The sequence below is a fragment of the Plecotus auritus genome (assembly GCF_963455305.1).
Source record: "Plecotus auritus genome assembly, chromosome: 3".
Taxonomy (NCBI): Eukaryota; Metazoa; Chordata; class Mammalia; order Chiroptera; family Vespertilionidae; genus Plecotus; species Plecotus auritus.
Window position 1 is genome coordinate 18775892 of NC_137772.1, and position 527123 is coordinate 19303014.

General features: G+C 41.3%; 7 protein-coding genes across 17 annotated transcripts; 3 read left to right on the top strand and 4 right to left on the bottom strand.

The window, feature by feature from the left end:
- The first annotated feature begins 4475 nt into the window (after positions 1–4475).
- Positions 4476–180232, top strand: RBPMS (RNA binding protein, mRNA processing factor). Of its 5 annotated transcripts, none has more exons than XM_080658959.1 (10): positions 4476–5150; positions 79291–79368; positions 83099–83137; positions 84283–84345; positions 113179–113329; positions 149939–150069; positions 162330–162399; positions 170681–170783; positions 176432–176474; positions 178796–180231. In XM_080658959.1, the coding sequence occupies exons 1-7, from the start codon at positions 5085–5087 to the stop codon at positions 162390–162392; spliced, it is 591 nt and encodes a 196-aa protein (XP_080515085.1). In that variant the 5' UTR covers positions 4476–5084; the 3' UTR covers positions 162393–162399; positions 170681–170783; positions 176432–176474; positions 178796–180231. The 5 variants fall into 5 exon arrangements, with proteins under 5 accessions (XP_080515085.1, XP_080515084.1, XP_080515086.1 ...); XM_080658961.1 differs by lacking the exon at positions 176432–176474 and adding an exon at positions 160352–160422 and having other exon boundaries at positions 4533–5150; positions 178796–180232; XM_080658958.1 differs by lacking the exon at positions 176432–176474 and having other exon boundaries at positions 4513–5150; positions 178796–180232.
- Positions 180233–191809: 11577 nt separating this feature from the next.
- On the bottom strand, positions 191810–245882 carry GTF2E2 (general transcription factor IIE subunit 2). 3 transcript variants are annotated; one of them, XM_080661023.1, is made up of 9 exons: positions 245673–245882; positions 243429–243598; positions 225999–226090; positions 216136–216243; positions 213541–213723; positions 207716–207809; positions 195142–195257; positions 192418–192549; positions 191810–191969 (listed from the first exon to the last, which is right to left on the bottom strand). In XM_080661023.1, exons 2-8 carry the CDS (start codon positions 243592–243594, stop codon positions 192433–192435), a joined length of 876 nt encoding a protein of 291 aa, XP_080517149.1. In that variant the 5' UTR covers positions 243595–243598; positions 245673–245882; the 3' UTR covers positions 191810–191969; positions 192418–192432. The 3 variants fall into 3 exon arrangements, with proteins under 3 accessions (XP_080517149.1, XP_080517148.1, XP_080517147.1); XM_080661022.1 differs by lacking the exon at positions 191810–191969 and adding an exon at positions 192035–192332; XM_080661021.1 differs by lacking the exon at positions 191810–191969 and having other exon boundaries at positions 192035–192549.
- Positions 229823–238589, top strand: SMIM18 (small integral membrane protein 18). Of its 4 annotated transcripts, XM_080660291.1 has the most exons (4): positions 229863–229912; positions 235637–235700; positions 236894–236974; positions 237587–238086. In XM_080660291.1, exon 4 carries the CDS (start codon positions 237620–237622, stop codon positions 237914–237916), a length of 297 nt encoding a protein of 98 aa, XP_080516417.1. In that variant the 5' UTR covers positions 229863–229912; positions 235637–235700; positions 236894–236974; positions 237587–237619; the 3' UTR covers positions 237917–238086. The 4 variants fall into 4 exon arrangements, with proteins under 4 accessions (XP_080516416.1, XP_080516419.1, XP_080516417.1 ...); XM_080660290.1 differs by lacking the exon at positions 235637–235700 and having other exon boundaries at positions 229823–229912; positions 237587–238589; XM_080660292.1 differs by lacking the exon at positions 235637–235700 and having other exon boundaries at positions 229867–229912; positions 236913–236974; positions 237587–238085.
- Positions 245883–256648: 10766 nt separating the features above from the next.
- On the bottom strand, positions 256649–294457 carry GSR (glutathione-disulfide reductase). The gene is made up of 13 exons (XM_080661734.1): positions 294064–294457; positions 284010–284036; positions 278607–278695; positions 275860–275929; positions 272911–273058; positions 272517–272571; positions 271044–271143; positions 266722–266808; positions 266446–266604; positions 263071–263182; positions 261089–261220; positions 260231–260364; positions 256649–256969 (listed from the first exon to the last, which is right to left on the bottom strand). Exons 1-13 carry the CDS (start codon positions 294346–294348, stop codon positions 256820–256822), a joined length of 1548 nt encoding a protein of 515 aa, XP_080517860.1. The 5' UTR covers positions 294349–294457; the 3' UTR covers positions 256649–256819.
- Positions 294458–303741: 9284 nt separating this feature from the next.
- UBXN8 (UBX domain protein 8) lies at positions 303742–323983 on the top strand. 2 transcript variants are annotated; one of them, XM_080661735.1, is made up of 8 exons: positions 303742–304040; positions 307724–307846; positions 310949–311019; positions 313579–313701; positions 315582–315719; positions 317250–317291; positions 321537–321611; positions 322682–323983. In XM_080661735.1, the coding sequence occupies exons 1-8, from the start codon at positions 303953–303955 to the stop codon at positions 322847–322849; spliced, it is 828 nt and encodes a 275-aa protein (XP_080517861.1). In that variant the 5' UTR covers positions 303742–303952; the 3' UTR covers positions 322850–323983. The 2 variants fall into 2 exon arrangements, with proteins under 2 accessions (XP_080517861.1, XP_080517862.1); XM_080661736.1 differs by lacking the exon at positions 307724–307846 and having other exon boundaries at positions 303826–304040.
- Positions 323984–331925: 7942 nt separating this feature from the next.
- On the bottom strand, positions 331926–360724 carry PPP2CB (protein phosphatase 2 catalytic subunit beta). The gene is made up of 7 exons (XM_080660812.1): positions 360249–360724; positions 343855–344064; positions 342131–342304; positions 340890–340979; positions 340629–340790; positions 338699–338817; positions 331926–332071 (listed from the first exon to the last, which is right to left on the bottom strand). Exons 1-7 carry the CDS (start codon positions 360348–360350, stop codon positions 331999–332001), a joined length of 930 nt encoding a protein of 309 aa, XP_080516938.1. The 5' UTR covers positions 360351–360724; the 3' UTR covers positions 331926–331998.
- Positions 360725–374339: 13615 nt separating this feature from the next.
- TEX15 (testis expressed 15, meiosis and synapsis associated) lies at positions 374340–468629 on the bottom strand (the record flags this gene model as incomplete). The annotated part of the gene is made up of 11 exons (XM_080659014.1): positions 468553–468629; positions 453453–453528; positions 434755–434905; positions 430227–430392; positions 410355–410592; positions 409264–409410; positions 405736–405898; positions 385373–392661; positions 383320–383378; positions 379069–380321; positions 374340–374380 (listed from the first exon to the last, which is right to left on the bottom strand). Exons 3-11 carry the CDS (start codon positions 434891–434893, stop codon positions 374340–374342), a joined length of 9495 nt encoding a protein of 3164 aa, XP_080515140.1. The 5' UTR covers positions 434894–434905; positions 453453–453528; positions 468553–468629.
- Positions 468630–527123: the final 58494 nt, after the last annotated feature.

Genomic DNA, 527123 nt, shown 5'->3' on the forward strand with positions numbered 1-527123 from the left:
TAATGCCATCACATTGCGGGTTAGGGCTTCATAATATGACTTTTGGTGGGATTCAAACATTAAGTCAATAACAGGTCTCATCTAAGGCTGCATTTAGCGAAGATCCACTTCCAAGCTTGCTCACATGGTTGTTCACAGGATTAAGTTCCTATGGGTTGTTGGACTGAAAACCCTAGTTCCTTTCTGCTCTTGGAAGGAAGCCTTCAGTATTCCTTGCCACATGGGCCTTTCCAGAGGGTAGCTCCTAGCAGCTGTCTTCCATAATAGGCAGCAAATGAGAGAGCAAGAGAGGGTGTGTAGGATAGGGACCATGTTCTCTTTGTGATCTAACCTGGACATGATATCCATCACTTTTGCCATTCTCTATTTATTAAAAGCAAATCATTAGGTCCAGCTCATACTCAGGGGAGGGGACTACACAACGGCTTGAATACCAGCAGGTAAGGATCATTGGGGGCCATTATAAAGGCTGCCTACCATAAGGTCTTGTAGCTATACCCTTGCTTTGAACTTCCTTAAGGCCATATTTCCTTGATATCACCTTGGATTTGACCTTTGCTGTTAGGTTTCTGTGACAGCAGGACCTCACTTTTAGGTATGCAATTATGTTTCAGTCATCTCTTGCTGTATAACAAAAACACCCTAAAGCTTCGTGTTTTTACAAAACAACACTCACTTTTTTGCTAACTATTTTACAACTTGGGCCAGACTCAGTGAAGACAGCTCATCCGCCTTCATGTGGCGTCAGCTGGGCAGCTAAACTAGGGCTGGATTACCCACTTCCAAGATAACTCACTGACAAGCTGGCAATTGGTACCGGCTGTCCGCCGAGAGCTCAGCTGGGGCTGTAATTCTCTTCCACGTGGGCCTCTCCACATGGCTGCGGGGGCTTCCACAAATAATTGGAGGGAAGTGATTGAATCTCAGAACTATTTAGGAGGTAAAAAGATCAGGAGGATGTTGCACAACAATGTGAATATACTTCATCCTACTGTACACTTAAAAATGGTTAAGATTGTAATGCTATGTTGTGTGTTTTTGCCACAATTAAAAAGTAATAAATAAATCAGGGGATGATGGTGACAGCCTGGAGGTGGGTGAGAGTGTGGTGAGGGAGAAAGAAACAATGTCAAGGGTGACAAAACCCAATAAAACACAGACTCTGGCCTCAAAAACTTTTTTTTTTTTTTTTGGTCCAGCAGAGGATGCAGAAGAGTTCATCACAACACATGTGGTAGATACTGTAGCTTTCTGCTGTAGCACTAACAAAGATACAAAGCCCATGCCTCAAAATAGACCTTAAAGCCTGCCATTCCCAGAGAGAATCATTTAAGACATAATTACAGGTTTAGATTTCTTAAAGCATGCCTCAAAATGAACACTGCCAGAGAAGCAGAGATGAGTAATAAAAACTACAGGTGCATACAATCTTTCCCTACCAATCCAGCATGGAACCTGGTAGGCCAGAAGCAATACGGTAGGGTGGTGGGCAGGACAGAAAGCAGATGTTTCTTGGTCATTAGCCCTATGTTTCCTAGGATATAAAGTCCCTTTGTTGTCTTATGACTTCGTGCGTCTGGAAACTATTGCTACTGCGGAGATCTCACTTTTGGAATTCTCTTTCTTTGAAGTAGTAAACAGGTAATAAAGATCATTTATATCCTGAAGGAATGTACATGCCCCTTCTCCCCCAACCCTACCACCTCCCACACAGTCAAACTCTTTCCCCACACTCATGGGGTTTTATAAATAGCCAAATTTACAGATTTTTATTGAGTTTTGTTGGCAACACGATTCTATTGTTCTTTCGATAAGCCTAAACCATTCTTAATGGAAAGGACAATATAGGAGCCCTCCTTTTACTGGCATAGTACCCCCACCCCATACACTTTTCTGAAAACACTCTCACCGTTGATTAAATAACCTAGGTCTCCCTGCTTTGTTGTGAACTGCCTGAAGCATCAGCTGACTGGCTGAGTGGTGCGATTTTATTTTTCCCTTTCTTGAAATCTCACCGGTTGTCTTATTCTGCACAAGCTCTCTATCTGGGGTCTCCCCTCTGCAAAACAACGAATAAAGATCACTACCATGAGTTTTCCTAGTGCCCTCACAGTATCTCTCCATGCTCAGATGCTTCCACGAATTCAGACCCTCCTGCCCTGTCATGGAAGAATCTAATGTCATTCAAGCCTGAAAATCAAAACTGATAAGACAATGTGTTCATTCATTAAAAAATATTGAGAGCCTACTATGTGTCAGGCACTGTATAGGTCTTGGGAACACAACAATGAGCAAGCCAAACAAGGATCCTCTCATGAAACTCATTCTTGTTTTTTGTGGTTTTTTTTATCCCAGAGATTTTTGACTTTTAACAATGGACAAAGTGCTGGCTTGGCTTAAAGACAAAAGAATCAGGTTCTCTGTTTGGAATGAAGCCACGTTTCCCTGAGTAGGGGTCGGGGAGGTTCTCCCAGCATCCTGGAATCACACACCTTCCACATACTTATAGTGAGTCTGACTGGAACCATCAATGACTAGATCAACTGTCATTTTTCTTGGGCCTTTGCCAGGCTGCAGCAACACAATGCCTTTCTGTGAAGGGTATTCAGTAAAAGGCAAGAGAGGGCAAGGCGGGGAAAGTGCTAGCATTACTGGTCAGCACAAGAGCCCAAGACCACCACTCAGCCATTGCTCGGGAACACAGTGCCCCCTCGTGGCTCCTCATATACCAGAGTGAGGAACTGGAAGTGGGAACGGCTGTCCAAGTTTCCAGATTAATTACCTCCTCTCAACTTCTATTGCTATTTGAAGACCCTGGGTTCATTTTTATCCAGGACACACCTTTCTTTTGCCAGAGAGAGAAATAACATCCTGACAGCCATTAAATCTCCGTATCAAAATCTTCAGACTCCCCTCTCCACTAAGAAAAATCCAAGTATCACTACTGGTTTTCTCTTCATTATGCTCTTAAAGCAGATATTTTCTTTGCTTTCCGCAATTTAAACCAGGATGTACGATTATGTTGCCGTGGAGTTGTTTGGGGTATCTTGTCGCCACAACACCGCTTTCAACTCCCCAACACGGAAGCCTTATCTTCAGTTCCCACCGCTGCCCTCTCCCCTCCCCAGCAGCACTCAAACCAGTTCCTAAAGACTGTCCAGTGGGGTGGGGTGGGGAGATAAACAGTGAAGTAAGCAAATAATTAGCAATGGTGATTGTTGCTGTGCTAAAGGAACAGCATGCTGGGAGAGAGAATTCCTGGGGGTGGAAAGTGAAACAGAACCTACTGCTGTATGGAGTTTTAAATGTGTGTTTGTAGCAGTCACGTTTGAAAAGCTTAAATGATACAGTATTGGTAAAGCTCTCTATGGCCCAGGAATAAATGGAACAATGTTAATAACAATGCTAACTTCCATGTATTGTAAACTTAAACTGGGTAAGAATGCGTGCTAGGTGCTATCGCTCTATCAATCAACCTATAATCTACTCTAACAGCAAACTGCCGGGAGATAAACAGAACTACACCCATCTCGCAGGTGAGGAAGGAAACTAAGCGGTCCTCCCGAGGTTGGTGCGTAAACAAGCCTCGTGCTCCGACCTCCTAGAAGGCCAGCCCTTTCTTTAAGCTGCGTTGACCTCCAGTTCGGCTTGTAGGGAGGAATGTTCCCATAGTCAACAAATATTTGCCCAGTGTCTACTATATACCTGGTAGCGTATTTTAAAGGCTGTGAGACTAAAAGATAAACAGGTTATGGTCTCGTTGTCCAGCGAGGAACTCTCAAAAAGAAAAAGACAGACAGGTTAAGCAGATAATTCCAGAACAGTCTGGTACGGGCTGCGAGGGGGATCTGCACAGGGGCCCGGGGAGCCCGGGGGAGAGCCACGGCGGCGGTGCAGGGAGGCGGCAGCGGTTTCGCGGGACCCGGCGTGGGAGGCGGCTTGAAGCTGCGCCTCAAGACGCCCATGGGCCGCCCCCGGATGTCACTCGCGTTCTCGCATCCTGTCATTTCCAGCTGCCGACTAGGAAGGGAATAAATGGGTCTAATCCGGTCCTGAAAAGGAGGGGTAGGTTAGGGGCAGGGGTAGGCTTTGGGAAAGGGGTACAGTTCCCTCGTGAGAAGCCAGCAAACAGAAGTAGCACATCACACTTCGAGGGGGGTTGCAAGGACAGGACCTGGCTCTCCGAAGCCCCACACCAAATTCACGGGCGCTGCCCCACCAGTTCACCAACTCGGGGCCCCTCACGGCCGTCGGGACGCCCAGAAACAGGCTAACCCTGAGGTTACCCTGAGGACCTGACCATCCCTCCCCTTCAGCGGCCCTAACCCTCCGACCTACCGCGGAGCCGGGGACTGGGGATCGGCCGCGTCCCCCACAGCCCGTAGCCCCTCCCCAGCTCAATTCTTTGGGCCGCGGGGCAGCCCCTCCTCTTGCGGGGGGCTTTGCCGTCCGCGTCCCGTCCCGTCCTTCTCGGCGACAGCCAACTGCCCAGCCAGGGAGGGCGGAGGCAGTAGGAGGAGAGGGAGGGGAGAAGAGAGGGGAGGGAGGAAGGCGAGAGAAAGGGAGCTGCTTGGATCCCGGACTTCCCAGAGCCTGCCTGGAGCGCGCACTCAGCGGCTCTCGGGTCCCAGCGTCCTAGCGTCCCAGCCGCGGCCCGCTCCCCGCACCTCCACCTCCTCCTCCTCTCCGGGCGCCCCTCGCCCCCGCCTTTCAGTAGCTGCTAGGCTAGGGCTGCTGCCGCCCCCAGCCCCTACTCGGCCGACCTCCCCAACTCTCTGGGGTCACTCCTGGAACGCGCGTCCTCGCCCCATCCTTTCTTCCTTCCTTCCCTCGCGCCCGCCCTCGCTCTCCGGGTCTCCCGCCCGGGTCCTGATTGTCTCGGTCCCTCCTCGGTCAGCCGGCGCCTCGCCCTGCTCGGAGTCTCCCTCGCACTTCCTGAGTCGCCGCCGCCGCCGCGCCGCTCCCGGGAGCCCGAGCCGCCGCTGCCCCGGCACAGCCCGCCGCGCCCGGGGAAGGGAAGAGTGGGCGAGCTCGCCCTCGCCCAGCCCCGCGCCCAGCCCTGCCCGGCGAGGAGGACCGGGAAGATGAACAACGGCGTCAAAGCCGAGAAGGAGAACACCCCGAACGAGGCCAACCTTCAGGAGGAAGAGGTACGGAGGGGCTCGGTGCGCTGGCGGGACGACCTGGGACACCGGCCGCGCGCGGGCTTTCTCCGAAGTGCGGGAGAGGCTGGCGGGGCGCGAGCGCCGGCCGCCTCGGTCCGGGGGCTGGGAATGGCCCCAGACTGTGGCCCCGGGAGGGTGTATCCTCGAAGAGTGTGTTTTTGTGGGTGCGTGCCTAAAATTGCGTAACTTTGAGGACTTTTCGGAGACTTTTTGTAAGCATAATGCTCAGCTTTGTTTCCCCGAGATTTTAAAAGCGGAATCGAAAACTGACTCCAGAGTGACCTCAGATCACTGGGACCCGGAGGGTCAGGACCAAGTCGTGCGCCTGGCGCGGGAAGTTGTGGGGTGTGTAGTTGTGGGGTGTGTTTGTGTATGCGGTTTAAGGAAGAACTCGGGGAAAGTTCGTCTTAAAAGATACCTTCTGTGCCCTGCCCCCTCCCTTTCAGCGTTGAAAGTTCTTGGTGAAATATCTTTCCAGCGGAGGCATTTTGGATTAATAGATAACTCCTGAGCCACATTCTTCTCTGATGAGTCAAAGACCCCGAACCTGGGTGTTTAGGTTTTGTAAATTTAGGGCGACGCGGTGCTGAGGGGTAGGGAGGAAAAAGCTTAAAACTTTACTATTCACCAAGTGATCATCGAAGCTATTTTAATAGGACTTTGACTTCTGAGCCTGAATTTCTTGTGGTGGGTCCCTAATAACAACTAAAAGGTTGCGGCTGCGCAGCGCTCCTTTGATAGAAACAAAATTCAGTAAGGGTAGGAGGGAACTCCTCAACACAGGTTTCAGAACTGTGTCCATATATTGGTGGTATCCTATTCGGTGCTTCTGTTCCTGCAGGTACGGTATCTGGGGTCCAAGAAGCAATCTGTTTCGCCTACTTTTTAAGAGCCCACCTACTTGAGTTCTTAAACATTCTAAAAAGAACTTCAGAGTGCGTGTAGATGCAAGCAAGTATGCATCTAGATATGACCTGTAAAGCATACTTACAGGTATTCATCCGAATAGATAAGGTTAACAGAAACAGATTCTAAACTTCTAAAGTTTTTAGGGTGTTAAGATTATTACTGAGATACTGTGTTGTGTGTAATCTAAAATTCTGATAGTGAAGTCAAACTTTGTGGAGGATTTAATAAATACATATAAGCCATCAGCACATTGTCCACTTGTAAAATGGGACATATTTAAATGGGGAAGATAGAGGAGAGACCTAAGAGTATGCAAACTTATATGGTAGTGTGACCTAAGTGAATTGCTGCAAGCCAAAACTTGACTTCTCAATGGAGGAAATTGCCTATTTGATTATAAACTGTTAATTTGAAAAGTGTTTCCATTTTTGTTTTTAACTACAAGTGAAGCAATAGTATAGACATTTTCTTTTTCAAAGAGATGAAGATTCACATTTTAAAGTTCCACTTTTTATTGAACCTTACTGGGTTGCTTTGCTATTTATTTTCCCTACCTTTGAAGTAAAATTTAAGAAACAATGACAAGTTTGCCTTTTTTTAGAATTGCTACATTTAACTAATTCACCTAACACATCATGGTAATACTTGCTTCAGAAACCTTTCTATTTCAATTAGGTTGGCAGTCTTTTTACTTCTAAGGGTGGAGCTATATTGTATGAAACCATCTTTCTGTGTGTTCATACAATTGAGAAAACTTGTAAATGGGAAATAGTTAAATCAGGCAAACCTGATTTATTTATTGCTTTTGGTGTAGGTAGCAAAAGAGGTTTGCATATTCCCAATCATAACCTACTTAACTTGATAAAATTAGAGAAAAGTCACATTTTTCTGCTTGACCTTTCTCAGTCTAACTCTAACCGCTGACAGTACTTGAGGTGTTATACCTGTGAGGTTGTGTCCAATTAGAATCACAGGCGATCACAGTACAGTCACTGCCTTTTATCTGTCCTGTTGCCCTGACTGTTCCTTTTCAGGTGGGAATGGCATGTGGCTCAAGGAAGTGTCCGTAGTCTTAGCAAGGTATTTGTTATTTTTAAAATAAGAGGACGGTTAGGACGATTTTAGAACCCAAGTTGTACAAGAGAGAGTGTTTATAACGTTAAAATTTCAGGAAAAGTAAGTTGGCCTGAATGATCCAGGTAATTTTGCCCTAATTCCCTGGTTTGGGTTTATGTTTTGATTTGGAAAAACTCCTAACCTCTTTTGTCTAACCCTGAAAGCCACAAGTAAAATAAATATGGTTTTTAGTGAGTCCCATTAATGTGCTCAGCATTATACAAAACCACCACACTGGATCCTTTTCCCGCCCACCCAGCAATCAGCAATTTGTCCTCAAACCCATTTAAAGTCTTAGCTGAGGACTCCAGTAAACAGCACACACAAACAAAATGTATATACACATAATGGCAAGAAAGGAAAAAATGTGTCTTGTTGTAGTTTCTGGTGGTGATTGAATTGAGGGGGAAAAGAGTCCAATCAAGAGAAAATAGTTTATTTCATAGATCATCAGGGTAATTTACCCTCTCTGAGCCACATTATAGAATCCAAGTAATTTTTTCCTTATTTTAAAAATAAGTTCCTTTTATCTTCCTGGACATTTTATCCCAGCTTCTAGAGCTTACACTGAAATAACTGATGCAAAAACACTTACTGGGTTACAACAGTATAGATTGAGCAGTCTAGGATTTAGGAGAATTTTTTGCAGCTTTTTAAGTTTGGAAGTTTTTTTAGAACTTGGGCAGGACATAGACTTCTGCTTTGGATAATATTTAAAAAAGTAATTTTAAGATTTGGCTAGCCAACTGTGTAAGAGATAACACATCTGGCTATACATGTGTATTGCTATGCAAGTTGTTCTTGTCAAGGAAAACCGGTTGTCAAAATCTTTCTGGGATCTGAGAGTTATAAGGCTTATGTATAGGGTATTAGATTATTTCTTACATCATTATTCAATTAACAAAATAATTCTTAGAATTTGCCTCTAATTTTGGACTAGGCAGTATTCTCTGAAACACTTTTGGTAGTTTACACTTAATCAGACTTTATTAATAGATAAGTAATGACTTAAACTTATTTATAAGTTGTTTTAAATTTGAGCTCTTTTAAAATCTAGTAGGTAGAAATAATGTCTTTTTGGTCACTGAATTTTCAAAATAGGAATTTCTTTTTGGGAAATAAGCTTAATATATAATTTGGTTTTATTTTTACTTTTATCTGTGTCACTGGGTACTTTTTAGGCTGATTACAGATTATTTTTTAAAGTGTTTTATTATGTTGAGGTGCTGGTGTTAGAGTAATTTCTCCCTAAATTCCATTGACTGAATTTTCTTGTACTTAAATCTAAAAAAGCAAAGAACGTGGCAGTGTTGGAATGCTGATCAAAAAGATGTTTGGCAGATGTTGGGCAGAAATCACGTAGTAAAGTCAGTTTTTCAGAAGTTAATACAGATCTTTACCTCACATTCCTTCTTTTAAAGTGGTTAGTAATTTTGCCAAAATATCAGGGTCACGAAGAAAATTGTTTCTTGTAATTGGCACAGAGAAAGGGTACCATGTCAATTGGGTGTGGCAACCTCAGGTTTTCATTGAGTGTTAAGATTCATCTATATTATGACTTGGGAAAAGTACAGAATGGTTTTATACAATTTAAACAATCTGGAGTTTCTGTTACTCCAAATCAAATCTAATACAATAAACGTATACTTCAGTCATAGGATAGATTTGGTGACAAGTGTGTTGGATGGAAATGTGGTGACTTCATAGTAAAATGGTGTTGCAAGACAAGACCACTGGCAACATGGCATGCGCTTTTGTTATTTTCCCAGTGGTGGTTTTTCCCTGATAAACCCTCGTGTTCATGTGCAGGCTTCTTTGTTTCCAATGGCATTTGTTTATGGGATAGATAGTTTGGCTAGGACAAAAGTGATCAGTGTTGGGATGGGGAAGAAAAAAATATTTTGGGGACTAAACCAACAGAAATGTATTTCCTCCCAGTTCTGGAGGTCAGAAATTTTAGAAGCAATGTGTCCACATTGTCACACTCCCTTCTGAAGGCTACCTGGGAGACTCTGATTTTGTCTCTTCCTGCTTCTGACTACATTTTAAATGAGGGGATAATCCTCAATGTTATAACATTAAATGAAGAGAAAAGATTTTTAATGTCTATACCATATGATGCCAGTTCTTTAAAAAAATACATATGTCAAATACTAGTAAAAATTATCAGATTGGTGGATTATAGATCATTTTTATTTATTTACTTTCTGATGTTTTTCTGTGCTTTCTGGATTTTCTAAAATGAACACATGAACAAAAACAACATCTTTTGCTTTGTAGATGTCATTACATTTCTTTGCACTTTCTGTAGGTGTCACGAAACCATTGGGCTGGTTACGTTCTTTTTGTTCACAAGCGTGGCTGTAGGAATCGGACCTCTTCTATTCTCCTAGCCCAGTGGTCGGCAAACAGCTGCTCGCGAGCCACATGCGGCTCTTTGGCCCCTTGAGTGTGGCTCTTCCACAAAATACCACAACCTGGGCGAGTCTATTTTGAAGAAGTGGCATTAGAAGAAGTTTAAGTTTAAAAAATTTGGCTCTCAAAAGAAATTTCAATCGTTGTACTGTTGATATTTGGCTCTGTTGATTAATGAGTTTGCCGACCACTGTCCTAGCCCAGGTTCATTCCCCTCATTCCTTCCTAAGTCTTAGCCCAGTGGTCGGCAAACTCATTAGTCAACAGAGCCAAATATCAACAGTACAACGATTGAAATTTCTTTTGAGAGCCAAATTTTTTAAACTTCTTCTAACGCCACTTCTTCAAAATAGACTCACCCAGGCCGTGGTATTTTGTGGAAGAGCCACACTCAAGGGGCCAAAGAGCCGCCTGTGGCTCGCGAGCAGCAGTTTGCTGACCACTGTCCTAGCCTTTCTTCACAATGTTTCTCACTTACTCCTTTATCCAGGCTCATTTCCTGGCCTTAGCAGCTCTGTTCTCATATGTTTTCTCAATCCATTCCTACACCCTATTGTAGTGTCCCTCTGACTCCCTCAGCCTCAACGCCTTCAGCGCTGCTCTGTTCTCCACACAATAAGATCCAAACTTGACAAAATTGCCTGAACATACTCTGCAAACCACTGGTTTCACCCACTGTTTCCCCTCTTGATTTTGCCTGAACTGCTTTCAAGTTTCAGCCTTCATTTTTGCATAGTCCCATCACTCAATCCCAAAGAGATGATTTTCCTCAGAATTCCAGTTACCTCTGTTTAGCTTTCTGTTATCTTCATTTAACTCCTGAGTCATTACCTTCTTTCCTGTAGTTTTTTTTTTAAAAAAGATCAATGACATCTTATCACAGGATTCCCAACACTCAACACCTACCCATGGATAGTACCCCAGCACCAGCGAAGTACCACACACAGTTGCAAGCTAAACACACACACACACACACACACACACACACACACTTCTTTATACATGCATAACTTATAAAATAGCCCTATTGGTAGGATTGGTGATGATGACCTTGTATAGGTAAGCTGTTAAAAAGCAGCCACTGTTTATGTTTGAGATCCCTTGCCCACAGTCACGGATGGATCAGCTGGGAAATTAACTTCCTCCACCTGCCATGAATATCTTCCATTTCAGTTCACAGGTGAGCATGCCTGGTCCATCCAACAGCCACCGCCAGTGTGGGCCCGCTCATTCCGAGGTGCATTTGGGTTTCACCATTAGAATTTGGTTTCTGCTGCGGAACTCTCTTTGATCTTTGGACATGGGCTTCTCGAAGCCTTGCTGGAAGAGCACAGAGCTCCCCGAGTTCCCAAACAAGCCTGCCCTGTGTGACAGCCACTTCGGAATGTTTGTGTTCAGTTTCACTTGGCACCTTAGTGTCTGCCTGGGGATGGGAAAGGGAATGCAAATGTTCCTCTTGAACAGTGCTTGCTTTGGTCAAAGAAAAAACTTAGGAAGGAATGAGGGGAATGAACCTTAATAATAGCTGTAGCAAAAGTGTCTGCATGACTCTGGGCTTGAGGCCATGCAGGACGGACCTGACCGGATATTTAAATTGATGCTGTGTGTCAGTATCAGAATACCATCCCTGATGGGGATGAGTCTGTTTGATGTCGGGATAACTTGGGTATGACTCTTTAATGTGTATTGGAAGACTATTTTAAACAACTTCAGTGTATTGTGTGTGTTTGGGGTGGGGAGTGCTTGACTGCATATAAAACCAATACACATCTTTGAGTTTATCAGAATACAGTTGCCCAGTTTGTCATGTTTATGATAGCAGAAACAAGAAAATACTGGAATATTTGATCCTATGAAATTTTCAGAACTCTTTTAATCCATTCACCCACAAAATGGTTAACTTTCGAATATTTACTATGTGTCAAGTAATGGCCAAGCAATTGATGTGTATTAACATTGTTTCATCCTCACAACAAGTTGATGTGGGTACTGCCATTATGATGAACCTCATTTTATAGGGAGCCACTGAGAGGCTGAGTAACGGGGGTGATGTGCAGATTCTGGGGGTGCCCAGGCCTCTGAGAGGTAATCCTCCCAGGGGTGACTGCCCTGTGTAAACAGACAGGTATAATAAAGCACATGTTAAAGCAGAACACAGTGCACACTGCACGGAGGAGAAGGTGGTGGAGCTGTGTCAAGGAGAGGGTGGTGGAGCTGTGTCAAGGAGAGGGTGGTGGAGCGGTGTCAAGGAGAGGGTGGTGGAGCTGTGTCAAGGAGAGGGTGGTGGAGCGGTGTCAAGGAGAGGGTGATGGAGCTGTGTCAAGGAGAGGGTGGTGGAGCTGTGTCAAGGAGAGGGTGGTGGAGCTGTGTCAAGGAGAGCTTTGACAAGAGGTGACAGTTGAGCTATGTCTCAAAGATTTAGTCAGATGAGGAAAGGGTTGAGACAGTGGGAGAAAGATTGGCCTATATAAAAATACAGGGGCTTTTTAGAAAGGACCCCTTTTGGAGACAGCAAGCAAGGCCCGCAGGAGAGGAAGGGAGAGTCTGGGGAGGCTTCAGAGGGGAGAGGATGGAGGAGCTGGCCTTTCATTCCCGGGAGTCAGACTTTATCTTGTGATGGGATCTGGGCTGCTGTGTAGTAGAGACCTGGCATTCTGGAACGTTCCAGCGGGAAAGGGGATGCAGCAAGTTTTGGAGTGGCCACTGAACCAGAGACACAGAGGTGTTCAGGGGCTTCAACAACTGTCAGATTCACGGAAGAGACGAGCTGCATCTGGGAAGCCTCTTGGGTTTCCCCAGTGGACAACTAGCTAAAATAGTGGCTGTATTTGTAGAAATAGAAAATAGGGAGGCTGAAAGGGGCAGAAAAGGAGGCAAGTAGGTGATGAAGATGTTGGTTTGGAGATGCAGAGATTTGATTTTGAAAAGCGATTTTCAGAACAGTTCAAGAACCGGTGGGCAATGTGAGTGCGAGTGCCCAGAAAATTGAAGAGAGATGCCAGGACTCTGTTTTCTAGGAAGCCCGTGTAAGTAGGCAACAAAAGAGAAATAAATTTTACTTAAGTTTTTATCTATGCAAAAAAGTGTTTGGGGAGCCAAAACCGGTTTGGCTCAGTGGAGAGAGCGTCAGCCTGTGGACTGAAGGGTCCCGGGTTCGGTTCCGGTCAAGGGCATGTGCCTTGGTTGCGGGCACATCCCCGGTGGGAGGTGTGCAGGAGGCAGCTGATCGATGTTTCTCTCTCATCGATGTTTCTAACTCTCTATCCCTCTCCCTTCCTCTCTGTGAAAAATCAATAAAATATATTTTAAAAAAAAAAAGTGTTTGGGGAGAGGGGGAGAACTTGGGGAAAATTAAAGCAAAAATGTTAAAGCACTCTGTAATGTAGAAATATAAAAATGTATTACGTATAGTCTGCCTAATTATCACCTAGTAGTGTTTGGTATACTGAATCCATTTGAAAGCCTGAATAGGGAGGAGCTTAGAAAAATCTAGGTATCTATAGTATTTCTCATACACTTTTTTTTTTTTGCTTTCATCCACAGTCAATGGAAATTGTTCTCTAAAATTTGCAGTGAACTCCCAAGCTTTCACACTTCCTCCCTACCACCCCCCACCCCCACCCGCCAACACACACACCCTGTGCCTAGAAGGGAAGGTCAAGCTACCAAAACATTTGTAGGTGGGCTTGGAAAGTACAGGTAGATGGACAGCTTGGAGAGTCTTGAGTGTTTTTCTAAGAAAAAAATTTCCCCGAGTTGCTTTGTTCTTTTTTGACTTCATTTGGGGGAGGAGAAGGTGAAATAGCAAAATGAGCCTTTGGCCAGAGGCCTAAGTCGTCTATTCTGTGGGCCACATTTTCCATGTGCTGCCTTTTCTGCTTTCGGCTAAGGGTCTGCGGGTGGAGAAAGAAAAGAGAGCCTGGGAATTGAAGACAACAACCTGCCTGCATTTGTGTTTCTCATAGGTTTTAACTCCACTGTAACCATTATGATGCATATTATGTAGAATAGTGGAGAAAAAGGAAATAGCAGTAGTAAATGCCAATCACACCAGGAAGATGAGCTCAAAATTCCGGGCTGTAATACAGCATTGTTATACAAATGTAAATGCTAAGGGCAATAACCGTAGCCGCCTTGCTCCATCCTCCCAGCCCCTTGGATTTGACAAAGGTGCGAGAAATCTGGGTGTCTCAAAATTGGGGTGCATCTCAGCAACCTTTGAAAACAAGTGGGAGGCCAGTTTCTACTTTGAATTAACCTTTATTTCTCATGAGTTGATTTTTAAATGACATTCCTTTTGCTCTTCCTGAATTATGTCACCAGGTAGGTATGCTGGCAGGTGGCCAACATTATTCTAAGAGAAATCTCAAAGATTAAAAAACAATGTTTTTCCTGGAACCCCCAGGATCCAGTTTTGTGAAAATCTCTCCTATGTTCACCTAGAGGATGGATAGTTGGGGCCTCAAGAGAGAAGGTACTGCATAGAAAGTGCTATCTTATTACAGAAGTACCGGAATATCCTTTGTGCTAGCAGGGGAAGTGCTGCAACAGTGTAATTACTTTCCCCAGCATGTGTGATTTACAGGACTTAAAATGTGTGAGTTTCCAAAGAGGCATCTGTTTTTCAATACAGTATCCCTCTAAGCCAGCAGGAAGTGTTTTGGGGTTGAGGGGAGGGACGGTCGGACCCGGACACACACACACACACAGACACACACACGCTCTCATACTCTCTTCCGTCCTGTGCCTGCCCAGGGATGCAGGGTGACAGAGGACTGAAAACATGGTTAATTGCCTCTGCCCAGGGCCTTGCTAATCAGTAGAAAGAACCAGGAGCGGCCTGAGTCCGGCCAGCCACTGCTAGGCCAAATCGTTGTGTTCCTATTCTGCCTTCTCCCCTCTCTACTTTCAAAACCCAGTTCCTCCTTTTCCAGGGTCTTGAAACATTTTCCCATTAATGAGCAAAAGACTTGTTAGAGCTAACTAATGCCAAGACCATTTTTGTTGCTCAGATTTTCTTTTCAGTCCCACTTAATGTGTAAGAAAATTAATTGAAGGGAGAGTTGAAGATCAGGTACATATCCAAATACAATCAGATTTGTAAAAGCGTTCGTGGATTTTTATGTTTTGCACATTCATTCATTAAGCATTTACTGAGGAGTGTCTACTCTGTTTTAAACATTGTACTTTAACCACATGAAGTGCTATCATCTCATGGTTAGGGGTAAGAAAACTGAGGCTCTGAGATAAGTCATTTGTCTAAGGTTTTACAGCTGGTGGATAGAAGCTTAAAATTTCTCCAGTGGTGCATGTGACCGGGCACTGCTGGTCTCTGACCTCATCTTCCAGGAATCACAGACGCCTTCATTATGCTTCGGCTGCTTGGGCCTTATTTAGGTCCCTCCAACTTGCCAAACTTGTTTCTGCCTCAGGGCCTTTGTGCTCGCTATTCTACCCTACACCCAGATGTTTACAGGGCAGCCTCTTCCTTGTCATTCATTCGGATCTCACTTCAGATGTTACCCAGAGAGACCTTTGACCTCCAAATTTAAAGTAGCCCCACTTTCCAAACCACTATTACATCCCTCCTCTTTCTTTTTCCGGATAGTACTTCTTAGTCACTGACATTACCTGTGTACTCATTTGTCTTACACTCCTGGAATGTGACTCTGTGGCCGAAGGGACCTCTGTCTTAAGGCCCTTTAACCTCCAATACCTGAAACTGCTAGATAATTAAAAAAAAAACAAAAAAAAAACTAGAATACAAACCAACCTGTCAAACTCAAGCCTGTACAATACACCACAGCATCATAAACCTTTTTCCAGCAGTTTTTAGATTAAATTTTAATTAATACTGCCTTCAAGGTGAGCATTTCTGGATCCCCATCTCCACTTAATGACATCAGAAAGTATAATTATCACAGCTTTTAGACCAGAAATTTGGGAGGGTAAGTAATAGATCCCTTGTGGAGGAAGGGGGTCGCTTAGGGGTTATGCACAGTTTTTTACACATCAAGGAATCTTCCTTCCCTTTGCCCAGTTAGAATGGAGACCTGGTACATAATTTCACGGAGCCAGGAGTGAAATGTGGGCCTGGAACGGGGTGAGGAGTAAAAGTAGGCAAGGTGACTTTGATTCCTGTTTTGCAGATGTGACTGCTGGGTTGCGAAGGGTTAATGTTAGTAACCCAGGTGGAATTGATTTGGAGATAGACTTTAACACACTCTGTCCTATGATTTAGTCTAGCCTCAAGCTCAACAGTGTTTTCTCTCCCTCCGTTTGCCTACAAAGTAGAAAGGCATGTAGCTCAGGATAATGTAGGCTTTAGCTGGACAAATCCAGCCCTCAAGCACCTGTATGGGTAGCCTGGAGGGAGCGTCTAACCTGGGTTTTGTGAGCTTTATGGAGGCACCTCACAGGCACAGTTCTCACTCACTGGGCAGGCCCACAGACTCAGGAGCCGTTGGTATTCGTTGTAAAGCAGAACCGATAACATTTCAGGATGAAAGAAATGTAAGTCTCTATGCCTTTGGTCATTGGACTGCCTGTTAGTTGAGCACACTAATGCACTCATGGAAACGCAGGCCATTGGATAAGCCTCATTTGTGACATTCATGTCACAATACATGACCTTGAGCAAACTTTTTAAACCTCACGGTCATCCATTGTCTGAGAGTGTTAGAACCAATGGCACATAAATCCTTACATTAGTTAGTTCTTGACCAAATCATCAATACTCTTCATTCGTTTTTTTAAATTGTTTTCTTACTGTTCTCTCTCCCTTTCTCAGGGACTCAGGACAAGTCATTTCAGCTGTTTTGTCTTTGACAAGTCAGTGAAGCCTCTGTTTCCTAAACTAAAATGTAGGGATTGGACAGACAAGGCCTGCTGTGCGTGAAAACTAACTTCCTTCCATTGCCCACTTATTCCACTTCCCATTCCCCGAGGTGATTCTGAGCACACCGGCCAGCATCCACCTGGGCGGAGGGATAGGCTGTTTGGAGGGGAATGGTGTGAAGCCTGAACTTTGTTTTGTTTTTTACTAAGTCAGTGCCTCTCCTTGAGAATTGGGTAGGAGTTTCTGGGTGTGCACTAAGGGCAGGAAATGACCGTCGCTAAACAAAGGGATTCTTTAAATCCCATCCTGCATCTTTGTGTTTTGAGGAGGATTATGCAGAGAACCAGAGCTAGGAGATTAATCTCTGCTTTAGCCATTCTGATGGGGGAGGAGACAGAGGAGAAGATTCCTTCCCTGCCTTTTCTCCCAAGGGCCCAAAGGCCAGGCAGGGCCAACCGTGAGCACCAGGGAAGTTCTTCAGGAGGGTGTTAACCCCAAAAAGGCAAGAAGGGGCCAGGTTGGGCAGAATTATACCCACTGTGACATTTAGCTTTAACCTTGGCTTTCAGACTTTGCTTGAAAAACCCATCACCAGCAAAATGCAGAAATATGGAATGGAGGGAGGAGGAGATTTTGTATGATCTGTTTCTCCATAAGTAAAAAAATGGGGCGTTGTGATTTGCTAATAAATACCCTATAAATAAATCAAAGATTAAAAAAACTGTGTTAACTACTGTCTTTATTTTTCTAAATCTCAACAGACAACCTGGATAGTAGGAGTGACTTCTGCCTCCTCCTTCTCTCCTAAGTGGTGCATGTGACCTGGTGCTGGGGTGGGGTGGGGGGTGGGGGGGTTGGGGGGGAGGAGGTGTTCATAATCATGTGGGATAGCTGGCCCAGATGAAGTGCCAGGCCTCGCCCCAACTTAGGGGATAACTTCCTGTCTTCACTTGGAAGTGACTGGTCTCTGTATCCGTCTTTGTACAGCAGGATCCTGAATTTACGTATATTGCTAGGGAAGTAGTTGTCCTATCAAATTTACTTTGCCTTTACAAATTCTTGCTGACTTGCACCAAAGAACAGCTCTTCTGGGCACACCATTCCTACCTGCACTCCAGGAATATAAATCTTCCCACTAATAATTAGAAATACACATTTTGTTGAAAACGGTTTTGTGATTTACCTACGTTTTCAGAACTCTTGAAAAGACAAACATCTTCTCAAAGAAAACACATGATTACACCACTATTTTTAGGCTTTACATTGTAACTACAATTTCACAAAGGCCTGCTGATGTATCTGTTGGATACTAAGAAGTCAGTTTATTTACTTCACAGCACCAACTACTGAACAGAGGAAGATTAAAGCTGATGCTCAGATCCCAGCATGTGCATTAAATGTCGTGGAAGACTGTACTTTAAATATGCCTTATTGTTTAAAAGAGATGTGATCATTGATAATTCCAAGGTGTCCAGGGAAAAATTATTCTCATTGAAAATTCCAGTGTCCGACGTGTTGGTAGATTTTCTCATTTTCATGCCACATAAACTTTTGAGAAAGGTTACTGTTGTCGTGTTATTAATTTACAGATGTTGAAATAGACATTGATTAAGATTTGTTTGGAGGCTTACTAGTATATACAGTATACATTTGGCCTACGTTTTCCATTTAGGGTATCAGTTGTTTCCCAGTTATTATCTATGTAACACCACTTGAATTTTTATAGAGAAAATAAAACACGAGTGATAAGCTCAACATTAAGCTGCTTAGAACTGTGCAATATATGGCACTAAAATGGTTTGCATTGATAATCGTTTCTGCCTCAGCCTTCCAAGCATTCCCAATTGTCATGTTGTCTGTAGGTTCGTTTGTGGTTTTGATGGGTTTAGGAATGGAGTGTGTCTGGTTTTATTGGGTGGAAGAGCAGCTTTTGCCTATAGCTCTTCACATTCGTGCAACTACTGGTAAACCTTGAATCCCAGTGAAAATGTCCTGGTCAGAAATGTTTGTCCATTCTCTTCGTGTTCTTAGATCAAAGGGAAGCATCTTGCCCTTTGCAAGACCCGCATCTGTTGCCATTTGGTCATAGTGCACCCAACCTACTGACTCCTCTATCTTCAAAACAAAAAACAAGTCAGTGGGGAGGGAGCAAAGCTTCAAAAGTGCTTGTGGGGCTTGGAATATTATGAGTTTCTGGTTTGGCAAATATACTGGGAGAAGTTTTAACCATTAACTGTCTCTTCCTTTCCCTTTCAAAACACCCCAAAGGCCTTTCATCAACCAAAAAATTGCTCTTATTTCTCTTGTTGTAAATCATGGGTCATGATTATACAGAGAAATCCTACTGGTGTGAGTTCATCCTAAAGTTAACTACAAAGGGTTGTTTTTCCTTATTCACTGAGGAGGTCAGTCCAGGTGTAACTTGGGTGCCGCTCGGCGCAGGAGACCCAGGCATAGAAATCCAGCTGTTTGATCTGGGTCCCCCCTCTCACTCCAGTGCTCTCCGAAATCTCTCCACAAACCTAATAAGCATTATATTTTTCAAATTGAATTTGCAATCATGTTGCTTGGGAAGCCTGCCATAAATACCTCACCTTCCTTCCTACCCCTAATGGATGAATTTGCAGTCATATGAATTAGGAAATTTCTCATATAGAGATGGGATAGAGGAATATTGTAAGGTCCTGAGGTGGTTTCCCTTTATTTGAAGCTCTGGGATAGTAACACAGTTTTTGGTAGTTGCTGTCACTGGGCATTGCTCACTCCTGTAGCAGGGGCTGCAGCACAGACTCCTTGTGCAGCAGAGATGATCTCTTGGGAGATTTTTGCATATTTTACATCCTGTTTTGCACTCAAGTCTGTGGGTCATTTCTCCCAGAGTTTCTCAAAGGAAGGGTAGTAACGTATTCTATTTTAGAGATTAAAAGAAAATAATAAATCCATTGGATTTTTAATTTATTTGTTTTTTAGGATTGAGACTACCAAAATTCACAGGCCATTTGTTTACCTAATTGGATCACATTGTGCCCAAGTTTCTTTTCACTTTCGTGTGTGTGTGTGTGTGTGTGTGTGTGTGTTTTGTGTGTTTTTTTCAAAACAAAATCTTTTTTTTCCTTTTTGGCAAATAAGTCCACTTACATTAATTCTCCTCCCTCTCTTTCCCTCTCCCCCCAGAAAAAAGAGGTAAACAAAACTTAAATATACAGTTCTACAATTCCTTTCTTCACAACCAATGTTAACACTGGTATGTATCTTTTTAAAGTCCTTTTCTCTGTGTACATACGCACACAAACACCCACCCCTCTATTTTAACAAAGATGAGCTTGTGCTATGATAATGTTTACATTTGACTTTTTTTCGGTTGACAATGTTATGAACATCTTTGCGTGACAGTGGATATTATTGATTGTGTAGCTTGTTTCCAGCTTTGTGATATATAAACAGTGCCTGTACATCCTTCTAGCTAAATCCGTGTGTGCACCATAGTGATTTCCTCTGCTTAAACTTTTAGAAGTGGAATTTCTGGGTCAAAGGGCATACATTCTTTCTTAAGGCAGAAGCTGTTTATTGCCAAATCTTCTGTAGAAGCACTGTACTAACTTAACTCCCACCAACAGCTTCAGCAGGCCCGTTTCCCTCCATCCCCTGACACTGCAGTTTAAACAATATTTCAGGGGTTGCTCTTCACTGTGGAGTTGTTCCATTTGTATGCTGTCTGTGATTCAGAATTAATATCCCCGTCTGATCTGTACAACATCTGGATCTGACGTGTTGACTTTTTTAAAATCCTATTTGAAGACATTGTCCAATTGTTTCAGGTACTGCTGTAGGTGCCAGTTGTTTGGCGGGTAATTTCTGGAGTTGTCATTCCTGAGTTCACTGAACATGAAAGTGTTGATTTTGTGATCTTGTACATTAAGTCCTTGATAGATATTGCTGGCTATACACGTCACGACTGGCGATGACCAGTACCTTGGGTGTTGTGTGTGCATGTACAGCATTTCATCGAGGCAGTTCCAGCATTTGTCAGGGGAGCTACCAACACTAACTATTGTCAGATTCAGTCCCATTTCAGAGATGTTACATTTTGGGAACGTGTCAGAACTGCTGGATATGTCCTTACCTCTCCACTTTTCTGGTCACTGCTTGGCTTGTTCTTGAGATGAGGGTAGAGACTCTTAGACACGTGGGTCAGTTGGACATAAGTTTTGGTGGACAGCTAGCCATTTACATCCCTGGAAGGAACTTGTATGGGTACAGTTAAAACAAAGGTGTGGACCCTGCAGTGCAATACCAGTGAAAATGTTTCTTCTCCTCCCCAGTAAATGGAGGAGGAGGGCTGCAGCTCCAGTGTAGGAGCTGCCAAAAGTGTTCTTGTGTCTGAACAGCGGACTGTTGGGGCATTCTCATCCTCCCCCAAGGGGCTTTTCACTGTGAATGCCCACAACATACCAAGAGCCAAAGACTGTCTGAGGAGTGGAGCTAAGGTCTCCCCATGTGGGCAGGGCAATCACCATTAACCCCAGCCCTCAAGGCCTCCTTAATTGTTAACAGAACATTCCTGCAGAGCACACACCCTCCACAAAGCCTACACACATGTTCTGAGAGTGTGACTCTAGGAAGTGAGCAGATGTAATAGAAAACCTCAGTCTTGACTCATCCTGACTGTTGCATATGATTGGAATTTGCATCTCATTTAGTGTTTAACAAGGTAAATTTCCATTGAGGTCATGAAATAATATCGAATTTATATGCACACTAGTGGCCCGGTGCACAAATCTGTGCACATTGAAAGGAAATTGATTAGAAGAAATATTTTAATATTGCTATTCGCCCTTTCTCTATAATAGAAGTGTCAACCAAATTCACAGTCGTCAATAACAGATCAAAACACACGTGTGTGATTGGCACCGGCGAGAGCTTTATATGTATCGCACATGCCCGAATCAACTTAGCCTTTTATAGATATAGAACAAACTTGCTTAATTAGACCTGCTTTCTGATTTAGCTAAACTTTTTCCAGCCCAGTGAAGCACCCCAACTTCTCTTTCAGGTAATTGTCAGCAACACAGCAGTAAATACCAACACAAAGCACATTATTATTGTAGATCACGCAGGGAGAACAAAGGTGAAATATTTAACTGTAGCAGTGTTTGACTATATTCTGCGCAGTGAGAAAACCTGAAGTCATTTTCAAGGTCGACTATTTCTTTCTTCTTTTCAGTCGGGTCAAGTTTCTAAGCTTTCTAAATCTCCATTTCTGGCTAATGAAAAGAAAATAGGATTCCATCGAGTCTCCTATCCAGAACTTCTGTGAGGATCAAATGAGATGAGGCGCGGGAAAACGCTTCACAGACATTTGGTTAAAGTGTGAAATGTTTCCATCTGGCTATGAAGCAAGTCCTTTTCCTGGGCTGAAGAAACTGTAAGGAGGCTAGTTGCTAGGGAGAGGAAGCTGGGCGTTGCTATGTGATGTCATTACCCAGCGCCCACAGCAACTGTTTCTGGGTTGGGCTGGGCTTTTGGGCCGCATTTTGTGCCATGGGGTCTCAGCAGCGTTGGCTGTGATTTGGTGGGGTGTTGCTCTGGGGTGGTGGTGGGGGCCTGTGTCCCACTTGGGGGAAGCCAAGTATGTTGCTTTGTGGGCTCCAGGTCTGTGGTGCCATTTCTCTGTAAATGGCCAGTGTACATCACGGCAGCTCCTGCGTTGAGCATCTGCCCCCTGGTGGTCAGTGCACATCTTAGCTACTGGTTGGATGGTGGGACACTTAACATATTAGCCTTTTACATATATAGATAGCTCCTTTCTCAAAGGAACTGGAAGCTCTTTTGCAAATAAAATAAAAACATGCCTTCTTTTCTTGAGTCTTAGATTCCAGTTGAGAGATGGCCAAGGAGTGGGTGAAGAGAACATTGATTAGTGGGGAAGAGGTAGTTGCCCCTGGGGTACAGTCATTGGTCCTTATTGAAGGTGAGCTGTGAGCCCGCTGTTGTCTTGGCCATTCATCGGGGATGTGGAAGTGTGTACAGAGAAGCGGTTTTCCTGCGTACTTGGAAGGACCCAGTCAACATAGAAAACAGTGGGGAATCGATCTGAGTTCCTATGTAAATGGACGTTGTTGTATAATATAGACAGGGCTTAGACATCCAAAGAGGGAGATCATTGTGGATGAGAGTAAAACAGGCTCTTTGGAAGAAAGAGATGGGCCTTAACTGGTAAGGTTTAAATAGGTTGAAAGAATGGGCATTGTGGTAGGAGAGTGTCACCGTCATAAAGGTTTAGAGGTAGGAATGGTTGTGGCATATTTATGTGGCAGGGAGAGCCTTATTTGGCTGTTGATTTTTAATGCATGACAATGGTAAAGGTTTGAGGATATTTTAAAGAATTTTATTTGTCATTTGTCATTGGTGACTGTTGTACAACCTGCAGAACCCAATGTCAACATGTTAAGCCTTTTGCCTGTGTGTGTTTTTTTTTTGTTGTTTTTTTAAAGCTAGGCTTGCAAGGCCATACAAGCTGATTGGATTAGCATGCTGGAGACAAGAAAGCATTTCCCTCTTTGACGATTTCCCCTTCCCTTCCTTGACGAAGCCATGACTGCATTTGTTTCTTTGTGTCTTCATTCTGCCTATTCAGAATAGCATGGCTGTTACCAGTCATGGTGACTCTTAGCCTTAGAAACGAAATATATAATTCCTAGGCGATAGAGTCATCCTACGGATATTAAGCTCCTACTGTATTTAGGCTCTGGCAATACAATGGGCAGCAAATAGACATTGTCCTTGACCTTCCTGGAACGTACAGTGCAGTAAGGAAGTGTATAATAAATAAAAGCACAAGTAAATATAGACATACAAGCTGATAATTGCTCTGAAGGAAGGGCATAGTCGTGTGAGACTATAATTGATTTGTTTAAAAGGGGACCTTGTTTACTTTGTTCCAGGCACTGATCACATCAGTGTGTGTTAACTCTTTCAGTCCTCATTACACTATCACACTAAGTGCTGACCGTCATTATTCCTAATGTACAGGTGAGGAACTCAGGCTCAGAGAGTTGAATAACTTGCTCTAGGTCACAGCTAATAAACGGCAAACCCTGGATTTGAACCTGAGCAGTTAATTCAAAATCTGTCATCTTACACTAAACCTTACTGCCAGTCTGGAGTGCTCTTTCTACAGAGAAGTTTATTCCAAGGAGATCAAGAGGTCTCTTGAGCTTAGTACTTCTTAGGATGCTGCCTTCATAGAGAGAGGAATTTGAGATATGGGACCTGCCTAAGCCCTTAGTGATCAGTAATGTGGCAATTTCTTTTCAAGGAGGTGAGTCACCCAGTTATATATAGTGTGTCTACTTTCAGAGAATCTGGGTGGCCTTTGACTTCTTGCCACAGTCTAGCCTTTCCCGTCTTTCCCATCTCACCTGTCTGGACTCTAAATTAGACCTTCAGAGCCTCAACTGACTTTCACTCACCCTTAGTTCATTCAATACTAATGGCAAATTCCTCTTCCAAAGGTGTTGCCTGGAGGCTCCTTGATCAAAGTATCTGATGTGTAAGAAAGTGCTCTGAAGATTCGAGAGCACTGTCCACATTTTTGTGGAGCAATTAGGGGTAAGATCCAGATTTCGTTTGCTGAATGTAAAGCTCCACATGATCCAGCCCTTCCCTGTATTTCCAAGCTTCGTGTCTACTGTCTGCCCCTGGCACTCTCTCTCTCCTTAACCCCAACCCAACAGCTAGTCTGTGAGCATACCACCTTCTTTTGTTAGTAACAATTTTATTTTATTGAGGTATAATTCACCCTTCTATAAGGTATCTTAACATCCACCCTTCTAAAGTCTTCACTTCATTACTCAAATATTAGAACATTTTTGTTAACCCCCCCCCAAAAAAAACACAGCAACACCTGTGCTCATTATATACATATACCACCTATATAATGTTACAATGTGCTAGGCATGTAGTAGACAGTTTAGGGCAAATCAGTGAACAAAGCTAAGCACCTTGCCTTTGTGGGGATTTCAGATTCTAGCAGAGCTTACATTCTGAGTGACTTAAAAAATTATGTGTGTGTGTGTGTGTATGTGTGTGTGTGTGTGTGTGTGTGTGTGTGTGTGTATCTGCTACTCTTATATTTCCAGCATCTGGCCATATGTCATGCAGTGTAGAGTCTCAGCAAACATTATTTGATAACTATTACATTGAAATTTTCTTAATTTTTAAGAAAATTTAATGGGGCTACTTAATCCTCTACAAACGGAATAGGTTGCTATCTTATTTCTTACTGACACTATAATCACAGTTGCTGAATTAATTCGTGAAGGTAAAAGGATGGATACTAAGAGCCTCCTTGGAAATGGAAACCAATTTGAGGAGAGCAAGTCTCACCTCCTGCTGAGTGCCAGTTCTTTACCCCAGCCCCTCACCTGCATCTTGCCCCTTTCCTAGGCGGTTCAAGTTGGAGTCCTAATAATTCTGAGGATTGGAATCTTGGGTGGAGTCTGTTCTTCCCTTACAGTCAAAGCTGAGAAAATTTCCTCCTCCTCCCTATTTGTTAGTAGGAAAGCGTTTACTCAGTTCCTGACAAAACTGAAGTGAGCCTGGCCCTGAACTAGGCCCCCCAGGGAAGCTGCCAGCACCTTGCCATAATTAACTAGTCAGGTATCTTTCTTCCTCCCTCTCTCTGAGGATTAATGAGTTAATATTTGTAGAGGCCTCTGGAAATGTTAAGTGCTTTGTGTTGCTCTTATCTTCCCTCTGAGCAGAGTTGCCTTATAAGGCTGTCCACTGGGGTCCAGGGCCTTCTGCTGGGGAGCTGGGCCAGCCGGGGAGGCTGATGGCTATGGCAGTCCATGACACTGTTCCCAGAATGGGCTCAGATTTCCTATTTTAATGCTGGTGATGCCACTTTTTTGCTAATTGTTAGTGTCATCTCACAAGTACTTTGCCCTCAGCTTTATTACATCTATATTTAGCACCCATTTCTGTGATTCTTTTTCTCTGAAAACCAAGTATGGTAAAAATCCATTTGCACGAAATATTCCAGCCAAAATTAAGTTCTTAACTTTTCTTTTCTTGGAAAGGTAAGCTACTTATCCCAAAATTATTTTGAAGTACATCCATTCTTTTTAAAATGCTGTGTTTAAAGAAGAAATAGCATTTCAGTGGTGCTTCATATTTTTATTTATTATTATTATTATTTGGTCAATTCTCACCCGAGATATTTTTCCATTGATTTTTCAGAGAGAGCGGAAGGGACGGAGGGAGGGGGAGAGAAGGAGAGAGAAACATTGATGTGTCTCTCTCACATCCATTGGTTGCCTCCTGCATGTGTTCCTACCGGGTCCTGGGATCAAACCTGCAAATAAGTATGTGCCCTTGACCGGGAATTGAACCTGAGACCCTTTGGTCTGTGGGCTGACACTCTAACCATTGTGCCACACCGACCAGGGCTCATGCTCCATATTTTTAAATCAATGAATGAAAATGCCCAACTGTTTAATATAGATTACTGCAAAAGTTTGCTCACTTTCCTTCCACAAAACAGACACTGCTGCCCTAGCTGGCTTGGCTCAGTGAACAAAGCATCGGCCTGTGGACTGAAGGGCCCCAGGTTCGATTCTGGTCAAGGGAACCATGCCTAGGTTGTGGGCTGGATCCCCAGTAAGGGGCGTACAAGAGGCAGCCAATCAATGATTCTCTCTCATCATTGATGTTTCTATCTCTCTCTCCCTCTCTCTTCCTCTCTGAAATCAATAAAAATACACTTAAAAAATAGACACTGCTTTTCAATAAATAGTATGTAAATATGGAAATGTACATATTTGAAGACCAGTTTTAAAGACTTTCTCTACTGCTCTGGTTGTCCGGGTAATGACATAAAGATTTATGCTGTCATAGGTTTCACTTGAGCTGGAAGTAGTCTACAAAGTGCTTTTGTACCCCCTCCCCCTCCCCGCCTTAGCAGTGAGGCAGCTAAAGGCCAGGGTGGGGTCTGCAGTTCCCTGGTTAGAGTAGGCTGCATTGTTCTAATTGACCCCATGTCTGTCTGGAAGAAGAGCCGTCATCTCTTTCTGGATCCCTTAATGTCAAATAAAATCATTCCTGCATTTTGAGTTTGTTAATTTAAAAAGTGGAGAGAATGGTAGCTCCTGAGCCTGCTCCGAGAAGGGTGCTGTGAGGGTGGATGGTGTACAATATGTCAAAATGGCTTTTTGGGTCGAGAGAGGGGTAGAAGGTTAGACTATTACGTCTTATATCCTTGTTGAACTCTTGAAGTATCTTGGTCATATTTCCCCCTTTTTAGTATCATCAGAACAAAGGGTATTGAGTCGTTAGTTACTATCCATGCTGGCTCAGTGGGCCACTGTCATTTTCATTAACGATACATTTCTGCTTGCCAGGGCAAGTACCTTGTAAGTAAACATAATCCTATTTAGAGGCAATGAACAAATACTTTTGATGAGCCTTGGACCTCCTGTGTCTGCTTGAATGTTTATAGGCAACCTCCTGTTTATAGGAAATGGTGCAGAGTTGGGGAACTTTGGCCTCAGTAGTGGTGGGAAGTGGGACAAAGTGGGCAGGTCTGTTACTGGTTAGCTCATTTGATTGGAACAGTTATGCAGATGAACCCAAGGTCACTGGACCATCTGCGTGCAGGCCAGCCAGCTCAGCTCTGCTGGGATTCCAGCCCTTGGCCGGGAGGCTGGGCAATGTGTGTCACTGGTCACCAAGCTGGAGCAGGAAGATCACCAGACCCAGAAAACCAACTCAAAACACATGCCCTATGGATAGTAGGCTGTTTGTGGCTCTTTAATTTATGGGGACATCATAACAAGAAATTCTGCATAGTTTTCTTTATTTGTTTTTCTTTGTTCACTTTTTTTCTTTCCATTGAGGATCCTAGGAAAATATAGAAAAGTAGTGAAACAAAAACCTTTTGCTACCCCACTCCTGACAGGTTTTGCATTTGGGATTTTTCCATTCCTGACATTTCCGTTCCCTGGATTCCATGATGCCATGGACTCTCCCCCCCCCCCCCTTGTCCCTGCATTCTCCTTTTCACGTGTTGTCCTTTGGTCCTTAATTGATAGTAATCCTTAGCCCTTCATCCTGCACCTTCATTTCTCATTATCCTGTAGTCCCGTGGATGATGTTTGTTGTCCCAGACTTCTGTTCTGAGCTCCAGATTCAAATGTCCAGGTGTCCACACCACCTCAGTTGGCTATCTCCCATACGCCTTAAATGTAACACACCCAGATGATTTTATTATCCTCAGGCCTGCGCGCCCCCCCCCCCTCCAGTATCCCCCATCTCTGAATCACCCTTCCTCCAGGTACCCAACTCTTCCCTCTACCTCCCTTACTCCACCGTGAAATCCAACAAGTTATCCTCCCCCATCTCTTTCAAATCTGTTGACTTTGGTCCATCTTCCCTGCTGCTGCCCTAGTTCAGGCCACCATCGAAGCTTTCTGCATTGCAGGAGCTTGGAAACACCTTTCTGTCTCAAGCCTTGCCTCCCCACAGGCCAGCCAGGGTAACCTTTCAAAGAATGGAAATATGCTGTCACTCTCCTGTTTATTAAAACCTTGGACTGTGTCCCTCTGCCAGATGGCCTCATCTGTGACACTTTCTCCTGCAAACTCTCTGTCATTCACTTCTCTAATAATGTGCTATCTCATTCATTAATTCAGTAAGCATTTTTATTGATTAACCATGCCAAACACAAGGTTTTGGGAGCACACTTCAAGGAGAAGAGAAGGGGTCAAGACAGAGCTGGAAGTGGGCTTGGCCTGAAGGCTGTAATGGCTCTGTCTTTGAGAAAACCTGGGCTGGGACCATGTAGTTAACTGCTTGGTGTGTTGGATAGCAGTGCGTGTTAGCACAGTGCTTGGCGTGTGGAAATTGTGCAGTATTTCAGCTTGTTTTTCTGCTGGACTTTGAAGGATGGCTCTTGGGAAGAATTTTGTGGGAAGCACATTGCCCAGAAGGGAGGACATCTGATTTCTTCATCTAAAGTAAGTGCTTCTGAGGTTTGTCAGTTTGGCTTTGTGTTAGTTTTATACTTATAATGTATGGGGCTAAATTTTAATGTAATAAAATGAATCCCTTTTGTAACATTCCAAGTCATGTTACATTGCAATGTGGGAATTTCAGAGTTGGGAAATCTCTCTGAGCCAGGATATAGAGTGTTGTTTCTGGACATGCCTAGTGACTTAGGAGTTGGAAGAGTTGCATATAAAGTAGCTTTGTTCCTCTTCATTCTGGGTTGGTTTTGCATTATCCTGGCCAGATATACCAAACAAAATGATAAAGCGTAGAAGAGGCCCTCCATTAGTGGAGTCAATGTTTGCATAAATGTTAATCCCTAGAAATAGACTGTTCTTTGCTCTTCAGCCTTACAGATCTACTCTTTTACCCTTATTCTGCTCTCCTGATGATCTTCGTTTATTGTTTTTCTTTTGGTGGGGGAAGCTTGTTCTTCAAAGGGGACAGATCTTTTTATCTAATCGAAGACGACAATAAAATCTTTTGGTTGTGTTTGTGATCACCAAAAAGTTTGTTAAAATGTTTAGGTATTTTACTTTCACATGGGAACAAAACACAATAGATGACATTGACTGGGTATTTAAGCTTTTACCAAAATGTTTGGAATTGTCGATGCCGTCTATTTTCTTTCTCACTGTCTGCACCTCACAATGAGTCTTCATGACTCAGAATCAAGTAACTGATATATCATTAGTGACTGAAACCAACATGGAGATACTCAGAAAAACTGTTTTTCTATAAACGTTTAGAAGGTTGCAGAAACCATAAATATCTTGGTCCCTCCTTTTTTCATTGTTAAAAATTACAAAGTAACAAGTATTTATGATTTTAAAAGATGTAAAAATATAGAAGTGTATGCTGCAATTTAATTTCCCCTTAAGCTCTTACCCCTATCCTATTCCAGAGGTATAATCACAGTTAGTGGTTTAATATACACCTTTCTATGTACTTGAGGCAAATAAAACGTTTTCTTACATGCAGTACATATGTTTTGCTCCTTATTTTTATTAATTTTTAGAGAGAGGAGAAGAGAGAGAGAAACATCAATCAGTTTTGCCTCCATATGCGCCCTGACTAGGGATCCAACTCGCAAGCCAGGTATGTGCCCTGCCTGGGAATCAAACCCACAACCTTTTGTTATATAGGATGATGCTCCAACCAACTGAGCCACCTGGCCAGGGTGCTCCCTGTTTTTATTTATTTTAACTTGGCAATAAAAATTAGGTCTCGGTGTCAGAATGTAGCTCACATTTTTTAATAGCTACATAGTATTCCATTGTATGGATGTATGAAATATAACTTACCATTTCCCACTAACTTGCATTTCAGTTAGTTTTAGTAGTTTTGCTGTTGCTAATTCTATTGCATGAAGCATCTTTGGATATTTATCTTTGGACACAGGTGTGCTGGTTTTTCTAATAGTGTATCAGAGTTGCATTTTTATGCATTTAACTTATACTTCCAACTATATATACACTTACCTAGTTAAATTTAAAGTTTTATTTTGTTTTCTGTGTTCTTTATGATATGTATAGGATAAATATAACCTATATTTATGTATATTACATACATATTAGAATAAATCAAATATATATGTATTTCTAGAAATGGAATTTGTGGATGAAAGAGTTATGTGCATGTAATTTTTTGATAGATAAGGCTGAATTGCCCTCTAAAGAGACTAATCAATTTATAATCTCATTTAGAGTTCATTTCATCATACCCTTTCTAACATTAGATATTATCTTGCTTACTTTGTATTCATTGGCTGAAAGAAAGCATTTCATTATTTTAATTTGTATTCTTAATGAAGTCTAACATTTTCATGTGTTCACTGGTTTTAGTTTTTAACAGCTTTTTTTTAATATCCTTTATTTTCTATTAGGTTGTTGGTCTTTATTGATATCTAGGCACCCTTTTTTACATCAGAGGTGGGGAACCTTTCTTCTGCCAAGGGCCTTTGGGATATTTATAACATTCTCAGCCATACAAAATTATCAACTTAATTAGGCTACTACATTTGGTCAAACATTTAATTAACTCACCCCTAATACCTTGGCTGGGCCAGACCAAATGATTTTTTGGGCCTTATATGGCCCAAGGGCCGGGCATTTTCCCATCCCTACTTTACATAGTAAACATTGTCTAATGGATATACTTTCTAACAGGTATTTGGGAAATATTTACCCTAGTCGTTGCTTATCTTTTAAGGGATAGGACCAAGTTGTCATTATTTCCTGTCAGTGTAACTATCTGCCTAGAAAATCCAGGATTATCCATTGGGAAAAAATTATCAATTGGAAAAAAATTAGAACTAATAACAATCTTCAGAAAGGTAGACAAGCAAGATAAACACAAAATCACAGGGCTTTTTAAAAAAACATACCAGCATAGGAAAGCAGTACTAATCGATTAGAAATGATGAGTAGACTACCAAAAATGAAAAAGATAACACCCTTGGCAGAGTAAAAACAAATTTGTGAGAACTACTTGAAAAATACTATATTTTATAGGACATAAAAGACCTGAATAAATAAATACTCTTTTCTTGGATTGGTATTATATAGTCATCAATTTCCTTCAGATTAGTTTATAAATTAAATGTAGTTTCAATAAAAATTTCCAAGTAATTTTAAAAGAACAAACTAGTACTAAACTTCAGCTGGATTTCTAAATATATATAATGCCAAGAAAATTTTTAAAAAGAGGAACTATAAAGGGGGACTTTCCTCACCAGATATCCAAACCCATTTCAAAATGTTTAAAAAGATGTTAAAATAGTATAATGTTATAGTTAAAAGAGACAAGTCACTAATCAAGGAGACTGAAGGCCAGAAAGGGGGAATGACAGCTTAAGGTCATAGAGCTAGCTAGGACAGTTTTCATAAAGTATAAAAGTATTTCTCCATTTCTGAACTGATGACGTGGGTATAATTCCAACTTTTAGTAGAGCTCCACGTGGGGATTTCTCATTTTGTCAACTAAAAATACAGTATTGGGATGTGTGTGTAAATTATGTATTTATTAAATATAATAAATTAATATTTAAATACTACATTTTTGTTTTTGAAGTCACGAAATAGCCAATTTTCATTTACTTCCTGCCTATGCTTTAAATTTGTGCTGTGTTATGAAGAAGATGAATAAAAAGTGCATGGATGGGAGGGGGATTCAGAATTTGTGATTACTTGTATGAAAATTTGGCAGTTTGTTTTTTGTTTTTTTTCTTAAGTTTTTTGAGTGTCTCAGGAGCTGGTCAGCTGCAGAACCTTCTGTTTAGCAAACTGATAGCATCTGGGGTGGGGCTAAAGGCGGAAACATGTTTAATCACACACTCACCAACTTCCTGGCACTAAGAAAATTATCAACTGACAGCAGCTACCAGGCTCATTTAACTTTAGTTCTGGACAGGCACATCTGCAGCAATAATTTTTAAAGTACATTTCTTAAAGAAAATGTAGGCATTATTGCGCTTCCTCTTTCTGGTGATGTTTTCAGGAGTCCTGTACAGTCTTTGTGCATATGTCTTTCCCATTAAAACATTCTTAAAGTACATATGTCATATCTAAATACTATATTTAGTGTTCTTAAATTTGAAAGCACAACATCACATAGATTAATTTTTAGAAATTTTCTGGATACCGACTATGTGCCAAGCATCGTAAAGCCCTCGGATGATTCGTGCAACAGGTAGAAAGTATTAAAACAGGAGGTCAGAAAAAACACCTAGCCATAACAGAAAAGAATAAAGCAATCTCCGAGGAGAGTGAGGAAAGGTTCTTAGAAGCAGTAGCATTTGGGCTGGGAAGTGTAGGATTAATTCCTGTTATTTTATACACACACCTGGGCTTTGTTTAGGCATGAGAATGTTCCGCAGCCCCTCTTTTGAAGGAAGTTAATGTACAAGAGAAACCCAAGTATATGCTTCTGAACAAATGTGGACATATCTGAGGGTAGATTTTGGAAATCCTTCCACGTTGGGTTCATTGTCCTCATTTTTTTTCTTTCGTAAACTCATACTCACCCAAGAAGTCATAGGGAAAGTACTTAACAAATACACCTTCTTTTAAAAATGGAAGTATCACAGTTTTTTTAATGAATGGTATTGAGAGGATGTGTTTCACTGAAACAAAGTTGCATTTTTAAGAAATACTTGTTTATGTCTACTATTTGTGCTGGAGGAAGTCGGTAAACAGGAAATCCTATTTACTGCTGTAAGCACCTCTGTCATTTCACGGTTAATTTTGTAGAGGTCATTTACCTGTTGATTTCAACGATCCAAAGTAGAGTTGGGAGGCAGGACCTGGCTCGGGGACCTGGGAGCCACTGAAGTACAAAAGTCTGTGCCTTAGCCCGCTGGGCTGGGTTAACAGGACAGCCCTTCTTCAAACGCTGGGAACTGAGTCGCCAGAGGCTTTGCTGTCTCGTTTCCCAGCCCAGCCTCTCGGTGTCCTCTGCCCACCGGTGCCTTTTTATTCTTTCTCAGACTGGGCATCCAGACTCTGCAATATTTGTCCCTATCTCTTTGTTCCTGTGTTCCGGTCACCTTGCTGATATTTATAGGTCATCAGTTCTGCTTTCGTTTGAAGACCTGTGTGGCAGGGCTTGGCACCTCTCTCCCCTTTGCGCATGTGCGATCTGGTTGCCTAGCTGCCTCTAAGGGGGGGGCAAGTGAAGACCGTCTGGAAGGGGGAGGTCTGGGACAAGTCTGAGTTAGGATTCTCCAGCGTGGGTGGGGCTCCCGGGGGCTGAGGGGAAATCTATCCTGGGAGAACCAGCCACTTCCCTTCCGTTTCTCCTTGCACTCTTTTCCCCTTTACCTTTCCTTTCTCTTAGTTCTTCATCTCTGCTTTTATCTCAGGCCCACCGGTGCCCATCAGGACCAAAGAATTTGCAGAGTTAATTTGTTAGTGGTAGGGGACTTCTGGAAAGAGAATATCTCAGATTAGGTTTTCAGAGACAAGTCACATGGGTGAGCTAAGAAAGGCATGATGGTGAATAGGAAGGGTTTTACACTAGATCTGCGTTTAGCAAACTTAGGTGAGCTTTTAATTTCTTCATGGTGCCTTCAGCTTTGGAGTCTGAAGGGTAGGTTTGGAATCCTGGTTTTCTGTCCTGGCTCTGTCACTTGTTAGCTGTGTTGTCTTGGGCAGGTTCCTTGATTTCTCTGAGGCTAGTTCTTCTGGTGTAAATTGGGAATAACAACATCTACAGCCCCAGCCACTTTGGCTCAGTGGATAGAGCATTAGCCCGTGGACTGAAGGGTCCCAGGTTTGATTCCCGTCGAGGGTACATACCTTGGTTGCAGTCAATAAGCCCAGCATTCGTGACATTGGAAATTTACTTATAAATCAGTTACCCAAGGTACATGGTTGGGTTGGATTCATAATTAGGTTCACAATCTGTCTCCTTGCTCGTGGGGTGAACTTTAACCTCCTAAACCTTAGTTTAGTTTCTTCATCTATTTTAAAGAAGAGAATGATGATGACTCCTACTTCATGGAATTATAAGGTGCTATTATACATAAAACATGGGACATCGTATCTGGCACAGAATTTGATTGAGAAAGGAAGCTCTTATTTTTACTTCATAGTAAATTTTAAGGCACAGTGAGAGCAGTTAATGCTACAGTAACATCATTGTGCTCTCTGTCCTTGGAAATATGGCTGTGTTTCCAAAACTTGACACTCCTTGCATTATTTTACTTTCCCAGAGAACACACACACACACACACACACACACACACACCCCAATAGCATTAGTAACTCTTTACTCCATTATTACTTACGTAGAAATTTCTATCTTCACTTACAAGTAAGTTAAGACTAGGTTTCTCAGTATAGAATTGCAGTGTATATAAGCATGAGTCCTACTTTGGCAGTGTTCTCTGTACCTGTGGTTTAAAGATGCATTGCATATGTAGAATAATTTTAATTTCTTTAGCCCTAACATCTAGCACAGTGATTAACATGTGGTAGTGGCTCAATCAATGTCTCTTTAACTTAATTTGATTCCCTGCTTTTTAAATATTTTTTTTGTTCCATTAACAGTTAAAATATTTGTATTGTAGCGGTTATTTTTAGTGTTTTATTTCACATTGAACATTGGACAGATTAACCCTGGATATTGGCATGTTACTGAATATGCCTTTTCTTCTTTTTGGTTTTGTTGAAATAGCTAATGTCCTTAAACAAGAACTTTTGGTAAGATTTAGTGAATTTGTCAAACACTAGGATCCAGACACTGTACTAAACATTTTATAAACATCAGCTTAATGAGTTCTTATCACAATCCTATGAGGAGGTACTGCTATGATCCTTATTTTATAGGTAAAGTAACCAGAGAGGGTAGCTGGTCTGAGCTCACCCAGCTCCAGGGCATCAGGCTGGCATTTGAGCCCCTGCAGCTGCCGACTCCAGCAAGCGTTCCTAACCACCACTCTGTTCTTGGGGCCTGAAGGCTTCTCTCTCTCTCTCTTCCATGAAAAGTTGCCTGTGTCCCTTGACCTGTGCACTGCTTTTAAGATGGCACCATGGGTTTGAACAATGGTAGAGTTTTGCTGATTTGACATCAGAGGGATTATGATATGTTGAAATGCTGGGGTGACGTCAGATGTGATCACAGACAGATGTTGGGTCGATATTCATGTTCCACCAGGGGGCCAAATTGTCAGTCAGTGAATAAGGTCTCTTGGTTCCAACTCCTCAGCGATTCTTCTTCTTCAGGGGGCAGTCATCCTTTTAATCTTGTGGTAGAAAATTAAAGTGAGTTTTACTGAAGTGTGGTTTATTTTTAAGTTTTCTTTTAAATATTAGTTCAGGAAAATTAAATTAAGTACCTGCTCTGTGGATCCAGCTTCTTGCATTTTCTCACTGTTTTCACCATTTGGAGGAAAGGTCTCTTAAGAGAATTAATTACAGCCGAAACCGGTTTGGCTCAGTGGATAGAGCGTCGGCCTGCGGACTGAAGGGTCCCAGGTTCGATTCCGGTCAAGGGCATGTACCTTGGTTGCGGGCACGTCCCCAGTAGGGGGTGTGCAGGAGGCGGCTGATCGGTGTTTCTCTCTCATCGATGTTTCTAGCTCTCTATCCCTCTCTCTTCCTCTCTGTAAAAAATCAATAAAATATATTAAAAAAAAGAGAGAATTAATTACAAATTGGAGGGCTTATAACTGACAAATACTTTAGCTTCAGTCTGTGCAAAGGGCCTTTAAGATCTGAGGATAATTATGCTTGCCTAACTTGACTCAGGTCATAATATGCAAGCCTGCCCCCTATTCATGACCCCAAATGGTCAACATTTCCCAATAAGTTATATGTTTGTACCCCAGGACTGTTTGCATTTTAAAGTATTCCAGACTGGGGAGGTTGGATCTCAGAAGGGAAGAGAACACATTCCCTCCAACTCCACCAGATATTATCACTATAGGAGACAACAGCGGTCCTGTGGGTTCTGCTTTCTAGCCACCATTAGCCAGCGAAGAGTGGAGGCAGAGAAGGATCCTGTTAGCTTGCCTGTAAAATCTCCCTGTTCTGCCCTGCCTTCCTCTCTCCCTGCTGACGGCCACACTGGATTCCCCGAGCTCACTCACCTCTGTGTACCTTGGCACATGCTGTTCTCTACCTGGAATGCCCTTCCATTCTTCCTGCACCCCAGGAATGCCTGCTCATCTTTCAGTACCCAGCTCGAGTATAGAAACCTTGCTTAACTGACTGACAGCCTCTCCCCTGTTGCTACAGCACTTTTTAAAGGCCCAAGTTACAGCACACATATCATGTTGTAATTATTTTTTATATGTTTGGCAGACTCCACTGCCTGTAAACCCAGTGCTTGTCTTAATCATCTTTGATCACTCTGTACAGTGTCGGGTGCTAGACATGTTTGCCATACAGAATTTAAACAAGCAAGCTGTGGTGAGTTCGAATGCCAAGATTCGTATTCTGACCTTGTGACCTTGTGATGAAATTACTACATCTCTGTGCCTCTGTTTCCTCATCTGTAGCCTTGTGGGGAACCAAGGGGATTGGTGCATGTTGTGCCTGGGACATGGTAAAATATTCAGCCAGTGGTAATCATCATGCCATCTACACTAATAAAAGAGAATCATGCAAATTGACCATCACTCCACTACGCCCACCAGCCAATCAGGAGTGAGTATGCAAATTAACCCAAAGATGGCAAGCAGGAGGCAACAGAGGAAGCCAAGCTTCCTGCCTGCTCCGGCCTCTGCTCAAGGAGGGGCTGGGAGCCTGGATCACCGGGGGGTGTGGCCAGCCTGAAAACAGCCCCTCACCCAGGCTGGCCACGCCCCCAATGGGGTGAGGGTCCCCACTGGGTGGCATGGCCAGCCTGCAAACAGCCATCAGCCCCTCACCCAGGCTGGCCAGGCACCCCAGCGGGAACCCCCACCCTGAAGGGGGTGTGGCCAGCTTGAAATCCCTCAGCCCCTCACCCAGGCCGGCCACGCCCCCCCCCATTGGGGGACCCTCACTCCGTGGGGGCGTGGCTGGCCTGCAAACCACCACAGGCCCCTCGCCCAGGCCGCCCCACGCCCCAAGGGAACCCCACCCTGATCCGGGACACCCTTCAGGGCAAACCAGTCGGCCCCCACCCATGCACCAGGCCTCTATCTATACTACTAAAAGGATAATATGCTAATTAGACTGGGAGACCTTCCAGGAGACCTTCCGGACGTTCTTCTGGACAAAGCCATGGTGGTGGGGCTGAGGTAGAGGCGGTTAGAGGCCAAGAGGGGAGGGCAGTTGTGGGTGATTAGGCCGGTGGGGGGGGCCATTGAGTGTGATCAGGCTGGCGGGGGGGCACATGGGGGTGAGCAGGCCAGCAGGGGGAGCAGTTGGGGGCAAGCACGCTGGCACAGGGGGTAGTTGGGGGTGAGCAGGCTGGCGGGGGGGCATTTGGGGGTGAGCAGGCCAGCAGGCAGAGTGGTTAGGGGCAATCAGGCAGGCAGGCAGGTGAGCGGTTAGAAGCCAGCAGTCCCAGATTGCGAGAGGGATGTCTGACTGCTGATTTAGGCCCGATCCCTGTAAACAGGCAGTAGGACATCCTTCAAGGGGTCCCAGATTGGAGAGGGTGTAGGCCAGGCTGAGGGACACACACACACACACACACACACACACCCCATGCATGAATTTTGTGTACCGGGCCAGTCGTCCTATATAATAGAGGTAATATGCAAATTGACCATCACTCCAACACACAAGATGGCTGCCCCCATGTGGACACAAGATGGCTGCTACAAGATGGCCAGCAGGGCAGGACAGTTTGGGGCAACCGGGCCTGCAGGGGAGGGCAGTCAGGGGCGACTGGGCCTGCAGGGAAGGGAAGTTGGAGGTGACCAGGCCTGCAGGGGAGGGCAGTTGGGGGTGACCAGGCCAGCAGGAGAGGGCAGTTGGGGGTGACCAGGCCAGCAGGGGAGGGTAGTTAGGGGCAACCAGGCCTGCAGGGGAAGACAGTTAAGGGCGACCAGGCCAGCAGGGGAGGGCAGTTAGGGGCAATCAGGCCAGCAGGGGAGCAGTTAAGTGTCGATCAGGCTGGCAGGGGAGTGATTAGGGGGTGATCAGCCTGGCAGGCAGAAGCGGTTAGGGGCAATCAGGCAGGCAGGTAGGCAAGCGGTTGGGAGCCAGCAGTCCTGATGGGGCCTAAACGGGCAGTCGGACATCCCTCAAGGGGTCCCATATTGGAGAGGGTGCAGGCTGGTCTGAGGGACACCCCCCCATGCACGAATTTCATGCGCTGGGCCTCTAGTCCTATTAAAAGCGTAGTATGCAAATTGTCCCCTCCACCAGGAGTTCATCTGGGAGTTTGGCCAGGGGTAAGGGAGGGAGTATGCGGCCAGCGGCTGGCAGCCACTAGGGACACTACCAGTGCACAAATTTCATGCACTGGGCCTCTAGTTTAATCATAATGTTGAAGCGGGGCTATTATTGAGTGAATGAAAAATTCTTAAAAATAATCCAGCCATAATTGGAGATAACATTACTTATAGTTACAGAAATTTAGTCATTTCTGTATTCTCCAAGCTTTACTCCCAGCATAGATCACATAAATCAATCTAACATTTGCAGAGCACCGAGAGGCTTGGTAGGACACACTCCCTATAGTCTACTATCCATCTCTTTGTATTAATGTTAACAGTCATCTACGTGAGGGCTTCAAGTCAGTTCGAAGTAGATGCTGTAGAATATGAGTTCTTAAAAAAGAAATACAGTGCACACTATTTTGATGTTACAGTTTAAATGTGTTTCAAAACCTTGTGTTTTTCAAATTGCTTTCAGAGGCAGCCTCCGCAAGCTTTGGAAAGGGTGAGGTCCCAGTCCTGGGTGGCCCCAGGAGTAATGCCAGCCTTGGGAGAATCCATAGTACACTTAATCACCAAAGCATTTGTGTCTGCTTCTAAGACAAGTCAAACGTGGTGAGAAGAAATTTCATGGAAGGAGTTCTTTCCTTAGTGTAGTTTATGTGTAGGCAGGCTAGAGACATCCTGCAAAAGTAAAAAAAATATAGTGCTGCTACTTTAGAGCTGGAAGGCTTATTAGTCTAGCTTTTTCTCCCTAGAACAGTGGTCGGCAAACTCGTTAGTCAACAGAGCCAAATATCAACAGTACAACGATTGAAATTTCTTTTGAGAGCCGAAAACTGACTTCTACGCATGGGCCACGAAGTTTCAATCGCACTGTACGTGCGCGCCCGCACGTGGTATTTTGTGGAAGAGCCACACTCAAGGGGCCAAAGAGCCGCATGTGGCTCGCAAGCCGCAGTTTGCCGACCACTGCCCTAGAGGAAACTGAGGTCAAAAAAGGTGGGGTGATTTGCCCTGTAACACTATGTCATGGATGTGGGAACAGGTCTGTGCCATTCGTCCTCACATGAACTTCGCATGGACGGCCCTGTGGCTGGTGGGGGCAGGGGTGGGGCCCGAGTGCCCATGCAGTCTGCTCTCTGCAGAAGCGCCTGTCTTCAGGCACACAGCTTGCTTCTAGAAAGCCTTCCCAGACTCCCCAAGCAGTATCTCTTTTGTTCTTTCATAACTAAATTTTGACTAAATTGAAAGTAGTGAAATCCAGGCCTCCCGGAAGGGTATTTAGTTTTCCCTTAAAAAAAAGGCAAAACAATTAAGCTAATGACAGTGTTGGAAGCCTTTACCACCGCATCCAGTGATTGCTATACATGTCCCCAAATTTTGGTAGTGAAATATAAAAACAGTCTATAATCTTATTTTGTAATCAAAGTTTACCCAATTATAGTAGCTCTCAAATGTGTTCTTAGCAATTGGGTCGGCAAGTCACCCAGCAAGATCCCTTTCATCAGCTTGGTGCAGCGATTTCCTTTCAGTGTTGGCTGCTTGGTGTCTACGTAGTTTCTAAGTTCAGCAGTCCAATAAATGGTACTATTATCTCCAGATTTCCATGTTTTAAAAAAACTGTATACAATTGCTGTTGCCTCCTTTTTCAAAATACAGGTCAGTTTGTGATTTTAAATTATTTTTAAAGTGAAAGAGGGGAGAGAGCTTTAGAAGAAATTAAATAATAGTAACGTAAGTTAAATGCCCAAGCCCTAACTTTGGATTTATAGAACAGCACTTTAGGTTATAACTGTGTGGTTATAGAATCTATGCAATTTAAAAAAATGTGAAATCACAAAAGCCCCTTGGCTTGCCACTGTTGGCAGCAGAGGAGAGAATTATACCTAGCACACTATATACCTGTAGCTATGATGTAATACAGAGAAGAAACAAGTTGAATGTTTTGATTCATTCTATATTGTCATGTGAAACAAGGTGTAGTTGAGAGCTGAAAGCAAAGAAGGTGGCTTTGTTGTGTGTACCCCTGAAACGTACTTTTTGGACACATTTTTTCAGAAAACCAATCTTCTATAGTGAGTTATTTAATAACTTCTGATTCATTCCCCCAAAATACATTGCAAAGTATATCCTGTCAAAGAACAGGAATGCAGTAATGACATTTTAGAAATTACTGGTATTTAAATGCTGAGTGAAGAAAGTAGTGTTTGAGTTCGTGGGAGCTGTCTCAGTTATTAATTGGATCATATGGAGTAAGCATGCAGCAATCCTTTTATACATGTTTGAGTGGATATCCTTTGGAGACACGTGCTAACACCATATTTAGTGGTTTTTCCTAAAGGCCAAAATGATAGCCTCTGCCTCATCTTCATTGACTTTACTTCGATACAGATGAAAGTTCTATGAATTTTAAAAATGCCTCTTACAGTCCATTCTTTTCCAAGATAAACTAAGTGCCTATTATGTGCAAGGCACTGTGAAAGCGCTGAAATGTAAAGACAAAACAAAGCCCTTCTCTTAAAAGGCTCTTTTCTTACCTGGCACAAGTAATGAAAAATGAAGCCGGTGATTACAGTGCAGAAGAGTAATTACCCTATTTGTAGGTATAATTTAGTTTTAATATTTAAATTAATGTGAAAATGAACCAAGGCCTGCTCTTACTCGTGCATATCAGTATACTTATTACTAATTATACAGCTCTGTTCTATCAAGTAAGAGTTTACATTTTTTAAATTATACTTTCCAAAGACCACTTTTCTTTGAACCAATCTCCTATTTGTTAACATAATTTTAAATAATCCTATAGTTTAAATAAAGTGATACTATACAGTCAAAAAGTAACTATTTTTCATCCCATTGTCTCATTAGATGCTCTCAGTCTTTGGTTAGATAGAAAACTGCAGGCAAGTTAGCCCAGCATCTCATTTGCATTGTTTTTTTTTTTTTTACTCTTAAACAGGAAGTCTTCACCAGGTCCTCTGGTGACCTGGCAGTGACACAGTATTGATCACAGAGGTGCTCATGGCTTCAGTGTCCCCTGAGGATGTTGGTGTCAAGACTACTTAAATCCTTCCTGGAGTGAAATGTTGTTAACCCTCGGGAATTATAGCCTTAACCTGTGTCGTTTACCTGTCTTGCCTTTCTATCAACCAAACCACTTTTTTGTTCCTGTAACTGTGCAGTGACTACCTCCAGGAAGGTAGTTAAGTATAGAAGTTGGTAATGTGAAAGTCAGGTGAGCTTCAGTAGAGTGTGAGAATGTGGTGTGTGGGTTTATACGACTAATAATTTAAGATCAGGGTAATAACTGTTGTAATAATAAAACCAAGTACAGCTTCTGGCTCATTTGTAACTTGGCAGTAATTTGAGTTTATTATTCACCACTTTATTCTTGTTAGAACAAGGCAAAGAATAAATAAACACACACATAAATATAATGGAAAAATATCATTACACAATTGTTTTCTATCTGGTTAAATTGCAACATAGAAAAACAACAAAAGAAAAAATGCGTTAGCGTAGACATTCCATTGACCCAAGAAGAATCACATAAGCTTTGAGAACAGCTTTTATTTGGAGAGCTAGACTTTTCTTGAGTCTTCCCATGTGGAACATTCCGTAGAAATCCAGCACAAGCTTCTGCTTCTCTAAAATGATTGTCTTTTGCCTAAGAATAGACCCTTCTTTTCTGTACAGAAACCAGATAAGCTGTCCTGCAGTGATTCAAAGAGCTAGTGGCCTCACCTCCCCCCCTCCCCCAAACTTGACTAACAACACAGCAATATAATTTTACCATTTAAAACTTGGCTGACCCAAACATGAACTTTCAAAGAAAACAAGAGTCATTACTAAAAGAGATTTCATTTCTTTCCGGGGACTAATTTAAGATGACTTTCCAGAACTTTGAAAAAACTTATTCTTCCAATGGCCACTTAATTTTGATACAAAATAAACACCCAGAAGGGAGGCAAAATATAGAGTTCTCTATGTTTGCATTTTAAAATACCTTTTTTTTTTTTTTTTTTTTTTTTTTGCTGGAGGTGAGTTTTCTCTTTCTAGGGTTGTCATACATGGTTTGGAATAATTTATCAGGTTCCATCCAAAGATCATACTCCGCTCTGATTTTTAAGGGCGATGATTTATGAATAACTCTTATTCAATAAGACTTAATTTCTTAAAATTTACCCTGTTAAGCTTCTCCTAATACTCTATTCTGTGTGCCTTGATGATTCCGAACCAGTGAGTTATAGTGCCAGGACTCTAACCCTGGTGGGCCTGGTTTTCTAAGCCCTTGCTTGTTGAATAAACTGTACCACCTCTGTTACTGTGAATGCCTTTCCCAACGCCCAGAAATGTGGTCCTAGAGAACTGGAACAGCTTTGAGGAACCATAGGACATACTTTAAGTGTCACAGCAGAGAGTGCACAGACTTTGAAGTCAGACAGGCCTGGGTTTAAATCCAGACTTGTACTTTGAGGCTTTGTGTTTGGGCAAAATGAGCCTCATTTGTGAACCAGGAATAGTTATACCTGCCATGGTAGGGTCATTGGGATGATTATATGAGACTAGTAGCCCTGCACACAAATCCATGCACCAGTAGCTCTCTGTGGGGTCTAGCCACTCCGCGCCTGCTGCCCAGAGGCTCTCCCTGGCCCAGAGGCCCATCTGCACCCCAGCCTGGCCAGAGACCCATCCGCGGCTGGGCGCAGAACGCTTGCCTCGCCACGGAGATGAAGAAAGCATTCTGCCAGGCTACTCACGCTGCCCGCTCTCAGCAGCCGCCCCCCCAGGACTGGGGGACTCTGGCAGGGCTGAGAGGACTGGGTACCGCTATCTTGTAGCTATGGGCGCCGCCATCTTTGTGATGGAGTGATGGTTAATTTGCATATTGCCCTTTTATTAGATAGGATAGTGTATGCATGGGGTTGGGTCAACTGTCTAGTACTGTGGTCGGCAAACTGCAGCTCGCGAGCCACATGCGGCTCTTTGGCCCCTTAAGTGTGGCTCTTCCACAAAATACCACAGCCTGGGCAAGTCTATTTTGAAGAATTGGCGTTAGAAGAAGTTTAAGTTTAAAAAAGTAGGCTCTCAAAAGAAATTTCAATCGTTGTACTGTTGATATTTGGCTCTATTGACTAATGAGTTTGCCGACCACTGGTCTAGTACATAGTAGGAGTTCATGAAATGATAGCTGTTCTTATCATTGTAACTCATTACTATAATTATTGACTTGATCTCCCATGTCCTGATTTTTGTTATTGTATACATGTTATCTAAATGATGACTTTCAAGTATGAGTTATTTCAAGACTAAAATGACCATGCAATCATTAATCTTAGGTGGTGCTAAACCAAGGCAGTGACTTCTGAGTGATTCAGCCTATATTTTGTTTGCAGTTTAAAAAGAAAAAGGGGAAAAACCATTTATAGTCTAGGACCAACAAGTCACTTTACCTTTCTAAAGCAGTAAAATGAGGGAGCTACATTAGATGATCTTAACAATTACTCCTCACCACACACATTGCCCACACACAATTTAGTTCTCCAGGTAAAATTGTTTTCTTTTGGGGACTAGCTTATAGAATACTGTTTAACCAGCTACTAAGGGATCTTATGTGGCATCTCCACCCTCAAGAAATTTATAGCCTAAGCACATCTAAATGCTATAAATGAACAAGGTCATGAAACATATTTCTAAGGGATAAACATCCAAAGAAGACACAAATCTATCTGGTCAAAATGGTTGCTAACTCCTTGTGCTAAGCTAGTACACATGCTCTCTGAAGACCTCTGAAGTGCATTGCTCTTAGAGTTGGTTAATTCTCTTTAGTAAATTCTTAGACCTTTGTAATCCAGTGGTACCCATATTTTATTATCTGACTTTATAAATTTGAAGTCTTTTGCTATAATGTAGAATTCCATTCATATCAATAATACTTGTGGGGCAATGAGTACTGTATTGGTGATGTGTACAGATAATTTGGGGTCCTAATGGAGAGAGCCAGCAACCAATGGGGATGTGTGTGTGTGGGGTGGTGGTGGTGGTGGTAATGAATTAGGGAAGACTCCGTATCAGGAATAATCTTAAAGAAGCTAGGCTTCAAAAATATGTCGGTGACTGGGAATATAAGAAACAACTTTTGGTTAGATCATTTAAGTCAGCAATACATTGATCCAAGATATAAAAAATAAATTTGAAATATATAGGTAAATACAGAGAGGGAACAACAATTTTTCTGACATTTCCTTCAGTCCTTATTTGCAATTTAATTATTTCCAATAACTATCCCCTTTTCCTTTTCCTTTTGAGGAAAATAATTGTCCTCTCTTACAGTAACTGCCTCCCTCAAGTCAGGCCTTCTTTTCCCTTTTCCAAACCTCTAAATACTTCCTGGTGTAGGAGCTTTCTGTTCTACAAGCTAGCCCATTTTACTGTGGACAGTTCCGGTGGTTGTACTCTTAGGACTTCCTGTGACTTTCATGCGTAGTACTCTTTCTGCCTAGTTGGATGACTACATAATTAACCTGAGCCTCGCTTTTTCTCCTTCAGTCTAAGCATCTCTACTTTCTTCAACTATTTTTATATGCTCTAGTTTCCAGTTCTTTCACTGATCCGATTGCTCTTGTCTGGGTCTCCAGCTTGTTCCTGCCAGTCTTCAGATGGGATTTTGTGCTCAGAGCACAGCCCTTCTATGCAGAACAGGTTGGTGCTATCACTTTCCTTTATCTAATGTCACTGTCACTTAGGACATTAGTTTTCTCAGCACATGTCACCCTGTTTTCCTGCTTCTCCATGGCTGGAGTACGAGGTTTGCCACAGCTTGCTGGTGCCCTCGTATTCTTTCATGCAATTGTAGTTTGCTTGTGTTTAGTTTAAGAACGATATTGTGTTCATTGTGCTTAAATCATAGGATGCTTGCTCACTTAATAGATGTTTCCTGAATATAACTGAATAAGTAATGAAATTTAAATATTTATACTCCTTGTCATGTATTGCAGTTTGACCTAGACTTGTCAGGATTATAGGACTAACATTAAAATTGATATTATCAAAGCCTGCCATTTGGATAAACAAGTTCACTTCAGAAGCATTTTGTATTTAACTCTTTGTTTGAATGCTTTAAAAAAAATCTTGTTTTTATTTAGGAAATTATTTATTATGCAAGTTTATATTGGAGCATAATTTTAAGATATTTATTATTATTTATTTCCATCTTCCCCTGCTGATCAAAGGCCTGTTGGCTTTTAGTAAAATAAATTGATCAACAGGGTTCTCTAAATAATAATCTGTAAAATTTCTGAGCCAACTGCTTGTCTTACCTTTTTTTCCCCTAGTATCCATTGTATATATATAAACTACATTTTGTTGTCCATTAATTTATTGATAGGCATTTTGGTTGCTTTGATGTCCTGCTATTGTAAATTATGCTGCTATGAACTTGGGTGTGAAAATCTCTCTCTGAGATCCTGCTTTCAATTCTTTTGAATATATACCCAGAAGTGGAATTGCTAGATTATATGGTAATTTTGTTTACTTTTTGAGGAACTTCGATACTGCTTTCCATAGTGCAGTGGTCGGCAAACTGCGGCTCGCGAGCCACATGCGGCTCGCGAGCCGCGGTTTGCCGCTCTGTTGACTAATGAGTTTGCCGACCACTGCCTTAGGGAAAAACACTTAAAAAACTTTTTAATAATGTACTAATGTCTTTAACCTGAAGTCAAAACTTCTGGGAAGTGGATGCACCATTTTGTATTCCCACTGAAAGTGCAGAAGGGTTCCAATTTCTCTACATCCTCAGCCTCTCCCTCTCCCTCCCTCTCTCTCCCTCTCTCCCTCATTTGGTAAGTAATTGTCAGTTTTTTTGTGCCTGGAAGGTGCACAAATATATGCAATCTAAAAAGCTGAGTTTTAAAATTGTTCTCTTTCACTTGTTTTGAATATGCCTGGTGCAGTGCAGAGTATCATTGTTTCTTCTTGATTTTCAGCAAAGCCTGTATGGGAATTTTTAACCTATGTAGAAAAAATAGTGGGACATTTTGGTAGCTAAAACGGCAGATTTCAACTTGGCACAACTATAATGCTGACAGAAAAAAAGAGTAAAGTTCAGCAAAACAGATCGTGGGGAAACCATTATTCATGTCATAGAGTTTACAAATAACAGGTGTACACAGTCAGTGCACTGGGATGTTTCTTGCCCATTAATGGAAATGCTTGAGAGACTGTGCAGTCAAGGAAGATGGATAAGGTGGTGGATCTCCTTCACATTTTCCTCATAAAGCCTCATTTCCGTCCTTCCGCTGTTACAGAGGCTAGTACCACAATGTTTCCTTGCTGTTAAGTCTGAAAAATGAACCCTCCAAAAATATTAAAGAGAAAAAGACAATGTTTTGGAAGTCTAATTTTTCAGTCATTGGTAGTATTTTTAATTTATTCTTGTATTCTCTTAATATTAGGAACAACTTTATAATCTGCCTTCTACATACTTACATATATTATTAGAGAGTCAAGTAAACTTTTATAAAAGAACATGGGAAGTTTCTGACCTAAGAGCAAGTAGTGACTGAGTATCAATTTTAAACAGTACTTTCGTGTGCAAAGTGTTCCCTCTGGTGGTGTAGACATAGTTAATGTAAAATAAAACATTTTAGATGCTTTTTACTCCATTTTCTCTTTCCCCGCCTCTCCGGGTATCGGTGCCTTTTTCGCCTTTGCTCTTGGTTTTGCAGCACTCCGGTCCCTCGAAGGCTTTCTCAGCTCCCGCTCCCCTCCCCCTCCCCAATGGGGCTTTGGTGGCGCTGTTATCCTGTTTCTGCAAACTTAGCAGCCAGTTACATCCTTCACTCTTTTGCTTACATTACCCCAGTGCTCCCTGCCCGGTTCACAGTGGAGCCTGTCCCTCCTAGGCCTTCATTTCGGTTGTCTGCTTTCCTCTTCCTCTGACTGGCGCCCACTGCTGCTTGGGCGGAAGTCAGCTTGGGCGGAAGTTGGGTCGGGTGCAGTGCTGTATTTCCGGTCACATGGCAGCGCTGGCCGCCATCGTGGCGGAGGGTTGGAGCATCGCGGAGGGTTGGAGCATCGCGGGAGGGCACCAGAGAGCCTCACCTCAGGTATGGGGTCTGTTGTACTTGTCTGATGGGAGGAGGGAAAGGTGGTCAGAGGGTGGCATTTTGGTGATATTAGTGACTGACCTGGGGCTTTCAGGTAAAGGCTATAATAGAAAGATTTGACCATTAGCTCCCCTATTGGTGCAGTGACTTTTAAAAAATATCAATATTTTTATGACAGTTTACCATCGATATTATTTTGTATTAGTTTCAGGTGGACAGTACAGTGGTCAGTCATACGTGTCACCAAGTGCTCCCCCCAATATTTCCAGGACCCACCGGACACCATACATAGTTATTGCAATATTATTGACTATACAGTATTCTCTATGTTGTACTTTACATTCCCCGTGACTCTTTTGTGACTGTTAATTTGTACTTCTTAATCCCGTCACCTTACACTCCCAGTTCCCCAACACCCCTCCTCTCTGGCAACCATCACTCTGTTCTCTGTGTCCATGAGTCTGTTTCAGTTTTGTTCATTTATTCTGTTATTTTGATCCCCTCATATAAGTGCCGTCATATGGTTTTTGTCTTTCTCTGACTGACTTATTTCAATTAGCATACTACTCTCTAGGTCCTGTCCATGCTGTCACAAACGGTAAGATTTCATTCTTTTTTATGACTAATATTCCATTGTATGTATGTACCACGGCTTTTTTTATCCACTCGTTTATTGGTGGGCACCTGGGTTGCTTCTATATCTTGGCTATTGTAAATAACACTGCAGTGAACATAGGGGTGTGTATATTCTTTCCAATTAGTGTTTTGGGTTTCTTCAGATAAATACCCAGAAGTGATTTACTGGGTCACATGGCAGCTTCATTTTTAATTTTTTTAGGAACCTCCATACTGTGTTCCATAGTGGTTGCACCAGTCTGCATTCCCACTTAACAGTGCACAAGAGTTTCCTTTTCTCCACATCCTCACCAACACTTGTTGTTTGCTGACTTATTGATAACTAGAGGCCCGGTGCATGAATTTATGCCTGGGTAGAGTCCCTAGGCCTGGCCAGCAATCAGGGCCGATCAGGTTCCCCGCCTCCTCCTCCTCTCGCTCCCTCAGTGCCCCGCCGCCACTGGTCACTTGCCATGTTCTGCCCCGCCCCCTGGTGGTCAGCACATGTCATAGAGAGTGATCGAACTCCTGGTCTCCCAGTCAAACTCCCAAGGGGACACTTTGCATATTAGCCTTTTATATATATATATAGATTATATATATAGATAGCCATTCGAAAGGTGTGAGGTGGTATCTCATTGTGGTTTTAATTTGATGCAGTGATTCTTAATCATTACTTCTTTTTTCACCACGATCACTCCTTTTTTTTTTTTTTAAACTGTGGTATAAAGATGTCCCTTGAAACATCTATTTCTGATAAGAGCAATGAAAAAGGCATGCGTCCACCCCACTGGCTATGGCTCCTCTATACCAAGAACAAATGTGACAGAGCTGCTTCAGTCTCTGCTGTTTATCTACAACCCTAATCTGGAGCAATGTGCTTCATGGAGGTTGCTTATTTATAAGAAAATATTGGAATGAGTTTGCCCAAAGCTTGTTTTTCCTTAAAATACAATACTTGTCATACTTTCTCTGAAGCCTAACTATGATTTTGAAAAGATATATATTTTTTAAATTTCTGCATTAATTCAGAAATTATGGGTAGAAAATAATAAACCTAATTCGTCTGTGTTACGTAAAAAGAAAAGGCTTCCTAGCATAAGGTTAAGAGTCCAGGCTCTGAACTGTTTGAGTTCAAATCCCAGTTTTAAGACTTACCAGTTTCACCGTGGGCAGGTTCCTTAACCCTGTTTCCTCCTTGCAAAATAGCTCTTATCTCGTAAGGTTGTGGTAAGGGTAATTGAATTGATACAGGTCCACACTTCTTAGCTGAAATCCTTGGGACCAGATGTGCTTCAAAACCTTTTAGATTTTATAAGGTAACATAGCACATAACCCATAAGTAATAATAACCTCATGAAGTCTAAGGTAGCACCTAATATTAAGCACATTAATACTTCTGCAACTAAACATAAATAGTAACACTAAGTGGAATACATTAAAACTGTAAATAGTTACACATCACTTCAGGTTATGTTTTGCCACCCAGTGAGTTGGCACATATAACCTCCCTTCTCCCATCACACAACTTTAGGCCGTTGGAGCGTTTAGATTTTGGGATTTGGATTATGGTTTGTGGATTGAATATATAAAGCATTTGTAAACACCATATAAATGTTAGTTTATATGAATTCTTTCAATATGTTATGACTTTTGCCTTGTTATTATTTACAAGAATTAGTTAAATCATTTGGTTTAAAGTGGATATGGTGAGGACCATACATAACTATCTGTATTTTTCACGTATAATTACTTACCTAGTTGTGTAACAGGAATAAAGATGGAGAACAAGGTGGAGTAGAAACATCCCTTCTTTCTCCTAATTCCCCATCTTGCCTCATCTACCAGTTGGCTCCTCATAGAACAGTTTTTTTTTTTTATTAGAAGCACATTTGTTCCAGAGATTTCGAATAATTTCTGCAATGTTTTCTTTTGTTGTGACTTCTGCCTTGACTTGCCTTTACTCTTAAGTGCACATTAAGAACAGAAAGGCCATCCTGTGAATTTAATCTTTTGATCTGCTTTGCTGCCAGTGGGTCATTTCTGGGACATGATAGTATAAAAAAAACTTAAGTTTTATGTAACTTAAGTGCTCCTAACACTTTAGCTCTCCTTTCCAAAGAGAGTTTAAACTCCTGAATTTAGGACTGTGGGATTAGATATTTTGTATGAATTCCTAGTATGAAAGTCTGGCAGTCCGGTATAGTTTATCCTAATAAAATTCATTAAAAATATATTGTAGCTCTTATAGTAGAAAATAATTAGAGCTCTAGATTTTCATCCTCTTTCCACCTAATACACCCAGTTGGAGCCTGACCAAAAGAAGGATGTGGGAATGTTTGGAAGAATATGTATGCTTTTGAAAAGATAAACCAGATACTGCAAAGCAGAAACTATATACTCCATGAGGGGGAAATTTAAAAATTTAAGAGAAATGTTACTATCCTTATGTGTGCAAGATATAGATGTATTGACAAAGGTAACTAAATACATAGTTATTCAGACCCTTCAGGAGAAAAACATATCTTTTAGATTACTTCGTTGGTTTATAGCTAATCTCTGAAGTACTATAAATTCCACTTCTACCCATAAAGCAGTAGTCCATTAGTTCTTAAAAATAATTGATTCTCTGTAGAGGAAAATTGATATTGGAGTTTTTATACTTTTTCTTCCTCCCTATCATTTCTTTATCCTTTATCTTTAGTCTGTCTATAAAGTTATATTTGTGTGGGAACTTTGTTAAAGAAAGAGGCGATGGATCGGTTAAGACATACCAATGTTGTGATACACTAAAAATAACTTGGAAAGTTAGATCAAAATTGCCAAAGATCACTTTCTTGAAGTTAGTCTTGTTTTTTTGTATAAATTTATCTCTATTACTGCTTCACGTTATAGTGATGTTGGCTAATAATTTAAAAGATGGTTTTATAGTTTATTGTGTATAGTGATTCCTTCTAATTACTTTTTCCTTTATTGTAGTTAACCTGTGATGTAGAGTAGGTCATTTAATAAATTATTTTTAGCTGTCTCACAGTATTTAAAATCTTATATTTTACTCCTTTAACGAGTAAGAATCAAAGCCAGCAATCAGTAAATGTGAGGCTGTTCTGTTTCAAACTACACAAAACCAAGGAGGTTAAGGAAGAAACTAAGGTATCTTAGGTTCTTCTGCTTCTCTGCTTTCTATACTGAGATTTACTACACAGAGATTAATTTTTCAGTCATCAGTTTAATAAACAGTTTTAAAATGAGTTGTTATTTAGTTATAGCATTAGAATGACTTCTAGGGTGTGTGTGTGTGTGTGCACGTGCAAATGCATGATATCAACTGCAGCAACATAAAATGTGGCTTAAACATAGATATTTATTCTCTTTGACATGAAAGCCTGAAAAGTGGTCCATGGTGGGTATGGTAGGTCCATATTCATCAGGGATTCTTCATTTTGCTGCTCTGTCATCTTATCAGTGGTCGGCAAACCGTGGCTCGTGAGCCATATCTGGCTCTTTGGCCCTTTGAGTGTGGGTCTTCCACAAAATACCATGGCCTGGGCGAGTCTATTTTGAAGAAGTGGCGTTAGAAGAAGTTTAAGTTTAAAAAAGTAGGCTCTCAGAAGAAATTTCAATCGTTGTACTGTTGATATTTGGCTCTATTGACTAATGAGTTTGCCGACCACTGGTCTGAGATAACTGCTTTGGTTTCCATGTCGACAGGAAAGAGGAAAGATATCCTCCCTTTAAGTTCAGTGTTTCAGTAACTAGATACTCATCATCAATATTGACCCCCTTCCAAAAAAAGACTTGCCTCTGTTATTTAACTATTGGGAATCTAAATCTCCAGTCTTGGATAGCCTTGAAAAATATTTTCTTCTAATGTTTCACTTGTAGAGAGAGAGCTCCTAATTCTTCTTCTTTTTTTAATTGATTTCAAAGAGGAAGGGAGAGTGAGAGAGAGAACTGTCAATGGTGAGAGAGAATCATTGATCGGCTGCTTCCTGCACGACCCACACTGGGGGTTGAGCCCACAACCTGGGCATATGCCCTGACTGGGAATCGAACCGTGACCTGGTTCATGGGTCTGATGCTCAGCCATTGAGCCACACCAGCTGGGCTCCTCATTCTTAATTTAGGAGAGCCTTTGTAAGGAGAAATTGTTATTGACAAAGTGAAACATAAGGTTAAAAATCTGTACTTCATGGAGTTAAATACTTGCAGAACTTTATTGTGTCAGTATATAAAATGTATTGTGTTACATTCTGTTTTACTTAGCAGTGTGTCTTAGACATCGTTCTAAATCAGCAATACAGATCTACCTAATCTTTTAAAATATTATATAGTATTTATTTGGGGAATTTTTAAACAGTGCTGTTAATATGTCACATGCTTTATTTGTGATTACATCTTTTGCTAGGTGATGAATTCTAAATAGCTCCACCATATAAACGGGAGATTTCTAAAGCCTCTTAATTCATTTTGTCCTCTTGCCTCCGAAAGCTATAGTCTGGTCTTTCAGAGTTCTAAATTGTCACTGTAAGAATACATATGCTATGAGAGAGACAGACAGACAGATAGACAGCAATCCATTGCCTCCTGCACATGCCCTGACTGGGGATCGAACCCGGCACCTTCTGGTGTATGTGACGACGTTCCAACCGAGCCACACAGGGCAGAGCAATGGTAGGTAACATTCATAAGAGAAAACAGTGATTAGAGCAATGCTAATTCCACATTCTTGGACTTTTGAACAGTTTCCCATTCTGGCATGTATTCCTTAAATCTTTAGTTGAGATTGAGAATAAAAAATGAATAAAGTAAGAGAAAGGAAAATGTGGAAGATAACAAACGTCATAGTATTTTAATTAAAATACTAAATCTCTAATGTGATCTTCCTTTTCTGACTTAGCCCCATATTCTCATACATTGAACCAACTTGATTACTGTCCCCCGGGCCTCAGTCTTTGTTCTTTGTAGGTCTTGAAGTCTGTCCTCCTCACATAGCACTTCCTCTCAGGAGAAGACAGAGATAAGGCCTGTCACCTCTGTCTCACATAGGGAGAAACTGGGCCCTACGGAGAGCCAAAGAAGGAACATCAACTCTCATCAAGACTGGAGGTCAGATTCCAGGGGGTTTCTGCTCCTCCAATAGTCTCTTAGGCGTTCTTGCGACTTTGAGAGTACTTTTTTACATTGTTTTGGAAAGAACTCCTTCAGAACCAAAGTCTATAGTTTTATGAGCAGAATTTGGTTTCAACAGAAAATCATGAAAAATTGCAATTTACATTTAGTTACACTCCAAGTCAACTAGGATATCCTGTTTAGAAGCAGGACTCCAGGCCTTTTTAAAGAACAGTTTATCTTTCTTTTAAACAAGTGGAGGTATTACTAGGGACACAGATGGAAGGTAGATTGCACATAAAATAAATTAATACATAGTTTTCTTCTCCTAAATAACTTTCCTCTTAAAATGAAGGATGGGAGAATGGGTTAAAATTCCACAATTTTAGATTGCTACAGCTCGTCACTTTACAATCAAGAAGCACCATAGCTAGTCAGCATTTTAAGATGTTTAAAAGTAGACTGCTTTAAAACTCCTGGGGGTAGAATATTTAATCACTTGTATGCTAGTCCCTAAGAATTAATAATTAAGCAGTTCAGCATGAAATGAATTGAGAATCTATAAAAATCGGCTAATTTGGGGTTGATATTCTCTACCAATTAGACTGAGTTTCAGTGTGGTAGGAACTCTGGATTGTTACAACCTGATGTTTGTTTTTATTCCTTACTAGAGGCCCAGTGCACGAAATCCATGCACATTAATAGGGGATTAATTAGAGGAAATAATTTAATATTGCTATTTGCCCTTTCTCTATAATAGAAGTGTCAGAGATGAAAGAAAATTAGTAAAATGTATATGAAAACCTTCCTCCTGTCAGAGTCTGGGCACACCATGGGACCAGAGTCAAGTCCCTGCCCACCCACATGCACCTCAAAATCCCGTGAGACCCAGACCCAGCTGGCCCCCCTCATTGGGCTAGATCCAGACCCGGCCAGTCCCACCCTTGTCAAGCCCTGCTGGGCAGGGGGCGTAGCCTCAGGTCCCCTGGCCTGGAGCCAGGATGGGGACGTGGCCTGAGGTTCCCCAGCCCAGACTGGGGTGGGGGACATTCCTTGAGGTCCTCCATCAAGCCCCGCCAGGTGGGGGACATGGCCTGAGATTCGCTGTCAAGCCCCGCTGGGTTGGGGGCATGGCCTGAGGTCCCCCATCAAGCCCCGCCAGGCGGGGTGGGCGCAGCCTCAGGTCCCCTGGCCCAGCACTGGGAAGGGGGAGCAGCCTCAGGTCCCCCGTCAAGCCCTGCTGCACGGGGGCACGGCCTGAGTTCCCCCAACCCAGCATGGGGGTGCACCTTGAGGTCCCCCGTCAAGCCCCACTGGGTGGGGGGCATGGCCTGAGGTCCCCTGTCAAGCCCTGCCGGGCAGGAGGTGCGGTCTGAGGTCCCCAAGCCTGGTGCTGGGGTGGGGGGCGTGGCCTGAAGTCCCCTGTCAAGCCCCACCTGGTGGAGGGTGTGGCCTGAGGTCCCATGGCCTGGCACTGGGGCAGGGGGAGCAGCCTGAGGTCCCCTAGCCCAGCACCAGGACGGGAAGCGCACCTTGAGGTCCCCTGTCAAGCCCCGCCAGGCGGGGGGCATGGCCTCAGGTCCCCTGGGCTGGCACTGGGGTGCAGCCTGAGGTCCCCCAGCCTGATGCGAGGGCGGGGGGGGCAGGGCCCAAGGTCCACTGTCAAGCCCCACAGGGGCAGGGGGAGGGCGTAGCCTCAGGTCCCTGCTGATTGCTCATTAAGGCTTATTATGGGAACTTGGCCTCAGTTGTGGGTGCAGCCATCTTTGTGATGGAGTGATGGTCAATTAGCATATTCACTCGGATACCCAGAACTTGACTTTGAGGAGGAGGGTAGGATAGATATCATGGGAGGTTTAGGTAGGGGCTGGATGATATGAGCATAACACCATGTCCCTATGTGATATTGGCTGGGAACTCCAAGTGGTGAGTGAATAGCTCAGGCTTTCAATTCCTGCCTTGGAGTTCATGACTCTTGAATGGGCAATAGACATCATAACTATGAAAAAAATAACTGGAGATCTAAAAGTAGACTGCTTTAAAAGTAGACTGCTTTAAAACTCCAAGTCAATTAGGATATCCTGTTTGGGTTTGATAAACTGTTCTTTGACCTAGTCTTCTCTAAGTCTTCTATAACAACATGGGCAAATGTAGCTATTAATTTATCTGCCACTTTTGGTCTTATTTGGTTACCCTCTGCCTGAAAGCAATAAAACTATGTTAAACTGAAGGAAAATCTTTTGTTTAAAAATAGGGAAACTTGGAAGTAAAATTACTTTCCTTTAGCCTTTTGTGACGATAAAAGGCAGGTGTATTTCTTTAGTAAAAATCCTACTACATATATAAAAAATAATTAGAAACATCAATACTCACAGTGACTAGTCAGCATTTTAGAATTTGTTTAAAAGTAGACTGCATAAAAGCCCTGGAGGTAGACTGTTTAATCACGTGCATGCCAAAAGACACGTTCCAGTTCTGGGGTCTTGAACAGGCCCTGGTGCTACAGGGTAGCAGGTTTTTCTTTTTTTCACAATGTGCTCAGAAGCAGAAGGAGACAGACCATAACACATTTCACTGGCTTGGTCTCATGAGGTCTTTGGATTCACACCTGCCATCCCAGGGCCCTAAGCCTCAGAAGATTTCTTTTCATACCTCCCTAATATTTAATACACTTCCGTAAAATGATGTCTGTCAGGTGTTACCTCAGTCATTGACGTAGGGTCTGTGCTCATTTGGCTTTGTTGATTAGGCAAGACCGAGATTTCTTTCATTATTTATTGGGTGTTTTGAATTGGGTCATGTGAAGGTTGCATGTCAAGCAAAGGAACAATGCTTTGCACAGGAATGAAGTCTAGATTTTGATAGATATGGATTATTATCTCCCCTTCCCCAAATAGTTTTCTCTTTGGAAATAGCTCGAATTATTTTAGGCTCTCTAGAAATGTGAATGGGGCTAGTGTCTCTTCTCAGGGAAAACTGCCATTTTACTAATGTTTCCCAGCAGGAAACAGTCTGTTGGTGATGAATATACTGATAAAAATGAAGAACAAGTGAGAAACTGGAAATTTTTGCACAGATTTCGAGGCCAAATTTTACTTAATTTAGCGCATATGTTTTTTAAAATCAAATTGTTAATTGTATAAATCTTTCCCATCTTCTAGGGCAGTGATTTTCAACCATTTTCATCTCATGGTACACATAAATTAATTACTAAAATTCTGCAACACACCAAAAATACATTTTTTGCTGATCTGACAAAAAATATGGTATATTTTTTATTCATTCACATTGGATGGCTATTGTTGTTAGCTGTTGTCGTCATTGTTTTTGTCATTTTAAAATTTGACAATCTAAGGGAAAAAGGGGTCAGTGCCTCTGATTATATAGTCAGGTATTGCATGTTTTAAAAATTCTTGCAGCACACTGGTTGGAAATCACCGTTCTAGGGAATGAAGAATAGTCAGCAGCAGTGTTGTTTTAGGAATTGTCATTAGCCTGGAACCACTATATGTAGTAGTTGATTCTCAGTTTCTTTCCCGTCATTATTCTAGTTACAGTATTATTTCAAGCACTCTCAGAAAGATGTCACATCCATGGACCTTTTTTAGGAATGAAGCAGTGATCAAAGGTCATTAGTACTGTAATGCAAAACTCATAATTCCCTGTCAACTGCTTTTTCCCTCCATATCACTGTCTGCTTCCTTTGTGAGCCCCCTCAGCAAGGCTGCATTCCTGTTTCTAATAGATTATCAAGAAAGTACTGCCCTAGCTGGTTTGGCTCAGTGGATAGAGCGTCGGCCTTTGGACTGAAGGGTCCTGGGTTCGATTCCAGTCAAGGGTACGTACCTTGGTTGCAGGCTCCTGGTCCTGGTTGGGAGCATACAGTAGGCAACCAATTGATGTGTCTCTCTCCCTCCACTCTCTAAAAATCAATGGAAAAAATATTCTCGGGTAAGGATTAAAATAATAAATAAATAAATGGAATCATACAGCATTTTCCTTTAAAAAAAAGAAAGTACTAAGTTCAACTTAACTAAGCACTGGTGACTGTAAAACATGCATTTTGATCATTGCCTTCCTCTTACTAATATTTATTCTGAAACATACGGGCATTTCATAGCATGTTATCTCTATTCAGAAGTGGCCAAGAAACTGAGGTTCTTTTAAGTCCGGCCTATTGGAAAGCAAAAAATAAAAAGAATGAGCAATTAATGTTTGATGTGCAGAGATGATTGTACCGGGTATTATTACCATTTACAGTGAAGGCATCCAGACCATAATAAACAACATGCTCGATGCCAGGGGAGTGAGAAGTGGAGAATCACGTGCTTGGAGTTAGGTATTCATCACTGGCATTTTGTCTAGACACTAGATACTAGATAAACATGGTTGTTGCAGCTAGGTTTATTAATTCTACTCACCTTCACTGCCCAGGAATTTTTGTTTTCTATTAGAGCATAAGAGTAATCCTCCTCTCATTTCCTTCAGTATAGCGCCTATCCTGTCACCTCTGACCTCTGTGATGATGCCTGTGTCGGGGGAGAGTGCCAAACGGTTCTTATGCCTCAAATTCCTGCCAGTCAAATGGGCTGTTTGTCGTATTTACTATGGGACATATAGCAGGACAGCTGGCTTTAGCAGCAGACTACTCATTGTAGCAGGGAGTGTGGGAAACTGATTCCTCGCATTTGTTGTCTAAGAACTGTCCTTTTCAAACTTAATAGTTAGTGTCTGCTAATCAAAACCTCAAAATCCTTTTCCTCCTAAAATGTCAGTATCTCCTAACTTCACAGCAAAGTGCAGTACTCTACAGTTGGTATATGTTCTATGGGTTGCCTAAACCAATATCATTTAGGGTCCTTGTTAAAAATGCAGATTCCAGGGACCCTGCCTTAATCATAATATTAGGAATGGAAGGAAGATAATAGTAATCTTCATTCTGAATAACCCTGTGAAATTCATGCCCATTAAAATTTGGGCTATCGCCCTATCAGAGGTCGGCAAACTGTGGCTTGCGAGCCACATGCAGCTCTTTGGCCCTTTGAGTGTGGCTCTTCCACAAAATACCACGGCCTGGGCGAGTCTATTTTGAAGAAGTGGCATTAGAAGAAGTTTAAGTTTAAAAAATTTGGCTCTCAGAAGAAATTTCAATTGTTGTACTGTTGATACTTGGCTCTGTTGACTAATGAGTTTGCCGACCACTGCCCTAACTGGTTTGGCTCAGTGGATAGAGCATCAGCCTGCAGACTGAAGGGTCCCACGTTCTATTCCGATCAAGGGCATGTACCTTGGTTTCGGGCACATCGCCAGTAGGGAGTGTGCAGGAGGCAGCTGATTGATGTTTCTCTCTCATCGATGTTTCTAACTCTATCCCTCTCCCTTTCTCTCTGTGAAAAATCAATAAAATATATTTTAAAAAAAGGAAAAAATTTGGGCTATCATTACTAGTTCTAGTATAGACTGTAGACCTAGCAGTTAGTTAGAAATGCAGAATCTCGGGACCCACACTCTCTACTGAATGAGAATGTACATTTAAATAAATTCCTATGTGATGATATGCACACTGAAGTTAAAGCACACTGCTTTGCAACTTCTTACAAGTAGTAAGCTCTTGTTAGTTAATCATAGCTATTGGTTCATTGATCTGCTTCTCAGATATTCTACTTTTCTAAAGTAACAAAACACCCACAAACTTTTAACTTCTCAGAAAATTAAGGAGTGTCTAAGGAGAATTGTTCTCTTATTACATTATTTTCAATAAAGAATCTTCGTGTAAGTTCATAGGGTCACTAGTTTAAGCACAGGTTTAAGTGATTTCTTCCTAAATAAACGCAGAAGCACCTCATAAAACAAAATTGCAAATCTGTTTCTCATAGGAAAGGATCTAATTCTTCTCTGCCTGTGTGAGATGCACTCTGGGCCTAGCTCAGAAGCCTCTACTCCAAGGTCAAGGAAATCTTCCCAATAGGCCCCATGGCACTTGGCAGTGAGGAGCTTGCAGGGGGGCCCATAACCTCATCTCTGTGGGAGTGAGTATAATTGAAGGTTGTTTGTAAGTTCTTGTAAAACTAGAATGCCTTGCTGTGTATTTGATAATGTGTTATTTCAGTGTTTCCCAAATATGACTGATCAGGAAAATCGTCTGTGTTGCTTATTAAAAATTCAGCCTCCTAAGCCTCATCCCCAGATCAACAGAATTAGGATTTCTGAGGAGAATCCCAGCAATCTAGTTTTTAACAGATACCCCAGACTTCCTTCAGGCATATTTGAGAAATCCTGAATTATTTAATCTTCCCTCAAGCAGATTATTTTTCCTGTTATATTTTTTGGAACTCGTATAATCATCCTTTTGTTTTCTTAAACATATAGTGCCCCAAGCACAGTAGAGAGGCAGCTCAGGATTTCCAGTTGAAAATTGGAAATGTGGATAACAAAGCACTGCGTAATATTGCTTGTCAGGGACTTGAAAATACTTGATTAATAACTTATTTCTTACTTTTTTATGTTTCCTTGAAAATGTCACAAAGGTGACAAGTGTGAAGGAAACAAAATCTAAGATGCTGAAATACTGATGCATCAAGAAACACTTGAGGGTGTGTGCGAGCATGTGTGTGTATATGCATGCATATGTATGTGGGGGTGGGGATAAGGCTTAAATATATGAACTCCTTTGTTCACATTTAACTTTTTAAAAAAATCTTCATGGTTGAAAATATTACATATGTCCTCCTTCTAGCCTTGCCCCCCACCCCACCCCCCGCCCCAGGTCTTCACCACACTATTGTCTGGGTTATACATACACGCATTCAAGTGAGGTGGTTGATCCCCCTACCCGCCCCCGCCCCCCCCCACACACACATCTTTCCCTCTGAGAATTGACAGTCTGTTCCATGCTTCTGTGTCTGTGGACCTATTTATTCACATTTAACTTTTGAATGTGCTTTACCCTTAGAGATAATCTTTTATTTTACTGTTATTATTTAGAGAAATGAATTATGCTTCCTTTTCCTTGTAATTAGTTTATGTGCCATCCTTTCTAAACTTTGCAGAAGAAAGCTAGTTTGGGGAAAGAAACATTCTGTTGATCTCTGGTTTATGATTAGAGTGATCCTTGTATCTTAAACATTTAGACAAAAAGAGAAGTTTTCAAAAACTAAGGATACTGTCTTAGAAAGTCCTAAATTTATTATTTGTTTCTGTAAATCTGTGGTTAAATTAGCGTAGTATTACCTAATATGAGATTTCAAGTTCTTGCACTTTATAAATCTTTTCATGGATTAATTTCTTGATTATTTTTGATGGATAGATAGAAAGGGAGCCTCTCCTCTTACAATTAAAACCTGACCATTTCTGTGAAATAACTTAAATACTATCCAGCCTTGGCTTTCTTCAAGCGAATGTGTCATTCTCAAGTGTCAGATGCAGAAGGAAACTTAGATCCCTAATCTAAGAAACTTTAGATCTCTAATTCAAGAATATAGTGATAGGTGAATAAGATATGGTGCCTGCTCTCAAGGAATTTATAATTTAATTGGAGAGGGCTTAACTAAAGCCTATGAAACAATTAGAGAACAAAGTAAGTAAGATGTATGACTGTGGTACAAACAGTGTAGTAGGAGTTTAGCAACGAAGGAAGGAAAGAATTGGAGCAGTCATGGGAAGCTGCTTCCTTGGAGGAGGAGACTTGGTTTGGACTTTTAAGTCAAGAAGTGAGCCTTTTACGCAAAAAGAATAACCACACAAAAAAGGCTTTTAGCCAGGAATAAGCAAGGTATGGGGTTAAGACTGTTTGTATGTAGATATGTGTATGTGTATCCTGTTTTTATTAACATCTTTGCGCCATAACATGACATTACAAATAAAATATTCAATTGTTGATGAATGTATACTCTTCAGTTTAGATTAAGGCACTTGGAGAGGAAAAAATGATGCTTGTGCTAGCCATAGAGGGTCATCTGAGGGTTATAAGCCAATTGCCCTAGCCCTGCTTACCCTTCAGTGGTGTTAAAGGGATGAGGTGCAAGGTTAAGAGTTCATTTTCATCTTCCCTGGATTCATAGCATCTGTGACACAATTTTAGTTAGCAAAAAAATGTATATTGCATAGGATATGTGCTGCTAACCATACTAAAAAGATTTTGTTAAAGTCTTGGGTTTAGTATAAGTTCAATATATACATATACTCTCTTTTCTATTTCTGATGAGGTTTTATATTCCATTGTACTTAGAGCATTTGGAAATTCTTCCACTAGACTCCAGGTAAAAGACACTTTAATAAACCAGCCGTGGGCAAACTATGGCCCGCGGGCCGGATCTGGCTGTTCTATCCGGTTCTCTTGCTCTCCCCTCTGTTCCTTTACTTTGAATTTATATTAGTTCACACAAACACTCCATCCATGCTTTTGTTCCGGCCCTCCGGTCCAGTTTAAGAACCCATTGTGGCCCTCGAGTCAAAAAGTTTGCCCACCCCTGGCTTAGCCCTAACCGGTTTGGCTCAGTGGATAGAGTGTCGGCCTGCGGACTGAAGGGTCCCTGGTTTGGTTCTGGTCAAGGGCATGTGCCTTGGTTGCAGGCACATCCCCAGTGGGAGGTGTGCAGGAGGCAGCTGATAGATGTTTCTCCCTCATCGATGTTTCTGACTCTCTGTCCCTCTCCCTTCCTCTCTGTAAAAAATCAATAAAATATATTTAAAATAATAAAAAAATAAACAGCTTAGATGTGGCTATTTGGAAGAGTGATTGAGAGGTTTTGGCACAGCAGAACGGCATATCTGGGATGTTGGCTGTATCTTTATTTGGTCATATTAGAACACAGACTTTGGCCCTGTGAGATTGTTTTTGGCTGTGCATGTCATAGCCTGTGTTCTGGCCAGAGCTAGGCTGGCACACCAGGCTCAGGGAGACCACTGACAGGCCAAGTCATGTCCACTATGAAAGATCCCTCACATGCCCTCAGGTTCTGACAATTTTGAGAATTCTTCCTCATCTGGAGAAGAACAGTTTTGGAAACTGCCTGAGCTGTTTGGAATTCACAAAATGGGAAACATTGAGCTGATTTCTTTAAATGTATTGTTTTGTTTGTGTTCTTTACAAATGTTACATTACTAATGCGTGTTCTCATTTATATGTTAAACCTTGAAAAGCAATTCCAAATTCCTAAAAGGGAGCAGAGATAGTGTGAATAATAGCGTTTTACTCTAGAAATTCAGCATTCATCTACCTGATAAAAGAGTAACATGCTAATTGACTGTACCTTCGCGACACCCACCAGCCAATCAGGAGTGAGTATGCAAATTAACCCAACAAAGATGGCAAACAAATTAACCCAACAAAGATGGCGGGTTAATTTGCATACACAGATGCTGAGCGGCTGGGGGCATGGTGAGGTGCTTGCGTCATTGCCATGGCAACGACACAGGTGTTCCACACCACCCCAGCCACTTGGAGCCTCTGGGCAGCATGGGAAGGCAGAAAGGTGACTCCGGGCCGGAGCTGAAAGGTGGCTCCGGCCAGAGCAAAGGCGCTGCCGGCAGCCAGGTGAAGGAAGGCCCATTCTTGCATGACTCTGTGTATCGGGCTTCTAGTAATGAAATATTTGTCTTTAGTCTTTCTTTAGTCTTACTATCCAGTGGTGGTTGGTTTTTTCTTAGTAGCTAATTTTGGAACATTGCTTTATTATGGGTAACTTTTTAAAGTATCTTTAACTGGGTAAATGAAGTTCTAAGTTTTAGGATTTGAATAATAATTTTATTGTTTAATGTTCATTCTGCCCCTGCCAGCAAAAAGTGTTACCAGATACAATTGAGGAGTTATATTTATTTAACTTATTTAACAAAACCTTATATAATGCTTGCTATGTGCTAGGCGCTTTTCTGAATGCTTTATTAATATTCACTTGTTTAATCCATTTAGCAACCCTGAGAGGTAGGTTCTATATCTTTCATTTCAGCTAAGGAAGTACGACTCTAATTAGTTAATAGGTTGTCCAAGATCACTCAGCTAGCACATGTTGGAGCTCGTTTTCAAATCCAGGTAGTCTGGTTCTAGAGCCTGTGTGCTTAAGCACTATGCTCTATGCTTTTCTTTCTCACAAGGAAAAAACCAAGCAAATAGACTGAATTACGATCATTAGGTCAGAGTGTCTGTGATGAACTGATTTTACATCGGTAACTGGAACACAATTACCTTGTTTTGCACTGACAAGTTTGCTGAATTCTTCAAATTTGTGGCTAAAGACATCATCTTTCTTTTTTTTTTTTTCTTTTAATGGTTGTGTGTGCTATTGCAGCATGGCAAAGGATCTCTAGATAAGTATCAGTGTACATTTATTTTAGGCAATATCCTTATTCATTGGGAGCTTTAATCCAATGGAGCTCTTAAGTCCCAAATCTCGTCTTCCAGACAAGACACAAAACATCTTTTGAACTCCAAGATTGTGAGTCTCAAGTTTTTATTGAATAGCTTCAGTTTTATCCTAAAAAACCATAGGTTATAAAATGAGAATCAATCCATTATCTAGTTCAGTTTTCAGTATGCCCTTGTATGTTAGCTGCAATGAAGTTTAACTGTATCAGGGTCCTGAGCGGGCTGTAAATGCTGCTCCCCAGAAATGTCCTTGCACTTCATAAGTTTAAACACAGTGCTATTAAAACAAGAAACTCTTTGAGGTCAAGAGGTTTCATGCTTATCAGAAATGTGGAGACCACAACTATAGTGATTTTGTAGAGAGCCTGGAAAATTTGGGGAGTCTAACCAAATAAAAATAGCAACACTCAGGTCCTGTGAACTTTGTTTGTTGGAGTAATTGAAACCATCAGGTTCAATTTAGTGGTCTTTTCCTTCCATTATAGTAACTGAAAAGTTACCGTGCTATGGGAACCCATATTAAATATTGAACAAACTTTAAAAAATTTTAGATCTAGCCCTGCCCAAGTTGGTTGGGCATCGTCCTTTGCACTAGAATGTCACCAGTTCAATTCCCAGTCAGGGCACATGGCCTGGGTTGCTGGCTCAATCCCTAGTGGGGGTTGTGCAGGAGACAGTTGATCTATGTTTCTCTCTTTCTCCCTCTCCCTTCCTCTCTCTCTGAAATAATATATATACTATCTAATAAAGAGGGAATATGCTAATTAACCATCACTCCGTCACAAAGATGGCTGCACCCACAGCTGAGGCCAAGTTCCCATAAGGAGCCTTAATGAGCAATCAGCAGGGACCTGAGTCTACACCCTCTCCCGCCTCCATGGGGCTTGACAGGGGACCTCAGGCCACATCCCCCACCCGGCAGGGCTTGACAGGGGACCTCACCCACGCCCCCTGCCCTGGCGTCAGGTCAGGAGACCTGAGGTCATGCCCCCCCCGCCTGGCAGGGCTTGACGGGGGACCTCAAGGTGCGCTTCCCGTCCTGGTGCTGGTCTAGGAGATCTCAGGCTGCTCCCCCCATCCCAGCGCCAGGCCAGGGGACCTCAGGCTGCACCCCCCCACCACCAGGTGAAGCTTGATGGGGGACCTCAGGCCACACACCCCGCCCCAGTACCGGGCCAGGGGACCTGAGGCTGCACCCCCCTGCCTGGCTGGGCTTGACAGGGAAGCTCAAGGTGCACCCCCAGTGCTGGGTCGGGAGACCTCAGGCCGCGCCCCCCCACCCGGCAGGGCTTGACAGGGGACCTCAGGCTGTGTCTCCCACCCATCGGGGCTTGACAGGGGACCTCAAGGCACACCCCTCACCCAGCAGGGCTTGACGGAGGACCTGAGGCTATGCCCCCTGCCCAGCAGGACTTGACAAGGGTGGGACTGGCCAGGTCTGGATCTAGCCCAATGAGGGGGGGTGGGGGCGGCCGGGTCTGGGTCTCAAGCAATTTTGAGGTGTGTGTGGGTGGGCAGGGACTTAACTCTGGGTCCCGTGGTGAGCCCCAGACTCTGACAGGAGGAAGGTTTTCATATACATTTTACTAATTTTCTTTCATCTCTGACACTTCTATTATAGAGAAAGGGCAAATAGCAATATTAAATTATTTCCTCTAATTAATCCCCTTTTAATGTGCACGAATTTCGTGCGCCGGGCCACTAGTGTGTGTGTGTGTGTGTGTATATATATATATAAAACACTTTAGATCTATTTGCAAAGCATATTTTACTTTTGTTAATCTAGGTTATTTCTCAACCTCAAACCTTACCATTTTTTTTTCCTGACATTTGTTATGTCTTTCATTGCTCTCAGCTGACACATACAGTCCTACTTGTAAGTCATGTCAAGTCTTCAGAGATCTGTATTTCTTTGCATAATTACACATACATATACATTTAAGTAATATGTGAACTTAATGTTGACTTCATTTATGACTGCATAAATGGTAAATAGACATAATTACAGGTGGGAATCAAATCAAATATGTCTCAGAGGAAAGTTGATTCCTGTAGTAGGCTGGGGATTAATTGTTTTAGCCTGAATGTATTGGATGTATTCTGGAATTGGAAACTCATATGACTGGAAAAGCTAGGGAGTGATCTAAAGTTAGAAATGGACATTTGCTTTTTTACTGGAATAACACATAATAAGCACTGGGCTTTGAAGTGTCTAAAATAAACTAGTTAGTTTATGAATTAAAAGGAAGTATCCAACCTAAAATAGGTTGTATTCCAAAAATTTGTATTTCAGTCATGTGGTATTTTAAATGCAAACAAATATTGGCTGAATGAATTTTCATGTAGAAACAGGTTTAGAAAAGTAGATGGTTCTTAGTAGCTTCATATGTGTGTCTGTGCTCTTTGGACTTCGTGGGCTTGATGCTCCTAAATCATTTCCCTGGTAGTAGATTAAAATATCTTAAGTTCATATATTTATTTGGGTGGTTTTGTTATATCATGTGAGACATATCTGGAATGAAGTATGGATGTTAATTAAAATAGACCATACCTAAGATACCATATATTATGTAATGACTGGACAAATCAGGAGAATTATAAATTGAATAAAATATGCTTGTTTTTTAAAAGTCACATTTATTTCATTTTAATGAAATAATACATTTACAATACTGAATCTTGAATCAATTAGTAAATTATAGAAATAGACTAACTTCTCATAGAGCTTTAAAATAGAGATGTATGTGAATTCATGGCCGTGCAGCTTCACTGTCCAGCTTTACCAACTGATAAAATGCTCTTGATTCATGTGTATGTAACTGTGTCAAACATTTTTCTAAAGGTACACTTAAGTTTACTTAACTAAACTTCTTTATTTTGAGGTAATTATAGATTCACATACCATCCTGAGTCGTAATATAGAGAGTATCTTTGTGCCCTTTGCCTTGATTTTTCTAAATCTTGTAAAATTACAGCACTGTCACAACTAAGAAATTGATATTGATAGAATTGACTTATTTTGGTTAGACTTCTCCAGTTTTACGTGTGTTTTGTTCTATGGATGCAGAACAGTCCCATCACTACAAGGATCCCTGCCATTGCCTTTGTGTCACATGCACCCTTCTCTCACCCCTCACTCCTCCTTTGGCCCTGACTCTACTCCGCATCTGCTTTCCATCTTTGTAATTTCATTATTTAATAAATGGAATCATGTGGTATGTGACCCTTAGGAATTCGGGTTTTTTACTCAGCAAAATTCCCTTGAGATTTATCCAAGTTGTTTGTAATCACAGGTTTGTTTTATTCGTTTTTTGCTGAGTGGTATTCCCTGGTGTGGGTGTGCCACAGTTTAACCATTCACCCATTGAAGGACATCAGGCTTATTCCCAGTTCTTGGCTATTATGAATAAAGCATCTACAAACATTTGTGTACTGGCTTTCATATAGTAATTGCATTTTTTGTTTGATAAGAAACTGCCAAACTGCTTTCTAAAGGGCTTGTACATTTTTACATTCTTACCAGCAATGTGTATGAGAGATTTAGTTTTTCTGCATCTTTGCCAGCATTGGTATTGTCATTATTTTTGTTTCATAAGAGAAGATACAATCTGGTATGGATATTAATCAAATGAATGCTTTAATTAGTTATGGGTCTTATTGAATGTATAATATAGTTAAAACATATAATTAAAAAGTAGTGATAAAAATACATGGAATATTATAAGTTTGCATAAGATACACTTTTAATGTACCATGAATGCTAATAGTTAATCTGGAAGGTAATTCGTACTTTTAATTTTCTCTTTAATGTAAGTAGGAAGAGGGCAGATGCTATTATTATGTCCAAGTTTAATTAAATGTTTTAGAGTGATTATTTTCCTGACCCCACTTTAAAATTTATTGCTTTCTTTTCCTGTTCTTTATTTTCCTTTTTCTTTATAGGAATGCTTAAACCTATCAGGTTGATAGATTTATTTTAAATCTCAGAACTAGGATGAAAAGAGAAACAGATTTCCCCGATGTGACAAAAGTTGAAAAAGAGAGAAAGGAGTTAAGAGAATGCATGGAGGTGCAAGAGGGTGGAGTGCTGGTCATAATGGGACTGGCTCATGGCCTTGTAAAGAGGTAGAAAGAGATGTTACTGAAGGGACTTTGAGTCACACTATTGTGTTCATAATTTGGAAAATACTTCTAGTTTAACTTATGCATGTTAGTTCTTTTTACTATGCAATCTTATTTTTATTTCCTCTCTTGCCCACTTTAAGCCTGTGTACAACAGTTACATGAATATTATCAGTTGCAGCCTCTCATTTCTGAGCTCTTACATGAACTCTAGGCACTTTATATCTATTAACTCATTTAATCCTGTGACAACTCTGTGTAAGAATTACACCCAAATTTAACAATTTAAACAATAAGCAGTTTATTATTTCACAGTTTCTAATGGTCAAGAATTTAGGAGTTGGCTTAGCTCAGAGGATCTAGTAGCTCAGGGTCTCTTATGAACATACAGTCAGGACGTTTTGAGCTGGGGCTGCAGTCATCTTGACTGGGACTGAAAGATCTGCCTCTAAAATGATTCACATGGCTTTTGGCCCCAGACTTCTCAGTCCCTTATCATGTGAAATTAATCAAAGAACTTATTTATATACATATATGCATGGACATGTTTTAAAACTGCCAAAAGTGGGTTCCATTATTGTCTCTATTTGCCAGGGTAGAACAAGCATTATTGTCTCTACTTTCCAGGAAGAACACTTGGAGAGGTTAAGTTATCTGTCCAAGGTGCATACCTAGTGAGTTGCAGAACCAGGATTTAAATCCCAGTAGCTTCACTCCACATGAATCTTTTAAAAATTAAAAATAAAAACCCTATATATGCTTTACTGCCTTGAGTACTTAACCTCTTAAATGCATATTAAAATGTTACAGTGACTATTCTTCTTCACACTTATCCGTATCTAGATATTTATGTATCATAGTAGAGGCCTGGTGCACGAAATTCGTGTGGGGAGGTCTCCCCCCTTAGCCCAGCCTGCATCCTCTCACAATCCAGGACCCCTCAGGGGATGTCAGACCTAAACCGGCAGTTGGACATCCCTCTCACAATCCAGGATGCTGCATGCTCCAGTGACCATACTTTTCATACAGGTGAAAGGCATCTTGCTGTTGTATGGGCAGCTACATTTTTTTGCCCTGATTATAAAAAGTAGTACATAACATGATCCTTCTGAGGCAGTAGTACCATTTTCCCCATCTTATGGGTGGAAAAACTGAAGCAGAGAGAAGTTAAGTAGTTGGCTTTGTCACACAGTTATAAGTGTCAGAATCAGGGCTGACTACAAAATGTGCAAGCCAGAGTCCATGCATGTCATCGCTGCATCATCCTGTTTTTTCAGTGTTAGAGTAGGCTTGCCAGGTTTTAATTTTTAAATCTAGGAGACTGTTCCCAATATATAGGCTAGGGTCCCTAGGCCTGGCCGGAGATCAGGGCCATCTGTGGAGCGACCGGTGGGCAGGGCGATTGGGGGAGCCCCCGCTGGCACACACCTTGGCTGGTGACCTGGGCGCTGCCTGTTGTCTGGCCCCACCCCCCTGATGGCCACCAATGGTCACCTCCTTGGGGGGGTTGAATGTTGAATGTCTGCCCCCTGGTGGTTAGTGCACATCATAGCGATTGGTTGTTCCGCCAGTCGTTCTGATGGTCGGTTGATTTGCATATTAGGGTTTGATTACATAGGATGGCTCTCTTTTATGCCTTATTCCTAGTACTGTGACTTAATTTTTACATTCACCCATGTAGTTTATTCAACAGATACTTAGTCATCATCTACTGCCAAGTACTGGGATGCTCACCACTGTCACATGGGGAAGAACTTTCATTTTGAAGGTGAACTGACCTGGCACCAAAAATTTTAAGGTGTATATTGGGTTGTTTCCCATGACTAAATATCAGGGAGCAAACCTTTTCTCCACATCTTTCTAGTTTTGCAATTCTCGCACCTTCTCTAGTTGTTAGAACCTATGGTGCATCGTGACGGTTTAGAATCCATTGTAAATTGAAGTTGAGAGTGGGATCAAGTTCCTTAGATGGAGTTTGTCCACTGCTACTATCAAAACCTTTCAATGCTTTAGATCAGCGATTTTCAACCTTTTTCATTTCATGGCACACATAAACTACTAAAATTCTGTAGCACACCAAAAAAATATATTTTTGCTGATCTGACAAAAAATAGGTACAATTTTGATTGATTTACAATAATAATAATAACCTACCCTTGTTGCTCCAAAGTGACTTTTTTAAAAATCAGGTGCCTATACTTGTATATAAGGATTTCTGGTACCAAGAATTAACCAATCAGACACAACCCTATTATGCAATGTGGCCAATAAGATGCAACTCTATTATATGACCTACATATTTATGGTTCAAGACAGGGTGTTCACACTAGATAGCTATTGTGTTGGCTGTTGTCTTTTTATTTTTATTCATTCTAAGGGTCTAAATAGGTATTGCATTTTGAACATCGCTGCTTTAGAGCCCTCAGGAGTGGTGGGTTCATTATCTGCCACTGTCTAATTTTTTTTTTCAGGTACTTTGATTATAAAGAACTCTGTGTGCTATCTGGCATAGTTTTCTCTACATAGTTTGAAATGACATTTTTGTTTGAACAGATTTGCTTTGTTAACTAACAAACATTCAATGTAGAAAGAGAAGGAAAGTGAGGTCTTGGAATTTTGATAAGATCTTTTTTGTATATTCTGCTTATATTTCATTTTGTTAGGCCATGGAAAAGTCTATATTGTGGGTAGCCCAGGTGAGTTTTTTAGACATTCAACTTCAGGCTACTCTACAGGATTAAAATTCTAAGGCCAAGTGTACTTTAGGGCATTAGAATACAAATACACTGGATTAATGTGTACATCTTTAAATCTTAATATTTTAGCAATGTAATTGAATGAAGAGGAGGATTCCATGGCTTAACTAGGGAAACGGAGTAAGCCATCAGAAAGTTGACTAAAGGAACTAAGGGAAGCCAGGGTGGAGTAAGAATGAGGCCATGGTTAAGGGGTAAAGCTTCCTGTCTTTATAAGGAACTTCTTTTTGAACTCTGAGAACCTGACAACAATATATTGTGTTTGACAACACTTAGTGAATTCACTAATAACAAGGTTAAGTTCTCACACGCACACACTTACATATCTAGTTTCTTATCCAGACAAATTCAAACCCTAAATCCTGGTTTGCTTCTGGTGCCCACCTCTCTTTGTGTCTGACAACACTAAAGACATTTCTTAATAATGAAGTTAAGTGCCTACATGTTACAGACACATCTCTTGGGCAATTTTCAAACTTTAGAAATTTTCTCTTTGTTTCTTTCCTTTTAAACTAATATATAACAGAGATAAGGGATGGCCTAGATTTGACTTTAGTCTTAAGAAGTCCCATCAAAATGAGAGATTGAGACCATCTGGTTATAAATCGACATTGGGTTAGGCTGCTCCTCAAAGAATGGACCTAGTTCATTAGGCACGATATACCTAGAACTCACTTGCTGTCTCAATTCTCTGTGCATGTTCTGAGCTCTGTGTATATGAGTTTATGGATGCCACACTCCTCCTCCTTCTACATGTGCTCCCACGAGTCTCCCTTCTTTTCCTGGTACTACTGGAAACTTCCTGATCACCTTGGCAAAGGGACCTGGTTTCCATGGGCCCTAAATCATGGTGTAAATTTGCTTATTCTAAGCATAGGGTCAACCAACTGAATAGCACCCAGGGCAAACCCTAATGAGCCCCCTAAAACTGGAGAGGTGTGCATTGCAGGTAATTATGTGGCTTTTTTTCCTTTAGAAAGAAAAGAGCAATTGTCACTTTAAAACTAAACCAAACCTGACAGACACCATCTAGTTAGTCCTTGGTGTCTCTAGCAACCTGGACTCTTGAACCAAAACTTACCTTCCTAGGGCTAGAAAAGGAGTGAATCTTCAAGACCAGTATGTGGCCATTGTCAGGAAGAAGAAACTTGACTGCCTGCTCCAACGTGAAGCCAGTGCCAACAAAAACTGGAGCTTGACCAAAGGCTGATCAGATTCTACTGAGTTGCAACCAGAATTAAATGCTTGACAATCCATTTTAATGATTGTGGTAATCTGTTTCCATGGTGGCAAGACATAAATGGGAAATCATAGCAGGGCAACAAAGCCACCTTTGGAAGCAAGATGACCTACAGACCTCGGTTTTGCAATATGGTGTTTCAACTGGAGCTTACAGATTAAGCAAAGAATTAAATCAATGTATACGTTATTTAAAAGAGTAAAATAATTTAACCAGTGTGTAAAACTTACAAACATGGCTCTGGAACACCCCTTTCCTTGCCTTTTGGGTTAAAACACCCCAATCTTCCCAACCTTATGGGATTTATGCTGCATAGATATGTGAAGCTTTTTTTGAACTTCTCCTTGAAACCAAGTTTCTGAAACCAAGTTCACATTACAGGGTCTCTCAGAAAAGAGGTGTTGGAGAGTGAGTGATCCCTCTGTTCTTGCCTTAGTGGAAAGTAGGATGGTCACAAAGCTGGAAATACCCTTTGACTGCAACTAGGACGATCCTTCTCTTATGGCCTTATCTTAGAGGCGTTGGTGCCCCTTTTAGGTTAGATTTTATTTTTAGATTAAGTGTGAAGAAACACTGATTTGTGGTCAGAATTGAAATGTGACTCAAGTACATGAATGTATATTTCTACTAGATCAAGCTTGTCCCTATGGAGCAAGGATAGGCAGGAAAATGAGAATTTCTAAGGACAAAAGTAGATAGGCAGGACCCAAGGTTTATATCTTCAAAGAAAGGAGATACATTTGGGCTTGGGCTTGTTCTCTCTTTTTAAAAAGTAAATAACATATGCTTATAAATATTTAAATGCCAAAGTGTGTAAATATATAAAATGTGAATTCTGTAAATCATACCTACCATCTCCACTATAAACCTAAAGAACTCCCTCCCCACTATTAACATATAAGGAATTAGGTATACATTCCTTCAGTCCTTTTTTTTTACTTGAGCATATATTAAGTTTTAAAAACATTGAAAAAATTAAACTGGGATTATGAAAAATTTCTGGGGTTTGCATTTTACTGTGCATGTTAGTGAATTTGGGAATCCTTTTTAAAACTTTTTGTGAATTACATACATTCACATATATTTGTTGAAATTGGATTTATTTATACATGTTTCAAACATCAGTTGAACTGTGAGCGATTTTACTAGTACCAGATATTGAACACCCTGTCCTTATTAATAGGTGTAGTCTTGAATTTTTTTGTGATCTTTTATGGTTTCAGTCAATTTTTCTTTTTCATTTTTCCCCTTGATTCTGGTTGTTTTTATCTCCTAAATGTCCCATCTCTTATAATGTTAATTTCTTTTGCCTTTTTGTCATATATGAGGGTTTATCACTTGATATTGTGGAAACTGCATTGATATGATTGTGATAGGAAATGTGATCACCTCATTTTGTTTGCCATGTAGTCAGTCACCAGAGGTGTCGATAAGTAAACACTTACTGTGTCCCATGAATACACAACGTTGTTCTGTAGATTTCTAAATAAATGCAAGAGATTATACAGCATATACTCTGTGTCTGGGACTTTGCTAACCACTGCAAAAAAGCCTTCAAGTTCTAAAATGTGCTTTGAAAGTTCTTATCTGTGAGTCCACTTGTGTGTTATAAAGAATGATTACTTGAAAAGACTGCTTTAAACACACAGCACTTTCGAAAGCTTCTTTTGGAGTCTGTAGTTATATGTTTAAAAAGGTGGGTAGATGGAGAGAAAGTTTGCAGAGGATAGAAGGTCATAGGAGCACACCCCATGCGTTTTACTCATTAGAATGTTTCAAATGAGTAGCTATACGCAGTTATTCACAAGTCATTAGAAAATGAGAAATTGCCTTTCCCCATCCTATGAATTTAAGAGGAACCTCAAGAGGTAAGTTCAGAGCAGATAGAGGATGATCCCTAAGACCTTTTTCTAAACAAGTAAAATATATACAGAAAATACCTGTTGTCTTTGCACACTGGTTTTTACCAGATGTGGCTGCTTACTGAAAAGTGCATGATTATTCTCTGCAATGTACTGAAATTAATAAGCATTGTCTGTTGGTTTTAACTTTAATGTTTAGATTACTTACAAGATAATGCCTGTTATTTATTAAAGGTAGGGCCTTTCCATTTCAAAGCCTGTTTTGGCCTTTCTATCCAGGAAAGCTTAAGACTGACAGAATGACTTTACTTACTGAATTAGAGTTTATTAAATTAGAAGTCAGTCACTGAAATGTGGCTTGTCTTTTCCACTGGGAGGTGGCAGTGCCATTTAAGAACACAAAATGTAACCGTGGCCTCTGTGGGAATGATACATAGTGCTGAGCCAAGAAGGCTCTTGCTCTTACTGTTCTGCATAGGACCACTTCTAGCATTTGTTCTTCAGTCCTGTTGGGGTAAAAATGAAGTTGGAGGTACATCCACTGAATTCATTAGAGTCCCTTTGGGATAGAGCTGTCAGCAGCTTCATGTCTTAAACTTCTCTGAGGCATGTTGTGTCCTTGACTAAGAAATGTGTTTCCCCATGTGTCTGATAAAGTAAACATCTGGGATGCTAAAGGCATAGTGCCAGGCACATCTCCGTCCTTAGACACTGCTGGTAAATTAAAGGCTGCCCTGGAAGATGATTGACTTGCCACAAAGTTCATTTGGCGTCTTTCATTTGCTATTTTGGGGAGGGGGGATTTTTTTCTGAGTATTTAATCATGGATATACATGTTTCTTAAGTTTTTACCTCACTGTTTGGGTTCTAATGGGTTACTTTGTGAATGAGTTAAGCCTTCTGTTATTACAGAGGTCATTTGCATATTCTACTTCCTTCCCTACAGTAAGCTCCCTGTGGTCAGGAACCATGTCTTACTTTTGTGATTCCATAGACAAAGAACAACAAAACCCCAAGTGCTTTGTTATTTAATGGCTCAGATAAAAAGTGTGGTGGTGAAAAGGAAACTGAAATGTTTTCAAATAAACCCATGATTCTAGGTCCCAATTACCTAGAACTTATAGAAAAGCATAAATTACATGCTCAAGAAGAGTTATTTTCCAATACATTATGCATGACTTTCTTAAAAAAACTTGCTTAATGAACTTTACAAATCTAAGGAAGTCCAGAAAGGAATCAAAGCACATGGATTCCAAGCACTTGGATTTAAGTGACCTTTAGTTGTACTCATATCTCATAATGTAAATGTTTAAGAATTATTTCTCCTAGTCAATATATCTGTTCTAACAAAGGAGAGAATATCCCTTCAGTGAGAAGTGACATACTCTGGCAGGTTCCTGAGAAAATGTTGGGCTTCACTAGATTCTAAGAAATTTAACTTGTTTCCATGTGTAAATAAAGTGTCAGACATCTTAGTTGCCTCTAATTTGATGAACAAAACAGAGTTGCTTTGAGCCTTTTGTCATCTATAGGTAAGTGGCAAACGTAGGCCTAACAGTCCCCCTACCCCTGCATAACAGTTTCTTGTTGAGACATTAAAATAAGAATCTCTTCTATTTCTGAAATATTTACATAAGAAAAGTTTTTTCATAACCTGACAACTTTTATTATAAATGTTGGCATCATTTACTAGTATAATTTTCTCAAGAAAGCAAAAATTATTAAAATTAGACAATTCTCGCCCTGGCTGGTTTAGCTCAGAAGATAGAGTATTGGCCCACAGACTGAAGGGTTCCAGGTTCCATTCTTGGCAAGGGCACGTACCTTAGTTGCAGGCTCGATCCCCAGCCCTGGTTGGGGCATGTGCGGGAGGCAACCAATTGATGTGTCTCTCTCACGTCTATGTTTCTCCCCCCGCCCCCCTCCCCCTTGAACTCTCTCTAAAAAAGATAAATGGAAAAATATCCTTGGGTGAGTATTAACAACAACAACAAAAAGTATCTAATATATGCTTACTATAGAAAGATAGAAAAAACAATAATAATAAAAACCATTAAGATCACTTTGTCAGTGCTAAACCTATAGCTATAAATATAAACATGTTGGTATATATATCCTACAAGGCATTTTCCCCCTCTCCAAATACATGTGTTGGCTGTTTATTTATAGAATAAAAGCAAACAATGTTTGCATATTGCATTTTATAGATGTAGATTAATCTTAATGTATTGCTCTCTCTCTCTCTCTCTCCCCCCCCCTTCCCCCACCCCTTTCTCTAAAAATGCATAAATAATGATTACAAAAAAATAATGTGCTTTGGAAATCACTGGCCAATTTGGGGGAGAAGAGGGGAAGCAAAAGATATCTTGAACAACAAACTTGACCTAATTGACATTTATAAAACACTCCACCCAATAGCAACAGAAAACACATTTGTTTGAGGTACACAGAACATTTATCATGTTCTGAGCAAGGAATTGAAGGCAATTTTCTAAGCAGTTAAGCATATATTTACCACATCATCCAGCTATTCCACTCGCAGGTATTTACCCAAGAAAAAAGAAAAATATATGTTCATACAAGATTTGTACAGATTGATGTGTGAATGTTCATAGTATTTTTTAAAAATATGTTTGTTTTTATTGATTTCAGAGAGGGAGAGAGATATAGAAACATGAATGATTAGAGAGAATCATCAAATCAGCTGCTTCCTGCATGCTCCCTACCGGGTGTCAAGCCTGCAACCTGGGCATGTGCTCTGATTGGGAATGGAACCATGACCTCCTGGTTCATGACACTCATGCACTGAGCCACACCGGCCGAGCTGAACGTTCATAGCATTTTATTTGTAAAAGCCCCAAACCAGTGTCTCATCTACAAGTGAATGGATAAACGAACTGTAATATATCCACACAACAGAATACTACTCAGTAATAAAAAGAAGTAAAGTATTGATACTGATGTAACAATGTGACTGAATCTCAAAGCAATGATGCTACAGGGAAAGAAGTCAGACAAAAAGTATACATACTTTATGCCTCAATTTGTGTAAAACTAGAGAACATACATACTGTTGTGAAGGCAGATGGTAAGACAGGTGGAAGGAAGATTAAAGGGCATGAGGAAACTTTTGGAGGTGATAAATATGTTCATTATCTTGGTCTGATGGTCTTACAGGTTATACATATATCAAATTTTATCAAATTATAAACAAGATGTACAGTTTATTATGTATCAATTGGATCTCAAAGCTGTCTAAAATATGAATGAATAAGGAAATCCTATATAATAAAAGGCTAATGTGCAAATTGTCCCCTTGACCGGGAGTTTGACCAGGGGACGGGGCCGGTCAACTGTCCATAGCCCCTCCCCCTGGCCAGCCCACCTGATTAGCCCTATCGGAGTAGTCCGACCAGACCCCACCTGTGCACAAATTTGTGCACCAGGCCACTAGTAGTAAAGTAAAGGATTCACGATAGTGGGGCTGTTTATATCACCACAGTAGTTCTTAAACCCTTACATGCAAGCAGCATGATACATTTTTTTAAATTCTTTGTTGTTGAAAGTATTACATATGTCTCCTTTTCCCCCCATTGACCTCTCCCCACCGCTCCTGTCCCTCAACACAGGCCCTCAACCCCTAATGTCTGTGTCCATTGGTTATGCTTATATGCATGCATATAAGTCCTTTGGTTGATCTCTAATTCCCCTTCCCACCCTCCCCTGCCTTCCCTCTGAGGTTTGATGGTCTGTTCAGTGCTTCTATGTCTCTGGATCTATTTTTGTTCATCAGTTTATGTTGTTCATTATCTTCCACAAATGAGTGAGATCATGTGATACTTATCTTTCTCCGACTGACTTATTTCGCTTAGCATAATGTTCTCCAGGTCCATCCATGCTCTTGGAAATGGTAGGCGTTCCTTTCTTTTTCAGCAGCGTAGTATTCCATTGTGTAGATGTGCCACAGTTTTTTAATCCACTCATCTGCTAATGGGCACTTAGACTGTTTCCAAATCTTAGCTATTGTAAATTGTGTTGCTGTGATCATAGGGGTGCGTATATTATTTCTGATTGGTGTTTCTGATTTCTTGGGATATATTCCTAGAAGTGGGATTACTGGGTCAAAAGGCATTTTTAGTTTTTTGAGGAAACTCCATACTGTTTTCCACAGTGGCTGCACCAGTCTGCATTCCCACCAGCAGTGTACGAGGGGTGGCATGCCATTTTACCATGTACTGTGTTGGATCAGTGAGACGATCTGTGATTTGCACTTTACAACCAGAGCTAATGGAGAGTGTTAGTATTCTAGAAAATATTCTCCCTATTTCTCACTGGGGGCGGGGGGGGGGGGGGATGAGGGGAGAGTGACTCACATTTATTTATATATGTTAACAATTGAGCATTGAATTTTTAAGTAGCAATATGATTTCTAATGAGGAGCTCAATCATATGGTATCAAACTAAGTAGAGAAGAGGAATAGAAAATATGGGGTGAAGCCAAACCCACAGATACAGAGATTAGAATGGTGGTTACCAGGGGCTGGGGGAGGGGGCTATGAGGGAAATGGAGAGATGTTCAGCAAAGGGCACAAACTTTCAGTTATTAAGTTGAGTAAGTTTTGGGAATCTAATGCATAGCATTGTGATTATAATTAACAGTGCTGTATTATATACTTAAAAGTTGCTGAGAGTAAGATATTAAATGTTTTTGCCACAAAAGAGAAATAGTAATTATATGATGTGAACGGAGGCTTTAGCTAATGCTGTGATAGTAATCATTTTGCAGTACGTAAGTATAGCAAATTAACATGTACATCTTAGGCTTATGCAATGTTATATGTCAGTTACCTTTCAATAGAGCTGGGATAGAGGAACTAAAGGCACACAAAACACACTAAAGTAAATAAGTAGAAACAAAATGTATGGTGGTGATAATTCAGTGGTTACGCCCTTGCCAACTGATTGAAGACCAAATTTCTGAGCCAGTGACTTTTAATGTCCTCTGTGGTTAGATCCTACCTGTTCAATTTTTCCCACCTATCTTCCAGAATGCACTGTGCTATCCCCTCTTTATTGCCTTGGTTAGTGCTTTTCTCTGCACCATTTCATCTCACCTTTTATATCTATGTGGTAAGATCCTACCTATCCTTTAAGTTCCTCAGATGTGAATGTGTTTTCTCTGTTCTTCCCAGCTGGAAGTGTGTCATCTGTGAGCTGTATTTTAGCTGACATTAAGTACAGAGTTTGTACCTTAGGCCTTATAGGTATAGATCAATGAGGTCTGCCCTTCTGTCTTGGAACTGGGAAGATGCAGAGTTAGGCATTCTGGCTACTGTTTGGATGTGTTTGATAAACTTTCCCACTTATTAAAATTACTGTAATTATCAATGCAGATGAGGGAAGCAAAAGTTGTGTTGATTTTATTTTTGAGCCACATTCTATTTTCGTTTGGTTAGAGCAGAAGAGTGGTAGATTTTCTGTCTTTATGACATTTTTTTTTTAAGCTAACACTTTAATTATATGGACCCTCTCTTCCCCTCACATTTTTAGGACGAGGCAATTGCTAGTTGGGGAGGAAGTCAATTTATGAATTTAAATCAGCTATCGGCGGTTCACTTTGAATAATCAACATAGAAGAGTTGACTTAATGGCATCTTAACATTAGAGTACTCTTGTGTCATTGAAAGAACAAGAATTAGGTAGGATTCGTGGAATATTTGAAAAAATGTGTTTTTGAAGTTTCAAGTGAGAGCTATTATCTGGATTCCACTCCATTGATCACTTCTCATATTTCTTTTCCAGGTCCGGACCCTATTTGTCAGTGGTCTGCCCCTGGACATCAAACCTCGGGAGCTCTATCTGCTTTTCAGACCATTTAAGGTACCTTTTCTATCTTTCAGAAATTGTAAAAAGGAAACAGAAAGCTTCATGGGGTCTCTTTGGAGGAAGAAATGAAATGCTTGAGAAAGTACCCTATAAAGGTGATATTTTTAAAAGGTTAATGAGCAGTGGGAATTTAACAGCTCAGCCCTACTTTACAGTGTCACTTACGAAAGATGGAAATGGCCTTTTGTCCTTCCAATAGCTAATCTAGACAAGTGTCTTCTTTTACTGATGTGGACATGTATCTGTCTCTTCCACGTAGAACAGCCTTAGTGTCCTCTGACAATTGGGGGTGTTTTTCTAGGTATAGATCACCAAAAATATTACCAATTGCTCATTATGTATTTATATTTCAAATGCAATAATAGAAATCAAGTCCTATCCCTAAGAGATTATTAGTTGAAATAGTTCTATTGGTACTAGTCTTTGGAGGTAGAACTAGGCTTTTATGAATTAGACTAGGAACCTAATACCATATTTGTTTCATGAGAAAAATATCGTAAGTTTCAAATAAAGTAAAAACAATATTGTAAAGTGTTGCTTGGCATAAGGGGAAGCTTTCCTGGTGCTTCACGAAATATTTAATGCAGTGTGACTATTGAGATATAATTACTTTGGAGATACTGAATGAATCTGGAATTGAAAACTTAACAGGAAGTCAGACTAAAGCTGAAATAACCATGCATGCTGCCTAGGCAAAACCTTGAAGGTTAGCCTGTGGAGGATCGGAAAAGGCTGGACTGGGCAAATTGTGGGCTGGAGGCCTTGGCCCTCAAGGAGTGGACCTGGAAGTCATGATAAACTCAGGGCCTGTGTCTGAGCTGGTTGTTGAGGACATGTCAGCCAGTGATGCCAGCTGGGGCCATACTTATGATTAGGCAATGGACCATCTTGATTTTTGGTTAAAGTCCATCCCACTTGAAGCAGGAGCCCAGCCAAGACAGTTTGAGGAAAAGTATCTAGCTTTTTAGGGAGAGGGAACAGGATGTAATAGCTGAAAACAGCTGTGTTAGGAAAGGAAGAGAGAGGATTGAGAAGGCAGCCAGTTATAACCAAGAAAGATAAAATAGAGTCTAGCTTATATGCCAAGAAGGCATCATACAATGACATAATTCCATTCTGACAGACATCCCCTTAATGCAGCGATTTTCCACCTTTTTCATCTCATGGCACACATAAACTAATTACTAAAATTCTGCGGCACATCAAAAAGTATATTTTTTGCTGATCTGACAAAAAAAATGTATAATTTTGATTTATTAACACCGGGAAGCTATTGTTGTTTTGGCTGTTGTCTTTTTTTTTTTACAATCTAAGGGAAAAGAGGTTAGTGCTCCTGACTAAACAGGCTGGTATTACATGTTTTAAAAATTCTTTTTTTTTTTTTTAAATATATTTTATTGATTTTTTACAGAGAGGAAGGGAGAGGGATAGAGAGCCAGAAACATCGATGAGAGAGAAACATCGATCAGCTGCCTCCTGCACACCCCCCACTGGGGATGTGCCCGCAACCAAGGTACATGCCCTTGACCGGAATCGAACTTGGGACCCTTGAGTCTGCAGACCGATGCTCTATCCACTGAGCCAAACCGGTTAGGGCTTAAAAATTCTTACAGTTAGTCTTCGCGGAGTGCAGCCGCGGTTTCCTGCTTCAACAGTGCTTGGACAGAACTCGGAAAAAAAAAATTCTTACAGTTAAAAATCACTGTTTTAATGCAGTAATAATGTTGAGAGGTCAGAAGAAACAGAAAGCTTAAACATGAGGTTAGCTGAGAGGAAGTGGGAAAGAAAGAGAAGATGTTATGGGAAGAGAGTGCCAACTTGATAGAATTTCCTGACTTTCTTCTTCAGGGTTGCAATTTTTACTATCCCTTTTGTAGGATGAGGACATTTTAAGCTAATTGATCTTCTTAATGGACAAAATACTATTGTGTTTATGTTTGTGGAGAGAGATATTCAGCTAGCAAACCCCTTATATGAATTATCTCATTTAATTCTCATCATAATCCTTTAAAGTAGGTTGGACTCATTTATTCAAATGAGGAAAATGAAACTTTGAACAGTTGAATAAATTTTGCTCAAGTTTACACACACAGTAAATGACAGGGCCAAGATTCGAACCCAAGCAGTCTGACTGCCATCCCTGCTCTGAACTACTGTGTGATACTAATTCTCTTCTTGTGACTTGAGAGCACAATATAGTCCTGCCAGTGGTTTGTACTTGAGTGAAATATTCATTTGTCCTTTGCCACTGAGGCCTTCAGGGTGTTTAAACCTGGGTTTTTCAGAGAAAGCACCTTGAAAAAGGAAGAGGCAGGGCTGTGAATCATGACCTCTTTGTCCAGAAGAGCTCAAGGCCTTTGAGGTAAAATGTTTACAGTAGCTAATTGGTCACATAGTTCTATGCTGGGAAGATATGAGGATGAATCAATCCCAACATTCTGCCCAGAAATGCTTCCCTAAAGTCAGGACCCTGCTACATTCCTAACAGCCCTCTTTTAATTAAAGTCCTGAAGGTTGACCCTGGCCTGCAAATCTGTCTCTATACTGATATGTGCGGTGGTCAATCATGTCAAGTGGTGTTTTTTCCCCCTCTGTGTCATCCATCAGTGCAAGCCACCCGCTATTGATTATTTTCAGAAATAAACACACTTTGTTGTCCTTATCCTGAGAAGCCAGGGAGGGGTGAAAGGAGGTTTTGAAAGGGAGTGTTTCTATCTTCCTTGAAGATGAGCTCAAGCAAAAACCCAGTAGGGCATTTTTGTATGTCCCAATCAGAATACCAATATGAAAATTGGCTGATTCAATAAATAAGCAAAAGAACTGAAAAAGAAATTTAAAAAACCTCAACAAAATTTAGCATCACTACCTGTTTCACCTTTCCTGGCAGTTTTGAAATTTTGATGAGTAGGTTCTACCTAGTGCATTCTTTTTTTAAAAAATAATTTTTTATTTTTTTTTTAAATATATTTTATTGATTTTTTACAGAGAGGAAGGAAGAAGGATAGATAGTCAGAAACATCGATGAGAGAGAAACATCGATCAGCTGCCTCTTGCACACCTCCTACTGGGGATGTGCCCGCAACCAAGTTACATGCCCTTGACCGGAATCGAACCCGGGACCTTTCAGTCCACAGGCTGACGCTCTATCCACTGAGCCAAACCGGTTTTGGCATTTTTTATTTTTTCAATTAGAGTTCATGTACAATATTATATTAGTTTCAAGTGTACAGCCATGTTGATTAGACATTTATATAACTTACAAAGTGATCACCAAAATATAGTTCATTCTTAATGTTTAATTATTGTTATTTTATAGCAAATACATGACCAAGTTATCACATACTCTTACCTTCCTATCTTATTAAATTTACCTCCTTCCCTCTTCTAGTTCTATAAAACAAAGAGATCTGCTGTACAGACACCAGTTTCCTGCCATTGCATAATTTCATGAAAAAAAAGGGAAAGAAACATAAAAATGCATGAATTTCAGGGTTTGGTTTCTTTTAGACCCCAAGTCTGCAAACAGACATATGTACACATGAGTGTGTGCATATGTGCCTGTGTGTACAGTTTCCTTTCCTGATTAATTTAAAAGGCATTTGTGAAAGAGGTAGTCAATAGTCATAAAGGATAAAGAACTTATTTTTACTTTAGAAGATGCTATTATAATTTCCCCTCCCCCCCCCCTTTTTTTTGTCTAAGTGTGGTTCTTTTTTATTTTCAGGGCTATGAGGGTTCTCTTATAAAGCTCACATCTAAGCAGGTAAGAATTTTAAACTTGGATATTCATGGTCACTTCTACAATAAGTTTGAATTGACTTTCTTCAGGAATGTTACTAGGGCTCAACATTCTTTATTCCCATTAGGATTTTATTTTGTTGTTGTAGCTTTAAAAGATAGGGTGAGATTGGTTAGGAATTAGCACAGGAAAATGGCTTGTAATTCCATAGTCTCCAGCTAGGATGTCTGGGACTAACCCCAAGGAAGACAAATGTAATGCATCCAGCATAGTTATATTGGGGTTTATTTGTATATTCAAAAGTAATTATTATCCAAATTCACTTTTATTCCCAATTCTTTCCTGTTTGTGTGTGTTTTTTTTAATAAGGTTAAACAGGCAGCCTTTCACAATCGGTATGAGTATCTGGTGATGAAGAATCATGTTCTCTCTCAAACCCCGAATGGAGGTGGTAATCAGTAACCCTGGTAGTTCCTGCAAACTTCTTAAAATTTTCAGCTGTATGCTTTTTCCCCTCTAATGCTGAACACTCAGCATGCTCACCTCCCAATCACTTTTTGACACTCAGTGGGGTTTTCTCTGGTTCATCAGGAATAAGCTATGTTGCAAGTATCCTTCTGGACTAAAAGATATTGAGTCCAAAGGGATTATGACCCCTTTCTCTTCAGTTGGAACATTATGGAATTTGCCATGGAAATGTTCATCTGTAATTTTGATCATGCAGTGAGAGTACGGGCTTTTATCATTGTGTCATTGTAGTCCTGGCACTGACTGTGTACCAGAAGGTGATTCGGTTCTCTTTCTACTTAAAAAGATGAAGAAACTGAGGGACATTGAATTAATTTAGAAAAGTAGAGTCTCTTGACCCAAGTTTTCCTCTATTCCCTTGTTCACTGCTGCTCACCTTCCAACCCCTTCTGGATTATTTTATGATTCTCTAACACCCCAGCTATATGCCCTGGAAGAACCACACTCACAATCCCTTTGATTCATGTTAGAAATTTAGCTAAACCACTGAGTCATGATTCTTCTGGACTGGCTTTCTTATTTCTACACAAATGCCTGTGGTCATTTCTTTATCTTAGCTCTTCACTTTGACATCACCTTTGACCCAGAAAAATAGATATCCCCTGATTTTTTCCCCTTCATATTTCTTTTTCTTTCCTCAGCCTGTAGGTTTTGTGAGTTTTGACAGTCGCTCAGAAGCAGAAGCTGCGAAGAATGCTTTGAATGTGAGTACTTGTGTAATCATTGGGGGGTTTCCTTATGAGGTGGTGGGAAATAGCAGAATCTCAAATGGAAGGAATATGACTTCACAATCCAACAGGAAAGGATTCATCAATTTAATGAGCCCTCTAAAGAGATTTTTTTTTTCCTAGAATTGTGGTCAGATGTGCAAACTATTCAGTAACTTTGCTCTACTCTAGCTTTTGCTGTAAGGCTCAAAATACCTGATAATGTCTTATTTTAGTTCAGCCCAGTCATATCCCATGGGGGTGTACAGCTTAGTTTGGCCATCACTGTGCTCTCAAAGGTAAGCCTAAGCCAAGAAAACATAAAAAAACTTGGCTTTTCTTATTTCATGAGGTTTTATTTTAGGTATGTGGCTTTTTGTTTTTAAACAGGTCATTGTCATTATCCTGACTGATTAAAAACTTGTATATATGGCTTTCCTGAAAGGCATGCTGCATTGGGATATAAGTGAAAATAAACTGTAATTGAATAGACATAGCTGTATTTGGTTTGTTAGGTATCTTGTCTGCCATATGTTATGAAGCATTTATCAGTTTTACCTTAGTAAATACTTTCCCCCTTTGGTATGTCGAAAAACAAAACAACTTAAGGGAACCAAGCTGAGAGAATGTGGAAAGAAGCCAATTTAATTTGGTCCAGATGCTGAGAGCAGACCCTCAGGTGAGGAGTCTCGGTGAAAAGCTTGGCTCCATCCTGCTCCAGGCAATTGGCCTAAGCAGCTGTGGATGAGGGTTGATTAATGTGGCCAAAAGTGTCTAGGGTGCTTCTTGAAAGGAAAGTGGTAACTTAACTAGTTGTACTCTGGGTGTCATGGTGAATGCTTCTGTGAGCTTATCACTGGCCTTTGTGTTGCTTTAGAGCCTACCAATACCCCTGCCAGTTGCTCTTCTGAGCTCCTGGATGCTAAGACAAACCATGCTGAGGAGGAGCTGTAGAAAAGACCCGATGTCCCATTGACTTGGTGGCCCAAGAGAAAGGGGGGTCAACATAACAGTGTCATTGTGACACAATCTTGAGAGGTTTGGGGCTTTGGGAAAAAATTAATACATTACCAGAAGAAATAATTTGCTTGTTATTATTAGATTTTCATGAAAACATACAGGAATGTCTTCAGAATCCAAGAGTTCCAAAGAGCTTAGAATTTTTCTGGATTTGGATAAATGACCTTCTGGTTAAAACAACGGCTCACTTACCCTGTCCTCTCCCGCAGAACAAAATGTAAACCAGTTATTTATTGAGTACCAGTGGTACACACTAAAGCAAAGTGTATAGCTGAATATTTTTACTTAAAAATTATTTCATGATTTTTGTATTACATAGATGCTACCAGAATTTTCTCATAAAAAGAAATTTTAAACTCAAAAATTAAACCACAGTTTCTATTTAAGCAGTGTTTTCTTTCATTCTAACCAGGTGACATCTTTCTAAATTCAGAAATACTTGAGGTTCTTCCAAGTTATGTTAGATGACATTTTTACCAGGTTCTTTTCATTGTTCTTATAAAGGAAGTAACAGCCGTTGAAACTTGCTCACAGAATGGAGTCTACATTGCCTTCCTTTATCTTTGCTAGGTATATGAAGGTGTCACTGACCCTCTGTCTGAAGAACAACAGGCTTTTATTGTTAGTTACCTCTCTCGTCTGACTTAAGGCAACATTCTCTTATGAGCTAGGCTATTAAATGGTCATAGTAATAAGCTGTGATTTCTTGCCTTCTAAGCAAAGTATAGCAATATAAATTCAATTTTTCTTGGTGCCTGAGGGTTATATAATTTAAAATATCAGGTATTGAGCTATGCTGTAACATAATGATAGAGATATTTAAGCCCATCCCTATGCCAAATGGCCCCAGCTCATTGGCTTTTTTGTCCTGAGGTCTGGTTTTAGGTTCTTCGTATGCTCAGCTCTTCTTTTTCACTGGCAATAAGCCTTCCTTTAGTACAGTGGTCAGCAAACTGCGGCTCGCAAGCCACATGCGGCTCTTTGGCCCCTTGAGTGTGGCTCTTCCACAAAATACCACGGCCTGGGTGAGTCTATTTTGAAGAAGTGGCGTTAGAAGAAGTTTAAGTTTAAAAAATTTGGCTCTCAAAAGAAATTTCAATTGTTGTACTGTTAATATTTGGCTCTGTTGACTAATGAGTTTGCCGACCACTGGTTTAGTATCATCCTCTCGCTAATCATTAATTTTGTTTGTTGCTCATATATTAATAACTTGGAAAGAACTCCAAGCAAAGCAGGTCTAATTCTGTCCTGTTCTGTGGACTTAAGGGTAACTGTTAATATTTACCTGAGGAGTATTGAACCTTAGCTTTTTCTGCTCAGAGGCTGTCTTGTGAGTATAGGGCATATATTGAGCTCCTAGTTGACCTCTTTCTCAGTGTTTTAAACTTTTAAGCATAGAGTATTAGAGGTCTTTGTACCTTAGAAATCACTTTATTGTTATAGTTGGGGGAACTGAGACCTAGAGAGAATGGCTGCTACCAATAGAAGTAGGCCTCTTGTATCTTAGTTCTGGTAGCATTGACAGACTGTTTAATTCATGCTATCTAGGACAAATGGCCATGGTCATGTTTGGTGTGTGACTATGGAGCAAGGTGACTTCTCTTTGGAGAGAGAATGGGCCTATCTATATATATAAAAGCCTAAGTGACTGTTCAATTGGTAGCTATGACATGCACTGACCACCAGGGGGCAGATGCTCAATGCACAGGCATGGAAACATGGAACAGACTGATGAATCTCAGAGGGAAGAGGGGAGGGGGAGGGGGAGGGGGGGAAAAGATTAACCAAAGATCTTATATTCATACTAGAGGCCTGGTGCATGAATGCTCCAGTGGGGACCCTCGGCCTGGCCTGCGGGGATCGGGCCGAAACCAGCCCGGTGCACATGCACCAGTGTAGTCCCTTAGCCTGGCCTGCAGGGATTGGGCCGAAACCGGCAGTCTGACATCCCCCGACGGGTCCTGGATTGCAAGAGGGCACAGACCAGGCCGAGGGACCCCACAGGTGCACAAATCCATGCACTGGGCCTCTAGTTTAGGATAATATACTGTATCATGAAGCTGACACATCTCTATGGCCCAATATATTATGCTTGTTTTCAGGGTCATCTTTCCTAATTAGTGAATTAAAAACATATGATGCTAATAGCTATTATATTTTCTCCTCGTGTCTTTTGTCCAGGCAGTTCTCTTAAATGCTTTTCCTCAAATTTCTTTGGGGAAAATTCATTTTGTAATGTTTTCTTTGATTGTCCTATTAAGAAACTTAAACCTCAATTCAGTAAATCCCTCTATATGGAATAGTTCATAGTATTATGAACCACTTATCCATGTTGGAGAGATTCTTTTCTTATGATTTCTGTCTTGGTTACTCTCTGATTCAATTATTAGTATTAGTAATTAGTCTTTTCCCATAGTGACTGATTTTTGAATCCATTTATTTTCTTCCATTTTTGTATTATGCTCCAGTCAATTTGATAATTTTTATGGAAAAGCTCCGATTGAATTGAGTGGCAACATTGAACTTGTATCAGGGGATAAATCCTATCTTCTAAGTTAAGTACAGTATATTTTGTTTTTATAGCAAAAATTCCCAAATTAAGCTAAAAATAACCCACACCCAGGCTTCCCTTCAGGTTATCTGTGTTCCCATTAATCCTCATGATTAGAAATCCTGTTCGTTTTTTAAACTGGCAGCAAAGTATCTGACCTATTCTTCATCCTCCACACACATTAGTAATTTCTGTACCAGCAGCTTTCCATTTTCCATACTAATGGAAGGGGGAGATGAAAACCTAAAGTATCTTAACTATTTTTATGATTTGTTTATAATTTGGGAAGGTAGATTAAATACAGAGTTAACGTGGTGAGTAAAAAATTGATTTTTGAAAATTTTAGGACGAAACACAGGAAGCAAGGTAGGTCTAATGATAAAGACCCTGAGCAGAGGTGAGATTAAGTCATCTCTGGCTATTCCTAACAATTGTAAAGACCCCATATTGCTGTTGTTGCCTAGCTGAAATCATGTCTGAATATAAATAAAAATGATTAGTAGTTAGCACTTCTGATCAGCAGGCTCATCGTACTCCTTGCTTGTGCACAGTTCCTTAATGAGCATCATCTTACACCGGTACTTGGGAATTGCTCATCTGAAGTACTTGAAAAGATTGTGTGTATATTCTTGTGTATATGTACCAATTGTTTTATATCTTTCCTCCCCTATTTTTAAATAGTTGTTATGAGGGGTAGGTAATAGGACTAGAGAAGTCTGATGTTCTCAAACTATGTACTGCAAATTGTCTTAACTAAACATTGCTTATGCTAGCAGTACTTTGCTTTACTCTCAAACTAGACTCATTAATCTAAGTCAGCAATTTTTCAACCTTTTTCAACTCATGGCACACCTAAACTAATTACTAAAATTCTGCAGCACACCAAAAAAATATATATTTTTGCTGATCTGGCAAAAAAATAGGTATAATTTTGATTCGTTCACATTGGCTGTTGTCATTTTTATATTTGACAATCGAAGGGAAAAGAGGTCAGTGCCCCTGACTTAATAGTCAGGTATTACATGTTTTAAAAATTCTTACAGGACACTAGTGGAAAATCGTTGATCTAAGTCATCTCTAGATATCATTGCACCCCAAATCCATTGAGTCCATTGACTCACATGCTATATAATTTGCCCTTTAAAAAAAATGTTTTTCTTTTTCACTTACAGTTGACATTCAATATTATATTAAAGTGTATAGCACAGTGGTTAGATATTTATATAATTTATGAAGTGATCCCCCAGTAAGTCTAATACTCACCTGACACCATGCGTAGTTATTACAATATATAGTTTGCCCATTTAAAGTGTACAATTAAAATTTTTTGGTATGTTACATTATTTTTAGTTGTGATAAAATATAACAAAATTTGCCATTTTAATGATTTTTAAGTGTACAATTCAGTGGCATTAATTACATTTGCCATGTTGTACAACCATTGCCACTATCTATTTCCAATACTTTTTCATCATCCCAAACAGAAACTCTAACCATTAAGCAATACATCCCCATTTTTCCTTTCATCTAGCCCCTGGTAACTTCTTATTGTTTTCTGTCTCTATTAATTTGCCTTTTCTAGATATTAAAATATTTGTCCTTCTGTATCTGGCTTCTTTCACTTAGCATAATGTTTTCAGGATTCATCTATGTTGTAGAATGTATGAAAACGACATTCCTTTTTTGGCTCAGTAATATTTCACTGTATGCATATACCACATTTGGTTTACCCATTCATCTGCTGATGAAATTAGGGGTTATTTCCACCTGTTATTGATCATTGTGAGTAGTGCGTTGGTGAACATTGGTGTACAAGTAGCTGTTTGACTAGGGACAATTTCTTTGGCTATATACTTAGGAGAACATGAGTCATATGGTAATTGTATTTTTAGCTTTTTAATAATCTTCAAACCTTTCCATATTGTCTGCACTATTTTATATTCTCACCAGCTAAGTTATGAATGTTTCAATTTTTCCATATCCTCACCAATACTTGTTATTTTCTGTTTTTGTTTTTATTATAATGAACCTAGTAGGTGTGAAGTGATCATTGGGTTCTTGGTAAGTACTCCTGACTGATTTCAGTAGTGGATTTGAGTTCTTCTGGTAACTCATGTGACTTAAAATGTTACTAACAAAAAGCATTTAGAACTGTGATGGCAGTTCTAATTAATGGAACTGTTGACCTTAAATATTTACCTGTTAATAAAAGAAGAGAGGGAAAAACCCAACCATTGGATGATCCTTTTAATAAGATAAGACTTGCATGCTGTATGTAAAAGAATGCAAAACTTAAGACATCAGGGAAAGGTATTTTCTCAAGGTCTATATAGACTTTGGAATAAAGAGATGAAAGCAACTGAAGAGGAAAAAGCAACACAGCCTTAATAGTAAGTGGAAAATGAAGAGGAATTGAGGATATATAATATTAAATTATTCCTTGACTAGAGGCCTGATGCACGAAGATTCATGCAAGAATGGGCCTTCCTTCCCCTGGCTGCTGGCACCACCTTTGCTCCAGCCGGAGCTGCCTTTCTGCCTTCCCACGCTGCCCAGTGGCCCTGAGCGGCTGAGGCAGTGTGGAACGCCTGTGTTGTCGCCATGGTGACAACACAAGCGTCCCGCCCCCGGCCTCTCGGTGCCTGCATATGCAAATGAACCCACCATCTTTGTTGGGTTCATTTGCCTACCCACTCCTGATTGGCTGGTGGGTGTCACGAAGGTATGGTCAATTTGCATCTTTCTCTTTTATTAGTGTAGATTATTGGAGAAATTTATTGATTCAACTGTGTGCATGATAAAAAGAAATTTTAGAAAAATATTTAATAATTTGTAAGAAAGCACATTGAAAAGGTACTTGATAGTGTCACATGTTGAAAAACAACTTACATAATCAGGAAAACTTCACTTTTTTCATTTCCATAAGTTCCTGGCATTGAGGTAAATACTATAGTTATTTACATCTCACTGATTCCAACCTTTCATATAATTTTAGTTTTGTTGAATAGTTTGAGTTCTCCAACTACTGAGTTTCTAAACAGTTGGGCATAATTAATTCATTATTCCTATACCAAGTTCCTCATCTGTGAAATAGGGGTATTGTTCACTTCCAAAGGTGTTAAAGGGAAACTACCAAGCAGAAACACTTGGAAGTGCTGTAAATATGAACCTATACCGTGAATACACTTTCTTAGTCCCAAGATACAGCCGTAAAGTGCTGATACAAACTCTTGAGTCCAGAGGGACAACAGGGCAATTGAGACAGGTACTGGCCACACAAAGACGTTTGGCTTTGGTTTGACAGAGGTCTGGACAACAGTTTCTGTTTCTTGTATCACAGGTTTTCCTGGCAGGTTGTGCAAGTTAGGACTTTTGATCTTAATATTTGTACAGCTTGTGAGTTAGGTGAAGTATTTCCACTAAACAAAACCTTTTCACAAACATAAGCTTCAGATGGCTTACCTCAACTTTCCCCTTACCAGGCATCATGTCAGTATGTTTCTTATCAGTTTTAAAATTTTCTCCCTAAATTTCTCTTAGCCTGTTGCTCAGAATGGTTGAAGAGGCCTAATTAGTGTGATCCCAGCTGGGACTTTTGGATGGGAAATATGCAGGGCTGCCAGATGAGATCATGAGTCTGATCTGGTGTTTATCTGTTAAATCTGTTTATAACTGCTTACTCTTGACTTGCAGAGTTTTAAGGCAGCCATTTGACGTCACTGGGCTGGGGGCTGTGCCTGTGCTAGCATAGTGGCGCCATGATGCAGGGTTGTTGGACTCCTCTTTTTCTCAGCAATTGCATGCCTTTTAGGGCTTGACAAACAGTTCAGTCCAGCTTGAAACAGACCCCCCCCCCCCCCGCTCCCACCCCCCGCCCGTGCTCTGCTCTCTTTGTGATGGTCTTGCATTTTTGGATTGTTATAAAGCCTCCCTAGAAACGGTACAATTCATAATTTTAAAGTTTTTCTGAAAAAACAAATGAAGGTGAATGTGAGGTATTTGCTAAATTCCTAATTAGTGTCTTTGCCTTAAGAAAAGTAGGTTATTTAAATCTGTTAAGCATCCACATAGGAAACTATAAGATACAATGCTAGTAAAAGAAATCCTAAGGAAGTTTGGAGAAAGAATGGTAGCCAGAAATGTTAGCATCATCCTTTCCCCCAGGAAATGGACAGAAAGAACCACAGGTTCTCACACATAAACCAGTGTGTATTCCAGTGGCAAGTATATGTGGAAATCTCAAGTTCGCCCAGCTCTTCTGTAAGTAAAGTAGTTCATCAAATATTACATGGCTATGTGAAACTGCCCTCAGACTTTGCATTTTGCCTTTTTTGAAGGATCTACTTGTTTAAACTTAACTAGATTCCCTTTTTGAAGGGAATCTCATATTGACCCTGCCCTTTTTCCATTTTTCTTCAGGTATTTTAGAAATGCTGAGAATCTCTTTGCCCCTATTGTAAGTGAAAGTTGAAAGTGTAGTTAGTGTTTGTGGAACATGATGAAGTGCAAAGAAGTGACTTATTTGCTAGAGTTCCTTTTGCTAAGAAGCCAAGCCAGTTCTTAAAACCAAAGATCTCCACTCTCTAGGTCATCCACATTACTGATTGCTCTTCAGTGCAGCACATTGTGGCTCCTTAAACTCACTGTCTTTGTTGTAAAATCAGTCTTTTACTTATTAATGAATGATCATAACCATCACTATGACTAGGGCCTAGAGAGCTCCCTCCCACATTGGCCTAATGTTTCTGATTATCTACTTAGATTAGAACTTGTGGCCCACAAAGCTGAAACTCTTTGTCTTACTCTGTAATTGGAATGAATTAGAACATTTTCAAGTCTTAGAACAAGTCTTGAGGAGTGGGAGTGGGACTTACTCCCCTTAAAGTGGAATAGGGTATATTGAGAGAACATACATTAATTATTGTACTCTTATTTTCTTACAAGTATATACAGTATGAAGTATTTTTTTTAATTTATACTTAAATGTAAACTTTTCTTGTTTTAATAGACATTTAATAAATATTACACGGAGCCTTAGCTGGTTTGGTTCAGTGGATAGAGCATAGGCCTTCGGACTGAAGCGTCTCTGGTTCAATTTGGGTCAAGGACACATGCCTGGGTTGCAGGCTCAAATCTCCAGTGTTGGGCGTGCAGGAGGCAGCCAATCAATGATTCTCTCTCATCATTGATGTTCTTATTTCTCTCTCCCTCTCCTTTCCTCCCTGAAATCAATAAAAATATATTTAAAATAAATAAATATTACATGGAAATATAAAAAAATTTAAAAAATGAATCCTAAATAGTTAAGGATTTTTTAATGTGTAAAAAAGGAAGACTAAATAGAATAAATGCTTCTATAATAGAAAAAATATATCTAATGCATTGTAAATATGGGGAAAGGAGGAATCCTATATAATAAAAGAGTAATATGCAAATTAACCATCACTCCAACACAAGATGGCTGCCCCCATGTGGACACAAGATGGCCACCATAAGATGGCCAGCAGGGGAGGGCAGTTGGGAGGGACCAGGCCTGCAAGGGAGGGCAGTTGGGGGGGACCCAGGCCTGCAGGGGAGGGCAGTTGCGGGGGGACCAGACCAGCAGGGGAGAGCAGTTAAGGACGATGAGGCTGGCAGGGGAGGGCAGTTAGGGTGACCAGGCCTGCTGGGGAAGGCAGTTAGGGGCATTCAGGCTGGCAGGGGAGCAGTTAGGCATTAGTCAGGCTGGCAGGGGAGTGGTTAGGGGTGATCAGGCTGGCAGACAGAAGCGGTTAGGGGCAATCGGGAAGGCAGGCAAGCGAGCAGTTGGGAGCCAGCAGATTGTGAGAGGGATAGGCAGTTGGACATCACTCTAGGGGTCCCAGATTGGAGAGGGTGCAGGCTGGGCTGAGGGACACACACCCCTGTGCACGAATTTTGTGCACTGGGTCTCTAGTTAAAAAAATAAAACAATTCTAGTGAACATAATTTGATTAATCTAGGATCTTAAAAATAATAAAATTTGCTATAAAAGGCCAATACTTATAGAATATAAATCAGGAAATATATTTTTAAGACAAAGTTCATCTTCTAAAAATTTTGTGATAAGTTTCAATAGAGAACATTTTGAAAAATTGAGTGGTACCTTGAGTAACCTGGACAGTGCATAAAAGAGTGTAAGTTTTATTTTCTAGCTGTTGTGGAGCAAGTTAATTTAATATTTTTTTGTTAGTCCTCACCCAAGGATATTTTTCCATTGATTTTTAGGGATAGTGGAAGGGAGGGGGAGAGGCAGAGAGAGAGAAAAATCGATTTGTTGCCTCCCACATGCACCCTGACCAGGACCAGGGATCAAGCCTGCAACCGAGGTACATGCCCATGACAGGAATCAAACTTGCAGGCCGATGCTCTATCTATTAATATTTTGGTTTGTTTTGTTTTAAAGATGAATGTTTTAAAATTAAAAGGTCAACATAATGTCCCCAGAAAATGTAGTTGGATCAAAAATTTCTGGTGAAAACTCATAACTAATGGTTCTCTTGTAATCATTTTAATTAATTTTGTCCTTTAGAGTAAATCTGGAAATGTATTATGGGAAATGAAAATAAGTTTAAAAAGAAAGGCATTTACATCACATTCTCAAGCAGAAATTTTATAACAAATGAGCAAAAACGAAGTATAAAGCCATTTCTGTACTTTCAAAAATCAGAATAAAATTTAGAATTTTCACAATATTACAGCATAATTTTTCATAGAATTTTGGTTTGCATTTAGGAGGCCAATGTAATGTACAAATAAAGGACCAATGAATAGAAGGCAGAAATGACTATTCAAGGTTACAGGTCATGGATACACCTCAATGAAAAAAACAACCAGGCTGTTTACACATCTTAGAATTCTAAATAAATGAGTGACAAAACTAATGGAGGGAAGGCTTTTAGGCTTAGGGACATTCTAGGTAACTATAGTAGAAAGACTTCCAACACTACTGTGTCTTGTTGGTTTTGTCTGTAGCAGTGTTCATCAAACTGAAAATATACCTTAATACAATCCTAAAAATCACTGATGCTAAAAATGCATTGTATATTTTATGTATTAGGGTAGTTTTATGTATTTGTGCACAACATTAAGTGTTAGTGTTTTTACCTGTGAAAAGGTATTAAATTTCTAAGTTGAGGCTAAGAGGAGAGCAAGGAAAATGTCTTCTTGGTAACAAATTATGTCTAGGGGGCTTTCTGGTCAAAGGCAAGGTAATAATGGTGTTAAGAGTCAAGCTGCTCAAGTTCACATCTAGGTTCTGCCACTTAACTGATCTTTTTCATTTACTTAATTTACACTTATTTTATTATGAACATTTTATGTTTATTAACTATTTGTATTTTCTTTCTTGTGAATGATCTTCTCACTGGGGGCCCAGTGCATGAATTCGTGCACCTTGAAAGGAACTGTGGGCCATGAGGCTGCGGTAGGCACAGGGGTAGGTCTTGGGCAATCCTCCGTGCCCCCGCCCAGCCCCTCCCGCAAAGGCCCCTGGTTCCCTGTCTGCCTGCAGCCTCGTTGAAGGCGCAGAGCAATTGGGGCTGGCAGCAGCAGCGGGTGCAAGCGGGGCCGGCGCCATCAGCGGGTGCGAGCAGCAGCGAGCACTGGGCAGAACTGTGGCGCGTGGGAGCGAAGAATTTTCAGTAACCACCAGAGGCTCACCCCGATGACAGCTACTGGCACCCTGCCTTCGTCTGGTGCCCCCACTCACCTCCACCATCCTAGTGCAGCTGATGCCCGCCATGGTCCGTGCATGCCCCCTGGTGGTCGGCACACATCATAGCCATCAGTTGTTTGATTGTTCCAGTTGTTCCGCTGTTCGGTCTATTTGCATATTAGCCTTTTATTAGATAGGATTAGCATGGTAAATATTAATGACTTTTCCAGATTTTCTTCTTTTTAATTTTTAAAAAACTTTTATTTTTGCTCCGGCTGTGTGGCTCAGTTGGTTGGAGCATCATCCCATACACCAGAAAGTTTTCGGGTTTGATTCCTGGTCAGGGCACATATCTAGGTTGCCGGTTTAGTCCCTCATTAGGGCTCTGAACCAGCAACCTTAGAAAGCAACTGGTTAGTGTTTCTTTCTCACATCTCTCCCCACCTCCCTCCTTCTCTCCCCCTCCCTACCCTCTCTTCCTCTCCTTTCCTCTCTTTCCAAAATCAATACACATATCCTTGTGTGAAGATTTTTTAAAAATTATTTCTCAATTACAGTTTACATTCAATATTATTTTATATTAGCTTCAAGTGTACAGAATAGTGGTTAGACAGTCATATATCTTACAGAGTATTCCCTCCAGTATTTCTAGTACTCACTTGGCATCATACATAGTTTTTACAATGTTAATGACTATATCCCCTATGCTATACTTTATATCTTGACAACTTTTTTATAACTACCAATTTGAACTAAAAAAAAAATAATTATTTAAATATTTTTCAATTATAGTTAACATACAATATTATATTAGTTTCAGGTGTACAACCCAGTAATTAGACATATAATTTACTAAGTGATCATCCCAATAAATCTTGTACCCATCTGACACCACATACATCATTATTCCAGTATTATTGACTGACTATATTAAGTCATGAGAACTTTATATTCTCATGACTATTTTGTGACTACCAATTCGTACTTCTTAATCTTTTCACTCTTTCCCCCTATCCCCAAACCCCTCTGACAACCATCAGTCTGTTCTCTGTGTTGATGAGTCTGTTTCAATTTTATTGTTCTTTTATTTTGTTCTTTAGATTCCACATATAAGTGAAATCATATGGTATTTGTCTTTCTCTAACTGACTTATTTCACTTAGCATTATACTCTCTAGGTCCATCCATGTTGCAGATGGTGTCACTTACTGATTTTAGGCTCTTATCTGAGCCTTAGTTTTCCTCCTATTGATAATATTTCAATGGTTAAGAGGATCAAATTAATTAGATAAGTATTTTTAAAGTGATTAGTACTCAGTAAATGGTAAAAATTCTGATAATTGATGGTGATGATAACTTTCACAAAAGACTGATTTTTATTCCTAAATCCCCTTTCCTACATACTGATTATATGTAAAAATATAGAGAATACCAAATTCTACTGGGTTCTGAGTACTTCTAAACATTGATTTGTATTATAATGTAATTAATGGTAAACTGACTAAGTAGTTCTTTCTTGGGAGCTTTTCAGGGAAACAAAGTTATAAATGTCCTTAATATTCCCAAGCCTTCTAAATATAGAAAGCCCAGCAAACACACCTGCATCTCTCATTTATTCTATCCAGTTAATCATGCACCTGTCTTTCTCTCTTTAGGGTTCCACTTGAATTGACTTAAAACCAAAGACTCCTACATCCATTCTGTATAAGTTATTTTATCAGCCAGTGAGTTTCCTTAGAATTTATCGTCTAAACAAGCTTTTTTTGTAGAGGGAGTAATTCAGCCTTAGTTTTGTAAATGGCTTAGAGGTGATGTATTGGAGTGGAGGAAGAGTGCTGATTGAAATTGCTCAGAGGTGAGATCCATTTTGACTCACTTTGTTTTGGCTCCTTGTAAAGCACAGGAAGTACTTTGTAGTGAACTTCCAAAGTTTAGACATCACTGTTTACATTCTTTTCAAATAACTTGTATCTGAGCCCCAAATTTTTGTTTGGAAAGAGCTTGCAAGCCATGTGATGGTCTGTCCTAGAGTTCTTTTAAAATAGGTTTAAGGAACAAATGCTACCCCTTTTCCTTATTTCTATATATTTAATGCATTCATCGGAGAACAGATTTCCTGCCTGTGTGTTGATTTATCTGTAGTGATGTTAATTATTGACTTTGAGGACCAAATAAATAATTTCTTGGTGTATTTGGCACTTGTTTTTATACTGAGTGAAGTTGAGGATATAAAGCAGTTGACATCTAAAATATTTTAAATTTTTTAAATTTAGCAATTTTTTTAAAGAATTGCCATTATCCTGTTATGCAGATTAAAAATCAATAATTAGAATACACATTCTTTTTATTTCCTCTTGGCATTTAACTTAAGACTAACTTTAATATTAAGATTTGACATTAAGATGACCTGAACTTGACTATGCATGCACAAATGTGGGAGATTCCACTAGATTCTGTTGGGAAGTGGGGCGTTAAACACTGAAGAGCTGGCAAGCAGAAACAGGGCTGTTAAAATATACTAAGAGGCTTATTGTGGCCTGTGTCTAATCTATAAATGGAAATCTTATAAAAATGGTTTTGGAAAATTTAGGCAACTGTCTTTTTTCAATTGCAGTGTCTGTTTATATCAGCACTGTTTTTCCTCTCCTCTCTACCTAACCCCCATATCTTTTTCCTCTTCTACACCAGTCACTAATAAAGACTCCAAGTAAACTTTGCAAAATGATCCTTAAAGCATATACAGAAAGTTAAGATGGGTCCTCATGATCTAACAAACTCTGAATGCTAAAAGAAGAGTGTGCTAAATGCACTTTATTAGCCCGTCTACATCACAAGTAGGACTTATTCTTTGTATGCTTTTCTACATAGACACAAGAAATACTTGGTTTTATAATTGAGATTTTATATTGCACAGTGTTAACATATCGCAGTTCATTTCGTATTTTCACGCATACATACATACATTGTCTTACTTTGCCTGGCATGCACCTAATATGTGTTGAATAAAGAAGTAGGTCAGCCAAAACTGGTTTGGCTCAGTGGATAGAGCGTCAGCCTGCGGGCTCAAGGGTCCCAGGTTCGATTCCAGTCAAGGGCATGTACCTTGGTTGCGGGCACATCCCCATTAGGGGGCGTGCAAGAGGCAGCTGATCGATGTTTCTCTCTCATCGATGTTTCTAACTCTTTATCCCTCTTCCTTCCTCTCTGTAAAAAATCAATTAAAATATATTTTTTAAAAAAAAGAAGTAGGTCAGCCACCTTATTTTTAATAATTGGAAGATGAGTGTGTAATTACTTATAACTAGAGGCCTGGTGCACGAAATTCAGGAGGGGTGTCCCTCAGCCCAGCTTGCACCCTCTCCGATCTGGGATCCCTCTCACAACCCAGGACTGCTGGCTCCCAACTGCTCGCCTGCTTGCCTTCCTGATTGCCCCTAACCGCTTCTGCCTGCCAGCCTCGTCACCCCCTAACCACTCCCCTGCCAGCCTGATTGATGCCTAACTGCTCCCCTGCCAGCCTGATTGTCCCTAACTGCCCTCCCCTACAGGCTTGATCACCCCTAACTGCCCTCCCTTAAAGACCTGGTCCCTCCCAACTACCCTCCCCTGCTGGCCTGATCGCCCAAAGCTGCCCTCCCCTACTGGCCATCTTGTGGCAGCCATCTTGTGTCCACATGGGGGCAGCCATCTTATGTGTCGGGGTGACGGTCTATTTGCATATTACTTTGATTAGCTAGGATAGAGGCCTGGTGCACGGATGGGGGCCAGCTGGTTTGCCCTGAAGGGTGTCCTGGATCAGGGTGGGGGTTCCCTTGGGGCATGGGGCGGCCTGGGCGAGGGGCCTGTGGTGGTTTGCAGGCCAGCCACACCCCCCGGCAACCCAAGCAGAGGCCCTGGTATCTGGGATTTATTTATCTTCTATAATTGAAACTTTGTAGCCTTGAGCGGAGGCCTGGGCCGGCCAGGGTGTGCAAGAAGCTTGGCTTCCTTCATTGCCGGGGAAACCCAAGCCTCCTGCTCGCTCAGTGGCTGCAGCCATCTTGGTTGGGTTAATTTGCATACTCGCTCCTGATTGGCTGGTGGGCGTGGCTTGTGGGTGTGGTGGGGTATGGTCAATTTGCATATTACTCTTATTAGATAGGATAAGTCTTATCCTCAAAGTGCCAACACCATCCTTGAAACTTTTAAGTTTCAACATCAGTAACCTTTTTACTTTTAAAGGACTTGTATTGTCATCTACAAATGAGCTATTGGATATGTGATTAGTAAGTATCTAAAAACTCATTTCTTCCCAGTTTAATCTTGAGTTTTGTACATTACACAAAGCTGTATGAGCACATGTGTGACCTTTATGAATGAAAGTGATGTTCTCAATGTTGCCATCCCTAGGAAAATAGATTTAAGTTATTTTTGTTGTTGTAATTGATAATAAACAACCTTGCCTTTTCATCAGATATGCTCTGTGATTAAAGATGTATATTTTCTACACTGGCTTGATTTAATAATATAGACTATAGCTAAGAATAGGATTGTGATTTCTTTTGTTGTTAGTTTTCTTTTTCCTCGGTGCCAATCTAGCTGATTTAAACCCATAATCTGGACTTTACAAAAGAGCTGAACCACATACCCTAGACATTATTCACATGTTCACATTGATAGAACATGTTTTATTTCATTTTATTTATTTATTTTGTTAATCCTCACTTGAGGATATTCTTCCATTGATCTTTTTAGAGAGAGGGAAAGACAGAGAAAATCATCAATGTAAGAGAAGCACATCGATTGGTTGCCTCCTGCATGTGCCCCAACCAGGGCCCGGTCCGGGGAGAGGCCTGCAACCAAGGTATGTGCCCTTGACCGGAATCGAAACCAGGAACGTTTAGTCTGCAGGCCGATGCTCTATCCACAGAGCCAAACTGACTAAGGGCCAGAACGTGTTTCATATTCGGCATTTCTTTCCTGGGGTCCTCAAACTTTTTAAACGGGGCCAGTTCACTGTTCCTCAGACCATTGGAGGGCCAGACTATAGTTTAAAAAAAAATTATGAACAAATTCCTATGCGCACTGCGGGCCTGGGACGAGTCGGCTGCTAAGCAGGACAGGCAGCGGCACCGGTGGTCTGGATAAATGTCCTCGGCGGGCCACATGTGGCCCGCGGGCCATAGTTTGAGGACGCCTGCTAGACTGTCAGTTTAATGTCCGAAAGTTCTGCTGTGAAGCCATAAGGCTTTGGACAAGTACAGGGAAGTACTTCGTTGTGGCAGACCTTCTTTCTTTGTTGATTTCCCAAGTAAGTGAAATTAGCTGCCAAATTCTGGTGTTTCTCTGGTGCCCATTGGAATGACATAGAGCATACTAGAATGTCATGAGTCAATATTAAGCAGATGAGGACCATCAAAAGTTGTTTTGTAGGTTCATCCCATATTACCCAAAGATCTTTTCAGGGTCAAAAACTATTGCTTAGGAACCACTTCCTTTTAAGCTTTCATAGTGAGAGCCATTTGTTTGAGTACCTTTATTTGGCAGGTAGCAGGAGTATAAGGCAGTCACGCAGCTGCTACCTTTTATCCCTGAGAAAGGGGGCTGCTTATGGGTACATTCATTGTCCAAAGATGAGACATAGGAGGAGGCGTGAGGACTATATAATGAAGGGACTGCTGGCTGCACCAGCCACATTTGGTATTTGTGTGTTAAGGATTCTAAGAGATTCCTTTGTCCCTCCCAGAACTGTCGAGTCCTGTTTACCTTCCAAGTCCTCGGAGAAAAAAGGTTAACATCAGGATTCCTGAATGAAAGAATACCATCTGCACTCTGACCTGTTTCTTTCCACATAATATCATCTATTTCAGAGCATCACTATGAAATATTGCTTTGATGGGTAACTGACCATGCTTCAAGTGGAGACATCCCATACCCTTCCTAACATTGTCAGGACCCAGGTCTTTCAGTCATTCTCTTAGGACAGTTTGAGAAAATGGTGGCAGAAGTTTAAATAACCATGCCCTCGCAACCTTTTGGAAAATAAACTCTGTTTGACTCCTATTCTGTTGACATGTTAAAGACTGAGTTTATAGCTGCTTCAAAGCCCCTGTCAGGAATTTATAGTCATCCTATACAAAGCAGATTCTCCTAGGGCAGCATGGCTGTGTACACAGGGGGTGGCTGGCTAGCAAAAAGTATACTTTAGTGAAAAAGAAAGAAATTTAGCTGGGTTGGTCAAGTCAAATGAAGACCCAGATACTTCTGAAGTACTTCTCCCTAATTCTCCTACAAAGTGGATCCAGTCTCTGCAGTTACCAGCCAGTCCCCTTAAGAGCTACTCAGGCTCTGCGAATCAACAGAAGTGGGAGGGAGAAGCAGGACATGCTTCAGGTCCCTGTGGGGGAGATGAAACCAGGTGGAATAAAAGGATTCCCTGAAACTACGTAGCACCAGCTCAGACAGCAGCTCCAGAGGCCTACTGCTTCAGCACTCCATCTGGGGGATTCTCAGAGCTGAGTATAAATCTCATCCTTCTCTTTCATAAGTGGTAGAAGCACCTTTCCAGAAAGTCCAAAGGAGAAAACCCCCATCTCAGTTCATGTTTAATAAGCAGCTCCTTAGCTGATGAGCACTGGGCCACAGGAGTATTTGTCACAGGTCGACCTTAATCTAACCATTGGCAAGAAGAGCTCATTTTTTTCTTACAATTAACCTTATGAGCTATAGACTGTTATCATTTCTAGTTTATAGCTGAGGCTACTGAGGCACAGAAAGGTTAAAAACATGTTCAAGATTTACCATGGAGGTAGGTTTGATTACAGGCAGACAGACTCCCAAGCCCACACTTGTAATTGCCACAACTTAAGCCTCTTATTTGGGGGGGAGCTTCCACTTAAAATTGTTGTGAACTTGAGTTGGGGTGTCTCCTTTGTAATAGACACTATATTAACTACAGTTGATGTACTTCTGGGGAACCCATTTCCTTGCTGCCTTCACCAGTAAGTAAAAGGGGATCTACCATCTCCTAGGTGTTTTCCTAAGCCTTCAAGATTAGGGGGCGGGGGGGGGGCGGGGAAACAGAAACAAGGTTTTCCTCATTTCATTGTTAGGGCAGATATTTTAACCACTTTGTAGGCTTTACCATAGGAGTCTGGCTTGGTGGTGAGAGGGTGTCAATTTGAGTGCTAACATTTGTTCACACAAAAGTGAAGCCAAGGCTAAACTATTTTAGGAAGTGGCCTAGTCACTAGAAAATATTATTAAAATCCTTTTATTCCAGACCCAAGATGGCTAGTGAGAGATGATAATGGGTTTTGCGATTATGGCCAAGCTGATTCTGTTGCAACACTCAGAGACGTGAGCTTGTTATAAAATATTATCAGAGGAGAAAATACATAGGCTTGAAGTCAAGGATAAACCTCAGGAGACATTCTAGGCTAGACGTGGTCATGCATTTCTGTCAGTAAAACTTTCAGAGCAGGATAAGATTTCATTGTGTTTTATAGAACATCTGGTTTAGAAACAAACATACTTTTTTAATTCCAGGGGCTAAAAACAAGGGGCTACAAGACATAAAGAAACCTAATGGTTCCTGGAAGACTGTTAAATTAGGCAATGGAGCAAGGAACTGTACCTGTACTTACAGCCCAGCTTCTGCCCATACGGCTACATAGACCCACAGAGAGCTCTTAGACAAGGGGTCTCTTTCTTAAAGTATAATCTAGATACATTACCAATGGAGAAGGACACATTCTTTTCAAAAGACTGCTTAGGCAAGGAGGACAGTGAGTAAGTAGATTATCCTAAGATAAATCCAGGGCAAGCACTTGGAGGTAGTTGAATTAAGAAAAAGAACAAGGCATAATTGGTCTGATAGTTTCTCAATGGGCAATGACCCAGCAGCACAGGCTGTTGTATTAACAGTCCTGATGTTTCTGCAAGCAATGCCCTTATTTAGGAAAAGTATGAAATACGGTTTACATCTGACGGATTCTTCTCCTCACTTGTTCATTCCTTATTGGAACCCATGTCTACCTAAATTTCAGCACAGTGGAAACTGAACAATGACCTCTATTATTATCTGAAAATAATATAGTCTTTGTAAAATAATGAACTTCACAGAACTGTCAAGTACACACACACACCCGCACAGTCATAGGAATCAGAAAATTAAATTCTGGATTTTCCCCAATTAACTGAATTTAGCTGGATTACTTGACTTTTCTGGATCTTAATGTATTCCTCAGTTTCGGGGAGTCTATTGGCATTTTGAATGAGATCATTCTTATGTTGTATAGGAATGTCTTGCTTGTTGTAGGACTTTAACATCCTAGCCTGTCCACTGAATGCTGGTATAGCCCTTAGTCTTACAACAGCCCCCAAACACCCTCACACATTTTCAGATGTCCCTAAGAAGTGTGGGAGTGGTGGGAGGCGAGAGTGGGACAGTAACCCATGGTTGAAAACTACCAGGTTAGGAGGTCCCGGAAATTCAGTAATGAATGCTGTGAATTTCATGCTTTATGTAGATAACCCTCTCCTATTTAGCAGCAAAGAATCTAGTACTCTGCCAGCCTCCTGCTTCTGTCATCTTCACTCACAGATAGTTTTGTGTGTGTTTCTTTAAAAATGTTTGGGCATCACAAGTTTTTACATGTGATTCAATGATATGTTTGTAAATGATAGAAGGTTTCTACTTGTTCATTTTTAGGAATAGTATTGAGTTGGGAGGAATTTTTGAAATTGCAGCATTGACCATCCCCCATTTCTTTTCCTCTGTCACCTTATCTGTTTATATGTGTAACATGCAGCTCTTTCTTTCACTTCCCTCCACACCCGTGTCTGAATAAGCCCCATCCACTTCACTGCAACAGATTACCCAGATTCAAGTTTCTATTTGGCATGCCACTGAGTCATTTTAAGGTTCCAACTGAATGTGACAATTGTTTTCAGACTCCTAGGGAAACTTCTGCATATTCCTTGCCTAGAGTCTGTTTCTAATTTGATTGGATGTTTTATGCTGCCTGCAGAAGAGAAAGCTCACAGTACTCAGAAAACTGTAAATATAATTTGGTCCCCTAAGACCTCAGACTATCTCTAAAGTATGTATTTACCTACATAGTTCCTGATAGGACATATCTATCAATTTTCAGAAAGCAGTTTATATTTCTAATTTATGTTTTTAACTTCTAAAAAGTAAAAGTTCTTTCAACTTCATTCCTTTATGTTGAAAAATTTGTGGTTCCCAGGTTATTTCCTTGTGATCAAATGCTATTTGAAAATAGAAGGCTTTTATTCTTAGCCCTCTTTAACAAAATGTTTTAAAATGAAACAGCATTGAGAAATGCAAATCAAAACCACTAGGAGATATACCACTTTACACCTAAGATAGCTAAAATAAAAAAGGCAATAATAAGTGTTGGCAAGATGTAAAAAAATAGGGATCCTCACACACTGGTGATGGGATTGAAATGGTATAGCCACTCGGAAAGCAGTTCCACAGTTCATTAAGAAAGTTAACATAGTCACCATGTGATCCAGCAATTCCACTCCTAGAGAATTGAAAACACAAGTCCATGTAAAAACTTGTACATAAGTGTTCTAAAGCTATATAGTGGTGATGGTTGCATAATTCTGTTACTATACTCAGCATAGCCACCTGCCTGGGTGGCAGGGTTTTCTGGATGTGCCGCATTCCTTAAAGCAGAAGTGGGTTTTCATTTGTAATTGGGCCTGGAGAAGGGAGCAGTAAGAAGCTTATAAGAATCTCTTTCAGCATATTAAGTTGAACCTTATGAAATTGCTACTACTTTATATCTTTATTCTACAAAAAAAAGTTTCATCTGGTTCAATAGGTACGCCTCAGAGCCCCTGGATTAGGGTATCAGGACAGAGTCTGTATGCAATGCCAGGAGATTTTGATAGGAAATTCCCTTCGTTCTAAAAGAGGTGGGAGACTTATGACTATCCATCAAAGGAGAGCAGAGTCCACTGACAGTGGAATGAATGGTAAGGGTAGTCTGATACTTTCCAGTAGTTTCATGTGGTTCATCCAAATGGAGTAGTATTCTTAAACATTTGCATTTGCCCATTTTGTCACTTTGTAACGGTTTTTGGTCCAGGACTCACCAGAAGCCGTGCACTGAGCACAGCTCAGCCTTGAGAATGCCCCGTTCCCCCCAGGTTCAGGCCACACACTGAGCTGTTGGTTTACAGCAGTGATTATCTATAAACGCCCCCCCCCCCTTTTTTTAAACATTTTAATATATTTTAGTCAGAAATTTAAAAATTAACTAGAATAAATGACATTAAAAACCTTTGGTTATTTAGAATCTTCTTTCAAAAGGTTCAATCTCAGTAAGTCGCAGCAAGTGAGGGGGGTTGCTGTTAGAATTCTGGGTCCTCGCTTTTTAGTCACATAAAGTTAGTTATAAGGGCAAACAAAGATAAAATGATGAATTAACTTTAACTTTTTAAATAGTAAAACAATTTTACCTGCTGTAAATACATAGGTAGAGAGAAAATAACGTGAAGACAATGATGGAGAGGGACCCTAAACTGAGTACAAACAGAAATGGATGAATCTATTTCAAGTGAATAATACAGCCACACTGAACGGGAGGAGGAGGGCCCAGGAGAACTAAACCAAATAATTCTTACATATACATATTGACTGCTAGTTTTAGGCTAAAGACAAAAGGAACTTTAAATGAATAATGAAAATTAGTTTATTAGTTTGGGTGTTTTTTTTGTTGATATTATTTAGCAATTCTGAAACTACTTTGTATACATTCCTGTACTGAGCAAATAAATAAATAAATGTATAGTTGATAATGTGAGCTAACATTCAGAGAAGGACTTACGAATACATAAAGAAAAGGTTAAATTAACCCAATTGTGTTGGATTTGAATTGGAGCTATCAGTACACACTTGTGTTTTTAATATATTGAAATAGATGTAGATGGGAAAGCATGTGTGTGTGTGTGTGTGTGTGTGTGTGTGTGTGTGTGTAAATATAAATCTTAGAAAATTTTAGCACCAAAACAAGTGATAATAATAAATTATGAATCCTAGAATAAAATAAGCTATGAATCACCACTGATGTGTGAGTGAATTAATGAACAAATTAATGAATAGATAGTAAACAAAGGAGAAAACTGATAAATACAGAAGGAATGATTAGCAAATCATTTGGCAACCACAGTAATAATGATTGCTTTAGGTAAGAATCATCAACAGATGATAAAATTTCTGGGTGAAAGTTTATTGAGAAATAGATATTTATATGGTCTCAAAATATCTCCCTATATGAGATACTTAATAATTAAAAAGGGAAATTAGTGACCTTACAGTGAGAAACTTGACAAGTGATCAAAGTTATTATCGCTAGTGAATGAGACAAAAATGATATCATGATGCATTGCAAATGATACAAATCTCTTATTTCTGCCAAAAATGCATAACCTGAATCTAATTAAGAAGTCACATAAACCCAAATTGAGGGTCATTGTACAAAATAAATAGCCAACTGTACTCTTCAAAAATGTCAAGGTCATAAAAGACAAGGACTGAGGAAAATACTTCAGGAGACTGAAGAGATGACAACTGAATGCTATATATAAATCTGGATTATATCTTGGCTCAGGAAAACAGATGTTTTTAGGAAATCAAACTATAAAGGGTAAAGGGACATCATACTTTCAACTTATTCTTAAACCTATTCAGGGAGGAGAAAATAAAAGTTGGTGTGGCAAATCTGAGCAAAGGGTATATAGGAACTCTACATCTGCGACTTTTTTAAAAGTCTGAAATTATTTCAAAACTAGAGGCCCGGTGCACAAAATTTGTGCATGGGGGTGTGTGTGTCCCTCAGCCCAGCCTGCACCCTCTCCAATCTGAGACTTCTAAACGGGCACTGCTGGCTCCCAACTGCTCGCCTGCCTGCCTACCTGATTGCCCCTAACCGCTTCTGCCTGCCAGCCTGATCACCCCTAACCACTCCCCTGCCAGCCTGTTTTTTCCTAACTGCCCTCCCCTGCAGGCCTGGTACCCCCCAACTGCCCTCCCCTGCAGGCCTGGGTCCCCCCAAACTGCCCTTCCCTGCAGGCCCGGTCATCCCCAACTGCCCTCCTCTGCTGGCCTGGTCACCCCTAACTGCCCTCCCTTGCAGACCTGGTCCCTCCCCTGCTGGCCATCTTGTGGTGGCCATCTTGTGTCCACATGGGGGGCAGCCATTTTGTGTGTTGGAGTGATGGTCAATTTGCATATTACTCTTTTATTAGATAGGAGAGAGGCCTGGTGCACGGGTGGGGGCCAGCTGGTTTGCCCTGAAGAGTGTCCCGGATCAGGGTGGGGGTTCCCCTTGGGGCATGGGGTGGCCTGGGCGAGCGGCCTGTGGTCATTTGCAGGCCAGCCACGTCCAACAACAACCCAGGCGGAGGCCCTGGTATTTGGGATTTATTTATCTTCTATAATTGAAACTTTGTAGCCTTGAGCAGAGGCCAAGGCAGCCCAGGAAGCTTGGCTTCCTCCATTGCCAGGGAAACCCAAGCCTCCTGCTCTCTCCAGCTCTGTGGCTGCCGCCATCTTTGTTGGGATTTATTTATCTTCTATAATTGAAACTTTGTAGCCTTGAGTGGAGTCCATGGCCAGCTAGGGTGTGCAGGAAGCTTGGCTTCCTCCATTGCTGGGGAAACCCAAGCCTCCTGCTCGCTCTGTGGCTGTAGCCATCTTGGTTGGGTTAATTTGCATACTCACTCCTGATTGGCTGATGGGCGTGGCTTGTGGGTGTAGCAGAGGTATGGTCAATTTGCATATTACTCTTTTATTAGATAGGATAAAGTATTTTAAGAACTTAACAAAACAAAAAAAATACCAGCCTTGCTGGTTGAATACTCTGTGCCTGGTTGTCTACATATCTATTACTTCTAGATCTGCTCTGGCTCTACTAGTACTCCATAGGAAATTACTTATTCTGGCTCTCTCACACTATTTAAAAAATCATAAATTTATAAATTATACACACTTGTAAGTTCAAGCAATATAAAATTAAACAATAGAAGTCATGGTCCCGTTCCCTCTTGCTCCTATTCCCACCACCACCACCACCAAAGTTTCCACTGTTAACAGGATGGTTGTCACATTATTATTATAAACATTCCTGGGCTTACACAGATAGACTAATGTGTTCACACATATACAGGGTCCCCCAAGACTACTAAACATTGTTAAGTACCTTTTTTTAAACATAATATTGCCATGGGCATATTTCTTAGTAAATACATATAGCCTTGTTTTATTCTTTACTGTTTTTGTTTTTTTCTCTCTCTCTAATGAATGCTTCCATTGTCCCTAAAATAATTGTCCAGTATAAATAAACCAACTTTAACAGTAGAACCATTCATAAGGACACTGGGATACCTGGTAGCTCACAAATCAACAAGATTCCATCAGACATCAGGACAGCTCTGAAGACCTCAGTGGCAGGATTTCATAGATGTTTCTCTAGTGGAAGACTATTAATGTGACTCAGCTCCAACCACCTTCATTTTCTATATCTCTGCATTCAAGGTTGAAATCTTCAGAACAGAAAAGCATTTTTGGTCACTTTGGGCAGCATCTGTCCCTTAAATAGTCAGCTATTGTCATGGGAGTAAGGGCACAGAACCTAGCTAGACATTGGCCTCTGGTGCCCTTCCCAGGACTAGCAGAATAACCATCCCAACCAACGTCTCTTTCCAGGGAGGCTCTGGTTGCTTTATGTCTGGTCTGTTCCAGTCTCCTAAGTCCAGAAAATTCTCTTTTTAACCTTTCTATTCACAAATAGTTCTTGAGCTTTATTTACATGTAAGTGAAAAGGGATTTTTAAAAAATTCCCTCAATAGTCTTGAATGCAATAACTGACTTTCTTTGAGTTTAGAGCATTGTAGTGTGTAAATGTGGAATTTCAGTTTTATTTCATGTCTCTTAATTGTTCTCTGTAGCTTTTGAGATTGAATCATGAGGCCTTCTAGTGATCACATGTACCAGGCATTATAAAAGTTGTTAAATAAAACTCTTCCTGTTGGTTGAGTCACCTGCAGTAAGGTGAAAGGTGGGGTTGGGTATGTGATTGGTAGAGAAGAGGGGAAGTTTGCTTATGTGGAAACACAGAAGTTTCAAGGAGAATACTATGAGGTATTTTAGGAACTATGGCCCAAGAAAGGAAACTGTTAACGTGATGTCTCTGTCAGTTCCAGCTGCTGTAACAAAATAGCATATGTTGGATGACTCAAACAACAGAGATTTAATTTTCTTAGTTCTGATGGCTAGAAAGTCCAAGATCAAGTTGTCAACAGATTCAGTATCTGGCAAGGGCCCCCTTCCTTACAGACCACCGGCTTCTCACTAAGTGTTCACATGGCCTTTCCTCGGTGTGTGTTCTTGGTAAAAATCCCTGGTATTTCTTCCTCTAAGGGTACTGATCCCATCAAAGGGGCCCCACACTCATGACCTCATCTGAACCTAATTACTTCCCAAAGGCCCCACCTTCAATTACTATCACATTGGGGTTAACATAAGAATTTTGGGAAGACACAACATTCAGTCCATAATACATAAGCATATGGATTTGAAACTGCTCTTGTGTACTCTTAAATATACTAGACTACTTAGGATACTGTATTTGTCAACAGTGTCTATACCTCCCAGAGTTGGCCCTGGGGAGGGAGTTCAGCCCTTGAGGCTCATAATGAACCTCTGTTGCTTTGGTCATAATGCTTTAGGCCCATCTTGAAGATTGTTGGCTGTCCCTGCAGCCTGTCAGGTTGGGTTGTTTCTAAGTAACTGTTCTCAAATTGATATCATAACTGCTGTCCAGAAACTGTCCTTTCTCCTCACCTTGTAAAGAAGACAGCATTTACACATGGAAAGGTTTCAGTTCATTATAAGATGGGTTTTGGTGAAGTAAAGGCAAGAGAGTAAAAAAGTTGATTTTGAGAGGCACAGATTTGACTTGGCAGTCATCTTATCCTGACAGCATTTAATGTGAAGTCCCTGTAGCCAGAAAATAATCTTGTTAGGCTTTAATTAAAAGCACAAGGTGTTTTTTCACGTCTCCTCCTTATCTATCTCCCTCTTTTAAATCTCTTCCTCTTTACTTCCATATTCTCCCTACCCCACCCCCTCTGCCTCCTCTTCATCATCTTTGAACATTTAAAATGTTTTGGGCTTGGCTAATCCCTATGGATAGAAACTGAGCTGAGCAGGATATTGATTACCAAATATGGTATTGCTGCTAAAGATATCAGAGGAATGTGGCTTGTATTCTAAGCCTCCAGCCTATGAAAAAGCTGCCAAACAAATTAGGTCATTTTAACGTCTTAGCTTTTTTAATAAGGAGCTGGAACTTTGATTTGGAACATGGTGGTGGTGCTATTTTCTCTCAGTGGAGGAGGGGCATAAAGACGGGGGGGGGGGGGAGGTGGGGGAGACTTCTTTTGGTGTGTTTTAGGACCTGAGCCACCAGCTTAGGTTATGTAGGAGGCAAGCACATGTGTGGAGCCTCAGTTGACTCTGAAGCACCAGTGAAAAAGTTGAGGCATCAAATTCAGATATGCAGCCTCATTACCTGACGTTGGAAGCTCCGGAGGACTGACAGGTCCCAGGATGTTCTCCTTGCATTACAGTGGCCCAGGCCACAGTGCTCAGGTTGATGTGGCTCAGGTTTAGGAAAGTTGCTTCTTCATAAAAAGGTTCATGGAGTTTAGTGCTGATGAGGACATACTGAAACTGATGGCAGATTGTCACATGTGTGCCTGAGGGTGTGTGATGTGAATATGCCAGTCCTGTCACAGCATACCTTTAAATGACACACAGGGACTGCGCTTGCCTCCCAGAAAGACCACAGCCTTCAGGTCCATGTTTAGAAATGTTTATTCTGTTGTGATATTAGTGCTCATAGAGTAAAATGCTCTTAAGTAGAGTGGATGGGAGCAAACACTGCTTCAGAATTTTGCTTTGTTCTTTTTCCTTATACTGTATACATTTTTAGCAATATAATACTAAGGTTTCCCAGATTAAAACAAAAACTGAGACCAGTTAAAAGAATTTCTGTTTCTGTCTCATCTAACGCACCCCTTTTCACTTTTTGTTGTTGGTTAGGGCTGCACAACTAGAGTCCCTTTCTTCTTTCCCTTTCTTTCCCCCCGTGTGCCTCCTCCCCCCCCCCCCCCCCCACACACACACACCTGTTTGCCACCTTCAGTTGGTTTCTTCTAAGAGAATCTCAAAGCAGGCCCATAGAGAAATTCCACCCACCAGGACATCTGGGTCAGGCTCTGTGGCCTTTGTTGTCCCTCCCAGAGGACCTGTCTTCCCTCTCTCCCCCACCTTACTTCTCTTACTACTGTTTCCATCCACTCACAAGCTCTTCCTCCCATTTTGGAACTAAGCATGTGAAGTTCAGTTGTTCATCCTGATCAGCAGAGTCAGAGATTCTTACTAATTTCCTGTGAAAATTGCTCTTGTTTTTCTTCAAGCTAATCAAGGAGAAGAGAGGGGGCTTTGGAGCCCACAGGCCTACCTGTGTTCTTTAGGATAGTTATTTTCAGAACTTCTTTTCCAAAACATATGCAGACAAACCTTGGTTGCACGTTTATACACTATACTGGTGTATCTTTTTGATGCTGTGGTTTGGGTTCAGAATCCCCATTATTGCACATAGGTGTCATGAAATGATTTGTCATGCTTAGCAATGGAGGCATTCTTGAATGGGTGTGGGGAGGTTCAAAATACACTTATCTTGCCCTAAATCTTGTATTTTATAGTGTTTGTGATTGATTTCATTGAATGTTTTTGTTATAGGTAAAAGGAAATAATGGGGTCAGGGTAATTGAAATGACTATCCTCTCTCTGGCCCATATAATCTGTTGTTTCTCTGTGTAGCTAATACGCCAGCTATAATCAAGATCAGGACTTAACCACATCAAGACATTTGGATTTTATGTAAATTTATAAGACAACTGGAATTAAATGATACTTGTTATATTGAAATCTTAAAAGTGTTTAATTCCTGTCTTAGTAACTATGAGTACATGTGTCACTGTTATAAAAGCTCTCCAGTTAGATAGGGATGGGAATTCCCCTCTATAAACTGAGGCCTTGAAGAATTGCATTAAGTCAGTGTCAGTGTCTGTCAGAACGCGGGTCAAGCCTGGGCCTTTTATTATATCAGGAGTTAGACTTTCTAGTATTGCACAGGGCTTTGCACTAATCTTTTTACTCTTACTGGTAACCATTAATTGAAGTGTTTATCTGTGCTCATAATTTACTGGTCTAAGTTTAAAACTTGAATTTGAATGTTTTTGTCCAAGAGGAAAAGCCATGAAGAAGAGTTGAAAACCCATGTAACTAAAAAAGAAGTAAATGAAATCTCCCTGGCTTTCTGGACTTGTTGGGTTATGAGTTATTATGCATTCTGTGCAAGTAGTGAGAATGAGAGCTCTTGCTGACTTTTTTTCTTTTTCAGATAGGCCAGGATTTACTGGTGTGTTTATTTTGTCACCATTCCGGTTTGACTCTAAGGAAATGAAAACATCTTCCATTTGTTCTTTTATTTCCAAAGGGCATCCGCTTCGATCCTGAAATTCCGCAAACACTACGACTAGAGTTTGCTAAGGCAAACACGAAGATGGCCAAGAACAAACTAGTAGGGACTCCAAACCCCAGTACTCCTCTGCCCAACACTGTACCTCAGTTCATTGCCAGAGAGCCATGTAAGTGGATCTACTTTTCATTTTTAAGGAGGGAAAAAAACAAAGAAACGGATCACTAAGACTAGCTTATGTGGTGCATGTGAGAGCACACCACGGGACAGAGCTGGCTGAGGGTCGTGTCCAGTTCCGTGGAGAGGCTGCCTGCTCTTGCTGTCTGAGCTCCAGATACGGCTGTCTTGTTTGTGATTGGCTGTCTCAAAAGATGGTTTGGCTCGATCAGAGCTATAACTACAAAATTTTGATGTTGTAGATTCTCTTAATGGTCTTGACTTTATCGTGAGTATGCCCTATTTGCCTTGGAGTGTAAACCCTTTTTTATTGCCCCATTCTTGGACATGAGAGTTAGTTCTCAGCAATCACTTCGTTGAAGAACATCAGTTCTGCGGTTTTGGGAAAATACAATGTTAAAAGTGAAAGAAGCGGATATTAAGTTTATTCTATTTTTGAGAACAGTTTAGCCATAAATCTTGGGGGAAAAGTAAACACATACAAAGCATTTATATATTGGAACAATCCGTTCCAGCAAACAAATACCAGTAAAGATTTAAGGAAATCTGGGGCTTTCTGTTTTAAATTAATTGGGTATGAACACTTGACTAATTGCTAAACAAGTAATTTACCCCACCTCATGAGCTTATTTCCTTAAATGTCCAGGCTGCAATTTCTGTGTTTGACTGAAAAGATTGTCTTAATTTTCTTTCTCAAGCTCAATCACTAGCAGAAGTGAGGCGTGAGATGGCCTTAACTTTTCCTTTTTTTGCGTAGCTGTATGTGATTGACTATGGCAGGGCATTCAGGAATCCCAAATGACTTGCTGTTATTTGGAATATTCCTATACTATCGTTCTTCATCTTCCCAAACCACACGATCTTCATCTCCTTCCTGCGCTCTCTGACAATATGTTTCAACTTTTCTTATTGAAATTGAAGGTCACATGGGTTCCTTTCTTCCCCTGTCATGTGCCTGTCAGATTTAATCAGGTTACTTTGGAAGTTGTAGTCATTCTGTAGCTCAGTCACTCTTGAGAAAGCTGCTGCGTGTTGGTGGAAACTAACAGATAAAAGAGTTTCTCCCCCAGTGTGTTCTAGAATTTTTCTGTGAAGCCACAAAGTAATAACAGAGAAAAAAAAATTGTTCTTCCATGTCCTAGCAGTAGTCGGCAAACTGCGGCTCGAGAGCCACATGCGGCTCTTTGGCCCCTTGAGGGTGGCTCTTCCACAAAATACCACGGCCTGGGTGAGTCTATTTTGAAGAAGTGGCGTTAGAAGAAGTTTAAGTCTAAAAAATTTGGCTCTCAAAAGAAATTTCAATCGTTGTACTGTTGATATTTGGCTCTGTTGACTAATGAGTTTGCCGACCACTGTCCTAGGGGAAACGAAATCTTTATTTGGGAAGGACATTTAAATGAAAGTTTCATTTTAAGGTGCAGGGGCCCTAAGGGAGTACGTATGGACATTTCTTATATAATTCTATATCCCTACAGCATCTAGTTCAGTACCTTGTATATTGCATAAATTTATAAATATTAAATAAAAAATTTTTAATTTAGCTATTTGCAGAATTATTCCATTTGTATGACTTCTTTTTCTGAAAATTTTTTTGTCTTAATTAAGGCATCAGAAAAGAGTATTTGTAGGATACTTTGATTTAGAAAAGATAACCTAGAGTAACTCTTTACTTTTTGGAGAAATTGCCTGCCTCAGACAGGAAGTGGAATGCTGGCCATACTTGACCCTTTCAGTTCTCTATGCAGTGCTTTCTTTGAGAGGTCAAAATGTTTTCTAAGTCTGCTACAGCAGCTCTATGAAATAGGTAGCCAGCAAGGTGATAGCCAGTTCACAGCAGGGTACACAGAAGCAATGGAGATGAACAAAGCGAACATCCACAAATCCCTGAAGTCACAGAAGAGCTTAGCTGAGTTTAGACACTGCTTTGGCCCGCTCTGCCTACCTCCCTTCCCTGTGTACAGGACAACTCAGAAGTACTCAGATAATTTCTATGGTGGGGTCAAAACTTTCCTGTCAGCCCAGTTGGGGTGGCTCAGTGGTTGAGCATTGACTCATGAAGCAGGAAGTCACTGGTTCAGTTCCTGGTTGGTGCACATGCCCAGTTTGTGGGCTTGATCCCCAGTAGGGAGCGTGCAGGAGGCAGCTGATTAATGTTTCTATCTCCTTATCCCTCTCCCTTCCCTTCTCTAAAATCAATAAAAACACTTCAAAACAAAACAAAACCAAAAAAAACCTTGCCTGTCTGCTCATGGCACAATGAACTTGACGCTAAAAAAAGAAATCCAAACAGACATATATTCTTGAGAAAATAAAAGTTAGCATGATTTTTCTTAATATAGCTCCTTTTTACGACATAGAGGCCTTGACAAACAGCAGTTCCACTGTGACTCAGATCGACCTTATCATCTATTACCATTCCCTCTGGAATTGGTAACTTCCCTGTCATATACTCAGAAGTGTCGCTTTTCCAGAAGCATACTGCAGACTAAGAACAATGTGGTGGTTCTGAACTGTGAGTCCAGTTATATTTGTACATAATTGGTGCTCTAGGTCAGTGGTCGGCAAACTGCGGCTCACGAGCCACATGCGGCCCTTTGGCCCCTTGAGTGTGGCTCTTCCACAAAACCCATGGCCTGGGCAAGTCTATTTTGAAGAAGTGGCATTAGAAGAAGTTTAAGTTTAAAAAATTTGGCTCTCAAAAGAAATTTCAATCGTTGTACTGTTGATATTTGGATCTGTTGTCTAATGAGTTTGCCGACCACAGCTCTAGGTGAACGGTTTAATTGCCTGTCAGGAATACACTTGCCATGGAATCATAGACTTTGGGAGTTGGAAAAACCCTATAGGTGTCTCTGTTATAAGCCATTAGGGAGAGGTTTTTTATAAATGCTTCTTTTTGTTGATGTTTTTATATGGTGGTGGCTGTAAAGTACCCATTGCCATCTCTAATGGAAGAATTTTCTATGATTTGATTATATAGTAAAATTTACTTGAACATTCATTTCTCAAGTATCTGTTGAACTTAAATGAGCACCCAGTATGCTAGACACTGGGGAAGGAGGGGGTCTGTGGTTGCTGCCTTAAAAGAGCTCTCAGGCCCAGCCATTGTGACCCAGTGATTGCATGTCAACCTATGAACCAGATTACAGTTTGATTCCCAGTCAGGGCCCATGCTCGGGTTTCAGCCTCAATCCCCAGTAGGGGGGTGTACAAGAGGCAGCCGATCAATGATTATCTCTCATCATTGATGTTTCTATCTCTCTCTCCCCCTCTCCCTTCTTCTCTGAAATCAATAAAAAATATATATTTTAACAGCTGTCAGCCCAAGGGGTTGGTGATAGTTGTCAGGAAACTCGGTCTTTACAAAGGCTGTAGAAGATTCCTTGCAGCTTAGTCTAGATTGCTCCAAATCAAACCATCATATTTGCTGAGCACCAGCTCTATTTGCGGTAAGTATGAAGATCGAGAAAACTAGGATTGCAGCTTGCCAAGGCAGAGATGGTGGCCTCAGTGGAGAACCTTGGCCTTAGACTTGAAGATGTCAGTGAGAGTTCCGGCTTTGCCAGTTAATAGTCAAGCTTTGTGACCTTAAAAAATTAACCTTGTTGTGTTCCTGTTCCTTCAGCTATAAAAAGGGAATAATACCTTCTCATGATTATAGAGCTAAATAAAACGCCATTTGGTGGTGTTGCAGATTAAATGGTTGTAATATATGTAGAGTACTAGGCAAATGTAAAGTACAATCCTTTTTTTAAAAAAATACTCGTTTTAGAGAGAAAGGAAAGGAGAGGGAGAGAGAAAAATATCAGTGTGAGAGAGAAACATCAATCCGTTTGATTCCCAAATGGGGATTAAACCTGCAATCTAGGTATGTGCACTGACCAGGAATCAAACCCACAACCTTTTGGTATATAGGACGATGCTTCAACCGACTGAACTGCTCAACCAGGGCACTCTTAATTTTTTTAAAAAAAGCACTGAGTTGTTTTTCTTTCCTAATAGTTAAAAGTAGGTATTGAGCCGAAACCAGTTTGGCTCAGTGGATAGCGTCAGCCTGCAGACTGAAAGGTCCCAGGTTTGATTCCGGTCAAGGGCACGTACCTTGGTTGTGGGCACATCCCCAGTAGGAGGTGTGCAGGAGGCAGCTGATCGATGTGTCTCTCTCATCGATGTTTCTAACTCACTATCCCTCTCCCTTCCTCTCTGTAAAATATCAATAAAATATATTTTAAAAAAATAAAAAAAAATAAAAGTAGTTATTGATCTTATGAGGTATCATCCTATATGACTGTAGCCAATTGTCTTTGCAAATTAGGAGAAAGGATTAATAAAATTCACATACAATCCCAGGAAAGTAGTACATTTCCCTAACTAAATTTTTATTAATTTGAGCTTCCCCTTCTTGTACTCTCTTGTATGTAATAAAGTAAGGAAAATACTAGAAGAAAGCAGAAAGTACGAGATGTAGAAACGTTATGTTATATAAAATTCTTCTAGATTATCCATTTGATTGTACAGAAAAGTCATGTTCTGTAGTGTAAGTGGAGACTCTAAAACCTTATAAGCACATAGCCGTTTATGACTCATCAGACCACTTCCTAGTTTTCCTGCGACATCATTGGAATTTCCCATTTATCCAATACTGACCCTGGATGGGTGGGGAGCCCAAAGTGTGAAAAGGAAGTTCTGGAGAAAGATGGTAATAGGGACTCTGGGCAGTCACAGACCTTGGGCAGTAGTAAAGGAAAGAGGTCAGGAGATGGACACAGTGGGGAGGCCAGAGGCAGCCAGCTGCTGAGAGTAAAGGAGAGAGAGAGTACATCAAAGTATGGAGGCTGAGCTTGCAGGATTGTACGCATTTGACTAATGCTCATTCCCTCTGAGGCACCTCCACAGTGGGGACTGTCTAGGGATTCTGTGCTTGTGGACTAATGTGAAGCTACCGGAAGTAATGTTCACAGAAACATGCCAATAATTTTCATTCTGCGTATCCAGACTTCGTGATGATTGAGTAACCCAGTGAGTGGTCTCTGACCTCCTCTCACCCAGCACAACTAAGCGTTTGTGGGCCCCATTGTCACATCACAAAGAAAAGCCCACAGTATCCGCATTTGCCATTCAGGATATGTATAAAGATATCTATCATGTGCTTTGGCCCCAGACATTCTGAGAAATACATAAAAACATGAAACAAAACTGCAGTCAATAAAGACAGCAAAATACTCTTAAAAAACCAGAGGCCTAAACTAATGTTTATTTCCATATATGTCCCACTCAGACAAAGCAAAAATACTGTTTTCCTTTTAAAAAGAAGGGTCAAGCATTTACTAAGCCAATCAATATTTACCAGGGGCCTATCTTCATTCACTCTGTCCTCAAACCTGCACACATTCCTAGTTTTTGCTTGATGTGTATAATTTTGATAATCTTTAATAATTAAATTTAATAATATTAAATTAATTTTAGACAATGGATTTGGTAAGAATAGGTTTTCTTTTAATATAGTTTATTGATTTTTTTTACAGAGAGGAAGGGAGAGGGATAGAGAGTTAGAAACATCGATGGGAGAGAAACATGGATCAGCTGCCTCCTGCACACCTCCTACTGGGGATGTGCCTGCAACCAAGGTACATGCCCTTGACCGGAATCGAACCAGGGACCCTTCAGTCCACAAGCCGACACTATCCACTAAGCCAAATCAGTTAGGGCGGTAAGAATAGTTTTTATATAGACATCTTGTTTGATGTGGGAAGTAAGTTATTGCAGCATCATGTAGATCTGCTAATCTGATCTACTTTATTTACATTGTGATTTCATGACTAGTCTATCTTTTTTTTTTAATAAATCTTTATTGTTCAGATTATTACAGGTGTTCCTCTTTTTTTCCCCCCCCATAGCTCCCCTCCACCTGATTCCCCACCCCACCCCATGCCCTTACCCCCCGCCACTGTCTTCATCCATAGGTGTAAGATTTTTGTCCAATCTCTTCCCACACCCCTCACACCCCCTTCCCCCTGAGAATTGTCAGTCCACTCCCTTTCTATGTCCCTGATTCTATTATATTCACCAGTCCATTCTGTTCTTCAGATTTTTTATTCACTTGATTTTTAGATTCAATTGTTGGTAGGTATGTATTTGATGTCATTTTGTTGTTCATAATTTTTATCTTTACCTTTTTCTTCTTCTTCCTCTTCTTAAAGAATACCCTTCAGCATTTCATATAATCCTGGTTTGGTGGTGATGAACTCCTTTAGCTTTTTCTTGTCTGTGAAGCTCTTTATCTGACCTTCAATTCTGAATGATAGCTTTGCTGGATAGAGTAATCTTGGTTGTAGGTTCTTGCTGTTCATCACTTTGAATATTTCTTGCCACTCCCTTCTGGCCTGCATAGTTTCTGCAGAGAAATCAGCTGACAGTCATATGGGTACTCCCTTGTAGGTAACTAACCGTTTTTCTCTTGCTGCTTTCAAGATTCTCTCTTTGTCTTTTGCCCTTGGCATTTTAATTATGATGTGTCTTGGTGTGGTCCTCTTTGGATTCCTCTTGTATGGGGTTCTGTGCACTTCCTGAACTTGTAAGTCTATTTCTTTCACCAGGTAGGGAAAGTTTTCTGTCATTATTTCTTCTAATAGGTTTTAAATATTTTGCTCTCTCTCTTCTTCTGGCACCCCAAAAATTCGGATGTTGGTACGCTTAAAGTTGTCCCAGAGGCTCCTTACACTATCTTCATGTTTTTGGATTCTTTTTTCTTTTTGTTTTTCTGGTTGGGTGTTTTTTGTTTCCTCATATTTCAGATTTTTGGTTTGATTCTTGGAGTACGTTGATCTACAGTTGAGTTTCTGTATATTCTTTATTTCAGACAGTGTATGCTTAATTTCTGACTGGTCCTTTTCCATTTTTTTGGCATTCTCATTAAGATCCTTAAAGGTCTCACTAAGTTCCTCAGCAGTTTTTAGAAGATTCTTGAGTAACCTTATAAATGTGGTTCTGAACTCTATGTTGTCCAGTAGTTTGCTTTCCTCCATTTCTTTCATTCGTGACATGTTTCTTTGTCTCTGCATTTTGCTGCTTCCCTGTGTTGATGGAGCGGCTTTGTGTGGTAGGTGACCTATAGGGGCCAGTAGCTCAGCCTCCCCAATCACCTGAGTTGGACACTCTTGGTACACCCCTTTGTGGGCTGAGTGCAAAGTCTTGGTGTAGTTAAGCCTTGATTGCTGTTGGTACACTGGGAGGAATTGACCTCCAGGTCAATTGGCTGTGAGGACCCGCTGTGTCTATAATGGAAGAACTGCTATGCTGGAGACAAGCTTATGGTGCAGGACTTGTTTCAGTGGAGCTTTGGTGCTCACTGAGTCTACCTCTTGAATGTGTCACTTATGGATGTGAGGAGTTGAAATCTGGTGTCTCACACTGACCACTAGGTACACTGGCTTCTGGATCTCCAGTGGGGTGCAGGTCAGCTACTGTCTGAGACCACCCAACAGGAGCTATAGCAAGAAGTACAGTTTTATCCTCTTTGCTTGGTGTTTGGAGGTTTTGGAGCTGTCTGACCCAGGCTGCAAGTTTGCTAGGTTAAGCTGCAATAGGACAGGCCATTCATATGCTAAAGCCACTGCTTGGAGCTTGGGTGGGTTTGTAGGTTGTGCGGGGCAGGGTCTCAGGGCGTCACTAGGCTAGGGCGTGGCAAACAGCGATGGCTGCCTGTTAGCCGGCTCTGCGTCTCCAACCGCGTCCCCATGTCCCGCGCCCCAGCGCAGTAAACAATTATTTCTGCGCACAGCCCTGCAAGCAAGCCACCCTCACTTTCCGACCCGATGGCAGACAGTCCAGCTTCTCCCCGTGGGAGTTTGGGTCCCCTGCGTCTCCCCAGAAACGAGTTCGGAGTAATCAGAAGCTTGTCTCCCTTCAGGTTGAAAAAAGCAGCGCTCCCAGTCGCCCGCTGCCAGCCCAATTCACGCGCCTCCGTACCTCAGCTTTTCAGCGCTTGTGCACGTCTCAATGCTCTTTTCTCTTTCCTTCTAGTTGTAGAACTTCCACTCAGCCAGCTTTCCCGTGGTTCTGGGTGACAAATGTTTTGTCTTTTAGTTGTAGTTTTGAAATTGTTGTGCAAGGCAGCAGTTTAGGTGTTTACCTACGCCGCCATCTTGGATCCTCCTCTTCTGACTAGTCTATCTTTCATTAGCAATGCCTATTAACATTTTGCTTTGATTTTATTTCTTGTTTATCTAATAATTGACCAGCTATAAATAAATCTCTTAAGAACTCTGGAAGTTAAAGCACAGAATTCTTTTGTAATGCAAATAACTGTCCCAACTGTAGTGTTTTGTAAACTCCAATTATTCATTACCTCTGCAGAGAAATGAAAGAATAAAGGGAGTTAATTTACTGGGACAGTAAATTTTAAATTCAGAAGAAACCATAGACCTAATTCTTTAAGGCCATGTTCTCTCCTCACCTGCTCATTAAAAGAAAGGCATTTCTTACTTCCTCAAATAAAGAGGTGCTTTTTCTTGTACAGCAGTTCTCAGAGTATTTGTCTGCCAACCCCTGGTTTGTCTCCAAGGCCCTTTCAGGGAGTCTACAAGGTCTAACCTATTTTCATGAGAACAGCTTGTTTTTCTCGGTGTGCAACAGTGGGCACAACTACTGGCACCATATACATGTCAGGACAGTGGCACCAAACCATGCAGTAATCACTGTATTCTCATACTCTGTTTTCACAAAATCCAGATTCACCTAAGACTTGTTGATGAAGAAGTGAAATTTGAAAAAAAAAAAAAATGAAAATTATTGCCCTGGCCATCATGGCTCAGTGATTAGAGCATCTGCCCGAAGACCAAAGTTGTCTCAGGTTCCATTCCTGGTCAAGAGCACACACCTGAGTTGTATGTTCCACCCCCCAACCCCTGTCCAGGTGGGTGCGGGAGGCAGCCAATTGATGTGTCTCTCTCACATTGATGTTTCTCTCTCCTCCCTCTCTCCCTCTCCCCTTTCCCGACTCCCTTTTCCTCTTTCTCCCTCCTTTCCACTGTCTTTAAAAATCAATGGAAAAAATATACTCAGTGAGAATTAACAAAACAAAAAAAAAAAAAAAAGAAGTAAAAATTACTAATTTTATTTCATCTCAATTCTTGAATACAAGTCATGTTGTTATTCTTTTTTGATAAAATAGGGAGTACACATAAAGCACTCTTCAGTTAAGTTGTGAGTTGAACTAGCTGCTTTCTTCATGAATGCCATTTTTAGTTAAAGAAAAACTGATAGGCAGACTGGTTATTCAAACTTGTATATTTGGCAGGCATTTTCTTGAAAATTGATTAAATGAGCATGGCATTTCAAGAAAAAAAGAATATTGCCCTAGCTGGTTTGGCTCAGTGGATATAGCGTCGACTTGTGGACTGAAGGGTCCTGGGTTCAATTCCAGTCAAGGGCACATGCCTGGGTTGTGGGTGTGCAGGAGGCAGCCGATCAGTGATTCTCTCTCATCATTGATGTTTCCGTCTCTATCTCCCTCTCCCTTCCTCTCTGAAATCAATAAAAATATATTTTTAAAAGAAAAACAAGAATACTATTGCAATAATAAAATTTGAGCTTTAAAGCAAAAATTAGATTTTTTAAAAAACCATGAATCTCACAACTTTCCAACACAAGGACTTTTCTGATAAGATTGCTATTGATATTAAAAAAATTTTATTGAATAAAAAAGTCAACATTTGTAAGATCAGCATAATTCAGTGGACCAATATTTTCCAAATGATCAGTGCATCATGTTGTAAAATCATGCCTGGGTAAAAGATTCATCTAAAGTATAAAATGGGCCAAAACCGGTTTGGCTCAGTGGATAGAGCGTCGGCCTGCGGACTGAAAGGTCCCAGGTTCGATTCCGGTCAAGGGCATGTACCTTGGTTGTGGGCACGTCCCCGGTAGGGGGTGTGCAGGAGGCAGCTGATCGATGTTTCTCTCTCATCGATGTTTCTAACTCTCTATCCCTCTCCCTTCCTCTCTGTAAAAAATCAATAAAATATATTAAAAAATAAAATAAAATAAAGTATAAAATGGAATTTAATGTGACCGTATGAAAAGTTCATCGTTAAGGTTTCAGATTCCACACTGCAACAAATCTTTTGATGTAACATAAAAAAAGAATAGCCACAATTACTTATAAAAGATATTAAAATACTCCTTCCTTCACGCGCTACATAACTCTGTGAGGCTTTTTTTCCCCATATACTGCAACCGATACAATACATTGCAATAGATTGAATTAGAAGTAAATATGAGAGTCCAATTGCCTTTTGTTAAACCAGATACAGTAGTGTCCCCCCTTACCCACTGGGGATATGTTTCAAGGCCTCCAGTGGATATTTGAAACCACAGATAGTACTGAACCCTATATGTACTATACATATACCTATGATTAAGTTTAATCTATAAATTAGTCACTGTAAGATTAACAACTAATAATAAAATAGAATAATTATAACAATATACTGTACTAAGAGATGATATAAGATAGATGATACAATGCCTACATGATGAGACAAAGTGAGGTACTCAGAATGGCATGCAATTTAAAACTTAAGAATTGTTTATTTCTGGAATTTTCCATTTAATATTTCTGGACCACAGTTGACCATGGGTAGCTGAAACTGCAGAAAGGGAAAATGCAGATAAGAGGGGACTACTGATGTTTGCCAAAATGTACAACTAAAATTTTTCCTTGTTTATTTTGGACTATGTAGTTGTTTTTCATAAAAACATATGCTATTTTAATATGTAGTGGGGTTTTTTTAATGAATTAAATATATTTTTAATTTTTGTTTTAATTTTTAATATGGTAAATTATTACCAACTGATGTAACCTACATCACCAAAATTTCTTTGGTGTGTTCAATAGATTTTACTAGTGTAAAGGGGTAATGAAACTGAAGTTTAAAATCCACTGGTCTTAAACATTCTTAAAGTTGTTTTGTTCCTGGTTGGATAGGGTAGGCATAGAGATTTGCAGTTATCAGGGGGTTACCATAGATTTGGGGCGGTGATTTAGTTTGGCTACTGCAGCTAAAGCCATTCAGAGCTAGACTGCAGGAAAACAGTGTCCGGGGCCCTGCAGGCTCGTGTGCTAGCCTCACCTTTGATGAGGGGCATCTACTTATGCCACTTGTACTTTCTAGAGACCAGCCCAAGAATGATTGCATATATGGTGGTTTGGGGGAATGTACCTGGATGAGTACCTTTCAAGAATGCCTAATCCTCCCCTACCACTCCACCACACCCCCGTTACCCCCCCATTACCAGATGTAACAAGCTCATTTTAAGAAACTTGGAAAAGATAGAAAAGGGGGAAATTAATGCTTATACCTTCCTAAACCTGAAGGCATGCATTACTAAATTTTATTGTATTTTCTTTGTATTTTTTAACATACAGTTTTACAAATAAAACACATTTAGATACGAAGGTTTAAGGTAGTTTTTAACATAGTTTAAAAAATATACATGTGTAGTTTTTATCTTTCATTGCTTTCCTAATATGACTACTATTTTTATTTAACATATTATCTATATATTTAGAAAATTCTCACCCACCCAGAAATAAGCATTTTAACATTTGTGATGAACAGCCATGCAAATATGCACACACACTGATGTTTGTTTGTATGAATGGGGTTGTCTATTGCATGCTGCTCTGATGGATACCTGCATTCGTTCTCAGCTCTAGGCCTCACTTTTGCAGATCAGTAAATGCATACCTGATGTACAATGATAGATTACCCTGTAATCAAGGCTCTTTTTCTTGGGGAAAAGACTAGAAGTGGAGGTTGATTGGAGAGTTAAAGTGAAAAACCTCAGACTTGAGGTGTAAGGTAGTCAGTGCAAATGCAGGTCCTCTGTCATCCTCCTTTTCATTCCCTAGTTTGTGCAGCCCCTAGAATTTTAGAGAAATGATGGAGCTGGAACCAAAAGAACAAAGGAATCTAATTAGTGGCTGAGGCTTGAAGAGTGTCGATCGTGTGTGTGTGTGTGTGTGTGTGTGTGTGTGTGTGTGTGTGTGTGTGTGTGTGTGGTGTGTCTTTTTGTCTTTTAATTAAATCTCTCTCAAGAGGTCAGGGAGATGAACCTCGTCGAACATTAACAGGTCAGGATATTATGGTGACTTCCTGTTCCATTCTCTCTTGAGTTTAGCAAACATTTGAGGGGAGGGGAGTGATAAAAAGCTGAATAAGGGTACAGTTCTGCTCTTGAGTATTTAGTAGGGGAAACTGGCCTGTAAACGATTACAAAAGAAGGCAGAGAAAGTGCTAAATTGAAGGTATAGATAATGATGAAGCTGGTAATTACGGAGAGAATGGAAAAAGACCTCCTGGAGGTCTGTTGACCTACTAGCTGGAGAAGGATTTCAGTAATCCCTAGGGGGCTGGCCAACATGAATTTCAAAACTGTGAAGGAGACCATGGTCTGGTGAGGCCAAAGAAGTACACAGAAGGAACAGAAGGCAACAACACTGACAGGGATAATGTGCCAAAGAGAGGAAACCCAAAGATACCAGGTGAAGGGTTTTGTTCTGTGAATAGGAGGAAACTGGTTCAGATTTTTCACTCCCATCACAGACTACCTCTCACCAGCATACTTAGTCATCTCAGATAAACACTTATGAAATGAGCAAACTGGTAAAGGAGCGTGGGTTTGGAGAGGGTGTATTAAGATGACATACATTAGTTATTTCACAGATTGTACAGGTCAGACAGAATTCCAGGCACAGGTTAACTAGATCCTCTGCGTGTGATCTCATAGGCTGAAATAAGTGTGTTGGCTGGACTGCAATTGCATCTCATCTCCCCGGCCCACGTGGTTGTGGTAGATTTCAGGATCTTGAGGTTGTTGGCAGTAGAGGAAGGAATATGATTTTTTAAAATTGTCTTAATTGAGCCACTGCCATGTGCCAAATACAGACACAAACTTACATACATTATCGGTTGACCCCTAATAACAACTGTGCAGAGCAATATTGTCCTCTTTTGACAGATGGAGAAAAGGGGCACAGAGAGTACATGGAATACTGTTTTGTTTTTTCTCTTCCTGATGAGATGAGCAGAGAAAGATTCTCTGGTGGTTTTGCTTGCTTACCGTCCCACCCCCAGAAGCCTAAATTTAGATGGAGAGGAAAGCCTTTATTTAAAAGTCTCATTATCATTCCTCCATGACAGGAGGGGGGCATGTTTACATAACAAAACACTGATGAAAACATTCCCTGGACAACTTAAATCACCTATAGCTTAGGACCCCATCTCCTCGTGAAGCTGGTTACAGAAGAAACATGTTTTGACCACAATACAGAAGATATTGGTGTTTCGAAGTTTTGCTTTTTTTTCTGCTTAGGGTTGAGTGTGTCTCCCTCTGTCTATTGTTTTCGAACATACCAAAATATAAAGAGAAGAGTGTAATCAACCCCAGAAACCATCATTCATATTTAAATTATCAAGATTTCAGCACAACTAGTTTGTTAAATCCCCTCTTTCTTTCTCTCCTCTTTAGTCTTTTTACGGTTGAATTGTTCCTATGAGGTCGATATATTTAGTTATATCTCTTAAGTGTCTTTTAATATAGAGTAGCTCCCTTTCACCAGTTCTCCCTTTTTTATACCATTGATTTGTTGGAAAAAGTGTCAGCCTTCCTGAGAACAGACCCTCCTGGGTTTTTCCGTTTGCTTCCTTTAGGACATGCTTTTGCTGTTTCCATGTCCCCTCTACTTACTGCAGAGTGAAAGGCATGATTTGATTTGAAAGGTTGGTTAAAGTCAGGTTCACCTTTTTTGTCAAGAATATATAGTAGGTGGTGCTGTGTGCTTCATGAAGTAACTAAAGGTTGGGTTATTTTAAGTTAGGTGATGCTAAGATGGACCAGTGGATTCAGGCAGTAATGGCACACGCCTCCACTTTAAGAGAGACCTTCATTTTCATGGTTTCATCTATTGATCTGTATCTCATTGCTTGAATAGGGGTTGAAAAATGGCCATTTTCCTAATTCTGTTTGTTTACCCTAAGATAGTATAGTTAGTTCACCCCCAAAAAATTAATGTGCAGTTCTTTCCTTTTCATTGCCAATTTTGAGCATAAATGATTGGCACTTGGTTATCTGCATTAGTTATCACTGTTTTGTGGGATTTTTTATTTATTACCTTTCCCCCATTAGCTTTCCCTATGATTTTTATATATATATATTTTTTCAAGGTATTTCAGTGTATTGCAGCCACAGCTCTTCCTGAATCCTAGAGACAGGGAAGGGGTGGATTTTTTTTTTTTTTTTAATGGAAGGAAATTCCTGAGCTTGCCTTAGTAGGCAAAGCTTTAGAATATCCCTCACTTGGGAGAATGATGGGGCTTTGTGGCCTGGAGGTGCAGGCTGGTGTAGTGTCCCTGAGTGCTCAGTGGGACCTGTCATCATTGGAGTATAATGCATTTCTTTGGCTGTTTATCTGGTCACAGCTTCTTTTTTATCCACAGAAATGACCACTTCTGCAACTTTGCTGAGGATAAGGATTTTAGAAAGAAAAAGTTGGTTTTTTAAAAAATTATTCAGATTCCTTAATTAGGAGCTGCAGTAGGATACTGTGATTATTAGTGGTTACATAAAATTGGTTATTTTCTTCTTAATTTTAAGAATATTTAAGCAGAAGAGTAATGAAAAATAGTTTGGGTCCAGTAATTTCCCTCAATGAAATTAAACTAAAAATGGAAAGGTGGGACATGTAACAGCCAGGATGGTCATCAAAAGGAAATTAAATTTATCTCATAAAGAGTGTCTTTGAATTATGCACGTAAAATAAACATAAAACAGACTGTGCAATGATATTGACTAGATGCTTTAAAATAAGCTCAGGGGGCAGAAAGTTAAATATTTAGATTAGTGTGGAATGTTAGCTTTGTAGCAGTGTGCCATTGATGGAGTATTCCTGGAACACGTCTCCTCTGCTTGTTTTAACATCTGACCTTGGTCTCTGGAATGGAATGTGTAGACGGGAAGACACTCAGCAATATGGGTACATTTGACATTTTCTCTTTGTTGTATAAGCCATTTAATTGTTTCTTTGCACTCTCTTTAATATTATTGAAAATTTGGTGGCTTTTTAGAATCAAGACAGTATGGATCTGTCATTTCATTATGAACTGTTTGGGCTCACTAACTTTTCCCCCCAGAAAGACTAGACACATGAGTCTGAGGCTGAACTTGTCTTTTTCATCTTGTGTTTATAGTGAAGAGATTGATTCCATCAACACTCTGGTGCCCGGCACAAAGATGGAAACTTAGTAGGCACTTTGGAATGAGAATGTCTATTTTTCTGTCTCTCCCCTCTACTAGATATATCATCCTATGTGAACTGATTCATTCCGTCTGGTAGGCAGAAATGGCATGGCATTAATGGTTTTCTAATAAAGTTAATTTCTTTTCATATTCTCATTGGCCACTTAATTTGACAGTGGAATTTTTCCTGTTGTCTATTTCTTATTTTCCTTCCTTATGGATATATCTATGTAAGAACAGTGCTTTCATGACTGGTGTGGTTAATTTTCTCTGAGGATATTATTCCATTGATTTTTAGAGAGTGGAAGAGAGAGGAAAAGACAGAAATATCCTTGTGAGAGAAACACATTAATTAGTTGCCTCCTGCACGAGCCCCTACCAGGGCCCAGACCGGGGAGGAAACTGCAACCAAAGTTCATGCCCTTGACCAGAATCGAACCCGGGACCCTTTGGTCCGCAGGTTGACACTCTGTCCACTGAGCTAGGTCTGGTGTGGTAATTTTCAGTGAATGATTTCTTCATCATTTGGTTACAGGAGAAGCCGGTAGCTTTCCTTTTTCCTCTCCTATAAAATGGATAATATGAGCATTCCTCACATTATCCATTTTATAGGATAATGCTGGTTTCTCTTTAATATGATAATGAACTCCCTGTTCTGATTGACCTCACTGAGCTGCAGTGGGAATGAGATGTGTTTTGAAGTATATTAAGCACTACATAATGGCACATTGCAAATGGTATTGCTATACCAGGAGGACTTGAAGCTCAAGGCTTAAACACAGCTTCATTTGGAGTGTCATTCAGAATGCAGTTCCTCAAGTACTATTTGCTTTTCTTGATTCCTAGGCTCTTACAAAGTCCATAAATTGCATTACACTTAATACAGACAGAAATTGTGATGTAACTGTCTTTTGGCACGTTGCTTTCTCGTAAATAGGAGAATGATCAGTAACCAAGAGGATGGACAAGAAAAGAGAGTTTATATTTACAAGTAGGTTGTTACCTTGTTTTTAGTGTTATCATTTTCAATGGTGATTTTATAATTTCTTATTTTTAACTTTTTATTATGGAAAATTTCAAACATATACAAAAGTAGAGAGGTTTTTAGCATAATGTTTTTAATTGTTTGAATCAAGATTCATATCTATTCCATCTCTACATTTGGTTGGTCTCATGAGTCTCTTATAATAATTAATCTGTGTTCCTTTTTGTTCTATGTTTTTTCCCTTGCATTGTATTTGTTGAGGGACCCAGATTGTTTGTCCTCTAACTTCCTGTAGTGTAGATGTTTTTTATTGCATCTCTGTGGTGTTGTTTAGCATGTTCCTGTTTAAAGGCTTGTTCAAATTTGCATTAGAATTGGGGGTGGGCAGCATGTACTGGAGGCACATAATGATTAGTTAGTTGTCTCTTCTTTGGTAATTTCAACAGCCACCAATTCTTTTTACCTAGATCTGCTAGTTAATTGCTTGCTCCTTTTTATGTTTAGTTGTTTACTTGTCTTAGCTATTTTAATGTAGTTAATGAAATTCAAAAGTCATTTTACGTATTTGCCAAATAGCCTTATATAAAGATTAAAAGCCCAATGCACGAAATTCATGCAAGGGGCTCAGCTCTCAGCTCTGGCAGCCCCACCTTTGTCCGGAAGGACGTCCAGAAGGTCGTTTGGCTGTCCGGTCTAATTAGCATATTACACTTTTATTATTATAGATTATACCAATTTACATAGCCAACAGCCATGCACCAGAGAACTCAAATTTTAATTTTTGTATTTCATAGATGAGGTATCTGAGGCTAAAGAAGAATCAAGAGTTATCCAAAATCATACACTACAATACCCAGAGTTTAATATGAGTGTTGCCTTAATTTTGTACATCACACTAGCTTCCTTCTCTTCTTTTACCACAGCCCCAGGTCATTGCTCATCTTCATTTAGGAGAAAGTAAGAAATAAAGAAGGCAAAGTGAGAGATTAAAAGAAAGGAACTGAACAGTGAGCAGGAAAGTTAGACACAAAATGTTTCCACAACATTCCCCAGTTTCTTCTGTCATTTTGATGCTCTCGTGCTTATGATACAGCCACTGATTATCATTACTTAAGTCTACTAATTCATTGCCTGATCCTCTATTTATATATATATATATATATATATATATATATATATATATATATTCATTCGACCAAACACCAGTGGCTTTAGAATCTTAATTTCAAACTTTGCCAGAAAGACTACTTTTTTTATAGCACCTTCTCCCACGCCCTTTAAGGACCATTTATTAATACTATAAAAAGTACCAGAGCTCAAATCCTGTGAGAACATTCCAAGTTTAGTCCATCATTTCACCTAAACATTAAGCCATTTTTCCTAGCACTTCTATCTTAATTTATTAGTGGGTATATTTATGAAGAAATTTAATCTAGACGTGTTTGATAAACCTTGTCATTAAAATGTATTTCAAAAGCCATTTTATTATATAATAAACATTTCTCTAATTTTTTTCATTTAAGTTATCTTCCTAAAATAGCAATTTAATTTTACTTCTGGCAAATAGTTACTCATCAAAGTTTGAGCTGAATTTTTAATGTAGTAATGTTACTTAGAAGTTAAATTTAGCAATTAGCAGTATCCCACTTCTAGTTTAAATCCAAGTGGACTTTTAAAAGTCTAAAATATATTGGCCTCTCCCAAGACCCACACTCTGATATTAACAAATGCCAAAAGAGATGTGCAAACAGGAAACTATGTGATCCTTTAAAAAATATTTTATATCATATAGTCATTTTTCCACTTGGCCCTCACCCACCAAAATCAAAAGGATCTACAATAATCCTGTGGAAATTTGAGAAGTCTTTATTTTTCTTCTCCCATCTCCCTATTTATATGTTTTAAGTGCTACCTGATACAGCAAACAAATGTAAATGATGTCCTTTCAAAGTTCACTGACTTCCTCTCTGAAGTAATCTAAAATTCTGGAGCCATAATACAAACCATCAGATAAAAGAGTGATACTTTATATTTGAGAAACATGAAGTGCCTTAAATGATTAAATGGAACCACAAAAGCATTTTTTTTTTCCAGTTTCTAGAAGGAATTGTGTCATTCCTTTAACTGAATCAGAATGAGATTTTAGTTCAGGAGAATGGAAACGCTTAGAGGGGACTGTAGGTAAGTAGATGCTGGTATAGAAAAAGGTGTTTAATGGGCTACAGACTCTTAAGGCCAGGGAGGTTGCTGGTCTCAGGACCAACCCACATAGAGCCCCCATCTTTGCCACTTGTGACATCCCCTCCAGCTGGCCTTCTGAACCCTGCCCAGTCACTCAGGCTTCCCAGCCTCAGGCCACTTCCCTATTGGAATTCTCCTCTGAATACCATAGGCAGCGTGTGAGACTTCCTTATCACCAGTAAAATGTACTGAATTATTGTGAAATATTGATGCATTTAAATCCCAGATTAACAGCAGTTTATAACAGACCTCCTTCTGATGAAAAAGTATCAATAATAATAAAAGCATATAATATGCTAATTAGACCAGACAGCCGGACGACCTTCCAGACAAAGCGGGACTGCGAGGGCTGAGGCAAGCTGCTGCAGCTGCAAGGGCCGAGCCCCTTGCACGAATTTCGTGCATTGGGCCTCTAGTTTTTAATAGATGCGATCCAAGAGCCCCATTGCCCTCAGGAGAGAATCTCACCTCCTTGCACGGATTCAGGCCCCTCATGATCTGCACCTCTCTCCTCATCCTCAGCCACCAGTTTCTTAGATACTGAGCTTCCGGGAGACTCTGCTGACGCATCATGTGCCTTCTTTGCCCCTAAGCTTTTTGCCATAAATTCAGTCCTTTTGCAAATTAGCTGCTTGTCCTTTAGAAGTCACCTTAACTGTATCCTCTGGAAAGCTTGTCTGCCTCTCCGGAGGTGGATGAATTGCCATACTGGGCTGATTGCTGCTATAGAACTGTGTTGATTCCTTTAGAGAGAATATGTCATGCTGTATTGAAATTGCTAGTAACTTCTCCATATCCCTCTGTAATCTCTAAATTTCTTGAGTAATAAGACTGGGCTATGTATAGTGTTAGATGCATAGTAGATATTTAATAAATACTTGCTAAATTAATTCTTGCTCCAGTTCTGCTATTAACTGACCAAAATCTGTATACCCTGAAACTTCCACTCACTGACCTATTGTTACTCCCCAGGCCTCAAGAATAAATCTAATCCCACGTTTACATGATAGCCCCAGAATCTGGATTTCTGTGGAATGGCTACCCAGAAAGTATGAGATATTCCAGAAGGAGTGATTCCTTCCTTCCTTCCTTCCTTCCTTCCTTCCTTCCTTCCTTCCTTCCTTCCTTCCTTCCTTCCTTCCTCTCCCAAGGATATTTTTCCATTGATTTTTTTAGAGAAAGTAGAAAAGGGAGGGACGACAAAGAAAAACATCAATGTGAGAGAAGCACATTGATTGGTTGCCTCCTGTTTGAACTCTGATCAGGGCCTGGACCGGGGAGAAGCCTGCAACTGCAGTACATGCCCTTGACCAGAATCGAATCTGGGACCCTTCGGTCCATAGGACAATGCTCTATCTACTAAGCCAAACCAGCTAGGGCCGGGAGGATTTCTTATACCCAAGCAGAGCGTCCTTACTTGCTAACAGAACAGTTGTCAGGGATAGAGGAATAAAGGCTAGCTCTCCTCCTAGAGAATGGTAGGCAAAGATCTTATGGTTTTTGTTCCCAGCCCCTGCATCCTGTGCTGGGCCCCAGCACTGTGTGAGAAAAGGCAGGGAGAAATAAAGCATAGATACTGACAACATTCAAGTAGGACAACAGTTATAAGAAGTTCTTAAAAGTGACACTACTGAGATCAAATTTTTAGCTTGATTTTATGTTAACAACTTCGAGGGCTGGGAAGCCCTGAAGTTAGCTCTGGAAACATACAGCCTTAGGAAAGCCTTTCTAAGCTAGATGGCTGCCCCTTGATTTAGATGAATTACTTTCCAGGCAAGAGGAAGAACAGGTTTTGAAGTTCATTGATAAGAAGAACTTTGTTTAAGAAATCATAACTAATTTTATGCAGCAAGAGGTGAGTTGATGGTGTGAGGTATGGACTCCAGATGGGGGGCCAGATATGGGAAGAAGGAATAAATGGAAATTCTTATTACAGTTAGGAGTTGTCTATGATTCAGAAGAAATTGAGAGCTATTGGAGATTGTAAGAAGGGAATTACATTTTCAGGAAGATCTGATAATGAGTTTTGAAGGAGATGTGACTTTGTTTTAGGCCTTTTGTCATACCCCCCCCCCCCAAAAAAAAAAAAAATTTAAACAAATTGTTGAGAATGCATCACCAAAACTGTCAGGGTGATGATTCAGATAGTCCTATGTGGCTCCATCCTAAAAAGGGCATGTTAGCCTGTTTTTCTGACACATACTCTTAAGAAACTTTCCCAGTGCTACTATCCCTACCTCCATTTATTTCCAGTACCATTTGCCTCTTGGACCTGATTCTCATCTAAAGATATTCGAGAATGGCAAAAATAACTTTTCCAACAAAACCTTGAGATAAATTACTGTAAACCCTCATTCTATATTTGCAGCAGGGACAGGAATTAACAGCTGGAACAGCCCTGGGAGCTAGTGTGGAGTCTCCACACCGTGGAGGCCTGGCCCTAGCCAGGATCTCACAGCTGCCCCGAGAGGCCTTTTCTGGGGCTCCCAGCCTTGCTCTGGATGATGCTTGTTCTCTTGCCCCCAGCCACCAATTCTCTAGGTCCCTGAACTACCCATTCTCACGTCTTTTCCTAAATTTTTGTGAAAGGTCTCAGGACAGCTCTCCAAAGAGTTTCTCTTCCTTTTGTGAGACATTTGTGAACTCCGATCACGTCACCCACTAGTTGGCCTGCAGCCATTGGTTACATACATATCTCAGCCTAATCTTTTCATAATTTACCATCCGAGCCCCACAGTATATGTGCAGGGGGCTTTCAGATCTGTTTAGCAGACTGTTCCCAGCCCCTGCATCTCGTGCTGGGCCCCAGCACTGTGAGAAAAGAAAAACTTGGAGGAAATCCAACATGAAGAAAATGATTGAAAGATCAGAAAGAGGAGCTGCTATAAGAAAAGGGTGAAGGACCTGGGTGGGTTTAGTTCTGAGAAGAGGTAAGACATGATATAGGTGGAGAGAACAATCAGAAGTCCCTTTGCTTGTTTCATTTTAATCATAGTTATAATATCCATAAAGATATTTAAAAATGTTCTCCCTTGTTTAATGATGGACTGTTTGTGTAGGAGGTTACAGTGCTAGGACGGATGGGCTGAGGTGCTCAGTCTCTTCTGGAGGATTTTGCTCCCTATTTTCTATCTCTCTGATTTGCTGTGCGATCTGATGGTGAGAGAGGTGAGCTGATGTTCATGGACATGTAGGATGTGGGAGAGTGGAGCTCCTGCAGGTATGTTTGCCTGATGGACTCCAGATGGGGGGCCAGAACATTTGCTGAATCTTTCCTCCTATCATGTGGGTCATTAGGTCTGAGAGCTGGTAAAACCTAGAGTCAGGAGGTAGAGTACGTTTGACCTGTGGGAATCTTCAGGTATGAGACATTTGAAAATAATGATAATAGCAGCAGCTGTTATCCATTAGGATAATCCATTGAGCTCTTTATATTCATTATCTCATTTATTCTTAACAACCACCTATTACAAAAGTACTATTATTATCCTCATTTTCCAATGAGATATCAGGCCCAGATTGTTTAAAAAGTGTGTCTAGGGTCATAATTGGTAAGCTGCCTATCTGGGTTTAAAGCCACTTCTGTCTGGCCACGGAGCTTAATGTGGTTTTATTTTTCTTAAACAACTTTATTGAGATATAATTCATATACCATACAATTCAATTTTTTATATAATACATTATTTTTTTAATTGTGATAAAATATATATGACGTAAAATTTGCCATTGTACCCATTTTAAGTGTACAATTCACTGACATTAATTATATTCACAGTGTTTTGCAACAATTACCACTATTTCCAAAACTTTTTCATTGCCTCAAACAGAAGCTAATCATTGTGCAGTAATTCCCTATTCCCTCCCCCCAAAAGCCTCCAATAGTCTCTAATCTACATTCTGTCTCTAGATATTTAACAAAAGTGGAATCATATGTGTTCTTTAATGTCTGGCTTCTTTCTCTTAGCATACTGTTTTCAGGGTTCATCAGTGTTGTAACATGTTAGAATTTCCTTTTATGGCTAAATAATATTCCATTGTTTTGATATGCCACATTTTGTTTAGCCATTCATCTGTTGATGGGTACTTGCATTATTTCCACCCTTTTGCTGTTGTGCAGAGCCCAGGTTTTAACCAAGAAGTACATTACAACATAGCTGAGGACCACCCTGGGATGGGATCTCCTGACCTCAGTCCTGGGCGTCTCACCATGTTGCAGGGGAGTCCACCTCATACTGGCACTTCGTAGTATTCGCAGGAATCAGACATACCTGGGTTTTGAAATGCATGTGTTTCTCATGTACTTGTGGGACACGTTACTCAGCCTCTCTCACTCTGGTTTTTCTCAGTATTTAAGGTGGAATAATATCTACCCTTCAGGGTTATTTTAAGACAAATAATACACAATAGTTATTTTTTTAATAACTATTCGCTGGGGTTTAGATATTTTCTTCTATATATTTTTACTGACATGGAATTTCACAAGTATGAAATGAAGGAAATTTTTAGTTCTATGTTTGTTTTTGTAACATTGGAAGAATAAATGTTTTCTTTTTTATCCCCCAAAGGGCCCTTATGTTCCTTTGTGTTTTTACCCCTTAAAAAAAAAAAAAAAAAAAACCGTAGGAGTAATACATGGCCATGGTAGAAATTCATAAAGCATAATGAGCATAAAAAGAGTATGTGAAATCCTCTATCCAGAGACAATCACGGTAATATTTTAAAATATATGTTATGTCACAGTGAGTTTTCTAAATCCTTGACATATCTCATTTAATTCTCATGACCCCCTATGAGAACAGGTGCTCTCTTCCTCCTCTTTCCCTTCTTCCTCTTCAATAATTTTCAGATTAGAAAACGTGGCCTTTTTAAAAAATATATATTTTTATTAATTTCAGAGAGGAAGGGAGAGGGAGATAGAGATAGAAACATCAGTGATGACAGAGAATCATTAATCATTGATCAGCTGCCTCCTGCACGCCCCGTACTGGGGATCAAGCCTGCAACCTGGGCATGTGCCCTTGCCCGGAATTGAACTCAGAACCCTTCAGTCCACAGGCCAACACTCTATCCACTTGATCCAAACCAGCTAGGGCAATTTGGTCTTTTTAATTGGGTAAAATTAAAATTGTGAAGTTACTAACTTATCCCAGGCACATAAGTCATGAGTGGCTCAAACTCACGGCTCCCTATCAAAGCATTGTGCCGATTCCTTGTGCAAAGCATGTACGTGTGTGTGTATTTGTGGGATTATACTATACATGTTGTTCTGCAAACTTTTCTTTTTCATTGAGTGTTAACATTTTTCCATATTTGTAAATATAGCTCTCACACATAGTCATTTTCAGTAACTACAATATGCCCTCTTATCGTTACCTAGCCTCTAGGTAAGAGCATTAAGATCCTCCTCAATTGTGTGTGTTTGTGTTTGTGTTTTGTTTTGTGTTGTTTTTTTTTTTTTTTTTTTTTAAAGCAACCTCATATAACCATCTTCATAATGCCAGTTCCAGATTTGTGAGGGATCTTATGGCATTGGGATGGCTTGGCCATGCCCTTTCTCCTCTAAAACATTCTGGTAACTGGCTCTGGGAGGTGAAGCAACCCCACAAACTCCTGGGTTCCTGTGTAGATCGCCCAGCAAGGCTCAGAAGTCATGCCAGAGCCAGCCAGCTTCCTGCTGACCCTCTCACCCAGATTTCCCTAGTGATGCATGTCAGACTACAACTGGAAAAAGACTTACACCAACAGGCAGCGTTTTAGAGTTTGCAGATAATCTATTCAGTACAGACCCCAGAGCCTCATGAGTTACAAGAATTGCTTATTATTTCCCCAAATGAAGAAGCAGCCTAACCCAGTCTGGTTTTCTTTTGGTATTTCAGTGCTTCTGACCAGGTTAGGATGCCCTGTTCTCTCAAGTGACCTCTTCCTGTCACTCACATCCCAAGAGTGAGTGTATCATCATCAGGAATGAGATGTGGTGGTGGTGTATACATTAGTACTTGCCAAGTTTTCACTGTTTATCTTACTGGAAAGTCAACAGCATGACTGTTAACCTCCTGCACAGTGAACATCTAGGCTCTTTGTTATGGTTGTTATCAAATTCTGTGGTTAAATCTTTCTGATTTTATGAGGCACAGAGATGGAAGAAAGGAAATAAAGTATGGCCAGTCTGGAGGCTTGGACACAGCGATACCTGGAGCTGCTGTTGTAACTTGGGAGTCTGTAGCTGGTGGAATGGTGGTCAGAGAAGTGGAGATTGGAGTCTCCAAAGGTCCTGGGCCAGTTTTTTTTGTTTTGTTTTTTAATGTATTTTATTGATTTTTTACAGAGAGGAAGGGAGAGGGATAGAGAGCTAGAAACATCGATGAGAGAGAACCATCGATCAGCTGCCTCCTGCACACCTCCTACTGGGGATGTGCCCACAACCAAGGCACATGCCCTTGACCGGAATCGAACCTGGGACCTTTCAGTCTGCAGGCCGACGCTCTATCCACTGAGCCAAACCAGTTAGGGCCCTGGGCCAGTTTTATTCATGAGGTTAAGTGGACCTCTGAGCAGATCAGATTCCCCTTGAGAAGCCGAAGGGTAGTGAGACTTCTTTTAAAGGAAGCCTTCTCTCAAAAGAGCATGTTGTTTTAAAAATAAAAAAGTGCACACCATGTAGTCACCAAAGCTTTATCTTAGAGCGATCATCAATTTGTTCCCAGTAAAAAGAGCTGAACAAGCAGAATGGGGCACAAAAGAATGAGGAAGAAACCGTTAAGCATGAGAAGCGGCACACATTCCAGAGCACCACTCCCTGCCGCTGCCTCCAAGCAGGTACAGCCCAGACAGTTTAATGAACCAAGGAATTTTCTTGTAATAAGAGAGATCTTCTATAGTACAGGCAACATCATTTACACCCCCAGATCGTGTCCTCAGCGTCTTTGCTATGTCAGTGTTCATTGCTGTTAGCTAACACCATGATACTATACACTTACTATGTGCATCTGAAATTCCCATTTACTTTTTATAATTAACATATGTGATGGTCTGTATTTGTATCTGAGGAAACTGAGGCTCATAGAAATTAGGTAAATTGTCCAAGTTTGCACAACTAGCACATTTACAACTAAAAGATTTAAAAAGGAGAAACACTGGCTTGACTTTCAGGTGACACTTACCGAGTCACTTTTCACCACATTTCTGGACTTACCTCATATGTAATACTCACACAAGGTCATTTGTTCTCCTCTTGTCCATTTCCTTTTCAGTGATCATTTGCTGACTCCCTTTCCAGATCACAAATCACATCTTCCTGATAGCCCACTTTCAGGACATGAATAAGGACTTTCATTTTCAAATTCTCCCCCCTACCCCACCCCGCATCATCAAGATACATTTAATTAAAGAGGATTTACCTTTCAAGTTTATAGATAGTGAGGCCCTTCTGTGGCTCAGCATCACTGCCCCCAGTTTGGGCTGGAGAAATAAAAGATGATGGTATTCATCCAGCATCTGCTCCATAGTAGGCACTTAGACATTAACAGGGTTGTGATAAATTTGAGAGAAAATAATCCTGACTAAATTGACATTTTTTGATACTGTGGGATCTATTCGTGCATGCTGGCCCTGAGCTGCATTTAACTTTAAGAACTAGCTTAGTCTCTTTTTGTTATTTTTGCCTGGAGACTGCCCAGTTACTTCACCCATCTTGTGGCCTCATGGTTCAGCACTCTCAGAAAACACTTTATTCAGTTCCATCATGGAGTGTGCAGGTGGGATTGTCCTTTAGTGGTGACTTGGGGGTGAAGGAAAGCAGCCCTAGACAGCAACAAATGTACCTGGAAGTGGAGTTTGCTTTGTACTCAAGATTTAATCAGAAGCCACCAGATTATAAAACTGACCCAATCAAGGAAGGAGAGTTTGGAGGAGATGGGAAAGAAGGGCATGTTTCTGAGTTTCTGTATGCTTGTGGACTGAAAGTTCCGGGTCTACTGATGGCTTTGTTCTTATAGGCTTTTCATAGCTCACAGTAATTGGGCAGCTTGAGGCTTTTTATATTTAAGGGTTTAGTTTCTAGCCTCCCTAAAAGAGATATTAAAACACCCTAGCACAGAGAAATGTCTGGCAGCCTTCGCTATATCCATCAGCATTATGGTACTAACACAGCTGATACTGAGTACGAATTTCTTTTCTACGGTAATGATGATTGTCATCAGACATTTGGGTCACTTTTAAAATACTATTTCAAGCGATGGCCACCACAGTGCCATGAGGGATAGATGTCCTCATTATTTTGTGTCTTCCTTTCTACTCCCTCCAGTATTCCGGTAAAGCACAAGTTGTTGATGTTTCTCACCTATCATCTCTTGTCCAACCCTGAAGTTTCTCATGCTTCTCTCTCCCTTACTCAGTGCTCATATGCAGATAGTATGTCTCCCAACTAGTTTCTGTAAAACTTGTGTCAAAATTTACCTTATGGATATGCTCTTCTTTTTTTATTACAAATTTTAAAAGTAAATTTAAGTAATAATTATATATCATCATGGCCTGGAAAAGCGGATCAGAATTGTCATGTTTTCAGAATAGCTTCTTGTGTTATTCATCCACCCTAAAACAGTATTTGTTTTGCTATTTGAAGGCAGTGTCCCATCTTTTCTAACTTGGTTTGGAAGTTAAGCTTTGGCTAGACAAAAGTACCATCTTAACACCGTGGTTTAAGAGCATGAACTCTAAGCCCTGGCTGGGTAGCTTAGTGGTTAGTCTTACCAATATGCCAAGTTTGTGGGTTAGATTCCCAGTCATGGCCCATACAAGAATCAACTAGTGAATGCATAAATAAGTGGAACAGCATGTCAGTGTTTCCCTCTCTGAGTCTTTCTCTGTGTGTCTCTCAAATCAAGAGAGAGAGAAAGCATGAACTCTGGGGCCACACTGCTTATATTCAAGTCATGGCTTCACTCCTTCTAGCTGCATGGCCTTGGACCTGCCACTTACTCTCTCCAAACCCTTAGCATCTTCCATTTGTGATGAGGAGGTAATAACAGTACCTGGCTCATAAGGGTGTTTTGGAGGATAAATGGTTACAGTTGTGAAGTAGTTTGCATAGAGTATGCACTGTATAAGTATCCTTATATTACCATTTGACAGGACAACAGTCCTATAGACCAGCCACACAGCCACTTTGATGTACAATACTGAAATCCCTTTATAGTTTCAGTTATCTACCACAGATGGAAAAGGCTGTTTAGGCACAAAACAGGCAGAAGAAACACTTTAATGGGCACTACAGTTCTGGACTAAAAAAAGGAGGTGAGGGTGTGTTATGTAAAAGGGACAGTATTTTTACTCAGGACGTATTTATTGAGTGCCTATTTTGTACCAGACACTGTGAAGGGCACATTAATGAATGCCACTGAACAGTGTCCTACCTTCATGACGCTTACCAGGGTCTCTAGTAGAGGGGAGCTGGGCGAATGTCTTTATGTTGTGTGTGTGATACAAAACCATTGCTTTCTGGAACTTCAGCTCGTGTTAAACATCCACCATTGTCTACAGTCATTAGGAACTCCAAGCTCTCAGAGAGGCTGGCAAATACCTCAGAGCTCAATTGCTCATATCAGGGAAGGAAATTGCTTGGGAAAGCTGTGGTGAACCCTCAACCCCGCAGTTGCTGGTCTCAGGAAGGAAGAGGAATGAAAATGTCCTGTTGTGACAAATAAGAGTAGATAACAGTAGTCACTTAAGGAACCGTTTTCTTCCTGCTTATGCTCTGGGTTCCCTTCAGCTCTCAGATCAAGTCCTTCTAAAATTATGGACATGAAACAGCTGTGGTGACTGCTCAGCGGCAAGGCAGAAAATCATTTACTGGAGGGGAGGGGACTCTGGCCAGTTGAATCAAGACCGAAGTGGTTTTGGAATTTCCTTGGCATACTTGTTTTGTGTGTCTGAGTTTGCCTTCCTGCAGTAAGCTTAAGGAGTTGCTCTAGGAATATGTGTTATGAGAGAAAAATTGGAGGGAAGAGAGTAGAAGTTATTAGGAAGCCAGTTTAAAAGTCAAGAGATTGTTAAAGCAGTCCAGGTGAGAACCTGCATTTGGGTGGTAGAAGTAGGGGTTGAAAGGAAAAGATAGTGAGAAAGGCACAGAGGAAACGTAATCAAGAGAAGCGAAGTGAAGTGTGCGGGTTCTGGACTAATCTGACTGACCTGGTTCCATCACTTGCTGTGAGTCATTGGGTTAATTACTGAATCTCTGTGCCTCTGCTTCATCATAATGTAAGGGGCTAATGTTGGCACCTCCCACAGGGAGCTCTAGCACAGTGTATGGTAAACACATAAAGTGTGCTCAGTAAACATTAGCTACCATATCACTGCTATGGTTCCTGCGTGCCCTCGTTGCTGCCCCGCAGGCCGGGGCAAGTATCTTTGCCATCTTTAATGTTATTAGGACTTGGCAGTTGTTTGGGTATGGGAAATTTGGGGAGGTAAGAAGAGGAATTAGTTTATGAGTAACAGTGAATTACTTTTAGGTGAGTTGAGTTTGATGAATTTAGGATGTCTACATTGAAGGAGAAATCAAAGCTGTAGATTTATAAGTTATCCTAAATAGAGTAATTGAAACATTAGAAGTGGCCAACAATGTGATAATGAGCAGGTAGAAGTAGAGGAGGGTTAAGCACAGACTTAATTTCTGCTGGTGTCTCCAGCACTCAGCACTGTTGGTTTTCTGTGCAGAACACAAAAATTCCAGTTGTAATTTGTGCTAGTTGGTGCTGAGCATGTTCTTTGAGCTTTTTGCCAAAGATTTTGCATCTTCCTCTATACTTATCTTCTTGGGGAACCAGCAGAGGTGTGTGACCTTCTATGGGAACTGTAGTTTTCCAACAAATTACCACCAACTCGTTGACTGAAAACAACATACATCTATTTTCTCGCAGTTTAGGAAGCCAGAAGTCTGAAATCAAGTTGTCAAATAGTATTTATTTTTGGAGGCTCTGAGGGAGAAACTATCCCATGCCTCTCTGTAGGCCTGTCCCAGTGGTCTGCAAACTGTGGCTCGCGAGCCACATGCGGCTCTTTGGCCCCTTGAGTGTGGCTCTTCCACAAAATACCACGGCCTGGGCAAATCTATTTTGAAGAAGTGGCGTTAGAAGAAGTTTAAGTTTAAAAAATTTGGCTCCCAAAAGAAATTTCAGTCGTTGTACTGTTGATATTTGGCTCTGTTGACTAATGAGTTTGCCGACCACTGGCCTATCCTAAATCTAGAATGATTTCATCTCGAGATACTTAAATAATTACACCAGCAAAATTCCTGTTTTCAAAAAAGATTACATTCTGAGGTCCTAGGTAAATGTGAATTTCGGGAGGACGCTGTTTAACCCACTGCAGAAGCCAGCGCACTGTGCTGGGCCACAAAGCTGGGCATGGCCCATGTACATTCTTAGTTGTAACACCATAAGAGCATGCCCTAACGACAATCCCCAAATAGGCCTCGAATGGCTCCTAACAGACATGGATCAACTACTTGCTAAGTAAGGTATGTAAGTGGGAGCTGATTGCTTAACAGAATCCTTGATTTATTTTTCTTATTTCAAAATTTATTTTTCCTCATAAAAAAATGAAATTTGTCATCCTATATGAGCTTTCCATGTTGATTGCTGTTTTTTCTGGCCATATTCTGCATCTGTCAGGCAAGCTGCCCTGTAGGACTCTGTCCCTGGGTTTATTCTAGTACATTGAGTAGACAAAAGCTAGAGACAGACCACCTATGCTCCTGGAGCTGGCCACCAACTCCAGTGATGGGGCATCCATCCCCACTGCAGGGAGGGCGGGATGGTGCGTAGGGGGGAACCTGAGGCTTGGGTTCTGATTCCAGTTCAGACACTGCAAGTTAGCTATGAGACCTTGGAGAGATTGTTTTCTCATTGTTAACATGAGAACCCATTGCTGCCAAGTCCCCGCTTTTAATGAGGTTCCCAAATGATAATGGATGTGCGAGTTCTTGGCTGTGTATAAAAATGTATGCAAATATAAGGCGTTATTAAACCAGGGTAGGAATGTAATCTTATTTAAGAATAGCATCTACATGTCTCATGTTCTTGCTCTTTCTGTGCATATTTCTCTCCCGCACAGAATTGAATTAACCTACAGTTTTATCATTTCCTCCTCTGAAGGGCAATATGGAAGCATATTTTTTTTTCCTCATTCATTTTTTCAAGAAGAGCAAATGGGTGATTTCTTGCTATTTTCTGTGCTATACACGGTGCTAGGCTCTGGGGTGAGCAAAGAATAAGAAGTTAAATCCTGGAGGTTGCTGCTGTGAGTGGGAGGTGCAAGGTACAGCAGAACAGAGAAGGTGCTTCCTCTCCACCACCCAAGTAGTTGGGAGGGGTCCTTTGAAGAATGAGTAAGAGTTAAGCCAGGTGAAAGGAGGAGAGAAGAACACCCCAGGCAGAGGGAACAAGTGTGTGTTCAAGGCCTAAAAGTGGGAGAGGACCAGGTGTAGTCAAGCAATGCAAATGATCTAGACCTTGAGAGAGAACTGGGTGAGAGTGGGGCTGGAAAGACAGGCAGGCCAGGTCCTGTGGGGTTTTCTAGGCTGTGATATGTTGAGTTCAGGCACTATCCAACCAGCAAAGAAATCCCAAAAAGGTTTTAAGTGGGCGAGTGACATTACTGACTTGTGTATTTTAAAAGTTGTAGTGTAGTGGCCAGTGTAGTATCAGGAGGCCTTTTCAGTAGTCCAGTCAGGGAGACGATCAAGTGGATGAGGAGCTAGATTACCTAGGACCTTGGTAAAGGATTGAATTTGAGGGAGAATCGGGTGACCACCAGGTCTCTTGCATGGGTAACTGAGTGGCATCTTTGGCTGAAATCGGGAACCAAGGAGGACAGGCCACTGGAGGGAGTGTGTTTAGTTTCAGACATGTTGACCATGAGATTGCTGTGCAGTATTTCCAATGAGCAGAAGAAATACAGGATTGATTTGAAGTTCTTGGACCTTATGTTCAACTACACTCAGATGAAGTCCACTAAGAGTGGACTTTTCCTGCTGTTTCTAAGAGTCCTTCATCTTTATCTGTTTCAGTGTGATCTTCAACTGGTGCTTCACCTTTTGCATTTTTGTTTCCTCGTCTAAAGTAACAGGCAGCCGAAACCGGTTTGGCTCAGTGGATAGAGCGTCGGCCTGCGGACTGAAAGGTCCCGGGTTCGATTCCGGTCAAGGGCATGTACCTTGGTTGTGGGCACATCCTCAGTGGGGGGTGTGCAGGAGGCAGCTGATCGATGTTTCTCTCTCATCGATGTTTCTAGCTCTCTATCCCTCTCCCTTCCTCTCTGTGAAATACCAATAAAATATATTTTAAAAAAAAATAAAAATAAAGTAACAGGCAGACTAGATGACCTTCATGAATTCCTGGGTTTAAACCTTCCTCAAGACTGCACCTCTTTCTTTCGAAGGGATGGGGGGTGGAGAAGTTTTAGTTCTTGTTTGTCCGAATCCAGTGTGAGCTCTCTTGGTTGCATATGTTTATGCTAAGAGAAAAGCCTATTCAGTTGTAATATTGTGAGCCCTTAGTAACATTATCCTTAGGTGCACAAGGAGAAAGGATATAGCTGGATCTGGTGCAAGGGGAAAGCCCTGGCCTGTTGATCTCTTTTGGCTCCCTGGGGCCTAGCTCACCTTGTAGTAGGGTAGTCAACATTCCTCTCAGGAGGAATCTTATCCCCTCCCTGAACCCCATTTCATCACAGTAGGGCCAGGGAAGCAAACCTTCTCTTCTTTTTTTTTTTCTTTTCTTTTTCTTTTTTTTTTTTTTTTAAAGAAGGAGGAAACAGAGGGGAGGGACAGGACATTGATGTGACAGAGAAACATCATTGCCTCTTGTATGCGCCCTGACCCAGGACCTAACCCACAACCTGAATATGTGCCTGGACCAGGAATCGAACCTGCAGTCTTTCGGTGTATGGGACAACACTGCAACCAAATTGAGCCACAGCAGCCAGAGCAGCTTCCCCATTTTGTTAAGTTTGAGCAGGATGGACAGTGAGTAAGGAAGGTTGAACCCCCTTGAGCCAGGTTGCTCCCTGCTGCTGCTACTCCTTCAGTTGGGTACCCATATGATGGGCTCCTGCTGTGGAAAACCTGTCTCCAAACATTAGAATTTTCTCAAGACCACATTAGCAACCAAAAGGAATATACAAGTGCAAAAAGCTCATTCAGCTTACTACCCTCTTTCATCAAAGGGGAGGAATGGGTTTTCAGAGTCCTCAGCCTCATACTGAAATGTAGCTGTCTGTCCATGAGGGCTGCTTTCCTGGAGGTGCAGTCCAGACCGTGTCGGGCTGCCCCAGTGTCCTCTGTTGCTCTGTCACAGTGGCTCTGAGCCAAGCAAGGGGTGTACTGCTGGGTCTGTTCTAGACCTCCAGCTAGCTTCTCTCACAAAACAAGTCCAGGATTATTGCTTTCCTTTGCATTTTCTCTCCTGCAGCATTCTATTCATTCATTCAACAGGTACTAAACTAAGCTTTTTGAAAGCAAATGTGTAACAGTTTGTGCTCAATCAGCTAATAATACAATAAGAAAAGTAAGATAATAACTTACAGTGCTGCTTCCCAAACTAAAGTCTTATTCAAAGTCCCTTGGAGAGCAGACTTTCTGATTCAGTGGGTCTGGGTGGAACCAGGGGCGTCCTTGCTACCAGGCTCCCGGGGCTGCTGCTGGTCCCCGACCACTGAAGAGCACTGTGGTGCCGGAGTGCAGACAGGAAGGTACGGTTAGGCCTTGGGAGTGTGGAGGGGGAAGGAAGTAACTCCAACTGGTTTATTTACCTTTTTATGTTATTTTACCTGTTATATTTATTTCCTGGGTCAGATCTTTCTGACCTTCGTGAGGCCATAAAAGCTCACTCGAGGTCTCCATGGGCTGCAAGGGACTTCGGGCTCTGAGTCCATGTCAGGCAGGAGACCTGTTTGTTCCAATCCCAGTTGTTTCATCCTCCTTTGTGTCTTTCCCCTGCACTGGCTGCTCATGGCCCTCCCTCCCAGGGGCGGCAGGAATGAGCGCAGACCTCAAAGGTTTTTGAAGAGGAGCTTACTTTAAAAACTTGTCCCTGGGTGAGAGCTGCTGTCAGAGCAGCTTTCAGATGGTGTTCTCTGGAACCTGGTACCTCAGGGACTGTCACAGGGGTTGAGGTCTTCAGTCTCCCTCCACCACCAAGTGAACCACAATAGCTGCACTTTTATTTAAAAGGGGTTCGGGAAAATTAGTTCGAGAAAAGGGGTCCATGGCTTTTATTTTTAACTTTGAAAATTACTGCTCTTAACATTTGCTCTGAGTTGAGCTTCCTTTTGCTCTTTTGTTTGAGAGAGAGAGCGAGAAATACTGCAAGGATTGAGAAGTTTTAGATATAGTGATCTGGTTTCTATGGATATTTTCGAAGTTCCTTTAACAAAGAAAGCAGTGGTATATCTTTAAACTTTTTATGATTTCCATTGGATACTATTCAATAAACAAGCAGCATTACACACTACATACCAGTCTCAGCTGACCCAGGGGTGCAGACTTGAGTAAGACCCAGATCCTTGAAAACTTGTTTGGAGTTATCCTCACTCCTCTCCTCTCCCAGTGGTCACCAGCTCAGCTCAGACATCTCCATTGACTCATTTTGAGCACATCCTCCTCCTGATCACCCCCCTGTGTGCTACTTGTCTCTGGACATTTACAGTAACTCCTTGTGCTTCCTTCACAAGAGAAGGGAGACATGACGGGATGTTTCAAGAGATTTACCATGTGTGAGTTCACCCTAATCTCTTAGGCCTCTGCTTCACTACCCAACTATCCCATTACTCAGCAGCTTTGGGTTGGCCTCCAAATCCCCATTCTGCCGGGCTAGGTTTTGTGCAAATGTTATTCAGTGAATCGTCTCTGAGCATCAGTAGAGACCCAATGGGTGGTGATGCTTTAGGATGAAAATGGCAGTGTCTGGCAATCATTAACTCCATCAGTCAGGCTGAGCCTAAAACGCTGACTCCCCTCATCTTCATTAGTTCTCTCTTTAGGATCAGATATGTTAAAAGACATTTGTTTTAAAACCCTCTAAAGGAAGCACCCATTGATCAGGTAAAAGCCCGCACTCGGCCGGTCCCGGCCCAGCACAGCCCCTGTGGTGGTGGTCACTCCGGCTGTCCCAGCGGGGCTGAGAGCATGGCTGAGAAACTGAGTGTGCCCGGCTTGAGACGCTCTTGACTTTTCAGAAAGACTCCAAATATCTTAAAATAGCATGGTAGCTAAAGTACCAACAATAATAGCACGTTGTTCCTGAGAATGGTCTTTTCAGTTTGGGCATTAGTTCTAGCAGCACTGAGCTTCCACGAGCGGGGCTCCCACAGGAGCAGCTCCAATGGGAATCATATGGTCTCCTCGAGACAGGAAACAAGGTCTGGTAGCATTCCCTCAAACTGCCCCCTTGGAGGAATTTCCTTACAGAAACTATACACACCTACGCCCTAGAACTGGTGTCCACCTGATCTTTTTAAAGTGGCTGTGACGCTACTCTTTGCCTCCCTCAGTAATAACAATCACTCCGCTCTCTGGGCCTAGGCTCTCCAGCCTAGACACAGGCAGTCATGTTCCCATCACCAAGCCTGAGGAAGGGCGTCAGGTAGAGGAAGTGGGGAAGCCAGCTGGCCAGCCCCCCTATACAGCACAGAGTGTTGGGATCCCCATGCTGCTCTCTGAATGGACAGTCATCAGTCAGCTCTGGGCTCCATCATCCTGGCAGAAGCCCTTGCCATGTGGCTGGCTGTGGAAAGCCTTGCCCACCCCCCACCCACCAGGTGCACATGCACCCACAGGCTCAGCTGCTTTCTGGTAGCTCCATAGAGCAGTCACCAGCTCAAACTCAGCAAGCAGTTTTGTTTCTAGCCCCTTCCCATACTGAAAACCCACTCAGAGCCAGAGTTTGGGGGTGGCGAGGATGAGGGAGACCTGGGATGAGCAGGCTGGGTGGCCTCTGAGATGGGGGGAGGGAGGGCAGTGACTCTTCTCCTTGGATCACACGCACTGTAGACCTGGAAAGTGCTGAATGGTGGGGTCACTGATGGCTTTATCAGCCACCTTTCCCTGAGCAGGTCTGGGCAGCATCCTTGACCTACTTTAGTTCAGATTTGACAGGTGGTAAAAGCACACGTTGAGGTTGCTGCTTCACAGGGTCCAGATTCATAACTATTGACTGATGTTCCTTCTGCCTTTGCCCGGGTGCTCCCTCAGGTGTTTGCTGTTACTTTAATGGGTTGCTGCCTGGTGCATTCTGAGGCCCAGGCACTTACCCTTGAGTCTGGAAAACTGCAGCTTGACCCGAGTGGAAACGGAGCTGCATGAGGATGGTTTAGACCAGTCAGTTGCAGCTTGATTCACTTTTTTCCCTAGAAAATAAATATAGTCGGTGTAAATGGCATTTGTGAATGTTCATATTTGCATCTTTGTGGAGCTTAACTTTAATCAGGATACTCAAGGCTTTCCACTTCCATTCTCTGAATTTTTAACAACTTAAACGCTGTGTAGGTACAACATCTGGTCCTACCCTTCTAAGCGCCAAATGTGAAATGCTTGATGAGCATAATTTATTTGTCTATTAATTATACTGATAAGCAGACAAGTTCTTCAGTTCTTCCAGTCTTTTGGGGTCGTGCCAGGAAGGCATTGTTCTCCCAAAGGCTCTCAGCGGTTTTCAAGAGATATCTCCTACTGGTTCTTTTTCTTCCTCCTTCCCTGAGAGGACCACATTCACTGTTTATACAGGAAATCCCCACTGCTCTGGGTCCCCCAGCTCCGGTTGGAAAGACATCAGAGTGCCCCAGGCAGAGCCTGCCCGGCCTCTCAGCAGGCGCCCGCAGCCGAAGCGTGTTGCTTTCTCTTGTTGTGTGTTTCCCATTCCCTGGCTTAGAGTTTGCAGGCCAAAGCCAGCAGGTTATTAAAAGAATGAGAGTAATTTGACTTCTGACATGGATTGGGGCTCTGGGTTATTGGGTGTTTTGTTCTGATTTAAAACCAGCTGTTTGGTAACCACTAACTCTCCCCTTATTCTTTTCTTGCAGATGAGCTCACAGTGCCTGCACTTTACCCCAGTAGCCCTGAAGTGTGGGCCCCGTACCCTCTGTACCCAGCGGAGTTAGCGCCTGCTCTACCTCCTCCTGCTTTCACCTATCCCGCTTCACTGCATGCCCAGGTAATTTATACCCATCGGCCACGACTTCACTCACTCCTCCACCAGTCCTTTCAAACCTGGTTCCCAGAGCACACCATACAACTAACACCTACCAGCTAACAGATCCACCTTTGAGAGACTACTGATCCCCTCTAAATCAAGCTGACACTCCTCCAGGACTTACGAGGACCATCTGACAGCAATGATATCACCCACTGCCTGATGTTTGCCCAAACAACACCTCTCTCTTCCTTAATGATCTCACCCTCATGTCACCCACAAGGGACTGGGCCCAGGTGACCTCCCCAGCTCCCAGCCAGCTAGAGGTGTCACCAGAGCATAGATGTGTGTGTGCCTTGTCGTGTGGAAGAGCTGCAGGGGAGGTGTGCGCTTGTCGTAGGAGTTATGTGTCTGCGTGTGTTTCTGCGTGATGGGAGATTTTTCTCTCGTGTTCTCTGAGAGCTAGTGACCAAAGGGGAAGTTGGGAGCTTCCAGGAATATGTTACAGAAGAAATTAAGGGTTTCTTTTTCCCATTTTCAGGAAATCCTGAAGAAAAGAAAGAACAAAATAGTGTCTAGAATGTAATTGCAGGTCAAAGTAGAGGCCTTTGTTCTGACCATTTTTTTTTTTTTTTTAAGTTAAGAATAGCCTGAGATTTATAAACTGCCTTGTTTCTTTACAAAGATTACTGTCTACCTACCAACCCTTTCTCTCCCCTTGGAAAGAAAAGCTTTTAGTGCAAGTAGTAATAATCAGTATTACGATTCATGGTGATGATCAGTAGCAAGAAAGATAGGAGAGTCAAGGTTTCACTTGTCTACTACTGCATGTGTAACTCCTCTAAAAGCAGGAAGGCCTGGCTTTTTAAGACATGTTGGCTTGGACAGGGGTTTTTGTTTGTCTGTTTTGCTTAGTGTGTATTTCCAAGGCTGGATGAAATAAACAGCTTCCCAGAATACTCTTCCTTCCGACTGAAACCTTCTGTGTTGTACAGAACTCACCGTATTGTGTAAGACCCTACAAGCAGTCCCAGCGAAGGTTCCCACAGGCCGTGGGGCCAGGCGTGCTGTCAGCTGACCATCCTTCCATTCTTTCAGCTAAGCTCTTAAGTGCTTCCTGCGTGCGCTGACAACCCGGCTTCCCGGGCCTCGTGCAGGCGAGCTGAGAGACAGCCTGGGAGTCTAGGCAGTGGTTACCCTCTGTGCTGGCAGGAGAAGGCAGAAAGTAGTGAAGAAAAACGCAGATGGCACTTGGTCCAGAAAATAAAGTAACAGGATTATTCTGAGACTAATTCCCCTTTTCTAGATTAGCTGTGCTTTCTGCTGCTTTTTCCACCTTTTGTCCATGTCTGTGCTTGGTCACCTGGAGAAGGCAGGTAGAGGAAGGAGGGGTAGAACATAAACCTGTGGGTATCTTCTGCTGAGTCATCATCCTGCTCGGAGTGGGCTTGGAGATCACTTGTAGATGACGGGAAAAGTGCCCCCTCTGTTTGTCCCCATGCACCCCACCCCTACCATCTGCGGATGTGTCTCCTCTTTCTCTTGCTAGATTGCCTAGAATATGGATCAGTTGACAATTGAGGCAAGTGTTAATAAATACCATGAAATAGTGCCAAGTTCGCATGGTCGTCTGAATATCCATGGCTTTGGTTAATCAGCACCAAAGCTTTTCACCATTGCTCTGGACAAGCAGGGATTGACAGTGGCCAGAAAGGACTGGGAATAGTGGCTTTTGGCCATGGCATCCGGGTAATTTTCCCTTCCTTCATTCATGTAACAGATGAAATGAAAAATAGTACCTGGAGATATGGTGAGAAAAGGCACTCAAGAGCCATAAGAGATTAGAAAGCCCAGGCCATTGTGAGAAAGGATGGGAGAGGAAGTGCCAAAATTAGATGGACTCAACCCTTTGACTTCATAGGATATATTGCCCAGGCAGCACCTTCCCTGTGAGTTCTTCCTTGATCTGGAGACCTGCCCAACCTGGAATCCCCTTGGCTCTGCCACATCGGCCCTAGGGGTGGTGGAACTCTGATCCGGTACCAGAGAGGTCCTGCGCTCAGTCCCATTTCTTGTTCCAAGTCATTCCCAGTGCGAGCGTGGGCTCTGTATCCTAAAGACTCCTGAACAGACATGGTCATTTAAATGTCTTTGTCCAATACGAGCATCATAGAACAAACTGGCAGAGGTTTTACAGCTCACCTGGTCTGACCATTTTACAGATGAGGAAACAGACCGGAGAAGATGGAGAGTTACCCAAAATCACGAGTGGCTCTGCCATGACGAGAGCCAGGTCACCTGACTCCCGGCCTGGCTCTTTCCATGCCACAGTGCTGGCTCACCAGACTTACTCTCTGATGGAATTTTTAAAAAGCCTCACTCCGGTGACTCCTTGGATCTTTCTCCTCTAAGTAGATAAGAAGCCTATAAGAAGAGACTCGAAGGCAAAGACAAGGGAATCAGAACTTAAGCTTCACCAAAGGGCCTAAGAGAGTTGTTATTACCTGGAGGTAGAGCAGTGGGAAAGCAACACGGAGCATCCTCTTAGTTGATAATTCTGTTTTGTTTTGGAGATTTATTATATGTCTTTGGAGAAGCCTTTAAATTATTTTGCTTTTCTCAGCAATGTTGTGCTCTGTTTTGAGACATGGATTTTTTTTTTCTTCTAGTGTTTCTGTCCTGAGGCAAAGCCCAGCACACCTGTCTTTTGTCCACTTCTCCAGCAAATTAGATTTGTCTCTGGGAATGTGTTTGTAACGTGTCAGCCTACTGCAGACCAGCAGAGGGAGCTCCCAGGCTGAATTCGCTTGTTAGCAATCCTCCCCCCCCCCCCCCCCAAACTACTTCCTGGTAACGTTTGAGAAAATTCAATAAAAATTGTAATCAGAGCAAAAACAATCTCAAGTAGACTGCAGCGTTTTGTTTTCATGATGATGGGATTTTGGAACTAAGATGTTACTTCCGGCTGAGATTGTGGGAGAAGTGGGCCCAGTGACTCTAAGTGTACATTCTGCGGGAGGAGGACTCGGAGCCTCTGGAGGTGAGGCAGCCCAGAGCTGGGGCCTCACTGCCGCCTCTTCCATCTTCTCGGGCTCCGAACCCTCAAGAGCTGTGTATTGGAAGATTCCCATTCGAGCATCAGGGGTCACATCTGTCGGGAGACCTGGCTTCAGCAGGATGGTATGTGTAGCTGGTGGAAGCCTATTTGAAGCAAGCAATGTGTTTTCCAGTTATCCACCCTGGTCCAGGAGGAGGACCCAGGAGACGGGAGTTGTCAAGGAAAAGGAGTCGCATCACACATCTAGTTCTGTGCACCTTCAGTTCATGGTCTGGTGTCTCCATCTCTTAAATTGACATCAAATCCTGTTCCTAAAGAATCACTGGATATGGTGGTAGGATTGTAGGCCTCAGTATTGCTTTATTTTTATTGAGATGAAAAGTTACTTGGTGCAGCAAACATTTGACTTCTGAGAAGATCATTAATATTTTTAGACGTGATCATCCTGTTTACTTTCAAGGTCATTGGTATTTGAAATTTATTTGCTACATTTTGTGAGTCATTGAACAGGCGAGGGAGGCTTCATCCATGGCTTCCAGGAACACGATACTCTGCAGAGGACGTCCGGCTTCTCCTGTCACCTCGTGATCACACATCGCAGTGTGTCGTCTGGGTTCAATTTCACTCTTAGTCTTGTTGCTGATGGGGCAGCAAGAAAGTCAATAAAACACAGTCCTCACCACATTCCAGAAACAATGCCACGTACCCTAGCCAGGGGCATGCTCTTGGGCCAGACCTTTGGCGGGTAAGGGGCTGAGAAAGCAGTGCTGGTGCCTGTTTGTGCTCCCGTGGCCCCTCTGCCTGAGCAGCAGCAGATTTCACAGGCTGTTCCATGGCTCTGGACTCGGACACGTCACCTGCACATAAAGGTTTTAAAATCACAACACAGACTTCCCAGGGGCAAGACATGCCCCTTGGGAAATCCCTTGTGACACACTGGAAAAAATTGAAAGGTTAAATCCAAAATAAATACAAAAATGGACCATGGGAAAAGAGACACAGCGAATAGGGAGGTGAGATCGTGGGGGAGAGAGGGCCCAGGCATGGCATGCGGTGGCCTGACGCGGGGTGCCCCACCACCACCACTGTGTCCCGGCGTTTACTCAGCAGCACTGCAGACTTCTGAGCACTGCCCTTTAAAACTGTTTTTGAAAAACACAAATGTTATTAAGCATCTTCTCTGTCACTAACTGTGCCCTGTAGAGAATACAGAGGTAAAGAAGACACAAGAATGTCTGGTTTGGGATGGGATGTAAGTTAAGCACAGAGACCACGAGCAAGGAGTGTCTTGAGAGAGGCAGGGAGCAGGGCAGGTGTGAGTGGCCTTGGGTGAGCACACAGCCCGGCGGCCTGGCAGCTACTGGTATGCACCGTAGCCCCACACCTGTTGGCACTCACAGAAGGACTCTCGTTTTCCAGCTCCCCCTCCTGTTCAGAGGCAGTATCCAATGCTGTGACGGTGGCTGGTCCTGCAGGGGGACCCGTCAATAAAGCTGTCCCTGGGAGCCAGGAGAGTTCAGCACTTCCAGCCAACAGCCTCCCAAAGGTGAGGGAGGAGTCCTGAGGTCTGGGCCTTACTTATGAGCATCATAGGTGGCATCAGCCCTGAATCCCTGTGTCCTCGTCCTTAAGGCCTGGCTTTCCCAAAGGGGTGTGGTCCTCTTGCCACCCGGGGCTTGGCACTGACTGGTGACCACAGCTCTGAAGGAGCCTGGGGGCTGTTCTACTCGAGGCTTTCCGTGGTTCAGACATACATGAAACTAGGAATCCTCTGACATTACTTTCTATCTAAACCTGCAGCTCTGAAGGTCAGACTGCGAGGAGAAAGCACCTTTTGGTGTTCCTGAAGGTGCCAGCTTTGTCTAGTGTCCGATATTGTCCAGTGTCTGGTCATCCAGGAGCATCTGCCTTAACTCCCCTAGGAGGCGGGGCAGGTCGGCCAGGCAGTGTGAGCTCAGGGCGGGGCGCCTCCCAGTCAGTAGGAGCCCAGAGCCCCTGGCCTTTCCTGGCGCCCTGCTGCGGGCTGCGGAGCTGCCTGTCAGCCCCAAGCCCTGCAGTTGGTCAGCTCTGTGACCTGACTGAGCAGGTGCCTTAGCCTCAGAGTTCCCATCAGTGGGAATGAGGAGCCCTCATGCGAGACTCTTGAAAGAGTGCCTGGCTCATAAGGGCTTAGTAACATTAGCCTTTAGGGAGCGTGCGAATTTTCAACGAAGAGAAGGGAACCTAGGACCAGCACCACGAGGCTGTGCTAGTTCAACACTGAGGACACTCCGCACACCTCGACAGCACCAGCCCGGCTCCAGAGGCCTTGCCCAGAGGAAGACGAGAGGTGGGAAGAATGACAGGGACGAAGCAAGACGAGGAGGTGTCTGCCCCCAGCCAGCAGTGTGCTTGCTGCTGAGTGTGGCACCTACAGGAGGACTTGTCCCACGGGGGAGTGTCCCCACAGCCAGGCCCCACGTGCCTGCCCGAAGAAAATGCTCCGGCAGGAAATGGATCAAGAACAGGAAACAGCTGACATCCCAGAGACCAAGCAGTTGGTGTATTTTGCTTTACTCACACCCGCTGGCCCTGAACTTTCCAGCTGCTGCCTTATCTTGCTTTTCTATCAGAGGCCGGATTAGAGAAAGCCGGCAGGTCGCCACCTTCCTCCCTGGGCTTTCTGGCTTGTTCTTCCTGCAGTTACTCCTCCTCCCACGCCCCGCGCCCCCCTCCCCCCTTGCTAGGACTCCACCAGCCTCATTTCCAGGTGGGTGGAGTTACATCTTGTGCCTTGTAATTCTCCTCACGGTCCTGTGGCTGAACCCCAGAGGATCTCACTCCTAGTCCAGCAAATACCTTCTCAGCCTGTCCATCCCCTCTGCTTGGTATTTGGAGAACTAAGAAAGTGAGAGACATCGGCATCAGCCCTGCCTCGCTGGCCTCGCATCCTTCCAGTGTTGGAGTCGTGCCTTTGGCAGAGCTGCGGCTACTGAGGCCAGACTTGCCCATACTGGGCAGCCTTTGGCAGTTCCTGTTCTAAAACGAGTCAGTCCCCTGGGGCATGCCCTGTCCAGAGTCGCTGATCCCAAGGTGCGAGAATAGCTCAAAGTGGACCTCCCCTGATGGCATCAGGGTGGCCTCCATCGGTGCACTGTTTTCCAGGTTTCTTGAGCAGGTTCCACTTTGTCCTTTGTGAGGCTAAGCTCCTTAGATCCTTGGTCTGTTCCCTGACCTCATTGGCCATAAAAGCCCATCTCTGAGTCTCAGTGAGTCACGCCTGCAAGTAAGTACATTGGTGAGCCTGCCTCTGACAGATGGAGGCAGGTCTGAGCGTCACGGTAGCTCAGCGGGCCCAGTGCAAAGCTCATAGGGTTGCAGCCCTTTACTTCAAAAAGCCCCGTTTTAATGAGGTTTTCCACTTATTCTGCTAACTTTGGGGTTGTAGCAGGCTTTTTTACATTTCTCTGAGCTTCGGTTTCCTCATCTGTAAGAAAGAATGAACACCTACTTCAGGGGGTTATTTTGTGGGAAAGAGTACAATGCTTGACGTAGTCTAGTAATGATTAAAATCGCTCTTCTTTTTGTCAGAACTTGATGGTGCCTGTGGCTATGGTGTGTGTGGAGGGGAGGCGCTGGCTCAAGGCAGAGGGTTTTAGGCCTCGTTTCATAGGAATAGGCACCCAGGTAGCATGCTAACTGCTTTGGCAACAAAACCAAAGCTGCAAAGAAACTTTGCAATGATAAAACATATCCTTCATAAAAAGAAAGTGAACTTTTCCTGAAGATAACCAGTTGTGACAGGGGCAAAAGGAAAATCAGCTCCAAATGGGATCATGTTTTATTCAGGCTCTGTGCTGCTGGTGGGGAAAGCCCAGGCTCGGTGAAGGGTGGGAAAGTGGGACACCCCAGCTTCAAGCCTCAGCTACTCAGCTCGAAGTTCTTCTCGCTTCACCGAGCTCAGCTCCTGGAGACCTCTAATGGTCCTCAATCTCAAACATAGTTAAAAATTAACAGACTGACACAATTAAATATGGATGACAGGCAACCACGATGGACTTTATCTGACACAGGGTGTTACATGCTTGGGTGCCTCGACCCAAGCGGCGTCTTACATGAACTTCTGGGATGTCTGAGCACATTTCACATGCCTGTTTGGAAATAAGAGCCTGGCTTGTGCTCAGGACCGACAGGGTTAGAGTCTAAAAGCCCAGAAGAGAAAGTTATCCCTGAGGGCTTATGTTTAATTAAGGCAAGCCTCACTGGTCTCAGCAGGTGCTCACAGGCCTAGGCCTCGCATTTGGGGTCTAGATCTTGCTCCTGCCCAGGCTCAGACCTCAGCAATGTCCCACCATTTAGACAGGGAGGTTGGCAGGAGCCCGGGGCTGGGCTACAGCGTGGCCTTGTGTGTAGTTAGCCGGGGATAAGATGGCAGATAACTTTTGAACGAATTCATGTAAGACGTGACAATATGCCTTAGACAGTGGCAACCCATTTAATTGCCCGAGGCAAGGACTATTACATGCCAGACAAGGAGTGAAGAATGCTGATTGCATTGCATGCCCTCCGTGTCTGTTAGGAAAGGGGCAGAGGGAAATGGGGTTGGGTTGGAAGTTCCCTTACAGAGTGATCGTCAGTGGGCCTCATTTCTTGAAACAAATTCCCAAAGTGTTCTTCCAGTTGGGTGAATGCTGTATTAAAAATGGGGAGGGTTGCTATTTAAACGAACCCTATAATTAGTCCCACAAAATGTTTCATCTTTATTGTATTACAAATCATCAGTCTGTTTGGTGAGCGGAGTTTCTTGGATCAGAGTATGTATACATCTGTCTTGGTGGCCTTTCCCTCAGCCCGACAACCTTGGGCAGAGTTCGCTGTGGGGCTGACGGGCTTCATTTGTGGTGCTCAACAGCGACAGTGCCTAAGCTGAGGGAGGGCAGAGTTGGCTGAGTGTGAGTGGCTGCAGCAGTGGGCTCCAACCCTTAGCAGTCTCAGGGCCCACGAGCTTGGTTCTGAATGGGGAGCAGGGGAAGTGAGCATGCAGGTACAGCATCTGCACAAGGGAAGGGAAGTGCCTTACAGATTGGACATCCAGGGCGCCGGCCGGCTGGGGACCTTCCAGCTCTAATTAGTGTCGTTAGGATCCACCAAATGCCACCACCAGAAGGGGCCTTCCAGGCCAACATGTCTCAACGCCCACGGTTACTACTAGCTGTCACACAGTAAAAAGATGCTGTGGTCAGATAAACTGGGAGAACCCAGGGTTCGCGCACGTCAGACCAGTTTCTTTATTGTGGAACTGTCAGCCTTTACTGTGCAGTGTGTGTTGGACCTGCTGAGGGGAGACTGTTTCTCCCAAACCTGTTTGACAGCACAGCATCTCTTCTGGTCGGCTTCCGGCCACACGTTTGTCAACCTCATTCATGAACAGTCTCAGTCTGGAGCACAGGCATCGTTGTCCTGGGGAGCTTGTTAAATGCAGGTGCTTGGACCACAACCCTAGAGTTTCTGCATTTCTGACATGTTCTCGGGTGATGCTGATGGTCTGCGTACCACACTGTGAGAGCCACAGAGAAGATGGCAAAGCCAGGGGTATTTATTAATAATGGCTACCGTAATGGTGCCCAGTACCTGGGAAGCACTTCTGGTGATTATCTCTAAAGGCAAGTGTGACGATGGGAGTCAGTCACTGGAGAGGGGACAGTAGAGTGCAAACAGTGACCCCTGTGGCGGGGTGGGGGTGGGGGACTGGCAGGGGCTCCCCCTGGAGGCCAGCCAGGGTCTTCCTGTCCTTGGCAGCACTATTGGGAAAGTGACATCTGTATGTATTTAGTCCTCTGGGCCTTGGTGTCCTTATCTATAAATGGAAGAGGATGGAAATTATTTTTATGGGTACTTGCTACTTTTCCTAGCATTCCACTTTATTTTTGCCTAGTTATTTTTATTTTTTTATTTTTTTGCTGGGTGCTCTCCTTTTACCAGTCACAGGAGCTGGTACACGCCGAGGCGTGGGAGACCCCTGTGTGCCCGTTCTAGAGGAGCATTTCTGAGGAATGTGATGGTAGAACCCAAGCAGCGTGGCTCCTGGATTGTACTGGTAATGACTGCTGTTGCATTGAGTTCTAGTGGAGAAGTGTCCCAGGACCTTCATGCCGCTTATTCACTTAGGGATGTCACAACCTGGAGATGTGCTTAGTCTCTGGCACAGAGGGAATACTCAATGCTAGTGTGGGCTATAGATATTACGTTAGAGGTTCTTACAAGGACTTCTGAAGCCCCTGGAAGCGTATGCAGGATTGTGAGTGGGAGTGTTTCTGCAGACTGACCATTGCTGTGCATGGAAGGTCAACCATGTAGACTCAGTCCCTGCTGAACTGTCCGCGGAGCAGGAGTCAGGGAAGTGTGGGTGTCCCCAGTGTTTGTGGTGCACCTAAAGCAGCCCCTAGACAATGGGCAGCAGTGGCCACAAGCAACCTGGGGCCGAAACCACAGCAGAACAAGCAGCCCAAGTGGGTGTAAGGGTTAAACCTTTTTTCCCCCCCGGGGACAGCAGTGAGTAGCACAGAACAGCTTGTTCATCTAGGTCAGGGCCCGCACCCAATTTCTCCCCTTGAGCCTTGCTGCCTCTGAAACATTGATGTCGGCCCTGGGGACACTGCCCTCTGCTGGAAGGTGGAAGAGGAGGCAGGCTTGGGTGGTGAGAAGAGCCTGCGGCACAAGAGTGATGAATTTCAAGACCTGTCTTTACTCCTTCGCCTCCACATGCCCCTGAGAAACGGCCAGCAGGCCAACTTCACCTCAGTCTGCTGAGCACAGCTTTCCCTGAACCCCACAGCTCGAAGCAGCCTCCTTGTCACCCTGGAGGGCTCAGGGCTTCCAGACCAGGCTGACGTAGCGCTGGTCCCACAACTGTAAGGCCAGTGTGTCTGAGAATGAATGCGGTGCCGTGTGGGTGGAAGGGACCAGAGTGCAAGAGGCTGTCAGGCTGGAGTGGGTGCGTGGAGATGAGGGCTCCCTTCCCGCAGCCACCTGCACTGAAACGGTCATGCCATCCACTCTGCGGCTCCTGTCTCCTCTGTGAAGCACCAGCGTGTCTTGGCCTCGTGGGTCGGCACCCTGGGCCCACACCCAGGCAGCACCAGTCGTCACATGTGCTCCCCCAACCCAGGTGCACACAGACCCCTCCCCCTTCCACTGTGTTTAGGTTCCCAGCCCTTCACCTGCCTCAGGGCTGTGTCCCGTCCCACCCTTTACCACCTGTCTCAGGAAGGCAGCTCCAGCTCTGCCCTTTGCTTAGTGAGCAAGTGGATTCAGATGCACAGAGCCATAAGCCATGGGTAGGTATGCGTTTTTTCTTTGTGTCTCTGTCTTCCTCTCCTCCCCTCTGCCCTCTCCCCCTTCCCTTGTAGTCTACCCTTACTCTCCCTTCTGGTCCTCCTGCCTCCCACATTGCCCCTCTTCGTTTCCCTCCTTCGCTCTGTACACAACCCTAAATTCCCAAAATGACATGTTTTTTAGCCTACCTACATGCAAAGTTTCTGGTCCCTCATTCCCTTAATTGCTCTGTGGGTTGAAATGACTCTGACCCTGACTTACATGAGCTTCAGTGCCTGCTGGTGGCTCCTGAGGAATGGATCTCTGCGCTCTCACAATATGGGGCCCCGGGGGTCCCAGTCGAACTGCTAATCTGATTTCTAGTCCATGTGCTGTGGTCCCTCAAAGGATCTCTAAGCACAGCTGGCCTGAGGGGTTCCCCAAGGTGTAGGCAGAGCTGAAAATGCATCCACAGTGCTTTTAAGTCCACTTCCCGAGTGAGACCAGATGCCTCTGCCCCAGGTTGGGAGAGTGTCCCCAAGTGCAGCACTGACAGCCAGGCAGGAAATAACCACTCTGGGGGAGGCCTGTGGGTGGGAGTGTGGAAGGAAATGCCAGGGACTTTGTGGGGACCAGGGCAAAAGGTGGGGGTACTATTGTGGTCTTTGCTAGGACCCATTCTAGCCAGCCAGCTTCAGAATAAAATCAGGAGAGCTGGTGAGCCTGAGCCCACTGGGCCGGTGACCATGGGACATCGTGGAGAATACCCAGGACTCAGCTGGTTTTCCTGCCTGTAGAAGCAGGGAAGACGAGGCGGGAGGTCTCAGCAATCCCGCGGAGCCCCTGGCTTCCGCCGTTGCCCCCCAGCCCCCAGCACCCCGTGTCAGCCAGAGTGCTGCTGCACCTGCCCATGGTGTGGAGATCAGATGCCATGTGAAGAAGGGTTTCTGGTGCAAAATGCATTTTATTAAACCACTGCAGACTTGTCAGGGTTCCATTCTTCCCAGCATCACATTATACTCTGGAAACCTTTTCGGGTGAAACTGTTTGGGCCAGACCCAGGTAACATTGGAGGATGTCACCTCCAAGGGGCACCCAGCCCTCTTCTTTGCCCCCCTCCCCCCACGTTATACTTGGCCCTGCCACCAGCAGTGCTTGCCATTGCTCATCAGGTGAAAGGAAGGCTGTCCCTCCTCAGTGCAAACAGAGGAGCAGCAGCAAACAGACCCCTCTTCCCTCTGTCCAAGGCTTAGGAACAAAACTGACATGGCCAATAGATGGACGTTTGTTACAGCCCAAGCACACTTGCCCTTTTGTTTGTTTTTTTAACATTTTCCTCAGTACAGGACCAGGAACATCCTGCCAAGTGGACAAAGCCTCACTCGATCCATTTGTTTGGGGCTGGCCTTCCCCTTTGGAAACCTAATGGAATTGGCGCTACGGGTCCCTCTGAGCAGAGGGCACAGGGTGCCAGACACCCCACAGTGCCAAGAAGCCAGACCCCTTTTCTAAAAGAACAGGAACAGAATCTGCAGTCCTGACCAGACCACTGGATCGATGGTGACCTGACCTGTCCCTTCCTCATCAGAGCAGATCCACATGCTCTGAGGGAACCATTAGCAGCCTGTCCTGCAGCCCAGGCGCTGCTGAGTGCGGGGAGGGGGCTCACTGGGCCAGACTTCAGCTCAGCACCCTCTTATTTCTGAAAGGAGGATCAGGGCTCCTTGAGGTGGGTGTTTTCCTGCAGGCTCAGCCTCTGCATTCACAGAGGCATGTAGAAAGTTTTTTGGGGCGAAGTGCCGTGAGCAGGTGTGAGTGAGCACCTCCATGGAGCAGAGGAGGGGTGGAGCCCAGCAGGACACACTGACTCTGAGCAGTGACGGGCAGCTGGGAGCCCTGGTTTACGGCCTTCTCCCACATCTCTCTCCAGATGCGCTGGCTCCCTCCCTCCGAGGCTACTTCTCAGGGCTGGAAGTCCCGTCAGTTCTGCTGAATACTACGTGAGTACTTGCTTTCAGTGTCAACTGGGACATGTGCCGGTACATAGTAGACGGTCAGTAAACGGGCAGCTCTCGCCCTCCTGGGGCTCCCACACCTCCCGCACTGGGAGAACGCCGTGGCAGCGCTCCTTCCACGACTGCCCCCTGGGATCGAGGGAGAAGTCGGGATGCTCCTCTGAGTCTAACCTAAAACTCTTGAGCCTGGCCTCCCGCTTCATCAGTGCTGGTTCGGAAGGACAGGTGTCAGGGGATTTCACTGTCATTGTAGTTCGCCTGTTGCCAGCCCCAAACAAATCCTCCTCACGTTACAGGCATAAGTCATATAAAATTCACAGTGAACCCTATCCGGTTTCTCAGTGGTTAGAGCATCAACCTGCAGACTGAAGGGCCCAGGGTTCGATTCCAGTCAGTTGCAGGCTCGATACCAAGCCCCGGAGACAACCAATCAATGTTTCTTTCTCCCCCTTCCTTCCACTCTCTCTTTTAAAAATATAAATGGAAAAGGTATCCTCGGATGAGGATTAAAAAAATATTTTTTACAGTGATTCATCATGGGAGTCTTAGACTTTATCAGCATTAACTTCCCTTCATGAACCTATGGATAGTACAGCTTCAGATAATGTGTGTAAAATCTCCCCAGGCCAAGACCCAAGAAAGAAGCTGACAACTTCAGCATTGTGTCTAATTTTTTTCTAATATGTTTTTATTGATTTCAGAGAGGGAGAATCATTGATTGGTTACCTCTTGTACACCCCACACTGGGGATCGAACCCACAACCCAGGCATGTGCCCTTGACTGGAATCGAACCCGGTACCCTTCAGTCCATAGGCAGACGCTGTCCACTAAGCCAAACCAGCTAGGGCGTGTCTAATTTATTAAGAGAACTTACATATGAGGCATGTCTTGGATGATGGCAAGACTGTGGATATCTTGGGGGGACTGGTGCGACCACCCCCAGATAAAGGAGCCTGTCCCAGGAGCAGCTGTGGGGCCCTAGGGAGGGTCGGTCAGACAGTCTGAGGGGAGGGGATGTGCCAGGAGGTGGTCTCTGTGCTGGCCTGGATCTAGCACGTGGGTGGGCAGCAGAGGCCGGGTTCTGGAACAACCTCTCCTCCACAGCTCTGGTCTCTGAAATGCCTGATGTTTGTACTGAAGGCAGGCGCTGGGCTTTCCTGAGAGCTTCTGATCTTGATGGAAACAGTGTCCTCAATTGTCATCTTAGTGCTGTTTTATCTTAGGCCTAACCTTCAGAGAACTGCCAAGTGGTTTTTTTTCTATGAATGTCGAATTTCTATAAAAATTTTAAATGCCTGTTTAAATTCAGTATCTTGACAGCATTTTGGTTAAGTACAAAGCACCGTTGCTTTGAACCCTAATTGGGTGTGTGCATTTGGGGAGGCTGCCCTAAAGTAGAGTCTTTTAAATGGTAGGGTTCTACGGCCAACCTTCCCTTGGTCTGGATCATTCCTTCACAAAACAGGAAGAACAGTGAGACGAGGGATGGACTTGGGAATGCCAGTCCTTGTGTCCCTGAGGCTGACACTAGCGGCATGGTCCTTTTCTTGGAAAGCTTCTCTTCTAAGGCAAACATACTTCCCAATTAAACTGGTGCTCTTCTCCCACCGTTAATACTGGGTGTGTTTTTGTTAGATCACGTGAGGCCACTGAGACTGTTAGGAGGTTCATGGGGGAAAACTGGCCTCTAGTTGCCTTGGATTCACTCACAGGGAAAATACTGGAGAAGTGGTAGATGCTGGAGCTGGCCTTATCGGGTCAGTGCCCTCTTAGGAGGAAGGAGAGCTCTGGAATTTATTTTCCGTAGGAAAGGTGCCCTGTTGACCTGAAGTCTCAGTGGGTGGGTTATGTCACCTTCATGTTAAGCCGGGGCACATCCTGAGAGCTCGTTTAGGTCAGAAAGAAGGCTTCTTTGTTCTGAAGGAAGGGCCTGGCTAACCAGGAAAGGGATTGGTGATGGGGATGAGAGCATAGGAAATCCACAAAAGATTTACCAGAGTGGCCAGTCAGTAGACCCTTACCCGGCAGTCAGGATTCATTCTCTGGTGGTGAAAATAAGTCAGTTGGAGGGTGACATTTCTGCTTAAGACATCAACTTTAATAAGTTAGAATTGTACCTGTCCCAACATATTTCTCAGTGTGGCCAAAGAACTGGTCCTTAGAGATCATTGTAGGGGGAGAACATACGTTTATCCAGTGTCAAACAAAGTTAAACAGACTTTTTTACCAAAAGATTAGGGAACTCTAGGATGCAGTCTTTCTCAAATTAATTGAGACTAGGGAACCCCCCTCCCCTTTTTTTTTTACACTGAATCTTAGGAAACTAATGTTTTACATAGATCACACTTTGGGAAACTGTGCTAACCTCTTAACCAAAACCTACATCAGTGGCACCCATATACCAGGTGGGCAAAAGTAGGTTTACAGGTGTTTGTATGGAAAAAAACCCAATAATTAATAATACAAGAGTAAACTGTGTTTCATGGATTCACAACCATAAAACTACTTTTCCCCACCCGTGTGTGTCTTGGGCCAGTGGTCATCTGTTCTACTTTTCACTTCTCTATTATGATAGAGGAAATCGAGACAAAGTTGATGTTATTTGTCTCTAATTCTGAAATTAGCTTCTTATGGGTGTATGTTCAAGTACCTGTTTTAAGTGAAATGGCAGTGTTAGTGAATGGCAATTGCATTTTAACTGTCCTTTCTCAGAAAGAAAAGTTAGCAGTCCCTGGTAGATACCCCAGTATTCTTTATAATATTGTACTATTTTGTGAAATCTAAAAGTTCACTGTTTAGGGGAAATGTTTTCTTCCTAAAAGTACCACTTTTAAGTTTCAAGGTATATTTAATATATAAAATTTAATATATAAAATCTGTTAGGTCCAGGATTTTCTAAGTTCATGCTCCATATCCATACACCCATCATTTTTTAAAAATATATATTTCTTTATTGATTTCAAGAGAGAAAGGGAGAACAAGAGAGAGATAGAAACATCAGTGATGAGAGAGAATCACTGATCGGCTGCCTCCTGCACGCCCCCCACTGGGGATGGAGCCCGCAACCTAGGCATGTGCCCTTGGCCAGAATTGAACCTGGGACTCTTCAGTCCGCAGGCTGACACTCTATCCACTGAACCAAGCCGGCTAGGGCCATACACCCATCATTTTTAAACTTAAGTGTGATCCTTAGCCCTTGTTTCTTCAGAAAAAATCTTAATCATTTGGCCCTGTGGGTCCCTCCGTTGCCAGGTGACATAGGTCTAGCACTGTAGCATCGTGTAGTTCCAGAAGGCACTGTTCACGTGCACACCTCTTTTGTGACTGTGTGTTTCTCTCAATGTTCAGAGGCTGCTCAGTATTTGTAGAGCTGTCTAGGATAATTTGACCTTCCGAAGCTCACAAAGAGTTCATACATGTATGTTCAAATGTAGATCTGGCCCTCAGGATAAGCTGATGGCTGAGAAAGTAATGACATTAGAAGAGAGGTTAGCGGGACAAAACCTGGAGGTTCACCTAGATGTCGGGGTCAGGAGATGATGAACAGCTAGAGAAGAGTGGCCAGAGGTGATGAGGCATGGAGCCGGCAAGGCAGTGCTGAGCTGCTTGGTCAGCAGTGCCGACTGCACTAGGACAGTGAGTAAGAGGACAGAGTACCTTTGAATTTGGCGATTTGGGCTGGCTAAGGATGGTGGTGGCACAGGGCCTGAGGAAGGATTCTTTTGGAAACATGTATGTAGCCAAAGGGAAAACATGATTATTAAGCAGTGGCATAGGTTCCAGCCTCAGAGATCCTGCTGTTCATTTGTATCAGGCTCACCTACATTTTTCCAAATTGTCCTTCCCCACTGACGATCTGCCAGTGCCAGAAATCTAGAGGTGGCAGTGGCTACCAGGGGCTGGCGGTTGCCCCCCTTAGGAAGCACAGCTGATGAAGCACTGTAGGGTCTTCGTAAAGATGTAGCATCTCCTGGGGAGGCATTGATTGTTCTGGGGGCTGGAGAGTGGAGGAGGGGGGCTGCTTAGGAAGGAGGGTGGATAATTGTACTCATTCTCACCGTAGTTGGGTTTGGACTAGTCTCTCAACCCACCTGAGGTTAGATCAGTTCAGTGTGGATCCTTCACTCAGGCTCCTTCTAGACTCTTGGATCAGGTTCCTTCTAAGAGAGCTAATTATTCAGGCTATGCAATCCTAGGGAAATGCACATCAGAACTGAAAACAGTGGTGCTGATGAAATCATAGAAACCTTTTAGAGCCAACAAGTGTCTCAGAAAAAGACAAATGAAGGGTAGGTGCCAACCACATGGCCTTCTGTTCACCGGAGGGGCTATCCTCCCCCATGGAATGGTGGCACCAGAACAGATGACAAGCAGGAGTGACAACTGGTATGAGACCCTCTATGCAGGCTGGCTGTCACTTCTGATGTGGAGCGTCAGAATGCCGTCCTTCCAAACCTTCAGCAGTCCTGGGCCTGCTCTGCCCAGAGGTCTTTGAGGATTTTTCATTGACCCTCTTTGACTTGCTATTTCTAAAGGAAAACCAGTGACTATAAAAGTAAATAAGCTCTTTATTCTTTAAAAAAAAACACACATGTATTACATATCTACTACATGCTAGATATTAAAATGTGCAAAACCAGGCCCGTCCTCCAAAGGAGCTTAAAGTCTAATAGGCAGGAGACATGGACACTCGTTTTAGCGAGAAAGGGGAGACATTGTTCAGGGTGCTCCATAGTCCGGTGTGGGTGTTCGAGTGGCATACGTACGACTGTCAGAGGGCAGCTGTCACTGGTATTTTTATTTGTTCAGTGTCTTCCTTGATGGATGGTGTTTAGTCAGGTACAAGCTATGTCTGCCCAGCACTAGAGGTTTGCTAATGATCCAGCCTTGTGGCGGAGAATCCAGAACACACAATAATGATTGAAAATGACCCATTTCCCAGGTATGCTGCAGTTGTTAATCACTCCTTACAAAGAATGAGAGTTACACAGCTTTCCTTGTTGATTATCCAAATGTAATTGGGAAGGGGCGGGGAGGAAAAGAAAGGGGTGTTAGGAGTAGGGGTGGTTCTGGGAGGGGTTTTTTAAGAACTCATGAAAATTCCCTGGACATAAACCAAGACCACAGCATAGAAATTATAAGCATATGTAGCTATAGCCTCATCAAATTAGAGGGACATGGCAAGAGTAAAGCCAGAATTTGAAGCTGTTTATTCCTTATTTTAGTCTGGGCAGGATGGCCTAATCTCTGGCTGTGAGCGTGAGTGCCCAGGGATGGAGCCGACATCAGAGGAGTCCCAGGTGCTGGAAGTCAAGGCAGAGCTTGGAGCTGAGCCGAGCAGGAACAGTCCTAGGTCTTCATGCGACCCAGACAGCTGCTGCGGCACCAGTCACCCTGCCTTCTCCCTAGAAGGGACCCGGGCACCATGCTCTCACGATGCAGCGTGCCCAGAAACCGAAGTGGCACTTAATCACTGATTGGCCATTCCCCTTTCTGTGAACCAAGGTCTCCACAGCACACTTCAGTTCATTAACACAGTAAATATTCAGTGAACACCTGTAGCGTGTAAGGGACTGTTCTGGGTGCTGGGGATAGTGAAGAGACGCAGATAAAACCCTTTCCTTCATGGAGGAGATGGGTAGTAACATACTAAATGCAGGTAGGAGGTGAGAGGTGCCAAGGGGAGAAGAGCACAGCAGGTAAGAGGGTAGATGTTATGGGCTGGCAGGCACTTCATTTCACAGGGGGCAGAGGAGTCAGGGTCAGCCTGACACCCTTCGCACGGAGACCCAGAGTTTCCCCAGATTTACATGGGCTCCATGTTCAGAACAGACCTCACGTTATTCGAGTTTAGAGAATGATTTCACTTCACTAGTCCTCTTCTTCTGACCTCCCCTTAGCTAAACCAAAGTAAACAGCTTGAGGTACAGCAGGCTTAGGTGAGGTGAGTGCTGGCAGAGAACTGGGAACGCCCAGGCGGCCTGTGCGACTCACCCCTGCCTGCTCAGCCCCTCCCTGAGGTTTCTCATTGTCCCGGTGAGGAGCCCCGGTTCTGATCCCCGAGCCTTGGGGTCTGTGAGCTATCAAGCACGAGCAGGCCTGAGAACCTGCCCTCACTAGTACCTGTGGTGGGTGCCCCTTCCAGCCACTGCCCAGTCCTCCATGATGCCTGCTAAGCACACGAGCACTTATTGAGCTCATCTCACACCAAGACTGTTACGACAGCCTAATGCAGTCAGAGCTGGATCCCACCACTTCTGCCCGTTATCTATTTCCTGTGAGTCTGGCTGGGAGATCTGGGAGACCCCTGAGCATATGTGATATGCACCCAGAGAGTTGCCGGCCTGGTCCCTGGAGAAAGTTCAAAGGGGGCAGCCATGTGTTACATCCTGGCATTGAGTCCCAGAGCAGCTGCTGGAGAATAATCATGGTCAGGGCCACCCACGGGAGCCTCTGCCCCGACACGCACTTCCTTCATCTGTCCCAGGGGCTGGCAGTGGACATTCCAAAGGCCCCTGTGCTCACTGTAAGCTAAACATGAACATACTCAGGCTTCCCTCCAGGGTCACCTCCAGGATCTCTGTGGAGCAGACTCTGCCCGTGCATTCTCTCTGCCCACCAGCTGAGCACAGATGGGTGGACACGTGTTGATGTAATAACTGGACAGAGCAGCTAGGTGACTTCACAGTCCTAAGTCATACTGAGAGGAACCATCAGCCTTTCTTAAAGGCAGGCATCCTACCAATGCAGCCTGGTCAGGTGGCCATGGAGGACCCCCAGGTCTGCTGCTGCTTGGGGGTGCTCCCTCTTTGCCCCCCTCCCTCCAGTGCTCTTGGCAAGTTTGGAAAGGGTGAGCGAAGATAGGTAAGCTGATAAGTTTTGTTTGCAGGGATGACTTTTTCCTGTCCTGAAATAACCCTACTTTTACTAGGAAACTAGAATCACATCAACTCATTGTTTATTTTTATAGTGAAATTCTGGGGGAAACATTTTTCTTAATTCTGACACATTCTTCAACCTGACCCAGAATCCCAGAGTGGGGGTTTCAGTTGGACCTCGAGTGCCACGGGGTCTCCTGAAAGGCCAGCTTCCTGTGCAGGAGGACCTGAGACTTGCCGGGGAACTCAGAGGGTTTGCTCATACACTGTGCATTCCTGTGCACAGAGCCGCACCCACAAACAGCCTGTCTGTGAAGGGAGCAGGGCTGACCGGGCTGATATGAGAACTAGTGGGGAAAGGGACCACTGGGCTTCCTTCCTCGGCACCAGGATCTCCTGGAAACCAGCTGGCTCAGAGCCATGCCTGCAGGAAGAGGATCAACAATTTATTGTTTGCTGCGTCTCTGCACCTTCTTATTTCAAAATTCTCAGACCCTAGGGAACAGAAGGATGTGTTCACAAATGCTTCCTGGGTTTTGTTTTCCGGTAGGCGCTTTGAATAAAGTTTATCACCACAGGGTTCTCCAGGAGAAATGATTGTGTGGCCTTGGGCTGATCAAGGTTGTAACTGGTCTGAAGGCCCTGGCGCTGGTGAGGTTTCGGGCCTTCTTCTTTTGGGAGACCTCAGGTCCTGTGCCTTTCCTTAGCAGGGCTTAGGACAGTCCTGGGGATCCAGCCATGGGAGAGGCAATCCCAGGTGTCCCTCTGCCCCAGGTGATTTACAGCCTGGTTCTTGAGTGAACACGAGAACATCGCCCGAAGCACTTTTTCCCAGGTGCTTTCTCTCAGACCCCCATGCCAGGTGTCCCTGGGAGCCACATCCACCACGCTGTGCCCTGAAGGTCTCCCCTCCCTCGTTCCACATCCTAAGCTTGCTGTCCTGGCTGTGAGCTTTTCATGCCACAGATACAAGTTCATTCTCAGGTGGCGCTTGGGGTCAGCTCAATGGCAGAGGCCTTTGTTCCCTTTGCCTTAGCCAGTGGTCGGCAAACTCAGTCAACAGAGCCAAATATCAACAGTACAACGATTGAAATTTCTTTTGAGAGCCGAAAACCGACTTCTGTGCATGGGCCATGAAGTTTCAATCGCACTGTACATGCACGCCCGCACGTGGTATTTAGTGGAAGAGCCACACTCAAGGGGCCGAAGAGCCGCATGTGGCTCGTGAGCCGCAGTTTGCTGACCACTGCCTTAGACTCTCAGCTCATAGCCCTCAGAATAGGCTGGTCTTAAAGGCCCAGGGAACCCTAGCAGCAGGCCAGGCTGTGGGTGGAAACTACTGCACTGTTACTGGGTTTAATTAATACGTGATCTCTCTCCAAACCAGGTTCCAGGTGTGTGATGGTGGCTGCAATCTGTCTTGTGGGTATTAATGCATCTTCAGTGGTGGCTACTGTTCTCGAGCTGTTCTACAAAACTGGAGCATGCTGGTGAGTGCCAAAGCAGAGGCTGAACAGGCCCTCCGGAGAAGCAGCATGTCCTGGGGCAGGGCACCCAATGGCTGTAGACCCATGTGGCCAGGACCATCACCCAGCATCACCTGGGAGGCCCAGGTCCCAGGGTGTGAGGCTCAGTAGTCTGGGTGCTACACCTGTCTCAGTGGGAGCTCTAAGTTGGGACATGCTGGTGTGGAGTGCTCAGGGTCAGCTGTTGGTTCTTCATTATCTCCTCCATGGCCTGCGTAGGGACGGCTGTCTCAGGATAGCAACTGAGAGCTTTGCAGACTCTCAGAGCCCGTCACCCAGTACTTGGTTCTCACCACAGCCATCCTGGGTGGGGCTGACACTTCACCTGCTCATCCAGCAGCAGCATTGAATGAGATATTCCACCAAAGTGAATCACAGCTAGATGAAGCGTTCCCTAAAGCCTTTAACTCTTTTTGGGAAATTAACCATTTTGTCTTTGTTTTTTTTTGTTGTTGTTTTTTTTAATTTATTTCATAGAGGAAGGGAAAGGGAGAGAAAGAAACATCAGTGATGAGAGAATCATTGATCGGCTGCCTCCTTCAGATCAAACCTGGGACCCTTCAGTCTGAAGAGTTAAACCAGCTAGGGTGGAAATTAACCATTTTGGTGGAAATCTTTTTCAGATGTAGTATGTCTGCTCCTCCTGACTTACTAATCCAATTATATGGAATATAATGCAGCCCTTTCTTGATGACTGAGGGACATTTTTATGAGCCTCTTCAGAAACAGGGTGAATGCTCTTGGGCTGAATGATCCAGGATTCTCACTGAATCCTCCAGACTTTTCTAGCGGGTGATCATTTTGGGGATCTGTCCGTGATTTTAGTCAATACCAGTTGTCACTCCTCAGTTCATCTATTTCTGGCAGTACGTGGTCTTAAAACAATGACGTATCATTCCCAAGAGGCAACTTGCCCACCAGTCTCTCTGGCAAGCTTGGCCTAGAACAGCAGGAATGCCAGGGACAGGCTGACAGCGGTTATGTCTCAGCCCAAATAAGGTGGCAAATTTCATCCCTGCGAGGGGCCTCTAAAGATGAGTCAGAAAAGGGGCAAGATTCCTGCTGAGGACAGAGAATCAGGCAGTTCTGGCCACAGAGGTCATTACCACATTTCTGGTGCTTAAGTAACTTCGTGTTCAGAATAGTACCATTCAGTGTCTGTCCAGCAGCCTGCACTTGGGGTCTTTTTCCATTGACATTTGTTTCTTACACTAACCAAACTTATCAATGTTTTTCCACGTGACAGGGCAGTAGCGTTATCACTCCCACTAATTCCACAGCCAATTTATTAGGTTTTCCGATTGTCAGTGTAACATGCCTACAATATTCTTAATGATATTATCACTTAGCAAAGCTTCTTTGAAAGACAAGATTTTGTTTTTCCCCCTCCTCTGGGTAAGCTTAAAGGCCAGTTAAAAGCCACATATACAATTTTTTGGAAGCAGGTGAGAATTATTTTATTTTCTAAGTGCGGTAAATGAACCCAAACACCAGTAACTTGGGGGGCCAGGAAGATGAGCCCAGTCAGGAGGCAGCAGCAGTTGGAAGTGTGTGGTGACTTCATGCAGATACCGGGAGGGCCTGGTGACGAGAGGAAGACAGGATGTGGGGGAGAACTGGGGCTTAGTCCTGGTTGGGCAGCTAAAAGTCAAAGTCAAGTTGCAAATATGCCTGATATAGTGGAGCGGGGGATACCTTCGGCAATAGCCTTCAAGGTGGGCTCTGGGCTCACCAGTTCCTGGGCCATCCAGGTGTTACAAGAACAAGCCTGGCAGAGGCTTTCCTCTTCCCAAATCTAAAGTCGGAGGACACTGTGTAAGGCCCGTCCTTAGAGAGCAGGTAGGCTGGGCTGGGCAGCTTGCTGGTTACTGTGGCAGGGGAGTGTCTTTAGAATAAGGAGGGGTCTCTAACTACAGGGACTGTTCCCCTGGAGATTATAGAGTGTGCGTGTGCCTTTTTAAATGTTAACTAGTCTTATTACAAATTGTTACCATTTGATTTTTTAAAAATATATTTTTATTGATTTCAGAGAGGAAGGGAGAGGGATAGAGAGAAACATCAAAGATGAGAATCATTGATTGGCTGTCTCCTGCACGCCCCCAACTGGGGACCGAACCCACAACCTGGGCACCTGCCCTTGACCGGAATCGGACCTGGGACCCTTCAGTCCGCAGGCCGACACTCTATCCACTGAGCCAAACCAGTTAGGGCAGCATTTGATTTTGTATAAATCAAGCTGACAAGTATAAAATGAAAACTAAATCACTCATTTAAAACTTTTGTCATATGATATCCCATATTTATTGAGAGTTGGATGGAGGGAAATAATATCTTTTTGTAAAAATGAGTAAATTTAGAGAAACTCTCTGATGGGGGGCCATCATTAGTAAGTACAGATGGCCCCTGCCTTACCACGGTTTGAAAGCGATAAGCACTCAGTAAGTAGAAATCTTCAGATTCTAAATGATCTTTTCCTGCGCCAGCGATGTGGCATGATGACACTCTTGGGATGCTGGCAGTAATCACACAATTGTGAGGGAAAACACCGATACTCTACAGTGTGCTGACAGCATTCTTTGGATGTAAATTACATGAGATATTGAACACGTCATCATTTTTTTCAACTACAGTTGACATACAGTATTATTAGTTTCAGGTGTGCAGTAATTAAGATATATATACACTACATTATGAAATAATCACTCCAATAACTCTAATACCCATGTGACACCATAGTCATTACAATATTGACTATATTATCTATGCTGTAGCTTACATCCCCATGACTATTTTATAACTACTAATTTGTACTTAATCCCTATGTATCTGAGTATGTTTGTCCATTTATTCTATTCTTTAAATTCCACAAGTGAAATCATACGGCATTTGTCTTTCTCGGCCTTTTTTTCACTTAGCAGAATACCCTAAGTCCATCCATGTTGTCACAAATGGTAAGATTTCATCCTTTTTTTGTGGCTGAGTACTATTCCATTGTATATATCAGGGGTGGGCAAACTTTTTTTTTTTTTTTAATATATTTTTTTATTGATATTTTACAGAGAGGAAGGGAGAGGGATAGAGAGCTAGAAACATCGATGAGAGAAAAACATCGATCAGCTGCCTCCTGCACACCTCCCACTGGGGATGTGCCTGCAACCAATGTACGTGCCCTTGACCAGAATCGAACCCGGGACCCTTGAGTCCGCAGGCCGACGCTCTATCCACTGAGCCAAACCGGTTTTGGCAGGGGTGGGCAAACTTTTTGACTCGAGGGCCACAATGGGTTCTTAAACTGGACCAGAGGGCCGGAACAAAAGCATGGATGGAGTGTTTGTGTGAACTAATATAAATCCAAAGTAAAGGAGCGGAGGGGAGAGCAAGAGAACCGGATAGAACAGCTGGATCCGGCCTGCGGGCCGTAGTTTGCCCACGGCTGGTATATATGCATCTTCTTTATCCATTTATCTATTGATGGACACATAAGTTGCTTTCCTATCTTGGCTATTGTTAACTAATGCTGTAATGAACATAGGGATGCATATCTTTTCAAATTAGTGTTTTTAGATTTCTTAACATAAATACCCATAAGTGCAATTGCTGGGTTGTAGGGTAGTTTTTATATTTTTTGAGGAACCCCCATACTGTTTTCCACAATGGCTGCACCAGTAGTGCACGAGAGTTCCATTTTCTCCACATTCTGGCCAATACTTGTTGCTTGCTGGTTTATTAATGGTAGCCATTCTGACAGGTGTGAGGTGATATCTCATTGTGGTTTTAATTTGCATCTCTCTGATGATTAGTGATGTTGAGCATCTTTTCATATGTCTATTGGCCATCTTCAGGTCCTCTGCCTATTTTTTAATAAGATTGTTAAGATGCCGAAACCGGTTTGGCTCAGTGGATAGAGCGTCGGCCTGCGGGCTCAAGGGTCCCGGGTTCGATTCCGGTCAAGGGCATGTACCTTGGTTGTGGGCACATCCCCAGTGGGAGGTGTGCAGGGGGCAGCTGATCGATGTTTCTCTCTCATCAATGTTTCTAGCTCTCTATCCCTCTCCCTTCCTCTCTGTAAAAAATCAATAAAATATATTTAAAAAAAAAAAAGATTAAGATGTACGAGTTCCTTATATTTTGGATATTAACACCTTACCGGATGTCTCATTGGTGAATGTCTTCTTCCATTCAGTAGGTTGTGTTTTCATTTTGTTGGTTAGCTGGGTAGAAATCTGTGTTTGATGTAGTCCCGTCTGTTTATTCTTTACTTTTCCCTTGTCCAAGAAGATTTACCCAAAAAAATATTGCTGAGAGATATCATAGTTTACTGCCTATGTTTTTTGATTCTGGGCCTTTTTTGAAGTCTGACATCTACTTTATTATAAAATAGGCTTTGTATTAGATGATTTTGCCCAACTGAAGTCTAATGTAAATGCTTTGAGCACATTTAAGGTAGGCAAAGCTATGATGTTAGGCATTAAATGTGTTTTCAATGGGTTTATTGGCATGTATCCCCATCATAAGTCCAGGAGTATCTGTATATGTAGGTGGATTGGGAGGAAAATAAGAGAAAATTTTCTTATTGCTGGGAAAAAAAAAGGCTCACAAGGCACTTGGACAAACAGATTCCAACTTACCAAAGAGAAAGTTGAGTCAGCTACCTCCAAGGACTGACACACATTGATCAAGGACAACTGAAATGAAATGTTTTGGAATTGTGGAATGTGCTTAAGATACCAGGAGACGTTCTCCATTGTCTTCAAACCTCAGGATTTTAAACATGTGCTTTCTTCCTTGTTTATCCCATCACAAGTGTGCTGGAGATGTTCCCCTTTCAGGAAAGTTTCAGGAGGAGCCTGACCCTCTTCCCCATGGTGCTCTGTGTTCTGGATATCTTTGCATTCTGTTTAAAATGTCCTTGTTAATACATTCCAAGGTTTGAACTCCATTCCTAGCAAAACCCCTTCCTTGTTTACAGGGACTGAAATAGCCACATTTTGACCTTCTGTTCAGTCTGGGAACATCTATGGCCACGGGGACACATTCTTTTCCCATGTGAGCATTACATTTATACAACATAGTTATGGAAAGAAAAGCTCAGGAAATTATAGACTCCCATCCCTCTTTCCTAGATTTTGCACTTCAAACGATCAACCAGAATTAAGTAGGAACCCCTCTTTCTTCCTGCTCAGGGGTGCTCAGAGCCTAACATGGTCCTAGGCATTTATCAAGAGTAGGAGGCCAAGTTTCAGGGCCACGGCCCATCGTTCCTGTCTCATTTTTCATGTAGTCCGAGGGTCTGAATTATGGCTGTATGCAAGTGACTACATCTGGGGTGAGGGAAAGAGGAAAGTTTTAGGGAGGAAACTATCCAAGCTAATCCTTGTGAAAACCAAGTGGCCTGGATAGCGAGAGCTCAGAGGAGAAAGGCTGGAGGACCTGGGGCTTATTCTGAGTTTGGAAAGAGAGTAGGGTTGGAGGGGGAATTGGACAGAAGAGAGGAAGTAGGAATAGGAACAAGCTTTTAAGGACCTTGAGGGTCTTAGGGGAGGTATTGGCGAGATCTGAGGGGAAGAGGGAGTGTGTTTTAGTAATCATTGTCATCTTTTTGCCGCCCACAGCAAAGTGGATGAAGAATCATGTTAGAAACACACACCAGGAAAGGTGAGCTCATGGTGATGTCAGAAGGGAAAGAATGACCCGAGAGAGCAGGGCTGTCAGGGACAAAGACACACAGGGAGAGGGGTCAGGAGCTGTGTTTAGGTAAGGTTTGGTAAGTCTCAGTTTAGACATGTTGCTTTTGAGGTCATGGCAGAAATGTCAGGTGCTGAAATGATAGGAGTGGGAGAACTATCCAGGACTAGAAACATCCATTTGCCCAAAAATGGTTGTGAGCTCCCCAGAGAAGAAAGCAGAAGTAGGCCAGCCAGGCCCTTACTATACACAGCCAAGGGCTGGAGCAGATGCAGGGATGACATGCAGCCCGATGTTCCTTTGCCTGTTCATTCAGTCCCTGAAAGCAGTGTGGCAGCTTTGGCTTCAGACCCTTGGTCTCAGTGCTCTGTCACCACATCCAATTTTGGCTGCTTTCCCAAGATGGCCCTCTCCAAGCCATGCTCTTTAAGCGGCTGTTGGCAGCGTGCAAGCCCCTTCGGTTCCAAGAGTCTAAGGGCAGCCAAGTGCCTTCCCCTGTGAATTGTTCCAAAGTACGAACAGCCGTAGAGTGACTGTTGTTCCTCAGAAATGGTTTCCTGGAATCGGCACACACAGCTTGGGCTCCTGGCACATGGTCAATCTGGGATGATGTGTAAGGCCCGAAAAGCCAAGAATGTGGCGAGGAGGAAGTTGACCTTGAATCCAGTTCCTCAAGCTGGTTTGCCTCCTCTGTTGGTGTGTGGGTACGGGTGGGGGCCTCTTCACACTTGAGGGAAGGGTGTGGGTTCATTGGAAAAGTCAGCTAGTACAGCCTCAGAGGTGATGTCTGGCTTCATAAGCCCCCTGCAGCACTACCCCATGGAAAGATGCCCCCAGCCCAGGCACTCACTCTCCTGCCACCCACCTAGACGGTGGGAAACCAGAGGATAGCAGAAGAAATGTAGCTTTCAAGAGGGGGTCCTTCTGCTGGCCCTGCTCACTAAGCCTCACAGGACATGTTTACCTACACCTGTGGTCGGCAAACTGCGGCTCACGAGCCACATGCGGCTCTTTGGCCCCTTGAGTGTGGCTCTTCCAGAAAATACCACAGCCTGGGCGAGTCTATTTTGAAGAAGTGGCGTTAGAAGAAGTTTTAAAAATTTGGCTCTCAAAAGAAATTTCAATCGTTGTACTGTTGATATTTGGCTCTGTTGACTAATGAGTTTGCCGACCACTGACCTACACCAAAGACGGGGCGTGAACAGGCCTGGCCACCATCTGGTGAGCAGAGGCTACTCCCACTATTGTGTTTTACCATGGGAAGCACGAGTCAGAAAGTGAGATTTCCTGAAGGTGTGCGCTTCTAACTGCTGGACACATGCTTCTGTTTCAGAGAATTCTGCTGAGAAAGTAAAGGGGGCAGGCAGGAGCTAGCTAGGGGCCGCTGAGGTAATGATATTGGGTTTTCTGACTCGTGGCTCATTATTAGTTTGACCCATTTGTGCTGTAATCTACAAACCTGGCTGTGACAGGACTGACCGGCACTGGACAGACCTGGTTTGGGAAGGAGTATGTACCAAAATCATGCCATTAGCTATGTTTGTTTACCAAAATATGTTTCTAATTTCAGGATTTACTCCTACATATATATTTTCCCAAATAAGTCTAACTTAGGACAATTATATGGGTTTTCAGTAATGATGCTATTTTCGTTATAGCCTCCTCCCACTCACAGATAAGCATTTCCTGTACAAAATTCCAGATATACTGATTTACGCTTACATATACCTTTTCTACAACCACAAATTTATGAGTCTGACATGCTGGTAAGATGACGGCAAGAAAACGAGGTACTTGGAGAAAGAAAATTAAAATGACAGAATAATCATAGAGGTTTCACAATGCAGCCTTTAACAGTTAACTAAACCTAGACACAGAGGAGCTGAGATACACTTCATAACATCCTGGGACCAGGGGAGGCTCTGCCAGCGGCAGTCGAAGGACTCAAATGATTGTCCCAAGGCCCCACAAAGCAAAACAAGTAGCATTTCCTTGCAACTGCAGGGGAAGGAGGTACTGGGAATTTCTAGTAAGAGATAAATGGAAATTAAATATACTCCCTACGTATCTAAGGTTAGACCATCGATCCTCTTGTGTCTTTACTTGGCGAGTCAGTAAATATATTGCACGCTGCCAAACCTTTTTGTGGAGAATCACCAAGAATTTCCCCAGGTGAAAGTTTCATGAATTCTATCGACAGGTGTCTCCAAGCACAACCCCGCAGCAGGCAGGAGGAATTATTGCACACATTTGTGAGACCTGCTTTCCTCACACATTCCTTTCTCTTTCAGGCTTGAAAAAACCTTGCCCAGTTTTGATCCCTTCAAGACTTTGCCACAGCCTCTATCACACATCTGTTTTTCTTGAAGAAAAAAAATATAATAAAAATGTTTTACTCTTTTACACTGTATAATTGTAAGAAATAGTGTGTTATTTGTGAATGCATGGTCTGACGTCCATTTCTGTACAGTTTGGAGATATTTTCAAATGAAACATAAAAGATGTCAACATAAACCAAGAGTGAGTATTTTTATACCAAACATTGAAATATGATAGGATGATCTTACACTGGGTTGGATCACAATTTTTGTGCTTGAGTTTTGAATGCCTGTAATTAAAAATACCTATTTTTTCTAATATAAGCTGCATGTTTGAGGCATGCTTTTAAATATGAAAATTTCCAGAATCGTATTGTTAATGTATAGAAATCTGTGCCTGGCCTGAGTCCAGGGTGAATGAGAAACGTGGAGTTAGATGTTAGAGAGCTGTGCTGTCTGCAGTACAAGGTGTGCGCTGGCAGGTCTAGGACACCCTGCAAGACCATCGCAAGCCTCCAGGAGCTGCTACCATAGTGACACGCTCACAGCTGGGCAAAGAAGCCTTTCCCTGATCAGAGGGGTCCCTTAGAGAACCTTGGCAGCTCCAGAGATACCACAGTCTGTCTCACTGAGAAGGGAAACCTTGACTCTAGGAGGCCAGTGCTGCCTCAGGAAGCTGGCTTTGCCCATCCTGCATAGCTGCAGTGGGCAGCTCATGTCTCCTAAGTGATATTGCAAAATACTGGCTGAGCTGGTGCTGGCAGCACCATGCCAATGAGCCATTCAAAACATGATTTTTAACCCTATGCACTCACTGGGGTGCTTGCACCACACCAGCCCATGGAGATGGCACAATCAGCGGGCATTTGAAATGAATACTGCTTTAAGACTTCTTCAAGTCAGTCTTGCATCGTAAGCTGACACATTTCCAGAGTCCTGACAGCTCAGTTTCCCCTCTTTATAGAAGAGCCAGGTGTAAAATATATGTTGACCTAAGAATTTCAACTGCTGATATGCCATAACATGATCATAATCTCTCTTAACTGACCTGCTTATGTTGTGCTACAGACTTCAATGTTTTAATGATTATATGGTTGAGTTAGGGTTTGTTTCATTGTTTTCCATTAGAAATAAACATGTCAAGAAGCTTTTAAAGGTCATCACACAAAAAACAAGAAGGGCCAGGAAGGAGGCCTCACCTTCATAAATGAGGCCAAGGGCACTGACAGCGGCATGGGCGGCTGTGTTCAAACCCTGGATGCCTCCAGCACGCCTGGCTCTCGGTGGGACTTCTACACTTGTTTCTAAGGAAAGCAGCAACTTTCACACAATCTATTATGCTTTTATACACTGTTTAAAGGTACTTTTCTATTGTCATTTTAAAAAATAAAGTGCTTATCCCAGCTGTCACAACCTTGCTTGGCAAATTTCTTTTTACAAATTTAACCAAGAGCAAACCACACTGCAGTCAGGGACCGGCAGGCAAATTTCTTTACGCCTTCTAAGATCTCCACAGAGCCAGGGCAGAGAGACCAAAGAGAAAACAGGGCTGGGAGAGCCAGACAATAACCACCACAGAGGCCCTATTGTGGCCATGTGGTGAGCGACACAGATGCCTTAGGCCATGGCCCTTCCTGACCTGCTGGAGGCGCTCCTGATAAGTGCACAACCTCTTTATTGATGCCTTTTATTGACTCCACATCCACCTCAGCCTACGAAATAGCCTCAGATTATCTGAAATCTGTAGTCATTTATGGTGCCTGCTAACTTAAAATACAATTGATAACCAAGCATTGATAGCCAAGATGATAAAAGCATTTCTTCTATACACTCCCACCAACCCCTCTTCCCCCAGAAGAGGGGAAACCACAGTGCTCAGTTCCAACTAGTAACTGCAAGTCTTGTTGGGCACTGACATTATTGGTCTGGTAGTTTGCATCTCACATCCCTTTTGCAGAGGAGCCCATCACCAAAAGCAGGTCCCCATCGCAGCCTTCCAATACGCTGGAGCCCAGGCGTAGCAGTAGAAAACCAACTCCGCTCTCCCCAGGCGGCAGAGGCCATGCCAGTGGCTCCAGGACAGGCTTGATCATGCGGCTCTGGCTTCAGCCCATCTGTGACTTCCGACTCAGAGGCACCAGAGGTTAGCAGGTCAGCCTAGGAATTAAGGTCTTCACCCCCTGAAGATTTACTGCCTCTCCTGTCTACCTTGGGCCACCCTCATCCAGCCACTGCCTGAACAAGGCATTTGGGATGGATGAATGGGTGCTCCAGGCATCACCACACTGATGGTCATCAGTTATGTGCAAGGGGCAAGCCTACCTGGTGCTTATGAACTTGGTATGTTCCCACTGACTGCTCAGCTGGGTACCAGCTTCATTTACAGTCTGAAAACTGCCTTTTCTGTCACTACAGGCAGGAATGAAGAGTGTCTAGAATTGGGAACCTGGGATATGAAAAATCAGGTCTGTTTGTTCCCTCTTGCTTACATTATACTGTCCCAGTTTGTAGGCACCACAAAAATGGGAACTAAGCCAATTTTTTTTCTTTCATTACCAAGCAAACCCTCTACTGGGAGGTGAAGACCTGCCCTTGTGAACATAAGACTAAACTGACATCTAACATTAAATGCTATGCTATGTCTTCTATCTCTAACAAAATTACAGATTAAAAGAAGTTAGAAAATGAAAGTCAACTCCACTTAATCGTATCTAAGCTTCAAACTCACTAGACCCAATGTTTATACATATGCTGGACCAGTGGTTGGCAAACTCATTAGTCAACAGAGCCAAATATCAACAGTACAATGATTGAAATTTCTTTTGAGAGCCAAATTTTTTAGACTTAAACTTTTTCTAACGCCACTTCTTCAAAATAGACTCGCCCAGGCCATGGTATTTTGTGGAAGAGCCACACTCAAGGGGCCAAAGAGCTGCATGTGGCTCGCAAGCCACAGTTTGCCGACCACTGTGCTGGACCTTCTATGGGACCAATGTGTAAGTCTCACTGCTCTCATCTCTGAGGTTCCCCGAACCCCAGCACCCCACGGCATCTTTGGGTCCTGAGTTGTGTGGCATAAGGAACATTCCTGAGTATGAAGCAGGCTGGCTAATATCCTCGAGTTCTTTATCTCAATACACAAGGATTCTTGGTGTCTGTCAGGGTGAAAGAGGAATCAACCCGGCATTTCTAGGAGCTTTGAACAAGCGTGCTTAGTGCTAGGAATATGTGCACATTCCCTACGGCCTGCCACATCACTAAGATGTCCAGCTGCTAGTGAACGGAGCATCCTCACCCAGTTTTAAGAGTGTTGGTGCATGACTGGTCTTACTCTTCAACTCTTAATCCACTCTATCCCATGACAAACAATTATATACCACTAGAGGCCCGGTGCATGGAAATTCATACACTGGAGGGGGTGGTCCTTCAGCCCGGCCTGCCCCCTCTCACAGTCCGGGAGCCCTCAGGGGCGGGAGGCGACCCAGTGATCAGGGGAAGGCGATGCCCCATCACACCTCTGCTGCTGCCACTGCCGGCAGCGCAAGCCTCAGCCGGCTCTGGTTACCTGAGCCTCGGGTGGCCCTGGGCGGCTGGGCAGCTGCCATCTGAGGCTTGCCTGCACCTCAGGCCGGCCCTGGGCGGCTAGGCAGCCGACAGCCGAGGCTTGCCTGCGCCTTGGGCCAGCCCTGGGGGGGCTGAGGGGACTGGGGGACTCCAGAGGCAGGCGCGCGGTGGGGCTGAGGGGACTGGGCGCCACCATCTTTGAGGGTGTGGCAGTCATTTAGCATATTCCCTCCTTATTGGCTGTAGGCGCCGTCATCTTTGTGATGGTGTGAAGGTCAATTAGCATATTCCCTCTTTATTAGATAGGATTCTTGGAAGGCAGGAGAATATCTGTCACTAGTGAGGTGTAACCTGAAATACTGGTATTCAAAACACCTACACTAAAACTAAGGACTGTGAATACTGAAAACCATATGAAATCAGCTAATTGAATAAGGCCCCAAACTGGGAAATTTTTAAACTGCCACAGTGAAGCTCTTGTCTGCTTCTGCTACAGGCCCTCCTAGATGAAACTAAATAGTATTAACCCTTCCCTAAACTGGCCTTGCTCTCTAACAATCCCACAACCCAAAGATGCCAATATGTCATGAACATTCTTTCTCGTTTTACCCTCTCTTCACAGCTCTCCAGTAAACCGGCAAGTTCTATTTCACCAGTACTTCCAGGGTACCCACCACACTGATTCCTGCTTTATAAGTGAGGGGGAAAGCCCTTTCCTACAAACCATAACACACTATGCTCATAATAAGTAGGACAACAGTGAAGCCTTCCACACACCACTGCTCACACACCACTGCTCACACACATCTCTCGCTTAAAATTCAAGTGAAACCCTGACCATGCCAATTAACACAATTAAGTCAGAAACTTAGGCCAGAGGCTTAAATTCAACCCAAACTTGTCTTCAGAGCAAAAAGACCTCCCTAAATTGAATGAGAAATGATGCTCAAAGTAAAATTTACCTGTTCAAAAGAGCACTTTCCCCCTAAAACTAGAATGCAGGGCTTGGGTGAAGGGAGGGGCTCAGCAAGAAAGTTCAAATTGTTAGAATAGTCAAGTGCAAGATAAACCTGCTCCTGGGTGTTTGTGGAGCAGGTCCTGCCTAATTCAGGCTACGGTTACGCAGTTCTCTCCTGTTAGTACCTTTCTGTTTTCACTTATTTTAGATTTTAAGGTAAGTTTAGATTGAATGTCCTTTGAAGCATGATCCCTGAAAAATTCTGGGTGGCTGAAATTCACTGGGTTCTCACAGGGTCTTGAAACCACATGGTTTAAGTCACAGGAATGTGCTGGCTTGCCACCAAACCAGGGGAGCTGAGCTGGACCAGTTCTACGGGCCTGTCCAAAGGGGCCTATGACGGCGGCCTTGCCACTCTGCTGGAGGGCACCAGCCGATTTATTTCTAATGGAAATCCTTTTATAAAGGAAAATGTGCTTTTCTTATTTTAACTATGGCCAGAAGGAAGGTCAAAAGCACAATGCCAGGGTCTAGTCTACCTGTTTCCAAAGTATGTTCCCTACACACACACACACACACACACACACACACACACACACACACACACACAGAAAACCGTCAGCTGATAACAGTTGGGGAATTTATAAATCCAAATGCCCAAGTACCACACTCAGAGCATTCTTCTGCCAGTGGTGTGCAACAGCTCACAGAAGCAATCCAGGGCTGCACAGCAGCAGGGCCTCCCTATGAACCTGGAATGCAAGCAGCGGGTGGCCCTGCACTGCCTCCTTGCTAATCCTCTACGCCATAGGTATCGGGTGCTCCTGTCCCCAAAGTCCCACCATCATCTGGCCACACTTACAGGATGTAACAGCAGTCGCCAAAGTTCATCTTTTATACTTGGTCTAGGCTCAACTATAGCTATCCCCTTTTAAAAGCCTCAAATGACTATGATGAATTATAGATCAAAATACACACAGACTAACCTGTGAATGCACCAGCCATGCCTGCTTCCACTTATTTCTAAATGGCCAGCAGGTCCAGCAGAAAGGGGCAGAGACAAGAACATGACTGCAACTTTAGCTCAAATTTCTGGTGGATATGTTTTTAGACAAGAACTGGTAAAAGACTTCTTTCTTGTTACTACAACCTTCAAACACAACCGGGCTATCACAATTTCCTACAAAGACTATACTCCTCCCCACGTGACCAGACGACCCAATCCCAGTACCTCAACATGGGGCATATGGAGGCATTTCCACTCCATGTAGGAGACAAAGGACATCAAAGCTTACCACAAGAAAGTGCAAGTGAATGAGGTAAAGCTACAGAATTTATAAGTGTGACAATTTAGTAAGAAGTTTTATTTCTCTAAATCTCAGTTTCCTCATTTCTGAAATGATTTTGGACAAATAACTGAAATCAACTCTAAGGCAAGCACACAAAGTACTGATGAGCACAGGCCTAGCTGGAAACCACTGGTAACACACAACTGGCAGGAAAGCATCTTATCTTAAAACCTGTGATGGAGGCCTTGATGTCTGTCTCCTTGCAAAATAAGACAGCGTCTGAGATATCCAAAATGCATTTCCAGACATAATCAACAAAACAGATGGTGACAGGTGATGCCCCAATATGACAACATAGTTTGTTCCTGACTTGTTCCCCCTCATAAGAATAACTAACAACTATTTATGGAGGAGACACCACTGAGAGAGTTTTAGAACACAGGGTGATGCTGAAGCACTCCCCTGCACCACGGAGACCAAGACAGACTACATCAGAAGGTACGAGGAGCAGGTACGCACTGACCGCATCATCCAGACCACAGCAGCACCACGCCGAGGTCTCCCCTAAGCCTCCAGTTCCTCCAGAGGAAAGAGCGCCAGGATGGACATCCACCTGCCCCAGCGTTGAGTCACTTCTTAGGAGCCCCCCTTCTACCTCACCCCTCAGGACTGCAGGGAAATTTAACCACTGGGAATCTGATTGTGGCAGAGAAGGGGAGAAGGGTTGCAACAACCAGCACTGAGTTCTTGGCAGACTGAATTCCTACCTGCAGTGCCCAAGTAATAATCATGCATAGCATAATGACATTTTGGTCAACAACAGACCACATATAGATAGTGGTCTCATAAGATTATAATGGAGTTGAAAATTTTCTATTGCCTAGTGACATTACAGCCATCATAATGTAGTGCAATGCATGACTCGGGTTTGTGGCAATGCTTGTGTAAACAAGTCTAATGCATTACCAGTGGTACAAGTGAGTAGCCCATACAATTACAGTAGTAGGCTATGCCACCTACCTTTGTGTAAGTACACTGTTATGTTTCCACAACAATGAAACTACCTAACAATACACTTCTCAGAAAGTATCCCTGTTGTTAAGCAGCTCATGACTGTAATAATCCCAACCAGCATATTTGTTCATCTGTAGAACAAGTAGATGTCACAGTCCAACCAGGGACATGAGCAGGTGCAGGTCTGCCTGATTTGGTCCTCAAACTAAGAGGTTTGCGAGCCATGGAGCCTGGTCTGCCCTTGCCCAGGCAGGGGGGCTGAGTCAACAGAAAGACTGGCAACAACACTTAGAAGCTGTGTAATCCAGCAACGCTGGAGCAGATCAGAGGCAAGCAGAGCTGATCACCTGCAAAGCTAGTGCCTCATATGTAGGGTTCCCAGCTCTGCCCAGGCAAGGCAGTTAAGTCATGGACCCACCCACTGCTGAGTGTTGCTCCTGCCCGCTCCCAACCAGAAGTCCTGATCAAGGCAACCTGGAAACTTCCCATGCCATCATTGCTGAGTGAAAACCTGGCCAGAACACCTATAAAGTTGCATAGCCCACAATGCTCAAACAGAGAGTCTGGCAGGCAAAGCTGTTAAGTCTGCAGTGAAAATCTAGTGTCCCTATTTGGCCAGAGAACTTGAGGCACATCATAAAGCTTGAGTCAAGATCATAAAGAGCCTTATCAGCTTTGGAGTTGGTTCTCCCACTGCACCAGGAAAGGAAACTAACTGGAAGCATTACCCATTTAAGATATTTTATGTAAGCCTCATGGTAACATTAGGGAAAAACCTGTAGTAATTACACAAAAGAACATACAGTCAAAGCATACTGATACCAAAAGGTATCAAAACACAAAAAGGACCATAGGATATGAAACAGGAACAATGCATCTACAAAACAGCCAGAAAACCACGAAAGCCAGTAAGCCCTTACCTATCAATAAATGTAAATGGATTAAGTTATCCAACCAAAATACAAAGAATGGCTGAATGAATAAGCAAACAAGATCCAAAATGCCTACAAGAGACTCATTAAGCCTTAACAACACATATAGACTGAGAGTGAAGGAATGGAAACAGATACTTTAAGCAAATGGTTATCAAAAGAAAGCAGGCACAGCTACACTTACATCAGACAAAATAAACTTTAAACTAAAAATGGTAAAAAGAGACAAAGAAGAACATTATATAATGATAAAGGGATCAATCAAGAAAATATGACAATTGTAAACATTTATGCATCCAACATCAGAGCACCCAAGTATATAAATAAAAAATTAACAGAACTAAAAAGATAAAAAAAACAGCAGTACAATAATAGTTGAGAACTTTAATACCCCACTCTCAATAATGGCTAGATCATCCAGACAGAGAATCAATAAGGAAACAGTGGATATCAACAACACCATAGGGCAAATTGACTAACAGACATATATATAGAACATTCTAGCAGATAACAGCAGAATACACATTCTTACCAAGTACACATGGAACATTTTCTAGAATAAGCCATATGTTAGGCCACAAAACAAGCCTTAGCAAAATCAAGAAGAAGACTGAAATCATATAAAGTATCTTCTGTGACCACAATGGTATAAAAATGGAAATCAATAATAGAAGAAAAACTGGAAAATTCACAAATAAATGGAAATTAAACAAGACTCTCTTGAATAACCAATGGATCAAAGAAGAAATTAAAGGAGAAACAAAGTATCTTGAGATAAATGAAAATGGAAACACAATATATCAAAGCTTATGGGAGGCAGCAAAAGCAGTTCTAAGAGGAAATTCACAGCAATAAAAACATTACATTAAGAAATAAGATCTCAAATAAACAACTTAACTCTATGCCTTAAGAAACTAGAAAAAGAACAAACAGATCACAAATTTAACAGAAGGAAAGATAAATGAAGGTTAGATAATTAATAAAATAGGGAATAGGAAAACAATAGGAAAGAGTAAGAGTTGGTTTTCTTTGAAAAAAAGAGAGGACCCAAATCAACAAAATTATATATAAAAAAGGAGACAACTTATACCACAAAAATATGAAGAATCATGTGAGGCTACTATACTATAATCATACTCTAACAAACTAGAAAAAAAATGAAAAAATTCTTAGAAACATACTACCAAGAATGACATCAGGAAGAAATAGAAAATCTGAACAGACCAATTACTAGTAAGGAGAATGACTCAGTAATCAAAAATCTCCCAATAAAGTATAGCTCAGGACCAGGTAGCTCCCCAGGTGAATTTTACCAAACGTTTAAAGAATTAATGCCAATTTTCTCATATTCTTCCAAAAAAATCGAAGAGAAGGGAACACACCCAAACTCATTTTACAAGGCCAGTATTAGTCCAATACCAAAGACAAAGAAGAACATTTTCAGAAAAGAAAATTACACACCACTATCCCTCATGAATACAGATTCAAAAATTCTCAATAAAGTACTAGGAAACTAAATTCAGCAGCATATTAAGAAGATTATTTATTATGAGCAAGTGGAATTTATATCTGGATGCAAGAATGGTTTAATGTATGCAAATCAATCACATTAATAAAATGGCAGGAAAACATCCAATGATTATTTCAAAAGACACAGAAGAAGCATTTGACAGAACTCAGTATCTGTTCATGACAAAAACTCTTAATAAAACGGGAACATACCTCAACATATTAAAGGCCATACATGACAAGCCTAGTGCTAACATCACACTCAATGAAGAAACAACAAAAGCTTTTATTCTAAGAGTGCCCACTCTCACCACTTACTCAACACAGAAGAGAAATTCCTAGCCAAAACAATCAGGTGAGAAAAAAAAGAAATAAAAAGCACCAGAACAAAGAAAAGGAAGAAGTAAAATGGTTTCTACTTGAAGATGACATGATTTTATATACAGAAAATTCTAAAGAAACCACCAAAGAAACTATTAAATCTAATTTAAAAAATCAATAAAGTTACAGCATACCAAATTAACATACAAAATCAATAACATTATTATACACTAACAATAACTTATCTAAAAAGAAATAAAGAAAATAATCCCATTTACAATAGTATGGAAAACAATATGAAATACTTAGAAATAAATTTAACCAAGGAGGTTAAAGATCTCCACACTGAAAATTACATAACATTGATAAAAGAAATTGAAGACACAAATAAATGGAAAGATATCCTATGTTCATGGATTGAAAGAATAACATTATTAGAATGTCCAGACTATCCAAAGCCATTTATAGATTTAATGCAATTCCTATCAAAATTCCAGTGGTATTTTCTACAGAAGTATAAAAACAATCCTAAAATTTATATAAAACACAAATGTGCCCAAGTAGCCAAAGCAATCCTAAGAAGAATAAAGCAGAAGGCATCACACTTCCTGATTTCAAGCTAAATTATAAAGCCACCATCATGTAATAAGAACAGAAATCTTAAAGCTCCTAGAATAAACCATAGGAGCCAATCAATGTTTCTCTCTCATTGATGTTTCTCTCTCTTCCTTCCTCTTTCTGAATTAAATAAAAACATTTTTTTAAAAGGTACTTGACATGAGTCTTGACAATGACATTTTAGATGACACCCAAAGAAAGCACAAGCAACAAAATAAAAATTAGACAAGTGGAACTACATCAAACAAAAAGTTTCTGCCCAGAAAAAAAAATTAACAAAATGAAAAGACAACCTATGGAACAGGAAAAAATATTTCAAGCCATGTATCTGATAAGGGGTTTATATCCAAAATATGTAAGTAACTCATACAAATCAATAGCAAAAAAATAACACTGCTGTATGGACAAAGGACCTGAATAAACATATCTCCAAAGATAAATATGGCCAACAGGTATATGAAAAGATGCTCAAACATCACTAATCATTAGGGAAATGCAAATCAAAACTACAATGAGATATCCCCTCAAGCCTGTTGGAATGATTGGCATCAAAAAAATCAAGAGAAAACAAAAGGTGGCAAAGATGTGGAGAGAAGGGAACCCCAGCGTACAGTTGGTCAAACTGTCAACTGGTACAGCCACTATGGAAACCTAATGAGTTTCCTCAAAAAATTAAAAGTAGAATCACCCTACTCCTTTGCTGAGTGGCTCAGTCAGTTGGAGCATCATCTTATGCACCAGAAAGGTCTCAGGTTAGATTTCCAATTCTGGGCACATACCAGGGTTGCAGGTTTTATCTTCGGGTTGGGGCACGTGTGGGAGGTGACCAATTGATGTTTCTCTCTCTCCCTTCCTGTCTCTCTAGAATAAAAAACAAACAACACACACACACACACACACACACACACACACACACCCCGTATGATCCAACAATTCCACTTCTGGGAATATTTCTGAAGGAAATAAAAACATTATATCGAATAGATATCTGCATCCCCATGTACAGAGCAGCATTATTTACAACAGCCAAGACATGAAAACACCTAAGTGTCCATCGACAGATGAATGTATAAAGATGATGATGTGTATATATACACAGTGGAATATTTTTCAGCCATAAGAAAGTAGGAAATCCTGCTATTTGCAACAACGTGGATGGACCTCGAAGGCAGTATACTAAGTGAAATAAATCAGGCAGAAAAAGACAAGTACTGTACGATCTCACTTACATGTGGAATCTAAAATAAAATCCAAACTCATCAAAAAGAGATCAGATGTGGTTACCAGAGGTGAGAGATCGGGGAGGGAAAACTAGAGAGGGATAGTTAAAAGGTACAAATTTTCAGTTATAAGTACAAGGGATATAATAATGTACAACATGATGACTACAGTTAACACTGCTGTTTGTTATATGAACTTTAAGAGAGTAAATCCTGCCCTGGCTGGTTTGGCTCAGTGGATAGAGTCTTGGCCTGTAGACCGGAGGGTCCCAGGTTCGATTCCAGTCAAGGGTGCATATCTCGGTTGCAGGCTCGGTCCCCAGTGCGGGGGCGTGCAGGAGGCAGCCGATCAATGATTCTCTCTCATCATTGATGTTTCTGTCTCTCCCTCTCCCTTTCCTCTCTAAAATCAATAAAAATATATGTATTTTTTAAAAAGAGAGTAAATCCTAAGATTTCTCATCACAAACAAAACCATTTTTGGTATCTATAATGGGATGATGGATGTTAACTAGACTTACTGTAATAACAATTTCATGATATATGTAAAACCATTATGCTTTACACCTTAAACTTGTACAGAGCTGTAGGTCAATTATATCTCAATAAGACTGGAAAAACAAAAGGATGATGTGTAGAGACCACGAAAAGTAGGCATACTTGGAGATAAGCTAGCTCCAGATTTTTACAGAAAATTTTTTTACTAGTTTTATACCTTCAGACATTAAAGCTCCACCTTACTTGCCAAAACACCTCTGATATAAAGCTAGACCAGCAAGTTTCCCATGTTCTGGGGAGCCTCAGTTTTACATATTCTCATGCCATGTTTTGGGGCTTGGATGTAAGAAAGAGTAGCCTGGCCAGTTTGGCCCAGTGGATAGAGTGTCGGCCTGCAGACTAAAGGGTCCCAGGTTCATTTCTGGCTGGGGGCAAACGCCCAGGTTGTGGGCTCGATTCCCCCCAGTGGGGGGCATACAGGAGGCGGCCGATCGATGATTCTCTCTCATCATTGATGTTTCTTTCTGTCTCTCTCTCTCCCTTCCTGTTTGAAATCAATAAAAAAATATATTTTTTTTTAAAAAAGAGGTGAACAATGACTCTGTAGATTCAGGTAAGAAGTAAACAGAAGGGATAAAAAGAACTAAAGCCGCAAAAGGACTCCTTGTCATCTACACAAAGTACTTACTGCTTTAGGATACCATGGCACCCTTTTTGAGAACACTGAATCTTATTTTTATAATCCACTACAATTCTAATTTGTGATGTGAGGACTGTAATGGTCAACCGCAGACCGTATCACAAGTACAGTTAAGTAAAATGGGTAGTTTACTACAGAAGGCTGGAATGATTATAGAGATTTCCCGTAAAGCATCATGACTCTTAAGAGCCCATGTATTTGATAATAGCTCTCAAGAGCTTGCCCAGTGATGAGGAGATAAACTCTCCACCAGAGGAACCTCACTGTCAAGCCCCGAGAGTTGGGCTGTAAAGCTGACATTCAGGTTGGCAAGACAACTCTATCCATCCTTGATGGCGTGAGACAAAATCCAAGAGGCTAAATTCTGATTATCCTTTTAAAAGAAAACATTACAAATCACATGTAGTGTACCTTTACTGCTTCACTGGCTAACAAAAGGCACGCTTTGAGTTCCAACTATGAACTCCGTATGTTCAGCAACGCAGCACAGGTCCCAGTCTCCAACAACGTCCCAAACACGCCCCCTGTGGGAGTTAAAGACCGGAGCTGCCAACTGCCATTGCCAAGAATGAAAAGAAACAACTTAATTCACTAACTTCTGCAATTCCTTCTGCAATGATTTTATTATAAATATGTTACTTTGGAATAAACAAATATTGCATTCAAGACTATCTGCAAACTTGTGCTAAAGGAATAAAAGGGAAAATGGAACCAAGAACCACTTAGAAGAAGAGATAAACAGCAAAGACACCTGCATGCCTCTCCCCAAGAAGTAAGAGAAGTTAACAGGGAACATCACATTTCTCATCAGCCTATTCAGTTAGAATAAGCTTTGAGTCTGGTAATTTGCACTTGTTCTGTAAACGGAACTGCTCCTCTCCTCAGTCCTAAGAAGTAGAATGGGAAGACAGTCTTCAGATCCCAGTATCATCAAGAAAGATCTTGACTTTGTATTTGTAACTCTTTGCTCACCTACAAAACTGTGCACTATTTGCCAGGAGCAATGTCAGAGTAGTCCTTCAGCACTCCAGCCATGTGTTCGTTATGAGTCTTAAATCGTCGCTTTTTCTGTGAAGCAGGCTTTTTCCTTCTCTGGATAGGGGCCTACAGGAAAAGGTAAAAACAGAAACAACAGCTCTCAGAGGGGTAAAGCATAAGGATTTACTCAGGATGCTCAGAAACCAGCAGCAAGAGATTCGGGGTATTTGGCCTGTTCTTCTGCTTTGTAACCAAACCTCATGCACATCAATCCATAGCACACTCCCAACCACAAACAAGAAACTATGCTTTCTATTATGATGCATATACCTCACCTAGAATAAATGGGTTGGCACAACTTCTCAGAACTATTCTAGGCACTAAGTAAATAAAAAGAGAGGCAGTAGAGCTTTGTTTTTCATCACTATTAACTGGTTTAAAAATACATACTTCTGCCCTTGCTCAGTAGGCTTCGTATCGAACCAGGAGGCTGCTGGTTCGATTTCTGGTCAAGGGCATGTGCCTGGGTTACAGGCTTGATCCCCGCTAGGGGGCAAGCAGGAGGAAACCAATCGATGTTGCACTCCCACATCGATGCCTCTCTCCCCCGACTTCCTCTCTCTCTCTAAAAAAAAAAAAAAATCCTATCTAATAAAGAGGGAATATGCTAATTGACCATCACTCCATCTCAAAGATGGCTGCACCCACAGCTGAGGCCAAGTTCCCATAAGGAGCCTTAACAAGCAATCAGCAGGGACCTGAGGCTACGCCCTCCTCTGCCCCCGTGGGGCTTGACAGGGGACCTCAGGCCATGTCCCCCACATGGCAGGGCTTGGCAGGGGACCTGAGGCTGTGCCCCTCACCCGGCAGGGCTTGACAGGGGACCTCAAGGTGCGCTTCCGTCCTGGTGCTGGGCTAGGGGACCTCAGGCTGCTCCCCCTGCCCCAGCGCCAGGCCACAGGACCTCAAGCCATGCCCCCCACCAGGTGGGCCTTGACAGGGGACTTCAGACCCCAGCCCCCACCCCGGCACCAGGCCAAGAGACCTCAGGCCGCGCCCCCCACCCAGCGGGGCTTGACAGGGGACCTCAGGCCGCGCCCCAGCACTGGGCCAGGGGACCTGAGGCTGCGACCCCCTGCCTGGCTGGGCTTGACAGGGGACCTCAGACAGTGCCCCCCACCCAGCAGAGCTTGACGGGGGACCTCAAGGTGCACCCCCAGTGCTGGGTTGGGGGAACTCAGGCCACACCCCCACCCAGCGGGGCTTGACAGGGGAACTGAGGCTGCGCCCCCTCCCGGTGCTGGGCCTAGGGACCTGAGGCTGTGCCCCCACGCCTGGCGGGGCTTGACAGGGACCTCAGGCCATGCCCCCTACCCAGCGGGGCTTGACAGGGGATCTCAGTCCGTGTCCCCCACCTGGCGGGGCTTGACAGAGGACCTCAAGCCACGCCCCCCGTCCTGGCACCAGGCCAGGGGACCTGAGGCTATGCCCCCTGCCCAGCAGGGCTTGACAAGGGTGGGACTGGCCAAGTCTGGATCTAGCCCAATGCGGGGGGGGGGGGGGGGGGGGGGCGGCCGGGTCTGGGTCTCATGCGATTTGGAGGTGCATGTGGGTGGGCGGGGACTTGACTCTGGGTCCCGTGGTGCGCCCCAGACTCTGACAGGAGGAAGGTTTTCATATACATTTTACTAATTTTCTTTCATCTCGGACACTTCTATTATAGAGAAAGGGCAAATAGCAATATTAAATTATTTCCTCTAATTAATCCCCTTTTAATGTGCACAAATTTCGTGCACCGGGTCACTAGTGTGTGTGTGTGTGTGTGTGTGTGTGTGTGTGTATACACACATATATATGATCCAACATAAATAGGGCAAAACAGACATATGGCAAAATTAGGAAGTAGATGAGCACATGAAGATTTGTTATTATTATTCTCTATTCTTTTCAGTATACCTGAAACCAAAACAATGGAAGTACACTAATTTACGGAGATCACTGGCAATAAATCTTCCTTTTTAAGGAGCCCTAAAAATTCACCGAAACACACACACACACACAAAAAGTCAGAAAGGCGGCAAGTTACACAGCCTGGTGGTGGACAGAAAAAGAGGGAGCGAGGTGCTGCAGCTGGAGTCTAAAGTGTGAACTAGTTCTCATTTAGGCTTTGTCCTTGGACTAGCACAGTTATTTATTAGCCAGTATAGACCATTTCACAAGTCTTCATCCCATTATAAACCCTTCCTCAGAGCAGAATTTAGGCTACAAGGACAGTATTACCTGGTTCAGAGGGATCTGGAAGGTAACAAGGACAATTCAACGTGATCAGGACTGAGGGAGCGCCAGGCACCAACACGACGGGGCTCCCTGGAGCAGGGGCCTGGGGTAGGGTAGACGGCTAGAGTCTTAAAAGGCCACGATCAGGACATGTGAGCACTAGGAAAAGTTTGGTACGGCTGGAGCTTAAGAGCAGACACTACTAGGATAGGGCGGTCGGATGGGGAAAAGTCGCACACGCCTGGGGAGCAGCAGTTGAGGGCAGAGATCTGCTGGCCCTCCATAAACCACATGTGATCTGGTTTGCAACTGACCAAGCTCAATGGATCAGGACACAGAAAAAACTGAAAGGGAGAACTGACTACCTGCTCTTCGGAGAAGAGAAAGCAGGCTAACAGTTCATAGAACAGAGGACTACATTTTTTTCCAGCGGTTACATACCACTTTCTTTGGTCCGGATTCTTGCATGGAAGAAATACCCTGTCGCTTCAGATATTCTTCAATTTTCTCCTCATCCATTGAATCCACAGTCACACTCCTCCACAGTTTCTGAAACTCTGTGCCAACAAGACAGTAGATATTTTACAATAGATGTTTACAAGCTACAGCATCTCAGTGATGGAAATCCAAGCTTCAATGTTATCTCCCCTGATCTATATTAGCACATCTGCAATTTCATTATAAACACAAAGGAAGTGAAACATTCAAATGCTGGACATTGAGCAGCAGAAGGGCCTGAGAACAGAACTGTATCCTTACAGAACAGATATGTTCTATTTTTAGTCTGTAAATGAAGGGCCATGTGTGAAAGGCCTCCCTGCTTTCCTGGGGAGGAACAGCAGTCCACAGTCTCCTTTTATTACACAAATCAGTTCTCAGCACTGAAATAGTTCAAATTCCTGCTCATCTCCCCTGAGCTCAGTACTCCATTTTCTCGCCTATTGGTAAAAAGAAACACAAAGGGACAATGGGAACGTTTTACATGGAGTGAGGAGCTATACAGATCACAGCTGACCCTTGAACAACTCGGGTTGGAACTGCACAGGTCCATTTATATGCAGATTTTTTTTTAAATCCTCACCTGATGATATTTTTTTCACATTGATTTTCTTTAGAGAGGGTGGAAGGGCAGGAGGGGGGAGTGGGGGAAAGGAAAGATAGAAAGAGAGATATCGATGCAAGACACACATCGATTGGTTGCCTCCCACATGCACACAGACAGAGGCCGAGGATTGAGCCTGCAACCAAGGTATGACTGGGTATTGGGCCTTGACCAGCAATCAAACCTGAGACCCTTCAGTCCATGGGTTGATGCTCTAACCATTAAGCTAAGCCATCCAGGGCTATACACAGACTTCTTTCAATAAATGCATTGAAAAATTTTTTGGAGATCAGTGACTATTTGAAAAAACTCACAGACAAACCTTATTAAAAATATCTTTTTTTTTTTTTTTTTGGTATAGCAAAGGTAGAGGTTTATTGAAGAACAAGTACAGACTCCCACATGGGGAGAGGGAAAGGTGCTGGAGGCTAATTCCAGCAGATCATAAATGCAAGAAGTTCATCAAAAGGTTGGTGGACCTTGAGCCTTCAACAAGGGCTGAAAGATACATATTATTGCCTACTGGAGTGGCGGAAAGCATTTCCCCCAAAAGCTGAATTTATATAAATGATTGCTTGTTGCCTGACAGCTGAGGGCATTTCAATCTACATGTTATTGCCTCCTGCTGGCCAAACACCTGAACAGCTGAAGGCAGTTCCCCCAAAACTGACAATGCCTACTGTATACTAAACCTTACCTTTGATATATGTATCTACTTTGCTATAGGGCAAATGTGGAAATAAAAAGAGCCCTGGGTGCAGAGATAGGGAGAACTTAGCTGCTACAGCTAAGCTTCCTCTGGCTCCCCCATGGATTACAAATTTATATTGTATTTCTAGTCTCTTTATTAATTTACATGCAGCACCTTCTCCAGATTCCTGAACCCTTCTAGATGCTGGATTAAGACCCCTGGCATTAGAAAGGGTCCCCTTAAATTTTTCATAACATTTTCTTTTCTCTACCTTTTTTTATTGTGAGAATACAGTATATAACATATAAATATGTGTTAACTGACTGCTTATTTTGTCAGTAAGGCTTCCAGTCAATAGTAGGGTATTAGTAGCTATATTTCTGAGGAGTCAAAAGTTACAATGCGGTGTTGGGGGTGGGGTGGGGGAAGAAATTAACCAAAGAACTTATATGCATAACCCATGGACACAAATAGTGAGGTGAAAGGGGGATGGGGGTGGAGGGAGCAGTGTAAAGGGAGATCAGTGGGGGGGAAGAGGGGACGCCCGCATGTGGTATTTTGTGGAAGAGCCACACTCAAGGGGCCAAAGAGCCGCATGTGGCTCGCGAGCCGCAGTTTGCTGACCACTGGCCTATCCGAAAATTAGGATTCTTTCCTTGGTCATGCCAAATTTACTGATGAGCTTATTGAAGACATTATCTCATTATTTGCTTTTCATTTATAGAATTTTCATTTGATTATGTTTATCTCTCTGCTGAAATATCCTACCTGGTCATACATGTTGTCTGCCTCTTCTACTAGAGGGTTTAACATACTAATCAGTTATTTTAAATTCCATGTCTGATAGTTCCAGTATCTGTGTCCTAAGAACATGGTTTGGTTAATTTCCTGGCCTCAAAAGTGCATTGCTTTTCTTGTTTCTCTTTATGCCTCAATTTTTTTGAAAGCAGGATATCCTCTGTAAGACAGCTGAGACTGAGGTAAACAGATTTTGTGCCTGGAAAGATACACGCCTTCCTTTCTGCTAGGCCTTTAGTGTGTGGAGGTGGGGTCATTCCATTGTCAGGACCTGACCTTAGTTTGGAATTTGTTGCTACCATTGTTACCCATAATGCACCACAAACTTCAAATTCCTCTAGACATAGAAGCTCGTTTGCTAGAGGGTTTTTCTGTGTCTATTCAAGCTGTGGTCTTCCCTTTATGCTGCACCTAAGAAGATCTGTTAGCCCCAGGCTCTTGCACTTTCCTGCATTGTTAACTGCTAGCCATTTCGGTTAGCCTGGTATGGGGGTGGGAGTTCTCTGTTACTGTCATTAAGCCTGGTCTTGGGCAAGCACTGTGTTCCCTGGTGACTGGGGAGTGGCCTCCTCAGTGTCCTGCCCTGCTCCCCTCTGCTGAAGTTCTGGACCCAGCACAGCTTTGCCCTTTTTTCCTGTAGGTAGAGGGTTTTCTTTTTGTTGCCCTCCCACAGCAGTTTTAAGACTTTGTCTTCTCATAGGAGAGTCAGGGGAAAGAACTTAGGTAGAATTCATATCTTTCCTGAAGCATCTACTTACTGTTCCCTCCTCCAGACCTGCCCAATGAAGGCAGTACGCCCACCCTACCCTTATCTTTTTTTGTAAACATCAAATAAAGTCTGTGGAGTCGGGTGCAAATTCCCACGTGTCTTCAGACTCCAGGGGTTCTATACTGTCTTGCTAGTCCATACAAAGCCTTTAGCAGTTCATTAAAAAATTCAACTGACCTGGTTGGGGCCCATGTGGGAGGCAACCAATTGATGTGTCTTTCTCACATCGATAATTCTCTCTGTGTCTCCCCCTCCTTTCCACTCTTTCTAAAAACCAATGGAAAAATATCTTCAAGTGAGGATTAACAAAATAAAATAAAAATACATGAAGAAAAAATACAGGATCAAGTCAGGCAGCTCTGCTGTTATTTTAACATGTATATTTTGTGTTAAAATTGTACTTCTTTCTCAAAAAAAATTTTTTTTTTTCAACTGAATTCTTGTGGGCACTGTTCATTTTGTCTGTCCCAGGTAAACAAGAGCTTCTATTCCATCTTTCCTTAATGCTTGCCTTTCTTTACTTAGATTTAGGGTCAGGTGGTGGCCCTGCAACCTCAGCTCTCTGCTAGATTCAAGAAAATGGTACATTTGCAGCTGTCTAGGGTTTGTTGTTGTCGTTGTTATAAGGGTGGGAACAATGCTTTCTCCATTCTAAGTGAAAACTAGAATTCCCAACTACCTACCTTTTAGCCACACTTTACACATTTTTCTAATTCCAAGAAGGCACACAAAATTGTTTTAAAATGTACACCATAACCAGAATTTTATGTCAAGTTTACCATAGCTATTGAAGGAAATACGTCACATACAAAATAGTTCTTGAGTTTTAACCATGACTTTGTTAAATTTTATCAACATGTAAAATTTGTATTCAATAATTAAGAAGTGTTACATGATGTCACTGTATAACAATTAAACTGTGTACTTGTCTCTGTATATCAAAAAAGGTAAGGAGAATAAAAGTGCCTATGATAAAAACACCTTTGACTCAATGATAAATTTTATTCAATAGACTTTTTACCAAGCTTCTATGTTACCAGCATTGTAAAATTTCAGTTCCTTGAAAATGGAAATTACTTTGACTACTACTACTTTACTATTACTTTAATTACTACTTGACATGTACAGAGCTTCTATTCTCTGGGCCTCTTAGGACACAATCACAAAGGCAATAATACCTACTAGAACCATGACAGCAATGGTCTGGAGAGCTGATCTGTATAATAACATACCACCAAAAATATATATACAACACTGTAATTTTTCATGACACAATAGACTTGCAACTATATAAAACATAATTTAACTTCCTTTTGCTAAGAGAATGTCACGGGCTATTTTCAGAGCAAAATCCCTGATAAGAACTCTTCACAAGGTCTTCTTTTTTCTTCAATAAAACATTTTTACTGTAATCCCTGCCTTTACTTAACTCAATGCTGTTGCAGAGGGTTTTTTTTGTTTGTTTGTTAATCCTCACCCAAGAATATTTTTCCATTGATCTTTTCAGAGAGAGTGCAAGAGAGAAACATTGATGTGAGAGAAACACATCGACTGGTTGTCTCCTACACGAGCCCCGACCAGGGCCCAGGTAGGGAAGGAGCCTGCAACCAAGGTAGGTGCCCTTGACCAGAATCAAACCCGGGATCTTTTGGTCCCCAGGCTGATGTTCCATCCACTGAGCAAAACCAACTAGGGCTACAGTTTTTATATATTACTTCCATTCTGCAAATATATTACAGGTGCACAATACTTAAGATGAACACTGGAAGGCAGGCCTGATTTAAGATGCAGGATCTCACAGGATCCCAAGTCTAATTACTTTTTAATGTATGTGGGGAAAGAACATGCTCAGTTGACAAAAGTACTAAGAGAAAAAACATGTTTTTCTTTAATTTTATAAAATCATTGCAAGAAAATACAAATTAAAATCAGGACAACCTTTGTTTTCTACAAGGCAGGCAAAGTCAACTGAAAACATCTAGTACTAGGGAGGGTGAAGAAATGGATATCTTCTCATACACTGCTGTGAAGGGATAAATTGGTTCAAATTTTATGACGGGTATCAGGCAAGCTGTTGAAAATTTTAAAAATATGCCTATGTTTTGACCCAGCAATTCTAAAAAAAAAAAAAAACCACAAAACTACAATAAGGAGATAATTAGGCAAGTGCACATATATACTTATGTGCAAGGATTGAGCATTATTTATAATAGCATATAGAAAAAAATGAAACAAAAAAACCACCTAAATTTCTATCTGTGGAACACCAGAAAAATGGTTTAAAGTACATCCATAAAAATTGAATAGCATATGGCCATTAAAAGTAATAAAACAGCATCAGAGACTCTAGGGGAGTAGCTACTGGGAGGGGTCCTGAATTTTAAGGATCAAATGGAAACTGTTTAAGCTTCCAGGCAAAAAAGAACAAGATACCACCAGCATAGGGTAAAGTCAGATTGTCATCAGCTTTGGTGAAATACCAATAAACATTACATAACTGTAAAAGATCAGTGCAAATCTAGATCTGAGGCAAATTAGGCCTCAGACTGCTAAATTGGCTTTGTTTCTTTGCTATCTGTCTAATCAAATGCAAAACTACAGATCCACTGAGTCAATCACCAGATAGCTAAGTAAAGGTAAATAAGTAACCAGTTAAGATTAAACACCGAGTATTTTTTTTAATATATTTTTTATTGATTTCAGAGAGGAAGGAAGAGGGAGAGAAGAGAACCATTGATCGGTGCCTCCTGCACACCTCCCACTGGGGATTGAGCCTGCAACCCTGGCATGTGCCCTTGACCAGAATTGAACCTGGGACCCTTCAGTCCCAGGCCGATGCTCTATCCATCGAGCCAAACCGGCTAGGGCAAACACCGAGTATTTTGGTGCTTTCTTTTATCTTCTCAATGCTACTAACAACAGCTAATGTTACTGTTACTATTATTCTTTTTTTTTTTTCTTCTTCAGGATTTATTTTTAAAATCTTTATTGTTGAAAATATTACATAGGTCCTTCCCCCTCCCCATCATTAACCTCTTCCAGCCCACTCCTGTCCCGCCCCCAGGCCCTCACCACCCCACAACTGTCTGTGTCCACACGTTATGCATATATGCATACAAGTTCATTGGTTGATCTCTTCCCACCCACCTCCCACCGTTACTATTATTCTTACTATGTGCCAGGTTCCATTCTAAGCTCTAAGCACTTTTATTTATATTAACTCATGTAATCTCTTAAGGGCCATAGGATATAGGTACCATTATTTCTATTTTACAGATAAGGAATCTCAGACAGACAGGGGTTAAATATCTTGCCTAAGTTAGTAAGGGGCAAAGCTAAGATTTAAACCTACAGTTTGACTATTCAGACCATCCTCTTGACCACTGCATTTATACTGCCTCTAAATTATTAAGATTCTGATTTAAGGAAATACTAAATGCCTTTGTGAAATTAGATACATACCTAGGTCCAACTATTCTGTGTTCAAATTCTACTTGATTTGTTAAAAATCAAATAAAATTTGATTTTTTAAAATTACTATACAATAAATTCTCTTCTTACTTATGTTATCTCTCATTGTAGGATATTTGCTTCTATTACAGAGGGAATAAAAGATGATTCTTCAGAGACTGAATACTTGCTCACATAAGATTTCTACTTTATAGCTAAGACTGCCACCTAGTGGGCCACAGCAAAAATCTTTATCAATAAAATCGAGACAAAAAACTTTGAGGTATAAAATACAAAACACACAAAAAAATAGGAAGACAAATATTAAGATACTAGAGGCCTTATGCACAAATTCATGCACGGGTGGGGTCCCTCAGCCTGGCCGGAGATGGGGGCCATCTTACCCAGTCCCAATGGGGGCAAACCGGCCGGGGAGGGACAGCAGGAGGGTTCCAGAGCGTGTCCAGCCCTCTCGCCGGACCCCAGCAGCAAACTAACCTACCGGTGAGAGAGTCTGCCCCCGGTAGTCAGTGCACATCATAGTGACTGTTCGAGTGGTCTGACACTTAGCATATTACGCTTTTATTATATAGGAATGTATCAACTTTCAATGAGACTTTTCTGGAAACTCACATTTTCCATAATTAACAAAAACTCAGATTTTTTAAAATAAGTGATTTATGAAATACTGATGCTTTCAACTAAAAGAACAGTGCCTCACCCCTGAGTTTCCTGTGGGTAACTGTTCTCCCTAGGGCCTTACAGCACTGTATGAAGACCACAATGACAACATGCAGCATGTTGTACTATATGTGTTCCCATGTCATTCCTTCCTCAGCCTATAAGTTCAAGGACAGAAACCTTATTCACTTTAATGTCCCTTGTATCAATGAATGGCTTGAATGCAAAAGTGCATGAAAAAAGTCTGAAGAGCCCTGGCTGGTGTGTCAGTGATTAGAGCATCAGCCCATGACCAAAGGGTCTCGAGTTCAATTCCCAGTAAAGGGCATGCAACTGGGTGCAGCTTTGTTCTGCAGCCCTGGTCAGAGAGCCTGCAAGAAGGAACCAATCTATATGTGTTTCCCTCACATCAATGTCTTTCTGTCTCTCTCTCCCCCCCTCCCCCTCCCCCACCTTCCCCTACACTCTATCTAAAAACAGTAGAAAAATATCAACTGAGGATTTTTTAAACAGAAGTCAGAAGACTATCTTAATTTTTCCCTATTTTATAAACATAAGCTGTACCTTTTTAAAAATCTTCACCAGAGGATAGTTTTTTATTAAAACTATTGATTTTTAGAGAGAGGTAAGAAGAGTGGAAAAAGGGGAAGAGAGAAACATCAATGTGAGAAACATCAATCTGTTGACTCCCCTACATACCCCAAACAAGAATTGAACCCATAACCTAGGCATATGCCCTGACCAGGAATCGAACCCACAACCTTTGGTGTACAGGACGATACTCCAACCAACTGAGCAACTGGGCCAGGGCCATATGCTGTACCTTTAATAGAATTCTCAACCCTGGCAATTTGTTCCCCAGGGAACATTTAGTAAGGTCTGGGACCTTTTTAATTGTCACAATTTGAGGGAAAGTATGCTACTGGCATCTAAAGAAGTCAGGGATGCTGCTAAACATCCTATAGTGTACAGTGACAACCCCAACACCAAAAAAACATTATTCAGCTATAAATATCAATACTGCCAAGGTTGAATAGCCTGCTTCCTCCCAACCAGTTTACAATGATAAACTGAGCCTAGAACCCAAATGTTTTACATTAGAAACTTAATTTTTATATTGGTTTAATACACATGGGATTTTTCTAGAACCATACAGTATATAACGTATATAGAATATAGTATGATTAACCTTTGTAAATCAAAGCTGCACTTTGTATTTCTCAGATCTTTACAAAGAATTATCACTTAAAGGAAAATACCAATTATGACATACTAGAGGCCCGGTGCACGAAATTCGTGCACAGGAGAGGGAGGGTGTCCCTCAGCCCAGCCTGCACCCTCTCCAATCTGGGACCCCTCGAGGGATGTCCGACTGCCCGTTTAGGCCTGATCCCACCGGGATCAGGCCTAAACGGGCAGTCGGACATCCCTTTCACAATCCAGGACTGCTGGCTCCCAACTGCTCACCTGCCTGCCTTCCTGATTGCCCCTAACCGCTTCTGCCTGCCAGCATGATCACCCCCTAACCACTCCCCCGACAGCCTGACTGATGCCTAACTGCTCCCCTGCCTGCCTGTTTGCCCCTAACTGCCCTCCCCTGCAGGCCTGGTCCCCCCCAACTGCTCTCCCCTGCAGGCCTGGGTCCCTCCCAACTGCCTTTCCCTGCAGACCTGGTCGCCCCCAACTTCCCTCCTCTGCCAGCTTGGTCAACCCTAACTGCCCTCCCCTGCAGGCTTGATCGCCCCCAACTGCCCTTCCTTGCAGGCCTGGTTCCTCCCAAATGCCCTCCCCTGCTGGCCATCTTGTGGTAGCCATCTTGTGTCCACATGGGGGCAGCCATCTTGTGTGTTGGAGTGATGGTCAATCTGCATATTACTCTTTTATTAGATAGGATAGAGGCCTGGTGCATGGGTGGGGGCCAGCTGGTTTGCCCTGAAGGGTGTCCCAGATCAGGGTGGGGGTTCCCTTGGGGCATGGGGCGGCCTGGGCAAGGGGCCTGTGGTGGTTTGCAGGCTGGCCATGCCCCTGGTGACCCAAGCAGAGGCCCTGGTATCTGGTTTTTTTTTTTTATCTTCTACAATTGAAACTTTGTAGCCTGGAGTGGAGCCAAGCCTTCTGCTTGCTCTGAGGCAGCAGCCATTTTTTTTTTGGATTTATGTATCTTCTATAATTGAAACTTTGTAGCCTTAAGCAGAGGCCTGGGCCGGCCAGGGTGTGCAGAAAGCTTGGCTTCCTCCATCACTGGGGGCAACCCTAGCCTCCTGCTCTTTCCAGCTCCATGGCTGCCACCATTTCTGTTTGGGTTTATGTATCTTCTATCATTGAAACTTTGTAGCCTTGAGTGGAGGCCTCCTAGGCCGGCAAGGGCAGGTGGAAAGCTTGGCTTCCTCCATCGCCGGGGAAACCCAAGCCTCCCTCCTGCTCTCTGTGGCCGTAGCCATCTTGGTTGGGTTTATTTGCATATTCGCTCCTGATTGGCTGGTGGGCATGGCTGGTGGGCGTGGCTGGTGGGTGTAGCAGCGTGATGGTTAATTTGCATATTACTCTTTTATTAGATAGGATAAGTTGCCAATGCATCACAACTGGATTAGTCTATTTGTAGCCACCACATTGTAGACAAAAAAAAAAAACCCCACAAAAACAGTTTTATGGAAAGTAACTTTACAGGGTAATCTGATCATAAATTCCTAACTGGACAGGTCATGGTGGGCAATCATATCATTTCTTCAGTAAAAGTTTTATCTTTTGTCTTAAGCAAGCCCTGTCCATGTTTCTGTGCATCCAGGCTGACATACCTATATTTGAAAGGCCTCTTATCAGACCCTTCCTTCTAAAGTGTGACCACCATGATGAAAACACATCATCTTGTTAACTATCCTGTTATCCACCCCCTGCCTTGCTTTCTCCCCCCTTCATGTAACCTTCCTTAGTTCCAACGCATAAAAGCTGATACAAACTGTCATTTCTTAGAAGAATTTTCTCTCAGTCTACTGAGATCTTACTTCCAGGTGTTATCTTCTATTTGGCTCAAATAAATTCTTACAAAAAGTCTCTACAGGTCTGGATGTGTCTTATATCCAAAATCCTCTACATTTAGCAAGATAAATGAGGCATATAACAGGAGATCAATAACTACTTATTGGAGCTGCTGGTGAACAAATGAACATGAGGGAAAATGGCATGCTCCAAGACAGCAGTCGCCAACCAGTGGTCCATGGACCACTGGTGGTCCGTGAGGTCCAAAAGATTGGCAACCGCTGCTCCCAGAGACCATGAAAGATCCTTCCTCGTTCCCAGGTACTATTCCCAATGCATCCCTCCCATCTGGCTGTTCCTGCGTTTTTTCCTTATATAATAAACAGTAATCTAGTCTCTAAGTATGCTCATTCTAGGGACACTCCCTTTCTTTCTAAAAGTTGCTTAAGATTTTACAAGGTTTTTTAAAATAGTGCTGATGTATTTGTCAGTGAAGGCAAAAATCCCACTGATCTGATCCCATCCTAAGTGTGGTGATTTAATCTTCTGTGAGAAGCCTGAGTCAAATGGAAAAGCCCAACCGAGCTCTCAGCCAGCAGTCAACTGCCAGCCATCAGACATCATGTACAGCTGAGCCTTCACCCCCAGCTGCTATTTGACTGCAAACACAAATATTTAGAGATGCCAAGTAAGAATTGCTCTCAGTTGAGCCCAAACATGGAATGAAGATAATTATTAATAAGTTGTTGTTTTAACACCCTACATTTGGGGTGAATTGTTACACAGCAATGGAAAACTAGAATACCTTCTCATTCAATCACTTGTTGTTTTTGTTTGGTATCTTTTCCACATGTATATATCAGTAAGAATAAATTAAGCCCTGGCTGGTTTGGCTCAGAGGATAGAGCCTCAGCCTGAGGACTGAAGGGTCCCAGGTTCGATTCCGGTCAAGGGCACATGCCCGGGTTGTGGGATCAGTCCCCCTTAGGGTGTGTGCAAAATCTTAATAACGATACACTGCGTAGTGATATTTCATGTAACTTTTGTTTTATCTACTTTTTAAATTTATGTTAAAACTATCATTTATTCTAAATAATTTAACAAAGAAAAATTACATGCTATAAAATGAAAAAACTTAAAAATTTTCAGAGTCCTGAATATTGTGATACTGTCACAAAGCTATAATCCTTACTAATAAAAGCCTAAGTGGTTGTCATGCCATGATTCTCTCACGCCGTCACAAAATGGCTGTGTAAGAGCAGGCACGCGCAGGTAGGCAGGGCTGGGCTTAAGGCTGTGTGCGCGGCACGGAGCCTGCCTGGGAGTCCCGCCTCCTCCCGGCGTGGAGGCAGGACCCCCGACTCCGGCCTACCTCTTTGGGGCAATCCATAGAGGAGCCCTGGATGGGTGGGCAGGGCCTACCTCTTTGGGGCGATCGATCATGGGGCTCTTGCACTGTGACAGGGCACAGGCCAGGCTGGGGGACCCTCCCCTGACCAGTGCATGAATTTCATGCACCAGGCCTCTAGTTTTATATAAAATAGAATATTTTCTAAAAGTTGCTTAAGATTTTACAAGGTTTTTAAAAATAGTATTGATGTATTTGTCAGTGAAGGCAAAAATCCCACTGATCTGATCCCATCCTAAGTGTGGTGATTTAGCACTACAGCATGGACAGAATTATCTGTATTATTTTGTTCATCCCAATGCTTCAGAAAGACAAACCTCTAGTTCCCATCAAAAAGAAAAGAAAAAAGTAATCTCCCTCCTTATCCAATATGATAACCCAAAAAGCAAGTTACTTAAGAGAGTATCAGTCACCAACAACTTTTTCCCAACCTGCATAAACTTTTCACATCAAGATATGAAGTAATATTTTTAAAAATAATCAAGAAATAAACCCTTTTTTTGGTACAACTGAACTACAAGCATAAGAAATCATAAAATATAGGCATCATGCTATACAGGCAGTCCTCGGGTTACGTCGGACTCAACGTACGTCGTTTTGTGGTTACGTCGCCATCTCCCATTTACAGTCTTTATTAAAAAAAAAAAAAAAAGTTCCGTCATTTTGATGTATGTACATATGTGCTTTATGCTTTCTATTATTTATTTACCACAAGTAAAGGTCAGGAATTGTTACCCTTCTTTTAAATTTTTTTTACTGTTTCACTTTATTACTGCTGTGTATGTGCTCCATGTGAGTGATGTAGGTGCTTTTGTAGGTGGGTTTCGAAAATCGCATTACGTCGTGCCGTAGGAACAGATCTCCCACATAACCCGAGGACCTACTGTATAGGCAAACTGCTATACCATGATTGCAAGTGCTACAATTAACCTAAACTCTTTCAAATTACAAACTGTGTTCTGAGAATCAATGTTAGGAGTTATTAGCTCTGTTCTAAGAGATGACAATGCTAAAAACAAAACAAAACAAAAAAAAGCATTATAAAATTTGAGTTATAATAGTATTATATTATAAATTTTGTCATCTTAAATTTGTAACATACTTGCAAACTAAAGAAAGTATTATTACAGAAAGTCTTACCTTCGTCCACAGAAAATTGACAGCTTTTATCATTGAAGAAAAGAATTTTCTTCTTATCAGGACGATTTACAAATAATATCTGGTCCCCTAAAGCCTTCAAGATAAAGAAAAATTTTTCAGTTAACTCCAAATTACTTTACCAACACCATCAACACCCAATTATTTTTCTTTCTTTCTTCCTCTTTTTTTTTTTACAACAAAGGACTCCCATTTCTTTTAACCCTCAGTATATCAATTTCAGTTCTTGAGTTGAGCAGTTCTGACCATAATTAAGGGTTGATATTTCAAGACATTTATTCTTAGAGGTCTTCCAAAGTACAGAAAAAAATACATATTTTAAAAGAAACAGAATAAAATTTAGTATGTGTGGCAATTACAATTTGGGACCACAGGACCTTTTTATTAATCTAAGAAAAATGGTAGGATTTTAGTGTTTTTACTTTTCCCTCTACCTTGAAATATTTTGCTACTTACTCATCATTACACCTCAATTATTTCCAAGTATGTTTTAAAAGCTAAAATAAGAAAATGGAAGAATGATCAAATCACCTAGAATTGTAATGCTATAGTGAAATAGCCACATTTCAGTTTTCTTATTGCCCAAATTACTGCATCATCCACCAAGAAAATATAAAAGACTAGGGAGACTTTGTTGTCTTTCACCTCTCTTGAGCACAGCTGCCAATTCAGAATTTATTTTCTACTACTCAGAGCAATGACAAGAAAACTGAAAGATGTTTCACTATTATTAATGAGTGAGAACAAGAATGAAAAAGCCTGAGAGCAGCACTTTAGACCAGCGGTCGCCAACCGGTGGTCCGTGGACCACTGGTGGTCCGTGAGGTCTGAAAGGTTGGCGACCGCTGCTTTAGACTCTACTGACAGTAAAATGCATCACAGAAATGGTCTCAAACTAGAAGTGCTTAGATGACAACACCACAAATGAATAATCTGAAGCTTACTAATCAATGTGAACAACCTATTTCGAAAGACTTAAAGGAAATAAAGTATTTTTACCCAGTTAGTTATTCAACAGGAAGGACTTCATCATACAATATTGTGTGATAAGAATCTTTGCCATCTCACTTTGCTAAAAGAACATATAATAATATTCTTTCATCTTTCTGATGTTTGCCAATATATACTTGGTACAAAGTCTTGCTATGCTAAATCCTTATTAAAATGTTGACTAGGAGAAACCAAGATGGCGGCATAGGTAAACACCTAAACTGCTGCCTCGCACAACAATTTCAAAACTACAACTCAAAGACAGAACGGACACCATCCAGAACCACAGGAAAGCTGGCTGAGTGAAAATTCTACAACTAGAAGGAAAGAGAAAAGCTCACAGAGAATTGGAGGTACGGCAAAGGGTCTTTGTGTGCGCAGAGAGGAAGGGCGGCTGAGAGCCTGGCTGACTTTCTCTGGCGGAAGGGGGAAGGAAGCCCCCGACCGCACTGAACCCCAGTTCTGACTGCACTGAACCCCAGTTCCAGGCGAGCCCCTGGGGACCCACGCTCTTACGGGGGGAGTCTGGACTCTCGGGCGGAGACTCGGGAGCTGGGGAAGGCAGAAGTCTGAAGGCGCGGCGTGCCAGTGCGCACAAAGGCTGCGGAGGTTGCCACAGGCTTTCCCTAGTGGAAGGGAGTCGGAGGCCCCTGACCACACTGAGCCCCAGTTCTGACTGCACTGAACCCCGGTTCCAGGCGAGCCCCTGGGGACCCACGCTCTTGTGGGGGGAGTCTGGACTCTCGGGCGGAGACTCGGGAGCTGGGGAAGGCAGAGGTCTGCGCTTGCGCGCAAGGGCAAGGCTGCCGGGAAGCCAAGACTGCTCCGCCCTGAGACTCCACCCCATCCAAGCTGAGCACAGAGGCTATTGCAATTTGGCAAGTCTAATCCTATAAGGCTGTCTCCAGCACCAAACTTCTCCCAGCATAGACGCAGCTGATCCTTACAGCCAACTGGCCTGGAGGTCAATTCCTCCCAGTGATACCAACAACAATCAAGACTTAACTACAACAAGGCTGTACACACAGTCCACAAAGGGATGCACCAAGAGTGTCCACCTCAGGTTAACTGGGGAGGCCGACCCACTGGGCCATATAGGAAACCTAGCACACAAATTTACCCTACCAACTCAGGGAAGCAGTGAAAATGCGGCGTCAAAGAAACAGATCACAAACGAAAGAAATGGAGGAAAACAAACGACTGGATATAGAATTCAAAACCACGGTTATAAGGCTTTTCAAGAATATCATAGAAAAGGCCGATAAATATAACGAGACCCTCGAAGATATGAAAAAGGACCAACTAGAAATTAAACATACACTGACTGAAATAAAAAATATTATACAGAGACCCAAAAACAGACTAGAGGAACACAAGAATCAAGTCAAAGAATTGAAACACAAAGAAGCAAAAAAAACTCAACCGAAAAAGCAAAAAGCAAAAAAAAAATCCAAAAAGTTGAAGATAGTGTAAGAAGACTCTGGGACAACTTCAAGCGTACCAACATCAGAATTATGGGGTGCCAGAAGAAGAGAGCAAGATACTGAAAACCTATATGAAGAAATAATGACCGAAAACTTCCCCCACCTGGTGAAAGAAATAGACTTACAAGTCCAGGAAGCGCACAGAACCCCAAACAAAAGGAATCCAAAGAGGACCACACCAAGACACATCATAATTAAAATGCCAAGAGCAAAAGACAAAGAGAGAATCTTGAAAGCAGCAAGAGAAAAACAGTTACCTACAAGGGAGCACCCATATGACTGTCAGCTGATTTCTCAACAGAAACTATGCAGGCCAGACGGGAGTGGCAAGAAATTTTCAATGTGATGAATAGCAAGAACCTACAACCAAGATTACTCTACCCAGCAAAGCTATCATTCAGAATTGAAGGGCAGATAAAGAGCTTCACAGATAAGAAAAAGCTAAAGGCGTTCATCACCACCAAACCAGTATTATATGAAACACTGAAAGGTATTCTTAAAGAAGAGGAAGAAGAAAAAAGTAAAGACAAAAATTATGAACAACAAATACCTATCTATCAACAAGTGAACCTAAAAATCAAGTGAATTAAAAACCTGAGGAACAGAATAATCTGGTGAATATAATAGAATCAGGGGCATAGAAAAAGAGTGGACTGATAATTCTCAGGGGGAAAGGGGTATTGGGGGTTCATGTATCAAAAATCATACACCTATGGATGAGGACAGTGGGGGGGAGGTAAGGGCAGAAGGTGGGGTGGGAACTGGGTGGAGGGGAGCTACGGGGGGAAAAAGGAGAAACAATTGTAATAATCTGAATAAAGATTTATTAAAATTAAAAAATAAATAAAATATTGACTAAATCTGTTTTTCACCATCCCTTTATTTTTATGTAAATTATTCATAACATGGCTTAAAATATTTTTTTATATATATATATATATATTTTATTGGTTTTTTACAGAGAGGAAGGGAGAGGGAGAGCCAGAAACATCGATGAGAGAGAAACATCGATCAGCTGCCTCCTACACACCTCCCACTGGGGATGTGCCCGCAACCAAGACACATGCCCTTGACCAGAATTGAACCTGGGACCTCTCAGTCCGCAGGCCGACGCTCTATCCACTGAGCCAAACCGCTTAGGGCTAAAATATTTTTGTAAATAATAAAATAGACTCCATTGCACCCAGGTAGTAAGAACAGAATAAACATTCTGGGTTCAAACCATTTAGAAATAATCCCTCTTAAAAATGAAATAGACTATGCTTTTCATGACCCCTTAAGCTTTAATCCTTAGGGAACACAGGTATTAAAGATAAGGTGTCAAAGTAACTTTATATCACAAAATTGTCTAAAATAGAATAAGCAATTACCAGTTTATGCCACTGTTCTACTTAAGAATGTAATGAAAAGCCTACTGAATAGTAATAATGCTGGTCCCTAAGAAAAAATGGGGGGAAAAAAAACAAAAACAAAAACCAAAAGGAAACATAGCTAGCACTCTCACCCATTAAGCTAGGATTCAGAAGTTCTACGTTTTTAACATCTATAAAGTACATAATTTATATACTTTGGTCACATTTTATTTGCAGCATTTCTGCAGGTTAAGCTTACCAGTAGATACTTTTTAAGTTAAAAATCTTAAAAGGGTCCGGCTTCTAGCAATGGTCAAGTATCTCCTAAGGGACCAACCCTTCCACAGAAAATTACTATAAATTCTGAACATTTTTCAAAAAAGTAAAAGAGCTAAAAGAACAAAACAGATCATACGCCACCCACTGTAGAAAAGACAAAGTTTGGAGTGCAGTCTAGCCAAGATGCCTGACCACTTAAAAACAAAACCAACCAACAAAAACATTCTTTGGAGGAGTAAAACAGAATCCTGGGTCTTTATACTGATAGCTCACAATGTTCAGTACACAGAACATTATCTAACAGAAATTTATTAGATATATGAAGAAACAGGAAATTCAAGAGACAAAGAGTCAGTGCAGACCAGCTCCAAGATGAAATTAGAAGAGGAGGATTTTAAAGCAACTATATAAGAAATTATATTCAAGGGGGTAATGGAAAATTTGCTTGTAAAGAATAAAATGAAGCCCTAACCCATTTGGCTCAGTGGCTAGAGCGTCAGCCTGTGGACTGAAAGGTCCCAGGTTCGATTCCGGTCAAGGGCACATACCTTGGTTGCGGGCACATCCCCAGTAGGAGGTGTGCAGGAGGCAGCTGATCGATGTTTCTCTCATCGATGTTTCTAACTCTATTCCTCTCCCTTACTCTCTGTAAAAAAATCAATATTTTTTTTTTTAAAAAGAATGAAATTTCAAAAAGAAACCATAAAGAATAAAGAGTCTAGAAATGAAAAATGTATTATCTAAAATAAAACATTCACTAATTGGGCCTAACAAATTGGAAGTAAAGAAAAGTTAGTGGACTTAACAATAGATCAACAGAACAAACAAAAAACAGGTTGGAAAAATATATGTAAACAGAGCCTCAGAAACTTGTGGGATAACACCAAAAGGTCTAATATATGTAACTGAATTACCAAGAAGTAGAGGGGGGGGGGGGTGGGAAAAAAAAAAAGAAGTAGAGGAGAGAAAGGAGTAATTTTTTCCAACAGGTAACAAAAATAATGAACCTGCTTACAGGTTAGCATCTATCATCAGTAACTGTGAAGAATAGAGACCAGCAGCCTTTCCATGTGAGTTCCAAATTTAAATGGGAAATGTAATCTGTATGACTTTCTTTTAAATTCTCACTCAAGCATATGTTTTTATTGATTTTTGAGAGAGACAGAGAGACATCAATGCAAGAGAAACATACATCAGTTGCCTCCCATATTGTGCCTGATCTAGAATGGAACCTGCCACCTTTTGGTGTGTGGAACAAGGTTGTAACCAACTGAACCACCTGGCCAGGACAAAACTTTCCAGAAACATTCTGAAGAGTCAAAATATCACAAACACCATCACCACAAAAGGGAGCTGCCACAGGTACACAAAAATGGCTGTGCTCTGTAGCACAAACACAAATTTCAAATTTTCAACTCCCCCACCACAACCCCAAGTATATATGATGGAGGCTTTAAAAATAAAAATTTAGCCCCAGCCACGTGGCTTGGTTGGTTGGAGTGTTGTCCCATACACCAAATGATTGTGGTCCAATGCCCGATCGGGATTCATATGGGAGGCAACAGATCAATGTTTCCCACATCAATGCTTCTAATATCCTCAGGTGAAGATAAAAATAAATATTTAAAAATTCTTGCTTTTTTAAAAAAACAAAATGACATTATTAATTCAAATTATATTAAGGCACAGAAAGAAAAGTTACCTTGACAGCTTTCTGGGAATTGGGCAGTCCTTCCTCTATGTCTTCTAGAAGAATTCCTCCTAAGCCTCGCTGGTCATGCTTATCTAAGAGCCTAAGCAGAGCCTTCTTATCTTTTAAGTTGTACTTGGGCTTGAAGGCATACTTCCCATCTATTACTTCAATTTTGGGATTATTGACTAATGCCTGTAACAGTTACACAATTTGAATATATTAACAAAAGAAAAGCTCATATATACTTTCTTAAACTCTACTAATTATTTTAAAAATACAATACCAATTAATGGCAAATTAAAAGTATCTTATGTATATCAACTAGTAGATCTAAAATACTGGACATCCAGGATGCAAAATAATAGACTCTAGAGATCAACATGGTGCTCACTTTTTATAAAAGAAACTTTATTAATTATATAAATTATTTGAATGAGAAATAAACCATTTTATCACAACTACTTTGAAGAAAGCTATACACATATTCTTTTGGAAAACCAAAGAGGTAAGAATCAATAAAACAGCTATTAACATTAATAGACAAAGTGAACTGGGTATTGCCTATCCCACCCTCAAAGTATATAGTTTATTGCATATTGCCATTATGGGATAAACACTACACTGGGATGAAGATTTCAACAGCCAGTCTGCCCCACTTGGTATCAAATGGCACTAGCAGCTGTGGAAGGAAATAAAAAGGACCAAACTAGTACATATAAGAATGAAACTGAGTAGGAACATAGGAATTACTGAATACGATTATGTTCCTAGTCAGTTCTGTTGTACAGCAAATACCAGAAGAAAACTCTTCAAGAAAGAGAAACCCTATTTTCTTTTGCAGCTGCCAGCGTGACCCTGAAAGGAGAACAAAAAGAAACAAAGGAGGGAGAATAGTAATAAATGTAATCTTTAATATCTGTAGTCTGTGAAATTCCAAGATTAGGTATAGCAACAAAATTTAAGTGTGGATTACCACTATTTGTATATCATTAATACAATGAGCTACAATGATAGTGATTAACTGGTTCATTTATATTATGAAAATCAAGAACAATATTTCGCTTGGTAAAATAAAGTAATTGAATTATATTTTAAGAATTTTACATTTGGTCTTTAAAATATAGCACTGGTCCTAGAAAACAGTCTTCTAAGTTGTCATTTCATATTTAAACAGAAAAGAAGCAAATATCTGAATTTTTAAATTGCTATCCATTTCCAAATTAGCATGGTCACCGATTGGTTTGGGGTTCCTTTTCTTCCAATGCTGTGTTTACATACACAATGTTCATAATTATTCTTCCAAGTTACCTAGTAAAGGCAGTAACATAAAACTATCAAATCCTACTAGTAGTAATACTATAACAAATATCTCACTGAACAAAATATCTTGCTATCCCTACAATACCTCATGCTTTCAATGTCCCAAAACATTTGTAAAAACAATACAATTTCCCAACACATATATTATAAATTCAGCAATTCAAAATAAGCAACAATTTTGTAAAAAACTAAATGGAGCCTGGCCAGTGTTGCCAAATGGTTAGGCATCAGTCCATGAACCAAGAGGTCCCTGGTTCCATTCCCAGTCAGTCAGGGCACACGCCCAGGTTGCGGGCTCAATCCCCAGTAGGGTCGTTCAGTAGGCATAAAATCAATGATTCTCTCTCATCTTTGATGTTTCTATCCTTCTCCTTCTCCCTTCCTCTCTCTAAAAAAAAAAAATCAATAAAAACATATTTAAAAAAAAAACAACACAAAAATCTTACTGGGCCAGAATGGCTCAGTGATTCTCAACCTGTGAACCAGGAGATCACGCTCTGATAACTCAGTCAGGGCACATGCCCAGGTTGCACAATCGGTCCCCAGTAGGGAGCATGCAGAAGGCAGCTGATCAATGATTCTCTCTCATCATTGATATTTCTCTCTCCCTCTCCCTTCCTCTCTGAAATCAATAAAAATATTTAATTAAAAAACAAAAATAAATGGAATGGCTGACTTTTTATAACTTTTATGCTAAAGTCTTTGACACTTTTAAACAGATATATAAGACTAGAGGCCTGTTGCATGAAGATTCATGCAATAGGCCTTCCTTCCCTTGGCTACTGGCACGGGTTTTCCTCAGGCACCCGGGACCCAGGCCTTCACTCTGGCTGCTGCCTTCCATCTTCACTCCGGCCGGAGCCTTCAGTCTTCGCTCCAGCGGGAGCACTGCTCCTGTAGCTCCCTCCGCCCCCCACCCTCCCCCTCATAGCAGGCATCTCGCCCCACCCGGCCGCTCCGCGCCTGCATGCATGCTGCCCAGAGGCCCGGAGCGGCTAGGGGGAGGGGCCTCCGCCATCTTTGTCGGGTTAATTTGCATACTCACTCCTGATTGGATGGTGTGTGTCGTGAAGTGACGGTCGATTTGCGTGTTTCTCTTTTATTAGTGTAGATTACATGAAAATCAAATAATCTTAAAATATTTACAAAATAAAGACACTATACCAATGCTTTTATGAAAAAGTAAAAACAATTATCAGTTTCAGTATATTAAAAACCCTAGTTACAGCATATATTTCATGGTAATCAACTATTTTTTTTATAATATTTTAAGCCTATTCTTACCTCAGACATTAGCCATTGTTTCTGCTTGAGTCCAATATCTAAATGTTGTGTTTCATCCAAAATTTCTTCTAAAGTTAGAGGATGTGTATCTCCTCGCTGATGACGCGTCTATTTGGGGGGAGATAATATTGGAATTCTTCAATGCTAGATGCATTAAATAATAGTTACAAGTAAATAAATTGTTTCAGCAATGTAGAGCATGGATTATTTGAAGGACAATTATAGTGATGAAAAGAATGGACTATAAAATCAGACAGAACCAGGTTCAAATTCAGAGTTCTATAAAATCAAATGTTAAACTGAGAGAAAATATTTGCAACAACATCACCAGGAACTAATCTTCCTAACATTTTAAGGGTTCCAAAAATCTAACAGGAAAATGACCCAAAGAGAGGAACACATAAATCATAGAAAAAGAAATGCAATGACCTTAAATACAAAAAGATACCCAACCTATACCAAGAGAATTTTTTACCTATTATGTTGGCAAAAATCCATGACTGATGATAAAGGCTGTAAGAAAGTACACCCATCACACACTACTGATATGAATTACTAATTGAAGAGCATTTGAAATCTTGCTCCCCAGCATATGTCTGCAGTTTGACTCAAATAAACTCATAAAACATTTTTAATACTGGTGTTGTTTTTTAGAGAGAGAGAAAAACATCAATTTGGTGTTTCAATTATTTATGCATTTTTGGTTGATTCTAGTATGTGCCCTGCCTGGGTATTGAACCTGAAACTTTAGTGTATCATCAGGGTGTAGCTCTAACCAACTAAGCTACCTGGCCAGGGCAAAAAAAATACCAATTGATACAACTCCTAGGGAGGGCAATTTTATAACATAAATATATTTAAACCCAATGACCCAGCAATCCCATTTCTAGGAATTTGCCCTACATAGAAAAGTGACAAGGTCGCACGCAGCAGCATCATTTGTATAAGGAAAATATTAGAAACAACCCACATGGCCAATTAAATAAACTAGCACATCTATGCTACTATACAGATGTTAAACAAAATGCAGATGTCTTCTATGTACAAATTTCAAAAGTCATCCAGGACAAATTATTAAATTAAAAAACATACATGCAGACACCAAATGTCAGTGAGAATATGGAGGAACAGAAACTTTCATTCACTGCTGGTGGAAATGCAAAACGGTACAACTGCTCTGGAAGACAGTTTGGCAGTTTCTTTTGAAATTAAACATACTCTTCATTATCATATGATCTAGCAATTATGTTCCTTAGTATTTACTCAAAGAAGATGAAAACTTATGTTTACACAAAGACCTGCACACAGATGTTTGTAGCAGTTTTATTCATAATTGTCAAAACTTGGGAGCAACCAAAATGTCCTTCAGTAGGTGAATTGATAAACTGTGGTACATCCAGACAGTGAAATATTATTCAGCACAAAATGAAATGAACTATCAAGTCACGAAAAGACATGGAGGAACCTTAAATGCCTACTAATAAGTGAAAGAAGCCAATCTGATAAGGCTAGATACCAACTATATGACATTCTGGAAAAGGCAAAACTATGGGGTCAGTAAACAACTCAGAGGCTGCTAAGGGTTAAGAGAGCAGGAGGGATGAATAAGCAGAGCACACAGGATTTTTAGGTCAGTGAAACTATTCTGCATGATACTATCATAATGAACACTTTCATTATACATTTGTCAAAACCCATACAATGTACACCACCAAGAGTGAATCCTAACGTAAATTAGGGACTTAAAATGATAATGATGTATCAACGTATATTCATAGATTTTGAAGAATATGGTGCAGGATGTCGAGAGCATGGAAGGTTGGGGGTGGCAGCAGTGAACACACAAGAACTCTGCTTTCTGCCCAGTTATTATAAACCTAAAACTGCTCTAAAAAAATAAAATCACAGGTTGAGCATCGACCTATGAATCAGGAGGGCGTGGTTTGATTCCTGGTCAGGGCACAGGCCAGGGGTTGTGGGCTCAATCTCCAGAAGGGGACTTGCAGGAGGCAACCGATCGATGATTCTCTCTCATCATTAATGTTTCTATCACTCTCTCCCTCCACTCCCACTCTCAAATCAATAAAAATATATTTTAAAAATCTGCAACTAGTTGAATATCATAACCCAACAAAGCTTCCTCTGCTCAACACACTATGACACACCTGAAAGATCCACACATTAGTAACATTTAAAGGTGGGCAAATTGTATCTCATAGTTGCCTAAAAGCATCCCTTGACCTTTCTCCATATAACTTCAAAGTAATTCTCATTGACAACTGAAGAGTAAGTTAATAAGTAAATTAATAAACTAAAGGAACTTTTTTAAAAAAATATATTTTATTCATTTTTTACAGAGAGGAAGGAAGGATAGAGAGTTAGAAACATCTATCAGCTGCCTCCTGCACACCTCCCACTGGGGATGTGCCTGCAACCAAGATACATGCCCTTGACCGGAATCGAACCTGGGACCGTTCAGTCCGCAGACCGACGCTCTATCCACGGCATATAAGGAGCTTTTTTGTTGCTGCCTTTAAGTTCTTGGTTTTATCAGATCTTCAGAAAGACTACACAAGGGACAGTTGAAAATTTTCCAAGAATCAATTAACAGATCACCTTTCACATGTATTTTTTCCTCTCTCAAAAGAGGCCCTACCCTCATTCAAAAGAGGGTAAAACTTTCACTTCCACCCAAATTTATAATGCATTGCCTGGAGGTGTAATAAACTCTAGGGCCTCAAGAAAAGCACAAATCAAAAAAATATTTGGGGGAAGCTTTTATAAAGATAACTGAGGTGTCACAGACTACCCACTATATAGCTTCTTGTCCTTTTCAGTCTTATGTATTTTTTAAACAGTTCAAAATGGGATATTCTGGCCCCTAACAGGGTTTTCTAAATTCTGATACATTATAGTTCATGGGCAATTGAAAGCAGTTTCATGTAAAGAACTCTGTCTCACCGAAACCGGTTTGGCTCAATGGATAGAGCGTCGGCTTGCGGACTGAAGGGTCCCGGGTTCGATTCCGGTCAAGGGCATGTACCTTGGTTGCGGGCACATCCCCAGTGGGAGGTGTGCAGGAGGCAGCTGATCGATGTTTCTCTCTCATCAATGTTTCTAGCTCTCTATCCCTCTCCCTTCCTCTCTGTAAAATATCAATAAAATATATTTAAAAAAAAAAAAAAAAGAACTCTGTCTCTTCTATCTCCACACACTCCACCTCCATGCTGTACTATGCATCACTCTTTGGGAGAATCTAATAAGAGCAAAGGGACCACTGGTAAGAAACATGTAATAAAACTCGATTGTTTCAAGTATTTAAATATAAGTCATTTTCCTCAGCAATTCCCAAAATTCACTCCTTGAATACTTATTAGCTTGAAGAAAAAGCACATTTAAAGAGCTGAAACAGTATCAAGTAAGGAGGCTGATTCTTTTACATATAACAGAAGTATTTTCTAGGACTACCAAATTATTCAAATTATCTCCATAAAACCCACAGACAAAAACTGCATACAAATTATTTTAGATTAAGTGTGAATTATTCATTGTGAAAGTTTAAAACCTATTTTGTCAAATCCTATTATGAAATTTTTATTCTAATTAACCAGTTTAATATTCCTACCTCCTATTACAAAAGTCATAGCTAGCTCTAAGACCAATTCTTTTTTTCTAATATTTTCATTGATTTTTTTTTTTTTTTTTTTTTTTTAGAGAGGAAAGGGAGAGAAACATTGATGAGAGAAACATCGATTGGCTGCCTCCTGTACGCCCCCTACTGGGGATCAAGCCCACAAGCCGGGCATGTGTCCTGACTGGAATCGAAACAGTGACCTCCTGGTGCATAAGATGATGCCCAATCAACTAAGACAGAACAGTCAGGGCCAAATTCATTTTTAACAACAGGTATCCTTTTCCATTAAATATCCCAAAATAAAGTTATTAATGGAGTTAGTTATTTCATTCCCTTTTATTTATACCTAAAAGCTGAATATCAGAGATCAGAAGATGCAGGCACACAAATTTAGAAAAGCAGTAACACACCTTTTTCCACATCCCTTACTTTGTATTTTATTGTGTAAGTAGAGGCCCGGTGCACGAAATTCGTGCACGGGGAGGAGGGGGACCCTCAGCCCAGCCTGCACCCTCTTCAATCTGGGACCCCTCGAGGGATGTCCGACTGCCCGTCGGACATCCCTCTCACAATCCAGGACTGCTGGCTCCAAACTGCACGCCTGCCTGCCTTCCTGTTTGCCCCTAACTGCTTCAGCCTGCCAACCTGATCACCCCCTAACCACTCCCCTGCCAGCCTGATTGATGCCTAACTGCTCCCCTGCCAGCCTGTTTTCCCCTAACTGCTCTCCCCTGCAGGCCTGGGTCCCCCCCCCCCAACTGCCCTCCCCTGCAGGCCTGGTCACCCCTAACTGCCCACCCCTACAGGCCTGGTCCCCCCAAAATGCTCTCCCCTGCAGGCCTGGGTCCCTCCCAACTGCCTTTCCCTGCAGGCCTGGTTGCCCCCAACTTCCCTCCTCTGCCGGCTTGGTCACCCCTAACTGCCCTCCCCTGCCGGCCTGGTCACCCCTAATTGCCCTTCCCTGCAGGCCTGATCACCCCCAACTGCCCTCCCTTGCAGGCCTGGTCCCTCCCAACTGCCCTACCCTGCTGGCCTGATCGCCCACAACTGCCTTCCCCTGCTGGCCATCTTGTGTTCACATGGGGGCGGCGATATTGTGTGTTGGAGTGATGGTCAATTTGCATATCACCTCTTTATTATATAGGATGATTCAATGTAACATGATAGTCTATTTTTTAAATTATTATAAAAATTGATATATTAATTCTATTTGATCTATATAATTTTCATCTCAATTACCTTAGTAGTATCTTTTAGTATGCATTGTATAATTTATATCTCAGTAGTTTTTATATTATTTAAAATGTGTATTGCCCAGCCAGTATGTCTCAGTGGTTGAGCATCAACCTATGAACCAGGAGGTCACGGTTCGATTCCCAGGCTGGGCACATACCTGCGTTGTAGGCTTGGTCCCCAGGAGGGAGCAGGCAGGAGGCAGCCGATCAATGATTCTATCTCATCATTGATGTTTCTATCTCTCTCCCTCTCCCTTCCACTCTGAAATCAATTAAAACATATTTAAAATGTGTATTAACCTATTTATTTGAACTTCAAAGTAGAAGATATTTTATGATATAACTGGTTGGTTTGACAATGGAGACTAGCTTCGTTAATCGAGAGATACTTTCCATAAATCAAATAAGCTAAGCCTTCAGCCTGAGGGTTTTGACAAAAATGTGTTTATATACGTAAGATAAAAAGCATTTTATGAAAAACTACATTGGCAAAGGTGTACTGAAATTAATATTTTTATTTTCTCAACCACTTCTGATTGTAACAGATTAAAGAGTGCCTACAGGGGAAGAGGAGGAAATGATATAATGAGACAATTGCTAAGTCCTGGTAAAGCCTTTTTGATACACTCCTAGAAACTAAAGAAGTCAATGGTTAAGGACCAGGTAACAAATCCTTTGGCAAGTTAGGCAGTTCACATCATTTTGCTTTCAACAAAACTGAAGGAGGGCCTAATAGAACTATCAACTGATGGATGCTTGATGTTAAATCACTAAGTGATTTTTGGCATATAACTTGCAAGATTTTGCTATCATAAACCTCCCATTAGAATGTATATTTATATAACCATTTATTTCTCAGCACTTAAACCTACAAAATCTAAAAATAAGAGCAGAAATTGCTGCCAAATCCTGTTTCATTCTATCAATAATTAATTTCCGCCCCCCTCTCTCTCCAGATACAAGAATCACTGGTGGAAGAAAAAAGACAGCACCATGCATTTGATTAAAACAAAATTTTTTGTTGTTAATCCTCACCTGAGGATATTTTTCCATTGCTTTTCAGAGAGACTGGAAGGGAGGGATGGAGGAAGAGACAGAGACAGTGATTGATTACCTCCCACAAGCACCCTGACTGGGGCTGGGGATCGAACCTGCAACCCAGGTTAAATGCTCTTGACCAGAAACCAAACACGCAACCCTTTGGTATGTGGGGCGACACACTAACCACTGAGAACACTGACCAGGGCTCATTTCATTTTAAAAAATGAATTTCTATTGAGTAATTACCACAAAGTAAATTTTAATCAAAATTTTCATATAAGGCATTCTAATCAACTGTGTGCTAATAATTATAATGATACCTCAAACCAACGTATTTTTAATACCTAAAGCATTACAGTCACAAGGAAAACATTTCTAATTCTATCTTAATAAGGAGGGAATATGAAAATTGACCATCACACCATAACAAGATGGCTACGCCCACAGCAGAGGCGGGGATCCCATAACACAAGATGGCTGCGCCCACAGTGGAAGCCAAGTTCCCATAATGAGCCTTAATGAGCAATCAGCAGGGAACTGAGGCTGCACCCCCCGCCTGGTGGGGCTTGACAGGGGACCTCAGACCGCGCCCCCCCCCACCCACCCAGCAGGGCTTGATGGGGGGCCTCAGGCAGTGTACCCCGGCGCCGGGCCGGGGGACCTGAGGCTGCGCCCCCCCACCCGGCGGGGCTTGACAGGGGTGGGGCCGGCCGGGTCTGGATCTAGCCCAATGGGGGTGGGGCCGGCCGGGTCTGGGTCTCGCACAATTTTGAGGCACACGTGGGTGGGTGGGGACTTGACTCTAGTTCCCGTGGTGCACCCCAGACTCTGTCAGGAGGAAAATTTTCATATACATTTTACTAATTTTCTTTCATCACTGACACTTCTATTATAGAGAAAGGGCAAATAGCAATATTAAAATATTTCTTCTAATTAATTCCCTTCTAATGTGCACAAATTTCGTGCACCGGGTCACTAGTCTATATATATAAAACCCTAACATGCAAATAGACCGAACGGCGGAACAACCAAACACCCAATCGCTATGATGTGCACTGACCACTAGGGGGTGTGCATGGAACATGGCAGGTGTCGGCAGCAGGCGGCAGAGCACAGAACATGGCAGGCATCAGCCACAGTGGGATGGTAGAGCAGGTAAGCGGGGGCGCCAGACCAAGGCAGGGCGCCGGTTGCTGTCTTTGGGGCGAGCCTCTGGTGGTTACTGAAAATTCTTTGCTCCCGTGCACCACGGTCCTGCCCAGCACTTGCACGTACTGCTGGTGCCGGCCCCACTCATACCCACTGCCAGTGCCGGAGCCGCCACTCGCACCCGCTGCTTGTGCCTGGCGCCGGCTCTGATCGCTCGGTGCCGTCAGCAGGTCCGAGTGGCAGCTGCCAGCCCCGATCACCCCTGAGGGCTTTTCTACCTCCCCTTGCTCCTGAGGGGCAATCTGGGAAGCAGCTGCCGCTCACACCTGCTGATGGCGCTGGCCCTGCTTGCACCACTGCTGGCGCCAGCCCCAATCGCTCCACACGGTCAGCAGGTGCGAGCGGGGCCGGTGCTGTCAGCACATGGGAGCAGCAGGAGCGGGGCTGCTGGCAGACAGGGGACCAGAGGCCACAGTAGGAGGGGGCGCAGAGGATGGGCCAAGACCTGCCCCTGTGCCCACCGCAGTCTCGCAGCCCACAGTTCAAGATGCACAAATTCGTGCACTGTGCCCCTAGTTCATATATGTGTGTGTGTAAAATGTGTACATATATGTAAATAATTGTGGCAAAGAAGTTGACAGATATTCAATAAAAGATTTTCAAGCATAAAAATACATAACATTAGCCTATAGTATAGAGGAAGTAACAGGATGGACAAATAAGTTCAAGGGGAAAATAAATTTCCAACCATTGAGTTTTGTTTTAATTTTTTTAATGTTTTTATTGATTTGAGAGAGAGAGAGAGAGAGAGAGAGAAAGAAGCATCAACCAGCTGCCTCCTGCACGCCCCCTAATGGCAATTGAGTCCCAAACCTGGGTATGTACCCTGACTGGGAATTGAGCCGGTGAGCTCTGGTGCCTGGAACAATGCTCAACCAACTGAGCCACACTCATCAGGGCTTCGTTTTTTATTTTTAAATTAACAATGGCATTTAGATTTTGTTAAATATAAAAAAGGGTGCTTTATTTCATTAAAATATTACAATATGGCCCTAGCTGGTTTGGCTCAGTGGATAGAGCGTTGGCCTGCGGATTGAAGGGTCTCAGGTTTGATTCCGGTCAAGGGCATGTGCCTTGGTTGCAGGCACATCCCCAGTAGGGGGTGTGCAGGAGGCAGCTGATCGATGTTTCTCTCTCATCGATGTTTCTAACTCTCTCTCTCCCTTCCTCTCTGTAAAAAATCAATAAAATATATTTAATAAAAAAAAATATTACAATATGCCAGAAATTCTATCCTTTGCCATTTTTGCTGAAAAACTGTAGTTATCAATTTAACTACATGCAAAGGGATACATAACTTTTCAAAATTGTTTCAGGGAACAGGAGTAAAAATTTGAACACTGTCCTAGATAAACAAAATTACAGTAAGGGTCATCTATGTAAGTGAAGACTATTAGCAAAAGAGCAAAAACATGACATTTAAATGTCAGTCTCCCTCAAAAGACAGCCACAAGGACATACATTTTTTTCCTGGGTATTCCCAACTTTAGTGCTGCAAACAGTATATAGTGGGTTTTAAGAATTGTTTATCAGGTGGGGTAATGGATGGATGAAATTAATGGTGAATACATTAGGTGTCAAAGTATAGTATTTGATAATGGGAAATTATAAACCAGATTTCTAACTAGAAATTAAATGGACATAGGCAGACACTAAGACTCTTAAATTATGAAAGTCTCAGCATAAAATCTTGATTTTTATTTTTTAAATGATAGTTGAAATTTGAAATAATTATAAATACAGAACTGTGACTCTTTTCAAGAGACACAACTACTAAATAAATGGGAATAAGAGTTTGCCAAATGAAGGGTGCAAATTTGAAATCAAGTAACCATCCTAGTTATAAATGAAATTTTTCTTTAATAAGTTAGGATTCAAAGTCTTTAGTAAGCCAAAATGTTATAATCATTAAAACTTATTTCAAAAAAATACTAAATCTTCCATCAAACATTAAATTCAAATTATTTTATGAATTAATGTTTTTCTAAGTCTCTCAGTAATTCTGTAATTTTCTCCTCCAAGATGTAGAAAAGCCATCACCACCACCTGCCTGAACTAGGTAGTTTCTACTTCTCACATCAATGGAAGTAATATTCTCTTCTTAGGGGTTTTGCAAACAGGTATTGACTTATCCTTGAATTAATGTAAATTAAATATACTTAGGTGACTCACTGCAATGTCAATTTTCTATAATAATAAAGGCGTAATATGCTAATTAGACCGGACAGCCGAATGACCTTCCAGACATCCTTCCAGACAAAGCCACGGTGGCGGGGGCTGAGGCAGAGGTGGTTGGGGCGATGAGGTAGGCAGGCAAGTAGTTAGGGGCAATCAGGCAGACAGGCAGGCAGAGTGGTTAGGGGTGATCAGGCAGGCAGGCAAGCAGTTAGGAGCCAGTGGTCCTGGATTGTGAGAGGGATGTCCTACTGGATCGGGCCTAAACTGGCAGTCGGACATACCCCAAGGGGTCCCGGATTGCGAGAGGGTGCAGACCGGGCTGAGGGACATCCCCCCTCCTGTGCACGAATTTCATGCACCAAGCCTCTAGTTAAATATAAAAGGCTTAAAACATTATTTTTACAGTTTTAGAGATATAATAGGCATAAAATAAACTACATATATTAAAATATACAATTTTTAAAAATGTGACATATATATATATATATAAATTTACTTCTGAAAATCCCAATCCCCTTCTGCCAAAAGGTTAAATAGGATTTTTGTTATCTGAAAGAAGTACTTACTTTCATATAATTCACTATCTTAGCAAGAACGCCAAACTTATATCCAGAGCTTCCTGAAAGAGCTTTCAAGTTAAATGATCCATTGCTATGATCTGAAAACAAAGTTCAAAAAACATAAGATTTTCATATTAGATGTGATTATGACTTATAAGCAGCTAAGATGACTTTTTTAAACAGCTAGGATGACTTTAATTCACATAAAGATTTTTCTTGTTTGAGATTTTCTATCTAGTGAATTCTATACCATAAAACTTGGTGAAAAGTTAAAATCCTTGAGTGTATAATTAACTACCCATTGTCTCACTAAGGATGGGAACAAAGTATACATCATAATTCAAAAACATTAAAATACATTTCTTTTGTAATAACTATCTCACTCTTTCCTTAATTCTGATTAGACTTCCCCCATAAATAGAAGACTTTTTAAACAAAACACAATACAGATCTCAATCTGATCCCTAGTGCTTTTCTTTTTAAATTTTTTTTAATCCTCACCAGAGGATTTTTTTTTTTTCAATAGTTTTTAGAGAGAGTCAAAGGGAGGGAAGAAGAGAGAGAGAAACATCAATGTGAGAGACACACATAGATTGGTTGTCTCCCCCATGCACCCCAACCAGGGTGGGGATCTGAACCTGCAACTCAGGTACGTGCCTTCTTCTTTTTTTTAAATCTTCACCCAAGGATATTTTTTCATTGATCTTTTAGAGTGTAGAAAGGAGGGAGGAGGCGGGAGAGAGAGAGAAACATTGATGTGAGAGAGACACAACAACTGGTTGCCTACCAAACCTGCCCCGACCAGGACTAAGGATTGAACCTGAAACCAAGGTATGAGCCCTTGAACAGAAATCAAACCCAAGACCCTTCGGTTCTCAGGATGACATTCTAACCACTGAGCAACCAGCCACAGCCAGGTAGTTGTCTTCGATCTGGAATACAACCAAGACCCTTCAGTGTGCCAGCCCAACACTCTAACCACACTGGCCATAGTGCTTTTCTAACAAACTTAAAACCATAAGAAGTAAGTGGTTACTTCTGGGGATAAAGAGTTCAATATATCACTTATGACATCAATTTCTGCTTATAAAGTTAAAACAAATGGGCATTAATAAATAGAATAGAAAGAATTACACCATAATTATTTTAAAGTAAACTTGAGAGATAAGGTAGGAATAAGAACTGTAAGTGCTGCCACTTCATAAACATGGATGCTTAGAAAGAATGATAGCATGAAACGAGGGGCAATCCGTACAGAGGATTATTTGTTTCAGAACATCTATCATTTTGTTGCGTTCTTACAGGCACAAATCTAATGCCACCCTGCAGCACAAATGCATTCCTTTAGTCACAAGCAAGAACCAGTAAAAAAATTCATCATAAATACTAAAAAAAAAAACACACACACATATTTCAGAAGTACACTTTCTATTCTATTAGCATGGCATCAGGTCAGAAATTATGAAGTTCCCATGTGGCTGATACATAAGAGCAGAGGTTAAATAAAATGGGAGAGAGTCAATGTCTGGTACCAGCTTGATAATAATAATTTAAGCAAAAGAATGCATTAGAACAACCACAAGTCAAATGTAACAATTGTCAGAGATCCAAAAGAACAGCTTCTAGATGGCAATACTCCTTTGAGATTAGTGAAAAGGCTTTATTAAATATGCTTTCATGACTCTAAAATGAGACTTCATATGCAATTTTCATCTAAAAATAACTTACAATTTTGGTAGTTTACTTGACACATTAAAGTCTACTTTACTAATGTTTCCCAAAATATCAATAGTAAGAATGAGAATGCCATATAAGTGTACTTTCCCACTCATTTTTCCAATTATGAAATACTACCTCTACCTACATGGTTCATTTTTCAGATGTCGAGAACCCTTATAACAATAGTAGTAACTAAGCTTTATTGAACATTTACTATTTGCCAAGAGCCCTGCTAAATGATTTTTTCATTTAATCCCTCCCCAAAGTCATATTTAGGAGATACTATTGTCCACTTTTAAACAACAAAAAAAAAAAACAGAATAGTAAGTGGCAGGATACATATTAAAATCCAGGGATAAACCCTGTGATTTAATCATTAACTAGCCTTTTACACAGATTATGCCATCAGAAATTGGCTATTTTGTCAGAGTATGAAAATTCACAAATGTACATCTAATGTTTTCTTGTTTAACTTTAGGAAAGTAATATAAAGTTTACCCTGTATAAACAACTAACTGGGAAGACAGAAAAAAAATGAGTATGTTAAGATTAAGCACTAAATGGTCAATCATGATCCACATAGTTTTGTTTACCAGAGGGTCTCCAGCATTTAACTCATTACTAGCCATAGTAAACAATAAATGTTGCCCTAGCCCAGTGGTTGGCAAACTCATTAGTCAACAGAGCCAAGTATCAACAGTACAACGACTGAAATTTCTTTTGAGAGCCAAATTTTTTAAACTTAAACTTCTTCTAACGCCACTTCTTCAAAATAGACTCGCCCAGGCCATGGTATTTTGTGGAAGAGCCACACTCAAGGGGCCAAAGAGCCACATGTGGCTCGCGAGCCGCGGTTTGCCGACCATTGGCCTAGTCAGTTTGGCTCAGTGGATAGAGCGTTGGCCTTCGGACTAAAGGGTTCTGGGTTCTATTCCGGTCTAGGGCCCATACCTCAGTTGCAGGCTCCTTCCCGGCCCAGGACCTGGTTGGGGCCCATGCAAGAGACAACCAATCGATGTGTTTCTCTCACATCGATATTTCTCTCATCTTTCCCTCTCTCTCCCACTCTCTCTAAAGATCAATGGAAAAACATCATCAGGTGTAAAACAAACAAAATTTGTACTTCTGAAATGTTGTTTTTTTTTAGTATTTTATGGCCCCAGAATGTGATTTACCTATAATTAAAAGTCTATATAGCAAGCATTTACACAGCCTATTATATTGTTATAATAGCCACCCCCATAATTAAAAACCTTGATTCTGTTATGCTTAGACCACAACTTTAAATAATACACCATAAATAAAAACATTCTATTTCAAACATCCAAATGAGAGTTCTTTTGCCATTTAAATTCACAGGCTGCCCTGGCCATGGCTTGGTTGTTTGGAGCATAGTCCCATACACCAGAAGGTGCCAGGTTCAATTCCTGATTAGGGCACATACTCAGGTTTCGGGTTATCCCTGATTAGGGCACATATGGGAGGCAACCCATTGATGTGTCTCTCTCAGATCGATGTTTCTCTCTTTCTCTCCTCCTCCCCCTCTAAAAATCAATTTTTTTAAAAAAGACATATCCTTGGGTGAGGATTAAAAAAATTGAGTAAATTTCACAGACTGCTTTTTTAATGTGGGTGGTATACCTATCCTCTCCCAACTAATAAAGCCAAAAACCTTATTTCTCTCTTTTTTCTCAGAATTTTTCCTCTATCAAACCACCACATGCGAGTAATAAAACACAGTAATGAAAGAAAAAAAATATGTAATTTATAAAATTGTATGGAGAAAATATAAAGCCGATAACCCTGGGCTGTTTGTGTCCTAGGTTACTACCCCTCTTGACATTATCTTCTAGCCCCAGCCGAAATATTCACTGAAGGATCTGAAATATTACAGTTAAACAATGAGGAAACATCAATTTATTGCTAACTTACAAATTCCTATGCAGAATTTAGCTGAAGGACAAAAAATAAGGCAAGAAAAGGGGTGACAGCTGATATTCCAGACAGCTTTATTCACATTTATGAATGATTTACTCATAAGGGTGGCAGGACTTAATGCAAATGAACGTAGAGGAAACTGTCAGCTGCCCTGTGGTTCAACCAATAGAAGCACAGCTCCATCTTGGCTGTGCACTAGACTGCATTACAAACAGACCATACCATCGATACCATCGCTTCAACAGCAGCCCTTCAGACAAGAGGTAGGTTTATATGATTTTTTTCATTCAGTAATACATGTCCTTATGATGCAGTATCAAAATATTTCACCATAAAAATCAAGCAGAAAGCTTTGTTCCTACTAAAAACCAAAATAAGCAATGTATTCATTTCATTGCTTGGCAGGATTTTATTATGGAAACATAAAGACTGCCTGTGCTATTTGAGAGCACCCTTACCATCTGTGCCTTAATGGAAAATTCATGACATTGTCTTTAACCGGATCTATATCCAGACCTCAGAGTAAACCATAAGCATTTGATTTTAAATGGTTATTTGCTAATTTTATTTTCTCTGAACTACTTCATTACAGCAGTTTGGTCTGCCTTAAACAAAGGATTTTTCTTAAAGAAAAATCTAAACTAAAAGCGAATCTTGGACTAAAGCTTTCTGATTATATATGTGCAAATCATATTGGCTAGTAAAAAGCAGTTGCTTTACAAGAACGTTTGATATATTTTAACAAATATGAGAAAATAGTTCAAATTTGTTTTTTATTTAATTTTGTGAATCTACACAATATCACAACTGTGATCTTTATATAAAAATAAAAAGACCATAAAGGTACCATTATGTAGGCTGCATTTTACTATAACCAAAGACATAATTTCTAGAGCTTCAGACTTTTCTAACATTTTAATTTCCTTATGTAAGTAAAATCTTAAAGTCCATATTACTGTAATATTCAAGTCATGCTATTTTTAAATGAAAACCTTTTTGAAATAGCCTTTCATTTTTGCATATGCCACAAAAAGAAAACACAGTAACTTCAATGTTATTCTCAAATTGACCCTCACAATAAATACGGGGTAAGTCTTATTAATTCACTGCATTTAGAAATAAAAATATGTCCTAAGAACTGGTTATGGTAGGATAGTATAATACCTTTTAAGGTACTAAAATTACTTTCATGGCTCAGATTAACCATTCATGTCTACTAAAAATCAGTAGCAACTGCTGACCAAATTTCTAATTTTATAATATTCAAGCATGAAAACATCATTATTTAGTAGATGCTAGAGTTCAAAGATATTACCTATAAATGTTGACCTAAAGATCCAACTTCTGCCCTTTTCTTTGCTGGTAAATCTATTTAAAGAACTTTTTTTTCATAGTTTTTATTTCTTAGCTGCATATAGCTAATGTAAGTAAAGTGTCCCTTACAAAGACCAAAGGTTGCTATAAGAATATATTAGATCTCTCCAGGTTTAGCACAATGGGGTTCGTTACCTAGAAAACATTCCTGTTTACCATACAAAGTATGGGTACCCAAAAAGAGTCTCAGATAAAATAAAAACTACACTACTTTGCAAAAAAAAAAAAAAGAAAGAGTTAACTTGTAACTCAAATTTCAGGTAAATTGTAAACCAAAACCCCTACCACCTACATTGTTTTAAAACCATGATCAGCCTACATTTCCCTGGTAACACATAACACATCTCTAGTTAGCACAGATGGAGGCTCTTCGCTGTTTCACTGAACTGACGAGAAGCATGGCCTGTCTCAGAGAGTTCCAGGGCTAAGTGCATTGCTCAATATGTAAAGGCCATTATTATTAATTGATCATATTTCAAAGTGACATGCTTAAAAGGCACTAGAAAATTTAATTCAAGGGCTTTTACCATAAATACAGCAAAAGCATAAATTTATTCTGATTTAGCAATTCAAGATTTCAAAACAGTTCCTAGTCTTAGCCCCATAAATTATTTCACTAGAACCATTAGAAATTGGAGGAAAAATAGGTGAAGGTAATTGTTTCAAAAATTAACAAACTAAATAAGTATATGGTATTTACCTTAACACTTCCCCATCCTATAATGAAATTTTACTTTATTGTTTTAATATATTTTTACTGATTTCTGAGAGGAAAGGAGAGGGAGAGAGAGACAAACATCAATGATGAGAGAATCATTGATCAGCTGCCTCCTACACGCCCCCGTACTGGGGATTAAGCCCACAACCAGGCATGTACCCTTGACCAGAATCAAACCTGGGACCCTTCAGTCCACAGGCCGATGTTCTATCCACTGAGCCAAACTAGCTAGGGCTGTAATAAAATTTTAAAGGGGCTAAAGGAGATGCAAAAAAGTAGACTTTTCTTTGTCTTGTTTTTTTTGCCATTTTCTCTTACTTTTCAAAAGGCATGTTTACAGCATTTGCTTGATATAAATTTACATTTTAGTTTCAAAATACAGTCTCAGGATATAAAAAAAATCCTAATGGCCAATATCTTTTTGCATGTCTAGTTGTGTCCAATCCAAAGTAAATTCATTTTACCCTAAATTTAACACAAAAAATTACTAGAGCTCTACTGTACTTTGGGGGGGGGAAAATAAATCACATGAAATATAAGGTGAAAAATGATTTCATATTATATGGGTTATAAGGGTTTACTATTTTCAGCTATGCCTAGAAGCTAAGTAGAAAGTGAGTGTTTTAAGTTGCTCATCAGTTTTCAATGCACTTACAGGAGGCACACTGTCATCATTTGTAACATAAACCTGACATATACATACTCTTTCTTAAACTGCTTAGATGCTTCTAGCAAAGCTTACAATGCCCTGGGAGATGGCATACACTGCTCTCCACAGTATTATTACAAGCATTATGATAAGCATAACTCTATGAATAAGGTATACAGTCTAGTCAAAATGTTTGCCCTAGCTGGTTTGGCTCAATGGATAGATCGTCAGCCTGTGGACCGAAGGGTCCTGGGTTCGATTGGTCCAGTCAAGGGCACGTACCTCGGTTGCGGGCTCCTCCCCAGCCTGGGCCTTGGTCAGGACTCAAGCAGGAGGCAATCAATAAATGTGTTTCTCTCACATCGATGTTTCTCTCTGTCTTTCCATCTTTCTTTCTTTTTTTTAAAATTCTTTTTTTTTTTAAATATATTTTATTGATATTCTACAGAGAGGAAGGGAGAGAGAATAGAGAGCTAGAAACATCGATGAGAGAGAAACATCGATCAGCTGCCTCCTGCACACCTCCCACTGGGGATGTGCCCGCAACCAAGGTACATGCCCTTGACCGGAATCGAACCTGGGACCCTTCAGTCCACAGGCCGACGCTCTATCCACTGAGCCAAACCGGTTTCGGCTCCATCTTTCTTTCACTCTCTCTAAAATCAATGGAAAAATATCCTTGGGTGAGGATTAAAAAAAAAAAAGGATTAAAAAAAAAATCCTAATTTTTTAAAATCCAGAAATCTCAATAAATATACTAAATAGATATAGAACACAGTAGATTTTTAAAAGTCAAAGGCAAGGAATAGTTTTAAAATATATTTATTTGGGTTTTGAATCAGTAATATAGTCAAACGGTTCAAATACTAAAAGAGTGTCCAGTTGGTGTGGCTCAGTGGTTGAGTAGTATGAACCAGGAGCACGGTTCAACTCCCAGTCAAGGCACATGCCCAGGTTGCAGACTTGATCCCCAGTGTGGGGCATGCAGGAGGCTGTCAATCAATGATTCTCTCTCATCACTGATGTTTCTCTCTCTCCCTCTCTGAAATCAATCAAAATATATTTTTTAAAAACTAAAAGAATGTAACAAGGTATATCTTGAGAAATCTCACACACACCCATCCCCCAAATCTACTGTCCATCTAAGCCCACAAGTAATCGCTGTTTGTATATTCAAGATTTTTGTGCAGATACAAGCAAATAAATATTTCCTCCTTTCCTATACATGCTGTAGTGTACCTTGCTCTTTTCACTTAAACAACATATCCTAAAAATCTTTCCTTATCTCCACACAATTACCTCATTCATGAATAATATTCAATTGGGTGGATATTCTATATTAATTTTAACTGTAAGAATAGTTCACTAATGGGTATAAGTTAACTTCAAATAATTAAATTTAGTTGTGTATCTGTCTGCCTGCCTGTCCCTACTTTCTCTCCTCCCCTTCCACTCTCCCTCCATTTATTTACGGGGAAAAGGGCCTGAAAAAAATTTAAGCAATTCATTTATACCTCAAAAATAAACAGAGTATGAAGCTCCTTAAACCAACTTTCTAATCATTTTTAAATCTCATTTTCAAATAGTAACTTACATTAGTCTTTACAAATTCTCCCCAGTTTTAAAGTCAAAACAAATTTAAAAAAGGCCTACTCATAATAAATTAGAATACAAAGTAATAATTTTAACCAGGTATGAGTTAGAGATTTATATAGCCAATTTCTAGAAGAAAATAATTAAAAGTTTGATATATTCGGGAGATAGGATTCTGGGTAAAACTTTTAGATTTTTTTTAATTGCTTTGATATTTCTGAAATCAATAGCATACTAACACTTTAAATTAACATAAAGTCAATTAATAAGGTAGATTAAACTAATTTGAGGTGCATAATGTGGAAATGGCTTTACTCTACTTTCTCCTCCCTATCAGTGTTTAGAAGAAAACCCCTCAAAAAAAATTTTCTCCCCCAGAGATTAAAGGCCTTAACCAAAAATCTAAGAAGTACTTTCATCAATACTGGAAAGGTCCCAGGTTGGTTAGCACAAGTGAAATTATTAGATAGACCCTTATGTAATTTTTCCTATTCTACCTACCCATGTAAGTGGCACAAGGACCTACTATTCTTCCTTTCCCTCTCTTCTATTTGCTCTGCTTTTCAAAAAGGGCCTGAAACTCATTCATACTGAAGTAAAAATAACTAACAATGTGTGTTACCCCTCCCAGGAATATCAGCATTTTAGTAGTGCTAAAAATCTTAAAGCTAGCTGAACTTTTTTTAGGGGTGTGTGTATGTCATGAAAGACTGGGTCAGAAAGGACTTAACTTTTGTTTCCATTTGAGTCTGTTTCTGTGGGTTACTTGACTATTTGTGTGCATGATGATTAGAATCAGAGGCAGCAATAATGCAGAGGTTAGAGAGGTAGCCTATCAGGAAATCTACATTATATAACTCTATGTGAATGGCACCCCACAATACAATATGAATGGTGCTCCTTGGAGCTGTCAACATTGCAACCCTGCTTTCTATAAGAACATGCTCTGGCCCTGGCTGGTGTGGCTCAGTTGGTTGAGCATTTTTCCATGCACCAGAAGGTCACTGGTTCAATTCCTGGTCAGGGCACATCCCCAGGTTTCGGGTTTGATCCTCAGTTGGGGTGCATGTGGAAGGCAACCAATCGATGTTTCTCTCTCACTTTGATATTTTTCTCTTAAAAAAAAAAAAAAACATGCTCAGAAGAAAAAAAATTCAAAGGCTAGAAGAGGGTAACTTTGAAAGGCTAGATCTCCAGATATAGTTTGAAAATAATGTAATGTAATACATACTGGGTTATAGACAATATATTTTTATATGTCCCAGAACTAATAGAAGCAATTGATTCAATTACATACATTAGTCTGTTATCCTTCATTTCAAGATGAAGGGTCCCAAGCATCATAAAACTGAACAATTCTTGCCCAGACAGCGCGGCTCAGTGGTTGAGAGTCGACCTATGAACCAGGAGGTCACAGTTTGATTCCCGGTCAGAGCACATGCCTGGATTGAGGGTTTGATCCCCCGGTGTGGGGCATACAGGAGGCAGCCGAATCAAAAGTTCTCTCATCATTGATGTTTCTCTCTCTCTCACTCTCACTCTCCCTTCCTCTCTGAAGTCAATCAAATATATTTTACAAAAAAGCAAAAAAATACTGAAGAACTCTTAAATCCAAAAAGAAAAATAAATTGAAGCCTTTACTTTTGGCCTCAGATCATCAACTCAACCTTCAAAAGACACAAAAGAAGAATGGAAGGAACCAAGTCCATCCAGAGAGGTAAAGGGATTTGCCAAGCAAATCTGACTTAAGAAAGAAAACAAGAAGCTTAGAAGATAGCAATTTATCAAGCCCAAAGTTTTAAAAGTATATCTATAAAGAAAACAAAGAAATCTAAAGGAATTATACTGTTACTAGTGCCCCGGTGCACGGATTCATGCACACTGAAAGGAAAGTAATTAGAAAGTGGCCAGAAGAGCAGGACTAGGTGAGATGGGCCGGACACACCCTGAAGCCAACCTCCTGTGATCCCTTCTCGGCCAGCCCCTTCTCAGCTAGCCGCACCTGAGGTGGTGCCATGGCTCGAAGGGCATCAGTGGAGTGAGCAGGGTCCCTCTGGAGGGTGGGGCCCTCAGCCTGGCCTGCGGGTATCAGGCCAAAATCAGCTCTCCAACATCCCCCGAAGGGTCCCGGATTGCTAGAGGGCGGTTCTCGGGTGACGCACCCCAGAATCAGGCTCCCTCCTCTCTGGTTCCGGGGTGCGTCACCCGAGAACCGCCGCTGCCAAGTCACTGCAGCTCAGCACCCTCCTGTGTTAAGCGTCTGCCCCCTGGTGGTCACTGCGCATCACAGCTACCTGCCAGACGGTCACTTAGCCTTTTATATATATAGACTAGAGGCCTGGTGCATGAAATTCGTGCACAGGTACAGTCCCTAGGCCTGGCCTGCAATCAGGGCCATCTTTCCTGACTGCTGGCAGCTGGCCCCGCCACCCCCCCCCTCACCCCGGCCACCTACCCCCGTTTCCCCATTCGCCATCAGGCAAGGAGCCTGCCAGCCAGGGAAAGGGACCCAGAGGAGGTCAGTGCACCTCATAGTGACTGGTCGAGCCGTCATTCTGGTCATTCTGTCGTTAGGGTCAATATGCATATTGGCCTTTTATTATATAGGATGGCTTTAGGTTTTAAGTGACTTTTTAATCTTTAACACTCTCAAATCGGGGCAACAAGTCTCAGGTCAACAAGAGCAAAAGTTAATGCAAGAATACTGAAACTTGAACTCACTAGCTAATTTTGTGAAATGGAATAATTCAATAAATGGTAACTTTGGGGCACTGAATTTGCCTATTTTTAAAAATATATCTATAGGTCATTTAGGCACATGAAACATTTAGACACAAAAAAATCTGAAGATTTTAATTTCTTCATAGGCAACTTAATTTGACTTTTCTTTCTCTACTATTTTTCACTCAGCCACTATTCCCTGATTCAGGTCCCTGTCCTCGAAGTTTAAAAGAGTGGAAACAGAAGCCAAAAATACACAGAACTAAGAAGGTGAGAGGGTCCACAAGGGCATTTTGAAGAACATAACCTTAAAGTGCAAGAAATTCCTGACCACTTTTTTAGTCAAATTTTAAACCAATTCAGTTGCCTTTTTTCCCTTCCATTACCAGTTAATTTCTGTGTATGAATATTAAACGTACATATTTAACAAATAATATACACAGAAATATACTGTATAGTATGGTTTACAGACTACACTGGCATTAATATAGAAAAAATTAGCCCAGCCACTGTGGCTCAGTGGTTGAGTGTTGAACCAGGAGGTCACAGTTCAATTGCCAAACATTCCCGGGTTTCAGGCTCGATCCCCATTAGGGGATGTGCAGGAGGCAACCTATCAATGATTCTCTCTCATCATTAATGTATCTATCCCTCTCTCCCTCTCCCTTCCTCTCTAAAATCAATAAAATCACATTTAAAAAAAAAAATTAATACCATTAAATGTGTTTTTAAATTTATTAAATACCATTTAGGCATTAATTCTGGCAGAAAAGGAACACTCAAATTGCCTATATAAATTTATTAACAAATCTTAGCACTGAGATTTGGATTGATAAATCTGTAGAGTCTGGTTACATATACTCATTTTCTATCTTTTTATAGATTCAAAAGAATACAAGAAGTGGAATCCTAAGAATGGCCTCCCTGAGCTCCAGCTTATGGAATGAAACCACTACATCTGTTTATCAGTACCTTGGTTTTCAAGTTCAAAAAATTTACCCTTTCCATGATAACTGGAACACTGCCTGCTTTGTCATTCTGCTTTTATTTATATTTACAGTGGTATCTTTAGTTGTGCTGGCTTTCCTTTATGAAGTGCTGGACTGCTGCTGCTGTGTAAAAAACAAAACGGTGAAAGACTTGAAAAGTGAACCTAACCCTCTTAGAAGCATGATGGACAACATCAGAAAACGTGAAACTGAAGTGGTCTAGCACTCTACATAAGATGAGCAAAATCTCTGAAAACAGCCTTCAACTTTGGAGAAAAAAAAATTTCTGAGACCAACTGTTATTATAAAACTGACTGACTTTAGGAGGGAAAGACAAGTTAAATATGTACTGTGTGTGTGCATCCCTTTCATTAAACATACAGTAAAACTTCATAAATGTGAATAATTTACCAATCTCTTTAAATGACACTTTAAAAACTAGATAAAAGATTCCTAGAATTCAATATTAAGCAGCAAAAGAAAAACTGGAAAATATAAGCAAGGTTAATGATGCCAAAGCAACTTATACCTAAACAAATTATGTGGACTAACAAAAAGAGTACCATGCCCTGACCAGTGTGGCTCAGTTGGTTGGAGTGTCTTCCTGTGCAACAAAGGGTCACATGGGTTTGACTCCTGGTCAGGGCACATACCCAGGTTGTGGGTTTGATCCCAGAAGGGGGTGAATACAAGAAGCAACTGAACAATGTTAATGTTTCTGTTTCTCTTTCTCTCTCTCTCTGTCTCTGTCTCTCTGTCTGTCTCTCTCTCTCTCTCTCTCCCCCTCCCTCCCTCCTCCTCTCTAAAAATCAATTTAAAAAATAGAGGGGAGCAATGGGGAAAAAAGGGGGACATCATATCCTATGTAATCCTATCTAATAAAGAGGGAATATGCTAATTGACCATCACTCTGTCACAAAGATGGCTGTACCCACAGCTGAGGCCAAGTTCCCATAAAGAGCCTTAACCAGCAATCAGCAGGAACCTGAGGCTATGCCCTCCCCTGCCCCTGTGGGGCTTGACAGGGGATCTCAGGCCGTGCCCCACACCCGGCAGGGCTTGACAGGGGACCTCAAGGCGTGCTTCCCATCCTGGTGCTAGGCTAGGGGACCTCAGGCTGCTCCCCCCGCCCTAGCGCCAGTCTGGGGACCTCAGGCCGCGCCCCCCACCAGGTGGGGCTTGACAGGGGATTTCAGGCCGCGCCCCCCACCCCGGCACCAGGCCAGGGACCTCAGGCTGCACCCCCCGCCCCAGCACCGGGCCAGGGTACCTCAGGCCATGCTCCCCACCCAGTGGGGCTTGATGGGGGACCTCAAGGTGCACCCCAGTGCTGGGTCAGGGGAACTCAGGCCGCGCCCCCTGCCCCAGCACTAGGCCAGGGGACCTGAGGATGCACCCCCCTGCCAGTGGGGCTTGACGGGGGACCTGAGGCTGTTCCCCCCTCCCGGTGCTGGGCCGGGGGACCTGAGGCTGCACGCCCCTGCCTGGCGGGGCTTGACGGGGGACCTCAGGCCATGCCCCCCACCCAGTGGGGCTTGACAAGGGATCTCAAGGCACACCTCCTGCCCCGGTCTGGGCTGGGGGACCTCCGGCCACGCCCCCTGTCCTGGCACCAGGTCAGGGGACCTGAGGCTATGTCCCCTGCCCGGTGGGGCTTGACAAGGGTGGGACTGGCCGGGTCTGGATCTTGCCCAATGGGGGGGGCGGGGGGCGGCTGGGTCTGGGTCTCACGTGATTTTGAGGTGCATAATGGTGGGCGGGGACTTGACTCTGGGTCCCCCTTTTAATGTGCATGCATTTCATGCACCAGGCCACTAGTCCTATATAATAAAAGCATAATATGCAAATCAACCGAACGGTCGAACAGCAGAACAACCATCAGGACGACCATTCAGGACCACGCTATGACACTCACTGGCACCAGGCCAGCCAAGGTGGTGTGATACAATTGGTTGGGGGGCCCAGCCATTGCCCCATGATCACCCCGCAGAGGGAGGCCCAGGCCACTGACTGGCGAGCTGCGGTGCGTGGACGGGGCCTCCCTCTGCGAGGGAAGCCCGGGTCCCGGGTGTTGGCAGACAGAGGGAAACCCAGGTCCCGGGTGCCAGAGGGAAGCCAGTGCTGGCAGCCAGGGAAAGGAAGGTCTACTCTTGCAAGAATTTCATGCATTGGGCCTCTAGTCTGTAATAATCTCAACAATAAAGTTTTTTTTTTAAAGAGTACTACATCTAAAAAAAAAAAAGAGTACTACATCTACATGTATTTTGGTAATAAAAATACTTCCACTTATTTTAAAATCCCTACTTATTAAAAAGCAGTATTTTCTAGTTTATTGAAGACAACTTACACATTTTGAAAGACTTCATTTTTTATGTAGGATTACTCTAACAAAAATCTCAAAATACTCAGAAAGGTCCCAAGTATACTTGCATAAAAATTTTATTAAATGGACTAACTGTTGCCCAGCCGGTATGGCTTAGTGGTTGAGCGTCAACCCAGGAACCAAGAGGTTGCTGGTTCAATTCCCAGTGAGGGCACATGCCCGGGTTGCAGGTCAATCTCCAGTAGGAGGTATGCAGGAGGCAGCTGATCAATGATGTTCCTCTCTTATTGATGTTTCTATCTTTCTATCCTTCTCCCTTCCTCTTTCTAAAAATAAATACTTTTTTTTTTTTTTAACATGGACTAACTGTTGAAATGCAAGGTCTAAAAAGGGTCATGTTAAGCTAAGATTTACTACTACACCCCCTAAACTGCATTTCTTGAACTTGTGCTTTCAGTTTGCTTCTCATATTTGCACTCTCAAGGGCTAAGATACCCAATGTAGAAAAGACTGTAAAATACAAGTCAAAAGATAGGATCACTCAACACCTGTTAAGAAATACGGCAGTTTTATTTCTTGGAATTACAATGACTATACAGATATTATATTTTACTAGAGGCCCGGTGCACGGTCCCTCAGCCTAGACTGCACCCTCTCGCAATCCAGGACGCCTCAGGGGAAATCGGACTGCAGTTTCGGACCAATCCCCGCAGGCCAGGCCGAGGGACCCCACTGGTGCACGATCGGGGCCTAGGAGGGACCGCAGGAGGGCTCCAAAGCATGTCCAGCCCATCTTACCCAGTCCCCATCGGCCTGACCCCAGCAGCAAGTTAAGTTAATGTGCCACATTTAAGCTGTTATTCCCAGGGATCACGCCTAAACTGGCAGTTGGACATCCCTCTCACAATCCAGGACCGCTGGCTCCTAACTGCTCACCTGCCTGCCTGCCTGATTGCCCCTAACTGCCACCCCCCGCCCCCCGCCAGCCTGATCACTCCTAACCACCTCTGCCTGCTGACCTGATCGCCCCAACTGCCTTCCCTGCCAGCCTGATGACCCCCAACTGCCCCCTCCTGCCAGCCTGGTCGCCCCCAACTGCCTCCCCTGCCGGCCTGGTTGCTCCCAACTGCCCCCCCTACCAGCCTGGTTGCCCCTCACTGCCCCCCTCTGCTGACCTGGTCGCCCCTCACTAACCCCTCTGCCGGCCTGGTCGCCCCACACAGCCTGCTATTCAGTCGTTTGGTCGTCCCTCACTAACCCCCCCTGCCAGCCTGGTCGCCCCATGCAGCCTGCTGTTTGGTTGTTACTGCGAGGACGTCTTGACCAATTTGCATATTACCCTTTTATTAGTATAGATGTACACTATTAACTTTTCCCTACCTTACCCTGTAATTTATTTAGTCATTGCACAAATAAGTATTGAATGCTTCTATGTCTCAAAGACTAGGTTACAATAGCAAACAAGTAATCAATTCATCCAGCCAGTGTGGCTCAGTGGTTGAAAGTTAACCTATGAAACAGGAGGTCATGGCTCAATTCTGGGTCAGGGCATATGCCCGGGTTATAAGCTTGATCCCCAGTAGGGGGTATGCAGGAGACAGCCAATCAATGATTCTCTCTCATCACTGATGTTTCTATTTCTCTCTCCCTCTCCCTTCCTCTCTGAAATCAATAAAAGATATATTTTTTTAAAAAACAATTACAAAACTCTTAGAAGAAAACAGTAAATTTTCATGACCTTGCATTAGGTAAAGATTTCTTAGGTATGACACCAAGAGCACAAGTGATAAGAAATTGGATCGAGAAACTGTGCCCAGAATATATAAAGAACTCTTACAAATCCACGGTAAGAAAACAACCCAATATTTTTCTAGTGGGCAAAAACTGTGAACAGACATTTCACCAAAGACGACACATGAATGGTCAAATAAGCACATGAGATGACATCCAATATCATTAATCATTAGAGAACTGCATATTAAAACCAAAATACCATTTTATATCCACTAGAATATGATCAGAAAGACAGGAATAACAAGTCTTGGCAAAAATTAGAAAAGAATGGAACTTTCATACATTAATGGTGAGAATGTATAACAGTATGACCATTTTGGTAGTTTCTTAAAAAGTTAAATATAAAGTTACCACATGACCCAGAAATTCTACTCTTAGGTCTCTTTACAAGGAAAAAAATGAAATAAAAAGATGTCCACACAAAGACTTATCTATAAATGTTCATAGCAGCACTATTCATAGTAGTCTAAAAGTGAAAGGAATATAAATGTCTATTAACTAGCCGGCTTGGCTCAGTGGGTAGAGCGTCGGCCTGCAGATTGAAAGGTCCCAGGTTCGATTCCAGTCAAGGGCACATGCCTAGGTTGCGAGCTCGATCCCCAGTAGGGGGCATGCAGGAGGCAGCTGATCAATGCTTCTCTCTCATCATTGATGTTTCTATCTCTCTCTCCCTCTCCCTTCCTCTCTGAAACCAATAAAAATATATTATTTTTAAAAAGTTTACAAAAATGTCTATTAACTGGTGCATGGATAAACAAATTGTGGTATATCCCTATAATGGAATACTCTTCAGCAATAAAATGGAATGAAGTCCTATTCCATGCTACAACGTGGATAGAATTCTGGACAAAATACAGCAAACTGAATTCCACAACAAATAAAAAGGATTATACGTATACTATGACCAAGAAGGATTTTTTCCAAGAATTCAAGGTGAGTTTAACATATGAAAATCAATTAATGTAATATACTATTGTTATCAAATGATCAAGTTAGTGTTCTTTAGTCTAACAGATGCTAAGTAAAAAAGAAGCCCCACACTAAGGACCACATATTGTCCAATTTCACATATATGAAATATTCAGAAAAGGCAAATACATAGAGACAGAATGTAGATTATTGGTTATCTGGGGCTGGGGTGGAAATAAGGAACAACTGTAAATGGGCACAAGGAAATGTTCTAAAATGGGATTTTGCTGCCTGGCTGGCATGGTTCAGTGGTTGAATCAGGAGGTTGAACCTATGAATCAGGAGGTCATGGTTCAATTCCCGGTCCAGACACATGCCCAGGTTGCAGGCTTGATCCCCAGTGTGGGGCGTGCAGGAGGCAGCTGATCAATGATTCTCTCTCATCACTGATGTTTCTATCTCCCTCTCCCTTTCTCTCTGAAATCAATAAAAATATATTTTAAAAAATAAAAATAAAATAATAACCTAAATTCTAACTACAACACAAGACTTTTAACATCTTAAAAGCAAAAAATTCTCTCATCATTACATCCTTTCTACTTAAAATGCCCAACAATCAATATGAATGTTGAACTGAAAAATGAACTTGCCATTACTAAGTGGTTTTCTGAAAAATAAAAACTAAATAGTTCTAGTCAATTTTACTAACCTGAATTTTGTTTAGAGCCTGATGACCCTCCATGTTCTAGTTTTGCTTTCTTCTTCTTTGATGATGATGTTGATGACTCAGAAGATACTGAACGTTTTTCTACTACAGGAGTGTTAAGAGCTCGTTTTCTGAACAGCTCCCTTTCTCTCAAAAGGCTTGGATCCATAATGCTGCAAAGATAAAAATAAGTACCTTTAATACAGATTCCAGTCACTCAAACCTATATGCTAAATTTGTAAGTCTCACCAAGAGTTACTTCCCAAACAAAATTATCTTGTTACTAGTTGTCTAGCATTTGTACTCACTTACTCATTCATTCAAAAAATCTTTAATTAGTGCCTATTATGTGCCAAGCACTGTGTTAGGCATTAGTAAAGAGAAATAGACTTGCTCTCTACAACTCTAAAACTGCACTCTCCAAATTTGGTAGACACTGGCCACATGTGCCTATTGAGCACCTGAGTGGGGCTAGAGTTGAGATGTACTCTAAGTGTAAAATACACTCCAGATGGAAAAGACTTAGTAGAAAGAACCAAACTTTAATATTGCTAATGACATGTCTGACTCACACTTGAAGCTTACATTGCAATTCCACTGAACAACACTGCTCTAGAAACAACATCAAGAATGCTGTCTACATCCACAAGTGTAAGGAAAAATAGGAGAAAGCAATGTTTTAAAATAGTCAAGATATACAAATATGTTATTTGGGTATTACTATTTTGAGTTGGATCTGAAAATAACTGATTAACTTATGCTGTGGCAAGGAAGAGACCATCTTGGGGGAGGGAAAGTGTCAGAACAGAAAGGAGAATTCACAAGTGATAAAGTAGGGGAGACAAGCCTAAAACAGGAAGCATCTGTTTATTTCACCTTGTGAAGGCAGGTGATTAACCCAGGCTTTCAAGCATGATTTTATCACAAACTTAAATAAGCCTTACAGTTGAAGGAGACCTAAGTGCTTATAGCTTTTGATCCTCAGAACCCTCTGAGATAAAAGGTATCCACTTTATTATTCTTTTAATATGTAAAATCTGAAGTGAAGAGTTACGGTTAAGGTCACAACAGCTGGAAGTACTTGGATCAGAACCCAAATATCCTAACTCCTAAATTAGTGCTCCGCAATCCACACCTGAGACACTGGTAAAGCCTCTAAAACACTCTAGGTCACATTTTATTTATTTACTGCTTTTAAGCGAGGTGCTCAATGCTTTCATGTTCTCAAATGTACGCTTCTTGAAGGCAAGGATTTATGTCTCAGCGCTTCGAGGCCTTTCCCAGCATTGTGGAGTAAGGGGCACTTGATTTGGGAGTCAGGCTGTTCCGATCCGGATCCAGTGGCCTTTATTACTCCTTACTCCACACCTGAAATGCTGGTAAAGTCCTGTCTGTAAAAGGTGTGATACTGATCACATTCAAAGGCCCAGAGCAGAAAGCTTCATGGCTATCACCAACGAAAGCTCCGCCTAACTTTGCCTCCTCTTTTTAGGAGACCTCTCAAACTTTGTCGAGTTTTACATGTGTGGTCGACAGGATACATCACCCTGCCCGTATTACACTGAAAAAACACCACTCTGGGAGTTCACGTGTCCACGTGTCAGGGACACCGAGAAGCCAAAATTAAGTCACAATCTTCTGACTCCACGTTCTTTCCAATATATCGTTCGACTTCCTCCAACCTTTCCACTTTCCTCTTTTGCTTCTGTCGCTGCCTAAGCCGCAGAGGTGCCACCGGCCCCTAAGAACCCTGTTATGAATGGGTGGCAAGCTGAGAAGGGAGAGCTGACATCCTAGAGGTGGGAGAAAAATGTACCGCAGCGTTTCGTTTCGAAAACACCTTTAGGCTTTGCAGAAAACAACCATTATAAACTAGGTCTCCAAAAGGCAGCTTACAACAAAACAGTCCGTGGACGAGCATCTACTTCACAGCCTTTAGCTGGTTGGACACCGTGGTTCCCCAAACTTCACACACTTGGTTCGCTCAGCTACTGCTAAGGTAAACTTGGGGGCTAGGACGAGGCTATCCAACTGCGAATTCCCCCTTCCAACCCAAAAGTTTGCTCAGTAAACCGCCGGCCTAAGAGACAATGCTCCCAAGAAGTTGTTAGGGTGTTGAGGTGTTTCGAGCTCAGAACGGCAGCCCCAGGCTCCCTGAGGGTGGAAACCGCGCTCGCCGCGCCGGAGGCGTCCGGAGGAACAACAGGCCGGAACCCGCGCCCCCCGCCCGGCGGCAGCAGCCCCTACCTGAGCGAGGAGGGCCGCCCCACGCGACCTACGCCGCCTCCCTGCCTTCGCCTCGGCCAGCCACTCACGCCCGCGTGGCTGCCGCTTCCAGCTCCTAGTCAGCGCCCCCGCCGGCACGAACGCTCACCCAGCGTTGCCCCGCCAGACCGGGGTCTGTGGACTGGCGGCGAAGGAGGAGGGACTCGGCCCGGAGCCCCGCCCACCACTTCCGGATCAGGTTGCTCAAACCTCAATCCCGACAGCCACCGCGGCGCCTCTGCCGCCTACAACGCGCGTGCGTCCTCACGTGCTCCGCTAGGGGTCCCGCGGGAGGATAATCAGCCAGCTGGAGCGTTCTGGATCGCCATGACAATGGAGGACGGCTGGGGTTGGGAGGAGAACAGGCTCAGGTGCGAGGCAAGTAGCAGCCGCCAAGATGGAAATCTTTCCTTTGCAGAAATGTAGAGCTACCAGATCTGCTTTGGAATCTGTTTAACGCAAGTGGCAACGTGATTTTTCAAGTTATTGTCTACCAGGTTTTTGTGACTTTACATCAAATGCCTGTTACCAGCATCTAAACTTCAAAGAACATTGCTCCAGCTCCTTCTGTTGCAAGTGAGGAAACAAGAGGACTAGGGAAGCTAAATGGCTTGCCCAAGACAGCCCAACTCGAAAGGCAAATGCTGGAGTAAAGCCCTTTCTGAATTCTCAACCACCACACCTGTGAACTCTCTCAGAAAAGGATTTCGAATTCAGATGCAACATAAATGGGTAGAAATAAAGCGACGAGAAAGATTGGCCTTGGCCACAGCCTGAAATGTACAGTATTGGAGTGTGTACGAGTTCTGTGGCTGTCCTTTCCTCACTAATAACCCAAAGCCGCAGCATAGCCTGTGCTCAACTACTCTGTAACTGTCGTTTAATTACTTAGTACTGGTTACTCCTCAACCTGTGTTGGTTTTCTCATCAGGAATAATTGTACTACCACAGGGAATAACTGTACTACCACAATTGCATTAGACCAGCCGTGGGCAAACTACGGCCCGGCCGGATCCGGCTGTTCTATCCGGTTCTCTTGCTCTCCCCTCCGCTCCTTTACTTTGAATTTATATTCGTTCACACAAACACTCCATCCATGCTTTTGTTCCGGCCCTCCGGTCCAGTTTAAGAACCCATTGTGGCCCTCGAGTCAAAAAGTTTGCCCACCCCTGCATTAGACTGTTGTGGAGATTAAATGAAATAATACATAATTTTTATTCAAATTTTGGAAACAAAACCAAAAGATTGTGTGGCTTTTTTAAATTGGTTTCATTCTAGAAGATTTTTGTAATAAACCCAGTTGATGTTCATCTGACACTCTCAGGAAATTTAACTTTGAATAACAATTTAGTAGGGCCGAGGTTTTACAACTCAGTAACTCCAGATATTAACTGGTAAAAACCTGATGAGGTGTAATGGGGAGAAGGAGCCGACATCAAGTACAGAAAATAGTCCCAAAGGTTAAAATCAAGAAACATGAGCCAGCATTGTATCAATTTTCAGTTAATCATTCTCCAATGACTATATAAATTCCAGTTCCTCATACCCTTGTGGAATCAGTTCTATCATTCTGCTGGCTACCTTACCAAGAGTGAGATACTTAATATACAAATTAACAATGGGTACCATAAATGATCATAAAACTGACCCACATAAGAAACCAAGCCACAACCTTTGCAGCCATCAGCTCAGAATAGTCAGGATTTGCTCAAAGGCTGCCAACTTCCTTATTTTAGGCACACACATACCCACTCCAACACATGCACCAGGACTAATAAGAGAAAACCAGATATGTTCCCCAAAGCAATCACAGAGATGCCCCACTTCTAGTTACTTCCCCTCCTGCTCCCCTTGCCAACAACCTTTAATCACACCATACCAGGAGCATCCCCTTTCTTTTCTTACTGTGCTTCTCGTTTCTGCACTTCACAGGTGCTGCATATTTTACATATTGAAGCCAAGACCCACCACCAGCAAAAAGATTACAACTCACTTTATTGCCAAACTCACTTGACGCCAGTGGTCTGAAACAGGAACCACAATGTCTCCAAAGGTATACTACTACTTGTAAAGCTTCCCCTCTTTCTGATTGCCTTTGAGTCTCTGCCAAAGTGATGGTGGCTGACATAGCAAGCTCTGTAGTCTCTGTTCTCATTTAAGTGTTCTTCATTTTATGCCCCCTTGTATGAAATAAAACTTTGACACATGCTCATTATCTAGTCACGTGAGAATGGAGCCTAGCCATTAGAGAATAATGCTTTTAACTAGATCTACACATGGAAAGCACTCAATGAACTATTAAAAAATACACTGAGAAACATCAAAATTTTGAAGTTTATTTGCATTAAAATAGATTAAAATCAGGCAGGCCCAAACTAAAAAAGGTTAGGAACACACCACCAACAGGAGCTCAGGAAAAGGTGTTTATAGCTAAGACTCTGTAGCAAATCAAAGAAAGTATTTGATTGGCTATAGCTCAAGCCATTGCCTTATTAGGGAAGCCTACTTGGTAGGTTGTGATTAGTAATTCTTAAATTTCATTTTCTCAAATTCAAGTGTATTGACTCTGGCTTAGGTTTCAGTTTGCTTATGTACGCTACCAGGTAAGCTACCAGGCATTAGAGCCACCACAGTCTAATGGCCTCCTTGTTTAAGTATTTTAACCAAATGCTCACAATTATTCCTTTACTTCTTTTTTAAAATACTTGTTTTTTATTTCAGAGAGAGAGAGAAAAAGAAACATCCATGATGAGAGAGAATCATCGATCAGCTGCCTCCTGCACCTCCTGATGCCCCACTGGGGATTGAGCCTGTAACCCAGGCATGTGCCTTAACCAGGAATTGAACAGAGACCTCCTGGTTCACAGGTCAATGCTCGCTCAACCATTGAGCCACATGGGCTAGGCTCCTTTATTTCTTTTTTCTTGAGAGAGAGGAAGAGGGAGAGGGAGAGAGAAACCTTGATGGGCTGCCTCCTGCACGCCACCCATTAGGGATTGAGCCAGAAACCCTGGCATATGTCCTGATCAGGAATCGAACCGGCAACCTTTCAGCACATAAGGCAGCTTTCAACCAACTGAGCCACACTGGCCAGGGAAATTATTCCTTTACTAGTGACCTGGTGCATGAAATTCGTGCACATTAAAAGGGGATTAATTAGAGGAAATAATTTAATATTGCTATTTGCCCTTTCTCTATAATAGAAGTGTCAGAGATAAAAGAAAATTAGTAAAATGTATATGAAAACCTTCCTCCTGTCAGAATCTAGGGCTCAGCACGGGACCCAGAGTCAAGTCCCCGCCCACCCACATGCACCTCAAAATCGAATGAGACCCAGACCCGGCCGGCCCCCCTGCATTGGGCTAGATCCAGACCCCGCCAGTCCCACCCTTGTCAAGCCCTGCTGGGCAGGGGGTGTAGCCTCAGGTCCCCTGGACCGGTGCCAGGATGGGGTGTGTGGCCTGAGGTCCCCCAGCCCAGACCGGGGCAGGGGGCATGCCTTGAGGTCTGCCATCAAGCCCCACCAGGTGGGGGACATGGCCTGAGATCCCCTGTCAAGCCCCGCTGGGTGGGGAGCATGGCCTGAGGTCCCCCGTCAAGCACCGCCAGGTGGGGGGTGTGCAGTCTTAGGTCCCCCAGCCCAGCACTGGGAGGGGGGCACAGCCTCAGGTCCCCCATCAAGCCCCACCGGCAGGGGGGCGCAGCCTCAGGTCCTCCGTCAAGCCCCATTGGGCAGGGGCGCAGCCTGAGTTCCCCCAACCCAGCACTGGGGGTGCACCTTGAGGTCCCCGTCAAGCCCCGCTGGGTGGGGGGCATGGCCTGAGGTCCCCCGTCAAGCACCGTCAGGTGGGGGGTGTGCAGTCTTAGGTCCCCCAGCCCAGCACTGGGAGGGGGGCACAGCCTCAGGTCCCCCATCAAGCCCCACCGGCAGGGGGGCGCAGCCTCAGGTCCTCCGTCAAGCCCCATTGGGCAGGGGCGCAGCCTGAGTTCCCCCAACCCAGCACTGGGGGTGCACCTTGAGGTCCCCCGTCAAGCCCCGCTGGGTGGGGGGCATGGCCTGAGGTCCCCCGTCAAGCACCGCCAGGTGGGGGGTGTGCAGTCTCAGGTCCCCCAGCCCAGCACTGGGAGGGGGGCACAGCCTCAGGTCCCCCATCAAGCCCCACCGGCAGGGGGGCGCAACCTCAGGTCCTCCGTCAAGCCCCATTGGGCAGGGGCGCAGCCTGAGTTCCCCCAACTCAGCACTGGGGGTGCACCTTGAGGTCCCCTGTCAAGCCCTGCTGGGTGGGGGGCGCGGCCTGAGGTCCCCTGTCAAGCCCCACCTGGTGGGGGGCCGCAGCCTCAGGTCCCCTGGCCCAGTGCTGGGGCGGGGGGCACGGCCTGAGGTCCCCTGTCAAGCCCCGCTGGGCGGGGGGTGTGGTCTGAGGTCTCCCAGCCTGGCGCTGGGGCTGGGGGAGCAACCTGAGGTCTCCTAGCCCAGCACCAGGACAGGAAGTGCACTTTGAGGTCCCCCGTCAAGCCCTGCTGGGTAGGGGACATGGCCTGAGTTCTCCTGTGAAGCCCCATGGGGGTGGGGGAGGGCATAGCCTCAGGCCCCTGCTCATTGCTGGTTAAGGCTCCTTATGGGAACTTGGCCTCAGCTGTGGGTGCAGCCATCTTTGTGATGGAGTGATGGTCAATTAGCATATTGTAGAGGGCCGCCTGGGAAGGCACATGGGCATTTCTTTAAATTGTTGTCAGCTGAGCCTGAGGCGACTGGCAGAGCCACATTGCATCTCGGTTACGCCCTCCCCAAGAAGGTGGGAGGCGTTATCAGTACTGACTTTTTACCTTTGTCCAGGTGCGGGGGAGCGGGCTTTGATATGTAAATCCAGGCAAGCACCAGGAATACTAGGGCCTACTCAAGAATGCAAATAAGCTCCTTTGATCCTAAGTTTTGGTGATACTTCCTGGTATTTGGGGGTATAAAATAAATGTGCTACGTGGGCTCCGGGGTCCCTGCCTCTCCATCAGAGAGGATGGCATCCCACCTGGCTCCCAGCTTTGTTTCTATCTTTCTACTGGTCTCTTTCTTTCTTTTATTTCTTAATCCCCAGCTCCTCCACTCAGGAACCGGACCTGATGCGGAAAAGAGAGAACACCTCTACACATATTCCCTCTTTATTAGATAGGATTTCAATGTCTGGTCTCATCTCAGCTAGTTGAAACAGATTTTGGACAGTTAAGCCTTCTAATGCCAATATTAGAATGTTATTTATAATGCAAACTCCCAAATCTCAGTTGCCTATCATTTACCCAAATATTAGTTATTATTATCATTGCCCAACTTGAAACCCTCCCTTAATCAGCCCTGATTAGCTTGATTTCAGAAAATTCAAGATTTGGGGTTAAATACATATTTTCATTCTGCCTTCACATCCTTGCTACACAATAGAGACACCATCTGCGTTTCTTCTGAGGCAAACTCTGACCAGGGATTAGGGAAGGCATAGGAAAAATATCCCACTCTGAGGTGTGGGACATAACTATAAATTTTATAGGGACATGGCTATTTGTGTAATATACACAAAGTCTCAACCACTGATGCTTAAATAAACCTTTATTATAATTAAAACCACCTACATATTGGCATCCTCAGTATTTCAGGTCAGAAGGTGTGGCTAGTGTCAATTTATATGAAGAATGATTCAAGCTACTAATGCAACAGCAATTATGTCTTACCTCATGAATGCTTATAACATCCGCATACTTTTTGGTAGGGAGTGTGGTGGCTTCTTTAGGGAAATACAATTTGTATATTTTATAAAACATTCTTCTGTCCTGATCAATCCAAAACATCCAACCCAAAGAACACAACTCAATATAACCACAGGATTAATTCTAATATAGTGGCTTTTTTTTTACTATTTTATTTTATTGTGATAAAATATATGTAACAAAAGAACCTAAAATTTACCATTTTAAAGTGTACAACTTGGTGGCATTAATTACATTCACATTATGCAACCATCACTACTTCCAAGATTTTTCATCACCCCAAATAGAATTCTATACCCATTAAGCAATAAATCTTCATTCCCTCCTCCCCAGATAACTTTTAATCTACTTTCTAGCTCTATGAATTTGCCCTTGTTCTAAATATTTTATGTAAGTGGAATAAACATTTTAAAATTTGTCTCTTTATGTCTGGCTTATTTTGCTTGATGTAATGTTTTCAAGATTCATCCATGTTGTTGCATGTATCAGAACTCTATTTTTTATGTAGTGGTTTAATTTTGTGTTTTAATTTCTTACATTATATAATTGTTTGGAAGAGGAAAATTGAAGTAAATAAATTTACTTCATTCTGCCATCAAAAAACTACTGCCTTTCATCTCCCCTCAACTGGCAATCTATTTCAACTAACTAGACACTTAAATTCTCAAAATAGCAGACAAAGCAAGTTAACCCACATCCACAATCAAGAGCTAAAGTATGTACTTTGCTCGTCATCTGTCCTGGATTTCTCTAGCATTAAAGATCTCTCCTCCCTTGGGGCTTTTCCTACCTCCAACAGCTTTTCATCTACATCCAAGTCAGATTCATGGAAAGGGAAGTTTGAAGACGTGAAAATCATATCTACTCATTTTTCAAACACGTAAAGGATTAAAATGTTGGCTCTTTTGAATTATAGACATTAGTGTGAAAAACCATTCACACACCTTTGCTCTCTTGCAGACAAAGTTGCTGCATGGTGTACAAGAATGACACTATTAAACTCAACAAACATAGAGAACATAGGAATTATTATGAAGTATAAAATGACATATGCAAGGTGAATAAAGGTGTTATGGGAACACATAAAATTATTAAACAAGTCTTCACAAAGGTGGTTTTAGTCAAGTCTTGTAAATAGATTTCCAGGTGTGTGTGATTAAAGATAGCCCCAAATTCTTTATCAGTCCTCCTACTGAGAGACAAATTCCCATTAACTTCTGCTTAAATCTAGGCTGGCCTTCATGACTTGCTTAACCAGTAACGTAGCAGAAGTGATGTTCTAGTGTAGGGAGCGACTATAGGGTTAAGCCTCAGACTGACCTGTTGGCAAAGCCACAAACAAGTCCCAGTTTGGAGGGCACAACCCTCTTAGCATAATTAAGCTTGACCTTATGACTCCCAATGTAGGGCCGTGAAGACCCCCGGTGGGTCCTTTGGCAGAGCGACGACCCCAAATCAAACGCCGAACTCGAGTCTCGATGCAAAAGCAAGAGGTTTCTTTATTCAAGCGCAGCGCAGGGACTCACAGGCAACAACTCTAACAAGAGACTGCTGACTGGAGCCCTGAACCAGGGTTGGTTACAGGCTTTTAAAGGCAAAAAACCACACGCAGGTGGGGGGCAAGATAGAATGTTGACTTATTCTCATGGGAATGGTATGTTTTATCTCAACAGAAAACTTTGTGAAAACAAGAACTTTAACAGAAACCAGAAGCTAGGACTTTTACTGATAAGCGCTGAGGGGGAGGTCAGCATGCTCTTCTCTGGGAACAGAGCTGTGCCTGCTTTATTTTAACTATTCCTGCCTCCCAGAACAGCCTCCGGGGGCGCCTGCTCTGAGAATGCATTCTTTCACCCCTAGAATGATCCTATCTGGGTAGCTAATGGGCTGTGGGAGGTGCAGCAAGTGCTGCCAAAACAAGTGAAACTCACAAGAACATTGTAACTATGGTGACTACTACCTTGTTTACCTCTGGCTATAAAATAAAGGCTCAGCTTGCCGTCTGGATCTCTCTGTGTGTCTTCAACCAGGCACAGGAGATCCACCTAGAAGTCCTAGACCCAGCTTATTCTCTTTGTCTTTTCTTTAATCCTTCGCCGCCCCTCCTAAGGCTCACCGAACACTTGGCTGTGCTGGCACGGCACATTCTAGAACTTCTGAGGTTAGGTCATAAGGCTCGCAGCATCTGCCTGGGAACCCTGGAACCAACTCTGGGAGCCCTGGGCTTCCATCTACTAGCATGTCCATTACCCAAGACCACAATGCTCGAAAGGCCACATGTAGGAACTCCGGTGGGCAGTCTCAGCTGAGGCCAGCCTTCCAGTCATCCTCGCCTAAGTGTGTCATATCAATGACTCTGTTTTAGACTTTCTAGACCAGTCTATCTACCAGTTGAATATTCCCAAGTGGTCAACACCAACAGAAGAGTCATCCTTGCTTGCTGAGTTTTGCTTCCATTCCTGATCCACAAAATCCTAAGATACAGTATAATAAAGTGGTTTCTGTTTAAAGCCCTCCAGGTTTTCAGGTAGTTGGCTATGCAGCAACACATCACTGCATCATCAGGTAAACAAGTGGGGAAGAACATTCCACATAAAACAAACACACACGCTATGCTCCAATCACACCAAATAAACTCTATTGTTTCCCATGTACACTTTGCCCAACTCTGTCTCACTGTACCTTCCACGTGCCCTAACCTCCTCCACCATCCTCAATTCCAAATCCTAAATAACCTTTCTCACAGCCTTTTTTTCCCAGCAAAATAGCACTTGCTGCCTTTCCTGAACGTGTATACGTCCACCTCTCTAATAACTACGGAGGCACTGACCCATTTTTCTGCAGCAGTGCAAATTTGTGCCTTTTGTTCCAATTAATTAATATGCCCCCTTTCACTTCCAAGTGTCCCATTTCAGTCCACAAATCATATGGTCACCCTGTGCTTACTTTGAATTACAGTTATTTGTGTAGTATTTTATCTTTTATTCTACCTAGGCTATACGGTTACTTGCAAGCAAGTACCAGGTGTCACCTTCAGTAACTATCTACAAAGCATCTACAGCAGATGTTGCAGTGTGTTGTTCTGAATGTCCTGACTTTCCCCTGCGCTGTGCGCCATGAGGCTGTTAGGCCAGATCACCTCACAGCTGACACAGTTTGAGGACTGATGGGAACAAAGTCTACAACTTGGAAAAGGCTCCTTCCATGTTGGTTTACTGTAGAAACAGACAGTACAGAGGATACCTGAGACAAAATAACTAACTAACTAAATAAATGTATTATTAGAGTAGAGGTGACTACTGGGCCCTCCTCTTTGCTTTACCGAGTCACATCCAAAGTTTGGGGCCTGGGCATTGCGAGAAACCCACCAGGTCAGCGAAGCCCAGAGCCCTGGCCCGCTATCCAGGCTGGTGGATAAGTGGGGGGAGTGGTTGTGTCAGTCTGGTCCGTGTCCAGGATTTTAGACCCTATTTTCTTGCTGCAATCATCACATTACCTAGTTACTAAGGGGGCAACCTTCTTTCATTGACATTGGACCTACATGAAGTCAGTGCAGCAACCTGGCCACCACCAACTAGAAAGCCACTCAGTAAAAGCTTAATGAAAGAAGTCAGTCGCACTGTTACTAATGAAAGCCGTGGGAAAATGTAACTTACCTAGCTGGTAAAGGCTAATGACAACAAAATGCTCAAAACCTGTGATTTCTAGACTGTTCTTCCAACTCAACCATTACATTTGCTAAATGCTTCTTTTGTATCTCTGGTCTTTATAAAAGTGAAATCTCTTTTTACCCCCATAAGGCATTAGGCCTTTGTAAGGTAGGCTGTTTTGGCATCTGATCCTCCAAATGTGAAATGTCCTTAGAAAATGAACTGTGACCCATACATTCATTACAATAAATTTTATAAGACTGATTTTATTTCCAAATTTTTGGAAATTTCTTTTTTTTTTTAATATATATTTATTGATTTCAGAGAGGAAGGAAGAAGGAGAGAAACATCAATGATGGAAGAGAATCATTGATCGGCTGCCTCCTGCACGCCCCCCACTGGGGATCGAGCCCGCAACCCAGACATGTGCCCTTGGCTGGAATCGAACCCGGGGCCCTTCAGTCCGCAGGCCGACGCTCCATCCACTGAGCCAAGCCGGCCAGGGCTGGAAATTTCTTTAGAAAAAAACCCCACCAAAATGACAAGAACGCATACAAAAACTGAAATCTTTCACGGAACTATGAACTCTCAGCAGAGAAAGGGACTTTTGAAGTGTTTGAGTCCATCTCCTCCTAGAATCACGTCTAAAATGTTCCTCCATTATGTGACTTGCCTCCTCAAATCTTTCCTAAGTTTGATGTACTTAATCTCATAAAATCGACAAATAATTTTTAATAATTTATAACAAAAGAAAGAGTAAAATGGGGGAGACAGGCCTCTTGTGTTATGTTTTTAGAGAAAAGTCACATCCTTGAAGGAGCTTTGTAACGTGCAGAGCACAGGCCTGGCTTCAGAAACAACAAAACATTCTGTGCACTTGCATTATTTAAATGTGAACAGCTTTTATCTTCCTCTATAAAAAGTGGCAAGCCAGCCTTGGCCAGTGTGGCTTAGTTGGTTGGGCACCGTCCTGTGCACCAAAAGGTTGCTGATGTGATTCCTGGTCAGGGCACAGGTTGGGTCCCAATTGGGGTGTGCATGAAAGGCAACCAATCAATGTTTCTCTTTCACATTGATGTTTCTTTCTCTATCTTTCCCTCCCTCCCTGCCTGCCTTATTCTCTCTAAAATCAATAAAAACATATTTTTAAAAAAGTAGCAAGCTATATGCATTCAAGTACATTTTTAATTGTGGTTCATATAGATTTACACTTGGGAAGAGGCTGAAACAAAAACAAAACCAGCTAACAGAGCTGTTAATAAAAAACTTATTAATTGCCCTAGCCGGCTTGGCTCAGTGGATAGAGCATCGGCCTGCGGACTGAAGGGTCCCAGGTTCGATTCTGGCCAAGGGCACATGCCTGGGTTGCAGGCTCGATCCCCAGTAGGGGGCGTGCAGGAGGCAACTGATCAATGATTCTCTCTCATCATTGATGTTTCTATCTCTCTCTCCTTCTCCCTTCCTCTCTGAAATCAATAAAGAAATTAAAAAAAAAACTTATTAATTATTGTGAGAAGCAATCAAATGAAAATCAATCTTAGATAACAAAACAAATTTCCAATCACATAAATACATTTTATTTTTTACTGAAATTTTCCACTATCGGGAGATCCTAGATGTAATAAAGAAATATATAAAATAGAAACAGTTTAAGTAAATGTGATTATTTGGTTCATTTCAGAAGGTCTACTGGTCCAACTGCCAGCCACACAAGTCTCTGAGTTCTCAACGAAGTGTGACCAGTTCTTCTGAAGAGGTAGGGTGAATGGCAACCGTGTTGTCAAAGTCGGCTTTTGTGGCTCCCATTTTGACTGCAACAGCAAACCCCTGCAGCATTTCATCACACCCAATTCCTTGCATATGGATCCCAACCACCTGGGAAACAAAAGAGAAAGATACTTAAACTATCACATGATCTCTCATGACCAATAATTCTCCACCATGGTTCTATCACAACTGCAATGTTCTATTTTTATTTGGGGACCGGACATTGCAATCCATCTTATCCAGGTGAAGGGGCCCCTATCTGCTCGCGCTCCCCACTCTATTCCTATGGCCAAGCACAAACATGGCCCTTAGGAGGCACTCAGTCCATCATGTTGGATGACTGAACAAAGGAGTATACTAGATGTACCAGTTAATAATGCGGATTTTTTTCAAAAGATGGAATTACACATATATTGATATATATGCGATTTGATATGTATGCTATTTTGTTGTATTGACAACAAGCTTCAAATATGTCAACTTTGCTGAAGGTATTAACATCATAGATATTTTTACACTTAAAAATGTCGACTTTTCGTGCCAAAAAAAAGAGCATTTGCGGGAAGTTATAATTCATTATTTTATTTTGAAGAAAAGTGCTGCTGAATACTTCGGGAAGCTTATGGTGAACATGCTCCATCTCAAGATACTTGTGAATGCTGGTTTAAACGCTTTAAAAGTGGTGATTTCGATGTGAAAGACAAAGAACATCCAGGTCAACCGAAAAAGTTTGAAGACCAACAAATATAAGAATTACTGGATAAAGATTCGTGTCAAACTCAAAAACTACATGCAGAAAGATTAAATGTTGCTCAGCAAACAATTTCCGATCATTTGCAAGCAATGGAAAATATTTTAAAGGAAGGAAAATGGGTGCCACATCCACTGAACGAAAGACAAATGGAAAACTGAAAAGTCATCAGTAAAATGTTGCTTCAACGGCACGAAAGAAAGTCTTTTTTGCATCAAATTGTGACTGGCGATGAAAAGTGGATTTATTTTGAGAATCCCAAAGACACAAAATCATGGGTTGATCCAGGTCAACCATCAACATAGACTGCAAGGCCAAATCGCTTCAGAAAGAAGACAATGCTCTGCGTTTGGTGGGATCAGGAAGGTGTGGTGTATTATGAGCTTCTAAAACCAAGTGAAACCGCTAATACTGATCACTACCAACAAAAAATAATCAATTTGAACCACGCTTTGATCATGAAACAACCAGAATGTTCCAGAAGACACAGCAAAGTAATTTTGCTTCATGATGATGCACCACACACACACACTTCAAAACCAGTTAAAGACATGTTAAAAGATCTTGTCTGGGAAGTATTAACCCATCCGCCATATTCACCAGACCTTGCTCCTTCAGATTACCACTTGTTCCAATAGATGGCACACACACTTTCTGAGCAGCACTTCAAAACAAATGAAGAAGTGGAAAACTGGGTCTCTGAATGGTTGGCCTCAAAACAAGAAAAGTTCTATTGGGTTCAATTTGTATCCACAAATTACCTGAAAGATGGGGAAACGTGTAGCTAGCGATGGACATTACTTTGAATAAAGCACTTTTTATGTTTCTCTTGAAATTATGTTTTCTTTGATTACAAAATCCGCATTATTAACTGGTACACCTGGTAAAGGGCCATTTGTTTCAACTCACCATTTCCAGTGAGGTTTCTCACTATATTTTCAAACTATGAGTTAATGTTCACTTTCAAGCAAATACTTTTAGGGTAACCAGTCCATTGAAAAACAAAGTTAGAGAACCTAACACTTAGCCACAAAAATATTTTGTTTAAAAAGAAATCAAGAATATACTTAATATTACTGAATGGTACACTTAAAAATGGTTAAGATGGTAAATTTTATGTTATGTGCTTTTTACAATTAATAAAAAGTATATCTCAACTTAAAAATCCTAAATCATGTATTATATATGCACTATAGAGCTAGATTTTTAAATATTGTAATCTAAATTGAATTTATAACACCAGAGTTTCTAATGATGACAGGAACTTCACATTATTCCTCTCTATATCTCAGTTCTTAGTCTTTTTTTAAAAAAATATTTTTATTGAGTTCAGAGTGGAAGGGAGAGGGAGAGAGAGATAGCTACGTCAATGAGAGAGAATCATTGATTGGCTGCCTCCTGCATACCCCCTACTGGGGATTGAGCCCGCAACCCAAGCATGTGCCCTTGACTGGAATCGAACCTGGGACCTTTCAGTCTGCAGGCCAATGCTCTATCCACTGAGCCAAACCAGCTAGGGCCCAGTTTTTAGTCTTTATTAGGCTGTCCGGTAATGTTTATCAAATGAATGAATAATAAATGGTATGAAGAAATAACAGATATGAAGAGATAAGTGAGGAACCTTGCTGATTCAACATCTGGAAAGCTTAGGCTACTGAGGCACATTCAAGGTCAAGAAACAGCGACCTTCATTTTGCTGCCAACCCACTTCCTTTCTTCTCTTTGGTCTGATTCTCTGCATCTGCCAGTCCTCAGTGACCTTGACTTCTGTAAGCCAGGGACCATGTTTTGTGACCACTGTCCCTTGTGGAGCCATGTTCCCAAAGCATATTGCTAAGCTGCATTTCAATATTTAATTTAGCCCTAACTGGTTTGGCTCAGTGGATAGAGCGTTGGCTTGCGGACTGAAGGGTCCCAGGTTCGATTCCGGTCAAGGGCATGTACCTTGGTTGTGGGCACATCCCCAGTAGGGAGTGTGCAGGAGCCAGCTGATCAATGATTCTCTCATCATTCATGTTTCTTTTTTTCTCTCTCTCCCCTGCCCCCTTCAACCCTGAAATGAATAAAAATATATTTTAAAAAAACAACCTGTTCGAATTTAAACCAAAACCACAATAAGATACCACTTCATATCCACTAGGATGGCTATAATAAAAATGATAATAACCAGTGTTGTCCAGGGTGTGGAGGAATTGGAACCCTCATACATGGCTGAGGGGAATGTAAAATGGCAGCCACTTCGGAAAATAGTTTGGTAGTTCCTCAAAAAGTTAAACCAAAAATAGATAATTTTACTGACTAAACTTCCTCTTCTTCACTGATTGGTTATATTAAGTTTACCTTGCATTAAATTCTTACACTTAACAATATATTTGAGTTTCCTATCTATTCTGGCCTATTAGCCCATGACAGCGAGCCTTTTGTGGTTTTCAACCTTTCCCCTAATGTTGGTGGTGGAACCTTCTTTCTAAATAAAACATTATGAAGAACCTCAGTATACAGACAGATAGTTAAAGCAGGTCCACACCAGTTGAATCAAAATGCCCCCATCCCACCAAAATGCCCCCATCCTTGCCAACCTTAAAGTCACTCTTTAGCTTACTGGGTGTTTCCCATACCTTCTCCTCTTTATTAGCACAAACCATTTTCATCACACATTTTGTTTTCCTTTTGGTAACCGCATGATACATTGGGGTAAAGGTGGTTGAATAGGTCTTTACATTTTCTTTTCCATATTTAGAAACGGCCTCATCTATAATGTACAGGAAAAAAGCATTATCAAAAACTAAACAATTCCACTGACCTATCAAAGAGAGCAAGAAATACATAACCTCCATCCAATCATGAAGAAATGCCAACAAAACCACAATGAGTGATAGTCTACAAAATAAATCTTGATGTCGTGAAAGATAAAAGACAGGAATTTTGTCTCTCGATTAAAGGAGACCAAAAAGGTTATAAGGACTAAATGCAGAGCGTTATCCTCGAATGAATGCTGGACTTGAGAGAAAAAAATGTTAAAAATGACATGATTTGAGATAACTGGCTAAATCGGAATAAGGTCTAAAATTGAGATAATATTGTATCAATTTAAATGTTCTTGTTGAAAATTGCACTGTACTTCTGTAAGGGGACAACCTGGTCTTGGGAAAGAGATACTGAAGTGTGTGTGTGTGTGTGTGTATGAAGAAATTGTTAAAGTAAAAATGTTAAGGGTATTAAAGAGTCCTCTATATTATTTTATCATTTTTCTTTATATTTGTAATTAGTTCAAATAAAAAAATCAAAGAGGTAGACAGGGTGGTGTGGGGAAAGGGAATTATACCCTCAAAGTGGCAGCAGTCAGGGAGGAAATTGGAACTGTGACAAGAGCTAACCAAAAAGGACTATAAGTGGGGGGCTGAGATAGACTTAGTCAGCTGACAGACACCTTTTTTAAAGTTAAGGGTGGAAGGAAGAAAATGGTAAATATCTACCTTCCGTGAGTCCCACTGTGCCAATAGGGGGGTGGCTGAAGACCACCGTGGGGATGTTGTCATAGTCTAATTTGGAATCTTCTTTGCATTCAAAAAGTCTATGGGCAAGTTTTCGGCCAGCAGCGATGGCAACTGCAAAGATATTTTAAAATCAGTGGTTAGTTTATTGCTCATTTTAACACAGCAGAGCTGTTCTAACTATTTGCTTATCTGGCTTAACATGCTAGTTCTGAAAAAGCTTTATACCAATGCTCATTATACTACCTAGTTCAATATAATGAAGACATATCAATGCTTTAGTTAACAATTCAAAACTAGCAGCTTATTATGACAAAAAAACGCACACATTTACAGGTTCTCAGTCATTTGGTAGTCACCTACTTAATGAGGATATTAGTTTTGTGATACAATATTTATGGAGCAATCTATATTTGTTTTGAGCATCTTCAGTTCTACTTTATAACCATATTCAGTTCACACTAATATTTTTTTAAATGTATTTTATTGATTTTTTACAGAGAGGAAGGGAGAGGTATAGAGAGTTAGAAACATCAATCAGCTGCCTCCTGCACACCCTCCACTGGGGATGTGCCCGCAACCAAGGTACATGCCCTTGACTGGAATCGAACCTGGGACCCTTGAGTCTGCAGGCCGATGCTCTCCACTGAGCCAAACCGGTCAGGGCTCACACTAATATTTTAACATCTATTTTTAAAATTATTTATTTATCTATCTACCAATCTATCTATTTTTTCATTGATCTTTAGAGAGAGAGGAAAGGAGAGGGATAGAGAGTGGAACATCGATCGACTGCCTCCTACATGCGCTCTACTGGGCATGGAACCGACAACCTTTCAGTGCACAGGGCAATGTCCAACCAACCAACTGAGCAACACCGGCCAAGGTGTTATTTATTTACTTAAAAGTTTATTCTCCTTAGCCTATTTTTATTCATAACAGTCTTTTAGAATAAATGCCTGAGTTCAGTAAAAGCATCAGTTATTAATTTTATTGATTTCAAATTGACAAGTTTCCTCCGTCCCCCAAAATAAGGTATCAGTAGGATAGATGAGAAATTTCTTCACTTTGACATAATTTTCAATGGTTAGATTATGTTTTAAAGTTTTTGAAGCTCTGCCTGTTATTTTGCTTTTGAGAGAACTTTCTAAAGACGCCAAAAGGTTTTGGGTGTGTACCTGAGGCCATTTCCATTCTGAGGTAAGACCCAGGGCCATTTTGGAATGGCTGGTGAGGTCCCAGAGGGGGATGGAGTGGAAGCGGATGGAGTGGTGCTAATAGATAGAAGTGGGACAAAGAGCTTGAAAAGGTGCCAGTTAGCTCAGGAAGTAGGTTGCGGTACAGATTCCGAGGATGGGGTCAGTCTTGGTTGTATCAAGACTAAATAGTCATATAAGAATGCCACCCTAAATTACTTCTTCCCACATCCACTTCTTTCCACTGTTAACCACACACAACCCAGATTCTAACTTTCAGCGTTCTTCAGAGGGTGACTGTTATCATCAATATAAAAATGTCAGTCTTCACTGAACATTTTTGTTTATTTTAAATATATTTTTATTGATTTTAGAGAGGAAGGGAGAGGGAGAGAGAAACAGAAACATCACTGATGACATTGATTGGCTGCCTCCTGCACACCCCACACTGGGGATCAAGCCCACAACCCAGGCATGTGCTCTGACCGGGAATCGAACCATGACTTCCTGGTTCATAGGTTGATGCTCAACCACTGAGCCATGCTGGCTGGGCATCACTAAGCATTTTTAAACCAAAAATGAGTATTATTCATAAAATGTCAGGCACCCAACCAACATCTATTTCAATACATTTTTTTTTTTTTTATCATTTTGATGATATAACATGTCATCCTTTGGGCTTTGCTTAAGCTGATTTGACTGTGAACTGCTAAACTGTTTTATACAAGACACAGAGCCTCCCTTACCCAAGAAAAGAAGAAACGTTACCTGGAGTAAGAAGAGCCTTTCCACACACATCCCCGACTGCGTAGATGCCTTTTACATTAGTGTTCTGGAATTCATCTACGATGATGTGACCTTTGTCGTCAGTCTGAATCCCCTACAATTGTGAATGCACATCATGTAAATATTTGGTCTATTTACAAAAAAATGGCAGACCAAATCTCGGATCCACCTCATTTTAGGCACCTCTTTAGCCTGAATCTCTGAGAACACAAGACTCAACCACAAGATGAAAAACATCTTTGCAAACTAGAGTGCTTCGTATCTTTTGCCTAATTTAAAAAGGAAATATTTTATCCAATTTTGAGGTAGTTTAACAGGATTTGACTTTGCAATGAACAACTCAACTGGCTAGGTAAAATGAAAAGGAATCATTCAACTAGTAGACATGCTACGTGCTATCCCCATGGAGTCCACTTAGGACAGTGCTTTACAACTTTCTCCACTGCAGCACTCCTCCCGAAGTGTACTAGCTCGCACCTTAGAGGGGCTCAGCCCGAAGCAGTCATCAAAAGCAGATGTTTGAAGCTTACCATTTTATCTTTAAAAATCCAAGCAAATTTTGTGTTCTACTCTAAAACATACTGCTCTTCCTTTTAACCAATCCTCTACCCCATATATTGAGTTAAGTTTTTGCTCCAAGATGTGTCATGCTTGTCTTGTGGCTTTCTAGACCCCAGGTGTACATACTCCCATGTGAAAAACAGAACAGAAGTAGGAGTAGGTAGCTCAGTGGTTAAGAGTGTATTGCCTTTGAAGCCACGTAGAGCTGAGTTCAAATCTCGGCTCTGCCATTTACTAGCTATGAGACCTGTATAACCATCTATGTATGAACAAATATTTGAACTTCTAGTACAAATGATGCATTAACCCACTCACTGTGAAAACAGTGGTAACACAGACATTCTCCTGGCTCCACAGAGTTACAGCCATGAATTATTTTATTAACTCTGTGCTCCTGGTTTCCTCATCCTTACACCTCAAAGAGCTGGTGGCAATATTAAATTAGGTTAGTAACATGTGGACAAGACCTACACATAGAAATCATTCCATCTGCATTACAAATAATAGATCTTAACACTGAATGGGATTAAAGACTTTGCCTTTTTTTTTTTTTTTTAACTCAGCAAATATAGTTGAAAACTGGACCTGCCAATGCCTATATCTGTAAAAGGCAAACATCACTAGAAGGGTAAAAGGCTGAATGACCAGTCTTGTTATATGAAAATAGTTTTACTAAATTTCACTGAACAATAAGATTAAAATAAGTAAAACATCTTCCTGGATATTTTATTTTTTTATACCTTTTATAGAAATGAAAAAGGAATCTACATTATAACAGATATTAATATAAGAAGATTAAATATAAATATTATATACTTCTCCAGAGGCTCCATAAAATGTATAAACCTCAAACACGTAAAATATATATTATTACTAGAAGAGTAGTATAGCTTCTCAAAAAAACATCACCACCATCAACAGCAGCTGATTAACATTTATTGAGTTTATACTATAAGCCAGAATCTCAGCTAATTACTTGGCAGGCACTCTCTCATTTATTCTTCTCTTCAACTCAATGAGGCAAGCACTATTATTATTCCCATATTTACATGAAGCAATTCAAACTTAAGAGTGATTATGTTGCTTGTTTAATAAGGCCATGCAACTGACAAGTAACAAAACCAAGGTTCAAAATTGGGTCAAACTCTGGGACCCACGCCCCACGCTACTCCACTAGATTTTCCTTTAAAATTTAAAAGAGCAAATAAGAATCCTATCTAATAAAGGAGTAATATGCAAATTGACTGTACCTCCGCTACACCCATAGGTCACACCCACCAGCCATTCAGAAGCGAGTATGCAAATTAACCCAACCAAGATGGCAGCGGCCACAGACCGAGCAGGAGGCTTGGGTTTCCCCGGCAATGGAGGAAGCCAGGCTTCCCGCACACCCTGGCCGGGCCTGGACTCCACTCAAGGCTACAAAGTTTCAATTATAGAAGATAAATAAATCCCAACAAAAATGGCGGCAGCCATGGAGCTGGAGAGAGCAGGAGGCTTGAGTTGCCCCCGGCGATGGAGGAAGCCAAGCTTCTGCAGCCCTGGCCTGCCTTGGCCTCTGCTCAAGGTTACAAAGTTTCAATTATAGAAGATAAATAAATCCCAACAAAAATGGCTGCAGCCATGGAGCGAGCAGGAGGCTTGGCTCTGCTCCAGGCTACAAAGTTTCAATTATAGAAGATAAATAAGTCCCAGATACCAGGGCCTCAGCTTGGGTCGCCAGGGGGTGTGGCTGGCCTGTAAACCACCACAGGCCCCTCGCCCAGGCCGCCCCACACCCGAAGGGAACCCCCACCCTGATCTGGGACACCCTTCAGGGCAAACCAGCTGGCCCCCACCTGTGCACCAGGCCTCTATCCTATCTAATAAAAGAGTAATATGCAAATTGACCATCACTCCAACACACAAGATGGCTGCCCCCATGTGGACACAAGATGGCCACCACAAGATGGCCAGCAAGGGAGGGCAGTTGGGAGGGACCAGGTCTGCAAGGGAGGGCAGTTGTGGGCAATCAGGCCAGCAGGGGAGGGTAACTGGGAGGGACCAGGCCTGCAAGGGAGGGCAGTTAGGGGCAATCAGGCTGGCAGGGGAACAGTTAGGCATCAATCAGGCTGGCAGGGGAGTGGTTAGGGGGTGATCAGGCTGGCAGGCAGAAGCAGTTAGGGGCAATCAGGAAGGCAGGCAGAGGAGCAGTTGGGAGCCAGCATTCCTGGATTGTGAAAAGGATGTCCAACTGCCTGTTTAGGCCTGATCCCGGTAGGATCGGGCCTAAATGGGCAGTCGGACATCCCTTGAGGGGTCCCAGATTGGAGAGGGTGCAGGCTGGGCTGAGGGACACTCGCCCCCCCCCCCCCCCCCGTGCACGAATTTCGTGCACCAGGCATCTAGTGCTAATTATAACACCGGCAGATCAGTTTCACATCTGTTTCCATCCTCAAGTGCCACAACGTCCAGACGATTTATAGACCCAGCCATCAGGATTAGCGTTGCAGACCATAAGGAATAATTACAGGGCTTTAAAGGGACAAGTACCACAGTAAAAAGGAAATCTGTAAGAAAGAGGCCAGTCAGGAAGCTGCTCGACAATCCAGATGAGAGATGGCAGGGACCTGATCTAGGGTGATGACACTAAAAAGGATAATCTTTAAAGAAGCAGCAATGGGGTTTGGGGACAAACTGAATGCAAGGAATAAAGAGAAAAAAATCTAATAGAACCCACCAAAATTTGGCGGGTCTGGGAGAACACAGGGCTCCTTAGAGATTCAAGAATATTTTGGACAGATTAAATCAGCTTACCACTTTGTTTAAATTCAGGCCCCTGGAATTTGGGTCCCGCCCAATGGCCCAGAGGAGGCAGTCAACATCTGGAATCGTGGTCATAGTGGGTTTCCTACCAGGAACTGAAGTAACCATGGAGACTTCCAAGCCCGAGGAAGTCTTTTTAACTTCCTTGACCTATTGGCAAATAAATGTGTTACTTGTAAGGGAGGGAGGAAGGAAAGCAACGAGGAAATGAAAATTCTTAACATTAAAAAAAATCCCCACTGAATCCTACACGTGAATGGGTCATACCTGCGAGTACTTCAGGACCTCTATGCCAGCATTCTCCAGCTCTTCCGTGCAGTTGGAACTGATTATTGAATCAAAACTTCTAAGTACCTGTATGCAAATAGAGGCAGCAGAGGGATGGTGGTAGGAAAGGAAAAAAAACTTGATTTAAGTTTATGCTACAAATTTGGGAGGGAAATTTCAATATCATCCCCTCTCTTATCTCCTTCTTTGTTTGTTTGTTTTGTTTTGCTGATACTCACCCAAGGATATATATTTTTTCCATTGATTTTTAGAGAGTGGAAAGGAAGGAGGGAGGGTGGGGAGAGAGAAACATCGATGTGAGAGAGACACATCGATTACTTGCCTCTTTATATGCTCAGAACCAAAGCTCATTAATTTCCCTCCCATATCTATGGAAGCACTTTGTTTTTTCTTAATTGCGTTCAGAATATCAAGTTGAGGTGGGAAGATCAGGGCAACTGGTAAGTTATATCTTTGGAGGCATTTACATATTCTTTAACAATATTCTCACAGCAATCATTCACTTAATCTTTGTCAAATGCTATCATTCGTTTAAATTAGTAGACATGCAGTGAGTGTCTATTTTTGGGATTTACTCTGAAAGGTGCTAGGAGGATATAAATATGGCTATGGACACCTTCTTCCCTTTCCAGTGGAGGAGAAAGACATGCAACTCTTGCAAGCTAACCTGAGGTCAACACTGTAAATCATTCATTCTATCAACACATGTTTATTAAGCTCTACTATGTGGAAAACATAAAATATCAGAATAAAAGACAGACTAAGCATTAATGTAAAGGATGTACAGATAAGGTGGTTTATAAAAGATAGAAATTATACAGAAGAAAACAAGGAAGGTTTCATGGAGAACGTGGCATTTGCATTGGATCTCAATGACTTGGGTAGGGAAAGACCTTTAAGTAGAAGAGTCCATCCTATATAATAAAAGGCTAATATGCAAATTGACCAAACAGCAGAACGACTGATTGCTATGATGCACACTGACCACCAGGGGACAGATGCTCAACACGGGAGCTGTCCCCTGGTGGTCAGTGCACTCGCACAAGGGGAGCGCCGCTCAGCCAGAAGCCAGGCTCACAGCTGGCGAGCGCTAAGGACCCCTAAGTGCTAAGCCGGGCTCACGGCACCGCAGCAGCACTAAGGACCCCTTGGGGGATGACTGCCAAGGGGTCCCAGACTGGGAGATGGTGCAGGGACCGCCCCCTCAGTGCACGAATGTCATGCACCGGGCCTCTAGTATAAAGATAAGGAGATGGGACTAGGTTACAGCTGGAGAATAGCACACAGGCAGGTTTGAACAAAAGAAATCTGAAGAAATGAAGTGGGGAATAGACCAGAGAGGGTTCAACTCCTTCTGGAAAACGGGGTATGTCTAATGAGACTGCCTTTATGAGGGCTCAGTCTATACGTTGAGAGATGCTCAAATCTGACAAATCACAACAGTAGGTCAATATGCCAGGAAGATATTTATGGAGGACTTGGTGGTGATGGTGAGAATGACAGAGAGGACGATGACCTTGGTGACAGGATGATAGGAGTGATGGAAGAGGAAAAGGATACTCAGTGGGAAAGGCAGATTTGGGGGGGGGGGATGGAAAACCCACATTTTCTTACACATTATTGGTGAAAGTCTATCCTAATTCTTCTTAAGGTATGCAGCCTCAAAGATGGTATTCGTCACAGGGGAGATCATGGAATTGATAATGCAGTAGATTTAATAGTCAGCTAAACTAATTAAAGGAGGAAATGAATCTAATGAGATGTGACCAAGCCTCTTTCAAACAAAAGAAGACACAATGAAAGACAAGTAAGACTGGTAGCAAGGAAACAACCTAAGGCAGTGGTTGGTAAACTGCGGCTCGCGAGCCACATGCGGCTCTTTGGCCCCTTGAGTGTGGCTCTTCCACAAAATACCACGGCCTGGACGAGTCTATTTTGAAGAAGTAGTGTTAGAAGTTTAAGTTTAAAAAAATTGGCTCTCAAAAGAAATTTCAATCGTTGTACTGTTGATATTTGGCTCTGTTGACTAATGAGTTTGCCAACCACTGACCTAAGGTATGTAATTAACCTGTAGAACCCAGTGACACTGGATAAATTAATGGATAGTATTAATTTAAGCAGAACTGTAAGATTTTAAAAGCATGTATCACTTACACTAATAAGCTTTAGTATCTAATATCCCCAGAATTAAGCATTATTATCATTTGTTAATTTTCACTTAAGATGCTGAAATAGCTATTCTTTGCTTGCCCTTATGAAGTTCCATGACTATGAGAATCACACAGCCTTGAGCTAATTAGGAGCCACGTGAATTCTATAGTATAACACTACTGAAGTAAGAAATAGAATTGACATAATAATTAATCTACATTTTTGCTACCAGGATTTTTGCTCTTTTTTCAAAATTCTCAGTATTATTTCCAGTTGCATTTCAATGTTCTTATGAGGGCTTCCATTACTGCCCTAGGGAGGCTGTTCTTTTAAATAACAGTCGTTACTCTCTTGCAACCTTCTTTTCTCATAGGATCCTCTTTCTTTCTCTAGACATGTCTTTGTGATGATACATATGCAACATTCCCTAGGCAGGGTAAAGGTGGGGGTCATGAGTTATTAGAGGCTACTTCTAGAATAGAGTTACACTGGGACAGGGAGGAAAGGGAGAAAGAGCCTGAGGCATTGGAGATGGGAGAGGGTAGGGAGCCTGAGTATACGTGGCTCTCGGCAAACAAGCCACTTTTCCAAATGCAGGAAATGAACCACCCTACGGATAGACTGCTGCAGTTCATTTGCTTACTTATATATTAAATTCAGGCTAGCCATCCCTCTGCCTTCCTCCTTCCTTCCAATTTGCTGGCTCCATTCCAGCAATGCAAAATAACATGACCTATGAAAAACATTCAGGACGTAAATCTCCTGGGGATTAATTGTGTGACAAGTATCAAAGCCAAAGAGGAAGTTCCTCTGAGTACACACTGGCCAGCATGGTCAGTTTCCCTCATCTCCTTCCATTTGCTCAAATAACCAAGAATTTGAATCATAGCATTTAAGTGGTCAAGCATCTGATAAATCCTATTCCAAAGGCAATAAATGACTTGCCCAAGTCACACACTTGTTAGGGGCAGCCAGATTCTTGGGCCAACCCTCCTATTACTGCCCCACACCATGCCTCTGGAAACTCCAATACTGCGCCACAACCCAATGGTGCTAAGTCACAAGTAATCAAAAAACAGACAAAGCAGCAATCATTCACTTAGTCTTTGTCATCAGTGACAAACAGGAGGCAGTGTTTTAGCAGAAAAAATACTGGCCTGGGCTTCTGAGACCTTAGTTGACTGTCAGTTTTGGTATTAATTAGTACTCACAAAACCTCTCTTAGCCTTAAAATGAGGTTCAAGCAAATGATCTATGAGCTTCCTTTATTATTATTTGTTTTATGTGGTAAAAAAATGCATAACATTAAATTTACCAGCATAACCATTTGTAAGCACACAATTCCAGAGTGTTAAGTATATTCCTATTGCTGTGCTGATCTCCAGAGCTTTTTTTCTCTTGAAAAACTGAAACTCTGTAGCTATTCAGCAATACTCCCCATTTCCTCCTCCCTGCAGCCCTGGCAACCACCCCCATTCTACTTTCTGTTTCTGTGAGTCTGACTACTCTAGATACCCTCATGGAAGTGAAATAATATAGTATTTGTCTTTTTGTGTTTCGTTTATTTCATTTAGCATGTCCCCAAGGCTCATCCACATTGTAACGTGTCAGGATGCCATTCCTTTTTAAGGCTGAATAATATTCCATTATATGTATATACCACTTTGTGTTTATCCATTCATCCACCAGTGGACACTTGGGTTGCTTCCACCTCATGGCTATTGCAAATAATGCTTCCATAAATATCTGCGTGTAAATATTTTTGACATTTTTTCTTTTAATGCAAAGAACTTAGTTGACTGTTAAAAATCCAATATTACCTGATGTATAAAATTGGTTTCCAGAATAAGAAATTAAACTGATCCTGTGTGTTTCCTTCTGAAGGCATCTGATACTATCTAGTACTTCATGATAAAAATACCAGCCAGTTTGATAAAATCAAAACCATTATCATCAATCAGCAGCTGGTAGCTGGGAAGGACATAAGGCCTAATTTAAATGGCTTCTATGCAGCCCCACATGGAACAAAGCAGCCAACCTCCACAGGCTTTGCACCCTAGTTTTTAATGACAACGTAAGAGAAAATTCTCACTGTGGGTTTTTTAAAAGATGAGCATCAAGGAAGGAGAAGGTAAAAGGATGGAATTTACCTTATCGTGTCGGATCATGAGTGATGTCTTGGAACCCAGGGCAGAGAGGATCCCCGCTATCTCCACGGCGATGTATCCTGCACCGACAATGACGCTGCGGCTGACGTGAAAGCACAGGGTCGAGATTTTAAAATAAACGTATTTTTGAATAATTTTAGATTTACAGAAAAGTTGAAAAGCTAGTACAGAGATGGCCTGTACACTTCTACCCAGTTTTTCTCAAAATTGACATCTTACGTAACCAAGGTACAGTTGTCAAAACTAAGAAATTAACATTGGTACAATTTGAATGAGTTCATTTAAATTCATTTATTGCTAGCAATGCAAGTTTAAGAAATGATTTTAAAATGTTTAATGCAAAACAAAAAATAAAGTAAAATGTTTAATGCACATTTATATAATAAAATGTCTCTGAGAGCGAGTCTAGGTTGAATTATGTCATCCAATAAACAAGACAAGTCATGACCATACGTGTCACATCATTCAACCCTAAAACCAAACAGTACAGGGTGGATCACGAGGGAAAAAAGGCTGTTTTGTAACACGTTTCCATGCTCCACAGACAGCAAGTCTAAAAAGGCTGTTTGCTTGTCTCAAAGTCAAAAGATTGCCTGGTCTGGGTCTGCATATCTCAGCAGGACAATTTCACTGCAGCCTGGAACTGCAAAGAAACCCTCTTGTCCCACATTAACTGTGGCTCCAGGTGAATTAAGGTAAAGGTGTGGGCATGACTTGTTGGCCACCCTCCCGTGAAGGCCTGTATAAAAACACAGGATTAAGACCTCAAACTGGATTGGCAGCACCCGCTCTGGGAGCAGCAGAGCTGAGCGGCTGACTCCGGAGTGAGTGTTACCTGGAAGGAGATAAAGTCCCTGCGCTAAGGGGTCCCTGCTCCGGTGCCTGAGTGTTGCCTCTTTTCATGAGTGAAGGGAGGATCCCTCTGACTTAGAAAGTCTGCCATTGGGGGCTTCTGCAAATTAGAGAAAATATCTTCCTCATTATGTTTTTCCTCTCTGTGTATCTAAACTCATGACAGACATTTTCTATGTGGGTTATCTGGACAAACACATAGAAAGCACGATTTCGGTAAATCTATTTCCCTGAGACTGACAGAGCCTTCAATGGTGCACTAGCCGCTCTGAACACCAGAAGCAGGTATTTGAGACACATCATCGATTGACGCTGTATCAAGCTGAAGACAAAAGATAGTTTTAGGGCTTTACTATTCTTCAGAACCATCCTGTGTTTGACGCTGGTTCTAAAAATTCTGCAATGGACTCTGACCAAAGGCATGAAAGACCTGAGTTACTTAATGAGGGGTACGAGCGAATGAGATACCCAATGTCATAAAAAGAGAAGCTAGGAGAACAGAACCAGGAAAGCCTGCGTTTCAGGCTGGGGGTGGAGGGGGAGAATGTCAGAGGAGAGCCTGAGGGAGCATGAACACCAAGGTCAGGAAGAATACCAGCTTACCCAGGCAATTCTTCCAGCTGAAAAAATCCATCACTGGTTATTCCTAGGCTGGCACCTAGGAAAAGTGCAATATGGATCACATAGACTGAGCTTTCTCTGGGAAAACAATCACAACATCTTACATAAGAACCGATCCTTAGCCATCATGCTCTCTGTTTTGACAAGTTTTTAAAAGTCCTCACTTGGGAAGCTGCCAACCAAGTCTTCCCCTGTTAGACATTTTTTTCCCTCTAGAAATAAGAGCAGTGATGACCAAATAACTATCAAATTTCTCTGGAAACAAACATTTGCTCAGCTCTTAAGAGTAGACGCTGCTGGCTCTCCTTCACTCTCCCACCCTCCAATAAACTCCCCCTGGCTGTTATTCACAAGCATCTGCCTCTGGGAGACTCACCCGGGATCTGGCTCTCCTGTGGATGCGATGGCACGCCACCTGTTGCAATCAGGATGTGAGGAGCAGTGTACTTTTCCCCATTGACCTCTACTGTGGGCCTGGGGTCACCTGTGAACGCTGCGTAGCCAGGGATGATTTCTATATTGGCCTGGAGAAGGAACCGTGACATGAAAATGTTCGTAAGCTAAAACAAAAACATCTGCTGCACTTATCAGAGCTATCCCTCTCTCTACTGAGGATTTTGAATTTGGGTTTGCTGAGGCCAAGACAACTCTCAATGTTCGAGTTTCCTCAGAACTTCTGTTAACTCATTCTTAGGTAAGGGGATTGCCATTCGATGCTGGAAATGTACAAGAAATAAGAAATAAAGGTGCTATTTGGGGCCAAAACCCAAAGACCAAAAAGAATATGCAAGTAACCTCCATAAGGAAAAAGATATGTTTTTCCCCAAGACTTGAGGGGCAAAGTCTCACTTGCAATGGAAACACCATGAAGAATAATGTTGTCTGGAGGAGGAACAGAGGGCTGAGAAAGAAAAAAGGATAAAGGCAAAGGGAGCAGAGGCAAAAGAGAAATACTCAGGCCAAGGCAGGAAAATGCGATGCTTCAGGGTTTCTTAAACCAAATGGGAAGAATACCACCAATTTATATGACAATGAAGGTCCAGGCTAACTCCCACTTGCTCTTACTGTGCCAGGGCCTCCATTTGAGGATTGGAGATTGCCAGCAAGCTTCTGTCAGCTATGATGCATGTACTGGCATGCAAATGTGGGCAGCTTACAAGGATAATGGCATCATGCAAACAGGATCACAGAAAAGAATGTTGGAACATTTTAGAACATGCCTGGTTCTGAATTAAGTTATTGCCTCTTTTGCAATCACCCCTCCAGGCCTGCTCTGCACGTGCCCTGCTTAATCAGGATGAATCAAGATCTTCAATGCCAAAAGCTACAAGCCTCCACAAAATCCTTCTTACAGGAGGTAATAATTTCTGAGGGGGTACTAGCCAAAAAGGGGTATGCATCAAGTGGCACTAATATAGACAATAGTTTGGAGGAAGAACTGATGAAATTTCTATTTTCATTTCCTAGGATATTTGACAGAAAGTTTCCTTTCCTATTCACAATTCCTTCCCCATAACATCAAGGTAAGTTATACGGCACTCAAAGACTTGTGAGTGTTAAAAAATGCTGTTTCTTGAGTGATTTTCCTATCATTTTTGCACTTCAGCTAGCTCCACTTTTTAATAAAATCTGATGTGGGTGCTTTAGTATAGCAACTGTTATCTCTATACTCATGTCTAATAGACTTCAAATGTCTTGTCATCAGTGCCTAGGGGACTGAAGGCCCCAAATATTTTCCCCTTGAATTGGGGATTAAGGTCAGAAAACATCAACATCCAAAAAGAAACCCAATGAATGATAAGACTCAATATAAAAATGTCTGAGGTTAGCCATCTGTAGAAGTAACTCATACTAAAAATTGGCTTATCAACAATCTGCTGAGATTACAGTGACCCGAATATCATCATGAATCTCCTGATCTAGCCTGGCCCGTGTGGCTCAGCAGTTGCGCGTTGACCCAAGAACCAAGAGGTTGCTGGTCAGGGCACATGCCCTTGTTGTGGGCTTGATCCATCAACAGGGGGCATGCAGGAGGCAGCCGATCGATGATGTTCCTCTCTCATTGATGTTTCTATCTCTCTATCCTTCTCCCTTCCTCTCATTCTAAAAACCAATAAAAAACATATTTTTTTAAAAAGAATCTTCTGGTCTAAATATAACCTCAGTTACATTCAAATCTTAGAAACTGCAAAGTGAGAGCAAAAAGGCAAATGAAGGGTGATGAGATATATGCTGTCAAGAAAGAGTTGATGATGCAAAATTTGTCAATGTCCCTGGCATAGTCCCAGTGGGAGAGGTATGATATCTAAGCACTAAGATGGAAAAAGCCTCAGAATAGCCAAGGACAACAGGTATTTGCTAAAGGCAAACCCATCTTTGCCCAATTTTCTTGATGAGATTTCATTCACAGAAAAACAACCTTCTGAACCATAACTTGGATTACTGAGTAGATTTAGCCACCGAGGATGAGGATGCTCTGAGCAAATAACAATGGCAGGTTTCCATCCAGATAATGCTCCTGATTTTTTTTAACTTTTTAAAAAAACATATTTTACAGAGAAATTGATTTTTTTTAAAAAAATATATTTTATTGATATTTTACAGAGAGGAAGGGAGAGGGATAGAGAGTTAGAAACATCAATGAGAGAGAAACATCGATCAGCTGCCTCCTGCACACCCCCCACTGGAGATGTGCCCGCAACCAAGGTACATGCCCCTGACCGGAATCGAACCCGGGACCCTTCAGTCCGCAGGCCGACGCTCTATCCACTGAGCCAAACCGGTTTTGGCGAGAAATTGATTTTTTACAGAGAGGAAGTGAGAGGGATAGAGAGTTAGAAACATCGATGAGAGAGAAACATAGATCAACTGCCTCCTGCACACTTCCTACTGGGGATGTGCCCTCAACCAAGGTATATGCCCTTGACCGGAATCGAACCTGGGACCTTTCAGTCCGCAGGCCGATGCTCTATCTACTGAGCCAAACCGTTTAGGGTAATGCTCCTGATTTTAATTAATAAACTGGCATATTCAGTCTCTTATGGGTTTGCTTTTGGAACAAATAGGAGAGCCAGGCCTACTCAAGATACAGCCATCACGTGAGATCTGGTCTCCCAACTTTGACAGACCTCTCTGTAGAAAAGAGACTGGCCTACCAAGTGAGAGGCTTTCTCTGACAGGTCAACTTCAGACTCATTAATCATAAAAGAAGTAAAAGAAACAATGAGAGAGATGGGCAATGGCTATGCTTTAGTCTGGCCAGACTTGTTAGCATACGCAAGCAACAAACAGCAATTTCTCAAAGTTCAAAGCCCAGCATACTCACCTTGGTTAGATTATTTTGATAGATGGTGTTCAGGCGGCTCACATAGGCATCCCGTTTTTCCTTTATAACCCTGCAGTGAAACCTGAGTCAGTGCTGAGAAAGAGGACTCTCCTCATTCAGTTAGTAACTAGGGCATCTGTCCCTGAACAGAGAATCAAAGACCGTCAGCACGAACCCCATGAGTCAATGTCTCTAAAGACAGCCACCCCTCCCTGTTTCCATCTGCTCTCCCATATGTGGAGAACCCCTATTCTGCTCCGTGGAGAATGTTCAGTTGGCATCCATGGTATGTAGATAACTGCCGGAAGCTAATTCCAGCATGTCAGCAGGGCTGAATCATCTGGAATGGCTGAGGGCATTTCCCCAAACCTGAAAAGGATGCATAAATGTTTGCTTGCTACCAGACAGCTAAGGGCATTTCAATCTACATGTTATTGCCTCCTACTGGCCAAACACCTGAACAGCCAAAGGCAGTTCCCCCAGTCTGACAATGGATTCTGTATACTAAACCTTGGCCTTTGATATGTATATCTACCTTGCTTTTGGAAAATTTGTGATAATAAAAAGCAAGGGGTCCAGAGAGACTGAGAACTTGGTTCCTTTAGCTAAGTCTTCTCTGGCTCCCCAAAATGCCTTCCAAAATTATGTTTCGTCTCTGGACTCTTGATTAATTTACGCCACAGCCCTTCTCCAGATCCCTGAACCCTTCTAGATGCTGGATAAAGACCCCCGGCAGATAACATTTTTCTTTGTACAGAAGACAAAGCTACTTTGGCACAGTACCTAGCATGGTGGTAATAAGAGCTTATTGGAACTAAATGGTTGACTGCATCTAAGGGAATAAATAATCTTCAAATCACACTTGACACTCAATATCTGTTAAATGAATGAATTTGCTAAAATTTTAAAAAAAATTTGATGGCTTCAAAAAGTTTATGGCAGCTCCTTAGAAAAATTTAAACACAAAATTGTCACATGACCCAGCAATTCCACTTCTAGGTATCGACCCAAAATAACTGAAGGCACGAACCTGTAGACCAATGTTCATAGCATGATTATTCACAATAGACAAAAGGTAGAAAATGCAAAAGCCCATTGAAAAATGAATGGGAAAACAAAATATGGTATCCTATCTAATAAAAGAGTAATATGCAAATTAACCGTCACTCTGCGACAAAATGTCGGCCCCCATAGCCACAAGATGGCAGCGCCCAGTCCCCTCAGCCCTGCTGCTGGAGTGTCTGGGCCTGTCAGCCCCACCAGGGTTCGCGGGGACCAAGCAGCAAGGCTGGATCCGCCTCCAGGCCCAGCAGACAGAGCCCGGACAGCAGGGCTTGGGGGCTTCCTTAGCGCGGCGGCAGCGGGGAAGCCCCAGAACCAGCAGACAGAGCCCAGACAGCAGGGCTTGGGGGCTTCCTTAGCGCGGCGGCAGCGGGGAAGCCCCAGAACCAGCAGACAGAACCCAGACAGCAGGGCTTGGGGGCTTCATTCTCAGGGTGATGGAGGGGAAGCCCCAGGCCCAGCAGACAGAGCCTGGAGAGCAGGGTTTGGGGGCTTCCTTAGTGCAGAGGCAGCAGGAACACCCCCAGGCCCCGCAGACAGAGCCCGGACAACAGGGCATGGGCCTCAGTGTGTCCGTGTCGGCGAAGCCCCCAGGCCTGGCAGACAGAGCACACTGCAGGGCACTGGGGCTTCCTTCGCATGGCGCATGGCGGTGGCAGGCAGAGAGCGGACAGCAGGGCATGGGGGCTTCATCTCCATGGCTGCAGCGAAACCCCCAGGCCCCACAGAGAGCAGAGAACCACAGGAGTGGGCCTAAGCCATCAGGAGGACATCCCCTGAGAGCTCCTGGATTGTAGAGCATGCAGGTTGGGCTGAGGGACCCCCATGCATGAATTTCATGCACCGGGCCTCTAGTATAAACACAAAATAATATCATTCAGCTTTTAAAAGGATTGAAATTCTGACACAGGCACAAGGATGAACTTTGAAAACATTATGCTAAGTAAAATAAGCCAGGCATAAAAGGACAAATATTGTACAAAGTACATAGAATATGCAAATAAGAAAGTAGAATAGAGATACCAGGGGCTGAAAGGAGGGAAGATGAGGTATTGTTTAATGGGTCCACTGAACAACACTGTTTCTGTCTGGGATGGTGGAAAAGTTCTGGGAATGGATAGTGATAATGGTTGCACAACACTATGAATATGCTTAATGCTACTGAATTGACAACTTAACCCACTGTATGCCATAAGCGTCTGTAGACGCAAGCGGCAGACCTTCCCCACATGCCACCTGCGTCTATAAAAAAAAAAGTTTTCCTAAGTGGCAGCCCTGACCAACTTAAAATCATTTTTGGTGAGAATTTTCAGCCGAGTAATATATTTATTTTTATAATATTCATTGCAATTGATTGTTTACATTAAATTCAAAATATCATGGCATGTGGGGATGGTTTCCGTTTTGGACATGTAGCAATTAATTGGTTAAAAATGGCTAAAACAGACATTGATGTTGTGTGTCTGTATATGCACATATTTAATGTGTACAGCTTGTGAGTTTAGAGATAAGTACACACCCGTGAAACCCTCGCCACAATTAAAGCCATAAATATCTCCATTACCTCCAAAAGCTAGTAATATATATTTTACCACAATATTGCCCCCGAAAAAGTTTGTGGAACATTTAATTCTGAAAGAAAAATATTTATATTTGTAAAAAGAACCCTCTGAGAATGAACTTACCGCCAACTGAATTTACCATTACAGCTCTGAAATCCGTAATCAACATGATCATGCATGAATTCAGAGTGCACAGCCGTGTTCCACATTACCTGCATAAAAAGTACCCAAAACAGTAGTACATGAGTCCTGAGGGAAGACAGAAATTGCAAATGAAAGGTAACTTTGTAACAGCCGATAATAATACTGACCTTTAAATTAAAAATGAAACTATATATTTTAAAAGAAAAAGTTCAGTAATATGACCAGATAGATTTTATTCTGAAATATTGGGGGAAATTACTTCTAGAGTTAAATTCCCTAGTTTATAAACTCTGAGAAGCAGGATATTATAAGGCTTAGGGTCCTTCCATTAACATTTATTATTGCTTACATTCTCTTTGTATATGTACTTTTCTCTTTTGTATATATACTTTTTTGTATATATCACTTTTTTTTAAACTGATTTCAGAGAGGAAGGGAGAGGGAGAGATAGAAACATCAATGGTGACAGAGAATCATTGCTTGACTTCCTCCTGCACACCCCACACTGGGGATCAAGCCTGCAACCCAGGCATGTGCCCTGACTGGGAACTGAAATGGGAACTCCTGGTTCATAGGTTGACAATCATTGAGTCACGCCGGCCGGGCTTACCAGCTCTTTTTAAGCTTCAGATTTCTTTAAGCCCTGCTTTTTGTGATTAATTCCAGGAAATGGAATTGCATCTGTAACTTTACAATACAGTGGTTTGGAAGGAAACTATTAGGTAAAGATGAGGACTGAAAACTTTAAGAGAATGAATTCCTGTTATGTATTATTCAGTAACTATAAACATGCCCTTGTAAGAACGTATGTGCTCAGACACCTGGAACTCAAAGGTTCAATGCATCTCTTGCGGAATGTAGCCTACAAACTGTAAAAGCCTTTTAAATGCCAACTGATCCTCGTGATAACTGAATTCAAATTGGCATCCGGAACTCCTGATGACAGCCAAACTACCATTTTTCTTGGCCAGACAAGTCTTAATTCCACTTTTGATAAGCCTTAAGATTCCCTGTTTGCACTTTTCTCCCTTTATGCCTAATGATGAATGAATTGATGACTACTGGATTCTGTTTGCTTTACTGAGGTGAAATTCATGTAATATAGAATGAACCATTTTATCTGCTAGATTCTTTTTTTAATGTTTGTATTGTACTGTTTTGTTTTTAGAGAGAGAGGAAAGGCGGGGGGGAGGAGAGAGAGAAACATCAATTAGTTGCCTCCCATATGCAACCCAATGTGGGATCGAATCCATAACCTAGGTATGTGCCCTGACCGGGAATTGAACCACAGATCTTTCGGCGACGCTCAACCAACTGAGCCACACTGGCCAGGGCTATCTGCTAGAGTCTTTATCTTAAACAATGCATATGAAAAATTTATCAATACCACAAATAAATTAATGTTCTTTTAAGAAACATCACTAAACCTCATATTATCCTGAGGTACCATATTTACTTACTTCCAGTTCATAGTTTGTATGGTGCTATAGCATCTAACCCTCTGGAAAGGGTGCCTCTGTCTGAACTGCATTTGCTTTTAGGCTGAGACCTGATCGGGGCAGCAGCAGGCCCGTCCATCCAGTTCCTTCTCTGCTGCTGCTTCACTCTACCCTGTGCAAGGGGCAGTTACTCTAAGCCTGCTCTACAGAACAAGAGGTAAGTACCCACTGATCTTCAAGAATGCAAAAGCATTTCAGTAGACCCCTACAAAAATATAAGGTCAATATCTGGTACATGTGATCAGAATAGAAAGGTAAGTGAAATATATGGGAATAAAATATTACAAATTCAGTCCACTATGCAGTATCAGTCCAGACGGTATTTTAAAATAATGAGGTAGCACCAATCAATAGCAGATTTACTACTATAATTGGTATAAACTACATATAACTAATTTATATAAATCATATATCCATAATTGCATGATTCCACGTAAAACAGATTCCAAAATCTATAACAAAAAGGAAAGAACATTTTTGAGGAAAACTGTCCCACAGAAAAGAAAGAAAAAAACCCTACCTAAACTAGAAAACATATTACAGAAAACCCTTTTGGAATTAAACTCAGGCTTGTGTCACCGATTAGATTAGGATATTTGCTTGTATATCGAAAAGCTGCCAATTTAACATATAATCTTAAAGCATCCATCTTATATAAAAACTGCTCTTTGAAATTTTAACCCTGCTATTTGGCTTTTGTAAATGCTTGCTTGCTTAAATAATAAGGAAAATAAGACTACTCCCACTTCAGAGAGGCCATTAAACCTTCCCCTGACGAAGTTATCAGTGCTGGCACCAGGCCAGGCCTTTGGTTGAGGTCTCAAGGCCCCAGCACATAGGAGCTCTTTAAGAATTTGCAAAGGGGGCCAGAAACACCCCATATTTGGGAGACAAAGAAGGTAAAAACATATAAATAGGGCAAGTTCCTCCATGTTGGGGTCCAGAATTTGAGAGACATTTTCCTCTGGGCCCGCGCGTAATCAATGTAACTCCATCTCTCTAAGTGTTGCTTGGTTCTTCTCCGGTTTTCTGTAACAATCTCAGCCCTGGTCCATGTGGCTCAGTTGGCTGGGCATCATCCCATGCACCAAGAGGTCGCAGGTTGGATTCCTGGTCAGGTACGTGCCCGGGTTATGGGCTGGGGGTGTGCAGGAGGCAGCCAATCCATCGATGTATGTTTCTCTTTCTCTCTCCTCCCTTCCTCTCTCTCTAAAAATCAACAACAACAAAATTTTTAAAAAATGATAATCAATAAATAAAATGTAATCGCAGTAACAAAATGTTGTAAGCTTAGGATTATAACATGTTTTAAAATTGCATTCAAATGTGGAATAAAATAATAAGCAAGAGTCAGCTTTGGAAATCAGAGCTGTCATTTTTTCCTTTGTCACAGCTAAGGATGAGTTCATTCAGGATAACCTGCACCACAGCTACTAGCACCAATAATCACTACAGTGGTAAAGAGAATCCATGAGGCTACAGAATGGAAAACTTAAGAAATTTTCACTCAAGAATTTGTTTTGCCAGCTTGGGTCTCCATATTGAGAAAAAGCTAACCTGTCCTAATTACTAAACCCAGATATAATCTCACTCACACTAAACTGATAAATCAATATTATCATTTTATAAAACAATTTCTTGTGATGTCAGATAACCAATTCACTCCTGAGTGCCAGAAGCCAATTCCAGCATGTCATAATTACAAGAGTTTCATCAAAGGGCTGATGAAACTTGGGGGCTCAACAAGGGCTAAGTCACATATGTAATCACCTGTTGAACACCTGAAAAGGCACTTCCCCCAAACCTGAATAGGATGATTGTTTGCTGCCAGACAGCTCAGGGCATCTTAATCTACATGTTATTGCCTCCTGTTGGCCAAACACCTGAACAGCTGTAGGCTATTCCCCAATCTGACAATGCTTCTGTAAACCCTACCCTTTGAAGTGTATTATCTCCACCTTGCTTTAGGACAAACTGTGTTAATAAAAAGCAGGGGTCCTGAGACAAGGGGAATGAAGAACTTGGAACTTTAGCTCCTTTAGCTGAAGCTCCTCTGACCTCCAATGCCTTTCAAAATTATCTTTCGTCTCTGGACTCTTATTTAATCTACGCACAGCCTTTCTCCAGATTGCTGAACCCTTTGTAATGCTGGAACAAGAACCCCGGCACTGAGTAAAGCAATATACTTGAATTTCTGGAAGAGCAAAGACGGGGCTAGGACCCAAGTACACAGTAACTCTATCAATAGACTACTTACCATAAAGGTATCCAAATACTATACTCAGAAATGCCATTGCCCTGGCCCGTGTGCTCAGTGGTTAGAGCTTTGGCCCACATACCAGAAGGGTTTTGGGTCTGATCACTGGCCCTGGTTGGGGCATATGTGGGAGGCAACCAATTGATGTGTCTCTCTCACATTGATGTTTGTCTCTCTCTCTCTCCCCCTCCCTCCCTCCTTTCCACTCTCTCTCAGAAAAGCAATGGGAAAAATATCCTTGGGTGAGGATTAACAAAAAATAAAAACAAATAAAAATAAAAAGAAGTGCCACTCAAGTAACTTGAGAAATCAATCTCAGCATTGACATAAGATACCCAAAGTCAACGTGATTCATGATTTTAATATGGGCAATGTATAGAGATGTTGATTTCTGTGCTTAAAAACAAAAACTCCCACCAACAAAATGAAACAAACAAAAATACCTATGACAATCTTGACATATCTTTCCAGGAGAAAAACTTCTATTCTCCCTGGGGAAAAAAACTAATTCAGAGATGCACTGGGGTAGGTGAAAGACCAGATGGCTTGAGGCAAACACCCCACCTCTGCACCGTCACCCCATGAATCCAGGTAGTTAACTACAGCCATGTGTGGGAGGAGCATCCATCCACCACCATCAGCCCCTTGGTCTTGGTCAGATCAGCACTTGGGCTGAGCGTTGGGTATAAACTTTTTATTTCCTGGCTGGATCTCCCTAAGAAAAAGTTATCTTGTGTAGATGAATACTGCCTTTCTTTTACGCCATGATTATAGATGTTTTGTTGGTCACTGCTCCTTATAAAGTTTGATACTAGACACTGTGTTCCATTCCTGGTTACCTCCCCACTGTGCCCCCACAGGAATTTTTTTTACTTTGTCACCCTGTGGTGAAAACTTACCACATGGCAAGGTCCAGGATGAATTTCTTTTGCATGCAAGATGCAATTAGTGTCCAGGAGCTCATTATTTCTGTGGTTATCTACCCAGGAGCACCTCCCTACCCCAGGATCCTCTGCAGGGATAGCTCAACCTTGGGCAAGACGACCTAAAGCAATCTGCAGGGACAGTGCTGGGCGGGGACATACTCCGAGAGCCATCATGTGGCCGTGAGGCAGGGGGGTTACTGTTGATTGTACAGCCAGGACATCAGAATGGAAAGATAGAAAAAAGCCAGGGTGCTTTCAGATTTCCTCAAATACTAAGCCAATCTCAGAAAGTGCCTCTCTCCAGGCTTCTTGTTTTTCCCTCCAGCTTTCTTAATAAGTGATATTAAAAAACAAAACAAACACTAGCCTATTGTTTAAGCTACTTTTAGTTGGTTTCTCAGTTATTTTTTGCAGAAAGATTTTCACTGAAACATTTGGAAATAACCTTATCCTGATCATGATTTACCAAACATGTAAAAGTAGTGTTGAAGGAATAAGAAATAAAAATTCTACCATTTTTGGGGAGGGTGGGAAGAAGGGGTAAGAGATCAACCAAAGGACTTGTATGCATGCATATAAGCATAACCAATGGACATAGACAGGAGGGGGGTGGGGGAGGTGGGAGAGGTTAATGGGGGGGGGGGAAGGAGACATATGTAATATTTTCAACAATAAAGTAAAGAATTTTTAAAAATTCTACCTTTTTGGGTACACATCCGACATTCACCTAGGGGGGAAAAAAGTTAAAAAGACATATTTTAATAATATTAAAATCAATATAAAACAAACCTGCAAGAAATGAACCCCAAGCATCATCAGCCCAGGAGACTTACTTGAGTTCTAAGTCATAATCTACAATTATTTCATTTTTTCTAGTATAAGAGCTGGCAAACATGAACATTACTTTTCTTATGTCATGAGGGAGAGAATTTTACTCATCAGCATTTTCTCAAGAAAAGCAGAGGGGACGCAGGGGGAACAATTCCATTTGTAGGCGCCATGCACTCAGCGACAGTACAGGTCAGGAGACGGCAGAAGCCTGGACTTGCGCAGAACCCAGAGGGAAGCAGAAGAGAAATAGGTCGGAAGTGAGAGGACCTGCCAGCTGAATAATAGCAACTGAACCATCTCAGAAGCTGTCCTAGAGGATTTCTGGGCCCCTGGAGCATCATGGGTAAAACACCCAGAATGTCCCCTTGGAGAAAAACTCTAGTGGAAATCTACATTATTTTTCAGGTCCAAAGGATGATAATCAAGCAATAAGGTTCATCTATGCTATTAAGTCTTACATACTTACTAGAAACAGATCATAAATTTGATTCTCAGAATTCTAGCAGCCAACACACAAGGAAAAGTGCAAATACTTGTAAGATTTCTTGTAAAAAAAAAATAACTAATTGTTTAAGAAAATAGCTATTCATGCCCCTTAGACGAGAGAGAAATTAGTCCCAAGGGTCCTTGTAAACAAGCTGTGATATATGCTTACACACAAACTTCTGTTTATATCTGTTTACTTCTCTTTGATCACATCCTAAAAGTAATAACTTTTTTTTCTTTTTTTTAAATCTGGGTTAAGAACAAGATTGATTAAAACTGCCTTGAAAGCCATTTTGTTTTTCAGGATTGTTTACAAGGGTACTTGATGCAAAGTCCCAATAAATCAGCTTACATGAATACAAACAATCCACTGTGCAAAAAAAACTGTTTCTCAGGCTTCTTCAAAACCCTGCCTCTCCTGCCAGCCGCTCTAGCACAGTGGCGCTGCGGGCCACACTTCACAGTGACATTATGATCAAGAAGGCCTTTAGTGGGTATTAGCTTCTAGTTATGAGATAAGTAAGTCCTGGGGATGTAGTGTACAGCATGGTGACTCTACTAAACAATACAGTATTGTATATTTGGACGTTGCTAAGAGTATAGACAGTGAAGTTCTCATCACAAGAAAAAAAATTTTGTAACTGCATATGGTGATGGCTGTTAACTAGACCTGTGATTATTTTGCAATATATCGAATCATTATGTTGTACACCTGAAACTAATACAAGGCTATCTAACAATTATAGCTCAATTAAAGAAAAAAAAAAAAAAAAAGCCCTGACTGGGTAGCACAACTGGTTAGAGCATTGTCCCAATATGCCAAGGTTGCAGGGTTTGATCCCTGGTCAGGACACATACAAGAATCAACCAGTGGGGGGTGGGGGGAGTGGGGAGGGGGGGAGAATCACCCAGTGAATGCATAAATAAGTAGAGCAACAAATCGATGTTTCTCTCTCTTTCTCTCTCATCCTTTCTCTAAAATCGATAAATAAATTTTCAAAAATTAAAAAATAAATAAAACCAAAAATTTTTTAGAAAGCGGTTTTTGTCCTGGTGATCAACTCTTACGACCTAACCCTATTTGGGGAGCACTGCACACCTATACCGTGTGAACCTGGTTACTCTTTAGTGCAGACTCAGTACACTCAGCAAGAATACCTGGACATGCTCCCACAGGCCCTGGGGCAAAGGGTGAGCAGTACATCACAAAGAACTCTTCCTCAAGCTGACTCTTCCCATGCCTGCGCAGGCGGGAGAACTGAACCGCAAAGACAAAGCTCCCAGAAGACTCTAATTCACCTTGACTTCGGGCACTCCTTGCACTTCTCCACAGTATACATTTGATCATGAGAAAAACATTACATTTAGCTTTTTGGAGACTCCAAAAACTGAATTCAAATATCATCTCAAGTATTTTTCTGCCTTCAGAAATGACTTAATCACAGTGGGAAACAAGAGATTACTTATCTGTAATTGAATTCTAGGAAAAAATAGATGATTTCTTTCAGTTTCCTGCTTTCTACATCTAACCTAATACTCTACTACAACTTTTTTTTTTGCCTGATCCAGAAAAATAAAGACTAATGTAAGAGTGAAATCATGTTATTAGAAATATCCATGTCTTGATGACCTAGGCAGTGGTCGGCAAACTGCGGCTCGCGAGCCGCGGTTTGCCGCTCTGTTGACTAGTGAGTTTGCCGACCACTGCGTAAGGCATTACCCTTACCCAGAAGTTTTGACTTCAGGTTAAAGACATTAGTACATTATTGCCCTAACCGGTTTGGCTCAGTGGATAGAGCGTCGGCCTGCGGACTGAAAGGTCCCAGGTTCGATTCCAGTCAAGGGCATGTACCTTGGTTGCGGGCACATCCCCAGTAGGGGGTGTACAGGAGGCAGCTGATTGATGTTTCTCTCTCATCGATGTTTCTAGCTCTCTATCCCTCTCCCTCTCCCTTCCTCTCTGTAAAAAAAATCAATTAAAAAAAGACATTAGTACATTATTAAAATGTTTTTTAAGTGTTTTTCCCTAAGGCAGTGGTCGGCAAACTCATTAGTCAACAGAGCGGCAAACCGCGGCTCGCGAGCCGCATGTGGCTCGCTAGCGCAGTTTGCCGGCCACTGACTAGTGTATCCAGTAGAAGTTTAGCAGCAGTTCTGGCCCCTGTGTGAACTAAAGGGAATCAGAATACGCCACCCCAAAATATGCCACTTTGGAATAAGGATTATTTTGAGCTGAAGACAAGAAACAGTCAACGAAGGAGGAACTCTTTGCCCTCCCCCTTTCTGCTTAAGATCAGGGCATAAATTTCCCTGTGTGATGGTGCCCTCCACTCCTCTCCTGAACCAGAAGAACAATCCTTAGCAGTGGAGATGAAAGGATAGCACTGAGATGAATCTGCACTAAAAAACATTAATAAAGGAATCCTTACCTTCCATTAGTTTCCCCTATATATTTGTCTTCCCATAATTTACCCCCCTCAGAAGCCCCAATACCCCTTTCCTTTGTCTAGTCTCTTCTCCACAACTTATTACCCTTTGTTAAACTGGTATTAAGCTCAGAGGCCTAACTACTTCCTTATTTTTTTCCCCACTTCTTTTCTATAATGCTTGATGTGAAATAAACCTTTTCTCCTGCTCATCTATTATCAGATTAATTTGTAGGTCCCAGTTAACTGAACCTAAGAGGGTAGAGGAAATATTTTTCCTCCCCTATAGAACTCAATATGGGACAGTCATTTCATATCTGAGCTTCTTAACAGCTTAAAGTAATAAATTCTATCAAAGAACAGTGAACTCTTCCCATACACCAACACATCACTCATCTTGAAAATACAGGTGTCGCCGAAACCGGTTTGGCTCAGTGGATGGAGCGTCGGCCTGCGGACTGAAGGGTTCCGGGTTCGGTTCCGGTCAGGGGCATGTGCCTTGGTTGCGGGCACATCCCCAGTGGGAGGTGTGCAGGAGGCAGCTGATCGATGTTTCTCTCTCATCAATGTTTCTGGCTCTCTATCCCTCTCCCTTCCTCTCTGTAAGATATCAATAAAATATATTAAAGAAAAGAAAATACAGGTGTCTTACTGGATATATGGAGGAGAGGAGGATGGGACACTTTATAAAGTATATGATTGTCTAACAACTATGCTGCATATCTGAAACTAACACAAAATAATATTAAATGTGAATTGTAATTGAAAAAAAATTTTAAATTCATAAAACAAAAAATTAAATTAAATTAAAAAAAATTAAATTAAAAAAAAAAAAAAGAAAATACAGGTCTCCTTCCTGAAAGGATCTACTCCATCATATTACAGAAAGAAAAAAAGGCCTCCTGGCAAAGTAAGACTGAGGAGTAGCCAGAAAATCTCATCATATAGACACCCTGGAAAGCATTCTTAAGCTGGTTACTCTGGAAGCATGAAATTAGGAAACTATGCAATGAATGACTCTAGGACCAAATTCATTATCATCTGACTCCCATAATTATAAAGGATTCGCCAGTTTCATTTAAAAAAAAAAGTTTTTACTATTTTAGAAAGAGAGAAAGGGTGAGGGAGAGAGAGAGAGAAACATCAATGAGAGGGAGAAATATTGACCAGCGGCCTCCTGCACACCCATCGGCTTCCCTCCAGACCTTCTAAATCAGGAACTCTGGGGTGGAGACCCACACGGTAGACCCTTAAGTGTTCTCAGAGTAAATGATGTCTGGTTCCTAAGAAGTAAGAGTAAGAAGGTCCCTCCTCTGTAACTGAGAACAATGCTTGAAAATGTTCATCAAGTCATAATGACACCAACAAATTACTCCAAAGCCATGGTTTCTAGTGGCTGGGCTGCCAGTTCCACGGGTTATACTCCGTGTGGTTTGTTTCCAACAGTATTTTAACTGACGCTCAGTTTGCTTGTCCGTCAAGTAAGGGTCCTGAACTAAATGCCTATAAGGATCTGTGTGAGTCCAATCCTTAACAGCATGAAAACAATAGGGCCCATGTAGTGTTTCATAAAGCTAAAAAAGTATTCAATTTAAAGGGCTATCCTTTCCTTGATCCCCGGTGGGGATGTGCAGGAGGCAACAAGATTGATGTTTCTCTCTCCCTAAAATAAATAAATAAATAAATTTATTTTTAAAAAACTTGCTTGATAAAAATGATAGTGATAGGCCCTCCCACCATGTGAGTACACAGGAGAGAGGGCCATCAGTGAGTCAGGAAGCTGACACCTTTTTTTTTTTTTTTAAATCTTTACTGCCTGTTTTTCGTTTTGTTTTGTTTTGTTTAATGTTTTTTATGGATAGGGAGAGGGAGAGAGGGAGAGAGAGAGAGAGAGAGAGAGAGATAAACATCAATTGATTGCTTCCCATAGGTGCCCTGATTAGGATCAAACCCGTGATCCTTTGGTGCACAGGCCAAAGCTCCAACTAACCGACCCACCCTGGCTAGGGCTCTGCTGGCACCTTGATCTTGGACTTCCAAGTCTGCAGAACTAATGTTTATAAGACAAAAAACAACAACAAAAATGATAGTGATATAATTTTTAACAGTAACTACTCTAAAAATGTAAGTAAAAAAAACCATTTTAAGTCAGCAAGCTTATGTGAGTACTTCCATTTTAAAACAACTATAGTCAGAAAAGTGTATTTTATTTAGTAAAAAAAACTGGTTAGGGAGTCCATATTAACGAAAATTCTATTTGCCTACCACAAAACCACTTCTAGGACACTCTCCTACTCAAACCCTTCCACAGTTCACAGTGCTTCTGAGACAGGTTAGTAAGCCAGGACAAGTGGAATAAGGAAACTGAGAGACAGTTCAACGGCCAACGGTTTAGCATCAAGTAAATTGCAAAACCCTTCCTTTCCTAACCAAGAACCCTTAAGAGCAAATGGTTTAAGGAAGATGATGTGAAGATGGCAGCAGAGGTAGGAGCAATACAAGGTCAGAAACCAAGGAATGTGGGAAGCCTCTAGAAGCTGGAAAAGGCTGGGGAATGGCCTCTTCCCTAGAAACACCAGGAAGAACAAGCCTTTGATTTTATCTGGGCAAGAACCATTTGGACTTCTGACTTCCGGAAAGAAATCACACCATCCTCAAAGCCTCACCCACCTGTTATGGGCAAAGTGACTGACTCATCACAGCATCTCATCATGCTGGGACCTTGAAAAAGAGAAAAGGCAAGGACCTCAGGAGCATCCCAAAATGCACACTTACCGTACCATTTTTTAAAAATGGTCTTTTCTTTCTTTCTTTAAATATATTTTTATTGATTTCAGTGAGGAAGAGAGAGAGAGAAACATCAATGATGAGAAAGAATCATTGATCGGCTGCCTCCTGCACATCCCCTACTGGGGATCAAGCCCTACTGGGGAGCAAGCAACCTGGGCATATGCCCTTAACTGGAATCGACCCTTCAGGACCCTTCAGTCCCGCAGGCTGACGCTCTATCCACTGAGCCAAACCAGCGAGGGCCTTATAGTATCATTTATATGTAGGTGCAATATGGAACTGCTTAACATTTTCCTTTGATTTCCTGATTAGCAGGAATGGTTTCTAAATTAAAGTTTGTGTGGGGAGATAACAGGGAGATAACAGAAATACAATAGTGCCATCTGTACCAACACCATCTAAGGATGGATGAAGTCAGGAGAATAAATCTCATTTTGGCGCATCAGCAAAAAGCTGATGAATATTCTGTTGAAATCCTCCCCTAAAATACCTCCCTTTAGAGAACAGATGAGAACCCAGGAGACAAAGATCCAGAGCTGGCTCTCTCTGGAGCATGCCCATGCCTTTCTTCCCTCTCAGGCAAACATCTTTACTTTTCTCTCCTAAACTTTTTTTTTTTTTTTAACACGTTAAGCGCCCAGTCAGTCACCAGTGACTGACACTATACTTCCCGTCCAGAAGACAAAACAGGCTGGGTGCTTAAACGTGTTAAATTTCAGAGAGAAAGGGAGAGGAAGAGAGAGATGGAAACATCAAAGAAGAGCGATAACCAATGATCAGCTGCCTCCTGCATGCCCCACACTGGGGATGGAGCAGGCAACCCAGGCATGTGCCCTGACCAGGACGTGACCTCCTGGTTCACAGGTCAATGCTCAACCACTGAGCCATGCCCGCCAGGCTTCTCTCCTAAACTCTTTAAGAGTCCCCACCATACTTGCAACTGGGGGAACAATGAGCAGCTTGTCCCGGGCTTACCTCCTGAACCTGTGTCTAAGGCCCCATTTTCTCTGACCTTTCCGTGAGCTAACAGCAGCCCTGCTGTGCTTCACTTCTTTCCTGTAACGTTTCTAGAGAGCCACAGCAGAGCACCGCCTGGTCGGCAAACTCATTAGTCAACGGAGCGGCTCGCGAGCCGCGGTTTGCCGACCACTGGCCTAGGCATTCTCCTGTTGCTTCCTCTATCCTAAGCCCTTCCTTGTTTCACTGTCCCCAGCTTCAATAAACGTACTCTCAAAATAAAATAAAACAAATGTACTCTCAAAATCACCTAGACTTGTTTTGTGAAATCTTTCCTGCATGAAGTCAAGAACCCACACACTATCAGCCTGCACAAGGCAGACGTGCTCCAGGCCCAGTCCTTTTCAGTTACACTTCCAGAAACTTCACTTAAAAAAAAAAAAAAAAAATATATATATATATATATATATATATATACACATATATATATACACACACATACACATATACATATATATATATATATATATACACATATACATATATATATATAGAATTGAGAGAGAGAAGAAAGGAAACATCGATACGTTGTTCCACTTATGTATGGTTGATTCTTGTATGTGTCCTGACCCAGGAATTGAACCCACAGCCTGGGAGTATCAGATGATGCTCTAGTCCAGTGGTCGGCAAACTGCGGCTCGCGAGCCACATGCAGCTCGCGAGCCGCGGTTTGCCACTCTGTTGACTAATGAGTTTGCCAACCACTGCTCTAGTCTAACCAACTGAACTACCCAGCCAGGGCACACCAAAAATCCACATTTTTTACCACAGCCATTACCCATTAGCTTCCCATCTTTTCGACTAGAGACACCCCCTGCTCCAGTTAAATTCGATTATACAACATACACTGACTCCCAGAGGTCCTCAAACTATGGCCCGCGGGCCACATGCGGCCAGCCGAGGACATTTATCTGGCCCGCCGGGTGACGCTGCCTGTCCTGCTTAGCAGCCAACTCGTCCTGGGCCCGCAGTGCGCATAGGAATTTGTTCATAGTTTTTTTTTTTTAAACTATAGTCTGGCCCTCCAACGATCGGAGGGACAGTGAACTGGCCCCCTGTTTAAAAAGTTTGAGGACCCCTGCCCATTGCCCTTACTCTACCCTCACAAAAAATATTCATCCGTTCAAGTTCAGAAAGATACTATCTCCTCACAAAACCACCCCATGTTGCCCAGGCAGAAATGATTAATTATAACTCTTCTCTCAACCACTGTAATTTGTTATTACTGTAGCAATTAATATAGTCCACCTCACTTTGGGGTTGACTGTCTACCCTTTGTTCCCCAACTATATTGTAAATTCCTTCATGGAAGGGACCTTTGTCCACAACTATTTGTATCTACCTACCCTTTCTCTCAGCCAGCCCCCTCCAAATACTTAGCACTTAGAATTCAAAACAATGAAGACATGAACAAATGAAATAATGTGCTTCAGAAAGCCTTAAGTTTCCCTACACCTGCTTGGAAATTCCTGCACATAAGAAGCTTATTTTTGCAACTGAGGATAACCCAGATATCTGGAATCTGAACTCCTGTCTTATCAATCGCTTATATCTTCTCTCATATTCAACACATACCAACACCCTTCCTTGTACATAAGCCAGTTTGAAAATGTTAAATTGGAGGTTTCCCCAAAACAACAACGCTTACAGGAAAATAGAAGTTGCTGCAGCAGGAGATAAGAGGCCAGGCGCTCCATATGAAAGCAGCAGTGCCGACTGTCCTGAGCTGTCCTTGGTTTGCTCTCAGAGGCAGTTTATCTCTTAGTGTGTTCACATTACTAACAGGAACCTGAAAATGGGTCGGCCCCTTTTGATTAATACCAATAGAACCAGACAATGACGAGGAACACCACAAGCTGACTGTGCCATAAATGAGGAAGGAGAAAAGTAATGACCTACAAAGATGAGCAGTTTATCAAGTTGTCCAGGGGCCTCTTAGTGGCACCCTTCAATCTGCTTTCTGCAGAGACAGACTTCTGCTAATTCAGTTTCTCAGGACTAAGGTGTCAAGGTGCAAGTTGATAATTAACAGGGATTTTTTCTTTTCTTTTCTCATTCCCACTTTCATTTTGAACTTGAAAAATGAGGACTGGACAAAGGAGTTGGCCCTTTCATAGCTGTCAATACTGAGTTTCATTCATTTCACATACAGTTATTGAGTAAGGTATTTTGTTAAGATGATAAGAGGTGCAAACACAGAAACCCAATCCCTGCCCTTAAGGAGTTCCCAATTTAGTACAACTTAAATGTCAGTATCCAAAGGAACTTTAGAGAACCCACCCCCCAATCCCAGGTTAATCTTGGAGACATTTTAATATTAACAGCAAGTACCTCATCCAATCAAGTCTTGTGATAGAGCCACGCCAATAACTTGGGAACAAAACTTTTTAAAAATGATGAAGTTTCTTAATTGCAGGATTTACAACCCTCTTTTTGGGGGTAGTTTTAAAATCCCCACGCCTCCCAACAGACGAAACAAGCACAAAGTCTGAGAATTCATTTAATAGTAAATCCTACATCAAGGTACCCTGTAGTCAGTGGTTCTCTGCCTTAGCTGAAATTCAGAATCACCTACGGAGCTTCCAAAATTCCTAACGGTCAGGCTGCACCTCAGACCCATGAAATCAGAGGCCATGGAAGCGGAACCCAGGAAGAATTTTTTCAGCTCCTCAGGAGATTCGAATGTGCAGCCACGGGTGGGAACCACTGCTGTAAATCACTCTGCCCTTGAAATGGGGGAGGACCAGGAACTTCATTGCTCAAGGACATATACCCCTTCTCCCCCTCCTCCCATACACACAGGCCAGCTGCAGATTTTCCGGATGCAGTTTTATGTTTCATGGATCTGGCCATGAGCTCAAGCGTGGAACACAATACTCTTCCACCCTGAGGAATGAGGATGTAGGAAAGTTACGTTTGATGTAACCACTACGGCTACCGCTGATTTTGCACCTGGGCCGGGACAGACGCAGGTTTAGTTTTGGGGGTCGCAAGGATGCCCCTTTACACTTTTTTCTTTTTCATGTAAACCTGTTGGCATCCTGGCCTCAGCAGCGGGTGGGCCAGCGGAAAGCACAGCGCCGGGTGCCCAGGCTTGGGGCCCGGAGGAACGGATCGCAGTAGGAAAGAGGACAGACCGTTCCCGGAGAAGCGAAGAGGAAGCGGGGCTGCAGCAGAGACGGGGGTGCGGGACCCGGTACTCACGCAAGTGCCGCCCAGCTTGTGGCTCTCCACCACGGCGACCCTGGCGCCGAGCTCGGCCGCCCGGCGCGCGCTGGCCAGCCCGCCCGAGCCGCCGCCGATCACCAGGTAGTCGTAGGCCATGGTGCCGGGCGGCGGGCCCTGCGGCTGCGGCTCCTGCCGGCACGCCATGGCGCGGGCCACGCAGCGGGAAACGGCGCGGGCACGCGGGAAGCCGGCGAGGGTGCGCGCCGCCCGCTGCCAGCTCGGCCACACGCTGGCGTTCAGGGCCCGGGGCAGTAGGGCCATGCGCGCGGAAGTGCGCGGAGGGGGCGGCCCTGGGGCGGGCCCCCGGGAAGGAGGGGGCGCGGGCCCGGGGCAAGGGTGGCCTCGGGGTGACTAAGCAACTGACCGGGGTGCGGGGGGGGGGGGGAGCAGGGGAGCGGGGGCGGGGTGCAGGGCGGGGCATGAGTCTCCCGGCCGCGGTTACGTGAGAACGGGATAGGCGGGCGGGAAGGGCCGGCCCCACTCCCATCCCCACCCCAGCCCGTTCACCTGCGTGCGAACCACCAGCCCTACCCAAAGCGGGGAGCTTGGGGGTGGGGGAGTGATCTGCTTCCTTATTCACCCCAGCACCTGAGGCTCCGCACCCGAGTGGCGTCAACCGCAGGGAGGTTTCTGGAGGTTAGTGGGCGAGAAAGGATGAACGCTCTCTTTTATTTTCATCAGCCTTTGGAGAGTTCCCTCCATTATTGTGGAGGCTGATGTTAGTTTTGGAAACATCGGAATAACGAGTTTCGTGATCGTCGAAACCAGGGTAGACTGCCCTGATTTAACCCACAATTGATTATTTCTAACTAAAATCACCCGAGAAGCAGGAAGAGCTGTCTGAATCTCTGTGCCGTAAAAGCAGGAAATAAATCTCCGGGGTAGGTGCCCTCCCAGCTCCAGAACGGTGGAGAGACAGCCGAAGCACACGATATAAAACCCGGAATTGAAAAGCATGTATAGCCCTGGCCAGTGTGGCTCAGGTGGTTGAGCATCGTTCCATGTAGGAAAAAGTCGCCAGTTTGATTCCCAGGCAGGGCACATGCCCAGGTCCATCCCTGTGGATGTTTCTCCCTCTCTTTCTCTTAGATCAATTAAAATACATATGTTTTAAAAAGGGTGTGTAGCCGAAACCGGTTTGGCTCAGTGGATAGAGCATCAGCCTGCGGACTGAAGGGTCCCGGGTTCGATTCCAGTCAAGGGCATGTGCCTTGGTTGCGGGCACATCCCCAGTGGGGGGTGTGCAGGAGGCGGCTGATTGATGTTTCTCTCTCATTGATGTTTCTAGCTCTCTATCCCTCCCCCTTCCTCTCTGTAAAAAATCAATAAAATATATTTTTTTAAAAAAAAGGGTGTGTAAACAAACCTTGTAAAGTCTTTACTAATTTACTGCCAAAGCCCAAACTTTTGTTTAGATTCCTCACCAGCGAATACCACACCTTGCTTTAGATTCCTTTCTAATGAACACTTTCTTTGTCATGTCAATTTCTCATAAATTTCCTTGTCGAAAAAGTATAAAAGGGTGCCCAGTTCAATCATGTCTTTGAACCTTATTTTATGTTCTGAGCATCATATTGTCATTCTCCTGTGCACGCATATTGTGGTTTTTTTTTCCTGTTGAGCTAGTGTTGTGTCAATTTTATTATTTTATAAGTAGTCCAACCAGAAGAACTAAAGAATGGTAGAGTGAGGGAATTCTCCCACTCCCAACCTGATCTACAGATGAAGCATATAGGGTAGAGTCCTGGTCTGCGCGCTCAGTTGTTAGCTGCAGGGGTGGGCAAACTTTTTGACTCGAGGGCCACAATGGGTTCTTAAACTGGACCGGAGGGCCGGAACAAAAGCATGGATGGAGTGTTTGTGTGAACTAATATAAATTCAAAGTAAAGGAGCGGAGGGGAGAGCAAGAGAACCGGATAGAACAGCCGGATCCGGCCCGCGGGCCGTAGTTTGCCCACGGCTGGGTTAGTGCATCAGCCTGCATACCGAAGGGTCTTGGGTTTGATTGCAGGTCAAGGGCATGTACCTGGGTGACAGGTTCAATCCCGAACCCAGATGGGCACATGTGGGAGTCAACCAATCCATGTGTCTCTCTCTCTCCCTCTCCCTCTCTCCTTTCCACTGTCTCTGAAAAGCAATTAAAAAAATATCTGGCTGAGGATTAAATAAACTAACAAAAGACAGGGTAGAGATGGAGACACAAAAGCATTTTCCTCCCAACCTGTCCAGACTGGGGTATTATTTTACAATATCTGGAACTACCAGCTGGACAACAAAGTATTAAGTGGGCTTTGAGTTGGTGTGATGATAGGCCACAGCCCATGCCCATCTACAGACTGAGAGCTCCACAAGCAGAGGAGTGAAGGTCCAGGTCACAGGCACTGGGCCCAGCACACTGAAGGGGACTGGGAATCAACCACACTCCAATTGGAATAGTACCCGGTTCCTTTTTGAAGGTTTTTTTTCTGATCAAAAAGTTGTATAGGGGAAAATGGTAAGTTCTTCCTTCCAGTAAAATGCCATATAATACATGTAAAAGGAACAACAGAGTTAGAAAGGTCACCATTTTGCAACTATCATAATAATAGTGTCATTAACAATCAGTGAATATTAAAATCACACTGGGTGAAAGTATGATGGCAAAAGGATTACTACACAATCTCTGAATGGGTCCCCATAGATTGCTTATTAATCACAAAGGGGAAAATGGTAACTTCAAAGTTAAACATTGCCAGTGAGGAGACATTTGTCATTGTGTACCTCATGAGAAGATGCAGTAAGAAGGGGTTGAGCATCGACCTGTAAACCAGGAAGTCATAGTTGGATTCCGTGTCAGGGCACAATTTGGGGTTGTAGGCTCCATCCCCAGGAGGGTCATGCGGGAGGCAGCCAATCAATGATTCTCTCATCATAGATGTTTCTCTCCTCCTTTCCTCTCTGAAATCAATTTTTAAAAAAATAGTGCACAACTTCACTTATGTAATATTCGTGCTAAAAATCCATAACCTGAAAAACCCACATTGAGGGAAATTTTACTATTAGCCTGGTAGTTTAAAAACTATCAATGTCTTAAAAACAATGCAAGGATGAGGAAATTTTCCAGGTTAAAGACTGAAGAACCCTGGCCAGTGTGCCTCAGTTGGCTGAGCATTGTCCCATGCATTGAGAGGTCGAGAGGTTGCTGGTTCAATTCCAGGTCAGGGCACATGCCTGGGTTTCAGGTTTGATCACCAGGGTGGGGCGTGTAGGAGGCAGCAGCCAATGGATGTTTCTCTCTCTTCCTCTCTCTCTAAAATCAATAAAAATACATTTTAGCCCTAACCGATTTGGCTCAGTGGATAGAGCGTCAGCCTGCGGACTCAAGGGTCCCAGGTTCGATTCCGGTCAAGGGCATGTACCTTGGTTGCGGGCACATCCCCAGTAGGGGGTGTGCAAGAGGCAGCTGATCGATGTTACTCTCTCATCGATGTTTCTAGCTCTCTGTCCCTCTCCCTTCCTCTCTGTAAAAAAATCAATAAAATATATTTTAAAAAAAAATACATTTTAAAAAAAGATTGAAGAAATATGAGAATTAAAAGTAAGGCCCTAGCCGGTTTGGCCCAGTGGATAGAACGTCGGCCTGTGGACTGAAGGGTCCCGGGTTTGATTCCAGTCAAGGACACATGCCCGGGTTGCAGCTCGATCCCCAGTAGGGGGCATGCCGGAGGCAGACGATGTTTCTCTCTCATCATTGATGTTTCTCTCTCTCTCTCCCCCTTCCTCTCTGAAACCAATAAAAATATATTTTTTTTTAAAAAGTAAGGCTTGATCCTGGATGAGCTTTTGAATTGGGACAATTGACAAAACTGGAATATGGCCTGTGTAATATATAATGGTACTACATCAGTATAAAATTTCCCGAGTTTGATCACTGTACTGTGATTATAAGAAAATATCCTTGTCCTTAAGAGATACCCATTGAAGTATTTGGCAGTTAAGAGTCTGAGTCAGAGGCACTTGGATTCATATCAGACCACAGGCACTGTCATAGTTAACCTCTCTTGAGTGTCAGTTTCTTCATCTGTGAAACTGGGAGGCTGACCAAAAAGGAAATAAGCACATGGAAGAGAATAATGTAGAGTGGAGGAAATGAGCCAGCAGGAGCTGGAAATAGTAAGCAGAGCAGTGTAGATAGGCAGCTTGAAGGGGGTAATGGGAGATGGGTGAAGTCCTGGAAGACCTTGGTTGTAACCTGGCACAGGTGTTTAAACGTTACTCCATCGGCAACAGAGTCACTGGAGATTTTCCGGAGGTGTGTTTCCCTGAAAATATATGAAATGAACTGGAGATGGTGAAATTGGCATTATAGGACGCAAAAGTAATAGGTAGCAGTATTGATAACAGGGAAGGAACAGACTGGACAGACATGAAGTAAAAACTGACAAGTTGAGGAAGGGTTCAAGAGTCAAAGATGACAAGTCTTGAGCCAGGAAATATGGGGGTGGGAGGCGGGGAGAATGACTCCATCAAACAAACATAAAGAAGATGAAAGGAAGTAAAAGTCTAAGATTCCGATAGTTTTAAAGGAGAAAGGAACTTTTAATCACCTAGTTACATAATCCATGCAATATGTTGAAACCAAAGGTTCATAAGGTATTATTTAGGGCTAAATTATTTTATTTTCATGTAAGCATTTTTCCTTTTTGCTTCTGACTTAGGTGGGAAGAGGAATAGGTAGCCATATCCCAAGCACTTGAAGACTTCTGACCTTATCTAAATTTTCTCTTTAAGAAATGTCAGCCAGCCCAGCTGATGTGGCTCAGTGGGCGAGTGTTGACCAGGAACCAAGAGGTGGCAGGTTGGATTCCCAGCCAGGGCATATCCCCAGGGTGGGCCGTGAAGGAGGCAGCCAATCAATGATTCTCTTTCATCATTGATGTTTCTCTCTCTCTCTCTCTCCCTCTCCCTTCCTCTCTGAAATCAATAAAAATATATATTTTTAAAAACTACACTAAGATACCATTTTTTTTAAAAAGAAATGTCAGCTAAAGTAAAATTTTAGTTAATACAATTAATAAGAGGTAGTTTGGAGATGATAGTAAATGCTAAGAATAAAAATCAACTGAGTTACTGTTCAAATGTACAAGTCTTAAGACATCATGATAAATTAGCATGATTTGTGAGAAACAGCAAAGCCACAATTATTTCACCTTTTAATAATTTCGTTAAAAATATTTTTAATACTAGGCAAATTTAGGTGATTTCCACAAAAACACTGTGAAATATTTTTCAGAAATAAGCCTAGTCAGCGTAGCTCACTGGTTGAGCATCGACCTACGAACCAGGTCACAGGTGGATTCCCGGTCAGGGCATATGCCCGGGTTTTGGGCTCGATCCCCAGTGTGGGGCATGCAGGAGGCAGCCAATTAATGATTCTCTCTTGTCATTGAGGTTTCCATCTCTCTCTTCTTCTCCCTTTCTCTCTAAAATAAAAATATATTTAAAAAAATAAATAATATGCAATGAGCTAAGCCTGGCTCTAAGAGCTTTACATGTTATCTGCTCCTCAACCCAAGAAATAAATACTATTGTCTCTATAGATGAGGAGACTGAGGCTCAGAGAGGGTAAATAACTGGTATAAGATTACCCAGCTGGTGAATGGCAGAGCAGGGGTTCAAATCCTGGAGTCCTAACTCTGAAGCCTCTTCTCTTAACCATTATTGGAGAGAAACCATGATAGATGGTGTTCTATGGTGAAAAAAGAAAATCTGAGATTCTTCTTATTGATTGACTAATTGATTTTAGAGATGAAAGGGGAGAAAGAAACATCAATTTGTTCTTCCATTTATTTATGCATTCATTGGTTGATTCTTTATATGTTCCAAGATTCTTTTTAAATGATAATTTTTTGTAGGAGACAATGTTGACTATCAGTTTTTCTTTTTCTTTAATGTAGCCTCTCTCTTCCTCTACATTTTTCTATAATTTGTAGGAAATACATTCATGACCAATACTAATCTATATTACAACTTTGTGCTATTTGAGGTTACAGGTGCAAAGCTATTACGTTGGAAGGTGGCAACAGTACAGTGGTCCCCCTTATCTGCAGGGAATATGTTCCAAGACAAGCCAGCGGATGCCTGGAATTGCAGAGTACCAAACCCTATAAAGGCTGTTTTTCCTATACACACATACTTGTGATAAAGTTTAATTTATAAATTAGGCACAAAGAGAGTAACAACTAAATAATAAAATAGAACCATTATAATAATATACCTTAAAAAAAGTTGTGTGAATAAGATGTGAGGTGATACAATGCTTTATGTGATGAGACGAAGTGAGGTGAATGATGTAGGCATTGCTGATGTAGCATTAGGCTATTATAGGGGTAACTTGGACACAAGCACTTCGAGAGCACAATAGTTGATCTGATAGCTGAGATGGCTACTAAGTGACTAAAGAGCAGGAGCATCTACAGCATGGAGACATGGATACTGGAATAGGGATGATTCATGTCCTGGGCAGGATGGAGTAGCATGAGATTTCATCACAGGACTCAGAATGGAGCACAACTTAGAACTCATTGTTTATTTCTGTATTTTTTCATTAAGACTTTCAAACCACAGTTGACTGTGGATAACAAACTGCAGAAAGTGAAAACATGGATAAGAGGGCCTACTGAACTTCTGTAAACAATGAGAAGTCTGTATGAGAAATAGTGGTATTATAAAGAACCTTGCTCATACAGGTTGCTCAATGAAATATATTTCTCATGAAGCATATATGAAAATAATTGGAGTCATTTATGAAGATAAAAACAATATGAGGAAAGAAATAAAACAAACATTACTCAATAGTGTTAAAGAGAACCGGAATAATCAAACAATGCTCAGAGAGTTTGGAGTCACACTTTATTCACTGCGGTGGGCTTAGAGAAAATGAATTCAAATTCTAAGCAAAGCTACAAGCAGAACTTCCCTTTTTATTAAAGAGCCAGCCCTATGTGTGCTTAGTGGTTATCTCGCTGCTGGCCTTGAAAACAACACAGTTCTATCCAATTAAAAAATATACCTGGAATGGCATTGAGAGTATGGGCATATCTAGTCTCTGGCCTACAAGGTCAGACAGCTAAGTTTATCTTCCTCATTATTCAAGCAGGCTAAAGCAGGCTAGAAAGCAAAGTTATTTTTTTAGAATAAGAGGCCATCTAAAAAAAAAACACCAAAAAAAAAAACACAGCAGAGAATTCCAAACAGTAGTTTTACAAAACAGGGGTTAGCCTTCTCAATAGCACAATTTCAGTGTTTATTAAGGCAAAGGATAAACACTGAAGAGATAGAACTGTAACTGATTATGAAATTAACACAAAGCAAATTTTATGATGAGAAGGAATCTTTCTGAGAATAGGAAGTTTGCTTTGTTGGAAAACTGAAATACACTTCTAGCAGGAAATGATACATGTGAATAGCTTTTCATTCTTTGATCTCAAATTCATTGTTTTACAAATGTATTTGAAAATATAAAATAGGGAAGATCATAAAAAGCTTTAGAACTAACACTAATATTCCTATTCTGAATCTAAATACGTGGTATTATTTCTGTAACTATTTACAGAACAAAACACCCTCCAAGTTGATGTATGAAATTAACCATCACACACTAGAGTACGAACTTCAAGAGCAGGACTCTTGTCTGCCATGTTTGTGACTACGTTCCCAGCATCTGTAACAATATCTGGGGCACAGTAGTTGCTTCATATTTGTTGTTGATGGAATGAATCAAGTCTATAATATTTGAATTATGGTTCCTCATATAACAATACTATTCCTTGTCTAAATTCACCCTTCCTCTCCTCCTCAATGACATCTAAATACGGCTTCTAAAACTTACCTGTGGAGCCTTGGCCAGGTCACTCAGTTGGTTGGAGCACCGGACCATAGACCAAAAAGGTTGCTGGTTCGATTCCCAGTGGGGGCAGCGAATCAATGTTTCTCAGTGACTGATGTTTCTATCTCTCTCTCCTCCTTCCCATCTCGCTAAAAATCAATAAAAACATATTTTAAAAAAAAGAAATTCGGTCCATTCTCCTTATTCAAGAACTGCCTATCATCACGGAAACATTAACAGCCTTGTTGCTGAAACAACGGAGTCCAGGAGGCACCTGCCCTTTGCAACTCCCAGCCCTAATTGCCTGTAACCATTATACCCATTTTCATTCCTTTTGCATACCCATTCTTACTCCTTTTGCATACTTCCCCATGTAATCATTGTCCTTCCACCCAATATAAGCAGCTGGTTTATAGGGTGAAGGGGTAGTAGAGCAGATTTTTGTGGATTACCTGCTGCTCTCCCATGCTGCCGGCAATATTGGAAGATAAAAATACTCATATCCGATTCAACCCTGCCTCTGCTTGATGGGCTCAGGTAGTGACAGGCAGCCCGGACCCACTCACTGTCCGGTTTCACCTCTGTACACCTCCATTCAAATTTTACACTGCAGTATTTTAACGGCTGGTAGTTCCTTTGCATTGTTTTCTAAACTTGAACTCCCACTCTTCTTGTACCCCCGCCCCCATTCCTAACATTGACAACACAATTTTGTCACGATTTCTTTCAGGAAAGCTTTCGCCCAGGCCTTGGAGTTTCCCTATCAGAGCACTTAGGCACTGTGTTGCATTAATCTGTTTACAGGTCTATCTTTCCACCAAACTGAGTTTGTGAGGACAAATTCAGTAACATACATATTTGAATATCTACGAGTTCTACAGTACCAGGCATACTGTGGGGCTCAATAAATGTTGTCTGAATTGCATTGAAGGGTGAGGTGGGAGGATTGATGGGTCAGAAAACGAAAATTCAAAGCATGAAATCTTAAGTTTTGAGGACCCCCATAGCTTAACTGAGTTGCAGGTCGGCAGAAACGCCAGCGGTGAGCCATGCGATGGCAATGAGGTCATATAACTGTGAGGTCAAGGCATTAACAATAACACCGGTGGGCAAAAATGACAAGCAGGCAGAGCAAGGGGTAGCGAGTCTCCGGGATCTGGAATTAGGTGCTAGTTTCCCTTGTTAGTTTAATTTCACTTTTTCAATCACCGTGTGTCCTCTCTATGCCCTTTCCCACCACCAGCCCCCTCCCCGCAATCACCACACCAGTCTCCACTTTTGAATCATCTTCCCGGGGTCACCAAAGACCACAGGATGCGCCCGGAACCTTGCAGGGGTGGGGAACCTCCAGCCTACGAAATCATTTGGTCTGGCCCTGCCAAGGCATTAGGGATGAGTTAATTAAATATTTGACCAAATATAGCAGGCTAATTTTAAAGTTGATAATTGTGTATACTCCTTGCTCCCCCCAATTATGTTATAAATATCCAAATGGCTCTTGGAAGAAAAAAGGTTTCCCACCCCGGGAGAGAAAAGGCAGGCGCTTCGGAAGAAAGTGGTGCTTAGTAGCTCCGACCCAAAAGCCCACAATCACCCGTTAGGGTCACAAGGCCAAGGGGCCAGGCGGTCTCCCCACGGCGTCCACGGCGCGTCCAATTTCTTTTCCAGCTGATTTTACTCTAAGAGCTCTCTATAGGCCTCCACAGCCTCACGGCGAGGGGAGCCGCCACGTTGCAGTTCTCGCGTGACTTCCACAGCACGCGGCTGGGCGGTGGCTAGGGGGGGCCGTCTCCCCGGACACCACGTGACGTGGGGAGGTGACTCGTGTTTCTCCTGATGTAAAGCGACAGATGAGCTCAAAAACAGGGGCTAAATTCAGCCTGCGCACCGACAGGGCCCTACGCTCTAACACTCTGGCCCAGACCCAACCCTCTAAGGCGAGGGCTCCACTCCGCCTTCCCCGGGGGCGGAACCGGAAGGGGAGGGCCTTTCGCCGCCATGGCAGCCCGAGGGGTCGTGGGCATTTTCCTCCTCTCTGCGCTCCCCCTCTTGTGTCTGGAGCTGCGGCGTGGGATCCCCGACCTGGGTAAGTGTTGGTGTTTCCCTCTGAGCGCCCACACCAGGTAACTTTCCCACGAGTGTGACGTACAAGTACCCGCGTTGACTACGACTCCCAGGCTGCATCGCGCCCCTGTCCCGCTTCCGGCGCCGGGTCCCTCCCCACTCCAGTCTGCAGTCGACGGGGGACACTCGGCGAGAAAATGTCCCTGCAGATCTGGCGTATTTTCGCGTGAAAGGGGACAGACGCAGAAAGCAAAGGGACAAACATAGACACTGCTTTCAGTTGTGTTGAATGTTCCAAAGGAAATCAACAGGGTAATGTGACGTAGGCCTCCTGAGGAATCTAAAGAGATTTGGATGATCAGGACCCACCGCTTTGAAAACCTGGGGCAAAAACATTCCAGACAAAGAACTGTGAGGTGTTGGAGGAAAAGGATGAAGACCACTGGCTGGTTGGGGAGAATATGGGGGAGGAGAGTGGCTGAAGATGCATTCATTAAGCACCTGTTAGAGCACCAGTTACGAGCCTGACACTAAGTGCTCTTTCATTCATTCTCTAATCTGGGTACTCTTTTTAAAAGTATATTTTATTTATTTTTTTACAGAGAGGAAGGGAGAGGATTAGAGAGTTAGGAATATCGATGAGATAGAAACATCAGTCAGCTGCCTACCCTCTATTGGGGATGTGCCCACAACCAAGGTACATGCCCTTGACCGGAATCAAACCTGGGACCCTTCAGCCCGCAGGCTTATGCTCTATCGTTATCCACTGAGCCAAACAAGTTAGGGCTAATCTGGGTACTCTTACCACCCTAATAACAGTTGAGGAAACTGAGATGTAGGGAGTAAGGTGCCCTAAGGTTTTAAACAGGTCACTGGAGTCAGTGTGGAGAATGTTCAGGAAGGAAGCTGTAGTGGAAGCAGTGGGCAGCTTAGGTTTGGAAGTAGGCAAGTAGTGATGATAGCCCAGACGAGGATGATAATTGACGAAATGTGCACAGATTTGGGATATTTACAAGTACAACCAACTGGGTTTGTTGATGGGTAGTTTGGGAAAAGGGAAAGGAGGGATTCAAGGATGACTTACATGTGAGTGGAACAAAGCCAAGTAGTGGTAGTGCCATCAATAAAGGAAAACGGTGGACCTGTGGAACATCAGTCCATTTTTGGACTTAAAGGGGGTCAGTTTAGGTATCTCCTCATTAAACCTGGTTCTAAAGTTAGAGACCATGATGAAACTCAGCTTTAATATTTCCTGTCTTTCCATTCTCCCTCAGCCACCCCTAAGAAGTCAGGTACCCATGAATGTTCCTTGAAATAAAATAATACACTAAGGTTGTGAGTTCAATTCCTGGTCAGACCACATACAAGAAGCAACCAAGAAATGCATGAATAAGTGGAACAACAAATCCACAATTCTCTCTCTTTCCCTTCCTCTCCCTCTTCAAAATCAATTTTAAAAAGTTAAAAAAAATTAAAATGCTTTTTAAAAAATTTACAAAGACCCTCCAGAAGCCTGATTCAACTCAAGATGTATTGAAATCTAACAAGACCTTTATCGAAATGAGATATCCAGATGTCCCCAAAATATGTATACACACTTTAAAGCTGATAGCTCAATTTTGGAAATGAAATGTATTTTAAGAAACACTGCCTTTATAATTATTCATAGTGTGTGTATACCTTTTTTTGAGATGCCCTATAGAAATGTTAAATTCGCACTTACCTATTACAGAATTCACTTTGCTCCTTTATCTCTATAGCGTCCACCTCTTCTCTGCCCATTGGGAATCTTCTACTTTGCACAAATATTTGAGTCACAGGTCAATGAGAAGGTGGTTATTGAGGTTGCAGAAGGATATCTGTTCACACAATCAGCTCTGACCACACTTCTGTACACCTGTTGAAGGCAGAGACCAATCTAATTTGTTTTTGTATTCCCAGCACTTACCATAATCTCTAAATTAATAAAGGTAGGCCAAAAATTATAGAAAATGCAGCTGGGTCCCTAGCAACATCTCCACCTAGTTCCTTTAATTTTCACTTAACTCCTTTTTCCTAGAATTCTCTCTCAAGTTGTGAAATTATGGTCGTTTACTTTTTTAAAAAATAGCATATTTTTAGTGATTTTTAGAAAGGGAGGGAGAGAGAAAGAAACATCAACGTTGATCGGCTGCCTTGATATTGGTTCTGTGATTATCCACTGACAGTATTTAAGTCTTTTTTACCAATCATACATCCCAATGCAGCAGCTACAGGGCTAGTTATGTGTGAAACTGTACTTAAAGATATTGATATTCTTAGCTGGAGCTGCTAATTGAATTTCCAGGGGAGGGTGAGGGAGTAGAATTCCAAGACCCATTCATTTCACTGGGCTGTATTTTTGGACATACATTGAAAAATGATCCCTGTTTTTTTCTACTGTATAAAAGCCTTCATTGCCAATGCATTTTTACTTGTATTCAAGCTAAGTACAAGTAAATTTTAATGCTGGTTCCTCACACTTGTTATCCTTTAAATGACCTGCACATGGGCTCTTGAGAGTAGGTCCAAAAAAATTTTTTTTAACTTTTTTTACCTAAAAAGTGTACATACAAGCTAATTATTTTCTATTCCCATATAACATTTGCAAATTGCTTGCTTGTTAGAACAGAAAGCAATATTATGGAACATAAATCCCATAACTGAGTGGTTTCTTTAAATACCAGTACTTTAGTATGAAATTACTTTTGTAATGGCCAGTTACCCCAGATTTACTTGTTGTATTGAGCAATACCTGAATCAGTAGTTAATGCTGTCAAAAGTTGGAGGGACTGTAATGCAAAAAATATAAATGTAAATATAAATATATATCTGTCTGCATATATAATTCCTTCTTTAATTTTTAGTTTATTCACTAACTACTAGCCACATCACATTGGTAAAATGTTTCCTCTGTACCTCTGCCTGGTAATTTTTTGAGACTTACAAAATTAAACTAAAAATTCCTGGCGGGTAGAAACCATTTGTAACCCAACTTTATAGCTCCATTCCTTCACCATTTAGCAAATTATATTACACAAAGTGGGCACTTGTTACATTTTTTGCTGACTTAATTTTCATCTTGGTTCTTAAAACAATATGTATGACTAAATACTGATTTTTTTTTCTAGGTAAACACATATATAGTAATTTTATATACAAATGGCCAAATTGAGACATAAAGTGCACACACACACACGCAAAAGAGAAATAAAGTACAGTTTCAAAATATAACGGTGAGAAATAAGAAATTGGTGTTTCAGTGGGAATGACTTGGTCTGTGTGTTTGTGTGAATGACTTTATAAATAGAATTAGAATTTGAAAAGATGATAACATCACCATCATTTAATTTTTAAATATATGGATAATTTTATCTCCTTCTCTGGGCAGAAGGGAAACCAGGATTTATGCATTAATGATAGTCCTAATATTTATAATGTAGATAGTCACTTGCATTAAACTTATATTACTGAGACAAAAGATGTTCTAGAATTGTTTTCTGAAAACTTTTTGGTATTGACAAACATGATGAATTTTGGTGCCTAAAAGGATATGAAAAATCATAAGACAGTTGAATAACTTAAATTTTACTGTATTTTTCTAGGACAAATAATTTTCTAATGTGTTATTACTTATTAGTAGTATCAAGAAAAGTGTTTTTAATTTTAATTTTTTTCCTTTATAAGGAATTAAAGATATAATTTTGCTGTGTGGCCGGATTTTCTTACTGCTTGCTCTTCTTACTTTAATTATTTCTGTGACTACCTCATGGCTTAACTCATTTAAACCTTCCCAAGTTCACCTGAAAGGTAAGTTTATTGTTTAGCTACCTTTTTATACTATTCTTTTTTAATTTTTTTATTGTTTAAAGTATTACATATGTCTCCTTTTCCCCCTGATTGACCGCCCCCCGGCCACTCCCACCTCCCAGAACAAGCCCCCACTGCCCCAGTGTCAGTGTCCATTGGTTATACCAATATGCATGCATACAAGTCCTGTGGTTGATCTCTAACCCCTCTCCCCTGCCTTCTCTCTGAGGTTGGACAGTCTGTTCAGTGTCACCTTGTCTCTGGATCTGTTTTTATTCATTAGTTTATGCCGTTCATTATGTCCCACATATGAGTGAGATCATGTGATATTTATCTTACTCTAACTGGCTTATTTCGCTTAGTATAATGCTCTCCAGTTCCATCCATGCTGTTGCAAATGGTAAAAGTTCCTTCTTTTTTACAGCAGCGTAGTATTCCATTGTGTAGATGTACCATAGTTTTTTAATCCACTCATCTGCTGATGGGCACTTAGACTGTTTCCAAATCTTAGCTATTGTAAATTGTGCTGCTATGAACATAGGGGTGCATATTATATCCTTTTGATTGGTGTTTCTGGTTTCTTGGGATATATACCTTTCTAATGAAATGTTTCCTTTATATATTCTAGAACTTTGCACAATAAGAACCATTTTACCATTAATTTGTGCAGTGTAATTTCAAGATAGAGTAATCATTACAACTTGAGGCGTGATTTTTAATGGACTATAAATCCCAACATTTTTATGAGAAATCATATATTTTCCTTATATATTCAAAGCTATATAACTTTTAGGTTTGTACATTGAAAATTCTCATTTTAAATTGTGCAGCTTAACTGCTGTTTGATAGGTACACCTTATAAACTATTATACAAATGTTAAATATATCTATCATTAATCTCTAAAGACTTTTTATCCTAAGTTATTTTTCACTAGAGGCCCAGTGCATGAAAATTCATGCACTGGGGTGGGGGGGAGTACCTCAGCCTGGCCTGCCCCCTCTCACAGTCTGGGAGCCCTCAGGGGCGGAAGGCGACCCGGCGATCAGGGGAAGCCGACGCCCCATCACACCTCTGCTGCTGCCACTGCTGGCAGCGCAAGCCTCGGCTGGCCCTGGTTACCTGCGCCTTGGGCTGGTCCTGGGTGGCTGGGCAGCCGCCATCCGAGGCTTGTCTGTGCCTCAGGTGTTGGCTGGGCAGCTGCCATCCAAGGCTTGCCTGCACCTTAGATAGGATTTCCAAAAATTACTAGCTGATCAAAGGCTTCTAATACTCACAAATTCTCACTTATTAAAAAAAAAACTAAACTAAACTAAGAGCAAGCATAGTTTCCTAAAATTAAGAGCACCTAACTACACATAAGTGAATAAATAAAATGCCAGAATAGAATCCTATCTAATAAAGAGGGAATGTGCTAATTGACCATCATGCCCTCACAAAGATGGCAGCGCCCACCGCCAATAAGGAGGGAATATGCTAATTGACTGCCATGCCCTCAAAGATAGCGGTGCCCGCAGCCACAAGATGGCGGCTCCCAGTCCCCTCAGCCCCGCCGGGGCGGCAGGCGCATGGCCCGGCCGCTCCGTGCCTGCCTCTGGAGTCCCCCAGTCCCCTCAGCCCCCCAGCTGCCCAGGGCCGGCCCGAGGTGCAGGCGAGCCTCGAATGGCAGCTGCCCAACTGCCCAGGGTCGGCCCGAGGCTCAGGTAACTAGGGCTGGCTGAGGCTTGTGCTGCTGGCAGTGGCAGCAGCAGAGGTGTGATGGGGGCGTCGGCTTCCCCTGATCGCCGGGTTGCCTCCTGCCCCTGAGGGCTCCCGGACTGTGAGAGGGGACAGGCCGGGCTGAGGGACCCCCCCTGCAGTGCATGAATTGTCATGCAGCGGGCCTCTAGTTTTTATATAATTCTACGTTTATGTTAAACATGTCTACCATTGTCCCAATTCTTCTACAAGCTTCTTCAGCTGCCTCTCTGAATGCTGGCTCAGGGTGAGCAATTTTCACAAAATCTGCTAAGTTGGCCACCCTGCACAAGGCATGGGAGAGTTTGTCAAAGATGAGCAGGGTCTGTCACGCTTGCAGCGTGGAACACACAAGTGCCACCAGCAAGTCTGTCTTTCTCAAGGTATTCCTTCTGGGCGATACAAAATCCTTCTGGGGTAGTATTAGAAGCCTTTAAAACAATATTGTAGTTTGCCTCAGAACAGATGAATCCTAAAACTTATGCCTACATTGTTATAGCCTATTAGAAGTTTGCCAATAATGAATTTGGGGCATTATGTTTTCTTGTTTATGTAAATGTAAATAAATATAAATGGAGAATGATCAGTGTTTAATGTATAGCCCTTTCAGATTAACTATGAATAAAACCATAATCCTAAAAGTTTATACTATTCAACCCTCACATAAGAAACAATGTGGATGTTTCCTAAACATAGATTTTGGAAATTTTTCTTCTTTTGGTAAATGATTTGATCTCTCATATTTCTAATTACTATATTGGAAAATGGAAATAACTCCCTGTAGCTTCTCTAAGCAACTCTGTATGAAACACATTTTGATATCAGGAGGATATTTGCTGCATATATTAAACTATCAGGTCAACTATTCTACGTTTTATAAATAAGACAGTGTCTTACCTTAAGTTGTACCTTTTTGTTGCTGGGAGTGCAAGTCATTTTGGTACATTTTTAGTGGACAGTTTTGAGACATAATCATCACTGAAGGCTGAAACTGTGTAGAGGGCCTAGTTATTGTCAAATTTTCTTCAAATGAATAAAAAAATAAGTCTACGCACACACTTTTTATCTTTCCTACTGTCATATGCCCGTCATAAGCATTCTTGAAGCCTCCTCACCAGAACTATAACATATAATACTAACACATATTATAATTCTTGTTTCAGAGCAGACTTCTTCTTACTGATTTACTTGCAGATTTCTTAGTTTCAACTGTTGGCATGTATCTCATTTTCATTATTTCAAAATATCTGTTTTTTGAAGGCTTGTCTAAAAAAATTTTAAGATCTACAGACTATTTTCAGAGAAAATAGCATTCAACTTATTGATACTTGGGAATTAAAAAACACTTCTATGTTTTGATGTCTTAGATGAAGAAGAAAAGAATGGGCAAAGGCAAAAACTGGCGAGAAAAAAACAACAAGAGGCACAGGGTGAAAAGGTAAAGCATAATTTTTAGCAAATATATCTAGAAAGAATACAAAAATATCTGGGGCATTTAAAATCTAGGTCTATTGCTGTCTGTGTTCAGATTTTTTAATTTATTGAGGTCAAATTCAATGATTTAAAATTAACCATCCTAAAGGGTACAATTCAGTGGCATTAACAGTCACAATGTAGTGCAACCACTACCTCTATCTAGTTCCAAAACATTTTCTTCGCCTCCAAAGAAAACCCCACCTTTCAGCCAGAACTGCTGTCTTCCATTTAATTCACCAAAATGACTAACACAAAGGAAAGAAGAAAGGCATCTGCTGTATGATCTCAAGACTCAAGGCTTTTTAGAAAACCTGGAGTGGCTCCTTTGGTGATATTGTAGACATCAAGGGATTGGGCACTGTTCAGAATGCCCCACAAATGTTTCCATCTTCCCATTTTTGGTTTTGTTGGTTCTGTTTTTTCCTGGAAGAGTACAACGTCACCCCCATGTGGTGGGCACTGTTGTAAACAAACAAGGGCAAGGTTCTTGCCAAAAGAATTAATGTACCTGTTGAGCATGGTAAGCACTTGAAGAGCCGAGATAGCTTCCTGAAAAGTGGGAAGGAAAATGATTAGAAAAGAAGGAAGCCAAAGAGGAAGGTACCTGGGTTCATCTGAAGTGTGAGCCTGCTCCACTCAGAGAAGCACACTTTGTGAGAACCGATGGGAAGGGGCCTTGCTGCTGGAACCCATTCCCTATGAATTCATGGCATGATAAATGTAAAAAAAAAAGACAGAAAGAAAAGAAAACCCATACCCATTAAGCAGTTACTTCCTCATTCCCCCTCCTTTCATCCTCTGGCAGCCACCAATCTGCTTTCTGTTTGGATGTATTTATCTGTTCTGGATATTGCATATAATGAAATCATACAACATGGCCTTTTGTGTCTGGCTTTTTTCACTTAGCATAATATTTTCCAGTGTTCATCCATAAAGCATGTATCAGAACTTCATTCATTTTTATGGCTGAGTGATTTTCTGTTGCCTGGAACTATCAAAATTTATTCATTCATTCCCTGGTGGACATTTATGCCGGGGTTCTTTTCCCAGCCTTACAAAGGGTTCAGCATTCTGGAGAAAGGGGCTGTGTGTAGATGATTAAGAAGGAGTCCAAGGACGAAAGATATTTTTGAAAGGCATTGGGGGTCAGAGGATCTTCAGCTAAAAGGAACTGAAGACTCTCCCTTGACCAAGGACCCATGCTTTTATTCAACACGATTTATCCTAAGGCAAGGTGGAAATATACACTTCAAAGGGTACGGTATCAAAGGGTAGAATACAGACGCATTATCAGTTTGGGGAATAGCCTACAGCTGTTCAGGTGTTTGGCCAGCAGGAGGCAATAAAATGACCTGAGCTGTCTGGCAGTTAACAATCCTATTCAGGTTTGCGGGAAGTGCCGTTTAGTCGTTTCCAACAGGTAAATTACATATGTAGCTCACCCTTGTTGAGCCGCCCAAGTCTCATCAACCTTTTTATGGAACTCTTGTAATTATTACATGCTGGAATTGTTTCTCGGCACATTTAGGTTGTCTCCTCCATTTGGCTATTGTGAATAGTGCTGCTAGTGTTAACTGTTCGATAGAATTAACCAGTGAATCCATCTGGTCCTGAGTTTTTCTTTGGTGGTTTGTAATTACCGATGGATTCAATCTCTCCTTAGGTCTGCCCTGTTTCTTCTTGAGTCAGTTTTGATAATTTGTATATTTCTAGGAATTTGTCCATTTCATTTTGGTTATCTAAGTATTCTGTTATATTCTTTTTTATTTCTATAAGTTTGGTAGTAATATCCCCATATTCATTTCTGGTGTTATTTTTTCTTAGTCAAGTTACAGGTTTGTTAATTTTACTCATCTTCTCAACTAACCCATTTTTGGTTTTGTTGGTTCTATTGCTTTCTAGAATTCTGTATGTTTTTATCTCTTCTGTAATCTTCATTGTTTGCTTCCTTATTTATTTTAGCTTTAGGTTTAGGTTTTTTATTTCTAGTTTTTTAAAATGTAAAGTTTACTGATTTGAGATCTTTCTTCTTTAATTAGATGTTATATCTGTTACCACTCCTCCATCTGCCCTCACATATAGTGGTTTGGGGATTGTAATATTTATTTCATCAGTAATGAAATTTGCCGTCCAAAAATAGTTTCTACTTTAACATGATCGAACTATCAATTAATGTTCTCCCAAATGAGTTCATGTCTTGGACAAACTGTCCTGACTTTAAGCTCCTAGAAGGAATCTTTGCATCCCCAGCCCTCAGTTTTTGTTGCATTGAAAATACAGTAAAGGATATAGAGGCACTGCCATACAAGCAAAAGTATAGAACATTTGTTTTTATTTGCATTATGTACAAATGCAAATTTTTAGCGAGTGATACAAAGGTGGTAGATGCTGCTTTTTTGGCAAAATTGAGTTAATGTGAAAACACCTTCTAAGTTGGTTCTTACTGACAACTTTATAGACAATGTAAAATCTTAGGAATGTTAATGTATAGTAACAACACCTAATTTACTTTTTTGAACAGGCCAGCAGATACATAGAGAATGTTCTAAAACCTCATCAGGAAATGAAATTGAAAAAACTGGAAGAGCGCTTTTATCGAATGACGGGTGAAACCTGGAAGTTAAGCCATGGTCATAAACTTGGGGTTAGAAAATACTCCATTTTACATTTTAAATTCTATTACTTATGTTTTACATATATTGATTTTTTTTAATTGCAAATGATACTAACCTGTTAATGCAGCCATTTTTAGGATTTTTTATTAGTGGTTATGTATCAATTTTTATTCAGCATATTTGTGTGTTGAGCAGTTAAGTGCCTAAGAACATGTAACTTAGAGCCTGAAAGGCTCTGACATAAGGTAATCTTTAAGAAAACTATTGACTCTATCACTGTGTTTCATATGAGGGAATTCATATTTTTCCTCAAGGAAGATCTCCGAGGTATTATAAGCTCACATTATATTCACTTTGTTTGGCTCTTCTTTTGTAAAGCCAAATTAACCTTTGACTCTTTTTTCTTTTGGCCTCAAATACGAATTTTGTCATTTGCTACTGGAAGTTTATAATTTCGTTTTCTTACAGAGGAAAAAGGATATTCATAAATGAATTACGTTTTAGAATAACTGGCTGTAGATTTTATGTGTAACATTATTTATGTCCCCGAAACTTATTTGCTTTTTGTTTATACTGCACCTGTCACCATGTTGTAAAGAAAATGACTTAGTAAAGGTGAACAGGATTTCTATAGTGAAGCAGAATCAGTTTTTATTCATTGCATAATGGTAAACATATCACTAAACAATCAAGGGTGGGTATTAAAATTAATGCGAAATGCACCTGCTCCATATGGTGATTTCACTTCTGAGTTGAATTTGCCTTTTGTTCAGTTTTGTTAGACATTGATAGCCTTATTTTAGTCTGCCATGTCTTTTTCTGAAATGTTCACAGTGTGAATTAGTCATTCTGTCCCTTGCTTTTACACTGTATCTTCATGGTACTAGTAGTACCATGGCTAGTGGGGACAACAAAAAGTTGTCCTTCAGGGTGGACCTTCAGTGTTATTTATAACTCAAGGCTCTCAGGTCTATCAAAGAACATGAGAATTGGAATGTAGAGCTGAAAGAAAGTATCTATCAGCTGATCCAGCCCCGGAATTTGAAGTGAAGTGGCTTAAGTTTGGTCAGTTAATTGTTCAGCATCAGGATCTCTTGACTTCCATTCCCTATGCTCCTTCCACAACTTCTCTTAGAATAAAGGAATGGGGAAAGCCACCCATCAAAATAGTGGCCATTTTAGTCTGATAATGAGAACTTTTAGAAGGCCAGTAGATATGGAAGAAAGACATTAGTGAGCTAATAAGTATACATTTGAGAATTTGACACTTAAGTGAATTATCTTGCTAAGGAAGAAATTTTAATAATATTAATAAAAATAATCTTTATGATTTCTGGAATAAAATCCTTTGCCTCCTAAAGTGATTAATTCAAATGGAAGCTCAGAGTTTTAATTTGAGGACTAAAACATGTGTACATATAACAAGATACTAGGGCTGCATTCAGCTATGGAAGTTTTGCATCACACACAAGCATGTCAAACTCACGGCCAGTGGCCACATGTGAGTTTGACATGCTTGAGAGACATATTTTTACATATATGTACTATTTTCACAGCTGTTTAAGGCAGCTTCCTTGCACTACCTTGCTTCCTTTACTGAAAGGAGAAAAGGATATCTCCAGGTTTTCTTCTTTCTTCCATCCTACTGAAAACCTTGGGAGTCAAAATGGAAAGGCCTGTCTCAGCCTTGTATCTATCAGACCGAACACCAGCGCTGGATAAGGGTAGTGTCTATAAGATGTTAAGCTCCATGTTTTCCTGTCTATGGAGATAATGCTTTAATTTTCTGGATCTTATAGTGACTTAACTATATTTTCTACTGGAATGCCATCAGGGTAAAAGAAATAACCATTGTGAATACAGTTGATAGGAAGCAACTCTTTAGAAATTGTCCGTTGTTTTTGACTAGGGTGATGAAGATTTGGCGGTTGAAAATGACGGTCAGACATCTTTTGAAACAGCAAACAGAAAAGCAGCAAAGAGACGGAACTTGCCTAAGCCTTCAACCAAGGTTTCACCACCTGCTGAACAGCCCACACAGAAGGAGGTTGGTTACTTAATGCCTGCTCATTGCACTGTCTTATGGTATGGCAGGAACCTTGTTCTGTGGGTGAGGTGGTACACTGAGGGAAGAAGGACTGGCTTTTTAATCCAGATGTTTTCCCACTAATTTACAAAGTGATCGCTTTCATTAAGGGTCACTTTCCCTGCTTAATATTAGTGTTCTGAACCAAACTTAGAAGGAAGCTATGATGAGAAATGATAATAGGTTTAGAAAATACTCAGTTCTTTTTGAGGAAGTAACTTGGTTATGTAGAAATAAAAAATATAATGTTTACTAAGGAAACATCCCTATGGGTAGCTAAGACATGGTTCAGCCATATTTAGTGAGTGGCTGCAGTTAACATGAGTGTGTCATTTTCTTCAGTAGCACTTCTAGGAAATGGGTCAGTGACCATTCACTTTGGAACAGTGCCCAGGTTTATTATTCCATCTTTCCTTTCAAACTTTTCATCCTTAAGTTAAATTTGAAGCTAGCAAAGATTGGAAATAAGTCTGTTTTTACTGCCTCTTAGGGAAAGCTGATAGGTTATCTATGCAATCCTTGAAAGTGGTTTCTAATGTATTGCTTCTCAGTCTGAGGTTTCCTGATCCCTTAATGGAGCTTGAGGGTGAAAATCAGGGCATGGAACTATTTCTTACATTTCAAAAGACCTAATGAACTGGATGGACTAGTTAAAAATTCAAGATTCTTTGCTTTGACTGTCACATGCTTTTGATACCAAAGGAAAACAAATGGTTTATGTAATAAATGCAATTAGTGTTAGATGAAATGTTATAAAACGTGGATTTCTATGGTATAAAACAACAAAACATGTACCTAGAGGTGAAATTGTTGTTAATAAGTATTTTAATGAGAGAAAATGGTCTGAACAACCGGTTTTTAAAGAGATTAACTGAAACAGTGAAGCATTAAGTAAATCATGAAAACAACCAAAGTGAATGGTTGTTAACCAGTCCTGTAGAATTGCCAGTGAAGAAAAATATGCACTCATCTTAAAATATATATATGTATGAACCTAAATTATTTTTGGGTCTTAATGAAATGTGTACAGTTTGGTAGCTGTCATCTTAAAATCCTATTTTTATGATCTTTTGTTAGCACAAGGTTGCTTACCCAAAAATGTTTAATTGAGCTCTCATTCACATTGTAAGCTTACAAGTGAATATGAAAATATTTCATTAAGCTTAGATATATTTAAACTCTATATTGAAAAGTAACTCTTCTCATTGATAATTTTTTTCCTCAAAATGTTTATATTCCTACTAGAGGCCTGGTGCATGAAATTCGTGCACTGGGGGGGGGGGGGGCGCGGTCCCTCAGCCGGGCCTGTGCCCTCGTGCAGTCCGGGAGCCCATAGGGACCAGGCCTAAGCCATCAGTCGGACATCCTTAGTGCTTGCCAGCCATGAGCCCGGATTCTGGCTGAGCAGTGCTCCCCATGTTGTTCCACTGTTTGGCCGATTTGCATATTAGCCTTTGTTATATAGGATTACTAATACTTACTTTTCCTTAGGTTCCAGATTTACCTGAAGAACCCTCTGAAACAGCTGAAGAAGTAAGATTTTCTTTCTTTAAAAATTAAATATATTTTCTGTTTCCTTTAACATCGAGTATATCTTGTCTAAATTTGGGTTTTGAAAGTGAAGATAGCATATGTGTTTCTGTGATTGCACTGTAACTAGTCTTGTTTTTTTTTTTTTAATATATTTTATTGATATTTTACAGAGAGGAAGGGAGAGGGATAGAGAGCTAGAAACATCGATGAGAGAGAAACATCGATCAGCTGCCTCCTGCACACCTCCCACTGGGGATGTGCCCGCAACCAAGGTACATGCCCTTGACCGGAATCGAACCCGGGGCCCTTCAGTCCGCAGGCCGACGCTCTATCCACTGAGCCAAACCGGTTTCGGCACTAGTCTTGTTTTGAATATGGTAATATCAAACACCCCCGCCCCCTCTCATGTCCTGTTATGGAAGCCTGATGTCTAATGAGTGTGTTTTTAGAGCTTAGGCAGAGTTAGAATACACGGCTTTTCTATAGAATTGTACACCTGAAACCTATATAATTTTATAACCAGTGTCACCCCAATAAATTCAGTTGGGGAAAAATATATATATACGGGCTTTTCCAGAACTTCAAGTCAGCAAATGAGTTCTTTTATTAAAAAGATAAAAATAGGCAGATGACTTCAAATTGCAGTTTTCCCCTTAAAAAAGAGAAAGCAAAGAACGCAGCTACTTTTTAGATGTTTGAATGGAAGGATGGTTTGCTGTTTGGGAGGCAGGGTCGGACTGAATCCCACTCTGCATTGAGCTGCTTTCTGCCCAAGTGCTTTGTTATAATCTAAGCTGCCATTCAGCCATTGCCGAGCTTAGTTTTAGACACATATCCAATGCCCTGGAGCACATATCTTTAAAGCCATGAAGTCATTTAGGCAAAGGAGAGCCCTAGTGGTTTTCCATTACTAGAGCTCAGTGACTGTTAGACTCCTTAAAAATCATTTTTTGCAACAGTCAAGAAAGCCATTGGGAGTGTCTCATTTTTGTCAACACATTGGTAACATTTAAGTTTAGTACTTTGGATGTCAGAGGAAAATCCAGAAGTCCTACAGAAATAGAGAGAATGAAGTGTGTAATGCAGGAGAAACATAATGTTGTTTTTTTAAAACACACACACATACACACATTCCTAATTCCTCCCCGTTATACGTGATAAATTCATGCCTATGATATGTCTGTCCTGACACACATTCTCACTTCTTGTTAAGCTCTGGGTTGGTATCCATGACAACAATTTATAATACAGGAGTATTTAAATATAGCTCATGTTTGACAGGGAACACCTTTGATGAATTTACTCTGGCTTTAAAACACATGAAATTGTTTTACACAACAGCAATTTGTCACCAAAGGTGCATGGATTATAGACCTCAGGTTGTCAGTGAATCCTTTTAAATTATACCTTTTTGTGGTTATATGTAAAAGGTCAGTGCTTTTTTCCCCCAGTCTCAGATCTTGTCCCTAAAAAGGTTGAGGAACCTCTACCACAGAGGCAGATGATGTTGCTTTCTTCTTGTAGAGAGTTATTTATAGTCATTCTATTTTGTTTTCTTCTCTATCCTTTTCTAGTACTTGTTAGGGGATATTTTGTGTTACACTCATTAAAGTTTATGTCAGAGTAATGGAATTTTCGAGCTGGAATGAACCTAAATAACTCATCCCATCTCCCTACTTGAGGCTGAAGCCACAGACAGGAGGAGTTTCCGAGGAACCTGCTGGGAGAACTTAGGCCTCTGGCTGTAGCCAGTACTCCCCCCTTATTCACTCTATAAGCAATTCTGTCCCTCTTTCCTTTTTCCTTCTCTGATGTTTGGTCCTCCTTGTTCTGTTTTTGGTTAATAAAGTCAACAAAATCATAGTAAATAATTGTTACCTGAGAATCACATGTAAAATATATGCACTATATATTGTTTTAATTGGTATAAGCAACTTTTATAATAAAGTTTTATTAAGAATATTAAGAATGCTACTTGCCGAAACCGGTTTGGCTCAGTGGATAGAGCATCGGCCTGCAGACTGAAGGGTCCCAGGTTCGATTCCGGTCAAGGGCATGTACCTTGGTTGCGGGCACATACCCAGTGGGAGGTGTGCAGGAGGCAGCTGATCGATGTTTCTCTCTCATCGATGTTTCTAACTCTCTATCCCTCTCACTTCCTCTCTGTAAAAAATCAATAAAATATATTAAAAAAAAAAAAAAAGAATGCTACTAATGTATAGTTAGTTGATACTGCTTGATACTTTTACAATGTATTTTATTCCACACTAATCAAGAAAAGCTAAGTATTGGAATATTTTGATTCTACCAGAATCATCATTGGGAAAAGCATTTTCCATCTGTATATTTGCTACTGCTTTTAGACTTCTAAGAAGTCAGTGCAAAAATTCTTAATTCCCTACCAACCAGTCATAAGCTGTTAGTCTTATTTCCCTGGATGACTTTAAATAAATACGCTTTTATTGATTTCAGAGACAGGAAGGGAGAGGGAGAGAGGGATAAAAAAATCAATGATGAGAGAATCATTGATCAGCTGCCTCCTGCACGCCCCCTACTGGGGATTGAGCCCACAACCCAGGCATGTGCCCTGACCTGGAGTCGAACGGTAACCTGGGTTCATGGGGTCCTGATTTATGATAAGGGAGGGAGGGATGTGAAATATAATTAGTGCAGTTCTTTCTTGAGTAGTACACTCTGATTTTTGTAACACCTGTTACCATATTACCACAGTAACCACTTTCGTTATTGTATGCTATCTTACTTCATTTTAAGAAGTACCTGGGAACCAAATTTTAATGATTGCTGCTACTTCTAATTTATATGTAATTTAAAAATCTGCATTTGTGACAGTGATGTACTTTTTAATTTTGGATTGTATCCTAGGCATTTTATCCATTCATAAGTCAGCCCAGTACACTGTTGGTAATATTAAGAGAAAATGCACAACCAACCTTCACAATACAGAACAGCTGCTAGATTTCAAACAATAATAGTTCATTTCTCTCAAGTTTCATTTAATCATAATGTAAAAAACATTAATTCACTATATTTTAACCCCAGTTTCTCAAAAGCATTTGGCTTTAATTCTGGACCAGATCATGGAACAAACCATCACTGAAAAAGTTAAATCTTATTTCTAAAAATAAGCAAAATTTAGTCTGTGATTCAGTTATCCTGTATTTCTTTGTTTTATTATAAAACTTTTATGTAGAAATAATAACAGCTCAACTGATTTGGATGTGAGTCAAATACCTTATCTACTTGAATGGAAATATTTTCTAATATGGCTTTCCTCAAGGGGGTAGGTACTATTATAAAACCACCATTTCACCCTAGCTGGTTTGGCTCAGTGGATAGAGCATCAGCCTTTGGACTTGGTTTGATTCCGGTCAAGGGCACATGCCTGGGTTGTGGGCTCAACCCCCCAGTGGAGGGTGTGCAGGAGGAAGCCAATCAATGATTCTCTTTCATCATTGATGTTTTTATATCTCTCCCTCTCCCTTCATTTCTAAAATCAATTAAAAACATATTTATACATAAAACACCACCATTTCTATATACTGTGATACTCACATAACTTCAGACTGTAAGAAAGGGTATCCTGACAGTTAAATAATGAACATCAGAAGAAATGACTAATTCATCATCTTTTCTTTTTAGAATGTCCTTTAGTATACTAGCAGTTTGTAAGCTCCTTATAGCTGTTTTACTGACAGTTTTATCAAAGGGAAGGTTACGGGAAAACTCAGTACATGATGCAGATAAAGCAGGACTGCTCCCACAATAGTTCTCCGAGCTCTCAGCACCAGGACCAGCTCTCGGCTTGTCTCCTTTGCTTGGATGGCCTAGGCATGGTGCACAGCCCACAGCAGTAGAGTGGACTGGGAACTTTTTGTTCCCTTCAGTCTAGTGTTTCTCTTGTCTGTAGACTGAGCTGGCACTGGACCTTCCTGGTTGGGTAGGTCACTTTTGAAGCCCAATTGCAGTCTGGAAGTGATCTGGGCAGACAGATTGTGTAGTTTCGGATGTCCTCTCTGGAAGGCTTTCCTCAGTCCATAGGAAGATGCTTTTCAGTTTCAGAATTATTTCTGCTTAGTGAATTTTATATGGACCTCTATGTTGGTCTACTCTCTCAGAGCTAATTCCTGCAAAATCCCCGTGAGTTTTTATAATCACAGATGTTATCATTTTGGAATTGCATAGAGCAGTGGATTGGAATTCTTATCTGAACATTTTTATCCCTAGGTAGTTACTGTAGCTCTCCGATGTCCAAGTGGGAGTGTCCTGAGGAGAAGGTTTCTTAAGTCTTGCAGTTCACAGGTGAGGAAATTCGTATTTTGAGAAATATTTTTATTGAATTTGACAATAGTTTATTCTCATGCAGTGGGAGAGGTTTTACCTGTTACCTGGTACTCTCATCACTTACATGTAGTCCATGTTGAGGATAAAGGGCATTTCTATGTATACTACGTTGCAGAAACTTAGGTAATTAGGCCTGCTGGGTCCTTTTGAACTGTGATTGCTGCAAATTTTTTTCAGTTTTCCATTTTCCCATTTATTTTTTGTCTTTTTGTTGTTGTTACAATTACATTTTCACAGCTTGGTGGGTAAGATGCTTTCAAAGCAGCCAGTATTAACTTTGTTCCCATTATCCATTAGTTCCTGCTTGATTTTGATGTGGCTAAGATTATGATTCAAATCATTTTTCCCCCAAATGCTAACCTTTTGTTCTCAATCTTTTTATTTTTTCATTCTTTTTTTCCCTTGCTTTTTCTCAATCTTTTTATTCAATAACTAGAAGCCCGATGCATGAAGATTCGTGCTAGAATGGGCCTTCCTTTCCCTGGCTACCGGCACCACCTTTCCACTCCAGCCCAGCCCTGGAGCCGCCTCTTTCCGCTCCGGCCCCGCCTTCCCATGGTGCCCAGAGACCCTGAGAGACTGGGGGTGGAGTGGAACGCCTGTGTCGCCCGCCCCCAGTCGCTCAGCGCCTGTGTATGCAAATTAACCTCCATCTTTGTTGGGTTAATTTGCATATCACTCCTGATTGGCTGGTGGGTGTAGCGGAGGTACGGTCAATTTACATGTTTGTCTATTATTAGGTAAGATCTTTCCCTTCACTATGATTGGGGCCTTGCTGTTTGTTAAATGCCTCTGCTGACTTGGGTGCCAGTAGTCCCTGGGCCTTAAACAAAATGTATTAAAGGTTATTTACATCTCAGAATCCATGATATGCTATTTTTCTTTACACTCCAGAAAGTCCCTTTGAAAGGTGTAAACGTTTCAGTATTCCTAGAGGCATGTTTTAACAATGAACAAATTGTAAAATATCATGACCCTGAGGGACACCAGAGTGTACAGTATTGACAACTACTTTTCTTATCTTCTAGGTTTTACTTGACTGGATGATGAAAATTGGGTACCACACATCCCTATACAGCCTTTCCACTTCCTTTCCCAGAATACCTCTGGAAGTTGAGGGAGGCTGTTCACTGCAGGACATAGGAATAACTGTGGACACTATACTCAATGTGGAGGAGAAAGAGCCATGCAACTAGAAATGAAGAATACCTGTTCTACATAAAACCAGTTATGTTGTGACCTTACAGGACAACAAAGGATTCACATTAAAATCATGCCATACCTTGATTGAGTTCAAGGCAGTAAACACTTTAGTGTTAATATCCATCCTATCTAATAACGAGGGAATATGCTAATTGACCCTCACGCCATTGCAAAGATGGCGGTGCCCACAGCCAATAAGGAGGGAATATGCTAATTGACTGCCACCCCCTCAAAGATGACAGCACCCACAGCCACAAGATGGCGGCGCCCGGTCCTCTGAGCCCCGCCAGGCGGGCCCGGCTGCTCTGTGCTCCTGCCTCCGGAGTCCCCCAGTCCCCTCAGCCTCCCAGCCGCCCAGGGCCGGCCTGAAGCACAGGCAAGCCTTGAATGGTGGCTGCCCAGCTGATGCCTGAGGTGCAGTCAAGCCTCAGATGTCAGCTGCCCAGCCGCCCAGGGCTGTCCAAGGCTCAGATAACCAGGGCCAGCTGAGGCTTGCAATACCAGCAGTGGCAGCAGCAGAGGTGTGATGGGGCATCGCCTTCCCCTGATCGCCGGGTCGCCTTCCGCCCCTGAGGGCTCCTGGACTGTGAGAGGGGGCAGGCCAGGCTGAGGGACCCCCCCGCCCCCCTCCAGTGCATGAATTTTCATGCACCAGGCCTCTAGTGGGAATATATGGACATAAAGGGTTAGGAAAGGAGTGCTTTCTACATATAGTGAATCTTATTCTTAGGTATCACCTTTGATCATTTGCAGATCTTAAATTTAAAAAATTTTTTTCAACTACAGTTATTCAATATTATATTAATTTCAGGTGTACAGCATAGTGAGTAGGCATGTGATTAGACATATAACTCAAGCAGCAATCTCCCTAATAAGTCTAATACACCTGACCCCATATGTAGTTATTACAATATTACTGACTATATTCCTTAAGCTGAACTTTATATCCTCATGACTATTTTGTAACTGCCAATTTGTACTTCCTAATCCCTTCACCTTTTCCTCACCCCCAACCCTTCTCCCATCTGGCAACCCTCAGTTTATTCTTTTTATCCATGAATTTGTTTCTGTTTTGTTTGTGTATTTTTTAAGATTCCACATACAAGTAAAATCACATGGTATTTGTCTTTCTCTGTCTAACTTATTTCACTTAGCATAATACCCTCTAGGTCCATCCATGTTGTCACAAATGGTAAGTTTTCATTCGTTTTTATGGCTGAGTAAGATTCCACTGTATATATGTTCCACATCTTATTTATCCAGTCACTTGTCAGCAGTAACTTGAACAGAGACAGAGACGTAAAAATTAAAGAGGCCTTTGGACCCCCAAAATTCAACTGGCAGGAAGCCAGCTGAGGAAAATGGCTATGCTGTAAACCCGTGCTACCTGTCATGTGAAAGAAGTGAAACCGAGGCCTTTGAGGGCTGAGTTAGGAACTATTGGAGTGTAATTTCCTGGCAGGGAGTAGGACTGAGTTCTAGTTAAGGAATTTCTAATACTTGCCTACCTGGGCTTCAGAACTGCCTCACTGGCAGTAACTTCTGTGTGCCATTCATTTTCAGTCTTTCTAACCAGAGTCATCCTGTCTATCCCACCACTGTGTACTCGGTTTGCAGAGGGGCAATACGTGTCTTTGGTTCATAGGCCTACAGATCAGGAGGAAATGTTCGTGAGAGCTGTACTAAGAACTACACACGCCCAGTCTCATCTGCCTCTGGACCGGATTTAGATGACAAAATTCTGAACTTGGAGCTAATGGGTGTAGACTTCTGTGTGCTTTGGGTGGGAGGGAGTCATTAGGTGCTAGAGGACAGGCTGTGGGAACCAGCCTCCAAGATGGCCCCCAACCATCCCTATGTCCTGGTAGTCACACTTCTGTCTTGTTCCCTCCCACAATATACCAGTGCTGATCAGTATAAATTACCCAGAAGTACAGAAGTCCTCACTTAACATAATCAACAGGTTCTTGGGAACTGGGACTTTAAGAGAAATGGAGTACAGTCATGGGTAGCATAATAATGTTTCAGTCAATGATGGACTGCATGTATGAACTGCATATACATGGTCCTACAAGATTATAATAGAGCTGAAAAATTCCCATCACCTAGTGACATCATAGCCATCACAACGTCCTCGCTTCTATGTTACCCATATATTTGTGGTGATGCTGGTATAAACAAACAACCTGTGCAACCAGATGTATAAGGATATAAAGAAAACATTTTTGTTCAGCTGTACAATGTATTTGTTTTTAAGCAAAGTGTTACTACAAAAGAGTTAAGTTAAAAAACTAAAAAGCTTATAAAGTAAAAATGTTATAGTAAACTAATATTGAAGAAATGTTTTTAAATTTATTATAGCCTAAGTGTACAGTGTTTATAAAGTCTGCAGTGTACAGTGATGTCCTAAGCCTTCACATTCCCTCACCACTCACTCTCGGACTCACCAGAGCAGCTTCCAGTTCTGTAAGCTCTATTCATTGTAAGTGCTTTATATACCAGATTGTACCATTTTTTATCCTTTATGCTACATTTTTACTGTACCTTCTCTATGTATGGCCTACAGTATTCAGTACAGTAACAGGCTGTGTGCGTTTGCAGCCTGGAGTCAATAGGCTATTCTATAGCCTAGGTATGTAGTAGGCCATATACCATCTAGGTGTGGGTAAGTAAACTCTATGATGCTCACACAAAGACAAAACTGCCTAATGATGCATTTCTCAGAATGTATCCTTGTCATTAAGTGGCACATGGTTGCATATCAAAACCAATTTTATCATAAGCTAATTATTATAAACAAGTTAAATTCCTATAGTATATTTCTAGTCACAAAAATATCACCCAACCTCTAAATAAAGACCCAAAACATTTCTAATATTAAACACTAGAGGCCCAGTGCACGAAATTCGTGCACTCGGGAGGGGTCCCTTAGCCCGGCCCCTGACCCCTTGCAGTCCGGGAGCCCTTAGGGGATGTCCGACTGCCTTGGAGGCGGGAGAGGCTCCCGCCACCCCTGCTGCGCTCGCCAGCCATGAGCCTGGCTTCTGGGCTTCTGCCTGAGCAGTGCACCCCCTGTGGGAGCGCACTGACCACCAGGGGGCATCTCCTGTGTTGAGCGTCTGCCCCCCGGTGGTCAGTGCGCGTCATAGCAACCGGTCGTTCTGCTGTTCAATCGATTTGAATATTACTCTTTTATTATATAGGAACGAAATAAATGTGAGCAATAGATATGTTCAAGAAAGATAAATAAAAACAAATAAGAATTAGTTTCCAATCTGCTTATTTGAACTCAAGGTCATGGCTGGCTGGCTATCCCAGCAGCTCAGGGAGCAAGGGGACCCAATCCCAGACAGGACATCCACACTCACTCAGGCATGAGAATGTGCCAACTCCACAAAACAGTGGCCCTGGCTGGGAAAGATTTTTTCCCTTCATCTTGAAAAAAAAAGTTCTCATGAAACGACTCTGAATGAAAGGATGTTATTAAAGAACCTGCTGTAATGATACATCTTTCTTAGATTATAAAGGGCTACCACTTGTATTGCTCTTGTGTCTCATCAATTATTCTGATGGAGACCATGTTGTTAGCTTCCCAGTGGAGAGGACCACGTGTCAAGAAACTGAAGCCTCCTGCCAGTAGTGAGCTTGGGATTAATCCTTATGCCCCAATCATATCCAGAGACTACAGGTCTGGCCAACACTTTGATTGCAACTTAATAAGAGACCTTGAGCCACACACCCAGCTAAGCTGTTCCTGGATTCCTAAGACCCACAGAAACAGGGAAGTAATAACTGTTGTTTTAAGCTAAAATGTTTGGGGAAATTTGTTATGTGGCAATAAATAACTATTACAAGAAATAGGGCATTTCCCTTCCCAACAATGCAAAGATGTCCTTAGAAATGACTTTTACTTTTCTGGGTAGGTTCTTTGTTTTCTCTAGCTGTTAATAGCTTAGTCAGGATTCCTTTAAAAGATTCTGTAAGCTTCCATTATTCTTTGAAATAAGACTCACATGCAGCCCTAACCGGTTTGGCTCAGTGGCTAGAGCGTCGGCCTTCGGACTGAAGGGTCCCAGGTTCGATTCTGGTCAAGAGCATGTACTTGCAGGCACATCCCCAGTAGGGGGCGTGCAGGAGGCAGCTGATCCATGTTTCTCTCTCATCGATGTTTCTAACTATCCCTCTCCCTAAAAAATCAATAAAATATATATTTTTAAAAAAGAATCTTCATATATATATACACATACATATATATATATATATATATATATGACTCACATGCAAATAGAAATGCAAAAGAAAAAGGAGAAACATTTTCATACTTATCTGTTCTGATCACAGACTTTCACAGGGTCTATTTTCATTTGTCCATCCACATCCACTTCTAAGGATACTGACTATAGAAAGTAATTATCATTAACAAATTATCTTTTTAAAAAGCCAAAATTTCAGTAACAAATAGTTCCTAAAATCTGTGGAATGAAGGTTCTCCCCCTTCCCCCCTCCCAATTTTGCACACAAAGGTAATTAAGGCTACTTCTTTGTGTGGCAATACATTTTTTATTACCACATAGAAAAAACGTTATCAGTTGCAAATACAACTAAAAGGCTAAAAATAGATGGTCAATTGTTTCCTTGATTACAAAATCTAATTCTTCCTCTGAATTTAGGGAAAGTAACTACACGTGCTTTAAATCTTTAGATTCTTGGTTAATAATACTATTATTTTATACTATGGTCCTCTTGCAATGAGTTGGAAAAATTAGAAACTAATAAAAAATCTTTTCTAAGTGTGATGATGGTATTGTGGCTAGGAGAGAGGGAGAGAAGTGGGGAGAAGGGGGAGAGAGGATCCTCTCAAAAGATTCCTACTAGAATATGCTTCAAAATAATTGGAGGGGGGAACAGTAGTTGGAATTAATCTATAATAATAAAAGTATAATATGCTGATTAGACCAGACATCCTTCCGGACGAAGCCAGGGCTGGTGCTGGCAGCCAGGGGAAGGCCTACTCTTGCACGAATTTCATGCATGGGGCCTCTAGTAGATGAATAAACATTAAACCAAGTAAAAGGTACATTGGGGTACCTTATACTCTTATATTTTTAAAATAATTTTTCATGATAAAATGTTTAAAGCTAACAGGCTTAAGATAAAAAAGATTTGTAAATCTGTCAAGTGATAACATTCTGATTTAAAATAGCTTTAGATTCTTTTTAAAAAAATATGGAACACATGCCCTAGCCGGTTTGGCTCAGTGGATAGAGCATCAGCCTGCGGACTGAAGGGTCCCAGGTTTGATTCCGGCCAAGGACACATGCCCAGGTTGTGGGCTTGATCCCCAGTAAGAGGGCGTGCAGGAGGCAGCTGATCGATGATTCTTTCTCATCATTGATGTTTCTATCTCTTTCTCCCTCTCCCTTCCTCTCTGAAATCAATAAAGATATTTTTTAAAAAAATGGAACACTTCATGAATTTGCGTGTCATCCTTGCACAGGGGCTATGCTAATCTCTGTGTAGTTTCAGTTTTAGTATAAGTGCTGCCGAAGCGAGCACTAGTTTTAGATTTTTTTAAAAAGCCCTAGGGAAAACAAACTTGAATCCTACTTCCACTTAGCTTATTGTTTTTAAAATAATATACTTCAGTGGAAAAGCAAAATTGAAAAATGTTAAAGACCTCCATCTCCAGTATACTAAAGAATATTCTGAGTATTTAAAATCACAGTCAAAATGCTCAGGAGTGCACTATATAACTTATATACCTCTAACACACAAGCCACATATCCTTAGAGAATTTCCCTTACTTTTATTACTTTTCATCTCTGTTCATGCTTCACTTTGTCAACTCCCTGTCCATGGAGTGATGTGGGAGTGAGTTTAATAATACAATAGCTGCCTGTTGTCAAAACATGTCATTTTAGGTAGTTCTTATATAATGACACCAGTACTAAGGGGTATTTTGAGGAGAAAATAAAAAGCATAAAGCCATCTTTTTCTGAAGGAAACTGTAAAAAAAAAAAAAAAAAAAGACATTCCCCTTTAAAAGGGGGAGGGCCTAGACTTAATCAGTTAATTGTTCAGTTCACTGAAACTGAGGTCCTAAAAATAACAAGTTCTAAATGTGCAGCAGTTTCGGACTTTTACTTAGGATGTACCAGATAGAAAGCTGCAAAGAATGTTCCTCCCACCATAACAAGAAACAGCTGAATGATATACAAAATCTTAATACTTTTGAGAAAGCAATCAGGGAAACTCAGAGGACAAAGCACTCCAGGGAGAGACAGAAGTCTCGCCTTGGCAGGGAATGGCAGGTGGCTGCTCTATATGCAGATGAGGAAATTAGATTTTAACATTTTTAATGGCCAAGCATGGGCTACTGCATCACTTTGCAACAAGACTGGCTATTTAATATGTGGGTCTTGTTAGAGAGTAGAAATTTTTGAGCATTCTTCCTCCTAGTCGACTTGGCCTTGAATCCAGCTGCACCTCAGAAAATAGCCTTGCAAGATAGAACACTGTGAGCTTTCTGAAGAACAGGATGACCCTGTAAATAACATGGTCATCAATAACATGACCCTGACATTACTAAAGAAAAACTGTTTTGTCTTAAATTACTTGCTCTGCAAAAACAAGATGTGGTAAATGTGCTTAAAAGCGGTCCTGCACAAAGGGTCAGGGCTGCTCTCTGGACTCCCTGCGTGGAGAAAGGCAGAGCAGTCGCCGGCCGGCTAATTAAGGCTCCCTAAATTTTAATTTGGTCTGGACTCCAGTGGTCGTTCACTCACGTTCGCTCCACAACAGGTCTTAGTGCAAAATGAAAATGCAGGCAGGACACCTTACTCAGAAATGAATTCATGCATGGCTCAGTGGTTGAACATTGACCTATGAACCAGGTCAGGGTTCAATTCCTGGTCAGGACACATGCCCAAATTGGGGACTTGATCCCCAGTGGAGGGCATGCAGGTGGCAGCCAATCAATGATTCTCTCAATATTGATGTTTCTAGCTCTCTCTCCCTTCCTCTCTGAAATCAACAAAAATATATTTTAAAAAATAAATGAAGAATTCAAGACAGTGACAGCACAGCGTTCTAAGTGTTGGGGTGGGGGGGAGGGCTGTGTGTAACTGCACAGGTCATACCATGAAGCCAGTCCTGGCTGCAGGCCTCAGACACAGAGTTCCCACTCACCTGAAAGCTCTTCTCCACCGGCCTTCAGCTGGTGTTCATGAGAGCAGTGCAGATGACTGGAGAAGACAAAACCACCTCGATGCAAACAAGGAGGTGATTGGTGGTGATGGAGGGACAAGCTCACAGCCCCACTAGCTTGCTGGGATACTTCTCTACAAAACCTTAACCCGCAGGGGGCAGTACACCAAATACTATGGTCACAGGACACTGGCAAGTATGTTTCTAGAGAAGCAGTAAAAGCAAAATCCATCCTCCTCCCCCAGGACATAGGCAAACACTTAGTGCTGCTGGGGGAAGGGTAGAAGCAACTATTCTCTACTCTTGGTAGAGGAGCAGGTTCAGATAACAAACAGATGTTTGCTATTACTGGGGAGTAACAATCGCAGTTGACAACAGGGGAAGTGTAAGAGCAGGAAGAAGGCCCTCTCTCTGATACAGGTAAGCAGGGCCAATGGAAAGCCGAGGGCAGAGCAGGCACACAGGAAAACCTAGCCTCTCCACCCCTATCCTAAACACAAAGTAGCAGCAGCCAGTCCATCATTAGTACAGTTTGAGGTCTATCGGCTCTGAGTCTCTGAGTAACAATAGACTTCTATTGCAAAAATACCTTTCAAAAATGAACATGAAACACTTTTAAGACATACAAAAGTTGAAGAAATTCATCACCAGCAGACTTGTATTAGGGTTACACAGGCCTAATTAAACTAGTTAAACAAGTCTTTAAGGCAGAAGAAAATTAAACCAGGAGGAAATATGAATCTATACAAAGACATAAAGAGCACTACGTGGGTTAAGAAATCTTTGCTTAACCCAAGGTCTCAAAGGGGTCTGTTTTCTTGTAAAAGCTTGTAATAGGTTTTATGTTTAAGTCTATGATCCATTTTCAGTGAATTCCAAGTTGAGGCATGTGCCTGAGTTGCAGGTTCAGTCCCATTGGGGTGTGTGACGTCTCTTACACATCGAAGTTTCTCTCTCTTCCCCTTTCTCTTAAATCAGAGAGAGGCATATCCTCAGGTGAGGATTGAAGAAGAGAAAAATAAATAAAAGATTCTTCCTAGCTATATATTATTCTGCAGTTTTAGCATACAATCCATATGAAGACATTAACACAAATTATCTAATGAAATGTTTAGAAAAAAGGTTTTTTATGGTCTAAAAGATATCCAGTACTATTTGATTTTTTTTCTTATGAAAATAAGCCCTATACAAAGAACATTAATTTAAATTGCCTCAACACAATTGTTCACTACGAAATTTTATATCAAATTTCAAAATAAAACTTTCATTTCAAGTATACCACAATTAATCAATGATTTTGTTTAAAATGAAAAGTTTATTTGCTCAGTACACCAAATAGGATGCAAGCAATGTCATGACAAATATACAGAAATATGCAGACCAACATAAAACAGTAATTCAGTTTAAATGAAGGGGAAATCTCTTTCAATGTTATGACAACATACTCCCAAAAAGAATCTTTTCTTCAGTTAATTATACATTTCAATAAAATAAAGGGTAATGGATTAAGTGGAAGTTAGCTTGTGAATTTTTCTTAGAAATAAGACTTCAACTCTATTAATCCATGCCAGTTAAACACTATAACTAAAATTTCCAAATAAGTGCAAAAGGAGATAAAGGGGTTAGTTACGTTTTTTGCTTGAACAGTCCAGAGGAAAATGGTTACTACAAATACAGCAGGCAAACTGTTAAGACCGACTGATCTAGAACTGTACTAAATTTCAGTCAATGCTCGTCATTGTGCTAAATGCTCATCATTAGTATGGCACATTTTGGTCCATGATATAGTTTAATGCCAAGATAGATCCCAATTTGTTACAGATACACTTAGATTACTGTGGCTTGTGTTTTTTTCTAAATATATATATATATATATATATATATTTAAAAAGCCAGGATACTTCCACATACAAAGGCAGGTTTTCCCAGGAGTGATTCATAGGAAGTAGTCTGGGGTGCGCCGGGTGACATGAGGCTCTCCACGACGAGGTGCTGGGTCAAACTGAAGGCTATAAATGGCAAAAACAAAAACCCAATAGTTAAAGGATTTGAATTTGTAAACAAACAAATCAATATTATGACTGGAATGGACAAGTCACTGCCGGTGTTCTCCATGAAACTACCTCACAGAGCTATGGTGAAAATTTAAGCAGATGAAATGTCCAATGCGGTACCTAGCATAAAAAGTTTACAGTATTATCATCAGTTAGTGGAAGTGCCAAGAGAAGACTTGCTTGTTTTATGCTAGACTTTAGGGAGAAGTATTTAGCCTTTTACTATTAAGAATAATGTTAGCCCAGCCAGCATGGCTCAGTGGTTGAGTGTTGACCTATGAACCAGGAGGTCACGATTCGATTTTAGGTCAGGGCACATGCCTGCGTTGCAGGCTTGATTCACAGTAGGGGCGTGCAGGAGGCAGATGATCAATGATTCTCTCTCATCATTGGTGTTTCTATCTCTCCCTCTCCCTTCCTCTCTGAAATCAATTAAAAAATATATTTTAAAAAATGACATTACGTGTTTTTTGTAGATGCCCTTTATTAGGATGAGAAAGTTCCCTTACCTAATTGATTATTTTTATTATGAACTAGAGGCCCAGTTCATGTGTTCCGGTGGGGTCCCTGGGCCTGGCCTGCGGGGATTGGGCCAAAACCGGCAGTCCGACATCCTGAGGGGTCCCGGAGTGCGAGAGGGCACTCTACAAAGTTGCTGTCGCTCGGCAGCTCCTGCGTTGTCTGCCCCGTGGTGGTCATTGCGCATCATAGCTACCAGCCAGTCGCTTAGGCTTTTATATATATAGACTAGAGGCCCGGTGTACGAAATTCGTGCACAGAGGGTGTGTGTCCCTCAGACCAGCCTATACCCTCTCCAATCTAAGATCCCTTGAGGAATGTCCAACCAGGCCTACCGGGATCAGGCCTAAACGGGCAGTCGGACATCCTTCTCTCACAATCCAGGACTGCTGGCTCCCAACTGCTCACCTGCCTGCCTTCCTGATTGCCCCTAACCGCTTCTGCCTGCCAGCCTGATCACCCCCTAACCACTCCCCTGACAGCCTGATTGATGCCTAACTGCTCCCCTGCCAGTCTGTTTGCCCCTAACTCCCCTCCCCTGCAGGCCTGGTCACCCCTAACTGCCCTCCCTGCAGGCCTGGTCCCTCCCAACTGTTCTCCCCTGCAGGCCTGGGTCCCCCCAAACTGCCCTTCCCTGCAGGCCTGGTCGCCCCTAACTTCCCTCCCTTGCAGGCTTGGTCCCTTCCAACTGCCCTCCCCTGCTGGCCATCTTGTGGTAGCCATCTTGTGTCCACATGGGGGCAGCCATCTTTGACCACATGGGGGCAGCAATCTTGTGTGTTGGGAGTGATGGTCAATTTGCATATTACTCTTTTATTAGATAAGATAGAGGCTCAGTGCATGGGTGGGGGCCAGCTGGTTTGCCCTGAAGGGTGTCCTGGATCAGGGTGGGGTTCCCTTGGGGTGTGGGGCAGCCTGGGCGAGGGGCCTGTGGTGGTTTGCAGGCCGGCCATGCCCCCAAGCGACCCAAGTGGAGGCCCTGGTATCTGGGATTTACTTATCTTCTATAATTGAAACTTTATAGCCTTGAGTGGAGGCCTATGCCAGCCAGGGTGTGCGGAAAGCTTGGCTTCCTCCATTGCCGGGGGCAACTCAAGCCTCCTGTTCTCTCCAGCTCCGTGGCTGCCGCCATTTTTGTTGGGACTTATTTATCTTCTATAATTGAAACTTTGTAGCCTTGAGTGGAGGCCTCGGCCCGCCAGGGTGTGCGGAAAGCTTGGCTTCCTCCATTGCCAGGGAAACCCAAGCCTCCTGCTCACTCCGTGGCTGCAACCATCTTGGTTGGGTTAATTTGCATACTCGCTCCTGATTGGCCGGCGGGCATGGCTTGTGGGTGTGGTGGAGGTACGGTCAATTTGCATATTACTCTTTTATTAGACAGTATGGGTGCTGGGTTTTGGCTTTACTGAGATGATGATGTATTTTTGTCCTTTATTCTATTCATATAGTTTATCTCATTAATTTTCATGTTTTGGACCAACTTTGCATTCCTGGGATAAATTCCACTTGGCCATGATGTGTAATCCTTTTTATACACTGCTGGATTCAGTTTGCTGATATTTGATTGCACACATTTATATCTAAATGCATTAACAGTATTCATCTGTAGTTTTCTTAAAATGTCTTTGGTTTTGGTATTAGGGTTACACAGGCCTTAAAGAATGAGTTGGGAAGCAGTGCCTCTCTTCTGTTTTTTGAAGGTTTTGTGGACTGGTGTTAATTCCTTTTTAAATATTTGGTAGTTCCCCAAAGAAGCCAATGGGGCCTGGGCTTTTATTTGTAGGAAGTATTAAAATTATGAATTTTAATTTCTTTACTTGTTACAGGCCTATTCAAATACTCTATTTCTAAATGAGTCAGTTTTGGTAGTTCCTAGAAATTTTTACATTTCATTCAAGTTACCTAATTGTATTGTTATACAGTTATTCACTGTATTCCCTTGTAATGCCTTTTATTTCAGTAAGGTAACTTGGGTAATGCATCTTCACTCTTCTTTTCTTAGCTAGTCCAGTTTTTTTTGTTAAAAATAATCAACATTTTTGTTGAAAATAATCAACTTTTGGTTTAGTTGATTTTGTTTTCATAGTATTTCATTTTATTTTCACACTAAACTTTCCTTGCACTGAGTTTAATTTGCTTTTCTCTTTCTAGATCCTTAATGTGTAAAGCTAGGTTTTTGAGATCTTTCTTGATTTTTGATATAGGCATTTACAGCTATATATTTTCTTATAAACGCTGTTTTCACTGCATCCCCTAAATTTAGGTACATTCTGTTTTCACTTTCATTCATCTCAAATTTTTCTAATTTCTCTTGTGATTTCTTCTTTGACCCACTAGGTTATTTAGGAGTGTGAATTTCCACATATTTATAAATTTTCCAGTTTTCCTTCTGTTATTGATTTCAAGTTTCATTCCACTGTGTTTGGAGAAGGTACTTCGTATGATTCTAGTCTTCTTAAATTGAGGCTTGATTTATAGACTTGCATACAGTAAATCTTGGAGAATGTTCCATGTGCATGTGAGGAGACTGTATTCTGCTGTTGTTGATGGAGTGTTCTGTAGATGTTAGGTATGGTTAGTTTATAGTGTTTCTCAAGTCTCCTATATCCTTGTCTATCTTCTGCCTAGTTTTATTATTGAAAGTGGTATAACAGAGTCTCCAACGATTGTTGAACTGTCTAGGTCTTCCATCGATTCTGTTAGTTTTACTCAATATATTCTAGGGCTCTGCGGTTGAGTGCATGTTTATAGTTGATATATCTTCCTGGTGGTGTGATTCTTTTATCATTATGCAATGTCCTTCTTCGTGTCTAATAACAATTTTTGTTTTGAAATCTATTTTGTCTGACATTAGTGTATCCACTACAGCAGTGGTCGGCAATCTCATTAGTCAACAGAGCCGCAGTTTGCCGACCACTGCACTACAGTGTTCTTGTGGTTGCTATTTGCATGGTAAATTTTTTTCTACCATTTTACTTCTAACCTACTTGTAGAAGTAAATTGTATTGTATTTCTGAATGTAAATTATGTTTCCTGTACACATCATAAAACTATCTTAAAAAACAATGGCCTGATAATCTCTGCCTTTTGATTGCATTGCTTAAACTGTTCACATTTAATATTATTGATATGACTGAATTTATACCTATTTAAAAAATGTGTGTTGTTTTTTGGTTCCTGCTTTAACTGTTTTTTTTGTTTTTTTTTTTTAATATATTTTATTGATTTTTTACAGAGAGGAAGGGAGAGGGATAGAGAGTTAGAAACATCGATCAGCTGCCTTCTGCACACCCCCTACTGGGGATGTGCCCGCAACCAAGGTACATGCCCTTGACCGGAATCGAACCTGGGACCTTTCAGTCCGCAGGCCGACGCTCTATCCACTGAGCCAAACCGGTTAGGGCTAACTGCTTTTTTATTAAAACAAATTTTTTAGTATACCACTTAAATTTCTTTAATAACTTTACAACTATTTTTCATTTTTTGTTTTAATTGATTTTATAGAGAGAGGAATGGAGAAGGAGAGATAGAAATATCGATAAGAGAGAATCATTGAGCCCTAACCGGTTTGGCTCAGTGGATAGAGCATTGGCCTGCAGACTCAAGGGTCCCAGGTTCGATTCCGGTCAAGGGCATGTACCTTGGTTGCGGGCACATCCCCAGTAGGGTGTGTGCAGGAGGCAGCTGATTGATGTTTCTCTCTCATCAATGTTTCTAACTCTCTCTCCCTCTCCCTTCCTCTCTGTAAAAAATCAATAAAATATATTAAAAGAAAAGAGAGAGAATCATTGATTGGCTTGTCTCCTACATGCCCGTACTTGGGAATCAAACCAGTGACCTCTTGGTGCATGGATGATGCTCAACCAACTGAACCACATTGGCTGGACTACCATTATTTTTCTTAAATTATTTTATTAGTGGTTGCTCTAGAGCTTACAATACACAACTTAACATAAAACTACTTCAGATTTATACTAACTTAATTGTAGTTCATTATAGAAGTTTATTCCTCTATAACTCCTTTCCATTCTCCTCCCTTTTATTGCTACTGATGTTATATAGATAGTATATCTGTACATGTTACAGACCCCCATATAGTTATTTTACATAATATGATATTAAAGCTGCGAGAGAAAGGAGCACAAGTATATATTTATAGATTTTGTTATATTAACCTCATTTTTATTTTCTTCATGTTCTTCCTTAGGATTCAAGTTACCATGTAGAGTCACTTCTATGTACTGTTACTATCAAATATACTACATTTGTATATATTACATTTCCTATAAGTTCAACTACACTTTACAGAATGTGTCCATATTGTGTAATGCAACTGGTTTTAAATCAGTTAAGAAAGTTGCAATTGTACTGTCTTTTACAATTGCCACTGTGTGCAAGCGCAGACATTTGATTTACTTTCTGGTGTCATTTGCCTGCAGCCTGAAGTAGACCCTCTTGGCAGGTCTGCTAGCATTGAATTTTCTCCATTGTGCTTATCTGGGAACATTTTTCTTTTGCATTCATTTTGAAATTTTGTTGGATGTAAGATTCTTGGCTAAGTTTTTCATTTTCAGCACTTTGAATGAATATATTGTCCCCTTGCCTTTCTGATGAGATGTCAGCTGATTATCCTATTAGGTTCCCTTTTGTAAGTAATTTTTCTCTTACAGCTTTCAACATTTTTTTCTTTTAGACTTTTAGCATTTTAACTATGACATGTATGGTTACAGATTTCTTTAAATTTATCCAAGTTAGAGTTAGTTGAGCTCCTTGGGTATGCAAATTAATGCTTATCATCAAATATGAGAAGCTTTCAGCCATGATTTCTTCAAATATTCTTTCTGTCCCCTTTTCTGTCTCCTCTCCTTCTAGAGCTCCCATACACTTATATTGGTGTGCTTAAAGGTGTCCTACATTTCTGAGCCTCTATTCATTTTTCTTCTATTATTTTTCTCCTTGCTCTGCCGTTTTGCTTGATGCTACTAGTATTATGAGAGAGATGGGTTCCCTCGGGCAGAGCTGAGGAACTTTTTGAGCCGCCTCTCACCCTGAACAGAACTTCTATGCAGCTGCTTTGGAGCTGTTTTTCCCCTCCCCCCGCCCCCCCATTAGTGTATATATATATATATATATATGTATATATATATATATATATATATATGTATGTATGTGTGTGTGTGTATATATATATATATATTGCTGAAGCTAGTGTGCATGCCAGCATCTTGATACCTATTTTTTAAATTGAAATATAACTGGCATATATTATTATACACATGATTCGATAAATGTACACACTACAAAATGATCACCACAATATGTCTAGTTAAAATCCATCATCACACAGTTACAAGGTTTTTTTCTTGTGATGAGAACTTTGAAGATCTATTTTCCTAGCAACTTTTAAATATATAGTACAGTATTAACTAGTCACTGTGGTGTACACTACACATCCTCATAACTTATTGACTTTGTAACTAGAAGTTTGTACCTGGTGATCACCCTTCACCTACTTTCTAGTGACACTCCTATTCTATGAGCAGGAGCTGGGAAAGAACACTGTCTGCCATGCACGCCGGGAGTGAATTTCCACCCTAAGAGCTATTGAGGGGAAGGGAATCTCAGCCTGCTTGACTGCACCCTTCCAGAACAGAGCATCTGAAACCCAGGCCTGGGGTAGGTGTGATATACTGGCATATGCCCCCTAGGGGTGAAACCATATCCCTAAAACTGGGAGCTAGGGAAGGGAAAAAGCCCCCATCTTTTTGTCCACACCCACGAAGAGCAGAGAGCCTAGCGCAGGCTCCAATTCCAAAAACTCTGGCTGTTATTACCCAGATTTAGATGTTCTAGAACAAGTATTTCTTTATCTGCTGTATATACTTAGAACAGTTTCCAAAAAATTGAAATACTTGTTTAAAATAATGTTCTCTAGCTAACTAGTTGTTTTTATTGGGGAGACAGTTTGCTATCTTCATTATTCCAGAAGCAGAAATCCTGTATCACATTTTTAATTTTCCTCCTAAAAGTGATCATATACAATTAAAATTTAAAGTAACTTACAAGGAATATTTTAAAGTGTCATCTAATTCCATGATAGCAGCCTGGTTCCCACAACGGTAACAGTAATTGGGTGCACTGAAAATGGTAACCACATTCCGATCATGACACCAATTGTATCCCTGCATTAAAAAAAAAAAAATCAGTATTTCACTATAAAATTATAATCTCAACACAAAGAACGTTAAACTTAGAAATTACAAGTATTTTCTGTGGAAATGCAGTCTTCTAAGTTACTTTATATAGTATCCTTCATTAATATTGTGCACCTGCACGAATACGCAACTGCTGAGTACAGGGTTTTATTATCACACTAGAGGCCCAATGTACGAAAATTTGTGCAAGAGTAGGCCTTCCTTCCCCTGGCTGCTGGCACCGGCTTCCCTCCAGCATCCTTCTCTGGCCGCCTGCAGGCACCCGGGACTGGGGCTGCTACCCTCCTCCTGTCGCCCGCAGGCACCTAGGACCTGGGCTGGCTTCCCTTCGGCCTCGCTTCGTCAGGAAGTCCAGTCTAATTAGCATATTACCCTTTTATTATTATAGATGGAGCTTAGTAAATGAATTGTTCTGGCTTAATCTATGCTTGCGATCTTGGCTGTGATGTGTACTCAATTTCTCCCACCATATGGAAGATTTCTTAAATTTTTCCTTGTAAATTGTGCCAATTTTTGCTTTATATATTTTGACTCTATTATTAGGTTATTACAAATTCAGAATTATTTCTTTCTAGAGAACTGGACCAATTTTCTCTAATAACCTGTTTTCATTTCTAGTCATACTTTTTTTCTTAGAGCCTATTCTGATTAGTTGTATATTGGACAATTATCTAATTGATATACCAATATACCATTTTCCATCCCTCTACTTCTAATCATTATATTTTATATAAATCCCAAGGAATAGCTGAATTTTGATTATCCAATTTGAGTCTCCTCTTCTAATAAAAATTTTCATCCATTTAACATTGTTTATGATTACTGATATAATTAGACTTATCCTCAGCATAAGAATTGAGGTTCTTTATTATGCTCTCACTCCTCCTCTTGCTTTATTGTGTTTGTGAAGTTTTCGCTTACATTTTGAAGTCACTTATACTGGTTTTGAAGTATCATATTCTATTTATATTCCTTTAGTATTTACAAATCAGTAACATCACAGTAGAGAAATTTGGCAGGCATCACCTTAACTAAGTGATCCAAGTTAAAACCACCAGCACTGGGGTAAATTTCATGACCCCTGTATGATACACTGAAAAGGACCCATCAGTATGTGGCATACCCACCAAAATGCATATCCTGAATCTATAACCGTAAGGAAGCATCAGTTAAATCACAAGTGAAAACTACTTACACAAAATAAAATTGCTTGTACTTTTAAAAAATGTCAGGATTATATAAAACAAAGAAAATCTGAATGCAGCATCATCCTGAATTAGATTTTAGATATACATACTCAACTAAAGACCATTAGTGAGATAAACTAAAATTTGAATAAAGTGTTTAGGTTAGATAAAAGTATTAAATCAATGCAAATTTATTGACTGTGACAAGTATACTGTGGTTATGTAAAACAAAGTCCTTATTTTTACAAATATACATGGAAATTTGGGGGCAAATGAGCATCATGTCTGCAACTGACATTAGACCAGTCAAAAGAATGTAACGTGTGCAGGGAAGGGGGGAAGAAGAAAGAAAATGGATAATAAAGCAAATATTAAAATACTCATATTTGAGGACTCTGACTTCAAAATGAGTTACAATTTTGCTCTAGCAAACTAGTACTTTCCTTACTTGCGAAAGCAGGCCAAATTTTCCCTCCTCTCACTTAGATAATGGTGAGGACTGTTTCTACTACTCTAAGTCAGGAAGCCTTTATTACAGACATACATATTTGTCAGAAACAAGGATCGCCATCCTGCAGGAAAAGGACATACCTCCATTACAAGTTGGTGAGCGCGAGAAACCAGTGTGAGACCATTGGCATGATTGAAAGTTTCAGAAATGTCTTGTCCAAACGTATAGCCAGCACCACGTGGTGAAATACCCCATCCACCACGATCATCTGGATCTGACCATAGCAGATCACACATCGGGCCCTGGCCAAGAAAATTAGGTACATATTATAAATTATTAGCACTCATACTTAACTAATTAAGCTTTACTACAACGTGGTTATGTTTCTTTAGTAAGTTTACCTCATGTGGAACTTCTTGTAAACGATCCAGGGCCCTTATATGATCCAGTGTATCAATGGATGGAGAGAGGCCACCATGGAGGCAGAAAATCTGTTTATGAATTTATAAAGAAAATGAACTTATTAATTGCTAAAAATTAATGGAAAGTAAATAATTACAAATGTCAATCCTAATAGCTCTTTTCAAAATAATATTTTAAAATATTCACTATGGAGAATTTATAAGATACAATGAAAAAATGAAACAAAAACATGAGGGCTGTTAACATTTAAATATATTTTTGTCTTTTTTCTTTATAATCCCAACATTATATGACCCATCATTGCATTTTCTATTGGTTGCTGATGTATAAAATTTTCTTTTCTTATAATAAAGACCCTACAAATTCCTGTTATTGGTTTCAATAATTTTCAGTTTTGACTTTCCTGAGTGCATAATCATGTTTGCAAAAGTATTTGCTTTTCTTTTCTTCTTAATGTTTATACCTTTTAATTCTTTTTATTGCTCAGTGAATTGGCTAAAATTTCCAAAACAAAATCGAATAATACAAGTTAGTGGAAATTTTTTTTTTTTGGGGGGGGGGGTAAAACACCTATTCCCATGTCCATCCTCTAGAGATTTGTAATCAGAGAGAATAATAATTCAAGCTTTAGAGGGTATTTTTCTCCTGATTTTGATGAGATGCGTTCTGATGTTTTGATAAGTATAGTCAGCATAAGTTTCTTTAATGCTACTTTATTTTACTCCTTAATAAATGAGTTTAAAAAAATATATATGTGTGTGTGTGTATTTATTTATTTCAGAGAGGACAGGAAAGGGAGAAAGAGAAACATCAATAATGAGAGAATCACTGACCGACCGCCTCCCGCACACCTCCTACTGGGGATTGAACCCGCAACCTGGGCATGTACCCTAACTAGGAATCGAACTGTGACCTCTTGGCTCATAGGTCGATGCTCAACCACTGAGCCACGCCGGGTGGACTGAGATTTAAGTAATAAATATTATCTGGTCAAAACATTTAAACACATATCTGACAACATGAACATGTGCATGTAACTATCCAAATCCCTGTTCTGAAATCTTGAGCATAAGAGGCAGAAAAAGCCAAGGAGATGAAAAAACACACTATATAAATCTAGACCCTAATTAACTAGGAGAAAATCTTTCCCTACTTTTATCCCATTCCAACCCTCTACCCGCCCCCACCCCCCGCACCATGTAAGCACACACATACACACCTGTCCATCTACTAAAGCTGTAAGTGGAAGATAATCAAACAGATCTGTAAAATATTTCCAAACATTGGCATTTCCATACTTTCGCAGGCACTCATCATAAAAGCCATACACTTGGGTAATCTGTCGGCTTTCGTGGTTTCCTCTCAATATTGTAATGCGTTCTGGATACCGCACCTGGAGAAAAAGCAAACAGAACAAAAAAACCCATGGTACAAATCCCATTTTTATTAGTGTCATGTTAAATATATTAACCTCTGACCTACTTCTTTAAATGGCTCTTTTATCTGCTAGTAAAGTAAATGTGAAATCCTTTTCAGAGTAAAAAATGTTCTCATTCATAACCAGGTCCTATTGATTAAATTATGGTGAAATATTTCAGATAGCTGTTCTTCATTATTTTTTATACTACCCTCATTGGAATCCTTATTAACTGATACCTATATTACTATAATAAACTTGTATCTGATTCTGTCTTAAATACCTTCATTTTCAAACTATCACTAGTTTTCTAAATCTTCCCAGAACAATGTGACTTCTTACTGCTAAATGGATAATAAAGAGCAGCGATTTGGACCTGAGAAAAACTCCTCTATAGACAACTTCTCTCCCCCTTTGCAACTTCCATTTCCCACGAGAAGATTGTATTTGCCAACAAAAACAGGCCTTTACCAAATCTAGGCAAGATTTCAAATGTATTAATAGTCTTTTCCATAACAAAATATAGAGACATACCTTATAGCATACTAGTTAGGAATATGTCGGATAAGTTATGAAAAGCATGGGATTCTATAAATCAAATTAACCAAAAGCTGCAAATACATACTTCCATTCATACATATCTTCTAAGCATCCATCATATATATCCAGCATTAAACTCAGTGCTGAAGTTAGGTGAGGTTGCCACAAGTATAATACATGACTTCTGCTCCTCAAAATCTCACTGAAGAGGTATGTGAACTAACAACACAAGGCAGTAAACTGCATGTAACATAAATAAGGGTGGGACAACATGTTTCATGGTAATTTAGAGTAAAGGAATAAGGCTAAAATGGTTGAAGACTTCATGGAAGAAGAGTTTGAGTTGAGTCTTGACAGAAGGGGTAAGAAATCAGAATAATCTTGTGAAGAAACCAGAAAAGGAAATAAATGGAGACAGGCTGAACACTGAAATTCTTTGATTTGACACAAAATGTTTATGCTACCAACTACTGGCAGGAAAATTCAAGATATACTACAGAGGGCCAGGCAAGGAGTTTGAGCCTGAGTGTACAGGCAACACGGAATCACTAAAGAATTTGCAAGTGACAAGACGAAACTGTTCAATAAACGAGATTTAATCTGACAGTATATGCAAGGGCAAGGACAATTGGGAAGGCTCAGATCTTGGAGGCAGAAATATTAGTTACTGATATTATTGCTATTGCAATAATTAGAGTGTGAAGTGCTAAAGATACTAATTGACTAAACATGAGGGATAAGTGACTAAGTAAAAACATGATTCTAAGACTTCAGCTATGGATGATATACATTCCCCAAGAGAATGATATACCAGAAGTAGGCAGGAGAGGTCTAATGTAGTATTCTCATCTCTCTTTTAAAAGATGTAAAATCAGCTATTATAAACTGAATGGATCATTAAACAGAACAGATGATATGCAATATTGACATTTTTGCCTTTTGCTGGCTTAAAGCTTGAAAAAAAAATTAAACTTCATTAATCATACCTTTAATGCCACAAGAAGAGTCACAGTTTCCACTGAATAATAACCTCTGTCTACATAGTCGCCCATGAACAGATAGTTTGTATCTGGTGATTTCCCTCCAATTCTAAAGAGTTCCATAAGATCATGGAACTGACCATGCACATCTCCACAGACAGTGACAGGACAACGGACCTCTTGCACATTTGATTCCTTTGTTAAAATTTCCTTAGCCTGTTAGGAAAAGGAAATCAACAATTAAGAAAACATTCTACCACAAACTTAAAAGCATCATTTCTTATGTATTAAGAGAAAATCTGGGGGGGAGGGGGACGGACCTGAAATGTGCCTTATAAAATCATAAAACTAAAATCACAATGCGATACCACTTTACACCTACTAGGATGGCTAAATTAACAAGATGGATACCAGCAAGTGTTTGTGAGGGAGAATGTGGAGAAACTGGAACTCTCACACTGTTGGTGGGAATGTAAAATGGTGCAGCTGCTGTGGAAAACAGTCTGGCAGATCTTCAATAAGTTAAAAATAGACTTACTCTATGGCCCAGCAACTCTACTCTTATATATATATACTTAAGAAAAATGAAAACGTATGTTTACACATGTTCTCAGTGACATTATTCACAATAACCAAAATGTGGAAAACACTCAAATATCCATTAATCTGTGGATATATAAATAAAATGTGGTATTTTCTGTTCAATGGAGTATTATTCAGCAATAAAAAGAAGTGACGTACTGATACATGCTGCTGATGTGGAAAACATTACACAGTAGTCTCCCACTACCCACAGGGATTAAGTTCCAAGACCCCAGTGGATGCTGGAATCCGAGAGTACCAAACCTATTCTATGTTTTTTCCCTATATCTACATACCTATGATAAAGTTTAATTTAAGAGATTAACAACAACAACTAAAAATAAAATAAAGCAATTATAACAATATACTGTAATAGCAAGTTATGTGAATGTGGTTACTCATTCCGGGGACGCCTTGCTGGAGTCTTCTCAAGGCTCAGTGCTTTCTGGCACAATGCACTGCCATCATTCAGAACACGTTTTCTTTTTTAAAGATTATTCCCATTTTATTTTTATTAAAAAATATTTTTATTGATTTCAGAGAGGAAGGAAGAGGGAGAGAAACATCAATGATGAGAAATAATCATTGATGGGCTGCCTCCTGCACGCCCCCTACTGGGGATTGAGTCCGCAACCTGGGCATGTGCCCTGACTGGGAATGAGACCGTGATCTCCTGACCTGATTCATAGGTCAACACTCAACCACCGAGCCATGCTGGCAGGGCCCGGCAGGAACATGCTTTCTGTTCATGTCTTACACACACATGTTTAATTTAATGCCTTTTCCATCTTAACTAAGCACTCATCACACACTGTAGCTGTAACTTTTGCAGTTTGAGGTGGGACACCAAAACTAGCACGGCCTTTTTCTTTTTCCTTTTTACAATTTCACGAATAGAAGATTCATTCTTTTTTTTTGTTTTTAAATATATTTTATTGATATTTTACAGAGAGGAAGGGAGAGGGATAGAGAGTTAGAAACATCGATGAGAGAGAAACATCGATCAGCTGCCTCCTGCACACCTCCCACTGGGGATGTGCCCGCAACCAAGGTACATGCCCTTGACCGGAATCGAACCTGGGACCGACCCTTCAGTCCGCAGGCCGGCGCTCTATCCACTGAGCCAAACCGGTTTCGGCATCATTCTTTTTTTAAAAAAAAATATTTTTATTTGTTTCAGAGAGGAAGGGAGAGGGAGAGAGAGATAGAAACATCAATGATGAGAGAGAATCATTGATTGGCTGTCTGCTGCATGCCCCCTACTGGGGATCGAGCCCGAAACCCAGGCATGTGCCCTTGACCGGAATCAAATCCTGGACCCTTCAGTCCGCAGGCCGACGCTCTATCCACTGAGCCAAACTGGCTAGGGCAGAAGATTCATTCTTACCTCAGACCTTTGTAATCTTGGCACATGATTATTTTTTCTGTGCTTTATTGAGCATTTGATAGCTTCTCATTGGCATATATCAATTGCTAGCATCACTACTCTTGTGCTTTGGGGCCATTAAGTAAAATACTAGTAAGGGTAACATGAACACAAGCATTTTGATACTCCAACAGTCAATCTGATAACCAAGGCGGCTATTAAAGCGACTAATTTGAGGGGCAGGTATACAGCATGGAAACGCTGGGCAAAGGGATGAGTCACATCCCAAAGGGACAGAGCAGGACAATGAGAGATTTCATCATGCCCCTCAGAATGTCGTACAATTTAAAATTTATGAATTGTTTACATCTGAAATTTTTCATTTAATATTTTTGGACTGTGGTTGACCTCAGATAACTGAAACTGTGGAAAGTGAAACAGTGGATAAGGGGATACTACTGTATTAAGTGAAAGAATGCAGTCGCTAATTGTCATATATTACATGGCTCATTTTACATTTAAATGTCCATAATAAACAAATCTACGAAGGCAGAAAGACCAAATGACCGAGCAGCAGGCTGCGTGGGGTGACCAGGCCAGCAGGGGGATTAGTGAGGGGCGACCAAACCGACCGAACAGCAGGCTGCATGGGGTGACCAGGCCGGCAGGGGGGGACAGTTGGGAGCAACCCAGCCGGCGGGGCGGGCGGGGCAGTTGGGGGCAATCAGGCTGGCAGGGAGAGGCAGTTAGGGGTGATCAGGCCGGCAGGGGGGGCAGTTAGGGGCAACCCAGCCGGCGGGGCGGGCGGGGCAGTTGGGGGCAATCAGGCTGGCAGGCAGAGGCGGTTAGGAGTGATCAGGCTGGCAGGGGGGATTGGGCCTAAACCGGCAGTCAGACATCCCCGAGGGGTCCTGGATTGGAGAGGGTGCAGGCTGGGCTGAGGGGACCCTTACCCCCACACCCAGTGCACGCATTTCGTATACCGGGCCTCTAGTCATGTATAAAATTCCAATAAACTATTTATTGCAGTTTTAGGTCTATGAGAGATTACCAACAGAAAACCATGAAGGACAAACTAAGTGTAAGAAACAACCTACAGTGATGCTAGCGAAAGTGACACTAGGCAACAAAGGCCAAACGCTCAGGATGAAGCTTAAAGTAGAACCCAGTAGAGGAGAGCTAAGACTGGTGGGAGAGTGAAATTTTAGGGACAGACATTTTTCTGCCTCTCTAGGAATTTAATAATCTAAAGAGCATTTAAAAACATGGATTTTGAGTTTCTCTACATATAAGTTCCTATTTCTCTGCATCTTTATCAGCAGACTTTATCATTCCTGTCAATTAGTGGGTGTGCAATAGTATCTTTTAATTTGCACCTCTAACACTATTTAAATGCAGCTTTAGATGTTTATTGGTCATGGGATTATTTCTGTGTGAGATATCTACTCACAAAATTAGACTAATTTTTCAACTTGGTTATTTATATTTTCCCTATTGATTTGCACCAGTTTTATTTTTAGCATTATAAATATTTACCTTTTACTGGATTCATGCATTTTAAATATCTTCTCACAGTCTGGGGCTGGTGTTTTCATTTTGCTTAGGGTTACTAAAGTTTTTTTGTTGTTGTTTCTAAACTTTTAGATAGCCAAATTTATCACTCTTCTCCCTTTATGGTCTGTGCTATTTGGGTCTTGTTTTAGAAACTGTCTCCTACACAGAAGTCAAAAAGGCACTCCTGTATTTATTTTTATTCCACAAGTTTCTGCTTTCACATTTAACAAGTCTTCGATCCAGAGCAGTTATGTGTTGTACGGTATAATGTAGGGATTCATTTTAATTTTATCACTCCTAATGGTTAGCCAACTGGCCTAGCATTACTATACAGCGCCATCCTTTCCTCACTAATTTGTAATGCCACCTCTGCCACTCTTTAGTCAAGACCTATGTCTGTTTCCTGATTTCACAGCTTTTCCCACCTTATTTTTTTCCTTCACCTTACATCCTTGGGCTTAGACTCCCCAAATACTCCCCAAATAAAGTGTCAGCACTTTAAACCTGGAAACAACCTTGTATATCCTTTCAGCTTGCCTTATGTTTTTGTCCCCTCTGAAGGAGCTGCCTGTCTCTTGAACTGCTCTGTTCTCATCATTGATGGTATCCTTGCCCAGCCACCGAGCTGGAGTCTAAGCTGAAGTTATGGACCTGCTTGGCCTTGGTTCTAACTATGATGAGCTGCTCCTCTACTTCCAGACACGGATGGAATACCACATGGTGGGATGTGGGGTCTGGCTTCTTGAGAAGGAGCTAAGGGCTAGATAGCACAATCTGGATATATGTGTTAGTCACTTCTCCATGGAGTGAACCTCAACTAGTGGGAAGAGGAAGGAAAGAGGGAGCCAGGGAAATAAACTGCCTTCCAAGGTAATATATCATATTGCATTCACAGATTTTCCCACCTCATTTTTTTCCTTCACCTTACATCCTTGGGCTTAGACTCCCCAAACACTCCCCAAATAAAGTGTCAGCACTTTAATCCTTGTCTCGGGTTCCATTCTCATTAGTCTCCTACCCCTGTGTCAATAAGAGACTGATTTAATCACTATAAGAAATCATAAGAACTGGGAAATCACAATAACTAATTGGAATACTGATGTTAGAATAAGTAAAACACAATCACAATCAAAGTTTGTATAGAAGCTGTAGGATTCACAAAGAAAGTCTATTTCCAGATCCATCTATGCCAATTGGATGCACTGACCCATACTTTTAATTTGAAGTGACCCTAAGCAGGACAATGGCAAATTATATTCCAACCGAGGTGTTCTCACCAGTGCTCTAAAACAACCCTAAGATATGCTTTTAATTAGTTCAAATCTCTTAACTTCTACAAAATTCCCAAGCTTGGTTCTCTAGCTTTCCCTTTGATTCTAGGCTGCCAAATATTCTTCCAACAAATGCTGTTTCTGCTTAAGTCAGCCTGGTAGACTTCCTAAGAGTTATGAACTATGCAGCCCATGTTTTCTTTGCCTATAATTAGTTAGAATGGGGACAATATGTACAGAAGTCTTCCATAAAATATGGGTTTGCCTCTCAGTTCAAATCTAACTGTGTAACCTTAAGACCTATACTAGTATATTCATTTAGACTAGGTATCTATGTATCTGTATCCCTGAAATATGAAGTCTTACCTTTCACATGTGATCAGATAATCTGGAAACAGCTATTCTTTTACAAACTGATTTTTTAAAGAAATGATTCTTAGCTCTGTGGCAAAATACATTATTATTAGAGACCTGGTGCATGAAATTCATGCACGGGGGGGGGGGGGGGGAAGGGTCCACTCAGCCCAGCCTGCACCCTCTCCAATCCAGGACCCCTCGGTGGACATCCCTCTCACAATCCGGGACCGCTGGCTCCTAACTGCTCACCTGCCTGCCTGCCTGATCGCCCCTAACTGCCCCCCCGCTGGCCTGGTCACCCCTAACTGCCCCCCTCCCGCCGGCCTGGTCGCCCCCAACTGCCTCCCCTGCTGGCCTGGTTGCCCCATGCAGCCTGCTGTTCAGTTGTTTGGTTGCCCCTCACTAACCCCCCTGCCGGCCTGGTCACCCCACACAGCCTGCTGTTCGATAGTTACTGTGATGGTGTTGTGGACAATTTGCATATTCCTCTATTATTAGTATAGATCATCATGTCACTGAAAAAAAATTTTTGAGGGGAGAAGCCTTAAACTGTGGGTTAATTTTTCTCACATAAGAAGACTGGAGGTAGGCAGCCCAGGACTGGCATGGCTGCTCAAGGAAGAGCCATCAGGGCAGCAGACTCTTTCCACCCACTTTCTCTGCCACCCTTAAAAACAGAATTGCCATCTCATGGACACAAAATGGAGGTGCATCTCTGGGCACTGTATCAGGTATCCTATCAGTAAGAAAGCAGAACAGACCCTGGATGGAGTGGCTCAGTTGGTTGGAGCATCATCCTGTGCACAGAAGGGTCAAGGGTTCGATTCCTGGTTGGGGCACGTACAGGAAGCAGCCTATTTGTGTTGGTCTCTCACATAGATTTTTTTCCTCCTCTCTCTTCTCTCCCTTCCTCTCTCTCTAGAATCAAGTAATAAAAAGCATATCCTTGAGTGAGTATCGAAGAAAGAGAAAAAAGGGAAGGGAAAGGGCAAGAGGAAGGAAAGAGAAAAAAAGATAAGAGAAAGCAAGCAGAATGGTCAAAAGGCCAAAAGGCCAGAGGGTACACTGCCTATCAATCTTACAAAGCTTTCCCAGAAGTCTCACTGGGCCACTTTGCCACACCTCACTGGCCAGCTGAGGCACATGTTCCCTGCTGTCACAATCAATCACAAATGTGACTGGAAAGAGAGTGGAGTCACTAAAGGTGTAATTCCTACTAGAACTGAAGGGAATTTTAGAGAAGATTAAGCATCTCCTAAAGGGTCTGAAAAATGGCCCAGAAATGTCTAAGATCAGAAATGAAACCAAATTTATTCCATAAGATAGCTTTTCAATTTTGTTTAGAAAAATAATCAAAATGAATAGTACAAATCATTAGAAAGTTCAGGTGGAGCTGACGCCTTCTATTTATTATGATAAAAAACACACAACTCAGCTGATGGTTCCAACTCTGAAAAGGAAATCCGCTTTATATACAACCATAACTTATTATTGTCTTACTTTAAATATAGAAATAAGAAGCACCAAAATGTAAATGCCCAATTCAATTGTTCTTTTAAGGATGTATTATCTTAACCCAGCACAGGCTGTACAAAACTACTGGTTAAGATACAGCAGTTCCCCCTTATCTGTAATTTCAGTTAACCGAGGTCAACCAAGGTCAGAATATATTAAATGGAAAATTCCAGAAATAAACAATTCCTAAGTTTTAACTTCTGAGTCATTCTTAGTAGCATGATGAAGTCTCGTGCACTTCGCCCCAGGGCCTGACTCATGCCTTTGTCAGGTGTACCCATGCTGTATACACTACCCTCCCATTAGTCACTTAGCCGCCTTGGTGATCAGATCGACTATCCCAGTATCACAGCGCTTGTGTTCAAATAACCCTTATTTTACTCACCAATGGCCCCAAAGCCATTCACATAGCTTTTGTTATAGTACATATTACTATAACTGTTCTATTTTATTATTAGTTATTTCTGTTCATCTCTGACTAATTTATAAATTAAAACTTTATCATACATATGTGTGTATAGGAAAAACATAGTGTATATAGGGTTTGGTACTATACCAGGTTTCAGTTATTGACAAGGGTCTTAGGGAGCCTACTGAATATGATATATAGTGTGTGTGTGTCTGTGTTTTACAATACTTCCTGAGCTTTTATCTACATAGTAGTGAAGAAAATATTTGGTCAGGCCAGTGTGAGCCAGCCCAATTTTTCATTTCCTCTCTATAAATCCCCTGCTGTTTTTAAACACTTAAGGTGTAACTCACACCCTTTCTTCTGAGTCCTAGCTCACCAAGTGATCTTACATTGAGATCACTTTTGCTTGCCTGAAGGGAAAGAATGTGTTGGACTGGTAAAAGTGTATAGTTCACCTGATACTTAGAATTCACAATGTAAAAACCTTTGTGTGTCTGGGGTTCCCAAGGCCATACCCAGGTTTGGTGGCGTTTCTCAAAGACCCACACAACTTAGCATATTATCATACTCAAGGCTGTGATTTATTACAGTAAAAGGATGCAAAGCAAAATCAGCCAAGGGAAAAGGCATATGGGACAACGTCCTGAGTAAATTAAGCACACACTTCCATGAGCCCTCTCCCATGGAGTCACAAAGTGCACTTAATGTGTGCAGCAACACACTTGAAATGCTGTCTACCAGGAAAGCTCATTAGAGACTGAGTGCCCAAGATTTGGAGCTGGTCACACAGGTACCCTTGGCCTAGCCTGTACCAACAAAATTCACAGTAAAAAAGCAAGCATGTGTTCAGTATAAGGCACATTGCTTGCATAAACAGTTTAGGCACAGTGAACCAGTCTTATCAGGGAATGGTGGAAACCCTCCCTCCACAAATCCAAATTTCCAGACACCAGCCAAGGGCAACCTCGAAATGAGGCCTTTCTACAGATAGTGGTGTCAGGACTGCTATGTTAAATCCTTTCTGTACACCTTGTGATTCTCTATGTAATTCTCATGAGTGTTTTCAAATGTGACTTAGCACCCAAAGTTTAGTTATCTCTAAGACATGGATAAGACCAAGTTGACACCTGTAAGGTGAAGAACTGTGGTGATGGTAAGTGCCACTTGGCATGGACACATTTAGGCAAACAGCTGTTGTTGCTGCAAGCATTGCTGTATACCCAATTCATTCAAACTTGTTTCCTTTCTCACTCATTTAAGACATATTCTTGCTGCTATTAATCAAATCTCTCTTAGGAAGAGAATTGAGAAAATGGAGATTTGGGAATGATATTCACATATAATAGGACGAACAAAGTATTTCCCCTTCTATCCATGTTTTAGGAATGCAGAATATACAGGTAAATATACTCAAGACTCCTGTGCCTCCCAACAGGTAGCATTCTATTTCTACTTTTGCATTGGTGCCCACTGCCAGAGTCGTATTAACAGAAAGCTACTGTATTTGGTTTTGGCGGAGTCAGCATACAAATTCTTTTCTTTTCCACCTCTATTTAGCACATATCTATCTGCTATAAAACATTATAAGTTACCCCCTACTCTCTAGGCAAATTAATCTAAAAAAAGCCACAGAACAGACTGGAAACAAGACTAAATGCAGTTAAAAATTCTACAGAGCCAGGTTAACATAAGCAGGGTGCTTGTTCTCCTTTAGTTAAAAGGTTCTTCCATAAATGACAGCTGACCTTTTTTTTTTTTAAATACAAGAAAACAAACCTTTCTTTTTATTTCAACAACAGTCAAGTGAGCAACGTCAAGCTTGGAATTCATCATATACTCTGATAAATCTACCCATGCTTTCTTCATGTATTTTGGCTTATTTATTTATTATTAAAGTTCTTTTCACCTGAAATTTGTTACGAGGTAAAAACCTGTATAGTGACAAATTCACCTTACCCCAAAGAGTTCTGGTCTTTACCCCTGGCTACTGGGCGGTAATCACTAGGCCCCAGAATGTCCTGCTTGATGAGTCTCTGCCTGCAGGCCTTGACCACTGGACAGTCTACAGCATGATTTACAATGGGGGATTTGGGTGACCTGGTATCAGTTCCGCCTCTGGAGGAACTGCAGATAATGACACCAGCCCCTCCTGAGCTCTGTACCATGCATCTCTTCCCTGGGCTGATTTTAATCTGTATTCTTTCTTTGTAATAAACTGTTAATCGTGAGTTTAACAGCTTTCAGTGAGTTCTGTGAATCCTTCCTGTGAATTACTGAACCCAAGAGTGGTTTTGGGACACACTAAACTTGCAATTGGTGTCCGAAGTAAGGGCAGTCTTGGGAACTGTGTCCTCTAATTCGTTTAGCCCACAAAACGAAATCATATTATGAAGAATTTGCAAGTTTTTTCCTGACCATTCTATTTAAAGAGCCTCCTAAGCTCAAGCCCATCACTTTCCCCTACCCTCTGCTTTTTTTCCTAGCAAGAATCATTGCCTGACATTCTATTAAATCTATCTATCATGTCTCCTCTCCTGTTCACCGCTCAATCTCTAGCATTTTGAACAGGGTCTTAGCACATAGGAACACAACTGAAATTTGTTAAATGTATGGTGTAAATTCAGTGGTAACATTTATCCAACTACTCCTACTCCTCTCTTTCCTTTCTCATTTCCTACAAAACAAGTGTCTCTTTTGCTACCAAAGGAAGGGCAAGACTACACTGAACCGGTTTTGAGTGCTCCTTATCCAGGACATAAATATCATGTGGAAATCTTTCAAAGGTAGAAGCAACTTTCTAATTATTTTCCTTTATTAAACGGGAAGAGCAAAATTAAACTAAAACGTATACACACTGTATATCTTGCACGTTAAAAAAAAACACCCACCCAATTCTATGCTAAGTCAGTTCAAATAAACTTTCATCTAAGGCCAAGTGGGTGAAAGACACTTAATTTCAACTGCCATCCCACTCTCAAAACAAATGACTGTCTTTATATAAAATATTATTTAATAGATCTTTAATGGAATTTTGCAATTTTTATCAGACTGTATCATAGTGCTATTATATTATAGTACAAGTTGGTAACATCAAAATGTACCTCAAGATTATAATTTAATTCTTTTTATCACAAAAGCATTTCAGTCAAAGGCCAGACTGCAAAGGACAATACCTGGCCCAGACTACAAGAGACAGCAAACCAGTATCAGCTTGAGCTTCCCCATTCCCTAGAAAGGACATTGTATCTGTAATGCACAGACCTCATTCCCCTGGTTAAAATGATTATTAGGGAAATTTAGACTTGAAAAGCAACATACAGGAAACATTAGACAACATTTGATCATGAATAAAGGGATGGTATGGAACAAAAGTTTTCTTTATGCAAATTATTTTAAAGGACCATTTCACTACATTTACAAGAAGAAGTTATAAGGAAATCAGTTCAAAACAATTCAAAAGCCCTATTTCATCTAAAGTAGGCTCAAATTTCTCATACACATAGATTATGTCTGATTTTCATGTAATTCTTCTTAGAAAAACTAAGTTCAGAAAATAGTTTATATAGTTTAAAATGATTGTTTTAGCATTAATTGGCAGTGATTGTTTTGGCATTAATCTTATCTTCAATTTCTGACATTTTGGTTTCCTTTCAACAAAAGAAGGACCTCTTTTATCAATTCCTTTATAGCGTTTATATCCTGCAGAAAAGAGAGAGAAAAAATTTCTGCAAGATTTTCACATTAGAAAAGGCATAATTAGCCAATAAAACTACTCCATGTGAAAAGGAAGTTTATAATGTAAATACCTTCATTTTATCAATGGATATAATTTAACACATATATACAGATGAGAAACGATTGATTTTAAAGTCTGCTTTCTCTTCATTAGCAGCTCATGCCAGTCTAGTTTGGTTTAGCTTCTTTACCTGTCTGCTTTGAAGTTGGATTACATAAGTATGGAAAATGATAATTTGTTCAGTCAGTAGATTTGGATTTTTACCTCAGAAATGGTACTGTAATCATGTCATTCTTTGTTATAGTGAGAAAGAAAGGAGCTACTTCCTACATCACTATTTTAGACTTACTGATGGACCACCAAACTGACACTATTCCTTGCTCAAGAGAAGTTAAAATGGTACCAGTTAGACTTTTTTTTTTATTATTAAATATATTTCACTGCTCTTTTACAGAGAGGAAGGGAGAGGGATAGAGAGCCAGAAACATCGATGAGAGAGAAACATCGATCAGCTGCCTCCTGCACACCTCCCACTGGGGATGTGCCCGCAACCAAGGTACATGCCCTTGACCGGAATCGAACCTGGGACCTTTCAGTCCGCAGGCCGACGCTCTATCCACTGAGCCAAACTGGTTATGGCCCAGTTAGGCTTTTTGGCTGTTAAAACCACCATTTAAAAATTTAAAAAAAATTTATCTACAATCTACCAAAGAAAAGTAATCCAAGATATTTTTCTTAACTCACAAAAATCATTCATTTGTTTCAAGATCTAATCTTCATTAAGATGGTTTTAGGTATTCAGAAATTTAGGCCTGCTATTTAACATTAATGAAGTCAGTAATATCCTAAAGATATTTCTGCTTATTACAAGGCTGAGGCCAGAATCCAGAAACAGATGCAGTAGTCCTATGTAAAATTTTCATATTTATATTCCTATACAAGCCTCAAATTTTTTCTACGTAGGTACTTTATAATCAGAATAATGACCTGCTAACACACAAACAGGCTAAGTTTCCCTACTTATGTAAAGTATCCTCACCAAAGTTCTTCAAAATAAGAGAAAGTTTATCGGGTCAAAGAGCCTCTACCAAGAGTTAAATATAGTTCTAGTCACAGAATGTCCTGCACAGCGCCAGGCTGGCCCTGTAGGCACACCATCTTTTACAATTACTGTGCTGTTGCAGGAATGAATCACAGAAGCAAGTTCTCTATACACATACGGGAAATCAAATTCACAATTAGCTTCAAAAGTTGAACTGCTAATTTAAGTTAATATTAAAAGCTAGTCTTTTCAGAAGATATACCTTACTATTTTATGCAAACAATTTTCTATAGACAAGACATTAACCTTGAAGTCCAGACATACCATAACTATTCATACCCATATTTTTTGTAGTTATTCTCCAACTGGCATTAGGATGGACTTTATTTTTGCCAGTACCTAAAAATAGGGCTTTTACCAGTACACTTCGGTCTTAATTTCAGATGACTTCTTAAGTTTTTATATAATTTGAATTAGGATATTTAATTTTTAGAAAAAAACTCACACAAAACAAAAAACCCCACTATCATATAAAGAAACTTTTTACAGAGTAATATTTCCAATAGACCCCCCCAAAAAAACACACACGTTAGTAAAGAAATAATTAAACTAAAATCTAGTCACAAAGAATTAAACAAAAAGATGATTCATATAATTTGGCTTAACTTTTAATTTTTCTCTTATATCCTTTCTTTCTTTTCTTTTTTTTTAAAAATATATTTTATTGATTTTTTACAGAGAGGAAGAGAGAGGGATAGAGTCAGAAACATCGATGAGAGAGAAACATCGATCAGCTGCCTCCTGCACACCTCCCACTGGGGATGTGCCTGCAACCCAGGTACATGCCCTTGACCGGAATCGAACCCGGGACCCTTCAGTCCGCAGGCCGACGCTCTTTCCACTGAGCCAAACCGGTTAGGGCTCTCTTATATCCTTTCTATATGCCTGCCATTCTTGCCCTGGAAGGGTAGAGCAAGTATTAAGTAGACCAAGTGGCGAGTCAAGTTACTTTCATAAAATTGCTACTAATTTCAGTACTTTATGCTTCAGATAACAGTGACAAGAAATACTGAAACTGTATTTTTCAGGGTACTCTAGCCACTGTATAGAAAACCTCTTTTGAAGTACCATTCACCAGAGAAGTCATACTAAACCACCTATTTATTTTGCATCCTTTTCTAAAAGAAAATGGGGTGACAAATTTAAAACAAGATGAAGTAGCTTCTTATTTTTAGTTTTTCATAATTGAATACTCATTGAGTGCTTATTCCTTGTTAGTACTTTATCCGGGTAGTATCTTAATATTCACAACCATTTCAGGAGACTGGCAAATATTATTACCCTGGTCTTACAGATGAGGAATCAGAAGTGCAAAGAGATGACACAAGACCGCTATCAGGCTTGGAGCCAGGGATTAAACTGGGGCTGACTACTAGAGTTCGTTATCCATAAATACTACACTTGTCAGGAAAAAGGAGGATGGGGTAGATATATAAAATAGAACTAGACTATGGTTAGAAGACAGAATATATGTACAGTACCACAAAGGGATGCCACAGTTGTTAGAAAAGGGCTGCACAAAAGTAAGCACTGCTCAGAAGGGTAGAGGAAAAGGAATCCTATCTAATAAAGAGGGAACATGCTAATTAACCATCACGCCGTCACAAAGATGGCTGCACCCACAGCTGAGGCCAAGTTCCCATAAGGAGCCTTAACGAGCAATCAGCAGGGACCTGAGGCTATGCCCTCACAGGGGACCTCAGGCCGTGTCCCCCACCCAGCAGGGCTTGACAGGGGACCTCAAGGTGCACTTCCCGTCCTGGTGCTGGGCTAGGGGACCTCAGGCTGCTCCCCCGCGCCAGTGCCAGGCCGGGGACCTCAGGCCGCACCCCCCGCCCCAGCACCGGGCCAGGGGACCTGAGGCTGCGCCCCCCTGCCTGGCGGGGCTTGACAGGGTACCTCAGGCCGCACCCCCTGCCCTGTGGGGCTGGACGGGGGACCTGAGGCTGCGCCCCCCTGCCTGGCAGGGCTTGACAGGGGACCTCAGGCCGCACCCCCTGCCCTGTGGGGCTTGACAGGGGACCTGAGGCTACACCCCCCTGCTGGAGGGGCTTGACAGGGGACCTGAGGCTGTGCCCCCCTCCCAGTGCTGGGCCAGGGGACCTGAGGCTGTGCCCCCCAACCTGGCAGGGCTTGCCGGGGGACCTCAGGCCATGCCCCCACCCAGCAGGGCTTGACAGGGGATCTCAGGCTGTGTCCCACACCTGGTGGGGCTTGATGGGGGACCTCAAGGCACGACCCCTGCCCTGGTCTGTGCTGGGGGACCTCAGGCCACGCCCCCCATCCTGGCGCCGGGCCAGGGGACCTGAGGCTATGTCCCCTGCCCAGCAGGGCTTGACAAGGGTGGGACTGGCCGGGTCTGGATCTAGCCCAATGAGGGGGGTGGCCGGCCAGGTCTGGGTCTCAAGCGATTTTGAGGCGCATGTGGGTGGGTGGGGACCTGACTCGGGTCCTGTGGTGTGCCCCAGACTCTGACAGGAGGAAGGTTTTTATATACATTTTACTAATTTTCTTTCATCTCTGACACTTCTATTATAGAGAAAGGGGATATAGCAATATTAAATTATTTCCTCTAATTAATCCCCCCCTTTTTTTTTGGTATAGCAAAGGTGGAGATTTATTGAAGAACAAGTGCAGACTCCCACATGGGGAGAGGGAAAGAGTCCCACAGAACGGACTCCCATGTGGGGAGGGGGAAAGGGTCCCCTAATTAATCCCCTTTTAACGTGCACGAATTTTGTGCACCGGGCCACTAGTCCTATCATATTTCTGCATCCCATTGGCAAGCCCATCAAAGGGATGGAGGACAAAAATAAATGACTGGGGATTTTCACTTAAAAAGTCATGTTTAGTGCAAAAGTACTAATATGCAAAGAACAAAAAGGATAGTATATAAGCTTAAATATACCTATAAGGTTGCAGGTATTGGTAATCCAATTTATTTAAGAACTGAAGTAAAAATAATCAATCTCTCTTGACAAATACAGCAAGCTTCCTTAAATAAGAATCAAGTGTGATTTAGTGGCACAATATTCTTCTCTAGGAATACATCTTACAATTATTAGAGTCAAAGGGAAAACAGATTCAACTCCCACCTTTGTCCCCAACTTCAAATTTATATATAATATTCACACTGAGGTTAACTGACTCAGCTAATTTCAAAACTGGGTATTTCACTTGATGCTAGAGCTTGAGAGATTTAAAATGTAAATTTTAAGATTCATGAAATTATAGGTTATCACACAAGAAAGCTGAATGTCTACTTGAGCTGTAAGTAAACAGTTCGTGTGGTGAAAAATACCATTTGCTTGGCAGTTCTATTTACAGAAATAAATTCTCCAATTTAAATAACGTTGTGTTTATAATATAAAGGAACTTACTAAAAATGCTACTTAACATTAGCTATTACCCCTCCATCCCTTGCTTATTTTTAAGAGTACCCTATTAATAAAACTGACAAAGTCTTCATTCTCCAGTGCATTTATGAGGCATCCTGACTTCCACACCTAATGACCAAATCTTGTAAATTATGTCTTAAAAACACAAACCCACCCAACAGTATTAAAGAATAAACCTCATTACTCCTTCATATAGGACATTTTTACGTAAAAATGTATACAAATTAGTCCAAGATTATAAAAGATGAATGAGGAAAAACTCTAGATTTTAATGTAAACAAGATCAAGAGTCCAAAATAATTCCAGCGGCTAAAAAACCCCCACACCAATGGATACAGAATTAAGAAAGTTGTCTAAGATCACAACCAGTTTGCAAACAGTTAACCACCTGCATATTTTATTACTTTGGAACAAGAACAAAAATTACATATAACAGAAACGGGAAGAACTTTCTGAACTTTGCTACCCTACAGGAAAAACGCATACCCCATTTATCATCTCGAGCAAGCACTGTTGCCAAATTTAAGACTTTCTCTGCCTTCTCTGTGAAAAGCAACATTTTGCTTCCAAGAGCCTCTCGATGTGAAGACCAGTCGCCATTCGTTCCAAGGAAAAGTCAACCTGTATTTGGAAATCAGTCTCCCCTCACGCCCACCTCTGGACACATAAACGCGCGCCAGGCGCCAAGTTAGTGATTTCCCAAGGGCCCGGTTCACCTGCGAAAACCCGCCGTTCAGTGTCAAGTTCGTCAATAGGAACGACATCCAGGTTCACTGTCGGCGCATTTCTGATGAGAGGCTGCATTAGACTGGGACGGCCTGGCAGGCATTCCGGAGTGGAGACTGCCAGTCCACCCGCGAAACGCTAAGGGGCAATGACCCACCGGGAGAGGGTCAGCGACCCTAATCCATCACGGGGCGTGGATCCGGGGGACAGGTTCGCCCCGCGCGTCTGCACGGACCTCTCCGGCCAGTGACGCGAGCCGTCCGGCCGGGGCCGTGGGAAGTGTCCGGCCGGGAGGCACCAGAGCCCGTGTGTGTGTGGGGGGCAGCTCCCCGCCCCGGAATGGCCCACCTCCACCCCCCGGGGCCCCCGCTTTTCTCTGACCTTTTCGCACAGCGTCCGCACTTGATTCTCGTTCAGCTGTTTACACTCATTCAGCTGCTCGACCCACTGGTCCAGCTCCTTGGTGGCCGCCTTGTCGTCCATGGCGGCCCGATCCGCTGCCCCGGCCCCGCCGCCGCCCGCCCCCCTCCCCACCCCCGCCCGCCCCCGTCCCCCGCGCCGCTCCCCGCCCCGGCCGCCGCCGCCAGCTCCCAGCGGGAGAGGAAGGAGCCGGGGAGCGCAGCCAAGGGCCCCGCGCCCCGGCCAAGCCCAGCGGACGCCTCCGGGCGCGCGGCCTCCAAGGAACCCTCAGTCGTCCTCGCCCGCCGGACGCGCGCCCCGGAGTCGGTGAAGGGCGTGGGGAGGTGGGACCGCGCGGCGCGGGGCTCCGGCGCACTTCTCGCCGGACCTGGCCACTCGCCTTCTCCCGCCTGGGGCCTCTCCCGGGTTCCTCCCCCTTCTCTCTGGCCCTTTCTCTCCCCTCCCACCGGCTTTCCGTCACCGCCCGGGCATTTCCGCCGGGAAAAGGCGCGCGGGCGGCGCCGCCGGGGCAAAGGGCGCGAGGAGGGATGCAGCGCTCCCGTGTGGCTCGGCGGAGAAACGGGCCGAAAGGGCCGAGGAGCGCGCCGCTTCCTCCCTCTTCCCTTCTCTATCCTCCCCCGGCTCTCCTGGTTCTTTCTTCACATCCCTTTTTCTGGGAACCTTGTCCCCACCTTAGTCTCCTGCATGCTTCCTCAGCGGTCTGGAGAGGGACTGGGGAAGCTGGTGCCTTTCCTCCAAGACATTGCCTCCTCAGGCTAGCACTCTGAGCGCACATTCAGTATTTACTGAGTGGATAAATGAATTCTTTCTAGCCTTACCTCTGCCACGAACTACCTGTGTGGGGCCCTAACATCTCAGATCCCCCTGATGATTGCTCTGCATTATATCAACCCGTGTCTCTTCCAGCTCCAGCATTCTTCACTGCGTTTACCGCAGTGTTTACGCAGTGTTCTAATAAGCTGTTCATTCAAATATTCATCAATCTGGCCGTGCTAACGGTCAGATTCCTTGAAGAACAGATGCCAAACAACCATACTGCCTCTGTTGGAGGTACGTACTATGACGCTGAACCCAAGAGGCAACCAATATCCTGTATGGGAAGGCAAGGGTACCAATCTTGGCTTTGCCAACTTCCTAGCCGAGTCCTTGGGCAATCACCAAATCTGAGTCTTGGATTTCTTATCTGCTAAAGGGGCTCAGTAAGGCCTACTTTTTCAGGTTGTGAATATTAAATTTTACAAGGGGCTGCAAGACTACAGTTTGGGAGCAAGATGTTAGCTGCCTTATCCCTCCTAGGCAACAGTTATAGAGAGCTTTACAAAGGTGGGTTTGAACTGAATTTTGATCATTCTCCCTAGGCAGAAACTTGAAGTTGCCTGGAGTAGAGGAAAAAAGTTCCAAGGAATTTGTTTTGTTTTGTGGCAGAGGACAAATATGTGAAAGCCCATGGTCTGTGTGGAAAGCTATAAATACTCCTATCAACAGAAGTAGGTCATAGGGTGGGACATAAGACTGGAAGAGCTCCTGCTCTCAAGTGACTTGTAAATGGTAGCAAACCAACTGAAGAACAAAACACGAGAAGGTGATGAAAGAATAGGGAAGAGAAGGGGACCTGGATAATTGCGATAGATACTGCAGTCGCTGAAGAGGCTATCTATAAAGGAGGCTGAATTTCAGCTAAACCTGGAAAGCTCAGAATGAAAATGAGAATGGCATTTTCCAAGTACCTCATTTATTCCCTTCATTACAACCTTAGGAAGTAGGTGCTATTATTATTGTTCCAATGAATCATATGATACTGAGGTAGAGAGGATAAGTGACTGGCCAAAGGTCAATCAGTTGAAGCTGGGAAATGAAACCTGGTAGCTCTCCAATCTGTATGTTCTACTGACACCAATTCTGTCAATAATTTTAAGGTTGTTTCTGATAAAGCCTATATAATAAAACCTTAATATGCAAATCGACCAAACGGCAGAACGACCAGTCGCTATGATGCACACTGACCATGAGGGGGCAGACACTCAACCCAGGAGCTGCCCCCTGGTGGTCAGTGCACTCCCACAGGGGGAGCGCCACTCAGCCAGAAGCCGGGCTCATGGCTGGTAAGCACAGCTGCGGTAGCAGGAGCCTCTCCTGCCTCCGTGGCAGCGCTAAGGAGCAGCGAGCTGAGCAGTGAGGAGCAGCGAGCAGGCAGGTGGAAAGGAGTGAGGGGTCCTGAACTGCGAGAAGGGTCCTGGACTGTGAGAGAGCACAGGCCAGGCTGAGGGACCCTCCCGGCCAGTGCACGAATTTCCTACACCGGGCCTCTAGTAATATATAAAGGCATATGTACAATAATTGCCATTCCCCCTAATGTACATATGCCTTTATATATTATCCTATCTAATAAAGAGGGAATATGCTAATTGGCCCTCATGCTGTTGCAAAGATGGTGGTGCCCACAGCCAATAAGGAGGGAATATGCTAATTGACTGCTCCACCCTCAAAGATGGCAGCGCCCACAGCCAATAAGGAGGAATATGCTAATTGAATGCCCCGCCCTCAAGGATGGCAGCGCCCACAACCAATAAGGAGGGGATATGCTAATTGACTGCCTTGCCCTCAAAGATGGCAGTGCCCACAGCCACAAGATGGCGGCGCCCAGTCCCCTCAACCCCACCGGGGCGCCTGCCTCCAGAGTCCCCCAGTCCCCTCAGCCCCCCTGCCTCCCAGGGCCGGCCCAAGGTGCAGGCAAGCCTTGGATGGCGGCTGCCCAACTGATGCCCAAGGCACAGGCAAGCCTCAGGTGGTGGTTGCCCAGCTGCCCAGGGCCGCCCGAGGCTCAGGTCACCAGGGCTGGCCAAGGCTTGCACTGCCAGCAGTGGCAGCAGCACAGGTGTGATGGGGCATCTCCTTCCCCTGGTCGCTGGGTTGCCTCCCGTCCCTGAGGGCTCCTGGACTGTGAGAGGGGGCAGGCCGGGCTGAGGGACCCCCCCTCCAGTGCATGAATTTTCATGCACCGGGCCTCTAGTTTATCATAAACCTCAGCCTGACATACACCTTAGCCTGACAACCCAAAGAAGCATTTGGTACATACTCTAATACTCTTGAATTATCTGGATTATTGACTTAATTCTAATTTGCATTTTCCCATATCATATTCCATTAATTCTAAGATAGCATTTTTTTTCACACCTTGACATCTCTGAAATTGAGTTCCCTCTTACAATTAATGACATTTAGATTCAATCAAGTCCCCTTAAAATGAGAGTTTATAGCCAAAATACTGTGTTCAGGTTACTTTAGTTTGTTCTCTCCCCACCCTTCAGTTCACAGTATTCACTTAATTATGGTATTCACTTAATAGTTAATTATGTTTCTGCTTGCATATAGCTTAAGTTACTCCCATCCTTATGAATTTAATGTTCTTCTTGATATGTAGAACATTACCCAAGCTCCCAAAAGTAAAATTTATAAAAAAATGTGAATTCAGAAAAATGTCATTCTTTCCCTTATCCTCTACTCTTTGTAACCAACTTCCATTTTTTGTTTTCCTGTTCTTTTATGCAAAAATACGCACATTTCCTTTTTTATCATATGTAAAAATTAACATATGTATTTTTTTCATTAAATATTTCACAGAAAACACTCCTTATTGATTCATAGATTGTCCTCATTCTGTTTACAACTGCATAGTTCTCTACTAATATAATTTACTCACTTATAGCTAAATGTTTGGGCCCTTAGGTAATTCCCAAAATTTTGCAATTATAAATAATATATTTATATTTTTATATTGGAGATTTGTCATCAGGATAAATTCCTGGAAGTAGGGGTATTGGGTCAGAGATAAAGACATATGTAGTTTCAGTAGATGTTGACAACTTCTGCTCTATTGACATTGCAGAATTTAACATTCCCACAAGCAATGTATGTGCGTGTCTGTTTCCCCACAACTTCTCCAACAGAGTACATGGCCAAAAGTAAAATTATGCCAACATGATAGGTGAGAAATGATATCTCAGTGTATTTTAAATTTTCATTTCTGCTTTTTTCATTTTTCCTCAAAATTAGATTACTATGACTAGCTTAATTGTGAATAATCCCCTAAGTCTGTAGCAGAGATGTATCTTTTAAAAAAGATTTTTAATTGATTTTTTAGAGAGAGGGGAAGGGAGAGGGAGAGAGAAACACTGATGTAAGAGTGAAACATCCATTGGCTGCCTCCTATACACCCCGTACCAGGGATTGAATTTGAAACCCGGGCATGTGCCCTAACTGGAACTCAAACCAACAACCTTTTGGTGCCTGGAATGACACCCAACTAACTGAGCCACACTAGCCAGGGCATGGGATGTATCTTTTAACAGTTGAACTTGTGACATTTACAGTCTTGGTTAGAACTATATCTAGTTTTTAAAAAAGTTAAATTTTAAGTTTCCATAGCTACGTAATTGTTTTAATGAGTGGATATATTTTACTAGAGGCCTGGTGCACGAATTTGTGCACCAGTGGGGTCCCTCGGCCTGGCCTGTGGGATCGGGTGAAATGGGCTCTCCGACATCCTCTGAGGGGTTCCAGATTGCGTGAGGGTTCAGCCAGGCCAAGGGACCCCACCAGTGCACGATCAGGGTCGGGGAGGGACTCAGGAGGTTGGCCAGCCAGGGAGGGACCGTGGGAGGGCTCCAGGGCATGTCCGGCCTGTCTCACTCAGTCCCAATCAGCTAAACCCAGCAGCAAGCTAACCTACCAGTCGGAGCGTCTGCCCCCTGGTGGTCAGTGCACGTCATAGTGAGCAGTTGAGCAACCCTCCCCCTGGCCAGCCCTGCCCTCAATTGCCCCCCCCACCCCTAAGAGGCTTTAGCATATCATTAGCATATTATGCTTTGATTGGTTGAATGGATGACCGGACACTTAGCATATTAGGCTTTTATTATATAGGATATCCTTTTATAGTTTGCTATGGCAATTAACTCCCCACTTTCTTTTGGATCTAAATGCACAGATATAATTAGTCCTCTTATTTAAAGGCACAATATCAACATGTCTGTCCAAAAATCCTGTTTCCCCTTTCCTCCTTAATATATAATCTCATTTTGCTCTCTTGAAAAGCATCCTCTAATGCATTTGGCATATTTCCTTAAATTATCCATGTAAAACATATGTGTTTCATGTACACATATGTAAACGTATTTGTATTGTGCTATACGTATATTTCATTGTTTCTAATTTATTTCCCTAAATGGGGGTCAGTACTGCATTTAGTATTTGGATTCTAACTAAATTTCTAAATAGTTTCTAACTAACTTCTGATAAAAATAAAAATTCAACCAAGTAAATTTAAAGATCTAATTGGCTTTATTAAGCAATTCATGAATCGGGCAGATCGCATGTAGAAACTAGAAGGGTACTGCAAGGGGTTGTACAGAATGGAAGATTTTTTATAGGAAGAAGGGTGGGGCAACAGAGCCATTAACAAAAAAATGATTATTTTTGGGCCAGAACACCTTTTCTTTGGGGGAGGAGAACAGGAAGGGTTTTTATAATGGAGATTACCTCTTCTTTGTAGAGGAGATGGAGAAGGCCCACAGTGACAGATCACCTTACTGGTGTTTGACCAGGTAATTCCAGACTGGTTAAGATCCCATTTCCAGGAGATATTGAAACTGCAATTAGATCAAAATTGAAACTGCAAATATAGGTTTGGTATCATGTGCTTCCAGTACGAATGGTGATTTTTTTCAACACTGAGGTTTTTTCTTCAACACTCTAATATACTGTATTACACTATATGAGGTTTTTTCTTCAACACTCTAATATACTGTATTACACTATATGAATACACTATATTTCATCCATTTCCCTAATATTACTTGATTTTTTGTTGTTGTTCTGATGCGTGTAAAGTGTATCTATATATATAAAAAGCCAGCGACTGTAATGCCATAACGACTGGTCGCTATGACGCCCACTGCGGCTAGCGAACCTGCTGATCAGGGGGTGGGGCCAGCCGGCCAACCTCCCACTGTCTCCTCCTCCCCACAGGCCCAGTCCCAATCTATGCTGATTGGGGTCAGGCCGGCCAGATCCCACCTCTGCACGAATTCGTGCACTGGACCTCTAGTTTTATTATAATCTGCATTTCCGCTTTACTAGCTATTTTGAACATCTCATTATACATTTGTTGACCATTTGGGCTTCCTTTTCTGTGATTTGCCTACTCAAATCATAGAATGCTTAATATTCTCTTCATTGTTGATTTCAGGGCATATGTTCTGTGTGTTAATCCCCCATCAGTTTTATTTGTGGTAAATAACTTCTCTCAGTCTGTCATCTCTCTGTGGAGTTCTTTTGAATAGAAACTTTTATGGTCAAATCCATTTTCTTTTCCTTCCTGTGTTTTTGGGGCTTAAATGATATCCTACTTCTGGTTCTACATTTTAGTTTTATTAGCTCTTAGTATAAATTTGTTCACTGTGAAAAGGGGTCCAGCCAAAGATACAATCATGAGAAAACAGCACACAAACCCTAAGGAACACTGTATGAATTAACTGTATAAAAAGAAAGGACTGAGAACATTCCAGACTAAAGACCTTGCAGTGGACTGCGACATGTGATTTTAACCTGGATCCTTTGGCGGTAAGGCCCACGATTAGGGCAGATGGTGAAAATTATACAGGGGAGGTAGACCAGGGCTTGCTGCCAGGTCAACAACTGGAAGTGGAAGGAGGATCCAAGATGGCGGTGTAGGAAAACACCTAAGCTGCTGCCTCGCACAACAATTTCAAAACTACAATTAAAAGACAAAATGTCTATCACCCAGAACCACGGGAAAGCTGGCTGAGTGGAAGTTCTAAAACTAGAAGGAAAGAGAAAACAGCATTGAGAGGTGCACAAGTGCTGAAAAGCTGAGGTACGGAGGCGCGCGAATCGGGCTGGCGACGGGCGACTGGGAGCGCTGCTTTTTTCAACCCGAAGGGAGACAAGCTCCCGATTACTCCAAACTCCAGTTTCTGGGGAGACGTGGGGGACCCAAACTCCTATGGGGAGAAGCTGGACTGTCTGCCATGGGGTCGGAAAGTGAGGGTGGCTTGCTTGCAGGGCTGTGCGCAGGAATAATTGTTTACTGTGCTGGGGCGCGGGACGCAGGGACGCGGTCGGAGACGCAGAGCCGGCTAACTGGCAGCCATCGCTGTTTGCCACACCCTAGCCTAGTCATACCCTGGGATCCCGCCCCGCACAATCTACAAACCCACCCAAGCTCCAAGCAGCGGCTTTAGCATATGAATGACCTGCCTTATTGCAGCTTAACCTAGCAAACTTGCAGCCCGGGTCAGACAGCTCCAAAACCTCCAAACCCCAAGCAAAGAGGAGAAAACTGTAGTTCTCGCTGTAGCACCTGCTGGGTAGCCTCAGACGGTAGCTGACCTGCACCCCATTAGAGATGCAGAAGCCAGTGTACCTAGTGGTCAGTGTGAGACACCAGATTTCAACTCCTCACATCCGTAAGTGACACATTCTGGAGGCAGACTCAGTGAGCACCAAAGCCCCATTGAAACAAGTCCTGCACCATAAGCGTGTCTCCAGCGCAGCAGTTCTTCCATTATAGACACAGCGGGTCCTCACAGCCAATTGGCCTGGAGGTCAATTACTCCCAGTGTACCAACAGCAATCAAGGCTTAACTACACCAAGAATTTGCACTCAGCCCACAAAGGGGTATACCAAAGGCGTCCACCTCAGGTGACTGGGGAGGCTGAGCTACTGGCCCCTATAGGTCACCTACCACACAAAGCCACTCCATCAGCACAAGGAAGCAGCAAAATGCGGAGACAAAGAAACATGTCACGAATGAAAGAAATGGAGGAAAGCAAACTACTGGATGACATAGAGTTCAGAACCACATTTATAAGGTTACTCAAGAATCTTCTAAAAACCGCTGAGGAACTTAGTGAGACCTTTAAGGATCTTAATGAGAATGCCAAAAAAATGGAAAAGGACCAGTCAGAAATTAAGCATACACTGTCTGCAATAAAGAATATACAGAAACTCAACTGTAGATCAACGTACCCCAAGAATCAAACCAAAGATCTGAAATATGAGGAAACAGAAAACACCCAACCAGAAAAACAAAAAGAAAAAAGAATCCAAAAATATGAAGATAGTGTAAGGAGCCTCTGGGACAACTTTAAGCGTACCAACATCCGAATTTTTGGGGTGCCAGAAGAAGAGAGAGAGCAAAATATTGAAAACCTATTAGAAGAAATAATGACAGAAAACTTTCCCTACCTGGTGAAAGAAATAGACTTACAAGTTCAGGAAGCACACAGAACCCCATACAAGAGGAATCCAAAGAGGATCACACCAAGACACATCATAATTAAAATGCCAAGGGCAAAAGACAAAGAGAGAATCTTGAAAGCAGCAAGAGAAAAACGGTTAGTTACCTACAAGGGAGCACCCATACGACTGTCAGCTGATTTCTCGGCAGAAACTATGCAGGCCAGAAGGGAGTGTCAAGAAATATTCAATGTGATGAACAGCAAGAACCTACAACCAAGATTACTCTACCCAGCAAAGCTATCATTCAGAGTTGAAGGTCAGATAAAGAGCTTCACAGACAAGAAAAAGCTAAAGGAGTTCATCACCACCAAACCAGGATTACATGAAATGCTGAAGGGTATTCTTTTTTTTAAAATATATTTTATTGATTTTTTACAGAGAGGAAGGAAGAGTGATAGTCAGAAACATCAATGAGAGAGAAACATCGATCAGCTGCCTCCTGCACACCTCCTACTGGGGATGTGCCCACAACCAAGCTACATGCCCTTGACCGGAATCGAGCCTGGGACCCTTCAGTCTGCAGGCTGACGCTCTATTTACTGAGCCAAACCAGTTTTGGCTGAAGGGTATTCTTTAAGAAGAGCAAGAAGAAGAAAAAGGTGAAGATAAAAATTATGAACAACAAAATGACATCAAATACATACCTACCAACAAGTGAATCTAAAAATCAAGTGAATAAAAAATCTGAAGAACAGAATGGACTGGTGAATATAATAGAATCAGGGACACATAAAGGGAGTGGACTGACAATTCTCAGGGGAAGAGGGTGTGAGGGGTGTGGGAAGAGACTGGACAAAAATCTTACAACTATGGATGAAGACAGTGGTGGGGGTTAAGGGCATGGGGTGGGGTGAGGAATCAGGTGGAGGGGAGCTATGGGGGGGAAAAAAGGAACACCTGTAATAATCTGAATAAAGATTTAAAAAAAAATTATACGGGGTCTGAGGGTTACATCCAAAAGCAACACTCCTGATGAGGTATCATTCACTCACAGATTACTTTTATTTTGCCCTTTGATGGATATTATCAGAGTTCATGGAGAAACTTTTTATTATTGTACGTTTCTGGATCAAGAACCCAGGTAGCAGAATAAGAAAATTAGTTTTTAGTCTGTCCTAATATTTTACCTTGAAAAATTGGTGGAAGAGCCAAAAGTAACATAGCTGACTCAGCCAAGTTCTATGTGGGCATTTTCAATGTGGCATATTTGAAACATTGTTTTATTTTGTATTGCTGAGCTGTGAACAAGGTTAAGAGGGGTGAGAAAAGATTAAGAGGGTGGGTGTAGCTCTAGGAAATTGTCACAGAAGTGGTCTTGGGATAATTTTCAAAATAATGACAGAAAAAGGTAGAGAGCCCGACTCATCCTAGAGAGCACAAGAAACAGTATAGCATTTGAAGAGAAAAAGTGGAGACAGAGTCCATTTTGAGGAAAGTTATGTTTTCATTAATATTCAGGCATCGTTTCAAAACGCCTTGGCTGGGAACCACTGGATTAGGAGTCATTAGTTACTTGATTTAGCATAACTCCCAACAGAATACATGCACTTCTTAATGTAACTAAAATAATCTTAGCTGAAGAACTAGAATGATTTGTATGCACATAGAGCAATTGTTTCTTACTCAAACATGAAAAAATCTCAAATTACTGCATTGCTCTTTGCACATTCACATTTCAGAAGAAGGGATTATGTATCAGGTACACAAACTGATGTTTGGAATTAAAAGTGCAAGTAAGCCCTAGCCAATCGCTCATTGGTTAGTTGGCCTGGGGACTGAAGGGTCGCAGGTTGCAGGCTTGATCCCGGACTGGTCGGGGTGCGTGTGGGATGCAACCAATCAACAACTCTCACATTGATGTTTCTCTCTTTCTCTGTCTCTCCCTGTCCCTTCCACTCTTTCTAAAAATCAGTGGAAAAAAATATCCTTGGGTGAGGATTAAAAACAAAAACAAATAAATGCAAATAATATGTATAAAGATATTTAAGACAGGTCTTATATTCTTTTCAAACAAATAATATGGGAAACTATTAAATGAAGTTCACAAAGATGATTTGAGGTACAAAAATATCTTAAAGACCCTTTTGAATGAGTGAATTTATAAAATAAGCAAATACTTCCCTTTATGAGGATAATATCAAGATTAGTTGATGCACAAACAGCATACTTTCAGAACAAGTCAGATGTTCAATTGCTGACTAAATGTAAATATAATCTTTAATTAACCATACAATAAATTGACTAGACCAGCTTTCTCAAAACAGATTCTAACATTAAAAAAAGGAACGACTCTGTCATAGACCTAAATTATTCTTACCCAATAAAGGAAAATAGATTTTAAAATAAGAGGAGTTAAAAACGATGATAAATGCAGTTTCCTGTGACAACAAATTGTAATGCATTGTATTTTGAGACAAACTGTTCTACAGGATGGTTCAAAGGAGACTTCTAACAAATCCCAGAGGGATTCTTCAATGGTTATGAAATTCAGAAATAAGATAATAAAGCAGACAGCAGAACGTATACCCCAAGAAATAAAAAGGATTTATATCCTTGCAAAATTTTCCTGTATTAATCTTTTAAATTTTTTTCCACATTGCATTACTAACCAACCCCTTACCTTCTCAGTTCCTTTTCATTAGCAACTGCATCTGCAGTCATTGCTCTCAGAATTATATTCATTAGAACTAATTTAAAAAGATGTTTTATAAAAGTACTTTCTTCCTCCACAATCCTGTTTTTCAAGCTGCATGAATCATTGGAGATTTATCCTTTAAACTGGCTGAAATATTAATATTATATGAATTTGACTCAAGAAATATTATTATGTGAATTAAAATTAAACTATGCCTGTAGAAAAGGATTTAATATGCCTGAATGTAAGTTATTTCCCCCTCCCCAAATTTAATACCATTGAAAAGAGTATATAACCTTACTCTATTTGGAAAACTTGTCATTACTTTAGGGAATGTCTTTGGGGAAGAAATTAGCCTGAAATGCCCTGAATCAAAAATAATTTTGAATGTATATACAGATCTTAAAAGCATATATTTCAAATGACTTAGAAGTAAGGATGATATGCTTTGGTACACTGTCATATACAAACGTTGATCTCAAAGGTGTATGAGAGGACACTGAAATTGTTCTACAAAATGAATTAAAGCTTAAAAGATATTTAATATAACATACACTTGGTATTTAAACATTTATCTGTGTTTCTAAAAGCTTATATATTTTTTACCAAAACACTTTTCTTTGGGGAATCTTATTAGGAAAATGAGGGCATAGCCTTATGTTTTTGCTAGATTCAAAACTCAAGTTTTAGAGGCATTTTACATTATGCATATTAAAAGAAGGCAGAGTAATATAATTAAAGTATACAAATATGAAAGTTAAGATTGATTACCTCCTCCAGAAAGGCCTTCCCTGAACATCTCAGCTTATGTATCATCTAGTTGTTTGTTCCACTACTTTGTTTTGTTGGCTATATATCACTTCTCATGATGTGAAATAAATACATTAGTTTCTTACTCCTGTCTCTTGGCTGAAATGAGAACTGCATTGAAGTCAGGGACTTGGGCTTGTCCTTTGAAACTCCAGGCAGTAATGAAGTTTGTAAACATGAGGGGGGAAGGAAGGAGGAGATGAAGGCAAAAGCAGCTGCAGTGGAAGGAGAGTTCCTGTAGTTTATTCAGCTTCTAAGTCAGTTCTCATGGGTTGTTGTTCATGTAATGGGTATGTATACAAGGACCATCCACATATTTGCTTATTCTTCAAGAAACACAAAAAGAAAAAAACCCTCTGAAACTAAAAAAAAAAACCCTGAATTCAATTTATTCAGATAATTTTTAAGTTCTAAAACAATAATATTTACAAACAGCCAGAGATTTTTTGTTTATAATGCTAGCTCAAATTTTAATTCGTTCTATTTTTACATTTAGAACCAAAACACATACTTGAGAGAAAAACACATTTTTTTCATGTTCTGTTTCAAAGTACAGATTTCTAAATATAACTGAATAGTCAGATAAGATTGTTTCCATTTTCTTTTCTTGAAGAAATTCAAACTTATGAAATAAAAATATCACAAATACAGTATCAACAGAATCTGAAGGTTGTTTAAAGCATCCTTATTTAGAATATTTAACTAAAAGAAATATTTTTAATAATAAATGTGTAACATATTTTTATAACTAAGCATAAATCAAATGGCTGAGGCAAAGTCATTTTTTGAATAACAGTTAATATTATTGCTTTAACACCTGTTCAGGAGTTCTGATTTTTACCAACTATTTTCAAATAAAACAACTAGATGGACAAAAGATATGTTACCTTGATAATCATTACTTTAATTCTATAGTCTTTTTTCAAATTCCTTTCTCTAGATTGTAGTTCTTTGCTTGGCTTACCTCTTTTAAAGATCTGTTTGTTAGAGAAGAACCCTAAGTATTCTACATTCAATGCTCTTTGGTTAATGTGACTAAGGCTTATCCTGGGGGTTCTTAGTTTTCTTCTAAAATGAAACATTACCATAAATATGGCCGAATTACACTCTCTTTGGAGAACTGTTACATAGGTAACATAATTTGCTAACTTAAGAAGTTTGACAGAAAACGGAAGGTTAGTTACCTGTTTAGATTTAGCCAACGCAAATCTATTATCATATTTTAGGGCTCACTAGCATTTGAGAAAAGTTTGTCAAGCTGTGAGGAATCTTTCTGACTTTCTGACTGGGATCTTATAGAAAGATTGCTAAAGACCATAGTTATATACTACGCCCCAGTTGTTCTACAATCATTATTAAGGCATTTTTTACTTTTGTGGAATGTTGAAAAAAAAAAAAAGAACTTGTACTTGTGCTTCATTATTTAAATTATTAATATACCACTAAACTAATGGCATAAGCTAAAGAAACACATTGTTTCCTATTATTTGCTACAAAATTAAAAACTGTTTAAATTATGAAATACAAATACAAAAGATATAATATTGTGGAAAGGGCTCTTATAAAAAAGGTATAAAATGTGCTGAGTTTCAATATAATAAAATAAACCTGCTTCAAACAAATTTTAGAAATCTCTTCTCAAAGACAAACACTGAAAATATGCAAAACTATTATATAAGTAAAAATGAGAAAATATTGAAATTAAAGGAATTTTTGTTAGACAGTAAAATTATAAATTACATAAAATGTCAAGAATTATAAAATTATTGTTTTGACAACCAACTCAAGTAAAAAGAAAATCCTATTGTAATCTAAGTTAAATGGTATAACACTACCTTAAAACAATGTACCAAAAATATCAGAAACAAAATTCTTAAAGATTTTACTACTTTTGCTTAACCTAAATCATAGTAAATGTAATATTTAACTCTTATTCCATTAGCATAATCTCAAAGAAAATCTTTATATAATTGTAACAGCTGTATAGCAACATTTCAAAAAATAAATTTCAAAAAATACTGTTAATGTTTTTGATAGCTAGGTGGGTAGTGAAAATAGCCTAGTACGGTGTTAACTAAAATAATGGCATGGGAATAATTCTGGTATTTCGGATGTGAGAATTTTTTTCCCATTGCATATGTTGCATTTAACTATTTTATAAAGGCTACATGATTTATATTTCCTACCACCCTTACATATATTTAAAATGTTAACATAAAAGTATATAAGTAAAATACACTTGGAAAAACTTGTAAATCTCCTTTATTTCAGTAGACAGAAGACTGTTTCAAAGTCCTTGCTGAAAGGGTTCTTGTTGTTGCCATGGAACTGGAAGATAAAAACCCATAAAGATGTGAGATAAGTTAATGATGCAGATTAAATGGCACATAACAGTATAGTGGAAAGACTGAGTTAGGTTAGAGCCGAAGTTCAAACTGCACATTTGCCCTTTACTAGGGATGGGATCTGACAAAGTGATTTAAGGCTCCCCAAGGAGAAGTTTCTTCATCTGCAAAAGAATAGCATCTACATCTTTCTCAGGTATCTTGTTCAGAATTAAATGGAATAAAGGATGTAATGTGTCTGGCACACAGGGCTCACTTAGTCCCTCCCTTTAGTTCCATTTATGGTGTTGAACTCAAGTATTAAGAACAAAACAGCAAGTGGGTCACAGGGATTTTCATAACTTTAGAAATACGTAGTTTCTATCAGTGTGGGATTATCTGCACTCAGAAAACTAAGTGATGTGCTTATATTGCCTCCTAATATTTTTAGAGTTACTTTTGGAAACTATAATAAGTAGATAATCATTTATTTTTACTTGACTAATATAACCAAAGAGGTAACAATTAAAAATTTTGAGACTAAAAGCTGGACTTGATTCCAAAGAGATCTTTTTTTTTAGCATCACAAAGAGCTTAATTAACTAAGAACACAAGAAAGCTCAAACTATGAGAAACTTTATGAAACAATTACATTCAAGATGTCTAATTCATAGGTTTGCCATATCCATGCTTGGTGTGTTTATCATTACAGCAGCAGCAATCAAATTCAATTTTATGCAATGTGTCAAATTAGCCAAAAAAGGATATATACTCTTCCAGCCCCACTCCTGTTTCTTTCTCCCTTCCTTCAGAGTTTTATTCAGGTTCTGTTTTTTGGTGAAAAATTGCCAGTACTTTTTCAATTCATTTGGTGGGGTAGAGAGGGAAGGGAAAGATACATATATAATTACACCACCACACAATACTCACATGTCTTATCATGTGAGATGTGTACACAACAAGTATTATGGGAGGAGCAGAGGAAATGTCACAGGGGAGAACAGTTAGGAGTTCAATACTAGCTTGCATTCAGAGATAGAAGTGGAGGGAGATGAGGCTATCCTGTGGAGCCAGGACTGTGAAGGGTCCTGCACTCCAAGCTAATGTGAATTTTATCCTAAAGGTGTTAGGTGCCAGTGCCAACTCCAGTGCAAACGTGCTCCAGTGATCAAATTTCTTTGTTTGTTTGTTTGTGAAACTCCCTTAGGTCAGAGGTTGTTTCTTTTTTCTTTATTTTTAAATTCACTTTTAAATTATAGTTGATATACAATATTTTATTAATTTCAGGTTTACAATATAGTGCTAAGACATTTATATACCTTATGAAGTGATCATGGTAAGTCTAGTAGTCATCTGTTACCATACATAGTTATCAGTTATTACAATATTGACAATTTCCCCTATGCTGTCCTGATCAGATTTCTTAATTAGAAATAGAATTGTTAATAGGCTACTACTTGTCCAAATCAGACAAATGAAATGAATTAATTCAATTAGTTTTTTTCTACTTATTAACTTATAAGAAAATGCAGGACGGAGAAACAACTTTTGAATTTAGGAGATATTCTCTTACATTTCTCTGTTTAACACACTAAGAGATTAATTTTATTAAAAATACATTTTACCGAAGAAACCAAGATGGTGGCATAGGTAAGCACCTAAACTGCTGCCTCGCACAACAATTTATTTATTTATTTATTTATTTATTTATTTATTTATTTATTTTTTAAATATATATTTTATTGATTTTTCACAGAGAGGAAGGGAGAGGGATAGAGAGTTAGAAACATCGATGAGAGAGAAACATCGATCAGCTGCCTCCTGCACACTCCCCACTGGGGATGTGCCCGCAACCAAGGTACATGCCCTTGACTGGAATCGAACCCGGGACCCTTGAGTCCGCAGGCCGACGCTCTATCCACTGAGCCAAACCGGTCAGGGCTCGCACAACAATTTCAAAACTACAACTAAAAGACAAAACGGACATCATCCAGAACCACAGGAAGGCTGGCTGAGTGGAAATTCTACAACTAGAAGGAAAGAGAAAAGCACACTGAGACTCAGAGGAACTGCAGAAGGCAGAGGTACGGAGGCGCGCACAGAGAGGGCTGGCACTGAGTATGCGGCTGGCTTTCTCAATCGGGAGGGAGACAAAAGGTCCCGACTGCTCTGAACTCCAGTTCCAGGTGAGACTCTGGGGGCCCAGACTCATTCGGGGAGAAACTGGACTGTCTGGCAGCGGGTGAAACTTGAGGGCGGCTTTCTCTCACGGGTGATTGCAGTAATTACCACGGGACACTGAGACCCAGGGGGCCTCTTAGGGCAGGGCTGATGGGAAGCCAAGACTGTCTGCTCCGCCCTGAGACTCCACCCCATCCAAGCTGAGCACAGAGGCTTTTGCAATTTTGCAAGTCTTGTCTCATAAGAGTGTCTCCAGCACAGAAGTTCTCCCATCGTAGACACAGCTGATCCTCACAGCCAACTGGCCTGGAGGTCAATTCCTCCCAGTGATACCAACAACAATCAAGGCTTAACTACAACAAGACTGTTCACACAGCCCACAAAGGGGTGCACCAAGAGTGTCCACCTCAGGTAACTGGGGAGGCTGAGCCACTGGGCCATATAGGACACCTAACACACAAAGCCACTCTATCAACTCAGGGAAGCAGCCAAAATGTGGAGACAAAGAAACAGGTCACAAATGAAAGAAATGGAGGAAAGCAAACAACTGGATATAGAGTTCAAAACCGCGGTTATAAGGTTTTTCAAGAATTTTCTAGAAAAGGCCGATAAATTTAGTGAGACCCTCGAGGATATGAAAAAGGACCAACTAGAAATTAAGTGTACACTGACTGAAATAAAAAATAATATACAGAGATCCAACAGCAGACTAGAGGATCGCAAGAATCAAGTCAAAGATTTGAAATACAAAGAAGCATAAAACACCCAACCGGAAAAGCAAAAAGAAAAAAGAATCCAAAAATATGAAGATAGTGTAAGGAGCCTCTGGGACAACTTCAAGCGCACCAACATCTGAATTATGGGGTGTCAGAAGAAGAGAGAGAGCAAGATACTGAAAACCTATTTGAAGAAATAATGACCGAAAACTTCCCCCACCTGGTGAAAGAAATAGACTTACAAGTCCAGGAAGCACACAGAACCCCAAACAAAAGAAATCCAAAGAGGACCACACCAAGACACATCATAATTAAAATGCCAAGAGCAAAAGACAAAGAGAGAATATTAAAAGCAGCAAGAGAAAAACAGTTAGTTACCTATAAGGGAGCACCCATATGATTGTCAGCTGATTTCTCAACAGAAACTATGCAGGCCAGACGGGAGTGGCAAGAAATTTTCAAAGTGATGAATAGCAAGAACCTACAACCAAGATTACTCTACCCAGCAAAGCTATCATTCAGAATTGAAGGTCAGATAAAGAGCTTCACAGATAAGAAAAAGCTAAAGGAGTTCATCACTGCCTAACCAGTATTATATGAAATGCTGAAAGGTATTCTTTAAGAAGAGGAAGAAGAAGAAAAAGGTAAAGATAAAAATTATGAACAACAAATTCAACAATAGAATCTAAAAATCAAGTGAATAAAAAATCTGATGAACAGAATAAACTGGTGAATATAACAGAATCAGGGGCATAGAAAGGGAGTGGACTGACAATTCTCGGGCAGAAAGGGGTGTGGGGGTGCAGAAAGAGACTGGACAAAAATCGTACACCTATGGATAAGGACAGTGGGGAGGGGGTAAGGGCAGAGGGTGGGGTGAGAACCGGGTGGAGGGGAGCTATGAGGGGAAAAAAGAGGAACAATTGTAACAATCTGAACAATAAAGATTTATTTTAAAAAATAAAAATATATTTTACCTCTAATGGTAGAATATTTGGGTGTTAGTGGATAACTAGTTTTTGCAGAATTATTGTCTTAAACTTTTGCTTTAACTCTGGTAAATATATATTTCAATTTAATTTAAAAAACCTATATTATAATCATGATATTTTACAAATAGAATTGAATTTAAGAAAACATTTTTCAAGTTATAGTGGCAAACTACCAAGCTGTTCTATTAACACATCTCAATTAACTCCATTTTCACTTTTGCCAAGATGGTATATTAGAACACAGACAGAAAGAGAAAGACCGCTTTATCTGATTGAAGTTTCTTTTTCCACCTTGGTTTTTTAGTCTGTTTTTCTCCACTTATTAAAATGTGTGTTCCCAGTGGAAAAATACAGAAAAACACTTTTCACACACCTCAAATTTATCACTCAGTGGCAGACAAGTTGAAATGTTGGTGTACTTCATTTATATGCATTTCTTTGGTTATATAGGTAAATTTATGACACAGTTCTAAAAACGATCATTAAAAACTTTAATAAGCCCTTTAATGGTTACAACACATTTCATGGTATGAGTTAACTATATTTTTCTTAATGATACACTATAAATTGGGTTTTGTTGAAGAATATATTAATGAGATTAACAATTCTCTTTCTTCCATCTTTTGGCAACTAGATTTTCAACTGACAACATAATTTAACTGTCTGGTATTTGAACAATTCTACACAACTGCTCAGAAAAATGTCTGCTATGTATCACTACTTGCTGTAAATTCCATTTTGTAAATATACAAAGATAAAAGTGAAAACTCAATGAAGCAAGCATTAACACTTGTGAAACTCACCATAAGTCCAAGGAACTTGTGGAAGCACACCTGAATTAGGAGGGTAAGAGTATGCAGCTTGTGGTAATGGTAGATAGGAAACATACTGTGAAAAAGCTGGCTGCTGAACAGTGTAAGAAATAGGCATTTGAGAAGGGAAATACGTATTTGCTGGCATAAAGCTACATGCTTGTGGCCCCCCAGCAAAGTAGCCAAAATATTGAGAATACAAAAGATTAGAATGTGTATTTTGGACAGTACTTGGAACTGCAGTCAACATCTCAGGAGGAAGTGGCTGTACTTCAAATGATGTTATGCCCTGGTATGTCTGGGTAATGGAACTGCCATTGCTGCTGCTGTAACGATAAACACACCAAGCATAGGAAGGATTTAAAGTTCCAAATGAGTGTTCAGAAGAATTATATATTGGGGTACGCGCAGACTGTGGCAGCTCATTCTGGTATCTGGCAGCATTCTGAGTTAGGACTTTGGAATTTTCATTATTCTGTTGTTCAGAAAAAGAGTATTCTGCTGTTTGATTGACATTGAGGCTTATGTTCTCAGATGTTTCAACAGGTGCAGTACTGGGATTCAATGTATCTTTCATATATTTTTCTTTTGACTCAGTTTTTGCAGGTTGTGTTTCATTTATTTGTGGGACAGGTATTTTGTTCCGGATAAATGTAGGTTCTGGAGAATTAGTGCCTGTAGAATTTTTAATAGATGAATTTAATATTTCATTATCTTGAAGTTCAGAAACAGTGTCATTCATTTCTAAATTGGCAAGGATATCCCTCGCAAAACAGAAAACAGACTTTGAGGGTACTGATGCATTAGGCAGAAGAGCAGCAGCATCAGTCCCTGGCTTTATGTCTGAGGGACCTGGGGAATTGTTAAGTAATTTCTGTGAAGGTGTTTCATGGTCTTTTGAAAAGGTGCCATCTACACTTTTTTGGTCACATATTACAAAAGAACATTCTTTCTTATCACTTTTTGTTTCAGCAGCCCTAAAAGCCACATCTCTTTTCTTCATGCTATTTACATTTCCCTGTTGTCCAGTGAAATCTTCTGAAGTAGCAGATGAAGTATTAGTTAAATCTATTGTTCCCTCTGACTTCAACATGCCAGTGTCTTTTAAGTTCTTTAAAGATAAAGGTGAGCCAGGAAGTGATCTTTGCATTTCAACCTTTTTTGGAGATCCACGGCTTCTTGTCTGGTTGTTAGATGAACTCGGTCCTATTTCACTTTCACTTTCGGGATGAGATCTTGTGGTCCTATTAAGTGTAACATATACATAAAAACAATTTTAAATATACAGTTGTAAAATTTTAATATATTTGAAATTTTTATTCAGGAGAAGAGATTCTTAAGATTAACATTTTTTCTTTCTATTGGCTGTATACAAGTAACATATTTCCCCAGTTTACTACCTTGGTTTGAATCTAGATACACCACATTTCAAATGTATATATTTTGAAAATATACTGTGCTTCCAATATTGTAAAGAATTATTTTATGGTTTGGACATTTCCTGATTGAGGCTTTCAGAAGTAGAAAAGCATCAATATTCATTTTATTTTAGTGTAGTTTCTAATTCATATACCTCCAATCTATTGACAATCCTCTTTACTTACATGTGGCTACATATAACTGGAGAACTACCAGATGTGCCCTGGCCCCCAAGATCTTCTGTTATCATTAACTGCTAAGATAGTTTGTTCAAGATTGAGAATAGGAAAAGCAGAACTCCAAAATTCCTTGCCAATATCCTTTGCATTCCTACATAAATTTACACAGTTTCAAGTAAGCTGAAGGAAGAATCTATTATGGGAATGTATAGAGCCAAACAGTTAATACAGTTCCACAGTTATTATGGATATAATTATTTGGTGTCTCATCAAGATTTTTTAATCACATCTGGAAAAGAACATGTTGAAAAGAAAAAAAGTAACTATTCCTCAAGAATCAAGAGAAATTAATCTTTGGCCTTGAATTTATTATTCCATGTATGAAACTAAAAGCTCCACATTTTACTTACTACAGGCACTTTAATGACAACCTAGGTCATCATCCAACCTCATTCAATACTTTTACACAGTTTCCAAAAAGTACAATTTTGACTTTATCACATTTCCAATGATGTTTCAGTGATGCCTTGACCTTATAGACTGACAGTTGCTTGCATCATCTGTCCTTTTATGTATTCTCTTAGAGAATATTCTTCCATAAAGATAGCACCCTTTGTTAACCTTATGTTATAATTCAGTTTCCTGCTAAATGAAACAAAGTTTGATTCTTTGAGTGGCAAATACCACCTATAAGTAGTTATTAAGAGCAAAATAATTATAGAACTGGTTTATGTTATCCTTCTAACATTTCTATTCATCTTTATACCACTACATAACTATTCAGAGTCATATGTGCCAGGAAATAAAATGCCCTATTTATCTTTTTTTAAAAAATTATCATCCGAGTACATGCTTAGAGAGATGAAGGGAAAGAGGGAGAGAGGGAGGAAGAGAAATACAGAGAGAGAGAGAGAGAGAGAGAGAGAGAGAGAGAGAGAGAGATCAATTAGCTGCCTTCTGCACGTGCCCCAACTACAGACAGAACCCGCAACTCAGGCATGCGTGATGACCAGGAATGAATTGACAACTCTTCTTTGCACAGGACAATGCTCAACCGAGCCACTCTAGCCAGGCTAAAATGCTGTATTTAAAGAGGCAAAACTGACCTGGCCTGTGTGGCTCAGTTGCTGGGCAGCTTCCCAGGCACTGAAAGATTGCCAGTTCAATTTCTGGTCAAGGCACATGCCCAGGTTTGCGGGCTTAAACTGAGTTTTCAGGCTCAATCCTTGGGAGGGTGTGTAGGAGGCAGCCGAGAGATGTCTCTCTCCCTCTCCCTCTAAAGATCAATAAAAACTATGTTTAGCCCGGCTAGTGTGGCTCTTTGGTTGAGCATCTAACTATGAACCAGGAGGTCACATGCTTGGGTTTCGGGCTTGGGTTGTGGGCTTGATCCCCAGGAGGAGGTGTGCAGGAGGCAGCCAATCAATGATTCTCTCTCATCATTGATGTTTCTATTTCTATCTCTCCCTCTCTGAAATCAATAAAAATATAATTAAAAAAATATATATTTAAAAAAAGAGCGGCCTACCTTATAAAAAATGTTTTAAAAAAAGCAAAACCAAGTGAGACAGAACTGAGAATGCATATCTTTTTTATTTTATATTATTCATTCTCCTTCATAAAATAAAAAAATGGAAGAAAATGAAGCTTATCATAAACTGAAAATCTTACAGCATTGAATCAAACAAGAGATGGTCAACAAGTCCAATGGTGCCACTTCATGTCAAAATAAGAAAAATATAAATAATATAGTGAGATTTTTTATAAATACAATTCAGTTCATAGAGCTAGGCTTTATTTTGAAATCATATTCTTTGTATAGTATAGTATTAAAACATCCTTTTATGAAACACTGGTATATTTATAGCATGTGTTTGTCTATGACTAAGCTCCCACTTAGTAATATAAGTTGGCAATTTATATCTTTTTAACCAATTTTGAAATGTGACTGGTCTGTGAAGTCCACACGTTTAAAAAACTCAATCTAATCACATATCCTATTCTTTTATGCTGTTTTTTTTAAAAAAATATATTTTATTGATTTTTTACAGAGAGGAAGGAAGAGTGATAGTCAGAAACATCGATGAGAGAGAAACATCGATCAGTTGCCTCCTGCACACCTCCCACTGGGGATGTGCCCGCAATCAAGCTACATGCCCTTGACCGGAATCAAACCTGGGGCCCTTGAGTCCGCAGGCTGACGCTCTATCCACTGAGCCAAACCGGTTTTGGCACTTTTATGCTGTTTTTAGTAAAACCAGTCACTAAGTCCCATCAATTCTTTAAGTAATGTCTTGTCAAATATGAATTTTACTTTTTTTATTATGTAAAACCATCACTCTTCTAAGCCCTGGCTGACTTATGGCTTCTAACTGTACTCAGAATCTCCTTATCCTTTACATCACTGAAGAAACATTTTACAGAACACTATCCTTCAATACTTAGAGAGTAAAGTTTAAACTCTTTAGGCCTTACTTAATAAACTGCATAATCTGAAACCACCACCTCTCCCTTCTTAGCTTACTCTTGTTCCCTAAATTACATGTATGATCCAACACAGGTATATAAGTAAATGTTTTAGTCTTGTTCCTTAATAGTGCTCAATTTTAATTTTTCTTCAGATAGGGTTGACGGCAATCCCTACCTTGTATGCTTGAACGTTGCCTTTTCTTTGTTGATTTTTGTGACATCTTTCCTGTTAACCTATGTTTAAAACATACAAAATAAAGCTGCATTGGTGGTATAAATATTTATCATTTTAGTATCAGATATTTGCAATTGCTTGTTCTGTCATCATCTAAAATGCACTAACACTACATTCACTAATGAACCTTCCCTTTGAAAAGCAGTGAATCTGCTGGACTTCCCATACTTTGTTAATGTTTAAAGATACATTTAAAAAAAGAAATTTGCAACATTCTTTATATCCCCACACTTGGTAACAAACCTGGGAGTCCATTTACCACTGCTTCCTGTTTTATTCCTTTTAGTAAACCAGTCACTAAGTCCCGTTGTAAGTAATGTCCGTCAAACATGGATTTTCCTTTCTTATTCTGCAAAACAGCACCCTTTCCTAAGCCCTGGATGACTTACTTTTACTCAGAATCTCTACCTTTAAATGACTTACAAAACAGTTCCATGGGACACTATCCTTCAATATGTACAGAATTAAGTTCAAACTATGTAGGCCTATATTTAAGACATTTTATAATTTGAAACAATCTTGTCCATCCTTAGCTTGTCCACTAATTTTTTTTTGTTCCAGACTTAATTTTAAACTCATTTCTCAAGATAGGTCAATAAGCATTGTGTCTTTGCTCATGTTATTTTCCATAACTTATATGCCCTCTTCATTTTTACACTCAGGTGATAACATTTTTTCCTTTAAAGTAAGGCTTTGGTCTGTACTATTCCATGAAATGAGCAAATAAACCTTTTCTCTCTCTTTTTTTCTTTTCTTCTCATTACTTATCACACCTTTTTAGTATCCCTCTCTTTTTACTCCATGTGGAATATACAACTTGTGTTCTTATGTTTTGGAAGTATATTTATAAACTGGTTTCTTATTATGCATTTTCCTATAAACACAGCTAATATATAATGATTAGTTGCCTAGTCCCTAGAACTAATGTCATAATGAATACAATTAGAGTAAACTGAGAAAGAATCCTACTTTTCATTTTACATATAGGCTTTTCTTTGCTTTTCAATTGAGAAATTCTTGAAAATTTTTGAGAAGCTTCTGAGAGCAAAATAGGGCCACTTGTTAGTATAGACTGCCTGGTTTTACATCTGTGCTCTCCCATTTAATAATAACTGTGACATTGGGAAAGTTATTTAACTTTTCTAGGCCTCAGTTTCCTTACCTTTAAATAATAAAGTTATAGTGCCTACCTAAGGCTTCTGTGAATAATAAAAAGTTAATATTTGTACAATATTATAACAGTGCCAAGCACACAAAAAGTGCTGTGTAAAATTTGTTAAATGAAATATGTTTATGTAGGACTTCTATATCTTCATAATCATCTATTTAAAAATATCTTCCCTGCCCTGGCCAGTGTGACTCGGTTGGTTGAGTGTCATCCCGTGTACCAAAAGGTCACCTTCGGGGCACATGCCCTGGTTGCGTGCTTAATCCCCAGTAGGAGGCATGCAGGAGTCAACCAATCAATGTTTTCTCTTTCACACTGATGTTTCTCTCTCTCTCTTCTTTCCTCTCTCTGAAGTAAATAAAACATATTTTAAAAATATCTGTCCTATTTCTCCATGTGAATAATGTTCAGAAACACAGGCTCCATTAGCCAGTTTTTAATATTCAATACATTAACTATTAGCCTTGCTATATAGAAGCTACTCAATAAATACTTGGTCACTCACTTACCTCACGTTTGTAATATTGCACTTTCCCTTAAGAAGTGATTAAAATTCACATCCTTTCAAGAAATGTTTTCTAAGTTAAATAATTTATTTAATTTGTTCATTTAAAAGACATTTGTTAGGTATGTCTCATATACACAATCATTTATATTTTATAGGTAATAGAAATTATTGAATCCAATGCTTTAATAAATTCATTTTGCAAGACAATATTTAAATCATTCTCAATTTTTACAATTCTGCTAACTACTTATTTGCTTAAAGATTAGATTTGTTCTAAAAAAATACTACTACATAGGTTTTGTTTTAAAACATGTTACCTTTTGTTTTTTACAACTGGAAACAGTAGTATTTTTCTCTTGTTCCTGAGAATCTTGACATTTGTCTACAGTGATAGGTCGTTTTTTAGAAGAATTTGAACCATTTTTCATTAGGCACTCTGAAATTGAGGGTACCTTTGTACAAGTACTAGATTTATTGATATTCTTCCTAGGTTTTACATGAACATTCATTTTTTCTCCTCTCTTCTGTTGGAAAGTCTTCTGTCTATTATGCAGCATTTGGCACAGGATAAAGGAAATGGTTAATTCAGCATTCTTAGCACATATTATCTTCATATGTTCAATAGTTTTCATGACTTTCACGATATGGGCCATTTTCCCTAAATCTTTCTGTGGGGCAGCCAATATACTTTTGAGCAGTGTAGAAAACTGATTGTAGTTATGTTCTAACTCTGCCACAGTGCTTCCATAATTTATGGATGCTACACATGGCACAAAGTCAATATACGTGGAAACAGAATACTCAGACTTCTTTAGAAGTTTTTTAACTTCTGAAAGTTCTTTAAGTTCTCTTGAGAATAAATGAAGAGCGTATGAGCGATTAACAGCTTCATCATGTTTGTCGATAACATCTAGATCTTCCTTAAGTTCAGAAATAGCAGTCTCTATAACTTTCCAAAGGCAATCTGTTGAGTTATCTTTAAGAAATGAAAAAGAAGCCATTTTTTCTTGGCAGTGAACCAGCTCAGGAAGAAGTGACAAATCAAACCAAAGCATACCTCGAAACCGTTGTTTATCTAGTTTCTTTGCCATTGAGTTTTTAAGAAAGTGAACTGTTTCTGAGAGCATGGCTATTTCAATATAGGTTTCAGTGGCTGCAGGTTTTAAAATTATAGCCTCACTGCTGTGGTTTTCGACCACATCCAAAACGTTTTCTTCTGTGATAAAAATATTCTCTCTGTTATCGTCTTGCAGCGTCTGAAAATACTTTTTTAAAGTTTCTAAGTGATTGGTACATCTCAAAGTGAGTTCCTGTAATTTTTTAAAGTCTGCAAATTCAGTTTGATCCAATATTTCATTAATACAACAGATATCTGGATGTGAAAGCAAAGTACTGTTAAACTTAGAGTTTTCTATGCTAACTGTTGCTTTGTTTATTAGGTCATCTGACTTTCTGGAAGCCACCATAGTATTCTCCTCAAGCCCAATATTGGAAATTTCTTCACTGCCTAATTCTTTAGACAATGTTTCATATATCTTTTGCAATTTAGAAAAAGAAGATTGATTCATCTTGAGTAGTGTTTCTTTATTTTTCTGTCCTGAGCGTTTTTTGCTGATAGATTGTCTCTTCTCTTTCCAAACAAGGCTTTTCGCAGCATCGAAAAAGATATGTTCCAGACCATGAAGAGATATATTAATACCTACTGCCTCATTGCTCTTGATAAAATTAACTTTTGAGGAGATCATTTCAATGATAATCCACAAATGGTCTCGTTTTCCTAGATGAGAATCAACTTTAGGAGAGTCCCCATACATACTGACCAGCTCTAAAGTACTTTTTCTTAAGGTTTCTAGGTCTCCTAAACTATCTCCGAAGTTAACTCCACAGGTAAATGGAACAGAAAGAGAAAAGTCAAAGCAATCAGAACAGTGCCTCAAGATTGCTTCACACTCATTAACCTGTCGTTTGCATTTTAAGAATGCATAGTAGGAATTTTCCTTTTTGGTGTCTTCTAATAAGTCAATTAATTGATCGTGATAGTTCTGCAACTCACAGAACGCATTATATTTTAGCCTTCCTTGAAAAGCAGGGTAGAAATTGGATTGTTGTTGAAATCCTCGTGGCCTGCCAAGCAGCTCACTGTACAATGTCTCATCATACCAAAGCAAGCTTCGGAATGTCGGTTCACCTCCTAAGAGCCTTTTTTTGTTTTCAATGAATTGAATAGTTTCCATCATCATTTGGAGTTCTACCAAGGAGTCAACAGCACATGGTTTTAACTTCTGTTTGCAATTATTCCACAGGTTTTTTTCTACCAACAATTCTCTTGAAATCAAGATTTGCTCAAGTGAACATTCTTGCTTTCTTTCAAAAGCTTCAACAAATAAAGGGAGAATACTTTGACAAATCTTAGTTTCTTCCTGTAGACTCTGCAAAGATGATGCTTCATCTGCCCTCCTTAAAATTTGAGCTAGCCTAGCTGGAAGATCTGAATGATTAACTGAGCAATGTTTTTCTTCTAATTGATTCATGTATGATGTAGGCTTCTTCTGTGGAGTGGTGACTTTGGAGGTTTCAGAGTGAGCATGTAAAACAGGCATGTGATTCATTCCTAAAATGTTCGGTTGTGCGGTAGAATCAAACTGAGAGTCATTAACTTTAACGCCCCCTTTTTCTCTTTCGTTAAGCTGGTTAGAAATTGTGTTATTCAAAGAAATTGCCTCACTCGTATTTTTAATGCTTAGATGAGGATCAGTCAAGTTATTTTTAATTGTTTTCTCACTTAAATAGGGGTATTCTTCTAAAATCTTAGTCTTGTATTCATTCCTAACAGTTGATCCTTTAGTCATACTTTTTGTGTGAACTGAATCTTGTGCTTTTTCGGTTTGTTTAACTTGCCACATTTTTCTGTCCGGAATGTCTTTCTTTGAAATACCTATTTTGGAAGAACCCTTTAAATCATCTTTTAAGAGCAGAGAACTATCACTGGAAAAAGGTCTCTTCATTATATTTTCCCCGTAACTTTTACTTTCTTCAGTTACTGGTATGAGATCCAACTCAGAATTCTCAGTAACGTTTGTTTCGTTCACATCTATAGGGATACAATTACTTGGAAAGCATTGTTCTGTCTTTAGAAGCTCCTTTCCACCACATTCTTGCTGACAGTGTGGTACATTGGTGGACCTTGCAAAAGAATCAACAGCAAAAGTCCTTTGTTTATCCAAATAAGGTGTTGAAGATTCTTCCTCATTATGTGCCACTGGAACACTTGATAACAACTGAGAAATGCTATTACACTTTTTGCTTATTGTCAGACTTTGATTTAATGGGTCCATAAGGACATTTCCTGTAATAGTATTTGGTTTGGAGCTTTCAGTAGGAGATGTCCATTTTTCTAGAAAATTTACTGCCCGGTTTCTTTTATAACCAGATAAAATAAGGTTATCTGGTTTGTAGTTATCAACATTCAAAAAGTGCTTCACATTTGATTCTAAGACCGAAATAACTATGTCAGTTTTCACCTTTGTGTGAGCTATGCAAGTTGCATCATAATTTTTGTCTGAGCTAAAACGTACATTGTTTTCTTTTATGCAACTTAAAGATACTGAATTAGTTTCATTTATTATTTCATTAGCCTCAGCAGTTCCTTTTATTGCATCTTTAGTATTATGTGCTAAATGCTTCTCAGGCTTTCTATATTTATTAATGTTAGATAAAGATTTTATGCCAATCTGGTTTTCTTTTTTAGTGAGTTTTTCATCCGGGCAGTCTGAGGATAACAGACACCCCAATTTCCCAGAAAAGGATTGAAGTTCTGATGATCTTGGATTTCTCATACAGGTATTGTCATAAGCTGACTGACTTGTACTTTGGGATGTGGAGCACAGAGTTAACTGTGATTCAGGATATTCTTGATCACAAAATTCTCTCACGTGAATAGTGGTGTGGCTTCTGGAGACACTGTTGGCCACATTTTTCTTAGAAAAACACTTTGTGATTCTCTCTCCACTTGTTCCATAAGACTGGTATTTTGATACATGAGTTAATGATTTGTCAACTTCAAATCCCAAAGCTCTTTTCTCTCCTGGTTTGTCATATTTTCTTTTTGAGAAAAAATGCTTAGTGGAATAATATCTTCTTTCAGCAAAAGAACTATAACCTTGAAGGTCACAAATTTCCCAAAAATTATTGCATATTATTGAATAAGATTTGGGTAATGGGCCCTTTCTTGAAGTTTCTCCCACTTTAGCTATAAGCTCCAAAGACGTGTTAACTCTTCTATGAGCTTTTTTTAAGTAAAGAAGAGCTCTGTCGAGTTTTTTGGAAAGGCATTTGCTTTTGCATAAAGATACTTCACTATTTAGAATATCCAGGACACTCCTAATGTGTTTTTCTGACTGTGAAAAGGTTTTGATTCGTCCTCTGGATAAGGAAGAAAAGCATTCAGATGAGTTTTGATTAGTTAACTTCCTCTTCTTCTCACAAATTTCATGATACTGTACATTCTGGTCCCTAAAAGTTGTGTGTGGCTTTCGTTTGCTAATTCTTGATTCTGTGTCCTTTTTACTTCTGTTATCATTACAATCAGTTTTTGACTTTGTAAGGAAACATCTGCTTTCTTTATTTATTGTTGTGACATTTGAAAGTTCAGTAAGCAAAGGTCCACTGTTTTGTTCTTCAGATGTGTGATTCATGAGTTTATTATGATTTAAGTCAAAAGAAAGTGAGATTTCAGATTTACTCACTAGTCCTGATTCTTGCCTTTTATTACCAAATTCATCTTCACATGGGTAATCTGAATTTTCACCAGAACACTGGGAATAAATTTCTAATCCCGGAACTTTCCCTTCCTCCTCACATATTTCTGATTTGGTGGCTTCAGTTATATATTTGCAAAACGTATCTTTCAATGCAAGGGACTCAACAGTGGAACTAAATCTTGGCATAATTGTATTAGTAAATGTAACTTGTAGATCTGGAAGTAAAATTGGGAAGAGCTCTGCTTCATTTTCTTGTGTAGAGGACGAATCAGAGTGAGGCTGATCACTATGCTCCCTTTTTGTGGTGCTTTTCAAAACTTCATTCTCCCCATTATTGCTTCCTAATAGACCTTCCCAATCGATACGAGACTTCAGAGTCTCATATGAGATCCCAAATTCATCATACAGTATACTTTCATGGCTATGAATATCTTGTTGAGATAGAAAAGCATCATTACACTGTTCTGATTCTACTTCAATTTCACTTTCCAATTCGAAATTTTGAAGAACTAAGTTGTCACTTATTGATTGATCAAATGAGTTGTGTAATTTGTCTTTATCCAGACCCATTTCACAATCAGAAACCCTATGCTTTACTAATAATCCCAAAGCTGGACTCTCAGAACAAATTTCTGTAAACTTGTGTCTTTGGTGGTCTTCATGATTTGTGTCTAATGTGGGCACCATTGCATTATCTGTCTGTATTGCAGCATTTGAGGATTTTTGCATTGAAGAATCTGAGATTTTGGGGTATATGGAAGTGAAATGTTCCACACTCCTTATGGTATTTTGCGTATCTTTTTGTTTTATGGCAGTGATAGTATCTTCAGTTTCCAATAATGTAGTTTCTGTTGGTACATATTTTCCCCCCGAAGTCAAATACAAAGTAGAAAATTCTTCAGAACTCAGAATTTCTACATTATTGTAATTTTTATTCTTCCGCTTTTCATCTATATTAATAAAATTTTTATTTGTGTGAAAACCCAGCTTCTCATCTCCACATATATTTTCTGTGTTGTTTTCTGTAGATGAAGCAGTGTTGTCCTTGTTAGCCTCAGTTTGGCTTTCTTTATCATGATCTCTTTGTTCTCTGAAGTCATTCAGGTGTATATCATTATTCAACTGTGCATTAGAGAACAGAGTATAATCTTGACCTTTATTGCCTAATTGAGAAGTTTCTTTACAGTCTCTTTGAATGTTTTCCAATGACACTGGATCACTTTCATTTTTCCTATGGACACATGTATGTTCTTTAGTTATGCTGCAATGTGAATTGTCATGAGCTATTTTAATGTCATGAGATGAAATAACTGTATCTATTGGCAGTTCTTTGGCCCGAGGAATGTCTTTTGCTTCCTGGAAAGCATCAGTTATATTGCTAATACAGTTTTGATTTGTCTTTTTCAATTCCAGTTCCATTAGTTTTTGAGAAGTGGCAAAACCGGTATGAATGTTATCTTCATTCACCAAACAGTGTTGAGAATGCTTTTGTGAAAGGCTTTCCACTCTTGGAGTAAGAGCATTTTGTAATTCCAATGCTAGATAGCCTAGCTCATACTTGTTCTTTGTGCTGGGTATAGAAGACTTTGATATTTCTGACACTTGAGTGATTAACATTTGATCACATTTTTTCCCAAAAGAATCAAGATTTCCATCCTCTTTGCATTCTTTGTGCAAAAAATTGCAATTATCTACTGGACTTATTTTTGTTCCATTAGTATAATAATTATCAATCTCTTTCCACAAATTTTGATTTTCTACGTGTTTGTAATTGTCTTCATGGCCAGTGAAATTTCTCACCTTTCCGATGTTTTGTATATACTCATGTATGCCTTCTTTCCTTTGGAATGGAACATCTGCAGACGTTGTGTGACCAGTCTGACATATAGTTTTTAAGTTAGAAGACTGTAATTCCTGAGAAAGGTTTCTGTTATACCCTTTCGTACAAGTATTCATTGATTCATAAGAGTTATGTGCCTCACTATTTTGTTCAATTAAAAGTGGGATGTTACTTCTCTGTTGGGATCTCTGGGCTTTTTCCTCACTGTGTTTTTGGTTCTCAACTTCTGAAACTACATTTGACGAACACATTGGGAAGGAAAAATTGCCTTGGTCCTGAAATCGTCCTGCCATGGTAATTTTATTGGGAGTTGTATAATCACAATTCTTAGAGCCCATGTTATGAGCTTGAGATTGTGAATCATCAAAAGGAAGTCTGGAGCAATTAGTAAGAATAGCATTATCACCAGGCATGACTTCAGATGAGGAGGCAGAATTAGTTGGCATTGATAGGTTTATTTCGGAATTAACAAAATCTAAACTCTTCTTCAATGGCAATCTTTCATTTAAACCTGTACTATTATGTTTTTCCATGCTTTCTCTCCTCGTAAGTCTTGGGTCTTTGATGAGTTTTGAAGTAATAACTGTGCTTGAGCCAATATTGTTATGAAGGGGAAAAGCAGCAGGAAGACCACTTAAAATATTTTTAAGATATGTCAAATTTAACAAGAGGTCACCATTAACACTTTCTCTGGTATCACTGGGAATAAATGAAAGACCTGAATCATATGTATGTACTTCAGAAGTATCTTTACATTCTGTTAACTTGTGCTTCATCTGTCCATTGTATGTTTCAAGTACAGAAATGTTTCCATCTTGTACATTTTCATAGGAACTAGAATTATGTGAGTTGGGAGAATTTATCTCTGAATTTAGTGCATCGCACAGACAGTTTTCCTGAACAAATGTATCCACAGGTTTCCTGAAATGCTCATAGATGATTGTAGCATCTTTTCCTTTTCCAATTCTTTTGGCCACGGTACAGTTATTCAGAGAGCATGCTCTTTCTGTGAAAATAAAAAGAAAATAAGCAAACATAGGAAGAAAAAGTATTTCTACAGTAAACTATTAAATAGAAGTAAATTTATATAAAAGAAAAAAAGATCCCAAATAGCCATAGCAATCTTAAGAAGAACAAAGTTGGAGGGATCACAATATCAGATATCAAGTTATACTACAAAGCCACTGTACTCAAAATAGCCTGGTACTAGCACATAAATAGACATATAGAGCAATGAAACAGAACAGAGAACCCAGAAATGGACCCAATTAATATTCGACAAAGGAGGCATGAACATACAATGAGGTTAAAATAGTCTCTTCAATAAATGGTATTGAGAAAATTGGACAGATATGTGCAAAAAAATGAAACTAGACCACCAACTAACACCATACACAAAAAGAAATTCAAAATGGATAAAAGGTTTAAATGTAAGATGTGAAACCATAAAAATCTTAGAAGAAACCATAGGCAGCAAAATCTCAGACATCTCTCGTAGCAATATGTTTACCGATACATCTCCTAGGACCGAGCCACATGCGGCTCTTTGGCCCCTTGAGTGTGGCTCTTCCACAAAATACCAGGGCCTGGGCGAGTCTATTTTGAAGAAGTGGCGTTAGAAGAAGTTTAAATTTAAAAAAATTGGCTCTCAAGAGAAATTTCAATCATTGTACTGTTGATATTTGACTCTGTTGACTAATGAGTTTGCCGACCACTGTCCTAGGACAATGGAAACTAATGGGAAAATAAACAAATGAGACTACATAAAAAAAAAAAAGCTTCTGCACAGCAAAAGAGATCAACAAAATAACAAGAGAGCCCATTGTATAGGAGAATATATTTGCCAATGATACATCCAATAAGGGGTTAATCTCCAAAATTAAAAAATGGGTAAAGGACATAAATAGACCCTTCTCCAAAGTAGACATACAGAAGGCCAAAAGGCATATGAAAAATGCTCAAAGTCACTAACCATCCGACAGATGCAAATCAAAACGACAATGAGTTACCACCTCACACCTGTCAGAATGGCTGTCATCAAGTGTTAGTGAGGATATGGAGAAAAGGGAATCCTTATACACTGCTGGTGGGAATGCAGATGGGCACAGCCTCTGTGGAAAACAGTATGGAGTTTCCTCAAAAAATAAAAAATGGAACTACCATTTGACCCAGTGATTCCACTTCTAAGAATATGTCCCAAGAATTCAGAAACACCCATCAGAAAGAATATATGCACCCCTATGTTTATAGCAGCACAATTTACAACAGCTAAGATTTGGAAACAGCCTAAGTGCTCATCAGCAGATGAATGGACTAAAAAGCTGTGGTACATCTGTACAATGGAATACTATGCAGCTGGAAAAAAGAAAGACCTCTTACCATTTGCAATAGCATGGGTGGACATAGAGAGCATTATGCTAAGCAAAATAAGCCTACCAGAGAAATATAAGTATCACATAATCTTACTCATGTGTGGAATTCTAATGAACAATATAAACTGATGAACAAAAACAGATCCAGAGACATACAAACATCGAACAGACTATCAAACTTCAAGAGGGAAGGCAGGGGAGGGTGAAGGGGGAGAAGAGATCAACCAATGAATTCATATGCATATATGCTTAACCTATAGTCACAAATAGGGTGGTGAAGGCTTTGGGGGGCAAGGAGATGGAGGGGGCAAAAAGGGAAAAAAAAGGACATATGTAATATTTAAACAATAAAGATTTATTAAAATAAAGAAAGACTATATGCACCCCTATGTTCATAGCAGCACAATTTACAATAGCTAAGATTTGGAAACAGCCTAAGTGCCCATCAGATGAATGGATTAAAAAACTGTGGTACATCTATACAAAGGAATACTATGCAGCTGTAAAAAAGAAAGAACTCTTACTATTTGGAACAGCATGGATGGACTTGGAGAGCATTATGCTAAGTGAAATAAGCCAGTCAGAGAAAGCTAAGTATCACATGATCTCACTCATATGTGGAATCTAATGAGCATCATAAACTGATAAACAAAAATAGATCCAGGGACATAAAAGCATCAAACAGACTGTCAAACCTCATAGGGAAGGCAGGGGAGGGTAGGTGGGTGGAAGAAATCAACCAATTAACTTGTATGCATATATGCATAACCCATGGACACAGATAATAGGGTAGTGATGGCCTGGGTTAGGGAATGGGGCAGGCTGGGAGAGGTCAATGGGGGAAAAAAGGGGACATATCTAATACTTTCAACAATAAAGATTATAAATAAATAAATAAATAACACTAAAATAAAAGAGATTGGAAAGCTATGGTTTTGATTTAACTGAAAGTCAGCAAAATATAAAAGATAATCCACCTGGGTTTTCTGTTGAAGTGCTGGGAATGTTAGAATAAGTACTGAAATAACGATATACATAGTAAAAAAAAAAATAAACAACTTTAATTGAAAGTTCTTCAAATAACCTACTGATGGTTAAACTATGTTCTCAGAAGAAAAAGCAGAGTGAGAAGAGGATGAGTAACAAGTCAATAAAGTAAAATGATGGAGCATGTAACTATCCTTTAGACCTTACTAAAGAAAGTAGCTGCCATAAAAAATTTGGATTCTGTCAAATACTAAGAAATTGAAAAATTAAGTAGGAATAAAAAACATGTTGCTCATAGACCAGGTATTCTCATATTAACTTCCTATATTCAGAGATTTAATAGTATCTACATATTAATAGACAACATTGTCTCCCTCTATCTACTGTTAGCCTGTTTTATTTCCCTCTACCACTGGAGAACAAAACACAGAAAGGGAAGGGGAATGAGGTGGAGAAATAAGAAATAAGAGACCAGAAAGGTTCCACAGCCCTAGCTGGGTTGCTCAGTTGGTTGGAGTGTTGTCCAGTACACCAAAAGATTCTGGGTTCAATTCCCGGTCAGGTACATACCTAGGTTTCAGGTTCGATCCCTGGTCAAAGTGCATGCAGGAGGCGACCAATCGATGATATTCATTCATTCTCCCTCTGATTCTCTCTCTCTCTCTCTCTCTCTCTCTCTCTCTCTCTCAATCAGTGGGAACAAATCCTCAGCTGAAGATTAAAAAAAAAAGTTCCACAAAATCTTTCCCAGGAGCCAAAAGCAAACTGCTACCCACTGTTGCATAGTGAAATAAGTATTCCTGCAAACAATATATGTAAACAAAACCTAGAAAATAAAACCAAATTTTCTTTATAATTTATAAAAATATATTCCTAAAATTTCATAAAGAACTTTATGCAATTTTATAATAAGGAACTTAAAAGTGCATATTTAGCAAGTAAAAGGTTCAGAGAGCATTCAAAGCTAAGTAATACCATAAAATATCTTTATTAAGACAAATTAATGATGAGAAATTGCTTCTGAGATTTATGAGATATATAAAATTATAATCATATCACTGGGAAGTACCATGAGGTTGTTTTTCACAATATATTAAAGATTGGTTTGTTGAAAATTTCTAAATTCTATAGTCATTTGTGATTATATTTTTTAAGTTTAGTAAGCTATAGTAGAAATATGACCACAAATAAAAATGTACTTCTTAAGAGGGAACTATAGGAAGGGTAAAAAAAAGGGTAAATTCCTATATACCTCCTTATATCAAAATAAAATCAAATTCAGTATAAATTAATAAAGACCATAAAAGTATTACAATAAAACCTGGAGGGGTAGTTTTATAGCCTTGTGATAGAAAGTATGTCAGAGGAACAAAAATTAAAAAATGGAGTCAATTACGTACAAAGTATTTTAAAAGGCCAAAATGCACAAATAAAATTCAGAAGAATAAACTGGTAAAACATGTATTCTGAATGATAAAACTTAATACATAATTGTAAATATGTTAGAATACATGAAGTATATGGAAATCTTCAAAAGATTAACAAAAAGAAAACAATAGAAAAGTGGGTAAAGTACATAAACCCCTTCAAAAAAATCATGGATTAAAGTTTCAACAAACATGAAAAGATGTCCAACCCCACTAAGCAAACAAGATTCCTATTTAAAAACTTTTTAGATTGGTAAGGATTTTGAATGATAATAAATACTCTGCATATGTAAGCACTCTTTTATACTGTTTAAAAACTGGTACTAATTTCTGGAAAAGTAAATCTACAGTATTTATCAAAATGTAATGTATAATCATCTATACCCAGCAAATACATTTTTACAATTTATTCTTCTGAAATACTTGTTCTAATACTCAAGATATAAATACAAGAATTTTTAGTACTGGCCAAATTTTGGTCTGTTTGGGCCTAATAAACTCTGCTGGCCTCACCCTGACAACTCTGAGACCCCGCCCCACCACAAAGGCCTGCAGCGAATCCCCTGAAAGAGTGGCAGCTAGAAAAAGTACACCCTGGGACATTTTCTGAGTGGCCTCAGCCCCAACACGGGCACTGAGTTTGAACCTGTATCAGTCTGGTGAACATCACTTGCTCTTACCTGGTGACTCACTGAGAATCTACCTCATGCAACTTGAATACCACCAGAGGCTATTTCAGTGACTGAGCTGGCAAACAGAGGCGGATCTTGGAGTGCCTTGGGACATTTGCTGACCTGGCCCTGGGCCCTGGTGTTGGTAAAAGCTTACCTTGGTGCACAGTTTGGTCCTTCCCATGTATGCAACAGGTGCAGCAGAGGTAGCCACAAACTGTGGATTGCTTTGTAACTCCAAACAGGTTGCCCAGGTCCAGTCACAGGAAGCATCTGACATTGGCCTGCATTAGAGTCACTCCCAAGAGGCCCCAGAACCAACACACCCAAGTGGCCAGACGACATCAGAACAGATCAAATTACCTTCACCAGTGGCATATCCAAAGGAAGCTCTTGGCAGACACCAGACCCTGCTGAAGCAAATTCTGCTTCCTGTGGTTAGCACCTGCACAGCAGTTCATACACTATAGTTGGGGTCGATCCTCATAGTCAGCCTGAGGGTCTACTCTATGCATGAACAAGCCAATAGCAATCAAGACTCAATTACAACAGAAGCCCACATAACCCAAACAAGGGATATTCCTGGAGCACCCAGAGCAAGGGATCAAGGAGACTGTGCCACTGTGTCCCACATGACACTTACTACATAAGGCCACCCTACCAAAACTGGGAGGCATAGCAGATCTACTTAATACATACAAAGAAACAAAAGAGGCAGCCAAATGGGGAGACAAAGAAACAGGCCCTAAATAAAAGAACGGGAGACATCCCCAGAAAAAGAGCTAAATGAAATGGAGGCAAGCAATTAACAAGGTATAGAATTCAAAAAATTGTTATAAGGATGCACAATGAAACATTTCAACAAAGGGATGAACACAGATTGCTGGGTGGAAAAGATGAAGGGATTAAGCAAAAATGAAACAAAACACAAACTCATAGACACAGACAACAGTATGGTTATCAGAGGGGAAGTGAGGTAGAGAGGGGTAGAAGATGGTAAAAGGGGGATAGATGATGATGGAAAGAGACTTGAATTTGGGTGGTGAACACAATATACAGATGATATATTATAGAATTATATACCTGAAACCTATACAATTTTATTAACCAACTAGAGGTCCGGTGCACGAAATTCGTGCATGGGGGAGAGGGGGGTGTCCCTCAGCCCAGCCTGCACCCTCTCCAATCTGGGACCCCTTGAGGGATGTCTGACCACCCGTTTAGGCACGATCCCGGGCAGTCGGACATCCCTCTCACAATCCAGGACTGCTGGCTCCCAACTGCTCACCTGCCTCTGCCTGATTGCCCCTAACTGCTTCTGCCTACCAGCCTGATCACCCCCTAACCACTCCCCTGCCAGCCTGATCGACACCTAACTGCTCCCCGGCCATCCCGACTGCCCCTAACTGCCCTCCCCTGCCGGCCTGGTCACCCCTAACTGACCTCCCTGCTGGCCTGATTGCCCATAACTGCCCTTCCCTGCAGGCCTGGTCCCCCTCAACTGCCCTCCTCTGCTGGCCCAGTCACCCCTAACTGCCCTCCCCTGCAGGCCTGGTCCCCCTAAACTGCCCTCCCCTGCTGGCCTGGTCCCCCCCAACTGCCCTCCCCTGCAGGCTTGGGTCCCCCCCCCCAACTGTCCTCCCCTGCAGGCCTGGTCCCCCCTCCAACAGCCCTCCCCTGCAGTCCTAGTCCCCCCATATCTGCTCTCCCCTGCTGACCTGGTCTCCCCCAAATGTCCTCCTCTGCTGGCCCGGTCACCCCTAACTGCCCTCCCCTGCAGGTCTGGTCCCCCCCAACTGCCCTCCCCTGCCAGCCTGGTAAACCCCAACTGCCCTCCTCTGCTGGCCTGGTCACCCCTAACTGCCCACAACTGCCCTCCCCTGCTGGCCATCTTGTGGCGGCCATCTTGTGTCTTGGAGTGATGGTCAATTTGCATATTACTCTTTTATTAGATAGGATGTTACTACAATAAATTCAATAAAAATTAAAAAGTAAAAAGAATGATTGAACCCAGTAGGAAAAAAAATTGTTTAGTACAATAATCCAAGATGGCTGAAACCTATCAATCAGAGTAATTAAATCATATGGCACATCAATAATTATAACAGTAAAAGTACCTTGTGCATATGCTATAACAAATGCCCTGGAAAAATAATCGTCATGCAGCTATTACCAAAATTAAGATAGATTACTACAAAAAGAAAACCAACTGAATAGGAGAACATATTTACCAATAATACATCTGATAAGGGGTTAATATCCAAAATTTATCAAGAACTCATACAACTCAATACCAATAAAATATAAATAATTCAATTGAAAATGAGCAGAGAACCTGAATAGACACTTCTCCAAAGAGGATATACAGATGGCCAATAGACGTATGAAAAGATGTTCAATGTCACTAATCATCAGAGAAATGCAAATTAAAAACACAATAAGGTATCACCTCATACCTATCAGAAAGGCTATCATCAATAAATCCATAAATAAGTATTAGTGAGAATATGGAGAAAATGGAACTCTCATGTACTGTTGGTGGGAATACAGATTTTTGCAGCCACTATGGTAAACAGTGTGAAGGGTACTCAAAAAATTAAAAATGAATCTGCCTTATGACCCAGTGATTCCACTTCTGGGCATTTATCCAAAGAAACGTAAAACACTAATTCAAAAGAATATATGCACCCCTATGTTCATTGCAGTGTTATTTAAATAGCCAGGATATAGAAGCAACCAAAGTGCCCATCAATAGATAAGTGGATAAAAAAGTTGTGGTACGTATATAAAATGAAATATTATTCAGACATAAAAAAGAATGAAATTTTACCATTTGCAATAGCATGGATAGACTTAGTTGGTATTATGCTTAGTGAATGTGTCAGAGAAAGACAAGTATCATATGATTTCACTTACTAGTAAATGTGGAATCTACAGACCAAATAAATGAACAAACAAAACTGAGACTCAGAGAGATTAGACAGATGTTTGCCAGAGGGGAAGGGGATGGGGGACTGAGCGAAAAAGGTGAAGGGATTAAGAAGTATGTATTGCTATTTATAAAATTGTCACGGGGATACAAAGTATGGCATAGGGAATATAGTCAATAATATTGTAGTTACTATGCATGGTGCCAGGTGGGTACTGGAAATATCGGGAGAACACTTTGCAAAGTATATGACATCTAACCACTATGCTGTACACCTGAAACTATCCTATATAATAAAAGCCTAATATGCAAACAGACCAAACGGCAGAATGACTGGTATGACACGCACTGACCACCAGGGGGCAGACACTCAACGCAGGAGCTGCCCCCAGCCCGCAGGCCCCAGGCCAGCCAAGGTAGATGCCAGCGGGGGCACCCCCCGATTGCTCCGCCGGTCACCCCACAGATCGACCCTGATTGCCAGCCAGGGCTAGGGACCCTACCTGTGCATGAATTTCTGACCTCTAGTCTATATATATAAAAGCCTAGTGACTGAATGGCAGAATGACCAGAATGACCAGTCGGCCAGTCGCTATGATGTGCACGGACAACCAGAGGGCAGATGCTCAACACAGGAGCTGCCCCCTGGTGGTCAGTGTGCTCCCACAGTGGGAGCAGCCGCTAATAGGCCTAGGGTGAGGACAAGTCTCTGCACCTATCAAATACCTGAGATAATCCAGACTCTGGCCTGACCCCACCAGCTGATGCAGGTACTCTAAGGTGTGTTCTAGAAAGAGTGGGGGGAACTGGCATGAGTGGATGGCAAGAGAGGACATGACTGTGGACTCCCTGGGGAGGCTGTCCTGATGGTTGAGGATACTGGAGCACAGCTGCCCTGAATATCCCCGACCTGGCATCACACATCAAGGGCATTCACCGAATGGCTTTGGGGTGCAAAGCTCTCTGCCAGGTTCCTCCGGGACACAGAACACACCTTTACCCAAGACATTACCCCAAAATAGCAGCTCAGACTAATTTCCTCATTCAGCAGCTTCTCAGAGGGCGGGTCCACAGCCGCTTGGCTGAGCGGGATGAGTGGCGCTCCCACAGCAGGCCGATCCCCACAGGCCATGCCCCCACCAGTGCATGAATCTGTGCACTGGGCCTCTAGTTTTAAAATAATACTGAATGTAAAGTGTAACTGAAAAGTAAAATAAAAAATATAAGATAAATACAAACCAACATGGGAAAAGAAACCTAATTACAAGGTTCAATTTCTCAATAATTATCTCAATTTCTTAATGTATGCTAAATGTAAATTAACATATACACAATGTTAGTAACTTACAAAGTGATTAATGCCAAGTATGGTTTTTCTAAGTCTTTATGCACATTCATTCATTTAATCTTCATAGCATTTCTATGTTAATGGTAAGGAAGTGAAATTTAAAGTGATTTGCCCAAGATCACAGTTCATATGCAGAACTTTAATTACTAGTTGTTTAAACTTAATAATTTAAAATGTATTATTTTTGGAATTCTCACTAACACATGAAAAATGAACTCAACATCTTCAATAATATAAGAAACTGTAACAAAATGAAATTACAATCAATGAAGTAAACTACCAAATAGTTATTAGTACCATATATTCTGTGATGATGGAAATGTTCTTTATCAGTGCTATCCATTGTTTTAGCCAATAAACACATGTGGTTACTGAACACTTGAAATATGCCTCAGTTATGCCTGGTGTAACTGAGAAATCAAAATCTTAATTTAATTAATTTTAACTAACTTTAACTTTAATAGCCACATGTAACTAATGGCTACTGTACAGGACGGCAAAGGTCTAGAGTACTCTAGAGCAGCAGTCGCCAACCGGTGGTCCGCGGACCACTGGTGGTCCGTGAGGTCCAAAAGGTTGGCAACCACTACTCTAGAGGGAGAGGAGTATGGTGATGACCAACACACATAGCCTTGACTTTGGGCTTAGTACAGGTATTCCTCAAAGTTTATCACCTTAACGGGTATCTTCCTTTATTAAAGTAACTTAGAGGCCCAATGCATGAAATTTGTGCAAGGGGCTCGGCCCTCGCAGCACCTCGCAGCCTTGGCTGGCCCTTGCAGCCCCAGCTTCATCCGGCAGGTTGTCCGGATGGTCGTTCTGCTGTTCGGTCTAATTAGCATATTAGCTCTTGATTATATAGGATAAGCTGTAAGACTATGGATGGGCTGGAGTAGACGTAGGGGAAAGATAATTATTGTCTCAATTTTAAGCCTTATAACTAAGGGACAATGTGAACAGAATGACTAGGCAGAAGATCACCTAGAAAACTGAGCAAACTATAAACCAGGGGTCCTCAAACTTTTTAAACAGGGGGCCAGTTCACTGTCCCTCAGAGCGTTGGAGGGCCGGACTATAGTTTAAAAAAAAAAACTATGAACAAATTCCTATGCGCACTGCGGGCCCGGGACGAGTCGGCTGCTAAGCAGGACAGGCAGCGGCACCCGGCAGGCCGGATAAATGTCCTTGGCGGGCCGCTTATGGCCCGTGGGCCATAGTTTGAGGACGCCTGCAACAGACCTAACAGATATCTATAGAACACTATCCAACAACAGCAAAATATCCGTTCTTCTTAAGTGAACGTTCTCCGGTACAGACCATCTGCTAGGGTACAGGAAAATGTAAAACAATACAATAATACAAATTGTATTCTCCAACCACAATGGAATGAAATTAGAAATCAACAGGAAAAAAAATTGGGAAATTTATGTATACACAGAAGTTAAACCACATACTTCTAAAAAGCATTTGGGTTAAATAAGAAATCAAAAGAGATGTTAGAAAATACTTTCAGATGAATGAAAATAAAGACACAGCATACCAAAACATATGGAATGCAGCTAAAACAGTACTTAGAGTAAAATTTATAGCTATAAATGCAGATATTGTCAAAGAAGATTTCAAATCAATACCCTAACCTTCTACTTAAGACACCAGAGAAAGAAGAGCAAACTAAACCTAAAGCAAATGAAGAAAGGAAATACAGATTAGGGTGGAAATCAGCAAAAGAAAAAAGAAAAAGAAATCAATGAAACCAAAAGTTGGTTCTTTGAAAAGATAAAAAATTGACAAGCCTTCAGTGACCAAGAGAAAACAGAGAACAGATCCAAATTAGAATACAAATGAGAGGCTATTACTACTGACCTTACAGAAATAAAAAGTACTGTAAGAATTACTATGAACAACAGTATGCCAATAAATTAGACAAAAAAGACATATTAGATTAAACAGACAAATTCCTACAAAGACAAAACCACCAAAACTGATAAAAGAAGAAACATAAAATCTGAATAGGCCTACAGTAAGTGAAGACATTGAATTAGTAATAATAATTAAAAAAACTATCCATAAGGAAAAGCCCATGCCCAGATGGCTTCACTAGTAAAGTCTAACAAATGTTTTAACAAGGGGTAATGCCAATTCTTCACAAACTCTTCCCCCAAAAATGGATGAGGAAGGAATACTTTCTAAATCATTCTATGAGACAAATACTACTCTCATACCAAAACCAGACAAAGACATCATAAGAAAACTATAGATCAATATTTCTTATGAATACGGACACAAAGGTCAACTAATGAATAGCAAACTGATTCCAGCAACATATAAAATGAAGACTATACCCAGAGTAAATGGATTTATCCCAGGAATGCAAGGTCTGCTTAACATCTGAAAACCAGTTACTGTGATACACTACAGCAACAGGGTGAAGAATAAAAACATGATCATCTCAATAAGACCCAGCAAAAGCATCTGAAAAAATCCAACAACCTTTTATGATAAAGACACTTGACAACTAGGAATAAGAAGGGAACTTGCTCAATATGATAAAGGGCATCAAAAAAGCCTCATAGCTAACATCATACCAGTGGAAGATGAAAGCTTTACCTCCAAATTCTGGAACAAGACATGAACTTCTATTAAACATAACACTGGTGATCCATTAGGCAAGAAAAAGAAATAAAAGTCATCCAACTGGAAAGAAAGAAGTAAAACTATCTCTATTTGCTGATAGCCTGACCTTTTATAAATAAAGCACTAAAAACTCCTAGAACGAATATTGAAATAAACAAGGTTGAAGGACACACAAAAATCAACAGTATTTCTATGTACCTACAATGAACAATACAAAAATATAAATAAGAAAATAATTCTATTTACAACAGGATAAAAAAGAATACAATACTTAAGAATAAATTCAGTAAGAGTGTAAAATTTAAGTCTGAAAACTTCACTTCAGACCCACTAGAATGGCTGTAATTTAAAAAAATCAGATAATGGCCCTAGTCAGTTTGGCTCAGTGGATAGTGTGTCTGTCTGCAGACTGGAGGGTCCCAGGTTTGATTCTGATCAAGGGCACATGCCTGGTTGTAGGCTCAATCCCCAATAGGGGGTGTGCCGGAGGCAGTCAATGAATGATTCTTTCTCATCATTGATGTTTCTATCTATCTCTCCTTTTCCCATCCTCTCTGAAATCAATAAAAATTTATTTTTAAAAAGTCAGATAATAGCATGTTTTAACAAGGAAGTAGAAAAACCTAAACCCTCATACACTGCTGGTGTGAATGTAAATGGTGCAGCCAATTTGGAAAAAAGTAGAGCAATTTCTCAAGTGGTTAATACAGAGTACCATATGATCTAGCAATTCCACTCCTTAGCTATATACCCAAAATAAATGAAAACATTCGTCTACACCAAAACTTGTACAAGAACGTTCATAGTAGAATTATTCATAATTGTCAAAAAATGGAAACAACCCAAGCCTATCAGCTGATGAATGGATAAATGTAATGTAATATAATATAATATATATATATATATATATATATATATATATATATATATATGGGACATTATTGCATAAAAAGGAATGAAGTACTGATACATACTACAACATGCAAGAACTTTGAAAACACTAGTAAGTGAAAGTCTCCAGTCACAAAAGGCTACATATTTGACTTCACTTACATAAAATGCCAGAAAGACAAATATATATATATATATATATATATATATATATATATATATAGACAGAAGCAAATTAGTGATTGCTTATGGGAAGGGGGAATGAGGGGAAAGGGATAGGATAGCTTTTAAAGGTGATAGTAATAACATATCACACTCACTAGGTTAGGAGAAACAAACTTTTTTTAAGGTATATGTATTGGCAAAGATGTAAATGTGTAACCTGATGCAACCACTTTTGAAAACTGACATCGTTTTTGAATTATCTTGCAAATTCCTGATGTGGTTATATACTCTACAGAAAGTCTCTTGCATGTATATGCACTGAGACACTTAACATGAATGTTTAAAATAGCAATGTCTGGAATATGAATAAAACTAGAAAGTGTCTAAATATCCCCAGAGTAATAGTGTATAGTCAGAAAATGGAATAATGTGTGTATGTACACATCTGAATGAAAATAATACAGATACACATCAATATGGAAGAATCACACAAATATACTGAGCAAAAGAAGCCACAAAAATATCTGCAATACAGAAATTGAAAATAAAGCACAACTATTTTGCTTAGAGATTCATAAGGTATTAAAATAATATCCAAAAAATGTAAGACTAGCACAAATACTAACTACTGAAGCAGAATAATATATGTATCTTACCATCCCTCTTAGGAAATCCTGTTGAAAGGAATCTCAAAGATGTCATAAGGTGTCCATTACCTACTTTTTGACCAATAAATTTTACTGTCGCTATTGCATATGGAAGACACTGTCTAGGTTTATCTACTGGTTCTGAAAATTCATTGTATTCATAGAAGTATACCTGAAAAATAAAGAACATTTTTATGCTGATTAATTTTCAGACTTGAATAAGCTCATATTAAAAAAAACCCTATGTAACTGCATGATATTATTTATTCATGTTTCCATATACCACTCCCTCTTCATGCTTTCTTCAACCTTTTTTTTGTGTGTGAAGATGTATGAATTTTTCCCCCCACCACATATTTTTTTCCTTGTGAAGCTACCAATGGTATCAGAAGCAGACACAATATTGTTTTTAGATTTAAAAAGTATTTTTCCACTCAAAGTTTGTTTTGCATATGCTGTGAATACTATACCATATTTTATTTGGTTGGAAAAGTTAACTAGGGCCCTAGCTGGTTTGACTCAGTGGACAGAGTGTTGGCCTGCAGACTGAAGGGTCCCAGGTTCAATTTTGGTCAAAGGCGCATGCCTGGGTTGGGGGCACGATTCCCAGTAGGGGGTGTGCAGCAAGCAGCCAATCAATGATTCTCTCATCATTGATGTTTCTTCTATCTCTCTCTCTCTCCCTTTCCCTTACTCTCTGAAATATATATATAAAAGCCTAATATGCAAAGTGTTCCCTTGTGTGTTTGATCGTTTGCTATGACGTGCGCTGACCACCAGAGGGCAGCACGGAATGAAGGCAGGCCCTGGCTAGCAGCTGGCAGCCAGCAGCCACTAGGGACCCTGCAGGGGTCTATATACTAGAGGCCCAGTGCACGAAATTCGTGCATGGGGGGGGGTGTCCCTCAGCCCAGTCTGCATCCTCTCTAATCTGGGACCCCTCGAGGGATGTCCATCTGCCGTCAGACATCCCTCTCACAATCCAGAACTGCTGGCTCCTAACCGCTCGCCTGCCTGCCTGGCTGATTGCCCCTAACCGCTTCTGCCTGCCAGCCTGATCACCCCCTAACCACTCACCAACCAGCCTGATTGATGCCTAACTGCTCTCCTGCTGGCCTGATTGCCCCTAACTGCCCTCCCCTGCTGGCCCAGTAACCCCAAATTGCCCTCCCATGCAAGCCTGGTTGCCACCAACTGCCCTCCTCTGCAGGCCTGGTCCCCTCCAACTGCCCTCCCCTGCAGACCAGGTCGCTCCCAACTGCCCTCCCCGGCAGGCCTGGTGCCCCCCAACTGCCTTCTCTTGCAGGTCTGATCCCCCCAAACTGCCCTCCCCTGTGGGCCTGGTTGCCCCCTAACTGCCCTCCCCTGCAGGCCTGCTCCCCCCAAACTGCCCTCCTCTGCTGGCCTGGTCACCCCCAACTGCCCTCCCCTGCAGGTCTGGTCCCTCCCAACTGCCCTCCCAACTGCCCTCCCTTGCAGGTCTGGTCCCTCCCAACTGCCCTCCCCTGCAGGCCTGGTCGCCCCTAATTGCCCTCCCTTGCAGGCCTGGTCCCTCCCAACTGCCCTCCCCTGCTGGCCTGATTGCCCACAACTGCCTTCCTCTGCTGGCCATCTTGTGGCGGCCATCTTGTGTCCACATGGGGGCGGCCATCTCTGACCACATTGGGTTGGCCATCTTGTGTGTTGGAGTGATGGTCAATTTGCATATTACTCTTTTATTAGATAGGATATTAAGAGCTAATTAGAAAAATAAGCATAGCTTAATGCATTTTACATATGGGAGCATATATATATATATATACTAGAGCAGTGGTTGCCAACAGGTGGTCCGTGGACCACTGGTGGTCTATGAAGTCCGAAAGGTTGGTGACCACTGTACTAGAGGCCCAGTGCATAAAATTCATGCACGGGTGTAGTCCCTAGGCCTGGCTGGTGATCGAAGCACGAGTGTCTGGTGTGGAAGGTCAGGTCCCAGCTGACCTCTGGGCCCTGGGCAGCACCTGGGGCCCCAGGCCCCTACATGCTCCCCTCCACTTGAGTCATGGCATGTGCAGATGTGTTGAGTGCTGCAGGACGCAGCGGGCTGGGATGCAGCATGGGCCTCTGGGCCTCCCAGTGGTGCCGCATGGAAGCCAGGCGGGCAGCGTGCTTTCTCCTGGCCGGCCTCACAGACTGCCTCCTGCATCACCTGGAAAAGGCCATGTGGGTATGGGGTGGGCTCCTTGAGGATGCCCAGTACCTGAGTACAGGGGGCTTACCTAGCGTGTGAGCCCTGGTGTCCCCTGGGGAGTGAGAGCGAGCTCGGCGGACACCCCGCATTCTCACCACACTTCTGTCCCTGTCATCCCCACCCCCAGGTAGCCGGCAAGAGGTCACAGCCCCCTGCACGGGTACCGCATCCCACATCGCCGACACCTGCCATGTTCTGCGCTGCCCCGTGGTGGTCAGTGCATGTCATAGCAAGTGGTCAAACTTCCAGTTGAACAACTGCCCAAGGGGACAATTTGCATATTAGGCTTTTATTATATAGGATTTCTAGAAGATTTAACTTCATTTAATCATATCTTACCTAATAATAGACAAACAAGTAAATTGACTGCACCTCCGCTACGCCACCAGCCAATCAGGAGTGATATGCAAATTAACCCAACAAAGATGGAGGCTAATTTGCATACACAGATGCTGAGTGACGGGGCGGGTGGGACCCTTGCATCGTTGCCATGGGAAGGCGGGGCTGGAGCGGAAAGAGGCAGCTCCTGGAGCAGAAAGAGGCGGCTCCAGGGCCTGAATGGAAGGGGGCTGGGCCAGAGTGGAAAGGCGGTGCCGGCTGCCAGGGAAAGGAAAGCCCATTCTAGCACGAATCTTCGTGCATCGGGCTTCTAGTATATGTTTATAAATAATATGTATTATATAATTTAATCTTCTGTAGAAGATTAAAGGTCTACTGTCTCAGCAACACAGGACAGAAAATAATCATTTCACATGTAATGACCAATATAAAAGTCATTTCTCCTTTTGTAAAGTACAAAGAATCAGTAACATTATTTCAAAATAGCCTTGTTTGTATTCTTTGCAAGACAGAAATTAACCTATGGAACATCTAAATAACAGCAGACACTGTACTTTGCCCTGGTTGCATGGCTCGGTTGGAGCATCGTCCTGTATACTGAAAGGCTGCGGGTTCAATCACCAGGTCAGGTTACATATAGGAGGCAAGCAATCGATGTTTCTCTCTTTCCCCCTTCCCTTCTCTCTAAAATCAATGAAGCATATTCTCAGGTGAGGATTTAAAAAAAAGGCAGACACTATACTTTGAACAAAGTTAAATATAAATCTGAAAGCCTTTCTTCTAAAATTCTCAGGTAAGTATTAAAACATCTTTCATTTTTTATTTATTTAAGATCATATTATATTAAATGAATTAAGAGATTTTCCTGTAGTATTTTGGGAAGTTATTTTAAGTCTTGTATCATACAATATGAAGCATGTGACTTTCGTGACTTTCAAGTAGTCAAATGAACTAAAACATTCACATACTGCTGAATTGTAGGCTTGTAGCTCAATGGTATCTTTCAGAGAAGGTATATTTTTCGACAGATGGCAATCAAAGTTAGGACAAGGATCCAAAGAAACCTTGTTTTTATCCACTGAAGGCTGGATTTTCTTCACTTTTCCAAAGAGAACCTTAAAAAAAAAAAAAAGGCAAAAAAGAAGGTCTGTAAAAATACAACAAAACACTTTAAACTTTCATACACAGAGAGTTGTGAAGCAAGCTCTGTTTTAAAGAAAGAAGTATGAAAGAGCTTTTTGGAGCTTTTTAGTATGTTCCAAATTTTCTAAAATTAGCATGTATTACCTTTTAATATAAAAATAAATTATGCCTTATGAATTTGATAGTATTTGAGGCCTAAAAATGTAAGAAATATACGAAACGAATCAATGATTTTACATGAATATACACACATCCTAAGTCATACAACTGAGCATCCTGCTTAGCTTCTGTGATTTTAGTAATCTTGGCAAAGCTGCAATTAACCAGAAAGTATATATTAACTAATTCGTTGATGCTTAAGATTTGACTGTCAGATTTACTGTTTTCAATTTTGAGTGATTTTAGACTTTCAGAAAAGTTGAAAAACAGTTCAGAGTTCCCATATACCTGTACCCAGTTTTTCCTAATGTTAACATCTTACATAAGCATGGCAAAATTATCCAAACTAAAAAATTAGCATTTTACAATACTATTAACTAAAATAAGCAATAAGAGTTTAGAACCTTAGTGTAAGCCAGAATAATTCTAATCAATGTTTGAGGAAGGACATTTAAAATATTCTGACATTAATTATGGTCTGAACAAGAGAAAGAATGATGATCAATTAGGACAGGAAAAAAATATACACTGGGAAGACAAAGATGATAAAAGCTGCCTTTGCTTACTTGGAGTTTTAGTTTATGCTACCCACCCTACTAGAGTCAGATAGATGGAAATTTTGAATGATGCTAATGATGACAGTAATAATTATTATTTGTTTTACATAATGTAACTTAAAAACACTAACAATTCATATGTTCAGGTCAATTTAAAAGAAACTGAATATAATATTTAATATTTGTTATAGGCTACCTACCTTAAAAATTATAATACTTTCTACATTAATGCTTCTACTATGAGCATAATTCAAGGCAACATCAACATGTCTAAACATATAAACTCCAAGAAGAGGATTTCCTAGTATCTTCAATGTAGACGCTTTGGTACTTATCCCATTCTTATATATCTCAGCCACATCCCTCTGAGGAAGTGCTAAAAAGCAGAACTGTTCTTCTAGTTCTCTGCCATGTCTTCCATTCTCACGCATCTCTGTCCTAAAGCAAAACAAACAACATGTAGTTAAATGAGAATAACCACAGAATTTTTAAGTAGAAAATAAACATTCCAGCTTAATACAGTTAGAAAACAAGACAATTATTGATAACAGTCAGAGGTGACAATGTCCTATGGAAACAAGTTAGGCTGAAAATTATCTATGGAAGAAATTCAAGAAGTAGTTAGAAATTCAAGTAGTAGTTATAAACTGTATTTTGTTTAAGCCAGTGTTAATAAGGGCTAACATTTCCTGAAAGCTGCTAATACACCCAGCACTGTTAAGACTTAAACTTTACATGCATTTTGTCATTTGTTCTCAATTCCTCTAACACTGAATTACTATTATTATTATACTAGTAGAGGCCCGGTGCATGAAATTCGTGCATGGGGTGGGGGTGTCCCTCAGCCCAGCCTGCACCCTCTCCAATCTGGGACCCCTCGAGGGCAGTCGGACATCCCTCTCACAATCCAGGACTGTTGGCTCCTAACCACTCACCTGTCTGCCTGCCTGATTGCCCCTAACTGCTTCTGTCTGCCAGCCTGATCACCCCCTAACCACTCCCCTGCCAGCCTGTTCACCCCTAACTGCCCTCCCCTGCAGGCCTGATCGCCCCCAACTACCCTCCCTTGCAGGCCTGGTCCCTCCCAACTGCCCTCCCCTGCTGGCCATCTTGTGGCAGTCATCTTGTGTCCACATGGGGGCAGCCATCCTTGACCACATGGGGGCGGCCATCTTGTGTGTTGGAGTGATAGTCAATTTGCATATTACTCCTTTATTAGATAGGATTATTGTTATACACCTTTCTAAAAAAATAATCACCTGAGGATATTTTCTCCATTGCTTTTCAGAGAGAGTGGAAGGAAGGGAGGAAGGGAGGGGGAGAGGGAGAGAGAAAAACATCCATGTGAGAGAGACACATTGACTGGTTGCCTCCCTCAGGAGCCCTGACCAGGCTGGGATTGAACCTGCAACTGTTTGGTGCTCGGGCTGATCCTCTAACTACTTAGCAATACCAGCCAGGGCTGTTATACACATTTTTAAAATGAGGAATATGATGTTCAAAGAGTTGAAACTTGCCAAAGTAGCAAAGTGACAGAGTTGGAATTGTATATGCCAACTTTGTCCATTAAGTTCCAGAGCTCAAATTCTTACTTATTTGTGTTATGGAGGAAAGAATATGCATTTCTTAAACACATATATATAGAGAGACACGTACACACATACACATATATATGGTCAATTATTAGGGCAGTGGTCAGCAGACTGTGGCTCGCAAGCCACATGCGGCTCTTTGGTCCCTTGAGTGTGGCTCTTCCATAAAATACCACGGCCTGGGCGAGTCTATTTTGAAGAAGTGGCGTTAGAAGAAGTTTAAGTTTAAAAAATTTGGCTCTCAAAAGAAATTTCAATCGTTGTACTGTTGATATTTGGCTCTGTTGACTAATGAGTTTGCCGACCACTGTATTAGGGAATTCTTCAGGGATCTAAGATAACAGCTGGCAGAAATAAGTGAGAATTTGATTACACACCCCTAACTTAGTAGTAAGACAAATCATCCTCAGAAAAGATTACAATCTAAACTACAGATACTCTTGAAATTCTGACTACAATAAAGAATCACTTAAAAAAATACCATCCCTCTTCAATTGGCAGATTAGATAGGGAGTTCTATATGGCTTGCTTATGTGGCAGCGGTTCAATCACTCAGACAGAAATGTGATGCCAAATGATTATCAACAATGGAGAACCTACAGGACCTAGAAAATAATGTGTATACCACAAAAGAAAAATTGATGTTGAAAACCACATGCTACCAATATTTATTTCCTCGAATACCACTCACAGAATTTATGTAGAGTATACTATGCACATTAGCATATTAATATTTATTTTATTTGCAAGAATGACTCATCATTAATAGTAAACAGGGCTACAAAACACATGCAACACTTACAATCAAGATGAACTGATTAGATCATGACCACTTTTCTCTCAGTTCCTGGGAATGTCAACCTTAACTTTCAATTCCACCACTCATCACTTCCTGATCTTGCTTTCAAAATGACATCAGTAGATTCTGTGAAACACTAAGATCTCTATGTTGATTGTTAAAGTTTAATTCTCACAGAAGTATTATAATACTTTTTGTAATACCAATTTCTCAACTGATTGTTCTTAGGATCTGGAAAAATATTAACTTTCTGAGCAATGCCTGGAAGGACTTCCTAGAAGGTTCCAGTATTTTCTCAGAGAGTTAATGTTTTCCCACATGGAAACACTAACAACTAGCACAAAGGATGGGAGGGAGAGAGAAAACTGAAATATAATGGGTAAGGCTTTTACTTACATAGCAGGGTGTCTCAACAGTGGTACGCTGATATTTTGGGCTGAATAATTCTTTGTGTTACCTAGTCATCTTACTGGTTAAACATTATGTCCTCTTTAAGAGATTGAGTAGAATGAAAAAAAAAAAATCAATAAAGATCTGACTCAGGGGTCCAAAAACTTGTATAACTAAAGTAGAAAAATGTTCTCTGGAGTTTTGTATTGGTAATAATATTAATAAGAAGTTCTTTGTAGTTTTCAGAATTACATTGGGAAAAAATAGGACTAAATATGACTTAGATAATAAAAATGACCAATAAAGAATTAGCCTTTAGAACTATATCTAGGTCATAAATGTTTTGTAAAAGGTTGACTTTTTGCAGTGACTCAAAACTACAATCTATGTCAGTTTGTCAAGTGACAGAAGCTTCAAGACCTCCATTTCAGAGATGATAGGTAAAATGAATCTAAATAGTCTTTTGTGTTTATAGTAACATGTAATCAGATAAGAATATGAGTAACTACTACATACAAAGTGCTCTATTACTAAGAGACATTAATAACCATCAGAGTCTGTGCTAATAGGGTATTTATATTATCTTAAGTATAAAAACTATATAAGAGTTAAGAATAATTTTCCAAAAATGTTTTCTCATGTTTTTATGCATCAATGCTAATGAGAAATAAATGTCACAATTTGTCAGCCCCTGAACCTTACACATACTTTAAACTCTGGAGTTGAACTTTCCATATCAATCTAGCACTCAAATGTTAACTTCGTAGGTAGATATACTCTTGATTGTGGGTTGGTCATTATTTTTATTTTTATTTATTTATTTTAAAATATTTTTATTGATTTCAGAGAAGAAGGGAGAGGGAGAGATAGAAACATCAATGATGAGAGAGTATCACTGATCGGCTGCCTCCTGCACGCCCCCTATTGGGGATCGAGCCCGCAACCTATGCATGTGCCCTTGGCCGGAATCGAACCCAGGACCCCTCAGTCTGCAGGCTGACGCTCTATCCACTGAGCAAAATCAGCTAGGGCTATTTTTGTTATTTTTTAAATGTTGAATTTAACTTTATTTTTATTGATTCTGTTTTTCTGGGTCTGACTTGTGTTAATTTTTAAAAATTTATCTTTATTGTTGGAAGTATTACAGATGTCCCATTTTACCTCCCATTGACCAGGCTCTCTTCCACGCTGCCCCGGGCCCCCTCGGTCATTATTTTTAAACCACTATTTTATTAAATGTTAAATAAGTATATAAGATTTATATAAGAGCGCTTACATTGATAAAGAAGTTACATATAAGTTAACATAACACAACAAATGAGTGATAGAGACAGGAATAGAATCTTGTATGTCTTTTGGAAGACCATGAACTTATAACTGTGCTACCATGATGTCTATCTACTGAAACCAACTACAACAGAGTACAAGGTGTAAGTTCCTCAAATAGAATGCCTATGTCACAGTTAATTACATTACATAATAGGTTCCAAAGATAACTTGTATAGTAGGTATTGGATAATTTGTATGAGTAAATGAAATACCAGAAGTATCATTATCTCCAAGTTTAACTGGAAACAAAAGAATGCTATTTAGCTATAGCTACTGGTTATGCAGCTACTGGTGGTGCAGAGAGGAGAGAATTAAAGCATTCAATTCAAATTAAGATTTTTTTTTAGGAAATAATTAAAGAAAATGCATTTGACTTAGGAAAGCTTGAAAGGACACTTAATTGTTTTCAAATCCATCAATTGCTGATGATGAGTGATCACTGTGCAACTGGAAGGAAGTGTAATATATGAAATGAAGCATAGACAGTTAAGAGAAATTGGGATTTAACAAAATTTAAATAAGAAAGAAAAGTTTGATTCAAGACTAGTGAGGTGGCCCTGCCACCTGCCTCAGTTGGTTGGAGCATCGCACCAAAAAGGTTGTAGGTTCAATCCCCAGTTGGGGCACATATGGGAGGCAACTAATTGATGTTTCTCTCAGATTGATATTTCTCTCTCTCAAGTCAGTAAATGTATCCTTGGGTGAGGATTAAAAAAAAAAAAGAGTAGTGATGTCACAAAGATGGTGAAGTAGAAGACCCCAGCCCCTGGCCCCAAAAAGGATCAATAATTAGACAGCTATCCATGAATAAAAGCAGCTCTAGTAGAGTTCTGGAGTCCACTTAAGACACTTCAGCAACATAGTGGCACAAAACACTAGAGAATAACTACACAAAAAGGGTAGGATGAACAGCTTCATGGTATGCCTGCATCATCCCATTCCTCCAAGCCGGCATTGTCCAGTGCTGAGAAAGAATTCCCGAGGTAATTTCCCCTTGCTGGGAAAGTGAGAGCAGCTTCCCCAGCCTTCGGAGTACTACATGAAAGACCAGCTTTGGTACTCCAATCAGAGACCACAGTGACCAGCTTCCCCAGCCTTCTGGAGTACTATACTCAATGATTAAAAGCTGAAAGCTTTTCTTCTAAGGTCAGGAAAAAGACAAGGATGCCCACTCTCACTACCTTTGTCCAACAGAGTACTAAAAGTCCTAGCCAGAGCAATTAGGCAAGAAAAATAAATGAAATGCGTCCAAATCCAAAAAGAAGAAATTAAAAAACTGTCTTTTTTTTTTTTTTTTTTTTTTTTGCAGATGACCTATATAAAAAGAAGACCTAAAGACTCTTCCAAAAAATGTCAGACCCAATAAACAAATTTGGTAAAGTTTTGATAAGTGTTAGCTAGCTAACTTAATGAGGCAGACAGGAAAGGCTGGGGTGGGGGGAGGTCTGGAGAGGATGGAGCCATTTCTGGCCTGAGCAATTAAAAGCAGCCCTCCCTCAGGGGTGGGCATGGCGGGAGGGGGGGCAGCAATCGGGGGTAAAAGGAGACATATGTAATACTTTAAACAAACAAAACTAACAAAAAAAGCAGCCCTGACCTGAGCAGCTGGAGAGCCATAAGAGGTAATAAAACATATTCCACCAGGACATCTGAGAGGGAGCCATAAGGGAGATCAAAAGCAACTCCAACCTGAACAGGTAAGTTGCATAATGTTGCAAAATAAGAAGGAGAGGAAGTACGGGGCATCACATGGGGTTTAGACTTTGAAACTGATACTATGGAATAGAGTGACCAATGAAGAAAGCATGGGGGTCCTAAATTAAGGAAAGGGCCCAAATAGAAAGGGTCATGAAGAGACAAAGAACTGTAGACTTTATAAACCTGGAGACAAAGAGACTCAGCAGATTTTCAGATTACAGATTTTGGATTTTTTCCCACTAGAGAGAGAGAGCAAGTGAGCAGGCTTTTCCCATTTGGGGACCCCTCCCCAGGGGGTCCCCTTTTGGGACACCCCTCCCCAGATGGAGTTTGTATATGTTTCCAATAAACTTCTGCATTTTTTAAAAATTTAATAAATCTTTATTGTTCAGATTATTACAATTGTTCCTCTTTTTTCCACCCATAGCTCCCATCCACCTGGTTCCCACCCTACCCTCTGCCCTTACGTCCCCACCACTGTCCTCATCCATAGGCGTATGACCTTGTCCAGTCTCTTCCCGCACCTCCCACACCCCTTTCCCCCCGAGAATTGTCAGTCCACTCCCTTTTGATGCCTCTGATTCTATTATATTCACCAGTTTATTCTGTTCATCAGATTTTTTATTCACTTGATTTTTAGATTCACTTGTTGATAGATATGTATTTGTTGTTCATAATTTTTATCTTTACCTTTTTCATCTTCTTCCTCTTCTTAAAGAATACCTTTCAGCATTTCATATAATACTGGTTTGGCAGTGATGAACTCCTTTAGCTTCTTCTTAACTGTGAAGCTCTTTATCTGACCTTCAATTCTGAATGATAGCTTTGCTGGGTAGAGTAATCTTGGTTGTAGGTTCTTGCTATTCATCACTTTGAATATTTCTTGCCCGTCTGGCCTGCACAGTTTTTGTTGAGAAATCAGCTGACAATCGTATGGGTGCTCCCTTGTAGGTAACTAACTGTTTTTCTCTTGCTACTTTTAATATTCTCTCTTTGTCTCTTGCTCTTGGCATTTTAATTATGATGTGTCTTGGTGTGGTCCTCTTTGGATTCCTTTTGTTTGGGGTTCTGTGCACTTCCTGGACTTGAAAGTCTATTTCTTTCACCAGGTGGGTTAAGTTTTCAGTCATTATTTCTTCAAATAGGTTTTCAGTATCTTGCTCTCTCTCTTCTTCTGGCACCCCCATAATTCGGATGTTGGTACGCTTGAAGTTGTCCCAGAGGCTTCTTACACTATCTTCAAATTTTTGGATTCTTTTTTCTTTTTGCTGTTCCGGCTGAGTGTTTTTTGCTGCTTTGTATTTAAAATCTTTGACTTGATTCTTGCGGTCCTCTAGTCTGCTGTTAGGTCTCTTTATAATATTTTTTATTTCAGTCAGTGTATATTTAATTTCTAGTTGGTCCTTTTTCATATCCTTGAGGGTCTTGCTAAATTTGTTGGCCTTTTCTAGGAAATTCTTGAAAAACCTTATAACCATGGTTTTGAACTCTATATCCAGTTGTTTGCTTTCCTCCATTTCTTTCGTTTGTGATCTGTTTCTTTGTCTCCACATTTTTGTTGCTTCCCTGAGTTGGTAGAGTAGCTTTGTGTGCTAGGTGTCCTATATGGCCCAGTGGCTCAGCCTCCCCAGTTACCTGAGGTGGACACACTTGGTGCACCCCTTTGTGGACTGTGTGCTCAGCCTTGTTGTAGTTAAGTCTTGATTGTTGTTGGTATCACTGGGAGGAATTGACTTCCAGGCCAATTGGCTGTGAGGATCAGTTGTGTCTACGCTGGAAGAACTTCTGTGCTGGAGACAGCCTCATGAGACAAGACTTGCAAAATTGCAAAAGCCTCTGTGCTCAGCTTGGATGGGGCGGAGTCTCAGGGCTGAGCAGACAGCCTTGGTTTGCTGTCAGCCCTGCCCTATGAGGCCCCTGGGTCTCAGTGTCCCTCGGTAATCGCTGCAAGCACCTCTGAGAGAAAGCTGCCCTTGAGTTTTGCCCGCTGCCAGACAGTCCAGTTTCTCCCCCAATGAATCTGGATTCCCAGATTCTCACCCGGAACTGGAGTTCAGCGCAGTCGGGAGCTTCCGTCTTCCTCCCGCTAGAGAAAGCCAGCGGCACACTCAGTAGTCAGTTCTCTCTACGCGCACTTGTGTGTACGCCTCCAGACCTCTGCCTTTCGCGGCTCCCGAGTTTCCATGCGCTCCTCTCTTTTCCCGACAGTCCAGACTCCCACCATATGAGTCTGGGACCCCAGGGTCTCGCCCGGAACTGGGATTCAGTGCAGTCGGAACTGGGGTTCAGTGCAGTCAGGAGCTTCCGTCTCCCTCCAGCTAGAGAAAGCTAGCCAGGTACTCAGCCACCTGTCCTCTCCATGTGCGTGTCTCCGTACCTCAGCCTTTTGCAGCTCCTCTGAGTCTCCGTGTGCCCCTCTCTTTCCTTCTAGTTGTAGAATTTCCAGTCAGCTAGCTTTCCTGTGGTTCTGGATGATGTCCGTTCTTTTAGCTGTAGTTTTGAAATTGTTGTGTGAGGCAGCAGTTTCGGTGTTTATCTATGCCGCCATCTTGGTTTCTCTCAAACTTCTACTAAAAGCAGCCCTCCCTCAGGGGTGGGCATGGCGGGAGGGGGGGCAGCAATCGGGGGTAAAAGGAGACATATGTAAATTAAAGAAACCTGTTAGCCCACAAATTTATTCTTCAACTTCGTTGGACAAGAACCCACGAGAAGTCTGCACTCCAAACCCTAAGTTTCATTTTCAAGTTACAAAATCAACATTAAAAAAATCACTGCACTAACAATTTTATACACTAATGAAGTATCTGAAAAACAAAGTAAATGGATTTACAGTAACACCAAAACCAATAAAATACTTAGAAATAAATGTTTTTTGTTTTTTTTATTTAATATATTTTATTGTTTTTTTTACAGAGAGGAAAGGAGAAGGATAGAGAGTTAAAAATATTGAGAGAGAAACATCGACCAGCTGCCTCCTGCACACCCGCAACTGGGGATGTGCCCACAACCAAGGTACATGCCCTTGACCGGAATTGAACCCGGGACCCTTCAGTCTGCAGGCCGATGCTCGAACCACTGAGCCAAACCAGTTATGGCTAGAAATAAATGTTTTAAAATTATGTTTTATTGATTTTTTTGAGAGAGAGGAGAAGGGAGAGGGAGAGAGAGACAGAATCGTCAATGATGGGAGAGAATCATTGACTGGCTGCCTCCTGCACACCCCCCACTGGGGATCAAGGCTGCAACCCAGGTATGTGCCCTGACTGGTGACCTCCTGCTTCAAAGGTCGACACTCAACCACTGAGCCATGCCAGCAGGGTAGGCAGAGAATTTGAATAAAAACATTTTTACCAACAAAATGTATAAATGTCATTAATCATCAGTAAATTACATATCAAAACCACCAGATATTATCTCACAGCTGTTAGAATGGCTATTCTCAAAAAGACAAGAGAACAAGTGTTGGTGAGGATATAGAGAAAAGGGAACCATGACACATTTTTGGTGGGAATATAAATTGGTATAGTCACTATGGAAAACAACATGGACATTCTTTTTAAAAAATATGTATTTTTATTGATTTCAGAGAGGTTGCGAGAGGGGAGAGAGATAGAAACATCAATGATGAATCATTGATTGGCTGCCTTCTGCCAGTCCTTACTGGGGATCAAGCCCCCAACCCGGGCATTTGCCCTTGACTGGAATCGAACCTGGGACCCTTCAGTCTGCAGGCCGATGCTCTGTACACTGAGCTAAACCAGCTAGGGCAACATGGAAATTCTTTAAAAAAAAAAAAAAAAAAAAAGCCCTAACCGGTTTGACTCAGTGAATAGAGCATCAGCCTGCAGACTGAAAGGTCCCAGGTTCGATTCCGGTCAAGGGCATGTACCTTGGTTGTGGGCACATCCCCAGTAGGAGGTGTACAGGAGGCAGCTATCGATGTTTCTCTCTCATCGATGTTTCTAACTTTCTATCCCTCTCCCTTCCTCTCTGTAAAAAGTCAATAAAATATATTTTTTAAAAAAAGTAAAATAGAACCACCATATGATACAGCAATCCCACTTCTGAGTACGTATCTGAAGATGAAATCAACTATCTCAAAGAAATATCTGCATTACCATGTTCATTTTGGCATTAACAATAGCCACCACATGGAAATAATCCACATGTCCATCCACAGATGAACTGATAAAGAAAATGTGGTATACTGCACATTCAATAATATATTACCCAGCCATAAAAAAGGAAATCCTTCCATTTTTGAGAACACAGATTGATCTTGAGGGCATTCTTTCAAGCGAAGTAAGTCAGAAAGAGAAAGACAAATACCATTATGATCTCATATGTGGAATCTAAAAACATCCAACTCATAGAAACAGAGTAGAATGGTGGTTGTCAGAGCCTGAAGAGTGGGGTCAATGGGAAAATGTTGGTGAAGGTACAGACTTTCATTTATAAGTTCTGAGGATCTAAATTACATCATGGCAACTATCGTTAACAATACTGAATTGTAAACTTGAAAGTTGCTGGAAGAATAGAGCTTTAGCCCTTGCTGGTGTGGCTCAGTTGATTGGAGCATCATCCCATACACTGAAAGGTCGAGGGTTTGATTACCAGTCAGGGCACATACCTAAGTTTCGGGTTTGATCCCTGACAGTCAGGGTACGTATGGGAGGAAACCAATCAATATTTCCCTCTCACATCAATGTTTTTCTCTCACCCCCCTCCCTTCCTCTCTCTAAAACAATAAAATCAATAAAGACATATCCTCGAGAGAGCTTTAATGGTTTCATTATACCAACAAAATGGTAATTAGGTGAGGTAAAGAATGTGTTACCTAACCTCACTGTGGTAAACATTTTGCAATCCTATATAATAAAAGGCTAATATGCAAATTGTCCCCTCGACCAGGAGTTCGAGCAGGGGGTGGGGCCGGCCAGCCAACCCTGGCCGGCCCCCAATTCGTGCACTGGGCCTCTTGTGTATATATGTAAGTGAATCAAATCATCACTGTACACCATAAACTTATACAATGTTATGTCAATTATCTATAATAATAAAAGCATAATATGCTATTTAGACCAGACGTCCTTCCAGACGAAGCTGGCACTGTGAGGGAAGCCCAGGTCCCGGGTGCCAGAGGCAAGCCCGTGCTGGCAGCCAGGGGAAGGAAGGCCTACTCTTGCACGAATTTTGTGCATTGGTCCTCTAGTATTTTTTAAAAATATATTTTATTGATTTTTAACAGAGAGGAAGGGAGAGGATAGAGAGTTAGAAACATCGATGAGAGAGAAACATCGTTCAGCTGCCTCCTGCACACCTCCCTACTGGGGATGTGCCCGAAACCAAGGTACATGCCCTTGACTGGAATCGAACCTGGGACCTTTCAGTCCGCAGGCTGATGCTCTATCCACTGAGCCAAACTGGTTAGGGCAGTCCTCTAGTATTTTAATAAATCTGTAAAAAAAGGAAATTTTCTAATTCACACAAAAGGTAGTGTATTAGTTTTCCATTGTTGCTGTAAAAAACTACCAGAAGAAAAAAAAACACGCCCCCTCAAAAAAAAACAACAAAAAAACCTACTAGAAGTGTAGCGGATTTAAAACAAACCAAATTCATTATCTTACAGTTATGTAGGTCATGAGCCCAATATGGGTCTCATTAGGCTAAAATCAAGGTATCATCTGGGTTTGTGTTCCTTTCTCAAGCTCAAAGGGAGGATCTCATGCTGGCACAAGTCAGTTACTTAGAGTTGGAGGACTGACATCCGTTTCCTTGCTGCCTGTTAGCTGAAGGCTGTTCCTAAATTCTAGAAGTTACCTGCTTTCCTTGGCTCAGAACACCTTCCCTCTTTCTTTAAAGCCAGCAAAAGCAGGCTGAATCCCCCTCATACAACTTTCAAAACAACTTGCATTTTTCTTCAGCCTACCTGATGTATTTAAAAGCCCATCAACTCCAGGACGGCAGACACTGCTGTTTTCTCCATCTAGCCCCGCTGCTTGGAGGTTTAGACTTTATGCCCCAGGATCTGGTCCTTTTCTAGAGAGCACTGGCTCAATAAAACCTTTCTTTTTAAGAAAACTTTATTTTATTTTTTAATTAATTTCTTTATTGATTAAGGTATCACATATTTGTCCTCATCCCCCCATTCCCATCCCAAACCCCTCCCCACGCATGCCCCCACCGCCCTGTTGTACGTGACCACTGGTTAGGCTTATATGCATGCATACAAGTCCTTTGGTTGAACTCTCCCCCTTTCCCCCACCCTCCCCTACCTTCCCTCTGAGGTTTGACAGTCTGATCGATGCTTCCCTGTCTCCGGGTCTGTTTTTGTTCATCAGTTTATGTTGTTCATTATTTTCCCTAGATGAGTGAGATCATGTGATACTAGAAATACACTTATAAGAACCGAAAATGAGACAAGCAATAATGGTTATGCTGAGAGGCAAATGAATCAGTCTGTAGTGAGTTTCTTTCTGGGCCAACAGTTCTTTTGAGTCCCAATTTCAATGTCAAACAGTTCCTTATGTGTACATGTCAGCAATGATATTTCAGTTCTGGATGGTGGACAGTTAAAGTTTTGTTTAACATATCAATAATGAATAGATTTGGATATCAGTAAACCAATAAAGACAAGGGGAATGGAACAAAGAATAGTTTAGTCTAAGTATGTAAGATGATTTAGAATTATTAGGGAGATCACAGTCTACTCATTTGATTACTCTTCATACACACTCTTCTAACACATATACTTTCAAAATGCTCATGCTCACACCAAACACCTTCCATCCACTTCACAAAAGGGAGTAAGCCAAAGTCTCATCCAGTTACTGCAGTTAACTTCAGATCCACAATGGGAGTAATATGCCTTCATTTCCAACAGGTGTGGATATAGATCCATATAGTCAACATTAGGCAAGAAATGGCTACAAAATTATCTACACCCAAAATACACTGATGGAGGAAAAATTAGGATAACTATATTTAAATTCAGAAAAGTGAAGAACGACACAAAAATGGTCAGTGTTAACTGGCCCTTAGCACAAAGTATATCCTTTTAAAAAGAAGTAGCTAGAATTCTTTGCCCTCAAAATTCCAAAGGCTAGTAACCACAGCAAAATCTTGTTTAGACAATGGTTGTGATTAGCAATTTGTCTCCTGGCAACAAGCCTTTCAAACCTTTCCATCCCCCATGACCCTGCATTTGGAGTGGGCCTTACCTATTCCAATTTGATACAATCAGTTTCTTCTCCCAAATTGCATTTAAAATATATCTTTACTATAAAAACTTGAATAATTTCACTTACCAGCTAGGAAGTGCTCAAAAGGAGGTATATGGGAAAGGTAGAAGGCAATATATTTGTGCTTTGTGGCATACTTATCTCCCATTAAATCTTTCCTTTTAAACTCCCATTGATATTAACTCTGGAAAAAAATAATTCCTTTCCTCAAGTTAACTTTGCAAAGCTGATCTGTGAAACTGATGGGGAAAATAAGACATTTTTGAGGGGGCTAGCAATCTGAATCTGCCAGTAACCTAATGTACAATCACTGCCCCTTTCTCCACAATCTGGTCTTGCAAGACCTGTTTACCTAAGAACTCCCACTTTACAGAGGCCATAAACCATGAACAATACACAACCCCCAGAGGGGTTATCAGCGCTTGCGCCAGGCCAAGCCTTTAGGTGTGTCACAGCCCCCATCCCAACACACACACGGGGCTTTTTGCAAAGCCCACGAAAGGTCGGGAAGTCCCATCCATATTTGGGGGACAAAGAAACCAAAGGGTATAAAGGGAGAGCTTCCTCCATATTGGTTTGCTCAGGATTTAGAGAAGTGACCCCTGAGTCACTGTATTAGTACATGTGAAACATCTGAAAATAAATGGGTTTTTCCTGTATCTCTGGGTACTCCTGCATATTTTTCGGTCGCCTGGTAAATTCTGTAACAAAACTAGGCCATAAGCTCTTTCTGACCAGATGTGAAATTTTAAGACTTCTTGGATCTAAGCAGAAAATGGACAAAGCACTTCAATACCCTGAATTTTTTGGTACAATTTTCCCCCAAACCACAGCCATATATGTCTGTGTCCTAAAGTATAAGGGAATATCACGAACTTCCCATCTGGGAACAGTGGGTTTCCTTTTTTTTTAAAATAAATATATTTTATTGATTTTTTACGGACAGGGATAGAGAGTTAGAAACATCGATGAAAGGAAACATCGATCAGCCGCCTCCTGCACACTCCCCACTGGGTATGTGCCCGCAACCAAGGTACATGCCCTTAACCGGAATCGAACCTGGGACCCTTGAGTCTGCAGGCCGACGCTCTATCCACTGATCCAAACCAGTTAGGGCAGTGGTTGGCAAACAGCGGCTCACGAGCCACATGCAGTTCTTTGGCCCCTTGAGTGTGGCACTTCCACAAAATACCACGGCCTGGGCGAGTCTATTTTGAAGAAGTGGCGTTAGAAGAAGTTTAAGTTTAAAAAATTTGGCTCTCCAAAGAAATTTCAATTGTTGTACTGTTGATATTTGGCTCTGTTGACTAATGAGTTTGCCGACCACTGGGTTAGGGCGTGGGTTTCCTTTTTGACCTCTTTCCAGATTAAATCCATATTTTAGAATCTCTTATAGTAGTACTAGAGGCCCGGTGCACAAAATTCGTGCACAGGGGGTGCCCTCAGCCCGACTTGCACCCTCTCCAATCTGGGAGCCCTCAGGGGATGTCCTACTGACGGGATGTCCTCTGCAGGAGGTAACCAGGCTGATCAGGGGAAGGCGCCACCCCCATCACCCTGCTGCTGCTGCCACTGTTGGCCACCGCAGCCACCAAGGTGTTTTCATCAACATGGACTTCAGTCCCTTCACCACGAAAAAATGACAACTTTCTTTAAGCATTTTCAAGATGTCTCTTTTATAGGATATGACATTTCTTTCTTTCTTTTTTTTAAATCCTCACCTGAGGATATTTTTCCATTGATTTTTAGAGAGCGTGGAAGAGAGAGGGAAAGACAGAGAGAAACATCAATGTGAGAGGGACAATTTGATTGGTTGCCTTCTGCATGAGCTCTGACCTGGGCCCCAGCCAGGGAGGAGCCTGCAATCTAGGTACATGTCCTTGACCAGAATCAAAACTGGACCCTGCGGTCGGCAGGCCAAGGCTCTCTACACTGAGCCAAACTGGCTAAGGCAGGTATGACATTTCTTAGCCTCTCCAGCAGCGGACCTTTGTTTTTTCCTCCACGAGTGAGGTAGAAAAACCATAGATCACCTTCTTGGATTCTTAATACTCAAGTTACCAAGAACACTGAGAGTGGCGTACGGGGAGCTTAACCAATGAGCTGTAAAAAAAGGTGTTTCCTCTGCAGCTCACACACAGAGGTGGGACTGCCGGCGTGTGCAGCTGGCAGGCCCTGTTGTCTGCGGGCCTGCTTGCCACCACGGCAGCTGGCAGGCCCTGTTCTCTGCAGACCTGTGCCATCTGTGGCTTGCCTCACTGCGCACGCAGTCCCCTCCCACCCACCTGTGCACGCAGCCTCCTCCTGAGTGGTCGTGACGCTACAGTGTCTTGGCTAATTTGCATATTATCTCTTTATATATAATAAAAGGCTAATATGCAAATTGACCGAATGGTGGAATGACCCATCACTATGCGGTGCACTGACTATCAGGGGGCAGACACTTAATGCAGGAGCTGCTCCCAGGTGGTCAATGCACTCCCACAGGGGGAGCGCCACTCAGCCAGAAGCCGGGCTCACAGCTGGTGAGCGCAGCAGTGGCGGCGGGAGCCTCTCCCACCTTTGCTGCAGTGCTAAGGATGTCCCCTGAGGGCTCCCAGACTGTGAGAGGGCTGGGCCTGGCTGAGGGACCCCTCCCCCAAGTGCACGAATCTTGTGCACTGGGCCTCCAGTATATATATAGATGCCTTTCCCTTCAATATCAGTTGGAATGCTGTTGACTTTGTTACAGGATAGTAAGAAGCTAGAAAAATTCCAAGGCAGGAGGAATAGGGAGACTGAGACAAGAAAATTAAACAAGGCCAAATAGTTTGGCAGCCTGCAGCCTGCTTGAAATAATAGCAAGGACACTTGAGAGTAAGTGGTTAATGTGTCCCCAAAGAATGCAGGAAAGGAGGGGGCAGAGAAGGAAGAGAGAAGGAGGAATCTTAATACAATCAAGGAATGCAAAGCTTAAATCACCCTGAAAGTATTAAAAGACAACAGAGAGAGGAGGGAGGAAGAGGAAGGAAGAGTGCAGTCTTATCTCACCCCACTCCCTAAACAGAAAAGCCACCAGTCTCGGAGCTTAGCAAGATAAAATTGCCAGGTGCTTCTCACAAATTCTGGGAAAGCCACAACAAAGTAAAAGGGGGACCTTGAAAATTAATCTGTACCAAGATATTCGGTAGAGGAATTAAATCTATAGGCAGAAAAGTATATAAGGCAGAAACCCCCACCCCATTCATTCCTCAGATTAGCTGAGAGAGCCCATTGGCACTTTATGTCAGATAATAGATTTGCTTGCTTTGCTCCTTTAATAAACTTGCATGTTTTATTTTCTTATATTACTTTTTTAATAAATTTGCTTTAACAAAACGCAGTTATCTGGAGTCACTTGCCTTGAATTCATTCATATGAGAAGACAAGAAACCAGATGGGGACAGCTCTCTCCCTCTGACTCAGGGAGCTGGCTGAAAACATCTCTCTGGGGTCTATGAGAGGTGCCTGTAGCAACTTCAAGTATAGAAGAAACCCACTCAAACTGGCTTAAATGTAAGTTAACTTCTTATAACAAGAAATTCAGACATCAGGCAGACTTTATCAGGGCTGATGATTTCATAGCTCAGATGTTAAGAATTCTGTTTTTTTTCTACCTTTTTGTTCTGCTGTTCTCAGCTTTAGGGTATGCAAACATCATTAGTCTCTTCTTATTCTAAGAGTGCTATCAGTGGCTGGAGCAACAAGCTTCCTTGTTCACATCAACCTGGCTTTTCTTTCCAGAGACTCTTCCCCGCCCCCGCCCCCCTTCCCTAAGCCAATATGTTCTCAGAGTGTCACTGGCCCAAACTGATTTGGCTCTGCCCACTCTGGAAATCATAAATAAAGTGAATAAAACTAACCATGCTCAGCCTACTCACCAGGAATGGAATGTAAATTGAGATGTCAAGTAGAAATTCAACCACAGCATCAAGCTGGCTACTGATCTTCTTTAAAATGATATCCTTTTATATATTTACTAGAGGCCCGGTGCACTAAATTCATGCATGGGGCGGGGGTTGTCCCTCAGCCCAGCCTGCACCCTTTCCAATCTGGGATCCCTCTCACAATCCAGGACTTCTGGCTCCCAACCGCTCGCCTGCCTGCCTGCCTGAATGCCCCTAACCGCTTCTGCCTGCCAGCCTGATCACCCCCTAACCACTCCCCTGCCAGCCTGATGGATGCCTAACTGCTCCCCTGCCAGCCCAATCGCCCCTAACTGCCCTCCTCTGCTGGCCTGGTCACCCCTAACTTCCCTCCCCTGCCAGCCTGGTCACCCCTAACTGTCCTCCCTTGCAGGCCAGGTCACCCCAACTGCTCTCCCCTGCTGGCCCGGTAACCCCTAACTGCCCTCCCTTGCCAGCCTGGTCATTCCTAACTGCTCTCCCCTGCAGGCCTGGTCCCCCCCAACTGCCCTCCCCTGCTGGCCCGATTGCCCCTAACTGCTCTCCCCTGCTGGCCTGGTTCCCCTCAACTACCCTCCCCTGCTGGCCATCTTGTGGTGGCCATCTTATGTCCACATGGGGGCAGCCATCTTGTGTTGGAGTGATGATCAATTTGCATATTACTCTTTTATTAGATAGGGTGATGTTTAAAGGTAAGTTATTGTAAAACAAAAAAGGATCAAACTGATATAAATAAATAAGGTAATGGACTTAAGAATTCAGTTTCTCTTTTACCCATTAAGGTGGGCTCAAATTTCCTTATTCTGCACAACATCTCTCAAGATTTTTAGGACAAATAATCAATCCCTCATCTGTACACCTATATCTTTATTATAACATTATATTTAGCTGGACATTTTCTCCACTAGAATGTAAATTCTTTAAGGCTGAGGAGAAAACATTTTTCTCTAAGGATATCAAAGACTATTTTCCACCTGCAGTTGGGGATCCGTATATGAGGAGGGTCAACTGTAGAGGTGGTCAGTGCCCCAACTGCAATATTGTTCAAGGGTCAACTGTAATATCTGAAATGGTAGGCACTCAATTGTTTAATGAATGATCGAATACATAGATATTTAGATTAATGTGTTCTTGCTGCTTTCACAATTAGCAAGTGGTAGATGGCATGTAGATAATGGAGACTGGTATCTTTTTGTAGCAACTTTCTTTTGCTGAGACCACAGATTTATAAACTCCTCTAAGGGAAGTGATAAAAAGAAAAGCCAGAGACAATCAATGTTATTAATACTTTCTTTTTTCATTCTATTATTCTGCTAACCATTCTTATTTACTTACCCTTTTGTTTTTCTTTTCTACCTGTGCCTTACCACTTACTTAAGGGAACTTCCTATCATTCATTTTTTAACATATAAAATTAGGTTAGGTTAAATAAAAATTCAACCTAATTTAATAATTAAGTGCCCTTGTTTTGCCAGACTCAGTTTCATATTATGAACACAAAAACATATAAAATGAAACTCACAATGCAGTAGGGAAATCAGACAAAACTAATGTATTGTTGTTAGTTCTATAAAACCAGTATAAAGTTCTATAGGAAACAAGTGAGTTTATCTAATTGGGCTAGAAATCAATATATACTATACCTATTGGTCATTAAAAATGATTAACATGTTTTGCATTGTTGGGTAGTTGTTCTAATTTTTCTGTAACATTCACAAGGAGAAATAACAGGTTGAAAATAAAATGTTACATGGTGGTGGTGGTGGGGACATTATTAAAAAGAACAAAATTATTAAATGCCTAAAAGAACCGAAATCAAGGAACAATGCCAAAAATTCATTTTTGATGACATTGTTATTTCTATCTGCAAGGGGTAGGATATATCCACTCCATTTTACTTTTGCTCAAAACTGGGATTTTTAGATAAATAGAATATACCATCAACTAATTCTATCATTCCCGTAAGTTCTCCCCAAAAACCACTGAGTGGGACAACATGTGTGAGTCAAGAAGAATTGATTCTAAAACAAAAAAAGAAACCCCAAACATTTCAAAATGAGTTCTAAGGATAGGTCCATCAACTTTTAAGATAAATGCAAATTGGTGAAGGAGGCAAGTTCAGATAATGAAAAAACTAAATTAAATTTTGTTCACATAAGATCTATACCTATAAATATAAAATGTTTACCATGAGAACTTTGCATATGCTCTGGTTCTTATCAAAATAACATAATGGAATGTGCCTTCCCAAAAAGGAGAAGGTGTACTTTTAAAAAATTAAGTTTCAAAAATAGTACTTCTAGTGGAATAGTTGGAAATAGACAGGTATTATCTTGCCTAATAAAAACATCAACTCAGTCTTTGAAGGGTTAAGTCAAGAAAAAAGTTACGTTTTAAATATCTTAACTGCTGTTTTATATAGCAGGAGGCACAAAGAATCTTCAAAACTGATGCTTAATGAATGTGCTGATGTATGCTTCTAAAAATTTTACCAAGATTAAAAAGTTAGGAATGTCTGAAATCTAGCTAATCTTATATAATAAAAGGCTAATATGCAAACAGACTGAATGGCAGAAAGATCGGTCACTATGACGTACACTGACCACCAGGGGGCAGATGCTCAACACAGGAGCTGCCCCCTGGTGGTCAGTGCGCTCCCACCAGGGAAGCGCCACTCAGCCAGAGGCCAGGCTCATGGCTGGCGAGTGCAGTGGCAGCGCTAAGGACCCCTCAGGGGATGTCCGCCTGCCGGCTTAGGCCGCTCCTGCTAAGCTGACAGGCAGACATTCCCCGAGGGGTCCCGGATTGCGAGAGGGCTCAGGCCAGGCTGAGGGACACCCCCCCCCCGGCAGTGCACGAATGTCATGCACCAGGCCTCTAGTTAATGTATAAAACTCACTAATCAAATCTCACATTTAGCTTTTGACTGTCACAAAAGTCTATAAGAAGGCAACAAAATAATGAATAAACAAAATCTGTACTTATTTTCTTAGTAATATTTATAAAACCTCAAATGGTAGAAATAACAAATTCATAGAAGACTTTATAGTAAAAACAAACAAAACGAAACCTCAAACTTCTTTAGATCATAGTAACTTACCTCTTAGAAGTAAAACATTTTTCCAGATCCTTATTGTGAACTAGTTTTGTATCCCCAAATTGCCATGACGACTGTAGATCACACCTTACATCAAGTCGGCACTGATTAAGAGTGTCCTGTATGAAACTATACTCTCTAGTATTGGTGAAACAAGATGACAAGTAAACTAAAGATAAAGAAAAGGGCAAGTGGTTTGTGTTTAAAATTACATCCTTGTACAATGACAATTGTATATCTGATATATGACACAAAATAATCAAATACTTGAGATTTTCCCTTTCTTCTGCTTGTTTTGGGTTTATCATGTTACTAGAGGCCTGATGCACGAAATTCGTGCAAGGGTAGGCCTTCCTTCCCCTGACGGCCGGCACCGGCTTCCCTCTGGTTGCCACCACCAGAGCTTCCCTCCAGCTGCCAGCACTTGGAACCCAGGCTTCCCTCTGGCTGCCGGCACCCAGGCTTCCCCCGGTTGCCAGCTGTGGGCAGCCGGCCCCACCCCCCACCTGCACCTGCCTTGGCCTGGCATTGCCCGCATCTGCTGCCACTTCTCCCTTCCCCCTCGACTGATCACCCCGCCGGCGGTAGCCTGGGTCTCCCTCTGTGGGGTGATCGTGGGGCGATGGCGGGCCCCCCTGACCAATCACATCGCACCCACCTTGGCTGGCCTGTCGCCAGTATGTGTCATAACGTGATTGTCCAGATGATCGTTCTGCTGTTTGGTCGATTTGCATATTAAATTTTTATTATTATAGATTCTTTTTCTAATTTCTTAAGGTAGAAGCTTAGATTACCTTCCCATTCTCTAATACAAGTATTTAGTGCTGTAAATTGGTGAGCAATGCTCTGTCCCTCAAATTTTAATGTTGCATTTTTCATTTTTATTCAGTTTAATGTTATTTTTATTTTCTCTTGAAATCTCATGAATATTTAGAAATATGTTGTTTACTTTCCATGTGCTTGGAAACATTAATTTCTAGTTTTCATGTGGTCAGAGAACATATCTGTATGACTTCAATTCCTTTAAATGTGTTAAAATCTGTTTCATGGCCCAATGTACTATCTTGAGTATCAAATGGCAGCTTAAAAAAAATGTCTACTCTGCTGTTGTTGGGTAATGTAAAAACATCAATTAGATACTGTGGGCTGACACTATTTAGTTCTTCTATGTCTTTGCTGATTTTCTGTGTAAGTAGTTCTATCAATGGTTGGGAAAGGAAAGCTAAAGTCTTTATAATTCTGGGTTTGTCCCTTTCTCCTTTCAGTTCTATCAATTTTGCTTCATGTATTTTGAAGTTCTGTTGTTTGGTGAATACACATTTAGGATTGTTATTATTAGTGCTGTGACCCTTTCATTATTACACAATATCCCCCTTTTTTCCCTGATCATTTTTGTCCCTCTGAAGTTTATTTTATCTGAAATTAAATAGCCACTCCTGCTTTATTGGTTGCATAGCCTGTATTTCTCCATGTATTTATTTTCAACCAAACTGTAGCACTGTATGTGAACTGGATTTGATAGTATATAGTTGGTTCACATTTTTTTAAATCCACTGTGTCAACTTCTGTCTTTAGTGTATTTAGATAATTTACATTTAATATAATTAATATGTTAAAGCTTAAACCTGCCATTTAACTGTTTATTTTATTTTTCTCTCAGCTACTTAATTCTCTATTTCACTTTCCTGCATTCCTGTGGGTTACTTGAACATTTTTAAAATTCCATTTTTATTAGAAAGTTTTAATTCTGATTCACATGCAGTTGCAATATGATCTTATTAGTGCAGAAAGATCCTATTAGCCCATTTACCCAGTTTCCTTCAATGGTAACATCTTGCTTCATAATTGTCTTAAATACTTCCTCTATATTCACTGAGAATGTCAGAAAATGTTCTAATTTTTGATCCAACTGTCAAACATAATAAAAAACCTCAAGAGGAGTCCAGCTGTCATGGCTCAGTGGTTGAGCATAGACTTATGAACCAGGAGGTCATAATTCGATTCCTGGTCAAGGCATATGCCTGGGTTTTGGACTCAATCCCCATTGTGGGGTGTGCAAGAGGCAGCTGATCAATGATTCTCTCTCATCATTAATGTTTCTATCTCTCTCCTTCTCCCTTACTCTCTGAAATCACTAAAAATATATTAAAAAGAAAAGAAACCTCAAGAGGAGAATGATCTATAATAATAAAAGCGTAATACGCTAATTAGACCGGACAGGCGAACGACCTTTCAGACGTCCTTCTAGATGAAGCCAGGGCTGCGAGGGCCAAGGCAGCCGCCGTGGCTGCGAAGGCTGAGCCCCTTGCACAGATTTCGTGCATCAGGCCTCTAGTCTACTATATTTCTCTATATTTTTATTCTTTCTATTGTTCTCCCTTTGTTCTTAATGTTCGCAGTTTCTTTGTTTTGTCATTTTCTGTTTGGATAACTTTTTTAGCCATTCTTTTAGGATGTATCTGCTGATGAAAAAATTCTCAGTTTTACTTTTTTGGCAAATGTCTATTTCACTTGTCCTGAAGGATATTTTTTGCTGGGTACAAAATGCTGGATTGACAGTTATTTTATTCCTGCACTTGAAAAACGTTGGCCATTTCCTCTGGGCTCCATGATTTCTAATGAGAAATCTACTGTCAGTTAAATAATTTTTCTCCTATAGATAACATATAGATTCAAGTTTCAAGATTTTTTCTGTACTTAGTTTTCAGAAGTTTGATTATGATGCACTGTGAATGGACTTCTTTGGGTTTATCCTGTTTAGGGTTTATACATCTTTCTGAATATATAGTTTTATGCCTTTTGCCAAATTTGGGATATTTTCAGCCAATATTTCTTCAAATATTTTTTCAGCTCTACACTTTTTCTCTTCTACTTCTGGGACTCCAAGGATAAAGATATTAGATCTTTTATTATTATTCCACAGCTCCCTATTGCTCTGTTAAATTTTTCTGTTTTCTCTATATTGCTCAGGCTGGATAATTCCTATTGCTATATCTTCAAATTTTCTGATTCTTTCCAATGTCTTTGCAATTCTTCTCTGGACCCCATCCAAATAAGTTTTTTATAAATTATTGTATTTTTCAGTTCCAAAACTTATACTTGGTTCCTTATTACATTTTCCATTTCTTCGCTGATTTTCTATTTTTTAAATTTGTTTCAAGAATGTTTATACTTGCTTGTTGAAACATCATTATGATGGCTGCTTTAAAGGTTGTGTCAGATAATTTAAATATTTGTTTTATCATTGCTGGCTTCTGTTGATGATCTTTTCTCATTCAAGTTGAGATTTTCCTGGGTGGTGGTAAGATAAGTAATTTTTATATTACATTTTGGCCCTGGCCAGTGTGGCTCAGTTGGAGCATCACCCCATACACCAAAAGGTCACGGGTTCGATTCCTGATCAGGACACATACCTAGGTTGCGGGTTTGGTTCCCAGTTGGGGCACGTACAAGGGGCAACCAATGATGTTTCTCAAATCAATGTTTCTCTCTCCCTTCTTCTAAATAATCAATAAACATATCCCGGGGTGAGGATTAAAAAAATTACATTTTGGTCATTTTATTATTGTCAAGAGACTCTGGATTACATTTAATCTTGTTTTAATAAGCCTCTACTAAAACTGAACTGGTAGAATAAAGTGTGCCAATAGGGAAAGTGGGGGGTGCTGAATCTTCACGATCAGCAGGGTTGAAGTCCTGGCTTTCCAAAGGGTCTCCACTGATGCCCTGGGGGGATGCCCTGTTAACCATGACCAAGTGGTGGAAGTCCATTTTCTTACTCAGCCTCCACTGACACTGTGGGAGGCAGACAGTTGCCTTGTTACTGGTGGGTGTAATAGATTTCTATGTTCCCTACTTGGTCTTCACTGACTCTATCTAGTCCCAATGAGGAGTGATTCATCACCACAGGGCAGGGGTAGAAATCCACTGACACTGCAAGGGCAGGGGATGGCAGGGAGAAGAACTTGTTACTGTCACGAAGGGGACAGACATAGGTGGAAGTTTATGCCTCTACTTACCTTTGCTGACAAAGGTATAGGGGCTAAGCTGCCCCCACCAACCTATTATTTTGCAGGAGTAGGGTGTTTGTTATCAAATAGACTTCTACCTTCCTAGGATGTCCCTTTCCCAGTCCTTGGCAACAGAGAACAGACTTTTCTTGGGACTTTTTGGGTCTGTGACAATTGGCATTCCTGAGTTGTGTGCATACCATCTGAGACATGGAGGAAATAAAAAGAAAATCCAGAGAACTTATTGCTATGTCATTCCTTGAGTCTCTGGGTCCCTAGCCAATCTGTCATCTTCTCTTCACCTTTTGCAGTCTTCTTATGTTTGTTTTGTTTATGATGTCCAGTGTTTCTAGGTGTACTTAGGAGGAACAGGAGACATGTCTATTCCATTTTGTGTACATGTGTGTTTAAGGCATTAAAGGCCCGACTTAAGCTAATTTTATAGTCAAAAATAAACTAAGAAGCAGAGAAATGAAGTAATAGTTATGAAATAACCCCATCTTTTATAGAAATATTATTACCTTTCCCAGCTGCCCTCCTAATCTTGGGAATGGTAAATTTCTTCAAAGGATTGTCTTCTACACCAGTAATCAATAAAGATTCACTGGCTGAGTTCATTTTCCACAGTGTCTTGTGTTTAGCAATCTCTTTCATTTCCATTTTTTTGGTGGCCTAAAATCAACCCAAAGTTATTAAGCAAAAAGTCAATAAAGATATGAGGCAATGGCAGTAAAATCATTTAAAAGTTCTTACATGGAATTAAATAAAGCTATATTCTTGGCCACATTGACAATAGGTTTCAATCTCAATTTGCCAGGTTAAATATTTATTTGGTAGTTTCTAATAGACTTTTGTAACTCATGTTACTGGGTAATAAAAAAGCCTCTGTGTTACTGAAAAGCTTAATAACTACAAAACACCTTTTATTTTTTACTAACATTTGGTAAAATTCTTGCCAAATCCTCTACTTTTTACATTTTTTTTTACCTCTGTGAACAGACAATACTTTATAAATCAGAATCTCTGGCTTTGGAAGAACTTATGAAAGTTGTAAATCAATTATTGCATGGCTAACCCAACAAGTGATGGCCTAAAACAGTTATTCATTGACTGTTGTTCCTAAATACCACTCTACAAATAGTTTAAGACATCATATATTGTCATTCTAGTAGTAACAAATTCCTTTGCTTCCCTCCTCACTTCTTTTCCCAAACCCTCTCTCCCCTTCCCCACAATGAATTCACTTAAGGAATTCACGTAATTTGATTCTTAACCTTTCAAGTAGAATTCATCTTGGATATCAAAAGAAAGCTATGGAGCCCACCACATATGTGTTAACATGTATTTTTCATACCATTTCATAATCTAGTTAGTTCATCGGCCCCCTGATAGCTATCAACTGCTTAGCTCAAACATTACATCACAATCCAAATTAAGAGCTGGGAAAATTCCACAGAAGGATCACAAAGGATAAGATTCTACTGAAGGTTCATGAAGGATTTTCTCCCTAATCCACCCTCCTCCTCCCTCTATGAAAGGTGAGCTTGCACTATCCCAATCAATCGTGGATCAGAATAGAAATAGACATCTCCAGGAAGAGAAGAAACTCAGTCTTTCTCCCATCAAGCCACATTGATAGACACTAGTAGTGTTGACTTTTAATAAGAATATACTTAAAAATCTACCAGCTCCAGAGAGAGCTAACAAGACTGTCATAGTCACCTGGTAGTTTTATAAGGGGAAAAGGGAGAATAATTTATTAAAATAACTTATATGACAAAAAAAAACCTCTTCAATTAATCATGATCTATGCCTACCCCCCACAAAGGTATATTATCATCAGTTGAAAATACTTTACTTGAAGAGCTACATGCTGTAACAATCCTTAATATTGCTTTTAAATACAGTTAAATTATATTTTCAGTAAAGGTGAATATTTCAGATGTATGGTTTTTTTCTAAAATGTTTCTCTAATAGTAATAAAGACTTAAGGAATTCACTTCATTTGTTCAGAAACACTACCTCAAATTAAGAATAAAACAAGGACACACATTATCACTGCTTCCTTTTAACAGTATGTGAGATGCTCACAATGGCAGAAGAAATAAAAAGTATAAAGGAACTAAAAAGCTAATGGGAAAAGGAAAATGACTTAGGAACTTCTAGGAGTGAGAATGAGTTTCAGCTTGTAAAAGAAAGTTTAGATCTAAATACTATAGACAGATTAAGAATGAATTTTACTTAGAAAGGCAAGAAAAATCAGGTTATAATATTAGGTGAAATACCGAACTTCTCTGAGGCTAATAATAGTATCAAGTGTCTCTCATGGATACAGAACCTGGTCACAGTTAACTACACACAATTAACCATTAGTGTAACTCTGAAGCCTATACTATGGAATCAAGTTATAGTTTGTCAAGAAGCACAGTATTGTAAAGGTAACTAGGTGAGAAGGCAAGTGATGTTGGTTCTAATTCTAGCTCTGCAAACCAAATTAAACTTGGAGAAGCCACTAACTTCCTATACGGTGCATTACTCTGTGTGCATTATTCAGAGACTAATTAGTGGCAAAGGAATAAATCCCTTTTATGTCAATAGCCAAGTCAAAAGACTTTATACTCTCTAAGTCTATTTTAAAAGAATATTTGTACTGAGATTCCTAAGTCTATCATTAAAAATTAAAGACCTGAATGCTTGAGACTTTTGGTAATAGATTAGAGATTACTAAATTAATCTGCAAAATCTTTTACCTAGTTACTACAAGAATCTTTAATAAGAGTACACTGTAAATAGAAATAAAAACAAAACAGTACTTGGTATTTCAACTGAACTTAAGAGAGTCCTATTAATAAGACTTAACTATCAGTTATGAAAAGGTTTTCTAAAATAAGGTTTTCTAGTATAGATACATGAAGCATTATTGAGAAAGTTTTTTTCAGTCCTCTTTCAAACTTTTACATTAATCAGCTTTTTAACTTACCTTTAACATCTCTAAAAATGTGCTCTCTCTTTAACAAAAAGAAACAATGCCTCAGTTTCAGGATTTTTTGGCAAATAATACTGTTATGTTTTAACTTGTATTTACTAATACCTTTTATTTGTGCCATATAATACTGACTTTCCACTTATTTTCCATCCCCAAATATACTTAAGTAAAAAATAAGTCTATTGCTAAATTACTAAAGTATTTTTGTAATTATGGTATGCAGATATGACAAAAATCATTCCCCTTCTAGTAATCTCAGGATTGAAGAACAAATGATGAATAAATAATGTCCTTGGAACTTTAGTCACAAACACATAAATTCTGAGTTCTTGAGAGTTCTAAATACTTGAGACTAAGATTATTCTAATAAACAAAAGGGTAAATCAGATCATACATATGATAAACTAAATATACACTTAGTGAGATTAAGCCCACTAAGTGTATATTTACTTTATGTATATATATTTAGTCCAAATTTTTATTGGACAGATCAGGGGTTGGCAAAGTATAGCTTGTAGACCAAATCCAACCCACTACCTACTTTTGTAGGGCCCACAAGATTAAGTGATTGGAAAAAATCAGTAATAATATTTAATGTCACTTAAAATTACATAATATTCAAGGGTCCATAGTTAATGGAACACAGACAGACCTATTCATCTACTGTCTATGGATGCTTTCCTATTATAAAGAGTAAAACTGAATAAATGTGACACAGACACTATGGCCCACAAAGACTAAAATATTTTCTATCTAGCCTTTTACAGAAAGTTTGCCAACTCTCGCTATAGATGAAGCAATTAAGTGTCAAAGAGTTGAAACAATAAATATAGGTCTCATGATATCCATTTCAGGGATTTCTCCTCCTACACTCTCACTGTTGCAATGATCTCTACACTATATTCTGAATTTCATCCCTACCCACTTTGCTTCTCTCTATCCTGCTCAACAGCATTTAAATAGGCTCACACCCGATCATTTGAAAAAACAAAATAAACAAAACCTGCCAGGGTCGTATTTAATTTCTATCATCATCACTCTACCTAAACAGCAATCTTCAGTCATCCATGTCCACAACAATCTCTCTCTCACTCACATTAGTACAATTCTGGTTCGGAACTTACTTGGCCTCTCTACATTTGATACTCGACCAATCAGCTCTTCCTGAGTTTTGTGACTTCATAATCCTGACTTTACAGCCACTTCTCAAGTAGTATTTTCTTAAGTCTTTTGATAACACATCTTTCTTTAACTGGCCTTTATTATTGTTATAATTATTTGTTCACTTAAATAAGAAAATAATAAAAATTTATTATTTTATCTTTGCAAGCAATAAAAATAGAACCTGGTGGTTTTAATTTGCATTTCTTTTACTGTTAGTCGAGTCATCATTTACTTTTTACTGTTAGACTGAGTCATCATTTACTTTTTTCTGTGAATCAGTTGTTCCTTTTTCTCCATTTTTTGCCTACAAGATGGTCTTTTAGTTAATGATTTGTAAAGACTCTATATAGAAAGTAGTTTTTAATTTGTCGTAAGTGTTCCAATAGTTTTATGGCATTTTCCTCTCATAGCAGAACTTTATTTTTTGTGTAGTCTAATTTCTCAATCTTTTATTATAATGAATCTTTATACTATCATCAATAGTGTATGAGAGTTCCACTTGCTCCATATCCTGATTGACAGGGGTGCAAATAATATCTTATTGTGGTTATTCTGCATTTCTCTGATTTTAATGCCATTGGTCATCTACTTGAGTATATTTTGGCCATTTGTGTTTTCACATCTGTGAAATGCCAGTTTAAGTGTTTTACTCACTTTTCTATGAGGCTGTTTATTCTATGTATTTGCAAGAAATCTTTTTGAGATACTAACTCTTCACCTATTACACATGCTGCAAATAATCCCCCCCAACGTTTTAAACTTGTCTTTTCACTTTTTTGAACAGAAATATTTAACCTTAATGTAGTCAAAATTACGAAGTTTTCCTTTACATTTTGTGCTTTCTTTTTTTGTTTTTGTTCAACTTTAAGAAATAATTTTCCCAAAGGTCATAAAGATAATCCCCATATTATTTTCTAAAAGTTTTATAGTATAGCCGTTCACCTTTAAGTCTTTAGTCTGCCTGAAATTCATTTTTGTCTAAGGAAAGAAGGATTCAATTTTTCCATGTGCATATCAAGCTTTCCTTGCCCCGTTTATCTAGAGTACCATCTCTGACATAAATCAATTTTCCATAGAGCCATGAATTCTAGGCTCTCTGCTCTGTTTTATTGGTTGTGGTGTTTTTCTGCAACCCTATATTATTACCATACTATAAATAAATCTTGATATATGTCTGGGCATAATCAAAAGATAAGACAAATCTCGTTCTTCCAAAGCATCTTTGCTCTTACACACACATCCTATATAATAAAAGTGTTGTATGCAAATTGTCCCTTAGACCGAGAGTTCGTCCAGGAGTTTGACCAGGGGGCAGGAGCCAGCCAGGGGAAGGAAGGGAGTACCCAGCCAGCAGCCGCTAGGGACCCTATCAGTGCAAAAATTTAGTGCACTGGGCCTCTAGTTTTAAAATAAGCTTGCCTAATAAGAAATGTTGTTTAGGTTTTAATTGGAATATCATTGATTCTACTGATCAATTTTGGAAGAAATGACATTGCGATATTAGTCTTCCCATCTGTGAATATAGTATATCTCTACACATATTCATGTTATTAGTATCTTTCTTTTCTTTTTTTTAAATAAATTTTTATTGTTCAGATTATTACAATTGTTCCTCTTTTTCCCCCCCATAGCTCCCCTCCACCAGGTTCCCACCCCACCCTCTGCCCTTACCTCCCCCGCACTGTCCTCATCCATAGGTGTACGATTTTTGTCCAGTCTCTTCCCGCATCCCCCACACACCTTTCCCCCTGAGAATTGTCAGTCCACTCCCTTTCTATGCCCCTGATTCTATTATATTCACCAGTTTATTCTGTTCATCAGATTTTTTATTCACTTGATTTTTAGATTCACTTATTGATAGATATGTATTTGTTGTTCATAATTTTTATCTTTATCTTTTTCTTCCTCTTCCTCTTCTTAAAGAATACCTTTCAGCATTTCATATAATAGTGGTTTGGCAGTGATGAACTCCTTTAGCTTTTTCTTATCTGTGAAGCTCTTTATCTGACCTTCAACTCTGAATGATAGCTTTGCTGGGTAGAGTAATCTTGGTTGTAGGTTCTTGCTACTCATTACTTTGAATATTTCTTGCCACTCCCTTCTGACCTGCATAGTTTCTGTTGAGAAATCAGCTGACAATCGTATGGGTGCTCCCTTGTAGGTAACTAACTGTTTTTCTCTTGCTGCTTTTAATATTCTCTCTTTGTCTTTTGCTCTTGGCATTTTAATTATGATGTGTCTTGGTGTGGTCCTCTTTGGATTCCTTTTGTTTGGGGTTCTGTGCACTTCCTGGACTTGTAAGTCTATTTCTTTCACCAGGTAGGGGAAGTTTTCAGTCATTATTTCTTCAAATAGGTTTTCAGTATCTTGCTCTCTCTCTTCTTCTGGCACCCCCATAATTCAGATGTTGGTACGCTTGAAGTTGTCCCAGAGACTTCTTACACTATCTTCAAATTTTTGGATTCTTTTTGCTTTTTGCTTTTCCGGCTGAGTGTTTTTTGCTTCTTTGCATTTCAAATCTTTGACTTGATTCTTGCGATCCTCTAGTCTGCTGTTAGGTCTCTGTATAATATTTTTTATTTCAGTCAGTGTATGTTTAATTTCTAGTTGGTCTTTTTTCATATCCTTGAGGGTCTCTTTAAATTTATCAGCCTTTTCTAGGAAATTCTTGAAAAACCTTATAACTGTGGTTTTGAACTCTATATCCAGTCGTTTGCTTTCCTCCATTTCTTTCATTTGTGACCTGTTTGTCTCCACATTTGGCTGCTTCCCTGAGTTGGTAGAGTAGCTTTGTGTGCTAGGTGTCCTATAGGGCCCAGTGGTTCAGCCTCCCCAGTTACCTGAGGTGGACACCCTTGGTGCACCCCTTTGTGGACTGTATGCACAGCCTTGTTGTAGTTAAGTCTTGATTGTTGTTGGTATCACTGGGAGGAATTGACCTCCAGGCCAATTGGCTGTGAGGATCAGCTGTGTCTACGCTGGGAGAACTTCTGTGCTGGAGACACCCTTATGAGACAAGACTTGCAAAATTGCAAAAGCCTCTGTGCTCAGCTTGGATGGGGTGGAGTCTCAGGGCTGAGCAGACAGTTTTGGCTTCCCATCAGCCCTGCCCTATGTGGCCCGTGGGTCTCAGTGTCCCTCGGTAATCACTGCAAGCACCTCTGAGAGAAAGCCACCCTCAAGTTTTTCCCGCTGCAGACAGTCCAGTTTCTCCCAGAATGAGTCTGGGTTCCCAGAGTCTCACCCGGAACTGGAGTTCAGCACAGTCAGGAGCTTCCGTCTCCCTCCCACTTGAGAAAGCCAGTCGTGCACTCAGCAGTCAGTCCTCTCCACACACGTGCGCCTCCACACCTCTGCCTTTCGCAGCTCCCCTGAGTCTCAGTGTGCTTTTCTCTTTTCCTGACAGTCCAGATCCCCCCTGTATGAGTCTGGGTCCCCAGGGTCTCGCGCGGAACCGGAGTTCAGTGCAGTTGGGAGCTTCTGTCTCCCTTTCGCTTGAGAAAGTCAGCCACGCACTCAGCCGCCAGTCCTCTCCGCGTGCGTCTCCGTACCTCAGCCTTTTGCAGCTCCTCTGAGTCTCCGTGTGTCCCTCTCTTTCCTTCTAGTTGTAGAATTTCCACTCAGCCAGCTTTCCTGTGGTTCTGGATGATGTCCGTTTTGTCTTTTAGTTGTAGTTTTGAAATTGTTGTGCAAGGCAGCAGTTTAGGTGTTTACCTATGCCGCCATCTTGGTTTCTCTATCATTAGTATCTTTCAGTAAAGGTTTATAATTTTTCCCCATGAGGGTTTTACACATTTTTTTTTTCTTGAAGCCTTTTTTTTAAAAATTTTTTATTGAGGATCCAAGATGGCAGCATAGGTAAACACCTAAACTGCTGCCTCGCACAACAATTTCAAATCTACAACTAAAAGACAAAACGTCTATCACCCAGAACCACGGGAAAGCTGGCTGAGTGGAAGTTCTACAACTAGAAGGAAAGAGAAAAGAACATTGAGACGTGCACAAGAGCTGAAAAGCTGAGGTATGGAGGCGCGCGAATCAGGCTGGTGGAGGGCAACTGGGAGCGCTGCTTTTTTCAACCTGAAGGGAGACAAGGTCCCGATTACTCCAAACTCCAGTTTCTGGTGAGATGCGGGGGACCCAAACTCCTACGGGGAGAAGCTGGACTGTCTGCCATCGGGTCGAAAAGTGAGGGTGGCTTGCTTGCAGGGCTGCGCGCAGGAATAATTGTTTACTGTGCTGGGGCGCAGGACGCGGGGACGCAGAGCCAGCTAACTGGCAGCCATTGCTGTTTGCCACGCCCTAGCCTAGTGACGCCCTGAGACCCCGTCCTGCAAACCTACAAACCCACCCAAGCTCCAAGCAGCGGCTTTAGCATATGAATGGCCTGCCCTATCGCAGCTTAACCTAGCAAACTTGCAGCCCGGGTCAGACAGCTCCAAAACATCCAAACTCCAAGCAAAGAGGAGAAAACTGTAGTTCTCGCTGTAGCGCCTGCTGGGTGGCCTCAGACAGTAGCTGACCTGCACCCCATTAGAGATCCAGAAGCCAGTGTACCTAGTGGTCAGTGCGAGACACCAGATTTCAACTCCTCACATCCATAAGTGACACATTCAAGAGGCAGACTCAGTGAGCACCAAAGCCCCACTGAAACAAGTCCTGCACCATAAGCGTGTCTCTAGTGCAGCAGTTCTTCCATTATAGACACAGCGGGTCCTCACAGCCAATTGGCCTGGAGGTCAATTCCTCCCAGTGTACCAACAGCAATCAAGGCTTAACTACACCAACAATTTGCACTCAGCCCACAAAGGGGTGTACCAAGAGCGTCCACCTCAGGTGATTGGGGAGGCTGAGCTACTGGCCCCTATAGGTCACCTACCACACAAAGCCACTCCATCAACACAGGGAAGCAGCAAAATGCAGAGACAAAGAAACATGTCATGAATGAAAGAAATGGAGGAAAGCAAACTACTGGATGACATAGAGTTCAGAATCACATTTATAAGGTTACTCAAGAATCTTCTAAAAACTGCTGAGGAACTTAGTGAGACCTTTAAGGATCTTAATGAGAATGCCAAAAAAATGGAAAAGGACCAGTCAGAAATTAAGCATACACTGTCTGCAATAAAGAATATACAGAAACTCAACTGTAGATCAACGTACTCCAAGAATCAAACCAAAAATCTGAAATATGAGGAAACAGAAAACACCCAACCAGAAAAACAAAAAGAAAAAAGAATCCAAAAATATGAAGATAGTGTAAGGAGCCTCTGGGACAACTTTAAGTGTACCAACATCCGAATTTTTGGGGTGCCAGAAGAAGAGAGAGAGCAAAATATTGAAAACCTATTAGAAGAAATAATGACAGAAAACTTTCCCTACCTGGTGAAAGAAATAGACTTACAAGTTCAGGAAGCACACAGAACCCCATACAAGAGGAATCCAAAGAGGACCACACCAAGACACATCATAATTAAAATGCCAAGGGCAAAAGACAAAGAGAGAATCTTGAAAGCAGCAGGAGAAAAACGGTTAGTTACCTACAAGGGAGTACCCATACGACTGTCAGCTGATTTCTCGGCAGAAACTATGCAGGCCAGAAGGGAGTGACAAGAAATATTCAAAGTGATGAACAGCAAGAACCTACAACCAAGATTACTCTAGCCAGCAAAGCTATCATTCAGAGTTGAAGGTCAGATAAAGAGCTTCACAGACAAGAAAAAGCTAAAGGAGTTCATCACCACCAAACCAGGATTACGTGAAATGCTGAAGGGTATTTTTTAAGAAGAGGAAGAAGAAGAAAAAGGTAAAGATAAAAATTATGAACAACAAAATGATATCAAATACATACCTACCAACAAGTGAATCTAAAAATCAAGTGAATAAAAAATCTGAAGAACAGAATGGACTGGTGAATATAATAGAATCAGGGAGATAGAAAGGGAGTGGACTGACAGTTCTCAGGGGGAAGGGGGTGTGAGGGGTGCGGGAAGAGATTGGACAAAAATCTTACACCCATGGATGAAGACAGTGGCGGTGGGTAAGGGCATGGGGTGGGGTGAGGTATCAGGTGGAGGGGAGCTATGGGGGGGGGGGAAGAGGAACACCTGTAATAATCTGAACAATAAAGATTTATTAAAAATAAAATAAAATAAAATAAAATAATTTTATTGTTTAAGGTATTACAAATAGTAATACATATGTCTCTTTTTTTTTCTTCCAAACTGACCTCCCCCCGGCCTCCCTACACATTTTAAAGTATTTATTCTAAGGTACTTTGTAATTTTTCAATTACTCCATGATATCTTTAAAAGTTACATTTTTATTCACTGCTATTATGTTTAAAATGGTGTTAGGATAATGATAATAATAAGGGCTAACATTTATCGCTAACACTTACTAGGTACCCTTTATCTAAGTGAGTTAGATATATATTGATCAATTTAATCCTCATAATATCCCTATGAGACACCCTTATTTTAAATTAGAAAAGGAAGTGCAATGATGTTAAATAATGTGCCCAAGGGTACAAATGTAGAAGTGCTGAATCTGGAATTCAAAGCCAGATAATAATGACTTAGTTTTGTTTCTTCCTTTGTATTTTTTTTATGCCATTTATTTCTTGTGCTTGCATTACTGTGCTGCCTAGGAATTCTAATACATGTCAAATCTGTCAAATACTGTTGTCCTCCAGTATGTTTGTGAGATTGGTTCTAGGACGCCTGCTTATACCAAAATCTTACAAAAAATGACATTGTATTTGCATATAACCTATGCACATCTTACCATGTATTTTAAATCATCTCTAGTTTACCTATAATACATAATATAATGTAAATGCTATATAAATCACTACTATACTGTATTGTTTAGGGAATAATGATGAGAAAAGAGAAGTCTGAACATGTTCAGTATAGACATACCATCTTAGGCCTAACTACAGAGCACACATAAGCAACAATGTAACTTTTTCCCGAATATATATATATTTTTAAATATGTTTTTATTGCTTTTTAGAGAGAGAGGAAGGGAGAGAAATAGAGAGGTAGAAACATGATGAGAGAAAAACATCATGGATCGGCTGCCTCCTGCACGACCCCTACTGGGGATCGAGCCTACAACCCATGTATGTGTCCTGATGGGGAAATGGAACCAATGCCCTCTTGTTTTCTGGGTTGATGCTCAATCCATGAGCCATACTGGCAGGGCTTTTGATCCATGGATGATTAAATCTGGGAATGTGGAACTCACAGATATGGAGAGCTGACTTTATAAGTGATAATGACAGTCATCTTGGTCTTTTCCTTCATCTTAAAGAGAATATTTTAATTCTTTTACAATTGAATGATAAATTCTATTATTTTGTGTGTGAACATATTGTATCAAGTTAAATTTTCCTGGGAATAAATTCTATTCTGGCTGTTTTCTCTCTCAGCACTTTGAAGATATTATCCCACTATTTACTGCCATCCACTTCTCCTACTAAAAAATCACCTACATATTGGCATTAATTTATAGGCAATCTTTTTCTCTAGCAGCTTTTAAAATATTTTTTGTCTCTGATGTTCTGCATTTTCATCATGATGTTGTAGTCTAATTATCTAATGGACTTCTTATATCTAAGGTTTGATTATCTTTGACAGTTATATGCAATTCTCAGCAACTTTACCTTTGAATATGGTAAAGTTATTTTATTCTATTTCCTTAGAATAAAACTTTTAGTTATGTATGTTAGAACTTCTACCTTTATTCTTCAAATATGTTAACCCCTAATTCATATCTTTCATTTCTTCCCTAGGCTTCATCCTCAATGAAGTTGATTTAAAATCAATACAGTTTACTTTATACACACACCTATGCATGGGGAGGGGGCTAATGTGGCATCTGGTTTTGCTTAAAAATTATCCAGTTTATAAATGAAGCTTGATCAGGGCTCATTATAACATTCTATTTTCATATGTGCTTGAATTTTTTATTACATATGAATAAAAATATTAAGTATAAGAGTTTTTTATTAAATGTATATAAATTATCTTGGAAAGAAATCAATAGCTTTAGTTGCCTATAGAGAAAGGAACACTTGATTTAGGAATGAGAAGGAGAGCAATTTATTAGTTTATATCTTTATTACCTTTCCATTTTTCGGCTTTGTAAATTTAAAACCTCTTAAAAAATGAAAACACTCCATTTACTATAGCAACAGAAAATATAAAATACCTAAGAATAAACTTAAGAAATAGCCAGGGTTGGTAGGTAGACATCTGAAAAACTCTTGAGGATCATAGAATATTTGTCTAAAAATAGAATACGTATACTTTATTTTTGAGAAGTACTGATTATTATGAGTGCAAAATTTTCTGACATTAAGTTTCCAAATTGATTCAATTTTCTCCGCATCTCGCCAGCATTTGTCATTTGTTGATTTGTTGATGATAGCCATTCTGACAGGTGTGAGATGGTACCTCATTGTCGTTTTGATTTGCATCTCTCGGATGATTAGTGACTTTGAGCATGTTTTCATATGTCTCTTGGCTTCCTTATGTCTTCTTTCGAAAAGTATCTATTTAGGACCATTGCCCATTTTTTGATTGGGTTGTCTTCCTTTTGTTAAGTTGTACGAGTTCCCTGTAAATGTTGGAGATAAACCCTTATCAGAGATATTGTTGGCAAATATGTTCTCCCATGTAGTGGGTTTTCTTGTTGTTTTGTTGATGGTTTCTTTTGCTGTGCAGAAGCTTTTTATTTTGATGTAGTCCCATTTGTTTATTTTCTCTTTAGTTTCCATTGCCTTAGGAGCTGTGTGGGTAAAGATACTGCTTCAGTATATATCAGATTTTGCTGCCTATGGATTCCTCTAATATTTTTATGGTTTCCCATCTTACGATTAAGTCCTTTATCCATTTTGAGTTTATTTTTGTGTATGGTGTAAGTTGGTGGTCTAGTTTCATTTTTTTGCATATGTCTGACCAAATTTCCAAGCACCATTTATTGAAGAGACTGTCTTGACTCCATTGTATGTTCTTGCCTCCTCTGTCCAATATTAATTGAGCATAGTGGTTTGGGTCCATTTCTGGGTTCTCTGTTCTATTCCATTGGTTTATATGTCTGTTCTTGTGCCAGTACCAGGCAGTTTTGAGGACAGTGGCTTTGTAATACAGCTTGAAATCTGGTATTGAGATCCCTCCTACTTTGTTCTTCTTTCTCAGGATCACTGCAGCTATTTGCTTTTTAAAAAAATTCCAGATGAATTTTTGGAGAGTTCTTTCTAGATCTGTGAAATATGCTGTTGGTATTTTAATGGGGAGTGCATTGAATCTATAGATTGCTTTGGGTAGTATGGACATTTTAATGATGTTGATTCTACCAATCCATGAACACGGTATGTTCTTCCATCTGTTTATGTCTTCCTCTCTTTTTTTCAATGTCCTGTAGTTTTCTGAGTAGAGGTCTTTTACCTCCTAAGTGAAGTTTATTCCTAGGTATCTTATTTTTTTGTGTGCAATGGTAAATGGGATTGTTTTTTTAATCTCTCTCTTTGTAAGTTCACTATTGGTGTATAAAAATGCCATAGATTTCTTGGCATTAATTTTGTATCCTGATACTTTGCCGAATTCATTTATTAAGTCTAATAATTTTTTGATGGAGTCTTTAGGGTTTTCTATGTACACTATCATGTCATCTGCAAATAAGGACAGCTTTACTTCTTTTCCAATTTGTATACCTTTTATTTCTTCTTCTTGTCTGCTCGCTTTGGCTAGCACTTCCAGTACTATAGCGAACAGGAGTGGTGAAAGTGGGCATCCCTGTCTTTTTCTTGTTCTTAAGGGAAATTGTTTTAGTTTTTGCTCATTGAGTACAATGTTGGCTGTAGGTTTGTCATACAAGGCTTTTATTATGTTGAGGTATGATCCTTCTATTCCCACTTTGCTGAGCGTTTTTATCAGAAAAGAGTGTTGGACTTTGTCAAATGCTTTTTCTGCATCAATTGATATGATTATGTGATTTTTGTCTCTCAATTTGTTTATGAGATGTATCACATTTATTGATTTGTGGATATTGTACCAGCCTTGCATCCCTAGAATAAATCCCACTTGGTTATGGTGTATGATCTTTCTAATGTAATGCTGGATCTGGTTTGCTAGAATTTTGTTGAAGATTTTAGCATCTATGTTCATCAGGGATATTGGCCTGTAATTCTCTTTCTTTGTGGTGTCTTTATCTGGTTTTGGTATTAGGGTAATGCTGGCTTCATAGAAAGAGCTTGGAAGTGTGCCTTCCTCTTAAATTTTTTGGAATAGTCTGGGAAGGATTGGTTTTAGTTCTTCTTTAAATGTTCAGTAAAACTCCCCTGTGAAGCCATCTGGTCCAGGGCTTTTGGTTGCTGGAAGCTTTTTGATTACTGTTTCAATTTCATCAGTAGTTATCGGCCTATTCAGTTTTTTTTATTCTTCCTGATTGAGTTTTAGAAGCTTGTATTTTTCTAGGAATGTGTCCATTTCATAGAGGTTGTCCAGTTTGTTGGAGTAGAGTTGTTCATAGTATTTTTTCATAGTATTATTTCTGTGGGGTCGGTTGTTACTTCACCTCTTTCATTTCTGATTTTGTTTATTTGGGTCTTCTCTCTTTGTTTCTTGGTGAGCCTGGCTAGAGGTTCATCAATCTTGTTTATCCTTTCAAAGAACCAGCTCTTGGTTTCATTGATCTTTTGTATTGTTTTTTTGGTCTCTTATGTCATTTATTTCTGCTCTGATCTTTATTATTTCCTTCCTTCTGGATACGGTGGGCTTTTCTTGTTGCTCTCTTTGTAATTCTTTAAGTTGCAAGGTTAGATAATTTATTACCAGTTTTTCTTCTTGTTTGAGGTAGGCCTGTAGAGCTATGAACTTCCCTCTCAGGACTGCTTTCATTGTGTCCCATAGATTTTGGATTGTTGTGTTTTCATTGTCATTTGTTTCCAGGATGCTTTCTATTTCTTCTTTGATTTCTTTGGTAACCCAATCATTGTTTAACAGCAAGCTATTTAGCCTCCAAGTGTTTGATTTTTTTCATTGTTCTTATTGTAGTTCATTTCTAGTTTTATGCCATTGTGATCTGAAAAGATGCTTGTTATGATTTCTGTCCTCTTGAATTTGAAGAGACTTTGCCTGTGTCCTAATATGTGGTCTATCTTTGAAAATGTCCCATGTGTACTGGAGAAGAATGTATATTCTACAGCTTTGGGGTGAAATATTCTGCAGATGTCAATTAAGTCCATCTGATCTAGTGAGTCATTTAGGATTGCTATTTCTTTGCTGATTTTTTGTTTAGAGAATTTATCCAGTGGTGTCAGTTGGGTATTAAAGTCCCCTACTATGACTGTATTGCTATCAATCTCTCCCTTAATATCTTCCAGAAGTTGTTTTATGTATTTGGGTGCTCCTATATTGGGTGCATATATGTTTACCAGAGTTATATATTCTTGTTGAATTGCTCCCTTTAGTATTATGTAGTGGCCTTCCTTATCTCTTATTATGGCTTTTACTTTGAGGTCTATTTTGTCAGATATAAGTATCACAACCCCAGCTTTTTTCTCATTTCCATTTGCCTGAAAAATATTTTTCCATCCCTTCACTCTCAGTCTGTGTGAATCCTTTGTTCTGAGGTGGATCTCTTGCAGACAGCAAATATATGGGTTATGTTTTCTTTATCCATTCAGCTACCCTGTATCTTTTAATTGGAGCATTTAATCCATTTACATTTAATATTATTATTAATAAGTACTTGTCATCATTTTTATTTTTAATGTTTGTGTTTCTTCTTGCCTTTCTGTTTTGTCTTTTTACAGCAGTCCCTTTAGCATTTCTTGCATTGCTGGCATGGTGGTAATAAACTCTCTTAGCCCTTTTTTTGTCTGTGAAGTTCCTGATTCCACTTTTAATTTTGAATGATAGCCTTGCTGGGTATAGTATTCTTGGATTCAGTCCCTTGCTTTGCATCACTTTGTATAATTCATTCCATTCCCTTCTGGTCTGGTGTGTTTCTGTTGAGAAATCAGTTGATATTCTAATAGGGGATCCCTTGTAGGTAACTTTCTCTCTCTCTCTGGCAGCCTTTAAGATTCTTACTTTGTCATTGGTGTTCGCCAGTTTAATTATGATGTGCCTTGGTGTCGGTCTTTTGGGGTTCATCTTGTTTGGGACTCTATGTACTTCTTAGACTTGCGTAGTTTTTTTTCTTGCCAATTTCAGGGAAGTTTTCTCTCATTATTTCTTCAAACAGGTTTTCTATTCCTTGCTTCTCTTCTTCTCCTTCTGGTACCCCTATTATGAGAATGTTGTTTCGTTTTGTGTTGTCCCAAAGCTCCCTTAGGCTCTCCTCTTGCTTTTTAAATTTTCTTTCCAGTTGCTGCTGTGTTTGCGTGTTTTTTCCTACCTTGTCTTCTAATTCGCTGATGCAGTCCTTAGCCTCTTCTAGCCTCCCATTGTGTTCTTTATTGCAGCTATGTCGTTCTTCATTTCTCTTGGTTCCTTTTCATGTTGGTGACATTCTCATTCAGCTCCTTATAATTCTCATTGAGTTGTATTTGTCATTGAGTTGTGTGTATTTGTCATCCAGCTGTTTTGAGCATCCTTATAACCATTACTCTGAATTCTTTCTCTGACGAGTTACTTGCCTCAATTTCCTTTAACTCCCTTTCTGGTGATTCCTCTTTTTCTTTCCTTTGGGGATTACTTTTTTGTCTCCATGTTTTGCTGTAACATTTTAATTGTAGATCTGATTGCTTTGCTACCCAGGTTCTTTTGGGGATGGTGCTACTGGTGTGATCTCTCAGGTCTCCTGGGCTTGGTAATCTAGCGTAACTCCCTACTTGAGCTATTTGGGTTCTCTTGATGTAGGCATGCGAGCTGGAAAGGCATAACTATGGTGTCTAGAAGTCAACAGCCGTGGAGGGGGGTGTTCCAATTTTTGCTGTCTTGTGCCTTTGGTTGAAATCATGCATGCCCAGCGGGGACTCACAGTGGCACCCAGGAGCTGTCTGTTGGGGTGGTGGGGCTCAGGAGGCTTGTGCTCTGGAAAGGCGTGACTGTGGTGTCCAGAGTTCTGTAGTTGTGGGGTGGGCAGACTCAGCTTTTGCTGCTGCTCCCGTGGCTGGATACACGTGCCTCCAGTTATGGCTCACAGGGGCACCCGCGGTGTGTTTGCCAGCAGGGTATACTGAAACACTCTGAAGGGCCCTGACACTGAAGCCACACGATCGCCGTGTCTGTGGCCAGGTATCCCAGAAGAGGGAATTCAGAGTTTCTACAGCCCAGCAGTGCACCTGTTTGTATAAGTGCACGCCCAGCGGGGGCTCACAGTGGCGCCCAAGGGCTGCTTGTGGAGCGGTGGGCTTGGGAGGCCTGCGCGCTGGAAAAGCGTGTGACTGCAGTGTCCATAGTTCTGCAGCTGTGGGGTGGGAAGACTCAGTTTTTGCTTCTGCGCCTGTGGTTGGATATGCATGTGCATTCCCAATGGCTATTCACAGGGGCACCCGCGGTGCATTTGCCAGCGCGGTGCACTGAAGCACTCTGAAGGGCCCTGGCACTGAAGCCATGCAATCATGGGTAGGTATCCAGGATGAGTGAATTCAGAATTTCTACTTCCAGGGTAGTGTATCCCTGTTTGTTCAAGATCGCACCCAGCGGGGGCTCACAGCAGTTCCTAAGAGCGCCCTGTGGATCAATGGGTTCAGGGGGCCTGCTTGCTGGAAATGTGTGACTGTGGCAGTGCGTTTGCTGGCGCAGAGCTCTGACGCACTCTGAGGGACCCTGGCGCTGAAGTTGTGCAGCTGGGGTGTCTGTGGGCAGTTATTCAGGAAGAAGGAATTCAGAATTTCTAGTGCGGAGCAGCGTGCCCTTGTCTGTACAAAATCATACCCAGCGGGGGCTCACAGTGGCTCCCAAGAGCGGCCTGTGGAGTGCCCTGGAAGCCTGCACACTGGAAATGCATGTGACTGTGGTGTCCAGAGGTCTGCCGCTGGGGAGGGGGAAGTCGCACTTACTGTTGTGGGAGCAGTGCACCTTGGGAGGTGGAGGTCCCAGGGTCTGCAGGTCTGCAGGTGGGGCAGCAGGATTTTGGCTGGAGTGGCTGCCGGGTGGCAGGCAGTGTCCAAGGCCTGTCTGGGTGGTGGTGCTGATGAGTTCCTAGAAGAGGCCACTCTCTCCTTCAAGATGGTGTGGGCTCTGTGCCCGAGTCCCGTAGTCTGGGGAGTGCCTGCAGTGGTGGTAGTCTCTTCCTGTCCATGAGAGCCTGGTCCGCGATCCCCTGCTGCTCCTGCTGGATTTAACTGTCCCTCACTCACTCACACACACACCACACACATCCACACACTCTCCTTTCACCCCCTCACTCACTCACATCCTCTCCCTCACCTCTGTCCTGCCAGCCGCCATCTTTTTCCCCCACACTCTGCATTTTTTTAATTAAAAAATTTTCAATTACAGTTGAAGTTCAATATTGTATTAGTTTCAGATATACAAAAATGTGGTTAGACATTTACATAACTTACAAAGAGATCCCCCTGATAAGTCTAGTACCCCCTTGACACCATACACAGTTATTACAATATATTTTATTATATTCCCTATGCCGTACTTTACATCCCCATGATGTTTCTTTTCCTGCTTATGTACTGGTTCAAAAAGTAATTCTAAATTTTGAATACTACCAATGTTTCAAGCAATATTTGCATATTGGCCTGACTTTCCAAATAGGGTATTCAAAGATTCAATACTTATGCTAAATTAAGGTGAATTTTATATGGGCCAATGTTCTCCACTGGACTATAATTTACACAACTTTTCTATCTTCTATACCAACCATAGCTCCTTATAAAATAAGAATCCAATAAATATTTACTGCAAAGAATATGTACATACTTGAAAAGTATTCCAATGTATAAAAAATATATACACATTCCTTATGCATCTGTTTAAAATGCCATTATTTATACATCAATTGTAAAATAGAAGTGTTCACCTAAAGTGGGTTGAAATAAATCAACACAGTAACGTAAGTAATAGAAACAAAACCATTATTTGAAATACTTACCACTCTTCAATGAAATCTACCATCATATGATTACGATCAGGACTCAGTCCATACATGGAAAGTGACAAAAGAATATCTATCAAAAAAAAAAGAAGAAGAAGAAGAAAGAAAAAGGCAAGGATTTGTAGAGAATTATGGTCAGAAAAATCTCTTAAAAGTTTTAAAACTGATTTTAGGGAGGGAGAAATGGGGTGAGAGAAAAACGTCAATGTGAGAGAGATACATCAATTAGTTGCCTCCAAATGCACCCTGACTTGTGATCGAATCACCAACCCAGGCATGTGCCCTGACTAGAAATCAAACCCATGACCTTCCAGTGCACTGAATGACGCTCCAACCAACTGAGCCACACCAGCCAGAGCTCAGAAAAATCTCTTTACTGTCCTCTCTGTTCCTCTTTTCTCCTGATTTCTGCTTCCCTTTTACTCCTTTTTCATTTTCCGTGAGGGAGGGGTCTGTTTTCTGCATATCCCACTGTCTTCTCTCTCGTACCTTTACATTCTATTCTACTCTCTCACTCTTTTTAAAATATACATATATTTTTTATTGATTTCAAAGAGGATGAGAGAGGGAGAGATAGAAACATCAATGATGAGAGACAATCATTGATTGGCTGCCTCCTGCACGCCCCCTACTGGGGATCGAGTCCACAACCTGGTCATGTGCCTTGACCAGGAATCGAACCATGACCTCCTGGTTCATAGGTTGGCCAGGCTCTCTCACTCTTCTGTCATTAAGTCCTTCTCTTTCTCCTCCCTTTAGCACATTCTCATCTGATATTCAAATCATCTCACCACTTTTATGCAGCCATCTAATAGAGAAAATGACATTGTGACACAGATGAACTTACTCTTGGATTTTTATATATTGCAAAAAAACAAAAAAACCCAACACTCTAAACACTTAGTAACTATTAGTTTTATACCAGAATTTTAATTAATAGTCACTGTACTGTATACAGTTATGATACATGCTATGTACTGTATAGGTAATTTACATACAGTATCTCATTTAATCTTCACTGACTGGTAGTATTATTCCTATTTTTCAGATGAGAAAACATTGAGACTCAGAAAGCTTAAGAAACTTGCCTAAGGTTACCCAACTGCTAACTTGTTTTACCCATCCAAACTTGATGTCTGGATTCTAAACCACTATACCATCTCAACCAGTCCTTAAGTTTCTTTTTAGAGGCATTTAAATCATAACTCTTATTGTATGTACCATGCAAACAATAACAACATATAATAAGTCCAAATCTTAATAACTGGCTGTAACGAGCTTCATGTTTATCTTGATTTCAGGGTAATACTGCTTGTTCCTTGATTTCAGATAATACTGAAACATCACAATAATACTGATTTCATGGTAATAGCTATATGGTACTAATCTATCCTTTAAATGCTACACATTCTTTAAGAAAAGGTACTTTTTACTAGTGAAAATCCAGTAAAATTTGAGACTGCCTCCAAATTCTAGATTCTTTTCTCTAAGTTAAGCATTAAAAAAATAAAATAAAAAAGGAATGTAAAATAGACATTGTAGATCCATTTAAAAAAAGAAAATTATTACACATTTTAAAACTCACTATATAAACAAAAGAACATCTCATGCTTTACTAATATATTATTTGCCTATTTTTACTGAAGTGCTTTATTTTTTAAAAAAATTTTAAATTTATTTTATTTTATTTTTTTTACATTTTTTTAAAATTGTTTGAAGTATTTAAAATAGTAGTACATATGTCTCTTTTTTTCCCCCATTGACCTCCCCCCATGAAGTGCTTTAATGAGTTGTCACTGCCCAAGAGACCCAAAGAAATAAAAGTAGAGAATATTTTAAAAAAATAGGGTAATTATACACATGAAATTTAAGGATAATAAGGACGAAAGGCTGGCATATAATAAATGTCAAATAATTTGGGAACTAGAAATCCTGAGCAATTTGACAGCGATGGTCTGTATCCCTCACAAATTCCCATTATGTGAGCTGCCCATTCACTAGGGATATCAAAACTGGTGTAAAATATTTAGTAATAATTATATGGGTAACATGTACATCTGGAAATTGATTAGTGGAATTTGCATGTCTTTTATAATTATAGTAAGTTAAAGGATAATTTTTAAGTCAGTACATTAAAATGAGAACCTGAAGCAAACTTGTAAATTAATAAAAATGGCATGTATAAGAAAAACATGTATGAGGACATAAAAGTGACAAACTGTCTTTTAATTTGATAATTAAAATTATTCACAGGAGGATGTTAACACAAAGACACTTTCACAGGGTGTTCAGGCTTTCTGGAATAGGAAAACTGTGACAAACAAAACGCCTGAAATGGGAGAAAATAATTTGAGTATGGGGATAATTAAATTACAGAGCAACACCAACCAGAGGTTTTAACAGAAAAGGTACTGATTTGGTAAGCCTTTCCACAAATTTGTGGGAGATATTCCATAAAAAGAAAAACTAAACTGCCAATGCCTTTTTTTCTTTTCTAGAACTATCCAGGATAGTAACTCTAAATTTAATCTGCAGAGGGAAGTATGTATTTGTCTGGACATGGTTGAAAATATTCAACTAATGTTACAATTAAATCTAAGAATTCTTTCATTGATATATTTCAGATTTTCTTCTTTAAAAACTATCCATTTAGCAAGAAAAAAAGGCTTATGAAAGAGTTGGGTGGGGGGAAGCCTCAGTTTTACCTCATTTTAACCTGTTTCAGGAGATGGTTAGAATGTGTTATACAAGAACAGAAGTGACAATCTTGCCCTAACTGGTTTGGCTCAGTGGATAGAGCATCAGCCTGCATACTGAAGGGACCCAGGTTCGATTCCAGTCAAAGGCATGTACCTTGGTTGAGGGCACATCCCCTGTAGGGGGTGTGCAGGAGGCAGCTGATTGATGTTTCTCTCTCATCGATATTTCTAACTCTCTATCCCTCTCCCTTCCTCTCTGTAAAACATCAATAAAATATATTTTTAAAAAAGAAGTGACAATCTTGTGTTTAGTTGTGAGAAAAAAAATCCAAAACAAAAATGTCATCTTTCCATTCTTTAGGACCTGTTGTATTTAAGGACAGAAAATAGAGAGGCAAATATCAACTTATAAGATACACAAGTAATATATGTTAGGGTATAAAATTACTTTAGAAAATTAAGTAAGCTTGTTATGAATTTGTCAAATTAACACCCATTAAGTGGAGCACAGGGTGCCAGATGGTGAGTCAAGGTTCAACAACAGACCACCAAGAGGAATTGAAATAGAGTAGTTAGTTACTCACGGGTTCCTAACATGCCTCAAGGGACCATGTGGGAGCTCAAGGCAGAGTGCAGACAGAGAGGCAGGACCCAGAGCATTGCCTTTATGAGGGTTAATGGGTGGAGTGCTTTGGGATTCCTGGCTGAATTGGGTAACTCAAATCAAAAGAGCAGGGTTTTGGTAAGTTACATGGGGTCTTTTCTAAGCGGAGAATAAGGGGAAGGCAATGGGAGACAAAGGAGACTGTTGATCACGAGGGGTGTTGGAGAAGTCATACCAGAAATTTCCATTTGCTTGTGACTCTGAGGGCTGCTACTGAGGGCATGCACTTATAGAGAAGGATCAGTGTCAGTTTAAGGTCACTGCAGGCTGCTTGGCCAAACAAAATGAATGCTGATGTAGCAATACAATGGAGTAGCTTAGCTAAACTTTCAACAAAACTTGAGGTGAAAAAAAGCAGAGAAACAGAAATGAAGTGATCAGAGTGGCAAGATCTGGGTAAAGAATCTATACCACTAAATTAAATTCAGTTATTTAGATAGTGAGCTTTTAGTCAGTTTTTAAAGAAGCCTTAAAAAAAAAAAAAAAAGGTCTTGTATTGAAAAAGATCTTAACCAACACCTCTAGAAAAAAAAAATATTCAGTAAGTGTGTTATCCAAGTATATACTGTACTTTCCAATTATGGAACACTGGCTATGCAAGCACAAGGAACTAACATTCACATTCATGAAATTACCTATATTTCTGGTCTTAGTGAACTAAGGGCAGTGATTCTCAAACTGTGGTCTCTAGACCAGAAGCATCAGTATATGTGGCATGCAAATCTTCTGGATTGTTTAAAGGATAAGGGATTATCCTTTAAACAATCCTAGACCTATTGAAACAGAAACTTTAGAAATAGGGCCCAACAATCCATGACCTGACAAGTTCTCCAGGTGATTCTGATGTAAGCTAAGTTTGAGATCTACAAGTAGATAATTCTGAGGAAAGCATCCAATCAGCTACATAAGAACCATTTATTTTTTCCACTTCTTTTTTATTTTTAATACCAGTGATCTTTTTCAACTAGTGTCACTATTAGGAGAAAGAAATAGTCTTCACTGGGAACTTGACTTTCTGGCTTTAACACACCTGCTGAGAAAGAATTAAAAAAAAAAAAAAAAGGATGTAGTTTTTGCCTTTTGGGGAGGAATGGAGGCAGGCATTGAATTCATTTAACAAGGATTTACCAAGCAGCTACCTTGTTCCAGGCATTCAGCAAGAAGGAAAGATAAGGAAGTAGAAAAGTACTGTGAGGATACCAATAATTTTTATACTGGGTACCAACTTTTATACTGTTATTCGTATTTAATATAATACGAATAACAGTATTTAATGTAATACTAATAACAGAGGTTGCCTATTCCTACGGTAGTATTCACATAGGCAGCAATATCCAGTTGAGTGGTAAGGTATTTATATTAAAGCAATGGACTAGCAAAGTAAAAAACCATGGTTCATCCCTGGTGACCTAGGGTTAGTGTTTCACAAACTTTAACATATATCAAAATCACTGAGAGGGCTTATTAAAACACAGATTACTGGGTTCCACTTCTAGTTTCCAATTCAGTATGACCGAACTGAGGCCAAAGAATTTTTATTTCTATAAATTCCCAGGTGACACTGATGGTCCAGGGACCACAGTTTGAGAACCATCAATCTAGATCATCAGGCCGAATAAAATTTGGGCACTTCAGAAAGGAAAAAGTCTAAGGATTACCAGCACATTTAAAAAAAAGTATTTATTTGTTTTGGAGAGAGAGAGGGAAGGAATAAGGATGGGGGAGGTGGGGAGAGGGAGGGACACTGATTTGTTGTTCCACTTATTTATGCATTCATTGGTTGATTCTTGTATGTGCCCTGACCAGGGATCGAACCTGCAACCTTGGTGTATTGGGATGATGCTTTAACCAGCCAAGCTACCCAGGCAGGACTACCAGCACATTTCTTAAGGCTTATTCACTTATATTTATTGATGAGATTTACTCTGCTACTCTTAGGGCAAAGAAAATAGGCAAGAAAGGGATTATCCTTTAAACCAGGGGTCCTCAAACTTTTTAAACAGAAGGCCAGTTCACTGTCCCTCAGACCGTTGGAGGGCTGGACTATAGTTTTAAAAAAAAACTATGGACTTGGCCGACAGCAGCTGCCCTATATCTAAATCCAGCCTAGCACCAGGAATGCTCAGGGCCTACTCAAGAATGCAAATAATCCTTTCCACTAATATTTACAGGGTAAACTAAGATTGTTGGTAGAGTATTAAATTTGACAGTAAAATAATAATCAAGTTTTCAGATTAATTTAAATAGGCTAATTGAAATAAGTGAATATTCAAGAAAATTTAATTGTACTGGACAAAAAGCTGTTCCTAAAGTGTTAACTAAAATTTCTATTGGTAGTTCATCTCATGGTAAAATTCCTGAACATGCAATGAAACTAAAGCAGTCATATTTTTGTGCAAAAAATTAAAATTTAAAGTTATCAAGACTGCATTATAAAATTTACAAAAGCCTCCATTAATCAAAAAAAGGGGGATAGTAGGGTAATATCATGTAAGGAAAAATATCCTATAAGTAAATTACATCTAGAAAATTTTTACTTTACAAAATTAATTTTCATTTGTAATGCTAACAGCAAGACACCCATGAAAAACACTCATGGTGTCTAAATAAGACAAAGGAAAATCATTTGGGCAAAAATAAAAAGGATCCCAAATCAATTATATAGAAAAGATTCCTTTATTAACTTTTGGTCGAGAATATGTTTGTATATTTTCAGAAAACAACTCCAAGACCATGTGGATTCCTGCAACAGAGAGGAATTGACAGGACTGCTCCAACCACGAAGACAAGAGGAGAAACAGTCCAGAGATGGAAGACACTGATGACGCCTTGCCAAGCTAGCAGTCAGCAGCTGTGTGTCGCAGAAGGTTGCCTAGGACCAAACCAGAGAGGGTCGGACCTGCATTGCCACCATGTGCCCACCATCCAGATATCATTGCTGACATGTACACATAAGGAACTGTTTGACATTGAAATGGGGACTCAGAACTGTTGGACATTGAAATTGGGACTCAAACATTTTTTGTTATTATATGTTTATTTCTAGTCTGCAGAGGCAAGATTTTTTAAAGGAAAGAAATGGGGGAAAAATAGATACAGAGGCAAAGAAGCACTAACAGACTGTCAAACTACAGCAGGAAGGCAGGGGCGGTTGGGGGGGGTGGCTGTAAGAGATCAACCGAAGGACTTGTATGCATGCATATAAGCATAACCAATGGATACAAGACACTGGGGGGGGGGGCAGGTAAAGGCATGTACTGGGGGGAAGGGGAGGCTGGGGGGAGGTCAATGGGGAAAAAAAAAAAAGGAGACATATATACTACTATTTGTAATACTTCAAACAATTAAAAAAAACAAAAAAAAAAAAACAAAAAACAAACTATGAACAAATTCCTATGCGCACTGAGGGCCCGGGACGAGTCGGCTGCTAAGCAGGACAGGCAGCGGCACCCTGCAGGCCGGATAAATGTCCTCGGCGGGCCGCATGTGGCCCGAGGGCCGTAGTTTGAGGACACCTGCTTTAAACAATGTGGTTTAACTATTTTATCACAATAACCAATGTTCAGTTGTCTGTGTTGGATCAACCAACCTCCAATATGAGGGGTTTCATAAACTAGAAGCAAAAACTAGTATTCAAAGATTTCCATGATTTTGTGGTGACTCTGCAGTCCTAATTTTGTGTTTAATGTCCTGTTTTGTATGGGTGAATTTCTCTAAAACTTTTGGGCAATCTCCTTTGAGGCCCAAGGAGGATCTTGTATCTAATAATATACACAGTCAAATGAGAGTCAAGTTAAAGTAATTTACATGCTTTAAAGACTATCCCAAGAGCCTAAGCTATGGGAAAGGGAATTTCCAGTCCAACTGCTTTTCGTCAGGGGAATAATTAAAGTGAAGGTCCCCCCAAAGGTTAGGAATCCCATGGCTTGCCTTTGGAGTCTAGGAGCTTTGGTAAAAATAGATCAGGTTCCACAAAGAGGCCAAGGTCATCCTGGCTACAGAGAAAGGAGAAATAATAGCTCAACTCTTCACTAACTCAATCCTCTAGTCTAGTGGTCGGCAAACCGCGGCTCGTGAGCCACATGCGGCTCTTGGGCCCCTTGAGTGTGGCTCTTCCACAAAATACCACGTGCGCGCACGTACAGTGAGATTGAAACGTCGTGGCCCATGCGCAAAAGTCGGTTTTCGGCCTGGGCGAGTCTATTTTGAACAAGTGGCGTTAGAACACTCAAGGGGCCAAAGAGCTGCATGTGGCTCGCAAGCCGCGGTTTGCCGACCGCTGCTCTAGTCCTAGTCCTTCCTTCAGCCTTAAATGCTCAAGTTCTGACTGGCTTGACCAAAACAGAACCACAAAGGAGAAACAATCAAAGGATAACTTGCAACCTATTTCACAACAAGGAAAATAAGTTGGGTTACATATAAACCTAAATCCTCTACATATAAATCTTGTTTTATAATACTCACAGATTAACACAGTAAGAGGGTAATTGCTACTACCAGTGAGCCCAACTATTAAACATAAAGAATACCTTCCTCTAAGTAACTGTATTGAAAACAGAGGGAAAAGCAAATGAAAGCAGCAAGAAAGTAAATCCTTTGCCAGTTTAAAGCCATTTCTTGTCCTCCCTACAGTGATATAGAGAGATGATTGCCTAGGGCAGTGGTCAGCAAACTCATTAGTCAACAGAGCCAAATATCAACAGTACAACGATTGAAATTTCTTTTGAGAGCCAAATTTTTTAAACTTAAACTTCTTCTAACACCACTTCTTCAAAATAGACTCGCCCAGGCTGTGGTATTTTGTGGAAGAGCCACACTCAAGGGGCCAAAGAGACGCATGTGGCTCACGAGCCTCAGTTTGCTGACCACGGGCCTAGGGAAAGTCCTAGAAATTAGATCTGTTATTAGAAGGGTGTGATACATGGACGTTAATTGTGCTAGGGGCTATGAAGATGAAGAATAGATCAGTCTATTCAATATAATCCCAAACTGAGTGCATTCTCAGCTCAGCAGATGGAAATTATATGTAAAAGGAGTTAGGGAATTGTTATGAAAGCACAGGGATAAGATTAGTAGCTAAACTATTATAGCTATGAGACTTTTTAAAACACATTAGGGAAATACAAAGAAATAATCAGATGATTAAAGATAATTACATACAATTTTCAAGGGACTTAAAAACATAAAACTCTTGGAAGAGTAAAAATAATAAGAGCACCTTCTTTAATCCTTGTAGAAAACTTATCAATTAGCTTCCCCAACAAACAAAATAATCTCTAAAACTGATAACATCTAAAAATCCACACAACTAATTTTTATTAATGTAGGACAAATAACTATACAGGTAATACAAGAGGCATTGCTTGGTACCTTTCTAACTAGGACTGAACCAACACTGAATCAACCTTTCCTCCTACAATAATAGGAGGAAACCAACAGTAAGGACACATATGTAATACCTTAATCAATAAAGAAATTTAAAAAATAAATAAATTAAAAAAAACAACAACAGTAGTCCTCCGATTTCCCTCTAATCTAAATTGTGATTCATTCTTGCTTTTTAAGATATTCCTCTCATTTAAAAATATTATGCTATATTTTTGTGTTGGTCCAAAGAATTCAACAGTAGTTTCATTTTCTGCACATCTTGGTATGGAAAATATAGCTACCAAACACTTCACCTATTATGTCCTGCTAAACCTAAAAGTAGAAAATGTATGGCTGAGGCCAGAAAGATAAAAAAAAATTTTTTTTAAAGATAACTAGTTAATACTGGATCATTTATATTGGTAGTGGAGTCATGTCCAGAAAACACGATTACACAATTATAATTCCTAAATAAATTTATCTATACATCCTTTTTATGAAAGAGGAAAAATATTCATTTAAAAATTGAAGTTTTGCATATTTAAATTTGAGAAGGTTAACAACTAGCAATTATCCAATTTTCTTTCTTATTAGCAATAAGTTAATAATGTGCATCCTTACTAATGTTCCTAAAAGGATTGATTTTAATATAATTTGTCTATTTCTAACATCTAATTTATTTTAAGATTCTACTTGACTTATATAACAAACAGTTCTCTCAAAAATTCTGTAGAAGCAGTTTAATCATGCAATGTCTAAAATACTGAAACAAACCTGGTGGGGATTACACCTCATAGATGGACTGGATACTTAAAGGACTTCAAAGGAACCTGTAGGCAAAATCTGAATATAGAGTCCCAAAGAATAAAAATAGCTAGAATACTTGTCATATCACTCTAAGCAGAGAAATAAACTTGCATCATTTTTCTTTTGTGAGACTATTCTTCAGTTAGACTAAAATTTTAGCCCTTTCTTTTGGACAGTCATGTTAAATATAAGGTGACCAAAACAGAATAATTTGCCATTAGATTTTTTTCAGGTAACAAATTTGTAGCAAGTAATTTTCCTTAAAAAATTTAGCATAAGTAGTTCAAATAGATTGTTTTTATAAGAAATTATTTGACTTATTGATGCCATAGGTTAAAGATAAATATTTTTAGACAGTTCGGTAAAGTTAGATCACCTGGTTCCAAATCTTATTCTGTCCCTTACTAACTGTGCAACTTTGGACCAGTTATCTTATCTCTCTGTGCTTCATTTTCTTCATATGTAAAAGTGGGAAAATAAACAAATATCTACTTATTCAATTCAGTTAATCGACACTCTCCTGCTGTACTGATTAACTGAATTAATATACTCAACACATAGAACAATGATTGACTTACAGTAAAGTGCTATGTAAGTGTTGGCTATTATTAGTGCATGTTTAATCAAATGAGGAGGTATAACTTTTTAAATCTCATAGTTTAATGTTATTAGTAATTTAACATTCCTCCATTCTTTAAAAACAAACTTGTGAAGGCCTGTTTTCTTTTTAGGTTTCAGAGAAAACAAACATACATAAAAGTGTCTGTATTTGTATGGGCAAAATACCCCAGATAGGTAGGTATAAATTTGCAAAAACTAAAATCCTAGGTTTAACTGATTAATATGGGCTTGACAGACAAAGGCAAACACATAAAAATTTTGGGTTTTCTAGAGAGAAAGATGGACTTGTGGAACTTTTCTTTCTTTATTATTATTTTTTAGATATGGTTTTTTAGTTGATTTTAGGGAGAGGAAGGGACAGGGAGAGAGAGATAGGAATATCGATGAGAGAGAAACATTAATCAGCTGCCTCCTGAACACCCCCCACTGAGGATTGAGCCCACAACCCAGGCATGTGCTCTGACTGGGAATCGAACCCGAGACCTCTTGGTGCATGGGATGACGATCAACCAACTGAGCCACACTGGCCAGGCTGTGGAACTTCTCTTTAAAATTTGTTTTTTCACTGAAGCTGCTTCCTATTACTTGGCTAAATATGACTTCATACAAAACACACCACACAGAATGTAAAGGGTGTATAAAACGTAAGACTATCATTCCAAGTTCAAAGGGCTTATAGACTTCCCTGACCACCACTACAATATGCAATTCTACTAGCAAATAATTGTTGATTTTATACAAGTTTTGTCATGTTTTTATTTGTTCTATTATATTAATGGCACATTTATGGCAATATTTTCATTTATTTATATTAAAATATTTGTTTATATCTCCCTTTACAGATGATAATTGGTTTTATGCTCATAGTCTCTGCTAAGATCCAAGGCCTAGGGTGGGGCAAGCGTTGAGTGGAGGGAGGCAAAGTGGGGGAGGAAATGAGGGACGATCTGTAATATTGTCAACAATTAAAAAATAAATTAAAAAGCTTATGTGAGCTTGAAACAAGGCTCTACTTGTAAATCACAACACAGAACACTTACTTAGCAAAAAAAAAAAAAAAAAGGTCACAGTGGCTTACCTCAACTAGTAGCTCCCTAAGCCAACTGAGTGTGGCCACTGAGCCCAGTCTAGGAGGATCTGCTGTGGGGTGACTTGGTAAAGCCTGGAAGAACTCATTGCAGCCACCAGACTTCAGAAATTAAAAGTTCATTGACATCTACCCTGAAGAATCTCCTTTTCTTTTTTTTTTTTTTTAAATATATTTTATTGGTTTTTTACAGAGAGGAAGGGAAGACTCTCCTTTTCTTCACAAGCTTTAATGATCACTGAACCTCTACTGGGTTATATTTCACCACTAAATCTTAAGTTTTTCAAGGCATCTTTGGGGTGTCCAATAGGAACAGCTATTTTTTTTTTAATCCTCACCTGAGGATATTTTTCCATTGATTTTTAGAGACAGTGGAAGAGAGAGGGAAAGACAGAGAGAAACATCGATGTGAGAGAAACACATCGATTGGTTGCCTCCTGCATGAACCCGACCAGGGCCTGGACCGGGGAGGAGCCTGCAACGGAGGTATGTGCCCTTGACAGGAATAGAACCCAGGACCCTTTGGTCTGGAGGTCAACGCTCTATCCACCGAGCTAAACTGGCTAGGGCAGGACAGCTATTTTTATCATGTTATTGTTGTAGTGGTTGCCATCCACATGGTGCTGGTCCTCTTGTCTATGTGGCCTGGAATGAAGGCTCAGGACAGTGGGTGAAGGCAAACAGGATTAGAGTCAACATTTCCTTTTGATGGCATTAAATTGATTTTTTTAAATGCCAAAAAAGGGGGAGGAGTCACAACAAGGTGCAATAAATGTGGACTAAGGGAAGACATAAAGGGCTGGTAGTCAAAACCTAGGTTTGAGTCGTAACTCTGCCTCTATCTAGCTATTTCTGTTTATGAAATTGAAATGTGCTTCTCTAAAAGCAACCTCTAAAGTTCATTAATGCTAAATTTGCTTCTGGGGAAGGGGTGGCTCACACCATTTAGAGATGAAGCCATATATTTTTCCTCACCAAAATTCACATTTTTTTTCTTTTTGCAAACCATTAGCAGCTTCAAGTAATCATTAAAGTCCATGTATCCCAAGAACCTCTAGAAAAAAGTATTACAGTGGTTCATCCTGATTTAATACAAATAATGTTACTCATTCTTCCTTATTCCCCCCCCACACACACACGCGCACACATACACACATTCTTACTTTACAGTCTTGCTGTTCAATCTGTAACTATACCAGTACTAACTTTTATATTTATTTTTAAAAAGTGTGAAAAAATGAAGTTTTACCTTCACTGGCAAAAGGAAAGTATTTCCCACCCTTGATGCATGTGTGCTCACACAGGTTTTAGATAAAATCAGTGATGTTCTCTTATTGCATTATTGTCATTAAAATGCTCAAATTGAGTTACAGTGGATTAAACCTTTTAGAAACCTAAAATCAAAATACTTTTTTTCTGTATATCTAGGATCCAATAATCACTACCAAAGCTATCCAAAACCAAAATTAGGTTCTGATTTGGGTTTAATTGTCCACATATTTACAGCCATACTGGTGCAAACAGTAGTTGCAGCTTTGCCAGAGTCTCAGCTGTTGTAATTAAAGACAGACTCAGGAAAAGCTTTTAAAGAGCAGTAATTACAAAGGCTTTGTATTAAGTGGATTATACATTTGAAGGATATAGAATTCCTACAAGACTTTAGGGACTATCCTAATAGGCAAAGTTGCTCATTAAAGCAATCATCAAATTCACTCTGAGTTTACAATTTCCTGAACTATACTCACCTTATTACACAACTGCACCTCACCTTGTAAAATACAGCTATTTCTAAAAAGTTATCTCTGTCAATCTAACCCTACTACTGGACTAACTTCATAAAACTGAAATTATTACAAAGTACTAACAAATCACTCCTGTGTGATAAACACATCAAGTCAATAAAATACTGGTGTTCTCGAAATGTTTGTTAAATTGAACTGAAAAAATCTTCCTTTTTGAACATAAAGTAAGTAAAAAAGTGTGAATAAAAAGTAAGACTTAGATGAAAACTAATCCCACTGTGCAGCACATTTAGGATTGGCAGTGTTTATCAGATTCCAGAATATCTAATGGGATAACATGTAGGTGCTTCAAATCCCCTAAATCATCCTTCATGAAAGCAAAGATATTTTGAAATGAGAGAGGAATTGGAATACAGGAAAAGCAGACAGAAGTAATATACTTACCAAAAATCAAAACTGCCAATTTTTCTAAAGTTAATCTTCAGGTATTGTAAAAATAGTGATTGTTTTCCCTAATTTAAAAAGTTTGCAATCCAGATATTGTATGCCATCCTTAGAATAATAAAACATATTTATAACTTAAAAGTGTCCAAGTACACTAGTTAATGTACTGACAGAAAAAGTGATCTCAGGTCATTTGTGATTAAGTTAAATACTATGATGATACTAGAGGCCCGATGCACGAAATTCGTGCAAGGGACTCAGCCCTCACAGCCGCAGCAGCTTGCCTCAGCCCTCGCAGCCCCGGCTTCATCTGGAAGGTCGGAAGGGCGTTCGGGTGTCTTGTCTAATTAGCATATTATGCTTTTATTATTATAGATCTTATTAATAAAAGTACTATAATTATATTTTACTGGTTGTATAAAACATTTTTAATGTAGATATGTTTAACATAACATTCGTTTTAGATGTACAACATGATTCTACATGTAATATTGTTAAATGATGAAATTTTAAGGTGTTAAACTATAAAAATAAAATATGGCTGACATATACTAAAATTGAAATTATCACTAGCCACCAGAGTTATAATTTCAGAGAATGTAACTAGGCGTTATGCTATGTTCCCTATTAGTTCACAACTAAGCTCTACAAATAAGCTCTACAAATAATTAAGTCATATGAATTTTTAAATAAAAATTTTAAAAGAAAAATGTGCATGGGTATTCAAAATGCTTAGGCATTCTCTCAAAAATGTTGACATCTTTCTGAATAAGGAAGTTTAGAAATTTTAAATATCAGGGCAATAAGGTCAAGACATTCTTTAAAAATTAGAAGCTTTGAAGAAAGTGAGTCATGACAAGAGCATTGAAAATACCCCTACTTACTCCTTCAGTCCCTTGGTCTCAAATACCCTCCTTTCCAATCAGCAATGATATATTTTGAGAGAAGCCTAAAATCTTTTAAGAATACCTAATAAATAAAAATAACCAATTCCTAGATGTGAACTCAATCACACTTCCCTTAAAACTTGCATCACTTCTATTCCCTCTATTCCTAACACACAACCGTGAAAAAGGACATTCAAAACTTAAATTATAATTGTGTGTTACTTTGACTTCATAACTGGAAATAGTTCCACATTCATCTCCAATCCCAAAAAGCAAACGATGCACTTAGGGTGTTGGAAGTGGGTTACATTGCACTTGGAGCCCACAAGGTTTAACTTAAGGGGAACTAATACCAGTAACCCTCCGCCTTCCCACTTTCTAAACAGGTTTTCCACACAGCCACCGTGGACCTCAAACTGAGCATTGCAACCAGAGAGAATGAATCCGACCACAAGCATGGCAAGGATGGAAACTGCCTTAAAGGAGGAGTATGGATGGGCTTAAGCACTGGCTCATATTAAACTACCTGTCGGTCAGACTTTTCTGCACCCACAGCACTGTGGGACCCGAACAGCACTATGTTCAAAATAAGTCAAGAGCCACCAAGGCGAAGCAGTCCCGCAAAATTTCCACGCTGCCTTTACAACGGCCAAAGCGCCACGGACACGCGGCAGCCGCATTCCCGCATCCCCGGGCGCACAAGTCCGCCCGCCCGCCCGCCCGCCCCGCCACCGGGGGATGCTCACCTCGGGGCCCCCTCCCGAGCCGCCCTCGCCTACCCGAGCGCCCCCACGTCCACCGGCTTCTGCAGCGAGACCGCGGGCGGCCGGCGCCGGCGGGCATCGTCCGAGCGCGGGTTCTGCTAGGTGGCGACACGGCGCGCGCACGGCCCGGGGGCTCCGGCGGCTGAGCGCCTCGCTGCGAGGCGAGAGCAGCCGTCACCGGGCGGCGTTCCCGCCTCCGCGCTTCGGAGTCTCCAGTCGTGCGTGAGCCCAGGTGCGGCGCCACGAAGGCACGCCCCGCCTTCGCCCCCTGAAGGCGGGGCGCGGCCTCGCTCCCTTCTCGCCCCCGCTCCCTAGGGAAACAGCACCCCAGCGCCCGCCCGGAACCAACCCAAGTCGAACGTTCCATGTTCACCGTGCACCGCGCACGGAGAATTCGGGGCACTCCTTTTTCTGCCTTCGGGGCAACTGAGAATTGAGGGGTCGAGGCGAAGCCACTCGAACACGTAGGGCTTCCTCCTCCCGGTGCCTCAGCGCCCCCAGCTGCTAACAGGCGTCGTGCTATCTGTGGCTCCTAACACGGGGGGTAAGGGGGGGGTGCTGGGGGGCGCAGAGCGGGCGCGAGCGTGGGAACCTGCCCACCTGAGAAAAGCTAGTATTTCACATTCAGTGTTGGAGGTCCCAGGCCCCTCGGACGCCCACCTTTGGGCTTGTGACAGGAATCTCTGGACTTCGTGATATTAACATTCTTTCCCTCTCAAATTCACCGAAAACCTTGCAAGCTTCTAAACCTCCTCGACTCATTCCCCCATAGTCCCCACAAACCTTGAACTGCCTTCTTTGCCCAGTTTCTCAGCATCTAAATCTTCACGGGGCGGCGGCGGGGACGGGGACCGGGAGGAAACTTCAGGAACAGAGCGGAGCGTCTCAGGGACGTGCGCATTGCATAGCGGAGGCTTCTGTATGAGTGGGTTGCATCTGCGCCTGTGCAATGGGAAGAACTAGAGGCCCTGCAGGGGGAGACCTGAAAGTGGGGGGTGAGGTCTGGGTAAAAATGGACTCCATATTGCGGCTCAGTGTGCTAACGTGAAATGTGTATTCGGTGCAAACTATTTGCACATAGTAGGTCCTCAACAAGCATTTGATGAATGACTAAGTGAATGGACTATACCTGCTACTGGCATCCTTTCCACTCAGACAGAGGCCTGGGCTCTCTTCCCTAAATTGAAGAGTGGGTGTTGCTTAAGCCTCCAGGCACCCGTAGTTCTTCTAAAGTGGCCATTCTGGTACATTGTAGGCCTGAAACATCCTTCACTTTACCTATTTTTATGGGTAAAGATGTTGGGATAGGGCACTCAAGTGATGCCTCATTCCATTTCCCGATAATCACTTACTATAAGGCAAATTGTTTCAGGCCTGCAATTGTGAAATTAAATCTAAAGAACTGGTCACTAATACCAGGATTCTGTGATCTATATAGACCTTGAATCGGGCTGTAACAGAGCATGCTATAAATAATTAATTTTCTGAATGCAAGAAGTCTTAAAAATCTCGATTTTTGGAATTTGCTACTTCTTGGAGTTTGTTACCTCTAAGCTCAAGCCTTAGCTAAGGAAGTTGGCCATTAGCCGTGGAACATATAAACTCCTTGCAAAACTTTTTGAATTAAATTATAAAATCATTGAAAAAATGTATAAGAATGACCCCTTCATAAGAACTGGTCCAGAAATGCAAAAATATTTTTCAACATCACTGATGTATCTAGGTACTCACTTCTTTTAGCCTCCTTTCTAAAATCATTATCTTCAAGGGGATTAAGAGACATCTATTTCTTGTCCTCCCAGATTCTTGCATGTCACATCCAAGATATTCAAGTCATTAGAAATGCTTTACATATTGCTATTGCTGTTATCACTACTTTCTAAGAATATTGATAGAGCTGGGTAGAATTAATTGGATCTGAATCTTGGCAAACATATTATAATGTTCTGAATATACAATTCTAAGATAGGCTTGGACTTAAACAATTTTCTTAAAAGAAGAGAATTCCTACATTAAAGTAGAATATTTTGGCCAGAATAAAATAAGATGTTATTAATAAATCCTACTTCTTTTCATTTTTCTACATCTCTGTATTTTATTCTTTTTCTCAAAAGAAGTAAATGGTGTCATATTAGTCAGAGTTATCCAGAGAAATATATACTGAGTGGCCAGATTATTCTGATCTCTGAATGCATAATAATCTGGCCACTCAGTGTATATCCTATATAATAAAAGGCTAATATGCAAATTGTCCCCTCGACCAGGAGTTCGACCAGCAGGCAGGCTGGCCAACTGCCCATGTCCCCTCCCCCTGGCCAGGCTGGCCGGACCCCACCCATGCATGAATTCATGCACCGGTCCTCTAGTATGTGTATATACACACACACACACACACACACACACACACACTAGAGGACCGGTGCATGAAATTTGTGCATGGGGGGTGAGTTGTCCCTCAGCCCAGCCTGCATCCTCTCCAATATGGGACCCCTCGAGGGATGTCCAACTGCTCAAGTAGGATCGGGCCTAAACAGGCAGTTGGACATCCTTCTCACAATCCAGGACTGCTGGCTCCCAACTGCTCGCCTGCCTGCCTTCCTGATTGCCCCTAACCGCTTCTGCCTGCCAGCCTGATCACCCCCTAACCACTCCCCTGCCAGCCTGATTGATGCCTAACTGCTCCCCTGCCAACCTGTTTGCCCCTAACTGCCCTCCCCTGCAGGCCTGGTCACCCCTAACTGCCCTCCCCTGCAGGACTGGTCCCCCCAAACTGCTCTCCGCTGCAGGCCTGGGTCCCCCCCAACTGCCCTTCCCTGCAGGCCTGGTCGCCCCCAACTTGCCTCCTCTGCAGGCCTGGTCACCGCTAACTGCCCTCCCCTGCAGGCTTGATCGCCCCCAACTGCCCTCCCTTGCAGGCCTGGTCCCTCCCAACTGCCCTCCCCTGCTGGCCTGATCGCCCCCAACTGCCCTCCCTTGCAGGTCTGGTCCCTCCCAACTGCCCTCCCCTGCTGGCCATCTTGTGGCGGTCATTGTGTCCACATGGGGGCAGCCATCTCTGACCACATGGGGGCAGCCATCTTGTGTGTTGGAGTGATGGTCAATTTGCATATTACTCTTTTATTAGATAGGATATCCTATGTAATAAAGAGGGAATATGCTGATTGACCATCACTCCGTCACAAATATGGCTGCACCCACAGCTGAGGCCAAGTTCCTATAAGAAGCCTTAACAAGCAACCAGCAGGGACCTGAGGCTACGCCCTTCCCCGCCCCCATGGGGCTTGACAGGGGACCTCAGGCCATGCCCCCCATCCAGCAGGGCTTGACAGGGGACCTCAGTCCGCACTCCCTGCCCTGGTGTCAGGCTGGGGGACCTCAGGCTGTGCCCCCCGCCCCAGTGCCAGGCCAGGGGACCTGAGGCCATGCCCCCTGCCCGGCGGGGCTTGACAGGGGACTTCAAAGTGCGCTACCCATCCTGGTGCTGGGCTAGGGGACCTCAGGCTGCTCTCTCCGCCCCAGCACCAGGCCGGGGGACCTCATGCCACGCCCCCCACCAGGTAGGGCTTGACAGGAGACTTCAGGCCATGCCCTCCACCCCAGCACCAGGCTGGGGGACCTCAGACCACACCCCCCGCCCGGCAGGGCTTGACGGGGGACCTCAGGCTGCACCCCCCGCCCCAGCACTAGGCCAGGAAACCTGAGGCTGCACCCCCCTGCCTGGCTGGGCTTGACAGGGGACCTCAGGCCATGTCTCCCACCCAGTGGGGCTTGACAGGGGACCTCAAGGTGTGCCCCCAGTGCTGGGTCGGGGAAACTTAGGCCGTGTCCCCCACCCAGCGGGGCTTGATGGGGGACCCGAGGCTGCGCCCCCCCCACATGGCAGGGCTTGATGGGGGACGTCAGGCCATGCCCCCCACACAGCAGGGCTTGACAGGGGACCTCAAGGCACGCCCCCCGCCCTGGTCTGGGCTGGGGGACCTCAGGCCACACCCCCCATCCTGGTGCCGGGCCAGGGGACCTGAGGCTACGCCCCCTGCCTGGTGGGGCTTGACAAGGGTGGGACTGACCGGGTCTGGATCTAGCCCAGCTGTGGGCAAACTATGGCCCGCGGGCCAGATCTGGCTGTTCTATCCAGTTCTCTTGCTCTCCCCTCTGCTCCTTTACTTTGAATTTATATTAGTTCACACAAACACTCCATCCATGCTTTTGTTCTGGCCCTCTGGTCTAGTTTAAGAACCCATTGTGGCCCTCGAGTCAAAAAGTTTGCCCACCCCTGATCTAGCCCAATGCGGGGGGGGGGGGCGGGGGCGGGGTCTGGGTCTCATGCGATTTTGAGGTGCATGTGGGTGGGCGGGGACTTGACTCTGGGTCCCGTGGTGCGCCCCAGACTCTGACAGGAGGAAGGTTTTCATATACATTTTACTAATTTTCTTTCATCTCTGACACTTCTATTATATAGAAAAGGCAAATAGCAATATTAATTTATTTCCTCTAATTAATCCTCTTTTAATGTGTACGAATTTCGTGCACTGGGCCCTAAAATATATATATATATATATATATATATATATATATATATATATATATATATTTATATATATACACACACACACACACACACACACACACTGAGTGGTCAGATTATTATGTATTCAGAGATCATAATAATCTGGCCTCTCTCTCTCTCTCTCTCTCTCTCTCTCTCTCTCTCTCTATATATATATATATATATATATATGTATATATGTGTGGGTGTGTGTATATATATATATATATTTATTTATATGAGAGATTGATTTATTATAAGGAATTGGCTCACAGGATAATGGAGGCTGAAAAGTCTCCAGATCCTCAGTCAGCAAGTGGGACACCCAGGAGAGCCAATGATGTAGGTGTAGTTCCAAAGCTGGCAGGCTCAAGAACCAAGAAGAACCAATGTTTCAGTTCAAGTCCAAAGACAGGAAGACTAATGTTCTAGCTCAAGGTAGTCAGATAGAAGATATTCCCGCTTATTCAGCTTTTTTGTTTGTTTAGGTCTACATTTATATGGATGAAGCCCACCCATGTTAGGGAGGCCAACTTGCTTTTCTTAGTCCACTCATTCAAATGTTAATCTCATCTGGAAACATCTCTGCAGACATACCCTGAATAATGTTTGACCAGATGTCTGGGCATCCAAGGCCCAGTCAAGTTGATTTTATTTTAATAATCTTAACTCCACTCCTTGTCAACTTAGCATCCATACACATCTCCTTAAACCAGAGGTGGGGAACGTCTAGCCTGCAGGCCATATAAGGCCCTTGAAATTATTTGGTTTGACCCTGACAAGGCAACCACAGGCAAGACGTGAAATTCAATAAATCTAGGAGCTTTCTTCATAGCAAATACATTTATATTAAGTGAATTATATTAAGCAAATGATGTTATAAATATCCAAAAGGCCCTTGGCAAAAAAGGTTCCCTACGCCTGCCTTAAACCATATTAAATCCTATGTAATAAAAGCCCAGTGACTGTGATGGCAGAACGACCGGAACAACCGCTCAACCAGTCACTATGAGGTGCACTGACCACCTCTCAGTGTCTTTCCCTAGCAGGCAGGCTCTGATCGCCAATGGCAAACGGAGACCTGGGATGGGTGGTGGGGAATGTAGGTGGCACCAGGCTAAGGCCCCCATCCTACCGGTCACCCCACACACAGAGGGTGACCGGCGGGGGTTGGGGGGTTTGGTGCTGGCAAGCTAGATGGCGAACAGGGAACTGGAGTGGGTGGCGGCGGGGGGTGGGGGAAGATGGCCCTGATCACAGGTTAGGCCTAGGGACTGTATCCGCACGCAATTTCATGCATTAGGCCTCTAGTTTCTAAATAAGGAAAATAACAGTAATTATAGCATAATTCCACCTAATATGCTACAACTGTCATGTGCACATTTTAAAAATGCACTAAACCCCTCCAGAGAAAAGGAGGTAAAGTCCTTGAATGTTTACTCTTTTCCTTGATAGCACATAACTTAAATACTATGGATGTAAGATTACCAATACTTTAATACTGCACACTAATATAAAGTCAATACATCTTATGTTACATGTTAGATACCTGTGGAGTTTTTGTTTTCCATGGATATTTGAAGTTTTTTACTAATTTATATTTTGTGATTCCCTTTAATTTCTTCTTATTTATGGATTTGAGAGAGAGAGAGAGAGAGAGATCAATTTGTTGTTCCATTTCATGTTTTCTCCTAGTTTGACTTGTCCTCTCTGGAATTACAGCCTTTTTATTTCCTGAGTTGGTATGCTGATTTGACATTTGCTCTGGCTCAGAGTTTTTCAAACGTTGTCAACTCATTTTTCCTCCCATTTTATTGGAATGCCAACTTTCCTTTATTTAATATCTTTAATATTAAAGGTAGAAATCTTGTCTATACTGAAATTCTATTGTAATTTTAAACACAGCCCTTTAAAAATAATTTTTTAAGTTAACTATGATTTCTTTTCCTAGATGTGATTAGCCCATTGGTGTCACCAATGTGAATGCATTTTTTAGCAAAAGGTTGTAGGGTTAACAATAACAGGGTTTTACTAAGGTAATGGTGAACTTCAAGTGTAATCTACAACCTAAGCATTCAAAGTCTCATGTTTTAGAGTTGGTAAGAACTTTAGAGATTCTGAACACTGAGATCCACAGATGTGAAGTAACTTGCCCAAACTTGATGAAATATTTATAAATAAATCATATTCCCTTCTTTCTATTAAGAAATCCCTTACTCCCCACACACTTGCTCCATTGAAATAAGATTGAAGAGGAATAGGTTAGAAAAAAAACTAGCATCTTTCTATACAGAAAGACACTGTCACTTTCTGGATATATTTCATGGTTAGTTTGTCTAAGTGTTTTAATACAGAACATTCTTGCATCATGACATACTGGTCTGTTCTCTCTTCTCTCTGTCTCTCTCTTTCCCTACTTCTATGTCTACCTCTATCTCTATCCACCATAAAGACAAGATAAAACTAATGATACTTTAGAAAAGGTTGAATCAAGTTGATTTTCAGTTGAATATTTTCTAAGCCTTTAAAGCTTAGTAATGTTTTTGGAGGGACACTACCATCTTGTATACGTTACCAGACACTGTGCCCTTTACATATATTCTCACTTACTCCTCACAACAATCCTGAAAAGCAGCATAATTTTATTTTACAGCTGGAGGATCTGAGGCTCAGATAAAGTCATTTTCTAAGCACATACAGCTAATAAGCGGTAGAGGGAGAATTCAAACCTAAGAGCTTTGGCTCTAAAACCCACTTCCTTTTTATTGTACTACACTAACTGAAAATTTGAAAAGAACGAGTAATTTTCTTGCCAAATTCCCAAAGTAGAGATAGTTTTGTCAAAGTTTTAAGCTCCTAATGATATTATAACCTTCATAAATTCTAATCTTTGACATTTTTTGAGCTAATTACTGTAGCCTCAAGACAGTGCTGGGCACATGAAATGGCTGCTGAACAAACGCTGTTGACACAAATCCAATAAATGATGACTTCTCTTGAATGATTAGTTAATTATTAATTTACTGGCTAGAAAGTTTCCAGCATCACCACCCATATATGGTCAATTAATTTCAGACAAAGGAGCCAAGACAATACAATGGGAAAGGGATAGTCTAGTCAATAAATTGTGTTTGGGAAACCTGGGTAGCTACATCCAAAAAAACACATGAAACTAGATCACTATCTTACATTATACACAAAGATTAGTTCAAAATGGATTAAAGACTTAAAGGCCTGAAACTATACAACTTCTAGTGGGTAGTATGCCAAGTGAAATAAATCAGACAGAGAAAGGCAGATGCTGTATGATTTCATTTATATGTGGAATCTAAAACGCAAAACAAGCAAACAAGACTCATAGATACAGATAACAGATTGGTGGTTATCAGAGGGGAAGGGGGTTAGGAATGAGAAAAATGGGTGAAGGGGGTCAATTGTATGGTGACAGATGGTAACTAGACTTAATTTGGTGATCACTTTGCAGTGTATACAAAGATTAAATTATTATGTTTTACAGCTGAAACTAATATAATGTCATAGACATTATATATGTCATATGCATTATATATATTAATTTTACCTTAATAACATAAAACAAAAATAAAACGTTTCTAGCATTTTCTCCATATAGTAAATGACCTAGAAAAAAATCTCTTGAGTAGTTATGTAATTGAAAGGCAAATATGCACCCAATTCCCCAGGGAAAGAATAGAGTGGTAGCTTTTCTATGACTTAAAAATGGCTGCATCTCCCAATACCCTCTTGGTGTGAAAATTTTGACAATGGGGAGAAAATGTGCACATTTACTGTAGAACTAGGGAGGCCTTAACCAACTCTGGATTGATATAAAACTTCTCTGATGAAGGGAGATGGTCCCCACTGGGATATGCTGGCAGGAGAGCTCCCTGAAGGATCCACAAGGATCAGCACTTATAGAGGAAGGGAAAGTGTGTTGACAACGGCCAACATCAGTACTCAGCCTGGGCCAAGTGTGAAAGCTCTTCCCAAACCAGCCACTACAGTATGGGTAATCCATGGTGTCGTGTAATCTTAGGCTTAAAACACAAAACCGGAGAAAAAGACTCTTTTCTCTTGAAGAATGTAAGGCCTCTGTAAGAAGCCAGATTAAGTCTGTCACAGACATAAGCAAGGGTGCAGAGGTAATGCTGTTTCAGAGGTAAAATGGAGTGGAAGGAGTAGCACTGGCAATGACAGATGCATAGGCTACAGAAAAGAACAGTCCAGCAGTGGACTGATCACTCGGTTCTTTCACCACATAGCCTTTTCAAAGCAAAACTGGCCCCTTTGTACTTACTAAGTCCCTGGAATTCTTAGACAAATCACAGTTGGGGAGATGGTCAGGTTTAGCAAAAAACAAATGAAAAGACACAGGATGCCCTGTTAAATTTGAATTTCAGATAAATAGCAAATAGTTTTTCAGTGTAAATATGTTCTATGTAATATTTATCTGAGATTCAAATTTAACTGGGTGTATTATATTTTTATCTGTCAACCCTATCTCCAAGGTAAAGATGACAGAATTTCTGGATAATTTTATCAGATGAGGTCTCAAACAGGGGTCATAGCTGGTAATAAGCCAAGGTAGACTATAAATAGTATTTTCTCTGTAATCTAATAGTATCTGTGCCTACCACTATTGTAGCACTTAACACTGTATTGCAATCACTAATTTTCTTATGTCTCCCCCAATTTTCTGTGAGTTATTTGAGGGAGGGCACTGTGTTTTCCCCAGGTCTGTATTCCTGAAGCTCAACACAATACCTTATAGTCGTATTTGTTAAATGCTAAGTGAATACTTCAGTAAATTCATTCCAGTTTCAATGAACTTCGGCAAATTGTCATTCTATCCAGTAGAGGGAAGCTGTGCACACAGTCCTATACAGAGCAATCCGTTCGACAGGGTGGAGCAAGCCAGCCTTCTGAACTTGAAAAATTCTATACCTCCAGCTCTCTAATTGCAGTAGTGCGGGCCACTCCCAACCTGCCCCACGCCTGTGCCATTGCATGCAGAATCAAGGTCAGTCAGCCTGTAGGAAAGACTCATGTATACTGCACAATTCTTATTGTTCTATTGACAAGCTCAATTACACTCACAAGCTGTGCTCTTGTCTTTAGAAATGCAGAACTCCCTTACTTGAAAACATTTGAAAAAAAAAAATCTATATAGGCAATCTCCTTTTTAAAAACATGAGTAGTTTGATACATTTATACAGGATTCTAAGTATCCTAGATGTTGCCATCACCATTTAACATATTACATTTCATGTAATCATTTAAAAAATTATTTTCATTTGGCTTTTTGGATCATATAACATACTAAGCTGCCTATCAGAGAAAAAATAGAAGTAATTGTGCTCAAAAATGGTGTTATATTTCTATTATAGTTTTACATAGTATGCAGGAACGGAAGTATGATTACTCTTGTTTTTCCTTTAGGAAAAAGACATACTCACTGAGATGCAAAAATTCCTATGGCAATAAAAAGGGAGTATTTTGGGTTGGAACGCTACAAAGTACTGCACAAAACAAAAGTGAATAGTTAACCTGTTATCTTATTAATCCCCACATCTATTCTATAAAATAGGCAGGAGCAGATTTACCAGGATGCCAGTGAAACTTAAGTTTCAGGATCTTCACTTGGGTGGCCCCTCCCACAATCCTGAAAGGGGCTGCAGTGTGTCATTGTATGGTTGTATTTTTTTTTTTAAATTTGCAAAAACAAGATATTTTAATGGCAATTGGTTTAAACAACTGATTCAATTTAATTTCTCATACCTTTACCTTCAGGTTGGTGTTGAAAGGGCTGTGGGCAATTTTAGGATGCGATTATGGGGATCTTGAATTGAGGATACTTCAGTTTGAGTTTATGTGATATATTTTTGTGGTCCCTTCTGTGTATAATATATATGGCAAAAAGTTATATTGTGAATTAAGTGTGTCCTATCGTGCCCAGCACCAATGTTTATGAAAAATCCTATGTTTATAGACACAAACCTGTAACAAAGCTTCAAACAGCAAATATATATGTATGAATTCACATGTTTTTATATCCCAACTATCAGTAATAATATAGAAAATTAGCCAGCCAAGCTAGAAGACTAAATTATTTTCCTATTCTTACTACAGAAAATAGTAGTACAACATTTACATCATACAAAGAGGCATTCAGAGGGAATGAAGCCTAAACACAGAGGAAAATATATATTAGAAGTGTGTAAGATAGTTGATAAAATGCTATTTTTTTTGATATTGTGATGTCGTTGCATTTGTTTAAATCTGTACTTTGTTATACCTTTTCTTATTCATATCTACTTTTGAATTATTATTTTTTTTCTTTTCCTTAAACATGGGCTCTCAAAACTGTACAAGATTCAGGACCTCAAATCCAGGAAATGATGATTCTGGAAATAGAAATTGTTATCATAATAATAGAGAAGTAAAATTGAAGTTTAGAGAGTTTATCAACTTACCTCAAGTCACAGGGCATGCAGGGTTCAAATCAGACCTGTGTGTTGAGAAGCCAGAGAATGAGGGGCCACAAGCCACCCACATGGGGCAGCAATAGCTTCTGCCTCTCTCAGATCCACTTTGGGGAAGTGAAGCCCACGGAGTGGCTTTGATTGAAGGCGCAGTTTCAGTATACCCACACTACATAAGACTTATTCCAAGATTCCCAACAGGGGGAGGGGACAGGAGGTTGCACAATGAGGGAAGGGCAGCCCTCTGTTTCAGCTCAGGATCAGAACAGGAGATAGCAAGGTAGCAAGCAAGCATTACTTATGAGGTGGTTGGGCAGAGGGTAACTCTAAGTTATTTTAAAGGTGCCCCTAACTGCCTCTGCCTGTCTGCCTGATCTCCCCTAACCACTCTGCCTGCCTGCCTACCTGATTGCCCCTAACTGCCTCTGCCTACCTACCTGATCACCCCCAACCGCTCATCTGCCTGCCTGATCGCCCCTAACTGCCTCTGCCTGCCTGCCTGCCTGATTGCCCCTAACCACTTGCCTGCCTGCCTGATCACCCCTAACTGCCTCTGCCTCAGCCCCCGCCGCCAAGGCTTCATCTGGAAGGACGTCTGGAAGGTTGTTCAGCTGTCCAGTCTAATTAGCATATTATGCTTTTATTATTATAGATTCATATTGTGTAATACTGTATGATCATGAGGGAAAAAAAAATCAGATCTTCTTATACTCATACTGAAGGATGTTTGTAACATTTTTTTTTACCACAAATAAAGAGAATACTAAACTTGCATGTATCCATTATCCAGATTCAACAATTACAAACATTCTGCAGTTCTCATTTCCTTTCCTTTCCTCTATTTTGTGTGTGTATTCATCATCCTAAGTCAAGTTTCCTTCCATCATCATCTATCCCCCCTATACCCTCTTCTACTCCTTCCACCCTTTTTTCCCTCTGGTAATCACCATACTAATGTCTGTGTCTATGAATTTTGTTTTTTTTTTTCCCTTAATACCTTCACCTTTTTCACCCAGCCCCCCAACCCTCCTCCCCTCTGACAGTTGTCAGTCTGGTCTCTATGTACGAGTGTTTCTACTTTGCTTGTTAGTTTATTTTGTTCATTAGATTCTTTATCTGACTGGCTTATTTCACTTAGCATAATGCTCTCCAGGGTCATCCATGCTGTCACAAAAGGTAAGATTTCCTTCTTTTGTACAGCTGAGTAATATTCCATTGTATAAATGTACAAGCCAGGAAGAGAGACCTTAAAAAAACAAAACCATTTTGCCAGCACCTTGATCTTAAACTTTTAATCTTCAGAACTGTGAAAAGATAAATTTCTGCTGTTTAAGCTATCCAGTCTGTGGTATTCTGTTACAACAGCCAGACGGCCTAATACAATGCCCTAGCATCTTTCTTTAAGATTATTTATATTCAATCAAGATTTCCTGTTGTCTTTTTTTAAGGAATGCTATTCAACCTTCCAGTCTCATCTCTATCTTTTCTTCTCAATCTGTTCTCTCTCAGCCATTTATTATCATTTTTGTATTACTAACCTTTATTAAAATATAGTATTCTGCTCTTTAAATAAGAAACTGAGGAAAATATAGTATAACATGATTTTGTTTTTTGAAAAGACCAGTTTAAAAAAATACACTCTGACTTAGAACCAAATTATCAAACTATTTTAGTTTCCATACACATTATTATTATCTTCTTTATACTCTCTATATCAACTTTATTCATCTGAATCCATTTGAGAAACAGTGACTCTCCTTATCAGCCTATCAAGGTTTCCATTTCTATTCAAGCAGAGTTGTTAACTTATTTTTTGTAAACCTCATAAGAATTCTTTTTATCATCATAACAACAGCAGAATGGTAATTATAGGAGGTAAAAGATGTGTTACCCTTATTGTGGTATACATCTCGTAGTATATATGTGCATCAAGTCATCATATTGTACACCTTAAACTTACACAATGCAATCTCAAATATATCTCAGTAAAGCTGAAAACATTTTTAAATGGTCTTAAATATCATTGTTTTAAAACCTAGAATGATCCCTGATAGGTATAGATTAATAGATGTTTTTAAAATTAATTTTATTTGTGTACACACTAATCCCCAAAATTATCATAGGTTGGCAATAAATCCAAGTTAACAGAAAAAAGATCCAAATGAATGAGACCCTTAATGTTATATATAAAATGCTATATTATATGTCAGGTAATTATTTCTTTTTTAAAAGCTTTTCTAAAGTTGATTTTAGAGAGAGAGGAAAGGAGAGGGAGAGAGAGAAACATTGATGTGAGAGCCAAACATTGATCAGCTGCCTCCTGCATGCCCCCTACCAGGGACTGAGCCCACAACCTGGGCATGTGCCCTGACTTGACAAACTGGCAACCTTTTGGATGTCCAACCAACTGAGCCACACTGGCCAGGGCTGTCAGGTAATGAAAGAATGCACTCTCAGAGCAGGTGCAGAAATAGTTAAAATAAAGCGGGCACAGCTCTGTTCCCAGAGAAGAGCATGCTGACCTCCCCCTCAGCGCTTATCAGTAAACGTCCTAGCTTCTGGTTTCTGTTAAAATTTCTGTTCTCACAAAGTTTTCTGTTGAGATAAAACATACCATTCCCATGAGAATAAGTCAACATTCTATTTTGCCCCCCACCTGCGTGTGATTTTTTGCCTTTAAAAGCCTGTAACCAACCCTGGTTCAGGGCTCCAGTCAGCAGCCTCTGGTTGGAGTTGCTGCCTGTGAGTCCCTGCGCCGCGCTTGAATAAAGAAACCTCTTGCTTTTGCATCGAGACTCGAGTTCCGCGTTTGATTTGGGGTTGTCGCTCTGCCACAGGACCCACCGGGGGTCTTCAAGGACCTTACAGTAATCATTTCTTAATCATCCTATATAATAAAAGCCTAATATGCAAATTGACTGAATGGCAGAACAACTGGAAAAACAACTGGTCACTATGATGCACACTGACCACCAGGGGGCAGATGCTCAATGCAGGAGCTGCCCCCAGCCTGTAGGCCCCGACTGGCAGTGGCGGCAGGGGGCGGGGCCGGCAAGCAGGCAGTGCCAGGCCAGCCAAGACAGGTGCCAGTGGGGGCCCTCTGATTGCCCCACCAGTTGCCCCATGGAGGGAGGCAACCAGTGGCTGTGGCAGGGGGTAGGGGGCAGGGCCAGTGAGTGGGCAGCACCAGGCCAGTCAAGGTGGGTGCCAGTGGGGCGCCCCCCCCCGCCCCGCCCCATCACTCTGCAGATTGGCCCTGATTGCTGGCCAGGCCTAGGAACCCCACCCATGCATAAATTTCATGCCCTGGGCCTCTAGTAATAAATAAGACACTTAAGACTCTGAGTTTGTTTTCCACTGTTATGTGTTTTTTCATCAGAGGTGTGGTTTGTGGATTCCTTTGAGTTCTAACATTCTTTCAGTCATCTGTCATAATTCACAATCTGAGCTGCATGGCATGCTGGGACATTCTGACCAGCAGGAACAGGGAGCCAGGGCCTGAAAGTGGCAGTGTTGAGGAGAAACCAGCAGAGGCATTACCTCCCCCTGGAAACACATTGTGCAATCATAACAAGTCCATGGGCATGTGGCAATCTTCAGGCGATCTTAGGTCAGCAGTACTCTCCAGGAAGAGAATCCTGATTCTGAGGGCAATGGGCACAGTACCACGTGCAGGATTTCTGGACAGCAGTGATTCTCAGTATCAGGTGGCTTTCCAGGATCATAAGCCAGGGAGGACTCAGAGTAGTCATTGCAAGGAATACCAAGAGTCTCAGAGGAGGTGGGTGAAACAAACTTGGTGAAGGGCATTTGGGTTATAGTTTACCAAACTGGGATTCAGGGCTAAGTTTTATTTCCAGTGGGGAAGCTGCGTGGGGTCAGAGAACCCAAGTAGACAAATCAGACAGACTGGCTGCACCTGGAAGTGGTGAATATGTATGAGTGTATCTGTTTGTTTACTGGCGTGAAGATTACAGGCAGGCTGCTGCTCAGTGCTCACACACATATCCAGGACTCTCTTCACCTTTGATATGTCAATTACAGATACTACCCAACTTATGATGGGGTTACGACCCAAGAAACCCATTGTAAATGGAAAATATTGTTAAGTCAAAAATGCATCTGACATTACACTGCAGAGTATCCGCAGTTTCCCTCGAGATCAAGTGGATGACTGGGGGGGCTGAGGCTCACTGCCACTGTCCAGCATCATGAGAGAGTATCTACTGCATATTGCTAGCCCAGGAAAATATCAAAATTCAAAATTCGTAGTATAGTTTCTACTGAACGCATATTGCTTTCCCACCATTGTTAGTTGGGACCTCCATTCACTGTCGGGGAGAGTTAATTTCTTGCCAGATTAGGTTTTCATGGGTTTGAGAAATGGATAGGGCTGAGCCTGCAGAGAATAGGACATGAGCAAGCAGCGGTTGACATTTGGCAGGTGGAAGAGGGAGCCATTTCAGAGACTGAATGTTCTGTGCCAGTCTCAGCCTATTGATAGTGATGCTATTGGCTAGAAATGCCCAGGGCACTCTCCTGGGTCAAGGTGAGCCCCCACAGACATTTCCCCTTTGTCTTGTTTTTTTTTGTTGTTGTTGTTGTTGTTAATCCTCACCCAGGATGTTTTTTCCATTGAGTTTTAGGGAGAGTAGAAAAGAGAGGGGAAGACAGAGAGAAACATTGATGTGAGAGAAACACATCAATTAGTTGCCTCCTGCACAAGCCCTGACCAGGGCCCGGGCTGGGGAGGAGCCTGCAATCGAATCAAACCTGGGACTCTTTGGTCAACAGGCCAACACTCTATCCACTAAGCCAAACTGGGTAGGGCAACATTTCCCCTTTAAAGCCAATGTTGTAGCTGGACCAGCCTTTGTGGTTAATATAATTGAAAGATGGACCTCAGCAACAACAATCAAGGAACTTTGGAAGGTTTATTACTCACAGATCTTGGAGAGTACGTGGCACACATCCCTACTGCCCCACAGTGAGGTCTTGGTAGACAGAGAGAACATGGGCCTGGGTTTCTTTTATTGGAATTTGGGGGGGGGGGGTGCCTAAGGTTTCCTGGGTTCACTCTTAAAACATAACAGTGATAAGGGAAAAATAAGTGCTCAGTTATCTAAGTCAACCAGCAAAATCTTCGGGATGGGATGGCCTGGCTCTTAATCTAGTCAGGTAGCTGGTGATGTGTTTATTTGAAACAGCAGTCTTTGAAGTAGATGCTTTGAAGTAGTTGCCTCAGTAATCAGAAACTTAATGTCAGGAGCTTACATTACGATCAAAAGGCCAACTATCAGGACCCAGGCTATACTGGTGCTGGGACCAAATGGCCGAGTCATATGAGGTAGACCTAGCTCACCACAGCAAAGAAGATTCTGTCAGTTCAAGCTGTCCAAAATGAATTCCCTGTCACTTAATTGTCAAACTGGGTTAACTGAAGATCTATGAGGGATGCTATTGAGGGAATTCCTATCTAAGCCATCAGCAAGCCAGGTCAGCTCTGCCTCCAAAGTCTATCTGCAATCTGATCACTTCCCCCAGCCCCTTTTCCAGGGTCTAGTCACCATCATTTCCTTCCCAGACTCCTGAAGTCACTTCCTCAATGGGATCCAATTCTCAGAAAGATCTAAGCTCTCTTCGAAAGGCTCACCTGATTAGGTCAGGCCCACCTCAGGTAATCTTTTTTATTAATTCAAAGTCAACTGATTCTAATTACAATTGCAGAATCCCTGCTTGTTTGTCATATAATGTAACATAATCACAGGAGGAATATTCCAACATACTCACAGTCCTGCATATACTCAAGGACAGGTGATTATACATAGGTGTGGGTCATTGGCAGTCATCTTAGAACTCTGGGTATATTACTAGCCTCAGGCATGATCCCGTGGGGAGCTCTGAAGTGTAATACATCAGAGTTAGTGGAAGCTTGACTTTTATATTCTCTTACCAGTTGGTCACTGGTTAAGGGCCTCTCCAGGGGATGTAAACTCGCAGGTATTTTGGTCTCTCAGCAAGTATGGGCAGAGCCTCCAGTAGAGTTGTATGGATAAAGTTGCATGTGCAAGACATTAAAAACAAAAGAGCATGGAAAATGAGGGCGGGCATACAGAATTAAGGAATTATAAGGGATCCTAGTATAGTCACTACCACCTACACATTCTAACACTCAGATTTGCTCAAGTCTTACTCCATTCTGCCAGGTTCCTTCAAAATGGTGTTGGTCACATTTATGGGGGGAAACTTACCAAAGGAACATTGGTGAGATAGCTGAAGTTCCCATTGCTGAGTTAATCTTGAGGTCATAACTGATACTTACCATCTCCCTCCTCTATTCATTTAGTTTATCTCATCCTAAGCAAGTGTTTCTTCTGGTCCAGATTACTTACCTCATGAGGTGACCCAGACTCTCATCCTAGTGGTAATTCTAAACAATGTTGGTATTAAACTATTCATGCTGAGCCCTGGTTACCATGCCCTTACCACACCCCATTTTTGTTGTGGTTGTCCATTTAGAGTTAAAACTGGGCATAGGAGCACCAGGACTTGATCCGGTGGATCCTCTGAACTCCAAGGACATTCCTCCTATCCCATCCTATCCATCTTCTTATGATGAATAGGGTCAATTGTCCCTACCAGTGTAGATCTTTTTTTGGTCTAAATGACCATGTGGCCGCCCTAGCTGTAAGTTTGTAAAGATTCTTATGATGTCCCATGGTTGAAGCATTTCCCCTCCGGCAACCAGGATATGTAGACTCACAGAACCTATACTTCTGGGGACAAGAAGGATAAATTCTCCAAGTGAGTCACTATTAGTGACAGTGAGCAGTGCCACTTCTATTTCTACTCCTTGTTTTCTGGGCCTCTGTGTTCTACTTATGGAGGGTACAGCACCATATAAAGGCTGCCAATTGAAGGTAAAACATCCTGAAGGTCAGTGGCCTGAACTTGCAGGGATTCATCTCTAAGCTGGTGCCATAGCTGCACCTTTAAGAGAGTTTTTGATAAGACTCGAACACTCTGTCAGGCAAGCCGTACCTGGGTGAGGCCAACTGTAATATATCCACTTGATCTTGTGGCGAGGGGCCCATGCTGTGACTCCTTTGCTCTTAATTGGTTCATTTTTTATGCAAAGTGAGGCTTTGCTATGCAGGGCCCTGAGATATTGTGGGCAAGAACTCAGACTCAGAAAATATGTTTATCCTAGTCAAGATCAATCACTGTCCCTTACAGAGTGTAAGAGATTCCATGTAATCAACTTGCCACTGTGGAGCTAATTGGCCTCATTGGGGGAAAGTACCATAAGCAATGGTGAATTAGGGGGACAGTGAGAGAAGTGGTCCACTTGTGTACAGGCAAAATGGCATGGTGTGTCTTGTCTGAAGAGAATTTACAAAGAACAATAATAATGCCTACAAGTCAGTTCGTTTTCTTATCCCTGTTCAGTGGTAATTCTAAACAATGTTGGTATTAAACTATTCATGCTGGGGTGGACTACTCCCACTACCTCTATCCTCAACTTGGTATCTCCCAACAGTATGGGCCCAACAGTCCATGATATCCTTACTCCAGATTATTTCTCTCTTTACACAAATGGATGACCAGGCGCTCTATCTGAAACTTCAGCCCACTAAGAGGATTTCCCCTCACCACTGTTTTTCGAGAACACTCCTGCATGGGGCTGTAGTGCAGCTCATTTCATCTGTGGCTCACTCTAATGAGTTGACCCAACCATGAACCATTCCAACCCTTACAAACTTTACAATAATTAAGTTCACCTTGTCTCTGCCACTTGCCTCTACAATTCCGGAATTCTATTATTCCCATTGTCATTAAGAACAGTTCCACAACAGCATCTGAAACTGGTGGCTCTGGGTAATGGAGTGTCTCAACTGAGTGTCTCAAGAGTTCTGTGTCCGCATCATTAGTACATTCCTTATCGTGTAAGTAAAAGGAGTATCCTTTGGGCCCTCACAAGGAACAGAGTGGGTCCTTGAGTCTCGAGTAATTCTGACATGGTCTTATCTCTGAGCCTTTAAAATACCATTCCTAACACTCTGCCAAGGTGTTTCTGGCATCTCCACTTCTTTAAATGTGGGTCATTTCCCCTCCCCCACAAACTTCTAAAAGCCATTTCAACAACACATTAGTTCTGGTTTCATTAGCAAGCCATTAAATCCTGACTAACTGGATAGTGGTCTTATATTAAGGAACTCTCCCTTTTCCAGATTAGTATACTATCCCCAACATAGGTCCAGCACCCTCAGTATCCACCACTAGAAACGTCAGCCAATTCCTGCAGCGCCTTCAGTGAATACCCTTTCTCTCTCTGTGGCAACGTCAGCACTTCCTCAATCAGGCCACAGTGAGACTTGTCCCTTGTTGTTGGTCTAGTGGCCAGGAGGGGAGAGGCAGATAATTGTCTTGAGAAGCACAAGGCATTTGTCTCACTTGAGGCCTTATATAGTCTCCAGGTGAGGGGTGGGCTGTTATTCTAGCAAGCAGCATAGAGGCCACTTCTGCAGACCCAGAGGTTTCAAGATTCTCAAGTGCATCTACCTAGATGTCACTATTACACGGCTCAGGTTCACACTCCTTTCCCCTCCAGGCCCTGACTTTGTTCTAGGAGACTGGATGAGGCTGCAAATTCAGCCTTCTCTGAAGTTCTGTTAGTCTTACAATTAGGTCCTGGCCTGGTCTTTGGCATGCTATGTCCTCTGGTTTCTGGAATCCAAAGTGTTTTTAAGTGATGCTAAGGAGGCCTTCTGACTTTCACACCTGAGTCTCTTCAATGCATCAGTGATGCCCAGAAACAACCAATTTCACAGTCCTTACAATTACCATTTCCTTCTTACTTCTCAAACAACAGAGAAATTACACAAGCCACTGCCTCTCCTCCTACTCTGTCCTATCCAGATTTGCCATAGATGAAAGTCTTAGTGAATGCAATTTTACAGCGTGACAAGGGCTGTCAGTATTCCACTTACCCCAGTGAGGAAGTCCTTGTTGCCATCTGACTATTAAGTGACCCAACTCTAGAACCTCTTGCTTAGAGTCAGCTTCCTAGGACCCCTTTCAGAACCAACTGTCTTAGGCTCAGTTCCTCCAAAGCAGCCACTGAGACAAGGAATTGAGAACAAGTGATTTAATAATGAGGTGCCTCCAGGAGAAACTTGTGGAGATGGGGAAACAGAATGGAAGGGGAAGAAGTGAAGCAAAAGTGTGCAAAGTCTCAGTTTCAGCAAGGTCCTGTCGGGCCCTTTGGATTGTAGTTACCTTTGAAGTTAGACCCACTCTAGACAAGGGAGATGGGTTTTCTTACACTCAAGCAAGGGACCCCCAGGAGAGGCAAACGCCGAAGCACATCTGTCTTCCTGCAAGTATGGCTTTGGCTCTGGTAGCCCTTGGGAAGTGCTCTCAAGAGAGTCACTGGGTGGACTGTTAAAAGAAAAAACACGGAATTGAGGGAAGGGCCCTTAGAAATGATAAAAGGAGTCTGAAGGGATATGGGTGGAGGCCCCTAAATGTCCACTACAGTGATCAAAGAGGTGTAGTGATATATCTGTCAGCTACTTGGGTAGTTGGACCTTTGGGTGAGTGAGGTGAGCCATATGGACAACAGCAGGTGAGCCAGTAGGTCTTTGGCATTGTGTCTATTAGATTGTGTGTGTGTGTGTGTGTGTGTGTGTGTGTGTGATTTGTGACTCCTCAGTATTTGCAGGCTTCTTCTGGTCACATGCTTGCATTCCTCATTATTTAATTGCCATCATGTTTAATGTGCCCACATTCTAATATTAGAGGTATAAAAGAAGGGTGTAGCTATTCCTGTCTTTTGCTTCACTGTGGATAAATATTCACACCATGTCTATTCATAGAAACACAGGCAAATAGAATCCTGGATATAGTTGTGAGAATTAATGAGCACCCATCCAGTTTAAGGTCTGATTCACAAGCACCGTAGATGGCTGCACATATAACCATAGCTTTAAAAATGTTCAACTCTTAGAAATTACCCAGAATGAGAATTTTCAGGAACAGAGCAAGGTTAACTAAGTGACATTATTTATTCAGCAAATGCATGCTGTACACATTATACACCAGGCATTTTGTTAGGGGAGAGACATACAGTGATGAATAAGACACAGTCCTCCTTTTTGAATGTATAGATTAGTAGAAAGAGAACACTAATATACTGTATAGTTACATAATATGAACACATACATATATAATACATAGCTGTGCTGGATGCAAAAACAGATCTATACAGGTTAAAAAGAGGTATAGAATAAGGTTGCTAAAGGATGCCTTGCTTCAACCTTGAGAATACTTTGTAAAATGGTGATTAAAAATTACAGACACCAAAGCCCACAGAGTCACTGATTTTTCCCATGCTAGAGATGCGGTGGGAGTATTATGTTGCATCTGCTTCTGACAGCCTCCTAAGGCTTGATTAGGACGCAGAGGAGAATACAGCTTAACCATAGTGCATAATAAGTGATTGTTAACTCTTGAAGGAGCTATTGCCATCACCACCAACCAATATTTATTTGTTCCACTATGAAAGATGCTATGTGTACGTGTGTGGGGGGGGGGGAGGGGGGCTGGTGAGGAGCTTAATGGGTACCTCCTTTACAAAGACTTTCCTGTTCTTTCCAGCTAAAATTTGGAGGAGATAAATTATGGTAATATGCAAAAATAATTATAAGATTAAGGTCTAGGTCATCAGAAATATAGTTGGAATAAGAAAATGCTTTGCAGCTGTACCGTGAAGGATGGGTAGAAATGAAAAATATGAAGACATTCCAGAATAAGAAATGAATGAATGAGTGAGGAGTGAATGAGTGAATGAATGAATGAATGAATTGAGCAACTGCTACATACATATAAGGCTCTGTGTCAGGGCTGGGAGACACAAGAATGGAGAAGACTGATGTGGTCCTGTCCCTCATAAGAAGTAGATACAAAACAAAGAAGTACCAAGTAATTACACAATGAAAAGTGTTGTAATACTAACAAAGGAATGCAATTAGGTTGTATAATAGGTGGATCTAATTTGGGGACCTATAATAGTGTGATGTTTAGGCAGAGACCTGCAGAGTGAGTTGAAATTATGCAAGTGTATCAGTTTCCTAGAGCTGCCACAACAAATAACCACACACTTGGTTTAAAACAACAGAAACTTGTTCTCAGTTCTGGAGGCCAGAAGTCTAAAACCAAGATGTTGTTAAAGCTTCCCTCTGAAGCCTCCAAGAAAGAATACTTCTTTGCCTCTTGCAGATTTTCATTTCTCCTGGTGTTCCCTGGCTTGTGGTTGCATCACTCAAATCTCTCTCTGCCTCCATCCTATCTAATAAAAGAGTAATACGCAAATTGACCATACCTCTGCTACACCCACAAGCCACGCCTACCAACCAATCAGGAGCGAGTATGCAAATTAACCCAACCAAGATGGCTGCATCCATGGAGCGAACAGGAGGCTTGGGTTTCCCTGGTAATGGAGGAAGCCAAGCTTCCAACACACCCTGACTGGCCCAGGCCTGCACTCAAGGCTACAAAGTTTCAATTGTAGAAGATAAATAAATCCCAACAAAAATGGTGGCAGCCATGGAGCTGGAGAGAGCAGGAAGCTTGAGTTGCCCCCAGCGATGGAGGAAGCCAAGCTCCCGCAGCCCTGGCCTTCGCTCAAGGCTACAAAGTTTCAATTATAGAAGATAAATAAACCCCAGATACCAGGGCCTCCACTTGGGTCACAGGGGGGCGTGGCAGGCCTGCAAACCACCACAGGCTCCTCACCCAGGCCACCCCACACCCCAAGAAAACCCTCACACTGATCCGGGACACCCTTCAGGACAAACCAGCTGGCCCCCACCCGTGCACCAGGCCTCTATCCTATCTAATAAAAGAATAATATGCAAATTGACCATCACTCCAACACACAAGATGGCTGTCCCCATGAGGTCAAATTTTGACTGCCCCAATGTGGACACAAGATGGCCACCACAAGATGGCCAGCAGGGGAGGGCAGTTGGGAGGGACCAGGCCTGCAAGGGAGGGCAATTGGGGGCAACCGGGCCTGCAGGGAAGGGCAGTTGAGGGGGACCCAGGCCTGAAGGGGAGAGCAGTTGGGGGGACCAGGCCTTCAGGGGAGGGCAGTTAGGGGTGACCAGGCCTGTAGGGGAGGGCAGTTAGGGACAAACAGGCTGGCAGGGGAGCTGTTAGGCATCAATCAGGCTGGCAAGGGAGTGGTTAGGGGGTGATCAGGCTGGCAGGCAGAAGCGGTTAGGGGCAATCAGGAAGGCAAGCAGGCGAGAAGTTGGGAGCCAGCAGTCCTGGATTGGAGAGGTTGCAGGCAGGCTAAAGGACACCTCCCCCCCCCCCCCCCCCCCCCGTGCATGAATTTTGTGCACCGGGCCTCTAGTCTTTATATAAATGTCTTCTCCTCTGAGTCTTCTCTTCTGTGTCTGTGTGTCTCAAATATCCCTCTCCTTCCTCTTCAAAGAATGTCAGTCATTAGATTTAGGGCCCACCCTAAATCTAGGATGATCTCATCTCAAGATCTTTAACTTAATTACACCTGTAACAATCTTATTTCCAAATAAAATCACATTGACAAGTACTGACTTGGACACATCTTTTGGGGGATACGATTCAGTCTACTACATCAGGTGCATGAATATCCTGGAGGTAAAGAAGGAGAAAGAGCCTTTTGTAGAGAGGAAATAGCATGTCAAAAGACCTTGCTATAGAAAGTAACACAATACTTTTATTCAAGCAATAGAAGAGGATTTCTTTTTAAACTCACATTGAACAGATTTGTTTATAGCTGTTTCCTTTCAAGGCCCCACTAAAATGACAGAAAATGAATATGAAAAATCTGAAGCCACACAGATAAGAAAAAGAGACAACAATGGACCAGTGGTGATGGACCAGATAAATAACTTTAATAAAATAACTTCAATAAAAAGCTGAAACCTTCCATGCCTGTATAGGAGGATGTCAAAAAAGAGAAAGCCCATTTCCTATAAACCACAGAAAGGATCAGTTACTAGAAGCACCAGAAGCAGTGGAAGATAAGAGTAAGTGATGGTGCTGAAACCAATGATTAGTTGAAAATCCTATATAATAAAGAGCCAATATGCAAAAGGTTGTCACACCATCACACTGTAACAGCTCAAACACTCAACACTGGGGAGAGAGGAATGGGGACCAGCCAGGCTGCGGTCTGGGAGAGGGACAAGCCACCCACCCTGCAGTCCTGAGTGCCAGCGCCTGTGCCTGCAGCCCGGGAGAGGGACAAGCTGCACCCCCGTGGTCCTGGGCGCTAGCGCCTGTGGCTGTGGCCCAGGCGAAGCCGCCCACCCACAGTCCCCTGTGGCTGTGGCCATCCCGGGTGAAGCTGGCCTAGGTCCCAGGTGCCTGTGACTGGCCGGAGGAGGGAATCCTGGGTCCCAGGTGCGGGGCGAGGCAGAGGTGGTTAGGGGCAATCAGGCAGGCAAGTGGTTAGGAGCCAGAGATCCTGGATTGGGAGAGGCAGTTGGACATCCCCAGAGGGGTCCTGGATTGGAGAGGGTGCAGGCTGGGCTGAGGGACTACCTCCCCCCAACCCTGTGCATGAATTTTGTGCACCGGGCCTCTAGTCTGAATATAAAATAGGTTCCAGTCCCTTTCCCTATGTTTCACAGTGAGGCAACAACCTTCCCTCCAGCTTCGTAGAATACCAGAGATTTATATTCTGAAGAAACTGAATGACAGAAGCTCCATTCTTGACACCAAACAAAATGGAAGATGGGAGAAAGATGCCTGACTGATAGAGGCAAAAATAAGTGAATGGCAGAGTCCCATTCCTCTACCCCCTACCTTGACCCCTGTTCCCTAGACATAGACTTTCAAATATAGAGGGGCATAGGCAAACTATTACTAACATACAAAAACTCAGAGTTTTTTGGGTGTTGTTCCCATGGGCTCTTCCTGACGAATCTACTAGAGAAGAGCTTCAAACAGGCAATGTGATGAGAAACATAGACAGGACAACTGTCTGAGAGCACTCACACATCCCAACGCTGACTATGCTTCAGATAGGTGTTTCTTCATTATCCTGGGAATTTACAGGACGCTTTCAATTCGGAAACTTAGTTCAGACTTAAACTTACTTAGATGTCTATAATTCCTTTGAAAAATCTCTTCCCTTGCATTTTCTTTCTGAAACTCTTATGTATCAGAAGTTTTCTACTCTGGTCTAGCTCTTTGCCTTTTTGCTGTATGTTTTGATAGTTTCCTGGCTTTATTTTCTAGCCTCTATACTGAAAGTTTTAATGTAATCTCTCATGTTTTCAAATTCCAAATGCTCTTTCTGTGGAGGAATAATCATGACTGCCAGTTGACCTGCAAGACGGACCCAAGGCAATCAGAGGCGCCTCCCCCCGCCCCCGACCTCCCCCACCCCCGTCCTTGGAATGTTCATTCTGTCCTTGGTTCACACAGTGGGAGCTGTTCCAAGGACACAGCCTTGAGAGGGTAAAGTATTATTGAGACCATCTGGACAGTTTAAGAGACTGAACCCAAGTAAGGCCTCTACATAAACTTTAAAATTCTGGAGTGCTGGGCAGAGACCTATGCATCTTGCAGCACCCAAGACAAGACTCATACATTCCGTTGCTTATTAAACTTGTCACCCTCCAATACGGAATGGTATGCCTCTCCTTGCTGTTCAGGTAAGGAGACCATTTGTGAACCAACATTTTATTTTCATAGGAATAGGTATTGTTTCATGGATGAAGTATCTTTCTCTGAGGGTATCACAAAGTTTTCTTCTGCTCCTTATAATATGTTTTCTCGGAATTGCTTTTCTGGTCTCTGTATTTCATGGTACTGGTTTTCTTCCAATGTATGGTAACCCTTTATCATCCACTCATATTTAATTGGAATACTAAAGAGCTGACTAGAGCTCTGTGTGCACAGACTGATTTGACCACTGCAGGGCATTTGTGTAAGGACCCTCATGATCTAAGAGACCTGAAATTATCAGTTTGAGCACTCCCTTTTTTGTTCCTCTGGGATCATTCTGTTTCCCTAGAGAAGTGTCTTGTGTTTTTTGTTTGTTTGCTTGGAAGGTATAAACTTGGTTGCTACCATGAAGAATTAAATAGGAAAAGGTGGTTGGCAAGGCAGAAATGTACCATGTGAAGACACAGGGAGAAAACAGGCTTCTACAAACTAAAGAGACCTCAGAACAAAACAACTCTCTGATGCTTTCTCAGACTTCTGGCCTCCAGAATTGTGAGACAAACTTCTGTTGCTTAAGCCACCCAATTTATGGTACTTTGTTATGGCAGCCCTAGCAAACTAATACAGTGAAAAACTAGATGACTTCCTAATAAGATCAGGAACAATGCAAGGATGTCCCTTATTTTCACTCGTATTCAACATCTCACTGAAACTCCTAGAAATGCAATAAGGCAAGAAAAGGAGATAAAACATATACAGATTGGGAAGGAAGAAATAAAACTATCTTGTTCATAGGTGGCATGATTGTCTATGTAGAAAATCCCAAAGAATCAACAACAACAACAAACGCTGGGAACTAATAAGTGATTATAACGGGTTGCAGAATACAAGATTAATAGACAAAAGTCAATTGCTTTCTTATATACCAGTAATGAACAATTGAAATTTGACATCTAAAACACAAAAACCATTTATACTAGCACCTCAAAAATGAAACACTTAAGTATAAATCTAACAAAATATGTATAAGGTCTATATGAGGAAAACAATTAAACTCTGATGAAAGAAATCAAAGAGATGTTTCAATATTGTCAAAATGTCAGTTCTTCCCAACTCGATCTATATATCTGATGCAATCCCAATCAAAATCCTAGCAAGTTATTTTGTGGACATACACATATACTTTTGTATATGCCTAGACTATATCTGCTATATCATAAGAAACTGCTAACAATGATTGCTTCTGTAAGTGAGGAGTGGGATATTGGGGGAGACTTGTTTTTGAACTTTTTTCACCTTCTGAATTTTGTATCATGTGCCCATTATATAGACAAAAAAATTTAAGCTAGAAAAGAATTTATACAAGTTCACACATGTAGTAAGGTACAAAAAGGGACTAAATCCGGATCTTCTGAACTGTAAGGTGGGTAAGAGAAGAAGTTTCTTTTTGTGCAGGATGATGGTGACAGAGAGGATGGAAAGAGCCATGTGGTTGGATGAGACAGTGCCAAGCTATGGAGTGTGGATGTTGTCTTGAAGATCATGGATAATTGTATAAGTTTTATGCAGGGGGAAATTTGATCAAAGTAATATTAGGAACTTTACTTCTCTTCTCTTTGACCACTGCCCAGAATCCACTTAATCAGTCTTTAAAGAGATGGATTAGCAGAATGAAGGATTCTGTAAAAAATTCAAAAAGTAAGATATAGAATAATTCTCTTTTAATAGAAGCTGGCAGCTCATGTAAGTAAGTCTAAAAGGGTTTCAGGAGTGATAGGAACACCTGATAGCACAGGAGGTGATGAAGGGAGCTAAGGAGCCAGCATACACAAAACCAGTTAACTATTAGGGAACAGGTAGAAGTGCTGGAAAAAGCATCAGAAGCAACTCTAACATTCCGGGTTAACTTCCATACTGATGGCTTTTTTTCTTGGACAAAAAAAACTGAGAAAGCTGTGTTCAGATTAGAATTACTTCTCAATGTTACGAAAGAATCTAGGATCTAAAATTCATTGCATTTGTACATGTAAGCCTAGCTGTAATACAATAATTTGCATTTATATAGCAACATTCATCTAGGGCAGAAACGTGCTTCTCCAGCATTAACTCATTAATCCTGACAATGTCCTTGTGAAGGAGCTGGCAAGCATGATTATCTCCATTTCACAAATAAGAAAAATGGAACTGTTGAGAGGGTAAGTGATTTGGGTGAAAATAGATGGGATCTATATTGGGTATTAATACTAGTATTACTACAAGTCTCTTGGAAATGAATTGTAAATGATTGGCTCAACACAATTTGGTGTTCAGATGTCTCAAAAATTTTAAATAAATGAATATTTTACTTTGACTTTATAGCCAACGGAATCTGATTATTATTCTGTCTTTATTCACTGTGATGAATAACAACATTTGTCTCATGGAATTCAAAGCCATATTTCTTCCTGACTAATAACTTTAGACTCTCTGAAAGGAATTATAAGGTCAGGGAAATAATAAGAGAAAGTCACTTGACTTTATAGGTTACATATCAGCAATTTTAGTTTTTGAGCCCCCTCAAGAGGCAACTTTAAGACAAGATTTGGGTGCAAGTAGCTTATTCAGAGAGTACACCAGAAAGCATGTTGAAGGAGTGGAGATATGAGACAGGGTAGAGAGGAAAGTTAATAAAGGACTCCTTAAATGAGCAGGTGATAGAGGGATGTCTTGATCTGTAGCTAAGGAAATGTAAAAAAAGGCTCTGTGTGCTAGGGACCCTCTGTGAGACTGTGTACACCACACCTCAGAATTGCCTCATCCAGGAGCAAGGAAGTGGGTTTTTAAAAAAATATTTTTTTAGTGTTCTTATTTATTTCAGAGAGAGGAAGGGAGAGGGAGAGATAGAAACATCAATGATGACAGAGAATCATTGATTGGCTTCCTCCTGCACCCCCCCACTGGGGATTGAGCCCACAACCCAGGAGTGTGCCCTGACCGGTAATCAAACTGTGACCTTCTGGTTCATGGGTTGACATTCAACCATTGAGCTACACCTGCCGAGTAGAAGTGAGTTTTATCCACCAACTCCTGCCCCTCTTTAGTTGAGGATTGTTCCTGTGGCAACCTCTGGTCTGCTCTGTGCCAGGCTGCACAGTTGTGAGGCCAGAGAAAGCCATCAGGCAGAGAAGAGCTAGGAAGCTGTAGTGTAAGTGTTGACATTAAGCTTTTGGTTGCCAAGGCATCCATTTCAAAGACATCCATCCTGAGTCAACATATTGCCAGCTGTAGGGCACAGCCTCTAGCAAAGCAACTAGACAAGAAATCAGGCAGTCACTCCCCTCCCCAGGTCCCCTTTTAGAAGACCCTGAGCACCAATAAATAAGGAGAAAGCCGAGGCAACCTATCCTCACCCTGGCACCAGGAAATGTGTGTGTGTGTGTGTGTGTGTGTGTGTGTGTGTGTGTGTGTGTTGTATCTGTGTGTGTGTGTGTGGGGGGGGGGTTACATAAATAGTATGGGTCCAGGTGAGGGCCACAGGCATTCCTAACTGATAGCATTACTCTCAACAGGCCCAGAGACCAACACAACAGAAGCCTTCAGCAAATAAGGGATATAAGACCTCAACAGCTGCTGACCTCAGGATCTGCCAAGAGGACCCAATAAAGGCTCTGACTGCATCTGCTATAACATTCAACTATTCAACATGTATTGAATAGCTACTACTTGCCTGCCACTTTGCTAGGTGTAGGGCTACAAGATAACTAAGACATGGTAATTTCTCTGAAACATAAATTCTGATCATGACGTTCTCTAGAACCAATCTTCAGTAGTTCAGATCTGCTTCAAACTGCTACTGTTAACAGAGAAAAATGTGTCTCATCTATCCCCATTGCTAGTGGGAGTAGGGTTCTTGGGGGTACTACTGGGATAAGCATTTCCAGAGATCTACCTGGGAGGATGAGATATGGTAGAAATTATATCCCAGCATTTCCAAAGTCTCATTCCCCTTAGTCCAGTCATAAAAGAAGTGTAGCTGAAGTTTAAGTAAAGCTAAAAGCAAAGCCAGAGTTTTCTTTTCATGTTGGAGACAGGTCCAGTACAGCAGCAGGCTGGTTGCAGTCCATTAGTCCATTGCGTGTGGGTGAATGCAGGGAAACAGGAGCAAAAGAGCCCCACAAGTCTGGCGTCACATGGGTCCCAAGAAAGCAAGAGCACAAGAGAGTGAACTTTTTTATTTAGGGGGCTATGTATCTTAAATTTTCAAGGGCTTGCAGTGGCCACACCCATTCTGGCCAATGACGTCTATTCCCAGGTGCGACTGACAGCAAGCACCTTCACTATGTCACCCCAACTTTACCAGGCATGCATCTGTCTACCCTTTGTCCAGTCCCCTTCCCCCAGTGTTTTGCAGTGAACATGCCTAAAATGCCTGGCCTTCATGTTGTTTCTTTTCTATTATTCATAATTAGCTAATTATAAGAATATCACTACAATAGTATAAGAGATGCAGAGAAATTTGTAAACCTGAGATGGGAAAACATTGAACAACTTTATTTTTTATTTTATTTTTTAAAAATATATTCTATTGATTTTCTACAGAGAGGAAGGGAGAGGGACAGAGAGCCAGAAACATTGATGAGAGAGAAACATCAATCAGTTGCCTCCTGCACACCCCCCACTGGGGACGTGCTCGCAACCAAAGGCACATGCCCTTGACCGGAATTGAACCTGGGACCCTTCAGTCCACAGGCCGACACTCTATCCACTGAGCCAAACAGGTCAGGGCTGAACAACTTTAATATATTTCATTCACTTGGGTTTGACTGAGGGAGCTATTTCCCAGGCTGCTTCTCTCATCTCTTCCCAATTTCTAAGTTACAGGATTTGGTTTCACGCTATAGCATGGCAGGATCCTCTTGCTTTATGAACCCACTTTCGCCACATTTCAATTACTTCTTCCCTAATAGGCACAATACCTATTTGGCTTCAGTTTTCTTCCTCTCTCCTAGATTGAATCACAAATATACCTGCTTGTCTCCTGTTAACTCTTTTGCCTGTCTTTGCTTTTTTTTTTTTCAATCCAATTTTCCCTTTTAAAATTCTTTCCAATGATTGTGACTTCATTTGGGACTTTCCCTCCCTATTCCAGTGTCGTGATAATGACTGCCCCTCCCTGACAATTCCTGCTCTCTACTTAAATTTGTGATATTTTAATGTAATACTAAAATTCTCTCTCTCTCTTTCTTTTTTTTTTTTTCTGACTCCCAAGGTGAAGATAGGTAAATTTGTCCTTGGGTTAGTAGATTGTTGGTGAGAAAAGACAAGCTCTGTCTGCTCTATCTCACAAATGTACTCAAGATAGCATGGGTCTCAGGAGCTAGCCTTCCTCTTCCTGACTGCTGTTTGGTCCAATGAAATAATGATGACAAGATCCTCAGTTTAACATGGCGGAACGGTGATGTGTTATCTAGACTAGGGTTATTTCCTCTGCTCATAAATCATGTGATTATATATCCTGACACTTTTGTGAAGATGGGAAATAAAGCGATTTGGGGGTGTTGGGAAGGATTTAAGTGATATTCTGTTAGCTACATGGTTAGTGTTTATGCTTACTATCATGCAACTATCTTCTCTGGCTTTCTGGTCATGGCACGACATTAAGAAGTGTGTGTGTGTGTACACGTGTGCATGTGTGCCTGCAATGATAATCCAAGGACGACAAAGTCAAATGAGCCTGGAGTGTGTTAGCCATTTTGCACTATTAGTGCCACACTGAGGAACTCGAAAAGCTGAAAGTTAATGCTTTATCTGCTGGTTTGGTAGCCCTCCTCTAAGATGAACAATTGAGCATCAAGAAAAGACAAGTGCCTATCAATAGGTGAGGTGATCAAAAGTTATCCTATCTAATCAAAGAATAATATGCAAATTGACCATCACTCCAACACACAAGATAGCTGCCCCCATGTGGTCAAAGATGGCTGCCCCCATGTGGACACAAGATGGCTGCCACAGATGGCCAGCAGGGAAGAGAAGTTGGGAGGGACCAGGCCTGCAAGAAAGGGCAGATGGGGGCGATCAAGCCTGCAGGGCAGGGCAGTTAGGGGTGACCAGGTTGGCAGAGGAGAGAAGTTGGGGCAACCAGGCCTGCAGGGAAGGGCAGTTGTGGGGGACCCAGGCCTGCAGGGGAGAGCAGTTCGGGGGGACCAGGCCTGCAGGGGAGGGCAGTTAGGGGCAAACAGGCTGGCAGGGGAGCTGTTAGGCATCAATTAGGCTGGCAGGAGAGTAGTTAGGGGGTGATCAGGCTGGCAGGCAGAAGTGGTTAAGGGTAATCAGGAATGCAGGCAGGTGAGCAGTTGGGAGCCAGCAGTCCTGGATTGTGAGAGGGATGTCCGACTGCCCGTTTAGGCCCAATCCTACCGGGATCAGGCCTAAATGGGCAGTTGGACATCCCTTGAGGGGTCCCAGATTGGAGAGGGTGCAGGCTGGGCTGAGGGACACACACCCCTGTGCACAGATTTCGTGCACAGGGCCCCTAGTGGTATATATAATGGAATATTACTCAGCTATAAAAAAGAATGAAATCTTACCATTTGCAACAGCATGGATGGACTTAGAGGGTATTATTCTAAGTGAAGAAAAATACCATATGATTTCACTTATATGTGGACTAGAGGCCCAGTGCATGAAATTCATGCATGGGGGGTGGGTCCCTCAGCCTGACCACCCTCTCCAATCTGGGAGCCCTGATGGCTTAGGCCCACTCCCCATGGTTCTCTGCTCTCTGCAGGGCCTGGCTTCTCCATGCCCGCTGCCCAGAGGCTTTCCGAGGCCCAGAGGCCCTCCACAGCTGGGACGGGACGCTTGCCTTGTCGCTATGGTGATGAAACAAGCATTCCGCCAGGCCACTCACGCTGCCCGCTCTCAGCGGCTGCCCTCCCGCCCCAGGACTGGGGGACTCTGGTGGGGCTGAGGGGACTGGGCGCCGCCATCTTGTGGCTATGGGCACTTCCATCTTTGTGACTACTCAGTTGGTTAATTTGCATATTACCCTTTTATTATATAGGATTCTAAAGAGCAAAACAAATGAACAAACAAAATATAAACAGACTTATAGATAGATCAAACTGATGGTTGTTAAAGGGAAGAAAGGTGGGGGGAACTGAGTGAAGAAGGTCAAGGGATTAAAAATACTAATTTGTAGTTACAAAATAGTTTTGGGATGTAAAGTATAGCATAGGGGATAGAGTTAATAATGTTGTAATAGCTATGTATGGTGCCAATTGGTTACTAGAAATATCAGGGGAACACTTTGTAAAGTATATAATCGTCTAACTACTATGCTGTACATCTGAAACTAATATAAAATAATATTGAATATAAACTGTAATTGAAAAATAAAATTAAAAAAGTAAAAGACACAAAATGTATAATTATGTAAATATAAACAGTAAAAGTTGATTTCTTCCTTCACTTACAGAAGTTGTCTGAGGAGGTGATGAAGTGCGAGGCCAAAAATACAGATTCAAATGATAACTCACATGTGGGATGTTCTCATTTTGGTAGCATTTGGCTGCCCATTATGTTAACTTTTGGTAAAAGAGAAAGGGAGTGGAATTGTAGTCTTTTTCATGATTTCAGAAGACAATTCTAAATGGAAATCACAAATCTTTCAAGAATCTTGGCCAAAAAGAAAAGAAAAGAGACAGAGAGAGAGGTAGCTATTGAGGAATGCAGGGTCAAAAAATTAGTAAGCAAGCAAACACCTAATGGAATATTATCAAACAAAGTTAGGCAATTTTGTTTCTGCCTCTAGTCTCAAAATGTTTTTATTACATTTTATTTTATTTTTTTTTTTTTGCAAACACGCCTGAGTCTCTATTCTGTGCCCTTACTGGACATCTATGAACATCTGTGGTCTTTTCATTTGGTAACATTCAATTTCCTTAGGGAGTCACCCTCCCCCACTCCCAGTTCAGGTGGTTTAGATGGGCTGACTCTATTACCCTGCTCTAAAGCTAAGGCTTGGGTAATTAGAGCATTCCATCCCCCTAGATATGTAATTGGTTCAGGAATTAGTCTTGATCCAAACCAGACCATGAAATTAGCTCTAGGATTTTTATTGGAACTATTGGGAGAGAGTCGCTCTCTTTCTGCAGTGGTTGCTAAGGTGATAGGATATAAGCCTGAAGCTGCAGGTAGTTACTTTTACCATCATCTGGGGAGAACTTGCATGAGAACGAAAATAGCATAGAGGAAAGCATGGCCAATAGATAGAGAAGTCATGATAGCACTGATTATTTGAGTCAAGCCAGGCCTGAAATAAAATTTAAAAATATCCCTTTACTTTTAAGTTACATAAGCCAATACATTCTTTTTAAGCAAATTTGTTTCCTTTCTTGTGCTTGAGAACCAAAGAGCTCTGACTAATATAACCTTTTATTGGTCAATGGGTTTTTCTTTCATTGCTGTATTTGACTTGTCTGTGTATTTTTAATATAAGCTTAGACTTTTTTCATTGTGGTAAAATATATATAACATAAAACTACAATTTTAATCATTTTAAAGTGTACAATCCAGTGGCATTAAATACACTCATAATATGGTGCAACCTCACCATATTCATTTGACTCAGCCTTTTTCAAGAAAACAATAATTCAGTTAAACTTTCCTCTTTATAACCTGTTTCCTAAGAGATCGAGTCAATTGCAGTAATGGTGGGTTAAAACCATTGTATGAAATTAACTTATAAAAGCAATACTGTGGAGGCAAAGAAATAAGGCATCCATGAGTCACAAAGGAACTATTTCTTTCAGATTCATATTGAGTGAACAAAAGCTTGTTGTCCCCTGAATACCTCTTAGTCTAATTATCTTAGTCAGTTTGGGCTGCTATAACAAAATACCACAGCCTAGGAGGCTTAAACAATGCACATTTATTTCTCATCGTTCTGGAGGCTGGGAGTTCCAAGATCAAGGTACTGGCTGATTCAGTTCATGGTGAGGCCCTTCTTCCTAGTTTGTGAATGGCCACCTTCTTGCTGAATTCTCACATGGTGGAGAGTGTGAGATCATCTCTTTGTGTCTCATAAGGGCACTAATCCCATTCAGAGGGCTTCACCCTCATGACTTAATTACTTCCCAAAGGCCTCATCTCCAAATAGAATCACATTAAGGCTTCAACATGTAAATTTGGAGAGGGAGGTCACATTTAGTCCATAGCACTGATGTTAGTATTGTAGAAAGGCACTTCTATTTCTAGTACAAGGAAAGCCTTATTAATAATGAGACTAGACTAAGCCTCAAAATCAGAGACATTAATGGATGCATAAATACTCGGATTCCTACTGGCAAGTCAAGCCATTCCAAGTTCTGATACTATGATTTGTAGTGTTCTCACTGTTCTGAGTCTTTAAAAAGTAATTTTGAAAACATTTTAAAACTTGGAGGGGAAAAAATTGGAGCAAAGATAGTATAAGACACTAAGTGAACTATTGATGAGAAATACACTTTAGAATATAATAAGATGGCCTCGTGGTGTGTGTTTGTATGCACACAGGGTGGGGGTGGGGCAGAATTTAGAGAAGAAAGATAAAGGAAGACACCACCTCAGGTTCATCTGAAAAGACCAGTGGTGGCCTTCATTTAAAACCCTAAAGGGTTATTGGAGCCAATCTTTCACTTTCTATCCTTCAAATATGCCTATTTCCTTTTCTCTCTATTGTCCCTCTACCCATCTCTTCTGCCCAACTTTCTCTCCCACATGTACCCTTTTCTCTTTACTTCTTTCCTTTGCCTCAGTCTTGCACTCAATACCAGAGGCAGTGGCAGATACCTCTTAAGCATTTCCCCAAGTCCCTTTAGAACTCCAAAATAGGTTCATGAATCCCCTTGATGTCCAAAAAGAACTCAGTATTTGTTTCCTGTTCTCATGGCTAGCTGTATGGGAGTTCAGAAATCATATTCCCTGTTACAGGTGCATGAAATTTTCTTATAGATATTGGATTATTGTCCTTTCAGGAGTTCTGCTATTTCAAGCTCTTCAATGGAAGATGCAGGAGAAGTGATAATGGTCCCAGCCAATAATTCTTATTAAAACTGAGTATAGTGTAAGTATAATTTTTTCAAGTCTTAACTAAGGACACTAGAAGGAATGAGTGATCAAAGGCAATTAAGAAAGATTCACAATGATTAAAACATCTGCCCTGCTTGTTACTCTACCTATACTTCTTTTGTGATGTTGGGGTTACTGTGTTGAATTCATATTTGGTTAACGTGTTGCAGATGTTGGGAGTATCACGCTATAAATAGAGTGAGGGTTTTCTCTGAAGTGATCAATATTTCCTGGGGCCATTTACCCAACTGGCCTTAATAACCAGAACTTAGAGTATATAACAGGAAACATATGCCCCGTTTGAGGCCATGTTCTTTTTGGGAATAGATTTGAAATAAGGTTTCAGGGAGGTGAGTGTCTGGGTGTGGGCTCCTGGGTAACAGCTGCAAAGATGGCCTCTGTCGTAAATGTGGCAATCATTCTTTTCTTATCCACAGTGCTTTTATTGGAGATAATGTTATGCCCATAGCCCCTGGAACATACCACTGTGGCCCACCTGCCCCCAGCACAGTTCCTAAGACAAGTTGTGGATTCCCAATTCTAGATGGGTCAATTAGAATTTGGCTTTTGAGAAGTTGAACTTGTGACAATGAGAGCTGGGTCAGTTCGATGATTATGGGTACTTGAACTAAAAGGTCATGTACAGTCAAGGCTGGAGTTGACTTCAGGGAAGCTCCATGTTCCAGCCAATCTCCAAGAAGAAGCAGGAGAATGGCAGGGCAATGCAGCCAAAAAGAGACAATCAGGGGTCCTCAAACTACGGCCCGCAGGCCACATGCGGCCCGCCAAGGACATTTATCCGGCCTGCCAGGTGCTGCTGCCTGTCCTGCTTAGCAGCCAACTCGTCCCGGGCCCGCAGTGCGCATAGGAATTTGTTCATAGTTTTTTTTTTAAAACTGTAGTCCGGCCCTCCAACGGTCTGAGGAACAGTGAACTGGCCCCCTGTTTAAAAAGTTTGAGGACCCCTGCATCATACAGCAACCTTTGTTAGTTAGGGGAAGTAATGTCAGCTGCCCTAATAGATAAAATCCAGTGGTTCAATAGATGCCCTGCAGTGGTTTAACCAGTAGAAGTTTATTTCTAGCTACCTAAGGCCCAGTTGGGTGCTCTGGTTGGTCAGTGGCCTTCCACTTAATCATTCAGGGACCTATGGTCCTTCTTTCTTAAAATTCCAATCTCCTCTAGTGGCTCTTAATGTATAGTTTTGATACCAATTCTATGTTAGAGTATATAATGCTCTGTAACACATAAATCCTCAAACCTCAGTGGTTCAACTAAATAGTAATTTACTTCTTGCTCACATAAAGACAATATGGGTTTTCTGGTTGGAGAACACTACTATATATTCTAATATTAATATAAATTATTCTAACGTTAACATTGTCTAAATATTGGAACTATTGTAAATACTAATATTAGTACTAAAGAATAGAGGGGAACCTACCTGTTCAACCCTTCTTAATTGAGGTGATAGAACTATGATTAGATGTCATCATTGCCCATCTTTTCTCCATCAGAAGTTTTAAAAAAGGACCAGAATGCTTTACACCTTTGAAGCAGGGGATAACCACTGCAGGGAAGCTCCATGTTCCAGCCAAAATTATAGGGAGTGGAGAGAGCTGATCTCCAAAGAGAAACAGGAGAATGGCAGAGCAATGCAGCCAAAAGGAACTTGAAGCTGAGATATGTTGTGGGTTTTCTGTTTGTAAGAAGCACTGTGTTTACCTTTCATTTAGTGTGCGGAGCGCTACATATGATTAAACATAGAAAAAATGAAGAACTTATACCAGCAGAAGTCTGAAACTAGTGTAGTCATGCCTGAATGTTATTTTTGTTTTGGTTAGAGAATAAGTAGGTATTAAAAATTCTTTTTACTTGTCTGTGTCTTTTGGCATTTTTAAACTTTTTCTTATAATTTATTTAAAAGAACCGAAATTAGATTTAGTTTTAAAGAAAGGGGGAGGGGTGGGAACCGGGTGGAGGGGAGCTATGGGGGGAAAAAAGAGGAACAACTGTAATAATCTGAAAAATAAAGATTTATTAAAAAATAAAAAATAAAAAGGGGGGGGAGTAATCTCTGATTTTAGCAAGTGTTTAGCATTGATATGAATTATCCCCCTTACATTGTCTTTAATAAATCATCACTTCCGAGCAAGTAGAAGAATAGTAATTGCAAGATTGTATTGTTTACTTACAAGTATTCAGGTGGAGTGATTTCTCTTTCAGAATTCTCTGATTAAATGCCTACATTGCTCATATCTTTCTTTTAAAAAACAAGAAATCATTCAGCATTATTTTTATGTAACCAATACTTATGTCAGGGATACAGTAGTTTATCCTGAAAACAAGTTGTAAATACTGTGAATGAACAGTTTCCAAGTGAGAAATTTGTCAAGCTGAGATTTTGCTTTTGGGGAAAAGATGCAGAGAAGTGAAGAATAAAGACTTAAGGTGAAATTTCTTAAGAAATGACATTCACCCTTACTTCCATAAGCTTGAAAAGATGGGACATTTTCTGACTCAAAGGCTGATGTTTGGGATTAAAATTATCGTCATTCAGAATGGTTGCTATTTCTTCTCCCTAGCATGAAACATTGATTATAAGGTACAACACATAAAGAGTGGCATTCTTTTTTTAAGAATAGTTTATTGATTTTTAGAGAGAATAAAGGAGGGGGAGGGAGGGAGAGAGAGAGAAAGAAAGAGAGAGAAAGGTGAAATCACAACATTGATCACCACCTACACGCCACCTACAGGGGATTGAGCCCACAACCCAGGCATGTGCCCTTGACCCAGAATCGAACTGAAAGCCTCCTGTGACACCCAACCAACTGAGCCACACTATGGGCCAGGGCAAAGAAAGAGAGATGGTAGCTATAGCTTGAATTTTGTTAAGAAATCCACAGAACACACGAATCAAAGGGCAAAATAAGCTTTCTTTATTTTCATAGTAAAAGTGAATTTTGCTTGAAATCATCCTTTCAAGGAAAAATGGGCAGAAAGTAAAGCTTTCTTGAAGCTGAGATATGTTGTGGGGTTTTTGTTTGTTTTTGCAATGAATGTGTTATCATATAATTAACTAGTTTATTAATATTAATAATAGAAAATGAGCAAAAGAGAGGCCACACATTATAATCGTGGTCATCTGGGCAGCTTCATCAGCTTCATGCTCCCCGAAGAACCACCCGCCCATTCCTTGCAGATCACTGGAGGAAGGGATTAAACCAAGGGGGAGATGGGTGGATAGGCAGGAAAGTCAGGGTGATGTAGGGAAGGTTGCTTGCCTATCTATCTAACCTGGGAAAAGATCACTGGCTAGGGAGGTGGACCCCAATGCAAGCTGACAAAATCATTGAAGGGTAAAGTCCCCAAACAAAGAGTTCCTTCTCTCTTGTGCCCCTTGTTCCTTTCCCTCTCACTCTCTTTCTCCATGACCCACGCTTGCCCACCATGTACTTTGCTGCCATGTGGCCTTAAACAGCAGCATGGCCCATGGCCATGCGGACCCCACATGCAAAGAACTGCAGCTGGAACACAAGGTAAGCTAGCAGGATTCTGGACTAGACTGGACTTTAATACGGAGCAGAAATTCTGGGCAGTGGCCTTAATTCTAGCCCTGCTGACGAGAAGATTGGACTTCTTCCTTGGCGAGACAGACAGAGATGGGACCTTGGAGGGGAGCCCCCTTAATTTTACATCATCAATAAAACTTTCCACAATACCCCAGCCTCCTCTGGATGTGGGGGAGGCCTCAGGAAATTCTTTTCCCAATCGCATCTCAAGAATTCCACTTCCAACAATAACAAATGAGTTGCCTTTGCTGCAGCATCTTTCTACTATTTAGTGATGAGAGTGAGAGAAAGCCTCAAATTCAAATGCTAAGCAGTACACTGACCTGTTTCCACTGCCACCTAATCAGTGGGCTGTTAATGTCCAGAACAAGCAGGGGTTGCCCTGAAAGAGAAGAGCCATCCCTTGCTGTTTAAGTGATAATTCCTGTTGGTAGCAATTTCCACAAAGAGAGAAAACACTGCTGGAAGGAAAAAAAAGTTCTTTTCCATTGTCTATTCCTCGATAAGGTCAAAAATAATCTGTTGAAAGGCAGTGGGGAGAAGAAAATCTACCAGATAACTGGTGCTTTGTCTGTAGTAGGTCAAATGATTTTTTAAAAACGAATGAACTGCAGTGAATGGTTGTTTGTGCATTGGGTGGAAACAAAGATTTGAAGATTTTCCTACACAAACAAACGCTGCTAGCTTGAACATGGTGATAGAAGATGTTATTTATTGAGTGTTTATGATGAGCACATTATCTAATCTCCAAAAACCTAATGAAGTAGGTGCTATTATTGTCTTTGTAGTACAATGAGGAAATGCCCAGCATCACACCTGCAGCAGAGCTGGAATGTGAACTCAGGTTGGTGAGCTTCAAAGACATATGTAAAACATGCCAGAGAAGAGCTCATTCTTGTGAAAATTTGACTTGCAAATGCCTACAAATATATGTGAGTTGATAGTAAAAACCCAATAATGTTAGGCCAAAAATGATAAATAACCTTTTTTTCTTGAAGAGTCATCTTTTGAAAACACTTTCACCATCACTATTTTATACCACTTACTCATACCATTTTGAAGAGATTGCAGAAGACAATTTTTATGTTTGAAAGTCCCTAAAATTGGAAGTAATATCCATCCATTTATGTAATTTTTTTACAGCACATGAACATACTTTAAGATGATAGTGTTGATGCGGTTGGGCATGGTATATGAAAAGAAAATAAGTTTAGAATGAGAGTAAGAAATAATGTGTCTTAAATTTGGGCACGACAGCCCATTATTTAGGTGTTCTATATCTGTATACTTGGAGTAATATAGTAACATAGATTCTTGGGTTACCTGACAAAGAAGAAAAATGAGATAATGTACAAGAAGTATTTAGAATGCCAAGTTCAAAGTTACTATGTTGTTATATTTCACATATATAACATACAAAATTGCATTATGTCTTTATTTTAAAAGTTTTTAAAAAATCTCTATATTGAAAATATTACATATGTCTCTTTCCCCCCTCTCCCTCCATTAACCTCTCCTAACCTTACCTTACCCCCTGCCCCAGGCCTTCACCACCCTATTGTCTGTGTCCATGTGCAGCATATATATGTATGTGTGTGTGTGTATATATATATATATATATATATATATATATATATATATATATTTAATAAATCATTATTGTTCAGATTATTATAATTGTTCTTCTTATTTCCCCCCATAGCTCCCCTCTACCCAGTTCCCACCCCACCCACCGCCCTCACACCCCTCCCCACTGTTCTCATCCATAGGTGTACGATTTTTATCCAGTCTCTTCCCGCACCCCCATACTCCTTTCCCCCTGAGAATTGTCAGTCCACTCCCTTTCTATGCTCCTGATTCTATTATATTCACCAGTTTATTCTGTTCATCAGATTTTTTATTCACTTGATTTTTAGATTCACTTGTTGATAGATATGTATTTGTTGTTCATAATTTTTATCTTTACCTTTTTCTTCTTCTTCCTCTTCTTAAAGAATACCTTTCAGCATTTCATATAGTACTGGTTTGGCAGTGATGAACTCCTTTAGCTTTTTCTTATCTGTGAAGCTCTTTATCTGACCTTCAATTCTTTTTTTTTTTTTTTAAATATATTTTATTGATTTTTTACAGAGAGGAAGGGAGAGGGACAGAGAGTCAGAAACATTGATGAGAGAGAAACATCGATCAGCTGCCTCCTGCACACCTCCCACTGGGGATGTGCCCGCAACCACGGTACATGCCCTTGACCGGAATCGAACCCGGGACCCTTCAGTCCGCAGGCCGACGCTCTATCCACTGAGCCAAACCGGTTTCGGCTGACCTTCAATTCTGAATGATAGCTTTGCTGGGTAGAGTAATCTTGGTTGTAGGTTCTTGCTATTCATCACTTTGAATATTTCTTGCCACTCCCGTCTGGCCTGCATAGTTTCTGTTGAGAAATCAGCTGACAATCGTATGGGTGCTCCCTTGTATGTAACTAACTGTTTTTCTCTTGCTGCTTTTAATATTCTCTCTTTGTCTTTTGCTCTTGGCATTTTAATTATGATGTGTCTTGGTGTGGTCCTCTTTGGGTTCCTTTTGTTTGGGGTTCTGTGCGCTTCCTGGACTTGTAAGTCTATTTCTTTTACCAGGTGGGGGAAGTTTTCTGTAATTATTTCTTCAAATAGGTTTTCAGTATCTTGTTCTCTCTCTTCTTCTGGCACCCCCATAATTTGGATGTTGGTATGCTTGAGGTTGTCCCAGAGGCTCCTTACAATATCTTCATATTTTTGGATTCTTTTTTCTTTTTGCTTTTCTGGTTATTTTCTGCTTCTTTGTTTTTCAAATCTTTGACTTGATTCTTGCAATCCTCTAGTCTGCTGTTAGATCTCTGTATAATATTTTTATTTCAGTCAGTGTATGCTTAATTTCTAGTTAGTCCTTTTTCATATCCTCAAGGGTATTGCTAAATTTATCGGCCTTTTCTAGGAAATTCTTGAAAAACCTTATAACCATGGTTTTGAACTCTATATCCAGTTGTTTGCTTTCCTCCATTTCTTTCATTTGTGATCTGTTTTTTTTCTCCGCATTTTGGCTGCTTCCCTGAGTTGGTAGCGTAGCTTTGTGTGCTAGGTGTCCTGTAGGGCCCAGTGGCTCAGCCTCCCCAGTTACCTGAGGTGGACACTCTTGGTGCACCCCTTTGTGGGCTATGTGCACAGTCTTGTTGTAGTTAAGTCTTGATTGTTGTTGGTATCACTGGGGGGAATTGACCTCCAGGCCAATTGGCTGTGAGGATCAGCTGTGTCTATGCTGGGAGAACTTCTGTGCTGGAGACACCCTTATGAAACAAGACTTGCAAAAGCCTCTGTGCTCAGCTTGGATGGGGCGGAGTCCCAGGGCGGAGCAGACTGCCTTGGTTTCCCGTCAGCCCTGCCCTATGAGGCCCCTGGGTCTCAGTGTCCCTCGGTAATCTCTGCAAGCACCTCTGAGAGAAAGCCGCCCTCGGGTTTCGCCTGCTGCCAGACAGTCCAGTTTCTCCCCGAATTAGTCTGGGTCCCCAAAGTCTCGCCTGGAACTGGAGTTCAGCACAGTCAGGAGCCCCCATCTCCCTCCTGCTTGAGAAAGCCAGCTGTGCACTCAGCCGCCAGTCCTCTCCGCGTGTGCGCGCCTCTGGAGCTCTGCCTTTCGCAGCTCCCCTGAGTCCCAGCGTGCCTCTTTCTTTCCTGACAGTCCAGAATCACTCCATATGCGTCTGGGTCCCCCGAGTCTCGCCCAGAACTGGAATTCAGCACAGTCAGGAGCCCCCATCTCCCTCCCGCTTGAGAAAGCCAGCCGCCAGCTGCCAGTCCTCTCTGCGCACGTCTCTCTACCTCAGCCTTTTGCAGCTCCTCTGTGTCTCAATGTGCTTTTCTCTTTCCTTCTAGTTGTAGAATTTCCACTCAGCTAGCTTTCCTGTGATTTTGGATGATGTCCATTTTGTCTTTTAGTTGTAGTTTTGAAATTGTTGTGCAAGGCAGTAGTTTAGGTGTTTACCTATGCCGCCATCTTGGTTTCTCTCTGCATTATATATTTAGATATACTTTCTTTTGGGGTAAAGGATTCACTTTTCAGACAATTAGGTCTTTTTTTTTTTTTTCCTATTATATCTCACATATTTTCCAAACCCTGGTGGCTGCACTTTCTGGACATATTTATGATCCTTCCACTTATACCATTTGCACTGCTACTGTGGTTCAAACCACTGTCTTCTCTTGACTGGGTTATTACAAAAGGCTCTTAACAGTTTTCTTTGCTTCCACCTTACCAACTTGTGATCCTTTGGATCCTATTAAAATGTAAGTGAAATAGTGACACTCACATGCCTAAAACTCTCCAGTAAGTCTTTACTCAGAGTAAAAATCCTTATGATGGCCTTCTACATCACTATTGATCAGTCCTGTTTCTTCCATCAACGCTCTGATCTCATCTATAATTCTCTCCCTTGTTAACTCTGTTCCAGCTACACAGACTTCCCTGGTGTTCCTTAAACATCCCAGGGACAATTCTGCCTCAAGGACTTTGGGCTTGCTGTTCCCTTGGCCAAAAATGCTGTTCCCTTCCATGTCCTCACTTCCTTCAAGTCTTATGTAAATTCAGCATACCCAAGGGACCTTCCCTAAGGGCTGGGGTTAGTCCTAACCCCATGCACTCCCTATTCTTCACATTCTACTTCATTTTCCCTTCATTCCTAGCACTCCTTATCACCTGACAAATTCTTTTTTGTTTATTGTCTGTCTCTCTGACCTAGAATGTAAGCTCCAGAACATAATAAAATAAAATAAAATAAAATAAAATAAAATAAAATAAAATAAAATAAAATAAAATAAAAATGAATGAATGACTTAGTCCTCATTCAGGATTGATAATAGAATAGGAAAGAATCTACCCTTTAAAAATTGGGTTGAAAGCAGATTTTCATAACACAAATTCTGTTTGCCCATCACTTATAAACTTTGACACAATTTAGCAAAAGGGGTTTTAAGTTTCCAACAGTTTCCATTTTGAGCTGATGATAATCAAAGTTATAAGAGAACAGAAGAGGCATTAGCAGTTTGATGTAAATTTATGTAAGTTCCATGAAAGCAGAGACTTTTTCCTGTCTTATTCACCATTGCTTTCTTAGCTCTTTCAGTAGTGCTTAACAGATAGTAGGTGCTCAGTAATAATTTATTGAACAACTGGACACGTTTTATACATATTCCCATTAAAAGTAGTCTAATGGAAGCAAATAGCAACCTAACTCTTTTATTGATGTCATCAGACAGCTTTATAAACAATGAATTTTAATAAGTATACCTCCGTGTATATTTAGATTGTTATGTAACAAGTTTGATTTCTCCATTGAAATCTGCAGTGCTGTTTCTTAAATGTATTGAAGGACAATGCTAATGTGATTACTCCAGCTTTATTTGTTACACATTTTTTTATTTTGATTCTAGTTTGTAATTTAGTTGATTTATTCCCTGATGTATTTGTTGAGCACCTACTGTGTGCAAAGTCTGGTTAGATGTAGTCATTGCGCTTTAGCAGAGTCCCATGAGGGGTGATGGGCCCAAACTAGGTTACTGGCCATGAAAGTACATGGAAGAAGCAGAACTTAATCATGGCAGGATTCAACAACTGATTGAATGTGAGGGCAAAGGAGAGGAGGATTGACTTTCCTGGCTCTTGCTGCTGTCATTCTGCCCTTCACCATAGTCTTATGGAGAACATCCCTGAACTCCTCTAACTTGAGGCCTTGTGGAAAAACCTGCATACTGTGCATGGTATACAGAAGCTCACAAATCAGACTCAGATGGGGACTTGAGATTCAAGGGGAGGAAAAGTTTATGGTGCAGTTCTTATGTTAGGATGCCTGTAATTGGCTTTAAGATAACTCAGCATACTAGTAAAGTGAGTTTTATAATGTGTTTGTTTTTTAGATTAAACTGCAACCTAAGTGCATTCTGATAGGAGATTACCAGAGGTGGCTATCCTACACAGATGGTGTTTCTGTGATCCATAGTCACTCTACTAGTTAGCAGAGTGAGTGTCAGAATGACTGTTTATGGTATAATTATACAACTTGTTAAATAGCAGGAAGAGAGTTAGAAATGGGTAATTTCAAGATTTATTGATTGGTGAAATATTTCAGATGTGCTCCATATCTGCAGATACAGCATAGAAGAATCAACAGAATCCTGATGTATGTATCTTTATGAATGTCATCTTAGACTAAGAGGGTCCTTGTCTATTGTTCTTGTTTCTTTAGAGTGGCTAGAGCATCTGGAAACAAGAAAGAAAGAAAGGCGGGGGCGGAGAGAAGTAGGAAGGGAGGGGAAGAAGTAAGAAGGGAAGGGAGGATAACATTAAACATATGGTTCTTTTTCTTTTTTCTGGCATTCCTGATTTGCTGAATCCTTCATCAAAGCTTTGTTGGCCTAGTGCACAGCCCAGCAAAGCCCACCACGATGCTGTTGTCACTTTAGGCTTCTGGAGAAATCACTTGGGCATTTTGTGCCTGGTTACTTGTATTCCATTTCTCCTTGCAAGATGCACCTGCTGATAGAAGAGCAGCTCAAGGATAGGGAGAGAAGGCAACTGAAAGTCAAAGGAAAGTAAGAGCAAAGAACCATGAAAGGGCCTATGAAAAATTGAGAAGCGTTAGGGGCGAATTGCTGAAAGATATTATCGCTGCCTCGTGCCCTCAGGGCAGCTGCCAGTTGGCATGATATTTTTCACGTTCCTTTACACAACTGAAAGCCTATGACCTTGCATTATTTATGAGGCAACTGAATATTCTTGCTCTAAAATGAGTTTTCAGACCTCTGCTTGGTATTTGATTAAAGAAAATCAATCTCTGCATCAGTTTTCAAGCACTCATTTTCTTTCAGTCCTTCAGATTTTCTCCGTGTTAGTGCACTAAAACTATTAACTTTCCATAATATCCATGAATTGTCAGACATGGAGAAACATATTACCAAATATAAGGTATAAAACATGTACTGCTTGCTTAAGTCTTTCTCTTTAATTATAGTTTTCGGAACTTAAATTATACAGCTGTCTATCAAAATGTGCAAATAAAAAAATTCCCTACCTTGACACAACCAAAATAAGATATTTTTGTGCATAACTAAATTACTTGTTTACCTTCAATATGCCTTATTCATTACCTCATAGAGAATTTATTTTGGATATTTAAGAAGCTTTCTTTTTAAGTAAAGTATTGATTCATGCTGCAACATGGATGAGCTTTGATTCCATTGGTATGATGTCCAGAATAGGCAAATCTTTAGAGACAGAAAATAGATTAGAGATTGCCTAGGGCTGAGAAGTAGGGTTCGGGGACAGGAATTGACAGCTGATGGGTATGCATTTTCTTTTATAAGGGATGAAAATGTTCTAAAATTAGATTTCAGTGATGTTTGTGAGCCATCCTCTTTTATTTCCCTTTCACTCCCAACAAATTTGCATATAGGAGCACATACCACTTTAAGTATTGACATAGCAAAACCACATAATTGCATTTAGTGTTATTCAGTGGTGAGACATGCTACTGTTTATAACTCATCTTTCACAAGTTGGAATGTGGCCGGTGATTTCAAATCCATACACAGGGTGTGATGTTTCCCAGTATAATTAACAAGTGAGAATTGAAGTGGCTGGTGCTGTGTATCTTGTTTTAGCTCAACCACCAAACCAACCTGTAAAACCAGGAACTACAACATAGAGAAAGAAATTATATTTCAATAACAATGCTCCATCTGTAGAAAATCAAAGCCGATTACACTCACTCTTCATTTTCTCTGTCCTCATTGTGAGGACCCAGGCCAGTCAAGAGGGATAAATCTCTGTTAGAATTTTTTTTTGCCTGCTAACCAGTTGTGCAATGAATGAATAAATACATACACAAAAGGAGATATGTTAAAGAAAATCACTTATGTGAAAGGCAATAACATAGTGTCTTAGCATATGATGTGTCTGTGGTAAAGAAATGATATACTAGTTTCTTAAGTAGGAGGGGGTGTTTTCTGCTAAACAGAAAGCAGGCTTCAACTTGAAGCTCTTTCCTAATGCATATTTGCTGTTTTGCTATCTGGGGGATTCAGAGTATAATTAGTGATTTTCAGTATTTAGACCTTTGCTTGTTGGGCAGGAGCCAGAGGACAGAATATATATAGAAAGATGACCTACCTTTTGTTTATAGCTGCACTTTGTTAGATGGAGGAGAGGACATTGAATCTGGTTGGTAGGTGTTGGTGTTTTTAACCTTTCACTCTGGTCTCCTTTGAGAACTGTCAAGAAATTTTTAAATTTTCACTCTTCTGCTTTGACACCTACAAATCAAGAAGTTATAGACGTCCTAAAAGACAAGGACATTTTCCAATTTAGCAGCCCTAGCCTTCCAGCTGATTTGAGAGAGGTGTTGAATGCATACTAGTACATACCATGCCAAATTGCTTTGACCTGCAACAGTAATGGGAGACAGAGAGATTAGAGAATTCAGAGAAAACTCAAAGCACAGTGAGCCATCTCTGCAATTATGTGGAATATCCCCGTAGTGTTTGTCTTTGTGCCATTCTTGGCACAGAGCTACTAAAACCCTTTGAATTTCCTAAGTGATGAGAGTGTAATATGAGTGATTAAGTGTCTCTCATTCATAACAAGCCCTTTTTAACCACACATGAGTTTATGTTAATGGCCTGACTTTTGGGAAGCCTTGTGGATGGGGGCTGGTTGCCAGGAAAACCAAGTGCATGTGCAGGTATTTGGAACTTTCAGACCCTCGCCCCCAGGGAGGGTACAGGGGCTGGAGATGAGTTCAATCACCAATGACTTAATCAACCATGCTTAGGTAATGAAGTTTCCATAAAACCTCCAAAGGATAGAATTTGGAATTTTTTTTACCTTTTTTAAATTTTTTTTTACCTTTAAAAATTTTTTTTTAAATTGATTTCAGAGGAAGGGAGAGAGAGAGATAGAAACATCAATGATGAGAGAATCATTGATCAGCTGCCTTCTTGCACAGCCCCTGCTGGCATTGAGCCTGCAACCTGGGCATGAGCCCTGACCAGGAATCAAACTGTGATCTCCTGGATCATAGGTTGATGCTCAATCACTGAACCACACCAGTCTGGAATACTTCTTTGATGGACATGTGGGGTATGAGTAGGGAGAGGGGTACACCCAGGGAAGCATGAATGCTCTGCCCTATTTTCCCCATACCTTGCCCTATGTATCTCTTCCATTTGGCTATTCCTGAGTTATATTCTTTGATAATAAACTGGTGATCTAGTAAAATATAACAAAATAAGACAGACAAAATATCTCCATAGTGGCAAGTATCTAACAACATGTTTCTCCAGCCAAGAGCAGGGTAGCTCCAAATCATCTTTAGGACAGATATAGGTGCGGTGGACCTCCTAAAATTTGGAAGTGGGAGCATTTGTTTTAAGGTTGCATAGAAGAAAATGAGCTGATCTCTGGGCAGGATGTATCATTCATTTACTCATTTCATTCTTTTATTCAACTCAATAAATACTGAGTGTCAGGTATGTACTGGCCCTGTCATAGGTACTGGAGATAATATATTAAATTAAGACATTAAAATTGATAGTGACACTAAGAAGGAGAAATAAAAAGGTGGAAAGAAAATACATCCTATATAATAAAAGCCTAATACACTAAGTGTCTGGTCGTCCAGTCATCCGTTCAACCAATCAAAGCGTAATATGCTAATGATATGCTAAAGCCACTCAACCACTTGCTGTGATATGCACTGATCACCAGGGGGCAGATGCTCTGACTGGTAGGTTAGCTTGCTGCTGGAGTATGGCTGATCGAGACTGAGCGAGATGGGCTGGACATGCCCTGGAGCCCTCCTGTGGTCCTTTCCCAGCTGGCCAGGTCCTGCTTCCCTTCCCAGCCCGATTGTGCACTGGTGGGGTCCATCGTCCTGGCCTGAGCCCTCTTGCAATCTGGAACCCCTCAGGGGATGTCAAAGAGCCAGTTTTGGCCCGATATTGCAGGTCAGGCTGAGGGACCCCACTGGTGCATGAAGGGCCTCTAGTTAGATTATAATTGTTTCTAATCTTCTTTCATCTCACCTCCTTAGAGGAAAAAGCCTAGGTTATTATTGGCCCACGGTTATGGGGATAATGGTCAAAGTAAAACTAACAAACAACCAAAGAGACCTTGAAAAGATTTGTGGGATTGCATCAGAAAGAAGAAAACTTTACTGGAAATGACAAAAAGTAGGTATAGAAGGGAAAGTAGTGAGGGAGAGAGAAGAGCTTGTATAAACTAAGTTTGCTTGAAACTAATTTTGAAGATCCTGAAGATGAATGGGTAAGGGCTTTTGTGGCCACTTCTGTGAGTATGGAATTAGAGATGAGAAATTTTGTTTGAATAAGTGACTTGTTCTTTTGGAATTTTCTTTTTGGTTACATTTATTTTTTTCTAATTTATTTTTGAATTGATAGTGCATGGTTTCAGAAAAAATAAGTATGTATAGTAAAGATGTCTCTTTCCTAATCTATCACTTAGTTCTGCTTCCCTAAGGCAGCAGTTGTTAACAGTTTCTACTATGTCATTCCAGTAATATTTTCTGTATGTGAAAGCAAATATAAATGTATAGTATTTTTCTTCTTTTTGTGCAAATGGTACCATACTATACTCATAGGAAAAATGGGGAAATTTAGAAAAACTGATCATATCAAATATTGGTGAGGATGTGGAGGAATTGCTGATGGAAATATAAAATGGAACAGCTCTTTGGAGAACAGTTTGACAGTTTAAGAAGTTAAACATATACTTACCATGTGATCCAGTCATTCCATTCCTAGGTATTTACTAAAGAGAAATGAAAATACTCGAATACAACTTTTCATAGCAGCTTTATTTTTACTAGCCAAAAGCTCAAAACAACCCAAATATCCGTCAATAGATAAATAAATAAAATAATTATTACATCAATACAAGGAAGACTACTTAGCAATAAAAGAAATGAACTATTGATACATACAACAGTTTGGGTGAATCTCAAAATAAGTTTGCTAAGTGAAAGAAGCCAGACAAAAAAGAGTATATATATTGTGTCACTCAATTTATATAAAATTCTAAAAAAATGCAAACTTATCTATATTGATAGAAAGTAGGTCAGTGGTTGCCTGGGGCTTGGGGAAAGAATGAGGATGAGTGTGAAGGAGGGAAGGGAACTTTTGCAGGTGGTGAATATGGTCATTATTTTGATTGTAGTGATGGTTTCATGGTTGTACACAAAACCAAAACTTACCAAATTGTACATTTGAAATATATACAGTATATTTTATGTCACTTATCCTATATAATAAAAGGCTAATTTGGAAATTGTCCAATTTGACTGGGAGTTCGACCAGGAGTTTGACCAGGGGGTGGGGCTGGCCGGCCAACCACCCACGGCCCCTCCCCCTCGGCCAGCCCCACCCCTGACCACCCCCCCATCCCAATCAGGGGCAGGGCTGACCGGCCAACCACCCGGGGTCCCTCCCCCTGGCTGGCCCAGCCCGATCGGCACTGATTGGGGTGGGCCAGCAGGATCCCAGCTGTGCACGAATTCGTGCACTGGGCCTCTAGTACCTCAATAAAATAATTAAAACATGCATCTCTTTTGACCAAGTAACTTCACTTGTTAAGATATTTGCAAAATATATTTAATACAGCTTAGTTGAAATGGTAAGAAACTGAGAACAATGCAATTTGCATTATTAGGGGATTAGTTAAGTAAATTTGATGTCTTCATACAATGGAATATAAAATTGTTAAAATAATGTCTTTAATCTTTATATACTGAAGGATGCCTAAGTATAAAAAATAATTTGCTTGCTGGAGGGGGTGGAAAATCGTGCAGCCACTGTAGACAATAGTTCCTCAATAAACTAAATACAGAATTACCATATGACCCAGAAATTCCACTCCTAGGTATATAACTAAGAGAATTGAAAACATGTGTACATGTAAAAACTCGTACATGAGTCTTTATAGCAGCATTACTCAAAATAGTCCAAAAGTGGAAACAACCCAAATGTCCACCAACAAATATGGTATATGCATACAATGGAATATTATCTATACTAATAAAAGGGTAATATGCTAATTAGACTGGGAGACCTTCCAAGAGACCTTCGGACGTTCTTCTGGACAAAGCCATGGTGGCAGGGCCGAGGTAGAGGTGGTTAGAGGCCAAGAGGGGAGGGCAGTTGTGGGTGATCAGGCTGGTGGGGGGCAGGGCCGTTGAGGTAAGCAGACCAGCAGGCGGGCCAGTTGGGGCAAGCAGGCCATCAGTGGGGGTCAGTTGGAGGTGATCAGGACAGCAGGGGGGGCATTTGGGGGTGAGCACACTGGCACAGGGGGCAGTTGGAGGTGATCAGGCTGGCGGCGGGGGGGGGGGGGGATTTGGGGGCGAGCAGGCCGGCAGGCAGGCAGGTGAGCGGTTAGGAGCCAGCAGTCCCAGATTGCGAGAGGGGTATCTGACTGCCGGTTTAGGCCCGATCCTTGTAAACCAGCAGTAGGACATCCTTCGAGGGGTCCCAGATTGGAGAGGGTGCAGGCTGGGCTGAGGAACACCCCCCACCCCATGCACAAATTTCATGCACCGGGCCACTAGTTCAGGTATAAAAAGGAATAAAGCATTGGTAGATGCTACAATGTGGATTAACTTGGAAAACATTATGTATCCTAAGTGAAAGAAGCCAGACACAAAAGGCCACAAATTGTATGATGCCTTTTGTGTAAAATGTCTACAGTAGGCAAATCCATAGAGTCAGAAAATAGGTTAGTGGCTGACAAGTCCTGTGGGAAAGGAGGAATTGATACAGGGTTTCTTTTTGAGGAGGTGAAAATATTCTGGAATTAGATAGTGTTGATGGTTATGCAACACAGTGAATACAGTAAACCATTAAAGCATACAGTTTAAAATAGTGAATTTTATGTTATGTGAAATAGTATATCACAATTAAAAATGTTTTTTTAAATTTAATAAATATTTATTGTTCAGATTATTACAATTGTTCTTCTTTTTTTCCCCCTATAGCTCCCCTCCACCCAGTTCCCACCCCACCCTCTGCCCTTAACTCCCCCACACTGTCCTCATACATAGGTGTACGATTTTTGTCCAGTCTCTTCCCGCACCCCTCAAACTCCTTTCCCCCAAGAATTGTCGGTCCACTCCCTTTCTATGTCCCTGATTCTATTATATTCACAAGTTTATTCTGTTCATCAGATTTTTTATTCACTTGATTTTTAGATTCACTTGTTGATAGATATGTATTTGTTGTTCATTATTTTTATCTTTACCTTTTTCTTCTTCTTCCTCTTCTTAAAGAATACCTTTCAGCATTTCATATAGTACTGGTTTGGCAGTGATGAACTCCTTTAGCTTTTTCTTATCTGTGAAGCTCTTTATCTGACCTTCAATTCTAAATGATAGCTTTGCTGGGTAGAGTAATCTTGGTTGTAGGTTCTTGCTATTCATCACTTTGAATATTTCTTGCCACTCCCGTCTGGCCTGCATAGTTTCTGTTGAGAAATCAGCTGACAGTCGTATGGGTGCTCCCTTGTAGGTAACTAACTGTTTTTCTCTTGCTGCTTTTAATATTCTCTCTTTGTCTTTTGCTCTTGGCATTTTAATTATGATGTGTCTTGGTGTGGTCCTCTTTGGGTTCCTTTTGTTTGGGGTTCTGTGCGCTTCCTGGACTTGTAAGTCTATTTCTTTTACCAGGTGGGGGAAGTTTTCTATCATTATTTCTTCAAGTAGGTTTTCAGTATCTTGCTCTCTCTCTTCTTCTGGCACACCCATAATTCAGATGTTGGTACGCTTGAAGTTGTCCCAGAGGCTCCTTACACTATCTTCAAATTTTTGGATTCTTTTTTCTTTTTGCTTTTCTGGTTGAGTGTTTTCTGCTTCTTTGTATTTTAAATCTTTGACTTGATTCTTGCGGTCCTCTAGTCTGCTATTAGGTCTCTGTATAATATTTTTTATTTCAGTCAGTGTATGTTTAATTTCTAGTTGGTCCTTTTTCATATCCTTGAGGGTCTCACTAAATTTATCGGCCTTTTCTAGGAAATTCTTGAAAAACCTTATAACCATGGTTTTGAACTCTATATCCAGTCGTTTGTTTTCCTCCATTTCTTTCATTTGTGATCTGTTTCTTTGTCTCCACATTTCACTGCTTCCCTGAATTGGTAGAGTAGCTTTGTGTGGTAGGTGTCCTATAGGGCCCAGTGGCTCAGCCTCCCCAGTTACCTGAGGTGGACACTCTTGGTGCACCCCTTTGTGGGCTGTGTGCACAGCCTTGTTGTAGTTAAGTCTTTTGTTGTTGGTATCACTGGGAGGAATTGACCTCCAGGCCAATTGGCTGTGAGGATCAGCTGTGTCTACGCTGAGAGAACTTCTGTGCTGGAGACACCCTTATGAGACAAGACTTGCAAAATTGCAAAAGCCTCTGTGCTCAGCTTGGATGGGGCGGAGTCTCAGGGAGGAGCAGACAGCCTTGGCCTCACGTCAGCCCTGCCCTATGAGGCCCGTGGGTCTCAGTGTCCTGCGGTAATCTCTGCAAGCACCTCTGAGAGAAAGCTGCCCTCGGGTTTCGCCCGCTGCCAGACAGTCCAGTTTCTCCCCAAATGAGTCTGGGTCCCCAGAGTCTCACCCAGAACTGGAGTTCAGTACAGTTTAGAACTTTTGTCTTCCTCCCGCTTGAGAAAGCCAGCCGCGCACTCAGCAGTCAGTCTTCTCTGCGCGGGTGCGCCTCTGGACTTCTGCCTTCTGCAGCTCCCCTGAGTCTCAGTGTGCTTTTCTCTTTTCCTGACAATCCAGATTCCGTCTGGGTCCCCAGAGTCTCACCCAGAACTGGAGTTCAGAGCAGTCGGGAGCTTCCGTCTCCCTCCCGCTTGAGAAAGCCAGCACGCACTCAGTTGCCAGTCCTCTCCGAGCGTGCGTCTCAGTACCTCTGCCTTCTGTAGCTCCTGTGAGTCTCAGTGTGCTTTTCTCTTTCCTTCTAGTTGTAGAATTTCCACTCAGCCAGCCTTCCTTTGGTTCTGGATGATATCCGTTTTGTCTTTTAGTTGTAGTTTTGAAATTGTTGTGCGAGGCAGCAGTTTAGGTGTTTACCTATGCTGCCATCTTGGTTTCTCCCTAAAAATATGTTACTTTAAAAAACCTTTGAGAAAAAAACGCCTATGAGAAGTAGATGATGTAATGTTAAAAAAATAATCCAGATATTGGGTACTTGAGTAGAGTCAAATATGATTTTTGTTTAAAAATTAATATATATGTTAATATATGCAATTAGTAAATTTGGAAGCCTATTTGCTGAACTGTTAGCAAGTGTAATCTTTGAAGAGTGAGATAATGGATGACCTTTACTTTCTAAGTAATACATTTAGGTACTATTTGATTTAAAAATACATATATAACTTTTGTGATCAAGTAAAATCAAAGACTTAAATGATTAAAGAATTATGCTAGCAAAGTTTGCTATTGGATACATCATATAGGAAATCTTTAAAAAATTATCCTTTGATTACATGAAAATTAGTCTACATTAACTTTGTGTACAAATTTAGGTTTTTTATATTTGTATATTGAAAGAAATATTTCTATATAAATATTTTAATTTTTTAAATTAAAAAAATTTTAATTACAGTTTACTTTCAATATTGTTTTGTATTGGTTTCAGGTGTACAGCATAGTGATTAGACAATTATATTATAAGTTTTAAAGTAGTTGTTTTTTTTGCAGTAGAAAGTTGACTATTGAAAGGTACTTATAAATATTTTAATATTATTTTAAGTTTATTACTCTTCGTTAGTTCAGACTCCAATTAGGTTAGTTCTTCTCCCTCAGTTTTGAGTATAAGGATCAAAATTACATCTCTCTCAAATCAACACTTCATCAGTGGCTGAGATGAGCTCTTTGTGATCACAAAGGCCCTTATGTGTTGGTGTGGGAGGCATGAGAATGTGCCTCCCAGATCTACTGCAGGATAATTAACCACAGCATCAGCTGCTGTGCGCTGTCTTCCATCACTGCGTTCACACCAAAACCCATTTCCCCTGCTCATGGCAGGGATATGAAAGAAGACCCATTTCTGAAAGATACAGGACTGCTCTGAGGGCATCTTGGTTCGAGGACTCTCTGTGGGCCTTGCCAACAGTTCCTTAGAACAGTGCTGCAGCCTAAGATCTTCCCTTTCTCCTTCACAGGAGCCAGATCAGCATTGGCTCAATGGCTCTCCCGCCTCCTCCAGCTCCTTATTTTCCCACACCAGCGTTTACCCCAATAAATCTCTTCTATAACTAATCCTATCTTAGGTTTTACTTCTCAGATAACCTAGACAAACACAAGTGGTACCAAGGATGATCCAAGAAAACACTGTGATTTGGGACTGACCCACTGACCATCCAGTGGGCAAAAAGGATGTTAACCTGCTTGATAGGTGGGACATGGATAGTCCCTAGCCTAAGGTGGTGACTCAAGTGTTAAAGATTTCATTGATGGTGACTCCTAAATGACCTGGCAAAGGAGAAGCTGTTGCAGGTGTGATGATTAAGGCATTTGAAAGCTGTGGAGAGAACAATGTCCTCAAAGACAGCAGGGTTGACTGGTTATTGCTAAGCTATATTGATGTCAGCACAGGAATAATGAGAGATGCAGAGCCCTAACAAGAAGTTAATGGGAGCCAGAGGGTCTTTTTGAAAGCTTACCTCCTGTAGTGTGAAAGAGCAGTCACAGTTGAAGAGGCGGAAACTCAGACAAGTGCACAGATCCCCAGATGTTCGAATGTTGAGCCAAGGCAGATCTGTTATACCAAGGTAAGGGTGCTGGTTGGGGAAAATCTGAGACCCTAAAAACTGGGATGGGGACTTTAAATGGATGCCTCTGAGTATATTATCTTGGCAGGATTACCTCCTGACCCCCAAATCCTTAAGGTTTGCGGAGGTGTCCCACCCTTCCTTGATAGGAGATAGCACTTTTACCATGCTAAAAGAATGCTGCAGAGCTCTAGCGTGTTTAGCTCAGTGTTAGAGCATCAGCATGGGACCAAAGGATCCCAGGTTCGATTCCGGTCAAGGGGCACGTACCTTGGTGCAGGCTCCTCCCCAGCTGGGCCCTGGTTAGGGCACGTGCAGGAGGCAACCAATCGGTGTGTTTCTCTCACATCGATGTTTCTCTCTGTCTTTCCCTCTCTCTTCCACTCTCCCTAAAAATCAATGCCAAAATATCCTTGGGTGAGGATTAACAAACAAACAAACAAACAAACGAAAGGATGCTGCAGAGACCTCTCCCTCACCAGGAACAGGTGCTTCCTTTAGTAGCTGCCCTTAGCTCCTCCTTGTCTGAACCAGGGTTCAGTCCCAGCATAACCTAGGTGGGTACATGCTGGGAATTATTAAGAAGGAAAGAGACTATACTCCAGAAAAGCTGCAAGAAATAGCATGTACAGGCAGAAGCCAGAGAAATACACCTTGGATTATATTTTGAGAGTGCTTGATAAGGGACCTGAAATTTAACTTTCTCAGGACCTAAGATTTCTTACCTTGACAAGAACCTCAGGGAATGGGGCAAACTGCTAGGGTGGTTCTTAGAAATGGAGAAAAAGCAATGACAGCACTCAGTGAAGTGGAAATTTCTGAGTTGCCCTCAGTAGGAAAGGATTCTGCCACAGTGCAAGCTACACGGCTCATTAGTCCTTATGATCAGAGGAAGGATAAAGAGGCAGAGGGAAGTGGGAACCCCAGAATGTACCCTGTGAAAATTCAGGCTCCTTCCACTTCAGTGAAGTTTTTAAGAAATCCAATGGTGAGGATTTCTTCTCCAAAGTAACAGACATATTGGTGCATCTTGCATCCCACAACATAAAGGAAGTTCAGCAGCCTGATTAGTTTTTGGGCTTGGGAGACAATACATTCTGTTGTTAAGAATATCACTCTGGCCCATCTACTGAGTGGCACAGTTAACTGCCAGTGCTGAGTAGGGCTCAGAGCATGAAAGGCTCTGTAGCAGGTGCAGCACGCCTGCTGCTTGCTCCATATGGTTGGGCAGACCCTGTGGTTTTGGAAGTATCCATGTTGGGAAAAGATGCAGTGGAAAAGATAGAGCTTTTCCCATGCCACAGTTCGAGAATAACAATGCAGCCTTCTGGGATTCTGGAATAAGACCATGCCGACCAGCAGAGGATTAGACACCTTTTGAGAAATAGCCCTTGGAGTGCTACTGGGCTCTGGTGGAGATAATGGTTGTAAACCATGTATGTAGAATTGCCCATTATTATTTGGATTCTGTTTAATCTTGGTTGATAAAGTTGGATGGGCCCGTGGTAGTTAATCATGAGATGGAAATGATACATCCAAGATCAAGCCTGAGCAGGACCATAGGTCATGAGCAGATAGCCCAAAGCCCTTTAACACCCTCAATAGATGTACCTGCGTCTCTCTCCCATCTTACACCTACGGACATATGAAGGTTCCCATGCACTAACGGAAGGAGGAAGAAAAAGCCTGAACTTGGCTTATGGATGAGGTGGCTAGGTATGAGGGTGCAAGCTGAGAATGAGTGGGGTGGCCTTGAAAGACAGTGGAGAGGAAAGCACTTCCCAATGGGCAGAGTTGCAAGCAGTGCCCTTGGTCATCCACTTTGTATGGAAGAAGTGTCCTGAGGTGAAAATATTTATATATCTTGGGCAGTGGTCATTGGTCTGGCTATCTGGTCAGGGGCCTGGAAGGATAAAGGACTGGAACATTGGGGCACAGCAGTGTGTGGTAGAGGCACGTGGATGGATATATGGGAGTGGACACAAACTGTGAAGAGTTTTGTTTTACATGCTAATGGCTGCCAGAAGGCATCCACCACGGGAGAGTCACTGAGCAACCAAGTAGACAAAATGACTCAGCTAACTGATGAATCAGAGTTCCATTAGCCACCTCAGAACTGTCATGATGGGCACAGGAACAGAGTGGCCATGGTAGCAGAGAGAGAAGCATCCAACCAGTTGCTAGTGAAGGAGGTAGGAGTAGGCCTATGACATGACTATGACTATCACACCATCTAGAAGAAGACAGCTTCATGGAATGCAAAAACAGCCTTCTAAAGGCAGTGGAAGCACCAACTTGTCAATACTC

Bases quoted from the DNA above. Each gene is read 5' to 3' on its own strand.
- PPP2CB (XM_080660812.1), bottom strand. From the start codon at position 360,350: ATGGACGACAAGGCGGCCACCAAGGAGCTGGACCAGTGGGTCGAGCAG. The intron at 338,818-340,628 runs GTATGTCCTTTT...TTTTTAATGCAG, and splicing joins CTCACCAACTTGTAATGGAG to GGATACAATTGGTGTCATGA. The intron at 332,072-338,698 runs GTAAGTTACTTT...TGCCATTTATAG, and splicing joins GACACTTTAAAATATTCCTT to CCTTCAGTTTGACCCAGCAC.
- UBXN8 (XM_080661735.1), top strand. From the start codon at position 303,953: ATGGCAGCCCGAGGGGTCGTGGGCATTTTCCTCCTCTCTGCGCTCCCC. The intron at 311,020-313,578 runs GTAAAGCATAAT...TTTTTTGAACAG, and splicing joins AAGAGGCACAGGGTGAAAAG to GCCAGCAGATACATAGAGAA. The intron at 315,720-317,249 runs GTTGGTTACTTA...ACTTTTCCTTAG, and splicing joins AACAGCCCACACAGAAGGAG to GTTCCAGATTTACCTGAAGA.
- RBPMS (XM_080658961.1), top strand. From the start codon at position 5,085: ATGAACAACGGCGTCAAAGCCGAGAAGGAGAACACCCCGAACGAGGCC. The intron at 83,138-84,282 runs GTAAGAATTTTA...TTCTTTCCTCAG, and splicing joins TAAAGCTCACATCTAAGCAG to CCTGTAGGTTTTGTGAGTTT. The intron at 84,346-113,178 runs GTGAGTACTTGT...TTATTTCCAAAG, and splicing joins CTGCGAAGAATGCTTTGAAT to GGCATCCGCTTCGATCCTGA.
- GTF2E2 (XM_080661023.1), bottom strand. From the start codon at position 243,594: ATGGATCCAAGCCTTTTGAGAGAAAGGGAGCTGTTCAGAAAACGAGCT. The intron at 216,244-225,998 runs GTAAGTACTTCT...CCCCCCAAATAG, and splicing joins AGATAGTGAATTATATGAAA to ACGCGTCATCAGCGAGGAGA. The intron at 207,810-213,540 runs GTAACTTTTCTT...TTTATCTTGAAG, and splicing joins ATTCCCAGAAAGCTGTCAAG to GCTTTAGGGGACCAGATATT.
- GSR (XM_080661734.1), bottom strand. From the start codon at position 294,348: ATGGCCCTACTGCCCCGGGCCCTGAACGCCAGCGTGTGGCCGAGCTGG. The intron at 278,696-284,009 runs GTAGAATTTTTA...CTTTTTATGCAG, and splicing joins TCGGATGTGTACCCAAAAAG to GTAATGTGGAACACGGCTGT. The intron at 271,144-272,516 runs GTAAGCTGGTAT...CTTTCACGTCAG, and splicing joins CAGCTGGAAGAATTGCCTGG to CCGCAGCGTCATTGTCGGTG.
- SMIM18 (XM_080660290.1), top strand. From the start codon at position 237,620: ATGGCCTCCCTGAGCTCCAGCTTATGGAATGAAACCACTACATCTGTT.